We start from the raw sequence: 461589 nt of genomic DNA, 5'->3' as shown, positions 1-461589 counted from the left end.
ACAAACTTTTTGTCTGCTTGTGCCCATAATCAGTCGATAGAGAAACATTACCTTGGGGTGCAGGGTCATGACAAGTTATTGGAAAGATATGTGAAAAGGGTCAGGAATGCCATCAGAAGCTTCTGTTTAGTTTTTCAGGAAATAGTTACATCTTGGAAAGCATGTGGCCTAGTGATAGGTCTAGATTCACTTTTAGCAAAAGACCGAGGAACTTCTGACAGATAGAGAGGTTAATCTTAGAGGTTGTGGCCATGTGCCATGCTGATAGTGCTGGAGTAATGAGTGAGGAAAAAGTCTGATGGCCACCTGAGAGTGTGGTATCAGTGAGTAAAGAGCATTTGTCTGATCTGTGGTGTTATAGGTGCCAGGTTAAAGGGCACTTGGCAAGGAACTGCCTGCTGCCGAGGAGCATCTCTGATACATAACATAATGGGAAGGGGGCCTCACCTCAACTTCCGGCGTTTTGTAGAAAGAACGTGGCCACCCAATCTTTAAGTGTTCCAGTTGTGTGTGGAAGTTTTAGTGGTGAAACAGTTTGGGTGCTTTTGGATTCAGGCAGTTCTTTGTGTATGATTAATGAACATTGGTATTTGGCACATGCGGCCTTATATGTTTTCCCAGCTTGCTGGTGTGGAAGAAAGGTGTAGAGTAGCTAATTTTGAGAAGATGCTGTTCTTGGGGGAACCTACAGTTAAGGTCTGGACTGAAAATTTCACATTGAGGTTTAAGTTGAAGGTACCTTGGAATTGTCAGTTTCTGCTATTGTGGGCGCAGACTCGCTCCAACATGTTGGCCTGATTCCTCATTGGAGAAGAGACCAGTTCTCTTTGTTAGCAGCTGTCAGGAAGGGGTACTGAGAATCAGTCAAGAGTGGTTATGATGGAAAGAGTTAAGAATGGTTATGATTTTAGACATCTGTCCCCTGAACAGGCACTGGGGTTACACCAGTTCTGTAATGAGTTTTGCAGTTATTGATCAATTGCTTGGGTGGAGTGAAAGGAGAAGAATATAAGATTGAGCTTACAGGCAACATACCAGTATGGCGCCCAATGTACCATCTCTCTCCACCTCGTATTAAGCAGCTCAAGTTGTGCATAGACTAAATGTTGAGAGAGGGGGTTATTAGGACGTCTACATCATGCTATGAATCCCCCATATTTGTGGTACTCAAGGGACAGGATGGGGTACACCTAGTAGTGGATTACAGAGCCTTGAATAAGAGGTAGTTCTGCGGTCAATACCACTACTTGATCTGCCTACATGTTTTGGCTGGTTTAAGAATGCCAAGATTTTTACAACTCTCAACCTTAATCAGGTTTACTATCAGGTATCGTTAGCTGAAGAACCAATACCCGTGACAGCTTTCATTACCAAATGGAATCTTTATGAGTACAGTAGAGTGCCATTTGGATTTTCCAGATGTGAAGCAGTCCTGTCCAGAATTTTAGATCATGCTTTTTACAGGTTAAAATTTAGATGTATTTATCATTGTCTTGGTGACCTAGTGATCTTTACTGAGAATTTAGAACAACATCTTGAGCATATTAGAAAGGTTATGGAGTATCTTAGGAAGGGTGGGTTTACTGTTAAGCTGGCCAAAGTGAAGTCTGCCCAACCTGAAATTTACTTTTTAGTACACCTAGTTTCTAGCCAGGGGGTCAAGGTGAGGGCCAGCGCAAGCCCAAGTGCCACCCACTGCGAGCTGCTAAATTGCCGCTACCCCCCCCCCCCTCTTCCCCCCCCCCCCCCACCCAGGATTTTTTTTTCCAACCGTCATGTTGACAGCTACGTTCGGCATGACTCAAAGCATTGAGAATAGCCACACTGTCCCGAAATCTGTGTAGATCTGGAAAATAGAAACAAAAATTGCGATTGATTGCTGACATTCTCCATAGATTTGTACAAAACAGTCGCTGGGCACCAGCTCAAAAATGCAGTCAAACCTGACTGGAGAAATCTAGCTAATTTTAATAATAAGCCTTGTGAATTTACAAAAATGTTCAAATGTGTGTGAAATCTTATGGGACTTCAACGCTAAGGTCATCAGTCCCTAAGCTTACACGCTACTTAACCTAAATAATTCTAAGGACAAACACACACACCCATGCTCGAGAGAGGACTCGAACCTCCGCCGGGATCAGCTGCACAGTCCATGACTGCAGCGCCTAAGACCGCTCGGCTAATCCCACACGGCATGAACTTACAGTTAACGTAAATAAACATTTTTCACTGTTTGTGAACAGATAATGTTTTCAACGGAAAACTAAATATATTTACAATGTAACGCGAATTTGGTTTGAACAATAATATTTACAATACAATACCTATTTAATGTTGAACAAAATGAGAAATAACACAGTAAATAACCAAGACACTGATCATAATATAAAAATTTTAAAAAAATACCACGCAAACCGAACCTTCCTGGCTTTTGCTTGTGCAAACTCTTTCATATGATCTGTGTAATTTAAGTCCTCTGCAAGCTCGTGCTCAATCGATATTTTTGCAAGATCATTCGAACGACTTTGGCTCATCATTGATCGGAGGTATGTCTTTATCAATTTCAGTTTTGAGAACCCCCTCTCTCCACTCGCAACTGTCACTGGGAGTGTTAGGAGAATTCTCAGAGCAATGTTAACATCAGGGCAAAAATTATGTCTTTCAGAGTCTCTTTTGGACCTATTCCAGGTTTCAACAATGTTGAAAGCACTTTTAGTTCTTCCCTCAACTCTAGTGCATCAATGTCGCTTCACCCATTACCTTGCAAAATCACTGTGAGGTTTCTACACTTTGTGTCCAGGCTGCCAGAAGGTGCATTCTTCAGCTCGCCGATGTCTTAGAGAAAATCAAAATAATCACAATGAGATTTCAGTTGATTGAAGCTCTCATCCAAAGATGGGGCTACTATATCTAAAAGATAATAGTAGAATTCAATCTTGTAACTTTTTGTTCGGTCATGTATTGTCTCATCCCTTCCTTCATAGGTAAAACGTATTGGCTTCTTACTTCGTCGTCGGGAACGCTCAGGGGAGAGTAGGTCACTCTGAACCACAGGGCACAATGAATCAGATAGCATAATTTCATTATAAGGAGGTAAATTATTTTTTCCTCTGTGCATATGTCAGTACTGCTCTACCAACTGCCACTTGTATTCTGCAGGATCTAGTTCCCGCCATTAGTGTTGTACTTGTGATATGTTAGTTTTGCGACAGTGAAGTAATTTTTGGGGACATAGATAGATTGAATTTTGTTCAATCCTTTGTCACCAAATTTTAGAGAAAGTAAGTCATTGTAACAATATCAATACTGTATTTTAATGATTCACATCTTCAAATATTAACAATGTTCATACATAACCTCACATGAGCTTTGTTTGAAATATGTGCTGTTGGGGCACATTGAACTAAGGTCTCCTGGGGCACAATGAGCCATGGTTCATTGTGCCTCAGGAATCTTTTAAGTGTCCAATACCAGCACTCTGTTTCCTTAGCATGGGTAAAACATATGTGTAGGAATTTAAGGCTTTTAAATCATAGACGTTCAGCAGTCATGTTTTATATTATCAGGTTTGAAGATGGTTCTTTCATACAGCAGGAAGACGGACAGAGGTAAAACTGACCATTACTTTATGCAAGAAGCTGTACAGGATGTTCTTAATAAGGGCAAGGCAGTTCACCAAGCAGCTAAATCTCATTTAATACCTTACCCAACTCTTCATTGATATGTTCAAGACATTAAATGTGATTCCAGAGAAAGATTGACACCAAACTATGACAATCGTAAGGTATTTTCTATGGAGCAGGAGAAAAAATTAGGTAAAGGATGAAGCTTTTGTTTCAGATAGCAACATACTTTATGTGGTCCCATGACCTGCTACTGATGGTGTGACAAAGAGACAAAAATCATATTTCAAATTTGGAATCAGCTTCGAGTCCATTGATGTTCAGTAATTCCAAAATAAGTAATATGATTGTGTGCCTACAGATTTAATTATATGATTCACACATGGAATATATGTACAAATTATGTTTAAAGTATATTTACACTTACTTTGTATGCTTTAGCATACCTGTTTAAAGTGTTTCATTGTACCCCACATGTGGGGCACAATGAACCATTAACCAAATTTTCTTCAAAGGCCTGCAGCTAAACAACAATTTACGACAATGCAGTCATATAAGGCCATTTGATACTTGAATGATTAAACTGTAACATCTGTAAATCACAACTCTGTAATAAAATTATTGGATGAGTAACGCGGAGAAATATTTTTTGTGGTTCAATGTGCCCTACTCTTCTCTATCTGTGGTAATGTTAGATTTTCTAGCTCTAATTCTGTAACCAATTCTTTGGAATCCGTCAAGAAAGACACAAACTTTTCTTCTGTTCTGCAGATCTCAAAATATGCTTTCGTTTTTTCAAGCATTTCCACGGCCTCAGAAACATTTATGTCAATGGTCTGGAGGATCTTACTGACTACACTGATGTGAAGCAGAACATCGTACCAGATTACGAGAGAAGTGAGAAAGGTGTAATTTTTTATTTGATTCAGAAGTGACGTTGCTTTGTGAGTGGTCATGCCATCGAATTCTTCTGATATCTGAACCAGTGCATCATAACTGCCTCCAGTTTGAAACCTCAGGGGAGCAAGTGCATCGATGCGACTTTCCCACCTAGTATCGCACAGTGGCTTCAGCGGCAAGTTAGGCAGATACTTCTTCAAGACATCCCAACGTCGAACGGGGGACGAGAAGAAGTCATACAGGCTTTTCACTGTCGAAAACATGGAAACAGCATATCTAGAAGACATAGCGGCAACGTTTACAACAAGATTCAATGAGTGACTGCTACATGGTACATAAAATGCTCTCTTGTTCATATCTGAAATTCTTTTCTGGAGACCAGACATCTTTCCTTTCATGTTTACTCCATTGTCGTATCCTTCCCCTCTCATATTATACAATAGGATTTTTTTATCTTCCAAGAACTTGAGTATGACCTGCGTCAAAATGGAGCTGAAGAATCGGGCACTGGAAGAAATCCCAGGAAATGCTCCCGAATTAGGTCATCGTATACCCCGTCGAGTCTTGTCTCCTGGACGAAACGTACCACAACTGTCATCTGCTCAGCTTTTGAAATATCTGGTGTGCAGTCCAGCAATTGACAGAATACAGTGGAGGAGGAAACTTGTAGATGCGCGTGGTCCACTGGGCCTGATCACGTCGTAATAATAGTAGTAGTTCAGAATTGTACTGTAATACTTTGCAGATGTCATCATTAATAGAATGTTTTTAGTTATAGGTGATCCAATAAGGTGAATTACTGCGTTCTGTGTTTTTTTCCAAGATAATGATGGCCCTTTTTCTCACCTTGCTTTGTTCTGTGCAGGTGCTCCATTATCACAGTGTATAATTTTCCAAATAATTCAACGAGTTTCAAGAAGTTTCCGTTGTCAGGCTGAAAGAGTGTTCCTGTACTAACTCTCAAAGGCAGACATTGCTGACCCAGGAAATTGCTATTAAGCGCTCATGAACATTTTTTCCAATGTTCGCTTTCAGTATTCCGAAGCCTTTGATGATGGGCGTCGACAGTTCGTGACTTTTTCAGTCCCTCGGAAAACACGATCCACTTTTTATGTGAATTCAAATGCTCAGTAGACGTCCCGTGACTTTCGAGATACGAAGCAACCTACCGCCAGTCGCTTATACCGTTCTTTACAATTTTTACTGTAGATGACGAAAAAAGTTTGCAACAAAAGCAGAACACAGCATCCTTGCTCTTTGAATACACCAACCAAAGTCTATCTGCTTCTTGTAAATTCTTCAAAGAATAGCTGTAGTGCACAGGGCTGAAATGCCGGTTGTCCGCGTTTTTAGGACATTCTTCAGCTTCCTTAATGCTCTCAGGAGGACCTCGCATGACCAAAGTCGTTCGAATGCAGTCGGTAATAATTTCCAGCTACCTTCCAGGATCTGAGTCAATTGTGTCTTCCAGTTTAGGCTCGCCTTCAATCCCTTCTCCGGTGCTGAGTACCTCCGCTGATGTTCCTCCGGCATTTTCCGAATCGGGAAGCCTAATTTCAGTTCTCCTTGATGTTTCAATCTCGGAGCTTTTGTGACAAAGCAGGTCTCGAATCCAGACGAGGTCCGTTGAACATGTCGTGGATGGCCCGCTGTCAGCATTGCTACAGTATGCGGTGGTCGCGGTACTGTGTTCGTCAACTTTCTGGTCATGTCCTGAAGATTAAAATGTAGCTGTAGTAGCTTCACTAGTTTCTGTACTTTCAGGATCTATTTTTCCACCCTCGCCGCTGTTAGGTCGTTCTCTCTTTGGCTTGAAATATCGCTGTAGTGCATCCTTTTGCTTCTTATCGTCATCTCCCTTCAGCGCCCGTCTTTTCCTATATTCACTGCCAGCCAGTCTTTTTCTACCGTCGGACTTGTTTCGATCCAGCCTGTAGAGAACGATTACATGAAACTAACTGTTGATCTCAGTGTACGAACTTTATTTGCAACACACTTCAAAGACAATTTCCTGATATTCCACTGCACGTAAACGGAAAATTATATTACTGTAGGATACACTGTTCAGGAGATGAAGTCATAAGAACTGAGCCGCGTGAAACTGAATTTCAGGCTGAATTTCACTACAGACGCAGGTGAAACGGTCAAAGAGTGGGGCGGAAGACAATGGAGAGAGGAAGAATAAGGAGATGGAGTAACATGATAATGCAATAAATACACACCCGAGCATCGACGGGTACTAATGCTAGTCGAAATATATTAACTCACAGCACTGCGGTTGTTCAATTCAATGAACTGACACTCATCATCTGTCGTAATTTCCATGTGTCACTTCTTTCGTGTATGGTTATGGAATAAGTGGTAACAAATTAGTCATCGCCGTATCACTTCACTTTTCTTCACTTTATTTTCATTCTAGCTATTGGGACGATGCGTGCTTATTTGCCAACTTGTCAGTTTTTGAAGTAACAGATCATAAGAAAAATAAATTTTACTGTTCTGCAATCTTGAAATAGAAAAATTCTAACTTATGAGTAACGTGCATGCGCAATACTAATTGTACGTTATATGAAAAACACCTATCACATCCCAAGTTGCAAGAAATTCCGATGCACCAATTCTTCTGTTCTTACGAAACGCAATGAAAGTTCTTCTGACCAATCTTGACTCCCTCTGCCAGCTACCGAAACGAATTCTGTAGTTTTGGTTGTAGAGAACACAACAATACCTATTGCCTGGAAAGACGAAGTGGTGACGCGGCAGTGCGGGTCACGTGACGAGGTACAGCTAGGCTACGGTTAAACTAGCGGCCAAGAAGAAGAAGCAAGAAGCTCACAATAAGTATGTGACCGATGATATGGATAAATGTATTATCGGGCAGCAATTTCTATGGCATTACAAACAATAGAAAGAAATACGAACTTTGCGAAAACTGCACAACCTTTGTCAAACAGAAATGAGCTTCAAAGCTAACAAGGAAACCCTTAGAAGCACTGTTCTGTCTCTGGATTTTCGTTTTAGATGGTGTCAAAATTAAAGTTTTGTTTTTTGGGCCGGCCTTTGTGACCGAGTGGTTCTAGGCACTTCAGTCTGGAACCGTGCTACTGCTATGGTCGCAGGTTCGAATCATGCCTCGGGCATGGATGTGTGTCATGTTCTTAGGTTATTTAAGTTTAAGTAGTTCTAAGGTCTAGGGGACTGATGACCTCAGGTATTAAGTCCCATAGTGCTCAGAACCATTTGAACTATTTTGTTTTGTGTGGACGAGAGGGCATTGTTGCTAAAAGACCATACTTTCTCAGGTTTGCATCAGAATCAAAGCTACCAGTAGTTTACTAAAATGAAATATCTATTCACGCGCATTATACAGTAAATAAATGTTGGCAAAGTGATAGTATGCGAGTAGTATTGTCAAACAAAATTGCCGGTCAGGGGTTCAGAGTTTAATTATTGCTCATGCAGGTGGAGACAGGTGTTTCATGGCTCAAAAACCAAAACGTCCGACTATCACTCAGAAACGGATAGCAAAAATTTTCAAAAATACGTCGACACTCAACTTATGCCAGGCTTATTAGCAATGTCTTTATCCTCTCTAATTACTCGCAGCGTAATTACCCACTCGGAATACTTCTAGCCATTGTAGGTGTTGAACATGTTTGACTTAGCAATGTTCAATCATTTTTTCCATAATCTGGGAAGAATAAAATACTTGGAAACTGCCATTGAAGGGCTTAGCTTAACATGTAACCGCAGTATCGAATATTGCATTCGAATTTCCAAATTAGATTTCATCTCCTGCAAAAGTAGTTGCGAGTAAACGTACGGCGCGTAACAGGCTGGCAGCGCTCCACTCATAAGAATACTGGCGTGTGCGCCAGACTGCTTCCCCCTCTCTGTTCATCCGGCGTAAACACGACGGTGCTGCCACAGTGGCGAGGAAGAAATTAGTCCTCCCTCCCCTTGTTCAACAGGGGCGGCTGGCAGGTAGTCGAGGCGCCATGCCACAGTTTCTGAAGCCTCTCCCTCAGAGGTTTGGTTTTGAATCCCCTTTTGGACATGAATGTTGAATTTGTCCTAAAAAAACCGTGCCAAATATCTCACGAAATAAGCGTCAAATGAAAACACTACAAAGAACGAAACTTGTCTAGCTTGAAGGGGGAACCGAGATGGTTCTAAGGTTGGCCCGCTAGATGGCACTGCCATAAGTCAAACGGATATCAACTGCGTTTTTTAAAAATAGGAACCCCAAGAAATATGAATGTTTTAGTTGGGCCACTTTTTTCGCTTTGTGATAGATGGCGCTGTAATAGTCACAAACATATGGCTCACAATTTTAGACGAACAGTTGGTAACAGGTAGGTTTTTAAAATTAAAATACAGAATATAGTTGCATTTGAAATTTTATTTCGGTTGTTCCAATGTGATACATGTACCTTTGTGAATTTATCATTTCTGAGTACGCATGCTGTGACAGCATGATTACCTGTAAATACCACATTAATGCAATAAATGCGCAAAATGATGTCCGCCAACCTCAATGCATTTGACATTTGGCATTTCTCTCAACAGTGAGAAGTTTGCCTTCCATAATGTTCACACATGCATTGACAGTGCACTGACACATGTTGTTAGGTGTTGTCGGTGGATCATGATAGCAAATATCCTTCAACTTTCCCCACAGAAAGAAATCCGGGGATGTCAGGTCCCTTGAATGTGCAGGCCAATCCACCTTTCATGAAATATGCCATTCAATACCACTTCCAAAGCACGCAAGCTATGTGCCGCACATCCATCATGTTGGAAGTACATTGCCATTCTGTCATGCAGTAATACATCTTGCAGTAACATCGGTAGAACATTACGTAGGAAATCAGTATACATCCCACCATTTAGATTGCCATCGATAAAATGGGGGCCAATTATCCTTCCTCCCAAATGCCGCACCATACATTAACCTGCCAAGGTCGCTGATGTTCCACTTGTTGCAGCCATCGTGGATTTTCCATTGCCCAATAGTGCATATTATGGCGGCTTACGTTACCGCTGTTGGTGAAAGACGCTTCGTTGCTAAATAGAACGTGTGCAAAAAATCTGTCATCGTCCCGTAATTTCCCTTTTGCCCAGTGGAAGATCTGTACACGACTTTCAAAGTGGTCGCCATACAATTCCTTGTGCATAGAAGTATGGTACGGGTGCAATCGATGTTGATGTAGCATTCTCAAAACCGACGTTTTGTGCTACTGATGTGCAGATTAGCCGTGACATCAGTTAATACACCTACTTGAGCATCATCATTTGTTGCAGGACGTGGCTGACGTTTCACATGTGGCTGAACACTTACTGTTTCCTTAAATAACGTAACTATCTGGCGAACGGTCCAGACACTTGGATGATGTCGTCCAGGATACCGAGCAGCATACATAGCTCACGCCAGTTGGGCACTTTGATCACAATAGCCATACATCAACATGATATTGACCTTTTCTGCAATTGGTAAACGGTCCATTTTAACACAGGTAATGTATCACGAAGCAAATACCGTCCGCACTGACGGAATGTCATGTGATACTACATACTTATACATTTGTGACTATTGCAGCGCCATCTACCACAAGGTGAAAAAAGTGGTCCAACTAAAACATTCATGTTTCTTTACGTACTACACGAATATGTAATAAAAATGGGGGTTCCTATTTCAAAAAAACGCAGTTGAAATCCCTTTGACCTATGGCAGCGACATCTAGCGGATCAACTGTAGCGCCATCTTGGTTCCCCCTTCAAGCTAGACAAGTTTCGTTCTTTGTAGTTTTTTCGTTTGACGCTTATTTCGTGAAATATTTGGCCCGGTCACTATCAAGGGACCACCCTGTATAAGAATAATGGAGGGGGTAGGTAATCGCAAATTGTGTAGACCATTGTTTCAAAAAGGATGATCCTGCCTCTTACTTGTATGTATATATACACACCCACCTGAAAATATAATGTATTTAAAACAAAACTTAAACATAAAGAGACCATTCTTCACACAAAAGCACACAATACACAGCTATGATACAAGACAAAAACTGGGTTACACATCCAAAGGGCCAACATAAAGTTATTTAAAAATAGTTTTACCCATCCAGGTATTAAACTATATAATTCATTATAAGATTGCCTTAAACACATACAGAACATTGGTCACTTCAAATCTAAATTGAAGTCTTACTTGGTTGATCACTGCTTTTACACAATGAATGAATATGCACAAAATAAATTTTTCTCTTTTAACACAATGTATTCTCATACAAAAGAACATTGTGTATTATATCTGTGTTTATAGCATAACAACAATTATTTAAGTGTTCATCATTAATTAATGTGTGTTATTTTATGTACAAAGGTATATATATATGAAATTATTGATACCAACATAAAAATCCAAATATCTCTTGCAAATTGTGCAGTTGTAGATGAAATGGATCAGTAAATCAAATCAATTTCTCAATGCTATAATTCACTTTTTAGGTCTAACACAATTCTATTTAGAAAAGTCTATTTTATATTAAATTATTAAAAATGAATATTTTTTCATATTACATTCACCAATTTACAAAATAATTATTTTTTTAATAACAAGGTGAATTTCAGAAAATAAAATTTAATATTTTTTTATACACACATCAAAATAAAGTATTGCATCACCCCAGTTCTAAACTCAGGATAGACGTTGACTGTGGATATTGTATCACAGACACAGTCACTATGAGTGTTCTGAGATCTCACTAAACCTGTCCAAACATATAAGCAACCATGCATGAGCAGCGCCTATTACACAGAGGGGGTCTGACAGCCGATTAGTTCCAGTCATTCCACCAGGAAGGAGGTACACAGCTCGTGTTGTCTGAAGTCCAACCATGCCTTGACGGTCAATACTGCATTTTGATCACGTCGTCATTGTTTCTTTGTGCCAGGAAGGGCTCTCCACAAGGGGAAGCATCCAGGCATCTGACAGTGAACCAAAGCGATATTGTTCAGACATGGAGTAGATACAGAGAGACAGGAACTGTTGATGACATGCCTTGCTCAGGCCACCCAAGGCCTACTACTGCAGTGGATTACCATTAGACACAGATTATGGCTCGGGCGAACACTGACAGCAACGGCACCATGTTGAATAAAGCTTTTCATGCAGCCACAGGACGTCATTTTGTGACTCAAACTGTACACAACAGGCTGCATGATGCCCAACTTCACTCCCAATGTCCATGGCGAGGTCCATCTTGGCAACCACGACACCATGCAGTGCGATACAGATGGGCCCAACAACATGCCCAATGAACTGCACAGAATTGACATCACGTTCTTTTCACCGAAGAGTGTTGCGTATGCCTTCAACCAGACAATCGTTGGAGACGTGTTTGGAGGGTCACACTTAACGCCTTAGACACATTGTCCAGCGAGTGCAGCAAGGTGGAGGTTCCCTACTGTTTTGAGGTGGCATTATGTGGGACCGACATACGACACTGGTGGCCATAGAGGGCGCCATAATGGCTGTACGATATGTGAATGCCATCCTCTGACTGATAGTGCAACTATATCGGCAGCATGTTGGCGAGGCATTCGTCTTCGTGGACGACAATTCGTGCCCTCATCGTCCACATCATGTGAATGACTTCCTTCAGGATAATGATATCGCTTGATTAAAGTGGCTACCATCTTCTCCAGGCATGAACCCTATCAAACATGCCTGGGATAGAATGAAAGGGGCTGTTTATGGACGACGTGACCCACCAACCACTCTTAGGGCTCTACGCCGAATTGCTGCTGAGGAGTGGGACAATCTGGACCAACAGTGCCTTTATGAACTTGTGGATAGTGTGCCGTGAGAAATACAGACATGCATCAATGCAAGAGGATGTGCTACTGGGTACTGGAAGTGGTGTGCAGCAACCCAGGACACCACCTCTGAAGGTCTCACTGTATGGTGGTACAACATGCAATGTGTGGTTTTCATGAGCAATAAAAAGGGCAGAACTTATGTTTATGTTGATCTCTATTCCAGTTTTCTGAACAGGTTCCGGATCTCTCGGAACCGAGCTGATGCAAAACATCTTTTGAGGTGTGCAAAAGGTGAACATAAGAAAATAAATAAAATGAATTATGGCGAACACAAGAAATCTATTCCTTGCCCAAAATTGTCCTAAATCTTTCTTCCTGATAAGCCATTATATTGATATGAACTGTTGATTTTTCATGTTTCTTCATGATTTCTTGACTAGAGTTCTACCACTGTCACATGTAACTTTTATTTTCATGTATTTATTTTTACATTCTTTACAAACCCAGCAACATCCATCATTAACCGATTTTGAAAATTCAAAATGATAACATACTAATTTTTGCAGTTTTTATCCCCTGTATATCTGTGAAATTACTTCAAAATTGAATGCAAACATGCTGTAAAGATTTTTAACTTTTTCTAATTTTTTATTCACTTATAGTTAAAAATTTTCAGTAAGTATTCTGTGTTGTGCATTGTAAGCTAAATTTTTCTTACCATACATTGTTACATATGCTAAAGTATCCTTAGGAAATTTTTCATTAAAAGTTGCACAAACTTTCATAGATGTTTTCTGTGAACTTACAATATCCTTTCTATGAGTCAGGTTAATCACATAGATAAGAAGGTTCATTATGAAATTATATGGGGTCTGATTTGAGTATTGTAACTCTTTTAAAATCGAGGAATTGATCACATGTTTTGAGAAAATTATTTGGTGGGAAAATTTCATTTCTTCCATTTTTCAAGTATATATTCTGTAGATTAACGTGGTCGAATAATGAGGAGCCAAGTAACTGATTATTTTTACCATTTTTCTGAAATGTAACAAAACAGAAATATGCAAATCAAATTCCAGTGAGTTATAGTTATTCGTGATATCTAGTTCGAAAATTTTCTTATCACTGTATCCTGCAGCTTCTACAATTTGTAGTTCATAAAATGATATCGGCAGTTTTGGATTTCTCAGAATATTTCCTCATTGTTCTAACTCATCAGTTCCTTCATATTTAACTATTGGTACATGATTCTATTACAATTTTCCTTCCTCTTGAAGTGTATCTTTAATTTAACCTCCAGCATCATTATAATCAGGCCATTTAAAATTGCATCTCCAGAACTAGAAGACCTAATAAAAATTAGTGTTAAATCTCCTTCCCACATACTTTCTTTACAATCTTTGAAAAATCCACCAAGCACTGATAGTGGCTAAAGTACTTCATTCTTACACTTTATTTTTCCATTATTAAGAGTATGTCCTTCCAAGGTTATTTTATTACTAAGACACGAAGTCAAACATAACATAGCTGTTGATGAAATGGAAGGATGTTCGATTCTAGCAAAAATATTATGTCCTTTCTTTACGGCCACAAAATCAAACAGTTTTGCCACATAATTATCGTTTAATTTTTTATTGGATTTTCTGTCATATGTTGGATAAACTGATTCTGATCCATCGCAATTGTCTATAACAATTCTAAAGTTCATGTATAATAGTGCATGGTTCGGGTGAAGCCATCCATAACCAATATTTATTTCAATCTCTGTATCCTTGTTGAGTGCATTTAATTTTTTTCTCATTCACAGGGAACGAATAAAGCTAATAAACTCTCGATTTTGTTCATGATTTATTAAGACAAAATTTATTTAGACATTTTTAAAACAACTGTTACACAAGCACCATTAAAGCCAATGAGATCATCATTTACAACAGTTATAGTAATTTCAAATCTTGAATAGGATCAACATAGAAATATCTACAGGTTAATGTGGTTAATAAATTATTGGCCTTCCAAATTCAGCATTTGGTTTAAATGAAGCAATAATACACTCCTGGAAATGGAAAAAAGAACACATTGACACCGGTGTGTCAGACCCGGTGTGTCAGACCCACCATACTTGCTCCGGACACTGCGAAAGGGCTGTACAAGCAATGATCACACGCACGGCACAGCGGACACACCAGGAACCGCGGTGTTGGCCGTCGAATGGCGCTAGCTGCGCAGCATTTGTGCACCGCCGCCGTCAGTGTCAGCCAGTTTGCCGTGGCATACGGAGCTCCATCGCAGTCTTTAACACTAGTAGCATGCCGCGTCAGCGTGGACGTGAACCGTATGTGCAGTTGACGGACTTTGAGCGAGGGCGTATAGAGGGCATGCGGGAGGCCGGGTGGACGTACCGCCGAATTGCTCAACACATGGGGCGTGAGATCTCCACAGTACATCGATGTTGTCGCCAGTGGTCGGCGGAAGGTGCATGTGCCCGTCGACCTGGGACCGGACCGCAGCGACGCACGGACGCACGCCAAGACCGTAGCCTACGCAGTGCTGTAGGGGACCGCACCGCCACTTCCCAGCAAATTAGGGACACTGTTGCTCCTGGGGTATCGGCGAGGACCATTCGCAACCGTCTCCATGAAGCTGGGCTACGGTCCCGCACACCGTTAGGCCGTCTTACGCTCACGCCTCAACATCGTGCAGCCCGCCTCCATTGGTGTCGCGACAGGCGTGAATGGTGGGACGAATGGAGACGTGTCGTCTTCAGCGATGAGAGTCGCTTCTGCCTTGGTGCCAATGATGGTCGTATGCGTGTTTGGCGCCGTGCAGGTGAGCGCCACAATCAGGACTGCATACGACCGAGGCACACAGGGCCAACACCCGGCATCATGGTGTGGGGAGCGATCTCCTACACTGGCCGTACACCTCTGGTGATCGTCGAGGGGACACTGAATACTGCACGGTACATCCAAACCGTCATCGAACCCATCGTTCTACCATTCCTAGACCGGCAAGGGAACTTGCTGTTCCAACAGGACAATGCACATCTGCATGTATCCCGTGCCACCCAACGTGCTCTAGAAGGTGTAAGTCAACTACCCTGGCCAGCAAGATCCCCGGATCTGTCCCCCATTGAGCATGTTTGGGACTGGATGAAGCGTCGTCCCACGCGGTTTGCACGTCCAGCACGAACGCAGGTCCAACTGAGGCGCCAGGTGGAAATGGCATGGCAAGCCGTTCCACAGGACTACATCCAGCATCTCTTCGATCGTCTCCATGGGAGAATAGCAGCGTGCATTGCTGCGAAAGGTGGATATACACTGTACTAGTGCCGACATTGTGCATGCTCTGTTGCCTGTGTCTATGTGCCTGTGGTTCTGTTAGTGTGATCATGTGATGTATCTGACCCCAGGAATGTGTCAATAAAGTTTCCCCTTCCTGGGACAATGAATTCACGGTGTTCTTATTTCAATTTCCAGGAGTGTATTAGTTTCTCTATGTGAATGATCAGCTTGTTTAACAAACATTCCATCAGCTAGATTAAAACTGACATTTATTAATTCAAAGAGAATAGCTTTAGGAACATCTTTAGCACCAATATTTTTATTAGCTTCAACAACCTGATTACTAAATCATAATACACTACCAATACCATCTTTTATATCGATGTACAATATTACATCACTTTTCTATTTAAAATTTCATGTGATTTAATATGAATATTTGGATCTTTGAAATGAGTGCATTTTTCTACTTTTTTTAAAAAAAATTGTACTACCCTATATGAATTTCTATCGTTTCTCCATCGTAATATAGTTTATTACTTCTCTGTGTTATATTTGGGATTAAAAATTTGGAAAAAGCCAACTAGTGAAACATTTTTATACGTTTCTCTTATTAGAATGGCTCTTTTTTTAAGAACAGATGAATTTCCAGTCAGTTGAAACAGGCATACCATTAAATGAATACAATTTTATTTCAATAAAGAGATGCAGTCAAGACTGCTTTAGCTGTCAAACAGATTGGACCTCAAAAATAAGACTTTTAGAAAAGAATTCAAAAAATGAATATGGTAGGCTTTTATTAAAAATTTTGTTCGATGGGCAATCATAGGACCAAGTGTTTGTAGAAAAACACATTATTAATCGACAATTATATTCTAGCTCCAGGATCGTTGAATTGGAGTAAAATTAATCATTTGTATATTTATTCAAAAAGTTTAGATCAATCAGAATATCAACAATTTATAAAAAGATGTGAAAAAATTGAAAGCTAAGCATAATGGAAAAATTACTACATTTACGGAAAATAATGAAGAAATTATTCCATTAGATCAATGTCTACATAATTCAGTAGTAGCCATTCTTCAGTTTATATGATCTAGTTATGGGATCAAATTTATCAAGAGTTTGACCATCGATTAGAAAAAATGGGTGATACAAACTGCAGTCAACAATTGAAAATTTACAAGAGCAAATTTAAGATTTACAGGTTAATAATTAAATGGCAATTTGAGTTTTGAAGAAAAGTAAAGGAGAAATTCAAAAGTTAACAAATCAACTCAATGAGAAAGATTAAATGAAGATTGAAATACAATCACATGTAGTTACACCAAGTCAAGATATTAATTTGAGACAGATGTTTGTTTTTCTAAAACTCTTTGATGATGACTGTGAATATGATTATTATGTTATTAGAATACATAGAAGAGATGTACTAAGACTGTTAGGTGGAACTGTAGATAGACATTCAAAATGCAAAGAATTCTTAAGACTTGAGTACGTTCATATCTCAATAAATCTATACCGAAGAATCAAAGAAAATGTCAGGATTGTCTGTCATCTGAATTATTTTAATATTATGGATGACTATACACAATAAATTGATGATTAACGATATAATAAATCTTCACCGAATTTATTTGTAATTTTAACTTATTGGTCTGCCTCACAAAAATCAACATTTTAATAAAAGATAGGAGGGCTCCTATTCGGCCCCTCCACCACCATCCATCTTTTCTAATTATAACGAAAGTCAGTGATTGTAAAAATCGACCATCGAATTTAAGTATTTATAATCAGAGTGTGGTTTGTTTTTTAAAGTATTCATACACAATACAAATTGATTCACATTGATATTATATCAATAATTCACAATTTCATCAGCTAATTGATTTATGAATTTAGAGACTATATCTTCATCATCAAGAAAACTCACAGATAGAAAATACAGAAATCCTAAATTTATCATTCATACAAATTGATACATTTATATAAAAAAAATTTATAAGACATCTTTAAATTTAGTAGGTTGATGAAAATGATAAAAATGAAGAGAACAAGGGTCTTTGTACATGCAAAAAATTATTTCTCAATAAAAGTAAATTTCCAATTATTTTTTTCGTAAGTGAATTTCATATAACATTCATAAATATTTTTATATACGTTTACTAAACAAAACTCCCTAAATTCATCATTTGATTCCATCAACACAAATTTAAAATCCTAAAATGACTCTGTCATTAAATGGTTTTTGTTAACTTCTATTTGAATATCAGAATATACTCTATCTTCTTTAATGAAACATTTAGCAAAATGAATATTACAATCAATATCAAACTGGTTTTAAGTTTCAGTAATGGTTTCTATTTTTATATAATATTTTTTTAATAAGATAAGGTGTTCACATTGACCCTCTGTCCATAATCGTGTTGTATAAATGGAGATGATGTTTTAACTACTGATGACACCTTTGGCACAATTGTATTATTAATCTCCATTGCAGGTTGTAATTTTAGGTATTTTACTTCTGATGAAGGTATATTTATATAAACCGAAACCATGGTCAAGAATTTTAATAAATCTTTATCCTGCACCTGTTTTGGCTGTCATCATTTACTGTGAATGATTGCAATGTTGCTTTCAAATAATGTCGACTTGAGTTCTGAGCATCTGTAAATATAGCTGAGTGTGAGGAAGCGTTCAGAGCAATATTTTCAAAGTTAAGCAAGATTAAAAGAGCCTGAGACATAACATTCAGACGTCTATTTCCTTGCTATGCATGCAAACCAAAGGAAAATAAAAATAAATAAACTAACTGAAAATAGAAGGTGATGATCAAGTCATTCTCTTTAACTTAATCATAATGAAGTATGTAATAATAATATTAATAAAAACTGTTGGAGGTGATAGTAGCTTTTGACAACTCATACCTTGTTTATGTGACACATTATGAATAATCTTCTCTTCTGTGATACATCATGTTCCACTTCACTTTCAAAATGTGTTTAAGAGACTGCAGCTGCTCTTCTTTCTTTAAAAAGACGTGCTATAAACATGCGAATTACAAAGATGTGCTGAAAATTGATACCTCTGAATTTGTATTCGAAAGCTCTTAAAGCTTTTTAAATAAAACAAACATTATTAATGCTCTACACCTTTATTATTCATGACTCCATATTTATTTTTCAACACAGCCATCCTAGTAATGATCATATTTGTCTCAATGACAGACCAGCAACACAAGTACTTGCACTACTTTATCACTATCAAAGTGAAGTCCTTGAAGGTGTTCTTTAAGCTTTGGAAACAGATGAAAATCAGGTGGAGCCAAGTCGGGACTGTATGGGGGATGGTTGATTACAGTGAACCCAAGGCTTCTGATTGTTGCAGATGTTGCACAGCTCTTGTGTAGTCTGGCATCGTCATGCTAAGGAGAGGGTGCTACATGTGTGGAAAAACTCTTTGAATTTGAAATTCGATTACAGCATGCTGTTTGACATGCACCAACATAATTATGCTATACACACCACCATATTACACACTACATTTCAGAGGCTTGTAGTGCCAGACCGCTAAAAATAGGTAGACATGAAGAGCATAGGTCTAATATGTTAATAATGTTTGTTTTATTTAAAAAGCTTTAACAGTTTTCCTATAAAAAATCTGTGGGCATTACTTTTCAGCTTGCTCTTGCAGCAGGGTATTACCATAAATTTTTGGCATAAATCAAAGTCATTCATGTGAAATAATCAGTAATAAATTACTTATCCTTTTAGTGCCAAACTTAAATCAGCCAATCAAACATAACATTTGTAAATTTCCAGAAGAGCTTATAAACTGTCCCTCACTTTTACCTGAGCCCCATTAAGTGTTATATTGATGGCACATTTATTTAAATTAACAGCAATGTTGCAAATAAATGCAGAAATGCTACTTCAAAAGTCTTTCTGTGGTAAAATGGCTTTGTCTGTTAGACATAGGGATACCAGGTCTCCTGACAGCCTGGCACCAAGGGTATAGCATACAAGTTGCATTTGCTACTTTTGGCATTATGTGACTTTATCTTGCTTATGTGGGAGATTCTTGTCCAAGGCTTGTTTAAAGCAATAGTTATGGGTGGTTCCATCACCTCACCCCTGTCTGAGATTGTAACCTGAACCAGGTGGTGGTAGGGTCACTCAATGGACATATTTGAACAACTAAACAATAAAGCCACCAGACTCACGTTATTTATAGGTGTCACACTGTCACTCTGTCTGTCTATATTGACATTGTCACTCCAACATTCCAGTAGTTTTTCCATGAAGTCAGCCCGTCTCATTATTGTTTTCCTTGTAGATACTACTTCCTCTCAGTTCCAGTTAGGCACGTGTCAAACCATTTATTGGAGTAACCTACTGTAGAAGGGCAGTGTGTTTTTTGTGAATTTTCTGTAAAATGTGTGTGTATGCTCCAATGTATTGTTCCACTTAATTTCAAGGCAGCATTTGCCCACAACTAAGTGTTAACTTCAATATAATGAATACAGTTCTGGTAGGCCTATTTCAGTCATGTTCTCACTGCTGAATGCATCAGCAAACTCCTTTTATTTGTTTCTCCTCTTGTTGATATGACTTTCTATGGTGTTGAGTAATGGTGGCAGGGAGGAGATGGTTTATCTCATGCAACTCGCAGTAAATAAGAAATCCACTACCATAAAAGTTGCAGGACAGGAACCTCTCCTGCAAGTAAGAGTAGAAGCTCACATTGCTTATGCAACAGGTAGATTACAGACACATCCACAAGAAAATGTACACCATTATTTTAAAGATCTGCAGCGACATTTCTGGTAGTGGTGTTGAATCAGTACTCAATGCGCTTTTGTACAGTGTACAGTTAAACTGTGTGAGAGTTGACTGTTTTGCTCTGTCAGTTGCATTTTAAAATGAGTGCAAAATATCTGAAGTATCATGAGGCAGTGTTCCTTGTAAATCATCCAAAGGGACCAAAGCTTTCATATGGAGCTGCTGCTAAATTTCTTAGAAAGCCATAGACATTCATTGCAAAGTGGGTCTAATGATATTTAGAGGTTGGAAACATGGGTGACTTACTGGAGAGAGAGCTAATGTGCCAAGCTAAAATTAGTAACAGTGGTGATTGGACTAACTATTAGGTAATTGTGCAGTTAACTATAACATGTATTTTCATGTAAACATATATTTACATTAGTGTCTTTTATTTCATACAGATAAAGGCGTACACTTTCTTGTGGAACTGACTGAATGTAATCATTCTCACTGCATGTGCATTAACATACTCCAGAAGCCTATTCCTTCTTCACCCAGCTAGCATCGTCTGATCACCACCTCACTATCACCTTACTGCAACCTTGGTGGCCATGACAGGACTTGATGAACAATACATGTCTTGTCACAGAGTTTAGTAACTGCAGCTTAAGTAGTGAGAGCAATGGCAGTCACATACAGGGGGGGAGTGCACCCTCCCCCCCCCCCCCTCCTCACCACACCCTAGTGGGTCCACCCACATTGCCACCTGCGCCACCCTCGACAGTCAGCCCGCATGCTATTCGTTTGTTTCTTTCATCAGTCGATCGACTGAATCAAGTTATTGAGTGGTTGTACTTTCCTGTGTAGAACACACGTCCATGTCATCATATTTTAGACGTTTCTGTCTGGCAGATAGATAGCTAACAGATACCTACGAGAAAAGTCGCGGCCATTCAAGTGATCTCGATACGTTATTCTGTCTGGCATTTGTTCAAGAAAAGTCTTGAATATTCTACTGTATTCTTGTACAGACAACTTTCAATACATAGCATTACAAATATGGACTATTCGCTGAATAGGAAGCTAGTTTACATTCAGAAGCAGAAATATTAAGACTGAAGAATGAATAAGTAAAAAGTCGTAGTTGTAGCAAGTGCAAGTGTGAAGATTAGTCAAGAGTGAGAGTAATCTGTTGATTGTGAAGTATTAATAATAGTAATGCATAGTAATTTATCAGTAGAAATATTGTTACGAGACTCATAACAATATTTTTACTAATAACGTAACAACAGTTTCCCATACCTAACTTTTTATTGTGGTAAATGTAAAGGTAGCTCAAGATATCTTTAGCGCACCCTCCTTGAGGTTTTTCTGTACCCGCCACTGATAACTTGTACACACCTTCTGGTCTTTCTATAATTTGCTAGTACAGTTTTCTGATGTTGTAGCTTTCCTGTTTACAATAACTTTACCCACAAACAGCTTCACATAAAATGTGACCTTATCTACCATATTGTTTATATACAAACAAACAAACCATATTGTTTATACACAAACAAAATAAAACTGACAAACTGCAGGGACAGATTTCTGATTGAAAATGAAGGAAAGAATATCCCTTGAACAGGTGTCCACAAATGCATCGTTGCCATAGTAGATGGCGCTGACAAATGACAGTAGTTCCTCTGACTATGTGCCACGTGTTCCTTGTGTGTTGCAGAATGTGTGATTGATGCAGTGTATTGTAAGCAGCAGAATGGTCTGGTATTCATGTCAGAAACAAGCTGAGATAGTGTTTGCGTATGGCCAAGCAGATGGAAACAGTCGAGAGGCAGCACAGCTGTACCAAAACAAGTACCCTCACAAACATCAACTACATCACATGACATTTAAAGCCCATTTTGGCATATGTGTGATCGTGGGTCCTTCCAGACAGATGAATGTGCATTGAGGCAGTGGACTGTGCTTACCCCAGATTTGGAGAACATGGGTCTAGAGTACATTCGGACAAAACCTAGTACAAGCTCCAGGCAAGCGATCCAGTGTAACCCGAAGTATGATTACGTGTATCCTGCATGACAACCACTACTAACCCTATCACCTGCAATCCCATGGAGACCACTTTGAATGTCTGTTGTGATGTGGATGCAATGCAGCTCTGCGCCGTGTTCTGGGACGATTTGTTGTCATTGCACACACAACCTCCATTACCGGACACATGTTTGTAGGACCTTCTTTCCTGCATTTCCAGTCAGAAATCCATCCCTGCAGTTTGTTGGTGTTATTAATGTTCACCCTGAATATTGTGGACAGTGATATCACTATAACATACCCAAAGTTACTTTTACATCTGACGATTTCTGTTCACCAAGAAGTTTTAATTGCAGTTACAGTGCTGATCTGATACTTAGTAAGTTTGTATATTGTTTAGACACCAACATTGTGGAATTGTATCAAATGTCTTCTAGAAGTCAAGGAAAACAGATTCAACATGGGTGATGTTTACGGCATGCTGGATCTATTGGGTTAACAAAGCGAGCCAGGTTTCAGAAGATCGCTGTTTATAGAACTGATTTTGATTCATATTGAGGAAATAATGTAAGAGATTAAAGTGTGTTTCATAATTCTGTAACAGTTTTACGTGCACAATATAGGTCTATAATCATATGTATCTGTTTAATGATCCTGCTTAAAAATAGGAATAACCTGCACCTTTTTCCAATCACTTGGTACCCTTTGTTGTTCCATTCACCTAATATAAGCTACTGGATGAATGTGAACTAGTTCTTTCTCTTAACCTGACCTCACTTATCTTATTATCTCTCACTTGCATCTTTGTTCAATGTTTGACTGTAAGAAAATCTTCCAGAGTGAAACAATTTCAAAGGCCAGATTCAGTAGCACAGATTTTTGGCTGTCATTTTACATTTCAGTGTCAGTATTGTCACTGCACTGTTGAATATATGATTTTGGTCCATATATGGTTTTATGTAGAATATAAACTTCTTAGGATTTTTCATCAGATCATTTGCAAAATATTACTGTATAATTACTTTTTTGCATGCATTTTGGAAATATTAAATTGTAATAAAATACATACATCGAAAAAAGTTTTGCATCACCCCGGTTCCCAGAACTCCTGATGGTAGACATTGACTGTGGATATTGTATCACAGACACAGTCCCTTTCACTGTTCTGAGATGTCACTACACCTGCCCAAATATATAAACAACCATGCATGAGCAGAGCCAAATAGACGGAGGGCATCCAACAGCCAATCAGTTCTGGTCATTCCAAAAGGAAGGAGGTACACAGCTCATGTTGTCTGTAGTTCAACCATGTCTAGACGGTCAAAACCACAGTTCGATCACGTCTGCATTGTTACTTGGCACCAGGAAAGGGCTCTCAATAAGGGAAGTGTCCTGGCGTCTCATAGGGAACAAAAGTGATGTTGTTTGGACATGGAGGAGACACAGAAAGACAGGAACTGTCGATTACATACCTCACTCAGGCCACCCGAGGGCTACGACTGCAGTGGATGACTGCTACTTACGGATTATGGCTTGAAGGAACAATGACATCAATGCCACCATGTTGAATAATGCTTTTTGTGCAGCCACAGGATGGTGTGTTATGACTCAAACTGTGCGCAATAGGCTGCATGATGCACAACTTCACTCCTGACGTCAATGGCGAGGTTCATCTTTGCAACCCCGACACCATGCAGTGCAGTACAGATGGGCCCAACAACATGTCAAATGGACCGCTCAGGATTGGCATCATGTTCTCTTCATTGATGAGTGTCACATATGCCTTCAACCAGATAATCGTTGGAGACGTGCTTGGAGGCAACCCGGTCAGGATGAACACCTTAGACACAATGTGCAGTGAGAGCAGCAAGGTGAAGGTTCACTGGTGTTTTGGGTGGCATTATGTGGGGCCGATGTACCCCACTGGTGGTCATGGTAGGTGCTGGAATGGCTGTACGATACATGAATGCCATCCTCCGACCGATAGTGCAAGCATATCGGCAACATATTGGTGAGCATTCATCTTCATGGATGACAATTTGTAGCCCCATCATGCACATCTTGTGAATGACTTCCTTCGGGATAATGAGATCACTTGACTAGAGTGGCAAGCATAGTCTCAAGACATGAACCCAATTGAACATGCCTGGGATAGACTAAAAAGGGCTTTTTATGGACGACGTGACCCACCAACCACTCTGAGGGATCTGTGCCAGATTGCTGTTGAGGAGTGGGACAATCTGGACCAACAGTGCCTTGATGAACTTGTGGATAGTATGCCATGACTAATACAGACATGCATCAATGCAAGAGGATGTGCTACTGGGTATTGGAAGTACCAGTGTGTGCAGCAATCTGGAACACCACATCTGAAGGTCTCGCTGTATGCTGGTACAATGTGCAATGTGTGGTTTTCATGAGCAATAAAAAGGGCAGAACTGATGTTTATGTTGATCTCTATTCCAATTTCCTGTACAGGTTCTGGAACTCTTGTAACTGAGGTGATGTGTGTAATTGCTGAGTTACTAGGAAACTAAGTGTGAAAATTAAGCTGGCTCATGGCAATGGCCCAAGTGGCTGAAATGATCCCAGTGTAATAGACTAATAAAGCACCTCACCCAAGTTTATTGTCTCCCAAAGAATCCAGACACAAGGGTGTGGGATGGAGTACCTTATGAGATTATCTGCAGCAGAGATCCCTGCACTGTGTTCTGGAACCCTTTTTAACCACCAAAATCCATCTCCATTCAGTTGTGGCAATTCACATTTTCATTAGCTTTATTTTTTTCTCTCATTCAATTCATTCAGTTGCATTTATCTGCAAGTCTGCCCACAGCCACAAATTTTTCCTCATCTTCCACACCATAATTATTACTAACTGCACCCACTTCATCATTTTGAAGGTAGCTTTCATATCCCCAAATTCTTTTTCATTAATTTTATGCCCTGGAACTATAGAAACTGTCACATAATTTATTCATTGTGGTATGTGGTAAATCTAAAATATTATTTTGGGATGTTTTCCTTGTTAAACTGTTTTTTAATAACAAATAATGTCTTACACACTGCAATATAATTTTCTACTCCACTCTAACACTACATCATCTGCATTTTTCCTTTCATGCCTTCTTTTCCTGCAGTCTGGATGTTATCAATCAGTTCTGCCTGACAGAAGAACTCAGATGTTTCAACTTCTCCGTCTAACATTCAAAGACAATTTTCAAATACTCAGGCTGGCCACACCAAAGAATATTGAATTTTGATGTGGGATACTACAGGATTCCACATCCTGCTAAGAGGAAAACCATTGTCTCTATTAATCAAATTATCTGCAACCCAATTTTAATTTCCTCTTTATAAATACTGTCCCAGAAGCCATAAGTGATGGCAGTTATCACAGTCTCCTCAAATTCCATCCTGTCGCCCACCTTTATGAAATTTTCTGCTACCACCAATTTTTTTGGCTGTTGCAGCCTCTTTTGTTGGCGGTGTTGCATGCATCTGCACTGCACTGCGCTGTGCAAATTGAACAGTCCATGTAAGCCTTCACACACTGGCATGGTCTCTCACAGGGCAACACCAACAGCCCAGTCTTGGTGGTCAGCAGCTGTAATGGGCAGTGCATGCACCGCGTACAGTACAGAGGCCTATATAAGACATCGATTTGCAGCCTTGGCACCAGTTTTCAGTGGGCTCAGCAGCAGCAGCATTTCCCTGAGCATTGTAATATTGAATCATGTTGATTTTAGGATCCACAGCAAATGCAAGGGGTCTTTTAAGAATTATTACACTGGTAATGTCTACAAACATGCTATTATCTCACTATGCCTCTTTGAAGTGAAATATGACAACACCTGCTATTTACTAGAATTGGTCTGGACTTGTGTTTGGGAAGAGGCTGCTGTGCTTTCCAATTTACTATGTAACTAGAATGCTGAGCCTATTATCTGCATTCTAAAAGCTGGTAATGTATTTCTGTATAATGCTTCTATTTGATGAGCATGTGGTTTCCACCATTCTAAGACTTCACTGAAACTGGGCTTAATACAAATGAAATACTTGTACACAACAGCAAGTAATTATCCTTAGGCTTATATTAATATCAATCAGCGACTATTATTCTTAGGTTTTGTGGGTTAATGGACAATTTAATTTGTTGTTCCACAATGTTAATTCTGTGTTCAATGAACGTTTGCTGCCCGTAAAGTGAGTGACATGGTAGTATGTACTCCAGACATCTGGTAGCATATGAAAATAGTGACAGGAATGGAGAATGTTTATTTTATTTTATTTATTTATTTTTGTAAAAACAAATCCCATTTTCATTTTCAGACTGACTTTTTTTTGTTTGTCTGATTTGATGGAAAGTGCTAGTCTCTACACTCAGGAGCACAATAGGAAAAGACCAGTTTGGTGGTCATATGAGAGCGATATGAAGTGAGACAAGCATGTAATGGCAGTTGTGGGGAAGGCGGATAGTTGTCTTCAGTTCATTGATAGAATTTTGGGAAGATGTGGTTCATCTGTAATGGAGACCGCTTATAAAACACTAATACGACCTATTCTTGTGTACTGCTCATGCGTTTGGGATCCCTATCAGGTCGGATTGAGGGAGGACATAGAAGCAATTCAGAGGCAGGCTGCTAGATTTGTTACTGGTAGGTTTGATCACCATGCGAGTGTTACGGAAATGCTTCAGGAACTCGGGTGGGAGTCTCTGGACGAAAGGGGGTGTTCTTTTCGTGAATCGCTACTGAGGAAATTTAGAGAAACAGCATTTGAGGCTGACTGCAGTACAATTTTACTGCCACCAACTTATATTTCACAGAAAGACCACAAAGATAAGATAAGAGAGATTAGGGCTCGTACAGAGGCATATAGGCAGTCATTTTTCCCTCGTTCTGTTTGGGAGTGGAAAAGGGAGAAAAAAAGCTAGTTGTGGTATGAGGTACCCTCCGCCACACACCGTATGGTGGACTGTGGAGTATGTATGTAGATGTATGTATGTACTGCTGTGAAGAGGTACCATGTTCGAGGGGCATGAAGAATTTCACATCTTTGTTGCTTGTTGGAGGAATACTGTCAATACCCAGAGGTACGTAGATGAGGTACTGCAACCAGATCTGCAATTTTTCTATGATGTATTTGCTCTACATTTCTTGTATGCAGATGAGCTGCTCTGGTGGACGAATTTCCTGCAGATGAGTGTATCTACCATGTGGACTGACTAGTAAGTTTTTGAGTTTTCTGGATCATAAGTCATGTAGGGCATACCTAAGTTGCACTGTGGAGGGGAAGTGTGGCCTGTCAGCTGCACCAAGGATCTCAGAAGTGCTCTTTCACCAGAATAAGACCAACTGTCGGTAAGAGTTATAATCCACCTCACAGAGAGCTATCACATGACTAACAAATATGTGTGGCTGCTAGGGGTATCCATGTCTTCTGTTGATTATTTTGTTGTTGTGGAAGTACTTTTCTGATTTTGAAACTAAAAAATAATGTGTGTTTGTAAACATAATTGTCTAATTACATCTGCTAACACCACTGTATGTCAAATGCCTTGTAACTAAGTTTTTTCTTGCTCTGTACAACTTTTAACACCCTGCTCAAGAAATATGCTCTTACATCTTGATTACATTTAACATTTGGAGACTAACACAAATGAAAGGTACTAATAAGGACCTGATATTGTGACCAGTAATAAAAAGTCAGATATAAACTAAAGATTACAAAATTATTAGATGACAGAATGATCTTGAGCTACAAAAATTATGAGTATTGACAACAGACACATGTAAAAATACAAACATCTGTCATAACTTTTGGAACTGTTAGTCCCTTCCTCAAGGAGGAATATGGGATAAGTTTGGAGATAGTGGCTTCATCTCAGACAAATCATGGAATCTGGCAGTTTCTGTAATTAATTCACAAAGACATGATGGTGCAGCTTGCAGTGATACATCGATATCACTGTGTGGATCAACTATGCAACCATAGATTTATTCCATGCATATGTCATACCCCTTTGCCACTGGCAATGTCTCTGGCACCTTGTGTATCTGTGGCTACATCCGCAGTGGTTCGGTCCTCAGGTTTTAAAGGACAGAGCAAGTGCTGGAGTGTCAGTCACCTCAGCTCACTCTGAAGATGGCTGGATGGCATTCAGCAAAAATATTAGAAGAAGATGTTGAATTTATGTGGCTGCATGACCAAAAATATGAAGATGCACATCAAGTTTTGGAAGGTTAAACAAAAAGGATAGATTCAGAATTGAGAAGGATCCACCTGTTGTGAAGGTGAGGAGAGGCAAAGATGAAAGAGAAATGTTAGAGTGGGTAAGAGGGTAAATAGTACATTAGTATGCACTGTACTAGTTTCGGTCCAGATATGACAGCATGCCAGAGTGGGAGACAAAGACAGAGTAAACAGAAGAAAAATGAGAAGTTAAATCAGTGGTGCTATTAAGAAGGAGGTAAGTGGAGAAGATAGGAAGAACCAAAAAGATAAAGAGACAAATGTGAAGATGGAAAAATAAAAAGAAACTGAGTGAATTATTCAGTGAACCCATAAAGAAATACTGCCAAAAAATGAAAAAAAAATTGTAAATGGGGGAGAGGAGGGGTATATGTTAATGGAGAATAAATCCAGATGGGTGGCAGGAGACAAAATTCTTATCCCTAGAGTTCGGGGAAACTAATATTGGTTGGGAGGATCCAAATGAGCCATCTGGTGTAGCAGGAAATCAAATTTTTTGAGTCACACTATAGTGCAGACCTGCTCAAAGGCAGCTAGTCAAGTATGAATGCTGGTTCATGCTTACCACCTTGGAAGTGAGCACTTGTGGTGAAATAGGGTGGTCAGAGACCATTATAAAATACGGGGAAAGTGCTAACTATGTGCTGTTTTCATGTTGCCTTAGCCTTAGAGACAAGCATATATAATTACAGTGTAGCGCTTATCATAGAGTGTCACTCTTTTTAAATTGATGAAAAGAAGTGATGACCAGGGTAAGGAACTTCAAAGCGAAGGTCAGAGACACCAACATCTTTTTACAACATGTCAGAGCAGGATGCCAACATATTTATAATAATGAACAAACTGAGCTAAGTTAGCACTTATAAGAGACCTACAGTGAATACTTGTGAAGCCCTTCTGCAGTGAAGAGAACAATATCTACTGACAGGATCGCACTAACAGATTTCAAGTTAAAAACTTGTCTTCAAACTAGCTATGCTCGGAAAGTAGTACCCTGCCAGACACTAATGCTTTAGTTCAAAGTAAAATAAATAATGTTCATTGACATTTTGTGTTTATATGTTTAATGTGTCAATAAAATAGTCATGAAATACAAGTTGTCAGTTTAAACTTCATCTGAAAACAAGATTCATCATAAGGCTAAATCAATCATAAGAAATATCATATTTCATACTTAGCTTACCCATAATCTTCACTTCATCAGAATATTAAAGGAAACGTAAGTTTCACTTCATTATCATTTCTCACAACTGCTAAATTTGCCATGAAGCACCTTAAAGAGCCACCAAAAAGTGATACATCTTTTTAGAACATGACTTCATCAACCGTAGAATTAGACTCATTGAGAAAAGTTTCTCTTACAATATTTCCTTATTCCAATTCCTCTCTTCTTTCCCCTGACTCCGCCATACTCCCTGTAAGCCAACTGGTTGGCATGAGTGAGAGCCAGCTCACACAAGCAGATTGCTGAACAGGTCTGCTCTAGAGTATGCTGAGCAACTAGGTACTGGATGACCCCAAATTGACAGTTCTTCTGTGTCCATTCATGTATTTGGTCATTCCTATATAAGAAACAGACCAGTGAATATATGGCAGCTGGTAAACAAAATATGTGGTTTCACTTGTTGTTTCGCTTTTCATGTTGTAGGATTTGCCAGTGGTGGGAATGGAGTAAGAGGCAGTGGATGGGTGCATGGATAAGGTCTCACAGTGGAATTATATGAGTAGGAACCTTTGCATAGGTATAATAGGCTGGAATATCATATAGTTTGAGAAGGAATGTACAAATGTTAGGAGAGAAACAGAAGGTGACCAACTTTCAGGTGGACATTAGGAACATGACGGTTTACATTCAAAGACAGAGGTCACACTGATAGTGACAAGATGGATCCCAGATGGGAATGGAGTGAAAATGGATACAAGAGGTTCCAGGATGTGGTTGACATCTTTTATATAAGACGAAAAGTTAATTATGAAAAATTGGAGTTCCTACTCTACCACAGCTGAGATTCTTTCAACAGGATCTAGGGGCAATAATGAGATGGCTGGGATGGTTGTTTTTTCTTGTGTACTTTTGAAGTAGTTATAAGGTATGGGTGCGTGCATCCATCATAAGGGAATAAGGAGTGTAATGAAGTCATTAGTCAGTCCTTCTGAGGAGCCTAGGGTTTTTGGAATTTTCTGCTGCTTAGTCTAGATGGAAGGTCATGCAGAAAATAGTAGATAATAAAATATGGTGATATAACTACATGATAAAGTCATCGAATAAACAAAATAAGACTGCAAGAAGGTTGTAGAAGATCATTAAACTGAGAAAAATGGTAGTAAAACAACACAAAATGAGCAGAAATAAGGGAAAATGATCACTAAACAGAGAGACAAGATTGTTCTATAATGAGAACAGATGCCAAAGAATCTAAATACATAAACAAACAATAAGAGTAGACTGTAAACACTGAAAAATTATTGATGCACAGTGAGTGAAATTTACCAGACAAAGAAAAATGAAGTATAAAAGCTTCTCATGTGTTCACAAACCTAATTCCTGTATAGCTGTGGCACTGGCAGGGATGTTGTTCTTCTATCCATATTTGTATTACCCCATGGGGCCCATTTTCCAGCATACTGGAATTCACATTTTAATTTTATTTGCTACATGTCCCAGATGAACTGTTTGTGGCACTGATATGCGTTCGTCTTTGGACTCTGAGCATTGTCCTTGGACTCTGAGCATTGCCTTTGGGCTGTTCCACCATGTTCAGTTCTTTGTGAGCCTTGCATGTGTTTAGGTGAATTAATGAACTGCTGCTAAATGAGTGTTGTTTGGTGTAACCAACCCGAACTTCTCCCTTACTGGTGACCCCGAGTTGTAACGTCTTCTGTTTTCACCATTTTACTGTGTCTGCGACCTCACGCCAGTTATTTTCGCATGTGTTACATCGATACAGCGTTCAAACAATTACTTCGGCCCAGTGCCTAACGCTGGATTTTGTGATCGACATTCATGGTGTTGCCGGCGATGTACACCTGCCAGGACTGCAACACGATTCCTCCCACTTGACGATTATGCCGATTTTGCCAGACACTTTCGAGCCTGCAACAATAAGTGAGGTTAGGAGTGTGCATAACTACAGCTACCAAATGCCTTTGTTCCAGCCACATGTGCCCTCCCTCATCGACCGTGCAGTTACCTCTTACAGATCTCCGTGCAGCGTGCAACCAATGCAAATGCTTCGTTGGACAACCTACCACCACCAGGACAATGATTTACCATGCCACAATCCATGCAGTACCATGTGGATACCTGCCACATGGCTGGAACTGCTTTGTTCACAGGTCTACCTCCTCAGCATCCGACCACACCCGCGCCTGCCTTGGTTCAGCATCAGCACATGCCTTCCTACTTCCATACCTTGGCCTGCAACAGGAACAATAGCTTGTTATCTGCACCTGACCTCCACCTCCATCCCACTGCTATGCCTCAGTGTTTTGTGCCATGACATTTACCTTATCTGCAAACCGTTTTGAGTGGAGCGACTATGAATAGTGAACATTCACACATTCCATCCCACATTCAACATCATTCCCCACACTGTGCTTTTGGACAGCCTGCACCTCCGCAGCCTCCCTGCAACACAGGTGGCCCCGGCTCTGATCATACGTCAAGCTTTCCGTGGACTAACACGCATTCTCAAACTTTGAACTTTTTGTCACCTGTCGCCCCCACACCAGCTCCAGTCGAAACTTCCGCTGCCTTTCTCGGCACATCTCGGTGCCTCATCAGTGTGGGTCTTCCATGACACATTAATCCGAACAGACCCACAATGTGCTGAGCTTCCACATCCGCAATTGACACATTATGGTGTTTCACCTGCGTCGGCCTTCCGCGTCATGACAGATCGCGCTCAACCACTACGTGTCACCTTCACGATACCATCCAAACAGCCATTGTTGGCACATTCCCTGGAGGCACACTCTCCTGGAATACTACAGCAACAACAGCTCGATTCAAGCAGTGCCCCGACGAACTTAAATCAACCTGTTCTTCCGAACACTCTATAATGCTTACCAACGTTGCCACCGTTTAATCCCAACAGAGCAACAACATGGTTCAAAATTGTGGACGAAGTGTTCAACCACTACAAACTCGACGAGTCAACCAGGTTTCTGTGCCTCATCACCCACCTGCACGACCAGGACTACTTGATTGCTGACCTGGTTGACGCCCCAGACTCATCTACCCGGTACACTCTAGCCAAAGAGACAGTTTTATGTTGGCTTGCACGCTCAACTGAGGCAGCAATACGGCAAGTGCTGCACGTTGAGCAACTAGGCAATGACAAACCTTCCCAGCTCTGGAGACAGCTACGTGCCCTGGCTAGCGCCGATCTATTCTCTGGCACAGCTCTTCTCGCCATCTGTTCAGATAAACTATCTCCTCACATCTGCTTTGCTTTGGGTCAAAGGTCTCCTGAACCTGTTGAGCAAAGAATGACAATTGCTGACAAGCTACACGATGCATCACTGCTCTATTTTGCCAGCCACTGCTTACCTGACAAGTCTCAGGTTCAGGCTCGTCACCCTGCGGCCGGACGTGGCTGGTGCCATACTGTGCTGACCATTCCGCTCGCTCTGGGAAGCAGTAAACAAGCATCTGGGACATCACTGGCTCCGCCCACGATCATGCTCCCTCCTGCAACTGAACCTGCTGTGGCTGCCGAACCTCGGCCACCGCCACTGGCAATGAACTTTCCACAGGAAATGCAACTGCACTACCCGTACTGTTACCTCCACTGTTGCCTGCCTCACTCTGTTGAGGTTTCTCACGCCTCCCCATCTTGAACGTGCCCTCGCTCAAGGTGTTTGTGCCTGTCCCCCTGGACATAATCCATGATATCTCAATAATACGTCACAATTATACACTGTTCGTCGTGTGTTTCTCTTCATCCAGTGCTCATGACACAACCTCCACCATTCCCTGCCACCTGGTGAAATGTGTTCCCCTCCCACCCGACGTCGACCTGGACATGCTGCGTGTGTTCGCCACGCCCACCGGAGACATCATCGTCGTTGCTCCATTCCAGCCACAAACCTCCGGCCTACCTGTCACCACACAACCAGCACACCCAGTACGACACCCGGCTCTCTTCAACGACTTCCAGGTTCAGTGGCTGAACCTTTCTTCCAAACATCTACCCACACAGCTCCCCGACGACACTGTCGAGCTGACCGTGGTCCGGCTCCTGCAGACCACCCCTGCCGATGCCTTAGTCACCCCGCAACCTCCCCCCCCCCCCCCTCCGGCGTCTCAAGAGTACTCCATACTGCAGGGAGGGGGGGGGGGGGATGGCTATGTGGCGCTGATGAGGTCGACACCAGCATCGATATGCATTCGTCTTTGGACTATGAGCATCGTCTTTGGACTCTGAGCATTGCCTTTGGGCTGTTCTGCCATGTTCAGTTCTTTGTGAGCCTTGCATGTGTTTAGGTGACTAAATGAACTGCTGCTAAATGGGTGTTGTTTGGTGTAATCAACCCGAACTTCTCCCTCATGTTCATTTCTGACTGTGGCTAAGGTCCTGAATAAAGAAAGTAGTGAAAACCTTTTATGTATGAATTGCCAGAAACAGATTGCCGCCATTGGGCAGATCAATGTTACGTGGTGCAAGGCACTTATTTTGAACACATGCAGTATCTAAGAGCTAGTGCGAGATCTGAGCTAATCACTGGTTGTCAATGTTGATTGGATGTTAAATCCAGTTATCTTAGTATGTGAAACATACTTAGTATGTGGAACATACAGACACATTTTATATTCAATTAAGAGCCTAATTAAATGTGTTAACTTTTATGTGGTGAAGAGTGCTGCAGTGTTGTGCAGTAAACTACTATTCAAGGGCACAGCATAGTAGTAGGTTTTACGAAATTCCACAAGACAAAAGAAATCCATAAAGATGCAAGATATGGCTGCATTAAATTGGAAAGAAAGATTAATTTGCATATGAATCTACTAAAGTATGTGAAATAAGCAAACATATCTCTCATTGTGGATTACTGGTATTTAAAAATGAATGTATATACAACATAATGTAATATTTCACATGTGCATTCCTTTGTAGCATAACTGGTAAGAGCACTGGATTAAAAATGTAATTTTCACAAGATTGATCCTCACTCAGTGTAAATATTATTTTTCTACCTACTTTCTTTGCTTAATGTTACTGTCTTCTCAAGTTTATTTCATTTGTAAAGCCGTCAGCACACGGACCGTGCTGTCGAATGTTAACGTTGAGTGTGCCAAGTTCAAGGTTCTGCTGAACGCTCAGGAATGATGTGACTTGTTCATATGGTATGTAGGGTCCCAACATGGTACACGCGATCGCAACGCACTCCAGCGACAGTTGACGGATGTTTCTAGTTCGTAAATTACACTGTTTACTCAACAGGAGCGCGTAAAATTCCCATGTTAACTCTGTTAAAACGCTCATTTCCTCCATCGTCCACGAAAAGGAAAGTTCCATGTCCAATCAATAAAGACACAGGCTTATAAAAGTTCCATTACAAACAGTGCGGTACAAATTTGGAATACTTCTCCGCATAAGATAAATATTATTTCACACTCCCACATTTTAGTAAAACCCCAAGGTCAGTCTTACTTGATCACTGTTCCTACCCAGTAGCAGAATCATTGTAACATGTGAATTAGGAAGCATAAAAGAAAAAGGAGTAAAATATCTTTATAGTAGCACAAACTGTCCTGTAGATTAAGCCAATCGAACAAAGTCAAAAAAGGTAAACTTATATTTCCATACATCAAATATTATAGCATATACTTATATTAAACTAATAATAAAGTATCAGAACCTAACAAATACGCGAATGTTAGGAAAAAATCATTGGAAGTGTTACAACATGAACCACTGCTCAAATGAAAACTCTTTACCAGACAGGGACGCTACTCATTACGCTAAACCAACATTAGGCTCCTTGGACGTAAACATATTGTGTTACCCTTTGCTAAAAACATTAATCGTAGATAATTATGTTACTAATTTAAATTTAATTATAACAAATTGTACCAAGAACAATGCGTTTTGGGTGGATCTTCAGTGTGTCGCTACCTTCAAATAGCCTGCTCTCGTAATACGCAATTTAGAATAATTCTTTTGCCATGAATATGATGTTTCTCATTATTTTATTGGAACGAATCACACAAGTAACAACGAGTTTTCCAGTGATTCTCAATTTGTTGGTGCTCAGAAACTGCATATATATACATATAGGGTTGAAATGAATGCCAATATGGCGCCTCCCAACTCTGTGCTGAAGGGAGATGGCGTGCATGTGATATAGGTGGCGTTTGGCCATCTCATTGGTCAAAGCTCAGACGCATGCTCCGAATATCTGACATGCCCGATATTGCTCTGCACATTCGGAAAGACTCCCAACCGTGCTATTCCACGCTATGACGCCAGAAACTCGGCACGCACAATGCTCAACATTCGGATGCACGGTCCATGTGCCAACGGTGCAATAGAGCTGTGTCAGAGCTTGAAATTCCATACCATATTACATTTAAATATCTCTTTTCATTTTACATCTGATCAATTTGAGATGAATCCCAAGGATGTTGTTAAGAAAGTATATTTCATGTCTGATATAGCTCATATTCTGAAGTATCAGAGAAACCATTTAACAATTTACAACCACATTCTTCTTCTCAAACAAGTTGTTGAAGAAAATAATCAGCCAGTTCCAACCATCTACATGGAGTCTGTTGCAAAAGAGTATGATTTGGACACAGAGCAAAAAATGCATCATAACCAGGATATTATAATAATAAAATGGAAGTTGGTCCCACTTATACACTTATAGAGCTCTTGTTACTTCACCCTCATGTTACACAGGATACAGTGAGTCATATAAAGCATAAATTTATTCCATTCAAGTATACAACTTGAGTCTGTGATAATGGCCACATTTGCACTGGTGATGACGCATCTATCTATGTCACCTTATCATCTCTCCCATTTTGAAGAGCAAAGGCTGCTATGGTGAAGCAATGACTTGAAATGGTGCATACTGCACTTTATTCTTTCCTGCATGAGGAATTTTTTGGAGGAGATGACGAACTCTGTTGTGGCTGACCAAACGGGTAGAAAACAGCTGGGCTCTTTCTCAGCAACTTGGGTCAGCAATGCTCAAAGTGTACAGATGAAGCCAGTTTATTATAATTCACCATCACCTTTGCATAAAGTATTTACGTGGACCAAGCAAGCAGCTGGCCATTGGCAAGAATGCTCACTCTGCTGAAATGGGTTAGCATCTTGACGAGATGCCCTCATCATAAAACCAGGAGCACCTTTCACCTGCGGGAATGTGCAGGAGTGGGAGGAGGTGGTCTCTGCAAAAGCTCGGAGGTATCTGTTGTCAGTTCCAGTGCCTGTGAATCTGGTGGTTTTGGAGTGCCAAAAGTGAGGAGAGCTCAACCATCTGTATGTGCAAGCTTCAGCAACTCAATCAATATGTAGTCCTGCTCATCATTCTTGTCGCTGGCAAAAGTGTTTCTCCTCCTAGAAATGGCTTTGAAGGGCCTGGAATGGAGGAGGTGAGAGTGGAGACCAGACAAAATTATCTTTGAGCCACTCAAACTGAGAGACTTGCAAATCCTTATGGATGAAAGCTTCGCATTTTTTGTGCCTTTGGACTTAGGAGCCAGAGGTATTGCATGTGTGAACTCAGTTGTTGTATAAACCTTTGATTAAGGTGACAATAATGATGCAATGAGGTCATTGAGCACCTGTAGCTTCTCTCCGTACACCATCTGTGCTGGAAAATAGTGTGTACCTTCATTAATTGCCATGGGTAGCCTCAGCAGTACTAGAGGAAATGCATAAAACTATGACCACTCACAACACATTAAAGCCACATTTAAAGTGTGATGAAGTCACTCTACTATCCCTTTGTTGGCAGGGTGGTAGCTAGTGGTGCAAACGTGTGTGCTGCCATACAGCTGGAACACCTGTCAATTGTAATTGTTTGTGATAAGCCAAATCTCACAAACCATGACTGCACTAACACTCTGGACACTGGTTCAGCAGAAATATCTGTAATAGGTATCGCTTCTGGCCACATCAAGAAATGGTCAACAATTATCAAAAGGCAATGGTAGCCTATAATGTCTGCATGAACATGCGCAACTCTTGTGAGGCCACACAGTGACAGGTTGGCTCAGCATAGTCTGAACGTGATGATGTGTAGAATAACAATGTGTTTTACCCACCACAACAGAGTGAATGAGTGTGTGGAATTCCTGTGACAGCTCTATAAAGTGGTTGTCATCACATGCTGAAGCATCTTTAGCAGACTGCACATTCAGATCCCTACTCTTTTACTAATGTAGACCATTCTTGTAGCACAAACGTTGCATTTCCTGCATAGTGCTTTTGAATTCCTTAGTGGCAGCAGACAACTGTGGTCAAATGGACACGTTTTCTTTGTATAATTCTTTTCTTCTCCATACCTCACTTTGACTGTTGTGAGGTTGGCTTTTAGTGAATGGTATGTGTTCCTCCAATTTGAGAGTTCCTCTGGATAAGACTCAGGCAGAGCATATTCGAATGTACAGGATACTGAATTCTTCTCATGTAACGCATGCGTGTGCATTCTTCATTGAGTTGGGTGTGGTAGCAAGTCTTGTCGAACCAGTGCGCTTGCCGCAAGATGGTTGGACGTCTTTATGCAATGCAGTATGGCCCTCTCACACATCATGTGACCCAGCACAGAAGACTGATGAGGGGAGGATGCCACAGAGATCTCTTGCACTAAATAGTGATTAATGAGAACTCACATTAGCCAAAAATGTCAAAGGAAATCAGTGCCACTTATAGCACCACACACATTGGCCATTAAAAAAGTCCATATAGGGCAGAACCCATCATTCAAATGCAAGGTCAGTTTCATTTCCCCATATGTGAAATTTTTGAATCACTGGTCCCTGTCAGCAGGGGCTACAGAGTTTCTGTTTGGCACTCAGTCTTGCTCTTAAAGTACCCACAATTTTAGGTCCAATGTTGATGAGGAATTGTTCACCTGACTACAGGTCTTGCATGAAAACGATAAATAATCATTTGATAGATGGGACCATTGCATTAATGCAGTTTGTGTGGCACCTGTGATTCTCTTGATGAGTTTATGTGCACTCTAGTCTTCGCCGTCAAACTATGGGTTCTCTTGTGGCCTCGTACATTATCTGGTTGCAGTTCCGAACTGCATGTGAAACCAACATTTCCTGAATGTCTCACTCTTATTAGGGCTGATTCTGAAACTACACCTTTTTGCAAAATAGTGCTGCCTTTCTAGTTTCTTCATCTTGGCAACTGAGCCTCTATTGGATTCCTTAATAGTTGAGCATCCCCATTTCTGTTGGCCCCAAAAACCTGTTTTCTTTCTGTGGCAAGGTAGACTTGACATCTGGTGACCGGGGAGTGAAGTGTTTGGAACTTTCAAGTCATAATCTGGACCGTTACAATTATTCTATGGAAATGGCATCACGAGAAAGCAAGTTTATATGGGAATACTACAAACATAAGAAAAATATATACAGGGTGATTCACAAAGGTATGCAAATATTTTAATCTGTTATTCTATAAGTAAAACCAAAGAAAAAAGTTCATATAACATAGGTCTGCAAATGTTTAGTTGTGGAGCTATTGCTAATAAAAGATTCTGCATGAAATTTAGCAACTTCGCTAAAATGAAACCATCGTAAAACTGTATCAGGTTAAAGTAAAGCACGATTTCCATTTATTTTGTTGTTATTGGTCTGGTGAATCTAATACAACATGTCCCAGATAGGTATCTGCAGTAGTTTTCCATTACTTACTTGCACTATGAATGTGATAGAGGACATTAAGAACAACCCGGTGAAACTGAAACGAGCAACAAAATCTGTTCATAAATATGCAGCTAAATGCATTGAACTCAGTGGAGACATTTTTGAACATTTGTTATGAATGTATTGTAAAATTGTATGTATGTTGTACAACTTCCTTAACAATGAGCTCTGTTTTTTCCCAGTTTAACGTGAATACACATGCACTGTGGCATTCATAAAAGCAGATTATCTGATGCATTCATACAGTTCCAGTTAACGTTATTACCATCATTTTTCCAAAATTAAATTCTCTAAAACTTATGTTGAAAACTTTGTGCTATTGTCTGTAATTTAAAAAACAAATTGGGCCAAGTAGTTAATAAATTAAAAATTTTACAAAATTACTTCTTTGCTTCTCTGGATGTTCTGGAAAACTACTGCAGATGCACACCTGGCACATGTTTTATTAGATTTGCCAGACCCATAACAACAAAATAAATGGAAATCATGCTTTACTTTAACCTCATACAGTTTTGTGATGACTTCATATTAGCGAAGTTGGTAAATTTCAGGCAAAATCTTTTATTAGCCATAGCTCTGTAACTAAACATTTGTGGACCTATGATTACATGAACTTTTTTCTTTAGTTTGACTTGTACAATAACATATTAAAATATTTGCATATCTTCATGAATCACCCTGTATATATGATTTTGAGTTGAAATTTTTATGTTATTGTAACCCATATACAATTACATGCAGTATATGCTTGTTCTGAGTTGTCAGAACTATTTTTGTGTATGAAACATTGACTCTGGTAACAGGCTACACAATAAAGTCCATTATACTGCACTTTAGGCTTCTTGTAGTTAAAAGCTACTAGTAATTTTTAGTGTTTCATTTTATAAGGCTTTTAATATTTAAAAACTTAAATGACTAGTGTTCCATCACCATTAATACTAGTTTCATGCAAAAATATGTTATAATAGTTATAAAAAATATCATCACCTTATTATTATTCTCCACTGTTGAATGCTATAATTGCTAATTGATCTGGGGAATGTTCAGATATTTGCAATACTTTTGAACATTTGCCTATGTTGATGACAAAATTCTAGAATTAATAACTGTAAAATCTAATGAAACATATTTATTAAAGTTAATTAAGTCTATTAAGTTAAAAAACCCTATGAAGTTAACTCTCAAAGGACTTGAAGCTTTCATCAGAACTGGTACAGTAATAAGTTGCTTACTGTGTACCAATGTGGCGTCGACACACGGATTGATACGCCAAAACATGATACGTGTATAGTATCTTCGATTGATGTTCTTTGTAGGTTGACTTCCGGGAATCAGTTCCCATCTGTACCCTGTGCTGTACAGTTGATTATGAATAAAGTATTATGATAGGAAGCGAGAGACGTGGTTATTACCTTCCCACACTTGCGCCTTCCTCACCAATATAAGAATATACTGTGAAAGCAGATGGCACATTCCAGTAATTGTTCAAATGTCATACACAAGATTTTCCACACTATGAACACTTAGGAAAGTAGTGTTTGATGAGACTGTTCCAGAGAATAAACATCACCTTTGGAAATATCCACTGACAGCATTAGGAATAGATGTCTGATGCAAAGCAGGGACAAATACATATGTGTAGATGACATGATTGTCCCTTTTTCTGGTGCATGCAGTGTCAAATAATAATTTCTTAACAAACCAAATCCAGTGGGGCTGAAAGTATTTGTTTTTTGTAACTGTCTTAGATTTCATTTTCCGCAAAGATGAATGTACTTTCCCAGAATTAACAGCTTCTGTGTTTTTACTGGGAGAGTCTTCTGTATTCAAACTTACTGAAAGTCTTACATTTAGTCAAGGTGTTTACAATGATAGGTATTTCACAAGTGAAAAAGTAGTCGATGAACTTCTGATTCAATTATTTCTGTCTACTGGTGCAACAAAAAATCTTACGGTCGTGAAAAAAGTGCAACTAAAAAGTGATAAAGAACTGAGAAAGGAAAGAAAAAATTCCTGTGATATGTTGGTTTTCAAGATGAGAAAACTTGCATTTTAAAGTGTCTGGATAGGGAAATTGTGACCTTGATGTCACTAGCTGAAGCCACAGATTCTTCCATAAGATAGACTATAATAAGGATATAATAGAAACATGGGCAGAGTGGCTTTCTAGAAGAATAATGTCTTATTGTTCCATGTGAGCTAGAAATGAAAAATGGACAATTAGGACCATGTTACATCTACTGTCTAGACCTAAGTGTTGCCAAATCATGGCTGCAACTTTGGCAGGACAAATGGTGCCAAGAAGTTCTTGGAAAGACGATTCATAAAATGAGAAAAGTTTTCTTAGGGGGAAATGCTTATCTACAGCAATGAAGAAAACTCCCTTGAACTGAACAGCGATCCAGAAAATGAAAATGGGATTCAAGAACCAGCACTCAAAAAGATATGTAATCCAGTTCCCTTGCCACATGAAAGAAAAGGAGAAATGAAGTGATCATATGACAGAAGTAGCTGACATAAAGGACCAGGCAAAACGCAGGAAGCCAGGCTGCAAAGACATGACCAGAACTCCATAACAAATATTCAAAGTTTTCATTTTTCTGGTTCTGAATCAAAACTGTTTAGAAGAATGAGATTATTTGAACTGCAATTGTATTGGTGGCAGTTTATACTGTAATCTTTTTTTTTATGAAAACATATGTTCATGTCATATTTGAGTAGTTTTAATTAATTTTGATTCTAATATGGAATATGTTAAGAAAAGTGTGAGATTTATGTTGATGTCTATATAAATTTAACTGTCAATATTTCTGATCATAAACAGTAAATTTAGTGCATGAAAAAATTTTAAAATGCAATTTAATATTTTACTTTTACAAAAACAATGCCTGAGACTCTAAGTCCACTTTACAACACCACCCATTCTGGAAAAAGTAACACTGAAAAACTTTTTTCTAGTTGTAATATGTATCTTATGTATAGTTAGTTCCATAAAGAGTATATTTTAAATAAAAGTAAAGAAAAACACCTCTGGGCATTAGGACGATAAGGCAATGTTCCCATTCCATGTCAGTTACCACACTGACTTTAAGCTTGCAATGGCCGCATTCCATACTCTGAACAGCTGTAAACCACTATCTCTATTTATGTTGTTCTAATATATTTTAATCTCTGTAGCTTCTTTAATTATGTTATTTCAGAAATTGTCAGCCTTTGTAATGGTAGAGGTACAGCTGAAATAAATTTTATACCCATTCTCCAACTCGTGTGTAGTTACCCCAATTACCCTAGATGGTACTGATAGTGATGAGCAACCTGAGAGCTGAGAACTGCCAAGTTCTCAATTTCAACTCATTCTTGAGAATCAATCTCAGTTCTCACTTCTAAGTTCTCAGTTTTTGGTGCTCGCTTTTCAGTTCTGGTTTCATTTCTCGTTTTTAGTTCTCACTTATCAGTACTCATTTCTTAGGTCTTGCTTCTTTGTTCTAGTTCCCTAGTTTTCATTTTACAGTTCTGTGATTGTTATTTGTTTACACTGACCAAATCCAGACCAAAGTTCTCAGATTTGGTCTGTTTCCATGTTGTGTATGCTGTTTCTTACTACAGGAATTTGGGCTCTTTGATTTGTTCACTTGATAAATAGGTTACATTAGAACATCGAATTGAATGATGTTTGAAAAATGTATGAAATGTTATATTTACAACAAAAATATGGTAGACACAGTAGTATATTCCATGAATATTATGAAAATTCAAAACAAATTCTGATAAAAATAAATAAGCTTTCAAGCACTTAAAACAAGCGAGGCAGCAAAAATCTTTGCAAGTAGCCTGAAAGTGCAGGTTAGGGATGGGTGGTCCAAGAATTGTGAAGTTCTCAATTCAGAGTTCTCGGTCCTAGCTTTTGAGGTCTCTGTTTTCCATTCTCACTTCTCAGTTCATGTTTCTTTGATCTTGCTTTTCAGTTCTTGGATTCTTTCTGTTGACCAAAATGAGACCAAAGTTCTTGGATTTGCATTTGTTTTGTGGATTCTGTTCTTAATACAGGAATTTGAGCATCATTGATCCATTTACTTTTCAAGCAGATTTGGTTAGGGTTTTAGGTGATTTTTGCTTTATGGGCAATAGGCATTAGATTAGAATGTTGTATGGAATTGTATATGAACAACACATGATGTACTGTACCATATCATATTTGCAGTAACAAATACCAAAAAACTGTGCCAACTTTGGCCCTTTGAGGCAACTTTCTTCCACATACAGGAAAAAGATAAATTATTTTCCTCCACAGATTATGTTGAAGATGCTATAAATCCAGGTGTTCTGTACCCTTTACTAATGTGTACAGTCTCAGTCTTAAGTTGGTCACACTGGTTTCCAACTCCGTTTTCACGGATGAAGTATTGTTACAAGGACTTCCCCTCTTTGGTCATTGTATAGTAGTGTAACAATCTTAATTTCACCCTTTAATATTAAAGTTAGCTATCAGTGCCCTTATGTTATTTAGTGTAAAATAATATTGCTCCTTTAATAAAGGTTAATTTCTGTTTATTTTCATACAACATTCCAAAATTACACTTTGTGTTGTAATATAGGTTATCTATGACAACTTGGTTGTGGATGAAAATTGCACCAGTTACAATTAAATATACTTACTCCTGTAATATTATATGAATGTGAAAACTACAAATGGAAAAGAACCTAAGACTTTGCCTACGGATGTTTCCAAGGTTGATTAAAAAGCTAGTGACAGAATGTCTCCAAGGCAAATAAGAAAATATGGTTTCAGGTTTTATAGTTTATGGTATCTATCTTTTTGATGCAAATGCAGTTCTGAAAAATTTGTCAGCACTTAAAGGTCTGTGACTGTGTCAGTGAAGCATTCCTTGAAAGAGTAATTAGTAAGAGAGCAGAGGGTACACCTGTTTTAAGAAGAAAAAGGAAATTGATTAATGTGTAGCCTGGAAAAGGAATCACCACTGAAGACTTAGAAGTGCAAATTCTTGACTCATCAGTAAATGAGAAGAAGAGAAAGGTGCAAATGCCAAGTAAAAACTGCTCACTAGAGGAGTATGGCTTCTGTGTTGATGATTCTACAAGCAATGACCTGGAGTGTGGGCAAGAGGAGTGTGACACTAATCAGAACCCTACTCACAAAGATGATGAATCATAGAAACAAGAATTGAAAGAAAATAACTATAATTTTCAGTGCAGTAGGGTCTGCAGCTGCAATGAGTTTTTTGAATAATTTCATGATGCCTTCAGCTACCATTCTCTTTATTTCATGTCTGATTGTACAATTACAGCCTTGGGCCATTTTCAAGTATTTTTTGAATGATTCTTTAGTAGTATATGATTCCATGTACATCCTTCCTCCCATGACTGCATGTTATACTCACAAAATAAATTAGACAGGGTTTTCACTATTTTAGGAACACCTTACTTTCAAGCAGTTATTGCAAGGCTGAAATTGTACTGTCGTACATGAAATAAAGAGAATTGCAGATGAAGACATCATGAAATAATTCAGAAGAAGACTATATTGCCATTAGTTATAACAGACTGTTCTACCCTGCCAAACTTGTTGGTTTTGTCAGTGAAGATGGAACCCATAAGGTTAAGAGTGATAAGCATAGAGAAAACTATGAGGTTTTGGATGTGGCCAGAAGAAAGGAAAGATGTAATGACATATGATTTTTCAGATATAAAAATGAAAACAAATGACCCATACAAATTAGGAGAGTATATTACTCTGTTTTGAAAGTGGCTGACTTCATTCTTTTCTGATCTCATAAATGTACTTCCACTGTTTGTGTTGCACTCCTATATATAACATTTTCATTGAATAAAACATTCAGTTAAGTACCATACCTGTACATAATTTTAACTGCCTTTTTTCTGACTTACTTTACCTTACAGAACCTGCATTAACATAACCTCTTCAGAACCTACTTATAATATTAATCAACTGGTCAAAAAAATTAATTCCAAAAAAATAAAATGTGAAACGGGCTGAAGTTGTTCTACAATGGGCCAACATTTTCCTATATAGGAAAAACGTTTTTTTCTAAACAACAATGATTAATTAGGCACTGTGTGTATATATATTTTGGAAGCATAAATGGACATAATAAGCTTCAGTCCTGAAAAACTGGAAAGTGGGCCAAAGTTGGTCCAGTTTATGAGTCATAGTATGCCTTGAAATATTCCATTACCGGTGACTTACAACTATGATTATGAAAATGCAAGAAGACAAAATACTTTGGAAACAAGTTGTGATGAATAGAAAGGGAGGAATATTGGGTTGAATGTCCTGTTGGCATTGAGGTCTTTAGAGATGGAGCACAAGCACAGTTGGTGTCAAGGATGGGGAAGTAAATCAGCCATGCCCTTTCCAAGGAACAATCCTGGCATTTGCATGGAGCAACTCAGGGAAATTGTGGAAAACCTAAATCTGGATGGCCAGATGCAGGTTTGAACTGTCATCTTCCTGAATTGAGTCCAGTGTTCTAACCACAGCGCCACCTCACTCAATTTGTGATGAAGGTAATGAAGCTGTTTAAGAACTGTAATGACATGATGACATGGGAGGCAGCAACAATCTCTGGGCAAGGGGTGAGGGGGTGGGGGGGGGGTGGGGGGGGGGGGGGGGGGGAGAGCTGAGGCGAATGAGAGTGTAAATTCCATCATTGAACATAATGACAGAACATCACTGTCGGCCATTGCATTACTCCATCAGTGCCTATAATCTCAAAGGAGCATCATTATACACTTACTAATTTGAGTGAATTACATACAGCCCAAACCAATGACATGTAATCTGTGTGTACTGTCCACACAAGGCAGGTAGTATTGTATTGACACAGAATTTTAGTCTGAGCCTTAATTAATATTTAAAAAAATGAATGTTTCTTTGTATGTTTGTCCCATATGTGTTCCTAAACCACCCATACGTCAGAAATGAAACTTTGGTGAGTTGTTCTCCGTACACCCACAAAGAGCATGATACATAGTTCAGGAGATATGAAGTCATAAAGAGATTCCACCATGCAAAAATACCCAGATTTATGCATCCACCATTTCAGAATGAGAGCACCTAGCGACTGACAATAAATTTTACATAATTTATAATTTCAAACCCTTATGAAAAATTTTCTAGCTAACACTCTCCACAAAATGATAAAAGGAAGAAATGTTAATGCTTACTACATTTTCAGTTTACATGCTGTAGAACTGCCACATCAGGCATGACATTTTAATGTATTACTTCATTATTACCAGCTCTGTTTGCAACGTTGTAAGTGCTAATCCTCACTGTTCGCACAGAAAACACATGTTTTTCATAGAAAGTGAATACATGGTTGACTGTTAGTTAGGCAGACATAAACCATGAACAACAACCTTCATGTTTTGACATGTTTTGATTAAAATAAAAATAATTAATCTCTTACGTAATAGTGGAAGGTTAGAGTGGATGAAAAAACTAATCAGGCTTCTAATATTACTGGTTTATTTACTTTAATTTGAATATAAAAAGATTACTTGATTGCAACATGTGTTCAATGTGTGAGCCACCCATCAACAACATGCAGAGAGATGATCATATGGCACTGTTGGCCGGGAGGCCCCATACAAGGGAGTTTGGCCACTGTATTGCAAGTCCTCTTTAGTTGACACCACATCGGCGACTTGCGAGTCAATGAGCAACATGCAGTTGATGCATCACACATCAGTTCACCATACATGAGATGTATATCTCTCTCAATTCATCACTGCTTCACTCCATGATGTACCTAGAGAGGAACTGTTATAGGGTAATCCCTTACAGCTGTCTCAACAGTGGACTGTTGGTTATGATGATACAAATGTAAGCACAGCACAACATCCAATCCCCAATTGAAGAAAATCTCCAACCCAGTCGAGAACTGAACCAGGGCCCCTTCAGTTAGCAATCTGCTGCACTGACTGCACAACTACCAAAGCAGGCATTCTTTACACTTGATGCAATGGGGAGAAAGAAGAAATGAGACTTTTGCCCATAGTAATTTATCAGTTTTCTAAGTCTGCTTGCTTAGGATAGAAACATCAATCAGTGTATCAGTTCTTACAGCATGTGAACAGTAACGCGGGATGCCTAGGTCCCAATCAACCAGCTACTCACCTCTCTCCTCCACCTCCTGCTCCCAAAAAAGAGAAAAAAGGTTACTTTTTAAATTTTTTCTGCACGCTGTTTCCCAACATGCCATGCAAACTTGTCTCAAGTCCCGGACTACAAAGTTCTATGCAATTTCAGAGTGTGAATCCCTGTTCTATGTGTGAAAGTGTGCAGTCTATAGAATGCTGTGTTGTGTAGTAACATGCCTCGTGAGGGTTTGTCTTCATACTGGGTTAATATATAATAATGAAAACACCCGATATAATACTTGATCAAACAATGTTTGGTTCAAGGTACTATACTCAATACTTGTGGAATCTGTGAGCTGAAGTGACCAGGTTCTCCTTTGTATGTGAAAATGGAGAAAAAAACCTTGGAATATTTTATGTAATTTTATAATCTACTAGATAGCAGATCCCAATTTACCGACTTAGTAGCACTTCTTAATTTAATTTCAAGTCATTAGTATTTTTGCAATACAAAATTTTTTAAACACTTTCTATTAACAGCTGGTCTTTTGTAATGCCATATTTGCCTTAAGCATAGGCATCACATTATACTGCTTTGATTTCTTGTTTTTTTTTAGTACACACCAGTTGTAATATGCACAAGTGGTGTCTAGCTGGGAAATCAGTTAAAGTAATCATAATGTACTCTCGTTTTCAATTATCACAGACAGGAGAAGACTGTTGAAACCACTGTTTATGTAGCACACAAAGATAAAAGTTCAACAACCCTTTTACCAACAACATGTAGGAGACAAACTGCTTGGCTCCTTGAGCAGCAAAACAGTTAACTCCAGGCTGTATACATATGATGAGAAACAATTAGCTGTCCTTGGATAGTCATTAGCCCAAATATTTTTTTTACTCTCCATGGAGTGTTGAGCTGGTATATTAATTCTTCCCATGCACATATTTCATAGACAAAAATATCCAAATATACACATAGTAAAACTTATATAATTCACAGATATGTGGAAAAACTATCCTTCTGCTATTAACACAGTTTCATTAGGATAAATCATACTAAACCCATAAGTTCATGGCAAATACTAAGTGGAAAGGTGAGAGGTTGTAGACAGACCTAGTGAGACATTTCAGGAGAGAAGTAAAAATAAAATCAGAAGAATCCAGTTTTGCAGTTCACAGGAAATCCTGCTCTTACTCTTCAAGGCACAGTATGGCAATCAACTACCTTCAGTGCGTGCTTAAGACTGATTATCCAAATTCATAGCATCAAAATTGGAAGCAAATTTTCATGTGTTTTTATGGTATATGTAAAAGCTACTTGATCAAGTAATAATCCAGTATCATAACAATCCAATATTTACCAATAGCTGACTCAAGGAAAAAGAAAATTAGAAAGATGCCTGTTACATAGAGGATCATCATTGACAAATACTTCACAAGGAATTCACTAAGCTGCTAAGTGCACAGTTGACAGATTTCGAATTTTTGTACTTTAAGATTTGTAGCACCAAATTTCACTGATATGTACAGTAATGAAGAAAAAATTTCATACATCTGATGAGCAACACTGGAAAGATTTGGAAATAATGAGGAACTTTTGTCTGTAGATAAGTGTATTTGCTGTGATACATCATACAATCTAACATTAAAAGTCAGAAACAGTCAACACTAAAATGTCAGACTCTATACCACAGTGTAAATCATGGAATACTTCTAGATAAGCTCAAGTACTGTGGTATGAATGGGACAGTGCTCAAATGGTTTAAATCATAACTGGAAGTGTGCAGAAAGTTGAAATAAGCAGTTCACATAATATGCAAAAAACTGGTGAGTTCTCAAACAGGGGAACAATCAAGAATGGGCTGCTGCAAGGTTCAGTCTTGGAACCTCTGCTGTTCTTAATATGTATTAATGACTTGCCATTCTATATTCACAAAGATGCAAAGCTGGTACTTTTTGCCGATGATACAAGCATAGCTATCACACCCAACAGACAAAATTAACTGGTGAAATTGTAAAAGATGTTTTTCAGAAAATCATTAAGTGGTTGTCTGGAAATGGGCTCTCATTAAACTTTGACAAAACACAGTATATACAGTTCCACACAGTAAATGGAATGACACCATTAATAAACATAGACTTTGATCAGAAATCAGTAGCTAAGGTAGAATATTTAAAATTTCTAGGTGTATGCAGTGATGAGGGGTTGTACTGGAAAAAAACACACTGAGGATCTGCTGAAACATTTGAGTTCAGCTACTTATGCTATTAGGGTCATTGCAAATTTTGGTGATATACATCTCAGTAAATTAGCTTACGATGCCTATTTTCATTCTCTGCTTTTGTATGGCATCATATTCTGGGGTAACTCATCATTGAGCAAAAGAGTGTTCATTGCACAAAAGCGTGTAATGAGAATAATTGCTGGTGCTCATCCAAGATCATCCTGCAGACATTTATTTAAAGAGCTTGGGATCTTCACTGTAGCCTTGCAATATATATATAGTCACTTATGAAATTTGCTATTAACAATCTGAAGGAATTCAAAAGTAATAGCAATGTACATGGCTACAACACTGGTCACTTACCTAATAGCATCAAAAGTCTGTCAGATAGCCATATAGCATTTAAAAGGAAATTAAAAGAATTTCTTAATGGCAACTCCTTCTACTCATTAGATGAATTGTTGGATATAGTAAGTGGGTAATTTCCGCATCCCCCCCCCCCCCCCCCCCCCCACACACACCCAAAATAAATAAATAAATAAATAAATATAAATAAAATAAAATAGAAAGAAACTTCCACATGGGAAATGTTTTTAAAATATAAATATAAACAAAGATGATGTGATTTACCACACAAAAGCGCTGGCAGGTTGATAGACACACAAACAAACACAAACATACACACAAAATTCAAGCTTTCGCAACCCACGGTTGCTTCTTCAAGAAAGAGGGAAGGAGAGGGAAAGATGAAAGGATGTGGTTTTTAAGGGAGAGGGTAAGGAGTCATTCCAATTCCGGGAGCGGAAAGACTTACCTTAGGGGGAAAAAAGGACAGGTATACACTCGCGCACACACACATATCCATCCGCACATACACAGACACAAGCAGACATATTTTTCCCACGTGGAATGTTTCCCTCATGATCTGTGGAACAAGTACTAATCTAATCTAATCTAATCTAATCTAATCTGTCCAATCAATTACTATGACAACAGCAAAAAGCAGAATGTGTTGAAACATGTGCATTTCCTCTGGAGAGTTGCAGTAGTGTCAATATGGACTCAAATCCAAGTGCTTACTTTTTTTTATCATATTTAAGGTACAAAAATGATAGCAACACTTCTCATACAAATGATATACTTTTGATTTTGCAAGATTGGATTTGGACTTCCACAATTATTTTTGCTCCATGCACCAGTTTCCCTTAAAATTTATGCATACTATGATAACAGTGACATTAGATAATTTTGTGTTTAACTCAATTCGGCATTTTTGCTCTGTTTCTCAGAAATATTTGCTCACTGCTTAAACTGTTGGAATTTCAAGAAGTACTTTTATTTGCAAAAGATTGGCAGTGGCTTTCTATTTTCGTATTACACTAAGAGATGAAGTGCGTAAGTGTGTTTGTAGAATATGGTCACAGTGAGTGTGTGTCAAAACGTTCCTGGAATTGGTTAATAGCAAAGCATTGTATTAACAGAATTTTAAATTATATTTCAAAGTGTTCTTCTACTGCACACTCACACTTCTTCAAATATTCATTCCATCATTTGAAACTCTCCTGGGACCCTTTACACTAAACTTCCTCCAGCCCTTGCATTGCAGTTCCCATCAGTTTCTTATGGTGTCCTTCCAGTTTCATTTATAGCCACAGGTACGTGGGTGAGGGAAGGGAAAGGACAGGAACAAACAGGAGTTTGATGTTCCAGTTAGTGTCATTATTGCTAAAAGCACCACTATACAACACAATTGTACTAATTACTTTATTTTTTTTTTTTTTACTGTCAGTTTCAGTTGGTGTCGGACCATCATTCTACAAATTAGGTCAGTTTGGATATGGCACTTACTGTAGTAGACCATTTCAGAATGACTAAGCATTGCAATTGTGGAATAAACAGCTGAACAAGTCTCATGACCCATGTATGCTCTGAAATTGACCAAAATCAGTAGTCAAAATTGAATTAAATAGTAAAGTTGTGTACTATATAATACAGTTCTTAACATTCCTCAAAGCTGTCCAACATCATCTCTACAAAAAAGTAACATTATTCTTGGACAGGTAGCTTTTAATCAGTAATGAACAGTATGTAAGGGAGCTGTTATACAGCAAAATTCTATTTTCTACTATCAGCTTAATTGGATATTTATGTCGGATATTTTCTTATGGGTGATAGTGGCTCTACATAGTTCCTCAGCCATCATCTGGCTCTCTGGGATGACTTTTTAATAAATGACATGTGTAATTGAAAAATGTATCCATCTTTTCCTTCCCTCTGTTGTTTTACGTGCAAAATATTTCCTCCCTCAAAGGATATTTTATCTTCCATTTTACAGAATGATGTTTAATCTAGTCAGTGGTGTGTGTGTGTGTGTTCAATGAATGGTATTTTCATAAATGGATGTACACAAACCTAACACACAGCTGAAATACCAAGATTAATGCTATGGAGCAGCTCATGTTGTAAAAAGAAAAGACTTGATATTATATATATTATTTAAGTCCTTGTGATTTCATTTAAGCTCTCAGTGCGTTGACAGTTTTGGAAGTGAATGACAGCCAAACTGTGTATTACCTATAAACTATCTTAATCACTCAAATACTAGTGAATTATCCAGTTGCTTTGATTCTGTAGGGTTCTGTCATCTTAGATAGCTTGTGTTAATATGTGTCTGGCATGCAACAGCAATCAACTTTGCTTCCACAGTAACATACAGAACAGGATGTTTTTAATCTTGTCTGGTAAATGAGATAGGGAGACCTGACTGCACAAGCACTGTCCTGACTACAGTGCCAGTTAGTCAAGCGATGGCAGCTGCACAGTACTGTTCATCTGTATGCCTTCTCTTCTGATAATACCAAATAGGCAAGTCTCTGGCAGTGATTATGCACAATTACATATACGTTGATTCCAGAAACTCTCTTCTTTCTTCAATCTAGCTGGACCATACAAAGAGCAAAGCTGACTTAATGTTGTCTCTGGCTAAACATCTTAATATCTGCTGCAAGGCATTGTTTTACTGGTAGTGGAGTTCCTCTGTTGTTTGTGATATGTCTCCATAAAATATCCAAAATATAGACATAAAATGATAATGAAAGGTGTTGGATACCACAAAGACAATTCTTTGAGAGCATCTCATACTTCATTAATATCTTGTTGAGTGAAAAGGTTGCTTAATTGAGATACAATGTTGAAATAAAATACAACATACAGGGTGGCGCAAGAAATGGTCCAACATTTGTTTCTGTAAAAAGTGTTTATTTCAGTCGAAATAAATAAATATAAAATATGATGTGTTAACAATATACCTGAAGGTTATGTTCTGTTTATGATGTGTTCAGTATGACCACCATCATGTTTACCAATTTCTCCAATACAAACTACTATGACCTGAATTACTTACTGACACATATCCTCAGTAACCTCTTTGCAAGCCTCATTTCTCAGCACTCACAGTTCCACCACTGTATGACAATGTTTAGGGAAAATCTTTTCCTTTAGATATCCCCTAAGAAAAAAAATCACACAGATTGAAATCAGGGCTGTTCAATGCCAGTTTTGTCCACATGAGAAAAGAGAGAGAGAGAGAGAGAGAGAGAGAGAGAGAGAGAGAGAGAGAGAGAGAGAGGAAATCGGTCTGAAGTGACATTTTCCTTAAAAGTTTCACGCAGGAAGTCTAAGACCACATTAGCTGTTTGGGTTTGGCTCAATTCTGCATGAACCACTGGTTTTGTAATTGAAACTCTTTTGCAAAAAGTTGAGGAACAAAATTACTAAACAGCATGTTTAGATATAATGTTCACTGTTCACTATGTGTTCAAAAAAGAAGGACCCTATTACCCCATGACTTGATATAGCAACTCGTGGAGTAATTCCTGGAGCTTGATGTATTCCATCATGAAGCATGTTTGGATTCTTGGAAGCTCAAATGTGCACATTTTGTTTATTAACAATGTCATTAAGGTGAAACTGCCTATCTGAGAACCAAACATTGTTCAGCAATATGCCTTGATTCACAGTCCATTCAGTGAATGTCGTTCTTTGATGTTTGCTGTCCATTGTTAATTTAAGCAACAGAGTTATTTTATAAGAATACAAAGGCAAATCATTTTTTTAAAATTTGCTGTACAGATAGTCTAGAAATCCCAAGATGAGCTGCTGTTTTCCCTGTTGATTTTCCTGGGCGTCTCAGTCATGCTGCTCCAATAACTTTGACATTTGTGGAGAACGGGCATTAGTAGGCCGTTCATACATCCTCTCAAGCACTGAACCATCACTATTAAATGTTTTCTTAAGTCCACATATTGTTTTAAATGAGGGCGACCATCTAGCTTTACACTGTGCACAAAACTGTCTCTGTGAAATAATCATACTTTTCTTTTCATGAAAAAATTATGCAGTTTTAATGAACTGCTTGACAGTCAGTCTTCCTTTGTCACCCATCTTGGAATGAAACACAAACAGTGCAATTGGAAATGAAAAAAAAAAAACTAAATCTCCATGAGATACTATCACTTTTACCAATATAACACACAATAACAACCAGTAACCTAGGAAAAAATCCCAAAACAAATGTTGGATCATTGAACCACTCTGGAATATGTTCAAGATGGACATATCAAAGAACTTCAAACAAGACTGTTTGGCTTCAAGTGTAGCTAGATCTGGGCTAACCTGAAATTCTACAAGGTTACTGATGTTATTTATTCATTGAGAAGTCTTCCTCTGAAACCCCAAGTTATAACAAGATGACTAACTTCTCATCAATTAAAAAAAGAGTATCAAGTACACTAGAAAGATGTTCACCTGAAATCCTTTTTTAATTATGAATATAACACAACTAATTACTGTCAACATTGTATGAATTTTTTTTTTTCAACTAAATATTTAAAATTAGTGTTTCATACCTGCATTGTTTCATGTCTACATAACAGGCCACAGTAAATGTTAAGGATTTTTAAACATCAGCATAAACTGTAGAGCTGCAGCTTTTAAATTGAAATATGGATACAAAAATGCAAAAATCATCCACAAATCAAGAGAATTTCACAAGGCACTTTACTATGGATAATATTCTATTAACAGAAACAAAAAATGGTAACACTTAAAACAGTCATATGACACCACGGTTCACTTTAAATCTGTGTAAATCTCCAACACTGACTAACTGCTGGCACACTGAGTTAAATGCAGTATTTTGTAACTGTTCACAAAATTATTCTCACTGTACTACTGTAACATAGTATATCACAAGCACATCCTAAACAAAATGTGTTCTAAAACTGTATTACTTGATACAAAAGCAAAATTTTAACTCAAAGTGAGAAACTATATAGCAAGTTAGAATGGTCACTACCTGAACACAAAATATTCAGTTTTTTTTCTTTTTTCAAATGAAAGACACACATGTTACTATATTACTGCTCACATTCATGGTCATTCACTGAAGCACACACTCTCTCTCTCTCTCTCACATACACACACACACACACACACACACACACACACACACACACACACACACACAGGAAAAAAAGAGAGAATCACTAAGAAACTGAAAAAAAGACCACAATTCATTGAGCTAAACAACACAAAGCCTTCAGTTATTTTTCATATCTACCAGCCAAGTTATTGCATGTTATGGGCTATGGCAATGGAACATTTATAAAACTAACAATAAAATGTCATGTTGGCATAATCACATTTTAGAGAAAGTTTATGTCACTATTACATCACACAGATGACACACATGAAGAACTCACTACATACTGTAACAATATTATGGAAAGGATAGTTGTTACTCAGCATAAAGCAGAGATAATGAGTCGCAGAAAGGTAGAACAAAAAGACTGTTGGAAAGTGAACTTTTGGCCAACAAGGCCTTTGTTGCACACACACACACACACACACACACACACACACACACACACACACACACACACACAAAACCACAGTCTCTGGCAGCTGAAGCCACACTCAACTTCTGGCTTCAGCTGCCAGAAACTGTGGTTATATGTGCGTGAAATGCAGTTTGTGTGTGTGTGTGTGTGTGTGTGTGTGTGTGTGTGTGTGTGTGTGTGTGTGTGTACGTACGTTGTCTATTTTTAACTATGGCTTTTTGGCCAAAAGTTTTCTTTTTCGACACGCTTTTTGTTGTGCCTATCTTCGACTCAGCATCTCCACTATATGGTGAGTAGCAACTACCCTTCTCATAATCTTGTCATTACATAGTGTAGCTTTTATGTCTGTTAATTCTCATGACACATGGTTGACAAATGACTGGTATAGCTACAATGGGTTAGATAGTTAATGTGATGACCAGCATTTACAAGTAAAATTATGAAAAAAGCTGAAACAGGGGCCAAAATAGCCCACAGAAATAAAATTTTGAAATTTGAATTAGCAAAAGGGGAGCTGCAGTACTGAGTGAAGGTGGGGCAGTGAAGATGGAATGAGTGTAGGGTGGGGGTTTTGGTGGGAGGAGGAGGATGAAGGGGTACGGGAAGGGGAAGAAGAGGATTAAGAGAGACTTAAAATGCAGGTTGGAAAGAGGGTAAAACTGTATATTCGCACAAATTCTGGATCATCACAGTATGAGATTATAATGTTTTGCCACAAATATTAGATACCCTCCACCATACATTGAAAAGTGGATTGTACAGTATAAATGTAGATGTAGAATATGACTTTAAAGGTTTCAACTGTTGAGATCATTTATATTATTAATATAAAATACATTAATTTGCATTGTACCAGGTTTATTCTGAGGAAGATCAAAACACTACCATGTGAGACAGGCTTACATACAGAGATGCAACAAAATTTTACTGGTAATTTTAAGTTATGAGTTGTTTCACACAAGACCACTAAATAATGTCACTGTAGAAATATTCTTCTGTTGCTCGTTTCTTAAACAAGGATGATGTAACATATCAGAGATACAATCTAACCGGGCTAACAAAAGCTTTAAAAGTTTTTTATTTATTCAACATTTTTGGATTTGGAAAACAATGGGTAAAACTATTACCCATGTGTACACTTTTTATGACTGATTAAGTACTCTGGTATTATGAAAAACTGTACACATTCACATTTTTGTTTTCATGGCAGCATTGCTTGAAATGTAGTGATACCAAATGTGGTTAAAATGTAATTGAGTACTCTCCATACTCATTAAACAAACTGTATATGTTTAGGTTCTCTGGGCTATTTTGCATTAAAAACAGACTTCTTTGAAGTACACCAGAACTCCTTTCAGATACTGTCATTCTTTAAAATAAAACTTTCAAATATACTAACATATTATTTACATTTTAGATAACAATGACATGCAATTGATAACACTTTATAATTCTGAACAACACAAGGCAACAACAGGAGCTTTTTCAAAGCTTCACATTAGTTTCTTTTTTAATCTTACATTTTAATCATTTATAGTCATTAAAAGACTGTTAACCAAATTTATTTCTCTCTGGAGACCTAGCACCACGTATTTCTTCGTTTCATTTAATGAGAGTCAAAACATTTGCTTAACTTTAGAGAGTTACAAACATATTTTTGAAGCAGTGCCACGAAGACATTAACAGCATTAGCATTCCATTTGTGCCTTTTGGTAATAAAATCAAAAATATTTAAAAGAATGTAACAAAAAACTATAACCTGAAATTCAACTAATATGAAGTTATGGAAAGTTCCAAACACAAAACAATATACAGTGTCTATGTAGAATTATAAAGGCAATTTTGTACATCCATAAATTACTAACGTTTGCAGGCATTAAAAAAATTTCAAATACTAATGATCTACAACATTACTTCACAAAAGTAATGCCATTCAAAGCATACAATTACATTAATTTGTGGAAATTATTTCTGTCAAAAGCCTTTTATACCAAAATTTTTTATTTTCATTTTTTGTACTTCAATGTTTTTATTCTGTCGGATGAGTTGTCATTGTCAAATCTAATATTTGTGACAGAGACCCAAAAATCTTTACAGACTGTAGTGTTTAAAGGGTTCATCCCTTTAAATCAGTGTAATGTGCCATCTCCTGTACACAAACAAATAAAAACAAAAAAGAAGAAAAATTTGTATAACCATTTATACAATACTTCAATATTCCATTCAAAATAATTGTTTAATTATAAAAAAGGAACATATTTCTTAAAATTACATTTGCATGATGCTGGTAACTTCCTATTTTTATTTTAAGAATGAGAGTCTTTACTGTTTCGCTTTGACATTACTCCAAAATTAAGAGAAGTTATACCAAAGTAATAGTGCGCTAAATGGTATTATGTCATTCAGTGAAGTACTACTGTAAATGGTAAATGGAAATATCACTATAACAGAAAAAATTGAAACTGAGAATACTATACAGGGGCAAATGTCATTTCAGCCATTTTAATTAGAATTTAAATTATGTCCCTACTGGGAGGTCTCCGGTAACTTAAGGCAGCGTAAGAATACTTTGGTTACAACAATGTTTTCCAACAAACTGTAATGGTAACAACAGTATAGGAATTTAAATGGTCATTCACCCATTTATAAATGTGGCTTCCATCACATGTCTGCTCTGTCATTAATAGTAAACATATACATATATATGAGATACAGGCATCTCATTACCACATGTGTCTTCTGCAAAATATACTTCTTATTTGTAAATTACTTTTGTCCTACGATTAATCTAACTTAGTCTCACTTTAGCCTTTGAATGCTTTTCTTGTATAATTTCAGCCTGGCAAAGGCTAAAACACCAGTCTTCATGAAACAGCAGTCTATTCTCAATATGGTAACAATTTTATTAATGAATAAATTCTAGTACGTTCTTCCCTAACAGTTCATATCTGACTTGTAAAATCAAATATTTATTTTTCATTCAAATTGGCAACCAGTACAAAAGCCTTCTCCAGTAATGGTTATGGTAACTGATTCAGTTTCCTCACTGGCCTCATCTTGCAGCTGCTCAACAAAACCACACTATTTCCAGAGACTGGGAAGAAGTATTACATAGCAGTAGTGCAACTATCTATCTCACTTTTTTGTATCATAAAAGTCTGAGAGAGATTTCTGTGAAGTGCAAATACATATTTTAGATTTAATAGTCACATTACGGTCACTAGTCCTCGATCGATTGTCACAGTTCTGCTCGTAAATACTGCTATCTGCTTTGTTGATGTACTACCTTTGAATGGCAGAGTTCAGGAGGAACGGAACATAAAACATTTTGCTTTCCAGCAGTAAAGTAGCTGCTGACTGTACCTGCAACATAAAAGCACTGAATTACATGAGTGTTTCACTAAATGTCTTCAACGATTTTGGGAGTGACAACATATCATTATGGCCAGTTATCATGAAAAACATGAAACTCCAGAATGAAGTGAAGCTGTATGCCACACTGGTACTACAGACATGGCTCTTAATGACTTAGCTATTCAGGCCTGATTTTCAACCTACCCAAAGGTGTAGAGAAACTGCAAGAAAGGTAAATATGGATGAGTAAACAAATTCAGATTCCACTCTTCTACATTTGAGTCACGTATTTTAACCACAACAACAACAACAACAACAACAACATGGTCAATTTCTAGCTTTCAAATTTTATGTCAGATTTACCATAAGATGAATTTTGTAGTAAATCTCCACCTTGTCCTTCATGCTTTAAAATCTTATGTGTATTCTGACTGGTATCCTAATCAAATTTCCATTATGCATCTTACAATCTGTTAATGACATTACAGACAGATAGAACAATAAAATTTTATTTCCATATTACCATCTCTGTCTCTGTGAAGGCTACATGTAAATATGCAGTAGATACAAAATCAACAGGTAACCCTCATCCACAAATGACACATTTTACTGTGATATATAAGATGATAAATCTTTTCTGGAACATATACATCCAAAAACATAATAAATTTTATCCAGCGCCAGAATTTTCTTTGACTGCTCACTGCTACACATCACTACCTGAAGAGGATATTTTACATAAACTCCTGGAAATTGAAATAAGAACACCGAGAATTCATTGTCCAAGGAAGGGGAAACTTTATTGACACATTCCTGGGGTCAGATACATCATATGATCACACTGACAGAACCACAGGCACATAGACACAGGCAACAGAGCATGCACAATGTCGGCACTAGTACAGTGTATATCCACCTTTCGCAGCAATGCAGGCTGCTATTCTCCCATGGAGACGATCGTAGAGATGCTGGATGTAGTCCTGTGGAACGGCTTGCCATGCCATTTCCACCTGGCGCCTCAGTTGGACCAGCGTTCGTGCTGGACGTGCATACCGCGTCAGACGACGCTTCATCCAGTCCCAAACATGCTCAATGGGGGACAGATCCGGAGATCTTGCTGGCCAGGGTAGTTGACTTACACCTTCTAGAGCATGTTGGGTGGCACGGGATACATGCGGACGTGCATTGTCCTGTTGGAACAGCAAGTTCCCTTGCCGGTCTAGGAATGGTAGAACGATGGGTTCGATGACAGTTTGGATGTACCGTGCACTATTTAGTGTCCCCTCGACGATCACCAGAGGTGTACGGCCAGTGTAGGAGATCGCTCCCCACACCATGATGGCGGATGTTGGCCCTGTGTGGCTCGGTTGTATGCAGTCCTGATTGTGGTGCTCACTTGCACGGCTCCAAACATGCATACGACCATCATTGGCACCAAGGCAGAAGCGACTCTCATCGCTGAAGACGACACATCTCCATTCGTCCCTCCATTCACGCCTGTCGCGACACCACTGGAGGCGGGCTGCACGATATTGGGGCGTGAGCGTAAGACGGCCTAACGGTGTGCGGGACCGTAGCCCAGCTTCATGGAGATGGTTGCGAATGGTCCTCGCCGATACCCCAGGAGCAACAGTGTCCCTAATTTGCTGGGAAGTGGCGGTGGGGTCCCCTACGGCACTGCGTAGGATCCTACGGTCTTGGCGTCCATCCGTGCGTCGCTGCGGTTCGGTCCCAGGTCGATGGGCACGTGCACCTTCCGCCGACCACTGGCGACAACATTGATGTACTGTGGAGACCTCACGCCCCACGTGTTGAGCAATTCGGCGGTACGTCCACCCGGGCTCCCGCATGCCCTCTATACGCCCTCGCTCAAAGTCCGTCAACTGCACATACGGTTCACGTCCACGCTGTCGCGGCATGCTACCAGTGTTAAAGACTGCGATGGAGCTCCGTATGCCGCGGCAAACTGGCTGACACTGACGGTGGCGGTGCACAAATGCTGCGCAGCTAGCGCCATTCGACGGCCAACACCGCGGTTCCTGGTGTGTCCGCTGTGCCGTGCGTGTGATCATTGCTTGTACAGCCCTCTCGCAGTGTCCGGAGCAAGTATGGTGGGTCTGACACACCGGTGTCAATGTGTTCTTTTTTCCATTTCCAGGAGTGTATTTTGTTTTAGTTTTATCTCCACATACAGTAACATTATTAATCATTCCCAAATTTATATTACAATTCTCTCATGGCCTTTCCATGACCTTTACAAAAGCTTTTAAGTCTAAAGAACCAGCCCAAATTTTGAGAGCTGCCACTAACATCTTATCTTGTACACCACAAATAATTTATTGGGCACAGCTGAGTAAAACTGAGAAACCTTCCACAGCTAACACAAGAGGCTACAGAAGCAGGCCAGTTCAGGTTAGCCAGATGAACTGACAAATTCTGTCTGTGGGGCACTGAGACTGACTGCAGCCAAGCTGAGGAACCAGAGCCATAATAGTATTGATGCAGCAGAAAGACAGATGTGCTGCAGGATGAGTGACCTGCTTGCTTGACATTTGAGCCATGGTTCTGTCATGGTTTGAGTGACAGAAACATACTTTAACAAAACAAGGGCAAGTCAAGCCTGTATAAACATTCTTCATCTCTAGTCAGATGAATGGCTGGCTGTCAGCCACCAGACCTACTATGGTCTAGTGGATCAACCATACTGCTGTTAGCTGTGGCTCTGCTACGCATTCTAAGACCAATGCTATGGACTTGACCCCCTCCAAATGGTGGGCCGCCTGGTGGCCTCCAGTTCAAGCCTGGGGCTGTCCAGCCACTCAGCAACTTTGCTTGTGCGTGCAAACTTCTAGCTGCCTGCCTCTGATCATGTCGGCAGGCACTACTGCTGCTGCTGCTGCTGCTGCTGTGAGCCATCTCATCCGTGCTGGATTCTGTGTGCCTCAGCAAACCCTGTCCTGTGCACTTGAGCAGCCTTTCATCTGTACTGTAGGCTGCCACCCACTCCTGTTCTTGCCGCAACACTGCTGTCATCACTCAACCAGCCATATGATGCTGTATAACATTGGGCCGTCTGTTGACGGCCGCTCCTCCTTGCAGGCCACCCCACTTATGGTCAGGTAATGCTGGCTTCTCCAGTACCATAATGAGTGTTTTAGTTGGCGAATGATAAATGAATGTTTCAACAAAGGCATTTTAATGAAGATGCATGAGGCAACAACAGGCATCCACTCACCACTCCACTGATAGCCCACCCAGGGTGATGAACTGCTGGCCTCCTGACCTCTGCCAACCAGGTTCAACCGCACTACAGTAGAGATCACACCACCGGTCTCAACAACAAGTTCTACCACCTCTACATTCAATGACAGAGGAACTTCACCAACTACCATCCCTGGAGAAGATGGCTCATCAACTACAGGGCTGCTGTTTCATGCACATGCAGCAAATGAGTTCAGTACTTTTTTGTGTTTTTGTATGACTGCAATTGCCATGGAGAGCCAACTGGTTTTATATATTTGGCTTTGAGCAACAGGTATGGCTTGTTAAGTTTAAGCATGTAATTTTTAGTCTTAAGTAGGTATTCAGGTGTAAAGATTAATTTATAAGAAGAATGTTGCATTAGTAATACATTCAAGGGCCACCACCACCACCATCATTATTATTATTATTATTTTATGTTGTTCTCTGTACCGAGGTTTTTTTATATAACTGTCAGAGAGGCGATATCATATGGGACTACGCTGGATGAAACGTTGCAACTTTTAGCAGCTCAAGCAGCTCAGTTGCAAGCAAACAATGCGAATACATCTAAGTAAATAAGGCTCTGGAAGCACACTAGGCAAATATAGCAGAGAAAGTAAAAGTCAAGAAGGAAAGGAAATAAGACTGGCATAGACCAATTGCTCCAGAAGAAGTGGAGAAAATATGACAGGAATATGAAGCTTGGTGGAATGAAAATGTCAAGTATGTTTCCCCAGCAGTAAATAATATTAGAATTTTGAGGGAGCATCAAAGATTAAAAAGCAAGAGTGCTTGTGTGGGAGCATGAAATAAGGAGAAGGAAGCCGAGTTTAATAGATGCACAAAATTCTGGTATTGCAGAAATTATGCAGAGTAATGTAGAATTATCAGCTCTAATATCTTGGGGAAATGCAGAGTCTGAAGTAGCTGTAGTATGAGATACAGCAACTGTGTGCTGCACTGACGCAGATGAGTATGTAATTAGCAATATGGTTGATACTTGCACAGGTGCAATAGTGGTATTTATGCCACTGGGTGATAATGGTGGTTGTTTAGATACGACACAGCCTGGGCTCCACAGGGCTATACATTTTCAAATGATTTTTGGGTTGTGCAGAGTGGAACTGTGGAACTGCACACAGTAATTATGTTATAGATATTACAAAGTATGCACAGGAAGGTACTGCTGTTAGTTATGTTGCAAATTGTGAGGATAATAAACAAGTACAGACTCACTCACTTTCAAAGGATGCAAATTCATCACCACCTGTAGTGGCATCGCCTCCTCAGAAGAGGACTGAGGAAGAGAAGAGAGAGGAAAGGTTTGCAAGGCTAATGATTGAGCCAAAAAGGCAGAATCCTTTCAGGAATGTGTATGCGATCATCATAAAAAAAAGCTGGTAAGACTTGTAGTGTCACAGGTACTGAAGGTAAGAAAAAACATCATGTAATTGTTCTTTGGCAGCACGCAGGTGAAATAAGGAAGACATTGTTTCAGTTGAAGGAGACTGCTACAAATGACATGTTGTAGTAAGGGTCTATTATGATGAAAGTAGAATTACCTAAACTGCATATGATATCTTTAAGATAGGAAGTTGGTTTTGATGAACAAGGTAAAAGAAAGAATGGAATTGCAACAAGAAGTCTATCTGTAATTAGTGTTTAAGTAAAGGGAGTAAGTGAAACTACTGATCACTGTATCGTGTGTGGTGGTACCTTATGTAGTTGTTGTATGAGCATAGATTTAAGTACGTGTTTTTGGAGAAAAAGTAAAGGTAACTTTTGTTTAAAAGACAAAGTTCTGGATGGTATACCAAAGCAAAGAGCACAGAAACCACCAGACAGACAAAAATAAATGCTTAGTTAAGTAGGAATTAGATAAGAAGCTGCTGGATGTACAAGAAGAAATGCTATGCATTAGAAAAGACTGAGCAGAACTATTTACTGTTAAATGATTGCTGATGAATTTGACAATGAAAGAGAATTTGGTGATGTACTATTTGTAAGATGATAAAACAGAATCATGAGTCCTATAAAGAGGAAAGGAAAGTCCAGCAGACTAATTATGGAAAGTACCGTTTATAATTAAGAAACAGCCAATGAACATTGTGGTTTAAGCTGAACTAGTGCAAATGAGGAACCAATGTATTGTATATAATTGTCAACTTTTAAAATATGTATCAAGACATAGTGGAATTGCTCTGAGCTGAATTAAGTGTGCTGGATCTTCTGAAGGAAGAAGCACATTGTGTCACAAATAATTTAAAGGTGTGACTGAGTAAAATACACACACCTTCTACAGATAATGCAAGACACTGCAGAAGAGGGTCAATTCGGACCAGCGAGTTGAAGTTACATCACGGGCTACTCGCTGATATGACAAGTACTGTTTATGAGGTGTTGAGATGGTTACCACAGGCTACGGACAAGTGGAGGGACCAGAGATATAATACCATTCAAGCAAGAGAAAGATGGAGCTGCTGCAGTGTGGGTGATCTGGTTGCTTGACATCCGACCCACTGTTCTGTTATAGCTTGTGTGATAGAAGCCGATGCTTTAGCAAAACAAGGACTGGCCACACTCAAATAAATACTTCTCATTTCTAGCCAGAGGGATGGTACTGTCAGCCATCAGCTCCAAAAGGGGGATCTAAGTTGGTCTCCTAGTCTATGTGCATCAACAAGTCTCCACCTCTGTACCCTGCTGCTCTTAGTTGTGGCCCTGCTGCTCACACTAAGGACAGTGCTGTAGGCTTAGCGCCCTCCAACTGGTGGACCATCTGGTGGCCTACAGTTCAAATATGGGGTAATGCAGCCGCTCAGCCACCTTTACTTATGTGGACAAAATTCTTGTTGCCTGCTTCTGCTTGTGTAGGCAGACACTGCTGCTGCTGCTGCTGCGAGCCATCTATCAACACAGGGTCCATGGCATGATTCTGCACATCTAAGCACACCCTGTCCAGTGCGGCCTCTTGTCTGTATTGCAGGCTTTAATCCGGTGCTACTGTCAGTGTACTTGCATTATTTCTGCTGTCATTACTCTATAAACTGTAATGACGCTATAGGCCCCAGCAACTTGCTGACGGTCGCACCTCTTTGCAGGCCACCTTCGACATACATCTGGGTGATGTTGGCCTCTTCAATTATCATCATGACTGTTGTAGTCGATGAGCGATAAACAAATGTTGGGACTACAATGATACATCAGATGACTACCACTCACCGCTACACTGCTAACCCTGCCCATGGGGGGGGGGGGGGGGTAATTTCAGCCTCCTGGCCTCTGCCAACCCAGTTTAGCCCTGTCACAGTAGGGGTCACACCCATGGCCCCTACAGTTTTATAAAGCACAGCACAGCTATTCTATCTAACAGAACTTCAATGTTCAGAAGGTAACTGCTTCTGTTGGTACTATAAACCAAGAACTATATAAATAAAGTAAAATGTTGATTTGATCCCTGTGCAGTTCTATGACATACTCAAATTAACTACTGCTGTAGTTACACCTTATCATAATGTCAGACACCCTATCTGTCCCTTATATGTGCCTAGGTTTCAGGTGAATAACCTATGATGTTCACATCAGAACCACTGACAATCTTGCATCATAGCTATTACCAAAAGCAGAATACTAACAAGAGTAGATCTACTTGCACAAACATATGCTTAAGATATGCACTGCTATGTGTTACATAGGCAGTGCCCCATACATTCTGCACATTAATGAGTGGATAGCAACAAACAGCTTTAAGCAATAATGTTTACTTACCTGAAAAATACATTCATTAGTGTGATGCCAAATATTTGGATTTTTCAGCACTGATTTTCTAAGCACTAACTTTCTAAAAATTTGTGCATGGACAGCTTACCACCTTTTTACCTACTGTGCTGTTTCCTATAATTTGCAATGCAAACAGTCAACATGAAGTCAGAGCTAATAACAATTACTGGATGTGGAGTGCCCTTGGCTTTGATTTGAGTTAACCAGAGATGGTGCAACTTGTTGTTTTTCAGATAAAGTATGAAAGTATCAAGCAACATTTCCAATACACAGTCTGAGTGGTCAACAACAAGCTACATACTGACTTGTCTCACGAGACAATATCTGTTCTCTCTTTTTTTAAATGTCAATGGACCAATGGCTGTAAGAGGAAGCCAGGATGATAAATGGCTTCCAAAATGGTGAGCTGAGAGTCAATACCATATCCTCCTGATACAGAAAGATCTATCACCTAGTCAGTGTATAAGTTTTCACTCACAGAAAGCTTCTCACTTTCTTCTCAAAATACTAAACAAATTCACAGTCTAGGAGAAAATAAGAGTATGATTGACTGTCTTAAGGTGAAGAGAAATGAGACAAAATAATGTTTTGTATAAATTACAATGCTACCAATGTTACTCATTTGGATAGATATATGCAACTGAGATATCATGGACAAAACAGAGAATTAATTGTGTTCAAATTTCTACAATTGTCTTGCATAAGATTGTATTATATATCTGTCTAGATTTTACAACATTCACACCACATTCAATACAAGCATGTGCTTTTGCACACGACTTCCCTTGATAAAAATTTGTCCCCATGCTCGCGCCTTGCATATCTACTGTGACCTCATTATTAACTCAGTCTACTTATTGCACAAAGAATTCTGCCAACAGAACTGTACTAAACTGGCATATACATACTAAATCTGATTACTCAGATTGTAAGAATAATAGTAACATAATTTGCTATTATTATAATTCCAACAAAAATTAATGGGTATAAGGAGCAATTAGAATCAGTAAGTTGCTTTAGACATTAATCACTAAGCCAGCAGCAGCATCATGGGAGTTCATTTTGTCTTTTTGACAAACTGACATTACTTTTGAAGACTACGAGTTCAGACCTGCAGCTCAATCTTCCCTGCTTTTTTTTTAATCTCAGTCTCTTTTCTAATTACTGCAAAACACATTCTCAGTCATTCATTTCCTTTTTTCTCTTGATTTCTCAGTTCTTTCTTTCTACAGTTTGCATCAATTACTACCAACAACTACTACTCTCTTGATCTGGCAAATGCCCTCTTTGGAAATTCTTAGAACTACTGTCTTCATTACTGATTGATTTAGCTTCTGCTTTCTACCGTACACTTTCATAGTGTGCACTTCATTCACATTTTTACAGAGGCTGCTGGGCAATTTATTTTTCCATATTTTCCTTATTTACAATTTGGATGTGAATTACTTAGTTTTAAAAATAATTTAGGAGTAAAGGCAACAACATAGAAAGTAGCAGAGGCATTGATTCATCAACAGATACATGAAAAATTTTCAATATTTCAGATGAATCCATTTTTGAGACACACACACAACTCTACTACATTGTTCTGAGACTGCAGTTTAGCAAACAGACTGAAGTGAGGTGCTGTGTTTTGGTGCGTCCCTATGCCACTCCACAGGATATTTTGTAGGTCAGGTAGGCAGCGGACTACCATGGGTGGACAGAATTGTGGGTAGCAGGGCCCTCATATCCAGGCACAATGATAGGCACAGCCCTGATGGAGGAGATGGTTCAGTTGTTCCAACTGGTCCATTCGTAAGCCACACCCACTCCCAGTTCACCGATACAATCGTTCATATCCCTGTGGAAGACCTGTCCAATTTACCCATCTGGCAAGACATATTCTAGTCCTGTCATAGGCTTATCCTACCCAGGCAGAAGCAGGGTCATCTGTGAAAGCAGAAATGTCATATAACAGCTATTTTGAAGTTTTTGCACAGCATTTTATATGACCATGACCACGACCACCATCTTACAGTCAACCCAACAAATGACTTACTGTCGCCGACCAGCCAGTGACAGAACACTCTTCCGAGCACAAAATTCTCAATTTAAGTGGTTGCTTCACAAGCTGTGCCATCTGTATCCACTTTTCCAAACTACAAAGATGGGATTTATTCTTGTACTGCATCCTTTGCTCCTGTAATTCTCCTGGCCTTAATATCTCTTAATTCTCTGCACCCATTTCTCTTCCCCACAATCTCCCTTTCCTCTATTCTGTCACCTGCCCAGAATATATTTCCCCACATCATCATCATCATCATCATCATCACTGTAAACTGTGAACAGTTCCAGTGTTATTGTGTTGCATTCCTATCCCTTGCAACTGCTGTCTGTTCCTCCTCCATTCCTACCTCATATAGCTGCTGTCTCCCTCTAAGCCCATGACTGACACACACACTAGGATGCAATTTCACATTTAAATCTCCCATGATGTGCCCCTGAATACAATGTTTTACAGTCCAAAGTCTTCCATATTTTGATGACCGGACTAATGGCATTTAAAATCAATCTTTTTGTCATCAGTGCAGAGCACAGAACTGGAGCCATAGTCAGTGATCTATTTCCTACTTGTTAAGAGCAGTGAATGATTAAAAAATCAGCAATAAATGCCTGAAATTTATATTAATAAGCATGTTCCTAAACAGTATGCTTTTTCAAGATTTCAGATCTAGAGTTATTAACACTTAGAGCACGGTGCCCGTACGCCATACGAGCGTGGCCGCCCTGACTTTGGCGACAGCGCCCATATACCATACAGGCGAGCCTTTATTCGGCTCCAAAGCAGTTTCGTCAACTAATGTGGACGTATGTCATTCTTCTTCTGCAAGAGGCAAGCACTTATTGGCTATCTCATCCTGGGAGCAGCTGTGAGCACTGCAAAGTCAAAGTTACCTGCAGTTCATTCACAGGTGTTTACGATCGTGAAAATATCGCGCAGCGAGTTGACGGAGGCAGAGATCTTAGATATTCTTTATGGAGATAAAGGATCTGAAGTTGATGATTCAGACAAAGAGGATTCGTACTCTCCAGACGAAAGTACAAGTCACGATTCAGGTATGTATATGTCTCAATTGTTCATAAATTGAAGAGCCCGTTTGCCCGAAAAACTTTGAGTGGTGGTAAAAGCTGTTTTTCCACTTGTTTATAGTGTCAACTGTCAACAGTTTTATTTTATATAAAGAGAACACTAGCTAGAATGTATTCCTCGGAGACTTTATTCACAGAATGGGGAAGAAATTGGCTGAGAAGAGCGGAAATATTTTTCAGCAACAAGCCGCTTCATCCTCACAAATTGAGAGGACATTTGCAAGGCACTTTCTAGAGAAGGTCCCACCCACTGTAAACAAGGTGAATACTACTAGGTACTGCAAAGTATGTTCAGACAGGGGGAAGAAAGAGACGGGTAAGCGCATCATCAGGAAGGAAGTAGATGGTGATACAAGGACTGTGGCGTTGGCCTTTGCGTCCCACAGTGTTTCCAGGATTTTCACACGAAGGCTAACTACATCTGAACTATTAAAATACTCTAGTTTACAGGTACCGGCAGTTAGACAGTCAAGTGATATTTTGTTTTAAATTTAGATACAGTAATAATGGCATTACTCAAGAGAGAGATCATGTAAAACTTTTTTTATCCGCGATATTTTTGTTTTCTTTTTTTAATTATAACACCCATTTGTATTTTATATTGTAAAATAAACTCACTATCATGTAAAGCTCTTACTTTTTCCTTTTAAGTGATGCAAGAACCATATTCCTATCATTTTCCTGTTCTTTGCAATCTAATTTCAAACATTCATTAAATATGGCAGTTCACAGCCAAGTGCCGGGTGTAAAGAGGGCAGTGTTGAAAGTGTTATGGCTAAGGCCATGATCATGACTACTACTGATGCAAGTATTTTAGAACATATGAAGCTCAAAGGAAGCCAGTGACAAATAACCACCACTGCTAGGAACCACAACAATGGAAGTTTCCTGTTCTTCTCTCCAACTCTGCAGACTAATTAGTGACTATTTTTTAATGTTTACATTTCTTACAAAACTCAGTTTCATAGGCCATGAAGAAGACTTAATACATTATGAGAAATAATTATCTGACATACCTCTGGTAACCGCAGAATAAGGTCGTGGAAACGAGAGTGCTGCTGTGGAAATTTGTTTTCCACAAAACTTCTGAGACACATAGTATACCGCTCCTGAATTGCTTCCAGTTCTGTCGTGCTACCTCGACCTAGAAAGGAGTAAAATGTAAATGTAGCTATTTTAAATACGTCCTAAAATACTGTAAATAGTCACTGTGTTAATGAAGAATAACACAGAACTATTTTCATAGCTACATTAACTATTTTAACAGGAAATGGTGCCACATGTCAAACATTTAGATATGAAAAACAGTTGCAGCTTTGTAAACACAGAGACAAGAGCAGATTTATGTAATGAATTTATCACCACATGCATACTAGGAAGATTTCCGAATGATTCCAGACATTACAAGACATCACTGAAGTAGTCTTCTGCAGTTACTTCACAAATGAAGTAACTTGATACTCTAAAATATACATGTATTTGACAATGTTAAACAGTTTATCAGTATTAGACACTACAAGACTGTTCATTACTTCATTCTACTTTAGTATCCATAGCATATGCATCAATTTGGTTACATAGTCAAAGAAGGTGAAGTCAACATCATATTGACACTCACCATCATCTTTGATATCATTTGGGTCACTTTTACATAGTATTCAGGTGAACTGTGATAGGTTAACAGTAGCTAGTAACTCCCACCCACCCACCTAGTCTTAGTAGATTGCCAAATAGAGACCATTTAGCACAACACTCATTACTTGCAACACCATTAGCAACATGTAAAAGTTGCCCAACCATCTCCTCACAGCCTACATATTTCCACAGTTCTAAGCTGCAAAAATTGTTTCCAGATTGAGGCAGTAAGGATGGGTGGCATCACTGCTCTTGCTGTAATACCACTTGTCATAAGGTAAGGTTTACCCTGAACATCAACAATTTGCAGTGTAGTTAGAGGCAGACACAGGGGAAGAGAACATTGGGTTTTCTGCTGCTCTGGCTGTCTCACATGTAGGGGGTTTTCGTATAGTCAGAAAATGTGTGGCCTGGTCACAATTCAAGTAAGTACAAGAATGTAGCTCAATAACTAACTATTCTTGTTGCCAGTTCCCCTGTAGCAGCTAACGTTTTTGACCGGGACATGTTTTCTCTTTTTGGGTTTTAAATTAATGATTCAGTAAATCTTGTTGCAACTGTCACACTGTTTCATGACAAAAAAAATCTATGTTCAAACTACCACCAACTTTTTGAACCAACATTAGGCTGTACTAAAAACTTCCTAAGCTCATACATCACTTAAACCTTCAGTACTACTGCAGCTCTGTACAGCATGATCTGTCCCGTTTGTTACAGAGAACCTGTGAAAGCTGAATTACACAAATTATCAGACTCAAGTGTCATCAAGCCCATAGGCAGACCATGGGGTCATTAGTGGTCTCTCAAAGATACCTAAAACAGTTCATTCAGGGTATTTCTAATTGTGCAAATTACCTGTATGACACTTTGGCAACAGGACTTACCTGGGAACAGCATTTAAAGAATTTCCAGGCACTATTTGCACAACTCCAATTGAAACACTTTCATTGTTGGTTGGATAAATGTAGTTTTTTTGCACCTCGTATAAAATACCTAAGGTAAATTTTGAGCAAGAATGGAATCGTGTGCATGCTAGAATTTCAAGTTCCCCACACCCAAAAACTACAACAGTTCTTTAGTAAGGTTAATTGCCTTGGGTAGTTCATACACTTAGCATCCCAAATTTATGATCCACTTATCAGACATGGAAAAGGATGTCAATTTTATGTGGTCTGACAACTATCATTACGTATTTATGAATTTGAAAAATGCCTTAAATCTGTTCCTTTCTAGTGACATTCACACAGGAGAAGCATCTCTTGCTCATGACAGACAAGTCACAATATGGCATTAGTGTTATCCCACAAGCATCTAGACAGTAAGGAACAACCTACAGCATTTGCATTCTTAACACTGCTCAGTACTCTCAAATAGAGATGGAAGATTTAGTACTCATATATATGCTATTAAAAATCATGTGCTCTTTTAAGGGAACAAGTTTCACTTATTAATGGCCCATAAATCACTAGTTTCCCTTTTAAACCCACACTCAATGTTTCCCAAGAAACAGCAGAATGTCTGAAACCATGGGCCTTGTTCTTTAGTCATTATAACTATGAAATCCATTATTGGCCTACCATGCAACACCGTAATGCATAGGTCCTATTCTGCCCTCCTATGGGACTTAATACAGACTTTGGTCACTGTGCTGATGTATGTTTTGCAGTATAGAATAATTTGTGGCACACCCACAATGAGTTTCCAATTACAGCATACAAAGTAGCTACAGCTACATCTACATCTACCGGCCAAGTATTGCTGCTGCCATAGAACATGCAATCTGTCCTGCCTGTGCCTAAAAGCATATAAAATTTAACTCACTGGGCTTGGTGCTTCATGTCCATAACCAGCACACAAAGCCGTGGTATCCGGCTAGTTCCCATGTCTAGATTTGCAACTTTGACCAGATCCTGTAATGGATCTAGAGTATCATAACTGGCCACAGGAGGCATCAACTTTTTGATTTCAAGGCCAATCAGGATCAGTTAATTCGCCACTGCAACCAGTTCTGGCCACATAAATAAATAAAAACAGTACCACCGGACACAGCAGTCAAGGAGTCACAACAACTAGAACCTTAGGACTGCTACTAAGCCTGCTGGAAGATGCACACCCATTCTGCCATCCACATCTATGCCCCAACATCATTGCAGCCTCCAATACCATGGCACATCCACGTAGTTTGTTGAAGTCTCCGGTAAGCACATGTGGGAACCCACAAAGGAGAGCCTCTTTTACCACACACCCCTCTTCCTCCACCCAAACTGATAATTCAGGCCCCAGTGATCAGTCAAAACTGGTGGTTCAGCTGGCCATATGCCAATCATCAGCCTCAAAAATTGCCAATCCATATGGCATTATGCAAATTGGTGTGGGGGAGATCTGAGCACTACCTTCCTTCTACCTTACTGGTCCAGGCATAAACCAGCCCAATATTGGTCCTAGCTGCTGGTTAAAGAGTGAAGAAATTTAGTATCTCTGTCCAGTAATAGTATTGATTCACATAGCAACTTGAGAAATCTCTGGTTCCTATCACTCCCAGTGACGTTACATATGAACAAATTACTTTCTTCTAAATGTATACAGAAAAAAGGTTGTCCAATATACAGAACTAACTAGTTTATGACATTTGACACTGGCATTACGAAGTGGACTGATTAATTTTGTGCAGCTGATAAACAGATAATTTTCCACAATGCTGTCAATACAGTTTGATTAAGTTGTTGGGTACTGAAATATATTTTTTTTGGGGGGGGGGGGGGGGGGGGTTGGGGGGGGGTTGGGGGGGGGGGGGAGGCACATTATGGATGCTATCTAACAATATTGTTGAGCCTTTACACCCTGAATGGATCACTGTAGATCACATGTAAGTCACACTGCATTTCCCAGTCTATGTGGACAATGCTGAACAGTGCATTCTGTAACAAATTGGACACATCTGTAACATGCACCATGACATAAGAGTGCAATTACAAGGGCTCACCAATGTTAGTGAATGAGCAAGTTGGTTATTTATTTATCATAGATGAGCAGACATGATGTATTGTAGCAAAAAGGATAGAAAAACAACAGCATAACAGCATTAAGTTATATGTTCTTCAGAACTGATAAATCATATTAACTTCTCATAGCTGGCAGTTATAGTTTACAGGTTGCTCACTTGAAGCATGTTCTCTGCACTTTTCCATATAACAAATGTGTGAGGATATAAACTTACACTCACTGTTATATGTCTGGCCACTCTGACATGGCAAAAATAAATATAACACAATAACAAAAGCTAGATTTTCCCCCCAGAATCTAGGGCTATTAAATTATGCACAAAAGAATGTCTGTGCTTGAATGTTATCCACTTTCCAGATGTAAGGTAGCATTTGTTATACTTTAAGTAATAATTATTTGCATTTAACCTCTTTAATAGTTCCTGATATAATTCAATTACTCACAATCAGCTTGTTGACACTCAGTCTGTGGTATTCCAGCAGAAAATCCTGGTACCCTAAACTGAAGAAGAGAACACAGTCTGCTGGCTGCACAGTAGCAATGTGTGAACTGTATGATTTTCTATAAGAAGTGGAAGCATAGTCCAACATGTTTTATTTTATTTTATTTTATTTTATGTACACTGTAAACTGAGAGTCAACCATCTGGAGAGAGCACTGTCTCTTGAAATGCATAGTTTAATTGTATCAAGTATAATGAAAGTGGTTGAATTCAAATAATTATTACTGACGTGGTCTATGGTTATGACTTTAGCTGAAATACATCCAGCCACTTTACTTTGATTAATTTTATTTTTGTCTTTAAAGGGTACTTCGTAAGATTACACAGCACACATTAAATACAATTATGGTTTCAGTAACTACCTTGATTTAACATTGTGATGACCTTTAAGCAGACATATTCTTCCATCTGCAGTTTAATTTTGCGAAACATGAGAGTAACATGCGTTATTTTTTCCACCATCAACCCTACATCTTGTCTCAACTGATCCATTGTTATTGAACGACCCATCATTGAAGTGAGACATGTCTGCAGGATACACAGATTATTTGATACCTAGAACAAGAACATTGATAAGCTTGCAAACAAATCAAGGAACAATTGTATCTTAAATATGTTTATTTGCTAATTAACAATGAAACCACATTTTGGGGAAAATCAGTTTACAATGGTAACATTTTCAGAAGGAAAAAAATTATAATAAGAATTACACAACTGATGTTACTCCTAAAATGTCCTGAAGACACATCTTTAAAAAGCTCAGTATTTTCGCAACTGTGTCACAACACACTTACTCATCATTGTCATTTTCAATAGGGGGTGGGGGTACAAGATATGATTAAAATAATGAGACTAAAAGCAATGTCTGCAGTGACTTATAGGATATAAATTTAGTACAGAAATGAGTCAGCAACATGAATACATCAGTCATAAAAATATATCACAGTGTACCAAATATCTTGTCTGCAATATAACAGATTTTAACACTTCTGTGCCACTGAAGAGTACCTGCACACAGATTCTTAAGATATATGTTTTTAGATATGATATAATTCATATTAGCATCATAAGATTATAAGAGTTAATGAATTAAAGTTATTATAATCTATTGCACTTGAATAAAATAAAATTCTTTCTTTATCTTACAAACTTACTTCCAAGGGCTTCCCAAAACATTTTTTTAAATTTAATTTAAAGAATTAACTGAACAAGTTGGCCAAATTGTTTCAATCTGTCTAAAGGCTAGTGTGAGGGGAGTGAATTTTATGTGTGTCAAGTTTTTCTGTACTCCATTATTATTAGAGCACTAAGTCTCTGAAATTTATTTTGTGCTTCTAGTTAATTTTTTAAAATGGTTGATAACACAATTAAGAGTAGCTGTGTAAATTCAGTTGATGGTTACTCACAGCCCTGTGAATGAAATAGTGTTTTCTCTTTGTAGAACATCATTATTTAAACCAATTATTAAATAATCATTTCTTCTTATTCCTATTTGAATTTAACTCTCTCGCAGGAGAGCTTCTGTAAAGTTTGGAAGGTAGGGGATGAGGTACTGGCAGAAGTAAAGCTGTGAGGATGGGACGTGAGTCGTGCTTGGGTGGGCAGTTGGCAGAGCATTTGCCTGCGAAAGGCAAAGGTCCCAAGTTTGAGTCTCGGTCCGGTACACAGTTTTAATCTGCCAGGAAGCTGCACATATATTGTCTGCGCATGATCAATCTCCCAACATGCCAACAAGTGAGTGTCCTTTATCCATTCAGTTATTCATTCATTGAGTATAACATAAGATACCATTGGCATAACTGAATCACTTTAAATTAAAAGGCAAAATATGTTTGCTGTAAAAAAGTAAACTTCTTTCATTGTGCAAATTAATTAATGAGGCTAAGAAAATGTTAAGACCACTGCAACAAGACATATGAAAATCATCACCTAGTGTTTAATGCACTACAACATATACATGTGCTTAACCTTAATTTCCCCTAAAGTTCCTTCCAAACAGTTATACAGGAATGGAACTGAAGCATAATTTACCTGTCTCTTATTTTCAGTTTTTGCATGAAAGAAATACATTATATCAGTAATCTCACCGATTTTAGTATTTCCATGTAACTATGTGCTTGCTTTATCAAATAATAATCATTATTGTAAAAAACGCACAGCATGTCACAATTCATTAAAAACTGACCTCCTGAGTGAAGTCCGCTTCACTACTGTCGTTAGCAAGTTTATGAACTCCATGCATTGCTTGATACGCAGATGTTGTTAGAACCAACAATTCATGCCATTTGTGAGTCAAGAGCCTCGTATGAACCTGCAGCAGATAAAAAATTCATTTTAGGAGAAACACTAAAAATACTATAATACTAATTTGTCTAGTGAGAAAGGGGAGTAGACCTAAGAATACCGATAGGTAAAAGAACATTATAAGTATTATCATTATCACCATCATCATCATCATCATCGATAAACATTTTGGGTCTAATTATCCAGTTTACAACAAATTCAAATCTGCAACACGTGGAGACAGCACAGTCTTACTATGTCACTATTGAAAGTTAACTTTATGTGAGGAAGTCCCCCCACCCAAACACATATCTCCAATAAGGTGTTCAGTCTGTTACATGAAAGAGTGTTTTACAGCTAAGCATGTTATAAAAAAGTACTTTTTAGGTGAAAATAAGTTCTAGTCATGAACTGATGGAATTTGTAAGATTATGGGTAAATCACATTTTGTGTACAGTCCCTGTCAACGTTAGCAATCTCACAATATTGTTTGTAGCACTATCGCAATCATTTAATAGTGAATGTCATGTTGTAATGCCTGTCAGTTTGTTTAAAGTGAATGATGAAGAGTGAAGTGTACATCAGTTCTACTTTTGTAAATGTTCTGTATGAAGCACAAAGCACATGCATAGTGCCAAAACTTCATGAGAAAGATTCAGATTCTTTATCTGCCATTGACCACATACACTAGAATAGTATTTCTCAGTGACATCAAAATACAGCTGCAATCAAAGTATTAAAATTAGTGTTCACATTACATGTACAATATAAGTATCTTAAATACATCTATAACCTTAAAAATTAATATCATCATTGTCCATACCATAGAGTTATTTTATATTGTAACATGAAATTTATGTTAGCCAGTCACATGATTCCAATCATAATATTTTAAATGATTAGGATCGAGCAGCGAAAGGAAACTTGTTAAAACATTTCAAAGCCATTCACTATACGGGAGTTTCCTGTTATTGCCAACCTGTGCTTGGGATGTCAGTGTTGCTGTGAAAGACCAAGATGCAACGCCTGCCCAGTTCACCCACTCCGCAGTTCCTACTCCAGTCCTATCACAAATTTATTCTATCCCATCAGAGACAGGGCCGCCTGTGAAATCAGCCATGTCATATACCAATGCTACTGCAATCACTGTACAGCTGCTGTCAGTATGACAACCAACAAGCTGTCCACCAGAATGTATGGCTACCACCAAACTGTAGCTAAGAACGAAGTTGACCACAATAGGCAGCTGAGCACAACATGCTCACGTTCAATGGCTGGATCAGAACCCTTGGCATTTGGATGCTTTCCTCCAGCACCAGTTTTTCTGACCTACGCCGATGGGAGTTATCCTTGCAACACATCCTTCACTCCCAGAACCCTACTGGCCCCAATCACCTTTAATACACTGTCCCCACACCCTAAACCAGAGCTTTCCCTTCCTCTATCTTGTCACCCCCTCCAATCTATGCCTCCACATCACCTCCATTACGCACAGCACCTCACCAGCTCAGTTATCAGTTACCCCTGTGTTGCATGCCTAGCCAATGCACCAGACAGCCCTTCCTTCTGCATTCCTAGCCAGCAGACCTGCTACTACTCACCAAGCCACTAGTTACCCATCCCTAGGCCCTCTTCCTGTCTCCCACCGCTTTCTCCCTCACCCACCCCAATCAAAACAGCATTTCACCCCAGTCCACCTGCCAAAATGGAATCAACTCAATGCTTCGGCTATTCAGTTAGTAATCTCCTTTACTTCTAAATTATTTACAAGTACATTCTACCTTATACCAGAACATGTTGTATAAGAAGGTAATAGCTGGTTCCAAAAGAGGTAGATAACTGATTTCTTCACACTTTGGAGGTGCTTCCATAGATCAAGATATTATAAAAGATTGGAGGGTGTAACTTACAACCAGTTGTGTGTTTTATTTTGAAAACAGTTTTAGAACTCCAATGTAAACTCTGTAGTTTAATATGTCCTTCAGGTGTTTTGGGACAAAGGCTTTGTCCAGGTCATTTTTGTGATATAAACAATGTCTAAACTGGACTTTTATGGTATAAGATATGACAACATGAAACTTTTAAAATTTCATCTAGATAACAATAAGCAAGCTGTCTGTGTAAGTAGAGAGAAATCTAGCAGAGTAACATATATATATATATATATATATATATATATATATATATATATATATATATATATATATATATATATATATATATATATATATCACACACATAAATTGGTTGTCGAGATCAGTTAACAGCTGTGAGCACATGTGGTATACATTACTTAAAAAGCTTTGCACAAGGTATCCCAGAACATGCATAAAAACAAACAACAAATGAGAGATTAATTGCCCAACCATTCTATAGTGGAGATAGTCATGAATTTTAATATAATTTTGTGGCTTGGTGGTTCAGTGGTAAAGTGTTAGACAAAGGAACCAAATGCCTTGGTTCCATCTCTTGTCAGGGCTAAGATTTTTATCTTTTCATATCTTTCACCTATGGTAATGTTTGCTGAAAGCATCTGACACTGAAATAGAATAGCCAGAGCTAACATTGATTAATTTTCTCTTTGCTAAGAAGACAGCTGTTAAAGCCACCACCAGATGGCAAATTAACATTAATTCTCAATTTATGCAAGGCAATCTTTCGAAGGTTAATCGTACATTGGTCAACGAGGTAAGAAGCATTGGTTTTATAAAAAATAAAGCTAGAATTCTGTAACAATGACACTCTTTATCTCTATGACTCAGAAGAAAATTCATAAGTACAAAAATAACACATTAACAAATCCTTAGTTTTATGGAATCACACAGTGTAAAACTTCATGCTCACCTCTACAGGTAACTCCAAGTAAAAAGGAAGGCGTTTAGTCCACTGGACCAGTTTGTAGACAATTGAGTCACCTATCTGACATAATTTCTCTGACAGATCTGATTTATGATCAAGAAGTTCATCCAAGTTCTGTAACAAAATAGTTTAACAGTTCACATACATAAAATGTAAGTTTCAAACTTTCATGCACTAACATAGTGTACTAAAGCATAAAAAATATTTTGAAAACATTTGTATACAGACTATAATGAAGACATTAACAACATAGTTATTTTTTTAATAAAGTGAAAACAATTTTGAAAGAAAATGCATAGCCTGACAAAAGGAGTGATCAACTCAGAAGACATGGTCTGATGTCAATGTGACTCTGTACACATACACACTATTGGTAAGTATGTAAATGATTTGAGTTGCAATTCTCTGTGACAAGTATAATGCCCACCAGAGTGCATCAGTGTTATTTGTGTTTAGGGCTGTTACCAGGGTTTGTAGGGTGTATAAGGGGCATGAGTGATGTCAGATGTTGAGTGATCATTGTGAAGGACATGCAGATGGCACATATGAGACAGTATTATCAGGACCTGAAGGTGTTTGAAAGGGCCCTCACTGTGGGTCTCAGTAGGGGGGGGGGGGGGACTGATGTGCCAGTGGTCCAATGTTGGACTGCATGGCAACGTGAGGGCAGGAATATTCAATGTCAAGGTTCCGGATGACCCCATCTGACCACTACAAGGGAGGATCATCGTATTGTGCACCAAGCACATTGTAACCACTTCAGATCTGAGCCTGCCATCCAGCACACAGTAATGTATTCCAAGCAACATTTTGTATCTTCCTGCACCAATAGTCAGACACTAGCAGCTGCTGGATTAGGAAATTACCATTCCATGTACAGGCTGCCGATAACACCACAACAGAAAAAGTTCTGTCTGGAGTGAAGTTGTGGCCAGGAAGCAAGACTGCTGACGAATGACGTCACATTTTCAATGATGAATTACGATTCCCTATTCCCCAGATCACCACTGCTGGCGAGTTTGGCTGCATCCCAGCGTAGAGGTCCTGTTCTTCCAACATTTTAGAGAGGCGCGGCGGTGTTACTCATGGCATCACAGTGCGGGAAGGCATCGGGAATGACTTTAGGACATGGCTGATGATAAATGAGAGAACATTTTGCATCCTCATGAGTTTCTGTTCATGCAGGATGGTACCATTTTTCAACAGGGCAATGCTTGTCCACACATGGCACATATATTTATGAACTGTCAGAATGATGTTGAGGTACTCGCATGGCCGGCAAGTTCCTCTGATCTGTCCCCAATAGAATGTGTGTGGGACCAGCTCAGATGTCAATTCCATTCCAGTGCCAGTATCCAGGATATTTAAGACCAGTTCAAACAGTTGTGTGGCCAGCTTGTCTGATACAAATGCTTTTTGACACCCTTCTGAACAATTTACTTCATGTGTCCAGGCCACGTGCAATATCATACTGATAACAGGGGTCATCGTGCCAAGTTCTTTGAAAATTTGGCTTGATTTTATAATCACTAAAATAATATTACCCTCTCAATCCTTGAAGTTTCGTTTTGTTTCCTCCTCACCTACTGGATGCCTCACTTTATTTGTCAGGCAGTGTATATTTCTAATAATCTGTTCCCAAACATGCTAATTTCCTTCAGAGCATTATGCAGTTATTGCATTCACTGAGGACAGTCAGTGGATTTTCTCAAACTAACAGTTATCAACTGAATGGACCATTTTGAACTTCATTATTCATAGTCACTTACTATGAGAGATATCCGCAAAATCATTGAATAATTTTAACCTGCTTAATAATAACAAAAACAACAACAACAATAATAATAACTGTAATTGGTATAGATGTTTCACATTTTACCTTAGTGCTAGAAAATCACATTTTACAGTATCTTGATTGGTGCTATCAATATGTATTGAGTGTTACAATACTTACTCTGAAATAGTAACTCATTTCAAATGATGGCTGTCATTCATCTTAAAAATAAAACAAACTCAGGTTTCTATCATTTTTAGGTTTATTGGCATAGCAGTGTTGCATTCTGTCTTCAAAAGCCTGTTCCTCCACAAATCAGCCTACTGTGACACATCATTTACAATATCCTAATGTTGTGTCTTTTGTATTAAAAAAAACCTACTTTGGCCTCTTGTTGGATATATAGCTATATAGCTACTCACATCACATAGTTCATTTCCGAAATAGATAATGTGACAATTTATAGGTCATACACTAAATGAAATCTCTTTTATACATAAAATTGAACCATCAGCCACACTAGCTATCTATACTGCATGAATTGCGAGGGTGAATGAGAATTTTCAGCTGTATTTTGATTAATAACTGTGACAACAATTGCTTCAAAAATAACATAGGGTGAACATACTCAAATACTACAGGTGAAATGGACATGTGGGCTTCCACACCTCCACTGAAATGAAATCAGAATTTAAGATATCATCAGCTACACCAGTGATAATCTACAACTTACTCTTAATGTTGCAATGTCCTGAAATTCATCACAATCAATAAGTGTCTGAATCATCCCAAGTGTCACCTCCATAGGAAATGTGCGGTCTTTTGATGAGCTAACAGCGTTGTCCAGTCTCTGTCTCAAATGGACAACCTAAATAACAAAAAACAAATACCAAATATACCACAGACAAACTACAAAATCTAAATATGGGAAGATTAATCTTAAAATCGAAAAAGGAGCTTCAATACTTTCCAAATGTGTTACAAATGTGATAAAAAATGCTTGTGAATCCTAATTTTGCTACAGTAACATTTTTTAGAAGTGTGTCTAATTCCATAGGGCCTCCTTAGTTTGTATTGTCTTCTTCTTTAATCACATTACTTTATATTTGTATTTTTCCAACAGTACAAAAGATAAATGACATAATTTCTTTAAAAACATTTTCAATGAAATCTGTTTCTCACTTATGAAACAAATTGATGTATGCTTGTCATTAAACTTCCTCAGTTCAGGTTCTAGGATTTACTAAGTTGAGGCATGAATGGTAAATAAAAAAGTAGGCTTTTAACTTTTTTTACAAAAAAAATGACAAGATGGGACTGTTGACATGTGACATTACTATTGTTTCAAAAATTTGTCATTTTTTTGTTAAAAACCATGGCAGCCTACAAATTACAAACTATTTGATCAATTAGAGAAAAACTGTACCACTTAAGGCTTAGCTGGTCAGTACCAGGAGGGAATCATGAAGGTTGTGGTTGTTAGGGTGGAGGGGGGGGGGGGGGGGGGAGAGGAGACAGGGGGAGAGGTGGGAGAGGGGGTGGGGGGGGGGGGGAAGGGTAATAAAAATGGGAAGTGGTACCAAGAAATTGGGATCACTGAAAGAGAGCAGTATCAGAGAGTTTTGTCACAGGAAAAAAAATTAGTTTTGCTCTATTCTTCTCAATTACATACAGATGAGTTCTCAAGTAAATGTAGATGTAGTCAAGGATCACCAAGCTGTCAATATGAAACCAACTGTTTCTCAGAAAGTACGGAAAAGAAGACAAGCTCTGTTAGACAATGGTTATAGGAGACATGTTCAGCAGGAATTGCAGGAACAATTAGGTGCCAAGTACTATGATACAAAATCATTTAACCCTATTTAACCGAAGTACGCATCTAAGCCAAGTGATAGACATAGGTTCTTTCCACAGTGGTTTTACAAAGAAGATTCCTGTTCTGATAGTGGCTGGATGTGGGCTACAATACTGAGAGAGGCCTGCTGCATAAAGCTTCAGCAAAAATCCATAAAAATGTTGAGATTCAGTTGAACTGTTCTGTGTGATTCCTATTGATGCTGCAGGAAGACTGGGTTTGAATCATTACCTATGTTTCAATAGCAAACTGAAGCAAAAGCTCATTAAGCTGATAGCAGAATTTTTAAGAATTCAGACTATCAACATTTAAAAATGTTAATAAACTGAAAATTTTGAGCATGAAACACATGAAGTAAAAAAGGATGAGAATGAAATATGTACAGATAAAAAGGACCTTAAAATAATTTATTGCCAAAATATTACACACGTTAGATAAAATTAATGAATGATTTCTTTTGACGAAATGCTGATAACAAATTGCATAGCTATTAAATGTATTTCTGATTATCACATAACAGCTGATATAAGCATGTTGCATATGGACAGATAAGTAGGTCATGTACAGAGAAAGGAAGAGTTGCCACTTACAAATATGAAATACTGATATTCTTAGTTTTTCATTAATTACATTTTGAAACTTGTGTAACAGCAGTAGCAATTAACAGAATTTTTATAACAATAGTGAAATATAAAGGGTCCTAGCTGGTATTTTATATTATTCATGAAACAATTTCATTATGTGACGAATCATTTCGTGGTGTCGAGTCACTTCACAAAAAAGAAGAGCTAAAACAATACTAAAGAAGACAGGGAAAAAGGAAAGTATAGAGGGGGAGGAATGAGGGAGAGGGAAAATGAGGAATTGAGAAGAAAAGGGGAGGGGGATGATAGGGAGAGGGCAGGGGAAATTAATGAACTGTTTACTTTAGGTCCTATGCATAAGATGCAAAACCACGTAGTCCCTATAGTGTAATATGGAGTTAAATTATGGGCACAGAAGCTAAATGTTATTAATTTTCATAGAGTAATAATTGGTCCTGAATTATCTTCCAATCTTCAGATACAGAAAATCACACATAGAAAAACTGGCAATCATATATTTGCATTATGGGTACCATAGTTCTTGTGAATACAGAACTTCTCTTCGCTGACAACAGCCAGTAGTCACTGTAAAACACCTGATTTCATAATAGAGAAGACAAATGAAATCTTCATGGATATTTAACAGTGGACAGCATATAATAAATTAACAATGAACATAAAGAAAAAAACAGCATACATTCCAGTACAAAGGAGGGAAACAACTCTGTCACATTGAGCATAGGTGATAAAACTATAGCTTGCACAACAAACACAAAGTTTTCAGGGATGATCATTGATAGTCTGTCCGAGTTATATACATAATCATGGAACAAGAGCCAGTTTGAACTTTTATTTACCAAGGAAAAGTAAACAAAATTTAAAAACAGCACCTTCTACCAGGAAATAAAACAGCAAACATACATCTATTTACAAAGGCAGCTAATAGATACCACATAAGTAATGCATACAACATCATCAAAGATTACTTAGAGGACTCAGAGTAGGGATTAATAAAAAAGGGACAACTACAACACCCTGTAACATTACAATACACAACCACATTATAATGCTTTTACAAGTGAATGTGTCAAAATCTATAGTGTATGATTGTAATATTTTGTCATTCTCCTCATCTCACCATTTCACTCATCAGGGCAGATACTGACTCAGTTTTCCATGTGTACTGAAGGGGGGGGGGGGGCATGGAGATGTGCATGTTCATGGTCTTGGGCTCACTGGTATGCATCTGTAGCACTTGCACTGGTGCAGTACAAAACTATGTTTTTATTATAAGATATTTCGTGCACATTGTGTATAATCGAGAGAACACACTGCTGCAGGGACTAACCAACCAAGGTGATGCAAAAGACACTGACTTCATATTCGTGATTCAGATTTTCCGTGGCATTCCTAAGGCATTTCAGGCAAATGCCAGGATGGTTCCCTATGTAAGGTAATGGCCAACTGCCTTTCATATCCTCACACACATACTTGTATGTTCTGCATGTATTTATATTGGAGCTACTTATTTTCATTGTATTATGGCAACAAATCCTCATGTGAGATGATCACTGGATGTATGAATGAATGACTAAATAAACAAAAATAAATAAAAGTTTCACTTGGAGCTGCATGACAGTCACAATGATCATCTGTAATTTAAAAAATAGAAATAGATCAAGTAGGACCTATTTTAATTTGAAAAGTACAGCTCAGACTAATGTATAGGCACAGACAGTATGGCATCCAAGGCACATTTATTCCATTCATTTTCATAAAATATTCAAAACATAACTCTGCTATTAACACATCATGCAATATGCAATTTACATTAAAAACATTGCAGTTGCCAGCAGTATGACGGATACAATCAGTACAATAGCAGACAAAAATAATGTAGGCCAGTAATATATATGTATATTTAATGTGTGTTATCACCTTTCTTTCTTCTGAATTTTGACAACAATGAGCTGTGCAGAGCTTGAGGGTTCTTGGTCTTTCTTTTCCTCTCTTCCCAGAACATGTTATTCTTTCACCTCTTTTCTTTTCCTCCTCCTCGCAAATGTGATGTTGGGACGTCCTTTTTATGGTTCCCCTTCAAATAATTTTATGCTGCTGACTTTGCATTTGAATTCTTGCCTGTTATGGATCATCTCTAGTAGAATACCAGTTTCTTCTGCATCTTTTTTGATCTCTTCTGTGCACATTGAAGGTGGACTTTAATGATTTGGTGCAATTGAAGATATTTTTGCTCAGTACATTTTTCTCCACTCTTGTTGGGTGCCCATAAAATTTCAGCTGTCATTTCTACGTTGCGTCCATGGTATTTTTTTTATGAAGCTCCTGTTATTCTAAGTTTCATCAGTAGTCTTCTGAGATCCCATAATTTTACTGAGAAACTTCTTTTCCTTATTTTCAAGTTCTCAGAATGGTACCTTTTTCTTTAAAATATGACACCCAGAAGCAAATAGTTCTTCTAGTGTTATAACATATGATGTCATTTGTTGTTCCTGTTCTGTGTTAGTTTGTAAGTATGTTCTAATTTTTTGTCTCTCCCTTATATCCAGTCTACTGGGTTCAATCCATTCTCCTATGAATTTGAATTTACCTGTCATTTTAATCTTCCCACATTTTACGTCCAAGTATTTCTCCCCTTGATGTCTGTGTTCCATATATGCTGTCATTTCATGTGAAACTTACAGACCTGTTTTTCAAGGGATTTAATGCAAGATCTCCAGAATTCTTTGTGCATCTGTGCAGTTTCTAGTTAAAAGGGCAAGGTCAACAGTGAAAGATAAACACCCAATTTCCAGGTTGTTTCCTTTCTCCCCAAGGTATATTCCATTTATTCCTTACAACTCCACAGCTTTTTCCCAGGTTTTCATTATTTTTGCCAGGATGATATTGAAGAGATGGGAAAATCCATCACCTTGCCTAATCCCTGTCTTTATTTCACAGGACAGAGAGTTATCAAAAAATTTAACTTCTGGGATGGTGTCTGTATGGGTTTGTTTTACAATTTCCCCCTTTTTCTTATAAATTTGAAATTCTTCCAAAACCCTGTGTGTTATACTACAATTTTGGCATTTGACCAAGTGTTAGAAGTATATACTGGTTTACAGGAGTTCTGATGTCCACACAATAAAAATTCATTCAGTCATTAAGAACTTCGGGATTTCTAGAGCACATCAGAATCATAATGTTAATATCTGGACACTAGCTCAGCTGGAAACAAATAAGGGAGAAAATTGTGTGTGGTATTGTTGACAATCTGGTGTAATATTTGTGTAAACTGATTTAGGGAACCACAGAAAAGAACAATCTGGATTGTCAGACAAGGATTAGAATTACATTATTCTTGAGTATGAATGGAGTGTACAATTAGTGTTATCAAATATATGGCATCAAATTTATTTGTCCTAGTCTTTTGTCATTCCACACAATTTTTACACTCTCCTTTTGCTTATGAAATTTAAAAATCTTTTCTCGCTTTAAGTAATTTACAATAAGGAAAAGTAAAGTTTTATCTGCAAATTTGTAATTTGTTAAAATGTCTTCTAGAAAGAAGTAAAATATCTATGAATGAATTGAATTACTCGTCAATATGAAGAAGTAATATGTTGAATCTTAATTAGAGAGACAGAGTTTATTCTTACTATTCTGCAAAAGCTGATGTTACATACCTCACTAGGATTTGTAAGTGCAGTCTTGAGAATGGTGCCATTCACCAGATGAGGAGAAATACCATGCTCTGACAGTCCCAGTGCCTTCTGTTTGTCCGTTTGCACCTTCCCCTGCCCGTTCTTGGGATTCTTCTTGTGCTTCTTGTACTTCACCTTACAAATATAATGATACACATGGCGACTTCTGTTCACGTCCAGTTACACAATACCAATTACACACTTCATAGAAAAATAAGACAGTCAAAAGGAAACTGAAGTATGACTGGCAATACAAGATACAAGTTGATTCATAGGAAACATTGCACCTGATGTTGCAGTATAACAATGATTTGTAAAACGTAGGCATGTTGCAGTTTATGGATGCAACATTTCTTGCTACTTAATCACAACACAATCATCGATTGCACTAATGTTTCAGCAACAGACGTAGTCAATGCACTGTATTAATTTCACTTGTTCCTTCACGTCCCATGTTCACTTAGCTGTCATTTCTTAACTTGATGTACAGTTTTCCACATATATCAGAACAAGAAAGTCTTTAAAATGTCTTTAGCATAAGGGAATTGAGTTCACATTGAACAAGTAAATACTATAGTGGGAAAAGTCTAAACAAACATAGTAGTCCATGCAATAAAAATATCTATTAACCAGCTTTTATTACATGAAATACAACTCGTAAAATTTTATTTTTATATATTTATTACTTTCTTTTTTGTGTGTGTATAATGGCATGTTTCTCACAGACAGGATGAGAGAAAAAAGTGCCAGCTTCAGAGAAACAGCATTATATGCAATTCATAGACCATCAAGAGAAGTCCAATAAATGCATATATGTAAAACACAGCTTTATACTGTGTGAAAAATGTGAAGAACTTTTATGTTTCATCCAAAAGGTAGAAATCATGTATTCAAATGAAATACCTGCAGCAAGATGTCTGACTAAAATGAGAACTGCTGTCTCATTGATTTAATTTCTCTATAAAGCTAATTTTATATATGCTCACATTTGAAAAAGTTTTGACCACAAAAACATACAATAGATGACACAGAAGTTTGTTGATATTCATTTACACTCTTCTGCCAGTGATCAATACTTTTCCAAATGTTGAACTGGTAATTTTAGATTGGCCTGTTTCAATCACAGAACACTTCCTAAAATGTATAGTCAGGGAAAGAAAAGCAACCTAAAATTCATGTTTGCAAATATCTACCTCAAAATAAGTGTAGAACTATTGCAATACTGATGCTACCTATTAGGAGAAACATCATTTCCACAACATGTAATACACACAGAAGGGGTCTATTTTTATTTACCACAGTTATTCTCCATATGAAGATGATAATAAATATAAATATTGTGAATCCTTAAAAAGAACTATTTCCATGGAGTATTTATGCAGATATTTCAGAAGAAATTTTGTTGGAGAAACATTATTCCTGCTACATCACAAAATTTTTCTTCTCACAGTGAAATGCTAATGCTGTGTTGTGAATTTGTTTATCATAATCTGAGGACACATATATAAATACATATATATGCCTCTGCATTTTATTTCTGTTAATGCCTTATGTCTTGTATTGCACAGTTATATTTATTATCATATTTACATAATTATGACAATAGTTTCTAAGCAAAAAAGAGCAAGAGAAATGTTAAAAGATGTCAAGCAAATTAGCACATCACATCCGCCATCTCACATTCACTATGAGCTAGGAACTACTGCCACTCCTTGGCACATAATAAACTGAAATGAAAGTTTAAAAGGCAAACTGTAAGATACCTTAAGTATCATATATTACTTTAGTCGAAATGCCAAATTTAACAGTACAATGTCAAAGGCACTTCTTATCTCTTTACAAAAGTTTTGATGGAGGAACTCACTTAAATACCTGTACCTCTATGGTGTACCTCAGTTAATAGACCTAACTTAAAAGCTACAGCTTCCACAATACCATCCCTCCTGATTTTTCAGTATGCCATGAAACAAATGTGCAAAAAATCATTAGACAGATATGAAAATGAGATTTTTGAACATTTTTACACATCACAACAGGGCTGTCACAACAAGTTTTGCTCAACTTTTCAACAATCACAGGAGAAGAAGGTATTGGAGGGTGGAGGAAGAATTTGACAATCTCATACTGTCAATGAGGAACAGAACACAACCTCAGGTAGGACATTAAAGCAACCCTTTCTTTTCCAAAGGAACCATCCTGACATTCACCTTTGCAGATTAAGAGAGGCCATGGTAAGCCTGAAAGTTGATGCTTTGGCCAGCTCATTAAAAGATGAAAATTAGATGTATAAGCATTTATCTATAACCAAAACTTTTGTTCATGTGCATAGTCAGCTCCCTTACAGCAGGCCTACTACTTTCACATTTATTCAGGTGATGTCATTTATTTATTTCTCTTCCACAGATCACTTCCCTATGCTATAGGAATTGTCAGGCAATACAAAGCAAACCAACAGCTCAAAATATGTGCTACAGACAATACATAACGTGCTTTATGAGAAATGGTCTCATGGTCTACGAAAACTGTCTAGGTAGTCGGCCGTGGCCTTGTTTAGGAACTGTCCTGGCATCCGTAATGGTTTAAGAAAACCACGGAAAACCCAAATCAGACTGGCACGGCAGTGCGATTCCATCTTGCGAAATATATGGTCAGTACCTTACCAGTTTTACTGCATCATTCGATGAGTACGCTGTTTTCATATTTCCACATTTTTTTTCCTTCACGTTCTCCGTCTTACGAAAGCCCTATTTCATGCGATAAACATGTTCTAAGTTTGGAACACAATCTTCAAATGCAGCTTCAAGGAATATTAAGAAATGTAATTACTTTTGATACCTACGTAATAATGTAGCCTAATAACTAACCTGCTCCAAGTAAATTTTTAACCTGCGGTTTCATACACGAGTTTAATATACAGCGGCATAAAATTAATTTCAATACAACACCGTAACCTAACAGCGTACAACCACGTAGTGAATGCAACAAGTCACAACTGTCAATGTTGATATGGTTTATTTACGTCATGCAATTACTCCTTAAACTTTTACTACATTTATAAACTTTTTTTTATTGTCTGGACGTTCGGCTTCACATCTCAGTAAACTAGTGAGCTTTACAACTGTGCGAAAAGATAGCCAACAGAGAGCTTGGTGGGTTACAAACAAACTTTTGTTTTTGTACTAAGGTATGCAATACATGAGGAACACTACATCTTCTACGAAAACAGACTAGAATAGAGTCTATTCCTCAGTGATGTTGCACATCTCTTGACAACTGTGAACAGCGCAGATATGTTATTCAAAGAGATTTTTGTCGTGTTTGGGAATGTTATTCAAAAAATTCCATGTACTTCCATACAATTTTGACTATTTTTCTTATCTATTTGAAAATCAGGAGTAATTAGATGAACTAAAATAAGTCTCTTTGCTGAATGAGTAATAGATACAGCGACGGTGTATTGGTTCCGTTATGTCGCGTAAAAGGTTTAAGCGAAAATGTAACGTTTCTGTTGACGGACAGTGCGCGTGTTTAAATTTTTGCTGTCGTTCAACATCAATAGATTTTTGGAATAGTACCGGTACTTTGTTGGATACTCTATCGTGTAGTGAAAGTTTTCTGAAATCCATTGCTAATAAAATGGATATAAACTTCCTGATTTAGGTTACAATATTAGGGGTTATTTTGTAATTCACACTTCTCAATGAGTATTTACTCACCCTGTAAACAGGTAACGTTTTCACGTAGCTGTTTGTATTCAAAACCCAAGGAGGTTGGAATTTTAATATCATCGACGGTACCATTTATTCTTGCAAATAAACACTGTGAGTTCATTCTTTTTGTAGTTAACAGGTTTTATGGTTTACCGCGTAACACAATTCGTGTAACGCAGTTACGGACTAATACTGTGTGTGCCATATTATGCTTATTAAAACGTTAATGGAAGTTGTTATTTTTGACAACTGCGGATGCTGATACCTTGTACTTTTCAGGCTAAACGGAAATTAATAATGCGCATCACGTCCTCGGGCTGCACTGACGATACTTTACCATGTATAGCAGAGTTTGAGCTGTGCAGCATATACAAAAGTGTGGTGTATGTAGTAAGACATGGTTCTCTGGGTTATAGCTCCACTACTTAATCTCATGGAATATCAGATAATTTCATTGCAGTAAACCTCTCCTAACTGTCCACACATGGCAACAGAATTCAAAAATGGTAATCCAAGTAATTGAAACCTACCTTACTCACATTGCTGGCTAACTCTTCTGGCTGTTATAGAAGAGAGAGCCAGAAATGAAGATGCGGAAGACGTTTATTGGCTCTCAGAGAGTCTCAAGAAGCGGAATAATTTTGTAAAAGTACAGAAAAAATCTACAGATAGCTTTGTCATTGGATTGTATATTGTTTTTCCACCAAAGGTTATTTTATTCATTGTAATGGCGAAAATTCCAAAAGCTGTCAACAATTTTCCACATCTGTTGCTACCTATATTTCTCCAATTTAACTTCTGCCACACACTGTACAGTGGATGGGGGAGTATGTATGTTCTCATAGAAGCAGTGGTTTGTGTTTTGTTTGGTGTTGTGTTAGTAATTTGTGCTGTAACCTCACTATACAAACATTTGTTTGTCAGCTTAATCTAAACTGATAGTGATGCACAGTTTCTCTTGGGTGGCATGTGTCCATAACATTGTAGTTCAGACCTTCTGTTGTGCTCTCTGATTTCATACATAGACATATTGTAAGTGAAATAGTCTGCATCACTTCAAATGATTATTTGATGTAAGCAGAAGAGTGAACTAGAAGTCAAAGTGACTTGTAAGTTCAGGAACCGAATGCCAGTACATGAAGTTTGCTCTTCAGGTGAACTGCTCTTAAATTTTGTGATAACTTACTACACACATACAAGATATGTGAGAAATTAGCTAATTCCATACCAAGAGTGAAAATATTGCAAAAGTATTCGAGTGAGAGCCCAACGTATTTGAAATATAGTCTAAATGTCGTGTACATCATAGGCCAAGTGAATGTTCATTTGGCTCTGTGAACCAGAGTAAAGTTGAGTGAATGGAATCAAATTTGAGCCGTTCATACCTTTCTTCAGAAAATCTTTTCCTCCCTCCCCCCCCCCCCCCCCCTTGAGCACCAATAAAAGTTTTGGCTCTTGTTATCCTCATTGATTTCATTCATACAATCCCTTACCACACAGTTAATGTGCACTTTGTCAGCAAAATCTTATGAAGGAAATAACTCTGAAATAATGTTAGTGAAGCAATATGTTGTATGACTGGTACCAAAAAGTTGGACGTATAGTATTTTAAGTTTCTGAAACACATACTTGAGTGAGAAATATCTGCAGATATATTTCAGCAAGAGAGGATGGAGTGACAGAGCACATGCTGAAGCAACAGTGACAGGTAACAGTTACTACTGCAGGAAATTTAGGCATCAGATATTGAGGCACAAGCTGGTGAGAAGTTAGATACTTTGCTACATCTCATTTTATATACTGATTGTGATCTATTCACAGATTTGAAATGATTTATAGATGGTAGATAAAAAGACTGATTTATGTAAGGCAAGACTTTGGCTGATTAAGTTGTGCTACCTTATAGTATGAAGGTGATCTCTGGCTTCAGGTTGACTTTTTTTGGGTTATACATTAAGACAGCCTTATCAGAGTCACGTATGTTAGTAGGGTTTAGTAAGGCTTTGGATGTAGAGTGGTGATTTTCTTACCTAATTCTGGGTCTGCGTAGTCATGCATTTTTGCCGCATTTTTGGATTATTTTAATGTATTTGCAGAAAGGGTGTTCATTGTTTTGAAAAATGCCTGGGAAACATTTTAGAGTAGAATCAGATTGTTAATGTTTTTCATGAAGAGTACTTTACTTTTTTAGCATCAAAATTCTTGAATTTCCTTATGATAGTAAAATACCTGTTCGAAACACTAATGTCCATTGTTACAGGAAATGCAAACTGCTGTACATTGTACTACAGATTGAATTTCAGGCTGTAATGAATTTCACATGAAGGAAGTTTTTTTCCCCACATAGGTTGTGATGTGACAACTTTTTAAGTTTTAAGCACTGAACATTGTAATCTGACATCACTTGTCCTGACTTTCCTGTAAGACAAGATTGCCATCTCTCTCTATTCAGCAATCATTTTAAAGATGTAACTTCTTTAAATAATTCTGCAAATGAATTGGGACATTAAACAAACTAAAAAGCTAACATGCATGATGATTGCACAATTATTGTAATAACCTTCTAGTTCAGGCACACCTGTACTTAGAAACATTGCAAATCTTGGGGGCAAACAAATTGGTAAGTAGACATATTTTGCATATTTTCATTCAGTAATGTCATATGGAATAATGTTCCAGGGTAACTTATCCTTAAGGGATGGGGTATTCTAACAACTGCTTAACAGTACAGTTATTCCCTCTTGAAGTTTGTTGTAAATAATCCACTGCATTTCAAAAGTAACAATAATGTACATAGTTACAATACCAGAAGAATAAATGACGTTAATTACCCCACTTTACGGTTGTCTTTAATACAGAGTGGGGTGCACAGTTCTGCAACTAAAATTTCAGTAACTTACCCAGTGATATAAAATGTCTGTTAGACATCAAAGTAAAATTTGAAGAAAAACCAATAAAGTTTATCCTTGACAACTGCAATTCCATATATGAATGTCTATTACTGTAATGTATAAAAGGTGGCGGGTAGGAATTACTAACTGTCATCTGTACATTGAAAGAAATCTTCAGCGTGGAGTCATATTTACAAATTAATTTATGGTGTGTATGTAAAATGACTCATTCCACATCATTATGATTTATCGTTCACATGATCCAGGGAACATGAAACTAACTAATCAATGGGGCATTGCTTGTGATAATTCACCATAATGTTTCATATATCAACCACTCAAAAATACTTGATTATCTTTTGTCATAAATAATGTAATTTTTTGTCTTGCACAGAACAATATTGCCTGTAGCAATGTATCAAAGTTTACTGATGATAATTTTTAAAGTAAAGGTAGGTATCTGTTAAGCCCATGATACCTAAAACAAGGATACAGTATGTAAAGAATTTCAACATTTATGATCAAATGTCAGACAACTTACAGGACCAATTTTCTAGGTTATTATTGCAGTGTATTGATTTATGGGGCAAGAACACTGCGAAAGTTTTTCTAGACTGATTGAAGAGAAATAAAGATTTACTTTTACCATGATTTTTTTTTTTTTTTTTTTTGGGGGGGGGGGGGTCCTTAATCAAATACATACAGCTGAAAAGTCTCAAATATTGTATGCTTTGTTAAGGATTTTTACTGTAAACCACAATATTGTGGGGGCAAACCCTCTGAAAGTATGTATGGCTGAATGAATTTATCATTTGTATGTTTTTATCACGTCTCAAGGTGCACACATCCCAAAGCACTGTCCACTTGTTTTCATTGTTTAAATATCTATGCAGTAAAAGTATTAAAATATTTTAATCCTGTGCAGATTGTGTCATAGTAGCATTGGTTGTTTTAAAGAATAAAGTTAATCAGTATAAAAGGTTAGTATCAGCTAAATCTTGTTCAGATTTATACATATGTTATAATAAAATAATTAAATTTTCCTTGAGTTTCCAAGAGTATGTGATTCATACAGTTAGAAAGGAACCCGAATTCAGTAAGTGGTCATAGCTAACAAAGATTTATTTGTGCTTCTCTGTTCTTGTCTACACAAGTTTGCATTAAAGGCCTCTTCTCTAAATTGCTTACAAGCTGTGTGAGTAAGTTTTAAATGTATCTTACTCTTGTAATACTTTGCTGTTCTTTCTTTTCTTGGGGGAATTAACTCTGTTTCTCATCCCCCGTTCCCTTCTATTTACCTCCCTCTATTGACCACCTGGACTCGTTTCTTCTATCCACCATATCCCCAAATTCTATTTTTGTAACCTCTCCACTTACTCTGGAACAAAATATGACATGAAAACCAATAATCCATAGCTTTTTAGCTGCCAGAGAATGTGTGAACCTCTTCTGTTAATCTCGAAGAGCAAAAAACAAGAAGAAGAAGAAGAAGAAGCAGGAGTGTTGCATCATCGACAGGCACACACAAAAGGGAAAAACTGCTAGCTTTCGGAGTAATCTTTTTTTTTTTTTTTTTTTTTTTTTTTTTTTTTTTGAGCTAGAGTGCAAATACTGTGGTGGAGGTCATCAGGTTGGGGTGGGCAGAGGAGGAGAGTGACAGTAGGAAGGAAGAGCTGTTGGGGGTGGATGGCACTTGTGAGGGAGGGAGGGCCAGCAGGAGCATGGGCTAGGCACATGATGCACGGTTGTCAGAGCCGGTGGGGAGCAGCGCATGCTGATGATGATGCAGGTATGTGAATTTGGGAGTGGGTGACAGGACGTGAGAAGGGGCAGCTGTTGGGTGGAGGGTGTGGGGACAGTGCTTTACAGGAGATTGAGGCCAGGACAATTATGGGAGCAAAGGATTTGTTGCAATAACTCCCATCTGTGTAGCTTCTTATGAACTCTGAAAGGTAAACATTGGAAACTTAATAATTTGAGACTACTTCTTTTTAGTCTGTAATCAGAATTACAGGAAGTTTTACTCCTGGGAACCTATTGACATTAAGAATTTCCGTCGTGAAACCGATTCAGAAGTTACTCGAGTTTGTTCACTTGGACTGCAAAAATTGGTCTAGTAGAATGGTTTTCACCACATGGTCAGAATACAGATTGAAAAATTGTTGAAATTACTCGTTTTGACCATTAAGTGCAGTCTTTTTCACCTTAGTCTGTGGATCTGTATTGTTCCAATAACGAGCACCAAATTGCAGACAATCCATGCATACTTAATTGAGATGTTAGTAATAGCTGTTTTCTTTTGTATTTCAATAATCAAAGGCAGCAATGTAAAATTGTATTATCATATTATGTTATAGCAGTCTGCAGAAGTCAGACATCACCGATTGAAAGTAGTTATCGTATATTGCAACTTGCAATAAAAAAACCAAAAAAAAGCCTTTCCAGTAACCACTGGATCACTGTCAGCCTTGGCAGGAACAATGTTACATTTAATAATATGGTGTTACAGATGCTGTACATGCAGAGAAAAGAATGAGAAAAAGCAATTTCGGCATTTCCAGGAAGTCAAGTGGTTTAGAGTTGGAAGAAAATTACGAATTGGTAGTTTATTAAAAGCTATGAACTTGTCAACCTATTTGGAGGCTATCAATTTAACCCATGGGAGGACGCATTTTATTGTATGCCTCCTGAATTATGATTCACGGCCTTTTCTGTGTGCCTTTCTAGCTCAAATATAAAAATATTGCATAGTTATTCTACTTTTTGTTTCGCTGGTGGATTGTTGAGTTTGACGTTTCCTGTTGGAATTGTTAATGAACAATAATATTTGAGTATAACAATCTTACTGTTTATATTCTTCTGACAATGTAATTAAAATTGAAAGCAAGGTGTCTGATTTTTCTACTAGATATGTGCTGCTGCAACAAGAAAGGAGAAACAACTTTCAGTGTACGTGCTTTGGTTTTAATGTCGCAGGGTCTGGAGTTGGCAGTGGAATAGAATACAGCTACGACTGAACAGGAATGGGATTGGAATTGTTCTGTGTCCTCTTTAAAGAGCCCATCCAGACATTTGCTTTAATTGAAGATACAGGTAAACCACAGGAAACCTGTATCTTAATGACCATACATTGATTTTTAACTCCATTTCTCCAAATGCAAGTACAGTGTCCTAATTTCTGTGTACCTTCATCAGTGAATATGAATGGTGAAGCAACATAAATGTCAGAGACAAGGTGCAGTTAATACTATCAACTATGCAGCTTTTCAAACCTTCCCTTCCATTAAGAGCATATATACGGCATACTACTATGTTCTGAAAAGAAAAAGTCTTAGCCATGTAGCTGATTTATATTACTTATATTGCCTGTACAACTTTTACTATTGTTGCTCCCAATTAGTAGGTACATACTATGCATATCTACAGAGAATGGCATGTGTGCCAGAATTGCTCCAAGTAGATATCTGCTGTAGGAACATGTAAAAATCAGTCTAATAATAATCATAAGATACAGTGAAAAGGATTGGAAGAAAGTTTATTTAGGGTAAGCAAATGTGATGTTTTGCTGAAATCTGGTTCAGATTTACATGACTGAATTGAATCAACAAGTGATAGAAATACATTGCCAGTTACGGCTGAGGGGTCTTTAGAAAATGCTGTTTAAGAATAGAATAAAAAATATAGATGTACAGTATAATAATCAGCTGCTATGAACCAAGGAGTGGGCAGTAGTGTTACATATAACTTAATAGTTTACCCAAACCCATGTAGATAGAATGTGTCTGTTATTTATATACAGTGTCTAAAACTAATCAATCAAGTTTATTTCGTACAGAAGATGAGATGCTGTAAATGTGTACATGACATGCACTCCCAGTATTTTAGGTAAATGAAGAGTATATAGTTAAGGCCATTCCAAGCAAGAAATATGAAAAAAAAAATTAATAGGATCATAAAATTGATGTATTTCTATCTACGTATTTACAAGAAAACCTTTGTCACATTTACATAAGGCAGCACATTTAAACATAACCCATTTGAATCTGCTACAGTAATCCTCTGCAGTGGAAAATTTGCATTTTATACATACAATGAAGATGGCGGTGGTGATGCAATTAACAGTTGCTTATATATCTATGACTGAAAATAGCATGTCATACAGAGTAATTCATTGTGGCTACAATAATGTTTCTAAAGTACATATGTTAAAGTAATGTTTTAGTGGCTTTTGAGCTACATAGTTTAATTCTATAGCTGGATATCAGTTTAAATGAGGCTCTTTCTACCTATACCTTATACAAGTTATACACCGCTCCAGAATTGCGACCTCCTGGCATCCGGTCCTCTCGAACAGCTAACGGAGAACAAAAGAGCATCAGTCAGCTTGGAGTTAACTACATTTAATTCTTTCATCAAAAAGATATTTTGACAGAATTACAAGGTGAGTGCCAAAAACCAAATTTGATATGAACATGGAAATGGAAGTGTTGGTATGTGTTAAAAATTGGTAAGACTTAGAAGTAAGTACCGTAATCCAGATTTCAGTTCCCACAAAGGTGTTGGAGATGAAGTTAGTTGCTTTCAAAATGTAAGCATCAGTCACACTGAATGCTGAAGAAACAGACTCAGCCATTCCCTTGTGATGACAGAGTTTTCACCAAGAGCTTACATACATGATCATAGCTTACCAGATATCCTGACACAATTGCAGTTAATTTTAACAGACTTGATGGTTTTGGATGTATGCACAATTTTTAATAATACCAGTGTAGTTGATTGTCTTATATAATTGTGTACTACCTTTAACTGAAAAGATCACCCCTATGCATGTAATAACTATTGATTCTGTTTTTCACAAAATGGATTTCTTTTCTTACATTTTTGTAGAATGAAATTAATTCATTGAAGAATTATGGTTTTATCTTGTAGGAATGAGGTATTGGATGCAGTTGCTGAAATAAAACTTTTTGGGAGACCAACCTTGCAACACCATACCCTGCTCAATGCATTTCTTGAAGCGACAGTACTGACAGCGGTTTCTTTGTGCCTTCGTGATCTCGCAGTTTCCATCAGCAACACATGTATACACTCGACGATTTTGAACTGTGCGCTTGAAGAAGCCTTTGCACCTATATAAAAAAAGAAGAAATAAGTTAAGTTTTCTGAGTGAATGTACGAATTTAAATAATAGGTGAGTTGGCAATAAAAGACAGTACAGAAATTATCACACTCTTATGAACAGCAAGTGTTTGAAACAAAATCTAAATGTTTTAGTTGTATGGTGAAAGAGGAATTAATTTTGGAATGGAGTGCAAAATACCATATAAGAAATACAATATATCACGTGTTTTCCTGGATCAAATGTTTTCGGTTCGCATTGGAGAGGCACGTACTTTCGTCTACTAATCGCACGGTTTTGCGGTGTGGTCGCAAAACACAGACGTTAACGAAGGAACAGACAGATGATAACTTTGCAAAAATAAAGTAAGTAAACTTTTCGCTCGAGGGAAGACTTGAACCAAGGACCTCTCACTCCGCAGCTGCTCACGCTAACAACGGGACCACGGCGCTCCGGTGCTGACGTTACCCTTGATGTTGCCCATGGACTACTTAGTTTGTATATTTTGCTTATTTTTTTTTTCATAGTTGCACACAACTTCTTCCTGTTTTCTCGATTGATCAGTGTTCAGTTTTTCAAGGCCTATCCACTGTGCCAAATTATAACTAAATCTGAGGGGGGTGCGATGGGGAGGTTCCCTTGTCAGCACGATGGCATCTACCAGCAGAACAATGCAACATATAGCTCGCAGTGTACGTGCGTGGTTTGAAGAGCACCAGTTTGAGCTTACTGTACACCCCTGACCGCCAAACTCACCGGATTCAAACCCAGTCGAGAATCTGTGGAGTCACCTCGATTGGGCTATTCGTGCCACGGAACCTCAGCCGAGAAACTAAGTGCTGGAGTCGGAATGGCTTCACATCCCTGCCGGTACCTTCCAGAACAACACTGACACTTTTTCCTGCACGTTCGCACTGCAGTTCATGCTTTTGACATATCGTCTCATTAATGTGACTGGACCGTGTATATAGAAAATAGTGGAAGTTACAGTAAATATCATCGTTAAAGGTAAATGTGTTTTGCACATCTTCGGAAACTGTCCTTCAGAGATGCACGTTATCAGTCCATTTCCTACCGTCATGTTACTGATACTATGGTATTTACATGCATCTGCAAGTTTATGCCGAGAAATGGCTAATTTACTTTAATGTGCTGCATTATTGTGCTCACGTATCTCCCTCCATGTTTCGTATCTTCACTGGTTTTACAAGGTATTTTGCTGTTTTCTAAACTCTATGTTACTGCGTTTTTCTTTCTTTGTCTTACGCCTATGTTTCTGACTATTTTGAGTATTTAAAGCTCTTTCAGGAAAAGAAGTCATAATAACAATTTGCTGGTCTGAAATATATGTGACACAAAGGCGATGGCCTGCCGGGAGCAGTTAATATTGTCAAGTTATTCGCCTTGAAGATTGGGTGTCAGGGAACTTGTAATGTTCGTTATACTTTTGCCTTAACAAACAACAGAATAAACACGAGAATAGTCTCGATTTTATGATTTTAACTGCCCATTGTATAGCATATTGACCCACCTCTGAAAAGAAAATGTTAGTTCAGTGGTCTGTAAATGTAGTTGAGTGGGTGGTAGTACATGCTCCAAATGTCAACACACAGAATACGGCATTCTTTAGTATGAGGAGGTGGTTTGTGAATGCTGAGCAAGTGGTTAACGATATTTGAGATGTGTTCAGTAACCTACCGTAGCACGATTCTGGCCGGCTTTGTCATTCAGATGTCGTACTGATAAATGCTTTGTAAAGAATGCCCTTGTGGAGCTGGATTTTTCTCGCTGCCTGCCTGTTAACAAATTATCAATTATGTATTTGTACCATGTGGACGACTGTGTGCGATTTTGCGCTGTTTAGTGTTTTGTTTGCGTTGTTGTTGGTGAACATGGAATCCAAAGCAGAGATGGAGTGGAAGACGGTGCCAGTGCGTAGTCCACTACTCTCAAATAGTAGGAATGGAGTAGCCAAGTTTAATGCCTCATTCGAATAACAGCGCATCGTTGACGATGTCGCATGTCCTCCTCAGTGAGATACTGCAGAAAGGTTTAGAATTACTGGAACCTCACCACCTGCTAAAAAATATTGCTGACGAAGATTTCTTTCATGACCGTGATTGGCACCTGATGCCCTTCGAATCGACCTCCTCATTAGTGTACTCCAATGACTTCTATCACGGAGGTGACAGCGAAAAAGTGATATACTGCAATATACAAAAGATGCAGATAATCGCGATTTCAGCCATAAACAATACGTCAAAGTGACATGGAGGAGGAACAGAGCCTCAGCTGAAAGCAACAACATAACTTAATATACACAAAGGCGGGGGAAAGCAAAGATGGTGCAGATGAGGTATACCAGTCTGAAGCCCCACTAGTAACTAAAACTTGGAATTGGATCTAGCCCTATATCTCACTCAAAGAGCCAAATCCTACGTTATCTAAATGGTGTCCCGCATGTGTATACACACACACAAAAAAAAGTTTTGCATCACCCTCGTTCACAGAATTCCTGAAGCTGGATGTTGACTGTGGAAATTGTATCACAGACACAGTCCCTTTGACTGTTCAGAAATGTCTCTAAACCCACCTAAAGATATAAACAACCATACATCATCTGGGCCTATGAGACGGAGGTGATCCGACAGCGGATCAGTTCGTCATTCCTCCAGGGAGGAGGTACACGGCTCGAGTTTTTCTGTAGTTCAACCATGCCTAAACAGTCCAGTCAATACCGCGGTTCGATCGCGTCCTCAATGTTTCTTTGTGTCAGGAAGGGCTCTCAACAACGGAAGTGTCCAGGCGTCTCAGAGGGAACCAAAGCGATGTTGTTCGGACACGGAGAAGATACAGAGAGACAGGAATTGTCGATGACATGTCTAGCTCAGGCCGCCCAAGGGCTACTACTGCAGTGGATGACCGCTACCTACGCATTATAGCTCGGAGGAACACTGACAGCAACGCCACCATGTTAATTAATGCTTTTCATGTAGTCACAGGACGGCGTGTTACGACTCAAACTGCCCGCAATAGACTGCATGATGCGCAACTTCACTCCCGACGTCCATGGCGAGATCCATCTTTGCAACCATAGCACCATGCAGCGCGGTACAGATGGGCCCAACAACATGCCGAATGGACCACTCAGGATTGGCATCACATTCTCTTCACCAATGAATGCCGCATATACCCTTCAACTAGACAATCGTCGGAGACTTGTGTGGAGGCAACCGGTCAGGCTGAACGCCTTAGATACACTGTCCAGCAGGTGCAGCGAGGTGGAGGTTCCCTGATACTTTGGGGTGGCAATATGTGTGGCCGGCGTACGCCGCTGGTTTTCATGTAAGGCGCTGTAATGGCCGTACTATACGTGAATGCCATCCTCCGACCAATAGTCCAACCACATTGGCGAGGCATTCGTCTTCATGGACGACAATTCGCGCATCCATCGTGCACATCTTGTGAATGACTTCTTTCAGGGTAACGTAATCGCTCGACTAGAGTGGCCAGACATGAACCCTATTTAAAATGCCTGGGATAGATTGAAAAGGGCTGTTTATGGACGACGTGACCCACCAACCACTCTGAGGAATCTACGCCGAATCGCCATTGAGGAGTGGGAGAATCTGGACCAACAGTGCCTTGATGAACTTGTGGATAGTATGCCACGACGAATACAGGCATGGATCAGTGCAGGAGGGCTTGGTACTGGGTACTAGAGGTACCGGTGTGTACAGTAAATGGTTCAAATGGCTCTGAGCACTATGGGACTCAACTGCTGTGGTCATTAGTCCCCTAGAACTTCTTAAACCTAACTAACCTAAGGACATCACACACATCCATGCCCGAGGCAGGATTCGAACCTGCGACCGTAGCAGTCGCACACGGTTCCGGACTGCGCGCCTAGAACCGCGAGACCACCGCGGCCGGCGGTCTCGCTGTATGGTGGTGTAACATGCAATATGTGGTTTTCATGAGCAATGAAAAGGGCATAGGCCGCGGTGGTCTCGCGGTTCTAAGCGCGCAGTCCGGAACCGTGCGACTGCTACGGTCGCAGGTTTGAATCCTGCCTCGGGCATGGATGTGTGTGATGTCCTTAGGTTAGTTAGGTTTAAGTAGTTCTCTAAGTTCTAGGGGACTAATGACCACAGCAGTTGAGTCCCATAGTGCTCAGAGCCATTTGAACCATTTTTGAAAAGGGCATAAATGATGTTTATGTTGATCTCTATTAGGTTCAGGAACTCTCGGAACCGAGATGATGCAAACATTTTTTTGGGGGGGGGGGGTGTATTAACACGATGCCTCCCGTCCGTCTCTGGAGAGTATACTTGCAATCAACCCATATTTGTTGCAAGGGGACTTCAAAAAGTAAGTTACACATTATCATGGCAGACCAAGTAACTTTTATTGAAAGCTGCACTGGACCTCATAGTGACACAGATCCATAAACACTATTTTTTACCGTAGCCACCAAGTCTCTGTAAACAGCGGTCGGAACATTGTACCAATAGTTCAGTTCCCCGACAGTAGAAATCCGCTCCTTGGTTACGGATTCATTCGAGAACAGCTATGGGGACGTCCTAGTCGTTAGAACAGCTCTTTCCCCATGTATTCTTTCAACTTGCCATAAAGATGGAAATGACATGGTGCCAAATCTGGACTTCCCGATCAGCATCAACCACGTCTAGGCGATCTTTGTAAAATTGTTGGCACCTCTGCACTACGGCTGAACGTCACATTGCATTTGGTCGATATACCGTCAGAATTTCACGGCGACACTTTGTGTAATTTAGACATTTTGCCATCGAGAATAGTACCGCTCTGCGTTCAACTTTGGAGTACATTTACAGTTGTGTGGAATTTCACTCTGACCGTGTAATGCATCTGTTCATCCGTACCGCACCAGAACTATATGTGCAGGAAATCCGGAACATTTGCCCTCTTCTGGCAATGCGCCGGTCTTTTAGCGCAATGTACTTACACGTGGAATGTACTTTCTGAAGTACTGCGCAGAAGTGTTGCCTACTTACCAATTGGTTGCTTGAGATGACAGTAAACACTAGGGCTGACGACAGTTAACTGAGGGGTTTCTCGACTGATGTTCCATATTTTATTTCTTTAATACTTCTTCGCTACCCTTGACAGATTGTTTTGTCGTCACGGCATCGTCCTCTGTACATCGGTGTTGTCGCCATTTCGAGAGTTGTACGCACACTGTCAAATTGTAAGTCTGCAATTATGAAAACGTCTGTTTCTTCAGCTTGCTGTACAACATCCAGTGTCACTTATTCTTTAGAATAACACTCCCCATTCCATAAAACATAATTTTCCGTACTTGGCAGGATTTTGTTGGGTTCATATTTCACATATTTTATCGTTGGGCCAAGTACAACAGCTTCAAAGGTGTTGTAGAGATACAGTGAGGATTCAGGTTACACACGCATGAACACGTGCAACTTCTACAAAACCACCTGAAAATTAATCAAGTTGTGCCTTAAGCGCACTGTAGTTCATGCGTCTAATGCATGTCATTGCTATGTGTGGAGAGCACTCACTTCTTTGCAATTTTTAACGCTTATTTGGTAACCAAATGTCCCGTTGACATTCGTATCTTATTATAGAAAGGGAATGAAAGCGAATGCGCACTGTCGGCTGTTTCTTCCAAGATGACGCTTGTTTGTCACAAGCTGAGGAAACTTCAAAATACTGATAGATTTGATTACCTTGGAATGATGCAATCACAAAATTTATCACTAATATCCACCTACTATTTCGATTGCGCATCTGACTATAGCATTAATCAAACGATTTAGCAGCCACACTCCTTTCCAACTACAGTGAATATCATATTTTTTTCTTAGTGTGTTGCAAAAAATGTTGCTCAAAACTTTGTTTCCCCTATTTTATAGCTACTGGAAATACATTTGTCTTACTTACAGCAATGGCAGACGTGACACTAGCATTTTGGGACAGATAGACCTTCCCATTACATCTACACCGAAAGTGTACTATTGTCCGAGAAGCCATATACAGGGTGAACATGAATAAAACCGATAAACTGCAGGGACGGATTCCTCTTATTGCTGTGTATATGTGTTTATTTGTAGTGTAAGTGCATCGTACGTCTACTATTTGCGTATTGCCCACAGAGAAGACGGTGTGTTGGGGAGCCTTTTTCGCCGCACGTGCACATGTCTGCCCCAGAGTAATGCGACTTAAGTGAGTGGTATAAGGTCCGTGTCCATTTAAGAAGTGTACCGTACCGAGGCTGGGGTCGAGAAGCGGGAAACAATATTAGGCCGGTGATCAAATATTCCGTCAAATATATTTGACAAAGATCTTTGACGTAGCGCTAGAAGGGGTATTACACTGTTTACATTGTCATCATATTTTTCGTCAAAGTTCAAGATGGTAACAACAACTTGTTATTAACCGCAGCAGTTGCATGTACCACAATTGCACTGTGTGCGCATGCGGAAGAGAAGCAGGGGGAAAAAAGGAAACTTACCAGGACGAAGCCGTGGGTTTTACCACGACACGATAAAAGCATTCAACAAAACTTGTTACGTGAGCTTATAGTGGAGGACGTCAAGACGTACATCAATTATTTAAGAATGGATGAGCATACATTTCTGTATGTGCTCAGTGAAGTGTATCCTCATATCACAAAACACAATATTCACTTAAGAACTGCTACATCTGCAGAAGACAGGCTCACTATAACACAGGAGAGGGTTATGTTAGGTTAGGTTAGATTAGGTTAGGTTAGGTCAGGTCAGGTCTACAATCTTCTCAATCTATTTTTATATACAGGGTGCCTCACGTTGTAAAGCGCCTTATCAGCTTCATACATCTCTATTAATGTTGTAGTTGTCGGCACACACCAATTGTATTTACCGTCAATGTTTATAAAAACACTACAGACGACAGAACGCTGCAGCGATGCTAAGCGCTAGATGTTGTAACATGTAAAGTTGTGGCGATTCGTGAATGAGTCGTTCATTTGAACGACTCTAAATAAAGAATCGTAAGAATCGAATCGTGATACGGACGAATCGTCGTTCAAAAGAATCGTAAGAACGATTGCATGTTTCCGAGCCGTAACGATTCCAAGTTCCAACGATTGATTGATTCTTAGTACGCTAAGCTTCGAAGGCAACTTCCGATTCGTGCCGAGTCGTGCAGAATGATAACGACCGCCAGATGGCAGTCAAGTGGAGGATGCGTGTGAATACAGGAAGCAGTTTTGCACCACCTTTCGCAAAAATCGACTCCTCTTTCCTGGCATACTGAAATAAAACAATAGATGCAATCAAATCTAACGAGACCTTTCATCAATGAAGGCATTACACGTATAAATCGAGAATCACACTTGTAACGTCATATGCATGTTTACTCATAAATAAACTATTTGTGGCATGTCTTATCATGACACAGCTCGATTCTAACCCCACTGAAAATTTCAGACATGTCCTGCCATCTGTGAGTAAGATGTAGAACTTTTTGCATTCCGTAAGAATCGTGCATCGCAGAATAGAATGAATCGTGAGAGAATCGTAGGAATCGATTCGCAGTGTGAGATAGAATCGTAGGAATTGAATCGGGAAAAAGGATCGTGTTGCCCAACTCTAGTAACATGTCACATTGCAGTGAACAGAAGACAAGCGACTTCTTTGATCAAATCTACAGCGAGGCCCTAGATTTGATCAAATATTGGACGACATTTGACAAAGTTCCCTATTACACCATCAACTATCTTTGACAAAGAAATTTGATGGTGTTGTACCGGCCTCAGCGGCGAAGAATGGGAAATATATAGAGTGAGGATGTTACCCTTCGCAGGTGATGATTCCGTAATGCAGGCCGGTGGCCTTGTCCTCGCAGATCATGCAGATCATGGGCTGCTCCTCGTCCTCCTGGTCGTCGTGGTGCTGCGCGGGCGGCAGCGGCGGGTGCGCCTGCGGCTGCTGGTGCTGGTGGTGGTGCATGCCCAGCACAAACTTGGACTCCTCGTCGGAGGCCCGGGGCGGCGCGGCGGGCCAGCTCGCGCCGGAGCCGGCGGCCGCCGTCAGGTTGAGCGCGTGCGCCTGCTGCAGCGCCGACGGCAGCTGCGTCAGGTCGCCCGCCCACAGCCGCTCCATGTTGAGCGGCGTCGCGAACGGCCGCACCTGCGGCGGGAAGTGCTGCGCCGGCTGCTGCGGCGGCGGCGGCTGCTGCGGCGGCGCCTGCGCCAGCGGCTGCTGCTCCTGGCCCAGGTTGAGCAGCATCTGCGCCGCCGACGACTCCTCGCTGTTGCCGCTCGACGTCGACGAGCTGGACGTGGACCAGCCCGACGTGGACGCGGCCGCCACGAGCTGCTGGTGCGGCTGGTGCGGCTGCGGGTGCTGCTGCTGTTGCTGCTGCTGCGGCTGGTGCTGCAGAGGCTCGACGACCGTCGCGGCGGGCTGCGACCAGATCATCGTCCGCACGCCGCCGGCTTCGCCCATGATGACAGTCGGGGGCGGCCGTAGCACGTTGGGCGTCGCCGACGATCCGGCCATCACTCGCGACGGCGGCTTCATTTCAGTCGGGCCGATCGCCGGCTGCTGCGGCGTCAGCTGGTGGTACTGCGGAGACGGCTGCGGCTGCGGGTGGTGCGGCGGGAAGCGCACGAGCCCGCCGCCGATCAGCTCGGGCCGCACGCCGTTGATGCGGCACACGCCCACGCCGGCGGCCGCCATCCAGAAGGCGGGCGAGTGCTGGATGACGGCGGGCCGCGCCGGCTGCTCTTCGCCGGCTCCGCTACCGCCGCTGCCCGCGCCGCCCCCGCTGCCGCCGCCTCCCACACCGCCGCCCCCACCGCCGCCGCCGCCCCCAGCCGGTGTCGCCGTCCTGCCGCCGCCGTCGAACACGCTATTGTCGCCACCTTCGCCCTGGCTCGCTATTCGTGCTTCCTCGGGATCCTCTTCCTTCAACGGCTCCGCCACTGACCTCGACGCCTCTGGCAAAGCGGAGTCGGGAGAGGTCCTGAAAATACACTCTTCGCTGTATTACAGCTTCTTCCAGAGAACCAGAACTAGATATGGGCAATGTATGAGGAGGGAATGAAACTCTAAAAAAATGTGTGTGAAATCTTATGGGACTTAACTGCTAAGGTCAACAGTCCCTAAGCTTACACACTACTTAACCCAAATTATCCTAAGGACAAACACGCACACTCATGCCCGACGGAGGACTCGAACCTCCGCCGGGACCAGCCGCAAGTACCACATGTTATGTCTCTTGCTTTCCCTTTGGAACTTTTGACTTTTTAATTCCTTTTTGTAACAGAGTTCACCCGTTTATTTGTTGTTTTCCTCTCTGTGAGAGGTCTATGCGGCATCTCGCCAGCTCTCACTAGTCATCACATTTACTTGCGATGGTAATATATTCTTACCACATGAATCATATTCTGTAGCCAATGTATAGCATGACAATTGCCAAGACTACAGAAAGAGAAAAGACGCGTCAATGACCGGACGTAAAGTTCAAAATTTTGTGAAAAAAAAGGAGAGGCCACGACGAAGATTTGAACACGGCTCCCTCGCTTTGCAGTCCAACACCGTGACCACACAATCACGACGCCGATTCAGTTCTCTCGACGTTGCATATCATGAGCTTCGACCGTTCACTGTTCCTATTTACCTTTTTTCCCCTGTTTTTGGAGGGCTATTGACTGGGCCACTTTACCACTAAACCTGAAGGAAGTGCGATGGGGAGTTCCCCTTGTCAGAAAGTTCTTGACGGATTGCTTTGAAATTTTGACACAACGTTCCATTCTACTACAGACGTGCTTTTAGGTACCTATTTCTTTAACACATGTTATGTGCAGGATGTTCGGAAATTCCCGTTACAAACTTCTAAAACTTGTAGACAGGAGAGAGTAGCGACGTTTTCAATTAAGATGTTTAACTCATCCAATTCTACTTTAAGCATTGAATTAGGCGTGACGCAGTACAATTACTAGTTAACAATTTGAAAGGAAACATAACGAAATAACGTTGGTGGTCGCCACATCGAGCCCGTGTTGTAATGTATCAGTGCTGTTATGTACGTACAATATCCTGGGTTCTTTTTTGTTTTTGAATAATGTAAACACGTAATGTTTAAGTTTTAACACAAACAAATATGCTTAAGCGATAAATGGATGTTTCGTTATGTTTTCTCGCGAATCGTTACGTAATAATTGTACTGCATCACTCCTAATTCAATACCTCAAGCAGAAGTGAATGAGGTAAACATCTGAACTGAAGCGTGTTCGTTTCCGAACCTGGGCTCCTATTCTAAATATTATGTACACACTCCCCTCTACAAGTACTAGAAGTTTGTAATATTAAGAAAATAGGTAAATAAAAACACGCGAGTATACCAAATTTCAGTGCAATCGGTCAAAAACTAAAACCTTCGGAGATTTCCGATTAGGAACATCTACAGTTTTTTTATAAGTACGAACGTACATGTTCGTTTCTTCAAAATCTCAAACCTCCGAAAGTTCTTCATAGATTGCTTTGAAATTTAATACTCACTTGTTTTTATATACCTATTGGAACGCCATTTGGTGTACATGTCGTATATATATAATAAAAGGCGAAACATTACAAAAATGTAAATGTTAAATGTTGGTTTGTTCAAAATTATTAATTTTCGAAAGTTCTTGACGGTTTTCTCTGAAATTTTGAAAATATACAATAGTGAAATGTTATTAGCGAACAGAAAAGTTGTATTTATGGCTTATTGGTCTATGATTAGAATAAACAGATACAACGCTCAATGTCAGAGAGAGGGCGTAGGGGAGATGGACAGAGGTATGGGAGGAAATGGATATAAAAAACGAGAAGGAGGAGATTGGGAGAGAGGGGCGGGGAGATGATGGATAGAGAAAAGGGAGAGAAGGTGATGGACTGAGAGAGGGGGATGAGAGAGAGAGGGAGGAGGAGAAGATGGACAGAGAGGGGGAAGGAGGAGGAGATGGACAAAGGAAGGGGGAGGGAGAGATGGACAGAGACAAGGGAAGCTGTAGAACTAACAAAGGAACATTTCCAGGTCTAGATTAAAGTTAACGGGTATTTAGTGGGGTCCAAATGATGCAATATGTATTACTTCTTTTTTCCCATTTCAATTTTAAGGGTTAAAACCCCCCTCCCCCAAGGTAATTCAGCATGTCGGCATGTTAGATTTAAATGGAATATCTTCGAAATGGTAGTTGGAGTTAGATGCATGGGGCATTGCATATCAGAGATCGTTAGGGAATTCAATATTCCAAAATCCACAAAGTCAAGAGTGTACGAGAAAATCAAATTTCAGGTATTACCGCTTACCACGGGCAACGCAATAGCCGATGGCCTTCACTTAACGACCGACAGCAGCGGCGTTTGCGTAGACTTGCCAGTTCTAACAGTTCTAACCCCAGAAATCAACGTCGAACGTACGACGAACGTATCCGTTAGTGCGGCGAAATTTGTCGTTAATGGGATATGGCAGCAGAAGACCGACCGAGTGCCTTTGCTAACAGCACGACACCGTTTGCAGCGCCACTCCTGGACTCGTGATCATATCAGTTGGACCCTAGACGACTGGAAAACCATAGCCGGTCAGATGAATCCCTGTATCAGTTGGTAAGAGCTGTTGGTAGGGTTCGAGTGTGGCGCAGACCCCACGAATCCATGAGCCCAAGTTGTCAACAAGGCACAGCACAAGCTTGTGGTGGCTCCATAATGCTGTGGCCTGTGTTTAGCTGGAATGGAGTGAGTCCTCTTGTCCAACTGAACCGATAATTGAATGAAAATGGTTATTTTCAGCTGCTTGGAGACCATTTACAGCCACTCACGGAATTCACGTTTCCAGATAAAGATGGAATTTTAACGGATGACAATACGCTCTGTCACCAGGACACAACTGCTCGTGGCTGGTTTGAAGAACATTCTGGACAATTCGAGCGAATGAATTGGCCACCCAGATCGCCCGATATGAATCTCATCGAATATTTATCGGGCATAATCGTGACGTCAGTTTGTGCCCAACATCCTACACCGATAACACTTTCGCAGTTATGGACAGCTATAGAGGCAACATGGCTCAGTATTTCTGTAGGAGGCTTCGAACGACTTGTTGAGTCCATCCACGTCGAGTTGCTGCTCTACACCAGGCGCAAAGGGGGTGCGATACGGTATCAAGAGGTATCCCGTGACCTTTGTCCCGTCAGTGTAAGTACACTACTGGCCAATAAAATTGCTTCACCACGAAGATGACGTACTACAGATGCGAAAGTTATCTGACACGAAGATGATGTTGTGATATGCAAATGATTAGCTTTTCAGAGCATTCACATAAGGTTGGCGCCGGTGGCGACATCTACAACGTGCTGACATGAGGAAAGTTTCCAACCGATTTCTCATAAACATTCAGCAGTTGATCGGCGTTGCCTAATGAAACGTTGTTGTGATGCCTCATGTAAGGAAGAGAAATGCGTACCATAACGTTTCCGACTTTGATAAAGGTTGGATTATAGCCTATCGCGATTGCGATTTATCATATCGTGACATTGCTGCTCGCGTTGGTCGAGATCCAATGACTGTTAGCAGAATATGGAATCGGTGGGTTCAGGAGGGTAATAAGGAACATCGTGCTGGATCCCAACGGCCTCGTATCACTAGCTGTCGAGATGACAGGCATCTTATCCGCATGGCTGTAACGGATCATACAGCCAAGTCTCGATCCCTGAGTCAACAGATGGAGACGTCTGTCAGACAACAACCATCTGCACGAACAGTTCGACGACGTTTGCAGCAGCATGGACTATCAGCTCGGAGACCATGGCTGCGGTTACCCTTGACGCTGCATCACAGACAGGAGCGCCTGCGATGGTGTACTCAACAACGAACCTGGGTGCACGTCATTATTTCGGATGAATCCAGGTTCTGTCTACAGCATCATGATGGTCGCATCCGTGTTTCGCGACAACGCGGTGAACGCACATTGGAAGCGTGTATTCGTCATCGCCGTACGCTCTTGTTCGCATTGACGGCACTTTGAACAGTGGACGTTACATTTCAGATGTGTTACGAACCGTGGCTCTACCCTTCATAAATCCCTGCAAAACCCTACATTTCAGCAGGATAATGCACGACCGCATGTTGCAGGTCCTGTACGGGATTTCCTGGATACAGAAAATGTTTGACTGCTGCCCTGGCCAGCACATTCTCCAGATCTTTCACCAATTGAAAACGTCTGGTCAATGGTGGCCGAGCAACTGGCTCGTCACAATACGACAATCACTACTCTTGATTAACTGTGGTATCGTGTTGAAGCTGCATGGGCAGCTGTACCTGTACACGCCATCCAAGCTCTGTTTGACTCAATTCCCTGGCGTATCAAGGCCGTTATTACGGCCAGAGGTGGTTGTTCTGGGTACTAATTTCTCAGGATCTGTGTAATTGCGTGAAAATGTAATCACATGTCAGTTCTAGTATAATATATTTGTCCAATGAATAGCCGTTTATCATCTGCATTTCTTCTTGGTGTAGCAATTTTAATAGCCAGTAGTGTACTTTGTTTGGTAATGGTAGTTTCCTCTTGGCCAGGCACTTGGCCCACACTATTTACAACGCTCTAGACTAATTAGTCCTTATTCGGAGGTGGCATGTTTTGTAGGGTAAGCATATATAATTTTTCTTGATTATACGAATATTATAGACCAAATTATCTGTGAGGAGGGTCTTACTTGTACACTGGAGAAGCAAATATACATTAGCATCTTCAATTAAATAGCACAGTGCTATCACTAAGGTGAGTGTGTGTATTAGAAAGTGCTATAGAAAGGAATGGCTTACCTGTCTCTCAGGGCGGGACTCGGTGACTGCCTGGCTATTTCAGCTGTGCCCTTCGCGCACGGAGAAACAGGGCCAACCATGTCAGGCGAAGACGTGCTCGTATCGGCCACGCTCTCTCCTTTAAAAGAATAAACCAGATGTATTATGTACTATGAGAATACTGTAATCAGTTTCACGATCTTTTTAAGGAAAGAAGAGGGTTTCATCCGTAGGATCTATATTACAGTCTTGTATCGTAACTACGTTGGAATAATACTACATTCTCCGTCTGTGGTAGAAGGTAACAACTGTGATGTAACCGCAACAAGAAATTAATAAGTCCGAGGTACATACAGAAGAAGAGTACCAGTTTTTACTTTTCGGATAAACCATGCACATAGTTTTAATCTGTGAATTTTTCTGTCAGTTTTCAATATAGACTCTATATCGTTGCACACATTTTTCCTACTGTTCTGCAAGTTTAAGAATTCTCTTTGTAGAAGTCCGTTTCAGCTGCCCAAAGACACTGTAATTCCATTCTCGAGTGCTTCGTATCAGGCTCACAATGATGAAACTAGGTTTCATCACCTGTCACAACGCTATAAAAAATAATCTCCTATGTTTCGAAATTTTTCGAGGAAGTTATGAAGAAGCTCAGTAAACCATCCGTGACGACAGTTGCGCTCTCTCTTCATCATGTGAGCTGTCTGTAATTCAATTGCTAATGAGTGTACGTCGCTATCCAAAATGTTTCGAGACTGGGTAGGAAGAAATAGAGAAACGTTAAGATAGTGGTTTTAATGCTTCAGGTTTCCTACATAGTCCTTTCCAGGTATGCCTACCGGGATTAGTACTCCCACGAGAAAGGACACTGCGGAAAAATGACTTAACCACAGGCTAGGAGCGGGTCTGAACTAAGCCTGCTAGGTATGCAAGAGAGTTTTGGTGAGTTTTTTTAATGTTGGAGAGAAGTTTCGGCGGAAGTAAAGGTTTGAGGGCGGCTCGTGAATCGTGCATGGGAGGCTTAGTCGGAAGAGCAATTGCCTGGCCCGGTACACGATTTTTGGTTGCCAGGAAGATTCATCTAAATCTATTCTGTATTTGTCCTATTGTAGCTAACCCGCTGATACAGCGTATGGCGCAAGACAGGAAGATAAGCCGGACCAGGATCGAATCCACACTACGGGTTAACGACCGTGTCTGGTACACCGGCCACCTTGAATGCGGCTAGTTAATTAGTTAATAACTGTTCCATGGATAATTTTGCACGATAGCTCGTCATGATGTGGAACGAGCATTTATACATTCACATCGCAAATTAATTTGTACATGCGGCTACATTCCGAATATTTCTTTTTTTTTTACAAAAAGAAAAAAAGGGTTACAGATGTGACTTAGTAATTCCTACCCACCACCTTCTACTCATTACAATAATAGGAATTCTTTTACGGAATAGAAGCAGTTGTCTAAAAGAAACTTGCTCACTTTGTTATCAAATTTTACTTTGCTGTCTGTGAGACATTTTATATCACTGGGTAAAAGAACAAAATTTTTTGTTGCAGCATTGTGCACCCTTTTTTGTGCTAAAGACAACATTAATGTGGAGTAATGAATGTAATTTTTCCTTCTTGTTTTGTAATTATGTACTTCATTGTTCCTCCTGAACTGTAGTGAATTATTTCCAACAAACGCCATGAGGGAATAAATATGCTGTGAATCAGTAGTCAGCATGTCCAACTCTTTAAAAAGATGTCTACAAAATGATCGTGGGCGAGCAACACATATTATTCTCACAGCACGCTTCTGCACAATGAAGACTTCCTTTCTTAACGATGAGTTACCACAGAACATTATTTCATATGACATTACTGAATGTAGATATGGAAAATATGTCAACTCACTGATTTGCCTCTCCCCAAGATTTGCAAATGTGGCTGAGCTAAGTTATTTTAGGAGTTCCAGAACGTGAATTTTGAAGTTTCCACCCTATTTACTATTTCTTCCCATGTGTTACACTTATCATTGATGTAGTACCTCTAGATGTGCAGAATATATTGTGTCTTTTTAAAATTGAGGGTAAGACCATTCGCAGAAAACCAGTCAATGATACTTTTAAGAACTCTGTGTACCATTTCCTCTGTTTCTGTATGTATGCTTGGCTTGATTACAATATTACTGTCATCCGCAAAAATAACTAATTCTGCTTGTTGTATAATAGATGGATGATCGTTTACACATGTGAGGAACGGTAGTGAACCTAAGGTTGAACCTTAGGAAACCCCGTATGTGATTTTTTTCCCTCCCACGATCAGAATCATGTCCCTGGACTACATTGTTTGAATTACTAAGTACAACTTCCTGCATTCTTATCCATTGCCTGGCTATACCATCAATCCCAAAAAGTTAATTTATCTAGGATAATGCTCTGATTCACACAGTCAAATGCCTTAGAAAGGTCGCAGGAAACATCAACCGGTGCTATTTTATTATTTAGTGCTTGAAAAATCTGGCGAGTGAGCATGTAAATGGCACTCTCAGCAGAGCAACCTTTCTGAAACTCTAATTTTGATACTATTGTTGCTATGGTGAGGTACTGTTCTATGATACATCACCTTCTCAAAAACTTTAGAGAACGGTGTCAGCAGTGTGGTTTCTAGGCGGTTTCCAACGCTCGGTTAGGTAAATGATGGGCTACTCCCCAATTTACATCTCATAAAATACAATACGCAGTTAAAATACGACCACATACAGAACAAAATTTGCCTGATTCACAGATAGGTGGCACAGAGAACTTCCCTCCCTTTGGCAGCTGGCGGCCACAGCGACAGCAAGGACACCTGACCGCAAAGTTAAATAAAATAAACTTGCTGAATCAACCGAAGTAAGATGGGATTAACGCTAAAAGAAGTAAGAAGTTTGTTGTGTTGGAGCTACCTCTGAATTATATTTATGACACGACACAGGAGAACGATCGCTGCATTTGGATGGACAGGGGTGAGGAATCCCCTGGAAACCGCAACTGACCTACCAGCTATAACGGACCACCGGTTATTAAAACAGTATCGATCAATAAAATTTCGGGCGTGCAGCCGAAATTTTATGGGACAGTCTTTGTACCGCGAAAACATGAAGATGAGCATCGATCAAGATCTGACTTTCCCAAGCTAGCCCACCCACGCTTTAAGCAGGTCTTATGATCGGACTGAAGAGCGATAAGAAAATGGACTGCAATCCACTGACTATACGGAAGACCAGTGTCTTCTTCATACTGCAGAACTCGTTACAGGGCAGAAATAAGTCTATCCTATGGCAATGTATGTTCCATTGTACTTTATCCAGTTGTAGATTGGTGTTTCATTTATCAGATGGAGTGTTCTTCAGCGCCCTACTTTCTCAATTAAACTGCAATCTCTTTTTTGATGCTAATCGTTTTATGTGGTGTATACGTACCTAGTACACTTTTAATCCGAGATTTAGGTTTAAGGCTCTATTCAGTAGTCAGCACTGGGGAGACTCTGTTCTTTCAAGGTGATTACTTTTTTGGATTCTCATCATTCAAATCTAATCAAGGAAGTCGTTGACGTAAATTGCATGGGTTGTTAATATATATACTGCAACGCCTTCAAAAACGACGCGCGAGATTTTCATATTCTATCGCTCGCTACCCACAAACTTTTAGTCCTACAGAAAAATTAACAGGACTTCTGTAGGGAATTTCAAGTAGTTAAATTTTGTACTGGGATTCGTTATCGGTGGAGGCCACTGTTTTCTAGTTATACAAGAAAAACTTACAAAAGTGATCTTCAAACACGTTGTCCTACAAAACGGTCTTGTTCATTTTTTTTCTGTGGGGCTAGCAGTCCGTGCATAGAGAGAGGCAAAATATGAAAATCTCGCGCGCCGTTTTTGAAGGCATTGCGAGTTGCATAAAACCCATGGGTAGGTGCAGCTAACTCACCCTGAATTTTCTACAAATCACTGAACAGTGCACGGCGGCGTGTACTTTGTACCAACATTAGCCATTCCTGTCCCATTCGCATACAGAGCCACGGAAGTTAACGGTATGCCTCTGTTTGTGGCCTACTTTCCCTTACCATATTCTCAAAATCACAATACTCTCTTGTGTAGACTGTATAATTGTCCTCTAAATCAACTCCATAGGACACTGGACTCGCATTCGGAAGGACGAGGGTTCAATCCCACGTCCGGCCATCCTGATTTAGGTTTTCCGTGATTTCCCTAAATCGCTCCAGGCAAATGCCGGGATGGTTCCTTTCAAAGGGCACGGCCGACTTCCTTCTCCGTCCTTCCCTAATGCGATGAGACCGATGACCTCGCTGTCTGGCCTCCTTCCCAAAACAGCCAACCAACTCCATAGGGTTTCATGAAACAAAGTTCTATTTCTTCCGACGTTTCCCCATTTATGTTACACTATATTATGGGCTACATCTAACTGTTACAATGATCGCAGCGCATTTCCGAATTCTATCGACATCTACTGCCTCTGTTTGCTACTATTTGACAACAATTCCAAATGCTGGAGCAGTACTTAAGAACAGGTCGCATCGGCGTAGTTCAGCCTTTAATCTTAAATTAATTATACAGGCAGGTCCTATCTGTGATGTTCTCTATTCCTCTTGTTCTAACTATACTTACTGGCTCTGAGCACTATGGGACTTAACTTCTCAGGTCATCAGTCCCCTAGAACTTAGAACTACTTAAACCTAACTAATCTAAGGACATGACACACATCCATGCCCGAGGCTGGATTCGAACCTGCGACCGTAGCGGTCGCTCGGCTCCAAACTGTAGCGCCTAGAACCGCACGGCCACTCCGGCCGGCCCTAGACTTACTTTATATAAAAAGTGCGTTTGGGAATAATCAACGACACAGCTTAAGTGCATATGTCTTTGGTTCTGTGAACAGTATTATTGGTATGTACTAGTTTGAGACGTTCTACCACCTCCCCAACATATTCTGAAGTACGTGGGTTATTCGGAAAGTAAGGAACGACCGGTCGCGAAATGGAAACCACAGTGAAAATCCGATGAAGGTTTGCGCAGGTGTATTGGGCAGCGTTTCTAGTATGCCTGTCGATAGCGTTACGTCGTTCTTTTTTAGTTCTGAGCACACAGGGAGCACATAAAGATACCTAACACAATAGTGTCTCCCGCCAAGTACGAGGGCCTGGTGAGAAATTTCGCCTGAAGCTAGGCAGCCAACATTACATAAATGTCGTGCGTTTTCATCTTCAAGACAATTCTCAGCCGCATTTTGCAGGGGCAATAAAGATGCTCGTGCAACGTTTTCAGTTGTCGATGTTTGATTACCCACAATACAGCCCGTAATTGTCTCCCTCTGAGTTTCATCTCTGCTCACATGAACCGCTGGCTATCGTAGGATGAAGAACAGACAACGAGCTGTAGGCGAAAATTGGAGGAAAGCACTGGCGGCTGCCTTCTGTAACGAGGCTATTGGAAAGTTGGCACAACGCTACGACAAACGTCTAAGTCGGATCGCCGACTATGGAGATAAGTAGCTGGAAGTTGTAGCTAACTGTTGCAAATGAAATAGTTTTGATTTTTACTGTGGTTTCCTTTTCGCCACCTATCGTTCCTTACTTTCCGAATAGCCCTCGTACTAACGGAATATTTGACATTTGTCTGAGGATTTGGCGAAAAAAAACTGGAAATAAAGAGTGTTCAGCAGCCGACCTTCGTGAAGAAGTGTTAGACACTTTGACCATTCCTTCTAACCGGTCCGGCTGTGCCGGCACAAGTGAATGCGCGAGGTCACGTAAACATGTTGAGAAGGCTCCGGCGGGCAGCCAGTCGGATGATATAGTCTGCATGGAAGGCTGAACAAAGCGAGCGGCAGCTCTTCTTATGTACCCACATTGCGTGGTGGGGCGTGTTCTGTGGTCGAGCGAGCCACTCGGCTGCAGGTTACAGCTTCGTGTCCCGCGCCGGGCGTGCAGTTCAGTGGAGATCGTTTGACGGCTCATCTGTGCGTCACTCTAAGCTTTTTATTTATTTCACGAATATCCACTGCTCCTTATCCTTGTTGCCTATATGGACAGTAGTCTATCCAGTCGTAAATGGACAGTTAGCTGGTAACACGTGGAACACTGAAAGCTGGTCGAACTATTTCGTGCTCTATTCCTCGATATAGCTCCTATCTGAAGTTGCGCTCTGCCAAAACTACTAGTCTGTCGTTTTGATACAATACATAAATGATGTAGTAAATGGTAGGATTACCAGTAGTACTGCTAGCATTGATAGGGGAAGAAACATAAATGAAAGTGTCAGAGAGGGACTGGGAGCCGATGACTTCTCTTGGTTTTTTGTCTGTTTTGCACATAATTAGAACCGCACATCGTTAGGTGTTAGTCCATTGTGTATTTTATATCCTTGCAAAATATAAATTGCGTTTCATAAGCAATAAAAATTAGCTGATCGCGTAACTTTCGCTCTTTTATGTAACCAAAGCAATTACTTTTGATGCAATTATACTGTACATGCTCAAACAAAGAAAAATCTGTATAATTATTGTTATTATTTTGTACTCAATAAACGTTATTGATCAAAGGCAAGAGTTTTCTAAATCAGACATTGTAAAATAGTCTGTATTAAAATTGCGTAAAATCTCAAATGGTTCAAATGACTCTGAGCGCTATGGGACTTAACAGTTGATGTCATCAGTCCCCTAGAACTTAGAACTACTTAAACATAAGTAACCTAAGGACATCTCACACGTCCATGCCCTAGACAGGATTCGAACCTGCGACCGTAGCGGTCGCGCGGTTCCAGACTGACGCGCCTTGAACTGCTCGTCCACAGCGGCCGGCGTAAAATCTCAAATCTGCAGTAGCTGTGCATTTTGTTTTCTCTGTATAACGAACGCTGTCATACACTGGAGGTATATCTACAGGACATAGAATACTAATACTTCACGTGCCACGAATTGCAAGGAACAAGTGCGTGTAGAAACATGTCACTCATTGCTAAAACCTTAGATGAAGCGGCAGATGAGCACTTGTACCTCAGAATTCGTGGTACATGAAATTTTAGTTTTATATGACTGAAGATATACCTCCAGGATATGAAACTGATCGTCATAGAGGAAAAATACAATAAACAGCTATTGCAGATTTGAACTTTCACTCAGTTTTAATACAGAATGTTTTATCATCTCTAAGTTTAAATTGCTTGATTGTCCTTCACATTTCGTAGAAGGTTTTTGCCGTGGTTGTGTTATTTGTAATACCAGAAACATGTTTTATAAAAGCTCGACTAATTACTGAAACGATGTCTGATATGTTTTTGTTTTCCGTTTTTGTTTTTATTTTACTACTTTTGCATTTTCTAGCGCTATATGATAAATCTATCTGGTTGCCCTATCTGTCGGAGGATAGCATTCACGTATCGTACAGCCGTTACGGCGCCTTTCATGACCACCAGCGGCGAACGACGGCTCCACATAATGTCACCCCACAACACCAGGGAACCTCCACATTGATGCACTCGCTGGACAGTGTGTCTAAGGCGTTCAGCCTGACCGGGTTGCCTCCAAACACGTCTCCGACAATTGTCTGGTAAAAGGCATATGTGACACTCATTGGTGAAGAGAACGTGATATCCTGGGCGGTCCATTCGGCATGTTAATGTTAATGGGCCCATCAGTACCGCGCTGTATGGTGTCGTGGTTGCAAAGATGGACCTCGCCATGAACGTCGGGAGTGAAGTTGCGAATCATGCAGTCTATTGCGCACAGTTTGAGTCGTAGCACGAAGTCCTGTGGATGCAAGAATAGCATTGTTGAGTATGGTGGCGTTGCTGTCAGGGTTCCTCCGAGCCATAATCCGTAGGTAGCGGTCATCCACAGCAGTAGTAGCCCTTGGGTGGCCTGAGCGATGCATGTCATCGACAGATCCTGTCTCTCTGTATCTCCTCCATGTCCGAACAACATAGCTTTGGTTCATTCCGAGACGCATGGATACTTCCCTTGTTGAGAGCTCTTCCTGGCATAAAGTAACGATGTGGATGCGATCGAACCGCGGTATTGACTGTCTAGACGTGGTTGAACTACAGACAACACGAGCCGTGTACCTCCTTCCTGGTGGAATGACTGGAACTGATCGGCTGTCGGACCCCTCCGTCTAATAGATGCTGTTCATGCATTGTTGTTTACATCTTTGGGCGGGTTTAGTAACATCACTGAACAGTGAAAGGGACTGTGTCTGTGATACAATATGCACAGGCAACGTCTATCTTCAGGAGTTCTGGGAACCAGGGTGATGCAAAACTTTTTTGTTGTGTGTACTTGGAAAACTATCGTGGCCTACGCTTACTTGTGACAGTCTACAGTAGTTTATTGTAATTTTATAACTCTACTCCTATCTATATCCGTACATTCAAGTGACGAAACTCGTTAGGTTATTCAGATATATCTTCTGAGAAATTTGGTCAGGGGACTTGTGGGTCCGGTGACTTGATACAGAGTAATCGCATTTTGTTCGATTTCTTACCACCGGATGTTTTTATATTTGTCCTACAATGAAAATATCTGCACTGCAGTGTAAATATCGACTGAATACTCTCTACATCTTGTTTATAAACAAACTTAGTGTATTCACTCGCAGTTCTGGCTGTTGACAGTAGTAATGTCTTCTTTAATCTGCATCCTGAAGCTTGGATTCAGTACTGCTAGGTTTTGTCTCAAGTTTGTTTTTACGATGGTGTTAGTTTCACGTTAACAGTATAACGATAGTTACACGTGGCTCAATAGTCTGGTGCATGTGTTTCAATCCGACTAAACTGTGACAACTTGAGGCTCCCTAACCTACCCTAGTAATTCTTCCGGGGAAACGGAACAGTTTAATGCGGGGTCCCAGGCGCATACCGTTCCTGACAAATCTACATATCGTTCACAGGCTATGCCTAGGTTAGAGAAGGACTGAAATATTCCATGGTCCGATTAGGATTCGATCCGGTGACATTTCGATTACCAGGTACATATTTTACTACTAGCCCGCCAGACCCGACACATTGACATTGATACACAGTAAAATAGACGGACCTACTGACAAAGAGTTGGCCGATGTCTAAATGGCTTACATGTTCTCTCAATGCAATAAGTGAGCGGCACGACAGCGCTATGCTGTTTTGTAATGTATGATTTGGGGGTTGCATATTACAGGCTCTTTCGCTCTTTCGAAGGTGCGAGGGACGTTCAATAAGTAATGCAGGTTGGTTTTATTAGAGATTTCAATATACCACATACTTCCCGTTTAATTTGGCTATGGAAGTGAAATGAGCGTTTGGCGTTATTGGCCGGGAGGCCCCTTACGGGGCAGGTCTGGCCGCCTTGGTTCAGGTCTTATTATATTCGATCCCACATTGGGCGACCTGCGCGCCGGATGGGGATGAAATGATGATGAAGACAACACAACACCCAGTCCTTGAGCGGAGAAAATACCATACCCAGCCGGGAGTCGCACCCAGCCCCCTTAGGATGGCAGTCCGTCACGCTGACCATTCTGCTATCGGGGCGGACTCTTTTGGCTATAAAACCCTATTTTTCAACATAATCTCCGTTCAGAACGATGGCCTTACGCCACCTTATCGGGAAGGCGTGAATGCCCGCCTGGTACCATTCTACTAGTCGACGTCGGAGTCAGCGTCTTGCTGCATCAACAACCTCCCCATCATCCAGGTACTGCTTCTCACGCATGCTTCATTGGGCCAAGCAGATGGAAGTTGGCAGGTGCGATATCCGGGCTGTAGGGTGGATGGCGAAGAAAAGTACCCTAGATGGTGGACGAGTGTGTCAGCACTACCAACAGAGACGTCCGGTTGAGCTGTGAGGTGTTTCATTGTGATTCGTTGATCACCTCGAAGAAGAGTGTCCGCACGTTCCAACACCGCAGGAGCCACAGCTGTGTGCAGCTGGCCGATACATGGGAGATACTGGTTTTCACGACCTTGTTGCTATAATGGCAGACGCCTCGCCCAACGTCTCACCGTGCTTTTGTTCACTGCCAGGTCTCCGTAGACACTCTGCAAGCGTTTGTCAACATCTGCGATGCTCTGACTTTCCGACAAAAGAAACTCAATGGCAGCTCTTTGCTTGGAATGCACCTTCGATACAGACGTCATTTTGAAGGATACGTAAAGCACCCCGAGCAATCGGAACTTCATGAAACTATAGGTGCCAGAAATTCCACAATGTCAAAAACAAATTCCGCATTTTTTTTCAACCGAAATTGGCCGATAAATAATCTGTTGTAGTACTTATTGAACGTCGCTCGTATTTTCGCGGAAATAATGGTAATTGGTGTAACAAACCAAACAAAGCATTATTATCTTACTACTATGTAACTAGCTACCGGAGACCACGGGTACCCTGTAACAAAATGCTCGGAAGATATGTCCTAATGCGCTCTGAAATTTTGTCGGTAGACTTCAGTTCACCCAATATATCTAAGGTCTGATGTCATTCTGCCATAGTGACTGGCAATTTAGAAATTATGTTGAACAAAAAACATTTCTAAGTATTCAAATGAGATCACTGCCGTCCAGTGAAATAAAAATTCGTGAAATCAACACATGTCGCCTATCGCGGTTTAATGATATCCGGAACTGATCTCCAATGGCTGTTTGAAGTGTCAGAAAGGGCAACGAGGCTGTACTCAACCACAGGAATAGTAAGCAAATGGTTCAGGATATTCTCTACGATAAATGCTGTTCGCGAGCCTCACTCCGACCTAATCATCCCTAATGGTTGCGAAAAAAGTACATAGATTTCTTGAACAGGTAGGCTCAAATGACAATAATCTATCTGCCCTTATTGTACTGAAGTTACGGTTTTATGTCGATTGAAAGAAACAGAATGCCATGAGAGATAATTGGAATAGTATGCTCCATGTAATGTTTTGATTTTTTGGATTACCATTTTTCTGCTGTAGTCACATAAGTGCCTACCTAGTCTTCTGATTTTTTCCGGTTTTCATAAACTTTCCGAGCATCAGAAAAAATTTTAATTCAATTTTTTGGATGGAGTTTTGCTGATTTTGATGGTTCATAATACTGAATATATTATAAGCACCAAGCACGGAAGAAATATATTTAAACAGGGCTTCCATTTAACTGCCTCAGTAGTTGAAGGATGATCGAGACATAAATTTTATCAGATGAAAAGGGATGTTGCGGGGGAGAACTGCAGAGGTATCGTAATTCTGCACCCAGGGTAAATCAAGTGGACGGAAGGGCTCCCTATCGGAAAGTCTCGTTGGGCGCGCCATCCTAACGCTTGGCAAACAGGGGTGGCGGGCAGTCGTTCGTTCGGTTCACTGCTCTAAAGGCTGAGCGACTGCGTGTTCGCATGTGTGTGTCGCACAGATTCTCCGCTCCCTGCGAATACACGAATGTACTCTCCAGTTCTTATTTTAGTACCAGTTGAAGTGTAATGGATGTTTTGAAAATTCCGTAGTTTACAACCCAAACAATTTTGCATCTTTCGAGATAAAATACAGCTCGTTTTGGAATAAATTCATTTTAGAAACAAGTAAATATTTTCTTGAATTATAAGTCACACATGGTCGTAAAATTTCGTGTGACATATAGGAGACGAATCTTGTAAGTGTTTCACGCGAGTAAACAGTTGCATTGTGAGAAAGACAATCCTCACAGAGAAAAAGGAATTCTTTCAGTTTTCTTCTTCTGTTACAGTTTCTGAAGCCCATCATAAAAATATCCTAATGCCCTTCACAAGGATGCTCGAATGCCGCTACTGCAGAGCAGGTAATTGAGCATTAGCAAAAAAACCACATCGAACAACACTCCTTTGAAGTTTTTTTTCAGTTTAGTACGTCATTCGTATCCAATAAAGACCCTACGCGGCGACGAGGTTATAATCCAGTTCTTTCATTGAAGTGCTGTACGGCTTCCCAATTCTTCTAGTGGACGACACTGAAAGTTCCTCCACATCAAGATAGTTCACTATCACTGATTCTCGTGATTCATCGTCGATTCTACTCTGGGACAGCTCGGAGAATCATAGTCAACTGCTCTCTTATTCTTAGCTGAGGGCTCACCCTTCCATCGCTGAACACAACGCCAATATTGTTTTGAGAATCAGCTAGAACGTTACAGCAATTCTCACAAGACGGCACTTTTCTACAAAAGCAATATCTTCTGCGAACAATTAAGCGAATTAATAACAATATATACACCACAATTTGTTTTCAGTGTTAATGATAGCGATCTATAACATTTCATTGAGGCAACTTGAGAGTATTTTCGTTTCTGATGATGATGTTTCGTCCAACATTACATGGTGGATGATCTTGTGAATTATATTAATCTATAGTACTGTTATTGTTGACAAGACCGTCAGCTCAAAACGGAAAGAGGCAGCGTAATGGATGGGGCAAAAGACGCGAATTTGATAAGATTGAGGTTTAAAATCTCTTTCGGAAGTTAAATTTAGATTTTCAGTGATTTCCCCACGGTAAATGGGCGAATGGGTCATGTGAAATGACCTATCCCCTTCACCATCTCTATGCAATCCGTATTTGTATTCTGTCTCTAATCGACTCACCATGAACTGAACAATAAATCTTAATCATTCTTTCAGTCTTTACTGCAAGGAGGCGTATATGAATCATAAATGTCTGTTTGGATGTTAGAAGAACGGTTACTCATACCAAATCCAGTGGCATTTTAATTTGTTGACATTTTCGACATTCAGTACAAAATAACTGATTTAGGTTTTCCGTGATTTCCCTAAATCGCTCCAGGCAAATGCCTTGATGGTTCTTTTGAAAGAGCACGAACGACTTCCTTCCCCGTCTCTCCCTAATCCGATGAAACCGATGACCTCGCTGCCTGGTCTCCTTCCCCAAACAATCCAATCCCAAATAACTACGTTTGTGACAATAATGTTGTGTATCAGCTTTTATTTGTGTTTCCCGATAGTGTTGACCTCAATTCTCTGGCTGACTCGGCAGTGGTTGAAGTGTTTCCCCTTGAGCAATGCAGTATAGTATGGTTTTCACGGGTATTTTACGCTAGACTGACAAAAGTCATGGGATAGCGATATGCACATATGCAGATGGCGATAGTATCGGGTACGCAAGGTATAAAAGGGTGACGCATTGGCGGAGCTGTCATTTATACTCAGGTGATTCATGTGAAAAAGTTTCCGGCCTGATTATGGACAGCCGGCCGGAGTGGCAGAGCGGTTCTAGGCGCTACAGTCTGGAACCGTGCGACAGCTACGGTCGCAGGTTCGAATCCTGCCGCGGGCATGGATGTGTGTGATGTTCTTAGGTTAGTTACGTTTAAGTAGTTCTAAGTTCTAGGGGACTGATGGCCTCAGAAGTTAAGTCCCATAGTGCTCAGAGCCGGTTGAACCATTTGATTATGGCCACAGGACGAGAATTAGCGAACTTTGAACGCTGAATGGTAGTTGGAGTTAGGCGAACGGGACATTCTATTTCGGAAATCGTTAGGGAATTCAGTATTCCGAGAACCACGTTAATAGGCTATGCCAGCAGACGACCGACGCGAATACCTATGCCAACAGCACAACTTCACCTTCAGCGCCTCTCCTGGACTAGTGGCTGTATCGGTTGGATCCTATACGACTGGAAAACCGTATTATAGTCAGATGAGTCCCGGTTTGAGTTAGTAACAGCTCATGGTAGGCTTCTGGTGTGGCGCAGACCCCATTAAGCCATGGAACCAAGTTGTCTACAAGACACTATGCAAGCTTGTGATGGTTCCATAATGGTGTGGGCTGCGTTTACATGGACGGAACTCGGTCCTCTGGTCCAACTGCACCGATCATTGGCTGCAAATGGTTATGTTCAGCTACTTGGAGACCATTTTCAGCCATTCACGGACTCCAAGTTTCCAAACAGCAATGGAATTTTTATGGATGACACTGCGCCATGTCACTGGGTCACAATTGTTTACAACTGGTTTGAAGAACATTCTGGACAATTCGAGCGAATGATTTGGCCACCCAGATCGCGCACCATGAATCCTATCGAATGTTTATGGGACATAGTCGTGCACAGGATCCTGCACCGGCAAAAATTTCGCAATTATGGACGGCTGCAGAGCTAACACGGAGGGCTCAATATTTCTGCAGGGGACTTCCAGAGACTTGATGAATCCATGCAACGTCGTATTACTGCACCTCGCCGGGCATAAGAAGATCCTACAAGTAATTAGGAAGTATCCCACGGCTTTTGTCACCTCATTGTATGTCGATAATATAAATGTTTCTGGAGATAAAAGTTGTGCCTGTTCTCGATTTGAAATCATGACTCGTTGAAGATTGGGTAGTGAGCTACCATTCTGTGTGAGTGTGATTTTGAGACCGTTACATACTTTTGTCTCGGCGAATAAATGGTCTATTTAATTATTATTTAATGAAATGATAGTTAAATCGACACCCTAGCTGCAAACAGGCGTTGATATACATGATTGGGGACATGTTGAAAATGTGTGCCCCGACCGGGACTCGAACCCGTGATATAAAATTATTATTTACATTCCTCCTACTGGGATCAAGCTAGCAGCAATACGATTGTCGCACACAAGCTCTCAATCAAAAACAGGTGACAAACATAGGTAAATATTTCCAGAGTAATACAAAGATTTTCAAATTCCTTGTGTTAAGCTGATGATGTGCGTTGCTCTATAACCAATGTGGAGGATTGTACTGAGGGCTGTTGGTATGTGACGATTGTGGATTTGGATGGTAATAGAACAGAAGAATATAGGATGTGTATGGGGGAAGGATCTAAAGGATGTGACATTGGTATCTTCACATGGGTGCTTCTGCAGCATGGCAGGAAAAAAGTGGGTCGCCGTCCTCGTTTTGGTACATTTCGCCGATAATTTCACCGCTTGGAAATGACAGGCAATTAAACTTACCCTGAGGGGTAATGTGGTGTATTTGGAGGTGAAAGCGCTACTGACTCATCCAGGGGGACACAAGTTCATTTCCCGGTACCGCCATGTTTGGAGGATGGTACGGAGTGCATTCGCCCTCGTGAGGCCAACTGAGCAACTGAGGAGCTACTAAACCGATTAGTAGCGGTTCCAAGGTCAAGAAACTTGACAACGACGTGGAGAGCGGCGTGCTGACCGCGTGCCCATCCATACCGCATCCGATGACGCCATTGGAAGAGGATGACACGGCAGTCGATCGGGCTGGATTGGCCCAGCTAGGGCCAGAACGCGGAACTTACTTAACTTTACCATGTGCCTTCACAAGGTCTTCTTTTCCTGCGTTAACTTTAAACTTAAAAAAATTATTTTTATGCTATTCGAGGTATTTCGCTAGGTTGGTTAGATGGTTTGGGGGAGGGGACCAAACAGCGAGGTCATCGGTCCCATCGGATAAGGGAAGGATGGGGAAGGAAGTCGCCGTATACTTTCAAAGGTACCATCCCGGTATTTACCGGAAGCGGTTTAGGGAAATCACGGAAAATATAATTAAGGAAGGCCAGACGCGGGTTAGAAGCGACGTCCTCCCGAATGCGAGTCCATTGTGCTAATAACTGCCCCACCTCGCTCGGTTATGCCTCTATGGTTTTTCTGACCGGGTTTGCCATGGCGTGTAAAGAATCACATAACATAGTAAAACGAGTGAGTAACACTATTTATTTCACTTTCAATTACAATATAGCATATGCAGTCGGAATAATCTGTTACCGAATACTCTGCTCAAAAACGTTGCACAGTGTCCTAGCGGATAAATACTGCGAAGAAAAGTTTCGCCTCGTAGATGGGATCTTACTAGCGATAGTTACGCACAATGTCGGTGCACTTTCAATGTGCTAGAATCTTTGGTCAGCCTGCAGTGATGGATCGCTAACAGTCGGAGGCTGTCCTTGATCTTTGATGATGCACGTTGTTTGTTACAGAATCTAGGTCGCAGAGGCTTGTAGACAGTCTAATCGCCCTGAACTATCCTGTTGTGGCCGTGCTGGAGTGATAATATCGTGTTGATGGGATGTTCACGCATACTTGATTAGCCTTGATCTGTGGTGATTCTTTTTTTACAATGTAGCCATTTTCAGCCTCATAGACTGACACTGGATTGCCCACCAACGTCTGTGTACATGATCCGTTATGTCAATGAAGTGAATACACGTTGTTAGATACTGGGGTTTCGTTTACTCTTCCTTCTATCGCAACGGGAAGGATATTTACTACCAGAAGCACTTGTCTTAAACGCGTCATACGGTGATCATCTAGTGTTAATAATACACTGTATCCTTTCTTTGAAATACTAATTTGGTATAATTTCAGGGATTTTCTTGTTGTTTTCTACTCTTTTACCCATCTGTATCATTCTAGAATGAGTAACTACATATAACTGTAATGAAGTAATAATTTAAATTTCGAATGTTGAATGGGATAGTGAATTTATTATCGAAATCTAATATTACTTTATTACTAGATTCCACGAACTGACAATATCCACATGAATTAGATAGAAATATATAGTTTCGCATAAGATATGAATTATTCACAACCACAATGAAGATGATTTGTCGTCCTCTCATAATGCAAAACTGTGAAGAGACACAAAATGTGGAACTTCACAGCGGATGTCAGTAAGGGATAGCCTGTTTACTGAAAATTTCAGCAGTGAAGCGGTATTCAAAACTCTGGTGATGTATGCACCTATCTTAAGACACATAACTGAAAGAAGTTGATCGATGCAGAACGACCTGTTGGTCTCGTAAACTGACACACGGCCGGGAGAGCGGTGTTCTGACCACATGACGCTCCATATCCGTATCTAGTGACACCTGTGGTCTGAAGATGACAAGGCGGTCGGTCGGTACCGTTGGGCCTTCATGGCCTGTTCGGGCGGAATTTAGTTTGAACGACCTGTTGGATCTTTTTTTAGGTGTGCCCCGGGTCAAAGCAAAGCGTTAATTTTTTTTATTTTTGGCGCTCTCTGTGTGCAAATCACATCTATTTACATCCAGGGACGTGATTCTAATTGCTTCTAATAATTGTATGATATTGTATTTCATCACTACCATGAGAACATTTGCGTGAGAAGCACGGTGCTATAAGGTTAAAATTATGTCAGCGAGTGCTGACAAGTTGAGTTGTGATAGACTAACAGTAATTAAGACAGAAGAGTTGCCAGAATACAAGTAAACTCTATGTATAGAACAGTTTAGCAGCAATAAGCGCTTGAGGTAACAGAGTCACTTCGTACTCATAGACACACCAGCGCCCTTTCTTCTGTGTGGGTATTCTGTCAAATTCAATTAAAAGTACGTGCACTTTTTGCGATGTCGATGTTACCAGCAGATGTGAGATCGAACGGAGCAAAAAGATAGGTCTCCCAGAAGTACTTTAGTCATACTGAAACGTTCTAGCTCTCACAGATTGTGATGCTAGTAGAATGATGTATATGAGGGAACAGTTGATAGAAAAAGACTGGACGTAGCGAGAATTTGGCACTGCTTCAGGCTATGTGACCGCTGCACGGAATGACCGTCATGACCTTAACGGACCGCACAGTTTCGTCCACAGCATTGGCTCAACGCTGAAGTGCTGGAATAGATGTCTACCTGTCTGTGTCGACGGTTCCATGCTTGCTGGCATCGTGTAGCGTTTTCGGACGAATCTCTCTCCAAGTTGCCTTTCAGTGACTGCCGCTTACAGACAGTACCATGGTGACTGCGGCTTGGCAGTCCGCATTGCTGAGCCGCTTAATGGACACGCAGCAAGTATGAGGATTCGAGACATTTATTCGATAAAATACGCCAGCAATCGCTGCACCGAGGCGGTTACAGAGCCCGATGCACTGTCCCTTTTTCAGGCAATCCCATTTGCCATATTTCAGCAGCACAATTCCCAGCCACTTGTGGTCAGAAATGTACAAACCTTCTTCCAACAGCGCAAACTGCACTGCTTCTCTGTTCTGCACACTCATCTGACATGTGGTCAGTGGAACACGTCTAGGATACGGAATATAGTGGGTCGGCACCCTCTCGTCAATGAATGTCGACAGGAAATGCATTTCGACAGGATGAGACCTAAAGTCTTCACGTTGCTTTCGTCGCACCCAAAGCACTAACTCGCTGTTCACTCTCTAACGACATTACAGGCTCCTGAGTTAGTGGCTCATAGTCATAGTGACGGACGAATATTCGAGCGAACAGACAATGTGTCTCTACTAGAGTTGCGCTCTGTCAAAACTACGGTTCGATAGTTTTGATGCACTACATAAATGACGTAGTAAGTGGTAGGATAACTGGTAGGGTTGACAGAGAAAGAAACATAAATGATGTGTAAGACGGAAAGTGGGAGCCGACGACTTCTTTTTGTCCTTTTATTTACTTTGTTCGATTTCCACATCGTACGTCATTCAGTGTGAGCACATTGTGTATTTTATATTCTTACAAAACGTAAATTGCACTTCATAAGCAATAATAATTACTTGAACGAGTAACTTCCGCGCTTTTATGTAACCAAGGCAATTACTGTTGATAGAAGTACAGTTTACATGCCCAACATAAAAAATCTATACAATTATTGTTATTATTTTGTAGTCAACAGAACGTTCTTCATCACAATCAAAGATCAGAGTTTCCTGTTATTATTGATAAATGTGGAAAGTGTTAATGAATAACAGAAACATGTTTTATGTAAATTCAACGAAGTATTGAAGCAATGTCTGATATATTTTCGTTTTGTAGTTGTTTTTTATTTTGTCTTTTTGTTGAATAGACTGCGTTTTCTAGCGCTATATGGTAAATGTGTATTGTTTTCTTTATATTTACTACAACATCCCTCTGTTTCACGTTACAAACCAACAATTTTCGAATATAACCTGAATTTAAATTGACGTTTTCAATTTTGCTATAACTACTGTTTACTTCTAAGTAACAGTCATGAGGATAACTACACAGAGCAAAAATTTTCCATACATTACCTGGCCCTTTATATATCCTCACTCAGTTTCTAGATGGTTCACCACTTCCAATTTATAGGGGAATCTAGTAAGACACTGATCTCATACGTAAAGAAAACGATCGTTATGAGGTAACCCTCGACAGGTATGCAACACACCTAACATGCGGGTAATACGGAAATGACCTTAGCTGACAAAACCTACTAGGAAAACTACCGTTACTTACGACAGTCTACGATGGCCTATGGCACTTTCGCAACTCTAGTCTCTAACAAGTTTGTTTGCGTACCCATCCTCCGCATCATGCACAGAAATACTTGTTTTGTAAATAAAATCGCCTTTTCTTGCAGCAAGAAAATGTGGTTTTACTTACAAAATAAGTATCTAGTCTCTAATCTTACGGCAACAGTTTTGTGCAAAGAGAGGCTAGTAAGTTGATTGGCTTGTTAGAGTAAGTTAATATCTAATATTTTACTAAAAAGTCAACCAATTTTTGCATATGGCGCTCTCTTTCGATACCATCTACACGCCTCATTAACAACTCGCCAGCCTGCGTGTGTTTTAGGTGGTTTTTTAAACTAACTTTTGCGAATTCCGAGCTAATTTACCACTTCCGCTTTAAAAACGCCCCATACAAATAGTTAAGATACGAAAACGCCGAACGGAGTCTAATAAGTTTGCAGAAACCCTGTATGACGACATTCTTCAACGTGAATTAAGATGTGGCGTCGGGAAGGGCAACATGCCAAGGAAACAGGCAGCAGACACAAGAAGATAAAATACCTTGTGCCTTTACTAGCGGTATAACGCCAAGTTATAAAAAAATGTATGTACTATTGAACGACTTGAGAATGCAGTGACCGTAGCGATGGTATGCTAACATCTAGCACGGACACACTATTTATAGTAGGACGATGGAAACTTGACGGTGCTTGATACTGACTGCCAAGGGAGAGCCACACTGTGTTTTACAAGTTGCGCGCACATTTACATCCAGCATTACTCAGTCTCCGGTATCAGAACTGGATCGGTAATATTGAAATAAAGGAACTATTATCAGTTGTGAATTATATGGCGATCGAATGCGGCTGCTACATAGTTGTTTCATAATCGGGAAAGTTTCCTAACATGTAATTACCTACAACATTCAGATAGCGTGCGGCGACTCTTCGTACTAAACGGGATGAGCTTTGTACGTCGCATAGAACGTCAGTTATGAAAATGATCTTCTCTGCGTGTCAAGATGATCTATTACTTGTGATATGATCCTGACGAAAGTGATCACTAAATTTACAATACAATGCAAGGACGCACAGCTCACGTTGAACCAGCGATGGTCTTCCAGCTCTCGATAGTACTTACTTTAATGTTTAAGAATATAACTTGTTATTCGATAGTATGATTAAATATGTTTAGCACTGTTCATGGAGGTTTCTGAGGAAACAACGGAAATACACAGCTGTTGACTTTTAATGCGTGATTAGATGTTCCATTGCTTGCGATCTCCTCCTGATGAAACTAATCACTAATTCTACGACAGGATGTAGAACTAGTCTTAAACCAGTGACTGTGTTGTACGACTCGATAGTAAATCCCCTAATTTTTAAGAAAATAATTTCTTATTCGATGCTGCAATTAAATATCGTCAGCAAATGTTATAGAGTTACAAGAGATATAATGAAAATAAACTTGTACTGTAACTGACGAGGGCGTCCAACTGCATCTCGTCACATTTAGTTTTTTGTGTTGAATCCCTCGTCTTATACATGGTGATTCTTATTGCCGTTTTAAATGCCCCGAAGCGGCGTTGATGACGCTGAGACAAGTAATTTAATATAAGACACACGGGGATGCAAACGTTGGAAAATACCCCAAAAATAGATGAGAAATATTGAAGATGTGACGTCACCAGATAACGTACCTCTCTGAACGTGTATTGGTTGGACTTGGGCGTGAGAGGATGATTGAGCGATGCTAGACTCGCACTGGAATAAACGTAAATTTCGAACACATTTTGTAAAAGTGATCTGTTGTAAACGCAGAAGTTCCAAAACTATTGTCCTCGCTGTAATCAAGTAAAAGCTGTTCTTATTTTGTGTTTCTTTCCTTTTCTCCCTTATTTTTTTTGTTGACGGACATTATTTTGTAAAGAAAACGTATGTCCTTTACTGATAACGACGCAATTCAGAAGTTTCTACTCACGTACATGTGACGCAATATAGTAGGTTTTTCTTGTACTGTATTTTTCAATAAACTAGCAGAGACCGCCAGACTGATAAATAAAACAAAAAATTTTGCTCAATGTAAACGCATAATTGTCTAATGTAATGAAAAAAAGAATGCTTCCTGCCAGAAATAAGAGTCGAAGCCTGAGCTCCATGCGCTAAGTTGCGCACGTGGGCCTAGAGCCTCACCGACGTGGATACTTGTTTGGTTTGGGATGGTCAACTGCGACAGACCGACAGGCTCCAACGCTGCACGTGTAACAAGGTACCTCAGCCGTAAATCTAGACAGTGCCTTCGGAGTCTGAGCGTTCACGCCCACAAACGGAGCAACATGATCTGTTATGGACTGTCTTTTCATAAGAGTCAGCGGAGAAGTCGCGGCTTTACACAGTAAGCTTACGTTTTATCTGGAGATCAGAAGCTGTGCACCATGATCTCTCACACGCCGGTGTGGTTCCCTTAAAAGATTTATGCCTCCCGTTCACTTCAACAAATGAGCGACGGATCCCTCTCCTCTCCCACTAAATTACACTGAGATGACGAAACTCGTGAGATAGCGATATGAAAATATAGAGACGGCCCTTGAATCGTGTACTCGGAGTATAAGAGGGCACTGCTTTGGCAGAGTTGTAATTTGTACTCAGATTATTGATGTGAAATTTTCTCCGACGGGATTATGACAGCACAACTAGAATTAACAGACTTTGAATGCAAAATGATTGCTGGAGCTAGATGCATGGCGCATTGCACTTCAGAGATCGTTAGGGAATTCAATATTCCAAAATCCACAGTGTCAACAGTGTGCCGAAAAAAAAAAAAAATCAGGCATTACCGCTCACCACGGTCAACGCAGTGGCCGACGGCCTTTACTTAACGACAGAGAGCAGCGGCGTTGACGTACAGTTGTCAGTTCTAACAGACCACCAACACTGCGTGAAATAACCGCAGTAATCAACATCAAACGCAAGACGATCGCATCCGTTAGGACAGTGCTGCGAAATTTGGCGTTAATGGGCTGTACAGCAGACGACCGGCGCGAGTGCCTTTGCTAACAGCACCGCATCACCTGCAGCGCTTTTCCTAGACTCGTCACCATATCGGTTGGACCCTAGACGACTGGAAAACCGTGATCTGTTCTCATGAGTCCAGATTTCAGGTGCAAGCTGGTGATGGCTCCATAATGGTGGGGGCTGTGTTTACATGGAATGGACTGGGTCCTTTGGTCCAACTGAACTGATCATTGACTGGAAATGGTTATGTTCGGCTACTTGGAGACCATTTGCAGTCCTTAATGGACTTCATGTTCATGATTTCAGGTGCAAGCTGGTGATGGCTCCATAATGGTGGGGGCTGTGTTTACATGGAATGGACTGGGTCCTCTGGTCCAACTGAACTGATCATTGACTGGAAATGGTTATGTTCGGCTACTTGGAGACCATTTGCAGTCCTTAATGGACTTCATGTTCATGATTTCAGGTGCAAGCTGGTGATGGCTCCATAATGGTGGGGGCTGTGTTTACATGGAATGGACTGGGTCCTCTGGTCCAACTGAACTGATCATTGACTGGAAATGGTTATGTTCGGCTACTTGGAGACCATTTGCAGTCCTTAATGGACTTCATGTTCATGATTTCAGGTGCAAGCTGGTGATGGCTCCATAATGGTGGGGGCTGTGTTTACATGGAATGGACTGGGTCCTCTGGTCCAACTGAACTGATCATTGACTGGAAATGGTTATGTTCGGCTACTTGGAGACCATTTGCAGTCCTTAATGGACTTCATGTTCATGATTTCAGGTGCAAGCTGGTGATGGCTTCATAATGGTGGGGGCTGTGTTTACATGGAATGGACTGGGTCCTCTGGTCCAACTGAACTGATCATTGACTGGAAATGGTTATGTTCGGCTTCTTGGAGACCATTTGCAGTCCTTAATGGACTTCATGTTCATGATTTCAGGTGCAAGCTGGTGATGGCTCCATAATGGTGGGGGCTGTGTTTACATGGAATGGACTGGGTCCTCTGGTCCAACTGAACTGATCATTGACTGGAAATGGTTATGTTCGGCTACTTGGAGACCATTTGCAGTCCTTAATGGACTTCATGTTCGAAAACAACGATGGAATTTTTGTTGAAGACGCTGGGAAATGACAGCAGTGCACAATTGTTCGCGATTGGTTTGAAGAACATTCTGGAGAATTCGAGCGAATGATTTGGCTACCCAGATCGCCCGACACGAGTCCAGTCGACTACTTATGGGAAATAATCGACAGGTTAGTTCGTGCACCAAATCCCGTACCGGCAACATTTTCGCAATTATGGACGACTACAGAAGTAGCATGGCTCAATATTTCTGCAGGGGTACTTCCCACGACTTGTTGAGTGCATGCCACGTCGGGATGCTCCATTACGGCGGGGAAGGGAAGGTCCGACACGATGTTAGGAGGCATCCAATGACTTCTGCCCCCTCAGTGTAGTGCTTCGTTTCTAATGATCTCTTCTATACTAGCGTAAGTCTTTCCAACGATTTAAACTACTTGTATCCGAACCGACCCAAGCTGTATGGAACTCCGCCATATCACTTAGGTTTTAGTGACCATAGTAGCTTCATATAATGAATGCCCATATGTTCAGTTATATTGAAACTGCAATTACAAGAGAAGAGGGGACGTGGGTGAGGTTATGGGGAGGAGAGCACGCTGCACTGACAAAAGTCTTTCACGTATTACAGCCAGTGAGAAGCTTTTAATATTTAAAAACCAGTTTAGTAGGCACTATAATAATCGCATCAAATGTGTAGCTAGCCAATGATATTTTTAGGAGAACTTTCAGTAGGAGCTCAACCTGCTAAGCAAATTTCGCAAAACAGAAATGAGTATGTGAGATGTCATGAGAGTCATACTTAATGGAAATCGTAATACAGTCAGCTCAGTATCAAATTTTCGCAATAATTCAGCTTTAGCTGATGTAGTCCACGCAAGCATCACGTATAATCACCACTAAGAGCCAGCATTGGACATGGAAGAAGTGAATTCAGACTAAAATCTAAGCTCATGCTCACGACTGGTCTGCTGATTTTTTGCTACGGTCGCAGGTTCGAATCCTGCCTCGGGCATGGATGTGTGTGATGTCCTTAGGTTAGCTAGGTTTAAGTAGTTCTAAGCTCTAGGGGACTGATGACCTCAGATGTTAAGTCCCATAGTGCTCAGAGCCATTTGAACCATTTTTCAGTAAATTTGAACCATTTGCTGATTTTTCGCAGCCCACGTTAAGGCACCCAGATAACCTGGCCGCCGAATTCGGCAAAACATTTTAATAAAGAAAACATGCGTGTTAACATAAGGCACGGGAAGATGTATCCTAACCGCACACCTCATTGTTATCTCTAATATGGTGATTGTGATATTCCTTAAGCCAGCTATCCTACTTCTCTGAACTTCATAACAAATTCCTCTGTAAAAATTAAGTTCCTTACAAACAAGAAGGCTACGAATGTTACGCTCAAATACTGTTGCGAACGGCCATTCATGGACAAAGTAAAGGAGTGGTTTAATCCTATCGCCACTGTAACCACCCGATCGCAATATGGGGGCAGGGGTGTAGAACATTGCTAGATTTCTCGTGTACAACAAGTTATCGTAAATTTTCGATTAGGTCTGAACGTATGCCAATATAAAATTTTGGAATGTTTGTGTGACATTCTCATACAAGACAAGATATTTCTCAACTTTTACACGGCATTTCTTCGTCTACACTGTTGCTTCAGTCTGATATAGGCTACAAAACTAGAACGCTGTGGAACAAACAGGTGTTTTACTTAAATGAGATGGCACGAAAGGCATTCGGTCACAATGGTAAAAAATAATTGAAAAATTATACAATAAAATGAACACCGTAATCATGGGACAACGTTGGTAAGAAGAAGAGAAGTGTTTTACTTGAATAAGCAATCTCTTTCGTAAAGTGCAGTTTCCAGTCCCCATTGTAATGCTTCTAACCTGATTTATCCACAATTCATTACATTTAATCGTTTGATTTCGTGCTCCATGCGTTGTCACGTCGTAATATATTTACAAACGAAGGACAAAAAGTTTGTGGAAAAAAGTAAAAACAAAATAATTCCTGCAGGCTACATTTACATCATAATACTCTACTGCATCATATATTCGCGACGACCGCTGTCCGATTGTTTAAATGCTTCGGGAAGCTTTTACGAGAAAGTGTCCTCAGCTGCAGCAAAACGTTTTCCAATATCTCCTCAAAACGCACAAAATATTGTCCCTTACGCAACGGCGGAAACGCACATAAATCTGCCCAAACGATCTGGAAATGGTTTTTCTCGGTTTTTGAAGCGGATGCGCAGCTGCACCAATGGTTACGTTTAGTGCCTGAGTGACTTTCTACAAACTGCTTGTGCTACTTCAGTATTTTCTACACTGGTGTGCAAACTTAAGCACTACCGTAACTTTCGCATGATGTGTCCCACATTTTGTAGTGTCCAGGGGTCCATCATGAATCGCTGTGACTTCAGTGTGATTATTGTCTTTGAATAAAAGTATCATTTCTGTTCGTCTGATTGATAATTTCTGTATTACTGTAGCAGGTCTTTCTATGTATGGTCCGCCGGCCGCTGTGGTCGAGCGACTCTAGGCGCTTCAGTCCGGAACCACGCGGCTGCTACGGTCGCAGCTTCGAATCCTGCCTTGGGCATGAATGTATGTGATGTCCTTAGGTTAGTTAGGTTTAAGTAGTTCTAAGTCTAGGGGACTGATGACCTCAGATGTTAAGTCCCATAGTGCTTAGAGCCATTTTTATGTACGGTCCAAGTTATATCGAGCTATGTTACTTGGCAGTGACACAAGTGAATGTTAAAAGTTTTGCACACCAGTGTTTATCTTCATCAGCTTTCGTCATCATCTGCAGACTCCCAGAGGGTGATCCCGCAGCAATGAATAGAATCAGATCTTTGCACGCCTGATCGGTAGATGACATTTCGAAAGGCGACGAGCCGGCCTTCGTGGTCTGTGGGTAGCGGTGCAGTCTCATAAAGCGGAGGTCGCAGGTTCGAGTCCAGCCTCGGACATGGGAGTGGGTTTTTAATGTACCGTTACTACGTTCTAGAGACAGAACAGATAGTGAGAAGTATGAATTAAACAGTTGGTTCACTATATGAAACCTGTCATCTTCAAGCAACGCGTTATGCTTGTCGAATGCACACGAATAAAAACGAATAGGAAAGTTGCGACGACGAGTAAAAAGAATCTACAGTCTAATGGCAACTGCGCAAAATTCTCCACGTACTGAACGCTTTCTCTTTTGGTGGTATCAGCGGAGAAATACAAAACTCTCGTCCACAGTCGCCCTATCAGGTTCTGCCCATTGACTGTGGAAACTTTGTTATCCCCTATTCATATGATGGAAGTCTATTACATTGTTACATTTCCTTAACAACACAAAATAGAGTTCCAAGAGAACAGATACCATCGGTGACCATGCACCTCGTTAGAATGAAATTACAATGAAATGCACACCCTTAGCTGCTTACAGGCGTTGACATACGTCAACGGGAACAGATGAAAATGTGTGCCCCGACCGGGACTCGAACCCGGGATCTGCTGCTCATGTCCGAAAGAACAGATACCATCTTAGTATATATATAGTTAAGGCTTACCGGCCACTTGACCATCTTCTTCTTGTGTGCGAATGCACAATCAGTGCCCGAACTCTTACGGAAATCGGCAACTCGCCGCGAGTAATGAGTATAATGGGCGGGGGCACTACGAATGTAGTGCGGGACAATACGTTGAGAATGTGGGTTTCGCAGGAGGCGTGCCAGAGATAAATCCCTGCTATCACACTATTCTCTGTAACCTCGGTGGCTCAGATAGATAGAGCGTCTGCCATGTAAGCAGGAGCCCCGGGTTCGAGTCCCGGTCAGGGCACACATTTTCATCTGTCCCCGTTGACGTATGTCAACGCCTGTAAGCAGCTAAGGGTTTTCATTTCATTGTAATGTCATTCTAACGAGCTGCATGGTCATGTCCGAAAGAACAAATACCATCTTAGTATCGTGTTCAGACCAGGCTTGTCCAATCCCTGTATATTGTTACTGGTGTATTTATTCCTTCTTCTTCCTTAGGATAGATACTTGACTTCCCTCCACTCAGTTTCGTGTCCCTCCTCCCATAATTTGCACCTCATCGATTTTCTGTGCTCGAACATTTTGCTTGCATGTTCCGTCACCTTTCTCGTCAGCACAGTCCTTTTTTTTACTCATCGTTAATAAGCCTAATGATATCACGGCTGCCGGCGAAGGCATTTCCCCCGTCGCTCTCTGTGCTCGAATTGCGAAGTAACAGCGCGCACTGCTTTGAACTGGAACCTGACTGTACCTAGTCACGTGAGCAAGTTACTTCCTGCTACGACCAGGCCTACGAATCACTTTCTAGAGCCATACGCATATTACCCCCCAGAGCCGTGTCCTCGCCAAAAGTCCGGCAGGAAGAGCCGAATACGTAATGCGCTTGGCTGAAGCGGACCGGCTGTTTCGGAGAAGTCCGGGTTGCGTCCACACAGTTCTATTCGGTGTTGTCTATAAAGATGGCGGCGACGTGGAAGGAGAGCGACCGTCAGTTGGCCGGGCAGCCTACACGCTCCCCGCTTCACGGCCGCCGGCCTGGTCGGCGTACATTCCACACGCTACAGCCATCGCCTTCACCCGCAGTATGCAGCTTCTCGGCGAAAATAGTTTCAAAGCTCCTCACGAAACACAGCTTCCACAGATGTGGAAAACCTACTCGCCTTCAAACTAGCAACGATAGGGCAATGAAACGAACGACGTCCACTAAGAAGATTCGTGTCCTTGGTTCCCACTGAGGCGACCGGAATGTTGATTTGTAAGGCGTTCAGTGTCACTCAGCAGCTGCGATTGCAGTCTGAAAGCAAGCGTCAACCTACAGTTCATTTCCATACTTCCACTCTCATTTGTCTCCACATCTAACGCGAGGTTCGCAAAAACGCGGAATAGATACTACACTACTGGCCATTAAAACTGCTACCCCACGAAGATGACGTGCTACAGACGCGAAATTTAACTGACAGGAAGAAGATGCTGTGATATGCAAATGAGTAGCTTTTCAAAGCATTCACACAAGGGTGGAGCCGGTGGTGACACCTCCAACGTGCTGACATGAGGAAAGTTTCCAACCGATTTCTCATACACAAACATTAGTTGATTGGCGTTGCCTGGTGAAACGTTGTTGTGATGCCTCGTGTAAGGAGGAGAAAAGCTTACCATCACGTTTCCGACTTTGATAAAGGCCGGATTGTAGCCTATAGCGATTGCAGTTTATCGTATCACGACAGTGCTGCTCGCGTTGGTCGAAATCCAATGGCTGTTGCAGAATATGGAATCGTTGGGTTCAGGGGGGTAATACGGAACGCCATGCTGGATCCAAATGGCCTCGTATCACTAGCAGTCGAGATGACAGGCATCTTATCCGCACGGCTGTAACGGATCGTGCAGCCACGTCTCGATCCCCGAGTCAACAGATGGGGACGTTTGCAAGACAACAACCATCTGTACGAACAGTTTGACGACGTTTGCAGCACCATGGACTATCAGCTCGGAGACCATGGCTGCGGTTACCCTTGACGCTGCATCACAGACAGGAGCGCCTGCGATGGTGTACTCGACGACGAACCTGGGTGCACGAATGGCAAAACGTCATTTTTTCGGATGAATCCAGGTTCTGTTTACAGCATCATGATGGTCGCATCCGTGTTTGGCGACATCGCGGTGAACGCACATTGGAAGCGTGGTGGTATGGGGTGCCATTGGTTACACGTCTCGGTAACCTCTTGTTCGCATTGACGGCATTTTGAACAGCGGACGCTACATTTCAGATGTGTTACGACCCGTGGCTGTACCCTTCATTCGATCCCTGCGAAACCCTATATTTCAGCAGGATAATGCACGACCGCATGTTGCAGGTCCTGTACGGGCCTTTCTGGATACAGAAAATGTTCGACTGCTGCCCTGGCCAGCACATTCTCCAGATCCCTCACCAATTGAAAACGTCTGGTCAATGGTGACCGAGCAAGTTGCTCGTCAGAATACGCCAGTCACTACTCTTGATGAACTGTGGTATCGTGTTGAAGCTGCATGGGCAGCTGTACCTGTACACGCCATCCAAGCTCTGTTTGAGTCAATGCCCAGGCGTATCAAGGCCGTTATTATGGCCAGAGGTGGTTGTTCTGGGTAGTGATTTCTCAGGATCTATGGACCCAAATTGTGTGAACATGTTATCACATGTCAGTTCTAGTAAAATATATTTTTCCAACGAATACCCGTTTATCATCTGCATTTCTTCTTCGTGTAGCAATTTTAATGGCCAGTAGTGTAGATTGAGGCTCTGTTCGGTCATTCTATTTCAGGTTTTCTGTCTTTTACTTGAGACGAATACCAGGATGACTCCTCTGACAAGGCCACTGCCTATATCTTTCACCGTTCTTGATCAGAACAAACTTGTGCTCTGCCTGCAATGACTGCGACGTTGACCGGCCGTTAAAATATGACCAACTTTTTTATGGAGCATTTTGAGGAACCTGCATTAAATTTGGCTCCCCTTCATCCATATTCATTTTCTCGTTAGGTTGACGACACGCTAATGATCAGCTCACACGGCGTGGGAGCTCTTGAGCACTTCAAAAATGGTTCAAATGGCCCTGAGCACTATGGTACTTAACGACTGAGGTCATCTGTCCCCTAGAACTTAGAACTACTTAAACCTAACCAACCTAAGGACATCAGACACACCCATGCCCGAGGCAGGATTCAAAAAAATGTTCAAATGTGTGTGAAATCGTATGGGACTTAACTGCTAAGGTCATCAGTCCCTAAGCTTACACACTACCTAACCTAAATTATCCTAAGGACAAACACACACACCCATGCCCGAGGGAGGACTCGAAACTCCGCCGGGACCAGTTGCACAGTCCATGACTGAAGCGTCTTAGACCGCTCGGCTAATCCCGCGCGGCAGGCAGGATTCGAACCTGCGACCGTAGCTTCTTGAGCACTTCCATGAACATATGAAGATCATGCACATTCAGACTGTAGTGCCTAGAACCACTCGGCCACCCCGGCCGGCGGAGCACTTGGATTTTGAAATTAATCATCTGAAGTATGCCTTCCGAAAGAACTTTATGTGAAGTCAATGTTCTCCAAGAAAGAAAAATATGAAAATGTTGAACATCCACCTGATGAGACTCCGATTGCATTCCTTCGTTTCAGCGGCGCTGGATCCACCAGAATAGGCAGAGTCCTGGGAAGACGGGGTATAAGATCTATTTTCCAACCTTGTAGGAAGATAAAGGGGATGCTACGCTACACTTTGTTAAGGATAGTCTCGGCCTCAGGATCCCTGGGATTAACAAGATCCCTTGGGAGCGTGGAAGCAATTACATCGGTCAGTCCATCTGCTGTGAGGAACATCAGCGGCATACTAAAAATCTAGAACTGGAGAAATGTGCAGTTGCTGAGCACAGTCTCACAAACAAAAAATGCTGCTTGACGAAACAAAAGTTTTGTCCCAGGCTCTTAAGTACTGGGATTCTGTATTTAAAGACTCTGTAGGAATAAGAATGTGTGAGAATATCACCAACCGTAGCAGCGCATGGAAGCGAGCTCTCGATGCAGAGAAGAGCCAGATTTAATGGTGGCAGTGTTTACGCTACTGCGAGAGCGGTGGTGCCACCAACGCAGACGTTGACACCATTTGCGACAGCATTACGTAATTAACGACCAATCAGAAGTCGTCTATGCGCTATAGAAGGCCACTAAAGCAGCAGTTTTGACAGTCAGTCAACTGACGCAGCAAGAAGTCCGAGAACGTTTTACACAATAGTGCCGTCGAGAAACACTTTGTTCTCAAAGTAAGAACCTTTCTACCTTTCGTATTTGGGAACAGCGTGGATCAAATACACCACAGTCTTCATAGTTCAGGTTTCGAGCAAATGCTTGAATAGTTCAGATACCCGCCAAGATAGCCGAGCACATTAGCATGTCGCTTCCGGGATTCTGGAAAGCACCCCAGCCCAGATTGAATCGGTGCCGGCCAACCTAGATGTGGTTTTTAGGCGGTTTCCCACATCCGACTAGGTAAGTACCCGCCTCAGATACACAATCCGCAAACGTTTCGAAAACCCTTCTCACAGTACTAGACGGATCCATTGCGGGTACACAAATGCCGTCGCGAGGAGAACGGATGGCCACAGGATGGGCATCAGACCATCTACTACCATTAACACTGCAGATCCCGGCCCTCTGTCAAGACATCCCCCTCCCCCCTCCCCCCCCCCCCCCAAGGAAAAAAAACGCTGGAACAGTTACAACGTCAACATCACGGCAGGACCTTTCTCCCATCCTTGTCCAATTCGAGCCGGTGGTTCGTCTCTAATGACCTCGATCTCGACAGGGGGTTAAAACTCTAACCTACGAGGGACGTTCAATAAGTAATGCAAGGAAATTTTTTTCTCTTTGTTAATTTCAGTTGAAAAAAATGGGGAACTTGTTGTGGGGCATCGTGTAGTATTCTCGCTTCAGTTCCTACAGTTTCATGGAGTTCCGACACGTGGTGGCGCTATAAGTAGTCTTAAAACTGGTGTCTATAGCGGAAGTGCATTGCAGTCAGAGGGATGTCATTGAGTTTCTCTTGGCGGGAAACCGGAGCATCGCATATATTCATAGGCGTCTACGTAGATCTGGCAGTGAACAAAAGTACTGTCAGCCGTCGGGCGAGGCGCAGTCACCATCGCAACAAGGTCGCGCAGATCTGTGGATCTCCAGCGTGCCAACCAGCCACACACAGCTATGACTCCTACAATGTTGTGGATCCTCTCAGTCGAAGTGATCGACGGAACACAATCAAACTCCTCGCTGCTCAACTAGACGTCTCTGTTGTTAGCGCTGACACACTCATATCCAGTTAGGGTACTCATCTACCTCATACACCCTGTTGCCCGGATATCGCACGTTACGACTTCCATCTGCTTGGCCCAACGAAGGATGCACTCCGTGGGAAGCAGTACGTGGATAATACTGATGCAGCGAGACGTTGACTCCGAAGCCGACCCGTAAAGTCGTATCATGCGGGCATAAAGGCCCTCCCAGTAAAATGGCGTAAGGCCGTCGCATTGAATGGAGGTAATGTTGAAAAATATGGTTTTGTAGGCAAAAAAGTGGGGAATAATATGGTGTCTTGGAATCCTGAATAAAACCAACATGATTTCAAAAAAAAGTGTTGTGTTACTTATTGACTGCTCCTCGTATATTGCTCACTTCGTTCATCCAGATACATGTCCGGATCGTTCATTCCACAAGGTCACGCTTGGAAATATATAATGTCCATCTCTAGCCAGGCTAATGATACAACACTAAAGCCTTTCGCGTCGGCGATCAGTTATAGATTTTTGGAGCATGTATTATGTTCGAGTATAATGACTTTTCTGGAGACTAGAAATCTACTCTGTAGGAATCAGCGTGGGTTTCGAAAAAGACGATCGTGTGAAACCCACGCTATTCGTCCACGAGACTCAGAGGGCCATAGACACGGGTTCTCAGGTAGATGCCGTGTTTCTTGACTTCCGCAAAGCGTTTGATACAGTTTCCCACAGTCTTTTGATGAACAAAGTAAGAGGATATGGACTATTAGAAGAATTGCGTGATTGGATTGCTGAGTTCCTAGGTAACAGAAAGCATTCTCAGTGGAGAGAAGTCTTCCGAAGTAAGAGTCATTTCAGGTGTGCCGCAGGGGAGTGTCGTAGGACCGTTGCTATTCACAATATATATAAGTGACCATGTGGATAATATCGGAAGTTCACTGAGGCTTTTTGCGGATGATGCTGTGGTATATCTAGAGGTTGTAACAATGGAAAATTGTACTGAAATTCAGGAGGATCTGCAGCGAATTGACGCATGGTGCAGGGAATGGCAATTCAATCTCAATGTAGACAAGTGTAATGTGCTGCGAATACATAGAAAGAAAGATCCTTTATCATTTAGCTACAATATAGCAGGTCAGCAACTGGAAGCAGTTAATTCCATAAATTATCTGGGTGTATGCATTAGGAGTGACTTAAAATGGAATGATCGTCGGTAAAGCAGATGCCAGACTGAGATTCATTGGAAGAATCCTAAGGAAATGCAATCCGAAAACAAAGGAAGTAGGTTACAGTAAGCTTATTCGCCCACTGCTTGAATACTGCTCAGCAGTGTGGGATCGGTACCATATAGGGCTGATAGAAGAGATAGAGAAGATCCAACGGAGAGCAGCGCGCTTCGTTACAGGATCATTTAGTAATCGCAAAAGCGAGATGATAGATAAACTCCAGTGGAGGACTCTGCAGGAGAGACGCTCAGTAGCTCGGTACGGGGTTTTGTTGAAGTTTCGAGAACGTACCTTCACCGAGAAGTCAAGCAGTATATTGCTCCCTGCTACGTATATCTCGCGAAGAGACCATGAGGATAAAACCAGAGAGATTAGAGCCCACACAAAGGCATACCGACAATCCTTCTTTCCACGAACAATACGAGACTTGAATAGAAGGGTGAACCGATAGAGGTACTCCAGGTACCCTCTGCCACACACCGTCCGGTGGCTTGCGGAGTATGGATGTAGATGTAGACGAGAAGTTGATCTCTAACCTTCTACAAAACGCGAAGCGCCCAGTAGTTGGCGTATTGTTGTCCCAACCAGTATTCCAGTTGAAATTGAGGTTTCTGACTGGTGTTGTTAGAGCACTCATTTAGTATTCACTATTCTGCAGATAAAAACGATTTTTGAGCAACAGAAGAAGTAAATGTCCTGTATGTCAACAAAGATGGAAGACTTGTATTTGGACATCGGAGAGAGAGAGAGAGAGAGAGAGAGAGATTTAGACGTGACCTTTCTAAAGAGAACATTCTGATTTTGTCTGATTTGATTGAGAAAAATCACGATAGACTTAAATCAGAACGAACTGACAGAGTTTGATCTCTGCTCCTCCAGAATACATGCCCAGAATCTTAATCGCAAAGCCCCCGACTTCACTAATCAACGACGTTTCCGGGTTACGCTGGATACTGGTTCGACATTTATCACTGGTGATTTCAGAGTTACCTGCTTTCTCAAGTTCTGATATTCATCGAGATTTGAGCAGCAAAGCTAGAGATCCAGGTCTTTACGAAGTGAAAGCGCGATGTGAAAGCCTAAGTACACTTTAAACGTGGGACAATAGTTAGCTGGATAAATACAAGAGAGATAATGGAACGCACAGTGAACTAGCCACCAGGACAGATTCATTCTTTAACAGAGATGCTTGGAGAAAGGAACCAGTAACTCCTGTTTAATACCTACTTTCACATACTGCTTGTAATTACTTGAAGCGGACTCCGTCGTAATTGGAAATGTGTATTTCGAAAGAGCGTCAGGCAAGATTCACAGCTGTACTTGCAGTTACTCAAAGGCGAAGTTGTTTTCAGGTATGCTCTTTCTTAGGCATTTTCTTGCAAAGTTTAGTACGTAGAGCATATTGTCATGCAGCTATTACCGACTAGTCAAACGCTGAAACATCGCTTTCTACACCATTTACAATTTCTTTCGAAAGTAAAATGCATAAAAGGTTGTGAATCTCATGGACACTAAACATCAAGAACTCTATAAGTTGCACGAACATTCCGAAACAGGGTTTTATTCCTATTTCGTGATAGACTAATGAAACTTTATGATTTCAAAAAAATTATTTGCCGCCCCAACCTGGAATACAAAAATCGCTTTGAATTTTTTTATACCCTCAGACTATCTCTGGGTGCACAACGATCAAGCTAATATTGTGCCCTTGAAATTTTCAGAGATTTTAAGATATCTTCGTTAAGTATGAAATTTATAAATTTTCGGTATTGTTCGTTGAATTAAATTGTAAAGCTCCCCTGATAAATGAAACAACAGACTACAAGTGAACTAGATTCTGCCAGCTCCTAACTACTTGCTTCCAGTAAGTTGCATAATTTCCAGTGACATAATTTCAACATATTTTGTTCTACACTTACAAAATCAGACGGAATAACACGAAATAAAAGCGATCTTATTATAACTATAAAAGTATTATATTTTACAATATTGGATTTAGACTTATCTATAGCCTGCAGCTTTAACTGCAATGTTCCGTAGCCGCCGCGTCAAAATTTCAGCTGAGTTGCTGCATGTATAAGTAATAAATGTCAAATTTATGCATATATCGTTACAACCTCTGTACTGTGATGAACGTACCACATCTGTTGTTTTATACACTTATTTGTTGTTAAGGAGAGGAGAAAATGAATAAATATGTGACAAGGAGTGCATGTTAGGCTTATCAGTGGAAAAATATGATAAATTCCATCCATTACAAAGTGCAATAAAAGTAGAATCGTGTAGTTGTTTAGAACGTAATAATTAATTGTTAGGTTAATAGATACGAAGCCAGAAATGATTCACGTCGAATTAGATTAGTAAATAAAATCAATTGTTAACTCAAAATTTCATTTGAATACCACAGAAGCCTACTTGGAATTGCACTAAAGAATGTGATATATTGGACCATACAACCAGATCTACGTGGAACTTGCCGTTTAGCGTGGCTTTGAGACTAGGTGAAACTTGACTTTATTTGACATTAGGAGAGCACTATCTGCGGGGAAAAGGCAAAACCACAGAAAACAATTGGAACCAACCTGGGATCGTATCCTGGACGTCTGTAACTGTTGTCTAACATTTGCCTTTGCACCCTCCATGCCCCATCAACGTTACTTGGAGAATAATATTAGGTGTTGCTTTGAACTTCCTGTCTTTGTAGACGAGGTTATTCCGAAAGTGAATAGCGTAGCTTCAGCAAGCGCGGCATAATTCTTTGTTACTGTTTATAGTGACTAATGTACGAACTTCAGTAAACTGCATACTTCTCGTCGACAGCTGTTTCTGTGTCATCTGACGCTAAACGCCCAAGGCCCCTGACGCAGACAGCGCTGCCACGCTTTCGATTTCACCGAACGTTCTAGTGGTGCTGCGAAGCCAGCACACGAGTCTTGAGCAACATGTCGCAACCTTACCAACCTCGACATTTCTTAGAGACAAGATGCACTACGACACCCTGTTCCAAGGTTTCTGTCATTTTAAAATTAATAAATGTCTCTATTAGCGCTATGCTGACTCCATGTACGATTATGGTGCAATCTGCACAATGGTCCTTTCAGAGTGATTACTACTATAAAATCTCTGGTAGGCTAACCTTAAACGTGTTCACCGGAAATATTTATTCTTATTAGATTCCTCATTTTCTTTACATTCAACATGTTTCTAGCCATTGTCCTAGTGAACGCTCTAAACCTACTTCGCAAATGATATTTTATTCTTCGTCGCCTGGCTGAGAACGTTCAACTGCTTCAGTGCCCATCAAAGGCGAACACTACACGCATGTACATACATAAAAAAGTAATGCATCACCTCGGTTCCGAGAGTTCCGCAACCTGTACAGAAAATTGGAATAGAGATAACATAAACATCATTTCCGCCCTTTTTATTGCACATGAAAACCACACATTGCATGTTGTACCACCATACAGTGAGACCTCCAAAGGTGGTGGTCCAGACTGCTGTACACACCGGTACCTCTAATACCCAGTAGCACGTCCTCTTGCACTGATGCCTGCCTGTATTCGTCGTGTCATACTATCCACAAGTTCATCAAGGCACTGTTGGTCCAAATTGTCCCAATCCTCAACGGCGATTCGGCGTAGATCCCTCAGCCTGGTTGGTGGGTCACGTCGTCCATAAACAGCCCTTTTCAATCTATCCCAGGTATGTTGGATAGGGTTCATGTCTGGAGAACATGCTCGCCACTGTAGTCTAGCGATGTCGTTATCCTGAAGGAAGTCATTCACAATATCTGCACGATAGTGGGGTGAATTGTCGTCCATGAAGACGAATGTCTCGCCAATATGCTGCCGATATGGTTGCACTATCGGTCGGAGGACAGCATTCACGTATCATACAGCCGTTACGACGTCTTCCATGACCACCAGCGGCGTACGTCGGCCCCACATAATGCCACCCAAAAACATCAGGGAACCTCCACTTTGCTGCACTCACTTGACAGTGTGTCCAAGGCGTTCACCCTGACCAGGTTGCCTCCATACACGTCTCCGACGATTGTCTGGTTGAAGGCATATGAGACACTCATCGGTGAAGACAACGTGATGCCAATCCTGAGCGGTCCATTCGGCATGTTAATGTTGTTGGGCCCATCTGTTCCGCGTTCCATGGTATCGTGGTTGCAAAGATGGACCTCGCCATCGACGTCGGGAGTGAAATTGCGCATCATGCAGCATCTTGCGCACAGTTTGAGTCGTAACACGACGTCCTGAGGCTGCACCAAAAGCATTATTGAACATTTTGGCGTTGCTGTCAGGGTTCCTCCGGCCCATAATTCGTAGGTAGCCGTCATCCACTGCAGTAGTAGCCCTTGAGCGAGGCATGTAATCGACAGTTCCTGTCTCTGTGTATCTCCTCCATGTCCGAACAACACCGCTTTGGCTAACTCCGAACCCCTGATTTCCGTTGTTAAGAGCCCTTCCTGCCACAAAGTAACAATGCTAACGCGATCGAACCGCGGTATTGACCATCTAGTTATGGTTGAACTACAGACAACACGAGCCGTGTACCTCCTTCCTGGTGGAATGACTGGAACTGATCGGCTGTCTGACCCCCTCCGTCTAATAGGCGCTGCTCATGCATGGTTGTTTACATCTTTGGGCGGCTTTAGTGACATCACTGAACAGTGAAAGGGACTGTGTCTGTGATACTATATCTACAGTCAACGTCTATCTTCAAGAGTTCTGGGAACCGGGTGATGCAAAACGTTTTTTGATGTAGTATTATCAGATCCCTCAGAAACATAATTACACATCAGTCTCTTATTATTATAATTGGGGATGTTCTCAATATGCCGACGAGACGGATGTGTAATTTTATTTCTGGGAGATCTGAGAATATGAGGATCACAGCTAGTTACCGTCGAAACTGGACATGAAATAAACGATTTCACACCAAGCAATCTTAGCTTCTAGTATTATAAATTACTAAAAACATGTATTGTTTTGTAGAAAAGCGGTTAAATTCCTCACCGTTGTTTTATTGCTGTAAATGTAAATGTCGTGTGGCTAGGCCCTCCGTCGGGTAGACCGTTCGCCGGGTGCAGGTCTTTCTAGTTGACGCCACTTCGGCCACCTGCGCGTCGATGGGGATAAAATAATGATGAGGAGGACAACACAACAACCAGTCCCTGAGCGGAGAAAATCTCTGACGCAGCCGGGAATCGAACCCGGGCCCTTAGGATTGACATTCTGTCGCGCTGACCAATCAGCTACTGCGGGCGGACGTTTTATTGTTACGGTAGTGCTAATTATTTGTGGTGATTTTGTAATGCACTTACATAAAGAAAAATTCGTTCTTAATTCGGTATTCATCACGATTACTGTGTTAGGGCATTATTTTTAGGATTCGAAACTTACTAGACAAATATAAGAAGTAACAATACAAATTAAAGGCAATCATGTGCTTGATCGACTAGTACGATATGCAATCTTAATTAGAGCATTGGCTAAGCGAAGGTGCCTGTTAAGTAATTATTCGACTGGGAATTATCGTAGGAAAATTATCGGGGAAAATGCTGGTAAGAGAACCCTCCACCATAAAAGTGTTAAAAATGTTGTCGTCTTTTATACGGGGGAGGGGGGCAGTCAATAAATAACACAACCCTTTTTCTTCTGAAAGCATGTTGGTTTTATTCCGGATTCCAAGACACCATATTATAGCACATCTTTTGGATAGTTTTTAGTACAATCTCCTTACGCCACCTTACTGTGAGGGCCTGTATGCTCACTCTACTGGTCGACGTCAGAGCCAGCTTACTGCTGCACAAACAAGCTCCCCATCAACCACGTACTGCGTCCCGTAGAGTGCACCCTCCATTGCGCCAAACAGATCGAAGTCAGAAGGTGCGAGACCCGGGCTGTAGGAAGGATGAGGAAGAGCTGCCAAATCTAGTTTTGTGAGCTCCTCCCGGGTGTGCAGACTTGTGCGAGGCCTTTTGTTGGCATGGGGCACGCATAAGGAGAAGTTCGATTGGATTTTTATGGAGACGAACGCATTGCAGGAGTCACAGCAGTCTGCGGTCGGACGGCAAGCGGGATATCGGACAGGCTAGCGCGACCTTGCGATTGTGACAGACGCCTCGCCAAGCGGCTCGCCGTGCTTTTGTTCACTGCCAGGTCTCCTTAGACATTCTGCAAGCGCCTATGAGTGTTTCGATTTTCCGCCAAAAGAAGCACCACAGTTACAGACGCCAAGGCTACGTATAGCGCTACCACCTTTCGAAACTTCGTGAAATTATAGCGGGAATATTCCAAGATGTCCCGCAACAAATTCCGCATTTTCTTCAACCGAAACAGGCTGAGAAAAGAATGCGATGCATTACTTACTGAACGCCCCTCGTAACGTTTATCTACATGTAGATGTGGAAGGTTAGTAGATTTTTTTTCATAATCTGACGATTCAGTCCACAACGTCAGCGTATAATGACATGTCTGGCACACAGTGAAGTTCTTTGCCGACTTTGCGGGTTGCGGTGAGCTAGTGCAGTATCACATCAGTCCGTCAGAGTAAAGACTATTGGTATGACATGACGGTAACACCGTGTAACGCCGCCCATAACCTTGATAACGGCCTCAATATGGCGAGGAAGAGTCTCCACAAGTTTATTTTGATATGGTACACTGCCGGGGAAAAAATACCAACACAAAGAAATAACTAACGTAGAGTAATGAAATTTCGGGGATACATTTGCCTAGGGAACAAACATACACTACTGGCCATTAAAATTACTACACCACGAAGATGACGTGCTACAGACGCGAAATTTAACCGACAGGAAGAAGATGTTGTGATATGCTAATGATTAGCTCTTGCCGTCCGAAGTGGCAGTTCTAGGAGCTACATTCTGGAACCGCGTGACCGCTACGGTCGCAAGTTCGAATCCTGCAGCGGGCATGGATGTGTGTGATATCCTTAGGTTAGCGTTGAATGGTGAAACATTGTTGTGAAGCCTCGTGTAAGTAAGAGAAATGCGTACCATCACGTTTCCGGCTTTGATAAAGGTCGTATTGTAGCCTATCGCGATTGCGGTTTATCGCATCGCGCCATTGCTGCTCGTGTTGGTCGAGATCCAATGACTGTTAGCAGAATATGGAATCGGTGGGTTCAGGAGGGTAATAAGGAACGTCGTGCTGGATCCCAACGGCCTCGTATCACTAGCAGTCGAGATGACAGGCGTCTTCTCCGCATGAATGTAACGGATCGTGCAGACACGTCTCGATCCCTGAGTCAACATATGGGGACGTTTGCGAGACAACAACCATCTGCACGAACAGTTCGACAACGTTTGCAGCAGCATGGACTATTAGCTCGGAGACCATGGTTGCGGTTACCCTTGACGCTGCATCACAGACAGGAGCGCCTGCTATGGCGTACTCAACGACGAACCTGGGTGCACGAATGGCAACAGTCATTTTTTTCGGGTGAATCCAGGTTCTGTTTACAGCTTCATGAAGGTCGCTTTTGTGTTTGGCGACATCGCGGTGAACGCACGTTGGAAGCGTGTATTCGTCATCGCCGTACTGGCGTATCATCCGGAGTGATGGTATGGTGTGCCATTGGTTACACGTCTCGGTAACCTCTTGTTCGCATTGACGGCACTTTGAACAGCGGCCGTTACATTTCAGATGTTTTACGACCCGTGGCTCTACCCTTCATTCGATCCCTGCGAAACCCTACATTTCAGCAGGATAATGCACGACCGCATGTTGCAGGTCCTGTACAGGCCTTTCTGGATACAGAAAATGTTCGACTGTTGCCCTGGCCAGCACATTCTCCAGATCGCTCACCAATTGAAAACGTCTGGTCAATGGTGACCGAGCAAGTGACTCGTCACAATACGCCAGTCACTACTCTTGATGAACTGTGGTATCGTGTTGAAGCTGCACGGGCAGATGTATCTGTAGACGCCTTCCAAGCTCTGTTTGACTCAATGCCCAGCCGTATCAAGGCCTTATTACGGCCAGAGGTGGTTGTTCTGGGTACTGATTTCTCAGGATCTATGGACCCAAATTGTGTGAACATGTTATCACATGTCAGTTCTAGTAAAATATACTTGTCCAATGAATACCCATTTATCATCTGCATTTCTTCTTGGTGTAGCAATTTTAATGGCCAATTGTGTACATACAGGATGTTTCAGAAGTGATGGTCAATATTCAGGGATGTTATGGGAATGATCATTCGAAACAAAAAAGTCAAGGAAACATGGCGTCTAATACGCATACCTTAAGACCTATGAGCAATTCTTCATCCTCGATACTGTGAAACAAATCCCTTCTACTGGAAGCTCTTTTCTTTCTATATTTTGAGAAGTGGTAGTATGGTCCAAAACAAGAAAAAAAGTCCAGTAAACATGTGCTCTAAAATGCACACCTTAAGAGCTGTAAGCACTTGCTCAGCTTCGCCACTTTGAAACAAAACTTTGCTTATCAACAAGTCTTCGCTAGTTTCAAATACAGATCTTGTGATGAACAAGTGCTAACAACTTCTAAGGTATGCGTTTTAGAGCACATGTTTACCGGACTTTTTTATTGTTTTGGTCCCTACTACCACTTCCCACATTATGGAAAGCAAAGAGCTTGCACTACAAGTGATTTGTTTCACAGTATTAAAATTTGCTCATCGCTCTTAAGGTATGCGTTTTAGAACCCATGTTTACTTAACTTTTTTGTTTTGACTGAACATTCCTGTCATATCCCTGCATATTGATCATCACTTCTGAAAGACCCTGTATTAGCAATAATATGAAATAATGTATTAGACCCTACGTAAAATCAGACTCCTGTGCCTCTTCGGTGCAGGAATGTGATTGCTGTAAATGTCTTGTAAACGGATTTTTTCTTTAAAGCGTGGCACAATAGGCAGAGATTTATCATATGCACATCGGTCTTTGTTATCAACTTTTAAATGAAAATGTTTTTAAGATATTTTTGACTTATGTCACACATATATGGAGTATTTAACTTGGGCTCTGTGGAAGTTTACTAGCATATTAAGTTTTACTTGTAAACGTGTACTGCATATTGTCGTTTCATGAGACGTTCTTCATCCTTGATTATCTACACATTATGGAGCTACTGAAGAAAAAAATTCTTTTTCTTGTCCCTCTGTCCACTATCGGTGTTGGGTCGACGCGGTTACATACGGATTTGTCATGTAACTGAGGCGGGACATGGGTACCAGCGTAGTGTTCGCCTAGTGAGATGTGGGAAACCACCTAAAAACCACATCCAGGCATGCCGGCACAACGACCCTCGTCATTTATGCGCCGGGTAAACTCGATTCGGGGTCGGCGCACGTTCCCGTCCCGGAAGCGGCCCTTTAACATGCAAGGCCATCCGGGCGGGTCATGGATCAAAAAGCACAACTAATCTAATCTGATTAGAGTTGCATACTACATAAATGACGTAGTAAATGTTAGGATTACCGGTAGTACTGGTAGCATTGGCGAGGAAAGAAACATAAACGAATGTATAAGAGAGAAACTTGAAGCCGACAGTTTCTTGTTTTTTTTTTTTTTTTCAAATAATTAGAACCACAAAGTATTCAGTGTTCGTCCATTGTGTATTTTATACACTTAAAAATTTAAATTGGATTTTATAAGTAATAACGATTAGTTGATCGTGCAATTTCTGCGCTTTTATGTTCAAAAATGTTCAAAAAGTATGTGAAATCTTATGGGACTTAACTGCTAAGGTCATCAGTCCCTAAGCTTACACACTGCTTAACCTAAATTATCCTCAGTCAGTTTCTAGACGGTTTACTACTTCCAGTGTATAGGGGAACCTAGAAAGACACTGTTCGCATACGCAAACAAGGCGATCTAAATCAGGAAACGCCTGATACGTATGCAACACACATAACGTACTGGTAACGAATGTACTACCTCATCTGACCAAAGCTTCTGAGAAAATTACTGTTGTCAATGCTTACTTGTGGCACCCTACTGTGGCCTATGGCAGTTTTACAACCTCTAAATCTGATATCTCAATCAGTCAGTATACTGATCTTTTATTTGTGAGTTTACTCACAGATTCGTTACAGTACTGCTGTTATGCAGCGTAGACACAGTAAAGAAGTAAAGTTTCGCGCCAAGCGGGTCCGACCGACCGCCGTGTTATCCTTTACTCTGATGTCACTGGATGCGGTATCGAAAGGCAGTAACGGCACATTTAAAGTGCACACAAGAAGTCGAGACGGCACTCGGGCGCGCGGCCTAGAAGTACGACACTTCTCCGAGAACAGTCGTAAAAAGTCGCATAAAGTTGCCAACGAGCGGGCGGAGTGATGGTGTATTTGGGGCTGATGTGCGCGTGGCCTTGCGACCTTGCAGCGGCGCGCGCCATGGGGCTGCCGAGCAGCGGCAGCCGGCGCTTTCTACGCGCTTTCTCCTCCGGCCTTCACCTACACGCCGCACGCCGCACGCCGCACGCCGCACGGCCAGTTCGCGCTCACTTCCTCATACGTCACCGCCGCCGCCGCCGCCGCCACTCACTCTCCGCCGGCTGGCGCTCACACTTTCTCGTTAGCGGCCGGGCCTCCGCAGCTGTCTCGTCCCCGTTTCTTTCTGTCAGCTGCCACGCCAAAGCCGTCGGCACACGGGACGAGGCAGCTGACTTTAACGTGCACGCAGAGGGGATTTCCAACGTCACGAGACATAGCGCCGTCGACACACGGGTGGTTAACGTCAATTTGCGCTCTCTAGCGGCACTTCTCGACATTATTTGACTAAACAATAAGTTTAGGTTTATTAAAATTTTCTCCCTTATCGATATGCTAGTCATGTTGCCCTGCCTGCGGTATACATTAATAAAAACTACAGTATCCGTGAACTTGTACTAACACAAAAAATGATGCATATTCAGTCAGTAAGGGCACCAGCTTATAGAAGTTCCCCAACTCGAACAAACTCACTCCGTATTACAGAAGTTAGTGCTATTAATTTCGTAAGGAAGTACCACAACCATTTAGCAAACGCTAAGATGGAAAAAAAAGAAAAAAACAAACTCGGATATAGCAGGACTCCAACAACCTACCTATCTATCCTCTGGGGCCGCTATTCAATACACTGCACAGTAACTTGTTAATTGGCAACCATGTATTTTACACTGAAGTGACAAGACATTGGATACCCCTGGCCGGCCACGGTGGCCTAGCGGTTCTAGGCGCTTCAGTCGGGAACGGCGCGACTGCTACGGTCGCAGGTTCGAATCCTGCCTCGGGCATGGATGTGAGTGATGTCCTCAGGTTAGTTAGGTTTAAGTAGTTCTAAGTTCTAGGGGACTGAAGACCTCAGATGTTAAGTCCCTTAGTGCTCAGAGCCATTTGATACCTCCTAAGACCGTGTCGCTTCTCCTTTTGCCCGGCGTAGTGCAGCAGTTCAGCGTCGCGTGGACTCAAGTCGTCAGAAGTCCCCTGCAGAAATATTGAGCCGTCCTGCCTCTATAGCAGTCCATAATTGCGCGATCTGGGAAGCCAAATCATTCGCCCGAGACGTCCAGAATGTTCTTCAAACCAATCGCGAAAAACTGTGGACCGCTGACATAGCGCATTGTCATCCGCAAAAAATCCACTGTTATTCGGGAACATGAAGTTCATTAATGGCTGCATATGATATCCAAGTAGCCGAACATAACAATTTACAGTCAACGATCGGTTCAGTTGACCAAGAGGACCCGGTCTATCCCAAGTGACCACAGCCCACACAATTATGGACCCACCACAAGCTTGTGCAGTGTTTTGATAACTTGGATCCATAGCTTCGTGGCGTCTGCGCCACACTCGAACCCTACCATCAGCTCTTACTAACTGAAATTGGGACTCACCTGACAAGGCCACGATTTTCCAGTCGCCTAGGGTCCAAATGATACGGTGACGAGCCCAGGAGAGGCGGTGCAAGCCATGTAGTGCTGCTAGCAAAGGCACTCGTGTCGGTCGTCTGCTGCCATAGCCCACTAACGCCAAATTTCGTCGCACTGTCCTAACAGATAAGTTCGTCGTACGTCCCACATTGATTTCTGCTGTTATTTCACGCAATGTTGCTTGTCTGTTAGCACTGACAACTCTTCTCTTGGTCGTTAAGTGAAGGCCGTCGACCTCTGCGTTTTTCGCGATGAGAGTTAATGCCTGAAATTTGGTTTTCTCCGCAAATTCTTGGCACTGTGGATATTGGAATCTTTAATTCCCTAACGATTTCCGAATCTGAATGTCCCACGCGTGTAACTCCAACTATCATTCCGCATTCAAACTCTATTAACTCCCGTCGTGCGGGCATAATCACGACAGAGTAATTTCTCCGCTTTAATGATCCTTTCCATAACGATGGATCACTAGATGCCGTTAATCGAAGGCGGAGTTAAACTTTTAGCGTCTTTTCACGGCTACCACTGCTCTAACGACGAAATGGTAAGTGTTGAATTTCAGGGCAAGAAATGAAGTGCACGTGTGATATTTCTATTTCAAGGGGGGGGGGGGGGGGGGGAAGGGGAGGGTGAAGGAGGAGAAATCACTCGTTCACCTGGTTGCCGAATATTAACCTAATTGGTAAGAAGAATATTAATCTAATTGGTAAGAAGGAAAATATTGCCTGGGTTTGTAGCTCAGAAATATCCAGACAGAGCAGTTATATATTTGGAAAAACACTTGTTTTATGTCATACTGCATATTCTATTTATTTTCTGAAATCTTCTAAAAGAACTTTAACATGACAGCGAAACCCCGCATCTGGAACTCAAACGGTTCTAGGCGCTACAGTCCGGAACCACGCGACTGCTACGGTTGCAGGTTCGAATCCTGCCTCGGGCATGGATGTGCGTGATGTCCTTAGCTTAGTTAGGTTTAAGTAGTTCTAAGTTCTAGAGGACTGATGACCTCCGAAGCTAAGTCCCATAGCGCTCAGAGCCATTTGAACCTGGAGCTCCGGCAGTACCACTAATTATTACGTATTCGCTCTCGACTCTGAGTAAATAGGTTTTTCTTTACTACACGACGGGGGAGAGTCAGTTATCTACTTCTTATTCGTACACAACGATGTAACAAAAACGTTTCGGCGTTTTAATAACAGCTTATTGCAGGCTAGGAATATACTGCATTACAGCATCACTACCAATTCATCATATTTTACAATTAGTTATTTATAACCGCTTCCAAATGTTTATTACAAGCTAGGAGTTAACAAGCTAGTATTAATGCTCGAGTCTGCCACTTGGAGATCCATAAAAACGACTGTTTGAAAAACATGACTTGCCTGAAAAATGTTGTATTCTTAACTCTCTCTCTTCCACTTAGGCAAGGGTTATTATACGTATAATTTTGACTACAGTTAATGTAATTTAGTCAAAATACTGAAATTATTACTGGACACAGTTCTGTGTTTAGTTCGGGATCAAAGGCTGTACACACATAAGATAGAAAGTAGACGTATTGATTTCCGAAACTCGCATTATTAGCTGCTTCAAGTCTAGTACTAACCAGTTGGCACCGGAGTTAAGACATATCCAGGTGGAGCAAGTTTCACAATAAAATGCTCGTTCCTGAGGCTTTTCTAAGGCGCTACGTAAATCTCGAGACGGTTCCATATGCAGGACACATCCGGCCTTACTTTTCAGCTCCTCACACGTCTTCACACACGGCTAGGATACCTTCGCAATTCACTCGTACCGTTTTTATGGTTTGACCTTCATTTCGCATTTTATTTCTCTTATTTGATGCAAGAAGTCTTAATGCGGAAAAAGAGCATCGATAATATGTGAAAAGAAGAAGCTACAGATCAGTCTGAGAAAAAGTTTTTATGAGCCTCATCATCTCAAACTGTTATTTAAACCCAACTGAGTAACCTCATGAGTGGTTGTAAAAAAAATCTGGCCGTGAATCATTTCTCACGTTGAGCAAGGAGTATTATTTTAATATTCGATTTTCTATTGATGTTTGTATGCTACAAGCCGCCACAGTTGGCTGATTAAGCAAATGAAACATATCCTTGCTCAAATAATGGCTATTTGACACCAGTCTCCTTCATTATGCTACACGGCAAGTAGGCTACCATACGTTACGCTATACTTATCTTACGTTAACGGAAATTGAATAAAACGGAGTCAGTTCTTAGAATAATAAGAAAACTTATTAGCGTTACGATAGCCGGAAATCGAAGCCAGAGGTAGTTTGATATTCTGCAGTGAGAGAGTGCGTGAACGACCCCATTTCATTTGCAGACACACGAACAGGACTCACAACCTGATTTCACTTTCTCCAGCGTTTAGGTCTTGAGAAGGATATCCTGTCCTCACTTAATGCCAATCTGGCTTGGAACTCTTTCCTGTGCGACGAAGGGAGTAAGAGCTGTAGGTATACAGAAAGTTTAAGAAAAAGTTATAATAAGAGGATTTCTCGGCAGCCACAACACATTGCTAGCCAGTCTGACCAAAAAAACTGTCTCAGAGATTATAGCGAGGCGCAATAGCACTCTCAGGCCCTTTTTACGACTTACAACTGGAACGACGTAAGGAAAGAAGAAAGAAAATTAGGATATAGAGGTCATGAAGCCCCCGTTCTACACGGGACGTGTGAGCTTGCAAGATGACCCATGATGCACCGGTTCTTAGGACGCGAATTCATTTACACTCTGGACTCGCACCCGGGAGAAATTTTGTTCAAACTCTCGTCCAGTCACCGTAACTTTACATTTGAGTAGCTTCTCTAAATCTCTTCAAGCGATTGCCAGGATCGTACACCTACATCTACATCTACGTGATTACTCTGCAATTTACAGTTAAGTGCCTGGCAGAGCGTCCATCGAAACACCTTCAAGCTATTTCTCTACCGTTGTAACTTCAAATATCGAGCACTTAAATCTTTCCGTGCGATCTCTGATTCCTCTTATTTTATTATTACGATCATTTCTTCCGTGTAGGTGGGGGACAACATATTTTCACATTCTGAGGAGAAAGTTGATGATTGAATTTTCGTGAAAAGATCTTACCTTTTTAAAATGATTGCCAACCCAGCTCGCCGATTATATCCGTGACAATCTCTCTCCTGTTTCGCGATAATACAAAATGAGATGCCCTTCGTTTAACTTTTTCGATGTCCTCCATCAATGCCATCTGGTAAGGACCCCGTCTGCGCAGCAATACGAGGTTGAAACAGTGTGGTGTAGGTAGTCTCTTTAGTAGCCCTGTTGCATCTTCTAACTGTTCTGCCAATAACATGCAGTCTTTGGTTGACCTTCCCCACAACGTTATCTTAATTGAAGTTTTTCGTAATTGTAATCCCTAGGTATTTAGCTGAAATGACAGCCTTTAGATTTGTGCCGGTACACCAACACGCATGTACCACATACGCTTCCTTTCATCATCAACATCCAAACAATCGACTGGCTTGTGTTGCAGGAAATGAAAGTATACACTACCAGTAAGTCAGCCAGATAGAAAATGTGGCCTTATGGTGGAAGCCATTGGTTTCCGGACCTATGTTTACCGAAATTATTTGCGCGTTTCATCATCCTCTACTCGCTACTAATGTCTGTATCTGTGATAGTGACAGATTCTATATCACCTAAGGGGCAGTCAAATGAAAACGAAAACGAGACAGATGGAAAAAGTAAGTGAACTGTTAATTATTTCAAAAGTAATGGCCAAATCTGTTTATAGATTTATCCCACTGTTAAGGCCTTCATGGAAAAAATATTTTCGGTTGCCTACAGAAAGATGATTATGCCGAAGTGTGCACCTCTCCGCCCGTCCACACGTTGCCAAGATGGTTTCGAGTACGCTGTAGAAGTTTCTCTGGGAAGCTTTTACGCATCCCCTTTGCAGTCTCGATTTTTCCCCGTGGGATTTCCATATTTTTGGAATCCTGAAGAAAGACATTCGTGGCCATCGGTTTGATTCAGACAAAGAGATCCAAGCCTCGGTACAACATGGTTCCGTAGGCAACCGCAAACGTTTTTCCATGAAGGTATTGACTGTCTTCTGTCACAGTGGGATAAATGTATTAGCAATTATGACGATTACTTTTGAAATAATGAATAGTTTATTTAGCTTTTTCCATCTGTCTTGTTTTAATTTGAGTGCCCCTCATAACTTACGTGGTGCTTAGTGTATACCCCAGACACTAATAAAATTATAACGATCAACATCGTCACACGCCCACTTTATAGGAGACATTTCGGACAGGCTAGGAATTTAAACCAGGACACTGCGGAAAAATATGGTAATCAGGAATTTTATTTCACCACCGCCATTCTCTTTGCCAGGCAAATACTGTTGAGGAAACTTTCTTCCACCACCTGGAATCAAACCGCCTACCTCTGGCTCGAGTGTCAGCAACGGAGTTCGCAGCCTTTTTCATTCCATTACATCTTCGACGATGCGAAGATACGAAGCTTGACAATTGTAAACAGATCTCATCTTTCGATACTGTTGATGTTCAATATCCCATGAGTAGTGAGTTATTACAATTGAAAACATTTGCTCGTGTGACAATGCTCTAAGAAGGAACCAGCCACAGACTTCGGAAAAAATAGGATTAATTTAGTATTAATTTTGGCGTCAATGGGGAATATAATTCCGAATAGTCTATCAGGGATGTGAGCGCTTCTCCTGCAGCGTTCACAGGTGCTCCAACTCAGCACTGGGAATCAGGCCATTAGCAGAGTGGTTAAGACACAGCAACTTGATCGGCAGCTGCTGCAGATTCTACAGAAGCCTTCGCCCTAAGTAGCCGAGTGCCACCTTAAGTGGACCGTTTAGTACAAATCACTGCAAATAGTTAATGGGCCCCCTCCTTGTCCTTCTAAGGCCCGTGTGGCGAAGCGGAGAAGGCTCTTGAGCTTAACTGGTTAAACGGCGTTCTCACTGCTTGTTTGCACCCTCCTCTGTGCAGAAGGTCGAAGACGTACAAAATGCATACTGAAACTGTTCACGCATTTTTCAACAGTTGAGCAAAGACGCGAGCGAAGTTTCTTTTTATTTAAATCACGTTAATGACGTTGCACTGATTTTGGTACCAGTTATTGATTTCGTTTGAAGTTTTCTTTCGTAGAAATGCGCACAGTGTGATTTCGTAACACGTACTTGTCACAGGAATAGACACTACATTGTAGTTTCCTAATCCACCCTAATGACTTGTGTGACATAACGATTGTTACACAACTTTTCCGATACAGTCAAAGGAAGAAGAGAGACAAGACGTAAGCGTCCCTACGATGCCGAGGTCATTAGCGTCGAAGCACTGGCTCATTTGGAGAAGGCTAGGGTAGGAAATCGGCTTTTGTCTTGTTAGAAGATCTTCCCAGCATTCTCAGAAGTTGTTCAGGGAATCCATGAAAGACTTACATCATGATAGACGAACGAGGATTTAGAACCCATTCTTCAACATTACGAGTCCAGTGTCTTTCCCGCTGTTCTACCTCGCTCGGTACCTACCTCTCATACCGATTAACAAGTATGACAGCTCATATAGGAAGCAGTTCTCGATCAGGTGCAGCCAAGCTACATGGATAATACTTCACAGAACACATTAGTAATGCAGTTTATGTATCGGAATCTGATATGGAACAGTAAATCGCTTATCTTCTTCCTCTCTAAAATTTTGCAGGAATCATTTCACCGTAGTAAACCTGCTACTGAGATATGATGAGCAGACTGACCCTTTTGTACAGTTGTTGACAGAAATGCAATGGGCAAAAATACAGTCATGCAGAGTATTGTGGCAATATTGTTAACGGAAATAAATCTGAAATACGTCAGCTGTACCATTTAGCTCCTTTTGCCAAAGTGATGCTGATCTCACAGTGTGATGATTCTCTTACTTAGTTTTCTGTACCTAACCAATGCAGTATAGACATTTTGCCTGTTGGGTTCTCTCTCATGATCTTCGGGTGGTGTTTGTTCAACGATTTTCCTGACTTTTAGCCAGCACGAGTGGCTAGCATTATCAAATGTTCACCCTCCACTGTTGGTGGTCGAGGAGAAACTTTTGACAGTATTACTCACTCGTGTTCGCGGAACGCCAGGAAAGTCGTTAAACAAACGCCTGTCGATGACCCAGACAGAAGCGAACAGGCAATACGTCGGCAAATAACCACGAAAACATACACTATTTTGCAACATGGTGTCGTCGTTTCTGAAATATAACCTCACAACATGTGACCGATATTTGTTTGATAAGCAGACATATTTACCACACGTATTCTCTTAGTGATTATATTGACAGGTACAGAAAGAATGTTTTAACTTGATACTCACCATCACTGCTGCAACGAGAGTCCACCTTCCTTCGCTTCAGCTTCAGGTCTTGGAAGAGGCTCATCGTGTCCAATTCACACGGGGTAGTCGTAAGGGTCATACTTCCTGAAAGAACGAAGAAAACGAAATGCGTATTAGAGCTACGGCAGTAGTGTGTTTTCTAGCAACTATGCAAAACCTCTCGTTATATTGGTCTTGTTTCCATAAGCACTCTTATAGTTTATCGTTAGCATAAATCGAGATTAACCCACTTGCTAAGGCCGCACTATAATAACGCTGATGGGAAGCCGACATCCTTCACAGTGTTGCTCTCGGGTTCAGTCCCACGAAGCAGAGAGTTCTCATTCTGGAAACATCCCCCAGGCTATGGCTGAGCCATGTCTCCGCAATATCCATTCTTTCAGGAGTGCTAGTTCTGCCAGGTTCGCAGGAGAGCTTCTGTTAAGTTTGGAAGGTGGAGACGAGGTACTGGCAGAAGTAAAGCTGTGAGGACGGGGCGTGAGTCGTGCTTGGGTAGCTTAGTTGCTAAAGCACTTGCCCGCAAAGGGCAATGGTCCCGAGATCGAGTCTCGATCCGGCACACAGTTTTAATCTGCCAGGAAGTTTCAGAGAGCTCTCCTTGTTTGTAACTCCGTCCACGTACTTTACTGGCTGAATCAACCTATTATCAGAAAAAATGTGAATGACGACTCTTCGGATGGACACCCGGCACACGCGAGAGCCGACCAGTTTCTTCCACAGTACACGGACAGTACAAAAAATATCTAATCCCACAGACAAGGTCACCTATCTTCTTTGCTTCACTGACATGTGGATCATCACAAAAACTTCCATCAGCTCTCATAAGAGAGCAGTAATATACACTACTGGCCATTAAAATTGCTACACCAAGAAGAAATGAAGATGATAAACGGATACTCATTGGACAAATATATTATACTCGACCTGACATGTGATTACATTTTCACACAGTTTGGGTGCCTAGATCTTGAGAAATCAGTACCCAGAACAACCACCTCTGGCCGTAATAACGGCCTTAATTTCGCCTGGGAATTGAGTCAAACAGAGCTTGGATACCGTCTAAAGGTACAGCTGCCCATGTAGCTTCAACACGATACCACAGTTCATCAAGAGTCGTGACTGGCATGAGGTGATGAGCCAGTTGCTCGGGCACCATTGACCAGACGTTTTCAATTGGTGAGAGATCTGGAGAATGTGCTGGCCAGGGCAGCAGTCGAACATTTTCTGTATCCAGAAAGGCCCGTGCAGGACCTGCAACATGCAATTGTGCATTATCCTGCTGAAATGTAGGGTTTCACAGAGATCGAATGAAGGGTAGAGTCACGGGTCATAACACACCTTTAATGTAACGTCCACTGTTCGAAGTGCCGTCAATGCGCACGCTTCCAATGTGCGTTCACCGCGATGTCGCCAAACACGGATATGACCATCATGGTACTGTAAACAGAATCTGGATTCATCCGAAAAAATGACGTTTGGCCATCCGTGCACCCAGGTTCGTCGATGAGTACACCATCGCAGGCTCTCCTGTCTGCGGTGCAGCGTCAAGGGTAACCGCAGCCATGGTCTCCGAGCTAATAGTCCATGCTGCTGCAAAGGTTGTCGAACTGTTCGTGCAGATGGTTGTTGTCTCGCAAACGTCCCTATTGTTGACTCATGGATCGAGACGTGGCTGCACGATCCTTTACAGCCACGCGGATAAGATGCCTGTCATCTCGACTGCTAGTGATACGAGACCGTTGGGATCCAGCACGGCGTTCCGTATTACCCTCCTGAACCCACCGATTCCATATTCTGCTAACAGTCGACCAACGCGAGCAGCAATGTCGCGATACGATTAACCGCAACCGCGATAGGCTACAATCCGACTTTTATGAAAGTTCTGAAACGTGATGGTACGCATTTCTCCACCTCACACGAGGCATCACAACAACGTTTCACCAGGCAACGCCGGTCCACTGCTGTTTGTGTATGAGAAATCGGTTGGAAACTTTCCTCATGTCAGCACGTTGTAGGTGTCGCCACCGGCGTCAACCTTGTGTGAATGCTCTGAAAAGTTAATCATTTGCATATCACAGCATCTTCTTCCTATCGGTTAAATTTGGCGTATGTAGCACGTCATCTTCGTGGTGTAGCAATTTTAATGGCCAGTAGTATAGGTCTCGTGAGGAAATTTTCTATGTTTAACTTTTTCTAATTAATTTTGGAAACATGGCAAGATATAACTGCACATGAATGTGTATCTTGGTGAAATGTCAGTAGTGTAAATTAACTTTTACACCATCATCTGCACTCGTGATCACGAATTATAGGCTGGTCAGAGGTACTGCTTTACGTATTGTCCTCTCAGTGTTCCAAAATATATAATCATCCTTAGAAGTTTACAGATTGTACAACTGGAGTAGGAGCAACACGTGGCGTCTTTATAAGCATTGCAAGATTTGACGACGTAGTACATTTATACTTCGCTTTCCATAGAAGTCGGGTGATGAGTACTAAGCATTGTATTTCTCTCTATATTGATTCTGGAACTCTTACTCAGTAATGTATTCTTTCTGTGGATCCGAATATGGACAAAATGGTCCGAAACTTGAAATCTTTAGAAAAACAAATGCAAACTATGCGGGTGAAAGAGACAAAACTTCGACAGAAAGAAGTAATTGCGTTATTGGTTTGACATCGACCACATCAAAGCTGTGTAAGAAATGGAGTTGTGTTTCCTGGTTTCCTGTTATGTTTTCGGCTACGAGGAATATGACAAGTAGAAACTGACCAGTGGCTCTAATGTTTATTCCCTAGATCAGTTCTGTTGTATTCTCCATTCAGAAAACCGAACAAGACGACTAAGTGAAAGTTTTACTGAAGTTTCCCATTGATGTCGCACAACTGACAAATGTGAACCTTCACAAAAATGAAAAAAAAGTCTTAACGGAAGTCCAGTTCGAAGAAACACCGGGCGAAGTGGCGCCGTGGTTAATTCACTGGACTTATTTTCGGAAGGAACGAGGCTCATACCTCTGTTTGGTTCAAATGGTTCAAATGTCTCTGAGCACTATGGGACTTAACATCTGAAGTCATCTGTCCCCTAGACTTAGAACTACTTAAACCTAACTAACCTAAGAACGGCACACACACCCATGCCCGAGGCAGGATTCGAACCTGCGACCGTAGCAGCAGCGCGGTTCCGGACTGAAGCGCCTAAAACCGCCACAACGGCCGGTCTCTGTTTGGTCACCAAGATTTTGGTTTTCCGAGCTTTCCCTCAAACTGCTAAGCCAAACCCTGGGATAGTTCCTTTTAAAAAGGCAGTAGATTTTCTTCCTCACTCTTGACTTTTCAGAACTTGTGCTCCGTATCTAATATTCTCGTGGTGGACGGTACGTTAAAAGCTCACCCCTCCTTCCTTCGTTCCTCAAATAAAGAAAGGATGTGCAAGTTTAACAACTTTTCGACAGTACGCTGTCTCAGTTGCAGAAGGATGGGGCAGGAAGCGACTTTGACCTTATAAAACGAGCAATTTCGACATTCGTCTGAAATGTTTTAGAGAAACGAACACAATCTAAATTGCGGTAGCCGGACGCTAATCTGAAGGCCACTCCTTCCTAATGAGTCTTACGCACTGCTCCACCTAAATAGAGTTTTTTTTAACTACAGTGTACATATGTGATGCGATGGATAGATATGGTGGTGGTGGGGATATACCATGCCATACGAAGATAATCCTTGGCGTTCAGGACCAGGGATCATAAAAAACACGAAACGTTTTTTTTAATAGTTCTCGGACATATGACTAAAGAAGAGAGAAAATTACGTTTCTCTCTAGTTAGAAAAATCGTTTCTCATTACTACGAACAAGACGAGGAATAATACGAAAGCTGTGTATACGATTTCAGCGGAAAGTAATTATAGGCCTCTTACAATAACTGTTTTTGCGTGGAGTATCAGTTCATTCATTAAACATTTATTAGTTATTCGGTGACTGTAAACTTTGTTGAAAAGAACGAAGAGCTTGCAAACGTCAGCTGGTCTCACGCAATACCTTCTCTTGTGTCTTTGTTCACAGGAATCGCGCTGTAAATCGTATTGAGATGTTAGTGGGCGTTGCTACACCCTTCATTACAGCGTCATCTACGAATCCAACAACTATGAAAACGTGTTAAAAGTTGTAGCTGTTATTTCTGCAATGGCGTGAAACGCCATCACGTATCGCCAGACAACACATGTTTACGTAATGAGTTGAAGCTTTTGATGTGAAACAAGTAATATCGACTAGCAGATAACAGGGTCAATGATGCGGAAAGAGAGTTAGAACAGTTCCTTGCCAATCTACAGCATATGAGATGTTGTGCGCCGCTCTTTATCCTGCGTTGTAGCTCCCTCTGCCGAGGGAAATCTACCACTTGAACAGACCTTCATTGTACCTAGCCGGTATATATATATATATATATATATATATATATATATATATATATATATATATATATATATATATAAACTGTGCCTCATTTATTGACGAGGAGGCCGTGCCCTTATGTCTTTATCGTGTTACCTTTTACAGGTACGTACATGAAGCTGAAACAAAGGGACAGCCTGGAATTCTCACAGATGGTTGCGTAAACGCGTCCAAGTTTCTTTTCAGTTTGAAATCCTAGCTTTCTATCCTAACAGGCTATCCTTCTTAGGAATTGCCAGGTACATTTCCACTGGAGGATAAAGCGTATAACCCACAATCGATGACAACTTATTTGTATGCATCAATGGTAAATGGCGAAAAATTGAGAATAAATCGAAATACTAGATGCCCATGAAGACTAACTTGACCTAACTTCCGTCTTTCAACACTTAAAAAAATTAAAAAAACAATTTTTCTTAAAGATCTTAAGAGATGTAAGGTTGGAAAGTTTGGAACGAATAATGTCGAGGTGATGTAACTTTCCAACATTTCTTACAGAGTATGGAAGAAATATCCTATGAAACACTCAGATTCGTTCATTCTGAACTGTTTTTAGGAAGCTTATTTTCACCTGAAGACTACGCTTTCGAGTAACTGCTCAAGTTTCACAGGAATCTGTCATTTTGAGTGGATAAATTTTCCTTGTTAGAAAGTGAGACTTACTTTTGCCAACTTTTTATCAATAAATTTCTCTGTTCTCCGTGAATAAAGATTTGTCGAGAACGGCATTACTAAACTTCTGTCAGTGAAGTGATGTATAACGAACGTCTTCACAAATCCGGTATTGGTATTCCCTGAAAACAGGATCATAACCCAATAAAAAGTTATAACGCGATGGATAACATTTCTGATAAGGGAAAACTGCATGGTAAAAAGAATAAAACAGCAGAAAGTTTCTTACGCGGCGTTCAGTTGGCAACGGTGGAGCGACTGTATGTAGACTGCATCACTTTCACTGAGGCTAGGTGACGTCATTCGCGGATCACGTGACCAGCGCCGGTCGCTAACCCTACCTGCCTACAAGTAGGTCATTTGTTCAGCAAGCCGCCACTATCTGCCTCTGCTTTATCTGCTCACCGTCTGCAGCGCCAGAACACACTTCCGTAAAACACACTCGCTGCGAATGAGGAACAAATGAGCACCTTAACGCTAACAACACGGTGGATTTATTCGGTATTCGATAGTAAGTAAAATTACCTCGCTTTTACTGAATTAAAGACTTTGAGATCTCTTACGGTACGTTAGGTGAAATTTTTTTAGTAGAGGACTGCAGTCCGATTAGTAAGAATGCTAATGCGCCTGAATTGTGGGGACTGACAATATAGTCACAGCAGTACATGGGATGGTCAATTGGTTTTATTACGACATATGGAGGTATTTTTGTCAGTTTTTGGATACTGGTTGCGTGGAAGTTTGCAACATGAACGTCCTATTGAAATGCAAAATGAATCGTATGAACTCCTTTTATGCAACATATCAGAGTAACAGAGTTAACGTTTCTTTTACAGAGCATGCCTGATTGGCTCTATTTTTACACTTTCGCTGATATATGTTCTAAGTTCTTCAACGATATGTTTTTGCTGTGGTACCGCAAAGCGTAGTTTATATGATTAAGAAGTCACCGTTGCCCCTACCTTTCATAAACCCCTGTAAAGATACACGTCCTTAAACTGACATTTGGTCTAACCCCTTTTTCTCAATAACTGCGACAGTAAACTCCAGACAATGAATAGTTGAAGTGGCAAATTACTGGCGGTTTAACTACACGATTGTTTGCTAGTAGCAGCTTTTAATGTCACTGGAGATATATGTACTGAGGTGAAGTATAACTGACCCTCAATAATTTGTAGTTTGTATGTCCTTTTGCGTATCATGTATTGTTTTAACTATAGGACATGAAAGAGTGTTAAACTTTCTGTTCGTTACACTAAGCTCTGACTAGATCGATGCTGACATATGTTTTCGGTCAACACTGTGTATCACTTGTATCTTAGAATTGAATGTATAACACTGATCAACTCGAAAACTGATTTGAATACCGCGGTGGCTTACTAGGCTATGTCCTGTCCGAGAATCAGTTTACCAGACAAATAGCGGAGCTGTATTTAACGCGGTAGCCAGAACATGGTTGTCTTGTTTCATAGCGAAAAGCCCTGCCCAGTGCAAAAATCTTAAATAAAAGTACAGTGGAACTGAGAGCTATATCTTTAAATAATTACTCTGATGCCTATCGAGCCATGTTACACATCTCATAATTACGACACTCAAATAGAGACCTCGGTACCTCAGCAGTAAGCCATACGAATACTTTATTTGTCGCTCGTATTTGTTAGTGTGGAAGCGCGGATGCCACCGGTTTTCGAGATTCAGGCCTAATTTCCTACAAGCTGACTGCAGTAACTGTATTTGTTTGTGCCAACATTTTCAGGTTACCTGCCATACAAGACGATCAGGCTACTTCCTTTTTCGACGTACGTATTGTTAATTTGCACAGTGGAAAAGAGAACGAAGGAAAGTTGCGGTATGCCCTGTGGTCAGGTCATTAGAGAAGGAACACAAGCTCAGATAGAAGAAGGAATCAGAGGACTTAGGAAATTACGGTAATACTACCGGATTTTAACCGTCACCGTGCTGAATACGACTCCAAAAACACGACGACATAATTTAATATACGTAGACCACGTCGTTGTGAAATTGCTACGAAACGCAGAAAGACTTGCAGATGATTATAGCACTTGGTGCAGAGACTGAAATCTGGCGCTAAGATAAAGAAATATAACGCATTAAAATGGTTCAAATAGCTCTGAGCACTATGGGACTTAACATCTGAGGTCATCAGTCCCCTAGAACTTAGAACTACTTAAACCTAACTAACCTAAGGACAGCACACACACCCATGCCCGATGCAGGATTCGAACCTGCGAGTGTAGCGGTTGCGCGGTTCCAGACTAAAGCACCTAGAACCGCTCGGCCACCTCGGCCGGCCTGTAACGCATTAAACAGTCGAAAAGACTCGATACTGTATTACTAAAATCAGTCAAAGCCGCCAACTGTCAATAATATCTACGCGGAGGCGTTTAAAGGAGAAGGATCACACAAATCTTGCCAAAATTCTAAGCCAACCAGTAAGCGAGTGTGGTTAGTTGATTTTAGATCCGTTCCACCTTATGTATGTAATCAGAAGAACTAGATGAGATTCAACAGAGCTGCACGGCTCGTCTTAGGTTTGTTTGGTCAGCCGAGGAGCGTCGCAGAAATGATCAATAAACTGCAGTGGGAGAAATTAAACAACTTCTCAAAATTTCGAAAGTCCGTGTTGCACTACTAGTGAAGAAACATTTTACTAATGAAATAAAGTTATATGGCAAGAAATCTGTACATTTCCTTAATTAACCTTTACAACATTTGGGTTTTATGGGGTGACTGACTACTGTCTTTCAATATAAAACTGTCCATTCAACAAAACGTAAATGTTGACCGATCAAGTAACACTAGTTGTAGGAAAAAGAGATGACTGTGGAAGACTCGATACTGTATTACTAAAATCAGTCAAAGCCGCCAACTGTCAATAATATCTACGCGGAAGCGTTTAAAGGAGAGAATGTAATTCATCTGAGAAAGAAGTGGCTTCCAAAATACCGATTCGAGTTATTCTTGAGTGTTGCTCATCAGTGTGGGAGCCATGTTAGGTAGAATTATCAGAAGAGGAAACACGATCCATAGCGGAAATGTGCGACTTGTCACGTGTTCGTTTGGTGAGTGCGACGAGAGTGCTACGGAAAATGCTCTCCACACACAAAGCTGGCAGACACTACAAGAGAAGCAGTCTGCATCGAGGAGAGGTTTACTGATAACATTCCAAGAAGAGTCAGGCTACGTATCACTCCCATACGCATCTCACGAAATGACCATGACGGGACTGTCAGAGAAATTAAAGCTCATACGGACGCCTACCTTCCTCCGCATGCCGTAAGGCGGGTTGCCATGCATAGAGAGGCAGAAGGTATTCTTGATACTATGTACAGGATTAACTAGCTATCACCAGAAAGCACCAAATAATACAAGTGCCTGGGAGTAACAGTTCTTGGTATGATCCTATGGGGGTGGAGGTTAGCAATGGATGTGGAAAGTCTTGTTTCATCGTTAACGCACTGAAGTAGTTCACCTCGTGTAAGAGGCGACTCACAGTATGTCTATTCCAATTATCATGAAATAAGCTCCAACACGTAAGATTTTTATGGTGTTGGGTAGTCAGGAGAAATTAACGGGTGTAGGACGTCAAACGGGCCGACCTGGAGCAGGAGAGGCACCAGAGGACATTTTAAATCCAACTGTCCATACTTTTACAAATAAATTCATAAAACTTTGTCAGCATGACCAGGAAGGATTCAGGATTCACATTCATAACAGTGGAAGTTCAAACACACGACAGAATAAATTTTTTTTTTGCTTGTGAAATTTCACAATTTTTTCACTTACTATTGGCTGCATTTGTTGCTACAGGTACACTTTTCTTCATAAGTAAGAGAGATTGTTCGATGTATTTTGTACAGCATACAAACCATACTTACAGGTGTATGAAACTCTAGAATTTTCCAAATCTATTAAAAACTGTGGTAAAAATTGAGGTAATTAGCTATAAGAGTTGAGTTTTTTTCTAAACATGAAGTTTAAATGCAACAGCTCATTCATTTTATCATAAATTGAATTCTAGAGTTTCATATACCTGTAAGTATGGTTTGTGTGCTGTGCAAAATTCAACGAAGAATCGTCGATTTAAAGAGGTACCCAATTAATAAATTGTTCTAATGCACCCGGCCACTCCCGCCGGAGGTTCGAGTCCTCCCTCGGGCATGGGTGTGTGTGTTGTTCTTAGCACAAGTTAGTTTAACTTAGTTTAAGTAGTGTGTAAGTCTAGGAACCGATGGCCTATGCAGTTTGGTCGCTTAGGAATTCACACATTTCCAATGCAACCAGGTGTCACGAGTTTCCTGAAACATATATCCGCTGGAGTGTAACCATGTATGGAAGTGAAACATGGACGATAACTAGTTTGGACAAGAAGAGAATAGAAGCTTTCGGAATGTGGTGTTACAGAAGAATGCTGAAGATTAAATGGGTAGATCATATAACTGGTTATGAGGTATTGAATAGGACTGGGGAGAAGAGGAATTTGTGGCACAACTTGACTAGAAGAAGACATGTTCTGAGGCATCAAGAGATCACCAATTTAGTATTGGAGGGCAGCGTGGAGGGTAAAAATCTTAGAGGGAGCCCAAGAGATGAATACACTAAACAGATTCAGAAGGATGTAGGTTGCAGTACGTGCTGGGAGATGAAGTAGCTTTCACAGGATAGAGTATCATGGAGAGCTGCATCAAACCAGTCTCAGGACTGAAGACCACAACAACAACAACATATCCGCTGCTGAAAATTGCCTGAAGAAAATTTTAGTGGTTCGTCAAAGCGAGCTCTATCGTGCGGAGACGACACAGATAAATACTCTAAATTGCTTGCGTTCCTACGAGAGTAGTGGCGTCACCAGTGCAGACAGGGACACAATCTCTAACAGCATGACGCAATTACACATTGGACGACTAATCACAACTCTTCCACGCGCTATAAATGGTCACGAAAACAGCAGCCACGACAGTCAGTTGTCTCTAACGAAGGAGATGGAGGATTTCGTCGAAAGTCAGAAATTTTACCAGATTTGTGGCTGCAAGTCAACCGAGAGTGTTTTATGCCTATTACCTGTGGGTGTTGTTCGATAAAAAGTCTTATAACGTAACCACAGATGTGGAAAAAGTAGCTGTAGCTAATACTACCTGAAACGTCATGAATATACAGCACGAACAGAAGCTGTTTTTAGCAATATATATTATTCGTTTCGGGAGTTGCTTCGGGGTCTGCTGATGAACGACTCTGAGGATAACTTACAACGCTTTTCCAGGCAAGAAAACGAAAAGCGAGCGGTGTAAGTCCGAGCAAAGGACTGTGACCCCAACTACACGCGGTTTGCCGTCGTCGCTGCGGGCTGAATACGGCTAGCTTCACGTAGCTGATGGCAGAGCGCGCCGCTGCAGGCATTGCGCAACTGGATGCACTTTGAGGTCGCGGCTGAGAACGGCTGCCACCAGCGTGTAACGGTGAACGCGTCTACGAGTACTACTTCTGGCAGCATTTTTCTTACGCAGCGGTAATTACTCTCCTCACAAATAGAGCAAGCAATCAGATGCGGGGTTTCGCAAGCGGCGTGTTCGAACCCGGGACTGTGGGCTAGAGCGCTGCGCTAGCCTAGCGCCGGGACCTTGAAGTACCGCTTCCTGCCCGCCTGCTCGTCACAATAAAAATCCAAAGGTCATAGTGCAACTCTATAAAACGCGGACACAAGCCAATGCTGCGCTGTCGCTCTCAGACCGCCTTTTCCACAGCCGACAAACTTGTTTCGCTAATGAATGCCTCTGTTACCTTTCTTCGAATCGTGCTCTACTGGATGCTTATCATATAATATTCTGGGTGATAAAAGTGTTGAACCTATACTTAAATGAATTGCCACTACAAACGCGAATCTAATTCTAGACCCATGGTAAGTAAGTGAGAAACACAATTGTTACACTACTTCGAGCCATTTCATCGTGTCATAAATCCACTTTCGAGATCTGTAACACATGATTGTGAGACAGAGCTCGACTCAGAGATGGTCAGTTGAATCCTAGTAGTAGAAGAAAATTCTAGCATCGGTGTATGGCTAGCATGACGAGGAGTGGTGGTGTCGTGAATTTCCTAGACACGAGACTTTGTACCAATGACATGGGCTAAACCTGATACGTTCCGGTAGTTTCTCAAAAAGCGAAGGAATGTCAAATAGTTGATAGTGATTCTCACGTCCGTCAGATGTAGGACGATGTCCATAAGCTACGGAAAGAACACGATGGTATTCGATTACAAGATTACTGGGAACTTTAGTGGTCTTTTGAGAATTTTCATATTGCCAAATGAAAGCCTGTGACATTGTAAATGTTCAAATAATAATTTACTATGTCAAGGTCGTCTAATTACTACAAACATTCGCAATACCGGTTTCTGCAAATTACTGAGATTTTCAGAAGCGATGAAGTTTCGTCACGAAACTGTAGTTATAAGCATACTGAACATCATGCAAAAGATATAAAATGTCAATAAAATATACATCATGCCGTCACATGGTACAACATACTGCCAGTTTACTTTATTGACATTTTTTACGGAATTTACGTAATATTCTGTATGCTTGTACGTAACATAGCAGTTTGTTAATTTGCTGAAAACGGTAACGTATATATATATATATATATATATATATATATATATATATATATATATATATATATATATATATATATATGAAGTTTTTCACATACCTAGGGGTAACACACCATGTGAATACATGTGAAACTGAATGAACACGCGAGACTCGTCAGGAACTCAAATAGAAGACTTGTTGGAAGGGTTCTGGGAAAGTACGGTACATTTGTCAACGAACGGTATGCAAGACACTAGAGAGCACTGCTCTAGTGTTCGGAGTCCTCATGAAGTAGGCATACCTGGACACATTTATATATGCGACGATAGCATCGTAGCAGATCCATACAGGTAGTGGGTGGGCAACATATCTGGATGTTTGTACGGGGACTGAGCCGCCGTCCTCCCAAATACGAATCCAGTATGTTCCCAGTGCGCCACCTCGCACCTTTCAATACTAAACATCACTGAGATGCTTCGGTAACTTAACTTTGTATTTTTGGAAAAGTACCGGCGTTCCTCTCGCAACACCCTGTTGGGTAAATTTAGACAACTACTATTTGAGGAAAACCGTACGATTCTGTTGCACATGTTGTCAATCTTGCGAGTGGCCTATCATAATAGAATACCGGGTGGTTATAATTAAACTATCACTGCTTGAGAGTACCTCCATGAAACCGAGTGATAGTAGGACAACGAGACGTTGTGGAAACATTTGTAAGAGAAGTAACGAATAAACCAATGAAAGAAACTCATTTTAATTTCCAGGCAAGAGGGTAACACATGTTAATTGCGTGTCATGTTTAAGTTCCAGGTTACAAACATTGTTCAACGTGAAGACCATCGGCATCTACGACAGCCTGGAACCGCACTAGAGATAACATTTCACAATTCTTCGCTTGAGGTAACATTAACTGGAGATTTTAATTTAAAGTCTTAGGGGATACCCCGTGCACATTCATATTTAAATCACTTGTCATTTCATGTAATCTAGCTCTGTCACGTACAAGTTACAATAAGGGCTATGGAAACCAGCAGTTCTGCTATTGACGATATTTTTATAGACACACAGAGATTACAAAGTCATTGTGTAAATTAAAAGACTAATAAATAAAATGAAATTATGGTCTTTAATATATATTTGCGAAATAATACTGAAAAAGTGTCCATGACACACATGGCGTCCATCTTGTACCACAGCTTTTCCTTGAAAATCGTTCAAAAGCAAGTTTAATAAATTTCAGTTCCCGTTTTTATGTATTTTTTACAACATACAGAGTTCAACTGCTACTGCTACTAAACATAACTATTCATTTTCGGTATCGGAAATTCACGACAGTGCGGCGTTCGAAATACCGGTTGAAGTTGCTTTGTAAATGGGTTGTGTGTAGAGGGGCAAGTGAGCGATCGATTGCAGACGATAACGCCATAACTGAAACTCAGCGAATAAGATAATACCACTGAAGAAGCACTAGTCAAGTACACTGGTATACCTTTCCAGTTGCATTGACGTGTGAAAGAACGAAAAATTGAGTCATCTAAGTTTATATCTGTACTAGGCTATCCATCTTACGGCATGCGGTGGACGGTACCTCTAGCAGCAATAACATTTCCATCCTTCTCTAGTCCATTCGTGAATGATGCCTGGGAAGAAAGACTATCGATAAACTTCCGTAATAGCTATAATTCCTCTGATTTTCTTCCCCCTGGTGATTTCACGAGACATATGTACGGGGAAGTAATATGGTGCCTAAATCTTCTTCGAACGTACGGTCTTGGAAACTGAACAGCGACCTTCTCTGTGATACACAACGCATCTCTTGCAGCTCCTGCCACTGGAGTTTGTTGTGCAGCTCCATTGCGTTCTCATGCGTACTAAACGATCACGCGACGAAAAGTGCAGCTCTACGTTGGATCTTCTCTATCTCTCCCGGTCGAACAAGTATATTTTGAGCCGCTTCTTTCGTGGATGAATTACAGTTCCTTAAGATTAGAGTTGTAGAACTACCATAGGCTACCGTGGAAGGGTGGACTACGGCATTTTTCCTTGTAGATTTGGTCAGTTAAGGTCGTACCCGCATTACCTGTATGTTAGTTGTGATGCATACGTACGGGGCATTACCTTACAACGATCGCTTTCTTTACGTGTGCAGTTAGTGTCTTGCCGAATTCGCCAAGAAACGGGAAGCGGTTAACCGTCTACAAACGTAGTGACGATATACAAACGGGCACGAAGCCTACGGAAAAGTTTTGTTCTACATAGTTATCCTACCGACTGTTACTTGAATATGACTAGTATTTATATCAAAATTGGACTTGTCAATGTTTCATTAAGATTTTATTCAAAAATTGTTGATTAGTAACGTGAAACAGACGGATGTTGCAATAAAAATAAAGAATAGAATACAGATATATCATATAGCGCTAGAAAATGTAATTTCCTCAACAGAAAGGTAGAATAAAAAAACGCAAATCAAACAGACAGCAAACACCGCTTTAATAAAACGCCGAACTTGTATAAAACATGTTTCTGTTATTCATAAACAACTTTCGCATTTATCAACAATAACATGAAGCTCTTGGGTTTGATAATGAAGACGAACTTTCTATTTTTTATGTTTGTGCATGTAAACTGTACTTGCATCAAAAGGAATTGATTTGGTTATATAAAAGTGTAGAAGTTATGCGATCAACTAATTTTTATTATTAATAACATGTAGTTTATGTTCTGTAAGGGTATAAAATACACTGAAAGATGTGCGGTTCTAGCCGGCCGCTGGTGGCCGAGCGGTTCTAGGCGCTTCAGTCTGGAACCGTGCGACCGCTACGGTCGCAGGTTCGAATCCTGCCTCGGGCTTGGATGTGTGTGATGTCCTTAGGTTAGTTGGGTCTAAGTAGTTCTAAGTTCTGGGGGACTGATGACCTGAGATGTTAAGTCCCATAGTGCTCAGAGCCGTGTGCGGTTACAATTATGTGGAAAACAAACAAGCAAACAAACAAAAAAAAAAAACAAAGAGAAGTCGTCGGCTGTGAAGTTTCACCTTTAAACATTTATTTATGTTTCTTTCCCTACCAATGCTACCAAAGCTGCCGGTAATCCTACCATTTACTACGTCACTGATGTAGTTTATCAAAACTACGAACCGCACTTTTGGTAGAGCGCGACTCTACACATTATTAAGGTTTTATTTTTGACGACCACTCTATCACTTTAGTGGGTTGGGTAGTATGGGGCACACCTACTTACAAGGGAATCTCCCCATCGCACCCCCCTCAGATTTAGTTATAAGTTGGCACAGTGGATAGGCCTTGAAAAACTGAACACAGATCAATAGAGAAAACAGGAAGAAGTTGTGTGGAACTATGAAAAAAATAAGCAAAATATTCAAACTGAGCTAGTCCATAGGCAAGATAAGCAACATTAAGGCTAGTGTGAGCTCAGGAGCGCCGTGGTCCAAGTTAGAGTGAGCAGCTGCGGAACGAGAGGTCCTTGGTTCAAGACTTCCCTCGCGTGAAAAATTTTCTTTCTTTATTTTCGCAAAGTTATTATCTGTCCTTTCGTTCATTAACGTCTCTGTTCACTGTAATAAGTTTAGTGTCTGTTTTTTGCGACCGCACCGCAAAACGGTGCGATTAGTAGACGGAAGAACGAGCCTCTCCAATGGGAACCGAAAGCATTTGATCGCAAGGTCGTAGGTCAACCTATTCAACAGGAAAACACGTCTGATACATTCTATACGACACTGGTGACGGCATGTGCGTCACATGACAGGAATACGTTGTCGACCCACCTAACTTGTACACTTGGCGAATGGGTAAAAAGGTTCTTTTACCTTGCCCGATTTTGATTTTCTTCTGGATGTGATAATCACTGCCAAAAAAGTGATGAAAATATAAGGGTTTGTCACATAGAATGCAACAAATGAATGCAACAGTTTCACAGTCGGACAGTTTTCCTTGTGCTCTGTCAAAACATATGTTTTTAAGGTTTTCAAATTTTTCCGTGTGTAGACCGTCAAATCCTGCATATGTCCAAGCAAATCTGAACATGTCCTGGAATTTTGGAGAGCGAAGTTGATTATGTGTGAGTGCCTGAACTTTGATAATTGACACACGATCGCATAAACAATACTGCTCTGTGTACCAATGCAGCTTCACAAAATAATTGTCTGAAAATAAAAAATTAAACTTTTCACTCGAGGGAAAACTTGAACCAAGGATCTCTCGATCCGCAACTGCTCACGCTAACCACGGGACCACGACGCTCCTAAACTCACTTTCTCCTTGATGTTGTCTATCTTGCGCATGGAATACTCAGTTTGTATATTTTGCTTATTTTTTTCATGGTTCCAAACAACTTCTTCCTGTTTTCTCGAGTGATCTGTGTTCAGTTTTTCAAGGTCTATCCACTGTGCCACTGTCCACTGCTTAATCTGAGGGGGGTGCGATGGGGAGGTTCCCTTGTTAGAAGACCCGCCTAGTTCCTGAAATCTCGTTGTCCCAGGGCCGGCGAATTCAATAAAACGACGTCCGGTGCTGCCGGGAATAATCATCGAACATTTTGTCTGTAATAGAAGTTGTTCCCCATGACACGATACATCGTCACCCCGAGACGTTTGTCGCAAAGGATTTGAAACACCTTGTAAACAGAATCGTGTTGCCGATGTACGGCAAGAAGGGCAGAGTGAAGGACCGAGAGCGACGAGATGATTCCGAAAGACAGAGCCTGTGCGTGCGGAGCTATTTCGCACCCTGGTGGGCGAAGTTTAACGAGGCCAAGAGCGAGAGAGTTGGGCGGGCAGCCCGAAGTTAGGCCCTCGGGCCGGAGTTGGCGCGCCGGTACCACCTGTTGATTCCGGGGCCTTCGTCGTTCCAGCCGCTTCCCTTCAATAAAGTGTTCCGCTGCCGGGGTCAGCGTGATGCCTGCGCTCGCTGCTCCACAACTAACACTTCCCGATTACGATTCACCTACAGCTTCAGCCAGGGTCACACACACGGGTATCTGCTGATTCGAATGTACAGGGTGTTACAAAAAGGTACGGCCAAACTTTCAGGAAACATTCCTCCCACACAAAGAAAGAAAATGTTATGTGGACATGTGTCCGGAAACGCTTACTTTCCATGTTAGAGCTCATTTTATTACTTCTCTTCAAATCACATTAATCATGGAATGGAAACACACAGCAACAGAACGTACCAGCGTGACTTCAAACACTTTATTACAGGAAATGTTCAAAATGACCTCCGTTAGCGAGGATACATGCATCCACCCTCCCTCGCATGGAATCCCTGTTGCGCTTATGCAGCCCTGGAGAATGGCGTATTGTATCACAGCCGTCCACAATACGAGCACGAAGAGTCTCTACGTTTGGTATCGGGGTTGCGTAGACAAGAGCTTTCAAATGCCCCCATAAATGAAAGTCAAGAGGGTTGAGGTCTGGAGAGCGTGGAGGCCATGGAATTGGTCTGCCTCGACCAATCCATCGGTCACCGAATCTGTTGTTGAGAAGCGTACGAACACTTCGACTGAAATGTGCAGGAGCTCCATCGTGCATGAACCACATGTTGTGTCGTACTTGTAAAGGCACATTTTCTAGCAGCACAGGCAGAGCACCCTTATGAAATCGTGATAACGTGCTCCATTGAGCGTAGGTGAAAGAACATGGGGCCCAATCAAGACATCACCAACAATGCCTGCCCAAAAGTTCACAGAAAATCTGTGTTGATGACGTGATTGCACAATTGCGTGCGGATTCCGGTCAGACCACACATGTTGATTGTGAAAATTTACAATTTGATCACGTTGGAATGAAGCCTCATCCGTAAAGAGAACATTCGCACTGAAATGAGGATTGACGCATTGTTGGCTGAACCATTCGCAGAAGTGTACCCGTGGAGGCCAATCAGCTGCTGATAGTGCCTGCACACGCTGTACATGGTACGGAAACAACTGGTTCTCCCGTAGCACTCTCCATACAGTGACGTGGTCAACGTTACCTTGTACAGCAGCAACGTCTCTGACGCTGACATTAGGGTTATCGTCAACTGCACGAAGAATTGCCTCGTCCATTGCAAGTGTCCTCGTCGTTCTAGGTCTTCCCCAGTCGCGAGTCATAGGCTGGAATCTTCCGTGCTCCCTAAGACGCCGATCAATTGCTTCGAACGTCTTTCTGTCGGGACACCATCGTTCTGGAAATCTGTCTCGATACCAACGTACCGCGCCACAGCTATTGCCCAGTTCTAATCCATACATCAAATGGGCATCTGCCAACTCTGCATTTGTAAACATTGCACTGACTGCAAAACCACGTTCGTGATGAACCCTATCCTGTTGATGCTACGTACTGATGTGCTTGATGCTAATACTGTAGAGCAATGGGTAGCATGTCAACACAAGCACCGAAGTCAACATTACCTTCCTTCAATTGGGCCAACTGGCGGCGAATCGAGGAAGTACAGTACGTACTGCCGAAACTAAAATGAGCTCTAACATGGAAATTAAGCGTTTCCGGACACATGTCCACATAACATCTTTTCTTTATTTGTGTGTGAGGAATGTTTCCTGAAAGTTGGCCGTACCATTTGGAACACCCTGTAGTGTTTCGTTTCCACACAGCCAGCAGTGCGCTAATGAGGCAGTATTATACAGTGCGATTCAGAACGCGTAAATGGAAGAATCTTAAAAAGGAGTCAATATACAACTCTGGAATAGAAACTAAGGGTATTGGAAGGAATCGTGAATCACTGAAAACTACAGTGGAAAGTAGTGCAAGGTCTTCAAAAAATGGTTCAAATGGCTCTGAGCACTATGGGACTTAACATCTGTGGTCATCAGTCCCCTAGAACTTAGAACTACTTAAACCTAACTAACCTAAGGACAACACACACATCCATGCCCGAGGCAGGATTCGAACCTGCGACCGTAGCAGTCACGCGGTTCCGGACTGAGCGCCTTAACCGCGAGACCACCGCGGCCGGCAAGGTCTTCATCGGACACGTTTTTTCAGAACTGGTAGAGGGCATACGTGCATCGTCAGGTGTGAATACAACTAGACGGAGCACCTGCACACTTTTCTGTGAAAGTACGTGATGCATCCAACGCCGCATATCAGCAGGCGTTGAATCGAAAAAAGGGAGCTCCATTGTGTGGTCACCTGGCTTCCCTGATCTGACTCTCTGACTCCTCTTTTTTCCGGCCGCTGTGGCCGAGCAGTTCTAGGCACTTCAGTCTGGAACCGCGCGACCGCAATGGTCGCAGATTCGAATCCTGCCTCGGGCATGGATGTGTGTGATGTCCTTAGGTTAGTTAGGTTTAAGTAGTTATAAGTTCTAGGGGACTGATGACCACAGATAGTGCTCAGAGCCATTTGAACCATCTTTTTCCCTCTTGGTTTATATTGCAGGTGGCACACCAAAAGGATCGTGTACGTCACACCAGCTCCCGACGAAGAAACATTTCTCGCCAGGATACAACGATGACTGGTGTACTTGAGTGGCCAAGATTCTTCTACGAGCATGTTATGCCTGTACGGAATGCGGCAGTCGCCACTTCGAACACCTTCCGTAACGTACAACTCTGTTGCGTAAGCAGCACACTGTCTTTGACGAGCTTAGGGCGCACGTGCATTGATTGTCATTGTTGTTACTGACATTCCAAAGCTTTCACTGGTTAAAGATTACTTCCAACACCGCAAGTTCCTAGTTCAGATTTGTTGTATTTCGACTACTCTTCCAGCTCCTTCAATTTGTGCGTATCTTTCGAATCACCCTTTATATTTGTACCGACTAGCTAAGTGTCCGGCGTTGCCAGGGTATGTATTTATTCCAGTCTTGCCGGCCGTAGTGGCCGTGCGGTTCTAGGCGATACAGTCTGGAGCCGAGCGACCGCTCCGGTCGCAGGTTCGAATCCTGCCTCGGGCATAGATGTGTGTGATGTCCTTAGGTTAATTAAGTTTAATTAGTTCTAAGTTCTAGGCGACTGATGACCTCAGAATTTAAGTCGCATAGTGCTCAGAGCCAGCCATATTCCAGTCTTCTCTTAGACCGTCTCGTCCTTCCCCCTCACTGTGTGTCCATCTTCTCGTCCTCCATTCTCTTTCCATCTTATCACTCTCTTCCCAATAGGGGACTGGTGGTTCTTACCCCTACGCTATTTCTTTCCAGATCCTAATTAATAAACTAAACTTCGTCGGAACAGGCTTTGAAGATCCAACGGTACTGACCGACCGGCATTCCATCCTCATCCCACAGGCGACACTGGATGCGGATATAGTGGTACATGTGTTGTTAGTTTTCGTGACCGGAGTCGCTACTCCCCCATCAAGCAGCGCTTCAATTTGCCTCACAATGACTGAGTGCACCCCGCTTGCCAGCAGCGCTCGGCAGACCGGACGGTCACCCATCCTAGTGCTAGCCAAGCCCGACAGCGCTTAACATCGGTGAACTGTCGAAAACCACCGTTACTACTGCGGCAGATTCTAATACGTGTACCAAATTTGACAGAAATCGTTACAAGAGTTTAAGATGAACTTTTTACCAGTGGCTTTGTTCGCCCAACCACATGTGAAATATTTTTACACGTATTTAACAAATTTCACGCGTATGTGTACACATATTTCACCAGTATGCCTAGCGAATTTCGCCGAGCAGTTTCATTTACACGCAGCTTAACGTTTATGACGTTGTATCTCCTGACCTATGCGCTGTACAATTATATTATTTTTCCGGCATATCCGGTGGTATTTATGTCTACTGTCTGCGAAATATGTTACGAATAGAGTTACAAGTAAAGACACAATAACTTAAAACGTCATGATCGACGTGGCAGTTTCTCATGCATCTCATTGTTTACCACGTCATATCTCCTGAAATATGAGCCGTACAATGATATATTTTTGCAGTTACACTCAGCTGCATATGTGGACACTTTCTGTGAAATGTGAATTAGTAGCAAAGAAATTAAAACGTCACGAAAGACGCGACAGTTTTCTCTCGCATCTCAGTATTGGACGTCATATCTGTTGAACTAAGCGTCGTGCAATGATGTGATTCTTCTGGTACAGACAGCGATTATGTGAATACTGACTGCAAAATCAGTTAGCAGTAAGGAAATAATAAATTAAAAAGTCATGCTTCATGTGGCAATTTTAATGTATGAAGAGCGAAAAAGTATTAAGCGAAAAACGTTTTTTTCTTTCACGATTTTGTAGGAATCGTCAGGGAGAAAAAGTTTCGTAAGTGTTTGAAATTCTGTGTAAAGTTTGCTGCAAGCCTCTCAGTTCTCTCATTCTCAAGCACTGGATGACTGAGTCTGGATATTCTTGCGTCATGGGCAACACTGCTTTTTCACTCCCACCCCCATCCTTTTGAGCCCGCAGCTCGTGGTCGTGCGGTAGCGTTGTCGCTTCCCGCGCCCGGGTTCCCGGGTTCGATTCCCGGCGGGGTCAGGGATTTTCTCTGCCTCGTGATGACTGGGTGTTGTGTGATGTCCTTTAGGTTAGTTAGGTTTAAGTAGTTCTAAGTTCTAGGGGACTGATGACCATAGATGTTAAGTCTCATAGTGCTCAGAGCCATTTGAACCATGCTTTTGATAGATGGGTGGGTCTTACCCTCGCAGCGATATTTCCAGACAGTAAACGATATGTGAACTACGCTCGGTCGAAAACGGTCCAGTGGTTTAGGAAGGAAAAGATGTGGAACATACATATGTACATAAGTGCATTCCGAACATTTTAATCGCTTGTATGGGTTTTCAGCCAACGCGAGTAAGGGGCATTACAGAGGGCCAGCATAGCGCACATTTGGTGATACATGGCTCTTCGGTGAGCGTCAGTGAGATTTTTACTGAATGGTCCCATCTTGGGACAGGGCTTGAGAGTGACACCGTTAAGTTCAAACTGGATGGAGAAGACGCAGATAATGTCAGTCGTAGATCTCGTGAAAAATCGACCCTTACCAAGAAACTTAAGAGACACAAATATTTCGTTTTTCTGAGGGAGCATCGTGCCTGCAGGACCAGTTGGGTTGGCGACATCGGAGGAGTCGTTGCAGGAGACTATATGAATTTAACCAGCGTATAAATGCCAACGGTATTCAAGGTAGAAGAACACATCACTTCTGGACGGACGTCGTTAGCCTCAAGACGTGTCATACGACCATCTCCGAAGAAGGTGAGTCTGTGCTTCTGACGACGTGTGCATGCGTCATTGAGATAACTCGCCGCAAGAAACAACTTAGAAGTTTGATGGTAAACTTTCTGCGTGCAAAAAAACCGTTGTGTAATTATTCCTCTGATTTCTGCCCGTCTTTTTGTCATTGTAGCTTGTGCATTGAAGCTCACTGAAAATAAATGCAGTTTTTAACAGAGTTTTGCGTCCATAAATTATTTTGCTTGACCAAACCAAATAATAGGTTCTATGTTGCTATCCCCATCCATCTTGCAGCTCGGGGATCAAATCAACCACTTGTTGTTTAATCGTGACGTAGTGCCATGCCTGATAGAGAGGTCATGGCGGAATATATGTGGATCGTCGTCAACGAGATACATCAGTTCATCCATTAGTAGACCCAGAGGAAGCCACTACAACCGTGGCCGACACGTTGGTGTTGTCCATTAGGTGACAGTTATTTTACAACATAACGCAGCTCTACACCCAGAAGACTTTTATGTAAATTTATTCACTTGGATCAAGTGACAATATCAGCCACATCTACATTTGTCAGTCCAAACTAAATGGCTAAGAAAGAATATTAATGTAGTGTACGCAAGGTGACCTAACGACTACTTATGATCTCTCAAACTCAAAATCTATCTTGATACAAGGAATTTAATATTTGTCACGTCAGTATTTGTTGTTCAAATGGCTCTGAGCACTATGGGACTTAACTGCTGAGGTCATCAGTCCCCTCGAACTTAGAACTACGTAAACCTAACTAACCTAAGGACATCACACACATCCATGCCCGAGGCAGGATTCGAACCTGCGACCGCAGCGGTCGCACGGTTCCAGACTGTAGCGCCTAGAACCGCTCGGCCACTCCGGCCGGCGTATTTGTTGTACTGCACTGTCAATTTCTGGCCACTGCCTGTTAACTAAAGCAGAATTAATTGTTACGGCGGCTGGATGGAAATGCACACCGAAATCAGTTAACTGTATGGCGGGGTTGTAGTACGGCTGCCGAAATTAAGCATTCCAATGGTATGTGGACTCACCATAATCTGCCCCGTAGGGAACAGCAAAGTATTTTACCACACAAATAGCTTATTTGGCAGAAATGTCGATGTTTAGCCATATTATTTGGCCTGTGCAATTAAATGCAACACTAAAGTAACGTTTGAACATTAATATCACTGTTATAACACGAAGATTTAAGTTTACGACGTAAATGAAGTATAGAATCAAACGCGTCCGCTCTTAATCACAAAAACACTCACACCTGGTATTTATCGACTTATCTAGCATCTACCACGAATGGGAAACAATGGTTTGAGTAAAGCATACAAATGTTTATGGTCTAGAAACCAAATATGCAATAAAAATGAGGGGTTCTCATTTGAAAATACACACTTGACCATCCCACGCAGGAGGGGTGGTTAGGAGATGGCCTGTTGTATCCTTTCACTTTTCACCTAGAACATTTTTCTGGTACGATGCGTCGTATTGAAGATATTTAATCGTCTCAAGTTAAAAGAAACACCCTGTATACATGGTGGTCAGAAACCGTCTGAAAAGCTTGTAAGAGTATTGCAGGGTATGTTGTGCTGGGAAATAAAAGTTAAAAAAGAAAGAGACGTTGCACCATTTATGAAGTAATTAGCAATGAAGTTAGCCAATCAAGCTTTTCCGCGCGCAAATTCAAGCGGGCCGCCAGAGACGGTGTCGCCAAAAGTGTGCTTCGATTGTTTTCTAACACCGAACAAGACAGCGATAAAAAAAAAAAAAATGGGCATGGGACTGAAGTAAGGACCGTACCCGAGCCGAAGCCTCAATAGTATTGTGCACTATCATCTACGCTATGGGAACAACTACCACTAATTGTATCTGGCGAGCCGCTTGAATTTTCATTCACAACGTCCTGATTTGCTAACTTCAGTTCTAATTATCCATGAAACGGCGCAGCGTATCGAATTGTTTTCTTAAAAATTATTCCTTAGCACAACCTATACTGCAACACCGTTACAACTTTTCAGACTGTTTCTGACCACGCTGTGTATAAAACTATAAACTGAAATCGTTTGTTCACGTCCGTCCATATATACAGACTAGTCACAGGATCCGCTGTAGGGATTTTGATACGGTTTCGACTAATAGATACAATCACAATTCCTACTCTTAATGCATTGCAGAGTCTTCGAACAACGGGCAATGACTTACTTAACCATGAAGTATCGTAATTAATATAACCGATAACGAAAACATAACCATCTTTTCATCAGGCTGTAGTTCGAGAGTTACAATTTGAAAGAATCAAATATTTTTAACCTACAGTTTCCTTGCAATCTTTGAGAACAACTGCATAGCGAAAAAACATGTGCGGTTTCATTTTTTATGCTGCAAGTAAAACGCTTTCTGAAATACTGCTACAGCAGCTTCCGAAATCGCTTTGTTAACGAACAGTACATTTCTTTCAGCAGCGCAGTAGGTGACTCAACTTTCAGCTTTCTGCCTTCTTAGAATAAAACCTAGATGTGGACAGGGTTCCTTGGGTGGCGCGGCCAAGACCTCTGCCGTAAAGACACCACGACAAAGAATTTTGGCAATGAGTCTCAACAATGCTTCACAGTCACACTAAGCTTCACAAAATTCTCGTTTTTACTTTTATTTGTGCCACCTCAGCCAGACTCCGATACACATTGAATTATTCACACAAACGCACACCCATGATTCGTACACAATATTTACGTCGATTAAATATTGGGTGTCCCAGAAAAGTCAGCTCATAAGTACAAACCTTTTTTTTCCTTTTTCAGGTGTGACGACTTGGAGAATGGTTGAAAGTTGAGCAAAGAAAATTCATTCTGAAGTGTTGCTGGAAGACTGAGAAAGTAAGCGAAGTGTAAAGACAGTTCTGAATGAAGTTTCAACGAGTGCTCCAACGCGACTCACAATTTTTCGTCTGCGAGATGAGTTTGAAGAAGAAGGGACCGGTACAATGGCCACAAGAACCAGCCCAGAAGACCGTGACAATCCATCGGCCCACAAGAGAAAGAGAATTTATCGAAAGGTTTCAACAAACGCTTAGAAACCTCTAAGCAAGCGGCTCGTGAGACAGGAGTTCCAAAAACGAGCGTTAATCGCATTTTTAAGCATGTGCAATGGAAAAGTTTAATTCCTAGACTACTCCACACTCCAGATGAGGATGATCGCGTCTGGAGAACTGAATTTTGTGAGTGGTATCAAGCAAAATGCGCACAGGACAAACAATTCTTTTACAGTCGCCAAATTTGAGGCCTATTGATTTTCTTCTGTGGGAACATGTAAAGTACAATACGGCAGCTCAGCGTGTTCGGTCAGAGGGCTGCGTGCTCTCTGTAATAAAAAAAACTGAGTCAAGGATTCAACGATCAACTTGAAGAGATGTCTTGTCACGTCCGCCCAGACCACACGCAACGAACTATATCGAACAAAATGAAAAAAAAAAAAAAAATATGGTCAGTGCGACAGACTGCCCTGTGAGGGACCCGGGTTCGATTCCCGGCTGCGTCGGAAATTTTCTCCGCTCGTGGACGGGATACTGTTTTGTATTCATCAGCGTTCCGTCCTCATCTACATGCAAGTCACCGAAGTGGTGTCAATTAAAAAGACTTGCACCAGGCAACCGACGGGAAACCCTTGCCACACGAGATTTCATTTCGCTTCGCTAAAGAGTTGAAAGAAGCCATTGAAAACGAATGTGCCACAGTACTAACTGCAACGATTAGGAATGTGTTAGATTCCATCCGTCAACGTCACCAGCTGTGTCGAGATCACAATGGCCTAGAATGTTAACATATGTCGATAAATGATTGGGCTCCACATTTGTCCACATTATTTTGAAATTTTTCCTTGAAGTTTTCTTAATAAATTTTAGTGCTAAGTCATAAAAAAGCGTGTACATTTTTTTGGGACACCCTGTATATTACTTACATCACAATGTGCTCCCATCATTGCCGCGAGATGTCACTCCCACTTCAGTACGGAACGCTTACATCGCGTAAGTTATATATTCAGTTACTTAACATTGTTCTCCGAAATTTATTCGTAACTCCACGCAGTGGCCCGCAAACAATGTACGCTACGCCACACAAGTCGTCTGGCAGTGTATAACGCTGCCCGTGAAAAGCTAGTCGCTGTGCACCTAGATGTAATATCCGAGTCCTACGGAGCGAGCAGAAGCGGAAATGTGTGAGGCGCTAAACGCACGAAAGTGAGCGCTGAGAAAGTGTAGGCGGCAGACGCGTCTGGCTGGGCAGCTGATGTCTTGCCGACGGAGAGTAGAAGGCGCGCGGTGACGCAACTAGTTCCGCGGAATAGTGTCCGCCTAACGGTACACGCACGGGAGAGCGGCCGCTGCCAGCCTGAGCCAGCCGCCGCCGCCGCCCCCCAAGTAGGTCGCACGGTCATTGACTGAGTGCCGCCCCGCCAGGCAGCCGTTTACGCGAGACCCGTGCGCCTTTTGTCAGCTGCGCACTGCCGACTCTCTAGCCGCCAGCGTCTCTCCGCCCGGCCATCCTACCTGCGCTTGCAACGGGCAAAAAAAAAATCTCAACTTCTCACCACAGTCACACTAAACAGTATTTTCGATTGCATCGTTGGCCATCAAAACTGCAACGCCTTGAAATCCGCTCGCAGGAAATGTGAAACTGGCATGAAACATACACTACTGGCCATTAAAATTACTACACCACGAAGATGATGTGCTACAGACGCGAAATTTAAACGACAGAAAAAGATGCTGTGATATGCAAATGATTAGCTTTTCAGTGCATTCACACAAGGTTAGCACCGGTGGCGACACCTACAACGTGCTGACATGAGGAAAGTTTCCAACCGATTTCTCATACACAAACAGCAGTTGACCAGCGTGAAATGTTGTTATAATGCCTCGTGTAAGGAGGAGAAATGCGTACCATCATGTTTCAGGCTTTGATAAAGGTCGGATTGTAGCCTATCACGATTGCGGTTTATCGTATCGCGGCATTGCTGCTCGCGTTGGTCGAGATCCAATGACTGTTAGCAAAATATGGAATCGGTCTGTTCAGGAGGGTAATACGGAACGCCATGCTGGATCCCGACGGCCTCGTATCATTAGAGTGGAGACGACAGGCATCTTATCCGCATGGCTGTAACGGATCGTGCAGCCACGTCTCGATCCCTGAGTCAACATATGGGGACGTTTGCAAGACGACAACCATCTGAACGAACAGTTCGACGACGTTTTCAGCAGCATGGACTATCAGCTCGGAGACCATGGCTGCGGTTACGCTTGACGCTGCATCACAGACAGGAGAGCCTGCGATGGTGTACTCAACGACGAATCTGGCTGCACGAATGGCAAAACGTCATTTTTTCGGATGAATCCAGGTTCTGTTTACAGTATCATGACGGTCGCATCCGTGTTTGGCGACATCGCGGTGAACGCACACTGGTGCGTGTATTCGTCATCGCCATACTGGCGTATCACCCGGCGTGATGGTATGGGGTGCTATTGGTTACACGTCTCGGTCACCTCTTGTTAGCATTGACAGCACTTTGAACAGTGGACATTACATTTCAGATGTGTTACGACCCGTGGCTCTACCCTTCATTCGATCCCTGCGAAACCCTACATTTCAGCAGGATAATGCACGACCGCATGTTGCAGGTCCTGTACTGGCCTTTCTGGATACAGAAAATGTTCGACTGCTGCCCTGGCCAGCACATTGACTAGACTTTTCAGTTGGTGAGGAATCTGGAGAATGGTGGCCGAGCAACTGACTCGTCACAATACGCCAGTCACTACTCTTGATGTACTATGGTATCGTGTTGAAACTGCATGGGCAGCTGTATCTGTACACGCCATCCAAGCTCTGTTTGACTCAATGCCCAGGCGTAGCAAGGCCGTTATTGCGGCCAGGGGTGGTTGTTCTGGGTACTGATTTCTCAGGATCTATGGACCCAAATTGTGTGAACGTGTTATCACATGTCAGTTCTAGGATAATATATTTGTCCAATGAATACCCGTTTATCATCTGCATTTCTTCTAGGTGTAGCAATTTTAATGGCCAGTTGTGTACATTATCGCTGAAAAGTTTTCAAACTTCCTGAAAGTAAGGTAACAATAGCTAATTATCAGATTCGAATACGAATTAGCTATATTGTTTCCCCAGTGTCATGCCCAATACAACGTTTAAAAGTAGCATTCCACGTTTTTAAAAATGAAATCGTTCGAAACATTCCGTTGTTATGCTGCTCAGGTTCCAAGCATTACATGCCGCTAATTTTGTATTGTGGTGGAATCATACTGGGTGATCAAAAAGTCAGTATAAGTTTGAAAACTGAATAAATCACGGAATAATGTAGATAGAGAGGTACACATTGACACACTTGCTTGGATTGACATGGGGTTTTATTAGAACCAAAAAATACAAACGTTCAAAAAATGTCCGACAGATGGCGCTTCATCTGATCAAAATAGCAATAATTAGCACAACAAAGTAAGACAAGGCAAAGATGATGTTCTTTACAGGAAATGCTCAATATGTCCACCATCATTCCTCAACAATAGCTGTAGTCGAGGAATAATGCTCTGTAAAGCATTTATGGAGTTATGGTGAGGCATTGGCGTCGGATGTTGTATTTCAGCATCCCTAGAGATGTCGGTCGATCACGATACACTTGCGACTTCAGGTAAGCAAAGCCAATAATCGCACGGACTGAGGACGACATGTGCAAGAGATCTTTCACGCCTCTAGCAATATTGTTTTTTTTTTTGTTCTAATAAAACCCCATGTCATTCCAAGCATTTGTGTCAATTTTTAACTCTCTATCTACATTATTCCGTGGTTTATTAAGTTTTCAAATTTATTCTGATTCTTTGATCACCCGGTATATTCTTTCCTCACTAGATGGCCTTCATAGGACGTCAACAAATCTGAAAATACGGTTGCAAGTAATAAAGGGGCACGTAGTTAAGCACGATACATCAAACAGTGAACTTCACTGAGTGGTCAGTGTAAACATCGATACTGGGACGAAGACAGGAGTTTTCAACAGAAAAACGCTCTGCAGTTGTCTCTTTAGGTGCAGCCGGTCTTGCTATGCGACAAATAGCATATCAGGAAGATATTTCCTTGGGCTATCTCCATTATACGTTGGAGAAGCATGCGGGTACTGGCCAGAATACGGTAGGCCAAAAGTCACATAAAAAGTGATGGCAAATATATAGCAGTCACAAGTAAAAGTGATCGCTTCAAAACAGCACCAGTTTTAGCAGCAGAACTCAAACATAATAGGAAAAAACCGATGAGTGTAAGTACGGTGAAAAGACGTCTTCAGGCAGTGAACCTCAACGGGTATGAGGCGGCTAAAAAACCATCACTGACGTCTATTAATAGGCAGCAGAGGCTTCACTGGGCAAGACAACATGAAAGTTTGGCAGTTAATCAGTGGAAAAGGGTACCTTTCACTGACTAATCCCAATTTGAAATCTTTGGCACAAAGCGACGCAAGTTTGTTCGCCGTTTGCCAGGTGGACGAATGTTACACCAATGTGTATCTCGAACATTAAAGCATGGAAGGGGCTCCCTTATGGTCTGGGGATGTTCTGGAGGCGGTAAGACTGGTGATCCTGTACAAATAAACGGAAAACTGAAGGAGGATTACCATTGCATTCTACAGTACCGTGCAAAGGCATGTGGAAGGCGTTTGATTGGCAACGAAGTCGTCCTACAGCAAGATAATGACCCTAAACACACTTCAAAACTGTGGAAAGAGTATTTGGTAAATTTAGAAAAAAAAGAAGGAACTGAAAAATACGATCTGACTGCGCCAATCCACCGACCGTAATGCTATTGAACTGCTTTGGGACCACTTGGATAGAGCAGTTAAATCATCAACGTTCATCGCCTCTGGATCAGACTACAAGAGGAATGGAAAAAAATGGTTCAAATGGCTCTGAGCACTATGGGACTCAACTGCTGTGGTCATTAGTCCCATAGAACTTAGAACTACTTAAACCTAACTAACCTAAGGACATCACACACATCCATGCCCAAGGCAGGATTCGAACCTGCGACCGTAGCAGTCGCACGGTTCCGGACTGCGCGCCTAGAACCGCGAGACCTCCGCGGCCGGCCCAAGAGGAATGGAGGCAAATTTGACTCTATGTATTTAGTTTCAATAGAAGACTAATCCAGATATGACATATGAGTATGTCTAACATTTATGGCTCCAGTTTTCATTTTTTCCTCAAAATCACTAATGTTCAAAAACTTTTAAGCGATCTCGTGCTACATTGGTGTGCAAAATGTAAGGACGAAATTGAATTTTCTAACTTTGAGAAATTAGAAGAGGCGATCTATCTTTCACTTCCTACACAAGCTCGCATAATTTCGTCTTTATGTTTGACAACCGGTTTCGACAGATATTACTGCCGTCTGCTGGCCTTCGAAATTTTTAGTTACAAAATGTTAGAAGCTCATGCGAAGTTGTCATTATGGTGGATAAAATATAGCATATCATACAAATGTTTGTCAGGAATACAACAGTTGAAAAGCACCTTGTGCACGTGACCATATCCTTACAGTATACGTACTGTTCACAGGTGATTGTTAAATCACAATATACAGTAAAATGCACGATTTGCACATCTGTTTACATTTGCGTGGCATGTTCCGTACACGTAGGCTTCGAACAAATATTGAAAAATTCAAATGATGGTGAAGAAGTAGGAGATCACGATAGATATGGAGCTGAGGCTGTGGCAGAAATCAATGTTCTTGTCTGCAGCAGAGACTACAAGGGCGAAACGTCACAAGTTGATGACTTCCGTCCGTGGTCACTTTTGAATGGGTATCAGTTTTCACCCTGAGGTAACCACAAAACTAAGGTTTCAGGTATTATCCTAAGTTTAAACCAAATCAATAAAATTTTAGGTACATCACTCAAATTTACCTTCACTTCCAAGGAACGCTGTGAAAGCCGGCCGCGGTGGTCTCGCGGTTCTAGGCGCGCAGTATGGAACCGTGCGACTGCTACGGTCGCAGGTTCGAATCCTGCCTCGGGCATGGATGTGTGTGATGTCCTTAGGTTAGTTAGGTTTAAGTAGTTCTAAGTTCTAGGGGACTAATGACCACAGCAGTTGAGTCCCATAGTGCTCAGAGCCATTTGAACCATTTTTTGAACACTGTGGATGTTTTCTCCTTATATGAAGTCTCAAGTTTGTTGTGCCTCCTTTCGATTTTGGTCTTTTAAAACAATGGAGCATTGACCACTTCCACACTAGTAAGGGTACCCTCTCGCAATACAATGATGTTCGAGGACGACAGAGAAAAACTATTGTATACACCAGGTAGAGGCAAGTCTGAGACACTGCACGTACACGCATTCCGTCTAGTACAGAGATTCCCAACGTGGGGGTAAGTACCCCCATAGGGGTAAAATGAAGTTTTATAAGGGGTAAAAACAAAAGGATTCGATTTTGTTTGGGTCACGAATCTAAATTAGTTTTGAAAGATCATTACTATTATCACTACTTAACTACTATATTTTCTTCAAATACAAACAGTAATGTGTGTGACAATGTAGTTGTGGTTGCAATCTATGTACACAACATTTTCCTGATACAATACTTCGTATTTTCATACCATGCATCTATGACAGTAAAACTGAGACATATACGTCACATATGCATCCATATCTCATGAAAATCCCTTCTTCAAATTATTGTAGGTACTTCCCGCAATGGACCAGAAACTGCTTCCTTATTCACTTCGCTACAGATAAACGATATAATTGATAACACAGCAAAACAATAACTATGCAGTCGGTACTAACTACACAGCAGTAAAGTTTACACAGTATTATTATTATTGTTATTGTTAGTGGCAGTGGTCAGACACGAACCGTTATCAGCTTGCAGTCTTCCAGGTACAGTGCACATATTTTAATTGGTTGATTTTAAATGGGGTGCAGGGTATGAGTGAAACATGAGTGTCACAAGGGAGGGGAGTGCTGCAGAGGATGTATGTTTTTTAACAAGTGCTTACTCTGAGCATGGACAGTTAGCTTTTTTCTGAGAAGATTTTGTAGGTATCACTAGCGATGCACTGATAATTGCTTCGTCTATACTGCTGTATAAAGACAAATAGTTATTTATTGTTGTCACTATCAATCTCGAAAAGTTAGTGACTGATTTAACTTCATACTTTTACACGACACGATAACAAATATTCGGACGGGCATAGGCTATATATATTTTAAAGAACAATGTATAATGTTGTACTGTGAAAACGTGCGGTTTCGTTTTCTTTTTCGCATTCAGTTTTTAAATCTTTACGTTCACTGTTCCTCCGACAAGTATTTCCTTCCTCTTTATGAACATTCGAAACAAAAATTGTATACACAACTACGTGCTGCTTCTTTCTTTCTCGCAGTTGGTTTTAACAGAAAAGAGGAACGTTGTATTTATGGTTTATCAGCTTATGATTAGCATACTACTACGGAATCTGAATCGTACGAAACTTTGTACTCCTACCCATTTGCAGATTAGAATTGTTCGAAATACTGTCATTGTTAATTGAGGCATGAGCAATGTGATCATGTGTGCGAGATTACAGGAACTTATATGAGTAATAAAATATATCTACTAGCCTGGAAGTTTGATGAATGGCAGACTTACTGGGACACTAGGAGCACTGCAGTGCGTGTTTACAGCATATTCCTAAGCATCAGGGACATTGCCCGTACTCGAGGTATGGTGGACCTATTAACATGTCACGGACCATATCACGAACATTTGCATCGAGTGGGATGTAGTAACAGGCGAACCTGTGAATGTGGAGAGGAGGGTTTCTCTGATCACGTCGTTCACAGATGCCCCTTATTTCAGGTAGAGAGGGACTGCACACAATTAGTCTGCGATATACAAAGAATTGTAAGTGATCAAAACTTCTGGACTACAGTCAATACGATAGCACATTGAACATCTAAAAGGCAACTGCTTAACTTTCAATTTATAACATCAAGTGACGCTCTGAACATGAAATAATGTAAACAGAGCACAAGAAGCGTTTCCTGAATTATAGATAATGACACACACATATAAATTAAACTAAGAAAACTTCATATACATATGTGTGTGTGTGTATTTGAATGTAAAAAAAAGGAAAATATAATGAAAAGAAAAGAGAGAATACTGTGGCCACCCACACGGGTACGCGTAGCCTCGAGGATTACCGAGGCACACACATACCAGGGTGGATGATGTAGAATACGGTAACAGCTATAGGTCTGGAAGTAGGTATGGTTGTAATTATTCCAAGACTGCCAGTAACATACACTATGTGATCAAAAGTATCCGGACACCCCCAAAAACCTACGTTTTTCATATTTTGCTGCCACCTACTGCCAGGTACTCCATATCAGCGACCTCAGTAGTCATTATACATCGCGAGAGAGCACAATGGGGCGCTGGCTGCCATGTGGGGGATCCGAGTTCGATCCCTTGATTGGAGGACTGGCACGGGTTGCACACAGCCTCGTGAGGCCAACTGAGGAGCTGCTAGACCGATTAGTAGCGGTTCCAAGGTCTGGGAACCCGACAACGACCGGGAGAGCGGTGTGCTCACCAGATTCCCATCCATGTCGCATCGGATAACGCCATAATCTGAGGATGACACGGTGATCGGTGAGCGGCCAGATCGCCGAACTTTATCTTTACCTTACACTAACTGTAACTGAGATAAGCAGAACTTCTAGTTTCGATTCGCACCACGTAAATCGACTGGCGAGCAGAGCTGGCGATTTATTTGACAGACGCAACTGAGAACCAATTTTTCTGCAAATACTAATCACATTAGTCGAGACCTGTTGATACCAGCTCAATCCGATGTACTGTAGGCACGTACCATAGTCACAACAACCCAGCTGTCCCCAGCTCAATACGGAGTGCGGCAGGCAAGTGTCCTAGTCGCAGCCGGCCACGGTGGTCTCGCGGTTCTAGGCGCGCAGTCCGGAACCGTGCGACTGCTACGGTCGCAGGTTCGAATCCTGCCTCGGGCATGGATGTATGTGATGTCCTTAGGTTAGTTAGATTTAATTGGTTCTAAGTTCTAGGGGACTGATGACCACAGCTGTTAAGTCCCATAGTGCTCAGAGCCATTTGAACCATTTTTTTTTGTCATAGTCGCAACACCGAGGCCCGCGAAAAGGACCGGCCGCGGCGCGTACTTCACAATAAGTGACGCTGCTGGTATTACGAGTGCCAGCAACCGTCTCCGGCGTGGGTCGAGTAACTGTTTCAGACGAGTTTAATAATTCTTGACTGCGTTTTTAAATGCATGCAATCTCTCGATAGTACATGACAAAGCTAAGACTTTTAGTGGGTAGCATTTCATTGGCATACTGATTTTCCGGGGGTCCTGCACAGAGCCTAAAGTTCGCGAAGTCTGGCGGACAAGCCGACTTGTGTTACTTCACAATTTCGTTGCAGGGCCCATATTTCTCGTGGGCCCCGCACAACACACATTTGTCCCCGACGTATTTGGGCGGATCTCCAGGTGAGGTCTAGGTTTCGATCGATCCCTAAAAAACTCCTCTCTGACAGTTTCTAGAAGCTTTATAAATTTTGACAAAAGCTTACTGTGGCAGACGTAGATTACTTTGAACACGGATAAAGACATTTCGTTTCTATTTTCTGCTATCTATCTTTTTTAGATGGACCTTGAATTAAACGTGTGCACGATTGACTGTTATCTTACAGTGACGATTTTCTTGGAGTATTGCAGCTAACTGTCAACTCAGCATTTACTTTTTATTTAAAATTGTACGACGTTAAAAGTTAGGATTCCTGTCCTGTTGACGAGCGTGGAATAGAAGATTTGTCCAATATTGGGACATTTGGAAACAAACTATGTGCCTGAGATGCCTTCATTAATGTCTAGCGTGCGGTCGTTTCCTGGAGCAGACGCTGTATCATCTGCATACGACCTTGGCGTAGCTGTGTGCGCCTTCCAGTACAGACGTATTGCTGCGTAGATGTTCTGTGATGTGGACGACTTCCACGCAGTAACATTGCCTAGGAGGTTAGACTGTGAACCACTTGGAGTATACATTATTACTGAGAAAGGGTGCTGAGAACAGCACTGTTAAGCAGTAGTGTGTAACCGCCACAAACAAACTAGGAAACAAAGCGCACAGATGGGATTCTTTAGAAGAGTTAGGGGACGATCATTAGATAGGAGAAATCAAGGTATCAGACTAGAACTAAAAATATTTAACTAATACGACCAAATAAAAAAATACAGGGCTAAGTAATAAGGAAATGTAGAAGGAGAAGATAGAGACAATATATGAAAACCACTGCTGAGCTACGAGCAAAGACATGCAAAATCGTGAGGAAATAGTTGACAGGGAACCCTCTTCTTGTAAGTCAAAAATTTTCTTCGACGTTAAAAAAATAAGAAAACATGTATCATCTGCAGTAGGAGTTTCTTTTATTTTGAATGTGATGCTCATAAAATGTATTGATATAAATCCATTCCTAACTTTAAACCGTTTTGCGCAACCTTACTCCATGTTGCAGTATACAACTATTAACATTTAACATTCGTTTCTGTGGAAAATACCACACCTCCTCCTTTTGTAGTACATTATTGGCAAATATACGCTATACCAAGAAGTATGATTTCAAACAACAATTGAAAAATAACCTACAGGAAGGGTTAAGCACTTTTACTACAAGGGACTTAAGTTACAGCATTTTAACAACAAGGGGATGAGGCACAGCTGGTAAACTTATACAACACTGAATCTCTGACTGTGGTAATATTTTAGCTGAGGATATAAAACAAGAATTAAATATATCTATATCGCGTTATGTCCCGGCTGTGGAGGGATTCTTTGCTGCTCACCGTCGTGCACAAAACATTAAATGATTCTCCTAGTACTAACAACCCACCTGGCAGCAGAAACCTTTGTTCGCTGTAAGGGAAACCTTCGATGTAATAAAAGTACAAGAAATCAATTGCACTTCTGTGCCAGTAGTTGAATCCGAATCATTCCGATTATTAGCCCAAAACTTTCAGTGACTCTGTTTTACTCCGCAGATATATTTTGGAATTAGTACCCTGTTCAAATGGCTCTGAGCACTATGGGACTTAACATCGATGGTCATCAGTCCCCTAGAACGTAGAACTACTTAAACCTAACTAACCTAAGGACATCACACAATACCCAGCCATCACGAGGCAGAGAAAATCTCTGACCCCGCCGGGAATCGAACCCGGGAACCCGGGCGTGGGAAGCGAGAACGCTACCTCACGACCACGAGATACGGGCTAGTGCCCTGTCGATACCTTGAAGTCAGAAATACTTCGCAATGATTCGTGAAGAGATGGCCCGAGTTTCCAGTAAGGTACTACACTATGTGATCAAAAGTATCCAGACACCTGGCTGAAAATGACTTACAAGATCGTGGCGCCCTCCATCGGTAATGCTGGAATTCAATATGGTATTGGCCCACCCTTAGCCTTGATGACAGCTTCCACTCTCACAAGTATACGTTGAATCCGATGCTGGAAGGTTTCTTGGGGAATTGCAGCCCATTCATCACGGACTGCTGCACTGAGGAGAGTTATCGATTTCGGTCCGTGAGGCCCGTCACGAAGTGTCACAGCAGTATGACCCCGTCCCGCCATCCATAAATACATTTTTTGTGGAGTTCCTAAACTGCAAATGCTGGGATTGTTCCTTCTAATAAAGCACGGCCGAATTTCTTTCTCACCCTTCCACAATTCGGGGAGGCTGTGCTCCATGTCTAATGATTTCGTCGTCGATGGGAAGTAAACCCCAATCCTGCTTCCTTCAGTTAGGCAAAATTACGCGCAGTTTATTTATAACTGAACGAAAACGTTATTCAGAGTGGTCAGAAACAGTCTGAAAATGGAACTTTTTAGTTCGATGCGTTTGGTCTGGGAGGACGCCACAAGACATCCGTTTAAGTTGATAGTTGATTCCTTTACTCAGTTTTTGTGTTACAGAGGGCAAGCAGCCCTACTAATTGAGCTACCCAAGCCCCATTTCTACCAGTACCTCGTCTCCTACCTTCCATACTTCACAGAAGCTCTCTTGCGAACCTTGCAGTACTAGCACTTCTGGAAGAGAAGATATTGCGGAGTCATGGCTTAGCCACAGCCTGGGAGATGTTTCCAGAATGAAATTTTCACCCTGTAGCGGAGTGTGTGCTGATATGAAACTTCCTGGCAGATTAAAACTGTGTACCGGACCGAGACTCGAACTTGGGACCTTTGCCTTTCGCGGGCAAGTGCTCTAACCGAGTGCTAGTTCTACAAGGTTCGCAGGAGAGCTTCTGTGAAGTTTAGAAGGTAGGAGACGATGAACTGGCAGAAATAGGGCTGTGAGGAGAGGTCGTGAGTCGCGCTTGGGTCGCTCAGATGGTAGAACACTTGGCCGCGAAAGACAAAGGTCCCGAGTTGGAGTCTCGGCCCGGCACACAATTTTAATCTGCCAGGAAGTTTCATACCAGCGCACACTCCGCTGCAGAGTGAAAATTACATTTTTGAGACAGTCTGAGAAGATTGTAAGGGTGCTGCAGTGTAGGTTGTGAAGAGAAATAATTGTTAAGAAAAAAATTTGATACGTTGCACCGTTTCCAAGTTGATTACCACTGAAGTTGTGCGCGCAAATTCAAGCTGCTAGCCAGACACAATGAGTGGCTGTTATTCTCATAGCGTAGATGATGGGGCATGAGACTGCTCGGCCTTTGGCTCGGGTTCGGTCCGGACTACCGTCCCATGTCCAAGTTTTCTATCACCCTCTCGATTGGATTTAGGGAACCAAACAAAGAAAAAGAACACGTTTGGCGACAACATCTCTGGCGGGCCGCTTGAAGTTGCGCGCGCAAAGGCCTCTGCCAACTTCAATGCTAATTACTCCGGAAACAGCGCATCATGTAGAATTTCTCAGCACAGTCTTCCCTGCAACACGCTTACACTCTTTTCAGACTGCTTCTGGCCACCCGGTATGAACATGATTTCTATGAAAATAATGAAATCAAATAATTTTTCATAGAACAAACAATTTTTGAAGGATTCGTGGAATATAATGAGATCACCTGAAAGTCGATCGAGAGCATCCCGCATCTGCTAAATATCATTCTGCCCTGAGAGATATCTAGGCACCCTTTCGTTTGGGAGATGCGCACTTGTGCTTATTTCTCTCTTGGCTCCTTTACACGCGTCAACAGCTCATAAATAACTCTCCTTCGTGACCGGACCACGTGGCGGAGACCGGCCTGGTTTCCGGGCATAGCCCATCATTTTCCCTAGCTTTGCTGTATCATCTGAGGCGAATAGCCGGATGGTTCCTTTATCGACATCACGGACTGATCCTCTCCCCTCCCCCCCCCCCCCTTCCGATGATTGTCCTCTAAAAATCTGAAAATCTGGACGTGACGTTAAACGTAAACCATCTTTTTAGTTTATAGCGCGAGAATATTTTTGCTGAGTAATACGAAGTATAAACGCCCTCACAGCTGTGGTTATTTTAGCCTATAATATCCGTCACACCCGTATTACAGCTTCTGTTTGTGACAATGCACATTGTAATAGGGCGACAGGAATGGCAGGGCGCGTGCTTGCCCTTCGGCAGACGTTCACGAGCCCGAACGTGCCCCTCCCACAGCCAAGCCATGCCTGCCTTACTCAGCACATGAGACCGTGTGTTTGTTTTCAAACATGTGACGTAATTCGCTGCGGTCGTTCCCCTCGGCAAGAAGTACTACTGCAGCTAAGACAATGAAAACTGAGTCAGGAAGGAGAACACTTTCGGGAACTAGGTTGTGACAGTCTTCTCTTGCTCCTTTCTGGTTCAAATGGTTCAAATGGCTCTGAGCACTATGGGACTCAACTGCTGTGGTCATCAGTCCCCTAGAACTTAGAACTACTTAAACCTAACTAACCTAAGGACATCACACACATCCATGCCCGAGGCAGGATTCGAACCTGCGACCGTAGCAGTCGCACGGTTCCGGACTGCGCGCCTAGAACCGCGAGACCACCGCGGCCGGCCCGCTCCTTTCTGCATTGAGTATAGCGGATTCAAACCAAGTAATTTTCAATGTTAAACAATCTAAATATTTCGACTAGATACCATAAACCAGACAAGGGTGACATCAGACACTGAATCATAAATTTGAAGTCAGAATAAACAACTACAGTTTATCATTACCAGCTGCGCTGAGTAATTCAGGTTCTTTCACCTGTTGTACTTAGAACAGAAATATGTGCAGATATAGGAGAGCAGTCGATGTACCACCATACTGCAAAGAAGCATTGCTCCACGAAGTGTGTGAGCTACAATGTGCAGCACGAAGAGAAAATTCTACATGATGCGCCGTTTCCGGAGTAATTAGCATTGAAGTTGGCAGAGGCCTTTGCGCGCGCAACTTCAAGCGGCCCGCCAGAGATGTTGTCGCCAAACGTGTTCTTTTTCTTTGTTTGTTTCCCTAAATCCAGTCGAGAGGGTGATAGAAAACTTGGACATGGGACGGTAGTCCGGACCGAACCCGAGCCAAAGGCCGAGCAGTCTCATGCCCCATCATCTACGCTATGAGAATAACAGCCACTCATTGTGTCTGGCTAGCAGCTTGAATTTGCGCGCACAACTTCAGTGGTAATCAACTTGGAAACGGTGCAACGTATCAGATTTTTTTCTTAACAATTATTTCTCTTCACAACCTACACTGCAGCACCCTTACAATCTTCTCAGACTGTCTCAAAAATGTAATTTTCACTCTGCAGCGGAGTGTGCGCTGGTATGAAACTTCCTGGCAGATTAAAATTGTGTGCCGGGCCGAGACTCCAACTCGGGACTTTTGTCTTTCGCGGGCAAGTGCTCTACCATCTGAGCGACCCAAGCGCGACTCACGACCTCTCCTCACAGCCCTATTTCTGCCAGTACATCGTCTCCTACCTTCTAAACTTCACAGAAGCTCTCCTGCGAACCTTGTAGAACTAGCACTCGGTTAGAGCACTTGCCCGCGAAAGGCAAAGGTCCCAAGTTCGAGTCTCGGTCCGGCACACAGTTTTAATCTGCCAGGAAGTTTCATATCAGCACACACTCCGCTTCAGGGTGAAAATTTCATTCTGGAAACATCTCCCAGGCTGTGGCTAAGCCATGTCTCCGCAATATCTTCTCTTCCAGAAGAGCTAGTACTGCAAGGTTCGCAAGAGAGCTTCTGTGATGTATGGAAGGTAGGATACGAGGTACTGGTAGAAATGGGGCTTGGGTAGCTCAATTGGTAGGGCTGCTTGCCCTCTGTAACACAAAAACTGAGTAAAGGAATCAACTATCAACTTAAACGGATGTCTTGTGGCGTCCTCCCAGACCAAACGCATCGAACTAAAAAGTTCCATTTTCAGACTGTTCCTGACCACTCTGAATAACGTTTTCGTTCAGTTGTAAATAAACTACGCGTAATTTTGCCTAACTGAAGGAAGCAGGATTGGGGTTTACTTCCCATCGACGACGAAATCATTAGACATGGAGCACAGCCTCCTCGAATTGTGGAAGGGTGAGAAAGAAATTCGGCCGTGCTTTATTAGAAGGAACAATCCCAGCATTTGCAGTTTAGGAACTCCACAAAAATGTATTTATGGATGGCGGGACGGGGTCATACTGCTGTGACACTTCGTGACGGGCCTCACGGAAAATTTTCACAGCGAAAAACTGTATTTTTTCCGTCAAATGTGCAGTTGCTATTCGATACTTTCTTTCAATTTAATGCACTTTGACCAGAATTTTTCAAGTAAGTAGATTCAATACCCAAGTCCAGTCTGAAAGATCTTCAAAATACCCATCCGCAGCTACGATAAATTCTTCATTAGTCTCAAAATGTTTCGCATGCCAAATTTCTTTAGGCATTGGACAAGGTGGAAGCGTGTGGGTCCCATGAACGATTATTTTAACTCCCTCAGTTTTCTCATCGCCAAAGCGCTTTGTCGGTTGGTGCGTAATCATGATGAAATACGTTTCTCGTCTTTCGCAGCACTGATCTCTTCTCACATATTTGGTCCAAACACTTACGTAACATGTGCTAGTTATTGTTTAATCCTCTGAAAGGCAGTCAATAAGAAGAATCCGCTTGTATTTCAGAAAACATTGGACATAGCTTCTCGGCAGATGAAACAGATTTAGCCTTTCTGGGTGCAAGTCAAGAGGCTTCTGTACGCTGCTTCGACTGCTACTTCCTTCTTGGGATGAAGTTATTAGTTCATGTATCCTCAACACTAAAAAATCGACGCACAGAATAAAATTTGTTTCCGCATTTGCACTAGTGCAACATGCAACGAATGCCGTGGTGCTTATCTTGGACAAAGCTTGCTCATGTTGACTACTCATGTAAAATGTGCGGCTCCTTGTTGTTTGATATGTTAAAGTCACCGGCCGGAGTGGCCGAGCGGTTCGAGGTGCTACAGTCCGGAACCGCGCGACCGCTATGGTCGCAGGTTCGAATCCTGCCTCGGGCATGGATGTGTGTGATGTCCTTAGGTTTGTTAGGCTTAAGTAGATCTAAGTTCTAAGTTCTAGGGGACTGATGACCTCAGAAGTTAAGTCCCTTAGTGCTCAGAACTATTTGAACCATATGTTTAAGTCCTTTGGGATTTCTTAGAGCTTTAGCCGACAATCTCTCATCGCCATATCAAGCACTTTTCGACGTTTTTTTCTATATTTGCTGTATTGGGACGTCATTTATGTTGATTAGCTTCAAACGAAGTAACGCTATGTTTGAACTGAACGGCCCATTTCTTAACTGCTGAAATCGAAGGAGGAGATATTATAAAAACCTTCTTTAACTTAGAGTGCATTTGCATTGACAACAGACGGCTCCAGACTACGAATTTGTTGACTGCATGGTATTAATGTTATCTGTGTCAGTCACTTTTATTTTCACCCATAATGCGTTTCGAGGGCTTTTATCCTCTTCTTCAAGTGGGTTAGTGTTTCCAAATGTAGCCAGCTGTCTGTTTCGAGTTTCATTTCGTTGCAAATAAGATTTAACTGACGCTTTTGAACGTAATATGGCACTGGAATTACAAATTTTAAACGTAGTAAAGCTACTTACAAGATGTTCCAGCAAAAATAACCCGGATGGTTGTCATAAATGCACATTTTTGTCTGCAGATGGCACAAAAACCCGAAACAACAGTTCAGAGGTTGTACATATGTAGAAATACAGAGCATTGTAATCAAAGAGCATTCATTACCGATCTACATGACGAATCAAAGATAAAGATAACACCTTTTGTGTCATAAACAGTCGCAGTTCCAAAACCACAGTACAGCATGGACGACAAAGGCTCTTGCAGTTTACCCATATGAATGAACCACACGTAAGACGAGTACTTTAAAAAAGCCATAAAACAGAATTTATGCTGTAGGTCACGCTGACATTCGACTTAACGTCGACACATGTCAACGCAAAACTAATAAAAAAAGATCTAATCAACGACATCTCTGTGCTACATGAAGAATGTTACCTAATCGCGACAACCATTGCGTTTCCTACTTTTTCATTTAATTCGTCCTCGGCTGAGTCACGAGTGTTTCTCGTTGTACAGAGCCTCCCGTCAGTTGTATAAAACGGTAGTTGTGATAACAAATTGTAATTCAGTGGTAAACAATGATTGTAGACATCGAGGAAATTATAGACAACTATCTAATTGGATAAGAATGAAGAAAGGGTTTTAGCCCATCTCGGCAGCTATGCGCTCAGCACTGACGACTGATAAACGAAGGAGCCCGTGTTCAGCTCCCGGCTGGGTCGGAGATTTTCTCCGCTCGGAATCTGGGTGTTGTGTTACCCTCACGTTAGTATCATCTTAATTGACTTTTCACCATTGACATGGCGTCCCGAAATCCAATAAACAAAAAGAAAGAGTTTTGCTATGTCCTTGTTGAGGCACAATTCAGTCGTTCGCCATAAGCAGTTTCCGCAACCAATGGAAAGCCTATACAAGAATTTGATCTCATTTCCTCTAAAGTATGAGCCCAGTATGCAAACTAATATGCAGCGTCATTCGGTCTTGTCGACAGGGCTTCGCAGTGACCATATAGTCATTACGTTTTCCGTTCTTGCAGTCTATAGTGTGGCCTTCTGGGGTAACGAGGTACCGAACGGAAACGAAATGTGGCTATAAAAATCATACTATGACGCAGGTGCAAGTGTCGATTATAACTGTAGTTATTTATTATAAGTAACTCATCTTTTCTGTAAACAGCACTGCATTAAATAAAATCGTGGAATCACTAAAAGCTGCTGTACTGTGTATTTATTCAGACACCCAGTTTCGGTCAAACGACCATCTGTGGATCGCTAATTTACGCCGTCTGATCAAAAGTTTCTGGACACCTGTTAGTGGAAATTAATATGAGGTGTATACACGCGTCGCCTTTTTGATGGCTTGAACTCTACAGGACACACTTTCAATGAGGTTTCTGAGTGTGGATGAATGGTAACCCGTTATTCTTTAGGAGCTGAAACCAGAGAAGGTAGGACGAAGGGATCAGGAGCGAAGTCGACGTTCAAACTCGTGCTAAAGGTGTTCCATTGGGTTTCAGGTCGGGCACGCCATTTCATTCCAGGAATGTTACAGTCCACAAACCATTGCCTGGCAGACGCTGTTTAAGGACGGGGTGCGTTGTCATGCTGGTACAAACAATTATAGTCTCCGCATTGTTACTCTAATGTACGCAGTGCACAATGCTGCAAAACGTGTTTATATTAGGGCTGTTCATAAAGCATCGATGCATCGATTTATCGATGTTTTTCCGAGAGATACCGAGATATGTCGTCGATAATTTTATACCCGGTATATCGATATCGAAATGGCAATGTCGAGTGCCGATATATTTATTTTATGTTATATTTTTTTGCAGTTTTCGGTAAATATTTGAAATTGTTCTTTTGAAATTATTGTAGAACATAGCTTTGCTTGAACTGTGTGAAGGAATCTTACTACTTGTTGAACTTCCAGCACGTCCAGCCTTTCTCTTTGACTGTGTGAAGCAATTATAGGTGGCACAAAGAGGAAGACCGATTGCACTCGGGTGTGGCCGTGTGAATTGAAAAAGATTTCCGACATGAATAAATAGCACATCAGCTGCGTTAAAATACAGTTTTTAACGCGACTAGTGTACTATTTCTTTTCGTCGGCAATCTTCGAAAACAGCTGCTGAAAGTGACGAACAAAAATCTAAATGACAAGATCGGTCGTTGCGGTGGGCGGAGACTTGTGAGGGGCAAAGTTGACGCAATCGGCGATCGGCGCTACCAGCAGAAACTGCGACGTTTAACTTCACTACGCAATTTCGACACGACAGCTGCTAGGTCGCTGGCGTTTGCGGAAATGAAGAAAACAGGGACGTCGACACGAAGTGTTCCGGACAAATACGATACGTGACGAAACCGAACGACCGACCCATCGGACACCTTTCTTGTGCCACTTACATGCAATTACCATTGTTAGCAAAGTGGTTATTGCCAAACGCGAACGTGCATTGTTTTCCTTTCAATTCTTGCCCTTAGGGCGAGATAAACAGGTTGCTAGCTTACTGGTGTACAGAATATCTAGTAATAAATCAAAACTGAAATATACAGCTCTAAGACAGGTAGTATATTAACAACGTGCAGCCGGTATTTTTATAGCCGGACATGTCGATGTTTTCTACGTCGATATATCAATAAATCGATAATTGTTTTCAGTATATCGAGTGCTGGTAATGGTATTGTTTTTTAAATATCGATGTACCGGATTCCCAATATTTTTAAAAATATCAACAGTCCTAGTTCATATCCTTTCGCACTTAGCGTTTTCTAACGCAGTAAGTTGACGACACCCTAACCACGAAAATCACAGCCATACCGTAAGACCTCCTCTTCAGAACTTCACTGTTGGCACTAGACGTGACGGCAGGTAACGTTCTCGAACCATCCCTTCCTTAGGATTGTCACAGGGTATAGCGTGATTTATGACAGCAGATCACTCGTTTACCAGTTGCTTGTAGCACTTTGGAAATAACGAGTGATTCCTTGTACTCACTCCATGTGATTTTTTACTACCACCTTCCGTAATGCTCGACGGTCCCTGTCCGTCAGTACTTGAGGTTTGCCTGGCCTCGGTTTAGCTGTAGTTGTTTCTCGATTTGGTCAGCTTAAGAACGGTTGACATGTCACTTATGGAGTCGCTACACAGGTGACATTCAATGGTTAGTCAACGTTCCAAGTCACCGAGATCTGCTGACAAAATAATACTCCATTCGTTTTATACTGACAGGTCCGCCTCTCATGAGACCTAGTTGGTCACTTCTGCATTACGTAGGGGTGACCGGATACTTCTGCGCAGATGGTGTACACTACATCGAGTTAAAAGAAGACCCTCGGCGTAAAATACATACCTGTTTTCTAGGTGCAGCATCGGTCACAATACATCCATATATTATCTTCTTCATGTTTCAAGAGTAAAAAATCGGCAGTCCGTTGCAGTGCTGAGCATACTGTCTCACCAAAGTTCTATGAGTTTATAATACGACTTTGACCAGGAAATATGATGAATACTGAAACAGACTGTCAATTTTGCGCTTGGTGACTGATGAAAAATGTAGAAGGTAACAGATGGATGTATATGAGACAGACGGTTAAACTTAAAAGAGTTATGTATTTGACACAAGAAACCTCCCTTCAGCTTGATATAGTGTAAACCGGCAATTTGAAGATGGTCGCTTCACCGAAACTGGGCGTCTGTGGATAAATATACATTACAACCCCGAAGTATTTGAATGGGTCCGTCTTTAGCAAAAGACAATTTCGTTTTTTATTCCAAGCATGTTTCACTGCAATTGTAGAATCACCAGTGGGCTTTTATTTTATGACTGTTAAACATAAAGAATGTTCCTTACCGTTTCCATGCATGTAAATGTTAGTTTTTAAAATCGTAATTTCAGATCTTTGAAGAAACATAAAATTATGAATTCGTACCTTTTTACCACATGGTGTGGTTTTCCTGATGTATTATGTTTTTACTGTGGCTGTTTTCTTTCACACTTTATAATCTGCAACCATATACAACATAATGCAGACAAATTGTTTAAGCAAAAATCACGATTTGGAAGTTGTTATGGCTATGCCTGAAATTAATTAATTCTATGTGGAAAGTTGCGTGCGTGCGTGCGTGCGTGCGTGTGCGTGTGTGTGTGTGTGTGTGTGTGTGTGTGTGTGTGTGTGTGTGTGTGTGTGTGTGTGTGTGTGTGCGTGTGCGTGTGTGTGTGTGTACAACCAGTAAATAACACTCTATGTTGAACAGCCATAAAATAAAAGCCCACTGACGATGCTGCAACTGTAGTGAAACATATTTGGGTTAACAAATAAAATTGTGTTGTTTTGCTAAAGGCGAACCCCATCCAAATACATATGTATTGTTAAAGAAAAAACAGACAAAAGAGCTTCGACCCGAAGATGATTATTACAACACCTTTTCGTGGTCCCCTGATGCCGTTCTTCATTGACTCAGTTTTGGCACACTTCCAGTTCAAGGTATTAGAACACATTACGAAATGTGATTCTCTCGTGGGCATTTCTTGTTTGCACCCCATATCTGCTGATAAGAGAAATCATAGCGGAGTGAAAAGGGGTGTCTCATTTCCTGCAGAGATCCGAAACGCCCGAGCTGTGGGAGAAACACCCAGCGTGGATTTTTCTCTCGCAAGAAACCCCGCGGACAGGGAGTGAGCGGAGAATAATTAAAGCTCACGCTGACTCAACTGTCGTTCAACCGGGAAGCGGTGCGGAGAGACTGCGGCCGCAGCTGAAATAACACGGAGCAGCAGACGCATGCGGTTTCCGCTTTGCCTCCTGCAGTGTGCTGTCTCGCTGGTCTCCTGCTTGTGTGTCTGCAACGCCTTGCGGAAACGCCTAAGACGTACGCTTGGTTGCAGAATATTCTTCTCACACAATGAGGTGAGAAAAGTAATGGAAGAGCGATATGTACATATACAAATGGTGATAGTATCGCGTACACAACGTATAAAAGGAGAGTGCACTGGCGGAACGGTCATTTGTACTCAGGTGATTCGTTTGATAAGGTGTTCGACGTAAGTATGGCCGCACGACGTGAATTAACAAACTTTGAAAGCGGTATGGTAGTTGAAGCTAGACGAATGGGACATTCCATTTCGGAAACCGTTAGGGAATTCAATAGTCCGAGATCCACAGTGTCAAGAGTCTGCCGAGAATACCAAATTTCTGGCATTACCTCTCACCACGGACAATGCAGTGGCCGATGGTCTTCACTTAACGGCCGGCCGTGGTGGCCGTGCGGTTCTAGGTGCTACAGTCTGGAACCGAGCGACCGCTACGGTCGCAGGTTCGAATCCGGCCTCGGGCAATGATGTGTGTGATTTCCTTAGGTTAGTTAGGTTTAAGTAGTTCTAAGTTCTAGGAGACTGATGACCTCAGATGTTAAGTCCCATAGTGGTCAGAGCCAATTGAACCATTTCTTTCTTCACTTAACGACCGAGAACAGCGGCGTTTGCGTAGAGTTGTCAGTGCTAACAGACAAGCAGCACTCCGTTAAATATCCACAGAAATCGATGAGGAACGTACGATGAACGTACCCGTTAGGACCGGGGGCGAAATTTGGCGCTGTTGCGCTATGGCAGCAGTTTAACATAGCCTGCAGCGCTACTCCTGGACTAGTGAACGTATCGGTTGTACCATAGACGACTAGAAAACCGTAGCCTGATCAGATGAGTCCCAATTTCAGTTGGTAAAGGCTGATGGAAGGCTTCGAGTGTGGCGCAGACCCAACGAAGTCATGGACCACAGTTGTCAACAAGGCAATATGCAAGCTGGTCGTGGCTACGTAATGGTGTGGACTGCGTTTACATGGGATGGACTGGGTCCTGTTGTCCAACTGAACTGATCATTGACTGAAATAGACCGTGTATGTGACATAATCGAGAAGTCAGTTTGTGCACAAATTCCTGTACCGACAGCACTTTCGCAATTATGGACGGCTATAGACGCAGTATGGCTCAGTATTTCTACAGGGCACTTCCAGCGACTTGTTGAATCAATGCCACGTCGAGCTGCAACAGTTAGCTCGGCACAAGGAGGCCCGACACGATATTAGGAGGTATCCTATGACTTTTGTCACCCAGGGTATGCTACACGTCAGTAATGAACTGGTTTGTGGTGGGATGGCACAGAGAATGCATTTGGATGACATTACCCGTTGACGTGCTAGAGACTAATCACATTCGTAACAAGGTGATCCAGATGATAATGGTCAAAACAGTTTTTTCACATTGACCATCCGCCGTTTCATAGTTTTAGAAGAAACTAATGGCGAGTTTGCACTGAGAATTCGAGAATTTCTTTTTGAAGCACCAAACGTCGTAGTGACAGCATCATAATCTGGTAAAAAAGTGTCTGACCAGTCCAAAAGATATTTGAAACATGTTTTCTTGCTCAGTGACTGGGAAAATCCGTATTATTGTCAGATTCTTAGGTGTGTCAGTACGAAAGAACCGTATAGAGCATCGTACGTGAAGACAAGAAACTTGCTCGTCTGACGATCCCAACGGGCTCGACGGCATAGGTACAGTCATAAGACGTGTACTGGAAGAACTTTGCAAAAAGATTTTCGGATCTAGTTCTGTTGAACGATTTTGATGTCGATCTCCACTTGAGAAACAATATAATTAAACTGTAATCACTAGTACATAATCAATTCTTTTCGCCACAGCTTACCAGTGTACTGAAATATGCCTGATACAGTGCAGAATATTTAGAGGATCACGCCCCCCCCTCCCCCCGCCACAATTTGAATTTTGTTTTATATCGTGTTCTCCGTCATGTATATTATGTGAAGATTTTTCGTTCAGTTTTACGTTTACGGTGTAAGAAAACGTTATGTTTAAGCCATTATTTACAGATTATCATTACTGTAATGATGTTATACCTAATAAAGAGTTATTTATATTTCCAGGTAACAAAATGCACGTATGTGAAACGGTACACTAAAAAATGATTGTACAATGGAAAATAACAATTTAAAACGTAAAAAAATAAGCAAAAAACCTAGATTAATAATGATGTTTAGATATTTTAATGGGATATGTTAAAAAACACTGACAACACATTGTGTTCACCTTATTTTCCAAAAATGTTATTTCAGAAACCAGCTTTATTACAAATGAATGTATTTAGCTTGAAGCTTCTTTAATTTATGTTGTAACAGAAGTTTTATTTTTCAAAATCAATTAATGGTGGTGGAGTATTTTGCAAAATTTCAAATTATTGCAAAATTCGATTATATAGTTTTCGAGAACATTAATTACATGTCGACTTTTGTATGAGAAATACTTTTATTTATGTATCTTCGTTTCGAAGATATTCCTTCAAAACCAAATGTACCAAATTAGCTTTCGGGGTTTGTTTATGTCTTAAAAGCGAAGACGACTACAAACAAGTAATTGCGTATTGCATTACTTTGTCCCCTCAACACACGCGCCAAGTTTCATCAAGATCGTTTATTGATACTTGAGAGTGTTCCCTTGTAAGTGGCAGTGAGCACTCTGACCACATCATTTTCACGGGTGAGAGAGTGCCTTTTCAATTAACAGGCTTTACCTGGTACGTTATTTTAGGTACACAAGGCACGTTCTAGCGAAAGTGATCCAGCCTTAAAGCTGGCAGACTCGCACCCCTTACAAGTGGCGGATTTGATCGTGGCTTAGCCTGCCTCCCCTACCTTGGGATCGAGGCCTATCGGTGCGGATCAGCGACGTAGGTTAAGTGAAACGTTCGAACTGCATACCAACCACGAGCCCTGTCGGCACAGAAGGTAACAGGCACTGGGATCTTCGTTTTTAACGATAAAACGTTTATTAGTTCGCTGGTCGAACTTACTTGTGTGACAAAATATCGTCAGCTATGAATCGCTAATAACTACGAGACTAATAATTTGTAAACAATGGTTGAGCCCACAGCGTCATGTGTTTGTCGCGCAGTATTTGTTTTGCCTGTGACGTCATCGTACCAGTGTAGGCGCATGCGCGTGCCTTTTTCCATCTAGCTTTGTGCAAAGGAATAAACTGGTGTAGCGTGGAAGCGCGTTCAGCGAGGACATTGATTCGGATGTGATTGTGAAGAGCTTGCGGAGCACTACTGCGGCCCCAAAGTGAGACTAATAATATTCGCCGGAATATAAATGAAAATCGCTCTTCAACTGGAAATTACAAGATAATGAAAGATGTTGGAATTATAGAAAACGCAAGTCAGGAGGAACATCGTGTCAAAAGGAACCCAATAAGACTAAAAATTCCAGAGCCGAGTGAATGCGAGACCTACGGAATCGTCGAAAACAAAATGAAAAAACGACACAAAGCGATTTCGTAGCTGGCCCGTGGGACATACAGGGGCCAGTCGAAATTTTTGATGTATCTATTCCGTAACCATTATAGAACTCTGTGTAATCATTGTATTAAAGTGATTAATAATTAAATTCCATATTAATACGAAACACTTGTTACTTACGGCGCGGCCCCGAACTGCGCACACACGAATTTTTTGTTGTCGAGTTGCTTTTGTCTCAGCACCGGAAAGTCTTAACTCAGAAACAGATGAAGTTGTTCAGGTATTCGCGGAACACAAATCGTTGTATCGGACGGACACAGGGTTTAGCGTGATTCACCATTCGAGATCACTCGTTTCCGGTCAGTCACGGTCCAACGTGGTCGCTCTTCACACCACCTCAAGCAACGGCTACGGAAATGTGTGGGTTATGAGGAACTGCTAGACCATTTTACCCCTTTTAACTCCCTACGCACAGTTATTGAGCTATCTGGACTGCCAGTAGCAATTTGGAAGTACCGAGTGATTCCTTTTGTTTTTTTCACGTGATTTGTTTTTTTACAACCACCCTCCGCAATTTTCGACAGTCCCTGTCTTTCAGTACATCAGGTCTGCCTGATCTTGGTTTAGTTGTGGCCATTCCTTTGTGTTTCCACTTCACAATCGCAGCACCAACACAAGGTTGAAATATCCCTGATGGCTTTGTTACTCAGATGACATCCAATGACCAATCCACATTCGAAGTCACTTAGCTCTCCTGATCGACTGCTTCTCCACTAACGACACAATAGTCGTAGCCTCTCTTGCCATTTAGCTTTCCATTCCGCGTTATATAGGACTCTCCGGGTCCTTTTGATCAGATAGTGTACATAGTGACCAGCAGAGGCCCATACACATCATTTTGAGGTAAACCAAACGCTACTTTCTTTTAATGACTTTTCATTAAGACCAAAAAACCTAGTTTGTCCGTTGGAGAGTGATCAGTACAGTCTAACATCAGTTTAGCTGTTCCACATCCACATATTTTGTTTGGACCATGAAAGCTTTTGTGTATCGAATCGCGCTACAAGATGCTGTGGATTTTTGTGTCCGTATTGTGGAAAGCTGCGAAATCATATGCAGTAGTCTAGGGATGCGTCCGCGTTTCCGGAATTCATGCATCCGGAATTCATTCATCCGATATTCATGCATCCGGGATTAATGCATGTGTCAGTGCTAGCGTGGGAATTTTGAACGTTTCATGGAAGAAAGATTTTTGTGTGGTATGCTGGGACGTTCTGTTTCTGTGTGCTTTCCATGAGTAATGTACTATTAAGAATTGTAGAAAATGAGGTTTATCATGGAAATAAAGCGTTTGTTACAACCTGTCTATCTCTCTGGCCGCTCCCTTAGCTACGTTTCCCCTTTAAGTGGCACATCATTTTGCTGGGTCTTTCACAGTGCTCTAATTTTCTCGTATTGTATATAATTTTAACAGAAAATGCGATATGCGGCATTTATTTTGGTTTTTCTCTCGAGGACAAGGGCTCAAATCCATGTTCGTCCATTTATATTAAGATTTTCCTGGTTTCCCTAAATCGCTTAAGGTGAGCGCCGGGATGGTTTCTTTGAAAAGACACGGCCGATTTACTTTCGCATATCACCCAAATCCGAGCTTTTGTTCCGTCTCCAATGACGGCGTCGTCGAAGAAACGTTAAGCCCTAATCTTACATGCTTTTGCCTTAATTCAGACCTGTAAACCCCGGTTCTTTAAATAATCTAACCACCAAATACGAAACACTTCAAACTGCTGATTACTCCACAAACGAGGTAAGGTGTTAACTATTTGACGTTAAGCACGTAAGCTAGAAAAAGTTTAGAAAAGGGTTGAAATTATTATGTTTGAAATTCTTTGAAAGCCCATAAGCGTTCTCATTATCAAACACAGGGCGAATTATGGGTAATTTTTTAAACAAAAGCGAGTTCTTCACGCACCTCAATGTTTATGGCGTATTACCTCCTGAACTATGTCCGCCTGCTTAGCTGAGTGGTACCCTGCTTGCCTGCCATGCAGCGGGCCCGGGTTCGATTCGCGCCCGGGTTGGAGATTTTCTCGGCCCGTGGCCTGGATGTTGTCTTATTCTCATCATCATGATCTAATCATCACATATCTGTGGCGGAACTAATATCAAACTTCAGTGCTGGGCGTAGTACAAGTGTATCTGAACACACAGTGGACCGAACACTCCTTGGGACGGTCCTCCGCAGTCGACGAGTCATGGTCGTGCCAATGTTAACACCATGACATCGTCAACTCCGACTAAAATGGGTACGTAACCATCGACCGAGCGAGGTGGTGCAGTGGTCAGCACACTGGACTCGCATTCGGGAGGACGACGGGTCAATCCCACGTCCGGCCATCCTGATTTAGGTTTTCCACGATTTCCCTAAATCTCTCCACGCAAATGCCGGGATGGTTCCTTTCAAAGGGTACGGCCGACTTCCTTCCCCATCTTTCCCTAATCTGATGAGACTGATGACCTCGCTGTCTTGACTCCTTCCCCAAAACAACCCAACCCAACCCAACGTGAACATCAGGATCGGACGTTAGTGCAGTGGCAGAGCGTTGCATGAACTGACGAATCCCGATATCTTCTTCATCACGGGGACGAATCCGTCACGTTCCAGGGGAACAGCTCCTAGACATATGTACTGCGGGACGCAGACAAGCTTTCGGCGGCTCCATTACGCTATGGGGAACATTCACGTAGGCATCTATGAGTCCAATGGAGCTCGTGCAAGGCAACATGACGGCCAAGGAGTATCGTAATCTGGTTGGAGGCCAGGAACATCCCTTTATGACGAACATGTTTCCCGACGGCCGTGAAATTTTTCAGCATGATAATGCGCCATGTCACGAGGCCAGGAGTCTGATTGAGTGGTTCGAGGAACACAGTGATGAGTTCTAATTGATGTGCTGGCCCCCCAACTCGATCTAACAAATCTAGGATGCGATTGAACGTGACGTCAGAGATCATCGCTCCACTCCCCGGAATTTACGGGAATTGGACGACTTGTGGGTGCAGATGTGGTGTCAACTCCATCCAGCGACATACCAAGGCCTCATTACAGAATGACATTTTCACTCTGCAACAGAGTGTACGCTGATATGAAACTTTCTGGCAGATTAAAACAGTGTGCCGGACCGAGACTCGAACTCGGGACCTTTGCCTTTTGCGGGCAAGTGCTCTCCCACTGAGCTAACTAAGCACTTGCCCGCGAAAGGCAAAGATACCGAGTTCGAGTATCGGTACGGCACACAGTTTTAATCTGCCAGGAAGTTTCAAGGCCTCATTGTTTCCATGCCACGACGCGTCGCCTATGTCCCCCTGCCAGAGGTTGACGTACCGGCTATTAGGTAGGTGGTGGTCATAATGTTCAAGCTAATCAGTGCAGTCTAGGTATTTGCGAGCGCCAAGTTACGCTACCTCAGCACATATACACATTTTCTAACTGTAATCATTGTCTTACTATGTTAAACCTTTAACATACGGTTACACCTCTTGATGAGTAGAGTATGACAGCGTTATAAAATTTAAAATTCGGCAGATAATTGTACGAAATATTGAAAATCATATTTTTGTTTTCCGTGGAAGGGGATAGGCAGTCTGCAACCATGAACCAAGTTAGCCGTTTAGTAATACAGCTAACCTGCCGGCCGTTGTGGCTGAGCGGTTCTAGACGCTACAGTCTGTAACTGCGCGACCGCTACGGTCGCAGGTTCGAACCTGCCTCGGGCATGGATGTGTGTGATGTCCTTAGGTTAGTTAGGTTTAAGTAGTTCTAAGTTCTAGGGGACTGATGACTTCAGAAGTTACGTCTCATAATGCTCAGAGCCATTTGAATACAGGTAACCCTACCTGCGGTACGGAATAATTGAGATGGAAAAATAACACGGAACGACAAATGAAAGTGATGTTATGTTAATGCAAATAGAGAGAAATAATTTTGTACGCGACAGACACGGCAACTGGTCTTACGTGCAGATCTTCTCTGTTAGAAAGCGAAATCTGTCGAACAAAAAGACAAGAAGCTGGGTACACGAGGAAGCAGATAGTTAGCAAGTGCTTTAGTGCGAGTTGTTAGAGGCGTGTGTGTGTGTATATCTAAGAAGTGGTTGCGAGGTGGCGGACAGCTTTCACAAATTTTCATGAGCGCACGCTGCAGCGCAGAGCCGCGCAGCTGTGTCGCAACTGCAGGCGTGAATGTTCGCCTTCTTCCTCGCTAGTTCTCACTTTCACTGCTGGTGTCCTCCTTTCTATCGGTTCAACGACCTGCCTTTTTTCTGTTATACCAATGCCAACGGGCGGTAAGAATCTTCAGCTTTCACTTCGAGCGGAGCCTAAACTTCATCCACGGAACATCACGCCGTTTCTGTCAAGAATAAACTCCCATTCGTCGCACTTGAGAGACAGTCGTGAAATTGTTACGGAAGTGGCAGTGTTTCCCACAGTATATTAAGTTTCAGGACTCGAGTCGTGAGGATGCTTCCGAGAGAAACGAATTCAACAATTAAAGCACAGAAGCACTGTACTGTATTCTAACACTTACACACGTAATCGATCTTTCGTTGATCTGTCGGAAAAAGCATTAGATGTGCCGGAAGTTACTTCACGTACACATTTGATAATCAAAAATGATCACAAATGGCTCTGAGCACTATGAGACTTAACTTCTAAGGTAATCGGTCCCCTAGAATTTAGAACTACTTAAACCTAACTAACCTAAGGACATCACACACATCCATGCCAGAGGCAGGATTCGAACCTGCGACCGTAGCGGTCGCGAGGTTCCAGACTGTAGCGCCTAGAGCCGCTCGGCCACCCCGGCTGCCAAAAATGATCACAGACATGGATAAAACATACAGGTATTATTTGCACGGTACAGACGTAATGTTGCTACTAGCGCGTAGTTCTTTCGATTTTGCTTTCAGATAGCAGCCACTGTGACTGCAATTAAAACGTAACCAGTCACTGTTGACTCTTAAACAATTGAAAGTACTGCACCTGGAATGATAGCAGCACTTTAAGAAAATTAGAGATCGCCGAAAAAAGCAATGAAACCTTTCTTAACGGTGTAGGACCACTGCTCGTCTCTTTCGGCAGAAAGGAAGAATGATTAGGTTTAACGTCCCGTCGACAGCGAATTCATTAGACACACAGCTCAATGTAGTATAGGATAAGGATGTGGATATACGGTACGTATATTTAAACATTACTTATCCACATGCGAAAGTAATTATCTTACTCGTTAAGGCAAATGTGAGTTATTCACGATTACGTCACAAATACACAATATCCAAACAGATAAAATAAGGAAGGTTAGTATTTAACGTTTAACTGTTAAAATATGAAACCACAGGGAACACAGATTAAACGAACGATGGCGGACACACCCTTCTGTGTCAGTTTAAGTCAAAATGACGTTCAGGTGACAGGGAGGGCACTCAATGACTGAAATTAAGACTAAATACGAGATGAGTGGAAGTCTTTCGCATACAGACATAAAAAATATGGGAAAATACAAGGTATATAATAAGTATGAGCAAGGCTTTGGAAGACAGCATTCTCACTTTTGATCTTTCCTCCAGTAAATTTATGATTAGAAATTTGTATGATACAGGAGAAATAACCAGGTTTTCGATAACGAGACTGAGAACTAAGGACTGGCTGGACCGCTGGTATGGGTGCGTGTTTGAAGTTTTGAACTGTTATTCCAGTGCAGCACGGAACCAAAGTATAGCTCGAACTGAATAGTGGTAACCGTTGTGTTTTTTGTCTACTGGCGTGTTTAAGTAGCTAAATACATCGATGAAATTATACAGAACCTTCGACAGCTCATGAAAAGAGTACTGTGACACAGCATATGTCAATGGTTGCAGAAAATAATTCTGCAAAAAATACCGCCGGCCGCGGTGGTCTCGCGGTTCTAGGCGCGCAGTCCGGAACCGCGCGACTGCTACGGTCGCAGGTTCGAATCCTGCCTCGGGCATGGATGTGTGTGATGTCCTTAGGTTAGTTAGGTTTCACTAGTTCTAAGTTCTAGGGGACTGATGACCACAGCTGTTAAGTCCCATAGTGCTCAGAGCCAGTTTTTTGCAAAAAATACCGGCTCAGCGCAGTGGTAATGAAAGTGAAACTGCGATACTTTGGTCGGATTCGGCCTCGCAGTTAGCAGATTCCTTTCTTTTCGAAAATTTTAACTTTGAACTTCCTTATGTTTTTTGTACTATATGCCATTTTTCATGAGTTATCGAATATATTAAAACAATACATCGTACTAACATTTTTAAAACATAATTGCTACATCATAGCGGAGGATAGGAGGGCTATGAGCATTAATAATAAGACAAAATGATCGTCACTACGCATACTATCACTGCCGAAAACAATGTTTCGATGTATTTAATTGTTAGGAAATGTTTGGGGCGTTCACTAGATGCATGTGTTCATAAGCTTATGAAATTACATTACATGGTACACCATATAAATTTTAGAAAGGTTCGTAAGTTGCACAGATTGTGAGTGTTGCTTTACCCCTTCAAAGACAAACTGGACGAAGCACACCGCAGTGAAATTGACGGCAATTGATCTTAAACTTATTATTATTACACTCCTGGAAAAGGAAAAAAGAACACATTGACACTGGTGTGTCAGACCCACCATACTTGCTCCGGACACTGCGAGAGGGCTGTACAAGCAATGATCACACGCACGGCACAGCGGACACACCAGGAACCGCGGTGTTGGCCGTCGAATGTAGCTAGCTGCGCAGCATTGGTGCACCGCCGCCGTCAGTGTCAGCCAGTTTGCCGTGGCATACGGAGCTCCATCGCACTCTTTAACAATGGTAGCATGCCGCGACAGCGTGGACGTGAACCGTATGTGCAGTTGACGGACTTTGAGCGAGGGCGTATAGTGGGCATGCGGGAGGCCGGGTGGACGTACCGCCGAATTGCTCAACACGTGGGGCGTGAGGTCTCCACAGTACATCGATGTTGTCGCCAGTGGTCGGCGGAAGGTGCACATGCCCGTCGACCTGGGACCGGACCGCAGCGACGCACGGATGCACGCCAAGACCGTAGGATCCTACGCAGTGCCGTAGGGGACCGCACCGCCACTTCCCAGCAAATTAGGGACTCTGTTGATCCTGGGGTATCGGCGAGGACCATTCGCAACCGTCTCCATGAAGCTGGGCTACGGTCCCGCTCACCGTTAGGCCGTCTTCTGCTCACGCCGCAACATCGTGCAGCCCGCCTCCAGTGGTGTCGCGACAGGCGTGAATGGAGGGACGAATGGAGACGTGTCGTCTTCAGCGATGAGAGTCGCTTCTGCCTTGGTGCCAATGATGGTCGTATGCGTGTTTGGCGCCGTGCAGGTGAGCGCCACAATCAGGACTGCATACGACCGAGGCACACAGGGCCAACACCCGGCATCATGGTGTGGGGAGCGATATCCTACACTGGCCTTACACCTCTGGTGCTCGTCGAGGGGACACTGAATAGTGCACGGTACATCCAAACCGTCATCGAACCCATCGTTCTACCATTCCTAGACCGGCAAGGGAACTTGCTGTTCCAACAGGACAATGCACGTCCGCATTTATCCCGTGCCACCCAACGTGCTCTAGAAGGTGTAAGTCAACTACCCTGGCCAGCAAGATCTCCGGATCTGTCCCCCATTGAGCATGTTTGGGACTGGATGAAGCGTCGTCTCACGCGGTCTGCACGTCCAGCACGAACGCTGGTCCAACTGAGGCGCCAGGTGGAAGTGGCATGGCAAGCCGTTCCACAGGACTACATCCAGCATCTCTACGATCGTCTCCATGGGAGAATAGCAGCCTGCATTCCTGCGAAAGGTGGATATACACTGTACTAGTGCCGACATTGTGCATGCTCTGTTGCCTGTGTCTATGTGCCTGTGGTTCTGTCAGTGTGATCATGTGATGTATCTGACCCCAGGAATGTGTCAATAAAGTTTCCCCTTCCTGGGACAATGAATTCACGGTGTTCTTATTTCAATTTCCAGGAGTGTATTATTATTATCAAGTTCTCAAGGTATGAAACCTCTTCGCTGCTGACATCACAATGCTTTGCCTGGTAGTTCAATATTAGCACTTAAACCGAGCGAGGTGGCTCAGTGGTTAGCACACTGGACATGCATTCGGTTTAAACCCGCGTCCGGCCATCCTGATGTAGGTTTCCCGTGATTTCCCTAAACCTTTTGAGGCAAATTCCGGTATGGTTCCTTTGATGGGACACGGCCGACTTCTTTACTCATCCTTTCCTAAGCCGATGGGACCGATGTTTCGTTGTTTCGTCCCCTCCCTCAAATCAACCAACATTGCATTTAATTTTCTAGTTCATGATATGTCAGATTTCCACATATTTCCTGATATTGTCGAAGCAGCGTGGTTTTCGTAGTAGAAGAGATCTGCTGCCTTTTGCATGTTCTGTACATACTTAAGAGAGTTTGCTGTCTTCTGCAGCTCTAACCATGTCTCCTAGCTTTAATTGCGGATGCAACGTCTGGTTTTCCATATAGATCATATACTTCTTCATTAATATTCTCCATTCCTCTGCGTTGTTATCTTGAATCCTGCCAAACATCATCTAAAAAATTTAGTTTCAAAGATCCTCAAGTTTGCTTCTTCTTATTTTGTTAATGCCCATGTCTCACAAGTGTAATCAGAACAGGTATTCTAAGAGTTTTATATATGTGATTCCTTGAATTTCTTGAAATAAGTTTCCTTTTTAATACGCCCAGTAATGCAAAATAACATCTATTGCCATTTTGTATTCTATTATTTATTTCTTCTTTGACATTGTTGTTTGCAGTTAGCAAGGTTCTATGATAAGTACACTGAGCTACTATTTTGATTTTCTCTGCACCAGTTTTAAATGTGTTATCTGCACTAGTTACCCATGAGACAATGGAATATTTGGTTTTACTTGTATCAATTGTATTAATTTATATTGTTGTTCCATGTAAGCTGTTATGCATATATTATGTTGAGTAAATTAACTTATTGTTCATAAGTAACTTGAAAAATTTCTGAGGGACGTTTGTACTTAACTCTAAAATTTGAATTTTGAATGGATATTTTTAGCAGCTGTGTTAATTTGTCTGTGATTCCAAATTCTTTCATAGTCATCCATAAACAGTTTCTGTTAATACTTTCAAATGCTCAGTATGTTATACAAGATGTAATGACAATTTCTGTGATTCACTTACGTAGATTAATAGTTTCTGTGTCTAAATTATCGAAAAAGGAAGGACGGAAGATTAGCGTTTAACATCACTTCGACAATAGTGTCTTAATAGACGGTGAGCGAGCTCAGACTGGGGAAAAGATGGGAAGGAAAATCAACCTTTTCCTTATCAAAGGAATCATCCCAGTATTCTCATTAAGAGATAAGAAGAAACATTGAAAACTTAAATATGGATGCCGGACGGGAATCTGAACCGCCGTCCTCCGAATTGCGAGTGCAGCGTACTAATCACTGTGGCACCTCCTTCTTTTAAATTAGACTGCAGATTTAGAATGGTCGGAAAAAATAATAATAGACAATTCAAAGTAGCTGTCTATAGTGAGTAACTAATTACGTATAGAAAATGGGGCAAATCTCATGACTGTGCCACAAGAATTACTTGTCACCATCTGTTTTCCTTATTTAAATTGTTGGAGATTGACTCGAGTCATCAAAACCGGCCACCTCTATCGAGTGGATTACGGATGAACTGATATTAAACGAAATGATACGTAGCATGACACTGATGTTTGAAACGTGTTCGAACAATTTGAAATTACACGAAGAAAAACATTACAAAAATTTTCTTTCTAATGTCTCCATCCTGGAACTATGAGATACAGAGAGCCTTACTAAAATCTAACATTAGCTTAAAAGCCAGTCACGGAAGCTGACAACGGCCGAGAGAGCGGAGTGCTGACAACATATCCATCCATATCCGCATCGAGTGATGCCTATCGGCTGAGGATGAGACGGCGGTCGGTCGGTGCAGTTGGGTCTCCAGAGGCCTTGAAATAGCTTAAAGGAGACAATCGTCATCGTTGAAAGTCACTACGCAGGAAATCTACATCTTAATGTAAATGATAATGTCACTTTAGTGGAAGATGATAGGAGGTGCATTCGGTTAGACTGGTGTGAGAACCGAAGTGTTAGATCCTGGTACTCACTATAGTAGAGACGGTTTCTAGCCCGCTCCCGTTGCGCCCACGCCGCCTATGAAAACCTTGTACCGGCGCTAACGGCTAATCTTTATCGGATTTCCTGATTTCGTGACATAGCGGGCATTATTTCAGCATACTATGACGTCAGAAGTCGGACGACAGCCTTGTTTGCCGTGGACGAGGGAACAACAGCGAAACGAAGTGAAATACGCGGTGTTCGTACCGCAGCAAGCTGCGATGAACTACAGATGGTCTAGTGCACATCTGGGAAGTTTCTCTCTCTCTCTCTCTCTCTCTCTCTCTCTCTCTATATACGAAACTGGGCCCCGTCTGGCGTTTTATATATATATATATATATATATATATATATATATATATATATATATAAGACGGGTCTCCAGTTTCGTTTATTCATTTTTATTTGGTTTATAAATTAAATAGCTTTCTGCTTACTAAAGTCATGACATACTATTCATTTCAATTATAATTGTATGAGGATACAGAACTATCATAAGTTGAAAAACACGTCCTCAAGTAATCCTAGGTTTTTCACGATAGGCGTACTTTTGGTATAGTCATTTGAATTTTAGACGATTGATATATTTTTAACTCTATCACGCTTAAATTGTTATTCCTATGGGATTCTTTTAAAATTCAGTTTTGAATGTCATTAAACCATGAAATACGGCAGCCTTTGTTCTCACGAAATTTTATTTTCCTTGACAGCCATTTGTTTGCATTTCTTCTAGTTCTATACGCCTGGTCACCGTTGCCTGAAACATCCAGCACTGGCTGTTCATCAAAATACAATTCTGCGATCGTCAGGGTTTTGTAGTTTCTAAAGGCGTTCAACAAAATTTTCGGAATATGACTGCAATTTTCACTGTGACGTCTCCTTCTATGTGACATTATTCTCATTTTTTCGAGATCTATGCGCTCGTACCCAATTATCACTATTATAGTTTCTATGTCCGGATGTCACCTTCTCATCTTAACCGACGGTAAGAGGGAAAGATGTATGACATCCAGTAATCGATTCCGTTCTATTACACAGCTAAATCCACTCACATCGCATTCTTTTTATCACTGTATATCATTGGGTTGCCCCAGTTTTACAGATTGTAAACTAGGAAGCTTATATAAACATGTAATAAGCATCACCCGCATTTCAAAGGCAATTATTAAAAGAAGCAACAACTCCTACATCTCCTTGATACAAACAGGCAGAAGTAACGTGAAGGAGGGATCTGTAATGCTAATATAGAGCGCCAATAGGACAACTTTTGTAGGTATGAATGGCAAAGAAAAATCTGAAAAATCCTAGATTCAGAGCGTGAAGCAGCAGCTGTGGATCTCCACCACGACCTTCTTGTTTTATGGAACCTGGTGAAAGCCACATCTTCCACTTCTTCGAAGAGAGGAAGCGAAAGGAGGCGTAGGAAGTCGTTTTTAACGAATCGGACGCATCTGCTTCACTGCCCGCGACATTTTCGGTATGAGAATACTTCTGAGTACAAATTCCTATATTCAGAAACTTTATATTTTGGTAACCCCAACAGTTTTGAGCATTGTGACACGAAGCAAAGTGACACGAAAGGTCTTATAGAAGACACTGATGACAAAACGAAACATTCAATAATGATATGAAACACGTAATTTATGGCGGTGTTACAACAACATCGCAATTACTTCATTCAATTGTCTGATAAAACAAAGGAAACCAGAGAAAATACATAATTTTATAAAAAACCGTATATTTCGGCATTACTGGTTTACACCCTGAACCATCTGCAGACGATGCCATACCTTTCCTGTACAAATTGGGTAGTATTCACCACATAGCAAAAGCCTGTTTTCTCTCAAGTAAAATGAAATACAGCGCTATTGTGCGACAAGTTGCAATTCACGAAACACATGTTGCTCAGGCTGTTTCAGTAATAGCCAGCCCATTCACATTCCAGTTTTTTCAAGGATTCGATAAATCGATGGAAATGGTTCCCCCTTTCTTATTTAGCCACATATAACACGTTCTTCGAGTTTTATGTCATCTGTACTGGAACACCTCAAAAAGAAAGAGGTAACACATTGGTGATTTTAGGTATTTTGTATGGAGTGTCACTGATGTAATACAAGGCTGTTGCGGAATCACTAAGTGTCTACATTTGTAATGGCCACTTACCAACTGCAGAGCAACGAGGACTCTCACTTGGTATGTAGATAATTTCGAGCTACTCGATGAGCTACCAAAACTAACATAATCAAAAATGCGCTTTGTGTGGTTTGCTTGCTCTTAGAACGCAAGAAACGACACACCATCAGGCTCCCTATTTTGTTTAATCTTCATTGGTTCACCGAGTGACGTGCCGCAGTGTTTTAATTGTGCGCTCAGGAAGACTGAAATCAATATTCTTTTTGAGCATTTAGTTTTCCACGGTTTCCCAAATGCGCTTTGAGCTAATGTCGGGATGAAACTTGCAACGAAGTCGCGTGTGATGACCTCTGTCAGCTCCCTGTTTGAGTAAAGAGCAAGTGTTGTCCTCTTCTTGGATACTGCATGGGTTGTGAATCGTTTGGCCGAACTGGTATTTGAACCCCACTACTCTTCCGAATTTCGGTCCCTGTTCCTCAGTCACCGGGGTACATCCGTTCGTAAGTTTAGTATCTCGTCCACAACAAGATAATAAAGGACAGAGCAACTGTCCATGAGTTAAGTGGTTTGAGGAACGAATCGTCACTATGTCATCTTATCAAATCATCCTTAAGCTATTCAGCTACAAGGAACATGAAAGATAGTCGAATACTTAAAATTTGGGTTACATGGGACACGTTTGCACCTTTGCACCGTATTTGTCGATAGAAAGAGTCTCGGCTTTGTTGCGGTGACCAATCGCTACATCTGTGTACAGCACAGGTAACATTTCAGTACATTTTGCAAGGTTTATTTACAGCTGGGGCTTTTTATTTTCTGCGTTATAAACATATGATTGCGAGCCATTGCTGCGTAGTACAGTGGCCACGTCTCTTATGTTATTACGGATATACAGAGAAGGAAAGCTCCAATGTTGTTCCGAATCAAAAACGATAGGGAGGTATTATCAACAAGAAAGTGTTTAGAGGACACTAAAAGAACTTAAGGAAAACGTATACCTGATCGCGCGATTCAATGGTGAATAATTTGGGGGAGACGCTAATTCCGATAGGGGATGAAACAATCATTGTATGTAAAACCAGTATTTCACGTGAGGATCTTAGGAGCAAGACAAGATGCATTATACACTGATGGGTCCGAAATAGTGTGCGTACCTGCTTAGTAACATGTCGGAACGCAAGACGGCAGTAATTCTGTGTGACACGAACTCGACAAGTCATCGGTAGTTTTTCCGGAGGTAAGTCCACGCACATGTCACGAATTCTCGTAAACTACGATCTGTTGGTTTGTGGGCGTGGAGCTAACGTCCGATATAGTTCCAGATGTCTTCTATTGCGTTCAGATGATCGAATCTGGTGCCCGAGACATCAACGTCGGTACACTATCATGCTAATTAGTTCAACAACTGTAGTACGATTCTGACATAGTATTACAGACAGTTGTCAAGCTGGGAGATGACATCGCCTTCGGGAAAGACATTAAACACGAACGGATGCATGTGGCCTGCAATAATACACTCCTGGAAATTGAAATAAGAACACCGTGAATTCATTGTCCCAGAAAGGGGAAACTTTATTGACACATTCCTGGGGTCAGATACATCACATGATCACACTGACAGAACCACAGGCACATAGACACAGGCAACAGAGCATGCACAATGTCGGCACTAGTACAGTGTATATCCACCATTCGCAGCAATGCAGGCTGCTATTCTCCCATGGAGACGATCGTAGAGATGCTGGATGTAGTCCTGTGGAACGGCTTGCCATGCCATTTCCACCTGGCGCCTCAGTTGGACCAGCGTTCGTGCTGGACGTGCAGACCGCGTGAGACGACGCTTCATCCAGTCCCAAACATGCTCAATGGGGGACAGATCCGGAGATCTTGCTGGCCAGGGTAGTTGACTTACACCTTCTAGAGCACGTTGGGTGGCACGGGATACATGCGGACGTGCATTGTCCTGTTGGAACAGCAAGTTCCCTTGGGGTCTAGGAATGGTAGAACGATGGGTTCGATGACGGTTTGGATGTACAGTGCACTATTCAGTGTCCTCTCGACGATCACCAGAGGTGTACGGCCGCTGTAGGAGATCGCTTCCCACACCATGATGCCGGGTGTTGGCCCTGTGTGCCTTGGTCGTATGCAGTCCTGATTGTGGCGCTCACCTGCACGGCGCCAAACACGCATACGACCATCATTGGCACCAAGGCAGAAGCGACTCTCATCGCTGAAGACGACACGTCTCCATTCGTCCCTCCATTCACGCCTGTCGCGACACCACTGGAGGCGGGCTGCACGATGTTGGGGCGTGAGCGGAAGACGGCCTAATGGTGTGCGGGACCGTAGCCCAGCTTCATGGAGACGGTTGCGAATGGTCCTCGTCGATACCCTAGGAGCAACAGTGTCCCTAATTTGCTGGGAAGTGGCGGTGCGGTCCCCTACGGCACTGCGTAGGATCCTACGGCCTTGGCGTGCATCCGTGCGTCGCTGCGGTCCGGTCCCAGGTCGACGGGCACGTGCACCTTCCGCCGATCACTCGACAACATCGATGTACTGTGGAGACCTCACGCCCCACGTGTTGAGCAATTCGGCGGTACGTCCACCCGGCCTCCCGCATGCCGACTATACGACCTCGCCCAAAGTCCGTCAACTGCACATACGGTTCACGTCCACGCTGTCGCGGCATGCTACCAGTGTTAAAGAGTGCGATGGAGCTCCGTATGCCACGGCAAACTGGCTGACACTGACGGCGGCGGTGCACAAATGCTGCGCAGCTAGCGCCATTCGACGGCCAACACCGCGGTTCCTGGTGTGTCCGCTGTGCCGTGCGTGTGATCATTGCTTGTACAGCCCTCTCGCAGTGTCCGGAGCAAGTATGGTGGGTCTGACACACCGGTGTCAATGTGTCCTTTTTTCCATTTCCAGGAGTGTATTCTGGCAGTCCACAGGTGAGATGGTGATTTCGATTACTACCATCTTTCCCATGGAAGCACAGCAGGTGAATGACCCGTATATTTTCATATTAGCACCACCGGCCTGCGTTCGTGGGGCGGTGCATTTTTCGAGCCACAGTTCGCCTAATGACGGCGTATCTGGACACGTCCATCGACCTGGTGTAACAAGAAACGTGATTCATCCGACCAGATGACACGTTTCCATTCATCCTCAGTTTAGTCTCGATGATCCCATGCCAATTGCAACTGAAGCTCAACGGGAACACGTAAGTGGCGTATGTTGCAGAATACCACGTTTAACAACGTGCGCTCAAAGGCGTACACTGAAATAGCCTACTGGCCATTAAAATTGCTGCACAAAGAAGAAACGCAGATGAGAAACGGGTATTCATTGGACAAACATATTATACTACATTTTAACATGTGATTATATTTTCACACAATTTGGGTGCATAGATCCTGAGAAATCAGTACCCAGAACAACCGCCTCTGGCAATAATAACGGCCTTGATACGCCTGGGCATTGAGTCAAACAGAGTTTGGATGGCGTGTACAGATACAGCTGCCCATGCAGCTTCAACACGATACCACAGTTCATCAAGAGTAGTGACTGGCGTATTGTGACGAGCCAGTTGCTGGGCCACCATTAACCAGACGTTTCCAGTTGGTGAGAGATCTGGAGAATGTGCTGGCCAAGGCAGCAGTCGAACATTTTCTGTATCCAGAAAGGCCCATACAGGACCTATAACATGCGGTCGTGCATTATCCTGCTGAAATGTAGGGTTTCGCAGGGATCGAATGAAGGGTAGAGCTACGGGTCGTAACACATCTGAAATGTAACGTCCACTGTTCAAAGTGCCGTCAATGCGAACAAGAGGTGACCGAGGCGTGTAACCAATGGCACTCCATACCATCACGCCGGGTGATTCGCCAGTATGGCGATGAAGAATACACGCTTCCAATGTGCCTTCACCGCGATGTCGCCAAACACGGATGCGACCATCGCGATGCTGTAAACAGAACCAGGATTCATCCGAAAAAATGACGTTTTGCCATTCGTGCACCCAGGTTCGTCGTTGAGTACACAATCGCAGGCGCTCCTGTCTATGATGCAGCGTCAAGGGTAACCGCAGTCATGATCTCCGCTGAACTGTTCTTGGAGATGGTTGTTGCCTTGAAAACGTCCCCATCTGTTGACTCAGGGATCGAGACGTGGCTGCACGATCCGGTACAGCCATGCGTTTAAGATGCCTGTCATCTCGACTGCTAGTGATACGAGACCGTTGGGATCCAGCACGGCGTTCCGTATTACCCTCCTGAACCCACCGATTCCATATTCTGCTAACAGTCGTTGGATCTCGACCGACGCGAGCAGCAATGGCGCGATACGATAAACCGCAATAGCGATAGGCTACAATCCGACCTTTATCAAAGTCGGAAACGTGATGGTACGCATTTCTCCTCCTTACACGAGGCATCACAACAATGTTTGACCAGGCAACGCCAGTGAAATGCTGTTTGTGTATGAGAAATCAATTGGAAACTTTCCTCATGTCAGCACGTTGTAGGTGTCGCGACCGGCGCCAACCTTGTGTGAATGCTCTGTAAGTCTAATCGTTTGCATATCACAGCATCTTCTTCCTGCCGGTTAAATTTCACGTCTGTAGCACGTCATCTTCGTGGTGGAGCAATTGTAATGGGCAGTAGTGTACTTGAGCTTGCACTAGCATTTTACGCTGTGGGAAGATCTGTCACGGATTTCCGCCCGCTTTACATAGGGGGCAAGTCTCCGACCTCCACGTTCTGTGACGAGGCGCAGGCTTCCAACACCTTGTCCACTTCACGTGGTGTCAGCGTCCTCCAATTACTTTCTGCAGATGCTCGCAACAGTAAGGCGCGACCAGCCGATCAGCTTCGCCGTTTCTGGGGTGCTCGTTTTGAGGTGGCGGGCCACTACAATATGCCCTTCGTCAGAGTCGCTTATGTGAATGGATTTACCCATTTCGGGTCGTATAGTCGCTGTAATGATTCCCCATTCGTTGTGCTCCGCTTATATACGTGCACTATCCTTACCACTTCGGGAGTCCGCAGTTAGTAATGCTTATCAGTGTGTAATACACGTATCCAGTCATTTTTGTCTCTCTCAATAAGAAGTGAACAACAAAAGGGGCGACTGGCAACAGTCCCAAGTACTCTTCCCCCTTGCACTGTTCAGTGGGTTTCGCAGTACGTTTTACACATGCGCGAACGTGCTGCCTCTAAATCAAACAAACTTTGTTGACATTCCACGTCTTCGTTCTTCATGTCTACAAATTTATTTCTCAACATAGTCACCCTGGCGACGAACACATTTCTCTCAACGAAACACCAGTTTGTTGATACCGTCACTGTATAATGTCTGACTTCGTTGACGGAGCCACAATCTCATCTCTGCATGCAACGCTTCAGCACTCTCGAAGTGAGGTCCACGCAGGTTTTCTTTAAGCTCTGGAAGAAGATGAAAATGGGGTGGGGCGAAGTCGGGACTGTATGGAGGGACGACCGGGGTGGCCGAGCGGTTCTAGGTGCTACAGTCTGGAACCGCACGACCGCAGGTTCGAATCCTGCCTCGGGCATGGGTGTGTGTGATGTCCTTAGGTTAGGTTTAGGTAGTTCTAAGTTCTAGGGGACTGATGACATCAGAAGTTAAGTCCCATAGTGCTCAGAGCCAATCGAACCATTTTGTATGGAGGACGATCGATGACAGTGAGCGCAAGGCATCGTCATGCATTACTCAGTCTGTGGACCAACTCGTCGGTTGCCGTACGCGGTCGTCCACCTCGGTCTCTGTCACGCATGTTGAGTTTAGCACCACCGTTTCCTCCATCACGAGAACGAGTGACTCGACCACGCACGTTACTGATGTCGATACAATCATCACCGTACACTTCTTTCACTCTTCCATGGATTTCAATTGCGGACATCTTTTCTGCTCTAAGAAGCTCGATTACAGCACGCTGTTTCTCATGTGCCGACATAGTTACGCCACACACCGCCATGTTACATGCTATAATTTGGAGCCCCCAAGCGGCAGATAGTTGCAAATTGCGTCAGCGAACCGTGGAAGTCGACCGAGTAATATGCGTGACATGTAATACCTCAACCGGTACTAAGAACAAAACAAAAAAAATTCGGAGGCTTTACTTTTCAGCACACCCTCGTACATGCAATTACGTTTTTATTATGACGTCACATACCAGGTACACGCTTGATGCCGCATATATGCTCTGAAATACGTTACCGACCGTGTAGCGGTACACTGTGACGCAATGACAGGAGCGTACATTGTCTCCTGTGTCGAATTCCAAGTAGCTACATAGAGGTCCACCAGTGAGCCTAGCAAAAAGAAATAAATTGCGTCCGAAAACAATAGGCAGTAATGTCACACAGTGCAAGGTCTAGATTATTTTAATGTCACAGGCTTACCCTTCACCTTACCGGATGAGGTTTAAACGGAAAGGCTGAATGGAGTTGCGAAATAAAATGTACGTGCGTATCTGTATCCGGCATCGTGTGAGAAGCGTCACTTGATGAGGAAACGGCTGACGGTACGAAGAGCTCCACGGCGGCAGGAGGACAAGAAGGAGCAAGTGAAAGCAGTGGAAAGTGCCGGGCGTCTGCCCTCTCGCTTCTCGCTGACAGCCATGGCTCGTAGCAAATTTCTTTTGCTCGTCTTATAGTTAGATGCAGATCCTGCGCTGTCGTTCCTCCGTTCTAACTGTGGCCAGCTCCATCGATGATCTCTACCTAGGCAACTACGGAACAACAACTGCGTTGCTTTTGCCTTTTTCAGCCTTATACATCACTCACGCTCACTGAATTAACAAGAGAGTGTGAAGATGATTGAAAATATGTACCAATTACCTTGAAAGTTATCTTCCATAAACAAGACGAAGGAGAACTATAATACTAACAGGACACAACCACAGATACTGAAAATAATTTAGAGAGATTAAACAATGCACATAATGTATGGTATTCTTGTTTGGGATGCCCGTTAGAGGTTCAGCCGTCTCGGCCGAAAAGGTTTCTATACTTGTACTCTGTAATGTCACCGCCAGACACCACACTTCCTAGTTGGTAGCCTTTAAGTCGGCCGCGGTCCGTTAGTATACGTCGGACCCGCGTGTCGCCACTATCAGTGATTGCAGACCGAGCGCCGCCACACGGCAGGTCTACTCTAGAGAGACTCCCTAGCACTCGCCCGAGTTGTACGGCCGACTTTGTTAGCGATGGTTCACTGTCTACATACGCTCTCATTTGCATAGCCTTCAGCTACGAAATTTGCTACGACCTAGCAAGGCGCCATATTCAGTTACTATAATTACTTCAAGAATGTCTTCTGAACAGATAATATTGTGACTCATGTACCGTCAAGAGCGACGTTCATCATTAATGGATTAAAGTTAAGTATCAAACCAATTACGCCCGCTTTCTGAATTCTCATTCCTTGTCATGTTCCAGACCTCACGTCAGTATAGTTCTTCCCTTCTCACGCTAGCCTGCTTGAGCTAAAACGCGTGCATTTCGGCCTCCACTCGTAACACGATGTTGGCTCTTCTGCTAACACAAAACACTCAATCCTAATGCTTCGTTTTACGGTCTGACAGATTGATCACCATCAACAGTATCACATAACCTTACTTTTCGGGAGCTCAGAAATTTCGGTTTGCCCAGGATTCTGTCCCCGAGAGCCGCGCGGGATTAGCAGAGCGGTCTTAGGAGCTGCAGTCTTGGACTGTGCGGCTGGTCCCGGCGGAGGTTCGAGTCATCCCTCGGGTATGGGTGTGTGTGTTTGTCCTTAGGATAATTTAGGTTAAGTAGTGTGTAAGCTTAGGGACTGATGACCTTAGCAGTTAAGTCCCATAAGATTTCACACACATTTGAACATTTTTTTGCTACCACTGTTTGTTCCGTTATCATGTAATCATTCAATAAAGGATACACCTTTCTATGTATTCGCAATTGCGGAAAGCAAAGAACTTGTAGCCACAGCCTCAAAGATGAGTAATTGCTCATAGGTCTTAAGATATACATTTTAGTGCCTATGTTTAACTGACTGTTTTGCTTAGAACGATCGTTGCTTTCATTACCCTGAATACGACTTTGTCCTTTGGGCCAAGGCTACTGAATCACCTTCTTCTATGGAACACCACCTTCTGATCCCCTGTGTGTGTGTGTGTGTGTAGGGGGGGGGGGCAATATGCATTAATATGGAAGGGGCTACTCCGAAAAATAGATAGTTTTTTCCAAAAGCTCAACCCATTTTGCCCGGCTAAGACCTTGTCACGTTTTCCTCGAGTGTAGGTGAGTTTAGTTACTCGCTAAGACTGTAACGAATGGTTATTTGGTATCGAAGGTGATTTATTAAAAAAAATTGCATGGCGTGAGTTCATTTGGGAGTTAATCCAACGTTAAATTGAATTCGCACGTCTTATAAATCAAGGGTCTTATTGACACCCTACGTACACCAATAATAAAACTGGAGACTTATCCCGAAATGAGTCGAAAAAAATGTGGCGAAGGGCCGGGTATAGATTCGTCGAAGGAACCATTGCAACATTCACCACAAGGCATTTACGAAAAACAAGGTAAACCGTTAATCGGAATCGCTGGATAGAATATCAGCCAAGATCCTGTCAAACACAAGCCCTGGGTCTACATCTGCGAGGGCCTTTCCAAAGACAGCGTGCCGTCGAAGTTCTTGTACTGTAAACGTTTTTCTGACATTAGCCAGCATTATCAAGCCTTCTTGTCTATCCAACAAAAATCAATGAACGCTTCTCGTCGGGTCTTACCCTCGGTCTCACGTTTCGCAATGATCAGAAGTTTGAAGCGGAACAGTTTGCGTCTTCGATGTGCTACTTACATTCTCCTCATCGTCCGCCACGCTTTAGTGCCTCATTTTCAAGGGCGATCTTTGCCGTGAACACAACCTCGGCTACGTATCACGCGCTCCGGTGTGTTTCCACTGTGCAGTACCGGCCACAAATCGCCTTTAACTTCTTCCCTCGGACATGCTAAACAAAGCTTCACCGCCGGTCGACCATTTAATCTGCGCCAAATGCTGACAATACGAAGAGGCCATATCACTAACAGTACCTCTTTATCTACCTCTAAATTACTATCCTATTTGCTATTCAATCTTACATAGTATTCTTGTGCTATTCTGTTTCTCATATTAGCAATTCCAAACAAATGAAAACGACTTCTAGGTGCTAGATCTAGAGATCAATGGGCATACACTGGTTGAGTCTCCATATGTAAAGTTCCTAGTTATACAGATGGATAATAAATTGTTGTGGCACCAGTATGTCAGTTAGTTAACCAGGAAGCTCAGATATCTCTCTCACTAATTTGACCTACAGATAGGATTGCTAGTATACTTTGCATACTGTTACTCTATTTTATACAACGGCATAATCTTCTGGAGCATTGAAGCTAAGGCGAAAAAATTGTTTATTCTACACAAATGTGTTGTAAAAATATTGTGTAAAGTTGAGAACCGAGCATCTTACAGAAGCATCTCGAGGGCCGTAGGCATTCTTGAGCTTACAGGCCCATACTTATACTCTGTAAAGGGAGTAAATTTAGCCGGCCGCTGTGGCCGAGCGGTTCTAGGCTCTTCAATCTGGAACCGCGCGACCACTACGGTCGCAGGTTCGAATCCTGCGTCGGGCATGGATGTGTGTGATGTCCTTAGGTTAGTTAGGTTTAAGTAGTTCTAAGTTATAGGGGACTGGTGACCTCAGATGTTAAGTCCCATAGTGTTCAGAGCCATTTGAACCATTTTTGAGTAAATTTAGGACAAATTTAGAAATTTACAGCCACAATACTAGAAGTAGAAATAATTTCCATATGAACTATGCGTTCCTCTCTGGGTTTCAGAATGAAGTTTTATGTTCTGCAGCAAAAGTCTATAACAGATTTCCAGACATTGAAAAATTCTCTAAATATTGTAACACTAAATAAAAGAATCGCATTAGTGACTCCTCCTACAATACGTTTGAATACTTGGACTCAGGGATGTAAATTCTAACTAACTCTAATGTTTGTATTAGATAGATCCTAATTTGCCAGTATAAAAGTAAAACAGTTTGTTTTAAGCATCACAGTGTTTTACTAGACATGGTCCTGTTGGAGGCGGATTCCGTTGCTATTCCCCGACCACTGAACTGCTTTACCCAGCCAGTTACAGAGGGGCCTGCAGTTAACGTAGATTCCGAAACACAGTGCAATTCGGTATTTTTCACATCGAGAAACACTGCAAGAGGTGAAAGAAATGATAAGCGACAGAAAAAAACTTAAGGTTGACCGGAATCGAATCGAAGAGCTTTGGATTTGTAGTATTGCACTTTTTTTTACCACTGAGCCACGAAGACACGTTTCTAGATAACTAATAATTGTCCGTGTAAAACTAAAATGCTTTTTTTGAAATACTAGATAATGAAAGAAGCTGAGCAATACAGAAGGAGGAGCATTGCCTTTTTTCAAGTAGCTTTCCCCTAACGTACTTACATAAAGTAACCTAGAAATAATTAACGTGATTTTCAGTTTGAGTATACTAGCGCTAGTTATGATTTGTTGCTACTATACATAACAGAAGTAGCCAGCTATTGGCAGTGGTTGCTCGTGCCTTTTAATGTATAACCTGATCCATCCCACATCCCGAGTGCTCGCCTTCGTGATGGGACTGATTGAAAATGATGTATGAATGCATAAACGAATGAATGTATCTAGAACTTTCGTTTAAATTTAAAACTTTCTCTTTCCAGAGATGTACTACACGTAACGTTGGCCTGTGAAGCGTGAATGTTGCGTGTTATATGTAACTGTTTTGTGTAGATGAATGAGTGCCTGTAAAGTGTTGTGCTAATGTTGTCGACGGCAATGAGATAAAGGAGGGAAACGGGGAAACCAGATGTCAGAGGAGTGCCTACTGTTCTCTAAAAGCAGCAAAGACGATCCCGTCAAACGGACTTCCATTAACAGTGGGACACTGCGGAAATGTCTGAAATTTAACCCAAGGCACTGGACCAAATATAGGTGACTGGGCAATTTAGGCTATCATCTCTCCTTCCTTTGTCGGATAAATATTACTAATAAAAGTATCTCAGATAAGAGGATCCAAACTGGTTTCCTCCAACACCTCGGCTAAATCCTTGAATGGCGTGAGAAGCGCCCTCTTTATGGCGGCGTTTGGCGTTTGTACAAAGCGCTGTAGAGGAGTGCTCAACGATGTGTATGTATTGTATGTAAGCAATAAACCTTCCAAAGGAGATAACTGTGCCTCGTGGATGTTAAAAGGCTGCATACGGTCAGTTTACTGGGTTTTTCCAGACGAATGACCGCCCCTCGCAACTAACATTTCTACTGTTCCGAGATTACAGTTGCTTTCATGCTACTTTAATGATGCACACGTGAAGGAAGAGGGTCAGTGGGGGTCGGATGAGTTGCAGTCTAGTCAGTGCACTACGAAATGCGAAGCCAGACCGATACAATAGACAATTCACTGGTACAACAACGAGTGAAAGTAGCGACTCATCCCGCGAGTTGGCTCAACATTATGCCACTGCTATAGATATTTCACTGCCTGCCCTCATAATCCTCCAGCGTTTCTCGGCCTGTGGCCTGGCTGATGAATTATTTTGTACATAACATCTCTGATATCAAACTGAAGAAGCCTCCAACTGCATTTGTCACATCAACAGGAACGATGGTGTGTCTATTGGCAAATAGACAGCCGCTGTGGCCGAGCGGTTATAGCCGCTTCAGTCCGGAACCGCGCTGGTGCTGCGGTCGCAAGTTCGAATTCTGCCTCGGGCACAGATGTGTATGGTGTCCTCAGGTTGGTTAGGTTTAAGTAGTTCTAAGTCTAGGGGACTGATGACCTCAGATGTTAAGTCTCATAGGGCTTAGAGCCATTTGAACCATTTTCTGTCTTTAAAATAATCATAGGGTAAGCGTGAGACGCTATAGCGTTGAATTTCATATGGTAAAGAGTGTATCACTTACGAGTAATAGTGAACGAAAGCTTAAGGTGTTAGTTTGGTTCGCCATTGGGTACCTTGGGCGATTTTGGTTGCTCCAAACTGTGGGTACTCGCTGTATTGACCATTTCATCAGAGCATTTCTAGAGACCAACGTGGTATCATTCCTACAGTGCATTTATTTCCACTGGAACAATGCTGGACCACATGTTTCACGTAATGTTCACCAACGGTATTTTCGCATGACATGTTACCGAACGAACGTGATTGTGTGAGAATTTGTCAGTCAGCGACTGGCTCAGAGAATCTTTGCCATGGTTTATTTACGGAATACAATGGCAACACCACCACTGCTCAAATGCTCACGACATGAAGCGACTGTTACAACAGCAAGCTCATGTTGGACATGGACTCTTTATTATACTGCTCTATACATTTCAACGAGTCTTTGTAGCGCTGTAAATCATAGGGAGGCTAAGTTTCATTCATTTCTATTCATCATGTATAGTGTTATAAGTTACACAAACAGTATCATGTTTTTCAAAACTTGTTATTTTTTCTTGATTATTTTTCAGGTTCTATGTCCATTTCATAGTTTTGTCAATTTCTACGGTTTTATATTTTTCAGATTTTTGTTATAGTTCCTCATTTTGTCGAGGAACAGTTAGTTATTGACAAAGTGGTAGTTTATATTTTGTAAGGACAAGGGATATGATTAGCCGGCGGAGTGTTGAAGAAAGTGATTACGTGAGATCGCGGGTAATTTAAATAATGTGTTCCATCATCCTGAAATGCTTTTTTATGTGGAGAACTTAGAGTATTTGTTATTTGGGGTTTATGAAATTGCTTCCTGCAACCATCTCACGATCACGCTATAAACGAACATCTTTTACTTTTGGCAATTTTTATAAGTTTCTAAATATTTAAAAGTGTATAATAATCTGAAAAATTCTAAAATTATGTAATTTCACACTCCGAATTTGATTTTGCTCACTGAAAACAACTGTATGACTGCTCAGACCGTTATAGATGATAAAAGGATTTCTGCATAGCATGCATCCCCTGATGACCTCCATGCCTTAACACACCCTGTAGGAGGCATCAGCAGATACGTTGGACCGCCATACATGTTTATGTTGGTTGTAATTCAGATTTTGTCGTTCTTGTACGTCTTTACACCCTTGTCTAGAGTCATATTGCTTACAATAGATTTGGTAATTGTATCTCTACCGTACCTGCACTTGTTCCTTGACATTTTGTTCAGCAGACACTTACTATGCACTGTGTTAGTTTCCATGGTCCTAGACTTCCCTATTTGATCTCCTGTCTATCTGTAAGTCAGTTCCTTGACGAATTTTATATTTTGTCTTGACACTAGGTACAGTACCTCTAGATTCCCTAGTAGATTTACGCCTGTTGTCACATGTGCCAACTAAACTAACCCCGATAACTTTGGACGTCTGTGGGGTCCGGCAAAAAAGTGAGATCATCAAAACGCCACAACCATCACAGATATACAGGTGCCTGAGAATACTTACAGATATGTTAAATTACAAGGGGAATACAAAGATGACGGAACTGTCTTACAAATAAGTCAGGAAACAAGCTCTGGGGAGAAACTATTTTTACAAAGCTGTTCACATTAATTTTTTCAAATCCTTTCGTTTCGGCGGTGAAAGTAAATTTCATTGCTTCGAGCTGTAAACGCATAGGAATTTTTAATGTCTTTTGCCCTGTTCCATATATTTCAACATGTAACGTTAGCTAAGATGTTTCTCCGAAATAAGAAAAACAATCCTAAAAGACAGGCTCTGTTGTATATATACTAGGATTCCTTTGTGATCATTTGACAAAATTCAGTTGAGCCAACGTCACTGTGAAGTTGAACTACGACTAAACCAGTGAAGATACTGCCTAATGTTTATCTTAGTCAGCCAACCTTCGTCTTTTCGTGATCGTAGCTCTGTTTCAGGGATCGCGTGTTCGAGTCCCGTTTTGAGTATGGATGTGAGTTTTAAATGTGTCGTCGATATGTGGGTCCCTGTAAAAGGAATGACAAATAAAATAAATTGGAAGAACTTAGATTGATGTGTTAAGTGTACTTAAAATATTTCAGAAAGGTGAGATGGCGATATGAACAAGTGCCCAAATTCCGTTAAAAACCATAGTTGAGGATAGTACAAATTGTGGATCTATTATGTGTTTCAAAAATGGCTCTGAACACTATGGGACTTAACTTCTAAGGTCACCAGTCCCCTAGAACTTAGAACTACTTAAACCTAACTAACCTAAGGACATCACACACATCCATGCCCGAGGCAAGATTCGAACCTGCGACCGTAGCGGTCGCACGGTTCCAGACTGTAGCGGCTAGAACCGCTCGGCCACCCCGGCCGGCTATTATGTGTTTCTTTGTGTTTTTTGATAGTTCTACTTGAGCGAAAACGTAATTACATAGGTCTGCCACCTGAATCTCCTACGACATACGTGAAATACGTGGATAAGCGCGAGACTACAGGTCCTATTGGTTGGATGATACTGTGATTTTATTCTGACACATACCATGACATTTTACCACCGGCAAAGTTTTGTGCATGGCTTATATGTCAAGGTGTGCCACGCTTCGAGGCTCGCAGAACCTCCAGATCTCACTCTAAGTAACTGAATGCACACGATCTGAAGCAGGGCAAAGGTAACAGAATACCACCTCCAGCAGGGCCATATTAAACAAGAGAGCGTGGTGATGAAGCCGTCTTCCAGGTTGAAAAATGGTCTACTTAAGGCAGAACATCTACGTCTACATACATACTCAAAAATGGCTCTGAGCACTATGGGACTTAACATCTCAGGTCATCAGTCCTCTAGAACTTGGAACTACTTAAACCTAACTAACCTAAGGACATCACAAACATCCATGCCCGACGCAGGATTCGAACCTGCGACCATAGTGGTCGCGCGGTGCCAGACTGAAGCGCCTAGAACCGCTCGGCCACCACGGCCGGCCATACATACTCCGCAAGCCACCATATGGCGAATGGCGGAGGGTATTTCCTTTCTTGCTCCATTCGCAAATAGATCGAGAAAACGGCTGTCTGTTTTCTTGTCTTGTCTTCGTGGTCCTTGCGCGAAATGTACACTGGAGGCAGCAGAGTCGTCCTGCAGTCTGCTACAAACGCCAGTTGTCTAAATGTTTTCAACAGCATTTCGTGGGAAGAACGTCATCTACGGTCCAGGGATTGCCACTAGAGTTCACGAAACGTATAGGTAACACTAGCATGTTGATCGACCCTACCGGTAACAAATATAGTAGCACGTTTCTGGGTTGCTTCTATGTCTTCTCTTTATCTGGTGGGGATCCCAAACACTCGAGCAGTACTCAAGAATGGGTCGCACTAGTGTTCAATACGCGCTCTCCTTTATAGATGAGCCACGCTTTCCGAAAATTCTGCCAAAAACCGAAGTCCACAATTCGACTGGCTTACTGCCGTCCTTACGTGCTCGTTCCATTTCATATCGCTTTGGAACGTTACGCTTAGATATTTAATCGACGAGACTGTGTCAAGAATGCACACTACTTATGCTGTATTGTAACATCAAGGGATTGTTTTTCCTGCTCATCTGCACTGACTTACGTTGTTGTACATTTAAGGCAAGCTGCCATTCATCAAACCAACTGGAGATTTTGACTAAGTCATCTTGTATCCTCCTACAGTCACACAACGACGACACTTTCACGTACTCCACAGCGTCACAGCGTCATCAGGTTGCTGCTCATCCATCCGTCATAACATTTATGTATCTAGAGAATGTGCTCTGAATGTTTCCTCAGCTGTGGTATGATACCATTGGTTCTATATTTATTATACTATGGTTTTGCGAACTTGTACTTTGCTATGTAACGTTATTTAACGCTTATGACTTTGCTGATGTTGAGAGAAGTAAGGGAACAGGATACACAGTACTCTTTCAGATAGTATAATAATCTTCGATCGATCTCTGACAAGCTGATTTGTAAAACATCCAAAGTAGCTCACACATAAAATTCTATGTTACTGTATCAAAAATCCCAAAAAATCATAACTTAGGAAGACAAAATGAACTCAAGAAGCTGAAGCTAACATTAATACCCGCGATCACTTCTCTAAAGCAAATTACGGTTCTGGTTGTGTGAAAAACTCTGTACGTCTTATAAGTCACAGATGCTGCAACAGGTGTGCCACGTGTAGGAGTGAAATTTTGTGTAGGCTGTAGACAAGCTGCGGATAATGTAGATAACATCATCGACATACCTTCAGCTCCGTTATGCGAAGAAATACAGAACGACTTGCTTAAGACTAGCTGCAGTGCCTGGGACGGTAGGTAGTGCGTGCAAAGGCGCGACTACTCGCGCTCACTTGCGCTGGACGTGGCCGATGCCGTGAACCATGACATTCAGCCATGCTGTCAGGAATGGTGACCCAGACGTCCACTCACACACCTCTAGGTCGAGTCTCTCTCCACTTGAGCAAGCGCCCGGCAGGCTCAAATCCAAGGTAGAATGCGAGCTTACACAACCGAGGTTCAAATCTCCCAGGGTTTCACAGACAGTGAGAGTACAGCAGAGCATTCAAAGTTTTGGAGAGGAACATTAAGTGCAGGCTTGGACTTAACAAACTGCGTAATCGAAAATACCACTAACCCAATACTTTACCACCTTTGTGTTTAATGGGACTGCATCATCCTTCAGATTCTTTACGTTTTACTAATATTAAGACGAGAAATCTATTTCTGAAATGGTGAAACTAAAATTGCTATATCTTACAGGCAAAACTACCGTTAACTGAAGACATATTCCGCTTAAATAACGATCGTATTCGTGTATAACGTACTTTGTCGACGTTATTGTGAAGCGAGTTGGTACAACCAGTGAAATTTATGGCTGAACGTCCCAATGAAGAAGCAATTCTCTGTACAACCAAAAACGTATTCAACATTAAAAATGAAGTTATTTCTCTCGATTTATCGAAATTCTCTCAACAATTCCAGGTATGGTGACTTAATTAGAAACTAAACTCTTGTTTCACATGTATTTGTCCAATTTTGAGCGAATAGCTTATCACCGTGTGTCAGGAATACAGAAGAAACTGTCGCACACCGAAACATTCTCACATATTTCTTTGGTTGTAGTACCCGCCTTCGCATCTACTGATAGAACTAGAACCTCTTTCAAGTTTCGTTGTACACCAGAATGAACATAATGCATTAGATGCGCCAGTTTCTGGAAAACTGTAGCAATGATTGGCTAGTAAATCACGAATATTCGCCATCTTCCAACACGAAAAAGTTAACAATGTTACTCTGGTCTTGCAACGTACTGCAAACAATTGGAAAGAGGCGAAGTAATCTATTTCAAGTTTAAAACCGCAGTCGTGGTTTTTTTTACCACGCTCAACAGCATTAGCCTCGAAATCTGTGAGTGGCGCTGCTGCAGTAATAGCGACATGTCAGTTGCATGCTCCTTAAGAAATGTAGAATTTGAGTTTGCAAAACTGGAAAAAGACTTCGGGAAATTTTTTGATAGCAAACTTAAAGGAAGGCAAGGAATCAGAAAAGCCTTCAGTTTTTTTTTTTTTTTTGCTGCTTATTCTTTCAGATTTCATTTTTTCACTGACTCATAAAGGCAGCAATAATTTCTATTAATTGTGATTTGGAACCGCAAACTGCCGCCCAAATTCTAGATTACTCTGGTAGGAAATCCGCACGATACTTTATATTGCATTCAATGTTTCGAGATTAGTCACCTCAGAAAGCGTCCTATATGCAAACCTGAATGAACATTTTCAAATTTAGTGGAAAATCTAGTCTCATTTACATTGGCGTTAATCACAAATGGCATGAAAGCATTTTTGGTGCCCCGACGATGTGGACCGTAGCACCGAGAAATTAAAGTTACAGCTTTAAATCAGAGAGTGCATAATCTCTTTCACTAGAAACATTGTAAATCAATGGAGAAGTTGTAAACTGTAAGCTCCTGGGTTTGTAGTTCGATTATCGTGTGGTTTCGGGACCATTTTTTCTCCAGGCACATAATGCAACTAGCGCTTCCCGTGCAGAATAAATTTTAGAATGTCTAGTACAGTACTGTCTGATCTAATAAGTCTTCCGTATCGGTGACAAATTTACAAATTTGACATACTGGAATCTGCATCTGCATTCAAAATGAACTTGTAATTTCCTGTTCAATCCAACCTTTCGGGTTTGGGCGTGGGTATGCGTTTTAAATGGTGTGTTACTTTTTATGCTGTATACCGCTAGATTTGAAATTACAATATGGGAATCGATCACAATGGGGAACTTGACAGCTGCTGATTTACGAGCCAGTATTAAATAAGTAAAAAAATTAAAATCCACACGTAGTCTTACATTACACAGACTGTCTTATCGAGCGTAAAAATAAATTTGTAATCATCTTTTGTTGGTAAAACGGAGCAGATAGAGCACCGTTTTCACGCTGGTGAAAATTAAATGTGCTAGATTGTAAATGACCTACGTCTACGGTAGACACCGAAACTTTTTGTATTAGTAGCATACGTGTACCATCTGACAAATTGCCCAAAAAAGATGAAAGCTTAAGAGAGAGCCATATGAAATATAATTGTACTCTGCAGAAAAATAGAAATTCACCACTGAGGACAAATCAGCTACGACACTTTAACAGGTGCAACAATACCATTTGGCTAAAGAATAGCATTTGCAAAGCGCACTATGAAACACACAATCGGCAACACGTCAGTGACCTGGTAAATAATACTGAACACTCTGAACTGCCTTGTCATAAAATGGTATTATGTTGCTACAATAACAGTTATGTCCACCAATCAACAAATATGAGATACTCGTCTAGAACGCTGTTTTTTAGTTATTTTAATAATTACTGTCTATTCCATCTGCACAGAGCTCTGGGGCGCCTTGCAAGTCATATGAAATGTACCCTACTGCAGGATCGACGAATGTGGCTACTACCACTGATCTTCGGGGTTTCTCACAAAAGAGCTCCTATTTTTAAGTTGACGTTCTCGTGTATCGACATCTACCGGCGTCCTACAACTCCCTCTGACACTGGGGCAGAGGAGCGCATGCGAGAGAACCGCGCAGTCGGCCAGTTCTGCTTGAGTGAGGCCGTTTTCCAGGGTTCCTGTGGGCTGAAGGCTACGTCGCCGCCGCACGGCGATGCACAGGTGTTCCAGCGAAGGGAAATATGCGCGTCGCCACAACCAACTCTTCTCGAGCAAAAGCCAGGATTTTGTGAGGACACTCGCGTCTCCAGCAGACTGCCATCGGACACATCACTTCGCGACGGTATTCTGAAAAATCTTACAATTCTCAAGCAAATACACTGACTTCCGGGTTTGATCACAGTGACGCTGTTGCTTATGTTATACACCATACTGGTGGAAGATGAACTGATGTTTCAGTGGTCTCAGAAGCAGAATACTCTGGTCGCTTGTGCGAGTAATTACAAGTTTTAGTCTGAAAAAGAATAATTTTCTGTACACTAGTAAAATAAAAAAAATTAAAGTTCCCTCCTCTTTGCAGTGAGTTCTTGCTTACTCAGCTGGAGCATTGTACAGTCGCAATGACTTAACAGCATTGCAGTGGATTAAACATCTCCCGCAAATAATCTTAACTTTTTTTTAGTGTTATAAAATGTAAAAAAAATTCTAACTCTAAAGGTATTGCCTCCATTACCAAGAATGGTTCTAAAATTTAGGAAATGGTGATGAAAATACCCGAGAAAGACCTGTTGGAACATGATACGAAATACCTGTTGTTTCTGCACTCAGTTGTGTGGAATAAAAATCAAACATTAAAATACAGAAGTGATATATTAGAAACAATACGAATGGCGTCTACATGTATATTCGATACAATATCGAATAGCAAATTATGTTAAGCCTTACCAATCAATTTTCCTTTTAACGACTTGGTTATCACTAAATCACGTCCTTTTCGATTTTATATGATGAATACGTTTAAGTCAGGCAATCAGTTAATACAATGTAAATCTTTTAATCATTTGTACGACCTCCATTAACACGCGACCAGAAAAGAAGGGTCTAGTGCCATTGTCATCATACAGACCCAAATGGACGCAGCTAGTATCTTTCTGTGTTTTCAGATATTAAGAATAAAATTGTAAAGCCGAGTGTCAACTCAGGCTTCGCACAGCAACAACAGAAAGATACATAATTTTTCTCGGTTTGTACAGAAATCAAGACCTTTAAGTTACTGAATTTCAAAGACTTTAATGAGTAATCTAGTTTTAATTTAATTTATTGTTTTATTAAATTTCATTTGATCTTAATTGTTTTCCTCAGATGCTGAACAGATCCGAAAATAATCCTACATTTATAAGCATGTGGACTTAAAATCGCTACATATAAATCTCTGAAATTTAGTCAAGATTTTAAACAAATTTTCTGACTTCACATGGTCTACAAAATCGAATTAACATTTTCGGAAGAAATTAAGTCACCAAGTCCCCAATAGACTACGGATATGCCCACTACATTTCTATAAGACTTAATTTCAGGAAGTGGCTATCCTTTAGCTGTCGGTCCAAAATATTTCTTTCTATGATTTGAAACAAGGCGCTTTTTACACTATTTAATCACAAGACCACTTCCTATAAAAAGAAACTCAGGTCATGAACAAATTCTTAATGATTTGAATTAACTTCATTATGAGTATCAAACAGCTAGCAGAGCTACTTAGTGAGAGAACATCGTGAAACTTAACGACAGAAAGGCGAACCGTATTATAATAGTTTTCCATGAACTACTGATACGTTACGTAGTAAAATACATAACCAAAGGGAAACATATGAAATCTAGTTACGACTTCTTTGACAAAAGAAACTAGTTATGCACTCAGTAAACTAAAACAAAGCTGAATTAAAGATACAAAGACAATTAAATTGCACTAAAACTCACTGCTTTGAAAACTTCGAGACAATAATGAAACACGTTCTCTAACTGAGAATCAACATATTCATTGCGATCAAACAGTTCGTGAAATCAAACTGATAGAAACATCGTACGATTACTATTATGATACACATTTTCCTGTGTTTATATGTCCAAATCAGAGATCACATCAAAATAACTGAATAAACATTAATATCGATCTTCCAGTTTTCATTTCAACTGCGTTGTAAGAAATATATGTTACAGACAATCCTTTTAACTCAAATGATAACCACATCTTGGCTGCCACCCTTTTCTAATGAAGCTATTCTCAGGTGTACCAACTGCAGCATCAGGAGTTACACATTTAAAAGGCTCCAAATCAAACAGGTGTTCGGTGCTACTACGCAAGTCAGTAGAATGAACTTGTACCAACCTTTCTGCGCGAGCTGACATTATAGCGTGGACGAGACAGGAAGGCGGCAGCTCTTCTCTTGTCGATCCTCGTGAAATCCCCTGGCAGGGCAACCCGGCGTGGGACGCATGCGTGACGCTGTTGCACCCTTTTAAAATATCCGTGAAGCACACGCCATATGATCACGACCAGGTTCGTGTCCTACCCTTGCATTCAGTTCACCCCACACGCCTTCTGGAACCCGCCAAAGCGTTTAAACCTCTGGCGACTGCTAACATCACGCGGACTGGCTTTCCTCTCGATCCTTATTTTTTTAAACTCTCCACACGCATTTGTGGGGGCGGCATCTGACGAATCCGTTAGTTCTCTCCGGGTGTCTTCTTCTCGTCTGCTTTTGCACTTGTAAAAAAAATCGCCGTCGCTTGTCGTCGGAGGTGGATCACAGTTTCTCTCTCTCTTTGGCACTAACACTTGTAAATAACATATATATCACACGTAACGTAAAGCGGAATCGTGTACGGGTGTAAAACAGAAAGGTAACGCTAGGTGTAGAAGAGTAGTGGTAACGCAAACGGAGTGCTGGTAACTTGAGTTCCTGCCGCGTCCAAAGTAGGGCACCGACTGAGCGCAGCACGCGCCTCCACAGGCGCTGCGAGCCTCCGACTTGCACTTTCTCCGCGCGCGACCGCTTTCCCTTCTGGGCTCGCTAATACCTTCCGGGCTCGCCGCCTTCTCGCTCCGACCAAACCGCTTCATCGTTTTCTCACATTTTTCTTCTCCTTCTTCGTGGTCGGCAGTAGTGCCGGGCTCACTCTCGTCCTGTCGCGCCCGAAAGGTGAGAGGAAACTTATCCGAGTGTCAGTCGCAAAACAGGAGTGATTAACATTTTGAACACGAGTGGTAAGAAGGACCGTGACCGTAGCCTTTAACTGTCAGATGAAAGAGAAGGCGCTCTTACGTAACTAAATAGATATGATAGCTATAAAACAGCCTACCGGTTGCAACAAAATTTTACTTTTGTCAGGTTTTGCAAAGACTCTCACCAAGGAAAATTGCCAGAAAGCCGTATATTTTGAGAAGTTATTTTATGTAGACAATCCGTTTCGGCATCTCAGTAATGCCATCTTCAGGCTCCTCTGCACTCAACCTACAGACAATCAGGTACATCGATACTTGCATACTGGAGCCTTCAATATCTGGACTCCGTGAATTTGTTTTTGGAGTGCTACTTCGAAGACTTCACAACATCAACATCTACATCTACATCTACATCTACATCCATACTCCGCAAACCACCCGACGGTGTGTGGCGGAGGGTACCCTGAATACCTCTATCGGTTCTCCCTTCTATCCCAGTATCGTATTGTTCGTGGAAAGAAGGATTATCGGTATGCCTCTGCGTGGGCTCTAATCTCTCTGATTTTATCCTCATGGTCTCTTCGCGAAATATACGTAGGAGGGAGCAATATACTGCTTGATTCCTCGGTGAAGGTATGTTCTCGAAACTTATGGAATTAACTGCTTCCAGTTGCTGACCTGCTATATTGTAGCTAAATGATAAAGGATCTTTCTTTCTATGTATTCGCAGCACATGACACTTGACTACATTGAGATTCAATTGCCATTCCCTGCACCATGCGTCAATTCGCTGCAGACCCTCCTGCATTTCAGTACAATTTTCCATTGTTACAACGTCTCGATATACCACAGCATCATCCTCAAAAAGCCTCAGTGAACTTCCGATGTCATCCACAAGGTCATTTACGTATATTGTGAATAGCAACGGCCCTACGACACTCCCCTGCGGCAACCTGAAATCACTCTTACTTCGGAAGACTTCATTCCATTGAGAATGACATGCTGCGTTCTGTTATCTAGGAACTCTTCAATCCAATCACACAATTGGTCTGATAGTCCATATGCTCTTACTTTGTTCATTAAACGACTGTGGGGAACTGTATCGAACGCCTTGCGGAAGTCAATAAACACGGCATCTACCTGTGAACCCGTGTCTATGGCCCTCTGAGTCTCGTGGACGAATAGCGCGAGCTGCGTTTCACAGCTCATTCGTTGTCAAGTCTTCGAAGTAAACATCCCAAAAACGAATCCACGGAATCCACGTATTGAAAACTCCAGTATGCAAGTCTCAATGTGTCTGATTGTATACACATGGAGTTGTTGTCAAGTCTTCGAAGTAAATACTCCAAAAACAAATTCACCGAATCCAGATATCGAAGGCTCCAGTTCGCAAGTATCGATATATCTGACTGATATACATAGAGTGCACAGTGTCCTGAAGATGGCATTATTGAGATCCCGAAACTGGTTGCCTAAATAAAATAACTGCTCAAACCATACGACTGTTTGGCGACTAAATATTTGACCGGCCGCTATCCTGTATCCACAATCATCAGAAAATCCACATTCATTATTTCATTGGTGGCTGTAATTTTCAGCAACTCTAGTATATATTTTTCAGAATAAAATTAAATTGTCAGTTGCAAATATATTTTTTTGTTATGCCTTATCGGTTTCGAAAAATAAATTTGTCATCTTCAGAAGCTTTGTATTGGTTTAGCAGAGATCAAAATCTTATTCATAGAAGCATAATGGCATGGTATGTTCCGAATTGTAAACTGCCAATCTGTACAATGAGCAGATACAATATGTAAATTTCTGGACATAGCATGGTATTAAGCTTTTATGCAGAAGATATTGACATCTGCTAAACCAATACTAAGTTCATGAAGATTACAAATTAGTTTGTCTAAATTGGCGAAGCATAGTAAAAGTATACTTGCAGCTGACGAGTGAGTTTTATTCTGAAAAAATTCAGAATGGCTGAAAACATTATACATAAACATTAACATAGAGAAAAAATTTTATTCTGGCCTTGAGCTGCACTCTATCAACACTATGGTTCGGTCGTTTTGGTGTTCAGTTACACAGTTCTCAGTCAATGTCACGACCTCACAAACTATGGCATCACAACCATATAATCTGTGATACTGTAAGACCGTGTATTTTAACTGTTGTGTATAACATTTTCCACTGCCTAAATTTCAGTTTACAAAGTTAAAAAACAATTCTGTTGCAGAGCATAGGTGAAGAGTGCTCAATTTAACAGTTTCTCACTCAATGTCAAGACTCACAAAAATTAGCACTACAACCATTTCACCTGTAGTATTGTGCCGTTTAATTATTTATTGTGCTTAATATTGTCCCTTGCATAAAGTGTAATTTAAATGTTAAGAAACAAGTTTGATGCACATCGCTCTATGCAAGTGGACTGTATCCTTGCTTCTAATGTTTGGTTACCTAAGAACTAGTGTTTCTTTCAGACGCTACTCAGTTGTTTCCTGAAGATGGCCCAGTAAGCCGAAAACTGATTTTAAATAAACTAAAATCAGTAGAACAAACACAGTGTACTTGTTACTCAACTTTAAATACATAAAAGACGTAGTAATGCTAGGATTACCGGTGGCAATGGTAGCACTGGTAGAGAAAGAAACATAAATGAATGTGTGGGAGAGGAAGGGGTGCGAAGATTGCTCTTTGCTTTTTATTTGTTTTGCACATAATTAGAGAAAAAGTGCATATGTGTGTGAAATCTTATGGGGCTTAACTGCTAAGGTCATCAGTCCCTAAGCTTACACACTACTTAACCTAAATTATCCTAAGGACGAACACACACACACATGCCCGAGGGAGGACTCGAACCTCAGCCGGGACCAGCCGTACAGTCCATGTCTGCAGCGCATGAGACCGCTCGGCTAATCTCGCGCGGCACATAATTAGAACCACACATCGTTCGGTGTTAGTCCATTGTGTATTCTGTATCCTTATAAAATATAAACTGCATTTTATAAGTAATAAAAATCAGTTGATCGCCTAACTTCTGCATTTTTATATAACCATAGCAATTATTTTGATACAAGTACAGTTTTCAAGCACAAAAATACCGAAATCTATACACCTGTTGTCGTTTTTTGTGTTCGATACATCGATCTTCATGATAGAAGGCAAGTGTTTCCTGTTATTATTGATAAGTGCGAAAGTTGTTTATGAATAACAGACACATGTTTTACATAAGCTCAATGAAGTATTGAAGTGATGTTTGATAGGTTTCTGTTTTGTGTTTTTTAAAAATTGTACCCCATTTTTGAAGAAATTGCGTTTTCAAGTGCTGTATAATAAATAAGTATTTTTTTTAAAATTTAGTATACACCCCCCTGTTTCACATTAAAAAATCAACAGTTTTCGCATAAAATTTGATTTAAGTATTAGCAATTTCAATTTTGCCATAAATGCTGTTTATTTTTGAATAAAGGATAGAAGGCTACCTACAACAATGTTCCATAGGTTACACGGCCCTTTATATATCCGCATTCAATTTCAAGACGGTTCATCAGTTCCGGTTTCTAGAGAAATCTAGCAAGACACTGATCGCGTGTGGAAACAAAGCGAGGAAAATTAGTTAACACCTGATGGGTATGCAACACACGTAACGTACAGGTAGCGCAGTTATAATCTTTACTGACCAAAGCCACTAGGAAAACTGTTGTAGTCTATACTTGCTTGTACTAGTCTATTCCAGACAGATTTACAGAAGACTGTACTTAAGTGCGATAATGCTCTTGCCACATAAAATACTTCATTAAGGAATCAATAGTAAAACCAGTTAACATTAAATACGTTGAAACTGATATAAAGCTGATAACTGCAGTAGAACTATAGCTACATGTCTTAGCACGGCACACGCCGCTATGGGCTGCAAGGTCAGTAGAGGTGGCATGAGACTAAGAGGCTCACATGCCGAAGTTTCCGCAACTTGGCAACGCATCAAGTCGCACTATCTATTAATAATCGAAGATACCAGCTGCTTAGTTTACGAAAAAAATATTCTAAATAGCATGTAAGTGTTCATCTCAAGTATGAATAGCCAGCATTATGCAAAATGAAAATATTCAGGACAATACAACAGCAAACATTGGGTAAATTCTTGTACGAAACAATTACAGTGTAATAAGGAAAAAAAGAGAGGAAAGCGATATTTTAGAGACTACTGAGGAAAAAAAAAGTCAAAATAGTTCAAATGGCTCTGAACACTATGGGACTTAACATCTGAGGTCATCAATCCCCTAGAACTTAGAACTACTTAAATCTAACTAACCTACAGACATCACACACATCCATGCCCGAGGCAGGATTCGAACCTGCGACCGTAGCGGTCGCGCGGTCCCAGACTGACGCGCCTAGAACCGCTCGGCCACACCGGCCGGCCAAAAAGTCAAATTTAGGCAGTTGCAACTAACCGTTTTATACCATTCAATTTTTTTTAATTACGTAACTGCAACTTTTCATTAAGAATGAAACCGTCATTAAAGGAAAGGTGCTTGGAAATTTCTAACTCTTCAAGAATTTGTTCGCCAGTAACTAGATGTAAATTTAGTCTTCTTATGAATCTGTGCGGAATAAAAACTGTCTATTCATTAATTTTTTTTAAATAAACAGTATGCGAAGGAAATTCAGCTCCGCATGCACACACGCTTTCGTGCAGCTCTCACTACTCGTATCCTTTGGTCAAAAGTGATCGTCTTGAGCGTGTGCTTGAGTGCAGAACAACTCAGAATTCTGTGACTATAGAAACTCGTGGAACATGTTTGTGGAAGGGCAGGGAAGATGCTGAATGACTGTAACGCTACGCGTTACCCAGGACTTCCGCTGGCAGGTCGGTTCGAATTACAGTTTTCTGTGTCTACCTAATACGACACTCGCTGAGTTATTTTTAGATAAGGCTTAGGTTACCCTTATTCCCGACTACCACTCTCCCACTGTGGAATGCGGCTGCGTTCTTCTTCACAGCTCCGCCCACTACGAAGATCAGTTGCCGTCGCGACACTGTTAGATGCTACGAAACGTACGAAAACGGTGGAAGTGGGTACACAAGTAGACTAAGACGAGAATCATTGCAACATCGCGCTTCTCAGGATGGAGTAAGAGACGACTGCAGTTCTACATCTACATGTCTACACCTACATATATACTCCGCTAACCACCAAGCGGTGTGTGGCGGAGGGCACAATTTGCGCCAAAGTCATATTGGTGATCATTGGGCGACTTGAAAGTTGGTGGTAATAATATATGCTCTACATCCTCGGTGAAGATCGGATTTCGGAATTTAATGAGCAGCCCCTTCTATTTAGCGCCTATCTGGAAGTGTGTCCCACTTCAAACTTTCTATGAGATTTGTAACGCTCTCACGATAGTTAAATGTACCAGTCACGAATCTTGCCGCTCTTCTTTGGACCTTCTCAATCTCTTGAATCAGACCCAACTGGTAAGGGTCCCATACAGACGAACAATACTCCAAGACTGGACGAACTAACGTATTGTAAGCTATTTCCTTTGTTGAAGGATTGCATCGCTTCAGGATTCTACCAATAAACCGCAATCTAGAGTTCACCTTACCCGTTACTTGTGTAATCTGATCATTCCATCTGAGATCATTTCGAATAGTCACACCCAGATACTTGACGGACGTTAGCGCTTCCAAAGACTGGGCATTTATTTTGTACTCGTACATTAATAGGGATTTTCGGCTTGTTATACGCAGTAGGTTACGCTTACTAACATTGAGAGATAACTGCCAACATTACACCACGCATTTATTTTGTGCAAATCCTCATTGATTTGTTCACAACTTTCGTGTGATACAACTTTCCTGTAGACTACAGCACCATCGGCAAACAGTCTAAGGCCACTCTCAATACCATCAACCAGATGGTTTATATAGATCGTAAAAAGCAGAGGACCTATTACGCTGCCCTGGGCACACCTGAAATTACGCTTGTTTCTGTTGAAGTCACCCCGTTCAGGATGACGTACTGCTACTTGTCCGTTAGAAAAATTTCTATCTAACCGCATATGTCATCGGATAGACCGTAAGCTCGCACTTTTTGTAGCAAGCGACAGTGCGGAACTGAGTCGAATGCCTCTCGAAAGTCGAGAAATATGGCATCAACCTGGGAGCCGGTGTCTAGAGCCTGTTGTATATCGTGCACAAAGAGGGCCAGCTGTTTCTCGCATGACCGCTGTTTCTTAAAACCGTGCTGGTTTCTGCAGATGAGCTTCTCAGAGTCTAGAAAGGTCATTATGTCTGAACACAAAATATTTTCCATGATTCTACAACAAATCAGTTAATGAAAGCAGAGAAGCAAAATCGTTTGGAGTAGTAGTTAGCAGATATCTCACTATGTTTACGATTAAACATAGAAGTACTATTTCAACAGTGGTGGTGTCTTCAACTTCGTTGTAATATGTAATGCCATGAGCAAAGAGTAACACAAAATGTTTCTAGGAAAGCTTGTAATTTTATTACTTAAGAACACTATCAGCTCAAAAAGTACACGGCGGAGTTGACCACTACATGTCACGAAGAAGGGACCCGTCAATATGAAAGGAGGTGGGGAGTGTTGCATTGTCAGTAGAGAAACAGCAATAGCAGAATACATCAGCCAGCAGAGCTTAGTGACTAGTCATTGGATGACAGTTGAGTAACATATCCACGAGGGGCATTTCAACCTCTCTAAAGCTGCAAAGCCAACTGTTGGTGATGTGATAGTGAAGTGGAAACGCAAAGGAACAACCCACCCCAAGATCAGACCGGCCTCCTCTGCTGTAGACAGGGATAGTCGAGCATTACTCAGGGTGGCTGTAAAAAATAGCATGTAATCAGTGGAAGGAATCACTCGTGAGCTCCAAAGTGCTGCCATCAGTCCAGCTAGCGCAATGACTGTGCGAAGGGAGTGTACGATGGTCGAGCAGCTACTCATGAGCCACACATTTCTACAGTCAATGCTATGCGATGCTTGAAGTGGTGTAAAGAGTGACGACACTGGATAGTGGATGACTGGAAACGAGTGATTTTGGATGATGAATATCGTGGGGAAATCCGATGGAACGGTTAGGTTCAAATATGGCTGTGAGCACTATGGGACTTAACATCTGTGGTCATCAGTCCCCTAGAACTTAGAAGTACTTAAACCTAACTAACCTAAGGACATCACACACATCCATGCCCGAGGCACGCAGAAGCGCCTAGAACCGCTGGGCCACTCCGACCGGCGGAACGGTTAGGGTTTTGGTGAATGCCTGGAGTACTATACCTGTCAATTCATTAATTTTTTAAAAATAAACAGTATGCGAAGGAAAGTCAGCTCCGCATGCACACACGCTGTTGTGTCAACAGAAGTACAGAGGAGGTGTTGTTACGGTATGAGAGAGTTTTTCGTGGCTGGGGTGTGGTCTCCTTATTGCCCTTAAGAAAACACTAAATCCGAAATGATACGAACACATTTTAAAGCATTATGTACTGCTTACATTAGAGGAACAGTGCAGACTCGATGATTGTTTGTATTAGTATGATAATGTACCCCGTCATAAAGCAACATCTGTGAAGAAATGATTTGTGGAGGACAACATTCTTGAAATGGACTAGCGTGCCCAGATTGCCGACATCAATCCAATGGAACACATTTGGGATGAATTAGAATGTCAACTTCGCTCAAGATCCCAGCGTCCAACATGACTGACCTGTCTGGTATCGACTCTTGAGGAAGAATGGGCCGCCAGTCCTCCACAGGCATCCAGTCTCCTCACTGAAAGTGTCTCTAGACGAGTTCAAGCCTTCACAAAGGTGAAGGGTGGACGCAACCCACACTAACGTTCAGTAATAGGTGTGCAGATACTTTTGATCAGTCCACAAGCCACCTTACGATGTGTGGCGGTGGCTACTTTATCAGTCCCTGTTCCGTTTACATATGATGGACAGGGATTACGCTTGTCGGTAAGGTTCCTCACGAGCTCCAATTTCTCCGATTTCTACGTCATGTTCTTTTCGTGAAATATATTTGGGAGGAATAAATGTGCTGCTTGACAGTCCTCTCAGTTTTGGCAGGAAGTTTCGGTGTAATAAAGAACGCATCTATTGCAGCCTGTTGCAACTGTGGTTCACTGACCATCTCCGCGATGATGATGTGCTGCTAACCAAATCCGAGACGGAACGCAGTCCTCTCCTTGAATCTCCCATATATGTACTATTAATCCTAACTGGTAAACGTCATTCCAGAGAGAAGAGCACTACTTGCGAATCACATTTCCTTAGGGTTCCCCCAATAAATCTTATTCTGAAATTTGCCTTTGCAGCAAGTACTTTTATTTACTTTACTGTCATGATCATAGGTGTATAACGGTTGTGAATATTTTCAGTCATCGGTCGCTAATTATGTAATCAAATAACAACAGGGTTCCAGAATGAGAATTTCACTGCAGCGGAGTCTGCGCTGATATGAAACTTCCTGGCAGATTAAAACTGTGCCGGACCGAGACTCGAACTCGGTACCTTTGCCTTTCGCGGGCAAGTGCTCTACCAACTGAGCTACCCAAGCACGACTGACGCCCTGTCCTCACAGCTCCGCAGGAGAGCTTCTGTAAAGTTTGGAATGTAGGAGACGAGATACTGGCAGAAATAAAGCTGTGAGGACGGGGCGTGCGTCATGCTTGGGTAGCTCAGTTGATAGAGTACTTGCCCACGATAGGCAAAGGTTCCGAGTTCGAGTCTCGGTCCGGCACACAGTTTTAATCTGCTAGGAAGTTTCAACAACAGGGTTTATGCACAATGCCGTCTTCTTCTTCTCGTCCCTAGCGTTTCTCACATACAGTACGTTTTTTTAGGATCTGGCATTTTTTAACTTTATTACTTAACTTCGCGGGCGGATGCCCTTATTGGCTCCACGTTTGTCAGTGTGACCTAAGGGAGCGAAATCGTGTGCACCATCCTCTATGAATCTCATAAACTTTACTCTGCGTGTGATCGAATTGCAACTAGCTGCCTATCCGCTTCTCTGAGGTGAAAGTTCGGGACCAGTCCAGCATTTGCCTAAATATATGCGGGAAACCGCCTGAAAAGCACACCCAGAATCTCTGGTGTACCAGGGCACTGTCGTTAATCCCCAGTGCAGATTCGATCCGGGCCTGGCTGGCCTCCCCGTCTTGCAAGCTAGTGGGCTGCGCATTACGTTATACGTGCAGGTCTTATGCGCAACACGTAACATTTGCTCGTGCCGGGGGCGATCTGCCAGTCCTTGCTTTAAGCGTTGATCCTGTGAAAATCTTGCATCGAGACTTCCGTACACAGGGTGTCTGAAAAAGTGTCACATGTTCCTACAGGAGGTAGTACTGGTCAAAACTAGAAGAAAAGTTCCGAAAATGTTGTAACCAAAAGCCAATACCTGTTGAGGTACGGGCGTTGAAGGTTCACAGTTAACAGCCTGAATATTATTTACGGATGAGCCAGGATTCACAAGAGATGGAATAGTAAATTATAACAATACTGACGTGAAAGCTGTTGCAAATCATTGTGCAATTAGGTAAGTGAGACACTGGGATCGCTTCAGTATCAACGTAAGGGCAGGAATTGTCGGTGACAGACTCACAGGGACATACATTTCACCAAACAGAATAGCATGTAATAAGTTTCCTTTAATTTATGTCTATGGTCACAATCTTTTTTGTTTAACAGATTACCGGTTTCGGTCTTTAATGGCCATCATCAGATCTGTTTCATAAAAACAAAGTCCCAATGTACTGCAGCCATAGTGGTATCGTCAAATGTTACATCTACATCTACATCTACATCTACATGACTACTCTGCAATTCACATTTAAGTGCTTGGCAGAGGGTTCATCGATCCACAATCATACTATCTCTCTACTATTCCACTCCCGAACAGCGAGTGGGAAAAACGAACACCTAAACCTTTCTGTTCGAGCTCTGATTTCTCTTATTTTATTTTGATGATCATTCCTACCTATGTAGGTTGGGCTCAACAAAATATTTTCGCATTCGGAAGAGAAAGTTGGTGACTGAAATTTCGTAAAAAAGGTCTCGCCGCGACGAAAAACGTCTATGCTGTAATGACTTCCATCCCAACTCGTGTATCATATCTGCCACACTCTCTCCCCTATAACGTGATAATACAAAACGAGCTGCCCTTTTTTGCACCCTTTCGATGTTCTCCTTCAATCCCACCTGGTAAGGATCCCACACCGCGCAGCAATATTCTAACAGAGGACGAACGAGTGTAGTGTAAGCTGTTTCTTTAGTGGACTTGTTTCATCTTCTAAGTGTCCTGCCAACGAAACGCAACCTTTGGCTCGCCTTCCCGACAATATTATCTATGTGGTCTTTCCAACTGAAGTTGTTCGTAATTTTAACACGCAGGTACTTAGTTGAATTGACAGAATGAGGAATCAGCACCAGCATCGTCAAATACATAAAAATCACATCACATGCATGCATGTAAGTATGCATCCGACCTGATGTGGAACCCAAACACTCGAACAGTACTCAAGAATAGGTCGCACTAGAGTTCTACACGCTGTCTCCTTTATAGATGAGGTACGCTTTCCCGAAATTTTCTCAATCAAACGAAGTCGAGCTTTCGCTTTCCCTTCTACCAACCTGTGCAAGCCCACTTTTGAATTTTGAAGCCCATTACTTACTTCCTGAATATGAAGGAACAACTCTTTACTACAGCTCAATACTGAGAACATTTTTGGATGAATTTCTGTTGTAGTTAACCATTCAAAATCAAGAATTTGATGACAGTGTGACATTCCAGGTTACGGTGAGCGAGTCGTGCGAGACGTAACGCGTCCCTTACTTCGTAAATGGTTCAAGACACTCAGACAAGGTTTTGGGCAAATAACAGTTCGCAGAGCCTGCCATGATACTGCCACCTGGCACTGTTTACAGCGACACAGCCGATTCGGTCCACCTTGCCTTTCGATTTTAGCACACCCCTCTGAGCTTTTGGCAGCTTTTGGCGGAAAGTTTCAACCGCAGAAAACCTTTCCTCTGCTGTGGGCGTGTATGTACGTCCTGCTACGCCGTTCCCCACGTTTGTTTGACGTGTATACGCGCGCCGTTTGCATTTTCGTACAGTGCTGTGGATGTCTGAATGTGTCCCGAGCCGTCGACCCCTCGCCGCTGCAAACGAGTTATTCCATGTCTCGGTGAATAAAAAAGTTTCGAGTGTTTACTATGCAACATATATGCTTAATTGAGTGATATCGTTTGCAAAAAACCTCGTTTCGACATCTTGAATAGTTTATGAGATACGACGATTGTTACGACCGCATGATTCGCGATGCCTAGGGACGTGAATCGGCGCATCACTCGGGACTGTCCGTCGGGATAAAACCCAATAACTCGAGATCGAAATGAGATATCGATCTGCTCTCAATGTTAAATAAAATTTTGATATCTTATCTACATTTCATTCATTGCAGTGTGTGAGCTAAAGTCAAACATAAGCCAAATTTATGCAATGCATTTTACCTCTGCAAAAACTTTAAAATTTCACGCAATGTTTTACGTAATTTCATAGATAACCGTAGCTATAGTATATAACGAAAAGAAATTCAGTTCTTTATCACGCGAAGGTATTATACTGTAGGATGTGCAAAAATCATATTTTTTCACCCATAGTTTAAAAAAATCGGAATGTAAACATTGTAAGCTATAGGAAGAGACGGGTAACATACAATATGTACAAGAGCCAAGAGGCAATAATAAGAGTGGACGACCAAGAACGAAGTGCTCGGATTAGAAACAGTGTTTTCTTTTGCCTCTACTGTTCAATCTGTACATCAAAGAAGCTATGATGGAAATAGCAAAAAGGTTCGGGAGTGGAATTAAAATGCAAGGTGAAAGACTATCAATGATACGATTCGCTGATGATATTGCTATCCTGAATGAAAGTGAAGAAGTATTGCGTGATCTCCTGAATGGAATGAACAGTAATGAGTGCAGAAATTGGACCGAGAGTAAACCGAAGAAAGACGAAAGTAATGAGAAGTAGCAGAAATGAGAACAGCGAGAAACTTAGCATCATGATTGATGGTCACGAAGTAGATGAAGTTAATGAACTGACGGAGCAAGCACTGGCAAAAAGGTCATTCCTGGCCAAGACAAGCCTACTAGTATTAAACATAGGCTTCGATTTGAGGACCAAATTTCTGAGAATGTACGATTGGAGCACAGCATTGTACGGCAGTGAAACATGGACTATGGGGAAACCGGAACAGAAAAGAATCGAATCACCTGAGATGTGGTGCTACAGACGAATGTTGAAAATTAGATGGACTGAGACGGTAAGGAATGAGGAGGTTCTGCACAGAATCGGGGTGGAAAGGAATACGTGGAAAACCATGACAGGACATCTGTTAAGACATCAGGGAATGAGCCGCGTGGGATTAGTCGAGCGGTCTAAAGCGCTGCAGTCATGGACTGTGCGGCTGTTCCCGGCGGAATTCGAGTCCTCCCTCGGGCATGGGTGTGTGTGTTTGTCCTTAGGATAGTTTAGGTTAAGTAGTGTGTAAGCTTAGGGACTGATGACCTTAGCAGTTAAGTCCCATAAGATTTCACACACATTTGAACATCAGGGACTGACTTCCATGCTACCAGAGACAGCTGTAGAGGGCAAAAAATTGTAAAAGAAGACAGTGATTGGAATATATTTAGCAAATAATTGAGGACGTAGGTTGCAAGTGCTACTCTGAGATGAAGAGGCTGGCACACGAAAGGAATTCGTGGCGGTCCCCATCGAACCATTCAGAAGACCGATGACTCAACAAAAAACGTCGGCCGGAACACCGTTTCTCAGCACAGGCACGAGCAGAACAGCCATAACGAAAGCCGCCTTAGCACGGAATTCAAAGAGCACATTTGTAGCAGCGAAAGTACATCACAGTATTCACTTTTTCAAGGGCTTAAAAAAAAGCACTCCGTCTTCAAGCCACAAGTGGCCCATCGACACCATCCGACCGCCGAATCATCCTCAGTATGCGGATGGGAGGGGCGTGTGGTCAGCACACCGCTCTCCCGGTCCTTACGATGGTGTTCTTTGACCGGAGCCGCTACTATTCGGTCGAGTAGCTCCTCAGTTTACATCACGAGGCTGAGTGCACCCCGAAAAATGGCCACAGCGCATGACGGCCCGGATGGTCGCCCATCCAAGTGCCAGCCACGCCCGACAGCGCTTAACTTCGGTGATCCACCGCAGCAAGGCCGTTGCGTAAGGGCTTTAGAAAGCCCTTAAAAATTACTTACTTCAGTGTGAAAGTCGGTACAAGAGTTAAGAGTATCACTGACGCAACAAAATTACGTGCATGTCTACGTACCATTATTTGTCTCTTTCATTGTCTTGAACTGTTTACAGAATAAAAGGGGTGTTACATCTTACGCGACTCACCCTCTATATTTGAACGCAATGCACTAAATATAACTGATGCACAATTTGGTACAAAACAAAAAAAATCACACATAAAGGAAGAAAGCTTGGGGTCAAACGTATCGGCGACTAAAAGGTCATTAGCGATGAAACATCTCGGAATTGGCCTTAAGCGATTTAGGGAAATCGTGGACAATCTAAATCTGGATGACTCGACGGGGTTTGAACCACCATCCTCCCGAATGCGAAATAGTTCAAATGGCTCTGAGCACTATGGGACTTAATATCTGAGGTCATCAGTCCCCTAGAACTTAGAACTACTTAAACCTAACTAACCTAAGGACATCACACACATCCATGCCCGAGGCAGGATTCGAACATGCGACCGTAACAGTCACGCGGTTCCAGACTGAAGCGCCTAGAGCCGCTCGATCACAGCGGGCGGCCCCGAATGCGAGTCCAGCGTGTTACTACTGCGCCACTTCACCCGGTTTTGTACATAAAGTTGAATGTTTGCAGCCGTTATTATGCAACAGACGCGAAGACAATAAAAACAAAATATAGGGCCACGTCTTTGGCAGGCTGTGCACTTTTAGCTTTAACCTCTTAAGGACCTTATTCTTTTCGATATGCTAAAACTACATCCATCGTATGTAATTACTGAGAGTATTTGAACACTGATGACTTATCGAGAAGTCCGAAGACATACCTGTAAATGCGTTGGATGTTAACATCAAGCACAGAGGCGCCGCTCCAGGTTTCAGGCTCGATGGACGCTACTGTCTCCGGAAGGCTTCCCTTGCGGTGACTGATGGTGTGACGTGCTGAATGGTGCCTTGTCAGTCGAGCGTAGCCATTCACGGCAGCGCACGGGGCACATTCTTCACCGGACGTCGAGCCGGAGTTGGCGGTCGCTTTGCCACGCGCTGCTCACCGGGCACGCACCCCTAATAACACCCCCCTATTAATATAAATGAACGCCACGGGGTCCCAACTCGGCCGCACACGTGCTTCATACATCTTTCAAATGTTCCGACCCTCTTCTCGGGGGAGGCTTCAAGGGCGGTCCAAGCTGCTGCAGTAATATGCTTTTCCTCCCTAGTTTTGCCCCTGAAAGTTAAATCGAGATCGCTTCGTCCAAGTATCACGAAGCGCTGTAAAGTTCCTCTTTAAACATTTTCGTACTTTTATAGCAATAACTGACTCTGTCAACGTGACTCTGAGACTGTGGACGTCAGAAAATTAATTTTTGTCTCGTAGCGATGCTTGTGCGAGTTTCTACATTCGATGTGCACGATAATTTCATATTAAGGGTGACAAAGGCAGGAAATCGGCCGTCGTATTTTCAAGCTATCCATCCCGGCATTCACCATAAACCACTTGGAGAAACCAGCAAAAGTGTATATCGAGATGGCTGGGAAAATCTAAATTTCACTCCTCCAGAATGTGAATGCAAAATGCAAACTACTCTGCCATCAAATTCGCTCCACAATAATGTCATTAGACCACATAATTATTACAGTCGACCGCTACGGTCGCAGGTTCGAATCCTGCCTCTGGCATGGATGTGTGTGATGTCCTTATGAAACGTCCCCTTAGAAAAATTTATGAATTAGTCTGCTGGTTAACCCCCTATATTATTTGAACGTACTCAGACATTTCGCTCTTTACTTATTCTGATCAACACTAAACTGACACACAATATTTTTAGCGCAACGCAATCTGACTTTCAAAAATCCCTACAAAAGAATGGCTCTGACTAACATTAACTTATACCTTTCACAAATCACTTACGTCACAAAAATCTTCGTTACTCGAACTACTGCAATACAGCGAGCGCCACTACTGCCAGCTAAATAATAGATTGAAGCTACTGAAGGCACTAACTACTGATAGGCATAGTTAGCAGATGAAAGATTTTGATAGAGAACAAACAATGTATTTACCTTAAAAGTGTTCAAAAGTCATAAAATATATAGCAGTTCATGACATCCAGTCTTACAAATTTACTGTCTCTGATGACACACGTCCAGATCATCCGCTCTCAAAACTCCGCCACCTCTCTCCCCACATCCACCACTGCTGGCGGCTCACCTCCAACTGCGCAACGCTACGCGCTGTTAACATCCAGCTGCCCAACACTACAATAGCAAACAACAATGCAAACCAGCCACAGCCTTCACACAGCAGTCTGTGATTTTTATATAGAGCGTTACATGGCGTTACCAACATAAAAACCTAAACAGCCTACTTACACTTAGGTTAGTTCTAGGGGACTGATGACCTTAGAAGTTAAGTCCCATAGTGCTCAGAGCCATTTTGAACCATTTTTATTAGTCGAAGTAATCCAAATTCAAGATAAGCCCAACACGTGCGAACTCATAAAATGTGAAGAACGCTGGGGAAAGAAGGGGAAAGAAAGATAATAGGCCTATATTTGAGTGTTGTGTTTTTCTTATACAGGGTGAACCCGAACAAATTTTCTGATGTTATTCAGGAATTTCGTCTGAGTATTTTGGAACAAGGAACTCATAGGCTTAGGTGGTGCGTTACAGAGAAATTGTACTTTGTTTGCATTCTTACCACCATTTATCTCTGTATCTATATTCTCCGCTAGAATTCTTAATGTTTTTTTTAAAAATAAAACAAACGTTTTAACATTCAACATCTTTACTCTTCACGTATAGGTATTTATTTCTCAATAAAGTCACCCTTGCGTCGAGCACATGTCTCCCAACGAAAGACCAGTTTGTTGATACCGTCACTGCAGAACATTTGGCTTTATTGGCTGAGCCACAGCCTCACCTCTGCTTATACCACTTCATCATTACCAAAGCGAAGTCCTCGAACGTGCGCTTTAAGTTTTGGAAACCGATGAAAACTGGGTGGGGCACTGCATGGAAGATGATCGACTCCAGTGAACCCAAGGCGTCGGATTGCTACATGTGGCGCAGTACTCGTGTGTGGTCTGGCATTGCCATGCTGAAAAAGAGGGTGCTCCATTTCTGGACCAACTCTTCCAATCCGAAACTCGATTACAACACGCTGTTTTTCACGCAGCGACATAATTACGTTACGCACCGCCATGTTAAACTTTACAGATTGGAGCCCTTTTGTGGTGTCACCGCCAGACACCACACTTGCTAGGTGGTAGCCTTTAATCGGCCGCGGTCCGGTAGTATACGTCGGAACCGCGTGTCGCCACTGTCAGTGATTGCAGACCGAGCGCCGCCAACGGAAGGTCTAGAGAGCCCCAGTTGTACAACCGACTTTGCTAGCGATGGTTCACTGACAAAATACGCTCTCATTTGCCGAGACGATAGTTAGCATAGCCTTCAGCTACGTTATTTGCTACGACCTAGCAAGGCGCCATTATGAGTTATTGTTGATATTGTAAATCATGTACCGTCAAGACCGACGTTAATCATTAATGGATTAAAGTTAAGTATTCCACCAGCTACGTCCGTTTTTCTGAAGTCTAATTTCATTGTCCTGTTCCAGACCTCGCGCCAGCCTGCGTGAGCTAAATCGCGTGCCTTTCGGCCTCCTCTAGTAACACGGTGTTGGCACTCCTGCCAACCACAACACCTTTAACGGCAGAGGACTACAAATATGTAGATATGAAGAATAAAGATGTAGAAAGTTAATAATGTTTGTTTTATTTAAAAAGCTTTAAGAGTTTTCACACAAAAATTTCGGAGGCATTACTTTCAAGCACCCCCTTGTAATTGTAAATGCTTGCTAGGCATGGCAGTACTCGTACACTACACGATAGCGTAGCAGGATGATGATCTTGTACGTTGGCAGATGAATATGGGGAGCCCTCTAAGAATCCTGTCTTTGTAAGATACCTCAGGCACAGATTACAAAGACCTTCATGTGATTACGAAAGCTTTCCCGGCGTAATAATTGATAATATTCTTCTCGAGTGTGCAGCCAGACCATAACGTCATCTTGACACAATATTTCATCGGTCCAACTGGCCGACATCTTCAGGTAAGAGTGCTGGTACACTATCTCGCCGGAACTGACTGACTGACTGACAGTTCCGGCGAGATTGTGTACCAGCACTCTTACCTGAAGATGTCGGCCAGTTGGACCGATGAAATATTGTGTCAAGATGACGTTATGATCCGGCTGCACACCCGAGAAGAATATTATCAAAGTCCCTCTTGTTAACAGTGTTAACGAGTCTATGCACAGGTTTTAACAATGTGCCACAAACTGTTGGGAAAAAAAGCACTGTGTACGGAGAATGTTGTGAGACGGGCTGTGCACCTGGCAGTGGTGTTTATTACCCTGACTCGTATCTCTTGAAGGCGCTAAATATGATAGTGCCTAGTCACCGACATTATTCGTATCTCACTTTTTCTTGCATGAATTAACACTTGCTTCTGCTCAAGCAATGGCTTTTTCGGGTCGTGCGCATTTCCTAAAAGCATTTTGTCAACAGTTGTTAATGAAAGATGCACAAAAATTATGACTAGATTAGAGCAGTGCTCTGGCACAGCAGGTACAGTGTCTGTATCGAGTGCATATTACGTAAATCTATGAGTGTTACTTCTATATTCATATCCCGGAATTCACTGGATATTAAATGGCGCATTCCACTTCTCATCCCATTACATACGTGTACTACACTGTGTACTTCTGTACGTGGCCTGAACTCTCTTATTTTATCACTGCGGTCTATGAGCGAGACGGTCATAAAGAGTCGGACGGTGGAGGGCGGGGTGGGGGGAGGGAAATTTAATATATCGTTATTATATACAGGAAGAAAATAGAAACTTCTGATATGAGGTGCTACAGACGGATTCTTAGTGTAACTGATGAGGAGATACTGAATCGGAATGGGAAGAAAATAAATTTATGGCACAACTAGATTAGATGAAGGGATCGATTGATAGGACATATTCTAAGGCATCCAGGAATTGTCAGTATGGTTTTGGAGGTAAGTGTTGGGCTAAAAATGGTCGATGGAGACCAAGAGATGATTACATTAAGCGGGTTCAAGTAGACGTAGATTGCAGTAAATATTCGGAGATGAAGAGGATAGAGTAGCGTGGAAAGCTGCATCAAACCTGTCTTCGGCCTGAAATCCACAACAACATGAACAAGGTACTCGAAATTTTACGACCAGCGGTTTCACGAACTGCGCAACATAAAGCGAAGTGGTGCAGAGGTTCAAATGTTCAAATGTGTGTGAAATCTTATGGGACTCAACTGCTAAGGTCATCAGTCCCTAAGCTTACACACTACTTACCCTAAATTATCCTAAGGACAAACACACACACCCATGTCCGAGGGAGGACTCGAACCTCCGCCGGGACCAGCCGCACAGTCCACGACTGCAGAGCCTAAGACCGTTCGGCTAATCCCGCGAGGCGGTGCAGAGATCTCACATTCAGGAGGACAACGGTCGAAACTCGCGTCCGGCCATGCACATTTACGTTTCCCGTGATTTCCCTAACTCGCTCCAGGCAAATGCCGGGATGGTTCCTTTAAAAGGGCACGGCCGATCTTCTTCCGCATCCTTGACACAATCCGAGCTTGTGTTAGTCTCTAATGACCTCCATCGATGTCGACGAGACGTTAAACCCAATCTTCCTTCTTCCCTACCTTCCTTCCTTCCTGCGCAACACTATATGTCTAAATAGAAAGTCACCCTGTAATTTACTGAACTTTCCCTGTTACATTCTCGAACCCATCAAAAAATTTATCGGTAACTGCGCAGCTTTCTTCATATTCAACTGTTTCGTTTTCTAGACTGAAGAGTCAGTGAAACTCTAATTACTCTGGAAGCCGACAATCCATATTTTGGTTTTCAGCCAAGTCTCCATCCTCTTCGAAGTTCTTACGGGAGGTATAATATGTCTATTCTTTACACATACTTAAAACACGGATCAGATTTTAACAGACTTCAGCTGGACTGACAGAGGACAACTGAGCGATTGCCACATCTTTATTTATTTCTTTATTTAATCTGATCTGACACTAGGCTACGCGTTTGAGGTATGTATATTACTGAACATATGAATAAGAGTCACCTCCCTAGCAACCCACATCACAGCGGAGGTCGTTAACTCTTAATAATCCGGTGGTGCTCTACCAGAGGATACTAAGTTCGAATCTTGGCAGTAGAACAAATTTCAGTCATCAGTATTTGGTAGACAACGAAAGAAGAGATGGTGACACACAGTTCTTGATAGCCAGACTTTACGCCGATGAGCTGGATTAAATCTCCAAAACTTCACGGTGGCTCATGGAGTGAGAGAATGCGACACTGAATATGGCGACCCCACTGTCAGGTGGAACCATCAAGGTCAGCAACTATCTTGATGGTACCTGAGAGGAATACTCTGTATGCCAAGACAACATACACGAATACATGGCCTAATAGATAACGTCGGAAGTTACACAAGGTTTTTCACGGACGATGCTGTTGTACATAAAAAAGTCGCAAAGCTAGAAAATCATAGCGAACTGCAGGGAGACCTCCAGAGGATCAACGCTTGGTACAGGGATTGATAGTTGACCCTCAACATAAACTAATGTAAAACATTGCGCTTAAATAGGCAGAAAGACTCTTTATTGCGATTATACGAATGCCGAATAGTTGCTGGAAGCAGTCGCATCCATAAAATATCTAGGAGTATGCGAATGCAACGATTTAAAGTGGAAGGACCACATAAAACTAACTGCAAGAACACAGATGCCAGGCTGAGTTTTATGGTAAGAATTCTAAGCAAATGTAGGTAGATGGAATGCTTATCTCACCCCTTTTTGTCCCTTAGCGGTAGCGGTAGATGACTTAGTATTGGGCACAAAAGGGGAGATCTTTGGCAAACAGAGAGACCATTGGCCATAGAAGTTAAGCAGTTTCAGTTTGAAGCACAGAAGTTGGCAGGGGTCACATGATTCACGATGACCGTTAAGAAATTGGCGGGCCGTAGACATGTGGGTGAAGGCCGTTACGAAAAAAACGCATGTGATCAAAAGTATCCGGAAACCTGGTTGAAAATGACTTACACGTTCGTGGTGCCCTCCATTGGTAACGCTGGAATTCAATAGGGTGTTGGCCCACCCTTAGCCTTGACAGCTTCCACTCTCGCAGGCATACGTTCAATCAGGTGCAGGAAGATTTCTTGAGCAATGGCAGCCCGTTCTTCACGGAGTGCTGCACTAAGGAGAGGTATCGATGTCGATCGGTGAGGCCTGGAACGTAGTCGGCGTTCCAAAACATCCCAAAGGTGTGCTATAGGATTCAGGTCAGGACTCTGTGCAGGCCAGTCCATTACAGGGATGTTATTGTCGTGTAACCACTCCGCCACAGGTGCTCGATCGTGGTGAAAGATGCAGTCGCCATCCCAAAATTGCTCTTCAACAGTGGGAAGCAAGAAGGTGCTAAACATCAATGTAAGCCTGTGCTGTGACAGTTCCACGCAAAACAAGAAGGCGTGCAAGCCCCCTCCATTAACAACACGACCACACTATACCACCACCGCCTCTGAATTTTACTGTTGGCACTACAGACGCTGGCAGAGGACGTTCACCGGGCATTCGCCATATCCACACCCTGCCATCGGACCGCCGCATTGTGTACCGTGATTCGTTTCTCCACACAACGTTTTGCCACTGTTCAATCGTCCAATGTTTAAGCTCCTTACACCAAGCGAGCTGTCGTTTGGCAATTACCGGTGTGATGTGTGGCTTATATTTAGCCACTCTACCATGACATGAAGTTTTGTCACCTCCCTCTAACTGTCATACTACTTGCAGTGGATCCTGATGCAGTTTGAAATTCCTAAGGCCTTTACGCTTTTGTGTTGTACGTGTCCCTTCACGTTTCCACTTCACTATCACATCGGAAACAGTGGACCTAGGGATGTTTAGGAGTGTGGAAATCTTGCGTACAGACGTATGACACAAATGACACCCAATCGCCTGACTACGTTCGAAGTCGTTGAGTTACGAAGAGCGCCCCATTCTGCTGTCTCACGATGTCTAATGACTACTGAAGTCGCTTATATAGAGTACCAGGCAGTAGGTGGCAGCACAATGCACCTAAAATGAAAAACGTACGTTTTTGGGTGTATCCGTGTACTTTTGAGCACATAGTGTAAGTTCCGGCAGCGCTATAATTGTCCACTAGTGTCAGGGTGTTAGGGTGTGCGGCTAGATAGGCACAGTTAATGATCTGCTAATCTTCACAGCGTTAAAATCGTTCAAACAGCGTTTTTACGTTATTTATGTCGTTTCGCGACTTTTAATTCTGTGAGTTAGACGAAGAATCCTTGTGACTGCTGCCACGTGTGGTTGGGTGCGCCTTCGTGCTGTCTTGTATCAATCAGGCCTGTGTTGTGCTTCTTTTCCGGTGTATTCGTTTAGATAATGTTTATGCCATATTTCCGATAGTTCGAGATCTTCATTTTTACATTGAAAGTAATTTTTCTTTGTAGATCGACTTCATGAGGTTCCAGTAACTGTTCCGTGCTACTCACCCACCGTGTTTCCACTTTAACATTAATTATTTTTGTAACGTTCATTAACTTTTCCAATGAGTTGCAAACGTAATTTTTCATAGTTAATTCGTCTTTCCTTATGACCCACTGCATGTGGCATTAGTGTCTCGCGTCGCTCATGACGTCGATTAGATCCATTACAGTGTTCCATTTTTAATTAAATTGATCTAAACCTCGATCTAAACTGTTTCTAGTTCTTTTCTTGGGTTGTCTCTAAGCCTGTATCGAGTTTTCAGAATGAGATTTTCACTCTGCAGCGGTGTGTGCGCTGATATGAAACTTCCTGGCAGATTAAAACTGTGTGCCAGACCTAGACTCGAACTCGGGAACTTTTCCATTCGCGGACAAGTGCTCTACCAACTGAGCTACCCAAGCACGACTCACGCCCCGTCCTCATAGCTTTACTTCCGCCAGTACCTCGTCTCCTATCTTCCAAACTTTACAGAAGCTCTCCTGCGCTCCCTGTGGAGCACTTGCCCGCGAAAGTCAAAGTTCCCGAGTTCGAGTATCGATCCGGCGCATAGTTTTCATCTACCAGGAAGTTTCTGTATCGAGTTTTCTTTGTTAATCGACAAGTAGACTGTCGACAGGTAGACTGTCAAATGTCGCATAGCTCTTGGATAATGTTTTATTGCGTTCATTTCGGTTCTTAATTTTGCTGCGATTTTACTGATAGATCGTAGCCGGCCGGCTGGTTGTGGATGAAATAGATGCGATTCTCATGGTGTTACTTTTGTGTTGTCAAGCACATGGTGGATATATGCAGACTGCTAGTCGATTAGTTGCTTACTGCGTCTCATCACTTCAGCTCCACCTTATCCTTATCCCTTCAGTACAATCAGAACGGTAATTTCTTTCCGAATTTGTCAAACAGATGAGTCATACAACGATGTCCGTGTAATCAGTGATCTCTTGTGTCATACGTGGATGCTTAGCTACAGCACTGTAATGAGTGTGAAGTTTCCTCACGCAGTAAATAGAGAGTTTAGGAAATGTACGAGAGTGAGTCAAATGAAAACCTTAAATCTGTAATAACAAATCGAAATTTCGCACCGTTATCCTGTAAGTTGGTAAGACTGCTACAAAAAAATGGTTCAAATGGCGCTGAGCACTATGGGACTCAACTTCTGAGGTCATTAGTCCCCTAGAACTTAGAACTAGTTAAACCTAACTAACCTAAGGACATCACACACATCCATGCCCGAGGCAGGATTCGAACCTGCGACCGTAGCGGTCTCGCAGTTCCAGACTGCAGCGCCTAGAACCGCACGGCCACTTCGGCCGGCGTAAGAGTGCTACAAACAGCGTGCAGAATGGCCTGTAAGTGGCAGCATAGTGCAGATGCACACATACCGTCGCAGTATCAGTATAAAGATGGCCGCCCCACTTGCGACTTTCACCAGGAACAACGGCGTACTGTTATTCGGTTTTTGCGTAGTGAAGGTGTGAAACCTACTGAAATTCAGCGACGATTGAAGGTTCAGTATGGTGCTGCATGTTTGCCACAGGAGCAAGTCTACGAATGGAGTAGGAAGTTCGCAAGTGGTGTGACTTCAGTGGAAGATGCTCCTCGTCCAGGTCAGGCACAACGAGTTGTGACTCCACAGAACATTGCAGTTGTGGAAGCCGTAGTGAAGGAAAACCGCCGAGTGACACTGAATGATATTGCAGCATGTTTACAGATTAGTCATGGGTCAGTTCCGTTCTGATGAAGAGGTACGCCACGCGGTGCATGAGTGGCTGCGCGGACTACCAAATGAATTTTTTTCTAATTCAATTTATGCACTTTGTAAGCGCTGGAGGACTTGCATTGAGCGTGGGGGAGATTATGTTGAAAAGTGATACAGTTTTGTACCACTTTTGCACAATAAATAATATTTTTAAAAAATATTTAACGTTTTCATTTGACTCACCCTCGTAATCCCGTTAGTAAGATTTCCATGCGTGTCTGTCATTTGTATAAATGTGGAATTAATTTCGTTCCCACTATTTTGTTGAGAAATTAAAAATAGTGTTCCCTCTGTCCTTAAATTAATAAATAGCCGGCCGCGGTGGCCGTGCGGTTCTGGCGCTGCAGTCCGGAACCGCGGGGCTGCTACGGTCGCAGGTTCGAATCCTGCCTCGGGCAGGGGTGTGTGTGATGTCCTTAGGTTACTTAGGTTTAAGTAGTTCTAAGTTCTAGGGGACTTATGACCTAAGATGTTGAGTCCCATAGTGCTCAGAGCCATTTTTTGAATTAATGAATATCAAAAAATAAACTGAATATACATAATTGCTGGCCCTCTAGTTTTGTACGGCAGGTCCTATAATTACAATTAAATGGTTCTTTTTTGCAACGGCGTACTTGAATAACGGGAATCAGACCGGTTGAATGCGACCAGCATCTTGTACCATCTCAACATTCGTCTACAATGAGAACTATCGAAAACGTAAATCAGAATCGCTGGTGGAGATTTGAAACCTCCCCTACTCCCTCTCTCCCTTCCACCCAATACCCACAAATCCAGTGTATACTCGTAAACTACTGTCTCAACTCGCTCGGCATGAATAAAGAGAACTGCATAAATCAATCAGCAGGTCACTCTATCATTTATGATATGCAGTGGCAGGCATTAGCATGAATACTATTTCACTCCACCAAAAACACGTCCCACTTACGAGAATGTTATGCGGTCTCCTGTGCATTTAGATTCACAACGCATTTGCATGTCGTTATAGAAGTGTGGCAACATGAGCCACAGCTCATCATTCCAGGCGAATTTAATCCATACTTCTTGTGTTCCTTGCGAACCTACGTGCCCTGTGACGTTTGATTCTCATAGGTAAATGTTAGCCACTGAGTGGTTCATTAATACGGTGATTACTCGCGCTGTGAACTCTTTTCCTGGTGCTACACTCCGGGCTAACCCATGACGTCTTCTGTCATCCACACGCTGTTTGCCTTGATAACTGACACTAATGACAAGTGTATTCACTGGATATTTTTCAAACTTAAGTTCGATGTAGGTCCACGTCTGTAACACTTCAGAGGTAGAATGGCGCATACGTCCAGTCTCTATGTGATTCCGTCACATAAGCTCGAATACCAGGCTGTGCCTTATCGACTAACAACTTCCTCTCACAAGGCCAGCATCACGTTTGACAACATCACAGTTGGGTGAACCAAGTACTTTTTCTATTCGCCACAACTTATTTATGTCGTGCGACGAGGGCCTCCCGTCGGGTAGACCGTTCGTCTGATGCAAGTCTTTCGATTTGACGCCACTTCGGCGACTTGCGCGTCGATGGGGATGAAGTGATGACAACACAACGCCCCCGGTAGCTGAGTGGTCAGCGCGACAGACTGTCAATCCTAAGGGCCCGGGTTCGATTCCCGGCTGGGTCGGAGATTTTCGCCGCTAAGGGACTGGGTGTTGTGTTGCCATCACTTCATCCCCATCGACGCGCAAGTCGCCGAAGTGGCGACAAATCGAAAGACTTGCACCAGGCGAACGGTCTGCCCGACGGGAGGCCCTCGTCACACGACATAAATAAAAATCTTGCTCTTGGTACCGATCGGACTTGCAGAGTTATGCCTTTCGAAAGGATAGCTCTGTTGACTAAGCTAGGAAAAAATATGACTGCTTGGCGAAGAAGCTGAAAAGTAACAGCGAAAAACGATTTATACGTTATTTCCAACATAAAGAGGAAACAGCCCATTCTCTATAACTTTTGTGTTCCGTTGCACGAAGTATGCTCACACAGTTTCAGTCAGCTTATAATCCGTGATGCAACGTGAGCTTTCATTAAGTCATTATGAAACGAGTAAAAGTTTAATGCGTTTATTGCAGATTATGTATCACCATATGGAGTGAGTGAAACAACGCCTTCGACGGAATATAAGCCAATCTAACGTAGAACTGGAATTTTAGGTTTAGGACATAAAATATTTGCGCTAAATCTGTACTTGGGTGTCATTCCATGAGACGGTTTAGAAGCTGGTTTTGATTGTGAAGAGAGCGGTTCAGATTTCCCTGCGGCAATCCAGATTTCGGTTTTCCTTAATCACTCTTAGTTTGTATGCCAATTCATTAACATGACAGTGGCAATTACTTTGTATATACTTTTACGATTCACCTAGCGCACTGACATTAATGACACGCAAGCGTAGAGATCTTATAATCCACATTTACTTCCTTTGTTTTGCAGTAAACTGAAACTGGTAAGCCGATGAACAAGAAGTGCTGAAGCCTACATCCTTTGCTGTTTCTGTTTTGTTTTCCCTATACAGTCATAAATTAACTACAAAGCTTTTCTGTTTCTACAAAGCTTTTGGAGAGAAAGTGTAAAGCATTAGAGTTCATTCACTCGTTCTGTGGAGTTGCTGCTAACGTGCACACATCGAGAGAAAATTGGAACAGTTGCATTAGTTGGTCAGTACATGGTCAGGCAGGCTTATGTACCTTTCGTGACAATCAGTAACAAATCTGAAGGAAAATCTCCACCATAATGCCGAAGAAAAACGAAGAGCTATCAAATTTCGCGACAGACCGGAAAAGGAGAAGACTGAAATTTTGTGGGCACATCCATAGACTCTCAGAAACAAGACTCACTCGCAAATCTGCGACGTGCATAGAACAACTCAAACCCATATATTGGATTCAACAGGACAAAAAACACTTACTAAAGGTCATGTGAGTCCATCCGAAAGTTACTATAGAAAATTACACAGACAAAACGTTTAGAAAACGAGAAATATCATCAGAGAATGAAGTCACTGCCAGGCCAGGGGCAAAGTGGATTCAAGAAAGAGAAAGAATTCACGGCGGAAAATAGGGAGCGGCTTGAAAACTCCGAAGATCGAATCAGAATAGCTTTGTGCGATCTGGTAAGGCCCAGTCGCACCTAATAATACACGCTCCAAGGTACCATAAGTTTAACTTCTGACGCACAGATTGGTTGCAGCGGGATGCAAGGCAGAGTGATCTGTATTGTGCTCTTTAACTCTCAATAAAAGAGACCCAGGCTCAGGGCATTACTATATTCGATGTCATTTGATGCGCTCCTTCCAGGTCGTCGAAGAAGTGGTACTTCCTTGAGTTGGACTATTCACTGTTACTCCTTTCGCATTTGTCTCCGCCCAATTTAGTTCAATTGCCTTTGTTGTTCCCCAGAGATATGTTACTCCTGACCTCACAATGTTATGCGTTATTCTTTTTAACTTTAACTTCTATTTCGTTGTCTCCTCCATTAGTTCTATCGCTTGGCCGTTACCGTCCGATGGTGCCTATTTCTTTTTCTTTTATTTGGACGCAGCAGCCACCACAGTAGCTTGCAAGCCCCTACGGATTCTCTTTCCTGAAGCGTTAGTTATAGATTTCACGTAAGTGAGGGAATAAGTTACGACAAGCGCTAAGCCACAGTGATTACCAGTAGCGTCATCTTCTGCCATACTAGTCGCGTTACGAGGCTGTGCAAGTGCGAACTATTGGCGGCTGTTTACTATCGCTGACCCCGCCTAGCGTCCCTGCCACACCACTGAATACCACACCAACAGGGCACTAAATTCTCGAACACTTTCAATTTACTGTCCTTGCAGCTTTATGCGACAATTAGCGTACTCCCTCGTAACTTCCATTCACACAGTTTTTGCTTTGCTCCCCTTATATTACAGCGTCGCACCGAGTCTGACCGCTTAGACAGCTTGTTCTGCACTGTATTTTACCTGTAGCTACATATGCACAATAAAGCCGGCTACTACCTCCACATTACGTTATTACTTGCCGTCTCCTTTCATTACTAAAGTAAACAACGCAAGAGGAAGGATTTCCTTCTCAAGTACCGCCCATACAGACCGCTATTTGTGGTCGTTTGCATTGTTAATGCCGCAGGACAATTTGTTTTACATTTGCACCGCGCATTGCAAGCGCCATCATAAGCGGATGGTTGTCTAATTGGTTTCTCTTCCTATTCTATTGATACCTATTAACCTGATGGAATGGTTCAGATATTATTCGAGATTCAAACACATTTCTGACCATACACATTTAGTTTATCTGTGATTTTTTCCAATATTTTTAGCTTCTGGTTAGTTGCCCATTCAGACAAAAAAAAAAAAAAAATGGCTCTGAGCACTATGGGACTTAACATCTGTGGTTATCAGTCCCCTAGAACTTAGAACTACTTAAACCTAACTAACCTAAGGACATCACACACATCCATGCCCGAGGCAGGATTCGAAACTGTGACCGTAGCAGTCGCGCGGTTCCGGACTGAGCGCCTAGAACCGCTAGACCACCGCGGCCGGCCCCATTCAGACATCTCACTAATGGAAAGACGATACAACAGTACATTTCAGATGATTATCTTGTCAGTTACAGCGATACGAACGTAAGGAGAAGACAACACCTGGTCCTAGGAAGTGAACCCGGACCCTTTCGGTCAGCAATCTGCCGCACTGACCACGTAGCTACCGAGACGGATCTGAAATACTTCTGGCGATTGCTACAGGCGCTTCCTCACCCGATCCCTGTACACTTGGAGCATGTGCTTCATCTTTAGTGATCGTGGTGGTGACGATATAACGAACTCGCTATATTTGCTCAAACTAGCTTTATTTGTTCATGAGACCCAGAAAACATTAGATACTTGCTCCCAGATAGATGCCATTTTCCTTGACTTCCGGAAGGAGTTCGATACAGTTCCGCACTGTCGCCTGATAAGCAAAGTAAGAGCCTACGAAATATCGGACCACCTGTGTGGATGGATTGAAGAGTTTTTAGCAAACAGAACACAGCATGTTGTTATCAATGGAGAGACGTCTACAGACGTTAAAGTAACCTCTGGCGTGCCACATGGGAGTGTTATGGGACCATTGCTTTTCACAATATATATAAATGACCTAGTAGATAGTGTCGGAAGTTCCATGTGGATTTTCGCGGATGTTGCTCTAGTATACAGAAAAGTTGCAGCATTAGAAAATTGCAGCGAAATGCAGGAAGATCTGCAGCGCATAGGCACTTGGTGCAGCGAGTGGCAACTGACCCTTAACATAGACAAATGTAATGTATTGCGAATACATAGAAATAAGGATCCTTTATTGTGTGATTATATGATAGCGGAACAAACACTGGTAGCAGTTACTTCTGTAAAATATCTGGGAGTATGCGTGCGGAACGATTTGAAGTGGAATGATCATATAAAAGTAATTGTTGGTAATGCTGGTGCCAGGTTGAGATTCATTGGGAGAGTCCTTAGAAAGTGTAGTCCATCAACAAAGGAGGTGGCTTACAAAACACACGTTCGACCTATACTTGAGTATTGCTCATCAGTGTGGGATCCGTACCAGGTCGGATTGACAGAGGAGATAGAGAAGATCCAAAGAAGAGCGGCGCGTTTCGTCACATGGTTATTTGGTAAGCGTGATAGCGTTACGGAGATGTTTAGCAAACTCAAGTGGCCAACTGCAAGAGAGCCGCTCTGCATCGCGGTGTAGCTTGCTGTCCAGGTTTCGAGAGGGTACGTTTCTGGATGAGGTATCGAATATATTGCTTCCCCCTACTTATACCTCCCGAGGGGATCACGAATGTAAAATTAGAGAGATTCCAGCGCGCACGGAGGCTTTCCCTCAGTCGCTCTTCCCGCGAACCATACGCGACTGGAACAGGAGAGGAAGGTAATGGGAGTGGTACGTAAAGTGCCCTCCGCCACACACCGTTGGGTGGCCTGCGGAGTATAAATGTAGATGTAGAACTCCAACATTTGTTAACCCTATCAGCGGATGGTGCTTTCGAACAACGGATCGTTTCGTGATGACGAAACGTGCGTTCTTGTTTCTAGAGATTTCAAAAGATTTTTGTATGAAATCGTTGATGTCTCACGAGAAAGGTCTGTCTGATGTGAACCGATGACGCCGAGAAAAAAAAATTGTGAGTGAAACACCAGTAAGGCTCCTTGCACGTCCTGCTTGTTTCAGCGTCGAAATTTTGAGTCGTCTCGTTACTAGTGGCCGAGCCACGGATCTTTTGCTTAAACATTAAAAGCAAACGTCAGTCAGAGGGTGTTACCATCCGTTTTCGTTATAAAATAGGAATCGAGGCAGCTCTGTACGACATCGAAGAGACGCGGAAGATCTTGTTTCCAGAGTTTATGGATAGTAAATGAATATATCTAATGAAGTTTACATCCCAAGACAGCAGATTCAACGTTACGGAGCAGAGTGACATGATACATTAACTGAAACGGGCAATCCGCACTGAGGAAAGGGACATGCTAGCTAAGGACGCTCTATTTCGTGATGCCTGATCTGACACCGCGGATGTAACACTAAATTTAACTACGACTTTAAGCTTGTGCAGCGTCCACGTCGCCTGTATGGCTGCCAGTGAGATTCACCTTAGCTATAATCACTTGGGGCAATATGCCACAAGATGCACACATTTTTCTTAAAAAAAAAAGTGATCATACCCTGCAATAAATGTCTAGTTTCTTGAAGAAACTGTCCAGAACTGTCAAAGGTGTTTACCTACAACTACAATAAACACTATTATGATAGATTTTTTTGTTCGTGTGGCTGTTTTATAGAATCAAAGCTTAGTTTCTGCAAGCCTTTCATAACTGATGACGAGTAATTAGAGACAAAGTATTGCCTCGTATTCGGGAACGTTTTCGAAGGAAATCGGCTTTAGTTTATTCGAAGTAATGATCTGGTTCAAAAATGGCTCTGAGCAATATGGGACTTAGCATATGAGGTCATCAGTCCCCTAGAACTTAGAACTACTTAAACCTAACCAACCTAAGGACATCACACACATCCATGCCCGAGGTAGGATTCGAACCTGCTACCGTAGCGGTCGCGCCTGGAACCGCTCGGCCACACCCGCCGGCAGGTATCTCCGTTGTACAAAAATTACAAGACGCAGGTAACATTAACGATGAATAATAATATAAATGAAAATTCTATTGATTTACAAATAAGGGAGAGAGAATTATTTAAAGGAGTGGTGGTTTTTAAGTAGCTCCTTCGTACCAGTCACGTACTTACAACGCAATGTGAATCCAAGACGTGTCATAGACTTCGCTCCTTGACAACATCATTAGTATTCGGCCTCCAGGTAAATTTACAGAGCTCTGTACGGTCCTAAAAGTACTGTGACAGATGAGGCGCGATCGATGGAGTAATTAACTCATCTTCCCCTATTCCCCGAGTGCTCTTCTGACTATCCGACAAATGGTCCCACCGGACAAACTGATGCACAAATTTACGAGGCATTCACTACAAACCAACACGGCAACGCAAGGTAGTGTCATTCTGCTGGATGCGACGTCACAGGGAAACGAGCAAGGAGACACGGCAGCAAGGGAAGCTAGCAAGGAAACCTATGTACTACCGTGTATTGTCGTCTTCGGTGTTACTTCCCCGTTGTCGAGGAGAAAAGTAACGTGTCAGTGGGAGCATGAATGGCTGGAGGTACAAAGTAATAAACTGTGGTGGGCTTGGAAACAGTTATACCATGGCGGATATTCCTCCAATCACGTAGTTTTACATGGCAAAGAATACATCACTGCCCTCTGAAAGATGGCCACCTTCTCCTGCGAAATTCAGGAGGTGGCTCAGTGCTAGGATATTAGTCCAATACTAAGGAAGTTTAAATTCTCCCGCGGTTTCCCTAACTCATTACAGGCGAATGCTGATATGTACCTTCAAAGATGCCGCGGCTGACTGGTGCCTCGTTCTTGTCAGACCCGAGATTCTACTCCCCTCTTGGCCGTGCGGTTCTAGGCGCTACAGTCTGGAGCCGGGCGGCCGCTACGGTCGCAGGTTCGAATCCTGCTTCGGGCATGGATAGTGTGATGTCCTTAGGTTAGTTAGATTTAATTAGTCCTAAGTTCTAGGCGACTGATGACCTCAGAAGTTAAGTCGCATAGTACTCAGAGCCATTTGATCCATTTTTTTACTCCTCTCTCACCTCAACAGGCCATCAATACCTAAACTTCCATTATGAAGGTCCTACCCCTAAATTAGACCGGTTTTGATCCTATACAAAATGGCTCACAAGGGAACCTCCCCATCGCACCCCCCTCAGATTTAGTTATAAGTTGGCACAGTGGATAGGCCTTGGAAAACTGAACACAGATCAATCGAGAAAACAGGAAGAACTTGTGTGGAACTATGAAAAAATAAGCAAAATATACAAACTGAGTAGTCCATGCGCAAGATAGGCAATATCAAGGATAGTAAGAGCTCAATAGTGCAGTGGTCCCGTGGTTAGCGTGAGCAACTGCGGAACGAGAGGTCCTTGCTTCAAATCTTCCCTGGAGTGAAAATTTACTTTCTTTATTTTCGCAAAGTTGTGATCTGTCCGTTCGTTCATTGACGTCTCTGTTCACTGTAATAATTTTAGAGTCTGTGTTTTGCGACCGCATCGCAGAACCGTGCGATTAGTAGACCAAAGGACTTGCCTCTCCAATGGGAACAGGAAACATTTGATCGCAAGGTCATAGGTCAACCGATTCCTCCACAGGAAAACACGTCTGATATATTCTATAAGACACTGGTGACGGCATGTGCGCCACATGACAGGAATATGTTGTCGACCCACCTTATTTGTACACTTGGCCAACGGGTAAAAAGATTCTTCTACCTTTCCCGATTTGGGTTTTCTTGTGGATGTGATAATCACTCCCAAAAAAGTGATGAAAACATAAGAGTTTGTCACATAAACTAAAAATAAAAAATTAAACTTTCCATTCGAGGGAAGACTTGAACCAAGGATCTCACGTTCCGGAGCTACTCGCGCTAACCTCGGGACCACGGCGCTCTTGAGCTGGCATTATCCATGATATTGCATATCTTGCGCATGGACTACTCAGTTTGTATATTTTGCTTATTTTTTCATAGTTCCACACAACTTCTTCCTGTTTTCTCGATTGATCTGTGTTCAGTTTTTCAAGGCCTATCCACTGTGCCAACTTATAACTAAATCTGAGGGGGGTGCGATGGGGAGGTTCCCTTGTCAGCATAAAACAGTTGCGTGTGGCGGTTGCTATAAATATAATTATAAAATGCAGTTACTGTGAAAGTCGTTGCAACCTACTCATTCTGCGTGATTACACGCTTTCGACCTGAACGGGTTTTAGAACGCACGGGCACCACGCATGAAAGGCAACGCACACATTGTGTTTTGTATCGTGCCCGGAGTAGCTTTAGAGCATTGGCCACTGGGCATCGCGTGCGGGACTACAATTGCCAGGATGAGCCCACACGTCCGTCCCCTTATATCCTGTGCATAACGAGTTCACTGACCAGCCACTGCTCTCTGAGGGCCCCGGGAAGATCTCTACATTCCCCGGTAGTTCGGCCACTGAAGAGTGACAGGTACATCGGTACATACATATAGCATGGCGATAGCAGGGAAAACGGTTCGTATCCGTGAGAGCCAGATGGAGCAGCAACCGCGTCAAGTTGGAGGACTTCCGGTTTCTCGAAGGAAGTATAATTAGACAGCTGGAGGTCTGGCCATGGATGAATGATGATAACCAATAAACTGCATTAATACCACTCACTGGCGACAACACTGCAACTGAGGGTGGCTTACGTAACGTACATATCTCACATTTTAATTCGAAATTTCACCTAACAAGGAGAGGCCGCAGCAATGCGATCGACTTTTTGAAACTATCTATACAGTGATGTAGGTTTAGACCCATCGTATCACACACAGCAGCGATTCACACTGGTGGGCCGTCGTTTGCGAGTAACTAACAAAAAAAATTGGATTTTTGTGTGATAATAGCGTAAACAAAGCTGCATTTTTAGTCTGGGTGTGTAATACACTGAAGCGCCAAAGGTACGCGTATTTAAATACAGAGATATGTAAACAGGCAGAATACGCCGCGGCGGCCGGCAACGCCTACATAAGGCAACAAGTGTCTGGCGCAGTTGTTAGGTCGGGTACTGCTGCTATAATGGCAGGTTATCAAGATTTAAGTGAGTTTGAACGTGGTGTTATAGTCGGCGCATGAGCGATGGGACACAACATCTCCGAGGTAGCGATGAAGTGGTGATTTTCCCGTATGACCATTTCACGAGTGTACCATGAATATTAGGAATCGAGTAAAACATCAAATCTCCGACACCGCTGCTATCCGAAAAAGATCCTGCAAGAACGGAACCAAACCACTACTGAAGAGAAGCGTTCAACGTGACAGTAGTGCAACTCTTTCGCAAATTGCTGCAGATTTCAATGCCACGCCATCAGCAAGTGTCAGTGTGAGAACCATTCAACGAAACATCATCGATATGGGCTCTCGGAGCCGAAGGCCCACTCGTGTACCCTTGATGTCAGCCCGACACAAAGCTTTACGCCTTACCTGGACCCGTCAATTCCAACCGCTGGAAACATGTTGCCTGGTTTCAAATTGTATCGAGTGGATGGATGTGTACGGGTACGGAGACAACCTCATGAATCCACGGACCCTGCATGTCAGCAGGCAACTGTTCAAGCTGGTGGAGGCTCTGTAATGGTGTGGGGCGCGTGCAGTTAGATTGATGTGGGACCCCTGGTAAATTTGGATACGAATCTGACAGGTGAAATGTACGTAAGCATCCTGTCAGATCATCTGCATCCATTCATGTCCATTATGCATTCCGACGGACTTGGGCAATTCCAGTAGGACAATGACACCCCACACGTTCAGAATTGCTACAGAGTGGCTCCAGGAACACGCTCCTGAGTTTAAACACTTCCGCTGGCGACCAAACTCCCCAGACATGACCATTATTGAGCATATCTGGGATGCCATGCAACATACTGTTCAGAAGAGATCTCCAGCCGCTCGTACTCTTACAGATTTATGGACAGCCCTGCAGGATTCATGGTGTCAGTTCCCGCCTGCAATACTTCAAATATTAGTCGAGTTCATGCCACGTCGTGCTGCGGCGCTTCTGCGTACTCTCGTGGGCCCTCCACGATGTTAGGCAGGTGTACCAGTTTCTTTGCCTTTTCGGTGTATAATGGACAGGATAACAGCATTCATATGCAGGAGATCGTAGGTTCCAATCTCCACTGGTGCACTAATTGCTTTTTATTTTTAAATCTTTATCAAAATACTTCGGCCATAATTTTTTCATTTAATTGGTTAACATTTAACTTTTTATTTTTATTCCTTTGCCACATAATTTTAATCAACATACAAACTTTTTTATTTGTTTCATTTTTTCTTTATATAATTCTTTTCCCCGTTGGAATATTTGTGAATATGAATTTAATTATATTTGATACTATAAAATTCAGCTATTTCAAAATTCCAACACATCAATTAATAAAGATAATAAGAAACAATCTATTTGTATTTTTGTTACCAGATGTGCAACTTTTTGGTCGGTCTTCGTTATATAAACATTTAAAACATATGGACAATATAAAGCAGATAAAAATTTGAATTAAAAATGGGTTTATAAGTGAAACGAAATTCAATCAAAATGAGAAATAGATATAATGAACGCAATAACGAGGAAGAGAAAACAGGGTGATAAAACAAAATAAATGAAATCGAAATTAACTCATAATATTAATTAAAAACACATGAACAAAGGTTTCCAGCGGAGATAGAATGACAGGTAGAAAAACGAGAACAAATGACGAAGTTGATATTGTTATTAAAATTATGTGACTAACGAAAGGAAGTAAAAAATTACATTTAAATCAATTAATTGCATATAAATGAAGATCGAAGTCATATCGATGAAGATTTAAAAAAGAGACTTGCTGAACCGGGCGAGATTCGAACCCACAAAGTCCTGCATGTGAATCTGTTATCCTGTCCATTATACCACGCAATAAAACTATACAAAGCAACTGTTTAAATGCTATTCAGTGACACACAAAATTCCAAAACGTTTTTTCGCCAAAATTCTCGCAAACGAGGGCCCACCAAGGCGAATGGCTGCAGTGTGTGATACCTTGAATCTTACGCTACATTTCCGTGTAGATAGTTTCTAACAGTCAATCGAACCGCTATGGACCTCTCCTTGCAAGTTATGTTTACTGCCTGACAAAAAAAGTGAAGCGGCCAGAAAGGGAGGAACAAATAAATCGAAACTTCACAGTTTGAGAGGGTTTGAGATGTTATTTAAGAGATTACAATATGGAATGAGATTTACGTAGAACTGTGCAGTATGAAGTTATCTCCATCCTTCTCTCTCTGGCCTGCATACATGCATTGAATCGTTTGAGAAGGGTATTATAAAGCGTCGTTGTATCCTCTCCTGAGGAAAGGTGGGTCACAACTTTTGTAACTGATACACGGTGTATCTCACCTCGATAGGAGTGTGGCTGTGAAAAATAAAATGAATTATGTTTACAAATTCACTTTATTTATTCAGATTGGAACACGTGAAGCAATACTCACCCTACGACTTATCTTAGAAGAAAGATTAAGGAAAGGCAAACCTACGTTTTTAGCATTTCTAGACTCAGAAAAAGCTTTTGACAATGTTGACTGGAATACTCTCTTTCAAATTCTGAAGGTGGCAGGGGTAAAATACAGGGAGCGAAAGGCTATTTACAATTTGTACAGAAAGCAGATGGCAGTTATAAGAGTCGAGGGACATGAAATGGAAGCAGTGGTTGGGAAGGGAATGAGACAGAGCTGTAGCCTCTCCCCGATGTTATTCAATCTGTATATTGAGCAAGCAGTAAAGGAAACAAAAGAAAAATTTGGAGTAGGTATTAAAATCTATGGGGAAGAAATAATGACTTCTAGGTTCGCCGATGACATTGTAATTCTGTCAGAGACAGCAAAGGACTTGGAAGAGCAGTTGAACGGAATGGACAGTGTCTTGAAAGGAGGGTATAAGATGAACATCAACAAAAGCAAAACGAGGATAATGGAATGTAGTCGAATTAAATCGGGCGATGCAGAGGGAATTAGATTAGGAAATGAGACACTTAAAGTAGTAAAGGAGTTTTGCTATTTGGGGAGCAAAATAACTGATGATGGTCGAAGTAGAGAGGATATAAAATGTAGACTGGCAATGGTAAGGAAAGCGTTTCTGAAGAAGAGAAATTTGTTAACATCGAGTATAGATTTAAATGGCAGGAAGTCATTTCTGAAAGTATTTGTATGAAATGTAGCCATGTATGGAAGTGAAACATGGACGATAAATAGTTGAGACAAGAAGAGAATAGAAGCTTTTGAAATGTGGTGCTACAGAAGAATGCTGAAGATTAGATGGGTAGATCACATAACTAATGAGGAGGTATTGAACAGAATTGGGTAGAAGAGGAGTTGGTAGGACATGTTCTGAGGCATCAAGGGATCACCAATTTGGCACTGGAGGGCAGCATGGAGGGTAAAAATCGTAGAGGGAGACCAAGAGATGAATACACTAAGCAGATTCAGAAGGATGTAGGCTGCAGTAGGTACTGGGAGATGAAGAAGCTTGCACAGGATAGAGTAGCATGGAGAGCTGCATAAAACCAGTCTCAGGACTGAAGACCACAACAACAACAACATCTCCCCCTGAATCAAAACACAGCTAAAATCGTTTTAAAAGTGTTTCGAAACAGTCACTGTAGTCATTTTTTGGAGTTGCATTTGGTGCTGGTGTACAATTTTATCGGATGTCATTAATTGTGAAATAACGGTGTCCCTTCATCGGCAACTTCAATCTGGGGAACAACCAGAAATCGGCTGGGGACGAAATCCGACGAACGCGTGGGTAGTGCAGGACTGTGATCTATTTGCTGGCCAAAAACACATCTTCGGTTTTTAGGCTGGGTTGTCATCAGGGAGGAGCAACCAGCAACCTGCCTCTCGGCATTCGGGTCGAATTTGACGAATTCTCGCCCAAAAACACTGGAGGATTCAAAAAATTGATGATGCCTCACCGTCCCACTGCCATTTCCATGGGAGTGTCAGACACGTACTGTTATAATTAGGGCGAGGATTCCTGCTGCAACCTTGACTTTCTACACAGCTGTATTTGAAACTTCAAGGATGGTAACGCAGCCGATCATCACGGGATAGCATTCCAGTTTGAAATTTCACAAAAGCAGTCCTAACAAAAATGGGACACATCGCGTATTGTCGCTGGGACGGAGTCGACGTTCAAGTTGGTCCCACATACATTCTATCTGGGAAAGATCTGGTGATTTTGCTCGCCACAGGACTACCTCTTGGCGGTGTGGAATCTTTAAGCTTCTAAATCAGAGCAGTCAAAAGATACGGCCAGTTACGACACATATTTTGATGCTTGCAAGCTCACTCTTCAAACCTATGGCGTACTTACCGCTGACCTAGAATCATTGGCAAGAAGCAAAGTTTCATAGTAAAAGTAAAGGAAAGGACCGAAAACTCTTAATTTGTAATTATATCGCGGAGATACTATACGTTTGCCATTTGTTGTCCGTCTATCTGTCTGTCGTCTCTTAAGACCCCTTTTTCTAAAGAAAGGGGAGAAATATCAAGCTGAAATTTATGTCAGATAATAAGAACTACGATCCATTGGCGGTGTAAATAATTTAACATTCTAAGTCAATGTAGTCAAAAGATACGGCCATATATTCACACATTTTGATACTCGCAAACTCAGTCATCAAAAGCTATAGGTAAACTATCTGTCTACATGACGGGCCTTGTGGTCTAGCGAGCCGGTACGGAAGCTCAGAGTGTTCGCTGAGAGGGCTGGCTGCTCTCCGTAATAAAAAGAAAAAAAACTGAATAAAGTATTCAACAATGAAATTGAATGGGAGTTATGCGCCGTTTACCCACACCAAATGACGAGAAGAATAATGAACAAATGAAAAAACAGCGGAGCAGCGTTTGTCTGGAAACCGAGAGGTCGCGAGATCGAATCTCGGTCGGGTCACGGATTTCTCATTCCTCGTTTTAACCTAGCCTTCATCATTCAACAATGTCAGGCGTCGTCAGAAGCAACACGTGTTTCGGGCTCCACGTTAAACTGTAAATCGTCTTTCCCCGGCTGGATAGTTGTGGCAGGTTCGGGGAACGCAAGTCGCTAAGGTGGCATCCAATAGACTTTCTGACCATTGAGTGACACGAAATTGTTATTATGTATATACATAATGAAGTCTGTACTGCACTCTTAGAGCGCGACACCTAGTAGCACTATGAGATATGGCGTGACCGACAATTGGGTAACTGCACCTTCTGTGTTATCTACCAGTTTTAGAGAGCTTGTGTAAGTATGTATCTTGTAATACAAGATTTCATTATTGTTAAAAACAGTTTTCTCTGTTTGCAAAATTAGGAATAATATTTAGTAAAGAGCTTCTACTAACTAAATCTCTCACATCCCTTAAGGTACATTTTGCATTACGGCTACGTTCATTGATCATCATTCTCCCTAGATCTAGCTGAACGAACTAGGTGGCACATCAGTTAACACACTAGACTCATATTTGGAAGGTGCGTCTTTCAAATACACTCCTGGCCATCCAGGAAAGTTTTCCGCAGTTTTCTCAAACCGTAAAAGCCAGATACCGGGATGTTTTCTTTGAAGGTCGTGGCCAGTTTCCTTCGTCATCCATGACAGTTCTGCCTAGCTGTGTGTGTGCGTGTATGTGTGTGTGTGTAGGCGGATTCTACACGGCACATGTATAGACAAGAGAAAACTGCTCACCTTGGCTATGGACACGAAAGTGGGGCTGCGAAGACAGATGAAATTGCATTAAATTGGCGAATTTTAATTTAATAATTGCTTGTATGTTTTTTAATTAACGTATGCATAAGTAAGTTGGATCTATGCTCCTGTACTCTTCTGTAATGCTCCTTCTAACTGAAACACTTATACAACTGTACCTCAGTAATTACTGAAAATGGCACAGACCATTATTTATATTACTTTAATGATTTTTCAAGTAACATCTTCAACAAAAACATTTGCTGTATATCTCAAATTCAAATGGCTCTGAGCAATATGGGACTTAACATCTTAGGTCATCAGTCCCCTAGAACTTAGAACTACTTAAACCTAACTAACCTACGGACATCACACAACTCCATGCCCGAGGCAGGATTCGAACCTGCGACTGTATATCTCAAAACAGTAATTAAATGATAATAAATGTGATGTAGGCCGAGTAAAAAGAACAGAAACCTCTGGTTTAGAGTGGAGAGGTAACAAGCTCCTTTCAACAAAAAACAATAATATTCTTCGTGCATTTCAGAGTGCACTGTAAACTGACAATAACGACTGCAAAGGCATAACGTTCAGTTTTTATCTGTAACTTTCTCGTTTCTGTTATGGATAAAATTTCGTAACTCTAAGGTCTGCAACAAAGAGACTAATACGTCAAACAAACTCGATGCTATTTCACTTACATGTCTTAGGAACTTCACTTTCACCTTAATGAACTATTACTCTCTATGCTTAACGTCACCCTAAAAGCTGAAAAATGAGGAATTAGCTGCAAGAGATTGGCGCTGTAAAATGTTAGAGTCGTGAGCGTGATCACGGCTGCTTACTGAAACGTAGCATACTGTACCCAGAATGTTCCTCGGCTATTTGCTGCAACCAGGAACGTGGCCCGACAATCAGAACCTGAAAGAAAGCGTGCCTATTGACATTCCATTCAACGGTGTGCCATTCAGGGGACTCCTTGAGTGTGCAAAAGGCTCGCCACCCGAAACTCTGCGTTTGCGAAAGGAGCCGTATTCTTTCGTCCGCTTCCGTCCTCCAATGGCCATTTCCTACGCATCGCGCCTTTTTTGGGGCAATTATCATCTTCTGCCAGTTGTGGATGCAGAGGAAGCAATTTTTCTGTTCTTGGGCCTCTGCTCGTTCCACAAAGCTCTAGTGATGCAAATGGTGGGCGCAGTGGGCCACCCCCAAAAGCTCTTCAGAATTTCAGTGCATCTGTTCAGGTGTTCTACTTCTACACAGTTAATATAGAGCCAGAAAGTGAGAACGACGAATTCAAGGAACGTGAGGCACTTCTATTGGTGAGAGCGACAGATAGTTTTTCATGGGTTGTACCGTGACATGTTTTGATATGCATACGTAGAGACTATTATGTAAGCAATAATGCAATTCATTAATTTAAAAAACTTTCCCTAGAGTCAGAGTATGGCTTATTATTTGCAAAATTGTTTGTAAAAAGCACTACATTAAGCTATGTTGACGGACCGTCTTCGAAGCACCGATTTATTTATGTCAGTAGCTTTATGCCAACCCCCAACCTCCCAAACAGTGGCGAACATATTTTGTGAAAATTTCGTCTTTTGTTGTTTTTTGTTTTTTTAATGTTCCGTACCTTAGTCGCTAAATACGGAACTATTAGACCAAAAGTAATCGGACACCTGAGTGAAAATGACTTACAAGTTCGTGGCGCCCTCCATCGGCAGTGCTCGAATTCAATATAGTGTTGGCCCACCCTGAGCCTTGATGACAGTTTCCACTCTCGCAGGCATACGTTCAGTCAGGTGCTGGAAGGTTTCTTGGGCAATGGCAGCCCATTCTTAATGGAGTGCTGCACTGAGGGCAGGTATCGAAGTCGGTCGTTGAGTCCCGGCCGGAGTGGCCGAGCGGTTCTAGGCGCTACAGTCTGGAACCGCGCGACCGCTACGGTCGCAGGTTCGAATCCTGCCGCGGGTATGGATGTGTGTGATGTCCTTTGGTTAGTTAGGTTTAAGTAGTTCTAAGTTCTAGGGGACCGATGACCTAAGAAGTCAAGTCCCATAGTGCTCAGAGCCATTTTTTGAAACAGATAGAAATACAAACAAGAAGCACAACGGTCGTTCAGTCAACCGTCTTCAACCGAAGGTTTGTGTGAGTACAATGTACACCAACCACGACGAGGTAGATGAGCTGCTCAGCTAAAGAATATATAAATTAGCAGAACAGTAATTGCAATAATGTTTTGTTATTTACGAGACAGGTACATGTAGTATAGTGCTATAGCACTTATAATCGATATGTTGTGTGCAATAAAGGCAATCCTCCATAGATGTGTAGCGTTTCTGCCTTCTCTTCATTGGTGCACATTTTACTCAACAAACCTCCAGCTGAAGACGATTTTCCTTTTGTTTCCATTTTATTTGCTGGCGGCTCCAGCAAATGGAACAGTTACGTTGCCACGAGTACCTGCACTGTGTGGTAATTCAGAAGACTCAAAGTTAGTTTTGTGTTATGTTTTTAATACCGTCGCTTACATACGTGACTGACACTGTGATAAGTTTTCAAACAGTTATATAGAGAATTTGGAAAATAATGGAAGTAATGGGTGGAAATTCGTGATTTCCAGCAGCACAGAGCAGTGTGGAAATCCAATGACGAAAGTTGAAAATTTGTAGCGGACCGGGACTCGAATCCGTATTTACCGCTTCTCAGGATCGGTTTCCTTAACCACTTCGATTAGCTTAGGAATAAACTTCAGCGTCTGTCTCGCGTAAAATTGAAACGACAAGATCTGAAAGGTTGGACTCGTGGTGGGTAATAAGTGTATGGATCAGTGAAGGAAGCGAAGCAGAATGGTGTGAAGTACAATTTGCCATTCATTGTTCAGCAGCGTGTGGAATATGCTTATGTAGATGGAGATTTGCGTACAGGGTACCTTAAAATTCAGCTAAACACCAGTCATTTTCATCCGATCAGTCTACAGCTTTCCCCTTGGAGAACGATTTGAATCTTCAACGGTTACTTCGCAGAAGAGACCTAGCATAGTTCGTAAATGCAATGAGAAGCACCTAGTTTGAGAACATTAAGCTAAGGACGTCGGCCTCCGATTGAAGAGGAATGTTGCACTGGTCCGACTGACTGTGTGTTTTTGTGTACCAGACGACGATGGCGTCTGAATTTTCCGCGAGGTCCGAGCAGCGAAGGCCACGGATTTCGTCATGGACAAGGCCGTGTGGCAGCGTGTTTCTCAGACCAAGCAAACACGCCAGACGTCAAAACAACGCCTCGAGATTCACGCAGCAAACCGTTTAGCGCTTATCGAACCGCGTGCTTTCACACTTAACCCACTGAAGCCCTGTCATGCTACACTAGCGCGAGGGTGACAATGAAAAGAGCGACGAGCCCTCCAATCACTTAAAAATGAGACAGCAGGAGAAACACAGTCGTTGTCCCCTAAGTCAACACCACTAATTTGGTGAAACTCGTTTACTTGGGATGCTTTCATCCACTGATGCCATAAGGGATACATTCTGCGGCCACTCGGTTAATGCAGAAAGATTTTTAACTCAAAAGTGAGCCAGAGGGCCACGCACAGAGATAATTCATTAGGCTCGTGTAAGTCTCTATTTAACGAGTTGAGGAATCTTTTTCTAGCATAGCAGTGTATATACCTGTTAGGTCCACTGAATTATGTTATTGAGATGAATGGGATGTTGGACGATACTGTACATCCATAAGTACTTCTGGCTTGCTTCCTTGTGTTACCAAATTGTAACCCACAAAAATGCCACTGACGCAGGCGTCCAAATGTTCACTACAAAAATATATACATCGATGGTTTCTCAGTAATACTGCCGATGTTGACCTCTAGCGCCAAAGCTAATGAAAGTAGGAATTCAGTAACTTGACACGAAACAGACAAAATTTAATTTTCTATGCAAACAAATTGGGTGCTAAAACTTCATCTCAAATGAGACGGTTTCCTATCAGATGACTTCATTATATGTAGGAACATAGACTGACGTTGTTATCATTTCCGATCTAAACAGGCCTCAGTACGACTCGGAAAATTAAATGCTGAATTCCCTTCTCTTTGACTATTCACTATCACCCTTATGTGTTACAAACATTTCATTAAATCTGTAATAGGTACATGAAATCCAAGGAATGAAGTTAAATTTTCTGTGGGGTACAGCATGCGCAACGATATTCTTGAATTTAATTTCGTTCGTCATATTAGATGTTTTGAGAAAGCCTGCAACTCTGTCATCCATGATTTAAAAAATGAAAACTGCACTAGTTATTTATTTTTTGCTACTTATCACAACGCGTTCCGAGAATTTATTCCCATTTTCTAGAGCATTTGTGCACTTGTTTACATGAATATGTTTGTTGATGTTTCAAATGGCTCTGAGCACAATGCGACTTAACTTCTGAGGTCATCAGTCGCCTAAGACTTAGAACTAATTAAACCTAACTAACCTAAGGACTTCACACACATCCATGCCCGAGGCAGGATTCGAACCTGCGACCGTAGCGGTCGCTCGGCTCCAGACTGTAGCGCCTAGAACCGCACGGCCACTCCGGCCGGCTTGTTGATGTTGGCGTATGTGATTTTGTTCTACTCTTGCAATACCTTCTAACCTCGAAAAGACGCAAGAGAGGCAGAAAATCACGGACGCAAACATTACCAAACATATGCATGTAAACAAATGCACAAATGCACTTGAAAATGAGAATAAATCCTCGAAACACATTGTGCTAAGCAGCAAAAAATAAGTAACTGGTGGAGTTTTCATCATTTAAATTATGATAGCGTTAGAATTACTTTCTCACTAACTATATGTGATTACAAAAGACTAGGCGAGATAATATTCGAGCGCAGTTCAGTTGCAGTAGAACACGCGTGCCGGCCGGTGTGGGCGAGCGATTCTAGGCGCTTCAGTTTGGAACAGCGCGACCGCTACGGTCGCAGGTTCGAATCCTGCCTCTGGCATGGATGTGTGTGATGTCCTTAGGTTAGTTAGGTTTAAGTAGCTCTAAGTTCTAGGGTACTGATGACCTCAGATGTTAAGTCCCATAGTGCTCAGTTGAACCATTTTTTAGAAGACGCGTAAACGGTGTAATCCCGGAGTCAAACCGTTGAAGGAACATCATGCCGCGTCCTGTCGTAGTATTGGCTAGTAAGAGAAAACAAAATGTTCTATAATAGTTTAAGTGATGTAGTGCCCCATGCATCTGCCTAAATTAATTACACAAATCTTCGCAGCTGCGGACCCTGTCTCAATGAAGATCATCCTTCCATAACATTTTTCCTGTAGTGAAAATATTATATACCACAGTGACTGTGGAATGTTATTCGTAATTATTTATGAATAATGCGGTATTACCTCCTTTATAGTCAGTTTAGTGTAAGATGAGAGGTATGGTTAGCAGTAGATATAAAAGGACAAACATGACTGTAGTCCTACGGGAAAGAAATTGGAACACAGCACACAAATATATACTGTCCAGTCATATTAATGTGGCCACCTGTCAAAAGTGTAAATAACCGCCTTTTGTACAACTACAAAAACGAAGTTGCAAGTATCTGCCAGAAGACCACGGAAAATGCGTCCAACGATTCCTATATATATGAAAGTTTTCCCCAATTATAATAATAAGAGACTGATGTGTAATTATGTTTCTGGGAGATCTGATAATCTGAGAATCACAGCTAGTTACAGTCGAAACTGGTCATGAAATAAACTATTTCACGTCAAGCTATCTCCGCTTCTGATGTTATAAATTACAACATTAGGTCGTCCAAACAACACGTGTAAATTACACACATAAAAAAAAGTTTTGCATCGTCCCGGTTCCCAGAACTCCTGAAGATAGACGTTGACTGTAGATATTATATCACAGACACAGTCCCTTTGGCTGTTAAGAGGTGTCACTAAACCCGCCGAAAGATGTAAACAACCATGCATGAGCAGCGCCTATTAGACAGAGGTGGTCCGATAGCCGATCAGTTCCAGTCATTCCACCAGGGAGGAGGAAGTTCAACCATGCCTAAACAGTCAATACTGCGGTTCGATCGCGCCTGCATGTTACTTTGTGCCAGGAAGGGCTCTCAACAAGGGAAGTGTCCAGGCGTCTCGGAGTGAACCAAAGCGATGTTGTTCGGACATGGAGGTGATACAGAGAGACAGGAACTGTCGATGACATGCCTCGCTCAGGCCGCCCAAGGGCTACTACTGCAGTGGATGATCGATACGTACGGATTATGGCCCGGAGGAACCCCTGACAGCAACGCCACCATGTTGAATAATGCTTTTCGTGCAGCCACAGGACGTCGTGTTACGACTCAAACTGTGTGCAATAGGCTGCATGATGCGCAACTTCACTGTCCATCTTTACAACCACGACACCATACCGCTCAGGATTGGCATGACGTTCTCTTCACCGATGAGTGTCGCACATGCCTTCAACCAGACAATTGTAGGAGACGTGTTTGGAAGCTGAACGCCTTACACACACTTTCCAGCGAGTGCAGCAAGGTGGAGGTTCCCTGCTGTTTTGTGGTGGTATTACGTGGGGCCGACGTACGCCGTTGGTGGTCATGGAAGGCGCCGTAACGGCTGTACGATACGTGAATGCAATCCTCCGACCGGTAGTGCAACCATATCGGCAGCATACTGGCGAGGCATTCGTCTTCATGGACGCCCCCATCGTGCACATCTTGTCATGACTTCCTTCAGGATAACGACATCGCTCGACTAGAGTGGCCAGCATGTTCTCTAGACATGAATCCTATCGAAGATGCCTGGGATAGATGGAAAAGGGCTGCTTATGGACGACGTGACCCATCAACCACTCTGAGGGATCAACGGCGAATCGCCATTGAGGAGTGGGACAATCTGGGCCAACAGTGCCTTGATGAACTTGTGGGTTGTATGCCACGACGAATACAGGCATGCATCAATGCAAGAGGACGTGCTACTAGGTATTAGAGGTACTGTTGTGTACAGCAGTCTGGACCACCACCTCTGAAGGTCTCGCTGCGTGGTGATACAACATGCAATGTTTGGTTTTCATGTGCAATAAAAAGGGAGGAAATGATGTTTATATTGATATCTATTCCAATTTTCTGTACAGGTGATGTGAAAGTTCTTTTGATGTGTGTATATCTGGGAGAGGGGTGGAGGTCACAGAGAGAAGTACGTTGTCATAACAATTTGCGTTATGGCAAATTTCTAACTCTATCGTGATAATTCGTGTATATTTTACTGAGGCTGAGGCCGTTGTCAGCTTAAAAGCGTGTTTAGCAAAAATAAACTCTTCAGTCATACAAAAGTTTCAGAGTTCGTGAAGAAGTCCTTGTAGATCTGGTAGAATCTGCCCAAGTAAGCAGACGTTAGGCCTCTCTTGCTGGACATACATCACTTCCTATCAAACCGATTCCGATCATACCGATCCTCACATAGTTATCTGGCATAAGAAAGGTACTACTTGTAACGGAAGTTATCTACAGGTGACATCTCTGCACGTTACGGGCGTTTTGATTTAAGCATCCACGGGAACCATGACTTTGCGCTAAAAATAGCTCTTAAAATCTTATCTAAACGTCTTTAACTGCGCCAGAACAACAGCGCAGCCAAATATGTCGCGTCCTTCTTGCGAAGAAAGGTCAAGTAGGTAGCTGAAGAAATGCTTGATCCTAAAGAAAGGCGTCAAGATATAATGTTCGTGAAATTTCATTTCGCTACCATGATCGTTAGTATAACGTGATTCGCCTTTATGATGTATTCCGACAGTCACGCAGATCAGCAGAGTTAATAAAATGAAAAAAATTAAAATTATCGTATGCTAAGGACGGCCGGGAGCCCCGAACTGGAGAAGTTCGGCCACTGAATTGCAAGTCTCTTCAGTTGGCGCACACTGGGCGACCTGCGCGTCGATGATGATGACATGATGATGATGATGATGATGATGACAACACAACACTCACTCCCAGAGCGGAGAAAATCTCAGACTCCGTCTGTAATCGAAGCGGGGCCCGCTGTATGGCAGTCACACGCGCTGACCGTTCAGATAATGGGGCGGACGCTAATAAAATATTTTGGTGACATAAAAATCAATAGCGTTAGGTTTCCGCGTTTCTCTGTTTTCCCTTGGTAATTCATTAACAATTATTTCTTGCTCCGACTTGTACATGAACCGAAATGCTGAAACAATTTAAAAAAGAAATTGCAGTCCGTTACTATATCATATAGACTCATCACAAATTTTGGAGTTGAACGTCGTCCTTATTTCCCGATCAAGGCCATACCCGATTTAGTTTTCGGTTGTTGGCCATTAGAGCTTGTGCTAAGTCTTTAATGACTTCGATATTGACAGGTTGTCAGCCGATGAACTATCTTTCTTTTCCTGATCTGTTTGGTGCGAAAATTGGCAATTGATCCTAAATAATGAAAAGTGTGAGGTCATCCAGATGATTGCTAAAAGGAATTCCTGAAACTTCAGTTAAACGATAAATTAATCAGATCTAAAGGCCATGAATTTAAAGAAATACCTAGAATTACAATTACGAACAACTTAAATGGGAAAGAACACATAGAAAATGTTGTGGGAAGTCGAACCAAAGACTGCGTTTTATTGACAGAACAGTAAGAAGTTGCAACATACCTACTGAAGCGACTGCCTGCACTACGCTTGTCCGTCCTTTTTTGGAGTACTGCTGCACGGTGTGGGATCCTTACCAGATAGGAATAACGGAGTACATTGAGAAAGTTCAAAGAAGAGCAGCACGTTTTGTATTATCGAGAAATGTGGGAGAGAGTGTCATGGACACGATACAGGATTTGGGGTGGACACCATTGAAACAAAGGCGTTTGTCATTGCGGCTGGATCTTCTCACGAAATGTAAATCACCAACTTTCTCCTCCGAATGCAAAAACTATGTTGTTGACGCCGATCTACATAGGGAGAAACTGTCATGATAATAAAATAAGTGAAATGAGAGGTCGCACGGAAAGATACAGGTATCCGTTTCTTTTTTCCAGCGCGCTGTTCGAGAGTGAAATAATAGAGAATTGCTGTGAAGGTGGTTTTAAATCAGTGCACCCTCGTCTGCAGAGTGAAAATTTCATTCTGGAAATCTATCTCAGGAAAAAAACCTTCTGTGAATTTGGTGACAGATTTTGAACTTATCCTGCGGGTACGATATTCAAAATATCCTGAATCTGCAGAAGCAATATTTCCGTTGCCAGCTGATTGTTCAATTAAAGTTAACGGGGAGAGGTGGAAAAACAAAACTAGACTGACAACTGCGAAGTATATGGCTCAAAATGGCTCTGAGCACTATGGGACTTAACATCTTAGGTCATCAGTCCCCCAGAACTTAGAACTACGTAAACCTAACTAACCTAAGGACATCACACACATCCATGCCCGAGGCAGGATTCGAACCCGTGACCGTAGCAGTACCACGTTTCCGGACTGCAGCGCCTAGAACCGCACTGCCATCGCGGCCGGCGCGAAGTATAAGCTAGTGACTTGGTGGAGGAATTGTTAGATGATTAAGTGAGTTGATCATGGTTAGTGACACGGTAATTCAGAATGTTCAAATGTGCGTGAAATCTTATGGGACTTAACTAATAAGGTCATCAGTCCCTAAGCTTACACAGTACTTAATATAAATTATCATAAGAATACACACACACACCCATGCCCGAGGGAGGACTCGAACCTCCGCCAGGACCAGCCGCACAGTCCATGACTGCAGCGCCTTAGACAGCTCGGGAAGGTGTTTCGATGAACCCTCTGCCAGGCACTTGAGTGTGATTTGCAAAGTATCCATGTAGATTTAGCTGTAGATGTAGATCTAAAGATTATCTACTCGCAAAAATTGAACTCTTGGGTGTAGAAAATAGATTCGCATTTTGGGAAAAGAGATTGAATCATTCATTGAAGAAAGACGCGGCTGATAATTTTTTCTGTCACTGACCATCTGGGCAAGTATGTACATAACGACTACGACGTCGACAGCACGCTCTGCTCTGGTGTTTCTACTCCTTCTACTTGGAGTGCTGCTGCCTATGCCACCGAGACACCCTAAGGAAACAGACCAACCAACCAATCCTCTTATTTAGTAAATATAATTGCTGCATCATCAATGACATTGTCCTGCAGCGTCATATGCTTGTAGGATAGTTCTTATTTCCGCTGTATTTCCAGAAGTTTCATATTAAATGATAGTCATAAAAGCGAATTATTTGCCGTATGACAGTCAAGCGATGTATATTTGCAAGGATGAAAAGCATTAACTGCGCCGGTAGTATTTGTCAAAAGTTCGTGTCTCCTTTTCGTGTAACTGTACAATAAAATAACAAATTTAGGCTGTGTTTTGAGACGAAATATTTTCGCCTTCGAAAGCAAACAAGTCTACAAAAATAGTCAGTGTCTCCCGGCAGGACACAACGGTTGAGTTTTCTGTTCAGATTTTTGCAAAGTGGCCACAGGTACGTTTCCGTTAATTTTTCTATTACTGTCTTCAGTTTACCGTAAGCTAAGAATCTGAAAACTGTAACACACGTAGCTGTGCTCTTAAAACACTGCGTGACTGTTTTATGAAGAAATTTGTGTAAGACGTTTCAATGCGCCTAAGCTTAATAAGTAGATAGTAATTACTTCTATCTCTGTCTTCCATTCACTCTTTTTCTTGCCTACGTAATGTAGTTTGTCTCTTTTTTATTAAAAAAAGCCTTATGTTGAAGTTCATTTCGAAATTTCACACGATAGGTTAAGTTCTTTTATATACCATTCTACGTGTAATATACGATTATGTTGGATTACCTACATAACTTTCTATTCATTAACAGGAAATTAAATAAGTCGATCAATTTCAGCGCTTATCCTTGAAAGCGAGAGCTCAATAAAAACGTGAATTGTACGTCCAAATGACATAGACAAAGACTAAGAACAATTATGAGCAGTAGAGTGGCTATCGCTTAGCAATCAGAGACTGAAAGAGTGGTCTTATGAACAGTTGGGGGGGGGGGGGGGGGGGGCGGTAAGTACTACGACTCTCGTAAACTTATGCAGTAGCCTCCGAAGCGGAAATTCTTGCAGTTCCGAGAATGTACTTTCACAATTCAGGGGCAAGTTTCGAAACACTTGCCGAAGGGATGCAGCCTGGAAAGGTATGGCATGCACTACTTCACCGTTCTCCTCAAAAAGGGTTTAATCAGACCTCTTTCATTACATATGCAGCACTGTTTTTACTATCGACAAAACCAATCGCAAGCAAATTTCAAACTTCTGTAGATGTTGCACAACGTTACAAGACACAGTCACAGTTCGAAGATAAGTATTGCAGGCACCAGTCATTTCGTCAGTGGTACAGAATTTAAATAACGATGTGTACAAAAATACTGGACAGGGCTTCCCCGTATTGCCCAATGGGAAGAGAAACAACGTCAACCCGTGTAGCGGAACAGGATGTAGACCACGAGTGGAAGAGAACACACCAACTCTGCTACGTGACACGTAGATATTTTACGTTTCGTAATCACTTGGCATTAGTTAATTGATTACTAGGGTCATAGTAAATTACTCGTACACTTTCACCCAGCAGACGCGGGAAAATGGAATACATTATTTTTTATGTTTGTTCTGTAGCTCAGAAACGGTACCTCTTACGTACGGGTTCCTGTTCGGAATGGCACCTGCTCGGTCCCACTACAAGCCCTCAAAGCGAAAAGTGGGAATTTAAAGCCACCTTATCCCTAAAGAAGTCGCTGAGAAGCTATGAATCAAGGAAAGCTTGTACCTGTGAAGTGTATTATGGTCTGCGGAAGATACTGCTCGCTAGATATTGTTTAAATTCGTCGTGTGTACCTTAAAGTAGAATCTAGATACTATGTCAGATTATCAACTCATAATCTGTCTAAATGGATAATAATATGCATAGAAGTTGCGACTGAAATTTTTAAACATTAGTTGTGAATTGGGAGTTGACACTAAAACTGCGTTAGTGACTATCTTTTAATTCACCATGTCTTGTTATCAAATAATTCTACTCGGAAAACGCTCAGAATGAGCACATTTGTGCTTTCTCTTCAAAAGAGTTCACACTATCAATCCTTTAACGTAGAAGCATGTCTAATTTAACATTTTTGTTCTTGTCCACAGTTGCAAACTGACAATATAAGCCGGCCGGAGTGGCCGAGCGGTTCTAGGCGCTACAGTCAGGAACCGCGCGACCGCTACGGTCGCACGTTCGAAACCTGCCTCGGGCATGGATGTGTGTGATGTCCTTAGGTTAGTTAGGTTTACGTAGTTCTACGTTCTAGGGGACTGATGGCCTCAGAAGTTAAGTCCCATAGTGCTCAGAACCATTTTGAAAATATAAGAAGGATTCCCCAGAGTCACAGATACTGTTTTTTTATTATATTATTATAGGGGCCGATCAAAAAGTTTCCGTTCGAAAGCCACACCAACCTCTTGTCTACAAGTCGTTGCTTATATACCCGCATCGGAGTCGCGTTGGTTTGCATATACGTTGCGGCAACGCTTTCAGACGGAAACTTTTTGACAGACCCTTATATTACGGTTCACACGGAAACACACGTGCCTTGAGCGCATTGGTGTGCTGTGGGGACGTGCACTTCTGCACACTAGCCGCTGTCACAATGCAGAGGAATGTTCCTACCATCTTCTATTCTCTCAGCTTTTAGTCTTTTCCGCTCCTTTTGTTTCACTTCTTTTGATTTGGAAAATTTTACACATAGCCTTACCCTAACACGAACCCACTTTTCCACGAGGCTTCTATCTCACGTGGCACCTGCATCAAAGTCTCACAGTGATCAAATGGTGTGGTTGTGAATCATGCAAATACGACCGACTTATTCCTTCATTTCCACAGATTAATGACTGTACTCTCTTCAATACTACTAAAGACAAGCCTCTGTTCCCTCACTCCCCCCCCCCCCTCCCCCGCTCCCCCTCCTCCTCCGTTACCTCACTCTTTAATACCTTCGCTAATTTCCCCATCCTTTGTTTATGTGATGGAATGACATACAATCATAAATTCCGTCTGCAGTTATTTTGAGAAACTTAAGAAATTTTAAATACGTAAGACAGTGGGGCTCGAATGACAAGTAATTCAAAATGAAGTATCCAGTTATTTCGCAAAAGGTCGCTTTCTGAGGTGCACAAATTATGCGGACACACCTATGTAGTGCAAAATTGACAACCAGTTGTCGCGCGAAGTGGATCCCCCAGTATAAAATGAGGCACGGGCTGTTGTGTTATCAGCAGACAAGGAGTAGGCCTAACAGCAGAGTGAGTCGCTCACGAGAGCTTAGTCTTTTCGAATGTGGACTAGTTATTGGATATAGCAAATCCATCAGGGAAGTTTACAGCCTTCTAAAGCTACACACGTCGACTGTTGGTGATGTGACTGAGAAGTGGAAACGTGAAAGAAGAACCACGGCCAAACTAAGGCCAGCCTGACCTCAGAAACTGACGGAGAGGGACCGTCGAGCATAGCGGAGGGTGGTCGCAAAAGTCGTATGAAATCAGCGAAAGAATTCACTCGTGAGTTCCAAACTGCTACCAGCAGTACAGTTAGCACAATGACTGTGCATAGGGAGTTAAAATGAATGCGTTGCAATGGTCGAGAAGCTCCTCACAAGCCACTCACTTCTGTTGTCAATTCTAAGCGACGCTTGAGGCTGTGTACGGAGAGAAGTCGCTGGACAGTGGACAGGGGCTGACTGGCAACGATGATTTGGAAAGATGAATCACGCTATTTTATCTATTGTTTGCGCCTTTGTCCCGCATGTTGGTGTGGTTAAATCGGATTTGGGGTGTTAATTTGAAAGGGTGGCCGGATGCCCTTCCTGCCGCCACCCCGTACCCCCTGGCACGTAATCAGAGTACCCCATCTGTGTGCGTCTAGAGTAAATCATGGAAAAGTGCGGATGTGTTTCGAATGTCTGCGAGTCGTGTAACGGAGGCGGGACGTGGGGACAAGCCCGGTATTCACCTAGAGGGATGTGGAAAACCGCCTAAAAACCACATCCAGGCTGGCCGGCACACCGGCCCTCGTCGTTAATCCGGCGGGCGGATTCGACCCGGGGCGGCGCCTACCCGAGTCGAGGAAGCAGCGCATTAGCGCTCTCGGCTAACCTGGCGGGCACAGATGAATCACGCTATATCCTGTGGCAATTCGATGGAAAGGTTTAGGTTTGGCGAATGCCTGTAGGATGTTACCTGCCACCGTGTGAAGTACGGAGGGGGTGGTATTACGGGTGTTTTCGTTGTTTGGATTACGCTTAAGAAAACGCTAAATGTGGCAGGATACGAACTAATTTTACAGCCTTCACTACTGGGGCGGTTAGACGATGACTGTATTAGCATGGCCATGCAGCCTGTTATCTGTGAGATAATGGTTTGTGGACAGTAACATTCCTGATACGGACTAGTCTGCCCTGGGTGCCGACCTGAACCCAATGGAACACGTTTGGGATGAGGTAGAACGTTAACTTCGCTCCGTATCCCAGTGCTCAACATCAGTATCTGGTCTGGTTTTGATGAAGAACTGGCTGTCATTCAGACACCTCATTGAAAATGTTCCCTGCAGAGTACGAGCAGCCACAAAGGTGACACCTCCCATATTAATGTCCGCTAACTGACGTCAGATAATTTAGATCAGAGGGTGTATATTATATTAAGGACGTGATCAATAATGGTACAACTCACTGGCATCATCAGTAGATGTCTGAAGTCCCGGGTATCTGTGTTGCTAAACTGAACTGTATGATTAATCAGTCCTTTACAACTGGTAGTAATGGTATTGACGAATATAAGTTTTAATCGGCGTATGGAACAGACAGAGGTCTGTTAGATTTTCGGTAATTTGGAATAAGTCTCCGGTATCAAAGTAGCGAGTGTACTACGAGCTAGATATATCGAATGCCTTCCGTCAAATTGTTGCCAACAGACGACAAAAGACGAACGCATTGTGTACTGAAGGAAATAATCAACGGAAGCATAATATTACTCGTTCGAGTTACAGCGATGTACTAAAGAAAAGGAGTAATTTTACTTACTTCACTCTTTAGCGACATCCCTACCGTGGGCAACGTCACGTTTAGTATAGGCAGCCGGTAGTGTTGTTTTCCGTAGCCAGGATCAACACGGGCAATATCTTTGAGAAATAGGGTGAGAGTTTCAGATGGAACATATTTCCCTGACGAGCGGAAATTATCGAAATATAAGTACTAGAATATATACAGTCCGTCTCTCTCCCTCGGACGACCTTCTCTCTTACTAGAGGACTTAAAGGATTTCCATAAACGCTCAATGTTTTGTGTGTGGACAGATCGATCTCCGGATGAAACTAACTATACTGAGTGGGTCGATACCAACCTTTCGCAAGTTGCGATACGACGTTCACCTTACTGTTATGACTCTCGTGCCATGTGAAATAAGATGTCTTATCGGGCATACTAAAGTTGTCTTACCCAGAGGTTACACGCAAAGGTTGAAGAACTTCTCCGATTCTCTCTCTATGCCACCAAATACCCAAATGTGTTCGATTTCGTTTTTCAGGAGACGTTCTTCGCCGCCCTTACGAGTCACGAGGTGAGACTCTTCAATTGCTACTGTTTTGTTGGCCGAGGGGGACGCTCTCGTTTGTGACAGAATACGTAATAGTCACAAATAGTCTTGATAGACACTCCACTTTCATAAGCAGTGGCTTGTAATATATAACTTCTCGCACAGCAGTAGACGATAATAACATTCTTTGCAATACTCAGTTTTGATGTGTCGCACCAAGTATTCTTCCCTATTGACGTCCTTTTCTTGCATTTTACGCAATAGAACTAGAACGGGAACTCGACATCACAGGTTTCCTTGTACGGTGTAATTGTTTTGTTCAGCATTTGGCAACAAGCTGTACTCCCAACAAACGTCTGAGCACTTTTCTAGTGTACATATTCAAGGAATTAATTTCCGCCGCGAAAGTGTACTTTCGTTAGACATCAAGGCAGATTCAGTCATTACTATTTTCACCGTTATGTGATGTTACCTTGGCAACGCAGAAAACAACATCCAAATTCGCCGCATCGACAGTGAGCCTTTCGGTACACAGGGCTTTTCCGTAATAGCGTGTAAAAATTTAACAGGACATAGAGGATGCTCTACTGAACATTTTGTGCTACGGAATCTGGGGTCGAAGAAGCCAGCTTAAGGAGATAATAGGAGTAAAATCACATTACTGTGTAATTTTTATGTACATTAGTTACAGATAACTGCAAATACCATCAATGACAGAATGAACGTACCATTTGTATTACATCTTACAAAATATGCTGAAACTGACAGCCATCAACGTTAATGCAAGCATGACATCGATGAACAAGACCCTGATGCACCTGACAAATATCCCTGGTGCGCTTCGAATCAAATCACAGGCAGCTACAATTCTGGCAACTAATTCCATCTCCGAGTCCACAGGAGTCTTTTACACAAATTCAAATGTTCAAATGTGTGTGAAATCTTATGGGACTTAACTGCTAAGGTCATCAGTTCCTAAGCTTACACATTACTTAACCTAAATTATCCTAAGGACGAACACACACACCCATGCCCGAGGGAGGACTCGAACCTCTGCCGGGACCAGCCGCACAGTCTCGCATAAGTGACTTTAGATAGCTCCATAGGAAATAATTAAGGAGACTCAGGTCAGGTGAACACGCAGGCCATGGAATAGGACCTCCTCTTCCAATCCAGCGACCAGGAAATACAGCATTGAGATGGTTGCGGACATCCACACCAAAGTGATTCGGTGCACCGTCATGTTGTATCCATATCCTCGCACGAACAGCCAACAACTCACACAGAACTCTTTGCACGAACTTCTAGTAAACAAAACCTGCATCATGACTTCCTAGTAATCAGGTTCGTCCTCCATGTTTTCTTAGGTTTTCCGTGATTTCCCTAAATCACTCCAGGCAAATGCCGGGATGGTTCCTCTGAAAAGGCACGGCCAACTTCCTTCCCCATACTTCCCTAATCCGATGAGACCTATGACCACGCTGTCTGGTCGCCTTCCCCAATCAACCAACCAACAATGTTTTCTTGCAGGAAATAAAGAATGTGCATGTTAATAAACTGCACAGTACGTGTAATCCACCTGGATTACTAAGGTGGGCCGTGTGCTACTTAAGGCAAGTGACAAGACAGGCACCGTTAGGTCTCTTAGTCGTAATGGCTGCTTGCAAGTTAGGTTAGCTTGACAAGCCCCCATTCCGTTACCGTCCCTGCAACGTGGAGGGGCACCTTTTTCTAATGTTTCTGCCCTGGCTGTTGCTCTGTGTGTTGGTACACTCTTTGATACAGTGAGTGATGTTTATATGCAAAATAATTAATAAAACTAATATAATTAATTAAGTATAAAGTAAAACAAAACAGAAATAAAAATATATAAACAAAAGAAAACAAAGAAAAAGAATTCTAAACTATACGGTATCTACCAAGTACAAGGTTCTCCCTGATGCAATTTTAGAGTGCAAGGCTATACGTGTGCCCCAAAATTAAACTGAGCTAGATTTCTCTATGAGAGATTGTAAATGATGTTAAAATTTCACATGAAACTTAAGAGCATAATGAATATTAAGATATAATGGTATTGGTAAATTCTTGCATAAACAATCTTAGATTCAGGAAGTATTCAGGTAGCTATGTTTAATCATAATAAGATTCCTCTATTCAAATTTTAAAAATTAAAGTATGAGGTAACATACAAATCATAAATTGTTAGAGATAAGTGGTTACCAAAGTTAATATAATTAATAAAAAGAATATAATTATACTTAGTATAAAAGAAAATGAGTATAAATAGTGAATTTTTAAAAAAAAAAAACATCGTGTCTCCTAAAACCTGATTCTCACACATGCAATTCCTCAGTGTGGAGGCTATGTATGTGCCTGTAGATTGAACATAACTAGATTCCTCTACATGGCACTGTAAATAAGGTTTCAAGTTTCACGTGAATAATGAAACAACATGAATATTAACATATAGCAATAGAATTATACCTTTGCAGAAACAATTTTAATACATCTTAAAAGCTAGAAGTGATTATAGTAGACAAATGAAAAATTAAGTTACATAGAAGTCTAAAATGTGATAATTCACGTGTAAAGTTACTTAAATTGATTACAACTAAATCCAGTACATGTGGCAAGACAAGTGACTAGGTTGTGAGCCAGGAAGGGGAATCTGCGTGAATGTCCAATGAAATCTCTGATATTCTACGAATGTGAAATTCATTAACGCGGTGCGATGTAGCGCAGATACTCGTTTATAAGCCCGAGGGCTGTTCGTCAGTGCTGTATATTCGCGCGGCGGCTTACGTCTCACATTTGGAGAGTTTTCCGGAGGGTGGTCGCGATGAGGGCGATACGAAGCGTGTAAGCGGCGCGCCAGTGTCGGTGGCAGCAGGAAGAATTTGCACGCAGCGAAGGCGACGCCGAGGCAGGCGGCAGCGGCGCATCGTGTGGAGGTCAAGCCAAGGCAGAGCGCCGCCGCCTGGAGGCTGACTGCCTGTCCACTGACCTTTGTTCGCGTGACTCACACTTCCTGACTGCGACCTCCGCAGGCTCCAGCCACTCTCACAGGGCTCTGCACCATCCTCACCCGATCAGCCGCGAAAATCGGACTCGTTCTTCCCGCCGCTGCCAGACACTTCTTTACGGTCATTGCACGACAACACTACACAGCGCGGGAACCACATGCCTGAGATAAGCCCAGTCGCTCTTACGTTGTCTCTAGATGTCCGAGATCTCGACTTGTCACTTTTTTTATCATCAGTTTTCTGAGCTTCCGCTACGTTTACATTCGCTCTATTTGAAGGATTTACAACATAATGACCAGACGGGCAATTGGAACCTTGTCCTAAAGAATTCCACTCTGGCGTCGTAACGATTGCGTCACCTCCTTTGGTGGCCCACTCGTACGAGATCTCGTGTAGGGAAGACGTAAATGAGCGGGAACGAGGGTTGTTCACAAATTTTTAATCATCACCTTGAAAAAATAGTTACGTAATTTTTAATTTGTTTGTAGGTTCAAGTCCAAAGTCCGGCACAGATAGAAATACTCGCCTCACAGTACTGTAGCCCACCACTGGAGGGGCCTCAACAATATGGCGCAGCTCATGTCCATTTTGTAAATGGACCGTGCCACTTTAAGCCCCCATGTCGACGTGTTACGGTACTTTGACGTCAGGATTTCTGTCTGTACCAGAGCTGTGGACATGGACTTGCAAACAAACAAACATTGGCCGGCCGGTGTGGCCGAGCGGTTCTAGGCGCTTCAATCTGGAACCGCGCGACCGCTACGGTCGCAGGTTTGAATCCTGCCTCGAGCATGGATGTGTGTCATGTCCTTAGGTTAGTTAGGTTAAAGTAGTTCTAAGTTCTAGGGGACTGATGACCTCAGATGTTCAGTCCCATAGTGCTCAGAGCCAAGCCAAACGAACATTCAGCTGGTTGAGTAGGAGATACGGTACAATTAGACTGTCTTGTACAGACATTCACAGGAAACCGAGCGTGCTATTAGGCCTCGAGCAATACTGCGCTGTTTTATTGCTAGAATCTCTGACTGTAGGGAGTAAATTACGAGTTTCGTTTATCAGATGCATATACCGTGATACTGTAGGGGTGCAAGGACTACCGTCTGGACGACAAACACTGCACAGATTATCCCATGCTTAGGCGCTGACTTCGCAAGAAGCATGTTTATGTGTATGTTACCTTCCGCTAGTTTTGCAGGCCATGCTCTTGTATGTCCCTATGATTCAGTTTACACGCTTCTTACGGAAACACTCAGTACGCAGAGGACCGAGTGAGGTGGCGCAGTGGTTAGACACTGGACTCGCATTCGGGAGGACGACGGTTCAATCCCGCTTCCAGCCATCCTGATTTAGGTTTTCCGTGATTTCCCTAAATCACTCAAGGCAAATGCCGAAATGGTTCCTCTGAAAGGGCACGGCCGACTTCCTTTCCTAATCCGATGAGACCGATGACCTCGCTGTCTGGTCTCCTTTCCCAAACAACCCAACAACCCAACTCAGTACGCAGAGGAACCAATCAGTACGTGTCAATTTGTCAATAAATTGTGAAGTTGTTCGCAAACACATGCAGCAGCCTTTTATTCCGTTTCATTTTTAAACGACTTTACTGAAAAATACTGCACATTATTTAGTGTCTGCATAACGTGCATGTAATGATGTCGATAAAGACACAACGTAAAATAAAGAACTGAAATACACTGTCTAGTCACATTAATGCGACCTCCTTTCGCAGCCCGGAAGAGAGTTAGTGACGTTCTGGAAGGTACCGACAAGGATGTGGAGCCATGCCGACTCCAGTGGAGTGGCCAGCTGCGCAAGGTTTCTGTGCTGGGAATCCATGGCGACCGAGGTGGTACCAAAGATTCTCGATTGGGCTTTAAAGGGGCGTTTGGAGACCAGGGGATTAAGTTAAACTCATTTTGATGCTCTTTGGACCACGCACGCACATTTCGAGCTGTGTGACGCGTTGCATTGTCCTGCTGGTAAGTGCCACAGTGCTGCGGAGAAACAAAGAGCATATAGGGATGACATGGTCCCCAAGGATAGATGCATACTTGTGTTAATCTTTTGCGCATTCCAGAATGACAAGATCAGCCAGAAAAAGCACTCCGTCTTCAGGCCACAAATGGTCCATCGGGACCATCAGACCGCCGTGCCATCCTCACTGAGGATGTCGATAGGAAGGGCGTGTGGTTCAGCACACCGCTCTCCCGGTCGTAATGATGGTTTTCTTTGACCGGAGCCGCTATTATCCGGTCGAGTAGTTTCTCGGTTGGCATCACGAGGCTGAGTACAGCCCGAAAAATGGCAACAGCACATGGCGGCCCGGATGGTCACCCATCCAAGTAACGGCCACGCCCAACAGCACTTAACTTCGGTGACTTGACGGGAACCGGTGTATCCATTGCGACAAGTCTGTTGCCACAAAATCACCCAGAGAAAGCCACGAAAAAATTCTCCGGACCATACCTGCAAAGCGATTTAGAAAAAATTGCTGTATGGTGTGTCAGGTGGCAGTTGACGCTAAATAACGAAAAGTGTGAGATGATCCACATGAGTTCCAAAAGAAATCCGTTGGAATTCGATTACTCGATAAATAGTACAATTCTCAAGGCTGTCAATTCAACTAAGTACCTGGGTGTTAAAATTACGAACAACTTCAGTTGGAAGGACCACATAGATAATATTGTCGGGAAGGCGAGCCAAAGGTTGCGTTTCATTGGCAGGACACTTAGAAGATGCAACAAGTCCACTAAAGAGACAGCTTACGCTACACTCGTTCGTCCTCTGTTAGAATATTGCTGCGCGGTGTGGGATCCTTACCAGGTGGGATTGACGGAGGATATCGAAAGGGTGCAAAAAAGGGCAGCTCGTTTTGTATTATCGCGTTATAGGGGAGGGAGTGTGGCAGATATGATACACGAGTTGGGATGGAAGTCATTACAGCATAGACGTTTTTCGTCGCGGCGAGACCTTTTTACGAAATTTCAGTCACCAACTTTCTCTTCCGAATGCGAAAATATTTTGTTGAGCCCAACTTACATAGGTAGGAATGATCATCAAAATAAAATAAGAGAAATCAGAGCTCGACCAGAAAGGTTTAGGTGTTCGTTTTTCCCGCTCGCTGTTCGGGAGTGAAATATTAGAGAGATAGTATGATTGTGGTTCGATGAACCCTCTGCCAAGCACTTAAATGTGAATTGCAGAGTAGTCATGTAGATGTAGATGTAGATACCTCTCCCTCATTCGGCCTGGACGCTTCCGACGATTGCTGCAGGGTGGTTGCTTACAGACGTTTCACGTCGTACACCCCCAGCGGCGTTGGATTGAGCATAGACCGTAATTCATCTGAAAAAGCCACCTGTCGCCACTCTGTAGACGCCCGGTTGCAGTACTGGCGTTCAAATTCCAGCCTTCGTCGCTGATGAACAGCAGTCAAACCAGGCGCCTGCTGCAGAGGCCCATTCGCAGCAATGTTCGCTGAACGGTCGTACAGGAAACGCTGTTGGTAGCCCCTTTGTTCATCTGAGAGGTGAGCTGCTTCACACTTTTACGTCTGTTGACACGTACGCCTCTACGTAGCCGTCGTTCACTCATGTCATCTTTGTTCTGTGCTGCACCACATTTGCCTCGGCGCCGGCTGTGGATAGCTCCATTTTGCCATGCATGGTATACTTTCACGACAGCGACACGTGAACAGTTTACAAACTTAGCCGTTTCGGAAATACTTCCAACCTTGACCCGAAAGACAATGATCATGCCCTTTTAGACGTAATAAACTGCAGAGCCAAATGAATTGGTATACGTATGCGTATTCAAATACAAAGCTATGTAAAGAGGCGCCGGCCGGAGTGGCCGTGCGGTTCTAGGCGCTACAGTCTGGAACCGCGAGACCGCTACAGTCCCAGGTTCGAATCCTGCCTCGGGCATGGATGTGTATGATGTCCTTCAGTTAGTTAGGTTTAAGTAGTTCTAAGTTCTAGGGGACTGATGACCTCAGAAGTTAAGTCCCATAGTGCTCAGAGCCATTTGAACCATTTTTGTAAACAGGCAAAATCAAATCTCCGACATCGGTGCGACCGGAATAAGATCCTGCAAGAATGAGACCAACAACGACCGAGAGAATCGTTCAACGTGACAGAAGTGCGACTCTTCCGCAAATTTCTGCAGGTTTCAATGCTGGGCTAGCATCAGCGTGCGAATCACTCAACGTATCATCATCGATACGGGCTTTCGGAGCCGGAGACCCACTCGTCACAAAGCTTTACGCCTCGCCTGGGCCCGTCAACACCGACATTGGACGGTTGATGACTGGAAACATGTTGTCTGGTCGGACGAGTCTCGTTTCAAATTGCTTCGAGCGGATGGACGTGTAGAGGTATGGAGACAACCTCATGAACCCATGGACCCTGCATGTTAGCAGGGGACTGTTCAAGCTGGTGGAGGCTCTGTAATGGTGTGGTGTGTGTGCATTTGGAATGATATAGAACCCCTGATACGTCTAGATACGACTGTGACAGGTGACAAGTACTTAAGCATCCTGTCTGATCACCTGCGTCCATTCATGTCCATTTTGCATTCCGACGGACTTGGGCAATTCCAGCAGGCCAATGCGACACCCCACACGTCCAGAATTGCTACAGAGTCGCTCCAGGAACACTCATCTGAGTTTAAACTTTTCCGCTGGCCACCAAACTCCCCAACATGAATATTACTGAGCATATCTGGGATGCCTTGCGACACGCTCTTCAGGAGAGATCTCCATCCCCTCGTACTCTTACGGATTTACGGACAGCCCTGCAGGATTCATGGTGCCAGTTTCCTCCAGCACTACTTCAGACATTAGTCGAGTCCATGTTCAAATGTGCACATGTGTGTGAATTCTTATGGGACTTAAGGTCATCAGTCCCTAAGCTTACACACTACTTAACCTAAATTATCCTAAGGACAAACACACACACCCATGCCCTAGGGACAACTCGAACCTCCGCCGGAACCAGCCGCACAGTCCATGACTGCAGCGCCTGAGACCGGTCGGCTCTTCCCGCGCGGCAGTAGAGTCCATGCCACGCCGTGTTGCGGCACTTCTGCCTGCTCGCGGGAGCCCTACACGATATTAGGCAGGTGTACCAGTTAATTTGCCTCTTCAGTATATAAATCGCTCCGTTTCAACATTACGACAACGACTGCACTGTTTTCCGCGTCCTCCCGACACGCGTTATATTCCCTCCACTACTAGGGCTGCCACCTTCCATCTGTGGGTGGTTATGCCACGTTGACGTCAAACATATGCGATTACATTAACGTGACTGGACCGTGTATTACAGATAAATTAAAGCCTACAACTGTGTGTTGTCTAAAGACACTCAAGTGTGGGTAGGACTGCGGGCTGTACGAAATGCAAGTTAGGGTGGGTGTTAGATTATGTGAGCTACTGGCCTCGGCGCGAGAACACGCAAGGAAGTTAGCGCGTGCACTCCCCTCCGTACTGGCCGCTGGAGCGCATGACGAGGTCGCAGCCCTCACTAAGCACACTGCACCCTACCCGCACTAACGCAACAGACTAGCTCTCACTCTAGCGTCAGTATTCATGCTAACGAGCTCACCATTCCTTACGTGATATGCACGGCGTTTCAGGAGAAATATTAAATATTTTAGGCAGTGGCAGTATAGACTAATGCGAATAAAATACTCCATACAGCATGTGACAAATGTCTACTGGTTTCAGAGATACGGCTGTTAGAAGGTGACTCATAGTACACACAATGACACAAGGTGTCAAGCAAAGGAAATGATCAAGTTCAAAGTTGATTTTCATAAATTCCATCTCCAACTTCAGTACACATTCGAATTCTTTCGATAACACAGCTTGTAACTTTTCTGAGGTCGTCTTGGGGTTCTTTTATGGTGCAGCGCTATTCAAGATTCGAGCGATCATTTCTTAACTTTTGTTTCTTCTTTTTCTTTCTGCACTTTGCCTTTCAAACTCCTATAATATTTCTGCACCGGGTCAGAGTTAATCATCAAAATAAATGTTTACTAATTGAATTGATAGGAGCAGCAAAATTATAAGGAAGATGAGACGTTTTGGTAAGGAAAATGAAATTAATAAAAAACTGTGTTTAAAAATCGGCGTACCTGGTTTTCTTGGTCAGCCATTAATAGGGTGATGCTAGACCGAGTATCGGTAATGAAAGTCAGAAGAAAATGCATACAACAAAATGTAATCGGAGTTCATAGATCATGGAAAGATAATGAAGGAAGGTTCTATGAATGATCATGCAAATTTGCATATAGGCTGCTACATTTGCATCACCTTATCAAGGTTATTTCAATGGCTTATTTTATATAAGAAAATTTGATGGCTTAGCTAATATATTGTCACAAATTATGCATACATTCAAAGTACCACACTTATCATCAAAGCATGCTGCTTTAGAAGCTAAATCAGAAGAGAGCGAGTGAGACAAGATCCCTCGCTAAAGAAGCTAGAACCATATGTTTCATCAGAGATTAATTCACATTTGAACAGTCACAGATTACTTTTACAAAAACGTTTTTCTACGTTGCATTGTTCCTCCTATGAAGCGATCGGTTGTCCAGTCGAGTTAGAAAAAGGGATATCACAATCCCAATATGCAGAAATCGACAGGGGTAAGGTGAGCGGATCTTCGTTGCCAAGAAATATGACCACTTTTGCCGATCCATCTTCCAGGGAATGTTAGGGTCGTATGATGTGTCACATGACGACTACAGTGTGGAGTTTTCAGTGTCCACTATGGACCAACAGAGATACGAGTAATGTGGAGTGGTTCCTTCATGCTGGAAAAACATACTGATCCTTGTGGCCAAAGGAACCCTTACAGTTAGACTGGAAACTTGTTTTCAAGTAGGTCTTTGATAAAGGCGCCCTATAATATGATGCGGTTATACAACACGTCCAGTCAACAGACTGTCATACCACACCACACATTTACAGAGAAACGTTCTGGTAAATGTGCCTCCACAAAAGCCTGTGGATTTTCGTCTGATCGCCGATGCGGCTTACGAGTGTTGTTAATACCGTCACGATTGAAAGTAACTTTATCTCGAAACAGTATTGCTGCGATTACTCTGTGATTTACAATCAGCCACGACAAAATTCCAGCTTTTTGTTTTCATCTCTTTCACAAATGTGTTGAATCTGTTGTAAATGTTAAGGATGCTGGCCTGCATATGTAATGTCCGCTATATTCTTGTATGTGAAACACCGGTGGCTGCATAAATTATGTGTGTACTTGTTATAGGAATACGTTGTACCAACTGAATAATGCATTCTACGCCATTCACATCCTGTCCATTTGCTCTCTCAAATGATATATGACCGCTGGAGGTAAGGAACATAAATGCTAAACATACTTTCTAAATTTTCAGCGAGCAACTGACATCAGTCTTCAAAGAAATGAAACGAAAAAGTTAATAAATTTTATTATTTCGTCATCTAATTACAGGTGATAGGAGATGCAGCATGATAATATAAAATGATAAAAACAATTGCAACAGTGAAAGAAGACAAATACTAGTTAAAAGACGGTTAGTACAGAAAAGACAACAAACAATTTGTCACGACTTTCAACTGGAGAGTGCTCCTATATAAATACGAAAAGTGGACACTGCTGCAAACAAGCTGTTTCTTCAGGCATCTATTAGCAGCGTATACGTGTTTCAGGAAATTCATGACACTTGGCTGCATTAGAACAATTTGTTAATTTGCTACCGGATACGGTCACTGACCATCATCTGGCACGGAAAAACTGGATTCTGCAAGTCACATGTCAATCACGCTGAAACATACTATCGTCTCGAGTTCGAGTCTCGGTCCGGCACACAGTTTTAATCTGCCAGGAAGTTTCATACAAGCGCACACTCCGCTGCAGAGTGAAAATTTCATGAGCAATGACATACAAGACCAACACTTTCTATACATCAACAACCTTCTACATGTACACACAACAGGAAACTCTTGTGTGCATGAAGAAGGTTGTTGGTGTATGAAAAGTGTTGGTCTTGTGTAATATTGCTCATGAAACTGATAGTTCATACGATTGTATGGTTTATCAGGATTGACATGTTACTTGCAGTAGCCAATTTTTTGGGCCAGATGATGGTGAGTGGCCGAAACCGACAGCAAATCGCTAAATTATTCTAATGTAGCCAAGTGTCATGTATTTCATGAAACTATTGAAAACAGACAGAAACCTCTTAGATACGATGAAAATATGGACTTAGATAAGGCCAACGAGGACCAGATTGGCGGAAAGATCAATAGAAATGTTACGAAAGAGATATATGAGCAGGGAATCCCCCTAGCAACGATCCAAAAAAATGAAAACGAAGCTTCTTGGACATTTATTGAGATACAATAAATTTTAACATACACATTGGAAGGAAACATTTTGAGAATGATAACCAAGGGGAGAGCACGAACGAGAATAATCGATCTATTAGAAGCAGCAAAGAATCAAAAATATCAAAAACAGAAGAGGATGCCATAGCATAGGCGGAGTGGTTTCAGCGACAGGGGATTGCTTTCAGAAGATGATGATGACGACGACGTTTTCGCTAAGTAGTTTCGTATAAGCGGGGCAGGAAATGAGCTCTACATTTCCGCGCCGGGGAAATAAGGCAGAACTCAATTAGTGCGTACGTCGGGTCTGCTCATCTCCAACGTCGTTCTGGCACAGCAGGGAACGAAGATGTCTCCGTGACCGTTCCCACAGCACTGCAAACGCCTGCTCGTCATACGCCTTATTGAAGACAGCAGTCAGAATATAGTGACGGGAGCGAAAAGTGTTATAACGCGTATGTTTTAACTGTACGCTACCAATACTCCAGTATTCTTATGGCCGTGGGAGATGTTGATTAAAATTTCATCCTAATGCGAGTTTATTTCCAGTACAGAAAAGAAACAATTCCTACTGACACGATATTGTAGTGCCTGTGTTATTCCGAATTACGATGCAATGTTCCTTCCGATATGCATGCATGTCAGAAGGAACAGCCACTGCGGCGACTACAGCAGTTATGAAATACATGAAACGTATTCGCGGATATGGAGAATCATCAGCTGCATAATTGAATGACGACAATGAAAGTTTGTGCCGGACCGAGACTCGAACGCGGTTTTCCCGCTTAAAGCGATCGGTCGCGTTACCTTTTCTTTTTATCTCATTTTGTTCTATATTGTTGGTTGTATTTGTTCGGGGTGACGTCCTATGACACCCGTTCAGGTTCTTCCGTTGATCCGTTCACCCAGTTTTTTATTTCATAGGGTAGCTAACCCTCTGACCGAAACGCTGCGCTACCGCGTCAGCGAATGAGGACGATAACACAAATACCCCGTCCCCGGACTATTTTGGCTATCCGAGCACGACTCAGCGCCAGACTCAAACTTCCATATGTTGTCAACCATGCGTATACAGCCTGTAGTCCTACATCCATTATGTACCGGGGTGATCAAAAAGTCAGTATAAATTTGAAAACTTAATAAACCACGGAATATTGTAGATAGAGAGGTAAAAATTGACACACATGCTTGGAATGGCATGGGATTTTATTAGAACAAAGTAAAAAAAAATGCTAGACGCGTGAAAGATCTCTTGCGTGCGTCGTTCGGTGATGATCGTGTGCTCATGCTTGGCCTCTCACGTCCCCAGACCTCACTCCGTGCCATTATTGGCTTTGGGGTTACCTAAAGTCGCAAGTGTATCGTGATCGACCGACATCTCTAGGGATGCTGAAAGACAACATCCGACGCCAATGCCTCATCATAACTCCGGACATGTTTTACAGTGCTGTTCACAACATTATTCCTCGACTACAGCTATTGTTGAGGAATGATGGTGGGCATATTGAGCATTTCCTGTAAAGAACATCATCTTTGCTTTGTCTTACTTTGTTGTGCTAATTATTGCTATTCTGATCAGATGAAGCGCCATCTGTCGGACATTTTGTGAAATTTTGTATTTTTTCGGTTCTAATAAAACCCACGTCATTCCAAGCATGTGTGTCAATTTGTACCTCTCTATCTACATTATTCCGTGATTTATTCAGTTTTCAAATTTATACTGACTTTTTGATCACTCGGTATATTCCTGTACAGGCGAGACATTGTACTTGAAAGTCGCTTGTCCGCTGTCGGCGGATAGATACGATATTGCAGTGCCATTTACGGGATATGTATAACAGATGTACGGGTACAGGTTGTAGACACATGGTTGACGGTAGGAGGAAATTTGAGTGTGGCTGGGATTCGTTTTTAGACAGCCAAATGGTAATGGGACCGCAGCGACACGTGGGAAATTCGGGTTCGAGTCCCGTAAAGCACACATTTTCCTTGTCGTTATTCCATTATACAGCTGATGATTCCCCATATCCGCAACTGCGAATACGTTCTATGCATTCCTACTGGTGTTGAATGGTGTGACTGTATCATGGCTGTTGGTTTTGTATAACATTACTCGAATATGTACAGCCAATTGTCATATTTCTGACTTAGAAAAAAAGTTGAATCATTGGCATGAGTGACTCAGGAGCATCGTGCTGACAGATGGCACACACATTTAGCTATAAAGCAATGACATAATATCGTGTGACTTTCGACTGTCTCTCACAAATAGACGTACAGCAACAGCTGAAATCCGTACAGATTTTACAGACTACCGTCACGAACACTTGAGGACAGGTTACAAAAAGTTGGGTTGAGCTCTCGAGATGCCATGCATTGTTTACCGCTGACAACCTGCCACAGACAACAGAGATTTGCACGATGTAGTGTCAAGTGGTATATTGAGTGGCATTCTGTGGGGTTAAGTGACAGTGTCGCTTCTGTTCGTGGCAGTCATATGAACACGAATGTCTCCGTAGACAATGTGGAGAAAGGTCACTGAAAGCGGCGATTCTCGAGACCCATACCACTCCAGCTCCGCTGATGGTGAGGGGAGCTATTGGATGTCTTAACGGGATTGATTTGCTAATTGCTGGAGGGAATCCAGTATGTGTTAACATTGGTAAACTCTGTTCTTCTAATCTTCATGTTCACGGTATCAAATAGCACATTCCAGACACATAATGCAAACCCTAACACAAACACCTTGAGCAATATCCGAATCCTCAAAAGGCTTGCCCGAGCTCGTGTTTGTCACCTGCAGAGCTTGTCTGAGATATGATGGGTAGACGTATACTTTCATACCAGCCTCTAGACTGACAAAACATGGGTTTCAAGCACGGTCCCCAAGATGTAATTGAGAGGCTATTTGGTCTAATGCCACAACAATTACATAATCGATTCGTGTCCTTAGAGTCACACCTCACATTGACATTCATGATGGGCATCAGTTCCAGGTGAAATGAAAGTTTAATCACTTAATAACAGTTATGTGATGAACTTCTCCGTAAGTCTGATAAATACCGGTCTTGGGATTCATGATGCAACACTTTCCAATGCGAAAAACGGCTTCGCTACAGACAAAGCATTGTTTACAGACTGAATCTTTCACTATATAGCTAAATGTGAGCTGTTGTTAAACTTTCGCAATAATTAAAACGGTGTCTCAGATGGAGATTCAAGTCCGGATCCTTTTGATTTGGAAAGGAAATAAGACTGGGTTTAACACCCCTTTGATGACAAGGTCATTAGAGATGGAGGAAAAGGGCCAAAATAACAATGGAAGGCTGGGTTGTTTTCAAAGGAAGCATCCCGGCTTTCCTCTTAAAGTATACGGAGAAACAAAGGAAAATCTGAAACTAGTTCGGCGGTTGGGGATTCTAAGTTCTGTCTTCCCAAAAATGAGACCATTGCATCTACCACAGCGTCACCTCGCACCGTTCGTTAATTTCAGTTGCAATGATCTTACCTCACTTTACTTTCTCGCGAGAGTGCTTGTCCAGCAGAGATTGGAAAGTAAAAGCGGCGATCAAAAAGTTTCGGTTAGAAGACCGGACTGCCCATAATCGGTATGTCAACCAGGAAAAATCGCCGTGAGCATTGAGGCAATCATCCCACCGACGTAACAACTTGAAAATATCCGTTTGGTGAGTCCTGCTGTTTGAAGAAGTCCGCAACTAAGGGCTGCACATCCTCATCCAATAGGAATGGTCGATCCTTCGAGGCCTTTTTTAAGCTACCTAAGGCGTGTTAATGGCATGGGGAGAGATCAGGACTATACAGCGGTTGTTCTACTGTCTCCCATTTGAGTTGGCCTAGCTTCTGCGGATGCGGCTGGCCTCCCAGATAACCGGCGTCTTGAGTCGAATCGCGACCACAACGGAACTTGGTGCACCATTACACACTAGTGGTTTTCGACAAACTTTCGACAAACATACTGATCCACAAACTTTCGACAAACATACTGATCCATTCTTCGTTCTCCAATCGATGTCTACGGTGTTTATCTCTCGGCAGCCTAGAAAAGAATAATAGCGCGTTGGTCCTGTTAGGACGCATTTGGCAATAACGTCGCCATAGATTACGTTTCCACGTGTACCGAATGTACGTCGGAAAGACGAGAAAGTCATACTAATCCTTGTCAACACGTCTGGGCTTATCTACCTGCATCAGAGCCGTCCTAAGTTTGTTAACGCTGCAGCAACGCCATCAAACTGAAACTTTTTGAGCGTCCCTCATAGTCCACTACTGGCCATTAAAATTGCAACACCAAGAAGAAATGCAGATGATAAACGGGTATACATTGGACAAATATATTATATTAGAACTGACATGTGATTACATTTACACGCAATTTGGGTGCATAGATCCTGAGAAATCAGTACCCAGAACAACCACCTTTGGCCGTAATAACGGCCTTGATACGCCTGGGCATTGAGTCAAACAGGGCTTGGATGTCGTGTACAGTTACAGCTGCCCATGCAACTTCAACACGACGCCACAGTTCATCAAGAGTAGTGACTGGCGTATTGTGACGAGCCAGTTGCTCGGCCACCATTGACCAGACGTTTTCAATTCGTGAGAGATCTGGAGAATGTGCTGGCCAGGGCCGCAGTCTAACATTTTCTGTATCCAGGAAGGCCCGTAGAGGACCTGCAAAAAGCGGTCGTAAATTATCCTGCTGAAATGTAGGGTTTCGCAGGGATCGAATGAAGGGTAGAGCCACGGGTCGTAACACAACTGCAATGTAACGTCCACTATACAAAGTGCCGTCAATGCGAACAAGAGGTGACCGAGACGTGTAACCAATGGCACCCCAAAACATCACGCCGGCTGATACGCCAGTATGGCGATGACGAATATACGCTTCCAATGTGCGTTCACCGCGATGTCGCCAAACACGGATGCGACCATCATGATACTGTAAACAGAACCTGGATTCATTCGTAGCTGTACCTGTACACGAATCCAAGCTCTGTTTGACTCAATGCCCAGGCGTATCAAGGCCGTTATTACGGCCAGAGGTGGTTGTTCTGGGTACTGATTTCTCAGGATCTGCTCACCCAAATTGCGTGAAAATGTAATCAGATGTCAGTTTTAGAAGACAATATTTGTCCAATGAATACCCGTTTATCATCTGCATTTCTTCTTGGTGTAGCAATTTTAATGGCCAGTAGTGTAATAAACTTTCTTGCTCTGGGGAGACGTTGGATCGCCTGAGTCGATCCCACCCAATTACCCACAACACGGCTGAAGCACAAGCAGAAGATATGCCGGCTAACCCCGCCAGTGTCTCCGTTCCTCTCGCCACGTTCCAGGTGGCATCTGTCTTGACGGATCGACAGATCGCCGAGCAGCAAGAGCTGATTGAGCTGCTCGTGGAGGATGACCTCACATAAACATGAACACAAGACAACACACACAAGTGTCTGCCGCGAATACCCTAGACATATCCCCTCTATCACCTCCGGCGGGTCAGGCACCGAAAGAACCGGAACCGGAGACGACGGAGGACACACCAGAAACAGAAGACGGACCGTGGCAGCAGATCGATCCACGACACAAACCCCGAAAAGGCCACAACATTACGAGGCAACCTCCGAGTGCTGTTGCCATCTCTGTCAACCTCAAGTAGTAACACCAACAACACAGGGAACAACACATAGAACACTGCGACTGCATCACACCCAAGTACACATGCAGCTACACAGAACCCAAACATATCCTCAGCTGGCTCCCCATCAGTCACTGTACACAACTACAGAGACCTTAGTCTCGTAACAAAGAATTTACGAAAAAACCCACAACATATTATTCAAAACTTCAGCACACTGTACGTGGCGAACAAGACAGATTATACGAATCTACTGACCTTTCTCTCAGAAACTTCACACGTACCGAACCGTATAGGAAAAGAAACAGCAATACGTTATCAAAGGGATATTTGTTTTATGTTGTCGCATAAAGATAAGTAATCGGTGGTAGATGGCACCGAATTCTCTTCCTGTAGGTTACTAAGACAGTAGGAGACAGAATCCATGTTGATGAAGCTGCGCTCGAAACGTACATGCATTGAAACAAAAATTATACCTGTGCCCCATTGCAGGCTATTCACGTAGGTTCGAGCACATGGAACAGGTTCACAGATGCGTTCGTGGCGCGAAGACTTCTTAAGTTATTGTACGCAGTATGTTGTCCTCGACAGCTAGTGTTCACCAGAGACAAGGGTACAGTCAGCAGGGAAGTGTGATAAGACAGCTATTTTTCACTATAGGTATAAATGATTTGGCGGACAGGGTGGCCAGCAATCTGCGTTTGCTTGCTGATGAAGCTATGGTGTACGATAAGGTATCCACGCTGAGGTACTATAGGACGATACAAGATGACTTAGACAAATTTTCTAGTTCCTGGCCGGCCGGTGTGGTCGAGCGGTTCTAGGAGCTTCAGTATGGAACCGTGCGACCGCTACGGTCGCAGGTTCGAATCCTGCCGCGGGCATGGATGAGTGTGATAGTTAGGTTTAAGTAGTTCTAAGTTCTAGGGGACTGATGACCTCAGATGTTAACTCCCATAGTGCTCAGGACCATCCAAACCATTCTAGTTAGTGTGATGGAACACGGAAATGAGCGTTTGGCGTCATCGGCCGGGAGGCCCCCTGCGGGGCAGGTCCGACCGCTTTGGTGGAGGTCTCATTACATTCGACGCCACATTGGGCGACTTGTGTGCCGGAGGGGGATGAAATGATGATGAAGACAACACAACACCCAGTCCCTGAGCGGAGAAAATTCCCCGACCCAGCCGTGAATCGAACCCTGGCCCGTAGGACGGCAGTCCTTCACGCTGACCACTCAGCTATCAGGGCGCAGAGTTAGTGTGATGAATGCTCTACACGTAGAAAAATGTAAGTTAATGCGAATGAGTAGCAAAAACAAACACGGACACGGCATTAGTAGTGTCCTGCTTCACACTGTCACATCGTTTAAATATCTGGGCGTAAAGTTGCAGAGTGATATGAAATGGAACGAATATGTGAGGGCTATGGTAGCGAAGCCGAATGGTCGGCTTTGGTTTATTGGGAGAATTTTAGGAAAGTATCGTTTATCTGTAAAGGAGATTTCATACAGGACGCTAGTGCGAGCTAGTCCTGAGTACTGCTCCAGTGTTTGGGATCCGTAACAGGTCGGACATCGAAGCAATTGAGAGGCTGCTAGGTTTGTTATCGATAGGTTCGGACAGCGTGCAAGTGTTACGGAGATGCTTGGGGAACTCAAATCGGAATCCCTGGAGGGGAGGCGACTTTCCTTTCGAGGAGCAATATTCAGAAAATTTACAGAACCGGTATTTGAAGCTGAATGCAGAACGATTCCAATGTCTCCAACATACAGTACGTCTAAGGATCACGAAGGTAAGAAGGTAGGGCTCATACGGAGGCGTATAGACAACCGTTCTATGTGCATACGGAACAGGAAGTGATATGACTAGCAGCGGTACAGGGTACCCTCCGCCACGCACAGTACGGTGGATTGCCGAGTATCTGTGAAGAAGCAGGAACAGATATCGGAAGACGTCTGGTGGAATTCATTTAGCTGAAGATTCATTTACATCTCACTGTCACGGCTACTTGAAATTGTACCTGTTCGACAGGTATGGCAGACGGGGAAGGAAGAACAACAGGGGTGAGCCACGAAATGGGGAAGAGACAGAATGAACTTTACGCAAGTCAATACATTTCAGATTAGCCTGTTTGCTGCACTCCGTAAGAGGTGTTCCAGTCTCGCAGTGTCTTTATCGTCCACTGCAGTAAGATGTATTTCTTACATTTGCTTTTGTCATACTGTCTCCCCGTGGGGATTGTGTAATTCTGAATACATCTGAATGAGTTGCATGCACGTGTCGTTGCAAAAACTGCAACGGAACTTAATTTAGCCTGTCCACCTCTATTCTGCGCGTGGTTTACAGCTGCCTTGTCAGTTCCTCACACGCTAAATAGGCACGTGTGTAATGTTTCACTGCAAGTAATTGTCCTTTATGTGTTACGGTTTGCTAGCTGGAGCCCGAGCTAGTGTTGCGCATGAGAACTATATCTCACGAGGCTGTTAAAATGACGCTTTGTTTGCATTCGCTACCCACGAACACTAGCAATTGCGCTTGTAGAGAATGGATGCAGACAACAAGACCAGTACTTCAGCACGACCTCGTAGAACTTGCAGCTTGATTGGTAATGTTACCGATTATCAACGATTTCATGTGCAGACATAGCAAAGGAAATAGCAGATAAAAAATGGTGACTGGATTTGTTATTATATTATATTGACAGATAAATCAATACTGATGGAAGTTAAGTTTGCAAAGAACAAAGCATAAACCATACATCTATTTTAAAAACGTTTGAAGCTTTGCGGAGAGTACCAAATTCTAAGTCAAGGGTCATGTTTTACTTTCATAAATGTCTGATACTTAAACACTTTACAACATCGATTACCTAGGGTATCAGTAAACGAAAGTGCACCCATGTGCCACTTCGCTGCAGATATTTTCAAATCTGTGGAGTAAACCCAGCCAATGACTGTGCTTATAGTATTTGGTAACACGTCCATTGTGAACGGCAAACATCGTTTTGATTTTAACAGTAAACAAAATTATATTAAAGTTTTAATTTTATGTGTCCATTCGATAGAGGACCTCAAAGCAGCTTGGTGCCGAACTGAATTCGAAGATATTTGTTATACAAATTCGAAGGATAATCAGTGTTTCCTGCAGCGGCTGAGCACGATCACTCCGTCATGCAGTACTATCTTCAAGCATCATACTGCAAAGTATATACTATATTCTGAAATATTTCCGAAATAGGTAAATGACCCTTACGGGGCATAACTAAAACTTCTAAGTGAGACACAACGAGTCTTTGATAATATTTTCCTTGTACGAAAGTTCAGAAATGTACTTACCACATCATGAAGTTACTGCACGGCCCACCCTACCAGTGGTACGGTACATATCCTGCCTATTCGATCGGTTTCGGCTGTTTTATACCATGGTTAAGGTGTGATGGCGATAGGTTTGACATGGTTTGCTATTTTGCGCCTCAGAGTCTCGTTGTAGGCATTGCACCCCCTGTAGCTGGCCGGAAGGACCCCATGACAGTTGGCGCATTTGTGAGGTGTTGTGTGGGGGAGTTTGCATTGTTGAGTTGTGTAGGCACCAGCGCATTTGCGCGGATCGAATACCGGCATGCGCAAAGCGTTGGCAGTTGTGGCATTGTCGGCGGATGCGCGGCGTGTTGTAGATCTCTACATTTAGGACCATATGAAGAAATAACTTCATCTTTAACAGATGGCGTGAGTTCCCCGTGTCGGTCAGCTCAACTGTGTAGCTGTGTGAAGGTCTAACGGTGCCGAGCTCACTTATTCGATTTATGTGAATGATTTCGCAACCGAGGGCAGTGATTCGTTGTGTACTGTTTCGGTCAGTGAATTTTTCTCTAAGCCATACTGAAATTTAGTGCTTAAGCTGCACATAAAAACAGTGCTGGTGAATCTGCAGAAATTGTAAAAAAAATGTTAAGTTACGTTAAGTGTAACGAGTAAAACAGAAGTGATTTATGGCGTTCCCGAAGATTGTGTTATAGGCCCTCTGCTGTTCCTTACCTTTATAAACGATTTAGGAGACAATTTGAGCAGCCGTGTTAAGTTGTTTATAGACGATACTGTCGGTTATATCGTCTAGTAAAGTCATCAGAAGATCAAAACAAATTGTAAAACGATTTAGAAAAAGATATCTGTGAGGCGCAAAAATTGGCAATTGACAGCAAATAATGAAAAGTGTGATTTCATCCACATGAGTACTAAAAGGAAATCGTTACACGGTAAATCAATAAAATCTGAAGGTCGGTAAATTCAACTAGATACGTAGGAATTACGATTACGAACAACTTAAATTGGAAATGACACATAGAAATGGCGTGGGGAAGGCGAACCAAAGACTGCGATTTATTGGCAGAACACTTAGAAGATGCAACAGATCTGCTAAAAAGACTGCCTACACTAGGCCTGTCCCTCTTCTTTTGGAGTAGTGCTGCGCGGTCTGGGATTCTTACCAGATAGAATTAACGGAATATATAGAGAAAGCTTAAAGAACAACAGAATGTTTTATATTATCGAGAAGTAGGGAGAGAGTGTCACGAATGTTTCGGGATGTCAATCTTATGTCAATCACTAATTTTCTCCTCAGAAAGCTAAATATTTTGTTGACGCCGACCTACATAAGGAGAAACGATCATCATAATAAAATAAGGGAACTCAGATCGTTTCTTTTTTTTTCTTTTCAGCGAGCTGTTTGAGAGAATTGAGAATTATGGTGAAGGTGGTTCGGTGAACCCTCTGCCTGGCATTTGAGTGTGATTTGCAAAGCATCCATGTAGATGTAGACGTCTAAAGTAAACTTGGCGCGCTTCTGTTCGTGCACTGGCTGTATGTACTCGTTACTTTAAGAAACGTTGTGTTAGTTCCAATTTCGCGTTGAAAAGTGTACATAAACATTTGTTAAAAATTACTATAAAAAGCTGCTATTTTACTTGCAACCCTGCTCATGAAAATACAGTTTGGAGACACTTTACTATCATTTAACTTACTTCGGATTCCGCGTTAAATAGCGTACATAAGCATTTACTGGAAACTGTGAGGAGAAGCCGCTGTCCTACCTGGGACGGTACCCATCATAATCCAGTTTGGAAACACTTCCCTATCACCTGGCTCAGTTCGGATCGGTGAGAAAAAATTGCTGTTTTGAATTTATCCCCTTCACAGAGCTAAATAAATTCTTTTTGTACTCTCACAGACGGTGAGAATGACTCATAGTTGCATCATGTATTATCACGAAGTATTTGGATCTCGTTAAACGACCTGCTGACGTCTTTGTTGTTCATGACACGCATACCCCTTCCTCAGACGCCGAACAAAACATCTCATATCTGACCTCTATTTCAGCGAGATATGGAGACAGTCACCGTAAGCGGTAAACGAAAACATGATCGCCTTAAGATGTTCCTTATCGCTAACGTATACAAACATAGGAGATGCCACATGCGTTATCTCCACGGAATATCCCGTTAAAATAATGTAATGTGAGCAGACGAAATTATTCCGATGAGACGTGACATCGATTTCGTCTCTGAGACTTCACTTTCACTGAAACTGTTATTTATGTCATTTGCATTCGGCGTGTCTCATAATAGTTGTTCAATGACGAACTTACGGAGCTAGTAGAAACTGCGTAAGGTTGTAGGATACTCACACAACGCCTAAAACCATCTTTCAGCACTTTAAAGAGCCGGCCGCGGTGGCAGAGCGGTTCTAGGAGCCTCAGTCCGGAACCGCGAGACTGCTAAGGTCGCAGGTTCGAATCCTGCCTCGGGCATGGGTGTGTGTGTGTGATGTCTGTAGGTTTGTTAGGTTTAAGTAGTTCTAAGTTCTAGGGGACTGATGACCTCAGATGTTAAGTCCCATAGTGCTCAGAGCTATTTGAACCACTTTAAAGAGTAACTCAGCTAAGGGATCGTGTGGCAGTCCTTATTGTCCTACTGATTACTGAGAGAAGTGATTCATGGGTTGCGACACTGAACCTTTAGTAGGGAGGAGCGTGGTTCATATCCACTTCCAGTTCCCCAGTTGTCGTTTAATTACATCACTACAAAGAAACATCTGGCTGGTTCAAGGTATAATTCTTCTTTCGTCCTCTTCTAACTGAGGTCATAATCTGTCTCTAATGATTACGATGTCAACGTGACTTCAAAGGTTTCTTCCTTCTTTCATGGGCACTTCATCCACTGCACCTGGCGCATGAAGCACCGCTAATGCACGTTAACCCACGGGCTACGTTTGCTACGGGTTCATTTCTTGAAGTCACCATCTTGAGTTAATTACTTACCAGCTTCCCTAAATCAGGGAAGGAGAAGGTCGGAGCGATTTCTTGGAGAAGGCCGCTACATATGTCTTCCGCATTCTTGCAAAATCCGAGCACACTGCTGGGGTCTGAAGCGGCCTTGATGTGACCGCGACGTTAAACGCAGAAGCCAGTAAGACTGCACCTGAAGGAGCTGCATGTCGGCACTCAGTCCGATGTAGCAGAGAAAGTTGAAGGAGAGTCTTCGCTGACTCCACAGAAAAAAGTAAACGAATGGACCCTCAAATACACACAGAAAGCGACAATGGTCACTCTTTAGGAAACAGCATGATACAGATCTCCGCCCAGCTGTCCAAACTTAGATTCTACGCGGTTGCCCTATATCACTTAAAGCTACTGCTGAGACGGTCTCCTGAAAACCACACGGCTCATTTCCCGGCGTATTCTTCACCAGTCCGAGCCTGAGTTCCATTTCTAATTATCTCATCATTCTACGCTATGGTAAACGCCTATATTCCTGCCGTTTAACTTCTCGTAGCTAGGGTTCACAGTCGTGTGAAATTATGTAAATGACGTCGTGATCGCCTTTTGACTGTAAAATTTATTCATTTGAACAGTCCGTTATTGCAATTGCGGCCTTAAAATCATCTGAAATACATCCATGCCATAGTCACGGCCATAATTTGGGTCTTAAAATATATAAATGCATCTATATTAAACAAGGGCGAGGCTATTTGTTACATGAGAAACTGTTTAAGTTATACACAACCTAGCTCTTATCTAACGTAGACACATTCAAATAGCTGAAGACTTAGCTTACGGATGTGACGATGACGTGCATGTATGTCAGAGGATTTCTAGGTTTTAACGTGGGCTAAAACATAGAGATTTCCACTTCGTAATGACCACTCGGCCAAAATTGCAATAGTGGGTTGTACAAATGCATAAATTTTGCAGTCAAAGGCGACTACGATATCATTTACAAAATATCTTCCTTGTTTTTCTCGAAAGTGACAATGACAGAGGAAAATGTTTCACGTTCAGTATATTCCTTCCGTCGAGCCAAACGTTATTGCTTCTAGATACGTATCGCGACAGCTATAATCACAGATTATAGTTTAATCTATGTTGTGCTATCACTGAACTCCATTAGCAATCGCAAAAATAGTTATTCGAAAAACATTGAGCAAAGCTTTGCTTTTCAGTTTTATGTTGTTATTATGATTACTATTATTATTATTATGAACTATTTTAACCAGCTTATTTGTTTTAAAGTCAACCATCTTTCTGTTTAAGAATGTAAATTTTTTATTTCTAATCATTATGTAAGTATTTCAATCCTACATATCGAAAGTACACACGTAGCAACAAAACATTTAAAATGCACTCTCGTGCTCGAAAAGGTATTTTTTTTTCTTTTTCTCATTTTGTTCGACATAGTTCGTTGCGTTTGGTCTGTGCGGACGTCACAAGACATCTGTTCCAGTTGATCGTCGATTCCTTTACTCAATTTTTTATTACAGACGGCGAGCAGCCCTCTGACCGAACACTCTGAGCTACCGTGCCGGCGGGGGTTCGAACCAGCGACCTGCACTTTAGAAGACGCCAACACTGCCCTGAGACACGGCGAAGTTATAGTCAGCGCAACGTCTATGGTAGGAAGGCATGACGAAATTAAATGTGTCGTCGTCGAGGCCGAACAGTTGTTATTTTAGAGAAGCATGAGGAAAGTAATCGGCCAAGCTCTTAATAGAAAGAACCACAGACGCGTTAATCTAAGGTAACCATGAAAAGTCTTAACCGCAGATGATCTAAGACGACTCGAACCCCAACTTGTCTCCCATACGACTCCGGTAACTTCCCATGAGTGCCACAGGGTGTTCGGTTGTGACGTGAATGTCGCCATAAGGAACAGAATAACCGCTGAAATGATTTCAACTACAGAGTACGAAGTTATTCATCCTCTACAGCGTTGAATTACACTAATAGTCGTCTATATAACATCATGTTGTAACTTTGAGGACTCATGATAATACACCGTCCATTATTAAATATATTTGCATGAATGAGAAAAGAAATGGTTCCAACTGCTCGTATAGGACAAAGTGCAGCCAGACCGAACGGTGAGCAAGACCCGGGTCGAACTGCGCGGTGGTTTAACGACCGTGGTTACTGCACTGGCCAATCTGAGTTTGATTTTTAGGCCGGTTACCGGCCGGAGTGACTGAGCGGTTCTAGGCGCTACAGTCTGGAACCGCGCGACCGCTACGGTCGCAGGTTCGAATCCTGCCTCGGGCATGGATGTATATGATGTCCTTAGGTTAGTTAGGTTTAAGTAGTTCTAAGTTTTAGGGGACTGACGACCTCAGAAGTTCAGTGCTCAGTGCTCAGAGCCATTTGAACCATTTCTTTAGGCGGGTTACCACACGCTCGTTCAGGCAACTGCTCGGCTGGTCTCCGTCTCTCTCCTCAGAAAATACGATACAAAACCAGAGGACAACGAGAGGACAACAGGCAGACAGACACAGCTTTCTTCACTATTATCGGAATCGCATGAAAACACTGCCAACTTACGGTTCTTTACACGTCTAATGATGTCACTGTCACTGGAATTGTCCTCAGAACAATAATAATAAAAAAAAATTCATTCACACAGCCATTTAGATCTTTATTCTCGCTAGAAATATCTGAATAATCACAGTCAAGAACCTCCGTAAGTCATTAAGATTTGTTCGTTTCTTTCCGTTTTCTGAATAGCGCAATCTCTAAAAGCGGGAGGAACTTTAGGACGAAAACAGTAGTTATTTGAAACTAGCTGAGTACCCAGTGTTCTCCGTGTATGTATTTATTCCAGTTCTATTAGCCAATCTCCCTGCTCATCCCTCTGCCCATCTCTGCCGACCACCTCTCTATCCATTCCATTCTCTCCCTCTCTCTGTCCACCACTCCTCCACTCTCCATCTGCTCCGGCCCCTTTCTCTTTCCATCTGCTACTCCTCCAACTCTCTGTCCATCTGTTCCTCCCAGTTCTCTGTGCCCATCTCCTCCCCCCTCCCTCTCAGTTCACATCCTCTCCCTACCCTCCTCTCCCTCTCTCTAGCTATCAATTCCACTTTTCTTCCTGTGTCTATCTCCTCCTCCTCCTCCTCTCCCCATATCTGTATCCATGTCTATTTTCCTCCTCTCTGTCTGTCCATCTTCCTACCCCGTTCCCTCTTCATGTTATCATCCCTACTCCAATGGGAGGATGGTGATTCTTACGCCCACAGTATTTCTACCCAGATAGTAAATAATACCCTACCAAGTTTCAGAGAAATCCATCCAGGGGTTTAGGAGGACGATTTTGCCCGCATACGCACGTGACATATGCACTATGTGAGCAAAAGTATCGGGACACAACCAAAAACATACGTTTTTCATATTAGGCGCATTGTGCTGCCACCTACTGCCAGGTACTCCATATCAGCGGCCTCAGTAGTCATTAGACATCGTGAGAGAGCAGAATGGGGCACTCCACAGAACTCACGGACTTCGAAAGTGGTCAAGTGATTGGATGCCACTTGTGTCATACGTCTGTACTTGAGATTTGCATACTCCCAAACATCCCTAGGTCCGATGTTTCCAATGTGATAGTGAAGTGGATACGTGAAGGGACACGTACAGCACACAAGAGTACAGGCTGTCCTCGTCTATTGACTGACAGGGACCGCTGACAGTTGAAGAGGGTGGTAATTTTTAACAGGCAGACATCTATCCAAACCATCACAGTGGAATTCCAAACTGCAGCAGGATCCACTGCAAGTACTATGAAAGCCGGGAGGTGAGAAAACTTGGATTTCATGTACGAGCGGTTGCTCATTAGCCACAGATCACGCCGATAAATGTCAAACGACGCCTTACTTGGTTAAGGAGCGTAAACATGGACGATTGAACAGTGGAAAAACGTGTGTGGAGTGACGAATCACGGCACACAATGTGACGATCCGATGGCAGGGTGTGGGTATGGCGAATGCCCATTGAACGTCATCAACACTAAAATTCGGAGGCGGTGGTGTTATAGTGTGGTCATGTTGTTCATGGAGGGGGCTTGCACCTCTTGTTGTTTTCCATGGAAGCATCACAACAAAGGCTTACACAAATTTTTAAGCATCTTCTTGCTTCCCACTGTTGAAGAGCAATTCGCGGATGTCGATTGCATCTCTTAACACGGTCGAGCAACTGTTTATAGTGCACGGCCTGTAGCGGAGTGGTTTCACAACAATAACATCGCTGTAATGGACTGGCCTCCACAGAGTCCTGACCTATGTCCCACAGAACACCTTTGGGATGCTTTGGAACGCGGACTTCGTGCCAGGGCTCACCAACCGACATCGATACCTCTCGTCAGTGCAGCACTCCGTGACGAAAGGGCTGCCATTCCCGAAGAAACCTTCCAGCAACTGATTGAAGGTATACCTGCGAGAGTGGAATCAGTCATCAAGTATAAGACTTGGCCTACACCATATTGAATTCCAGCATTACCGAGGGAGGTCGCCACGAACTTGTAAGTCATTTTCAGTCAGGTGTCCGGATACTTTTGATCACATAATGTATTTAATAAATTTCACACATAGTTGCACACATATTTCACCTGTGTCTCTAGCGAATTTCGCCCTGCAGTTTCGATTTCACGCAGCCCAATATTTATGATACGATATCTCTTGAACTATATGTCGCAGAATGATACAATTTGTAGGCACATTCAGAGGCATACATCGTCACTGTATGCGAAATGCGTCGCGAACAAAGTTAGTAGCAAAGACGTAATAAATTTAAACGCCATGCATGATGCTCCAGTGTTTCATGCATTTCACTGTTTATGATGTCATAACAAGTGAACTTTTTGTAGTTCAATGAGATAATTTTGCTTGTGCAGTCAGTGGTATGTGTGAATACTGTCTGCAAAATGTGTCGCGAATATAGTTAGTAGCAATGAAGTAATAAATGAAAACATAGTGCCTGATGCGGCAGTTTTCTGCACGAAAAGTGAAAATGTAGTAAGAGATAAACGTTTCTCGTTTCATGATTTTGTGGCGATCGTCAGGGAGAAAAAATTTCTTAAGGGTTTGATAATAAGTTGTAAAGTTCTTTGCAAGTCACTAAGTGCCTTCATTCTCAAACGCGGATGAATAAAATCTGGGTATTCGGGCTTCATGGGTCACAATTCTTTTCCACGCCCACGCCCCCCCCCCCCCCCCCCCTTGATAGGTAGGTAGTTCTTCCACCATGGCGATTCTTTCCAGACAGAAAGTGATATGTATACCAAGTCAGGTTGAAATCGGTATAGTGGTTCAGGGGGAGATGTGGAAAGAACATACATACATTTTTAAAATATGTAAAATATAAAAATGCAGCAGAAATGCTAAATAAGCAAAAGGTACATGAAGGCAATCACGTCTACTGGTGTAAACACCCGAATAGTCGGAGCGGTTAAAGTATATCACCGCAGATGGCATCCACGTGTATAAAACACGAGTTATCTCGGTATCCGCCCGTAAAGGATGGCGCGCAAAACACGAGTAAACTGTCCGTCCGCAATGTGTTAAAATACGGACACGCATAGAATCAAGTTTATACAGTTCACAGACAGATGGCGCACAGCACACGACTTTCTTCTCTTAGGTAACTGTAACTTGCAACAACGCCGACAGTAAGGGTATCCAGCCGCATAGTTAAATAAAATAAATTTGCGAAACTTTGAGTACATTGAAGTCCGTCCTAGACGAGGTGAAGACTAACGAAAAAGAAAGAAAAATAGTTGTTCTTGTCCAACTTTTACTTCTTATGCACACTGGTGATTTCAATAGATGAAACATCACTTACGATATTTCCTCCGGCGATACACCGTGTCTTGGGCATAGAGGCGATCCGTGTAATGCGTCCTACGCGCGTAGAGTCGATCCGTGTGCTGCGGCACAGTCTGAAACGAACACTGAACGACTTCAAGAGAAGCCGCTGGACTTATTTGCAGCATCTTCCCGAAAGCTGTTCTAGATCTGTTAGCCAATTGTGGTGCAGCTTATATATTAACAAAGTATCTAAAAAAAGGTGCGAACGTCGCGAGACACGTGGGAGTTCAGATACCAGTTGCGTAACGCAGAAAGGGGTCATGCATTTGTTTCTCCTCTCTAATCTTTAATCTCAGAGCCGTAATCTTATCTACGCTGGAAAGTAGAACTCTGCAGTAAGCCGCCTGCGACCAGTCCTCACAAAGGCGGCGGTGACGTGAGCGCCGTCTTAGAGAAGTAGCTGCCGAAATGAACTGCATGTTGACGGTGGGTGGTGGACGCAACAGAGTTGACTTTAAACTTGAGCGGAAAGAAGGCCAGGCGGCGGCCTTAATGTTTAAGGGAAAGTGGCGCGCACGAGCTCCCGCTCTCTCCGCGTGTGCTATCGTTTCCTGCACGCCGCCAAAGCCACGCCCACAAATCCCGCTACCCCACCCGGTAACCTGTGTCGAGCAAGTCTGCCAACACGTAATTCCGGAAGAGTGCTGCCCTTCAAAAAATGGCTATGAGCACTGTGGGACTCAACTGCTGTGGTCATCAGTCCCCTAGAACTTAGAACTACTTAAACCTAACTAACCTAAGGACAACAAACACATCCTTGCCCGAGGGAGGATTCGAACCTGCGACCGCAGCAGTCCCACGGTTCCGGACTGCGCGCCTAGAACCGCGAGACCACCGCGGCCGGCTTGCTACCCTTCAACAGCCCGCTCTTTTTTTTTTAATTTTTCTTTTTCATCTCACTGATTTCGAGATTGGTATCGTGACCCTCGGGGAAGATCAGTTTGGATTCCGTAGAAATGTAGGAACACGTGAGGCAATACTAACCCTACGACTTATCTTAGAAAATAGATTAAGGAAAGGCAAACCTACATTAATAGCATTTGTAGACTTAGAGAAAGCTTTTGACAATGTTGACTAGAATACTCTCTTTCAAATTCTGAATGTGGCAGGGGTAAAGTACAGGGAGCGAAAGATTATTTACAGTTTGTACAAAAACCAGATGGCTGTTATAAGAGTCGAAGGGCATGAAAGTGAAGCAGTTGTTGGGAAGGGAGTGAGACAGGGTTGTAGCCTCTCACCGATGCTATTCAATCTGTATATTGAGCAAGCAGTAAAGGAAACGAAAGAAAAATTCGGAGTAGGAATTAAAATCCATGGAGAACAAATAAAAACTTTGAGGTAAGAAAGGCAAACCTACATTAATAGCATTTGTAGACTTAGAGAAAGCTTTTGACAATGTTGACTAGAATACTCTCTTTCAAATTCTGAATGTGGCAGGGGTAAAGTACCGGGAGCGAAAGATTATTTACAGTTTGTACAAAAACCAGATGGCAGTTATAAGAGTCGAAGGGCATGAAAGTGAAGCAGTTGTTGGGAAGGGAGTGAGACAGGGTTGTAGCCTCTCACCGATGCTATTCAATCTGTATATTGAGCAAGCAGTAAAGGAAACGAAAGAAAAATTCGGAGTAGGAATTAAAATCCATGGAGAACAAATAAAAACTTTGAGGTTCGAAAGGCAAACCTACATTAATAGCATTTGTAGACTTAGAGAAAGCTTTTGACAATGTTGACTAGAATACTCTCTTTCAAATTCTGAATGTGGCAGGGGTAAAGTACAGGGAGCGAAAGGCTATTTACAGTTTGTACAAAAACCAGATGGCAGTTATAAGAGTCGAAGGGCATGAAAGTGAAGCAGTTGTTGGGAAGGGAGTGAGACAGGGTTGTAGCGTCTCACCGATGCTATTCAATCTGTATATTGAGCAAGCAGTAAAGGAAACGAAAGAAAAATTCGGAGTAGGAATTAAAATCCATGGAGAACAAATAAAAACTTTGAGGTTCGAAAGGCAAACCTACATTAATAGCATTTGTAGACTTAGAGAAAGCTTTTGACAATGTTGACTAGAATACTCTCTTTCAAATTCTGAATGTGGCAGGGGTAAAGTACCGGGAGCGAAAGATTATTTACAGTTTGTACAAAAACCAGATGGCAGTTATAAGAGTCGAAGGGCATGAAAGTGAAGCAGTTGTTGGGAAGGGAGTGAGACAGGGTTGTAGCGTCTCACCGATGCTATTCAATCTGTATATTGAGCAAGCAGTAAAGGAAACGAAAGAAAAATTCGGAGTAGGAATTAAAATCCATGGAGAACAAATAAAAACTTTGAGGTTCGAAAGGCAAACCTACATTAATAGCATTTGTAGACTTAGAGAAAGCTTTTGACAATGTTGACTAGAATACTCTCTTTCAAATTCTGAATGTGGCAGGGGTAAAGTACAGGGAGCGAAAGATTATTTACAGTTTGTACAAAAACCAGATGGCTGTTATAAGAGTCGAAGGGCATGAAAGTGAAGCAGTTGTTGGGAAGGGAGTGAGACAGGGTTGTAGCCTCTCACCGATGCTATTCAATCTGTATATTGAGCAAGCAGTAAAGGAAACGAAAGAAAAATTCGGAGTAGGAATTAAAATCCATGGAGAACAAATAAAAACTTTGAGGTTCGAAAGGCAAACCTACATTAATAGCATTTGTAGACTTAGAGAAAGCTTTTGACAATGTTGACTAGAATACTCTCTTTCAAATTCTGAATGTGGCAGGGGTAAAGTACCGGGAGCGAAAGATTATTTACAGTTTGTACAAAAACCAGATGGCAGTTATAAGAGTCGAAGGGCATGAAAGTGAAGCAGTTGTTGGGAAGGGAGTGAGACAGGGTTGTAGCCTCTCACCGATGCTATTCAATCTGTATATTGAGCAAGCAGTAAAGGAAACGAAAGAAAAATTCGGAGTAGGAATTAAAATCCATGGAGAACAAATAAAAACTTTGAGGTTCGAAAGGCAAACCTACATTAATAGCATTTGCAGACTTAGAGAAAGCTTTTGACAATGTTGACTAGAATACTGTCTTTCAAATTCTGAATGTGGCAGGGGTAAAGTACAGGGAGCGAAAGATTATTTACAGTTTGTACAAAAACCAGATGGCTGTTATAAGAGTCGAAGGGCATGAAAGTGAAGCAGTTGTTGGGAAGGGAGTGAGACAGGGTTGTAGCCTCTCACCGATGCTATTCAATCTGTATATTGAGCAAGCAGTAAAGGAAACGAAAGAAAAATTCGGAGTAGGAATTAAAATCCATGGAGAACAAATAAAAACTTTGAGGTTCGAAAGGCAAACCTACATTAATAGCATTTGTAGACTTAGAGAAAGCTTTTGACAATGTTGACTAGAATACTCTCTTTCAAATTCTGAATGTGGCAGGGGTAAAGTACCGGGAGCGAAAGGCTATTTACAGTTTGTACAAAAACCAGATGGCAGTTATAAGAGTCGAAGGGCGTGAAAGTGAAGCAGTTGTTGGGAAGGGAGTGAGACAGGGTTGTAGCCTCTCACCGATGCTATTCAATCTGTATATTGAGCAAGCAGTAAAGGAAACGAAAGAAAAATTCGGAGTAGGAATTAAAATCCATGGAGAACAAATAAAAACTTTGAGGTTCGAAAGGCAAACCTACATTAATAGCATTTGTAGACTTAGAGAAAGCTTTTGACAATGTTGACTAGAATACTCTCTTTCAAATTCTGAATGTGGCAGGGGTAAAGTACAGGGAGCGAAAGGCTATTTACAGTTTGTACAAAAACCAGATGGCAGTTATAAGAGTCGAAGGGCATGAAAGTGAAGCAGTTGTTGGGAAGGGAGTGAGACAGGGTTGTAGCCTCTCACCGATGCTAGTCAATCTGTATATTGAGCAAGCAGTAAAGGAAACGAAAGAAAAATTCGGAGTAGGAATTAAAATCCACGGAGAACAAATAAAAACTTTGAGGTTCGAAAGGCAAACCTACATTAATAGCATTTGTAGACTTAAAGAAAGCTTTTGACAATGTTGACTAGAATACTCTCTTTCAAATTCTGAATGTGGCAGGGGTAAAGTACAGGGAGCGAAAGGCTATTTACAGTTTGTACAAAAACCAGATGGCAGTTATAAGAGTCGAAGGGCATGAAAGTGAAGCAGTTGTTGGGAAGGGAGTGAGACAGGGTTGTAGCCTCTCACCGATGCTATTCAATCTGTATACTGAGCAAGCAGTAAAAAAAACGAAAGAAAAATTCGGAGTAGGAATTAAAATCCATGGAGAACAAATAAAAACTTTGAGGTTCGCCGATGACATTGTAATTCTGTCAGAAACAGCAAAGAACCTGGAAGAGCAGCTGAACGGAATTGACAGTGTCTTGAAAGGAGGATATAAGATGACCATCAACAAAAGCAAAACGAGGATAATGGAATGTAGTCGAATTAAGTCGGGTGATTCTGCGGGAATTAGATTAGGAAATGAGGCGCTTAAAGTAGTAAATGAGTTTTGCTATTTGGGGAGCAAAATGGCTGATGATGGTCGAAGTAGAGAGGATATAAAATGTAGACTGGCAATGGCAAGGAAAGCGTTTTTGAAGAAGAGAAATTTGTTAACATCGAGTATAGATTTAAGTGTCAGGTAGTCGTTTCTGAAAGTATTTGTATGGAGTGTAGGCATGTATGGAAGTGAAACGTGGACGATAAATAGTTCAGACAAGAAGAGAATAGAAGCCTTCGAAATGTGGTGCTACAGAAGAATGCAAAAGATTAGATGGGTAGATCACATAACTAATGAGGAGGTATTGAACAGAATTGGAGAGAAGAGAAATTTGTGGCACAACTTGACTAGAAGAAGGGATCGTTATGTAGGGCATATTCTGAGGCATCAAGGGATCGCCAATTTAGTATTGGAGGGCAGCGTGGAGGATAAAAATTGTAGAGGGCGACCGAGAGATGAATACACAGATTCAGATAGAGTAGCATGGAGAGCTGCGTCCAACCAGTCTATGGACTGAAAACTACAACACAACATCGTGACCCTGAAGTACAGATGTTCCATCGTCTTCTCCATGAGTCTGCTAAGTTAAAAAATTGCGAGACTCTTGCAGAACATGATGAAACATTAGTTCTTCAGTCGCAATAGCACAAAAAACTAGTAAATTTTACTTTATCAATGCGTGCTCTCCAAGGATCACTGTTAGCTCCTTTTCTACGAGGGACGTTGAATAAGTAATGCAACACATTTCCTTTCTCAGTCACTTTCAGTTGAAAATATTTGGAATTTGTTGTGGGACATCGTGGAATATTCCCACTTCAACTCCTCTATACTTTCATGAACTTCCGATACGTGGCAGCTTCAAAATGGCGTCTGTAAAGGAGGTGTATTCAGCGCATAGAGCTATCATCAAGTTTATTTTGGTGGAAAACCAGAGCATCGCAGATATTCGTAAGTGCTTGCAGAATGCCTACGAAGGCCTGGCAGTGAATAAAAGTACGCCGAGTCGTTGGGCGAGGCGTCCATCATCATCGCAACAAGGCCGTGCAGACTTGTCTGATCTCCCGCGTGCCGCTCGGCCGCACACAGCTGTGGCTCCTGCGATGTTGGAGCGTGCAGACACTCTCATTCGAAGTGATCGACGGGTCACAGCCAAACACGTCGCTGCACAACTGGACGTTTCTATACATAATGCTGACACAGTCGTCCACCAGTTGGCGTACTCAAAGGTGTTTGCCCGCGGGGTTCCTCCCTACCTAGCCGGCCACTGTGACTGAGCAGTTCTAGGCGCTTCAGTCCGGAACCGCGCTGCTGCTACGGTCGCAGGTTCGAATCCTGCCTCGGACAGAGGATGTGTGTGATGTCCTTAGGATCTGTGGCATAACCACGTGTCCTCCCCCCCCCCCCCATTTCCGCTTCCAGTAACACCAATGGGCTGAGGATGACACGACGGTCGGTCGGTGCCGTTGTGTCTTTCGAATCCTGTTCCGATGGAGTAGGAGATGTAGTTCAGGTTTTTATTGATCGTCCTGTATCAGTGCATAAACGGCAGAGAAGGCCAATACTAACTGACACACAGGTCAGCAGACGAGGTACCAAAATAAGGTGGCCGCTCGCCGAGAATGAGGATGCGTTTCTGTGCACGTGTGAAGCTATTTCAGACAAACTCTTCCTTATAAATATTGTGAATCATCGATAGACCTCAATGTGTAGTGCAATAGAACAAATAGTGAATCACATCATTTAATATTGCTTCATGAGACGACGACGTGTAAGCTACAGCTGACGCTGTTAACTGTGTATCTAATAATGATACAAATTTGTGAATGTGACTTTGTTTTCTATTTGGATTTTTGTTGTGAAAATTACGATTGGAAACTTGTAGATTTTTATGTGTTACAGAACAAATAAACAGCAACAGGACTGCTTTTATTTTTGCAGTTCACATGGGACCAGACTATGGATTTTCACGGTACAAGTTCCCGTACAGAGCAGGTTTTGTTTTCCGAAAGGAATGTTAAGCGAAACGAGATGTTTCCCAGGGAAAGGCATCTCTTCCTTCGCACTGCGGAGTCTGAGACGTTACATAACGCAAGAGAAGCAGGGAATAGCAGCAGGTCGCGTGAGGCTTGTGCAATGAAAGCGCGAAATGGGGGCGGTCAGTGATATGGCGGAGGCGGCTGGCTGTGTCCTGGATGCTGATGGGCCTCATGCGTCGGACACGCATCTGGCGCTGCGCAGCACACAAAGGTCAAGGCGTGGCCTTCTCGCGCAATTACTGCAGCTTCCACACAAGCATTTCCTCCACTGCGCCACGACTCACCACTCCGAGCGAGCCCGACATCCGCCTCCTCACGTGTTTCCTCGATATAACGCCGAAAATACGCTCTCTCACATTCTCTGACATATGTTTCACCCTGCAGATCAGACGGGGCCACTACAGTCGTGGAATGCGTGCCGTACAGAAACTTTTAGTTGAGGCTCTACGTATAGTGGCTGTCGCAGTATTTACACTGGTGTCCAAAATTACACCAACAAACGGAAATTTTGCAAGGTTGTGTTTATTTTGCCACAAAACAGTTTAAATAGGTGATAGCAAGCTGCAAAATACTAACACAAATACTTTACAGACGAATGAGAAACTGGAAGAAGCCGACCTCGGGGAAGGTCAGTTTGGATTCCGTAGAAATACTGGAACACGTGAGGCAATACTAACTCTACGACTTATCTTACAAGAAAGCTTAAGGAAAGGCAAACCTACATTTCTAGCATTTGTAGACTTAGAGAAAGCTTTTGACAATGTTGACTGGAATACTCTCTTTCAAATTCTAAAGGTGGCAGAGGTAAAATACAGGGAGCGAAATGCTATTTACAATTTGTACAAAAACGAGATGGCAGTTATAAGAGTCGAGGGTCATGAAAGGGAAGCAGTGGTTGGGAAGGGAGTGAGACAGGGTTGCAGCCTCTCTCCGATGTTATTCAATCTGTATACTGAGCAAGCAGTAAAGGACACAAAAGATAAATTCGGAGTACGTATTAAATTCCATGTAGAAGAAATAAAAGCTTTGAAGTTCGCCGATGACATTGTAATTCTGTCAGAGACAGCAAAGGATTTGGAAGAGCAGCTGAACGGAAAGGACAGTGTCTTGAAAGGAGGATATAAGATGAACATCAACAAAAGCAAAACGGGGATAATGGAATGTAGTGGAATTAAGTCGGGAGATGTTGAGGGAATTAGATTAGGAAATGAGACACTTAAAGTAGTAAAGGAGTTTTGCTATTTGGGAATCAAAATAACTTATGATGGTAGAAGTAGAGAAGATATAAAATGTAGACTGGCAATGGCAAGGAAAGCGTTTCTGAAGAACAGAAATTTGTTAACATCGAGTATAGATTTAAGTGTCAGGAAATCGTTTCTGAAAGTATTTGTATTGAGTGCAGCCATGTATGGAAGTGAAACATGGACGATAAATAGTCTGGGCAAGAAGAAATAGAAGCTTTCGAAATGTGGTGCTACAGAAGAATGCTGAAGATTAGATGGGTAGATCACATAACTAATGAGGATGTATTGAATAGAATTGGGGAGAAGAGGAGTTTGCGGCACAACTTGACAAAAAGAACGGACCGCTTGGTAGGACACGTTCTGAGGCATCAAGGGATCACAAATTTAGCGTTGGAGGGCAGCATGGAGGGTAAAAATCGTAGAGGGAGACCAAGAGATGGATACACTAAGCAGATTGAGAAGGATGTAGGTTGCAATAAGTACTGGGAGATGAAGAAGCTTGCACAGGATAGGGTAGCATAGAGAGCTGCATCAAACCAGTCTCAGGACTGAAGAGCACAAAAACAACAACAGGTGATAGCAAAGTAAAAACCATGTAAAGAATACAGAACAACTGCAACATGCATAAAGGTAGACAAAAATGTTCTTCATTTCTTCCAACTTAACAGATTTGCACACACATTCCGACAACTGGTTAACGTGCTCAGTATGGGGTGTGATTACCTCTGGCAGCAATACAGACCTGACAACGACCGGGTATGCTGTGAATGATATCATTAGTATCATACTGAGGCAATAACGCCCAATCTTCGTGCAGAGCTGCTCGCACTCTTGGAGAGTGATTGGTGGATGCTGACGTGATGCAAGCCGTCTCCATAATGCACCCCGGACATGCTCTATGGTATTCAAATAATGGGAGCGAGCAGGACACGCCATGCAATGTTCAAAAACTGGCTCTCCACTCTAGACGTTCCCTTCGGTGAAGACGCCTCAAAAGTAGACATACAGCAGATCTCCGACAATAAAGGCCATTCTGCCTAAGACTTCTTGACCCATTTGCCTCGATACAACACTTGCAATGGATACTGTGAGCTCGCACGGCAGTTTACGTGCAGTACTAAGGCGGTAGTGTCATGCCCTTACAGCCAAATAACGGTCCTCTCTTCTGAAGTCACACGTGGTAGCCCCTGCCCTGGTGGCCTTCGGGAAACAGTTTGTGTCTGTATAAACTGGCGCCATATCCGAGAAACAACAGAACGACTCACATTAAGCCATGGGGCCAAATCAGTTGGCGACTGTCCTGATTCCTTTCTTTCTGAGGCTGTCCACCGCAGAGAGCCTGGTAGGCATGTTCTCTGTGCGAAACTGCACCGTCTGTGGCTGTGTACACAGCGATCGTGGATTTGGGGCTACCCGGAAAACACTACGTCCTTTAATAGGTGTCCTGACGTCATCGTTGGCATTGTTGTCCACTGACCGGAATGCTATCCTTCGTGTAGAACACGATCGTTCGTTTATCTGGTTGACAGTTTATATGATTGCATCGTGAATTAGACACTGGACGGGGAAGTAACGATTTGTTGCTTTAATTTTGGACACCGTATATGTACAGGGTGGCTATAGTCAAACTTTCGCTGCTTGAGCCAATGTAGACGGAAAACTATTTACCATACCCTACTTTATACGAGTCCGCAGCTCGTGGTCTTGCGGTAGCGTTTTCCCTTCCGGCACACGGCGTCCCGGGTTCGATTCCCGGTGCGGTCAGGGATTTTTCCTGCCTCGTGATGACTGGGTGTTGTTGTGTCGTCTTTATCATCATCATCATCATTCATCCCCATTACAGTTGGAGGAAGGCAATGGTAAACCATCTTCACTAGGACCTTGCCTAATACAGCGGTGCGGGTCTCCCGCATCGTCCCCTACGCTCTTCGGAGTATGGGACCTCGTCATCATCATCGCTTTATTTTAATGATGTTGAGGCTGTGTGCTGCAGGATTTGCATTGTTAGTAATGTTAGGGTCGTGACTTGCCGTTAGGTGTCGTTACCGGTATGGCGATATGGTGTTGAAATACAAGCACCAGTGCGCATGACAATTCCAGACAGCCAACATGGGTCTGGACAAAGCTTTTTTATCAAAGCAATGGAAATAGTGCTGTTGCTCTTCGCGAGTATCAACGCATTAAAGGAATACGGAGAAGGTCCTCTTTCTACAGCGGGGGTGAAGAACATTATTCGGAAGTTAAAAAAAAAAAAAAATGGTTCAAATGGCTCTGAGCACTATGGGACTCAACATCTTAGGTCATAAGTCCAGTTATCCTGATTTACATTTTCGTCATTTCCCTAAATAGCTTAAGGAAAATTCCTGGGTAGCTGCTTTGGAAAGAACACTGCAGTTTCCCCCTTGCTTTCCGCAATGCTAGCTTGTGCTACATATCTAACGCCCTCGTAGTCGATTGGATAATAAATGCCAGACTTCCTTCCTTTTTCACTAACGTTGCTACTTTTTCTTGTATTCGTATCGTCAACGTGGGCGCTTCGTCCTTGTCCTTCCCAAATGAGTAAGCCTAGCAGATTCACAGCGTGAGATACGTTCGCTGACGTGGTCTACGGAAAGGAACCATTGCGTTCCTATTGGCGAGAAGAAGCGCCCGTGTCCTCGATCCGTAGCTGTGTGACGTGATCAGTTAGTGCGTCACTGGCTTGACACCATTCCATAACGTCTGCGAGCAGCTCATGTTTTGCGTGAGAACGTGACATTTTTATTCGTAAGCCTACACGCATGTCCGAAAGCGGCGCTGTAGAAAACTGTCCCGCACCACTGCCGCTTGTCTGTGCTGTGCGGGTTGCCACCTGTGACAACGTTGCCTGATGGGAACACGTCCCGCGTGAGAAGATGGGACTTCACTCTGTCGTTTGAGATGCATCTTGTACCCCTCTGGCGAATCAGCTAGAAAAAATAATTGATGTCTGTATTGTTACTAATATCAAATACCGCGATTGTTTCGTATAATCTGACTTCTGAATATCTTCAGTGTAGCAATGCGATTTGTGTAAGTCAATGTCGCAAACTGTTTCTGTTTTAGGATGCGTTGCTACAATAGCCTAATAATTACCTCATGCACACCAGTGTAAGCACATTCACATGTTTCTGACAAACGTTTTATTGATTTTTAAATGAAAATATTTTACTGATATTTTTATTTATTCCACATCTTTGAGGACCATTTCACTTACGATCGGTAGAAGGAACATTAGCATATCTGTTCTTTTGTAAATACTTATGTATTACGAATTTATGGTTTCACTACATATTCTGTATCCTTGAGGATCTCCACACTATGGATCTATAAAACGAAAAGATTGTCCACCTATCAATCTTCCATCTACCACCGTAGTGAGGAAAGCAATGGTTGCTCAAGGAAGGAAAGGGATAAAAACGCGTCAAACATTATTGCCTTTACACCTACGCAAACTGATCAGAGAATTTTTATGAGGTCTAAAACTTTTATATTTAATTCGTATTTGGTAAATAAGTTTGCTTTGCGCTGCGTCTATAACAACCGAGCTGTTTACCTTCTGTCATTTGTGCACAATAACAAAACGGAATGAAAAAAGAAAAAAACTGTACACACACACACACACACACACACACACACACACACACACACACACACACACACACAGCCGTGGCCGAACGGTTCTAGGCGCTTCAGCCCTGAACCGGGCGACTGCTAGGGCCGCAGGTTCGAATCCTGCCTCGGGCATGGATATGTGAAATATCCTTAGGTTAGTTATCTTTAAGTAGCTGTAAGTTCTAGGGGACTGATGACCTCAGAAGTTAAGTCCCACTGTGCTCAGAGCCATTTGAACCACACACACACACACACACACACACACACACACACACACACACACACGAAAGTCGACAAAAGACTCGAATGTAAGGCACAATCTCTCGGAAACGCCTCTAAAACGTCGACACTGTCGAAATGTTGCTCGGCGTGTCTATGTCTGCATCTCGTCTCCCATTCCGAAAAGTTACTGTACATGTGTAATTTTTGGTATAGCAACGGAATACGAGCTGTATCTATTTGAAAATCACTAAATATAAAACTTCTTGATGCAGGACAATATGACCACATAAGAAGGATATTCCATAAGACGAATTCCACGAGGGTATCTTTCAGCATCACTTTCTGCCAGAATAACTTTCAGTGTCGTTTTAAGACTTACACATTTACTGTGGAAGTACCCTTGTACATTTAAAAAATTTCCAGTTAATCAAATGAAGAAAGTGCTGGTAAGAAGTAATACAACACTTTTTATGAAGTATTCCTAGAAACGTGTTATTTTAACAGTGACTAATATAGTTGTCTTAAATATATTTCCTCGTTCATCTCAGAATGTTGTTGCTGGCGTTGTTGCTATAACTATGATAGTTGGATACCTGTTTAAACCTGTAGTTTTCGTTGTGATTACTAAAAGACTCAGAGTCAAGTACCGCTATTTCCATAATATGCAATAAGGAACATAGTCGTTGAACACGCTTTTGCTGTCCTTTATTTCATTTCTGAAAAGGGAGCTGCATCCTGCTTGTTTTTCTCATTTTGTAGGTGGGCCTTGGTATGCTCTATTTTTCAGCATGTTGGAACAGGCTATTGTCAAGGTTCCTCACACATGGCATCGATTACGAAATATTGTCAAGGCTGTTAAACGTTTTCTGTTTGGCCTCCGATTTCGTTACTTAAGAGCTTTGTTGTCTCCGCCGCCGTAATAATAGCTACACGCTTATCAGATTACAAATGTGGATCTATCTACCGACTGCAACGTTTTGATTCATCAAGTGGGTCCTGTCTGATGGACATGAAACGCACGTTTACGTATATTCTCTGCAAGTTGTAGTACTAGAAATATACAGCGGGAGGAACACAAAGATACGGAAGTACAGCGAGAACCTGCTGTCGACGCTGTTGTCTGACCACGAACGGCTGCTGTGCAATGTCGTCAATACGTTGCAAGGGTCAGTCGTGTTCTGAACAGTGTTCTGTGTAGTTGTGAGTGCATTATGGCAGAGCTAACAGAATGCGAACGTGAGTAAATTGTTGAAGCTCGTGTATGCTTCCGTTTAGTTACGGAGCTGAGGTGTTTGGTGTTCAAAAGGGATAGTATCGAAGATTTATTTCCAGTACAGTGGAAACGGAAAAACAACCTCCCCTAAGTCGCGGCGGTTATGCAAATGTGAGTTGAGTGATCGCGGCAGAAGGTCTTTGAAGAGGATTTGACAAAAAAAAAAAAAAAAAAAAAAGAGCTGCGACTGCTACGGTCGCAGGTTCGAATCCTGTCTCGGGCACGGATGTGTATGATGTCCTGTGGTTAGTTAGGTTTCATTAGTTCTAAGTTCTAGGGGACTGATGACCACAGATGTTAATTTCCATAGTGTTCAGAGCCATTTTGTTGCGGAGGTCCATACGCAGCAACGTTAGCTGAACTGTCGTTGAGGAGATAGCTGGTAGGCCCTTAGTTCATCTGGCCGTCAGTTGCTCAAGACCTGCACGTCTATTCGCCCGTACACATCTCCGCACCATCTAAGAGCACTGATGCACCACTGTTGCTTGAGCGCCGGTTTAGGATAGCGCCATTTTGGCATCCACGGAATACGTTAACGACGGCAGCACGTGAACAGTTTACAAACTTAGCCGTTTCGGAAATGCTTCCACCCTTGGGCCGAAAGATCATGCCCTTTTGGGCGTCAAATAAATCGCTCCGTTTCCGCATTACGTCAACGACTGCACTGATTTCCGCGTCCCCTTGTTTCGCTTTATGTACCCTCCACCGCTAGTGTTTCCATATGCCGTTCTTAAGCGGTTAGCGTACATTGATTTCGAACATAGGCGGTGGTCACATCAATGTGACTGGGCCGTGTATTACGAATCAGTGAAACGAAAAGTGTTCCCGCGGGTATAGAGTGCAATGAAGAACTACTGTGATTTCCACGATTGTTGACGAGATTATATGTCCTGCAGCTAAAAAGTCTGAAATATTTGTGGAATTTTTGCTACTACGAAAAAGCAGTGCTTCAGGCGTCAGGCGTTTTTCATTTTTGCATCTTAAACACGTGAGAACTCGTCTATTCCATTAGGAAGTAGCCACCCAAATTTCTCCACGCAAGGGAACCGTTCACCAGACAAACTTCAGGGATCATCACCTGGTGTCCTCCAGACCAGTGCCTACGGTCTTCATCAATGGACGATCAAGGTTCTTCCCATGCTTCTCTCCTGCACGAAAGAACCAGATAGCTGAATTTGCCGCAGGACAGCTCCTAGAACCGCATTTATTTCTTTTCGCGGTTCTGTGCAACATATTAGGTTCATGCTATCACGATTCGAAGGCCAAAGTATCTCGCATCGTCTACTATTCATTTTAAAAGCATAGTCTGCAAATATCATCCGGTATACAGGGTCTTACAAAAAGGTACGGCCAAACTTTCAGCAGACATTCCTCACACACAAATAAAAAAAAGATGTTATGTGGACATGTGTCCGGAAACGCTTAATTTCCATGTTAGAGCTCATTTTAGTTTCGTCAGTATGTACTGTACTTCCTCGATTCACCGCCAGTTGGCCCAATTGAAGGAAGGTAATGTTGACTTCGGTGCTTGTGTTGACATTCGACTCAATGCTCTACAGTACTCGCATCAAGCACGTCAGTACGTAGCATCAACAGGTTAGTGTTCATCACGAACGTGGTTTTGCAAATCAGTGCAATGTTTACAAATGCGGAGTTGGCAGATGCACATGTGATGTATGGATTACCACGGGGCAATAGCCGTGGTGCGGTACGTTTGTATCGAGACAGATTTCCAGAACGGAGGTGTCCCGACAGCAAGACGTTCGAAGCAATTGATCGGCGTCTTAAGGAGCACAGAACATTCCAGCCTATGACTCGCGACTGGGGAAGACCTAGAACGACGAGGACACCTGCAATGGACGAGGCAATTCTTCGTGCAGTAGACGATAACCCTAATGTCGGCGTCAGAGAAGTTGCTGCTGTACAAGGTAACGTTCACCACGTCACTGTATGGAGGGTGCTACGGGAGAACCAGTTGTTTCCGTACGATGTACAGCGTGTGCAGGCACTATCAGCAGCTGATTGGCCTCCACGGGTACACTTCTGCGAATGGTTCATCCAACAATGTGTCAATCCTCATTTCAGTGCAAATGTTCTCTTTACGGACGAGGCTTCATTCCAACGTGATCAAGTTGTAAATTTTCAGAATCAACATGTGTGGACTGACGAGAATCCGTAAGCAATTGTGCAATCCCGTCATCAACACAGATTTTCTGTGAACGTTTGGGCAGGCATTGTTGGTGATGTCTTGATTGGGCCCCATGTTCTTCCACCTACGCTCAATGGAGCACGTTATCATGATTTCATACGGGATACTCTACCTGTGCTGCTAGAACATGTGCCTTTACAAGTACGACACAACATGTGGTTCGTGCACGATGAAGCTCCTGCACAATTCAGTCGAAGTGTTCGTACGCTTCTCAACAACAGATTCGGTGACCGATGGATTGGTAGAGGCGGACCAATTCCATGGCCTCCACGCTCTCCTGACCTCAACCCTCTTGACTTTCATTTATGGGGGCATTTGAAAGCTCTTGTCTAGGCAGCACCGGTACCAAATGTAGAGACTCTTCGTGCTCGTGTTGTCGACGGCTGTGATACGATACGCCATTCTCGAGGACTGCATCAGCGCATCAGGGATTCCATGCGACGGAGGGTGATGCATGTATCCTCGCTAACGGAGGACATTTTGAACATTTCCTGTAACAAAGTGTTTGAAGTCACGCTGGTACGTTCTGTTGCTGTGTGTTTCCATTCCATAATTAATGTGATTTGAAGAGAAGTAATAAAATGAGCTCTAATATGGAAAGTAAGTGTTTCCGGATACATGTCCAAATAACATATTTTCTTTCTTTGTGTAAGAGGAATGTTTCCTGAAAGTTTCGCCGAACCTTTTTGTAACACCATGTATAACGTTTCTGAATTCAAGACCGCCCGCCATTACTTTTAACGTCTCAGTGGCTTTCAAATGTGCTTACCAGGCCGACTGCTATTTTTAACGTTGCGGTTCCGACTTCAAATGAAGTTCGCTCGTTTGACAAAAAGAGTTACGAATAAAGTGTATTACTTTAGCGATCTCTGATGGAGATCATTAGATGCGAGATCTTCGAATCTCAGCTAATGGCAGTTGTGATGAGTTTAGATAGACGCTGCTGTACAGGGAAGAGAGATGACAACGTGGATGTGACCATCGAATGTCCTGATGTAACAGTAGCTTCGCCGACTATACGTCGTCACGAATGCAACAGCAAAAACCGCTGCCACCCTCATCTGAGTGTTGATCTCGCCCTGGACATGGACTTCCGCATCATGCGGATCCGGAGGAATCGATGGATGGCTGGTGCTTCATGTCACAGAAACCAGTGAGACGCCCGTATTCAAACAGGGTCGCTGATATGGAGTACCTGGCAGTAGGTGGCAGTACAATGCACCTGATACGTAAAACGTATGTTTTTGGTGGTGTCTGGATACTTCTGATCACATAGTGTATGTGTGAAATATGTTAAATGTATGCGAAATATATTGGACATGTGCGTGTGCGAGGAAAGCGACGGGTAAAAAGCTCATCCTAAACCCCTGGAACACTGTCAATCAAATTTGTTACTCATATTAGCTACAATCTGGAAAGAAATACTTTGGGGTAAGAACCAGCCGTCTCCTATTAGGATGAGAGTGATAATGTGGAGAGAGAAGGGGCGAGGAGGAAATGGACCGAGACAGAAAAGAGGAGGAGATGGGAAGAGACAGGGGCAGCAGCAGATAGGCAATGAAAGGGGGAAGTAGTAGATGGATAGAAGGAAGGGATGGACTAACAGAAGATTGGAATAAATACATACCCGGCCAACGCCAAGTACTCAGATAGTTTAAGACTAGATTTTGTGCAGTAAAACATGAAGCGACCGACCTGAAACAAGCAAGGACGAAGCGAACATTTAACTTCTGATTCGCATACGGGCGCCCCGCTGCAAACTGTCTACTTCAGCATTCTACGTAATAGTTTGCCAACTAGCCGCTTGCTATCTGTCTAACAGGGACAAAACAGTAGGTCATTTCTGAGGGTCACTTAAGATTTTGCTTGCCGTACGTTGCAAATGAAAGAAAATTATGTTTAAAGGATCTGGTGGGAAAGTTAAAATGTTAGCCATCAAGTGAGTCTCTTATCTCTTTGACTGTGAAAACCTTAGGACTGTTATTCGTGACAGTGAGCTTAAGAATGAGGTCGAGTGTCTTGCTTATCATTGTTGTTCAAGTTTACGCTAGACTACTTCTTCCTCAAAACAGTTGCAGTAATCACCAGTGTCAGATAAGGATTGCTACGGGCACCCACCTGTGATTTGCTTTAGCACAGGTTTCTCTGAAAGCATCTTTGTAACTCGAACAACACTGTTATCTTTCTGACTATGCTGAACATGATATATTACTGATACGTCTTGACCCTTATGAGTCACGAGTGTTGCCTGAACGCTAAGAATTCAATAGTTAAAGGAGTAACTTTTTCCGCTTCCCTTAATGCACTATGTTATTGCCTGAACTTAAAGGGTGGATTAATTAAAGCCGATAACATTTGTCCTCGCCCTAAGACACTCTCCACATTCCCAGGTGAGACTTCAAATACACTCAGATCCACAATTAAGTCAGTTTCGAAGATCGCCGAGACAACGTGTTGCATGACGATTATGCACTCCCTGAAATGTTCAAATGTGTGTGAAATCTTATGGGACTTAACTGCTAAGGTCATCAGTCCCTAATCTTACACACTACTTAATCTAAATTATCCTAAGGACAAACACACACACCCATGACTGAGGGAGCATTCGAATCTCCGCCGGGGCCAGCCGCACAGTCCATCACTGTAACGCCTTAGACCCCTGAAAGGTACCTTTGCAAAACTGTCACCTGTGACACAGTGAAATAAACACAAGGTGTACCGTAAAACAGGCCATGGATTGTCAGTAGTGCAGTCACCACGCAAAGGAGATTGCTTACAAAAGACTTGTGCGAACCGACATGGAATATGTCTGAAGTCCACGGCACCCGTACCAAATAGGACTAATAGGGATTACTGGACGAACACAAGGAAGGGCAGCACGAATGTTCACAGGTTTGTTTCACTCACAGGAGAGGTGGGAAACATCAGCTTGCCGACACTCTAAGATAAACTGAATTCACATCCCCACACGACTTGACGTGCATTAAGCGGAAAGCACGTGGTGGTATCAATTTGTTAATAAACGCTTGTCATTACTACCATTTTATTTTAATGCTTGGTGGATAATGTTGTCTTCATGGCTGTCATTATGATGTGTGATACCTCGCCGCTACTGCTTGATAACGTCTGATGCAGTCGTGATTTATGAACCGCGGAAATGGGTATCCATAGTTCATTGCACAATGCAGTCCCACTTTTATCTTCAGCTCTGTCTAGCCAATCGACGTATGAAATTTGAACAGTGTCATCCATCTCTAGTAACTAATCTTCAAGAACCTGTATTAAACGAGGACTGTACACTACAATTATCGCATTGCCAAAGACAGTACATGTTCTGCACTTTTGCAGAACAATTCTCTTACGATACGTTTAAATGGCGCATCGGCGTATGGAGTGAAATGGCGCAGCATCCGAACCTCTCGATTCCTGTGTACATTCACGGTGGACAATTCTGTTACGATACGGTTAAATGGCGCATCGGCGTATGGAGTGAAATGGCGCAGCATCCAAACCTCTCGATTCCTGTGTCCATTCACGGTGGACAATTCTGTTACGATACGGTTAAATGGCGCATCAGCGTATGGAGTGAAATGGCGCAGCATCCGAACCTCTCGATTCCTGTGTCCATTCACGGTGGACAATTCTGTTACGATACGGTTAAATGGCGCATCGGCGTATGGAGTGAAATGGCGCAGCATCCAAACCTCTCGATTCCTGTGTCCATTCACGGTGGACAATTCTGTTACGATACGGTTAAATGGCGCATCAGCGTATGGAGTGAAATGGCGCAGCATCCGAACCTCTCGATTCCTGTGTCCATTCACGGTGGTCAAAACACCACGTTCACCAAGCCACGCTGTATCTACGTCAAAGGAAAGCATACAGTCAGTGGACGATTATACAAAGCAACCTGACTAAGTCACCATATGAAGAGAGATGTGTGACATAGCTGCCGTAAGGTCTGTACGAGCAGCAGGTTCTGCGCTGGTTCTACGTCTTTGGGCGTTAAATCGAGAAAACGATTCTACCGCTAGGTTGCATCACATAATAGACTCTAATCTTACTTTCTTTCCTCGCCGAATCTGCTCCATAGTCACGAAACGACGCACTATCCGAGGCCGGTCTCTGATCTAGCAGTGATTTGGTGACGCGTAATGTAATCTATATATATTCTATGAGCCCTGGTGCTTTGCTTCGATTTGAATACTGTGTGGCAAACGGTCATAACAATCAGTCAGAACCACTGTATCCAAGAACTGTGGCCAACCTTCAATTGAAGGAACACTAAATTGACATGCAGGAATAGAGTCAATGCGGTTCGGAAGGTACCGACAGGGATGTCGAGCAATGACGACGGTAGTGCCGTAGCCAATTACGTTAGTTTTCTCGGTTGAGGATCCATGGTGCGAACAGCCCAATCTACGCGATCCCGCAGAATCTCAACTGGATTTTAATCGGGGGGAGGAGAGGGATGGGGGGCTGGTGGTCAGGGGAGTATGGTAAACTCATCCTATTATTTATTATTTCTCGTTCGATTTGCCAGGTACATTTTATAAAGAAAAGATAAGAATTAATATAAATCACAATAAACGTTTGGAACTTACAATGTGGAAACCAATTATATCAGTTATTACATTACAATTATGTCAGGGAAACTACATTATTACATTAAATGGAACAAAACTCACATAAATTGAAGACAATTAACTACACAGTAACATTAAGGTTACGGAGCCATTTCCTGGCATTGTCCCTTAACTTGTAGAGCGACATCAGAGAGCCGTCTCTGAAACCATGAATGTTACAAACCAGAAGATGGTCCATTGTTTGTAGCTCGCCACATTCACACCACGAATCGTCTGTATAGCCCCATTTGCTGTCTGCATCGTCCAACTCCCATGCGAAACATGTTTAGAGGCGATCAGTGTTTCCTGTTGAGATTGAAGCCTTCAAACCTTTAGGTTGGGTCGTGGCTTAGGTGATGATTTTCCACGACGCCTCTTCTGAGACGCTGCCACGCTTTCTTCCATTCAGCATCACGACCCTCTGTGCTTAATTTCTGCTCCAGACGTTAGGTTTCATGGACTTGAGTGTCGTTGGTCCTCCAATGTCGGCATGTATGGGTAGCCTTGGGTTTGCTTCAATTTTTTCTACTATGTCCTGGGTTGCTTTCTCCCTACGTATGGAAGCAGGAGCGATGTTTGCCAGCACCGGGAGCCACTCAACGGGGATTGGCCTGAGAGTGCCGGTGACGGTTCTCAGAGTGGTATTTAGTTATACATCCACTTTTTTGGCGTGCGGGCTTCTGCTCCAGACTGGGGCACAGTATTGTGCAGCGCTATACACCAGTGCCAGTGCAACAGTTCGTAGAGTGGCACCATCACAACACCAAGTGGTGCCTGACAGTCTGTTGAGCAGGTTATTTCTCGTCTTTATCTTTTGGGCAGTATCAGTACGGTGTTGTCTGAAAGTCACGCTGCGATCTAGCTCAATGCCGAGGTTTTTTTTTTTTTGGGGGGGGGGGGGGATTCTCGTGGCTGACAGCTTTACCATTTATAACCAGGCGCAGTTCCCTTCTCGCTTCCTTGTTGTTTAGATGCATGACTGTGCTTACTGTTTTTGTCACATTGCTTTTTAGATGCGATGTGTCATAGTATTTTTTCAGTGTAGCTAGATCTTCATTTAGTGTTGATTCCAGGTTTTCAAACGAGGTACTTTGGGCTGTAATAGTTAAATCATATGCGTAGGCAAATTTACGTGAGTGCAGATCAGGCAAATCTGCTATATAGATGTTGAAGAGCCAGGGAGCTAAGACTGATCCTTGCGGAAGACCATTTTTTAGGGTATGGCACTTGCTGATTTCACCATTTAATTTGACCCTGAACTTCCTTTCGCTCAGCATGTTGTTCATGAGCTTCAACGTTGTTTTGCATTTCACTATCTTTGCCAGTTTTAACATGACACCATTTAGCCATACAGTGTCTCTCCTGATGCTCTTCGAACCACGCACGTACAATGTATCACATGTTACATTGTCCTGTTGGTAGATGCCATCTTGCCGAGGATGAAAGGGACTACATGCAGGGCTGTAGATGTTCCCCAACGATAAATGCATAATTGGTTGACCATGGTGCGTCCCAGAAAGATGAGATCATCCAGGGAATGCCACGGAAACATTCCCTATAACATAATGCTCCCTACTCTGGCTTGGCCCTTTCAGACGATTATTAGAGGATGGTCATCCACGCGATGGAGCATAAAACGCGATTCATCTGTAAAGGCTACGTGTCGTACTCTGTGCACGTCGAGTTGCGGTACTGGCGTGCAAATTCCAGCTTTCATAGCTGATGAACAGTCAGCATTGGTGCATGAACCAGGAGCCTGCTTCCGAGGTCCATATGCAGCAACTCTTCGCTGAACTATCATACAAAAGACAGTCATGGCAACGAAGTTAAGCACACCAAAGAAAAGAATGAGTATCCCCAGGAGACATGACGTTAATACTGAGTAAAACTGCCTCTAGCCTTGATAATAACAATCATTAGCCGAGTACGAGAGTCCTCAAGTTTCTTGTGGTATGCCATACTCACCTGGAGCTACTCATAGGATACTGAGCATTGTGGAGCTACCGCTACCACATTGCGGGCGTGATGACTGATACTTTTCGCCCACTGTTCCAAACAATCCCGGACTTTTCTGTGGGATTAAGGTCGGCTGATTCAGCGGGCTAATCGAGGTGCAGTAGGGTGCCAGAGTCAAACCAATGCGTGTAGTCCTGTGAACGCAGGTGTTATTACCTCGAAAGACGGGAATGTCCACAGCATACTCATCCTAAATATGACGAGGAAAGGGCAACACTTGGTACTTGTTCACGGAGAATGTTAAAATAAACATTCTGGTTCACGTTCGTGATAAGCCTGATGATTGGTCCCAAGACATGGTACAGAAAACAGAATCAAAACAACCTCCGACCAATACTAAACTTCCACTCAATGCTGGTTATACGCCTAATAGTGTCTTTACAGCGTGAATTAAAAAGGGACGAAATCTGGGTTCGTCGGACCACAATACACGCCTCCGAACAGCGTCTTTCCGGTTTCTGTAGTGTTTGGCATATTGCTGCCGTGAGCAACGGTCTTTTACGAGGTACCCGACTCCAAACCCCCATTGCATGCTGTTCCTGGCTGAGATGGATCTGCACTCAATGAAAGCAGCAGTTCCTGTCGGGCTTGAATTGAGTATCATTTACAGGGCGTGAATCTCTCCTCTGACCCTTGTCCCTTAGGATATTATTACGACCGTTTTCATTACGCCGTATTACATCCCTAAGAGTGATGCACTATTCATCGAAAATACGTTAGACTGTCTGCCTCGACACACCAAAAAATCGGGGAAGGTCATTCACGATGTGGTCATGGGCACGTCCGAACACGATAGCTCATTTTTGTCATTCTGTTGCGCCTTCACATCTACCCATTTTATTCTGGTGATTCTACGAGGAGTGTTCAATAAGTGATGCAACAGCAGGTTGGTTTTATTCAGGATTCCAATACACCATTTGATTCCCCAATCTTTTGGCTAAAAAACACTAGTTTTCAGCATTATCTCCTTTCAATCCGACGGAGTTGCGCCACACTACTGGAAGGGCCTGTATGCCCCCATTGCACCACTCTACTGGTCTGCGTCCGAGCCAACGTCTATAACCTCCCCGTCGTCCGCGTACTGCCTCTAGCAGCGTGCATCTTTGACTGGGACAAACAGATGAATGAGGGAAGGTGCAACATACGAGCTATAGCATGGATGAGGAAGAAACGTCCAATAAAGCGTTGCGAGCTTCTGTCGGGTGCGCAGACTAGACTGAGGCCTTGCGTTGTCATAGATGAGGAGAAGTACAATACACTTCAGAGTTGTTCATAGTACCATGAGGAAAGACAGCAAACAGAAACACCCCTTTAAAGTCCCAGAAAACCGTCGTCATACTTTACCAGCTGTGAGTGCGGCTTTGAACTTTCTGTTTAGAGGAGGTGTGCTGTGGCGCCACTCAACGGATTGCCATTTTATTTCCTGTTCGAAGTGATAGACCCATGTTTCGTCAACTTTAACGATTTTCGACAAAAAATTGTTACACTACTGGCCATTAAAATTGCTACACCAAGAAGAAATGCAGATGATAAACGGGGATTTCATTGGACAAACATATTATACTACAACTGACATGTGATTACATTTTCACGCACTTTGGGTGCACAGATCCTGAGAAATCAGTACCCAGAACAACCACCTCTGGCCGTAATAACAGCCTTGATACGCCTGGGCATTGAGACAAACAGAGCTCGGATGGCGTGTACAGGTACAGCTGCCCATGCAGCTTCAACACGATACCACAGTTCATCAAGAGTTGTGACTGGCGTATTGTGAAGAGCCAGTTGCTCGGCCTCCATAGACCACACGTTTTCAATTGGTGAAAGATCTGGAGAATGTGCTGGCCAGGGCACCAGTCGAACATTTTCTGTATCCAGAAAGGCCCGTACAGGACCTGCAATATGCGGTGGTGCATTATCCTGCTGAAATGTAGGGTTACACAGGGATCAAATGAAGGGTAGAGCCACTGGTCGTAACACATCTGAAATGTAAAGTGCCGTCAGTGCGAACAAGAGGTGACCGAGACGTGTAACAAATGGCACCCCATACCATCACGGCGGCTGATACGCCAGTATGGCGATGACGAATACACGCTTCCAATGCGCGTTCACTGCGATGTCGCCAAACACGGATGCGACCATCATGATGCTGTAAACAGAACCTGGATTCATCCGAAAAAATGACGTTTTGCCATTCGTGCACCCAGGTTCTTCTTTGAGTACACCATCGCAGGCGCTCCTGTCTGTGATGCAGCGCCAAGGGTAACCGCAGCAGCCATGGTCTCCGAGCTGATAGTTCATGCTGCTGTTGAATCAGGGATCGAGACGCGGCTGCACGATCCGTTACAGCCATGCGGATAAGGTGCCTGCCATCTCGACTGCTAGTGATACGAGGCCGTTGTGATCCAGCACGGCGTCCCATATAATCCTCCTGAACCCACCGATTCCATATTCTGCTAACAGACATTGGATCTCGACCATCACACGATAAACTACAATCACGATAGGCTACAATCCGACCTTTATTAAAGTCTGAAACGTGATGGTACGCATTTCTTCTCCTTACACGAGGCATCACAACAATGTTTCACCAGGCAACGCCGGTAAATTGTTGTTTGTGTATGAGAAATCGGTTGGAAACTTTCCTCATGTCTGCACGATGTAGCTGTCGCCACCGGCGCCAACCTTTTGTGAATGTTCTGAGAAGCTAATCACTTGCATATCACAGTATCGTCTTCCTGTCGGTTAAATTTCGCGTCTGTAACACGTCATCTTCATGGCGTAGCAATTTTAATGTCCAGTAGTGTAATATCAGCGTCGTAGTGCGCAAGCAATTTCGGGCAGATGGTCCTTCGTTGCTCCTTATCGTCTTCGTTAGACGGCGAGGAATCCAGCAGGCACACGCCTTTGAGTACCGCAGCTAGAGGGCGAGCGTGTCAGCCCTAGCAACAGAGACGTCCAGATTCGCAGCCAGGTGTTTGATTGTGATCAGTCGATGACCTTGAACGAGTGTGTCCGCACGTTCCAACATTGCAGCTGTGTGTGGCTGTCCGGCACGCGGGAGACCAGACAGGCTTGCACGACCTTGTTGCGATGATAACAAACGCCTCACCCAACGACTCACCGCTCTTTTTCTCACTTCCATGGCTCCCTAGACACTCTGCAAGCACCTATGCATATCTGCGATTCTCTGCACAGCACCGCCGCCTATCGGCACTTCATGAAACTATTGCGGCTGAAGCGGAAATTTCCGACATGTCCCATCATTCTAAATTTTTTCAGCCGAAATTGCCGAGAAAAAATGTGTTGCATTACGTATTGATCGCTTCTCTTATTCAGCCGCGTGGTACGGAGCTTCACTGCCACGACTTACATTAGGATCACATGACCGCCTGGTACCACATCTACGCGTCTACAGCGCACGGAAGTGATTAGTGGGGGGTCACTAATATCTAATCCGATGCGCTTAACAGGGGAAGAAATTGGAGAGCCCACAAGGTGCCACTGATGAGTATTGATACGGAAATTCTAACTTACTCTGCAGATAAGGAAAAGGCAGTGCCATTTCTGCAGATGTTCCATATTTTGGACTGGACGTGCACGCAAGTTGAGGAAATCCCCTAAAAAGCGTCGAGCATGAACAAAATATTCTGTAGAAGTTGAGCTTTAGTGTAGAGAACGCAGTGAGTGGGTGACTCAGTGAGAGGGCGAGCGCGTGAGGAAGAGCTTGCGTCCGCGGCGGGCGTCTGGGCAAAGACACTGTGGCCGGCGTAAGGCGTATCCTTGGCGCTGGTCGTTTGTTTTCGGCGCGTTGCCAGGGTCAAGGAGCGAGCCAGCCTCAGCCTTCTCCCATTCAGGCGGGCGCGCGAATCGGCAACGCCGGCCACCGGTTTCGATGGCAAACAACTCAGCTTGGCAACGTACGCGCGGGTTCATTTATCGGTAAGACCTTGTTGCGCTATGAAGGAGGTGCATTTCAGCCTGCAGGTGCGGCCTGTTTGTGCACGCTTCCGATGCTGCTGAACCTTCCGGCGCGAAGGTAGGGGCAGACTTGTTGATGGACATCATTAGGTTGAGTCGTAGCATTCAGTTCAATGACAGGTTCAGATAATGTGCTAAGATCTCTGAACCCGCCAAAAAAGGCGCTAAAAGTAAATGAATTTGGTCTGTCTAGCAGGTGCGCCTTTACTAGCTGGCATTCATACACGCAAGGACAGCAAATACCGCCGGCCCGGGTGGCCGAGCGGTTCTAGGCGCTACAGTCTGGAACCTCGCGACCGCTACGGTCGCAGGTTCGAATCCCGCCTCGGGCATGGATGTATGTGATGTCCTTAGGTTAGTTAGGTTTAAGTAGTTCTAAATTCTAGGAGACCGATGACGTTAGAAGTTAAGTCTCATAGTGCTCAGAGCCATTTGTACCACTTTGTACATCAAATACCGACGTGCTTGTGTGTGCCTCGACGTGAACTTTCTCACCTATTTAGTCGAAGTTTGGATAATTCATAAATATTGTACTCTGCCTGGTTTCTTCTCTTCATTTTTATTTCAACCCCCCCCCCCCTCCCTCCTCCATGCCCCATATGAGCAGGGAATGGGCCATCGGTGGATACAATTTACCGCTTTTCATCCACATCAGAGGAAAATTAAAAAAAAATATATGTATATTCTGAAAACTGGACATGACGGAAGACAAAAATAAACATTTCGTACTATAAAATTACACAGCGTCGGCTGCATAAGTTAAAATTTGAAAGGTTGATATGATGATTAATTAAAATATACACATAGATGAACGGAAAATGAGTGTCGCACATGAAGCTGTAAAAACTGACAGACAGCTGCATTAAGTAAAACGGAAAGGCCGATGTGTTCAGAAATGTGTGTGAAATCTTATGGGACTTAACAGCTAAGGTCTTCAGTCCCTAAGCTTACACACTACTTAACGTAAATTATCCTAAGGACAAACACACACACCCATGCCCGAGGGAGGACTCGGACCTCGTACAATAAAAATACAGAGTGTTGGCTGTATAAGTTTAAATTTGAAAGGTTGATATGATGATTAATTAAAATATAGACATAGATGAACGGAAAATGAGTGTCGCACATGAAGCTGTGAAAACTGATAGCTGAATAAAGTAAAACGGAAAGGCCGATGTGTTCAAAAATGTGTGCGAAATATTATGGGACGTAACAGATAAGGTCATCAGTCCCTAAGCTTACACACTATTTAACCTAAATTATTCTATGGACAAACACACACACCCATGCCCGGGGGAGGACTCGGACCTCCGACGGGATCAGCCGCACGGGATCCATGACTGCAGCGCCGTAGACCGCTCGGCTAATGCCGCGCAGGCCGAGGTGTGACTTGTTGAAAGAGACATGGCTGAGCGAAGAGATGAGTGGAAATAGACTGACAGGAAGAAGGATATCAGGGGATCTTGGCATTAAAAGATAGTGCGCGGGAGGGATTTGTGTAGGTGAATGTTTGGAGAAGGGGTGGGGGACGAGGGGAGAGGGATGCGGTTCTGAACCTAAGAAGTGAGTGGAAAGATTGGAGGGGAAGGAAGGGCCCGATCGAGGGATGTGTGGTAGAGATCTCCTAGATCTGGTGGAACGAGTATATATCAGGGCGGATTTCATGGTCGAGTAAGGGAATGCGAGTAAAATTTCGTTGGGGCAGGATGTGGATTGTTTGGACGTATAGTGTTGAGGGAATGTGGTGGTCGAGGCGCGACAGTGTACTCTGCTTGATTTTTTTCCCCTTTATTGTATTTTCAATTCCCCATCCGGAGCGGGCTGGCAGCAGCCGAGGGACATTACAAATAGACAGAAACACATTTAAAACAATATAAAGAAGAAACTCTGCTTGAATTTCTCAAACGAAATATACAAGCTACAGTCAAGAACACTTCCGAGTCTCTTACGGTGAAAATACTAACCAATTTTAATACAAGCTTCTAGAATGAGGGTGTTCATAATGAAAGTTCCAGCTTCAAAACACTAGAGAAAGACGACCACTGCTCAGAATGACGTAAAATTTGGATAGCATACTCGTATTATTTGCACAGGGGAAACGTCATGGAAAAATAATGACGAAAATTTGACCATTAGATGGAGTTGTAATCGTTAGAATATACACACCAACAGACACGTGGTACACTGCTGTTCCGCAGTTTGTGTCCCAGACTTCCAATATGACTTTCTCCATGAAGGACCGCGCGTTGCTGTTAAAGCTCTTTTACACAAACGGTGACTGTGCGCCTGTAGCCCTGCAGATGTTCCGGACACTCGAGGGTATGAAAAAAGGCATTGGTCCGGTGTCTGCTAAGGGTCTGGAGAAAATGATTTCAGAATTCGAAAAGACAGGTTCTCAGTAATATTTGCACCCATGGAATGTCAGCAAGCCGGTGTCTATGTGATTCATACAGGGTGTTTCAAAAATGACCGGTATATTTGAAACGGCAATACAAACTAAACGAGCAGCGATAGAAATACACCGTTTGTTGCAATATTCTTGGGACAACAGTACATTTTCAGGCAGACAAACTTTCGAAATTACAGTAGTTACAATCGTCAACAACAGATGGCGCTGCGATCTGGGAAACTCTATAGTACGATATTTTCCACATACCCACCATGCGTAGCAATAATATGGCGTAGTCTCTGAATGAAATTACCCGAAATCTTTGACAACGTGTCTGGCGGAATGGCTTCACATGCAGATGAGATGTACTGTTTCAGCTGTTCAATTGTTTTTGGATTCTGGCGGTACACCTGGTCTTTCAAGTGTCCCCACAGAAAGAAGTCACAGGGGTTCATGTCTGGCGAATAGGGAGGCCAATCCACGCCACCTCCTGTATGTTTCGGATAGCCCAAAGCAATCACACGATCATCGAAATATTCATTCAGGAAATGAAAGACGTCGGCCGTGCGATGTGGCCGGGCACCATCTTGCATAAACTACGAGGTGTTCGCAGTGGCGTCTAAGGCAGTTTGTACTGCCACAAATTCACGAAGAATGTCCAGATAGCGTGATGCAGTAATCGTTTCGGATTTGAAAAATGGGCCAGTGATTCCTTTGGAAGAAATGGCGGCCCAGACCAGTACTTTTTGAGGATGCAGGGACGATGGGGCTGCAACATGGGGCTTTTTGGTTCCCCATATGCGCCAGTTCTGTTTATTGACGAAGCCGTCCAGGTAAAAATAAGCTTCGTCAGTAAACCAAATGCTGCCCACATGCATATCGCCGTCATCAATCCTGTGCACTATATCGTTAGCGAATGTCTCTCGTGCAGCAATGGTAGCGGCGCTGAGGGATTGCCGCGTTTGAATTTTGTATGGATAGAGGTGTAAACTCTGGCGCATGAGACGATACGTGGACGTTGGCGTCATTTGGACCGCAGCTGCAACACGGCGAACGGAAACCCGAGGCCGCTGTTGGATCACCTGCTGCACTAGCTGCGCGTTGCCCTCTGTGGTTGCCGTACGCGGTCGCCCTACCTTTCCAGCACGTTCATCCGTCACGTTCCCAGTCCGTTGAAATTTTTCAAACAGATCCTTTATTGTATCGCTTTTCGGTCCTTTGGTTACATTAAACCTCCGTTTAAAACTTCGTCTTGTAGCAACAACACTGTGTTCTAGGCGGTGGAATTCCAACCCCAGAAAAATCCTCTGTTCTAAGGAATAAACCAAGTTGTCCACAGCACACGTGCACGTTGTGAACAGCACACGCTTACAGCAGAAAGACGACGTACAGAGTGGCGCACCCACAGACTGCGTTGTCTTCTATATCTTTCACATCACTTGCAGCGCCATCTGTTGTTGAAAATTGTAACTACTGTAATTTCGAAAGTTTGTCCGCCTGAAAATGTACTGTTGTCCCAAGCATATTGCAACAAACGGTGTATTTCTATCGCTGCTCGTTTAGTTTTTATTGCCGTTTCAAATATACCGGTATCATTACCATAATTATGCTGTATAAATGGAGATGATGTTTTAACTACTGACGACGCCTTTGGCACAATTGTTTTATGTATCTCCATTGCAGGATGTGATTTTAGTGTATTTTACTTCTGATGAAGGTATATTTAGATATACCGAAACCGTGGTCAAGAATTTTAATAAATCTTTATCCTGCAACTGTTTGGCTGTTGTCATTTACCGTGAATGAATAATTAAGCTCACAAATAATGTTCAGTATACACATCATCACGTTGTTTACGTTATGCCGAGTTAGGTTTTAAATGTGGAGGTACTTATTCGCAAAATACAGCATCAATTACAATCGCATTATGAAGCTGCAAACCAAGTCTCAGTCAAAGAGGCGCATTCCGGAACGCCCCTGTTGCGTCCTCGTGATATGTCTCGCGATCCCAACGGGAGTTCGTTATCTACTTGATAACGACACTTGGCCTACTTTTGCGTTTCAGGCCATCTCGGCGTTCTGACTACCCATGCAAACTCCACAGAAAATATTTCCGTCTCCTGGTCGAGTCCTCAACTGGTGGCCGGTCCAGCTTACATTTTAGTCTGGGCAACAAATATGTCTTTACGCAAGAACAGATTCATTACGAGGTGCCATCAGCGCCAGTACACACTAATTCGAGACGTTCCTAAGCATTTTAAGATGATGCGTGCCCGTGATAGGGTCTGCATCAGGATAGGCGACGTTCTTGGCAAGTTCAAAATAGTGTTCACGATCCAAAAAATTTACTGTAGCAGAGGAAGCGATCAAATCTTCTTGCAATCTAAACTGAATTTAACAAAAAATATAGTTCACCTAGCTAGGCTGACATATGGTGATCAATCATGTCGGAGCTCGATACTGCATTTAAGTTACATAACTTGCTGCTGGCCCTGTGAAGGATTACATTTATCCTCCTTTTCAGAAATGTGGTCATGCATCAGCAACAGCTTTTTAATAACTTCAGTCACATAATATACGAGCAATAAGTTATTTAATTATAGACTTTCTGAGGGAATATTCGGGAGGAAATACTTCCACTATGGGCCTTAAGTATGAACAGTACCATTGGGATTGCCATCCACGGAGAGGCTTCTTTCGCGTTACCTGCTGTAATAGCGAGTCATCAGAAGGGAAGATATCATCAGTTAAGAAAAACGCAGTTATCATCGGTGAGACCTCTATGGTCTGCTTGCTTTCTCCCCATAATATTTGGTATGAAACATTTTCATATATCGTCTGTAACTCCTTTCTTAATACAAAATTTTGTGATCTGCTGTAGTATGAGGACCGTAATGTTTAAGAATAAATCGTAATTTTTATCGAGTCTAATAGCTTCACCCGATTTCCTTCACACAGTTTTCCACCTAGCCTCTTTTACGAACAGGCTGCCAAAGGTAAATTGAACACTAACCTGTCTGTCTGTCTTCTTCCTTCACAACATCACCTACTCCCATATTATACCTTGTGCTTGGAATCTGTTCTGAGAATACAGCAGCGTCTCCATTCAAATTCAGTATCAACGTTTTTGGTAATATGCAACCCATAAACGAGGTAATCTGAGCTGCAGTGTATTATTCGTGGAGTGAGATACATGTTCATCGTTTAGAGCACGATCTCTTTGGACACTTGATATTGTAGCATAAGTTGAATGCCGGGAAGTAAACACTCAGATGAGAAATTAAGTGAGGGACATCTGCCGTGTTGGAGAGAGCACGCCTGCCGCCAGAGCGAATTACACTTTTGACAACCACACGTTAGCCAAGAGATGTCCCTGCGCTTTTCCCTAGGATACTTCCCCATGGAACAATAATCAATGTTTTCAGTCGTAACAGAATCCTGACAGGATTAAACAACATAATTAAAAGTTCAAGTAAAGGAGAAAAGTAAAAATATGGCGGTCGTTTTTAGTGTGTTACTTTTTAATTTTGTACTTGACAGTTATTTTGTATTTCGTCTTCTCTGTATTTTTACTTCTGATGAAGACCCTTAAGAGTGGAAACCAGTAAAGCGTTATAAAGTCCATAATCGTCAAATTATATAGCATGCTGCAATATGACAATCTAAGAATTCACAGTAAGTTCTATTCCCCAAACAGTGCAACGACACACTACCATAGAGTCGCAAAAGGCCATTAGTACGTTAATGGTTACCTAACGAAGTTCATTTTTCCAGTAACAAATTAACTTTTAAGTTGATTTTAAAGAAAAAATTACATTAACAGACACTTTACATTCCTTTAACTTTCTACGAGTCTGTTAATCATTAAAGGTACATACTAATTATCACAAAAATTGCGCCGCGCCACCCTCGAACAACCCTACCACAACAAAGGTCAAAATTTAATAATGATTGTGGTGTTGCTCACGCTGCTAAATACTGCATTTTCGGGCAACAACAAAGTTATTTTGTGGCAGGTGTCATTAGAGCATAGTTAATAAAGTCATTTCATGTAATAATGAATAAACTAGGCACTCATCTTTTCGTGTTTCCTACGCTGGTCTCGTAAAATCGTGGCTCAATCGTCGAAAATCTAGGGGGTGATGATTACAAGCTCGGATGCAAAGAGGCCTAGGTTTTATTCTGCTATATTCAAAAGTTTTTTAGATGCGCTTCACAAACCATTTTTGAAGATTACACTTTTGCAGGACAATGGTGATGTAACAAGTTACACTTCTTTTTTATTACTTTTGCTGCAATATCACGTAACACACAAAACATCACTTCACAATACAGAACATACTTGAAAACATCTTCCTCACTGTTAAAATTCACATTTTATAAGCTGACTACAATATGCATCTTTCCAACATCACGTCCAAGACTTGACTTTCTCAAGGTCCGACTCTCTAACAATCACTTACACGCCCAAAAATCAGAGTTACAAGTACGTCAAAGATCACAGTGACAAAAGAAAGAATACACATACGAATAATATCATTGCAATATAAACACATCGATGTATCAAAGTATCTCTACATTAATGAAATCAAATCTGAATGTTGTCTCAGAAATATGTCAACTACTTTACAGAAACACAGTAGAATATTGCTGGTATCGAGAGGTTCAGGTGAGGTGCCGTAATTGTTGCGTAATTCAAGTACCATTACAACCCGCACAAATGCTTAACGTTTAACTAAGTTAGCATTTTTAGTAAAAGTTTAACGACTAGCGAAGTTAACTTCTTGATTAACATTATCCAGCTATTCACAGTACACTTCGCAATGGAGAGGTGGCCAACTGCTGAGAAAAAAAATACTTTTCCGATAATTTCAATGAAATATGACATTTAATTATTTTTTCAGACACCATTCGTGGGTGGATCATATGTCGCTAGATATTCGTGTCCTCTGTGGAAGTGTGCTGTATCAGACTACCGTATACAGTTCACATATTTTAATCATGATCTAAGTTCCAATATCAAATCTTCACTTGGTGCTGTGCTTTCAAGTCTAATTTATGTTGCGACAATTGTTGTGCTCTGTTATTTTACGTACTTACTTTTGCGTTATGAATGTTTGATAATTTTTCCGTAACTAGTGGCAACCAGTGTATATGGTCAGTGGCCATATTCGAAAAAGCAAAGTGGAAAGCGATAATTAGAAACAGAAGCAGAGATAGCAGTAGCCAAGTTATTACCAGTCTCCTCTTTTTTATGCTCCCCTCCCGGCTCGAATGCCAACGACGCTTGTAGAAAACACCGAGTGTCCGTAGCCAGAGAATGATATAGGCTTAGAGAGCAATTGCGTAAAACATGTGACTCTCTCTTCCACTTATTTCTCTCCACTAATGAATTAAGTGTCGGAGGGAAGTTGCCACTCCAGGATGCAAAAGAGACATTTGACATCGCTTCAGTGCTTCCGTAACAGCTGTTGTGGTACACGCTTTTCGCTGATGGCTTTTGCTCTACGAGTTGTATTTGTAGGAGAGGTTTGTGAGTGGGAGGAGAGAAGGGGTGGCAATGTAACTTTTTTGTGAACACCACATATGTTCCTCATATTACAAGCAGTTGCGATATACCAGAAGGAGTTCTGTGGTATCGTTGTTCCAGAGATAACTGTTGACTATATAAGTTCACGGAGAAGCTTCTTCTGCAGACAACTGTGTGATGCATGATGCTCACTCTGGATGTTACTGGCTATGCACATCGAGTCGTAAAAGGTTGTCATGCTTGGCGTACAGCCGAGTCGGAAAGAAGCATCCAGCTATAAGTTTCATTGTCCGGATAGTGCCACATACGTGTTTTCCCTATCTTGCAGTCCTTACACAAGCCATTTACAAAGTCAAGTCTAGCTTTAGCAATAATACCATCCATGAGCGCAACGTCCTATCCTAACACTGAAACTTATAAAAAATATTAAAATTTCCCATTACTGTAGTACACTCCTGGAAATTGAAATAAGAACACCGTGAATTCATTGTCCCAGGAAGGGGAAACTTTATTGACACATTCCTGGGGTCAGATACATCACATGATCACACTGACAGAACCACAGGCACATAGACACAGGCAACAGAGCATGCACAATGTCGGCACTAGTACAGTGTATATCCACCTTTCGCAGCAATGCAGGCTGCTATTGTCCCATGGAGACAATCGTAGAGATGCTGGATGTAGTCCTGTGGAACGGCTTGCCATGCCATTTCCACCTGGCGCCTCAGTTGGACCAGCGTTCGTGCTGGACGTGCAGACCGCGTGAGACGATGCTTCATCCAGTCCCAAACATGCTCAATGGGGCACAGATCCGGAGATCTTGCTGGCCAGGGTAGTTGACTTACACCTTCTAGAGCACGTTGGGTGGCACGGGATACATGCGGACGTGCATTGTCCTGTTGGAACAGCAAGTTCCCTTGCCGGTCTAGGAATGGTAGAACGATGGGTTCGATGACGGTTTGGATGTACCGTGCACTATTCAGTGTCCCCTCGACGATCACCAGAGGTGTACGGCCAGTGTAGGACATCGCTCCCCACACCATGATGCCGGGTGTTGGCCCTGTGTGCCTCGGTCGTATGCAGTCCTGATTGTGGCGCTCACCTGCACGGCGCCAAACACGCATACGACCATCATTGGCACCATGGCAGAAGCGACTCTCATCGCTGAAGACGACACGTCTCCATTCGTCCCTCCATTCACGCCTGTCGCGACACCACTGGAGGCGGGCTGCACGATGTTGGGGCGTGAGCGGAAGACGGCCTAACGGTGTGCGGGACCGTAGCCCAGCTTCATGGAGACGGTTGCGGATGGTCCTCGCCGATACCCCAGGAGCAACAGTGTCCCTAATTTGCTGGGAAGTGGCGGTGCGGTCCCCTACGGCACTGCGTAGGATCCTACGGTCTTGGCGTGCATCCGTGCGTCGCTGCGGTCCGGTCCCAGGTCGACGGGCACGTGCACCTTCCGCCCACCACTGGTGACAACATAGATGTACTGTGGAGACCTCACGCCCCACGTGTTGAGCAATTCGGCGGTACGTCCACCCGGCCTCCCGCATGCCCACTATACGCCCTCGCTCAAAGTCCGTCAACTGCACATACGGTTCACGTCCACGCTGTCGCGGCATGCTACCAGTGTTAAAGACTGCGATGGAGCTCCGTATGCCACGGCAAACTGGCTGACACTGACGGCGGCGGTGCACAAATGCTGCGCAGCTAGCGCCATTCGATGGCCAACACCGCAGTTCCTGGTGTGTCCGCTGTGCCTTGCGTGTGATCATTGCTTGTACAGCCCTCTCGCAGTGTCCGGAGCAAGTATGGTGGGTCTGACACACCGGTGTCAATGTGTTCTTTTTTCCATTTCCAGGAGTGTATAAGGTCAGTCCTAGCACGCACCTTCGTAAGAGTCTACTATTAGTGTTGCGCCGTAAAATTATTTATAGTCCGGATTCTTTAACAGCACAATGTACATTCATGATTTGCAGTGTCTTCCTAGTGAGTATATCATCACTAATAATACACTGAAGCGCCAAATAAATTGGTATAGGCATGGGTATTCAAATATAGAGAGATATAAACAGGCAGAATACGGCGCTACGGTCGGCAACGCCTATATAAGACAATAAGTGTCTGGTGCAGCTGTTAGATCGGTTACTGCAGCTATATTGGCAAGTTATCGAGATTTAAGTGAGTCTGAACGTGCCGGCCGCGGTGGTCTCGCGGTTCTAGGCGCGCAGTTCGGAACCGTGCGACTGCTACGGTCGCAGGTTCGAATCCTGCCTTGGGCATTGATGTGTGTGATGTCCTTGATGTCCTTAGGTTAGTTAGGTTTAAGTAGTTCTAAGTTCTAGGGGACTAATGACCACAGCAGTTGAGTCCCATAGTGCTCCGAGCCATTTGAACCATTTGAACCAGTCTGAACGTGGTGTTACAGTCGGCGCACGAGCGATGGGACACAGCATCTCCGAGGAAACGATGAAGTGGGGATTTTCCTGAACCACCATTTCACGAGCGTACCGTGAATATTAGGAATCCGGTAAAACTTCAAATCTCCGACATCGCTGGGGCCGGAAAAAGATCCTGCCAGAATGAGACCAACGACAACTGAAGAGAATCGTGGCAGAAGGGCAACACTTCCACAAATTGCTGCACATTTTAATGCTGGGCCACCAACAAGTGTCATAGTGCCAACCATTCAACGAAACATCATCGAAGCCAAAGGCCCACTCATGTTCCCTTGATGACTGCATGACACAAAGCTTTGCGCCTCGCCTGGGCCCGTCAACACCTATATTGGACTGTTGATGACCGGAAACATGTTGCCTGGTCGGACGAGTCTCGTTTCAAATTGGAGGTGTACGGGTGTGGAGACAACCTCATGAATCCATGGACCCTGCATGTCAGCAGGGGATAGTTCATGGTGATGGAGGCTCTGTAATTGTGTGGGGTGTGTGCAGTTGGAGTGATATTGGACCCCTGATAGATCTAGATACGACACTGACAGGTGACACCTACGTAAGAATCCTGTCTGATTACCTGCATCCATTCATGTCCATTGTGCATTCCGACAGACTTGGGCAATTCCAGTAGGACAATGTGACACCCCTCACGTCTAGAATTGCTGCAGAGTGGTTGCAGGAATAGTCTTCTGAGTTTAAACACTTCCACTGGCCCCCAAACTTCCCAGGAATGAACTTTATTGAACGTATAGAGGGTATATTGTAACGCACTGTTCAGAAGAGATCTCCACCCTTTCGCACTCTTACGGATTTATGGACAGACCTGCGGGATTCATGGTGTCAGTTCCTTCCAGCACTACTTAACACATTAGTCGAGTCCATGCCACATTGCGTTGCGCACTTCTGCATACTCCCTCAAAAGACGCAAAATAACCTACACTGCCCTCGGTCTGCGATAGTGAAAAGACGTGTGTACTCATTACCAACAGCACCCATGTAAATAAACAATTTTCCACCTGAATATGGTGGTGTGAACAATCGACACATATAGTGGCAAAATAAAAAAGTGAATGACGCAGGTCTGTGCGGCTCGTCCCGGCGGAGGTTCCAGTCCTCCCTCGGTCATGTGTATGTGTGTGTTTGTCCTTAGGATAATTTAGGTTAGCTAGTGTGTAAGCTTAGGGACTGATGACCCTAGCAGCTAAGCCCCAAAAGATTTCACACACATTTGAACATTTTTTTGACTGATGCATGAACTGTTTTATTTGTCCTTTTTTATGCAGGTAAACAATGATGGTAGCTTGAAAAGCAGGCTCTGGTTGTGGGACGAAGAAGGAATTTAACTGCAGCCCGTGTGAAAAATGTTGCATGTGTTTAATAAATTTATGGCTGTGGCGCCCACTGTGAGGAACTCCTTTCAGTTCTGAAGCGCTGGAAATGAGGAATAGAGGGACTACGATACACGAGTCTGCCGTGTCTATGTTGAACTACGCTCCCAGAATAAATCACGAACGATTTAGAAGTATCAAAAATAGTTTAAAATCATTATGACTGGAATGAAATTTTAGATTCCCCCCCCCCCCCCCCCCCCCTATGAGACCTTTTATTGCAGTCGTTCTTATACAGTGATGATATAGGTCTCAGTTACCTCTTTGACTTAACCAACATATGGTTTGGCACGTCTGTCTTGAATGATGTGCCAACATCAGCTTTGATCGCTGCCCTTCTCCAGGTTATGGCCAGAACAGGTTCCTTTTTGGCTGTGGTGCAGGAGCGTGTTAACATACGACCACATCCCGGAAGTTCAGTGATTGCACAAATTGGTAAATTCACAGGCTACTATGCTGAAAGGAGGGAAGGTTAGGGAGAAGTGTTGCAACCGGTTACTAACAAATTCCGGAATAAGGGACGGATTGCGGAACCAGACGCAAGGTCGGCTGGGTGCGAGTCAGCGAGCAGAAGGCTTTCCTTCCTGTTGGTGTATGACGTAACCACTCGAAACGGCAAAGAAAGTACGTGACCTCTCGAAACACCTTAGTATCGCCGACACTAATATTAAAAAACGTGTATCCACAGACCTTCGTATGAGCTGTACAATTCATTAAGTCATTTGATCCGCACACAAAATGTATCACGAGGATTTCATAAAATACTATACCTTGTATGTTTAAAGCAGACACTCGGAGACTGCCTGCAGGCGTTTGGGTGAAAAACACAGTTACTCGTGTTTGCTAAAGAATGTTAAAGGTAGTGGGTTCAAGTCCCGTAGCGGTCATGGGCATCGATTCTGAGTATCTCCTACACCTATGTGATGTAGACAAGCGTAATGTGCTGCGAATACATAGAAAGATATATCCCTTATCATTTAGCTACAAAATAGCAGGTCAGCAACTGGAAGTAGTTAATTTCATAAATTATCTGGGAGTACGCATTAGGAGTGATTTAAAATCGAATGATCATATAAAGTTGATCGTAGGTAAAGCAGATGCCAGACTGAGATTCATTGGAAGAATCCTAAGGAAATGCAATCCGAAAACAAAGGAAGTAGGTTACAGTACGCTTGTTCGCCCACTGCTCGAATACTGCTCAGCAGTGTGGGATCCGTACCAGATAGGGTTGATAGAAGAGATAGAGAAGATCCAACGGAGAGCAGCGCGCTTCGTTGCAGGATCATTTAGTAATCGCAAAAGCGTTACGGAGATGACAGATAAACTCCAGTGGAAGACTCTGTAGGAGAGACGCTCAGTAGCTCGGTACGGGCTTTTGTTAAAGTTTCGAGAACATACCTTCACCGAGAAGTCAAGCAGTATACTGCTCCCTCCTACGTACATCTCGCGAAGAGACCATGAGGATAAAATCAGAGAGATTAGAGCCCACACAGAAGCATACCGACAATCCTTCTTTCCACGTACAATACGAGACTGGAATAGAAGGGAGAACCGATAGAGGTACTCAGGGTACCCTCCGCCACACACCGTCAGGTGGCTTGCGGAGTATGGATGTAGATGTAGATATTCTGCGGTCGCTACCCATGATACCACATTAGCACAGAGGTTTCGACGATGTGTAGTGTCGGCTACAAAGTTACTTCCTGAAGTAAAAAAAAAAAAAAAAAAAAGAATATTAGCTTATTTCTTTAAGTAAGAGTAAAGAAATAGGTGGGAAGCTGAAGCATGTTCACTGCCTTCGTCAGGCATTAACGGCGCTTCATTTCAATTCCTCACTCCCTTTAAAAGCAGTACAGTAGAAAATATATGATCAACAGACTGTAATTCTCCAGTGATCATCTCGGAACGTAGCCAAGTGTAATAAACTGAACAAATGTAATAAACGGAACGGAGGCCTTCTTGAAGCGTTTAATAGCAGCGACGACACGGAATATCTAGGACAGCGCTAGCAAGCGCGAGGAGGACAATTGACGGTTTACTTCTTATGCGGACGTACATCTGTGTCAGGGGCAGTTGAAGCGTACTGTCTAAGTGAATAGGCAAGGTGGCCGTGATTATGAGGTTTCTCCTGTGGTCGTAGCTTGCTGTTTCGGCGGGAAACGAGAGCTGATCGTAGACAATAGGAAATATGCTTGCTGAAAACAGAAAATGGTAGATGTGATAAGAGATACTGTTTTCACTTTTTACGGCTAAGCTTTGTTTGCTATCAAATTAGACTCGAGGAGTCATTCTTTTCACTTCAGTTGCGATTTAATGATGCAGATGAAGAAAGATAACACATTTATCTACACAGAGTCATAAAAATGAAACAATTAAGCAATGCATATGCGAGAAACACTCGTAAAACTTGGCAGAGCATGTTTCGCGACACACCAAGGGAGATTCTATGTTTCTCTGACCGCACAGTTTCAAGAACTCGACAGTTTGTCAGAACGGTGGACGTGTATTACTCTGTAGATTTGTGTAGCGATACCCATTCGCATTCTACATCTTAGGAAGTACGCCGAAATCTGCATTATTTCGGCCACTCGTAACTACGCACCAGATAATACGGCGACCGCACTTTTCTGTTGTGGCATGTTTTAAAAATGTTATATTCTGAGGCCGTGTCGTATATAACTTATTCGTAGTATTTTACTCCTTGTGCTTACCGAGAAGAACAATGTGAAAACAGATACTAAAGCCTTGCTAACGGCATCATTCGTATTAATTTAACCCAAGCGTTTTTAGTTTGGAAAAGGATGTGGTGATCCAATTTGTGAGTGTTCGTGTGACATATCGAAACAGGGGGAAAGGGTCACTCTGTTCACCTCAACGTAGTGTGTATCTGTCTCCTGTGAACGACTACGATAAGTACCTGTGCTATTCAATGTTGTATTTATGATGTTATAAACAATTAGATATATGAAAGAGAGAGAAAGGATGAAACATAGTGGTGGCTCATAGCTTATTCCTCTGCAATAGTAGCAAGGAAACCGAAGATTTTAACTATTCCATCTGAGAGACAAATCATCATAAAGAGAGTTTGTAATTTAGCGCAAGTCATTGGCTAGCAATCTTACGCTACCTCGTCCTTCCCAGCCAAATCTCAGTAACGAAAATTTTTCCTGCAAAGGGGATTCGAACTGGATATTTCCCAGTGGAGGGACACCACAATGGCACCCATTAATGACCTCGGCTACGTAGGCAGATTTTTTGTCAATTGAATTCAAAGTTTTCCTTCACTTGTGCCCTTAAGTGTCTGCTTTCATTTCTCTTGAAAAACTCTGTAAACACCTCTCGGATAGAAACAGTAAGAATTCTTAGTCCTCAGACGCAAATGAATTAAAATATTTTTCAAGGATTTTATCAGTTCCACGCGTTGTTGAAACTCCATACGAAAGTCTTGCTTCATACAATTTAGACCCACGTCCAGTTAGATATTGACTGTTATTCAATCACAATCTTTTTGCGTTTCAGCTCAGTTGTTGGTTGGTTGTTTCGGGGAAGGAGACCAGACAGCGAGGTCATCGGTCTCATCGGATTAGGGAAGGACGGGGAAGGAAGTCGGCCGTGTCCTTTGAAAGGAACCATCCCAGCATTTGCCTGGAGCGATTTAGGGAAATCACGGAAAACCTAAATCAGGATGGCCGGACGCGGGATTGAACCGTCGTCCTCCCGAATGCGAGTCCAGTGTCTAACCACTGCGCCACCTCGCTCGGTTAGCTCAGTTGTTACTTAACAAATGGTTCAAATGGCTCTGAGCACTATGGGATTTAACTTCTGAGGTCATCAGTCGCCTAGAACTTAGAAGTACTAAGATCATCACACACATCCATGCCCGTGGCAGGATTCGAACCTGTGACCGTACCGGTCACGCGGTTCCAGACTGTAGCGCCTAGAACCGCTAGGCCACTCCGGCCGACGCTACTTAACAGAAATGTACAGAAGTGGATTATGCAATGATGTTCTGTGCTGCACTAGTGTGATGAGTGAACGAGTCTTTGATAAATGTGACGTAATAACAGTTGTCCGTGAGACGTGATGTACGTTTTAAAAGCGCAAGTTTCTAAACCTTCTTCATGGCTATCAGATAATGAAGAAAAGCTGAAAGGGCAATTTATCTGACCGTGGTCAGACTTCGAGGAAAATTCTTATCCTTGGTCGGTCACTCCCATCGTCATTTTTCTCCTTAGCGTCCTACAACTCACTCGTCACTTTTCCGATCGCACCTCCAACAGAGGTGGCAATATGTGAGGACTTCAAAAAGTAAGTTGTACTCAATTTATGGATTTCCATCTTACTGCATGGACGAGGGACTTCAGCTGATGATCAAAAAGTCAGTATAAATTTGAAAACTTGAAAGGTCTCTGTTGGATTCCTTTCATGTTAATTTCTTAAATCTGTTGTCATTTACGGCATAAATTCCTCTTCTAAATTTACTGTGGCGTTTCTGACTACCTGGGAGGAGACTGAGTAGTGGAACGTGTTACTTTTACACATAAACAAGAACGGTCTGTCACACTACTACATTTTAAAACACAGTTTATATCTAATTCATGTCACACAGTCTCATATGGATCCTACATTTGCTTTCTTTTATATATTGTATATGATAAGATACTGTCATCCCCCTTCCCTTCTGTGTGAAAGAATAAATGAGCAAATGTATTTCTAGTTGCATGCTTGATGGTAGCAGACAAGCCTGTCTGCTAGAGAACAGTAGGACCAACGTCGGAACAGGTATTTACGCTTTCTAGAAGCAAAGAGGTTTGTATTCTTAGTATGGTCCTGTCCGTCCCTTGTCATGTTGGATTAGGGAGCTGCCTCTCTGGTCACTTCCGTTTGTATTTGTGAAGCACCCTCGGTAGGAGCTCAGCAGGTCAGTCTGTCCACGGCGAGCGTCTGAAGTGGTAAGATCTCCGGCTAAGCGCGTGTCTGCTGAGTCTGTAGGACAATGGATTTATTAAGTTCAGCCTAACTGAAAATTTAATCACCTTTATTTTAGGTTTAGCTCTAAAATATCTAGTGTTATATTAAGTTGCAACGCAGTGTAATTCGAGTGTGAAATTCAGAATATCTTCTGGTAGTTGCTTTGTCACTACTTTGTGAGTAAAGTGGAACCATGTGTTGATCAGTTACTCTAACTAAGATCATCAATATTAAATGCGAACGTGCGTAAGATTATAACGTCTCGTCTTGACAATATTTTTCAATATAGCAACTTTTCGTTATGTTCAACCCACGTGCGGTGTACTTTGTGAGACCAGTACCACGTGCTTATACAATTGTTTGACCCATCAGGTTAGTAGTAAGACGATAGTAACCAGTTCGTGGTTTTCTTTGGTAAACTGCGTTTCGATGAAATTTATTTTAATTATCAAAATTATTGTGGAGTTACACTCTTTGTGTAAACCAAGTTGACCACTTGAAGCATGTGGTGTAAGCATCAAAGTAGCCCTTAGCTATTCTTTTCGGGAAGATTTCACAGAGAGTTAGTATGAAATTAGTATACCAGTGTGTGGTAATTTCATGACGGACAGGATTGCGCTACGAACGTAACTTCCTTTGGGTGAAAATTGAATCGGTTGGTTGTGGTTAATTTCCTCTTGCATATGTTTCTACGTTCTTCGTGTGTTATTTTATGAATGCAGTGTTGTATGCAGTCTCCCAATCTTGGCTCCATATTTGATGTGTTCCGTAAGATTACAAACTCACATTTTCACAATCCTAAATAAGGCACCAGCCTAGTTAAAAAAAATGGTTCAAATGGCTCTGAGCACTATGGGACTTAACTGCTGAGGTCATCAGTCCCCTAGAACTTAGAACTACTTAAACCTAACTAACCTAAGGACATCACACACATCCATGCCAGAGGCAGGATTCGAACCTGCGACCGTAGCAGTCGCGCGGTTCCGGACTGAGCGCCTAGAACCGCTAGACCACCACGGCCGGCCAGCTTAGTTATGACTCAAGTTTAATATGCTTAAAATTTCAATGATCAATGTTAAAATAAATTTCCAAATATAAACTGATTTATTTCTTTTTATTTAAACTCAACGGTTGTCGTATGACTATTAAAAGATTATGATTAATGTTAGTCTGCTTGGGAATTTGGTAAGCTACACTGGATACCTGGTGAAATAGTTGCTCAGTAATGCAAAGTTAACTTCCCCAGACAGCTCACAGCTTTTAACCCGCTTTTATTGTCTATCAGATCCGCTTTCATAACAAATTAATGCAACAACGTTACAAACTTAATAAACCACGGAATAATGTAGATAGAGGTAAAAACTGACACACATGCTTGGAATGACATAGGGTTTTATTAGAACCAAAAAAAATTATTGCTAGACGTGTGAAAGACCTTTTGCACGCGTCGTTTGGTGATGATCGTGTGCTCAGCCGCCACTTTCGTCATGCTTGTCCTTCCAGGTCCCCAGACCTCAGACCGTGCGATTGTTAGCTTTGGGGCTACCTGAAGTCGCAAGTGTATCGTGATCGACCAACATCTCTAGGGATGCTGAAAGACAACATCCGACGCCAATGCCTCACCATAACTCCGGACATACTTTACAGTGCTGTTCACAACATAATTCCTCGACTACAGCTATTGTTGAGGAATGATGGTGGACATCTTGAGAATTTCCTGTAAAGAACATCAACTTTGCAATGTCTTACTTTGTTATGCTAATTATTGCTATTCTGATCAGATGTAGCGCCATCTGTCGGACATTTTTTGAACGTTTATATTTTTTTTTTTGTTCTACTAAAACTCCATGTTATTCCAAGCATGTGTGTCAATTTGTACCTCTCTATCTACATTATTCCGTGATTTATTCAGTTTTCAAATTTATACTAACTTTTTGATCACCCGGTATATGAGAAAAATTACCACCACAGTTGTATCTTGAGAATGTTTTGGTTCTATCACACGACTGATTTCAGTGGCACGTTATCGCTATCCTCAGGCCTCAGCACTGCCAAAAGAGTATTTGATTTCCTTGGCGCATTTACTGTGGAATCCTTGTTACTAGCACACGTGAGCTAGCTATCATCAGGAGTCTATACTCGACACCGAGTTGTCTCCAACGGAGAACCTCAATTGTTTTAGTAACAAGGATCCCACAGGAAATCGAATACTCTTTCGGCAGTGGTGGGGCCTGTGGATGGCGGTAATGTGCTGCCGAAACTGGTCGTGTGATAGAATAAAGACACTCTCAAGATCCAGCTGTGGTTGTATTTTTTCTCATATAAGTTACACTAGTACATATTAATGGCAGGAGAAGTAAGTTTTACTGAATAGTGCACTGCAGATGGAACTGACACAGATACGTGACACTTTTCTTCAACTCAGTCACCAAGTCTCCGCAAACAACGTTCGGGAAGTTCTATAAATCGTTCATTTCCTCACCGCTAGACCGAGCTAGGTTGCGCATTGGTTAGTACACTGTACTTGCATTCGGGAGGACGACGGGTCAGACCCGCGTCCGACCATCCTGATTTAGGTTTTCCTTTATGCCGGGAAATGCCGGGATGGTTCCTTTGAAAGGGCACGGCCGACTTCCTTCCCCATCATTCCCTCATCCGGTGGGACCGATGACCTAACTGCTTGGTCCCCCCTCCCGACCAACCAACCAAACAACCAACCCCAAGGCTAGGAACCCCCACGTTGGTCGGAGCCATTCAAGAACCGCTGTGTGAACTTCCCTCATGGCTGAAAAATATGCTCCTCCCCAGCTGCTCTTTCGGCTTGCCGAAAAGATAGAAATCACACTGTGCAGGATCTGCACTTCTCGATCAACGTCACCCAAGTCTGTGCTGCGTTTGTCAAATTGCTGACCCAATTGCACTTACGGTTGGACGCGACGTTGCATTTGGTCCACATACTGCCAGAATTTTCGGCGAATCTGTATGCAATTTAGACGTCTTGCCTACCAGAATCGTACTGTCTAGTGTATTTCACATCTGGAGTACTTTTTCCGTTGTCACGCCATTTAAATCGCATAATGTGAGGCACTCGATATTTGTACCGCAGCAGAACTGCGTTTGCAGGAAACATCGAACAAGTACTCTCTCTTCTGATAATGCGCTACTCTTGTTGCCCAATGGTCTTGCTTTCGATCGTTGATTAGGTTTGTAACCAGTAGACTTATCATTTTTTTTACGATAATAATCAGCGTAATGCAATACTACTGCAACGAAGGATGGCAGTGTGTGTATCTGATAACTTTTTGGCAAAGTAGGCAAAGTAAAGGTCTGATTGTAGCCTATCACGATTGCGGTTTATCGTATCGCGACATTGCGTCTCGCGTTGGCCGAGATCCAATGACTGTTAGCAGAATATGGAATCGGTGGGTACAGGAGGGTAACACGGAACGCCGTGCTGGATCCCAACGGCCTCGTATCACTAGCAGTCGAAATGACTGGCATCTTATTCGCATGGCTGTAACGGATCGTACAGCCACGTCTCGATCCCTGAGTCAACAGATGGGGACGTTTGCAAGACAACAACCTTCTGCACGAACAGCTCGACGGCGTTTACAGCAGCATGAACTATCAGCTCGGAGACCATGGCTGCGGTTACCCTTGACGCTGCACCACAGACAGGAGCGCCTGCGATGGTGTACTCAACGACGAACCTGGGTGCACGAATGGCTAAACGTCATTTTTTCGGATGAATCCAGGTTCTGTTTACAGCATCATGAAGGTCGCATCCGTGTTTGGCGACATCGCGGTGAACGCACATTGGAAGCGTGTATTCGTCATCGCCATACTGGCGTATCACCCGGTGTGATGGTATGGGGTGCCATTGGTTACATGTCTTGGTCACCTCTTGTTCGCTTTGACGGCACTTTGAACAGTGGACGTTACATTTCAGATGTGTGACGACCCGTGGCTCTACCCTTAATTTGATCGCTGTGTAACCCTACATTTCAGCAGGATAATGCACGACCCATGTTGCAAGTCCTGTACGGGCCTTTCTGGATACAGAAAATGTTCGACTGCTACCCTGGCCAGCACATCCTCCAGATCTGTTACCAATTGAAAAAGTTTGGTCAATGGTGGCCTAGCAACTGGCTCGTCACAATACGCCTGTCACTGTTTTTGATGAACTGTGGTATCGTGTTGAAGCTGCATGGGCAGCTGTACCTGTACACGCCATCCAAGCTCTATTTGACTCAATGCCCAGGCGTATCAAGGCCGTTATTACGGCCAGAGGTGGTTGTTCTGGGTACTGATTTCTCAGGATCTATGCACCCAAACTGCGTGAAAATGCAATCACATGTCAGTTCTAGTATATTTGTCCAATGAATACCCATTTATCATCTGCATTTCTTCTTGGTGTAGCAATTTTAATGGCCAGTTGTGTATGGTTAATTTCATATAAACAGTAAAAATGAAAATTTCATAGAACATTGTTGGCTGGGATATCTACGGCGTGGGTTCTGCTACCCGTCAGATAGGGTGTTTTGCTCCTCGCACATTGTCCCTTCTTCTTGCGGATATACGAGAGTTGTGCCTTATGTGAATTGTGCCGGCACATAGCCCCCTCCTCTCGCATGCCGAGTCCCCATCCGACAGATGGGTTACCAGCAACATTGCCAATGCCCTCACTTCGTTAGACAAGGGGAAATGTTTAGAATTTAATTGTCGATCTGCAAATTTACGCCATCACCACTGTTCCCGTTTCCGGCGAAATACTGGCTGTGAAAAGTTCATTCCCCACCAAGATTCGAACCGATCTGAAAATTTACGCCATCACCACTGTTCCCGTTTCCGGCGAAATACTGTCTGTGAAATGTTTATCCCCCACCAGGATTCGAAGCGGTTTACGTCTGTGTCGAGCGCCCCGCACAGGCGTGCGTTAGCGACTTTCGGCTATAGAGACTGCTACGTAAGTAGTATTGTAAAGCTATCTAACATTTTTATCTCAAAATTCAACACAGGGAATTCGTTTAAGGAAAAAAAAGCCCGTCAGAAGGTAAAACGTGCAGAGATGTTGCTTATCTCTGTGGTTTCTCACACCTGTCCGGCCGTCACTATATTCCAAATGAAAGTGAAACTCGTAGGAAAAGGCGACTGATTCACAGTCGATATGTGCCGAAGAGTCCATTGTATTCGAAAAGTTTTAGTTTCATCGTCATGTTTATATTTGGACAATGACGGGAAGTAGCCGTAGTAGCAACGAGTGGCGGTGTACAACGACACGACCGGGGCTTAAATTCAAAAATGTGTCCACCATCAGAGAAATCTGACTGTTCACAACTACCAAAGTGAGGAAATGTACATCATCCTGAAGTACCGTCGTATTTCGCTTTCTACAGTTGAGTTTACTATTCGTCCTTATCTCTTTCAGACTCATAGTTGAGTGCAGCCTATGGTGCGGTTTCTGGATGGAGCATACCACACTCAAGACCAAAAAATAAAAAAAAAACAATTCAGACACTGTAATTAGGTCAAATGGTGCCGTTTTAGCCTCGATGAAACACACCGATATCTTCTACTTTGGTAGATAACAATACACAAAGTACAAAAAATGGTTCAAATGGCTCTGAGCACCATGGGACTCAACTACTGTGGTCATCAGTCCCCTAAAACTTAGAACTACTTAAACCTAACTAACCTAAGGACAACACACACATCCATGCCCGAGGCAGGATTCGAACCTGCGACCGTAGCAGTCGCACGGTTCCGGACTGCGCGCCTAGAACCGCGAGACCACCGCGGCCGGCACACAAAGTACAGCCATCTCCTTCAGTACCTCAAGGCGACATGACACACGGCCGTTTAGAGCGCGCCCCATGCCTCACACACACACTATCGTTCTGGAAATCTAACAATTTCTGTGTCATAATCTCGTCTGAACGCCCCATAATTTTCGTGACATTTACTATCTGCCTTCATTATACTGCAATTTTTACATACATCAGTGTATTTTCATCTCTTATTCTGAACGCATTTGCGATTTTCAACTTTAAAACTACCTATTGCCCTAAGCCATATTGGAAACATAATGTGGCACATCTTGTTTAAATACTTCGTAATTCACTTATAATTTTGTAGGCATTCAAATTTAACATGTAGTAGCTGCAAGGTAAGTATATTAATAAAAAAGAAGAAAAATAAGAGGTAGACATTCCGTTAGTGTCGAACTCAGAAAGCAGATTGGTTGCTCGTAAAGTGTGGAAAAAAGAACGTTAATCATGCTGTTGGACTGACTGCTGTAACTAATTATCTAGCCGCTGTCAAAGTTACTTATGTGGAACTACACTTTGTGGCTGAAGACCTACCTTGCCAAGATTGCAAACTATTTTCCAAGGCTATATAAACTGCGACAGTTATTCAGGTGCTTAAAAGTTGACATTTTCTATTCACTGAGATGAATAATAATTAATGTATCAACCTGGTAAGGTAATTTTCTCCTCTGTTTTTTACTTGTACATACTCGAGAACACAACCATGGAAACTAAACATAGATATAATTAACTTGTAGCGACATTTAACTTACTTCTCTCTTGGGATTATCCTTGGTATTAGGATCTAGTGTCTGTTTCATACGTTACTTAGCTACTGGATCCTTTGGAACAGTGGTGTCTTATTCTCAACAGACAGTGACTGTACTGCGGAAATCTGCACTTCGTGTTGTGCAAGGCCCTATGGAGATGGCTCGCCTTAACCTTCCCCCGACCTCCTTAACCAAGAATTCTGCGCCGTATCAGAACCACCAAAGTGTTCTTGGAAGACTTTCTGTGCGCGGAGCAAGTTTTACCACTTTCGAAGATTGCACTACGTTGCCTTGAAGCTTTTACTTGTTCTGGATTCAAAACGAAGACTTGTCGATTCTAAAACACATTTGTCGTAGCAGTCAAGTTTCATTTCGGTTTCTGTGGCACTGATAGACGGAGAGAGAGAGAGAGAGAGAGAGAGAGAGAGAGAGAGAGAGAGAGAGAGTGTGTGTGTGTGAGAGAGAGAGAGAGAGAGAGAGAGAGAGAGAGAGAGAGAGAGAATGATATTGGATTTTGTAGATAAAAGTGTGTAGATTGTCATCTAGAACTGAGAAAATTGCTACCAGAGCTTTCTTGGATTTCGTAGCTAAAATGTCAAAATGTCCTTATATAAATTCAGTATATCTTTACAGTACATCAATTACCATGCAGTTAATCAAAATTTCTCTCTACTGACTACACGAATGGCCTGTGTGGTATGTAAGAGAGCAACTGAAATCATGAGTGTGTCTGTGGAGTCACAGATACGTCAAGAAACTCTTCCTGAAATTAGAAATAACTAAACAAAAATTGAAATGTAGTTACAGGAGATGGTATTATGGACTAAGGAAGCCTTTTCCATAAATGAGCTACGTGGCACAACAATGCTTGCCTATTGAATTTATTGAAGTATTAAGACGCTTTGTTTTCAAACGAAAACGTTGCGTAATCGTGAAAAACTGAGCCTGCATTAAAAATAAATAATTCTCTCTATTTTGATTTTCCTAAAGTAGTGCACGCGAATGCTGTGACAGTTTATTACTCTCCTCACTCCTTGTGAAGCTCTGCTGCTGCTCCTCGCACCAAAACACTGCTGTAACTATTAAATGTCTTGAAAGTCTCACGCTTTTACGACATTCGCCTCGAGATGGAAAAGCTGTCGCTTCCTGCAATAAATAATTTACCACCAGAGAAAGCGTACGTCTCATCTCGTTCTTATTTCCTCTTCCGTATGCTTAGAAGGAGCAAAAAGAAAGGAAAACGATATAACTAAAACGTAATTATATAACAAGCTTTTTACAAAATGACTACTCAACTGCCATTTAAGGCTCTGTTAGCTGATTTGTGACACTCATCTGTGCAAGTGAGTTGCAGCAAGACTATGTGTTCTTACGTGTGGGCGACATTAGATTAAAATCTACGACCATCAGAGAGTGCTGGGGATCATTACCATTTTTTTCAAATGTTTATCCACTTCAAAGAAACGTTAGCGTCATCAATACTGAACAAAAAAGTTGCATTGCTATAACTGTTTCAAGACGTACAGTAATGGTCCAGCGTAGGAAGCAGATGGAATGAAGAGCTGTTAAGACCTTATAATTTGCTACATCGATTCCTTCTGGTAACATGTTTATATTCTTATTGCATTAATGTGTTTTAATGTATATTTATAGTAGTTGAAGCAAAGAAACACGGAGGCACGACACAAAAGGAAAAAAAAAGAAAACAAATTTCTACGCAACAGATATCTGAAACCCTAAGCCACCGATGTACGTTTAAGGATTAGTTGCCTACATGGATTTACTGTTAATTTATATAGGGAGAAACATAACTTTTAGTGCGCAATTGTATTTATCATCGGTTCGCAGTCTCACAGATTTTTTGTAGTGACAACGTTTTCGCCACGGACTGGATTATTTATTGTGATTCCCATAATTCCTATTTCCAATCTTAACTCATTTTCAAATGATTAAGGTGATGAAAATTTAGCAGTTGTCAACATTAATATAATGAGACAGCCCAAGAGAAAATTAACATATATATATATATATATGTGACAACTTTCATATGGAAATGATGAAAATACATTGAAGCTGGTTCCCTTCTGTTTGGGCCAGTAGGGTATACGTTGCTGACTTGTGTAGAAACCATGAATTCAGTTTCGTGACCTTTATTTTTATGTGTTATGTACCGATGATGTATATGATGAATGCTGTCATTACCTATATAGGCTTCCTTTTTTTCCATTTTACTTATGCTGACGACTGCTGTGTTTGCATCACCTACAGCAGGTGAAATTGACTTAATAGGCTTCTAAGGCTTTAGAACATGATGCATAGCAGACAGAGGTCTGTAAAACTCATTTTAAGCTTAAAAGTATCAGAATTTGGTATCAAGTGAGTTGACACGGTATTCAAACGCTTTATTTGAAGTCGTGAGCACTGTTCTTCAAATCTCCGTCCGGTCATCCAGGCTTATATTTAACACAGGTGTCAGAACTCGCGTAAGCCAAATCCCAGGCAGATTAATTCAACATATGCTTTGATTTAACTACCGGAAAATGGAGAATCGCATAAGCAGACGTTCAAAATTCATTAGCAGAAGTGATTGCAATATGGATCCAATGAACTGACACACATAGGTTGTTGATTACACGCCTATGGCCTATGGGACATTAAGGACTGGCAGTTAGGTAGCCCACACTGCAACAAATGTTTTCTGATATGTGTTGCACCTGGGAATGATGTTTTGACGTTTTAGTGAAGACAAAAATGGCTCTGAGCACTATGGGGCGTAACTTCTAAGGTCATCAGTCCCCTAGAACTTATTTCTACTTAAACCTAACTAACCTAAGGACATCACACACATCCATGCCCGAGGCAGGATTCTAACCTGCGACCGTAGCGGTCGCGCAGTTCCAACTGTAGCGCTTAGAACCGCTCGGACACCCTGGCCGGCGTTTTAGTGAAGAAAGCGTACTTTTGCACAGCTTAAGAATGGAAATTTCAATGCTATTTTTTTCACAAAACGCGTTTTCTGTACTATTGCGTTCTTGGTACTCTGCTGCATGTTCCTAGACTTGTTGCAACTGCCAAATCATGCAGAAAGTTTTTAAAACATTCATTAGTAGATGCCACGTAATGCTTCCCTATGGAGTTTCAAGTGTCATGCCTCAAGCTCCCCTTCACTTTGTTGTTGAACAGTTTGTGTTGTAAACAGAGTAAATGTGAGCTTTCGTTTATGTAAATAAATCAAAATTGTTAAAATGGCTCTAAGCACTATGGGACTTAACATCTGTCATCAATCCCCTTGACTTACAACTACTTAAACATAACTAATCTAAGGATATCACACACATCCATGACTGTAGCAGGATTCGAACCTGTGAGTGTAGCAGTAGCTCGTTTCCGGACTGAAGCGCCTAGAACCGCCCGGCCACAGCGGCCGACTCAGTAAATCATCTTTGTCAACGGAAGAGATAATTTGAGTATCAAAAGAGCAAAAAGTATTTGAGAAATGAACAGATGAAACAACGTGTCCCTAGAAAATGTTATGAAACGCCGTTTTTGCCTGGACAGCACAGTGAGCTCTACAGTAAACTTTGCTTTGCTCACAAGAAAGCAGTTGGGTAAGAAATAGAAGACAGTACTGAAATATTTTTTCTTGAATTTAACTTGGTTATTCTTTTGTAAAAATTTTATAAGATACGAGATATGGTTTTTGTTGACTACAGCTCTGCTCAGCATAATTCCGTGGCATTATTATACCTTCTCGATTTTTTGGACAGAAAAAACTTACATAGAAAAAGAGATACATCGTTTTTTTTATTCTCCTGACAATTGTGATATTTGACACTTAAAAGTTACACATTTTCGCTCTTTAACTGTTTCTACTCCAACTCCTACCATTTGGCACTACAAGTAAAGAATTTCAATGTATGCTGCTGCTGTTAATGTTACTACTGCTACTGCTACCAACACAACAACCAATGTGCACAAACAATTCAAACATCACATTCTACATTAACTTCTACATTTTTTCAGTAAGTCACGGGTAGGTAGCTGATAAAATTTCATAAATTAACTCTTTCACAGCTACTCTTACTTCCTAATTTATTTGGTCATAATGTTGCATATTTAACATGAATCTCCTCACTGGTTGACCAATGACAGTGGGGCTTTGGCTTTAAAATTACCCCAAATGTCGCCAAATATATTAGGAAATAGTGGGCAGCTGTGGAAGAGCTATTTCCGGAAATCCCAGTCGTTATTTCTAGTGAAGCAGTATCTCTCAAGTTCAGAGTAAAGTTTATTAGTAGAATAAGACAGAGAATAGACGATTTTATTTGCTTTGCTTGCCATTACAACTGTGATTGGCTGAGACCGGCGTGTCGATTTGCGCTGCTGCAAGCTGCAGTAGACTTTTTGCAGCAGGGTTCGAACCAATGCGCCTCATAGATCGTGACGTATACGCGGTATTGAGGTCAGTTGTGAACTTTCTCCCGTCTGGGGTACAGTCTGTGGAACAAGCCGTCACTTGCATCACGCGCCGGCAAATAATTTGCACCACGGATGACTGTAGCGCTGCTGTTTCATTAGACAAGTTTTCCGCTTGAAACGATTATTTTCTGTTACTAAATATTAGCGTGAGACAGATGCTGAAGATGAAATTACCTGTAACGATTCTCTGCTTGTTGCTACGATTAACTTTTCCTGTGGTAGTTTCAGAATGGAAATTTATTCCGACTTCGCAAGCAGTGGAAAAAATGCGGTTTTATATACGAGTGACCGTCGAAAATAAGTATAATGTCACCATGGCATCGTTATACGTGCGTTCTAATGGCTTTTGTATCTTCTAACCTAATAGATATAAACTGCATTGAGATGGTGAAGAACTGTAGTGTGTTTCACATAACTAATTTAACACATCAACGCATGAAATTCGACGCCATACGACGTCGAACGTGTTGATGGCAAGTAGTATGGGAAATATTTCCTTACATCATCCACAAGTACAAATTCATAACGGACTACGTTTTAATGAAAATTTTCCACTGCAGAGTATCGCTCGAAGATTAATAACATATATATTACTGCAATAACAGATAGATCTTCGTGTAAACTTGACTGTCAGGGAACACGAATGTAATATTGAGAAAGGTTTCTTCACGTAATATCTGCAGTTCTCTTGGGCTTGAAACAGACGTTCTCTCGATTGAAATAAATGGTGGTGGTGGTGGTGGTGGTGGTGGTGGTGGTGGTGGTTACTGTTTAACGTCCCGTCGACAGCGAGGTCATTAGAGACGGAGCGCAAGCTCGGGTTAGGGAAGGATGGGAAAATAAATCGGCCGTGCCCTTTCAAGGGAACCATCCCGGCATTTGCCTGAAACGATTTAGGGAAATCACGGAAAACCTAAATCAGGATGGCTGGAGACGGGATTGAACCGTCGTCCTCCCGAATGCGAGTCCAGTGTGCTAACCACTGCGCCACCTCGCTCGGTGGAAATAAATGAATAATGATAAAAAATAAAAAATAACATTTTGTCGCATGAACACAGAAACAGTGGCGTAACTTTGAACATAAAAAGCGTCAAGTTGAATTTCGACTGTCTCCAACGTCGCAATGTCAACAGAATCTTAGACCAGAACCAGAAAATAAATAAAAGCAAGTTAAGCTTTAAGTTGCTGCACCGTGCTGTGAGCGTTGGAGACCAAAATGAACAATGTGTAATATTATATAAGTCCTCAGCAGATTGTGCTTGAGTTATGATAGCTTTAATGCATACATTTCCACGTAATGCAGCAAGAACAGTATTGTCGAAAAAGAAGAAATATTAGGGTTAAAGTTCTACGACGTCGAGACCACTAAAGATGGAGTCCAACCTCTGACTGGGAAAGAATGGAACAGGAAATCGGCACCGTCAGCCCGATATTCGCTTGAAGTAACTTAGGGAACCAATGGAAAAGCTAAATCTGGAAGGAAGGACGAAGAGCTGAACGTCGATTCCAGTGCTGTAACTACATTGTCCCCTCTCTGGCTGCAATATCCAATGGGAACCAAGATTCTCTCTGTTCCCAACAATAGATCTCTATATTCCTCAACTCTATTTTTCTCCGAATCACGAGGTGTCGTTTCATATCGAAATCGTGCTACCATCAATAAATGTCAAGCTGAATTACCATTTTTTGTTGTGTCATGTGTCATGTAGTCAGTGACTCGTAAGTACAAATAAGTGTACAGTAATTGATAGAACATGTATGAGTGAGTTAAGGGAAAAAGAACACGTTTCAAAAATCACTACATGCTTGCTACATTTTCGGAGCTTTATTACAGTTTTAGCTAACTGTACTCTAAAAATAATTACAACTAAGAATTTCCTAAAGTGTTTACTAATGATGTTTCTACCGAATACCTTTTAGGACTACGCGCCTGTATTTTTCCTGCAATGGGATCACACAAGGCACTGATGCTATTGATACAGTATGGTGAAAACACTCTTTTGTGTTTTTTCTCTTGTTAAGATAACAGTTATACCTAAAATATTATATCAACTTTTTGGGTGACATCAGCAGAGATACGACGAGACAACGACTTATATATAGGTATGAGCTACGTATGCCAACAGATGCTTTCAAAACTACTACGGTATGTAAGGGACACTCATTATCACCATGTGCTACGACTACGCAGCCTGAACGGCTAATACCAAGCGAACGCCGCCCACTTTATAACTTGGTGGTGGATATTTATTTTATACATCGTCTGCAAATTTCGTAGCACGGACAGAAAACTAAGAGAGATAAGTCAAGATTTTGCGGCACACGTGTATGCTTAAGAAAACGACGAATGTGAATACTATATTTTTATTGTATCAGAAATGGTAGCTTCCATACTGGTTACTCTTCTGACGTAAATCTACTAAAACGAGGAAATTTGGATCCACCTAAAAATGTGTTTCTATGCTAAAACTTAGGGTAGGGAAAAAATTAGCCTATGTAGACGGTTGTACTTTGTTTTCAGAATCATGCAATGAAAAGGGAACGAAATGCAATAGAAATGGAGGCACTGCTTTATTTAACAGAACAAGTAAGGGTAGTGTAGTAGAGTGCAGTTACTGAACTATACTGAGGATAGACGACATTCGATGGCAAGCAGTGTAATATAAAAATAAACTTTATATTCGCAACTGTCCCCTCACACCACATAAACACCTATTGGTTACAATTACTTAACAGATATCCTCGTCTGCAGCACAACATTTGACGCTAAATAAGCTAAAAATAAGAGCCTAAGAAAGCGCACGTGCCTAATATTGCGTAGGGTCCCCGCGGGCACGCAGAAGTTCCGCAACACACTTGACATGGACTCGACTAATGTCTGAAGTAGTGCTGGAGGGAAGTGACACCACGAATTCTGCAGAACTGTCCATAAATCCGTAAGACTACGTGTGGGTGGAAATCTCTTCTGAACAGCACGTTGCAAGGCATCCCAGATAGGCTCAATAATGTTCGTGTCTGGGGAGTCTGGTGTCCAACGGAAGTGTTTAAATTCAGAAGAGTGTTCCTGCAACCACTCTGTAGCAATTCTAGACGCGTGGGATGTCGCATTATCCTGTTGGAATTTCCCAAGCCCGTCAGAATGAGGAATGGACATGAATGGATGCAGGTGATCAGACAGGATGATTATGTACCTATCACCAGTCAGTGTCGTATCTAGACGTATTAGGGGTCCCATATCACTCCAACTGCACACGCCCCATACCATTACAGAGCCTCCACCACCTTGAACAATCGCCTGCTGACATTCAGGGTCCATAGATTCATGAGGTTGTCTCCATACTCGTAAATCTCCATCAGCTCGATACAATTTGAAACGAGTCTCGTCCGACCAGGCAACATGTTTCCGGTCATCAAGAGTCCAAAGTTGGTGTTGACGGGTCCAGGCGAGGCATAAAGCTCTGTGTCGTGCAGTCATCGAGGGAACACGAGCGGGCTTGCTGTTCCGAAAGCCCATATCGATGATGTTTCGTTGAATGTTTGGCACGTTGACACTTGTTGATGGCCCAGCATTTAAATCTGCAGCAATTTGCGGAAGGGTTGCACTTCTTCCAGCTCGAACGATTCTCTTCAGTCACTGTTGGTCCCGTTCTTGCAAGACCTTTTTCCGTCCGCAGCGATGTCGGAGATTTGACCTTTTACCGGATTCCTGTTTTTCACGGTACACTCGTGAAACTGTAGGACGGGAAAATCCCCACTTCATCGTTACCTCGGAGATGTTGTGCCCTTCGTTCGCTCGTGCGCCGACTATATCACCACGTTCAGACTCACTTTAATCGGAATAAGCTGCCATTGTAGCAGCAGCAACCGATCTAACAACTGCGCCAGATGCTTGTTGTCTTACATAGGCGTTGCCGACCACAGCGCCGTATTCTGCCTGTTTACATATCTCCGTATTTGAATATGTATGCCTATACCAGTTTCTTTGACGCCTGAGTGTAGATGTAAAAGAAAAAAATTCCGAGGCTCTTATTTATCACTGCAGTTCACGTATCACTGGTTCACGGTATCAGTGACGACATTGAAGAAACAATACAATATTCATCATTATTATTATTATTATTACAGATTATTCCCATTTAAAGAGAGCGTTTGAACTTGAATTCCTTTATTATGATTGTTTGTGTTTTTTCTGAGCCCAAATTTTCTTCATGTGTTCACTGTGTTGTTTCTTTCGCTCCGCTGTCCATTTGCATCCTGGTCTCTTCTGTGTTGTGGTGTCAAATTTATGTTTTTTGATGATGTTCCTGAATTCAGTTCTATTTTCTGCATCGTTTACTCTTATGTGTGCTTGTCTGAGATCCTCTTCATCTTCTTTTATCCATTTTGTTTTTCCCCTGTCTGAGTTGATGACTTTAAGCATTCGCTTTGAAATTCTGTTTTCATTCATCCTGTGGTTATGTCCGTAGAACTGCATTCTTCTTTTCCTTATTGTATCCGTAATCACGTCTGTGCATTTATATAATTCTGAAGTTGGTCTCTTCTTCCAGATTCCTCGCTCTTGTATCGGGCCAAAAATATTCCTGAGAATTTTCCTTTCTTGTTTCTCTATTTCTTTGATTTTAGTTTGCCCACCTATTTGTGTTGTTTCAGATGCATACAGTGCCTCTGGAAGTACGACATTGTTGTAGTGCCTCAGTTTTGTGTTAATGGAAATGGACTTTTTGTTATATAGTTCCATGTGAGTTTATATGCTTTCTGTAGTTTATTATTATTATTATTATTATTTTGAGCTCTTTCTCATTACAGAGGCTTATCTCCAACATAATAATTTACTCGGAAATTACAATACAAAGAATAAACGTTCTTAAACTATATTTTCAAGATATTCCTCCAGGTGTTTCGATCTTGTGTGTCCTCTTCCTCTGCGCCCATTCTCCTCATTGTGTGCTGTATATTTTGGATCCAGGTGGTCATAGGTCGTCCTCTTCTTCTTCTCCCCTCCGGTTCCCACTCCAGTATCAATTTTGGTATTCTGGTTTTCTCCATTCGTCGTACATGCCCGTACCACTGTAATTTCTTCCTATCCGTTACGACATATATTCTTTCTTTTATTTCCAATTTCCTTATTATTTTGGAACCGCGCGACTGCTACGGTCGCAGGTTCGAATCCTGCCTCGGGCATGGATGTGTGTGATGTCCTTAGGTTAGGTAGGTTTAAGTATTTCTAAGTTCTAGGGGACTGATGACCATAGATGTTAAGTCCCATAGTGCTCAGAGCCATTTGAAACTTATTATTTCGGTGTTCCTTATCTTTTCCTTCCTGGAGATTCTTGCCGATCTTCTCTAGAAGTCCATCTCTAGACCTTGTAATTTTTTTATGTGCTTCATGTTCAGGTCTCCTCCCCATACAGAACCACACTCTCTAATATTTTCGAAGTGAAAAAAAGGATTTGAGTGTCTGAATCGTTTAGTGCAGTATTAAATAGAAGATTGTTGCAGAAAATGGTTTCTCTGTACACCACAGAGAGGATATCGTCTTCATACTGCGGGTATTCCGTGACTACATCGCGATGCAGAGTACATTCCGACAATCGATTTGCATCGCAGCTTTATCGAAACCAGGCTGGACGGGCAGCGAATTGCTGCAACCCTCAGCGGGCAGCCGCGGTGTTGAGGCATTGAGCACTGCAGTGCAATTGCTCGCCGGCGGCGCAACGAAAGGCGGAAGAGAACAAAGGACGCGAGAAGTTGGTGGTCCGGGGAAACGTAATTTTGCAGAATGCGATGTGGAGCAATCGTCTGCAGGAGGGAAGTGAGCAGGACGTCGGTGATCTGGAGAAAGGGAGTGGGCTGGGAACGAAGAGGAAGCTCCAGTGGTGAGGTTTCCTTGAGCGGCGCTCGTGCCCTTCCTAGCCATGGCCGGTGGGTCGGCAGGCCTCGAGCCGGCAGGCTGCACCTCCGTATTCCTTCCAGAGCTCCGCTGCCACTCCACAATAAATAATGCTGGCCGTGACGTTGACCTTCTCACGCACGTGTCGACAGCGCGCTAAGGATGACGAAATGTGCTGTCAAAACATCCGAGGATCCAAAGAACTATTACGCGTTTTGCAAAAAGAGAACATTTAACAAGTTTATCTGCATGGCTACTTAAACATTCGTTTGAAAACGGGACGCCACTTCTTGCTCCATTATTGGTATTTAAATTCGACACACGCGCTTAGCCATTTATGTGCAATGCCTTTTCAGTTGATGTTTACATACACGATATCCCATCTACAATATGTGATCAAAAGTATCCGGGCATCCCCAAAAATGTAAGTTTTTCATATTAGGTGCATTGTGCTGTCACCTACTTCCAGGTACTCCATATCAACGATCTCAGTAGTCATTAGACATCGTGAGAGATCAGAATGGGGCGCTCCGCGGAACCGGGATGGTGTTCAATTTTTTTTATATATATACACATATATCAAAAACAGTTTTGCATTACCCCGGATCCCAGAACTCCTGAGGATAGACCTTAAATGTGGATGTTGTATCACAGACAGAGGGATGTCATTAAACCCGCGTATATATAACGGTACAAATGGCTCTAAGAACAATGGGACTTAACATATGAAGTCATCAGTCCCCTAGACTTAGTACTACATAAACCTAGCTAACCTAAGGCCATCAAACACATCCATGCCCGAGGCAGGATTCGAACCGTAGCAGCAGCGCGGTTCCGGACTGAACCGCTCTACCTCAGCGGCTGGATATACATACGTTCTGTAGCGTCGTTGGATCATGTTCCCGGACATGGGTTTCTATTGAAAATATCATGTATTCATCCCCTCCTCTACAAGTCCTAGACGTTTGTAATGGGAATTTCCGAACACCGTGAATTTTCCAGAGACGAGTAGCTCTTCTACCTTCTCTTCGGCTGGAGTGACCGAGCGGTTCTAAGCGCTACAGTCTGGAACTGCGCGACCGCTACGGTCGCAGGTTCGAATCCTGCCTCGGGCATGGGTGTGTGTGATGTCCTTCGGTTAGTTAGGTTTAAGTAGTTCTAAGTTCTAGGGGACTGATGACCTCAGAAGTTAAGTCCCATAGTGCTCAGAGCCATTTGAACCTTCTCTTCGTTGGCGTACACTGCACTCACAAAAACCTTCAACCGTAGACGAATTGCTAAACGAGGCGGCCCCAGTTCGATTCCCGGTTGCGTCGTTGATTTCCTCCGCACGAAGACTTGGTGTTTGTTGTCATTACGTTCGTATCGTCATAAATCACATGGCTGTATGGCTGCTTCCCGAAAGCTAATAAACTAGCAGAAAAGGACCGGTGTGCGTTTTTCCTTCTATTACCATTTGTTTACTGTCACCTCCAGCAAGTAGACGAGTAATGTGACTCTGTGACGTCTTCTGTTTCCTCTCGCGTGTCACAGGTTGCAAGACGCACCCCATACCATATTCTGAACCTCACGCTCACGCTCCTCCTCCCCCTTCCCCTCCCCGAAAACCCCTAGCTAGTCTCGCCTTTTCCGATCTGTATGCCGAAACCTGCAAATTTAAGGACAGTTTCTGAGTATTTGGATTTTAGGAACCCGTGCTCTCGAGTGGATTTTTTACAGAGAAATAAATTAATTACGATCTATTCGTTTTTTTCCCAATTAAGTGCTTCTGCGAAAATATTTTCACAACAATGAAGAACCTGTCATGCGCATTCATCAAAACGTTCGAGACAAAACTGGGACTAATGGAACAATCCTCAGAAGATGTAAAAGTTCTGTGACGTGGTTTCCGTCGGTGTGGAACCAGCTCACATCAGCATCGTATCGTCGTGCTGCTCTTCCATTGGATTCAGCGAAGACACACAGGAGGTGTACATTGGCCAGCTCTTCATCCGTAAACCTATATATACTGTTGTCTAGCGCTGTTTACTAGTCTGAGAGCGAAGAGTAATGTGGGCATTAATGTCGTCAACATCAGGCATAGTGAGTAAATGGAGGTTCGAGTCCTCCCTCGGGCATGGGTGTGTGTGTTTGTCCTTAGGATACTTTAGAGTAAATCGTGTGTAAGCTTAGGGACTGATGACTTTAGCAGTTAAGTCCCATAAGATTTCACAGACAATTGAACATTTTGAGTAAATGGAACAAGTTTGTTTTGTAAACAAGACTCACAGCCCATTCCTTCGACAGTTGCACTGCTATGCAATACAGGTACATGAAATCAAACAAAATTCAATTATTCTGTAACGAGCCACTGCAGACCACAGGTCGATTATGCCAAAGCACTCAGAAAATAACCATAAGCAACGTCTGAAATTTTGTCGGTGAAGTTCGGATCGACCATTAATTTCGCCACGTATTGTGTCTCAATCTTTCAGCTGAAAGTTAGTGTATTTTCCCGTTTCGTTAAGTGTGCTACTTAACAGTTCTCCACATTGAGAGCTAGTTTCCACTCTGTGTCTTGAGTTGATATTTTGTCAAGATGCCACTGATTTTTACTGCAATTTGAAACATACAACATTCACTCGAAGTATCAATGCCGTCTGCAAAAAAATATTTGACACTGTAACTGGTACAGTTTGCCTAGTCGTTAACATATGACGTTGTCAACGGCCTTGCCGCAATGGTAGCACCGGTTCTCGCAGGATGACCGAAGTTAAGCGCTGTCGTGCTTGGCCCGTATTTGGATGGGTGACCGTCCGGTCTGCCGAGCGCTGTCGGCAAGCTGAGTGCACTCAGCCCTTGTGAAGCCAATTGAGGAGCTAAATGAATGAGAAGTAGCGGCTCCGGTCACGAAAACTGGCAACGGCCGAGAGAGCGGTGTGCTGACTACATGCCCCTCCACATCCGCATAGAGTGACACCTGTCAGCTGAGGTGATACGGCGGTAGGTCGGTGCTGTTGGGCCTTTACCCTCTGCTTGATAGCAGTAACATATAACACTAACATTTACGAAACTGTTACACTTCCCGTAAAACTCATTTCTGTCTCTTTGGATCACTCTCTATCCAAGAAAATGTGCTGTGTTAAATCAAGTACCAAACCTAGGTACATGTCCCGTATGCCCGTGTTTCCTTTTGTAGACGTGTTCGATATGTTGAATCTAGAGACACTGTCAGTGGGAGACTGGTAATACGTTCAAGAAAAAAAAAAGGTTCAAATGGCTCTGAGCACTGTGGGACTTAACTGCTGAGGTCATCAGTCCCCTAGAACTCAGAACTACTTAAACTTAACTAAACTAAGGACAACATTTTGTGTTAGCAGAAGAGCTAACACCGTGTTACGAGTGGAGGCGAAATCCACGCTTTTTAGCTCACGCAGGCTGGCGTGAGGAGGGAAGAACTATACTGACGTGAGGTCTGGACCATGAGAAGGAATGAGAATTCAGAAAGCGGACGAAATTAGTTTGATACTTAACTTTAATCCATTAATGATGAACGTCGCTGTTGACGGTGTATGATTCACAATATTAGCTGTTCAGAATACATTCTTTAAGTAATTATGGTAACGGAATATGGCGCCTTGCTAGGTCGTAGCAAATGACGTAGCTGATGGCCATGCTAAACTGTCGTCTCTGCAAATGAGAGCGTATGTAGACAGTGAACCATCGCTAGCAAAGTCGGCTGTACAACTGGGGCGAGTGCTAGGGAGTCTCTCTAGACTAGACCTGCCGTGTGGCGGCGCTCGGTCTGCAATCACTGATAGTGGCGACACGGGGGTCAGACGTATACTAACGGCCCGCGGCCGATTTAAAGGCTACCACCTAGCAAGTGTGGTGTCTGGCGGTGACACCACACAACACACACATCCATGCCCAAGGCAGGATTCGCACCTGCGACCGTAGCGGTGGCGCGGTTCCAGACTGTAGCGCCTAGAACCGCTCGGCTACTACGGCCGGCCGTAAAAAAAAAAGTGCGTGTGAAATCTTATAGGACTTAACTGCTAAGGTCATCAGTCCCTAAGCTTACGCACTACTTAACGTAAATTATCCTAAGGTCGAACACACACACCCATGCCCGAGGGAGGACTCGAACCTCCGCCGGGATCAGCCGCACAGTCCATGACTGCTGCGCGTCAGACCGCTCGGCTAATCCTGCGCGGCTAATACGTTCAAGTACGGGTCGGCACACAGTTATACCGTTATAACTTGTCGCAAGTGATCCACACAGTGGGTGCACTCAAAAAATAAAACTGTTTTATTCTCAAAAATAATTATTGTCCTTCAACACGCCGTCTGTAAGTAGCGATAGAAATACGACCAGTATTAGTTCACTACTAGGGTATTCTGCAGCGGCTACCTTTCTCTTAACTTATGAAAGAAAGGCATTAGCAGCAGCGATGGCGAATTGCTGACACGGTCTGCTTTCTATTGCAGGAAGTTTGATATAGGGTTAGCTCTGACACAGCTCTGCTTCTTTGTTGCTCGTCAACCGCGCGTGTTAATCGCCACAGAGTAAGTAGGCCGGTTCATTTGAAAACACAGATAACCTATGGCCTTGTGGGAGAAAGCCTGCCCACTCGTACCGTTTCGCGGCGCACTTTCACCGCCGAAAACGAGTCATGGCACCGTGTGCCCGTACCACTTTTTCACGTCAGCCCACGAGAAGAATAAGCGCTAATTTCGACGAAGACCCCACTACCGTAATATCGTGTCATTCGGACGGCACGAAAAGAACTGTTACCTGTTGAAAAGTGCACGCAAAAATTTAGGACACATCTGTTTCTTACGTGATATTTTATTCTATGAGCATCGTAGTAGGAATCAGGTGAGCTGATATTACGTGTTGTGTCACCGCCAGACACCTCACTTCCTAGGTGGTAGCCTTTAAATCGGCCGCGTTCCGTTAGTATACGTCGGACCCGCGTGCCGTCACTATCAGTGATTGCATACCGAGCGCCGTGACACGGCAGATCAAGTCTATAGAGACTTCCTAGCACTCGACCCAGTTGTACATCCGACTTTGCTAGCGATGGTTCACTGTCTACATACGCTCTCATTTGCCGAGACGACAGTTTAGCATAGCCTTCAGCTACGTCATTTGCTACGACCTAGCAAGGCGCCATATTCAGTTACTATAATCTGAACAGATAATATTGTGAATCACGTACCGTCAAGAGTGACGTTCGACATTAATGGAGTAAAGTTAAGTATAAAACTAATTACGTCCGCTTTCTGAATACTAATTCCTTGTCATGTTCCAGACCTCACGTCAGTATAGTTCATCCATCCTCACGCCAGCCTGCGTGAGCTAAAACGCTTGCATTTCGGCCTCCTCTAGTAACACGGTGTTGGCTCTTCTGCCAACCCAACATTACGTCAATAATATGATAGTTTGTACATTTCTTGACACATGTGACTGGGCTTTGTTCTGCTGAAATATGACATGTATAGCTGCCTCAATGAAGGACTGTCGCTCGGGGTCATAACTAGCCTGTTCAGATTGTTCTCCAAACATAGACGTGTAGCTCGTATATTGTGTCTAGTAGCGCCCCAGATTAGTACTGTTGATATTTTTTAAAATATCGGGAATCCGGTATTTCGATATTAAAAAAAATCATTATCAGACCTCAATAAAGCGACATGAAGTGTAGATATACCGAAGCAAAAATATCGACATATCGGCCTAAAATAATATCGCCTGTACATTGAAAATATACTGCCGATTTTAAAGTTGTATGGTTCAAATGGCTCTGAGCACTATGCGACTTAACTTCTGAGGTCATCAGTCAACTAGAACTTAGAACTAATTAAACCTAACTAACGTAAGGACATCACACACATCCATGCCCGAGGCAGGATTCGAACCTGCGACCGTAGCAGTCGCTCGGCTCCAGGCTGTAGCGCCTAGAACCGCACGGCCTCTCCGGTCGGCTAAAATTGTATATTTAAGTATTGATTTATTATTGAATATTCTTTACATCAACAAGCTAGTAGCTTACCTATCCCTCTTAGAGCAAGAACTGAAAGAAAAACACTTAATTTGAAAATTTGGGAGTTAGTAATGGGTCTTTGTGTAGATGATAAGCTTGTATTACAATACATTTATGGTTAACTGTTGTGTTGTTATTCAACAACTGTGTGCATGGTCCACTTCATTATTTCATTCCAGTTAAACTCTCATGCCTTATTTTCTTAATTTGCCATTGGCTACATGTCCAAATAAACCTTTTTTTGCGCTGATTTAGAAAATTTGGGTGGTAATGCTAAACGCCGCAGTTTCTGTTGGTAGCTCCGAGCGCTGATTACGTCAGCATTGCCCCTCACACGTCTCCACCCGCCGTAATGACCAATTTTATCGTTTAGAATTTTGTTCGACATTTTCAGCAAATGTTTTTGAAGAATGCCGATGTGTGCGTTAAAACTGTTCTTTAACGCAATTGGTGTGCTATTCCTTCGCACCAAAAATCTTGTTATTCCATTCACACCGGCACCCCTCAGTGCAATCGGACTACTTCTTTTGTGCCACCTATATTTGCTTCACACAGTCCAAGAGAAAGACTGCGAGTGATAAAACGTCAAAAAGTAGTAAGACTCCTTCACGCAGTGAAAGTAAAATGTTCTACTACAATATCAAACATTTACCAAAGATTGCGAAAAAAAGTAATACAAACTAAAAACCGATGTTGCCATTTTGATTCTGACACATCGGTATATAGGGGAAGAGTGTTTTCGATATATATCGATACTTTCTGGGGAAGACTCTATTTATCGACATTTTATCAAAAGCCCTACAGCATTTTTTTCTCGTAATGCTGATCAAAAACGCGTGGAAAAGAATGGAAGTTTGTGGCTAAAAGTCCTATCGGTAACGCGGTCATTAGAGACGGAACAGAATGATGGGGGGCTGCCCCAGACTTCTCCATAAGCGGTTGTAGGATCCACTGGAAACCTAAATTAAAATGTCTCCGCTCTCCCCAGCCTATTCCCTTAGCCACTGCACTACGTCGCTCGGTCTCAACAAACTGTTAAGTTACGTCATCACAATAGTGTCTTACATGCGTGAGGCCATGAGCGTTAAGACATTCTGAAGTTGACTCATCCGAAAACAACAGCTGCGGTGTGCACATGCCTATTGCACTCTGAGGCACTTGCGATGTCTACACCTTGTAATCCCATTCATTGGCAGGCATGCCACAAGTCTAGTACGAAGCCGGCCGGTGTGGCCGAGCGGTTCTAGGCACTACAGTCTGGAACTGCGCGGCCGCTACGGTCGCAGGTTCGAATCCTGCCTCGGGCATGGATGTGTGTGATGTCCTTAGGTTAGTTAGGTTTAAGTAGTTCTAAGTTCTAGGGGACTTATGACCACAGGAGTTGAGTCCCATAGTGCTCAGAGCCATTTGAACCATCTAATACGAAGCAAACATCAGAAACATGTCAACACGTCGCAGTCCTCCAATGTCGCGAGGGCGCCGATCGATGGCATACTGCATAGTTTAGCCACGCGGACATGTTGGAAGTGTGCTGAAATTGCTTGATCCAGAGAGCGTCGGTCACGGAGTAGCATTTCAGTTCGTTCGAACGAGACAGAACCCTAAGTCTCGGCGCAGGTACAGGGCATGCTGCTACGAGAGCGATGTGTGACTGGAATCTATGAGTGCACGTACCTATGCACCTTTTCACGTCGTAGAAGCATCCTAGCAGTTGATTTTATGTTTTCGTTTGACGACTCTTAGTATACTCTGACCTTTGCTGTCAGACAAGAAAGGGTCCCGGCGGACAACGCTTACGCCATCTCTCTGTAATCTCCATCACCTATTGGTTCTATATGAACTGTGGTATCGTGTTGAAGCTGCATTGGCAGCTGTATCTGTACACGCCATCCAAGCTCTGTTTGACTCAATGTCCAGGCGTATCAAGGCCGTTATTACGGCCAGAGGTGGTTGTTCTGGGTACTGACTTCTCAGGATCTATACACCCAAATTGCGTGAAAATCACATGTCAGTTCTGGTATAATATATTTGTCGAATGAATACCCGTTTATCATCTGCATTTCTTCTTGGCGTAGCAATTTTAATGGCCAGTAGTGTACCTTTCAAATATAAACCTTTTTGGATATATTCTTTCCGAGTTTCAGTTTTGATAAACGTTTGCGTGGTTTGCACTATCTTTAGTTGTAAATGATACATGTCGATCGCAGTACAGAAAGTGTAAGTAATGTACCGTAATAAATGTGGATGAAAAAACGCCGGCAACCTGCCAACTGGAGTAATTACTCATTTGCAGTTTAATAAAACCACGGAAAACCTAACTCTGGATGGTTGGACGGTATTCAGAACCTAGGTCTTCCCCAAAAGGCGGCCAATGTCTTTAGCATTCCAACGATGCGCCGAGTGAAATTTGCATAGCAAGAAGAAAAAACTGGCTTCACAGTTCAACGGCTTGGAACAAATTGGAAGAGGACTACGTTCAGAATTGGATGAAAAAGGAGCTGAAAGGAAAACGAGATGATTTGTGTCTCTTGAGGACTGTGTATAATTTCATCTCGGGCTACTGAATCCGTCTTTTCGCAATTATTCTATTTGTTCAGGTACGAAACATGTACGTTTCAGTTATAGTAACAAGTTTTTCTACGTCTTTCTGAGACACGCATCAAGAACAAATGCGCTCTTTTGCAATGATATGACTGTTCTGACAAAAAGCCGATACTATTTGTTTCCTCTGTAGCAAACCTGCCTATGTCTTTTCATTTGCTATATTGGCCCGCCAGTAACTCACTTGTTACTTTAGAGAAAATAAAAGGAGAAAAATGTGTAGATTTTTGTTTGGTCAATAAATGAGTCTAACCGCTGCTCATTATCAGCTAAGATAGCTGCCGTAACGATATTTGCACGCTACTCACCGATGTCAATTCCGACGTCATTATAGATCGGCGCGGAATTTGATTAAATTTTTCATTAAAAAGTTATCGCTAGTTTATCTTTAATCACATCCTATCAGATTCCAGGGTGTCTCCCAAATAACCAGACACGTATCCTTTAAAGACACTACTGTACGTCACAGCTTTCCCCGCCTTATTTATTACCATATCTTTTCCTCCGCTCTTTCAACAAAGAACTGTACACGATTTTTGTCCTCGACATACTCATAGTACATGGTTGGATAGTTTTAGGTTAAAGATACCGAACTAAAAATTCAGAAGTACGTCCGACGCCTAAGCAAGTTTTAATAGTGTATCAATCTTTTATCGCCTGTTTGTTCTAGTGTCAAAGTGAGAATATACGAACTAGATCCCTGAGTGTTTCGGTCATCAAAGAAAATTAACAAGGAGAAAATCAGTTCGTGAGAGAAAATCAGTTCGTGAGAGAAAATCACAAATATTCTCGACGGGTTTACCAAAATAGCGTTGTAGAAAAAATGCTCATTTGTTTAATACTTGTGGTTAGCCAGAACAGTGTAAATTTGACTATTTACTGTCTAGACGCTTACATGCTACAGACACCATAACAACATCCGTGTCTTTAAAATAACTGATCCATTAAAATGCAATGAATTTATTCGTTGTGTTATCAGTGTACCTCTGTCAAATAATGAAAGGCAGGTCAGTGGTCCAATGACGTTCTGTGTCGGATGGAGAGATAGAGGGGGCGTGGTGTGGCGGTATGGTGCGGGTGTTGCTTGAAGGGGATGGCCGGGAAGCAACGGGCCACGTGGACCCTGGTTTGCCCGTGCCGGCTCAGCACAAGCGAGTATTGATTGGCCAACGGGCGTTGACCCTGCTGTTACGTCATAGCTGGGTTCGTAGGCATGGCTCCCTGGACGTCAATCACAACACCTCCACGCGGACGGTGCGAAGAGAGCGATTAAAGATGCGCCTGCGCCAGTTTGTCTAAGGGAGGCTCTTCGTAATTCTGACGGCGTTCGTGCCTCAAGAAGACCGCAGTCAGTTGCGATAGCGACTCTACTCCCGTTGTGGATGTTTTCCCAGTATGTCTGGAGGAATGAAGAGTCTAGTGATCACGATTTGCCATAACCTCTCTATTTAAAGACCACAGAGAATGTATATTTCGTTCAAGTTTCGCCAGAAAGGATCATAACACGTGTGTCCCAAATTAGAATCTCCTGACCACGGTTCACATTTCGTCTCTGACGAGGTTGAAACACGTCAGTCCTTGCCTATAGCTTTATCTTCACACAGCGACATAGTATACATTCCGTGAACAGCTGTGTGCAGTCATGCCGCAAACTGTGGCGTTTGTCGAATGAGGGTTGCCGACCTCACCGGTCGAGATTTTTGCACTCGCTTCGCGAAATCTTTACCATCGATCCGATGCGACATATTCATACACACCCATTTTACTCTTACAGAGGGCTATTGATCATTCATGACATCACATATGTGGTATCGATAGCTACGATGCCACAACGTAGTTCCGATCTGCTAGGTTGGCACTACGAGAGACAACGACGACAGCGCCCTCTAGCCGGTGCTGTCGAGGTCTACGAGCTGCGCGGCTGATTCACCCCATTTCATCAGGTGTAGACAGCCAGGACACTTCTCTTCAAGTTCGCACCACCTTGCAAGTTATGTAATATGTTTGCACCTGTTTATCCACTAGTAAAGGTGCTTAAACCGTATTTGCAGTACCGAGAGATTACTACCTTTTCCTGTTCCTGTTCCTTACCCACGCACCGCCTCCCAGGAGGGATACAAAAACATATTCGAAGCGCCACAGTGTTCGATACTATGTTCTTTTTTTTTTAACACACATACATAAGAAAGCCCCATCGCACCCCCCTCAGATTTAGTGGTAAGAGGCCACAGTTGATAGCCCGTCAAAACCTGAACACAGATCAAGCATGAAAACAGGAAGAAGGTGTACTGAGCTGTGAAAAAAAGAATAACAGGAAAAGTGAACGGTCAAGAACGGGAAGCGTTATAAAGAGCAGCGTCAAATAGCAGCGGCGTCGTGGGTAAGCGGTCGTAGTGTTGGACTGCCAAGCGGGAGATCTGTATTCAAAACTCTCTCCTACCATTCTTTTTTCAGAATTTTATGAACTGTCAGTCTGCTCACTGAGATTTTTGTTCCCTTTTTGTAGTCTTGACGGATCATACTATATATTTGTTATGGAATATGAGTCATATGGTAAGAATGCGTTACCATTGCGAGTAAATATGATGAATAGTGAGAACAGGCGAGATACCATACAGACGTCCCTCAGAAACGAAAACAACAAATAAACTATTTTACAACAAAAGAATTCAAGAGTCGAGACTTCTAGAACGAAACGCAACATCAAAAACGTTAAAAACATACGTTTTCACAGCGCTATGTGATTGTGAAACTGTTGCGCTCACTTGTTCAGCTTATGTGACGAACTATTGTGTGTTCATCATTTCCTTGAGAGCGATCACATTCACGTTCATACGAACACCTATATCGGGCAAGGAGGCATATCTAACTCACTTACCAGTCGTACAAATTAGGTGCGTCAATAAGAGACTCCTATCATATGACAAAAATGGTTCAAATGGCTGAACACTACGGGAATTAACATCTGAGGTCATGACTTTTGTGTTAGCAGAAGAGCCAAACCGTGTTACGAGTGGAGACCGAAATGCACGCGTTTTAGCTCACGCAGGCTGGCGTGAGGAGGGAAGAACTATACTGACGTGAGGTCTGCAACATGAGAAGGAATGAGAATTCAGAAAGCGGATGTAATTAGTTTGATACTTAACTTTAATCCATTAATGATGAACGTCGCTCTTGACGGTACATGAGTCACAATATAATCTGTTCAGAAGACATTCTTGAAGATATGATTTATAGTAACTGAATATGGCGTCTTGCTACGTTGTAGCAAATGACGTAGCTGAAGGCTATGGTAAACTATCGTCTCTGCAAATGAAAGCGTATGTAGACAGTGAACCATCGCCGGCAAAGTAGGCTGTACAACTGGGACGAGTGCTAGGTAGTCTCTCTAGACTAGACCTGCCGTGTGGCGGCGCTCGGTCTGCAATCACTGATAGTAGCGACACGCAGGTCCGACGGATACTAACGGACCGTGGCCGATTTAAAGGCTACCACCTAGCAAGTGTGGAATCGGTGGGTTCAGGAGGGTAATACGGAACGCCGTGCTGGATCCCAACGGCCTCGTATCACTAGCAGTCAAGGAGACAGGCATTTTATCCGCATGGCTGTAACGGATAGTGCAACCACGTCTCGTCTGTACGAACAGTTGGACGACGTTTGCAGTAGCATGGGATATCAGCTCGGAGACCACAGCTACGGTTATCATTGACGCTGCATCACAGACAGGAGCGCCGGCGATGGTGTACTCAAAGACGAACCTGGGTGCACGAATGGCAAAACGTCATTTTTTTGGATGAATCCAGGTTCTGTTTACAGCATCATGATGGTCGCATCCTTGTTTGGCGACATCGCGGTGAACGCACATTGGAAGCGTGTATTCGTCATCGCCATACTGCCGTATCACCCGGGGTGATGGTATGGGGTGCCACTGGTTACATGTCTCGGTCACCTCTTGTTCACATTGACGGCACTTTAAACAGTGGACGTTACATTTCAGATATGTTACGACCAATGGCTCTACCCTTCATTCGATCCCTACGAACCCCTACATTTCAGCAGGATAATGCACGACCGCACGTTGCAGGTCCTGTACGGGCCTTTCTGGATACAGAAAATGTTCGACTGCTGCCCTGGCCAGCACATTCTCCAGATGTCTCACCAATTGAAAACGTCTGGTCAGTGGTGGCCGAGCAACTGGCTCGTCACAATACGCCAGTCACTACTCTTGATGAACTGTGGTATCGTGTTGAAGCTGCATGGGAAGCTGTACCTGTACTCGCCATCCAAGCTGTGTTTGAGTCACTGCCCAGGCGTATCAAGGCCGTTATTAGGGCCAGAGGTGGTTGTTCTGGGTATTGATTTCTCAGGATCTATGCACCCAAATTGCGTGAGAATGTAATGACATGTCAGTTCTAGTATAATATATTTGTCTAATGAATATCCGTTTATTCTCTGCTTTTCTTCTTGGTGTAGCAATTTTAATGGCCAGTATAGCTACTTGAGCCTAACCATTTGCGTGTCCACTGTATCTAACCTGCATGACAAAGTCAGTTCGATGTTTCAGTTCTCACGAACGTCAGCTAGGCTGGTGCCTCGTTAGGTCAGCGTGCGTTGGCGGAAGCTGCGACAGGCGATTCTGGGCCGGCGCGTCGCGAATTCCCAGCGGTGTGTGGGCTCATTTGCAGAGATGCGAGGCGGGCGGCGGCAGGCGGGGCAGGAAGCAGGAAGTAGGAAGCGGCGTCTCTGGAAGCGCACGGCGCGGCGCGGCGCGGCGTGTGCGGGGTGAACGGCCGGCCGTCTGTGCACCCCGACTGCGCCCACGCCCCGCGCGCCGCAGAGGCACACGACCCAAATGGCACGCCGCAGCCTCCGGGGGCTTCAACCCACTTGCGCACACCCACTGCGGACGGTTCAAACCGATACTGCTGTGTTAGTTCTGGATGTCCGGAATTTTTCAGTATTTGGTGTCGCTTGTAACGAGCCTCTCTTTATTTTTTACTAATAACCGAGCAAAAAATCCCAAATATCAATTAGCCACAGTGGCGGTGCTAAAATTTTTCGTTATTAAATAAATCTTGTTTAAAAAAAGGACTAATACTTATTCCTAAAATTTTGCATTCGTTTGAAATATTACCTTTTTATAGGAAATCCTATTAGGAATGTCGACAGAAATGAGCAACGAACACATGAATTAAGAACTGGTACATCATTGCTGAGACAATAACGTGTGTAGTGGCTGAGCGTAGGCGCGTATATGCTGTGTTCAAGACTAGCTCTCACCTGGTCTATAAGATAAATTTCTCGCCGTCGTAAAAAAAAAAAAAAAAAAAAAAAGGTTTAAATGGCTCTGAGCACTATGGGACTTAACATCTGAGGTCATCAGTCCCCACCGGCCGGTGTGGCCGAGCGGTTCTAGGCGCTACAGTATGGTACCGCGTGACCGCTACGGTCGCCGCTTCGAATCCTGCCTCGGGCATGGATGTGTGTGATGTCCTTTGCTTAGTTAGGTTTAAGTAGTTCTAAGTTCTAGGGGACTGCAGACCTCAGAAGTTAAGTCCAATAGTTCAAAAATAGCTCTGAGCCCTATGGGACATGACTGCTGTGGTCATCAGTCCCCTAGAACTTAGAACTAGTTAAACCTAACTAACCTAAGGACAGCACACACATCCATGCCCGAGGCAGGATTTGAACCTGCAATCGTAGCGGTCACGCGGTTCCAGACTGTAGCGCCTAGAACGCACGGACACTCCGGCGGGCTTAAGTCCCATAGTGCTCAGAGCCATTTGAACCATTTTTCATCAGTCCCCTAGACTTAGAACTACTTAAACCTAACTAACCGCCAGCCGCGGTGGTCTCGCGGTTCTAGGCGCGCAGTCCGGAACCGTGCGACCGCTACGGTCGCAGGTTCGGATCCTGCCTCGGGCATGGATGTGCGTGATGTCCTTAGGTTAGTTAGGTTCAAATGGCTCTGAGCACTATGGGACTCAACTGCTGTGGTCATTAGTCCCCTAGAACTTAGAACTACTTAAACCTAACTAACCTAAGGACAGCACACAAATCCATGCCCGAGGCAGTATTCGAACCTGCGACCGTAGCGGTCGCGCGGTTCCAGACTGTAGCGCCTAGAAGCGCCTAGAACCCGGCCGGATCACCGTCGTCACTGGACGTCTTCTGTACTGCAGAATGGCACCAACTCTTCACTGGAAATATTTTTAGGAAGTGACGTACCAATGAAGTACAATGCTTCTTTTGCCTTGAAAGATTAAAGATTTGTCTGGTGTTTCTATGAAATAGTAAAAGAGAAACGAAATTACGGTACCAGTAACAAATCAAAACCTAAAAAATTCATTCACAGTGCACAACAAAAATAGAAACAAGCTGATCAGCTGTTCGTGTCTATACAATATGCTTTTATCTGCTTGTAGCCCTTAAAAACGCACAGCTACACACGAAAAACAGAGTTTTTAAACTTTTGTTTTCACCCTTTAACAGTGACTATTCTTAACGCCCAAATAATGGTATGATCCTCGATTACAAGACGGTGTTCGAAAAATATTAGAATCAGTAAGACATTACTGGTGACTTTAATTTAATATTTTTGATTCTATGTATCTCGAAACTGAGCGAGTCAAATTTTTTCAATATTTGTTCGATATTTTTGTTTATTACAAGAAATAATAGGGATAAAAAACCGAAAATCGTTTATTTCAGAAACCAGTTATTTTGAGCAGTTTTAACAGGCAGGTTAAATTGGCGTGAAAAAAAAAACGATGTAACCGAAAAACGGTTGTTCCGGAGATAACCGCCATCCGTAACAGGCACTATTCCCATTCTGAGTATTTTCTGCACATACATCTACAGCCATGCCGTGTAAACCACTGTAAATGGCATGGAAGAGTGTACTGCCCATCGTAAGAGTTATTAGGGTTTTTTCCTGTTCCATGCACGTATGGGTCGCAGGAAGAATGATTGATTAACCCTCTGAATACCAGCAGTTTCTGTCTGAAACCACCACTTTATTAAATTTTTTTGAACTACCAGTGCCTTTTGCAGGAAACCACCGATGTTGTTGCAAGACACAGTGGTACACTGAGGAACTTCTGCGAATGTAGTGCACTGTAGCAGTCACGTACAGCGTCCAAAGTATCAGTCCGCGCGTAGAGTGACCTACGTGATTGTGACATGCAGTTTTACGTATAGTGGTCATATTGATGATGATGATGATGTGTGGTTTGTGGGGCGCTCAACTGCACGGTCATCAGCGCCCTTACAAAGTCCCAGTTTCTACACAGTCCGAATTTTTTTACCCAATCCAATCTAGCCACTGCCACGAGTGATGATGATGAAATGATGAGGACAACACAAACATCCAGTCCCCAGGCAGAGAAAATCCCCAACCCGGCTGGGAATCGAACCCGGGACTCTGTGGTCCAGAGGCAGCAACGATCGCCACTAGACCACGAGCTGCGGACATAGGGGTCATATTGAGGAGAAAACTAACAGTGCAAGTAATTATATCTAAAGTTATTGTAACGCGAATCTGAATTTGCGCTACCGCTATTACGAGTGATTTCAAAATGAATCCACTGGGCCAGTATGTAGTTTTGATACAAAATTTATTAAATTTTAGGCCCTTTTTGCTTGTTATTTAAGACTATAATCTGTTTAAAGCACTATGAGTTCATGGAAGTTTCGAGATATGGGGTCTTGTCTGGGAAAAACGGTAATTTGTTTTCAAACGTCTCACATAGTGTTTTAAAACTGTATGCCCTATCGGTTCCAAAGTCAAACCACCTCATTAAAACATTTTTTTTTTTGTTAATGCATGCTTGTCCGAAGGAACACTGCATCGTCCTTCTTAACGGCAGAGGATATGCAATATTGTATTTATCCGCCGATACTGGGGAGCGACTTTCAGTTAAAATGTCCTCCCCTGTACGGGAAGTACACAATGTGTGTACCAGCACAGGTTGTGACACAGGAACAACAACATATGGAAGTTTGGATGTGGCTGTGACTCGCGTGCGGGTAGCCAAAGTGGTTAAGGCGACCGCTCGTGTAAAGCGGGAAATCCAGGTTTAATTCCCGGTCCGGCACAAATTCTCATTGCTGCCATTCCCTTATAAAGGTGATGGTTGTTCGTATTCGCAACAGCGAATACATTTCATATAATCTAATTCTGTCTTCGTGATTCCTATGGGAGCGATACGTTCGGTGTTGTACTATATTCCTAGACTCAATACTTAAAGTTAGTAATTCGGAATGCGAAGTAAAGATGTTTACATTTCTGAACACTTAAAGTAAGTTGGCAATCTTTGCACCACTTTAAAATCTTATTAAGATCTGACAGCATCATCTGCGAAAAGTCACGTTACTAGTAACACTGTCTATCCTCTTCGAGGTCATTAATATACAACATGAACAGCAAGGGTTCTAACACACTTCCGTGGGTCACATTTGAGGTTTTTTTACACCTGTCAGTGACTCTCTGTACAAGATAACGTACTACCCTCCTCCTTAACAAGAAATGCTCAGTCCAGTCACAAGCTTCGCTTACCACATACGATCGTACTTTCAGTTGTAAATGTGTGTGTGGTTCTGAGTCAAATGCTTTTCGCAAATCAAGAAATACTGTACTTGCCTGACTGCTGTGATTCATCGCTTTCAGTATGTCATGTGAGAAAAGTTTCAGTTGGGTTTCACATAATCGATGTATTCAGAATTTATGCTGGTTTTCATGGAAGATATACATTTGATGTACATTTTACTCGTTTCCGATCTTCACAAATACTCGAGAAGTAATATCAGTATTTCCGTACAGCTGTATCACCAATTCTTTGTGTATTCCGAAATTTTTGTCGCAACTGCGAATGTTTCTGACGTCATCTATATAAGGTTCAAAAATGGTTCAAATGGCTCTAAGCACTATGGGACTTAACATCTGCGTTCATCAGTCCTCTGGACGTAGAACTACTTAAACCTAACTAACCTAAGGACATCACACACATCCATGCCCGAGGCAGGATTCGAAACTGAGACCGTAGCAGCCGCGTGTTTCCGGACTGAAGCGCCTAGAACCGCTCGGCCACAACGGCCGGCTCTGTATTAGACATGGTAACAGTACCTATTAGTAGCATATGAAAATTTGTGCCAGATGAGCATCACAGAGCTTTAAAATTAATCATTGTAGTAAAAACTATTTTGCACATTTTTCTTCAGTATTATGGTCAATTAATAGCTCTCGATTCTTAAAGGCATATAGTAATTAATTTTACAACGGATGTATCATTCAAGAGACCACTATTTCTACAAGAACCCTTTATTCCTGACTTAAATTTCTACAGGCAAAGCAACTTTGGTTGTAAAATTGTGCGAATAAGGGAAGCAGAGTTGGCGACAAATACTTCGCATACGCTCTACATATATATTAACCTTGTATTGTAGAATGTTACGTACAGTTTTATAATAGGTTGTTGGATGTTCTTCTGATTTGAAATCAGATTTGATCCTGTTGTAACAAATGCTATTAATTCACTCGTTCAATTAGTCATCTCACACATCACCCTTGATGGGACACAAAAGCCATCGATATGATGTCTACTAACAATGCTTGGCATAGTAGCCCCCAAAAGAATGTTGAAGATCAATATTTTCTTATAATAAACGTAGTTAATCTTACAACTACGATGCAGTGCGACTAGTCATGAACCTTCATCACCGACTCTATCCTTACGATGGAGAACTATTGGCTGTGAGAAAACAGCGACAGACGGCTGCACAAAGACCGGAACCGTCGTTAAAAAAAAGCAGACAATGGCCGTCTTACAAATGCAAGAGCAGCCTTGCTCCACGCGCAAAGAAAGGGTCTCATCACGCATTTAGCGTGAATCCCACAGCTAACACATTGTTACAATAATTGTTCGAAAGTAGCTTTTGTGTGACAAACGGCTTGCATGCGCTACTTTCCTGGCACATATGAACGGTATTGGAGCACAACTGTATTGTTAAAGACATTGGATAAGGATGTAGAATGATTACTCTCGTGTTAAAATTTACCATGTAGGTAGGCATACCAGTATTTTGTAAACGTTGGAGGTTATTCATTAGTATAAAGTTATTGCAAAACATTTATTCTTCCAAAAAAAAGTTTAGGATATATCATCACAGGCGATAAGAAACAAAAGAAAAAAGAAGTTGAACCCTTAGCAAATAGTGGAAATTAATAGCTTAACGTGCTGTCATCAGTAACGGTAATGTCAACTTTAATTGCGTTTCTTTGTTTTTGGAGACACTGACTAAGCATTTTCTGTTCTCATTTTTTCGGAATTCAGATAACCATATAATCAGTTCTTCGAAACGCGAGCAGAGGGAGAAATCATACACAGTTATGATCTTTAAAGAACAGATACAGTGCGCAACATGTACTTGCGGTTTACTTGTTTAGCACGTAGATTGCGTGGAAAGAATGCTATGCGGGCTTTTAGGGCTGTGTGCAGCTTTGCTTATTTCACTATTCATCGTAAAAAACTTTGCCACAATAGCCCACATTAAGTAACTTCACTAAGCCATAATTAGCGTTCATTAAATGCACGTCTTCACAAGATTCCATTCGCTGACATTGCTGCAAAGTGTATGCGGCTAGACTACAATAATCCAACCAATTGTTTGTAGAATGATAAATGATTGTAGACTTTGTCCCATAGTGCTCAGAGCCATTTTGCTTTGAAATTATGCGACATTATCAAATTCTTAATTATATTACGTGAATTGCGGAAATAAACTTTGAATATGATCACAAAAGACTTCGATTATGATTTCCCATACTATGCACTCAAGTTTATATATATGTAATGTGACTTGCGGAGCACGTCGATAGCAGCTAAGATTAAAATGGCTGGTATAAAAGTTATAGCTTTTCAAAAGTTATATTTTTCGCAGGCAGCTGTTCTTTAAGAAACACCCATTCGTAAAATATTCACCGCATAAAACCCACATTTTCAATATTTCACTTGTTTAATGTTAGGAGGATGCCCTCATTCTAAAAGGAAAAGTTACAACGCTTTTTGAGGATACAGACTGAATCCAAATTCCTGAAATGCTATTGTTATCCAGCACCCACCTAGAGGAATGCAGGCTTTATTTTACTCAAATACTCTTACGTAATGGACGTGATATACTGCTTTCACCCATTAACTTTACTGACCTAAGTATGAAGAAACTTTTGGCGGACCAAAGGGACAGTATATAAGACGAAAGGAACGAAATTTTCGGTGAAAATGAAATCTGTCCTAATAGCCTAGCATATTTTATTGTTCTTTCGGCGTGACTGAGGAATTTCCACTGAAAGAGGAGTGAGCCGTATCAGAAGCGGAACCCGGATTCCGCCACCAGCCAGTCTACGACCTTCGACCCGTTCACGGTCTGGCGGAACGCTGTGGCCTCAGATCCCATCGCTTCATTTAAACATAGTATCTTTCGACACCCTCTGTCTGCGGAGCAAACCAGAGTGAAGGTTAATCAGTGCAGGTATTTTATATTCCGGTGCAGGAGGCAAATAGCTGCAGATATTGGCAGCGTGTTGCGGCGTTCGAGCTCCAGGGCCGCTGCGCGAGCGACTGCATGCGTGTAGATGACGTCACTTTCAGCCTCACTGCTCGGGACTCACCGGGCCTCGCCTCGCGAGCTGATCTCCGCGAAAGTTATTCCTGGCATATTGAAGCGTGGCAGGAACAATGCGGTGCATTTCTCTCGAATGTATTTCAATCGGTATGTGGAACTAGTATTTCTGTGCATATGACACCGCTTTTTCAAAAAACAAATCTGTGATATTACTAACGATTTTAGCTTTACCTCTTAACAATGTCTCCCTCTTTCCACTTTGCCAAACGGTTTGACTGTTCCGAAGTATGTAAACATGCAGTCAACACATCACTCAAGGTTTCCTTTTACAAATGTTGTCTGCGCATCCAGTTAGCCATTCCCACTCACTTCTGTCAATTCACCAGTACCAATGATCAGATTCTTTATACAGTCAAAAGTTGGTAACAACATAATTCCTTTTGTCACTTATTGCTTCTTTCACATCTGATAATGCAGGTGCGCCCATTTATCTCAATTTTAAGGGGAGACGTATGCGAAGTTGCAATAATTTGAAAAAAAAAAATAACAAAATTACCCTTATAAAATCCAAAGTTTTCAAGGCAGTGTAACTAAATTTGGCACAGCTTTTAAGGGATGTTATATGGATACACACATACTTTTTCATTCTTATCGAAGTTACACTTTTAAATTATAAGCAACTGGAATTTTTGAACAAGGTGAGTAGATATATACCTTATAAGTAAAATCTGTCAGAGCGAAATTAACTTATTTTTTCACAAAGTTTGACATACCATTACTACAGATATCTGTGGAACAGAATATTGATATCTTCTTTAGCTAGATTTTTACAGCTCTCCCAATTTCTGTGAAAAGAAAACTAAATCTTAGGGATTTTCTCTTACATGAATGCCTTACTATTATAGTAAATTCCTTCCACAGAATGTTCCACTATAGCATTGAATAATTGCATCCCAAGTTCAAGTACTATATGTCAGTGTTTTGTGAGGAATAGCTACATAAAGTTGACAAGTTACGGGAAAACTAAATGAAAGATTTGACAGTGTTTGTATTACGTCTCACCTTATGTGGGTGAACTACAGCAAAACGTATGCATTGTCCTCTTCAACCTCAAGCAGTCTTTTCTTTGCCTGTCCTTTTAGATTAACCTGATTTTCAAACTAAGTAACAATAATGTCAGCTGCATCAATCCTCCCGTTACCGATTTCCTTCAATATCGACAGTCTGAAAGCTCCTGCATCAAATCCTAGCCTCTATAGAGTCCGTAGTATGCGAAATTAACACAGTTATAAACTAAACAAGCATCATATGCTGCAATATCAACAGCAGCTGTGGAAAGAAATGTCGTCTTGGGGCATGATTTTCCTATCAGATTTGTAACTTTCATTAGGATTTTGAGTTTTCCATGCACACACCTTTCTAGAAGTTCTGGATCTGCTAAACACAGATATATTCCCAATATTGTGACTGCATAAAACTGTTAGAAAACATTGTAGGAATAAATAATATGAGGAAATACAGAACAACAAAGGGGCCGTGGCACCGCACAAGTTTTTGTTAATAATAATTTTTATCACAGTTAGGAGTGGTACTGGAAAATAATATTAAGGAATCGAAATTTCAATACCATGTAATAAATGAAGATCCAATAAAAATTCTTTTCTCTATTTTGGCCGCTTTCGCATACGTCCCCCCTTAAGTTGTATTTCTATTTGCGGAAACAACAACGGCGTACCAGCGCATTTACAAACCAAAACCACTGCCTGCACGAGGTTCGGCCTCTGCTTTTCAAGGCAGCGATACTATGCTCTGACCACAGAGCGGTTACAGAATAAAAAATATGTCTGAAATTCAAAGGTTGCCCGCTCGTACGTTTTCGAGCGTGATTAAACGTATTCATACACACGACGCGGACGAGGAAAACAGCACAGCAGAGGGAAGTCTGTGGACCTCATCGACATCAGTTACCCGCTGTAAGCTCATAGCTGCGGGAATTGCAGGTGGACGAGCAGAAATGGACAGAAAAACTGAACACGGCAGCAGAAATGAGGACGATTATTTAGCGCTGTCAAGAGGAAGGAATATCTCTTAGTGAGATTGGCAAAGTTGTAAGAAGATCTCGAGAACCTTTGGGGCCCACCGCCGGCCGGCTAAGAGTTCCAGCTTAAGTCGAAAATGGGGAAAGATGAGGCACTGTCCCAGCGGACAGAGGTAAGTGGTAAACCTAGTTAAAAAGTTGGAGCAGCATCACAAGTCTGTTGGTCCATCAAGAACTGTCAGAAGGGCTATCACACGCTCGGGATTCCACAAAAAAGCCAGTCGCCGCAGGTGAACATTTGAGGCATGAAGTCGACACACGTATTTGGAAGCACTATATCAATTACACGACTCACGTGAAGGAAGCACTGCTTCAAAAACTGAGGAATATTGGCCCTGGCATGAAAAATATTTATATGTAGCATTTCAGGGATGAAGAGAAATTAAAGGCCCATAAAGAGTGCAACATTTCCTACATTTCCATGAATACTTTTATATTTTCTGTTAACTTCCATTAATTATTTTCTTTTGCGTAGAAAATACTGTTTGCATATGTTAAACCCCTCTGTGTAAAATATAATATGAACGACAATGAAAGTTATTGTGTCTAGTGTGGTGTAAGGTCATTTACATCGTCTCAGCTACGTTACGTTCTACGACTACGTCTGCACGTGTTTTCTGCTGTGAATGAAATTTTCTACTCTTAAAACAGATTCATTTTGTGACATTTGTTTAGTTTACGAATTATTGTTAGATCATCTTCGATATTGTTAAAGACACGCCCAGTTTCATCAAAATGGTTAGCATGTTTTCGGCAGGACAGACCATAATGTGTAAACTAAATAAAGACCACACAATGCATCTCTCTGAAGAATTGGAAATTTCCATTTACAATACAAAACATGAGCAAAACTTACTCAGACACAAGGCGAAGAAGTTGGAAATGAAATCTTTTAGAAACTCGGCAAGTGGAAATAGGATATGAAGTATCTTCTAATGCTGTCCACTTTTCAGTTATGAAAACCAGAACTCAGTTCCTAAACAATCAAACCGATTCATTATCAGATAAATTTGTCGAAATCTTTGTACATAATTCTTTTTACTAAGGTTACGTTTATGTGAGAATGTTATAAGGTATGTACACGTTATCTGTATCTCTGATTCGCAATGTACGCTGGTAACGCTCTTTTACTTAAAAGGCATTTTATTTCTCTATCCATACGATCTCTGAACAGTATTTGTTTTGTGTTTACGTGTGATATTCAATTATAATATTATATTTATATAACGACCTGCAGTGTGATTTTCACTGGAACGTCTTGTAAGTAGTTTTTCTATCTCTCTGAAAGTACTCCAGAACCATTTTATGATAACAAGGAAACACAGTAACAAATTTGTAGTGATGAAATACAAAGCAGACAATTGGCTACATCCAAGAAAGAAAATTCTCGTGTAATCTATTGATTCACTTAAAAATAAGATCTCGAAACGTTTTGTGGGATAAAACAAAAGTGTCTGACACAGATAATTGTTTTGATTAGTCTTTATTTCATAAAGAGTCACAGTTTCAAAATCACAGTCCAAAAGGGACTACAGAAGGGTTTACAAGAACTACAGGAAACCGAAATTAGTTCGAAGTAGCAGTGCCGCTGTTATTAAGAAGTACAATACATGGATGACGACATATGGAAGTTTTGGTTTGGCAGTGGCTCGTGCTGGGATGGCCGAAGTGGTTAAGGCAACCGCACATGTAACGCTGGATATTCGGATTTGAGTCGGGGTCTGACACAAATTATCACTGTCGTTATTCCAGTGTAGAGCCGACGGCAGTTCATAGTCTGTACGTTGCCGTGGTAGAGGAGAATCGAAGGAACTGTTGGTACACAGGGAACCAGCATGTGTATGAGTCCACAACTGAGGGCCGTGGCGTAGATGTCTCCATTTGTTTATTTTACAATTATTAATCAATTTGACAGATGATACTGACACACCATTCTGAAGTTCTGAATGGTGCAATCATTTTGTCGGACTTCTTTCCTAGGCCGCTTCTAGCACGTCTAGCTCGCCCAAAACATTTCAGGGAAGCTCGGTAGCACCGGACAGTGGATTGAATCTCACAAGAACTGTTTCTAAGCTCTAGCGTTAGTGACAGTACCTGTAGCGCCACTACAGTATCATACACTCCTGGAAATGGAAAAAAGAACACATTGACACCGGTGTGTCAGACCCACCGTACTTGCTCCGGACACTGCGAGAGGGCTGTACAAGCAATGATCACACGCACGGCACAGCGGACACACCAGGAACCGCGGTGTTGGCCGTCGAATGGCGCTAGCTGCGCAGCATTTGTGCACCGCCGCCGTCAGTGTGAGCCAGTTTGCCGTGGCATACGGAGCTCCATCGCAGTCTTTAACACTCGTAGCATGCCACGACAGCGTGGACGTGAACCGTATGTGCAGTTGACGGACTTTGAGCGAGGGCGTATAGTGGGCATGCGGGAGGCCGGGTGGACGTACCGCCGAAGTGCTCAACACGTGGGGCGTGAGGTCTCCACAGTACATCGATGTTGTCGCCAGTGGTGGGCGGAAGGTGCACGTGCCTGTCGACCTGGGACCGGACCGCAGCGACGCACGGATGCACGCCAAGACCGTAGGATCCTACGCAGTGCCGTAGGGGACCGCACCGCCACTTCCCACAAATTAGGGACACTGTTGCTCCTGGGGTATCGGCGAGGACCATTCGCAACCGTCTCCATGAAGCTGGGCTACGGTCCCGCACACCGTTAGGCCGTCTTCCGCTCACGCCCCAACATCGTGCAGCCCGCCTCCAGTGGTGTCGCGACAGGCGTGAATGGAGGGACGAATGGAGACGTGTCGTCTTCAGCGATGAGAGTCTCTTCTGCCTTGGTGCCAATGATGGTCGTATGCGTGTTTGGCGCCGTGCAGGTGAGCGCCACAATCAGGACTGCATACGACCGAGGCACACAGGGCCAACACCCGGCATCATGGTGTGGGGAGCGATCTCCTACACTGGCCGTACACCTCTGGTGATCGTCGAGGGGACACTGAATAGTGCACGGTACATCCAAACCGTCATCGAACCCATCGTTCTACCATTCCTAGACCGCCAAGGGAACTTGCTGTTCCAACAGGACAATGCACGTCCGCATGTATCCCGTGCCACCCAACGTGCTCTAGAAGGTGTAAGTCAACTACCCTGGCCAGCAAGATCTCCGGATCTGTCCACCATTGAGCATGTTTGGGACTGGATGAAGCGTCGTCTCACGCGGTCTGCACGTCCAGCACGAACGCTGGTCCAACTGAGGCGCCAGGTGGAAATGGCATGGCAAGCCGTTCCACAGGACTACATCCAGCATCTCTACGATCGTCTCCATGGGAGAATAGCAGCCTGCATTGCTGCGAAAGGTGGATATACACTGTACTAGTGCCGACATTGTGCATGCTCTGTTGGCTGTGTCTATGTGCCTGTGGTTCTGTCAGTGTGATCATGTGATGTATCTGACCCCAGGAATGTGTCAATAAAGTTTCTCCTTCCTGGGACAATGAATTCACGGTGTTCTTATTTCAATTTCCAGGAGTGTAGATGGGAAAGAAGACCACTCGCGAGATTTTTGAATCAAACCGTTTGTACATTTAGGATTGGCAACAAGTTATCTGTACCTAACTAACTTCAGTTTGGAGCGTTGTTCTTTGTTGGTATGTATATAACATCACATTTTTATTGCATCTTTAGATACAATTTACAATGCCCTCCCTCACTTAGTGTCCATATACAAAGAAACAAAAATCACTTCGCTGTACTTACTGTTTCATAGTATGAGCAACGGTTAAATAATTCGGTGAAGGAAAAAACATTATATTTGCAGATAATTAGTACTTATCTTTCCATGTCGGTCTCACTGTTGAACTGTGGCATCTTTGATTCTGTATAACCTGTTATAAGATTTTGTCCATTTTGCAGCTTCCTTGAGCTAGACAAAGAAGATAGTTGCACAAAGAACTTCATGTAGCAAACCCATTACCGTCCAAACCCACATTACTTCGACCCAACTCTAACGTGTCTAACGATACTCTGACGTGCTTGACGATAAAAATTCATTATATATTACATGTCCAGCTTCCAGTACCTTCTAGAACAGGATATAGTCCAAATTGGTATTAACATGACTGTCTTAGTTGGAATTGTTTTCCAGATTTCATTTATATAATGTTTTCTGAAACTAATTATTAATATGAAGATTTACGGGGCTAATGGTTAATGTCAAATGTAGCTTCTTGTTATTTTATAAAATCGATTTCATTATTTGTAATAAAATCAGTAACAATTATAAGTTAAGACAGAAATTTTGTTTGCATGAGAACTAGAGCATAACAATTTATTTTTACTGTGATTACTAATTTTCATGGTACAAGATCAATGTTACGAAATGGATCGACTTGAATAATAAAAATATATTAACAGAAAAACCTTATTTGGCCGTTATATATGTTCAGAGATATCTTCAGATGATAAATATATAATTTAAGTAAGAAAATTAATCCAAGTCTGGCCACAATACACACGGAATCGATCATTTCAGTTAACATGCGAAAGTTCCGAGGAGGAAAGGTTCATTATAAATCATTCTGTATATTGTTGCGTGTGACAATGTTTAGCCCAAGTAATGATAAAGTGAATGCTGATCTACCTCAGCGGCACATTTGAATCGTACAGAACGAAGCAGTTTCGGGCTATGACGGACAAGACTTCAGTTTGTACGTGTTTTTGCAACAGGAGAAGTCAGGAAATAAATGAGAAGAAAATAACATGAAGGAAGCAGTAGAGAAATGTAGACTTCGTGATATGACAGTCAGGGAAGCGAGTAAGAAATATTCTGCCAAGACGTTTGTAGATGATAAACATATAGCGTTGCAGGAAAACAAATATGGGGCCATGAAAACTGTTTTAGGAAATAAAATGCTTTTTCTGAGTACCTTCAGTGATGATCAGGAAACGTTCTCATATGATCACGTTAACAATTTAGACAGCCAGATTACGGCTTTGAGTAAAGACGAGTACAAATATGCAAAACAACTTAAAATGAAGCATCGGTTCAGTTAGGCCAAAATGAAAGCGAATACATACTTTTACCACTTTTACTAAGATTTTATGAAAATGCCCGGAAACTTAAGACTGAGAACAGCTGAATCGACGAGTTTGCAACGAACAGTAAGTTCAACAAGGAACAAGTTGACAGATTCTTTGACAAACTAGATCAGTTAATGAACAAGTTCAAGTTTATAACCATGTACGGTCCAAATAAACCTTTTTTGTAACAAAAATTACTTTTTTTGCTCACTGCAATTTCATACCTGATATAACCATCGAAAAAATTAAACGATCAACATGCAAAAGTATTAAAAACTCTGCGATCGTTCTTTATGAGAGCGAGTTTTAAAGTTCTATAAATAACCTATCGCAGTACTGTTTATTGTGAAGAATGTTCCAATACAGCCATCAGCAAAAATTATAAATTTGAGAGAGCTTACGTGTCAGTACCATCCGAACTTCCCCTACACCACCGGGAAAAGTCCGAAGAACAGACCAGAACGTCACCAGCAATCGGTGACTGCCTCACTGCTATTGGTTCCCGTTCAGCACCCGACTCTGGGCTCGCGCCATATGTGAAACATCCTGTATGATCTCGTATAAGATCAATGAATGACTAAGGACATTTACTTTTGGGCTAGCACTGTCGTGAAGCTAAAGTCTAACATTCCTTCCTTCCTCCCACAACGTTACTGAGTCGTGAGAGGCACTCAGATAGACTATAAAATATGACAATAGTAATTATTATTATTATTATTATTATTATTATTATTAATATTATTACTATTACAAAAGACTTACAAGTTATGCAAGTTCTTTGTTCCTCACTTACCAATGTTTTGCCAAACTTTTCTGTTTTTACAATGTTCCCTCCAATTAGTAATTAAGTCGTCTTCCACGTGCTCAGACAATCACATTCTCGATCGTCATCTACATCTACATCCATACTCCGCAAGCCACCTGACGGTGTGTGGCGGAGGGTACCCTGGGTATTTCTATCGGTTCTCCCATCTATTCCAGTCTCGTATTGTTCGTGGAAAGAAGGATTGTCGCTATGCTTCTGTGTGGGCTCTAATCTCTCTGATTTTATCCTCATGGTCTCTTCGCGAGATATACGTATGAGGGAGCAATATACTCATTGACTCTTCGGTGAAGGTTTGTTCTCGAAATTTCAACAAAAGCCCGTACCTAGCTACTGAGCATCTCTCCTGCAGAGTTTGGTCATTGTGGTTTTCCCGCTTCTGAGGAATTTATCTGCCACAGTGTTGATGACTTTCTCTTCTAATGATTTGATCACAAGAACAGTATAATTAATCCTTTTGGCTTTTACCTTTGGTACAGTAGCAGAATCTTTAAACTGCTATTGCAATCCTAACTTTTTTACTGGACTCGCCCTTCTCCTCTTCAAGGGTCATTCACTGCTTCAAAAAACGTTTTAGTACTTTCCTCTCGACGTCTGGAGCAGTTCATTTCCTTTTGCCAGATTCCTGGTTTCAATTATACTAGTTGTATAAGTGACTTATAGAAAAATATTTTGGTTATACTAGAGATAATTTTGCTCTTTAAGACATTTGGCAGGGCTAATATGATTTCTTTGAATTCTGAATACTAATTTAAATTTCGTCTTTCCAATTATTTGGTACACTGAAGAAAGATCCCAAATATTTTAATTAGTTTACTGGCTCAAGAAAGACGTATTAGACTTTCAAATGTTGGCGATCTAACGCGCCAGTTGGTCAGAATTTGGCACGATATCCCACAGGAAGAAATCCAACAACTCTGTCAGTCAATGACAATCCGAATAATTGATTGCATAAAGGCTAGAAGTATTCCAACACGCTGCTGACCTTCTCAATTTGTGAAGCTCATTCTCTTGAATAAGTCATCCAAATTTTTTAAATTGCAATCCTTTGTTCGTGTGTACATTTACACCACATTTACAAATTTCCGTCACGTTCGGATAAATCCTTAGTGATGCGCAATTTTTTTTCTTATAGTGTAATTATTACTATTATTATTACAAAAAGTACAAACTATGCTAGCTCTTTGCTTCTGACTTACCAATATTTCCAGACTTGACTATTTTAAAGTTCTCTTCCAATTAGTAACTTTAGAAAAACATGAAGTCCTCTTCCAAACGCTCAAAAAATCACATTTTTGTCTTCCTGACATCTATCCCAATCTTGTCGTCTATCTCTTCTAATAATCTCATCACATGACAAATACACTTAATCCTTTTGGCTTTTAGTTTAACTACGATAACAGTATCTTTAAATAATTCATGCAGTTCTATTTTTTTCATCGAAACTCCTATTTTCCTCTCTAAGAGACCGTCATTGCTACAAAACTTTTCGGTAGTACTTTCCTCTCGATATCTTGAGGAATTCTTCATCTTTCTTTGTCATATTCCATAATTCACATGGATATTACAGAACTAGTTGTGTGAGTGATTTATAGAAGCGTATTTTGGTTTTCCTAGAGACAGTGCTTGATTTGTAAAACAGGGGGTTCCGGTACTTAGATCTTCTGAGGGGGAGCGGGGGTTGAAATTTAGACTTTTAAAAAATCGTTTTTATTCTTTTCTGCGCATTTTCGAAGTTTGAATATAGCATTTTTACTGGTGAAAAATAAAGTGCTATCGTACTACAGCACTAAATTTGCAGTTGTGATTTTCTTTTACGTCACATGTACCAGTAAGGAGCACTAATGCGTACCGTCACAAATCAAGCACTGCCTAGAGATATTTATGCTCTTTAAGGAATATGTCAGGGCATAATATCATTATTTTTTTATTTTGAACATAATTTAAATATTTTAATGCGTTTACTTGCTCCAGTAATACGTTTTAGACTTTCAAATTATCGTTATTTTCTTTTTAGCCTTAACTGAAAAAACGTTCCTTTGAGAGTTTAGACTGACAGATAAAATAATAAAGTAAATGAACCTTTATTACTGTTACAGTGGTGTAATAGTGAGAAGACAGACTGGTTCTACGTTTAGTGCACGAACCACTTTCCTGAGAGTTGCGAGGGAACGCCAACAAAACTTCTCATGTACATTCTCGTCTAAAGCAGGCTCTCCTCGCCATTCCACTCTGAATTGGCCGTAACACGCACCCTGTCGTGTCGGGCCCGGGAATTCCGAGCAGTCGAGACGGGAGGGAGACGGTGACAATTGGACGAGCGGGCTGTCCGCCTACTGCGCAAGCCGCCAGAAAGGAAAGCGAAAGCGCAGGTTAGGGTTTGTTGAACTCCGCCGGAGAAGCCTTCACGCTTTGTGGGGACGTCACGGCACGCTTCCCGTCCTGATAACGTAGTCCTGCGCCTCCCTACCGCCTCCTCAACAGACACAAATCTGAGACAACTCTAAACACACGGCATTCTTAGTGATATTCTACGGCTCTTCATATGTAATTAAAAAAAAGAGTTGTAAGGACGGCAAAGAGTTCCGTAAGGTTGGGTCCTGCGCCTTCCTACCCCCTCCTCAACAGACACAAATCTGAGACAACTCTAAACACACGGCATTCTTAGTGATATTCTACGGCTCTTCATATGTAATTTAAAAAAAAAAAGAGTTGTAAGGACAGCAAAGAGTTCCGTAAGGTTGGGTCGTGCGCCTTCCTACCCCCTCCTCAACAGACACAAATCTGAGACAACTCTAAACACACGGCATTCTTAGTGATATTCTACGGCTCTTCATATGTAATTAAAAAAAAGAGTTGTAAGGACGGCAAAGAGTTCCGTAAGGTTGGGTCCTGCGCCTTCCTACCCCCTCCTCAACAGACACAAATCTGAGACAACTCTAAACACACGGCATTCTTAGTGATATTCTACGGCTCTTCATATGTAATTAAAAAAAAAAAGAGTTGTAAGGACGGCAAAGAGTTCCGTAAGGATGGGTCGTGCGCCTTCCTACCCCCTCCTCAACAGACACAAACCTGAGACAACTCTAAACACACGGCATTCTTAGTGATATTCTACGGCTCTTCATATGTAATTAAAAAAAAGAGTTGTAAGGACGGCAAAGAGTTCCGTAAGGTTGGGTCCTGCGCCTTCCTACCCCCTCCTCAACAGACACAAATCTGAGACAACTCTAAACACACGGCATTCTTAGTGATATTCTACGGCTCTTCATATGTAATTAAAAAAAAAAAAAAAAGAGTTGTAAGGACGGCAAAGAGTTCCGTAAGGTTGGGTCCTGCGCCTTCCTACCCCCTCCTCAACAGACACAAATCTGAGACAACTCTAAACACACGGCATTCTTAGTGATATTCTACGGCTCTTCATATGTAATTTAAAAAAAAAAAAATAGTTGTAAGGACGGCAAAGAGTTCCGTAAGGTTGGGAAGTAAAGGACATAAAACGCTCATGAAATCACTATAGCTGTGTAATCGTAGGTTTTTCGATGAATTTCATATTTTAGTAGTGAGACTCACATTTGTCCGAAGAGTTCTGAGAAAATGCGATGCATCTGTAAAGGAAATCGCATACAAGACGCTAGCGCGACCAGTTCTAAAGAATTGTTCCGGTGTTTGGAGTTCTTATGAAGTAGGCATGACATACAGCGAACGAATTCAAAGACGCGCTGCTTTGAACGTAATAGGTCGGCTTAGTACATACGAAAGGGTAACAGAAAAGCTCGAAAAACTTAAATACGAATCATTGGAAGAAATACGACAAAGTTCCCGTGAGAAACCATAGGGTACAATGAGAGTACCTGTACCCGAAGTAGACTATACCACCATGATTGTGCCACCATCGTACATTTCGCGTAGGTATCAAAAAATACGGCGGATACGTACAGAGACATATAAACAGTCATTTTTCCCCTACCTCAGTACGTGAATCGAATAGGAAAGAAAACCGATAATGATGGTACTATGTAACCTCCGCCAAGCAGTGTGGAATGGCAGAGTATATATTTGGTATGTGCCACCAAAATATTTATTGGATCTGCTTGAGCACTGTCTCCGAACTTTGGCTCAACGCGTTAGTAGTCCAGCATTAAAGAGAAAAGGGTCTCGGAACAGAAACAGCACCACGAAGGCGTTATCCAGATGGGACGGAAATCGGTAGATGTGATGCACATGTGCCGCGCGGGTTTAGCCGAGCGGTCTTAGGCGCTGCAGTCATGGACTGTGCGGCTGATCCTGGCGGAGGTTCGAATCCTCCCTCGGGCATGGGTGTGTGTGTTTGTCCTTAAGATAATTTATGTTAAGTAGTGTGTAAGCTTAGGGACTGATGATATTAGCAGTTAAGTCCCATAAGATTTCACACACATTTGGACATTGATGCACATGTAGAGACAAACAAATGACTGTAATTACAGAAAAACTGCGTGATTTATTCAAGAGAAAGAGTGTCGCAAATTTAACAAGTAAATAACGCGTTGGTGCACCTCTGGCCCCTAAGCAAGCAGTTATGGGGCTTGGCATTGATTGACAGAGTTGTTGGTCGTCCTTCTGTGGGATATCGTGCCAAATTCTGTCCAGTAGGTGCGTGATGGTTGTTGAAGCCTACCCATAATTTTCCAAACCTTCTGAATTGGGGAGAGATCCGGAGACTTGCTGGCCAAGATAGAGCTTGGCAAGCGTGAAGACTTTAGCCATGTGGAATCGAAAAACACCGTAGCCATAAATTTCCCAGCAGAAAGTGTGGATTTGAATTTTTCTTCTTGGGTGAATTTCCATGATGCCACTCCATTGATTGCCTCTTCGTCTCTGGTGAAAAATGATGGAGCCATGTTTCATCACCTGTCACAATTCTTCCAATAAATTCATCTCCACCACTCTCGTACTGTTCCAAAAGTTCGCTGCATAACGTTTTTCTTGTTTCTTTGTGAGCCACTGTCAACATCCTGGGAACGCACCTGGCACAAACCTTTTTTAACGCGAACACTTTCAGTATTCTGCAAACACTTCCTTCCCCTGTCCCAACGTAGCGGGACAATTCGTTCACTGTGATGCGTCCGTCACCAGTTCGTTAACTCTCTGCACGTTGTCTGGAGTACGTGCAGTAAGAGGCCTGCCTCTGTGAGGACAATCGCAAATATTGCCGTGCCCGCTTTCATCACGTAACCTGCTTGCCCACCGACTAACTGTACTGCGATCGACAGCAGCATGTCCATACACCTTTTTCAACCTCTTGTGGATATTTCCCACTGTCTCGTTTTGACAGTACAGGAATGCTGTGATAGCACGTTGCTTCTGACGAACGGCAAGTGTAGCAGCCATTTTGAAGATATGCTGTGACGGCGCCACTCACGATAACAGGTTGAACTAAGTTTGAAAACAATCGGGGAGGATGTATCTACACACTGTAAAACTTTCACACATGCAGAATGAAAACTTTACTTTTAGAAAAATATTGTGCATTTCTTTTGGAGTTACCCTCGTAGATTTTAAGGCGCAACAGAACCGTTACCTGTCGTCTACAAGAAAGAGGCGAACATACTGACGATCATTATCCCTTGTTATAGCACTGAAACCTAATCTAAGGGAAAAGAAACGCCGTGAGCGAAATATTAGTGTAGCCAATCTCTCTGTGCAGCACCAGGAATCGAACAGATGTAATCGAGACGGTAGGGGGGAAAAGTGAAAACCAGACACTGATCTGTTTTCAACATCTTGAACGACATGTTATTGTTGTGGTCTTCAGTCCTGAGACTGGTTTGATGCAGCTCTCCATGCTACCCTATCCTGTGCAAGCTTATTATCTCCCAGTACTTACTGTAACCTACATCCTTCTGAATCTGCTTAGTGTATTCATCTCTTGGTCTCTCTTTACGATTTTTACCATCCACGCTGCCCTCCAATGCTAAATTTGTGATTCCTTGATGCCTCAGATCATGTCCTACTAACCGGTCCTTTCTTTTCGTCAAGTTGTGCCACAAACTCCCCTTCTCCCCAATTCTATTCAATACTTCATCATTAGTTATGTGATCAACAAATTTCTCTTCTTCAGAAACGCTTTCCTTGCCATTGCCAGTCTACATTTTATATCTTCTCTACTTCGACCATCATCAGCTATTTTGCTCCTCAAATAGCAAAACTCCTTTACTCTTTTAAGTGTCTCATTTACTAATCTAATTCCCTCAGCACCACCCGACTTAATTCGACTAAATTCCATTATCCTGGTTTTGCTTTTGTTGACGTTCATCTTACATCCTGCTTTCAAGACACTGTCCATTGCGTATTGGACATGAAAAAGGCCGCCGGCCGCTGGGTTCCGCGAGTATTCACATCTAGAAGGGGGCGATCAAAAAGTTTCCGTTTGAGGGTGTTGGTACAGCGTATATGCCACGTAGCACACTTCGATTCGGGTATATAAGAATCGACATGTAGACAAGGGATTAGTGTGGCATTCATATTATTCTAGCGTGCGTGCGGTAAATAAATATGAACAGTAGTGACGTTATTACTAACTGCGTCCGAACATGACTAACGTGCTCTTATTTTTTCTTGGTTGCCGAAGGACAAGCACCGGTACACTTCCATCGCAGAATGAAGAATGAGTATGGGACAGCATGTCTGTCGAAGGCCACCGTTGTTAAATGGTACGCCAATGTGTGGTGCTGCTTCGGATGATAACGTACGTCCCTATATCGCAAATATCGTTACGCAGAAGCTACGCCTACTCAAGTGGGAGACACTAGAGCAACAGAATGAGATTTTCACTCTGCAGTGGAGTGTGCGCTGATATGAAACTTCATGGCAGATTAAAACTGTGTGCCGGACCGACTCATTCTTGGGTAGCTCAGTTGGTAGAGCACTTGCCCGCGAAAGGCAAAGGTCCCGAGTTCGAGTCTCGGTCCGGCACATAGTTTTAATCTGCCAGGAAGTTTCACTAGAGCAACAGTCCTACAGTAGTGATCTCTTCCCATGCGATTATCACGCCTCCGGTCCCCTGAAATCGCAGCAGTCAGTTAGGTCTTCGTCACGCAGAAGGAGACGACACGGCAATTTTGCCTGATTGGCAAACCGTTTCTGGACTGTGTGGCCTTCCAACGACAACTTTTTGATCGCCCCTTATGTTCAAAAATCCCGTCGCATCGGGCTGCAGCTTAAATATTGGCCGGCCGTTTGACCGAGCGGTTCTAGGCGCTTCAGTCCGGAACCGCGCTGCTGCTGCGGTCGCAGGTTCGATTCCTGCCTCGGGCACGGACGTGTGTGATGTACTAAGGTTAGTTAGGTTTAAGTAGTTCGAAGTCTAGGACTGATGACCTCAGATGTTAAGTCCCATAGTGCTTAGAGCCATTTGAACCATTTTTTCGGAAATATTGCAGTTGCGGAAGGCATACCCAGATTAATTTTTTTGCCGCCTGTTCGACACTGACGAGTGCTATGCATGTCTCTGAGATCTCAAGACGAACGAGCAGACCAAGCAATGGCAATAAGTGGGTTCAGAACCTCCGAAAGTTGCAAAGACCAAGTACCATCGATCATTGCGATGCTGAGTGCTTTTTATGACTGAAATGCTACGGCGCTGGCAGTTTATTGGTTTCAAGGGGTATGCCGTCACAGGAACATGCTACTGAAATCTCCTGACGAGGGTTGTGGTAAGCTACTCAACGGTGATATTTATGTTCCACGAAAACGCCCCATCTCGTTCTGCTCAGGACAGTCACACATGCTGCCCCTTTGGACTGCAGAATTTTGCCTCATCCTTCGTATTCTTCTGACGTGGACCCACTGACTGCTGCCGGCCGGTGTGGCCGAGCGGTTCTAGGCGCTATAGTCTGGAACCGCGTGACTGCTACGGTCGCAGGTTCGAATCCTGCCTCGGGCATGGATGTGTGTGTTGTCCTTAGGTTAGTTAGGTTTAAGAAGTTCTAAGTTCTAGGGGACTTATGACCACAGCAGTTGAGTCCCATAGTGCTCAGAGCCATTGGAACCATTGACTGCTCCCTCTTCTCTCGGATAAAAAAGCCAGTGCGTGGTAAGTATTTCCAGAATGATGACGAGATAATTTTCGAGGTGGGACGCGTATGAACAACTAAAACGTAAACTTCTATAACCAAGCTCTAAGCTAAGTCATCCATCGTTCGGAAAGAACCTTTCGTCGCTGCCTCATTATTTCGAGTTGGTTATTAGACTCTTGAATACTGTATAACCCTGTTCAGTACCATCTAAGATTTAGAATCTTGAGTTTTGTACCATCCTGTTCCTATCATCAAAAATTGAGGAAACAGTGCGGATCTGCTGACCGGTCTCGCTGGACTTGTTCGATATACGGCAGGCTGGGCACTTATATAGTAAGCTACTTTTGAGCTTCACAAATTATCATTCTACCGCTTTTATGCCATCATTTTAATTTTTTAAGCCCATGCCACATGCATAACCGTTCGCAGTTGGTTCACAGGTTACATTAGGGTGGCAATGTGTGCGTGTTCGCCGCTATATTTATGTTTTTCCGGTTAGGCCCAGTTTACCCGATGTGGTTCTGCTTGACTCACAGAATCTTTTCATGCCTCACCCGCTCGGAATCTCACATGTTACGTGATCAATCTGTGGATTTCTTACATGACTGGAATGACTTTCTGGTATGGAATCAAGGTACAATCTGATGTTCACATTTGTATGGGCCCTTTTAATGTTAATTAATTTTATGAAGAATCCCTCTCAGTTTTCCTCTTTTCTTTAGCGCCTGGAAATGTGATTTACTGCCCGAAACCCTGGTCGTGTGTACGATTTTATCCAAATAATGGATTTGTCAAGTACAACTAGAGCGGATTTATTCATCACGAAAAAAAGAAGCAATGCGGACTGTTTGATAGTGTCACTAAGATGCCAATTCCTTTAAACAAAGCTCATTTTCCCACTTCGCCTTCCTCCGTCAATTCTCTATTTCTTTCCCGAAAGAATATTCTCGGCGCTATGTACAGCTGTGATTGAGAACCGACAGGAAAGTGTCGAAGTAGCACTCCTACATGAAAAAGAAACGGCGAGGGCGTAAATCTGTAAATGAGATTTGCCTCTCATTTGTTATTGCCCTCCTGTTGTGTAACTCAGGACGAGCAGAGCTCAGGATAAACGGCCTTGTACAGATGTGCTTGTTTCCTCGTCCTTTCATATGAATAAACAAAGAACAGAGCGTGTATATAAATCTTCGCAGGCGACGAAAAGTAACCTTCGAATTTCATGAATAATTCACTAGTTTCAGATGTACATATATCTCTGGGAGCTTCTGTCTATGTAAATGAAATGGTTAAGAAAAATGTGTAGACTCAAGATTCACTGATATTAGTGCGAGTGCTTGGATACGACATCAGTTTTATAGACAGAGATTTTGGAACACCTTACTACTGAAAATGACCATTATAATTTATGGAAGTTTCTTTTATTCCCGACAATATTGGCAACAGATGTTTAGTGAAAGAAGCGGGCTGTAGGGCACCATTCGTTACCGTAGAATATCTAATAATTTTGGTGTGTGTGTGTGTGTGTGTGTGTGTGTGTGTGTGTCTGAAGAAAAAAAATGTCTCTGAGCACTCTGGGACTCAACTGCTGTGGTCATTAGTCCCCTAAAACTTAGAACTACTTAAACCTAACTAACCTAAGGACATCACACACATCCATGCCCGAGGCAGGATTCGAACCTGCGACCGTAGCAGTCGCACGGTTCCGGACTGCGCACCTAGAACCGCGAGACCACCGCGGCCGGCTGTGTGTGAAGAATTACAACTCGTGTTAAGGTGTTCCTTTGGATCTTAAAGCTGAGAATTTATTTCGATTACTTCCTTCGTGGCGGATGATAACTGTGAGCCCACTTGAAATGTTGCCTGTCTTAAATGATTCAGCACAGACTGAAGCAATCTGGTAATAACGTTCCCTATCAACTCTGTTAGTGTAAAACTGAAATAAAAGAAAGTACAATCTTCGATTCTCAATCGTGATACAAGTTAACAAGTTTGGCGCAAAGCGCATAAAGAGAGTACTTTGTAATTCTTTAAAACTATATTCTCGAATGTTACTACTAATGTCTTTGGACTTTTGCAAATGTCTAACGTCTCGTCGTCCACGAGATCCTTAGAGGTGAAAGTCTCGTTTGTTTAAGGAAGGATTGGTAGCAATAAAATATTTCAGGGAATCATGAAAATCAAAAATCCTTGCCGCGAGGGGAGCCGCGCGGTCTCAGGCATCTTGCCACTGTTCGCGCCGTTCCATCCGTCGGAGGTTCGAGTCCTTCCTCGCGCATGGGTGTTTGTGTTGTCCTTAGCGTAAATTAGTTTAAGTTTGATTAAGTAGTGTATAAGCCTAGGGACCGATGACCTTAGCAGTTTCGTCCCATAGGAACTTACCACAAATTTCATAAATCTGTAGTTATATACAGTGCTCCTGTCCTTGTGATGAGATGTCACAACACATTTACTAATAGCAACATAACAGGCGACTAAGAGAGTTCTCCCGCTAAAAGATGCTCAGTATCTAGACATTCTCAATGGAATTCATTAGATAACACGATTGCGGCGTTTGGCCAATTTCCAGTTTTCATTTCAAGCAAGTGACTTCCTTCTGCATTATTTCCGTTTTACTTAAATGTTTCACAGTCATCAGTATGTGAAAGTATTAGATGTTTACGGCAGCCTTCGTTCTGAGTTCAGTAGCACTGAAGAGATAGATCCGGAGACAAAGATTTTGGTTCGTTGTGGAGGAAATTATCAGCCGTATGATTTTGCCGTCAAGGAGTTCGGAGGAGACTGCATACGTTTCCTGATCACCATATTGTGCGCAAATATCAGTGATTACATTCAGAGCCTTCCTACAGTAGTTCATGGAGTGAGGGAAAAAGATACTTTCAGCAGAGCCATTCAGTCGGAAAGGGACGTATAACTCGGTAACCCTTTGATGGGTCCGTGGCAGCACTGCATTTCACCCTTTCCTTTCTCTCTCATCAACAACGGAGGCCAAACACTATATTTCGCAAAATCATCAAAATTGAATCAGTTCCTCGTAACACACAACACACGTGAGATGCCAATTTGCTAAAATTAAAGATACTCTTCCAGATATCACCCCATAGGTCGAGTACGGCAGGACGGCAATTTAGAGTCCGCCAGTACTGAATACTAGTACTGTACCTTAACCAGTGCACAATTAGTTATTTTGTAAGTTACGTGTTTCACAGATCGTATTCACTATAAACGTTATGATGTGGAATGTTTCATTTGAACATCATTCAGGATATAAAAAATGAAAAAGTATTTACATGGTAACATGATGCCCGTTTACAGATTTTTCTCTGTATAAATGACAAATTATTTCTATTCAAGAATTCCTCTATAGTATAGAAGCAGTTGTCAAGAAGAAACATCTTTAATGTACATTTGAAGACACTACTGCTATCTACCAGACGTTTTATTTTCATGGATAGATTGTCAAAGATATTTCTGGTAGGGGTCATCATTTTAGTTACTTTTTTATGCAATGAATAATTTTTGCCTGGGTGAGGAGCTACGCCAGAATATTACCCCGTAAGGCTTCAGTGAAAGAAAATATACAAAATATGTTAGCTAACAGACAACTGTATTCTCAAAGTTTTCAATTATTCTTATGGTAAAAGTAACCGAACCTAAACATTTTAGCATGCCTACTGTATGTTTTTCCACTTAACGTTATCGTCAATACGCACACCTACTCTATTTGTTGTTTATTGTTGGTATGTTAAGTTAGTAAGAGATGCAATACTTTTGCAGTATAAAACTTGATGATATGTATTTTTTCAATGTTGAAAGCTGTACCATTTACACAAAAACAAAATTTACTGGTTTTTCTGTTGACACTTCTTTTCCCAGCTTCACAACAATGCTTGTATCGGCTGCAAAACGGGACTAATTCTGCTTCTTCGTCCAAATAAAATGGTAGATTATTAACACAATGCAGAAACAGCAGAGGGGCAATGATCTAATCCTGTGGGACACCCTCTGTAATTTCTCCCCATACATACGATGTGACGTCGTTCTTTGAACTACTCTAACAGTCTAAGTTAACTTTCTGCATTCTTTTTCTTAAATAAGAATTGCGCCAGGCACGTGCTGAACTACGTATTCCATAAATGCTTAACTCCATTTCATACAACTTCGTCTTGTCAAGTATTTGCTAGTAAGTAAAATCTCCAGTTGGCAGCGACATTATTAGAGACAGAGTTGTCTCTCCGAATCGTAAACAGTCAGGTAAGACGTAGACTGTCACAGCGATAGAGCTGTACTTGTTTTAGACGCTAGAGACAAGGATCAGGTGATTTGTGAGTCTAACGAATATGCATCGTGACCCCGCGTTGACTGGCTGACAACGTAGTTATACAAATAATCTCTCTTACTGAGACCGTTTCGGGGCTACAAAACTTGATAAACGGCTAATAACACCTGCCAGTAGCACTTTCTCCCAATTCTCTTTACAGCTAGACAACGGGGCAGCTTTTACGAAGCGTTTCAGATCCAGGACATGAAACTCAAGAAAACACCTGCTTTGTATCTAAATAGAAATCAGTTACCGCATTCCAGAGTAACATGCTCTTTCCCGGGCCAGTGCACGTAAACGAAAGGCCGTACTGCTTACGTTTCCATGTTGGTGAATACCGTGAGCCTGGTTATGAAGCGCTTTCACTTGCAAATAAGGGACAATGCAAGAAAGGACTGTCAGTGCGTCTACACGAGTAGCTAGATAGCTTACTACTGGAGATCACACGGTATTCTTTCACCGTATACAGTCACCTAAAATAAATGATTTTGCTCCTGAATTACTTGCAGTGGATTTCATAAACCGAAAAAATAACAAAAAAGCTATAACTCAGGAAAACTAAAGTAAATGGCGCAAAGAATGAACACGTTACCGCAGCAGCGAAACTGCAACATGAAAACAGTATAGCTGCAACCCGCTTACTTTATCTGCACGTAGCAGACAACTGCGTGGATGAAAGGAAAGATGATTATTGTTTAGTCGTCCGTCGACGACTATGTCATTATTATATACGGAGAAGTAGTTTTGACTGTGCAAGAGATGGGGTTAATATGGGCCATGTCCTTTTTAAGGGAATCATCCCATCATTTGCCTTCAAAGATTTGGGTTCAAAATGGTTCAAATGGCTCTGAGCACTATGGGACTCAACTTCTGAGGTCATTAGTCCCCTAGAACTTAGAACTAGTTAAACCTAACTAACCTAAGGACATCACACACATCCATGCCCGAGGCAGGATTCGAACCTGCGAGCGTAGCGGTCTCGCGGTTCCAGACTGCAGCGACTAGAACCGCACTGCCACTTCGGCCGGCTCAAAGATTTGGGAAAATCACGAAAGCCCCAACTCCGAATGGCGGACGCGGATTTCAACGGCCGTCGTCCCTAATGTGAGTTGTGTGTCCAACCAGTGTGCCACATCAATCGCTGCGACAGTGTCTAGTATTCTACGCATTTTGTGAATCTGGATTGACTTCAGCTATTTGTGGCACATGAAAATTTATGCTGGATCGGGACTCGAACCCAGATTTTCGACTTATAGCGAGCGGTTTCCTTAACAACTTCGGTTATCCGAACACGCTTCCAGGATCGGTCCTAACTTCCATATGTCACAGAGTCCACGACACTTATGCTCGCACATTTCGTGATTCCCAAACAGACAGAGACAAATATTTTGTCATTTTAGGTCGACGAGGCTCGTATACATTATTGACGGCTACAATATCTGTGCTGTACTCCGCCTGTATCTTCAGAAAATTCATCCTGGATGGTGTCACGAATTAACAACACTTAAAACCCGGAATGTTCCCGTTTGGGGTAAATATTGTTTCTGCCTCATCGGAGATGCCAGAAAACATTGTCTCAACGGTAACGATAGCAAGGTACATATTCTGTTGGAAATCGTGTATATGTGCATTGCATGAGAGGTTTTCATGCGTCCCCTTCCCCAGAAAACTACAGCCTTCCGCTGAATTAATCTTATTGCCGTTTCACAAAAGTTAAAAATAAGTGCGAACAGAAATGTGTGTACGAAACACGATGGACTGTGATTTATTTTACTTTTTTACCTTTTTAAAACTACATATTTGGTTGAATTGAAATACAAGAATTACAAGGTTTCGCAGATGATGATGCATGGCTTAAGCATAATTTTATGTCCTTCAAATTATTAACACTAAACTAGGAATTAATAATTATAAAATATGATGATAAAAAGTCCGATTATAGCAGTGAACATTTTGTATCCTCAGGTACATTTTTTTTACACAGCGTGAATTATTCTTAGTTATTCTTGCAGAACATTTTCTTTATGATACATTATATATTGCTTGAAATGCTTTTAGATGTGAACTGGAAAAATTAATCAAGAGAATTGCAACAATTGATACAGGATTTAAGATTTTTTTTTCTAAAAGAACTGTTTCACGAGTATTAAAAGAAAATGAACAAACGGCACGTATGTTAATGATACGAATGATTTGTTCCAATTTTTTGTAGATGCTAGTAATCTATTCATGTTATAATTAAACTGCATACATATGAAATTAAATGTGAAACGCAAAACGTATCATTTCTTTCTGTTACATCTGTACTAGAAACAACAATAATAATAAAAATCATAAAATAAAAATTATAGACAAGTTTTCTACTTATCTGATGACTGTCCACGAGGTATTCTTTTCACAGATTCTTTGCTAATCTTGTTGTGCACTTCCATAATCGTCTCCTTTGTTAGTCAGGAAATGAAACGATACAAGAGTGGTTCCCGTCAGAACGTCGCACCCCGCGTGTGCGGCTGCTGTAGGGTCGGCGACCTCTGTTCTGCTGTTGGCGTCACAGTCGATGCGCCATTCAGTTCTTTTCTCTCCAGCCACTGGCATTTCTTAAGTGCCATTATTACTCCATTTCCTCTATACAAACTATATTTTCCGAATTAGAATATGGTGGAGAACTATTTTATAATCAGGCTGAGATTAGAAAAAGCGTTTGCATGCATCTGCTTGATTATTTCTTTACTATAACAAGACACATTTCGCATTTTGTGTGGAAACACGGACGGTAGTGGTTACCTGTAAGCTTTACAAGGGATCAGTTTAATAACTGTGTGTTAGCAGACTGCGTGGATGTACACGTATGTGGTTGGTTTACCACTTATTCGCAATTTACTTCGCCCCTTTACTCATTCTCTCTATCTTGTCTCGCCCTTGTTCTCCTGGTCTGTGACTAGTTTGTGGTTGTGTGTCCGATGTTTGCCGCATTTATACACCGGTCTGAAGTATTGTGAACTCACGAGTATTGGAGCTTCTTTTTTTGGGGATTTGTGTGTTTGTTCCGAGCTATCACCTGTTTCTTACGTTTTCGTACATTTCTATTAGGACGTGTGCTGGTATGGTGGTGTATGTCCGAGGTGTAATTTTTTTTGGACGCTAGATCTTTGGCCAGTCAAAACAGATAAGGACTGTTTAACGTCAGCCTGGCCATTGAGTGCGTTTTTCCGTTGTCGTTTGCATTTCTGGAAATTTCCTAGACATATGATCATTTTCTGGGCTGTTGTTTATTATGATGATGGTCATGTCTATTTTTAAGTTTCTTGATATCCGGTTGTGGTGGCGAAGGTAGTTAACGAGAGCCTAATTGTCAGTATCGTATTTACAGACCCGTATTACATTGTTTTGTATCTTGTTTCAAGAAGTTACATGCAGGTCTTCCAAAACGTCTCATAATTGGAAGGGCTAAGATGACACACACAAATAGAGCTTATTCTCTGCTGGTGGTAAGTGCATGACAGTTTCACTCAAATTAAAATTATTGTTTCGAATTTTTCCGTCATTGTTTATAGTAGACCATAAAAATTTTTGCTATGCGGTAACTGCTTTCTGTTAAATCTGGCTATTAATGAGTTATGGCTCCACTGTAAAAACAACTGCAAGTTTCATGACATGTAATTTGCTCTCGATGAAATGATTGCATACGAATGCAGATTTTTTTTGCCTAATTCAGGGTTTCCCAAAACTGTGTTCCGCGGCAAACTGTTTTCCCGTGGGAAGTAAATAAGTACTCCACCAAAAATTATTTATAATATGGCGTTGTTACCTTTAAATATTTTGCGGTTAATAATTACATTTATTATGATTTCTGTGTTATTAGTTACGATTTAAAATTGACGTTATAACTGAATCAAAAACGTTTTTTCTCATTTTTAAAAATTATTATCTTTCAAAATATACAAGGAGTTTCATCAAAATACCAGGATTTTCAAAGTGATGTGTCAGAGCAAAGTGTGAGAACCCCTGGCCTAGATGAATTTAAAAACTCTTATCGTATGTTTAAAATGATCTGTCGAAGGCGACAAGGGCGTGCAGCATTGCGGGCAGGCATCATTTCCTGCGAGCTTCGGCAGTTTTCCTTGGTCCGTGGGCTGTGCACGTGGCGCGGGCGAAGTGTAGGTCACTCTGCTGCGCAAGGTCGTCCACCCCTCCGTGTGACGTCAGAGCGGCGCGCGCCCCTTGCTCGTGTTTACAAGTCGGGCCATCGACCCCGGCGCGCCCGGCCGAGCCGTCGCTATGGTAACACACCACGCCCACTTCGATCCGGGTTCATTGACAACATATGGCCGCGTTTACTACGGCGCGGCTGGACTCAGCTGCTGATGTTGCAGGCGCCACCCCACTGTAATGCGAGCCGCTTCCTGGCGCCAGAGTGCGTATGCAACCTGCGCTGCGCATCCGCGCGCTGTGAGACTGTGGGCTGCTACGCTACGAAAAGGCGGCTTTGATTCAGGGCTCTTGACCCGACGCACACAATTCTCTGTTGACACCCGAGCGCCCAATAAGACTAAAAGAGCTTAAAACTACTAATCGAGAGAAAATTTAAATTGAGCTCCATTTGTACTCCTAGCATATCGGTTTCGCCCACGCAACCGAAAAAACGTTGCAGTCAGAACAAATATTCTTGAAATGAACTACTAACACTTACGATTTTGTGAAATTCTTTTTTTTTTTACGGATGATAAGACCAGTTACGTGTACCTACACCTATCATACTGCAGTTTTGAGGGGTACGTTCGATGTTCCCCAGCAATGTAACGTGGAATGAACCTCACGTACTTGAGCAGCGCTCCAGTATAGGCTACACAAGTGTTTTCTATGTAAAGCCTTTCGTGAACAAACTAGATTTTTTCCAATATCTTGCCAATAAATCAAGGGTTGAGAATAGTTTACGTGATGATTGCAACTTTATCTCTGCATAGTTCCTCTTAGGTATTTGTATTACATGACTGACTTACTTTATGATTAACCCTCGCAACATCAAGGAAGGGGTTGCGGTCCTTTGTGTACACATTTGGAAAATATTACAATCTAGTCACTTACATTGTATTTTAAAATTCTGAAAAAATATTTATTGTCTTTGCCTACAACGAAAGTTATATTAAATTCTTTAAGGTTCATGACTATACTTACTCATTAATATCTCTTTAAATAGTATGTTATGAGTAAAAGTCAACAACTGATGAAACTAGCATTTTTTAAATTTTTTGTTGTGTTTATAATGTACCCCCCAGTTTGGAAGTACACGTTACTAAAAATGCGATGATATTGCTAAGAGTGTGCTAAAATATATGTTCAGCTTCTAGGCCCTACCTACACATCAGTACCTCTTCAAAAACTATGTTGTTAATATAAGTCAACAACAATTAATGATTTTTTTTACTTTTTTTATTGCGGTCATAAACTTCCTCTCTTCCCCTTGGTAATGCTCGTTATGAAAAATGCCTTGATATTGCTTGCGTTAGTAACCATTTAAGAAAAGGTAACTACATTTTTTACGTTTCATGAAGGACACAACCTTACATTTATCTACGTTAATAACCAATTGACGTTCCTCTCACCAGGTCGTTATTCTCTCAAGGCCTTACTTGACATTACTTAATCTTTTATAGGATCAAATTTCCCGGAAAATAATCGCATCATCTGAGCTATAAAAAAAATGCTCTGAGCACTATGGGACTTAACTTCTGATGTCATCAGTCCCCTAGAACTTAGAACTACTTCAACATAACTAACCTAAGGACATCACACACACCCATGCCCGAGGCAGGATTCGAACCTGCGTGATTCCAGACTGAAGCACCTAGAACCGCTCGGCCACTCCGGTTGGCATCTGAGTTACATCTGGGACTGCTAGTAATGCTGTTTAATGAATATTTCATGCACAACATGATTATGGAGGGTTATATTAAAATTACCTGTGCACACCGGTTATTACTTTCGTGTCTACAGGAAAAGTTAGATATCCCATGGAAAATCGTTTCTTTTTCTTTTAAGCAGATGTCTTAGTTTTAGTTTAGTTTTCGTAATGTCATGTTCCGTAGATGATTTTCCCGATTATTTTATCGACATGATGTGGAACAAGTCAATGTGTTATTGCTTCGAAAGATCTACGATTCTAGCAGTATGGCACACGATCGAAAGGCCATGTGTTGTCTATGACTCAACATGGAATATCATTTTACACTGCTATGGGAATTATAAGCCGAACCACCGCCTCGCCGCAAGGACGGCAGCATGTGGTTCAGCGATCGCAAGAAACAATCACTCACCTTACAAAACGCCATTTTGAGGGAATGCTTGTGTCTGCACACAGTCGGTATTGGATACGGGGTGAACTACTGGCCATGCATTACGCTACCTGTGAACGTTGCAGTGTGAAAGACCATTGATCCCCATGCTGGATATGCCAGATGGCTGATGCCTGATGGCCCAAAAGGATATTGCCATGCTTTCTTGGATCATTACCGAAATTTCGCATCTACATCTACATCATACTTCGCAACCCATATAATGGTGTGTGGCGGACAGTACTTTCGGTACAACTATCTGATCCCTCCAACTCTGATCCACTCGCAAATAGTGCGTGGGTAAAATGACTGTCGGCAAGCCTCTGTATTGGCTCTAATTTCTCGAATTTTCTCCTCGTGGTCAATACGCGAGATGTGTGTGGGGAAAAACAATATGTTGTCCGACTCCTCCTGAAAAGTGGTGTCCCGAAATTCCAATAGTAAATCTCTCCGTGATGCACAACGCCTCTCTTGTAATATCTTCCAGTGGAGTTTGTTTAGCATCTCCGTAACGCGCTCTCACCAACTAAAAGATCCTGTGACGAAATGCGCCGCTCTTCGTCGGATCTTCTCTATCTCCTCTATCATTTCTACGTGACAGGGATCCCAGATAGATAAACAATACTTAAGAATCGAGCGAACAAGCACCTTATAAGCAGCTTATTTCGTGGATGAGTTGCATTTCCTTAAGATTCTTCCGATGAATCTGAGTCTGGTGTCTGCTTTTCCCACCATCTGTTTTATGTGGTCACTCCACTTGAGGTCGCTCCGGATACTTAAGCCTTGATATTTTACGGCAGACGCTGTCTTTAGCTGTTTGTCATCAATAGTGTAGCTGTACAGAAGTGGATTTCGTTTCCTATGTATGCGCAATATATTACATTTATTTACGTTCGGGGTCAACTGCCAGAGCCTGCACCATTCATCAATTCTCCTCAGGTCCTTATGCAAATTCTTACTATCTCCTGGCGTTGCTACTTTGGTATGGACAACTGCATCATCTGCGAATAGCCTTAAAGAGCATCCTACCTTTTCTACTAGATCATTTATATATGTTGTAAACAGCAACCGTCCTATCGCACTTCCCTGTGGTACTTCGGGTATTACCTTTACATCTGTCGATTTTGTTCCGTTAAGAGCGACTTGTTGAGTTCCATCTGAAAGAAAGTCTGCTCCGATACTCCTAAGCTTGTATTTTTTCCATTAAACAGATATGCGGGACGGTGTCAAATGCCTTACTGAAATCAAGGAAGGCGGCGTCAACCTGAGGGCCGGTGTCCACTGCGTTGTGGATCTTATGGAGGAACAGAGCGAGCTGAGTTTCGCAGGGTCTCTGTTTGGGGATGCCATGTTGATTTTTATAGAGGGATGTTCATTTTCCAAAAACGTCATAATTCTTGAACGTAAAACATGTTCCATAATTCTACAACAGACTGACGTCAACGATATAGGTGTATGATTGTGTAGATCTGCCTTACAGCCTTTCTTAAAAACGGGAACGACTTGCGCTTTTTCCAGTCGTTTGGTGCCTTTCGTTGCTCAAGCGATCTACGATAAATTACTGCTAGAAGGGGAGCAAGTTCTTTGGCATAATCTTTATAGAATCTTATAGGTATCTCATCTGGTCCCGACGCCTTTCCACTACCAAGCAATTGTAGCTGCTTTTCAATTCTGCAATCGGTTATCGCAATATCTGTCATTTCGACGTTCGTACGACGATTAGAAGGTGAGACAGCGTTACGATTTTCCGCGGTGAAACAACTGCAAAAGATTTCGGTGCCGATGTGGTCCCTGAGTGAATAAATAGATCATTTTGACCCACTTACTGATTTTACATATGACCAAAATCTCTTAGCGCTTTTACTCAGGTCGTCTGACAACGTCTTACTTTCCAAATCATTGAACACTTCTCTTATTGCTCTCCTTACGTTCTTTTGCGCTTCGTTCAGATTTTGTTTGACAGCTAGGATTTTACTTCTCTTGAATATGAGATGAAGTGCTCTTTGATTACGTAGCGCTTTTCTAACACTGCTATTTTACCATGGTGGATTTTCCCTATCCCTTCAAACCTTACTCGGAACATAATTGTATAGGGCATATTGAACGATGCCTTTGAATTTTTTCCATTTTTTCCTCCATCTTCCTACTCATCGCCGAATATTTAATGCTGACTACTGAGATAGTCTTCGCCACAGAAGACCGCAACGCTCTGGAGACGAATGAGTTCTTCCACTTGCTGCTTCAGGCCGTCTATTGAGGATCGGCAGCGTTCCTTGTGGATCCCATTACAATGGAAGCCGTCGCCGACAGCCTCTGCACAGGGGCTACCACCAAATTGACGGGCCCAGATGGCCTCCTGATAGTGTTTTATTTGACGTCCCACAGAGTTATGATTCCACGATGGATTACGCTGCACCAAGAACTGATGATCCCTGCAGCGTAGATGACACTTGCCTTTGTCAACAGCATCCTTATATCGATTCCCTACCAGTCTGTCGGATGGCGGAGCTGATCCTTACCGGCCTCTTATGCTTCTCAGCAGCGATTTCAAGATCTTTAAGAGGATTTTGGCTGTCCACATTCGGTGTGTCCTGTCGTTTATATGGATCAGACGTGTCTTGGCGGTAACAGAAACATTCAGCTGGTTGGTTCAAATGGCTCTGAGCGCTATGGAACTTAACTTCTGAGGTCATCAGTCCCCTAGAACTTAGAACTGCTTAAACCTAACTAACCTAAGGACATCACAAACATACATACCCGAGGCAGGATTCGAACCTGCGACCGGAGCGGTAGCGCAGTTCCAGACTGTAGCGCCTAGAACCGCTCGGCAACCCTGGCCGGCATTCAGTTGGCGCTCTGTGATTACCGTGGTGTCATTGCACTGGTGGAGTCATGTCGTATCTGCAGGACTTTGGCGTCAGTGGACTATGAAACACCCCCGTTTAATTCCTTTACTGGATTTTGTGTAATTTATCGAAGCCACCAAACAGTTAATTAGTATGATTATATGACAGTGTGCTTAATGGATGAAAGGCTATCGGTTTTTCTGCTATGGTTTCAGGGGTATTTCAACCGAGTGCGGCTGTTTTGCAACTTAATAGTGGAATGATTGAAAGTTTGTCTGTTATCAAGGACCATAAAGGTTGCGATGTACAACTGATATATATTTCCTACTAACACACAAATTCTGAGGCAGTTGCTACCTTCGCCTTACACGTCTAATTACAGTTATATCTTTTTATTGGTTGCTGATTTTCAGTATTTCGTCATACGCAATGCTGATGGTTAACATTCACAACAATCCTCACTGCAATCAACGGTTGTTGCTGGCCGACGCGGTTGACGCGAAACACGTAATTCGCCACTTGTCACTTTTTGTTTCATATCACTCGCGAAACGGTATTAGTGAGGGTCAACCCCGCGACGATCAAGGGGACGTGCTCACACGTCATACTCCGGTGAATTTTACCGTTTACAACTCACTCGACCACCATTCTTGCCCGTCTCTCCAACATTACTTCTCACTCGACACTCTCCAGTACTACTCCACACTCGGCACTCGTCTCACTGCCTTACGCAGCGTTTGACAATCGACTCCTGTCTCCTATCGACCTGGGCGTCGGATACTAGCATCTATGTTTGTGGGATCGCGGACCCCTTACAACTTTGACCATATTTTCGATTGGGTATGCTACAACTATCTCGCTGTGGCGGCTGGACTTCCCCAGTCCTTCATTAACACTGCCTTACGCCTTCTGCACTGTGCAACTTCATAGGTTACTGGACGTTGGCGCAGAGGAACTCGACGTTGTCGCAGTGGCAGAGAGTTGCATATTCTGATGAATCCCGATACCTTCTTCGTCATGCCAATGGCTGGTTGAGAATCCGTCGTCTTCCAGTGAAACAGCTCCCTGACTACTCTGCTGCCGGACGGAGACAAGCTGGTGGCAGCTAATTTATGGTCTGGGGAACATACACGTGGGCGTCCGTGGGTCCAGTTGAGCTTGTGCAATGCACCATGGCGGTCAAGGAGTATTGTACACTGGTTGCGGAACATGTACACTCTTCCATGAGGATCATGTTTCCCAGCGGCAGCGGCATTACTCAACAATGCAATGCGCCATGTCACAAGGCCCGGAGTGTGATGGAGCGGTTCGAGGAACATAGAGGCGAATTCCAGTTGATGTCCTGGCCCCCCAGCTCAGCAGATCTGAACCCGATCGAACACATCTACGATATGACTGAATGTGGCGTCAGAGCTCATAGCTACCGTCCCCGCAATTAACGGGTTCAAATGGCTCTGAGCACTATGGGACTTAACTTCTGAAGTCATCAGTCCCCTAGAACTTAGAACTACTTAAATCTAACTAACCTAAGGACATCACACACATCCATGCCCGAGGCAGGATTCGAACCTGCGACCGTAGCGGTCGAGCGGTTCCAGACTGTAGCGCCTAGAACCGGCCAGTTTACGGGAAATAGGTGACTTGTGTGTGCAGATGTGGTCCGACTCCCTGCAGCGACCTACCAAGGCCCCATTGGAAGCAATGCCACGACGCGTCGCCTCTGTTATCCGTTCCAGTGGTGCACATACCTTCTGTTAGGTAAGTGGTAATAATGTTCTGGCTGACCAGTGTATGTTTCACTGCCGCGCGGAATTAGCCGAGCGGTCCCAGACGCTGCAGTCATGGACTGTGCGGCTGGCCCCTGCGGAGGTTCGAGTCCTCCCTCGGGCATGGGTGTGTGTGTTTGTCCTTAGGATAATTTAGGTTAACTAGTGTGTAAGCTTAGGGACTGATGACCTTAGCACTTAAGTCCCATAAGATTTCACACACACATGTATGTTTCAGTATTCAAGAATAATAAAACAAGCGGTAGGGTGAATTTGTACCGTCATCAAAGGAATGTCACTCGGGAAACCATTACAAGGAAATGATTCTGTATTAAAGAGGATCACGGTGAAGATGAGCTTTGATGGTGAGCAGCAAGGCTGAATCCCAACGGCCGTCCTTATGTAGGCGATCTGCGACGCAAACTACTCAATTAGTACTGTAAGGCATAAGAAAGTTTTTAAATGTTTGGATTCAATATACAGTGTTAACTTAAATGCTTTGTGGACCCTAAATTACCTTGTGTATACTACTTGGGATAGTTTCCTTTTCTGAATGCTTCACTGAACTTTAGTGTCATATTGTCGTGTATTAACAAGGAATTCTGTTCATTTAAAGCATTTCAGATTTCCACCTGATTATTTAAAGCAGTTGTTCCATTACTAATCTTTTGATTCAAGCAGTCTTTGTTGTTATAAGATGATGAATGATTAAGTTTCTCTCAGTTTTTTAAATTTTTTTTGGACAACATGGTTGTGGGGATGAATCAGCGATTAGTATGATTAATCAGTATTTCAAAAACAGTCTTTATGGCATTTATTATTATTATACCGCCAACCGGTTTCAGCCCGACGTACGGGTCATCTCCTGGGTGTTTACACTGAAATTATAGATATCCGTCAGACAGATTCCATTATATAACAGCTAAAATAAAGTAAATTTAAAATATGTTACCCATTGGCCGACTACTGGAGGTGTCATTCCTGTCTACATAACGGCAGGAAACTATGCGAGACTAGCCCTTCGTATGGGCTTAAATAGCGTGATGAGATCACGTGAATAGACGGCAACAACCCCAGCGGCTATCAACGGCATTTAGTACAGTTTATTGTACGTAATTACTAGTCACCTCGGTTTAACATAAATTTAAGTGGCAGTAAATAACAGAAAACGGAACCATTCCATTTAAAAAGAGTTACAATTATAGTGTTAATTATAAAATAATAACAAATGTTCCGTAGTCAACTCGTAAAATTCGCGAAAGTATATTACATTATGTGCCATAATATAAAGTAAAACAATCTGTGACACACAAACACTGGCGTAGTCTTGTATTCTATTCATACATTTACGTAGGAAACATTGGGTCAATTTACTAAAACGGCTAATATGGAAGGACTACAACGCCCTCTACTACCCGTGGTGAGGAACTTATTTGAATTTTAATCGAGAATAACCTAATAAATCTAAAGATAGGATAAACGTTTACCACACGTCTGTATTACAGGAATTAAAGTATTAAAATAATAAAATTAAAAGTAGCATCATTGTGTACAAATAATATTTTCGAATAGCTCGAAATTTTTTTTTTTATCGTGACTCTATACTTGTTCTTTCAGCATCGCTGCCGCATTCCGTTTATTATGTATAAAAATTTCCAGGCTCTCTAGAATATCCATCATTCTAAATGCTGTCCGAAGAGTGATTTATTACGTGCTGTTCCAGTTGTATGTTCTTTAAATCTGGTATTAAAACTTCTCCCTGTTTACCCGATGTAAATTTTGCTACAATCTTTACAAGTCAATTTATAAATTCCTGATTTAGCAAGCATCTTGTTTTTAACATCTCCTATTACTATACAGGAGTGACACCACCAGCAGTCGATCAATGGGTAACATATTTCAAATTTACGTAATTTTAGCTGTTGTATAATGGAATCTGTCTGACGGATATCTATAATTTCACAGTGTAAACGCCCAGAAGATGACCCCTACGTCGGGTTGAAACCAGTTTGCGGTATAACAATTATAAATGCGATTAAGACAGTTTTTGAATAATTGAATTTTTTTTAAATTTTATTTTCTATTATCCTTCAGTCTGTTGTATAGATACAGGAACAGACAATATGCTGCACATGAATTGGTATATATGAATGTAGCACATAATATTTTAACATAAAATTTCAATTCTATTAGAATAACTCAGTGTAACTGTATCTAAGGGAAGAAATAAGTATCTACATAAAAATGAAATTAAAAAATGTCCGCATACTACCCTTTGGCTAATCATTTATCTACTAAAGCAAGGACAAATATTTAGTCAGTGAACCCAAGTGTGGAAATTTCTTGGAATAAAGGTAACAGTTTTAGTTACCGATGTCACATTTCCTGATACTCGTAATTTTGCAGAAATAATAATAATCTTATTCCCGTTAAAAAAAGGTCGTGGTGCAATTCCAACATTAAATAAGTATCAATTACCAATATTAATAAATTATTTTCCGCAGATTTACGACATTTCTACACGGGAGGGGAGAAAATTTTATGACATTTCATAGAAACCGCCGTTTTCACGTTATGTCGTTAATTTTTATGCGCTAAAATTTACGCGAAATTTCTTGTTCTTAGATATAGGAAAAAAAGGGTACAGGATGAACAGTAAAGAACTGCCGGAATGGGTCAGGTGGGGCTGTGGCCTGCTTCATGGTACGTTGACATTCTGATTATTTTCCTAGCAGGTGTTAGGCTTCCACACACATTGCTTTTCCTGGTCGTTTGCAGATACAAACCCGGCTAGATAAAACGCAGAACACGTGCTTCTCACTCCAATAGTGCTTTCCTAAATTCAACACGTTTTTATCCCGTTGGACTCTTATAAGAGGGCCTGCGCACGTTTTTGGGTTCCAAAGGACAGCAGTTTCGAGCGTTACAGAGATTGCAGAATAACAAGTACAATTTGATGACATGCAAATGGACTTGATCACTTTTATTTTCGTTTTATACAAATCTGTCGTTGTGTGCCCATTACACGGCTGTTACATCTACATCTTCATACATACTCCACAATCCACCATACGGTGCGTGGCGGAGGGTACCTCGTACCACAACTAGTATCTTCTCTCCCTGTTCCACTCCCTAACAGAACGAGGGAAAAATGATTGCCTAAATGCCTCTGCACGAACCCTAATCTCTCTTATCTTATCTTTGTGGTCTTTCCGCGAAATATAAGTTGGTGGCAGTAAAATTGTACTGCAATCAGCCTCAAATGCTGGCTCTCTAAATTTCCTCAGTAGCGATTCACGATAAGAACGCCTCCTTTCCTCTAGAGACTCCCACCAGAGCTCCTGAAGCATTTCCGCAACACTCGCGTGATGATCAAACCTACCAGTAACAAATCTAGCAGCCGGCCTCTGAATTGCTTCTATGTCTTCCCTCAATGCGACCTGATAGGGATCCCAAACGCTCGAACAGTACTCAAGAATAGGTCGTATTAGTGTTTTATAAGCGGTCTACTTTACAGATGAACCACATCTTCCCAAAATTCTACCAATGAACCGAGGACGACTATCCGCCTTCCCCACAACTGCCATTATATGCTTGTCCCACTTCATATCGCTCTGCAACGTTACGCCCAAATATTTAATCGACGTGACTGTGTCAAGCGCTACACTACTAATGGAGTATTCAAACATTACGGGTTTCTTTTTCCTATTCATATGCATTAATTTACATTTATCCATATTTAGAGTTAGCTGCCATTATTTACACCAATCACAAATCCTGTCCAAGTCATCTTGTATGTTAACATAGAATGCGGTATTGGCTTATTTCCTTGAGGGATCCTTGTGTAACGGTTAACGCCACGAAGAAGATCTCAATCGGCTACCACAATTGCTAACATATCCATTAAATTTGTGCACTACTGAAACGGAAGGCGTCCTATAAGGTCGAATTACACTGAGGTCATGGGATAGCGATATGTTCATATGAAGACGGCGGCAGCATTATGTACACAAGGTATAAATGGAGAGTGCATTTGCGGAGATGTCACTTGTACGCAAGTAATTCAAGGTTTCCGACGTGATTACGGCAGGACGACGGGAATTAACAGACTTTGAGTGTGCAACGATAGTTAGAGCTAGATCCACAGGACATTCCATTCCGGAAAGCATTAGGGAATTGAATGTTCTGAGATAGAGCGTGTCAAGTATGTGCCCAGAATTGCCCAGAATACCAAATTTCAGGTATTACCTCTCACGACGGACAACGCAGTAGCCGACGGCATTCACTTAACGACCGAGAACAGCGGCGTTTGAGTAGAGTCACCAGTGTTAACAAACAAGCAACACTGACTGAAATAACCGCAGAAATGAATGTGGGACGTACGAAGAACGTATCAGTTAGGACGTGCGGCGAAATCTTACGTTAATGGGCTGTGGTAGCAGACAACCGACGTGAGTGGCTTTGCTTACAGCACGATATCGGCTGCAGCGCCTCATAATCCTTCGCAGTAATGCAGCCTTGCAGAGCAACCATGGGGCCCGAGGAATACCAAGATATGGCAGCCCCAATCACCACCGCATCCCCCGCCCTGGTTCACTCTTGGGGAGTAAACTCGTCCAGATGTTGGAAACTGTACAACGTGAATTACCCAACTAAATGACTTTCTCCCATTGCTCCATGGTCCATGTTTTATGGCCCAGGCACCACGTTTTCCTGTTACCGGTATTTCTGTTGTTAATGTGAGAATTTGAATTTCCAGCTCGCCCTGCAATTCCCTGCTTATGGATGTTCCTTCGTACTTTTTTTTGTGGCGAAGGGTTCGCGAATGCCACATTCACACCTGCAGTGTCTTCTGCAGCTGTTGTTCTCTTATTTATCATCACAATCATCTTCATCGTCTGCCAAGGTCACTAAAGGCACACTTTTGTCCGCGATGAGACTTGGCGCGATGTTTATGTGCTTTCCCTATATGCGGTATAAATCTTAGATACGATGCTCTTGAAACACCCAATACTTCGGCTACCTTTGCTACGGAAACATCCTCGATACAAGAGCCAACAACTAGCCCACATGTGAGTTCCGAAGTAATGCACCTACACTATGTGATCGAAAGTATCCGGACACCCCAAAAAAGATGTTTTTCGTATTAGGTGCACTGTGCTGCCACCTATTGCCAGGTACTCCATATCAGCGACCTCAGTAGTCATTAGACATTGTGAGAGAACAGAATGAAGCGCTTCGCGGGACGCACGGACTTCGAACGTGGTCAGGTGATTGGGTGTAACTTGTGTCATACGTCCGTACGCGAGATTTCTACACTCCTAAACATCCCTAGGTCACTGTTTCCGATCTGATAGTGAGGCGGAAACGTGAAGGGACACGTACAGCACAAAAGTGTATCGCCATCCGCTGTGGCCGAGCGGTTCTAGGCACTTCAGTCTGGGAACGCGCGAGCGCTACGGTCGCAGGTTCGAATCCCACCTCGGGCATGGATGTGTGTGATGTCCTTAGGTTAGTTAGGTTGAAATAGTTCTAAGTTCTAGGGGACTTATGAACTCAGATGTTAAGTCCCATAGTGCTCAGAGCCATTTGAACCAGTTTGAACAAAACCGTACCGGCCGACGTCTTCTGTTGACTGACAGGAACCGCCGACAGTTGAAGCGGGTCGTAATGTGAAATAGGCAGACTTCTATCCAGACTGTCACACAGGAATTCCAAGCTGCATCAGGATCCTCTACAAGTACTATGACAGTTAGGCGGGAAGTGGGAAAACTTCGATTTCGTAGTCGAGCTGCTGCTCATAAGCTACAAATCATGCCGCCAAATGCCAAACGACGCCTCGCTTGGAGTAAGGAGCGTAAACATTGGACGATTGAACTGTGGAAAAACGTTGTGTGGAGGGACGAATCACGGTACACAATGTGGCGATCCTGTGACAGGGTATGCATATGGCGAATGCCCGGTGAACGTCATCTGCCAGCGTATATAGTGCCTACAGTAAATTTCGAAGGTGGTGGTGTTATGGTGTGATCGTGTTTTTCATGGAGGGGGCTTGTACCCTTGTTATTTTGCGTGGCACTATCACAGCACAGGTCTACATTGATGTTTTAAGCACCTTCTTGCTTCCCACTGTTGAAGAGCAATTCGGGGATGGCGACTGCATCTTTCAACACGATCGAGCATGTGTCCACAACGCACGGCCTGTGGCGGAGTGGTTACACGACAATAACATCCCTGAAATGGAGTGGCCTGCACAGAGTCCTTACCTGAATCCTACAGAACACCTTTGGGATGTTTTGGAACGTCGACTTCCTGCCAGGCCTCACCGATCGACAGCAATACCTCTCCTCAGTGCAGCACTCCCTGAAGAACAGGCTGCCATTCCTCAAGAAACCTTCCAGCACCTGGTTGAACGTATGCCAGCGAGAGTGGACGCTGTCATCAAGGCTAAGGTTGGGCCAACACCACATTGAATTCCAGCATTACCCATGGAGGGCGCCTCGAACTTGTAAGTCATTTTCAGCAAGGTGTCCGGATACTTTTGATCGCACAGTATATGTACTGTAGAACACTGTTCTGACCACGACTGACACTTGCACAGTATTGAGGACATTGCGCAGGTGCCATTCGTGCTCAAATAGAGCAACGCAACCGCAGGGGTTTCCTATCATCTACACTGATGTTCAAGTACACATTTCTCGCAGTTTTTCCACATTTTTGTCTACACTCTGTATAATCGGCGACAACAGCATCACCATCCAAGAAAGTCACAAACTTTCAGCTGAAACACCAACATCATCATCAGTCACTTCACCAAGTGACTTTCATAGCACACCGCCAAAACGAACTAAATAGAAACTGCAACGAAAATAACATTGTTTTACTATCCTCAATACTTTTTTATCAACCTTGCAGTCTTTGAGATTTTATTTCCGCTTTCGTTTGTAATTTTTTTTCACAAGTGTTGATTACATTAGTTTTGATTTTAAGTTTGGCTGTTTTGAATATATCGCGTGAGCTCAGGTCTGCTATATGTCTATCATTCGTTGTAATTAACATTACCTGTAGTAGCGGCGAGATCTACGCAAGTTCTCGAGAAAGTCAGTAGAAATCAAACTGAAAATATAAAGGAAATATATTACTACGTTGTCTCGACCCACGAAATAGATTTAAACTCATGTACAAAATTATGGAATTTATATGATTTGACAGCTCCTTCCTAAAGCAGAAAATCCCTTAGTTATTGCTTAATAGATGTTACTATATCGTGTAGCTCTGTTTAAGCGATAGTTTATAGTAGTAACAGCGGTCATCATCTTTATGATGAGTTCGTAAATTGGAATTTTTTTGAGAAATTTGTGAAAATGACCCCTGTTTTATAAGATGCTTGCCATGAGAAGTATTTATCTAAATCAGAAGGGAAAAGAACTGTTTAGCGGCATAGGGAACGGCTCCACCACTGGTAGAGTTTTCACGCTACACAAGAAGAGTGAGGGACAACTTGGAAATGATATGGGTGGACAGTATATAGGAAGTGGTAGTGGAAGCTTTTCTGGAGAGCACTGAAGAAATAAAGTCTGATTTATGTGTGCAAGAATGCCCTGCAGCTGGCAAGTATTCGAAAAAGGTTATATTTAAGAGCCACCAAGAGCTGCAGATGAAATATAGCTTCATTCTTACTAATTTAGATCAGTCGGTCGTCAGATAACACAAAATTATTTACGTCTGCCTGTATGGTACCGTCCACACTGCTGTGTCAAAAAACTAAATAAAAAACTTCCAAAGTGACTAATAGTGCCTTCAGTAATAAAAAGCATTAACATAGTTAAAAAATCCTGCTACTCTGTTTATTTTCAGGTTACATCCTCCAGTTTTGATGCCACTAAGTATCCTGCAGTATATGACGATTACTTAATACTACACTATTGGCCATTAAAATTGCTACACCAAGAAGAAGAAGTAGTAGTAGTAGTAGTTTTATTCATCCGTAGATCTCTTTTTACAAGGATATAGGACATGTCAAAGTATTTACAAGCTTAGATCAATTTACAATAAGCTAATTCGTATACACATAAAATGCAGGTGATAAACGGGTATTCATTGGACAAATATATTATACTAGAACTGACATGTGACTACATTGTCACGCAATTTGGGTGCATAGATCCTGAGAAATCAATACCCAGAACAACCACCTCTGGCCGTAATAACGGCCTTGATAGGCCGGACGTTGAGTCAAACAGAGCTTGGATGGCGTGAACAAGTACAGCTGCCCATGCAGCTTCAACACGATACCACAGTTCATCAAGATTAGTGACTGGTGTATTGAGACGAGCCAGTTGCTCGGCCACCATTGACCAGACGTTTTCAATTGGTGAGAGATCTGGAGAATGTGCTGGCCAGGGCAGCAGTCGAAAACATTTTCTGTATCCAGGACCTGCACATGCGGTCGTGCATTATCTTGCTGAAATGTAGGGTTTTGCAGCGATCGAATGAAGGGTAGAGCCACGGGTCGTAACACATCTGAAATGTAACGTCCACTGTTCAAAGTGCCGTCAATGCGAACAAGAGGTGACAGACGTGTAACCAGTGGCACCCCATACCATCACGGCGGATGATACGCCAGTAAGGCGATGACGAATACACGCTTCCAATGTGCGTTCACCGCGATGTCGCCAAACACGGATGCGACCATCATGATGCTGTAAATAGAACCTGGATTCGTCCGAAAAAATGACGTTTTGCCATTCGTGCGCCCAGGTTTGTCGTTGAGTACACTTTAGCAGGCTCTCCTGTCTGTGATGCAACGTCAAGGGTAACCGCAGCCATGGTTCCCGAGCTGATAGTCCATGCTGCTGCAAACGTCGTCCAACTGTTCGTGTAGATGGTTATTGTCTTGCAAATGTCCACATCTCCTGACTCAGGGATCGAGACGTGGCTGCACGATCCGTTACAGCCATACGGATAAGATGCCTGTCATCTCGACTGCTAGTGATACGAGGCCGTTGGGATCCAGTACGGCGTTCCGTATTACTCTCCTGAACCCATCGATTCCATATTCTGCTAACACTCATTGGATTTCGATCAACGCGAGCAGCAATGTTACGATACGATAAACCGCAATCGCGATAAGCTACAACCCGACCTTTATCAAAGTCGGAAACATGATGGTACGCATTTCTCCTCCTTACACGAGGCATCACAACAACGTTTCACCAGGCAACGCCGGCGAACTGCTGTTTGTGTATGAGAAATCGGTTGGAAACTTTCCTCATGTCAGCACGTTGTAGGTGTCGGCACCGGCGTCAACCTTGTGTGAATGCTCTGAATAGCTGATCATTTGCATATCACAGCGTCTTCTTCCTGTCGGTTAAATTTCGCGCCTGTAGCACGTCATCTTCGTGGTGTAGTAATTTTAATGGCCAGTAGTGTATTCATTTGACAGGGTTAATACATTTTACACTTGATGGAAGTTTCAATGACGCAGGATGATTTTGGTACGAACAACGTTACACGTGTTCCTCGTCCATGGCCTGAAGGGCCAAGGGATTTCGATCGGCAGCCGTGTCATCCTGTGCTGTTCGGCCACATGCACATGCAATACGGAGGCGTGTGGTCAGCACACCGCTCTACGGGCTGTGTTGCCGACTTGCTAGACCTTGCAACCGCTACTTATCATTCAGGGAGCGACTCAGTTGGCGTCACGAGGCTGAGTACACCATGTGCCAGTCCTCCAACTAAGGAATAATCCTTGGCAATACCGGGAAACGAACCCAGGTCCTCCTCACAGTAGCCAGCTGTGCAGACCGCTGAGCTGCGTAGGTGAGCTATCTGCATTATACAGGTTGACGTAAATAATTATATTTTACCAGTATTCGAGCCGTCTTTTCTCGCACATGCGGGCGTTAACGAACTCAGGTACAGAGGCGAATAAATAATTATATGGCTGCCCTATTGAACAAAAAAATTATTCCGCTAATGACGTTTACAAAGGAATTACGTTGACGTGTCAGGTTTACCAACATAACAAAAAGAAAATTTGATTCCCACCTATGCCGTCACTGAACCAGGCCGAGAAATTTCTGGTTTCCGAAGAGAAAAGTGCGAGCAGCGTCTCCATCAATCGTCCGCGAGAGCAGCAGGCCTGTACCCGGTGTGCAGTGCCAGCGGCAGCTGCCCTCGATCCGCAGACGAAGTGTGGGGCCGTGGCGGCAGCAGCCAGCAGCCAGCAGCCAGCAGCCAGCAGCGCTCAAGTGAAAGTTTCCAGCTCGGCCAGGGAAGGGAAACACGGTGTCCCGCGCTTACGAGAGCGCGGCCACTGACCCGGCGCCCGCTGCGCGCTCCAGCTCACGCCCCCGCGCTCGCTGCAGGGCCGCCCACCTCACCTCTCCTGTCATCAAGTGAGAGTTCACCACCTATCGATACTAAGTGCCAGTCTGTCATCCATTGCAGGCTGTTAACGAAGGCACGAGCATATAGAATAGATTCACTGATATGTGAGTGGCCCGAAAACTTAAGTAATAGAACCCAGCACGTTATCCTCGACGGCGAGTGTTCGTCAGAGACAATGGCATCGTCAGGAGTGCCCCAGGGAAGCGCGATTCGAGCGCTGTTGCTCCCTATATACATAAATGATTTGGCGAACAGGGTGGGCAGCAATCTGCAGTTGTTTGCTGTCGATGCTGTGGTGTATAGTAAGGTTTCGAAACTGAGTGTCTGTAGGAGGATACAAGATGACTTGGACAAAATTTATAATTGGTGTGATGAGTGACTATAAACGTAGAAAAATATAAGTTAATGCGGATGAGTAGGAGGAACAAACCCGTAATATTCGGACACAGACAGCACTAGTAGTGTCCTGCCTGACACAATCACGTCGTTTAAATATTTGGGCGTAGCGTCGCAAAACGATCTGAAATGTGACGAGCATGTAAGGACTGCTATAGGGAAAGCGAATGGTCAACTTCGGTTTATTGGGAGGATCGCTGGGAAATGTGGTTCATCCGTAAGGGAGACCGCGTATATGGCGCTGGTGAAACCTATTCTTGAGTGCTGCTCGAGTGTTTGGGATCCGTACTAGGTCGTATTAAAAGAAGACATCGAAGCAATTCAGAGGTGGGCTGCTAGATTGGTCATCGGTGGGTTCGAACAACATGTAAGTATAAAGGAGATGCTTCGGGAATTCAAATTGGAATCCCTGGAGGGAAGATGACTTTCTTTACGAGGAACACTACTGAGAAAATTTAGAGAACCGGCATTTGAAGCTGACTGCAGAACGATTCTGGTGCCGCCAACATACACTACGCGTAAGGACCACGACGATAAGATATGAGAAATTAGGGCTCATAAGGAGACATGTAGATGGTCGTTTTTCCCTCTATTTGCGAGTGGAAGAGGAAATGACTATTGGTGGTATAGGGTACCCTCCGTCACACTACCCAGGGCGGCTTGTGGAGTGTCTATGTAGATGGACATATATCCGTCTTATTTCCACCCTTATACTATCTGATCAAAAGTATCCAAACATCTTTTAGTGGACATTAATATGGCGTATGACCACCCTTCGCCCTTATGATGTTCAAATGTGTGTGAAATCTTATGGGACTTAACTGCTAAGGTCATCAGTCCCAAAACTTACTCACTACTTAACCTAAATTATCCTGAGGACAAACACACACACCATGCCCGAGGGACGACTCGAACCTCCGCTGGAACCAGCCGCACAGTCCCTGACTGCAGCGCCCATGACCGCTCGGCTAATCCCGCGAGGCGCCCTTATGATGGCTTGAATTCTGCTGGAGGAACCTTAAATCTAGTGTCTGAACGTCTGTGAAAGAATGGCAGCCTATTCTTTCTAAATAGCCGAAACCAAAGACGGTAGTTATGTTGGACACTGGGGTTTGAAGTGAAGACGACGTTCTAACTCGTCCCGAAGTGTTCCATTGGGTTCAGATCTGAACTTTTTTTTTCACTGCCGCTACTCTTTGTAATAACCCGCCATCTTCATACATAATACGAGTCCTTTCTAGCCTATGGGCTGGTCTCTTAGCCGACACACAGAGCGTTACGATCATACTCTGTGAGTCGTTGCCCGTGCCCCACCAACCTGGAGGTGGACAACTATGCCCTTTTTCTGAGTATTGATTTGCAGCCATAAATACTTATTGGAAAATGAATATACAAAGATCTGATAAAATTATAATTCTAGAGTTTAAAGTTAGTTTTAACTGGCTGGTGTTCGACGCACTGTGCGACAGCTGCCGTTGTCATTATGTAGAACGATGAGAGGTTTTCGTTTTTATTCGTGATTTCATCAACGACTTATGGAAATAAACTGTTAATGTCATCAAGCTTAACTGTTCCATCATCCTTTAGAGCAGTTATCGTGACATGCTCAGTTTAAAGAAGCGATCATTTATTTGGAAATACTTTACGAGCCAGCGACTTTTGTTGGGTTTGACTCACCGTAGACACCCTACGAATTGGATGTCGCTTACTTTTCGCCTCTTGTGAATATAGCCGAGATTCTCCAGCTGTTACTGTGTTGTAGGAGGCATTTGTATGTTCTCAGTCGAACTTTTTGAGCGTTACATTAGACCAGTTTACACTATACTGTTTTTGAGATTCGGTCAAATTGTGAGGAATGCATTGGAGACAGATCTTAACCACAGCTAAATGCCCATGCCAAAGAAAATACATTGCCTAACAAAAAAGTGAAGCACCCGCTTCGTACAGGTGCACACCATCGACAAGTATGTAAATGATTAGTTGCTATTCTCTGTGAAGGTAGAACAGCAACCAGAGACCATTAGATTAGTTCGTGTTTAGTGTTGTTACCAGGTCTGGTAGGGTATATAAGGGGCGTGCATACCGTAAAATGCTCAGTGATAATCGCGAACGATGCGGCAATGGGGCGTACTCGTGTGAGACAGCATTATCTGCACGTGGCACAGTTTGAAAGGAGCATCATTGTGGGTCTCCGTTTGTCCGGCTGGTCAAGTCGTGCAGTAGACAGATTTGTGGGGAATTCGAATGTGAGAGCGACCTGATGTTGGACTGCGTGGGATCCTGGGGGCAGGCATCGTCGTTATAAGGGATCAAGGCGACCACACCCGGCTACCAGAACGGAGAATCACCGTATTGTGCACCAAGGTCATTATAGCCCCGTTCACATCTGGCCTGCCCTCCGAGAACTATAAATGACGCCCTGCAACATTCTGTATCATCGCACACCATTGATCGGACACTAGTAGCCACCGTACTCTGCAATAGCCGTAGCAAGTGTAGGCTGCTGTTAACACCACAACACAAACGGCTAGTTTGGAGTAGTACCGTAACTGGGAAGCATGGATTCCTGATGAATGGCGTCACATTGTGTTCAGTGATGAATTGCTGTTCTGCACTACCCCGGATAACAATTATTGGCTAGTACTACGGCGATGTTATGCAAAGGCACAGCACTGAAACTCCTAGCGTCATGGTGTGGGCCTAACGGGTGCGGCTTCACGTCACGACTGATAATGGTTGAGGGAACTCTGCTGACATAACGGTACCTCATGTGCACCCCGTATCCTCACGTATTACCTCTCTTGCCACAGTATCGTGCCGCCATTTTTCAAGAGGATAATACTCGTCTGCACATAACACATGTCTTTATGAACTGTCTGCGGATGTTAAGGTCGTCCCGTGGACGGAAAGACTCCCAGATCTGCCCCCGACAGAACATGTGTGGGACCTGCTCGGAGCTCAATCCTGTCCCAACGTCAGTATTCAGGCTATCAAGGACTAGTTACAACAGCTGCGAGCCAGCCGGTCTCAGGAGAGTATCTAAAGGCTTTACGACACCTTTCGCAACCGAATCAGTGCATACATCCAGGGAAGAGTGGGAACCACGTCATACTGATAAATTTGATCGTACTGTCAAGTTTGTTGCAAACTGGACTCGATTTTGTAATCACTGAAATAACATAACTTACCCTCTCAGTAAGGCTTCATTTAGTTTCCTCCTCCCATTCTGGATACTTCATTTTTCTTGTCAGTCAGTATATAATACTGTCTTCCACACGTGAAAAATTCCTCCATCCCACAGTAAGTGCCATGCCGATCATCTTCAATCAGGTTTTAGACGACTTTCCGAAAATCATCGCTGGCGGGAATGCGGCTAATATGAAATCCTGCAAACCATTTGTTCGTAGCCTTTCCTTGACGTGATTCATTATCATTTCTCGGAAACGGTAGATCTGTGCTTTTCCAGGTAAATGCGGTTTCGGAAAAGTACAATTAGAATTCCCTGGAATCTGGAGGATGCGAGGCAAAATTCATTATGTCATCTGCAGAGAGGATATGTTACTAGAGGAGGCCGACAGGCACGCGATTTAGCTCACGTAGACTGGCGTGAGGCCTGGAACAGGACAAAGAAATTAGAATTTAGAAACAACGGACGTAGCTGGTGGAATACTTAACTTTAATCCATTAATGATGAACGTCGCTCTTGACGGTACATAGTTCACAGTATCAATAGTAACTTATAATGACGCCTTGCTAGGTCGTAGCAAATGGCGTAGCTGAAGGCTATGCTAAACTATCTTCTCGGCAAATGAGAACGTAGTAGGCAGTGAATCATAGCTAGCAAAGTCGGCTGTACAACTGGGGCGAGTAATAGGAAGTCTCTCTAGACCTGCCGTGTGGCGGCGCTCAGTCTGCAATCACTGATAGTGGCGACACGCGGGTCCGACGTATACTACCGGACCGCGGCCAATTTAAAGGCTACCACCTAGCAAGTGTGGTGTCTGGCGGTGACATCACAATATGAAATCTGTATTGTTGAACAGTACTCTCCAAGTTCACATTTTCGTAATGACATTTTCTTAGTATAATGTGTCGATTTGATGGCTGAAACAAAAGTTATCTTTGCGATGACTGCTTGTAGAACGCATGAGGTGAGAAACGGAAATTTTTTAAGGTAATGCATGTGTCTAAAAATTTATTTTTATTACTGTTGTGAAGAAAATACTTTTCTCACACATAGCAGCCTAACTTAAGGTAATTTCAGGTAGCGTTTGTTTGACAACAACAAATGTTATTTAATGCTCATAAATAAGTGAAAAGATCGACTAACTTCTTTTAATATGCCACTGGAAGTAACGTGTTAGAGCCAATCGCAACACTCAAGTAGCTAGGGAGTTTAGTACGTAGCAACGTAGGATGGAAAGACCAAATAAATATATTTATATATTTGTCGAAAAAGCATATGGCTAACGGAGAGTCGTTGCAAGAATTGTCAGAAAGCGTAGTTCATCGAAAATATTTAATGAGGTTATTAAGAAAACTCTCGAGTGGTCTGTTCCCGAAAAATGGTCCTATGTCTTGCAGTCTTACCGAAGAAGAGTAACGCAAAAGATAAAGAAATGATTCAAAGAAACGCTGCACAGTGAGTAAGAGCCTTATGTAGTCAGGTTCATGAAATCCAGTAAGGGAATCTAGTATAATCACATCGAGAGAAGGACAATTCTTAAAATTCTTACAATGTCATTCTGAAAATGATTAATGAAACGCATTATAACCACCCACGAAGCTCTCGCTATTATGGTCACAATGGTAAAATCAGTGAAATTCTGGTCCAACATGCCTCTGTAATGAGGCCCAACTTTAATCTCTTGCGTTGGGTCACAAAGAAAAGGCGATGTAATCATAAAGAAGTCCTGAGCACTGTGCGTCAGTTTCCGGAGCTACATGCCAGACTTCTCTGGAGTGTCTAGTTGATAGAAGACATGTAATACTGTTGATGAGTCTCCGTTCGTCGCCTTGGTGCCTTTCGAGATGAGCAGGCTTCTTTCTAGGGACGGGTTTCATCTTTTCATCATCTCCAGCCTTTGTCCTTCATTGACAACATAAGCACAAAATGAAAAACTCTAGATGCATCAGTCGTCCACACTGAACGAATAACTTAACAAAACGCTCCACCGTAAAAAGTGAAGCGTGTGCAAATGAACAATATCGAAGAGGAATTCCCACTAAATTATGCCATAAGTGTATTAATCAAAGTAATTAGAACTTATTTAGAAGCGTATAAAGAATCGTATATGGCATCTATATAGATATGCAGAACACAGCATCCCGACATTTCGCCACAAGATGGTGGGTACGAAACTCATCGAAACGTTGCGACAACACGACGCCACCACTCGGCTGATAACTCGAGAAGAATTCATCATTGGAATACGCCGAGAAAGGCTTCAATCGCATATATTGAAAAAGTTCAAAGACGGGCAGTTCACTTACATTATAGCAAAATAAGGGAGAGAGTGCCATGGATACGATACACGAATTGGAGTGGCAGTCATTAAAACAAAGGCTTTTTCCGTTGCGGCAGAACCTTCTCCTGAAATTCCAGTCAACAATTTTCTCCTCAGAATGTGAAAGCATTTGTTGGCGCCCACCTACATATGGAGAAATGATCATCATCATAAAAAAACGAAAGCAGAGC

General features: G+C 42.4%; 1 protein-coding gene across 2 annotated transcripts; it reads right to left on the bottom strand.

Moving 5' to 3' along the window:
- Nucleotides 1-54958: 54958 nt before the first annotated feature.
- On the bottom strand, nucleotides 54959-334238 carry LOC126297737 (hormone receptor 4-like). Of its 2 annotated transcripts, none has more exons than XM_049988886.1 (13): nucleotides 334098-334238; nucleotides 164739-164843; nucleotides 113098-113215; nucleotides 107084-108256; nucleotides 99109-99257; nucleotides 98421-98482; nucleotides 87510-87662; nucleotides 82121-82255; nucleotides 79599-79727; nucleotides 76657-76782; nucleotides 74834-75026; nucleotides 70349-70476; nucleotides 54959-59186 (listed from the first exon to the last, which is right to left on the bottom strand). In XM_049988886.1, the coding sequence occupies exons 2-13, from the start codon at nucleotides 164836-164838 to the stop codon at nucleotides 59106-59108; spliced, it is 2547 nt and encodes an 848-aa protein (XP_049844843.1). In that variant the 5' UTR covers nucleotides 164839-164843; nucleotides 334098-334238; the 3' UTR covers nucleotides 54959-59105. The 2 variants fall into 2 exon arrangements, with proteins under 2 accessions (XP_049844843.1, XP_049844842.1); XM_049988885.1 differs by lacking the exon at nucleotides 334098-334238 and adding an exon at nucleotides 248857-249443.
- Between the last annotated feature and the right edge of the window lie 127351 nt (nucleotides 334239-461589).

Source organism: Schistocerca gregaria, chromosome X, assembly GCF_023897955.1.
Source record: "Schistocerca gregaria isolate iqSchGreg1 chromosome X, iqSchGreg1.2, whole genome shotgun sequence".
Taxonomy (NCBI): domain Eukaryota; kingdom Metazoa; phylum Arthropoda; class Insecta; order Orthoptera; family Acrididae; genus Schistocerca; species Schistocerca gregaria.
The sequence above is the reverse complement of the archived record's forward strand: the minus strand, read 5'-3'. Positions and strand labels throughout refer to the sequence as shown.

Bases quoted from the DNA above. Each gene is read 5' to 3' on its own strand.
- LOC126297737 (XM_049988886.1), bottom strand. From the start codon at position 164,838: ATGACCCTTACGACTACCCCGTGTGAATTGGACACGATGAGCCTCTTC. The intron at 76,783-79,598 runs GTGAGCATGAAG...TATCTGCTGCAG, and splicing joins ACTTGGAGTTACCTGTAGAG to GTTCATACGAGGCTCTTGAC. The intron at 75,027-76,656 runs GTCAGTTTTTAA...TTCTTGTTCTAG, and splicing joins AAGCGGACTTCACTCAGGAG to GTATCAAATAATCTGTGTAT.